This window comes from Schistocerca nitens, chromosome 7, assembly GCF_023898315.1.
Source record: "Schistocerca nitens isolate TAMUIC-IGC-003100 chromosome 7, iqSchNite1.1, whole genome shotgun sequence".
Classification (NCBI taxonomy): Eukaryota; Metazoa; Arthropoda; class Insecta; order Orthoptera; family Acrididae; genus Schistocerca; species Schistocerca nitens.
In genome coordinates, this window is record NC_064620.1 from 631,970,245 (window position 1) to 632,546,960 (window position 576,716).

Consider the following 576,716-nt stretch of genomic DNA (forward strand, 5'->3'; position numbering starts at 1 on the left):
AAATTTCTTGCTCAAATTAAGGCCGGTATTTGATATTAGTAGACTTCTCTTGGTCAGAAATGCCTTTTTTGCCATAGCGAGTCTGCTTTTGATGTCCTCCTTGCTCCGTCAGTCATTGGTTATTTTACTGCTTTCACGTAACTCTCGTGAATTGTATAAATTATTGCTCTTTATTTATTTATCTTGGTTTTGTTTTTGTTATTGCTCGCGTAGTAACGCATGTATGAAAAGAGTTACGTGAAATACTTTTATTAATGCTGTGCTTTGAAATTCTTTATCGTCATTACCTTTAAAAAAAAATAAATTATATATATATTGAGATCTTATTGTTCTGTATCTGGCCTACACTTAAAGGAACGTTTTTTCGTAACTGTAACTCATGCTAAAACTCAATATATTTTCCCTACTTTATAGCTATTGAAAATTGAAATTACTTTGTCATGAACACTGATGTTACAGTTCGTATGATCGTTCAACAACAAAAGTTTGCAGTGGATTTTGTTTCTCGGTAAAACACAAGAACATGAGACTCTTATTAAAATAATACGTTTTCACTATAAAGTTTGCCAGACCAGAACAGAGCACAGCAAGATTCTTATTCAATTTTGGAGGTACATTAACTTATTTGTACTGTGAATTATATACTATCAGCAGCCCGCGTCAACCTGCAACACATCATAAAATCTGCTGATCTTCACTGCAAGTCTGGAAGCTAAAAGAAATAATATTGGAAGTAGTTTGAATACGCCGCGGCAGCGGCTCTTTCGTTCGTCGCGCAGCTCAGCACCACAGATAATATTTATATATAACTGAAAAATGTCTCAACAGGATGGGATAATAGGCAAGCAAGCTTTAACAATTAATAATGCAAGTTTTCATTTAAACAACTCTATTAAAACATTTATATACCTCAATGATTACAGACCTTTGTGAATTCACACGTAATGGCGTACATCTCTTAGCCTCGACAAAAGAAAGCTACATTAGCTTTCGCTACTACAATACAGGAGATCTTACTCGCACGACTCCCAGATTAAGAAGACAAAGAAATTAATGTTTATCACGTATTATATACTAGATACTTTTTTAATCTTTGTTCAACATTTATTGTCTGTGGCGTTTTCATTATTCGCCGACGCAGATATTCTCAAATATAAATAATAAAAAAAATACATAATTTTATACAATGACACAATATGATACATCTAATTTTCTAATTCCTACATAATATGTTGTTTTTCTACTAGACGTTACAATGCCCCCTGGCAGCAATTGACTAACGTTAAAATGTTCGGCAATATGCTGCCACTAACGTCTGTTTGGTTATTGTCTGTTACATTGGTTGGAACATTCACTTTACATTTCTTAGTCCTTTTACACTGTAGGTTTAATTACACTTTTTATACTGTTCTTACACTTTGCGAGGTGACCGTAAACCTAGTCCCAGGATCATTACATTTATCTGGCTCCCCCATTCGGGCTACGTGCGATCAGAAAACCTGGGAAAACTGCGCCGGAGCCATGGTCATCTCGCCTGGTTTGTTTTAATACCCAGTTTGATCACAAAAGGTTCGGACTCCATCCAATGTTCACATATAACAAAGGCTATTTGTGAGAGCATGTTAAACCTTTAGTCTCTTTGTTACCAATATAACTTCTACCCTTTTTCATATTTGTGTTCTGTATTGTAATGAAAGTCACTTATTACACATTCTTACAGTAGTATAATGAATCGTCTCTGCACTTACTCACGACAATTGTTTTAAAATGTTCTAGCATTCGTGCAAGTATACTTCATTAATATGACGGAAACATATTATATCTATACATCACTGAACCAATGAAAGCTTTGAGTCTGCATCGAGTAACTCAAGAAAAAAAAACAAATGTTTGTCACGTCATTTCGTGTCCAATAAACCCTATTCATATTAGCGCATTAAACACATAGTTGATAGTTCATTTGAATGACAACAATGTTGTACGGAACTGGCGGCGCGAAGCAATTGTTGAGTAGCGTCGTCTGGAACGCCGCGTGCCGACGGCCGCTGGGTTCGACGACCGGCTCTCAGTAACAGCGACGTCGTGCTGACGTGGCGCCCAAGCAGTCGCAAACCGCGCCGAACCATTCGCTGGTGTCGGCGAGTGGCAGTGGTTTACCGCGACCGGCTGGCTGGCGGCACGGCACTCGTCTCTGCTTCTCCGCATGGCTCCCCGTCGTAGTGCATGAAACAAACATTCCACACCGGTGTACTGTCTTTAAGGACACAGATTACTCGCTGTGGAAGAAAGTGCAATTTGTTAAAAGTGTTTATTGTTCAGTAAGCCGTCGCTTCACTGGTATGCACAGGATGTTTTGGCGTGATGACAGGTTTCTTGTGGCATTGTGACACTGGTATTCAGGGTTCGTCACACGCACATTGTACTACACACTTTCACTCACTCTCACGGTTGATACACTGCCATAGCGTCTTTCAACCCGCGAAAATGTTTCGGTACACACATACTAAATGTCTCCGTCGAGCGATGTTTATTTGAATCGACTCCGAACGGATCAATAACTACTGTTTTTATACACTGTCTATTGTTCGTTGAGCACTGCACTAGGACAGTCTGTCACTCAACACTTGACTTATCAACGTATATATTGGTGCAGATACAACAGTCATTTTCTGTCCCTACTACACACAATATTCCGTCCTTTCCTCAATTATTTATGCACACAGTTTATTGTTCATACCTTTTAACTGTTCTTCGCATAATCACTCTCATCTCCATTGCGTCTATTTGTTTTTACCTTGTCACAACACACTTTTAATATTGTTACTAGGCGTATATGGCCCTTTTGTAAATTTTTTAAAGGTGTGTGATTTTTTTGTACATAGTTTTCCTTTCCTCCTTTCTGTGTAGCTTGCCTGGTTATCACCCATCTAGCAAACAGATTTTACCATGTGCATGACAGTTTGACTTGGGCATATTGCTCAATAAATACTTTATTTAGCACTAGCAGTATTTTTAATGATTTTTCCTACATGACTACAGTGTAGGTTCCGCATTGGTTGACTTAATTCGCGTATCGCGTAATGAATATTCAAGGGCGTGTACCAAGTACACAGGCTTCAATTGAAGCATTGCTACATACAAAGCGGAGTTTACTCGGAACAGGCTTGTTTTTAATTAGCTTCTGCTCCAGTGTCGTTCTCAAATCACTACTGGCAGCAAACATCACATCACATAATTGTTCCATATTACAAAGTCAATTTTTGGCTAGTAAAGACTCTCTCTCTCAGGGTTCCTTATTCTAATACAATTACAACTGTTACCTTACACTATAAGATTGCATCATTAATTGTACTCACATACTACACATAGAAAATGATTCAAGAAATTAATCCTTTGTAAAATGATTCAAGAAATTAATCCTCACTTTATCAACAAGAAGATTGTCCGTTGCTTGATGAGCATATAATATTTTAATGGCTCTAATTGTGTTTAAACAAAATCTTTCCTGTGTAAGCTATGTTCACTTTCTGATTCCACTTCCTCCAAGTTTAATTACACACAAATTTCTTTCTTAATACTAACATACTTATACTCTAAAACATAATTAACATCTTCTTACAACTATTACTCTTTATATTTGAGATGTCACTGAATAAATAACTTCACATCTTTACGTGGATACAATCCTTTGATCTTCCCCGTATGGGGATGTGCTAACAAATAGCTACATTCGTGTGGCACGCTTATTACTTCAAAGGGCCCTGAATATAACAATTGCCACTTACTATTCTGTTTTAAGGTGGCTGAGGATTTAGGGTGGTTCCGAATAAGTACTAGGTCTCCTACATTATATTTCTGTTCGTTAGTTACACCTCGATCGTACTTCCTTTTCCTCTTTGCCGCACAGCTGGTTAGTCTGTTCCATATCTTTTTCATCTTTTCCTCCCTTGTTTCTGCTCTGGCTGGTAATCTCGGTAAAGGCGTGAGCCATTCATTTGGTGTCTCATTAACTCCATTCAATATCTCTACCATTACTACAATTTGGTGAATGTTCTTGTCGCTTGTTACCACCCCCACCATTTCCATGGTTGTGGTTTTGTGTACTATTGTTTCTGTCATGTTTACACCCTGATCCATTATTCCGCGAGTGATCGCACGCTGATTTTGCGTCTTCCTGGATCAAGTCTATTGAATCTAGCACAGACAGGAAGTTTTCCATGTCGCTTTCTGGTACGTGTATTAATTTTTCTTTGATATGAAGGGGTAAATGTGATTTTAGTAGTCTTATTATGTCTCTTGGTGATATAGGCTCGTCCCAGTAGCGCGTTTTGTTTATATACTTTTCAAAATACCGTCTCAAATTCCCAAGACGGGGTGAGTACGGTTCGGGATTATATACTTCTTTTCTTAGCCGCTCTTGTATACAAGGCGACCAATATTTCGACAGAAATGCCCTTTCAAATTGTTCATATGTCATGCAGCTGTCTGCTACTTCTGTAGCCCACAACGCTGCGTCACCTTGAATGTATGACATGACGTATTGAATTTTCTGTGTTTCATTCCACACACTAGGCAAGATATTTTTAAAGCTCTTTATGAATACTACTGGGTGTACTGACTTCCGTTCAGTAGTAAACGTTTGGAACTGCCTATTTTTGATTAGACTTTCTTCAACTAATATTTTTGAACTACATGGGTTTGCTCCTGGGACATATGCTGTGTGCTCCGAACCGAAGCTACAGCTCTTCGCATTATCGACTACCGATTCCCCATTGTTGTATCGGGTATAAGTTTGTGTGTTGCCAAAACCATGGGCTGTTGGCGACATAGGTTCCTGTTCCACTTGTTTTCTGCCTTGTGCTAAACCTTTCTCCAGGTCGGATATCCGTTTGTTAATATTCACTTGCCACTGCGGAATATCCTCACTGAGTATTTGTTTGATGGTTTGCACGTCGTTCTGTACCTGACTATTTACTGCGGCACTGAACGATTCGGAATCTCTATTTGCTATGGCTGCTTCTACTTTAGAATTAATATTTTTGGCCCGCATCTCGTGGTCGTGCGGTAGCGTTCTCGCTTCCCACGCCCGGGTTCCCGGGTTCGATTCCCGGCGGGGTCAGGGATTTTCTCTGCCTCGTGATGGCTGGGTGTTGTGTGATGTCCTTAGGTTGGTTAGGTTTAAGTAGTTCTAAGTTCTAGGGGACTGATGACCATAGCTGTTAAGTCCCATAGTGCTCAGAGCCATTTGAACCATTTTTTAATATTTTTGTCAATCTCACTCTCCTTCACTTCTAGCCATGAGTTGAATTCGGTTTCGATTTTAGTTGCTTGTTCGTTCCACTTCTGCTCTACACGCTGTGTGGAATCTATTTCTAGCTTTTCTACTCGGTTGGCTAATACACCTATTTCGTCTACCCTGTTAGCGTTTGCTACTTGCAGGTTGTTGACCTGTACCGTCAACTCCTGCACGGCCTTAGGTATCGACTCATAATTCTGTTTCATATCTGCAATCTCTTTTTTCAAATTTTCTAACGATTGCACAAGTTGCTGGTCTCGCTCAGCTTGCTGGCGATCTCGCTCGGCTTGCTGGGCAAGTAAATTTTCCTCTAGCCTGCGATCTCGCTCAGCTTGCTGGGCATGTAAATTTTCCTCTAGCCTGCGATCTCGCTCAGCTTGCTGACGATCTCGCTCAGCTTGCTGTGCGAGAAAAATCTCAATTTTCTCGTCCTTTTCAGCTTGTTGTTGCGCAAATTTTGCCTGGTAATCTAACACACGCTCTAATATAGCCTGAAGTGAATACCCACCAGGCAGATTACCACTCTCTGGTTCCTGCTTTTCTGGTGGTGGTGCAATTTCTTTATCTGCGTCTCCTTGAGCACTAGTGGGCGGTGGCACCACTTCCTGTGCCCCTGCCCCCACATTCTCCCATGTTATATCCTCAAAGAGAGTACTTGTACTGCTTAAGGTACCCGGTTCTACATTTCCTGCACTAACTAATTGTTGTTCCTCAGTATCCATATTGCTCGGACGTTGACTACGCAACTTAACCATATTCCTAAATTGCTTATTTGAACACAAAATCTGACAGTTTTGCCACTTGCACACAAAATACGTTAATTTATCTACACTACACTGCACACTAAAAATTACTATCTACCATTCAACTTTGTCCTGTCACAAACACTTAACATCAAACTACGCACAATATGCACACCACTAGCGATATGAGATCACTTCACTGGAGCTCAGCTTCTACAGACAGGACAACTACACTGTAGTCTTACCTTTATTTTATCTGATCTCGGGGTTCGGCTGCCCCCGGATTACGTAGTCGTTACAGTTTCTCAGTACTATCAGGATCGTCTTCTCTGACTCGCTTGCAGTAGTACGTTTTTCATGAAAGAGTGGTTGCACATTCATTAATACATGACATTAATCATGATATACATACATTCATTTATCATATATATATATATATATATATATATATATATATATATATATATATATATATATATATATATAACAATCAACACTGAAAGAAAAATACATAAAGTTTTATATTTGTGGCCACTGCAAATTCGGGCCCCGCGTTTTTGGGCGACAGTTTCACGTAACTCTCGTGAATTGTATAAATTATTGCTCTTTATTTATTTATCTTGGTTTTGTTTTTGTTATTGCTCGCGTAGTAACGCATGTATGAAAAGAGTTACGTGAAATACTTTTATTAATGCTGTGCTTTGAAATTCTTTATCGTCATTACCTTTAAAAAAAAAATTATATATATATTGAGATCTTATTGTTCTGTATCTGGCCTACACTTAAAGGAACGTTTTTTCGTAACTGTAACTCATGCTAAAACTCAATATATTTTCCCTACTTTATAGCTATTGAAAATTGAAATTACTTTGTCATGAACACTGATGTTACAGTTCGTATGATCGTTCAACAACAAAAGTTTGCAGTGGATTTTGTTTCTCGGTAAAACACAAGAACATGAGACTCTTATTAAAATAATACGTTTTCACTATAAAGTTTGCCAGACCAGAACAGAGCACAGCAAGATTCTTATTCAATTTTGGAGGTACATTAACTTATTTGTACTGTGAATTATATACTATCAGCAGCCCGCGTCAACCTGCAACACATCATAAAATCTGCTGATCTTCACTGCAAGTCTGGAAGCTAAAAGAAATAATATTGGAAGTAGTTTGAATACGCCGCGGCAGCGGCTCTTTCGTTCGTCGCGCAGCTCAGCACCACAGATAATATTTATATATAACTGAAAAATGTCTCAACAGGATGGGATAATAGGCAAGCAAGCTTTAACAATTAATAATGCAAGTTTTCATTTAAACAACTCTATTAAAACATTTATATACCTCAATGATTACAGACCTTTGTGAATTCACACGTAATGGCGTACATCTCTTAGCCTCGACAAAAGAAAGCTACATTAGCGTTCGCTACTACAATACAGGAGATCTTACTCGCACGACTCCCAGATTAAGAAGACAAAGAAATTAATGTTTATCACGTATTATATACTAGATACTTTTTTAATCTTTGTTCAACATTTATTGTCTGTGGCGTTTTCATTATTCGCCGACGCAGATATTCTCAAATATAAATAATAAAAAAAATACATAATTTTATACAATGACACAATATGATACATCTAATTTTCTAATTCCTACATAATATGTTGTTTTTCTACTAGACGTTACACTGACTAGGTAGCAGAATTCCTTAACTTCATTGACTTCGTGACCATCAATCCTGATGTTAAGTTTCTCGCTGTTCTCATTTTTACTACTTCTCATTACCCTCGTCTTTCTCCGATTTACTCTCAAACCATACTGTGTACTCATTAGACTGTTCATTCCGTTCAGCAGATCATTTAATTCTTCTTCACTTACACTCAGGATAGCAATGGCATCAGCGAATCGTATCATTGATATCCTTTCACCTTCTATTTTAATTCCATTCCTGAACCTTTCTTTTATTTCCATCATAGCTTCCTCGATGTACAGATTGAAGAGTAGGGGCGAAAGGCTACAGCCTTGTCTTACACCCTTCTTAATACGGGCACTTCGTTCTTGATCGCCCACTCTCATTATTCCCTCTTGGTTGTTGTACATATTGTATATGACACGTCTCTCCCTATAGCTTACTCCTACTTTTTCAGAATCTCGAACAGCTTGCACCATTTTATATTGTCGAACGCTTTTTCCAGGTCGACAAATCCTATGAAAGTGTCTTGATTTTTCTTTAGCCTTGCTTCCATTATTAGCCGTAACGTCAGAATTGCCTCTCTCGTCCCTTACCTTTCCTAAAGCCAAACTGATCGTCACCTAGCGTATTCTCAATTTTCTTTTCCATTCTTCTGTATATTACTCTTGTAAGCAGCTTCGATGCATGAGCAGTTGAGCTGATTGTGCGATAATTCTCGCACTTGTCAGCGCTTGCCGTCTTCGGAATTGTGTGGATGATGCTTTTCCGAAAGTCAGATGGTATGTCGCCAGACTCATATATTCTACATACCAACGTGAATAGTCGTTTTGTTGCCACTTCCCCCAATGATTTTAGAAATTCCGATGGAATGTTATCCATCCTTTCTGCCTTATTTGACCGTAAGTCCTCCAAAGCTCTTTTAAATTCCGATTCTAATACTGGATCCCCTATCTCCTCTAAATCGACTCCCGTTTCTTCTTCTATCACATCAGACAAATCTTCACTCTCATAGAGGTTTTCAATGTATTCTTTCCACAGTCCCGTTGCACTCTTAATGTTACCACCGTTGCTTTTAATGTCACCAAAGGTTGTTTTGACTTTCCTGTATGCTGAGTCTGTCCTTCCGACAATCATATCTTTTTCGATGTCTTCACATTTTTCCTGCAGCCATTTCGTCTTAACTTCCCTGCACTTCCTATTTATTTCATTTCTCAGTGACTTGTATTTCTGTATTCCTGATTTTCCCGGAACATGTTTGTACTTCCTCAATTATAGAGTTATTCAAAGAAGGCTACGGTCAGTAGTGCATAAATACATGATCCATGCAGTACCAGTTGGAGGAGGCTTTAACCCACCAAGTATAGAATGGGATACCCATGGATTCATTTTGGGGGGTGGGGATATAGACAGACCATTGTGCGAAGTACTTTTGAACTCGTTTACCGAAAACTATTTTGACCAACGAGTCCAGCAACCTACTCGTAACTGAGATATCTTACACCCTGCAGCTACAAACTGACCGGGCCTTATCGACTATGGACGTAAAGGAATTATAGGCGAAGTTTAAGCAGACTAAAAATCGTGGTCTGGAGGGCTATGTACCTATTAAGTGGATTAACGATGGAAAAGACCCACCACGGTTAAATAACTAAATTCGGAAAATACTGAGGATGAAGCGGCTGTTGCACTCTCGATTCAAAAGAAAACGCGCAAATGACGACAAGCAAAGGTTCGTACAGATTCGTGCGTCTGTAAAAAGACCTATGCGCGAAGCATACAACTACCACCGCCATACCTTAGCAAAAGATCTGGCAGAGAACACGAGAAAATTCTGGTCCTGTGTAAAATCGATACGCGTGTCTAAGGCTTCCATCCCGTCCCTTGTTGACCAGTCTGATGTGGCAGTTGAAGATAGCAAAACGAAAGCCGAGGTTTCAAGCTTCGCATTCAAGAAATCGTTCACGCAGGAGAACCGTACAAACATACCGTCGTTTGACCATCGGTCAGACTATCGTATGGACGACATAGTAGTAAGCATGTGTGGCGTAGAGAAACAACTGAAAGACTTGAAAGGAAATAAGTCACCAGGACGGAATCCCAGTTCGGTTTTACAAAGAGTACTCTACGGTATTGGCTCTTTACCTAGCTTGCGTTTATCGCGAACCACTCGCCAAGCGCAAAATCCCAAGCGACTGAAAAAGGCGCAGCTGACTCTTGTATATAAGAAGGATAAAAGACCGGATCCGCAAATTTACAGACCAATATCCTTAACATCGGTTTTCTGCGGAATCCTTGGACATATTCTCAGTTCGAATATAATAAATTTTCTTGAGACCGAGAAGCTAACGTCCAAGAATGAGCACGGTTTTAGAAAGCATCGCTCGTGCGAAACTCAGCTTGCCCTTTTTTCACATGATATGCTGTGAATGATGGATGGAGGACAACAGGCAGATTACATATTTCTAGATTTCCAGAAATAATTTAACACAGTGCCCGTTGCAGGCCGTTAACGAAGGTACGAGCATATGAAATAGTTTCACATATATGTCAGGGGCTCGAAGGCTTTTTAAGTAATAGAACCCAGCACATTGTCCTCGAAGGTGAGTGTTCGTCAGTGACAAAGGCGTCGTCAGGAGTGCCCCAGGACCGCAGTTGTTGTCTATATACAGAAGGGGTGGGCAGCAACCTGTGGTTGTTTTCCTGATGATGCTGTGGTGTGCGGTATGGTATCGGTGTTGGACGGCTGTAGGAGGATACCAGATGGCTCAGAATAAGTTTCTAGTTGGTGTGATGGATGGCAGCTTACTCTAAATGTAGAAAAATGCAACTTAATGCCGATGAGTAGGAAAATCAAACCCATAATGTTCGGATGCAGCATTAATATTGTCCTGCTTGACACAGTCATGTCATTTAAATCCCTGACCGTAACGTCGCAAAGCCATATGAAATGGAACGAGGATGTGAGGACTGTGGCAGGGAAGGGGAATGGCAGACTTCAGCTTATTGGGAGAATTTGAGGAAAGAGTGGTTCATCTGTAAAGAACACTCACACTGGACACTGGTGCGACCTATACTTGAGTACTGCTCGAGTGTTTGGAATCCGTACCAGGTCGGATTGAAGGAAGATATCAAAGCAATTCAGTAGTGGGCTGCAGGTGTTACAGAGATGCTTTGGGAACTCAAATGGGAATCCCTGGGGGAAGGCGACGCTCTTTCCGAGGATCAATGTTGAGGAAATTTAGAGAACCGGAATTTGAAGCCGAATGCCCAACGATTCTGCCACATTGTGCAAAATGACCACGAAGATAAGATACGAGAACTTAGGGATCATATGGAGGCATAAAAGCAGTCGTTCTTCCATAGCTCTATTTGCTAGTGGAAGAGGAAAGGAAATGATTGGTAGTGGTACAGGGTAGCCTGCGCCACAGGCCGTACAGTTGCTTGCAGGGTATCTATGTAGACGTAGATGTAGGTTAAAAATCAGCAGTCACCCATTGAAACCAAAGCAGACATGCTGAAATGAATACAACAATAATAGCGTAGTTTAGAAAATACAAAAGGGTCTACAGGAAAGAATAACAAACAGCATAAAATGATTCAAATATCAACAGGGGAAGCAATAAATTAAAATCGATTTGGAGTGTTATAAACAATAGTAGAGGAAAATGTAAAACTATAACTTCAAAATTAAAAGTGAGGATAAAGTGATAAGAAGATGTTCAACAGATTGTCAATATATTCAGTACAATTTAAAAAAATGTTCAGTTCAAATAATAAAAGTACAAAAGTATCAATTTGTGAAAGGCAATGTTTCTGTGCCCAGTAATATATTCTGAGGTGTGATATGCCATTAATAAATTTAAAAATATAATGAATAGTGGTATTTGTAAAATTCCAGACAACGTAATAACAGAATGAGATTTTCACTCTGCAGCGGAGTGTGCGCTGATATGAAACTTCCTGGCAGATTAAAACTGTGTGCCCGACCGAGACTCGAACTCAGGACCTTTGCCTTACGCGGGCAAGTGCTCTACCATCTGAGCTACCGAAGCACGACTCACGCCCGGTACTCACAGCTTTACTTCTGCCAGTATCTAGTCTCCTACCTTCCATACTTTACAGAAGCTCTCCTGCGAACCTTGCAGAACTAGCACTCCTGAAAGAAAGGATACTGCGGAGACATGGCTTAGCCACAGCCTGGGGGATGTTTCCAGAATGAGATTTTCACTCTGCAGCGGAGTGTGCGCTGATATGACACTTCCTGGCAGATTAAAACTGTGTGCCCGAGCGAGACCTTTGCCCCTAAGACAGTAATTGAAACTGGAAAATAGTTTAGAACTAATGCTTTTGTTAATAACATTAAAAAACATTGTGGATGCACTTCAGCAATATCAGAAGTAAAGTTAGAATCAGCATAAGAGCTGAGTTAGGAAACCACACTATTGCAAAGGCTCCACACACAAACCTTCTAGGTCAATGGATAAATGAGCAGTTGAGAAAGAAAAAATATCTGAGCGCTTTGATTTAAAAAAAGTAAGTAAATGTTCCTATTACACTGTATGAGCAGCTTATTTGGATATGGTGTGATCTTTTGGGGAAATACGTGTATGACGAAACAAACTTTCAAATGTCAATAAAGGACCATCAGAATAATAAAAGTTGTTCCTCCAGGAGAGTTATGCAAGGAAATATTTAAAGAAGTTAAAAAAATGATACTTCCTGGCTTATACATTTATAAATGAGTGCTTTCTGAAAACTCACCACAAATTTTCAATACTGAACAGTCAAATTTATAAATACAGACCAAGAATCAAAGACTATTTTCACATAGACTCCCACTAAAAATACTTTAACAAAAAATGTATATTTTCAATGAAAAATACTTTTTTATACAGTGCCTGCCTCAATAAAGAAAATTAAAGAATTTCAAAAGTTCAAAGTAGAACTAAAATAATTTTAATAACACATAACTTTCACGTCATAGAGGAATATTTGGATATGAAAAAGTTGATCTATTTACATTTGTTGAACTAAGATGACTGTATGCATGTACATCTGTAAAGAACTTAAATATAAGGAGTTCTTTTGTAACTAATCCTCACTGTCAATTGACTATATCCATCCAGTATATGGTACACTGTTAGCAGATGAATAAAAAGAGTGATTAATAAACGTATGTTGCAAATATGTATCATATAAGTAAATGAACATCTGTAGCGACACAAGTGAGGGAAAGTGAATATGCCATTTCATCACAGTGTCCTTTTCTTCACAATCATTACAGCCTTACAGGATAAACTCTGTTATGCTTAATGTATCGAAATTATTAGAGATGTCTTGTTCTGCCAGTTGTTACTTTGACTGTACCGACTATGAGAAGGTGATGAGCATATATATTGTCAGATGTTTTAGGTTTTTTAAGTGCCTTTTTAAAACGTGGCAGCCCATAATTTAACTGCAATGCAATATTTAAAAAAATGTAACATTTGCCCATTTGCTCGTGTTCTAAAAATCTAGCAAACCATAGATTGACAGCTCTACTGTTGTGCCTATCAAAACCGAAAGTAATCATTATGTGTATTTTTGTACCTTGTGTTAATGATTGTAAGCGTTAGAGGTACTTTCGGATTGTTGAGGTACTCGAGTTATATTCGAAATTTTATAATCGACTTATAAGTAGACAGCGGTGATTATTTTCCATTGGTGCACTGTAAATATTCGTTTATGAAATAAATACCTTCTGTGTGCTGCACTGTTGATAAATGATAATCCATTAGAATTTACCTTTCACATAAAAGTCATCTTGGGTGAGTCTTCCAAAATATCATAGAGCTTTGGTTATATATATGTTTTGTACAGATTCAGAACAAGTCATGTCCTCAGTTTATGTAAATGAACTTCCAAAATTTAAGCTTTCCTATTGGTTTTCGTTTCTTGTGTTCATGTGGCCACAGATCGAAAGTAACATTTTTAGTTTGCTTTTTGACACAAAGTATGCTTCAATTACACACACAATTAAGCCAAATGACATCAGGCAAGCAGGTACTTCTCCACTCTAAACCACAAACTTCCTCGCAGAGGACATGTTAGCTGGTGGCCCGTGTTGGTAAGGTCGTCTCTACAAATGTTGTAAAAATTTCAAGACACTGTTACTGTTCTTAATATGAAAAATGTTCTCTTTTCCTAAAGTATACTCCAATAAAATATATTTCTGCTACTCGAATAATATCCACCTGTTCTATGGAAACAGAGTGTATCACATTTTCAATTCATGCAATGAACTGAAACCCACAATCCCCCATGCTATGGAGTGAGTCATAAAATTGGAAAACATATCTTTGATTCGAATTATACCATGCAGAGTCATTTGGGTTTCTGACATAAGCACATTTTAGGTCTCAAGCCATTCGGACACTCTGGTTTTTTCCGAGTAGGTGACTTGATCAAATTTGACGATATACGTAGAGGTATTCTCGAAGGTGGTGACCGGTCTTCCCACGGAGGCTGCTCCTGATCGAGGCTGTGAACACAGGAAACCGGTGATGTTGCAGAGGAAAAGAGGTTTGAAAACTTTCGTAGTCTTTGAAAATAGCATTTAAAACTCAAACTGATATGCAGTTATTGTGCTGACAATATAAACAAAAGAAAACGACAGACTTAGACACATACAGTCACAATATTTTACCAGTATTTTGAGCAGTGTATATTGTTACTGAGGTCTAAGGTGATAATATTTTTTGTAATGCAGCTGAAAATTCAGTGGCCTTTTTTTAAATCTTGTGAGTCTAGTGTTAAAAGTTCTAAACCATTAAATACTCGCATTAGAACTACTCTCTCTTCTTCTTCCTTGATATCAAAGTCACTCTCTCTCCATAAATCGTGAACCACACACACACACACACACACACACACACACACAAACACACACACTGAATAACCTCAGTACTAAAAGTGCATTTAGTCTCATTTATTGCACATTTAATGACTTTTTACCATGTGTTTTAAGGTATGTCGTGTATTTTGCAGTTTTCATCATATTATAAGATTTTCATGGTACAAGCAATTTTTCTTTTAGCAAATAAAAATCAAAGTAATAATAATGAGGTCTCCAGAAAAGTAAACAAAAACGTTTCTGCAAATTATTATTATAACTTTATAGTTATGTAAACTATAAATATTAGTAATTTGAAAAAGAATAAAAGGAAGATAGGAACGGATAGACGTAATGGTGGTCCACCACTGTAATTGATTGGATGGGAAAGCTTTGGAATTGCATCGAGTCTTTTCCTTTCGATTTGACACAACAATTTTTACATATAATTTGATTGCATCCTTAGGATAATTTCTTAAATTGGTTACACTTTCTGTATCACAGTTACATCAGTTTTTACGACTTGTCAAGCAGAATGTGTGCATAAATTTTCTACTTACTTTCTGTTTGTTGCTAGAATCTTACCTCCACTCGTCGCCTAATGCGTGTATTTCATACATGTGAGCCTTCCACTTGTTGTCCTTAAGAGGGTGCGGGTCTGTGCCTGCCAGGAGTTTGTCAACGTCATTTCGGCGGATATGTAGCAGCTGTTCTCGGATACGTTTATGTTGTTCTTCAATGTTGCTCCCGATCATGTATATCTGTTTCGTCACCTATCCAGACAACAGGACCATGTCACAGTTCATATAAGGCTAATTATAAACATTCGCGAGCGCCAGCTGGACAACTTAGCTTGAAACACTTACTCTGCGGAAGAGTATAAGCTACAAATAAACTTCCTGGTTACTTGTACCTGCTTTCTAGTCTGCGACTCGGGCTAATGCCTTTCACAGCCAATGAATTTCTCAGTTTATATAAACCAGCAAGTCTTACTGGCTTCCTCAGAACTTTATTTTCCCAGTATTCAGTTTGTAAAGTCGTTCCGTGGCAGTGAATCTGATTACAGTGCCGGTTGAGAACACTGACTCGACAGAAGTGGAACTCATAACGGAGCAAACGTTTTTGTCCAAGTAACCAGCATAGGATGTGGAGTTACTGAGTATAAAGCAGAAGTATAAGGTGCATTAATGTGAGTGCAAGCATACGTTAACGGTTCATTGCACTTGTAGTGCTGAAGACAAAGAAATGAAGGCCTTAAAAGAGGAGCAAAGTGTTGCAGTGTGTATCGCAGAAGGAGTGCAGGGAACGGATTTTCGCTGAAGAGTGGCACAAGTGTACGGAGAGCAGTGCAGGTCCGTTGCAATTCCAGCGCTCATTCCGATGTCACGGGAAATGTGGCGTTCCAGGTCGTGCCTCCTTCAAATGCTAGTGGCTCGCCTTGAACCCTGCAACGGACGCACAGAGCTCTTTCTACACTTTTGCCATTCGTTGAAGAATTTCTGTTCCATGAACTCGTTCGGCTGTCAAGCGACGCAGTAAACCAGTTCGCTCCTATTCTGAAGCGACGCGAGCGGTTCGAGGCGCTTCAGTGTGGAACCGCGCGACCGCTACGGTCGCTGGTTCGAATCATGCCTCTGGCATGGATGTGTGTGATGTCATTAGGTTAGTTAGGTTTAAGTAGTTCTAACTTCTAGAGGACTGCTGACCTCAGATGTTGAGTCCCACAGTGCTCAGAGCCATTTGAACCATTTTTTCGAAGCGACGGTCTCAGTTTCCAGCACAACTGGGTGCAGCGGACGCTCGCGTGTGTGCCCGTCCGCCTCTGGCGGGCGTTCTGAGTATCTTCCAGGAGAGTGTTATTTTGCCCACATTGAATATGATTACTCTGAAATTTAAACGTCACAGAGCGTCGCTCGCAGAGTATTTCTCGACCGTTCCACTCTACAATAAAATGTGGGGAAAATGAGCACGTACATCTTTGCGTGTGAGTTCTGGCTTCTCATATATTACGATGACGGCCATTTCATCCAATGTAGGAGCGATTCAACAAAATATTTCGGCATTTGTAGGAAGAAACTGATGAGTAACATTTGGTGAAAAGATCTCGCCAACGCCCTTGTTTTTATATTAGCCATCACAAATCGCTTGTCATAACTGTGACATTCTACATCTACGACTTCGTATACACACACATTCCGCAAGCATATACACAGATATTCCGCAAGCCACCGTACGGTACATGGCGGAGGGGATCTTGCACCTCTACTAGGCATTTCCTTTTCTATTCCACTCGCAAATGGAGCGAGGGAAGAACGACCGCCTATGCACAGCTTAGGGGCCCTAATTTCTCTTATCTTCGTGGTCCTTACGCATTGACAGCAGTAGAATGATTCTGCAGTTTGCCTGAAATGACGGTCCTCTAAATTTTCTCAATAGTGCTTCGCAAAGTAGGTGTCTTCCCTCCACTTCCCTTCCTAAAACTCTCCCAAAAGACCAAAGTGGACCATTCGCCTGGCATACTACCGCCTTGGCGCGCTCGCTCCACTTCCTGCAGTACACCACTAATGCTGTGTTCGAGCATTACGGGCTTGTTTTTCCCACTCATCCGCATCAACTTACATCTTACATTTTGTTTTACATCTAGAGCAAGCTGCCACGCATCACACCAGCTAGAAATTTTGTCCAAGTCATTTTGTATCCGCCTACAGTCACTCGACGATGATACCTTCCCGTACTCCACAGCAGCACCAGCAAACAGCCTCTCAGCCTGTCCCATCAGATCACGCATGTACATAGTAAGAGCAGCCTATAAACACCTGCTGGGCCACTGCTGACGATACCCTCGTCTCTGAGGAATAATGGTTGTCAAGGACAACATATTGGTTTTCATTAATTATGAATGTATCACTCATATACCTTGAAACCTATTCCATATGCTTCTACTGTCGTTAGCAGCTTTCTGGACATCTAGGAATAGGGAATCTGCCTGTTGTCCTTCGTCCATAATTTGGAGGATGCTATGCGAGAAATGGCAAGCTGAATTTTGCACGAGCAATACTTTCCAAACCTTTACTGATTTGTGGGCAGAAGCTTTTCTGTCACAAAAAGCTCAAAACACGCTCAAGAATGCTGCAGCAAGTCGGTGTTAAGGATGCCGGTTTGTAATTGTGCAGGTCCGTTCTTTTACCTTTCAGTCACTTGTAAGGGGCCAACCTCCCACTACGTAGTGAGAACAATAAATCTTTCCCTCTCGCAGGTCTCAGGAGGTACTATCGATAGTCGAGCGGCCAGTGCGGCAGAAAGTAGTCAGTGTTGAGACTCCGAGCAAGTTAAGTTGTCGGCTGATAAGAAAGCAGCGCGATTACAATTGTTTAACGGCTGTGTGTGTCACCCAAAGCTGTGGGCCTCACCTCCAGCAAATACATAAATGACACTAACTGCGTGATTTGTTTGATGTGTTTAAGTGTTCATTTGCGCACCGTGATTACGCGATAACCGCGCCGGACACCCACAATTTGGATTGCAGTAAGGATCGTGTATTCATTGCCACATGAAGAATATTGGCGTGGAAATGGATATGAGCGTTTGGCTTCATTGGCCAGGAGGCCCCTTGTGGGGCAGGTCTGGCCGCCTTGGTGCAGGTCTTACTACACTCGTGCTCATAAATTAAGGATAATGCTGATACATGATGAAACAAAGCTCTTGTGGACGGTTTGTGGGTTTAAATCACCTCAGGGTATGACCATGCGGTGCGATTGACCTGCGGTCGTCGCACGGTGGCGCTGGCAGCAGTCCACATATGCAGAGGTGTGTTGGTCTATGTCAGAGTACAGTGCAGCGAGTAAGTGTGCAGACGTTTTCAGACGTGCTAATGGTGACTGTGTGTTGAAAATGGCTCAAAGAATACATATTGATGACGTTATGAGGGGTAGAATACCAGGGCGACTGGAGGCTGGTCAAACACAGCAGGTCGTAGCACGAGCCCTCTGTGTGCCACAAAGTGTGATCTCAAGATTATGGCAACGATTCCAGCAGACAGGAAACGTGTCCAGGCGTTACAGTACGGGACGTTCACAGTGTACAACTCTACAAGAAGACCGATATCTCACCATCAGTGCCCGCAGACCGCCACGGAATACTGCAGGTAGCCTTGCTCTGGACTTTACTGCAGCCACTGGAACAGTTGTCTCCAGACACACAGTCTACAGACGACTGAACAGACACGGTTTATTCGCCCGGAGACCTGCAAGGTGCATTCCACTGACCCCTGGTCACAGGAGAGCCCGTAAATCCTGGTGTCCAGAACACAGTACATGGTCATCGGTACAGTGGTCCCAGGTTATGTTCACAGACGAGTCCAGGTATAGTCTGAACAGTGATTCTCGCCCTGATTTCATCTGGCGCGAACCGGAAACCAGATACCAACCCATTAATGTCCTTGAAAGGGACCTGTATGGAGGTCGGGGATTGATGGTGTGAGGTGGGAATATGATTGGTGTACGTACACCCCTGCATGTCTTTGACAGAGCAACTGTAACAGGTCAGGTGTATCGGGACGTCATTTTGCACCAGTACGTCCGCCCTTTCAGGGGTGCAGTGGGTCCAACCTTCCTCCTGATGAATGATAATGAACGCCCCCACTGAGCGGCCGTCGTGGAGGAGTACCTTGAAACAGAACATATCAGGCGAATGGAGTGGTCTGCCTGTTCTCCAGATCTAAACCCCATCGAGCACTCTGGGATGCTCTTGGTCGACGTATCGGTGCACGTCTTCACACCCCTAGGACACTTCAGGAGTTCCGACAGGCACTGGTGCAAGAATTGGAGGCTATACTCCAGCAGCTGCTCGACCACCTGATCCAGAGTATGCCAACCCGTTGTGCGGCCTGTGTACGTGTGCTGGTGATCATGTCCCATATTGATGTCAGGGTACATGCGCAGGAAACAGTGGCGTTTTGTAGCACATGTGTTTCGGGACGGTTTTTTCAACTTATCACCAATACCGTGGACTTACAGATCTGTGTCATGTGTGTTCCCTATGTGCCTATGCTATTAGCGCCAGCTTTTTCGTGCTATTATCCTTAATTTATGATCATGAGTATACATTCTACGCCACACTGGGTGACCTGCGAGCCGGATGAGGATGAAATGATGATGAAGACAGTACAACACCCAGTCCCTGATCAGAGAAAATCTCCGACCCAGCCGGGAATCGAACCCGGGCCCGTAGGACTGCAATCCGTCACGCTGACCACTCAGCTGTCAGGGCGGACAATATTGGCGTGTGACGACATTAATAGGCGACCTGTGACGAGTTAACCGTTATTACTTTGTCAGACGAAGGGAGTAACTGCCTCATTCGTGCTGTTTAGACAAAAGATATAGAACATTAACAACAAAGTATGTACCGTTTATTGCTACCTGACATCCTAATTAGCTTTGTTGGATTTGATATGAAACAACTCCCATGCAAATATTAACCGATCAGCCTTTATCAGTTGCAGACAGTGAAACTATTTTAAACTGTTAGGCTATAATCCACTAGTCAATAAGGTGGGTTTAATTGTGAGTATTTCAAACTTCTGCTTTTTTCCAGTCCCTTGGAACTTTGCAATGGGCGTGAGATTCGCTATAAATGCAAGCTAAGGAAGGGGCCAATGGCGAAGCGTACTCTCTGTAAAGCCGAACTGGTATTCTATCCGGATCTGGCGACTTACTTGTTCTTAATTCTTTCAGTTGCTTCTGTACACCAGGGATGCCTATTGCTATGTCTTCCAATTGGAGATTGAGCGACGGTCAAACAACGCCATTTTTGCACGATTCTCTTGCACGAATGGTTTCTTAAACAGGAAATTTAAAACATCAGCTTGCCTTTTGCTGTCTTCTGTTGCCATAATGGCAAACGAGTGACTGAATACACGCCTTCGACCTGCTTAGCGATTTTACGTAGAACCAGAAGTTTCTCGGGTTTTCACTAAAGTATGATGGTGGAAGTTGAATGCTTCGCGTGTCGATCCCCTTAAAGATGCAGGAATTTGTTCTTTTTCGAATAGAGAGCGCAAAAACCTCTGTTTCCTCAGCATTTTCCGAGTTTTATTATTGAACCACGGTGGTTCTTCTCCTTCCTTAATCCGTTTACTCAGCACACACTTACCCATGGAGCGATTTAGAATCCGTTTCAACTTTGCCCATAATTCCTCTACGTCCGTACTATTGGAACTAAATGGAGTCCATTCATTCTCTAAGTGAGATGCTAACAGTTGTCTGTCTGCTCGTTCTAACATAAATACTCCCCTAGCCGTCTTGATGGATTTATTAACTTTAGCAAACATCGTGGCTATGATGACATCGTGATCACTAATCTCTATCTCTATACTGACACTGTCAATAAGGTCAGGCCTGTTTGTAGCTACAAGATCTAGAATATTTCCATTGTGGGTAGATCTTCTAACTAGCTGTTCAAGATCGTTTTCCGAAAACGTGCTCAAAAATGCTTCACGAAGTAGTATGTCCACACTACGCGCAATGAATGCATAGACCTACCACTATATGCTGGGCAGGCCCCGTCTCTCCTGTTCCACAATAATGTTGTTGTTGTGGTCTTCACTCCTGAGACTGGTTTGATGCAGCTCTCCATGCTACTCTATCCTGTGCAAGCTTCTTCATCTCCCAGTACCTACTGCAACCTACATCCTTCTGAATCTGTTTAGTGTATTCATCTCTTGGTCTCCCTCTACGATTTTTACTCTCCACGCTGCCCTCCAATACTAAATTGGTGATCCCTCGATGTCTCAGAACATATCCTACCAACCAATCCCTTCTTCTAGTCAAGTTGTGCCACAAGCTCCTCTTCTCCCCAATTCTATTCAATACCTCCTCATTAGTTATGTGATCAACCCATCTAATCTTCAGCATTCTTCTGTAGCACCACATTTCGAAAGCTTCTATTCTCTTCTTGTCCAAGCTATTTATCGTCCACGTTTCACTTCCATACATGGCTACACTCCATACAAATACTTTCAGAAACGACTTCCTGACACACTGACACTGACCACAATAATACAAAACAAATATCCTCTTGGAACGTTTTCGGCGACCTTCGCCAATCCCATCTGGTAAGGATCCCATACCGTGCAGCAGTACTGCAAAAGATGAAGGACAGGCGTCATGTAAGTATTCTAGTTGTCTGCCAATAAAGGACAGTTGTGGTTTTGTGGTTACATACGGGTGTAGTAGGCAAAGCTCCATGTCAGATGTAAGGTTAGTCATTGGTGTAATAGTGCTTTTAAGTGTTATTATACCAGACTGCCACATTTAGTTGTAGGTACCTTGATGTAATTTTGCACGATGATAACATGTAATTTATATGAGGTTATTCTTCTTCTCGTGGTGTTACAAACCTGCTTGGGTCTTATTAGCCTCTTCAAAAAGTTTCATCCATTCTGCCCTCTGCAGTGAAGTTCTCCGTCATCCTCTGACAGATTTTACAACTTCTTCCACATCGTCTGTCCACCAATTTCGTGGCCTTCCTCCCTGTCTTCTTCCAGTTGGCCTCCATTCAAAAACCCTTTTATTTGTTCGTCCAATATTCATTCTAAGGACATGCCCAGGCCAGCCGGTTCTCTTCCTTTTTATTGCTCTTACAATGTCAGCTCCCTGTATGAAGCGATTCAGCTCAGTGTTCGTTCTAGATTTCCAGAAACAATTGTTATCCTCAATTGCACAGAATGCTGCCTTCAAATATCCTGAGCTGCTGCTTATCAGCACTCACTAGTGTCCATCTTTCAAATTCGTACATTACAACTGAGTTGATCATGACCTTTTAAATTTGAAGTTTCAGTCTATTTAATAACATAGAGGCCAATAATTTCTTAAATTTGTGGAACCATCTATTACTACTAAGGATGTACTGTTTTATTGCAGTTCACATGGAATTTGTCCTTTTTATATTAGGCCCCTGATGGTCAAAGTTCTGCAAGGTGCAAAACTGAGCCGGCCGAAGTGGCCGCGCGGTTCTGGCGCTGCAGTCTGGAACCGCGAGACCGCTACGGTCGCAGGTTCGAATCCTGCCTGGGGCATGGATGTGTGTAATGTCCTTAGGTTAGTTAGGTTTAACTAGTTCTAAGTTCTAGGGGACTAATGACCTCAGCAGTTGAGTCCCATAGTGCTCAGAGCCATTTGAACCATTTTTTTGCAAAACTGAAACAGCTGCTAATAGTTTATCCAAGTTATTATTTTCCCTCCTGGTAAATTCATGTACTTACTCTTCATTTCACTAGTACCAAGACCTCTAGGTAATGTGGCTTCTATCTCTCTCGTTTTGTTCTCTCTAGTGAAACTCTTCTTCTTCTAATAACTGCTACATCATCAGCATATGCACATATCTGGATTGAGTTTGTGCCAATGTAACCAGATATTTGAAGCTTTTGAATGGCTGCTTCAAGAGCCAGATTAAAAGCACCGCAGAGAGGGCATCTCGTTGTCTGACTCCTTTACTAATGCTAAAACATTTACTGGTTTCTTCATCCACTCACACTGCAGCCTTGGAACCAGCCAATGTTGCTTGGACATGTGAAACATACATGGTATACCAAGCAGTAGCAAATCATTTATCTTTTCTGCCATATCAAGACTATCGAACACCTGCTTGAGGTCTACATACAGGTTATGAAGCTGAATATTTTACTCATATGCCTTTTCATGTGTTTGTCTCAGCACAAATATCTGATCTGTTGTTGACCTATTCTGGCGGAATCCACACTGATATTCTCCCACAATTTCTTCTGCATATGGAACTAGCCTATTGTAGACAATAATAGAGAGAATCTTATAGGTTATATGCAGCGGGGTAATTCCTCAGTAATTCGAGCAACAAGTGTTATCTGCTTTCTTATGGTTTGGTAAGATTACCCCTTAAGGCCCGCTCTCCTGGAATTCTTTCCTGGTTCCATGTCAGCTTAATAAGTTTGTGGAGTCGCTTATGGAGACGACTTTCCCCAGTTTTCAATACTTCTGCAGTTATATCATCAATTTCTGATGCTTTTAAGATTTTTAGACTGTGCCCTATCTTCTGTAATTTGTCTGATGTGGGTTCTTTTATCTGTGATTCTGCAGTGCAGTAGAGTGGTGCTCATTCCAGGTATGACTGCCCTCCAGAATTTCCTTGACGTATTCTCTCCATTTATCCAAAACATGTTATCTGTCAGCAAATTGACGTATTCGTCCTTACAATCTGTTATTTTCGGTCTATAATCTTGAGTTCCTTCTTCCATTTTCTTGTAAAATGTCCTGCTCTCATTCCTTTGATAGTGTTCTTCTCTTTCCTCTCTCTTTCTCTTAATGGCTTCTCTTGTTTTCCTCCTGCATGTCTTTGCTGCTTCTGTTCTGTTTTGATTATATAATGCCAGATTTGCTCTTGTAGCACTTGGGCCTTACTTCCTTTTTCTGTTCCACCTCTTGTCGGCGTTCCTCATCATACTAGTCTTCATTTCTAAATCTCCTTGTTTCCTCCCCCACCCCCTCTCCCATTGTCAAAATGGCATTTTAATAGAGTTTCATTCTTCGCCTATAGGGTCTTCACCATTTACTGTTGTAACTCCTGTTTTTATCTGCTCTGATGCTATTGAACAGTAGACCTATCTTTCAGTTGTTCTATATTCCATTTTATTTTTACTTTGGTACTATTTCCTGTGGCAGTTACAGGAAGGCACTAATAATGTTGTTGTTGTTGCTGTCTTCAGTCTGAGGACTGGTCTCAGACCTCTCTCCAGGCTAGTCTATCCTATGTAGGCCTCTTTATTTCTGAATAGTTACTGCAAGCTACCACCATCAGACCATTTTTAGTTAATTCATGTCTATGACTCCCTCTATAATTTTTACACCCCACTCTCCCCACCATTGCCAAACTGACTATCCCCTGGGGTCTTACGATGTGTTCAATCAACAGATCCCTTCCTTTAGTCAAGTTGTGACATAAATTTACTTTCTCCCTAATTTGATTCAGTATGCTCTTTAATTGAAGACATTTCCCGCCAAAAATAAAGACAGCCTTCCTCTCCAGCCCTTTTCCTGTCAATTCGCATATGGATGAGGGGAGACAGTCCTAAAACAATCCAATACATCCTTCCTCTCTGGCAACCCAGCACAGACTAAGTCTTTTTTCCCACCAAGTCACAAGTGATTAAATGGAGAATATGCAAACTGAATTTTATAAATAAACAATATATCCTCTGCAATTCAATTGAATTTTGTGTCATGAGATACTTCCACATCAACAATTCAGCACAGACTGTGCATTCCCCACCAATTTACAGATAGGGTGGGGGAAGGGACGAAAGGTGAGGAGGGATGCTGAGTAGAGGATTTCCCAGAGGGGTAGTAGTAGTTCAGAGCCGAAAGGGGGAGGGATGATGAAAAAGTGCCCCAGGGTCGGCATCCCTTTTCCCAGAGGGGTGGGGGAGGGGAGGAGTGGGAAACAGAGGGGTGGGGGGTTTCTAAGAAAGACAGATTATCCCCAGGTGTCATGAATCAATTAGTATAACGATAGGTTGAGGGACTGCATCATCAATGTAATTAATTATCATAGCAATTTGATTTAAAAATGTCCTTGAATGAGCATTGTTCCACTACTCACTGGCACTAATACTGATTTATAAAGGAACATTTGAAAACAGAGTTATGCAGTTAGGGTTTTGCTGCGCTACACTAAATTTCAGTTCCTGTTGCATTTGCTAGGGAATAGATATTAACTTTGGTGTCACTTTTTTACACCTTTTATGTAGTAGTCTGTTTCTTTAGAAGCTAGTTTACAATGATTTTATACCATAGAGGAACCCTCCATTATGAACTGTACCAATGGTTACATATCTTTCCAGTGCATCATCAACTATTCTTTTAAACTTGAGCCGTAGTTCCTCTACATGCTCCTGTCCTGTGCTGGAAGTCTCAAGTCCCTTGTGGAGATATGACACCACTGGTTTTTATCTACCTTACTGAACATGTGTATCATTGTTAGTCGCACTTTCTGCGTCAGCAATCATTGTTGCCACAACCACGTCATAATCACTGATACCAGTTTCGATGTGGACACCCTCAAACAGGTCAGGTCTATTTGTTGTCATTACACCCTCATGGGTGGGGTTCCAAACTATCTGTTCCAGGTAGTTTTCAGAGAAGGCAATTAGTAATGCTTCACAGGATGTCTTATCACGCCCACAACTAACAAAACTGTAATTTTTCCAGTTGATTGTTGGATGACTAAATTCTCCACTGATGACTGCAGTATGATTGGGGAACTGACGTATAAGCGAACTGAGGCTTCCTGTCAAGCTTTCCGTTACATCAGGTTGTGAGTCTGGTGGGCGACAGAAGGACACAATTACCATTTTATGCCAACTCCCAATACTGAGTCTTATCCAAACAATCTCACATGCAGCTTCAATTTCCATCTTGGCGGAATTGAGTTTCTCCTCTACTGTGATAAATACACCACCTCCAAGTCCCTTTAGCCTATCCTTTCGATATACACTTAAATTTCCCCAGAAATCTCGCTGCTATCAACTTCGGGTTCTAGCCAATTTTCTGTACCTAGTATTACGTGAGCTTCACTGCTTTCAGGAACACTTTGCACTCTGGCATTTGTCTCTGCCAATCCAAGTGAAGTATTGCAGTTAAAGATGGAGAACACAGTGTCCACTGCACTTCATGGTAATCGCTTTGCCTATGGGACTTTTATGTTGTTCACGCGACGGTGTCTCGCAAGTAACACAAGAGAATTTTGGGGGAAAATTTAAGTGTATATTAAAAGGATAAGATATTGGGAAACAGAGGTGGTGTATTTGTCGCAGTAGATTAGAATCTCAGATCCATCAGGACAGAAACTGAAGCTGGATGCGAGACTGTTTGTGCAATACTCGGCATCAAGAGGGGGCACAAACTTGCAATCGTATCGTACTATTGACCACTGAACTCACCTCCAGATGTCACCAAAAACTTTTAGAGGACACCTAAGTTCATTTGTACATAAGTTTGTTAATCATACTACCATCACCAGAGGAGGTTTCATTCCTCCAGTAATCAACTGGAAAAATCACAATTCTGTAAGTGGGGGGCGAACATTCTCCTCTAGATCGAAAATCCTATGAATGCACATTGACTTTATTTAAGTCTTACTTTTTGTCATTATTAAAGTGTGACATGAGTCACCTGTGGTTTACTGCCCACGTATAATTTCGGAATCTCTGCCTCTTTATTATGAAATCGCACTGGCATTTTCCTATGTGTCCTGGCATTTTGTAGATTTACCTCCTCCTACTTCAATTTCTGAATGCTGTACTTGACGTTACTGGCTGAAATACACTACAGAGCTCAAGGGTGGGCTTTTCCTTTCTCTTCCGTGTTGTCGAAGCTATTTTCTCACTTAACTCCATCCTCTACTACTTCCCTACAATAACATTCCAAACTCCCCCTGCTTTCCCACCGTGTTTATTAATTTTTATCTCCTTTTGCAATCGTCATGTACGCTTGAACTATAGTTGTTGGCTTTGGTTTGGTTTCGAATCTGATGAGATAAAATTTATTGTTGAACTATTCACGGTACCACAATCTTAGCCCTTCCTTTCCTTTCATAAAAAATCCTAGTCTCATTATACAATTTTGTGATGCTGCTGTTGAGTTCACTGACATCTAGTAAATCTGGATTTGGCCTATGCACATCATTTCTCTGACGTTCTGCATTCCATACTGCCTTCTATGTAGTTTTCAACAGAAAGCATTCCTTGTGTTGAGACCTTAACCGATATATCAGCAGTACAATGCACAAGTTAATCGACTTTTCAGTGGCAAGTATTGCATTATTTGTGCACCTTGGTTTCGTAAAAAAAGATGAGTCCAACCCTTGTCGGCAGACTTTCTTAAGTTATTCTAGCATGTTTGACAGGTACTTTGATGTAACTGAGTCTTGTCTCCAGTGCATCATTATTAATCTGCAGCACTGTCTATTACTAACATAAGTCGTTACAGCATAACTTACAAGTACATTTCTAAGTTACATACTCAGTGTGATCAGCTGATAGGGGAAACAACTACAGTAACATTAATCTTACACGGTTTAAAAAATACATGAAATATTTCGTCAAAAGAAATGAACAAGAGTTGCAGATGAGTCACAAAGAGGCCCTTTATCATATTTTCAATGAAATAAATGCACATATAATCAGGAGACTCATCTTCTAACTTCTGGTGAGAACCAATACTGTAGCTACTATCGAATACAGCTTGGGCCATTTGCCACATTGTACGATTAAAACTGTTGTGGATCACTTGCCTCATGAAACTCCTGGGTCATCTTCTTGAACTCTAGGAAGCCAGCTGAGTGATCCACTGCTGGACCAGTCTCTGGTGTCTCAAGTTTCCTGCCACACAGTGATTGTGATATTAGCCACAGAGAAACAATCTGAAAGAAGCATCTATAAAATGGTAATAGGTAAGATACTGAAGTGAAATTCAAAGTTCTTGATGGGAGGGAAAGTTCCCAAACGAAAAAAATTAAGTCCAAATGAGGTCGACCATTCTACATTGGAAGCTAACTGAGGCACTGGAAATTTGTGGATGTAGTAAATAGCGGTGTCTAGGTAGGATTCATACCCAGATTGGACCGAGCGGAGATTTTAAGCTTTGAGAGCGTCTGTGAGGCCTGTCAGACAGATTGTGTGGTACCGCACTGTCCCCATAGCCACGAATCCAAGTCTGGTCCCGAATGGACTCACAGTTGTAACGGTCTGGAACTGTTCATCACATCATAGTTTCATCTAAAGAGTATTAATGGATGATCCTTAACAAACATTTAGGTTAACAACTTGGAGATGATATTCTTCACATTCTTCTTCTCTTTACCATAGAAAGGCTGCAAAACCTATTGATGTAATCATTAATTAAATCCATGGACCACAAGGATAAGTGATCAACGTTAAAGAGGCAATACTAAAATTAACTTGAGGCTGCAGTGCAGTTAGTAGACACCAGACCTCTGTATTATAAGGACAGATATGTGTGGTGTGGTGCAAAACATGGAGGATCAATACATTAACACAAGTGATGATGTTCATTTATATGCATTAAATATTTTTTATCGATAAAATGTATATTTAGCCAATGAGATTGTAAATGGTGTTTTTCGTGCATAAATAGCATCGAGTGCACCTAAAGCTGCCACAGCTGTACCTCTGAATACAGCCATTGACTTTAGGACTTGACAAGGTCAACTATAGTCGTATTACATTAAATGAAATGACTTTTTCGTCGCATATTTACCATGGCAGCAATGTCCTGAACATAAAATACGCTCACAAACGATAGTCTAACATAAGACGAAACAACTAACTTTTCTTGTGTGAGTGTAGTAGCAAGGCAAATTTTGCTCTAACCGACATTCTGGTTTCATACATTCAGGGGCAAGCACACAGATGTCGTTCCTACACCACATTTCGGGTTGCATACATTCAGGAGAAAGCATATGGATGTTCATTCTACCCCACATTATGGGCTGCATGCATTCAGAGCCAGCATACGAAAGTTTGTTATACCACACACTGCAGATTGCATACATTCAGGGTTAAGCATACATTCAGGGCAAACTTATTGTTATGCTAATTGATTTATGACCTCCTGGTGGTTGATTTATGACCCTCTGGAGATAATCTGTCCTCCTGGATTCGCTGGCAGTACGTTCAGCGTATGATCTGGGAGTCCCTCACATGAAACCGATACAGCAGAATGAAGGGCTATATCTCTAGCGTCGGTCAGTACAGGTTTGGAAAATACGTTATACTCTTTGCAAAACCGAAATATCGAAGTATATTGATTGTGTGGAAATCATCTCGTTCTGTTCCTTCATGAGACATAGAATTCAGTGGCTATAATTCCCTCTTACTTCTGGTAAGTTACAAACTATATCAGAGACAATGTTGCTGGAAGGGTTGGTTAAAGACAGAGGAAGAGTTATGACAATCAAAGAGACAGGTCGTGTAGAGTTTTGCTCAGGGTCCTTAGCCGACAGGTTCATTCAGAAGGAAGAGGAGGAAGGGCTACTGCGTGACAGGATAGAGACAACAACAAATACCACTGCAAGACAGAGTTCACTGCAATGTACTGAGAAGCACTAAATATGACACACATAAACCACAATCCATTGTGTAGTAGTAGTTACCGTGACTAGATGTTGGAGATTGTGGAGACTTCAATAGGCCACCTCAGTGAGTTAGTCATACCTGCAGCTGCATGCTCATCTCTCGGTATTCGCACACCTGCTGTACCAGACCCTCTGTGGCCAGAGAGAGTATGACCATTCTAGCACTCTGCCCTCTATTTCGAAACACTCTACCCCTTCGTTGAAACTAACAGCCATGGTGATACTCTCTCTGGCCCCTGAGGGTCTGGTATAGCAGGTGTGCGAATAACAGGAGATAACTGTGCAGCTGCCAGTGTGACCAATGCACTGTAGTGGCCTATGGAAGTTTCCACGATCTCTGACATTTAGCCATGGCAACTACTACTGTGGTATGGATTGTGATTTAAATGTGTCATATTTAGTGCTTCTCGGTACATCGCAGTGGACTCTGTCTTGCAGCAGTATTTCTTGTTGTCTCTGTCATATCGTGCTGTAGACCCTTCCTCTTCCTTCCAAATGTAGCAGAGAGAACCAACTCAGTAACGCCATAGTGCTTTAAAAAACCGAGTGCAACATCTGATTCCCCACTGATCATTTCTTGTTACTGATAGTGGTATTGCAAGCATACATCTGTCCAACCCCTCTACAAAGTGTTTAAGGACATAGTGCAATTGTGCTGAAATTTAAAAGTCTCAGCTACCTCCAGCGTAATGGACTTCCCACCAAATGACTTAACTGCATCAGTATGCACCAATAAGAGGTAGGAAAAAACATCTGTAAGGGGGAAGAGTAGCGTTTGGAAACCGACGATTGTGGGATGGAATCCCGAAATTTCCCTCCACTTATACCAGTCCTAGTATCAACCAATAGGATGCAAGGGAAAACCGTTTGAACACAAGGGTATTGATTTAATTAATTAGTCATTAAACTGACAAGTGGGGGGAAAATTTCCAAGATATTCACAGCCTTGCATTTTCGGAGGGGCTCGGGATTTACCAGGTATCTGCTGCTTTCTTCCGGCCAAATGAGTGGTTAGTGTGGCACACAACAGCCAGTATCTACTTCTTCCCGATTGTGTGTGAACAAAGGCATACTCCAACTATCAGCACCTGGGCTGCATGAGGGATGGGGGAGGGGGATGGAAGGGGTAGGGAAGATGGTCTGTGTGTGTTTCAATACCTTGGTCCTGATTATTTGTTTATAGAGGATTAGCGCAGTGCAGTAGCTGTGAAGGTCCCTGAACCAGTGACACACAGTGTGGTGCGATTGGCTCAGCGGTCAGTGATGTGAGCGGAAGTTTTTACCGCCAGATCTGTTTAACGCGATCTGTGACAGTGTAATTATGTGTGGTGAGTGTTTCATGATGGTATTCCTTGCACAACCACAATAAAATGCGTCGAAAGTGTTTACATACTCTCACCCACAAATTGTTTAAATCAACGGTATTCCATACAGTGTAGTCAATTTCCCAGCAAATTCCTTAAATAAATAAATAGATTATATTCCACACACCACCATGTATCCAATAAACTGTTTAAATAAACACATTACTTTGTCTACCAGAAATTGTTTAAACAGTATTCCATACACTGCAATTGATTTCCTGGCAAATAGTAAATCAATCAAAATTTCCAGTATCCACCAAGAAAAATGTCCCATACAAAATGTTATAGATTTAATTAATTAGTCAATCAAATTGATAGAGTGGGAGAGAACTACTGGAGCCTACCCAGAGGGATAGGGGAGGGGGAAGGGTGGGGGGTTTTCTCTAAGAGACAGATTATCTCCAGGGGGCATGAGTCAGCCCCCAGGGGGTCATACAACAGTTAGCATAATGATAAGTTTCCCTTGAATGTATGCTTGCCCCTGAATGAATGCAACCTGCAGTGTGGGGTAGAATGAACATCTGCATAATTGCCCCTGAATGTATGCAACCCGCAGTGTGGGGTGGAATGAACATCTCTATGCTTGCCATTGGATGTATGCAATCCGAAATGTGGGATAAAACGAACTTTGCCCTACTACTGATGAGCTTCCTCATGATAAGAGTAGGTTATCATCTTTTGCTCCAAAAACAGCTGAAGAACGTGAAGTCAAGGGACTACACACAGCATTTCAGAGGTTCTGATTAGCACTGACTGATTCAAGAGATTCAATTATGGCTACAGTGGTGAAAGCAAAATGTAAATAGCCTACGTCAGGTATTCTTTCGGATGGCAGACGCTCATAAAGTGTTCTGACTCAGCAAGGAGTGAGTCAGGAGCTACATAAAACCTTAAAGTTTAAACCAACAAGAAAAACACTTCATTTTACTTCCAGTGTATAGGACGCAGAGCATTGGAGTAAAAAGGAGAAAACAAAGGCCTGCAAATTTTCAAAATCTTGAAATTCAACGAGTGATAAATTACGGAGTTGTTAAGAGAAAGCCGGCCGAAGTGGCCGTGCGGTTAAAGGCGCTGCAGTCTGGAACCGCAAGGCCGCTACGGTCGCAGGTTCGAATCCTGCCTCGGGCATGGATGTTTGTGATGTCCTTAGGTTAGTTAGGTTTAACTAGTTCTAAGTTCTAGGGGACTAATGACCTCAGCAGTTGAGTCCCATAGTGCTCAGAGCCATTTGAACCATTTGTTAAGAGAAACAAGGATTAAACAAAAGGAGAAACTAGAAGTGAACAGACGTAACCATATTGTCTAAACTCAGTAACGTTTGTTAAGACGAAAGCTCAAAGAAATATCACCACAGTTCATGAAATCTAAAGACAAACCACGCTTATACAGTTGTGGTACAAGTATTACGGCAACGCCACTTACAGTTACGGGTCGAGTAAACAACGTCGACACATAAATAAAAGCACTGGAGACACGAGGAGAGAGCGCAGTTCATTGGAATGGGTGAGATGTTCCGAAAATACAGAAATCCACTTTGAAAACTTATTTGGCTAGTCAGTGACACTGTGTTTCAGTGTTATTACGTTTAAGAAAACTGTGCAGTAACAGAATGAACATAATACAGAATATTTGTGTTGTATGCCGGTCATTACTAGAAGAATGGCCGCAGAGGCTCCAGAATGGGTTAATGGATTAAAGATTGTTTGCAACAAATGTCTGACAAAATGAATTCTAATTTTGGGAAATTATCAGCCACAGTAGATTCAACAAATAAGATGCTGAGTGACATTAGAAATGAGTTATCTCACACTAGGAAGGAATCATCTGACAAAGTAGATTCTAATGTTAAGGAAATATCTGACAAAATAGATTCTAATATTAAGGAATTATTTGACAACGTAGAGACTAAAAGTAATCATCTGTCTGTCAGCATAGAAAATACAAAAGAAGAATTAAAATTAGACATAACAGAACATTTGAAACAGGAAATAGAAGCTAAATTAACTAACATTCGAAGTACTTTGTCCTAGATGCCTCAGGGCTTGAAGGATGATATTAATAACCAATGCAATTCAGTTCACGGGGAAGTGAAAGAGTGGTTCAAAGAATTAGATGGCAAAATTAACAAAGTACGTCTATTTGCCGTTAGAGAATTCAACCAGATTAAAGAGCAAATCTCAGAGGTGAACGAGTGTGTAACTAATTTAGAATAATGCAAACACTTTAGACAAATGGTTAACACACCTGAAACAACAACTAATTTGAAGAAACGATTAAACGAATTTGTAAATTCTACCATGCAAGAGAAGATAGATTTCCTTGATACTAATACTCTTTCTAAGGGAGGTGCTGAGGAACGATTTTTACCCTCCACGCTGCCCTCCAATGCTAAATTTGTGATCCCTTGATGTCTCAGAACATGTCCTACCAACCGATCCCTTCTTCTAGTTAAGTTGTACCACAAACTTCTCTTCTCCCCAATCCTATTCAATACTTCCTCATTAGTTATGTGGTCTACCCATCTAATCTTCAGCATTCTTCAGTAGCACCACATTTCGAAAGCTTCTATTCTCTTCTTGTCCAAACTATTTATCGTCCATGTTTCACTTCCATACATGGCTACACTCCATACAAATACTTTCAGAAACGCCTTCCTGACACTTAAACCTATACTCGATGTTAACAAATTTCTCTTCTTCAGAAACGCTTTCCTTGCCATTGCCAGTCTACATTTTATATCATCTCTATTTCGACCATCATCATCATTAACCAAATTCAAACAGGCCAAATATTTCACCTGTATGGATCTCACAAGTGGTTATTCGCAGATCAAAGTACATGATGACTCAAAAAAATATACTGCATTTTTATTTGATGGAAAATCTTACCAATTTAGAGTACTGCCATTTAAGTTAAATATTTCAGTGTCTGTTTTGTTATGGGCACTTGATGAAGCATTGGGTAAAGAACTGTTGTGAGAACTAATTAATTATGTAGATGACATTTTGTTAGTATCGAAACCAATGTCATTTACTCACGAGAACTTTGCAAAGGTTGAATGAAAAGGGGATAAAATGTAAAATTGACAAAATCACATTTTGCAAGGGGGCAATTAAATTTTTAGGACATTTAGTTGTGGTTAAGAGCATAAATCCAGACCCACAGAGAATAAGAGCTATATGGGAGTGTCCGGATCCTCAAAATCTAAAACAAGTGCATTCTTTTTAGGATCAGCAGGATTCTACCATCGATATGTTCAGGGAGAAGTATTGAATGATCCATTTGTAAAGCAACAGTCTGTGTGGTCATGGGGTGAGGGTGCAGCAGAAGCATTTAGAAATATTGAACAGGCACTAGTAGGCACCCCTACTCCTATAATGAATGGGCCGCTTAGAATGGCCACAAATGCATTGGAGTGCGGTAATGCGGCGGAATTATTCGAAGGGGAGTGGAATCCCAAAGTGGGAGAACATAGAATGATAGTCTCTGCTAGCAAAAGTTAAACAAAGCATGAAATTAATATACAATCACAGAAAAAGCACTGTTATCACTAGTGTGAAGTATTAAAAAATTGCGGACACTAGCATGGGCATCACAGATTATCTGCATAGGCCATCAAGCATTGTCATTTTTGGTAATGTTTTGGGCTGTGGTTTTACAAGAACATCAGATACCTAACCTTCGATACATAATCACAATTAATATTAGGTATGAGTAATGTTAAACGAATTGAGGGACTGGGAGTGATTTTTGCCATCAATTTTTTTGGGACTGAGCTACACAAACAATTACACAAGGACTCTAGTCTTAAGGTTAAACAAGGCATGAAAGAGGACCTCCACTTTTGTGACTTTTGTGATAATCAAAGATTGTTATTTAGGAAAGCACCATCAGATCAGTCAAGATGGAGACTACATATTCCATGTAGTGCAGAAACTCATCTGATATGGTTCACACGCAAATGATATGGTCATTTTGGAGTAAGGAAGTGTATTAAATACTAAACACATGTGTAAATTTTATTATTTCAAGAATATGAGTGGGAAGATAGTCACTGTGTTGAGATCATGTACAACTTGCCAACTCATCAAAGAGGATAATAGTCATCAGCACCATAAACTATATCCAATAATTACAGAAGTTTTGCATGATTTAAAGGCAGTGGACTTCTTTGAGCAATAACCCACAGGTAGGGGAGGAGTAAATTATCTATTGGTGTTGTTAGAATGTTGGTCAAAGTATATTAAACTTTATCCCATTAAACAAGTATATACCAATATAATAATGCATTGTTTTCAAGAGTATTTTCAAGATGTATGTAAACCACAACATATATTAACTGATAATGGCCCACAATTTATTAGTGATAATTTTAAGAAATTCTTGACTTGGGAAGGGATAAGATACGCAACTACACTCCTGGAAATGGAAAAAAGAACACATTGACACCGGTGTGTCAGACCCACCATACTTGCTCCGGACACTGCGAGAGGGCTGTACAAGCAATGATCACACGCACGGCACAGCGGACACACCAGGAACCGCGGTGTTGGCCGTCGAATGGCGCTAGCTGCGCAGCATTTGTGCACCGCCGCCGTCAGTGTCAGCCAGTTTGCCGTGGCATACGGAGCTCCATCGCAGTCTTTAACACTGGTAGCATGCCGCGACAGCGTGGACGTGAACCGTATGTGCAGTTGACGGACTTTGAGCGAGGGCGTATAGTGGGCATGCGGGAGGCCGGGTGGACGTACCGCCGAATTGCTCAACACGTGGGGCTTGAGGTCTCGACAGTACATCGATGTTGTCGCCAGTGGTCGGCGGAAGGTGCACGTGCCCGTCGACCTGGGACCGGACCGCAGCGACGCACGGATGCACGCCAAGACCGTAGGATCCTACGCAGTGCCGTAGGGGACCGCGCCGCCACTTCCCAGCAAATTAGGGACACTGTTGCTCCTGGGGTATCGGCGAGGACCATTCGCAACCGTCTCCATGAAGCTGGGCTACGGTCCCGCACACCGTTAGGCCGTCTTCCGCTCACGCCCCAACATCGTGCAGCCCGCCTCCAGTGGTGTCGCAACATGCGTGAATGGAGGGACGAATGGAGACGTGTCGTCTTCAGCGATGAGAGTCGCTTCTGCCTTGGTGCCAATGATGGTCGTATGCGTGTTTGGCGCCGTGCAGGTGAGCGCCACAATCAGGACTGCATACGACCGAGGCACACAGGGCCAACACCCGGCATCATGGTGTGGGGAGCGATCTCCTACACTGGCCGTACACCACTGGTGATCGTCGAGGGGACACTGAATAGTGCACGGTACATCCAAACCGTCATCGAACCCATCGTTCTACCATTCCTACACCGGCAAGGGAACTTGCTGTTCCAACAGGACAATGCACGTCCGCATCTATCCCGTGCCACCCAACGTGCTCTAGAAGGTGTAAGTCAACTACCCTGGCCAGCAAGATCTCCGGATCTGTCCCCCATTGAGCATGTTTGGGACTGGATGAAGCGTCGTCTCACGCGGTCTGCACGTCCAGCACGAACGCTGGTCCAACTGAGGCGCCAGGTGGAAATGGCATGGCAAGCCGTTCCACAGGACTACATCCAGCATCTCTACGATCGTCTCCATGGGAGAATAGCAGCCTGCATTGCTGCGAAATGTGGATATACACTGTACTAGTGCCGACATTGTGCATGCTCTGTTGCCTGTGTCTATGTGCCTGTGGTTCTGTCAGTGTGATCATGTGATGTATCTGACCCCAGGAATGTGTCAATAAAGTTTCCCCTTCCTGGGACAATGAATTCACGGTGTTCTTATTTCAATTTCCAGGAGTGTATATAGGAATATCGTCCACACAAAGATCCTTGTGAACCTGTTATGAAGGAATTAGGACGATTGTGTAAAACGTTCTGTTCTACAAGGCATACTATCTGGGCACAACTAGAGCTGCAATTTCAAGTAATCCTTAAAAAACTACCACATATGTCAACAGGATTAGTTCCTGTAGAAATTATGAAAAAAACCTTTAAAATTGTTCACATGGCTGAATTCAGCAGCGATTGACTTGGAAAAGTTGCAAGAGAAGGTACAAGAGAATTTGATTACACGGGCACAAAAAAGAGCCAGAACTTTTAATGATAAGACTATTGTACAAAACTTTCAAATAAATGATTTGATATTAGTACAAAGGTTTCATGATAGCTCGAAATTAAAGAAGGAAACAAGAAAATTTTTTTCATCATTACAGTGGACCTTTTAAAAGTCAGAATATACCACATACAAAAGCAGTATATCTAATAGGAAAATAATACAGGGAAAGATAAAGGATTCTACAATATAGATATGATTAAAAGATTTGACACCCCAAGAGAGTTTGTGTCCTATGCAAATTTGGGAGATTGACGACCATGTTTCCGTATTTCTATCTTAGTTTTCTAAGGGACAATTTCTATCTTTTATTAATGTTATACATTCTACTACCACTTTCTCCAGTCAGTATACTGGGGTCGTCGTGAGCATCGGGTTCTGGGGGCTCACGGACATCATGAGAAGAATCGGAGCTTCTCATACTCCCTCAAGACCAAACGCAAACACTACATCGGCACACTCAACGTGAACACACTGATGAAGACAGGAAAGATGAAACAACTGACAGAAACTGTCGAAAAATTTCAAATCAAAATATGTGCACTGCAAGAAACACGATTCACAGACGAAGACCATTTCAACACGGAGAATTTCAGAATATACAAAGGAAAACCATCGAGACAACTGAAAAACCTAAGGCTTTTTGGCACAGGATTTGCAGTACACGGGTCCACCACGGACAGCATAATCGACTTTTCGTCACCAAACGAAAGAATCACAGTGAAATCAGCCAACAAATCCTATACAATAATCAACGCACATGCACCGACTAATGACTACAACAGGATAAACCCGGACGAAATTGATGATTTCTGGATGGCAATGGAAGAAACTATCAGAAAAATTCCTGCGCATAGAGTGAAAATAATACTGGGAGACTTTAACGCTAAACTCGGAAAAGAAAAGATATACAGACATACCACAGGAAAACATACTCGACACAAGGACACCAACAAAAACGGAAAACACCTGATAGACTTTTGCAAAAGCCACGACCTCGCCATTATGTCAACAAAATTCAAGAAACCAACACGGAAACTTACCACATGGAAATTCCCCAGCGGAAAGCAAGAACTACAAATCGACCACGTAATAGTCCAGAAAGACTCACAAAAAGAAATTTTGAACCTAGACACACGTAAAGGCTACTTCGACTCAGACCACCACCTACTACAGATGAGGATTCGTCTTTTGCCCAAGAAAAAGCTCCAGAAGAACAAAATTGTTAGACCAGATCCAGAATACCTTACTTTAAACCAGACACAGATATTACACAAAATTAAAATGGAGAAAACGACAGACTGGACACAACTTTCACGAAGAATCCGAGAGGCCATTAAACTAGCACAAGCACCACGCACAAGGAAACACCGTTGGTGGTACCACACATGTGACCAAGTTATTAACCAACGAATCAGTGCATGGAAAAAATTTAGTAGCCATAAATCACAAGAGAATTGGATGAACTTCTTGAAAACACAGAAGCAATCAAGCAAAATCATTCGCAGTGAAAAACGACAGTATGATAAACGGCGACTGACGGAGATCGAATCGGACTTCATGAAGAACAATATAAGAAACTTCTACAGAATGTTCAGAGAAAATATGACTGGATATCAACCACCCAACTTGTGCTTCAGAAGACCGGATGGAACCCTAGAAACCAATACCAAAAACAATTGTGACATTCTGGCAAAGTATTTTGAAAAACTGCTCAACAAGGATCCCCCTATGGAAGAAATGATGACAGAAACGAGCACGTACAATCCAGATAGTGAACCTCCAACTCTAGAAGACGTTAAAGAAATAATCAAGCCACTCAAGAATCGTAGAGCACCAGGAGAAGACGGCATCATCGCGGAAATCTGGAAGTTACAAGACCCAGAACTCACCAAAGAAATCCACAGGATCTTGGAAGATATCTGGAAGACCATGAAAATTCCTGACGACTGGAAAACTGCCCTGATACACCCACTACACTAAAAAGGTGACAAGACTGACCCGAACAACTACAGAGGAATATCCCTACTACCGGTCACATACAAGATCCTCTCTATAGCTTTACTGAACAGACTAGAATGCCAGACCGACCACTTGATTGGGGAATACCAAGCAGGCTTCCGTAAAGGGCGGTCTTGTGCGGAACAAATTTGGAACCTGAAAATGATTTTACAACACAAACAGAACCTGCTCATTACCTTTATCGACTTCAAAAAGGCGTACGACTCTATCGACCGGAAAACTCTCTTCAAAATTCAAGCAGAATACAAAGTAGACAACAAAACAAGGGCTATGATAGAGCAAACTTTAACCAACACGACCTCCATAGTAAAGTTCTGTGGGGAACTATCAGAGGCCTTAGAAATTCGCACAAGTGTCCGACAAGGCGATGGCCTCTCACCTCTCCTTTTCAATCTAGTGTTAGATGAGGTAATAAAAGAATGGGAAACATCACTACAGGGGATAACCTTAGGAAACCTACAGATTAAATGCCTGGTTTTTGCAGACGATTTGGCGATTGTCACGAAAGGTATAAATGAAACAAAAGACGCTATTGATAAACTGCACGAAATCGCTTCCAAAACTGGACTTCAGATCTCTTACGAAAAGACACAGTTTATGAGCACAAAGAAGCTCTCATCTCTGAACACAAAGTATGGCACGATTTACAAAACGGCAGATTTCAAATACCTCGGTGAAACACTACAAATGAGCGGACATAACAGAGACTCAAACAAAAAAAGAAAAACTAAACTGGACAAGGCACACAAAGTAGTGTGGAATCATTACAACAAGAAGTCTGTCTCACAAAAAGCCAAATTACGCCACTACGACACGGTGGTGCTCCCCGAGGCACTATATGCAGCAGAGACCACACTAATCCTAGGGCATACACGTATCAGACAACTAGAAAAAGTAGAACGGAAAATACTTAGGAAAATATTTGGCGCAACTAACAACAATGGAATATGGGCCAAGAAACCTACAGAGGAACTATACAAACATACAGAGACAATCACAGAAAAGATTAGAAAACACAGACTACAATTCTATGGACACCTATACAGAATGCCATCACACAGGCTGACCAAACAGATCTTTGACTAGGTAACCACTAAAAACAACAAATGGGTGGCAGAGGTAAAAAACGACCTGAACCAACTCAACATAACAGCAGACACAATAAACGACAGAATAAAATTCAGAAACATCATTAAGAAAAGTAAACTACATGAGATACAATGTGACAAACGAACAGGCGTAAAATGGACCGAAGAGCGCAAGTAAGATCACAGCTGGAAGATGAAAGAAATATGGGCAACCAAAAAGGCAATCAAGATGAAGCCGATGACACAAAGCCGTCAAGAAGCATGGACAGAGAACCGGAAACAGAAACACAGCGAGCGAATGAGGGAAGTTTGGGCAGCAAGGAAGGCGGCAAAAGGAACTGGCCTTGTAATTTAGTCCAAATGCGCTCTTTAAGTGCAAAACACCAATAATATATATATATATATATATATATATATATATATATATATATATAGTAGCTAGTGTTTATTCAATAATAATTGCATTGGTATGTTTACAAAGATAGCCATGAGCTTAGTTAATAGACTTAATTATAAGTTAACATTTCAAAGAAGATTTTGAAGATGTACGATGCACTTGTAGTACATGAACAGCCAAGAATAAGAACGATATTATCTTTATTATAATATGTTAGTAGTAGAAGTGTAGGGGTTTTTAGCACTATGGCACTTGCAGAGAAATACTTTAACTCAAAAGGTCTTTGCATAAACAATGAAAATAGTAAGCAGTAGGCTAAATCTTCTGGAATTTAGAATAAGAAGTTATTGATTTTGCACATTTTTTAAACATAAAGAAAGAAGAACAGAATGGTTGGGTTTGTATTACAATTTTTTAGGGGAGGTTAATCATGGGTGGTGATATCACCACTATTGAGTATTGGCTGACGAGCAGGCTGACCACAGAAATTATTCTGATTGTTGACGACAACTTACCTAAAAATACTTGCCTGTTTCATTGCATTTCATAGGTGTTTCTTAGGGTCAGTTTTCAGGGTGTCTGTGATAGTGAAGCCGTGGCAAGTCCATCCTGTAGGGAATGCCAAACAACTTTTCCCTCCAGCGCCAGAGATGGGGTCCCTGGGGAGGAGGGTGGTAAATGAATCCATCTATGGGGTACTGTCTTCTTTTCTTCTTCGATCCCTACATACCAGTCTCTCAATTTCCTTTTCTCACTTCTTGATTAGAAGTACAAAATCTGCATTCCCTCTGTCCATATGCAAAATTCCTATCATAGGGTCTCTTCTTGTTACAGTGTTTATGGTAGAACCTACAACAGTGGGTTTGCATTGGCGGGTATTTTGCGTATGACTATGACAATAGGTTGCCAATTTTTTGGGTTAATTAAGTGACATATGTTAGTCACACCACACGTTGTAGGGGAGAAGAGTCCAGGTAGGAGATGGAAGGCAAGACAAACTGATGGCGTGATAACATGTCTAGTCGAATAAAAAGCAAGATCTTAAGAGTTAACAAGAAAATGAGAAGATTTCATGGCTAGCAATCTTTTGTATTGTCTAAATCTAGTAATTATAAGAAAGTAAAGGATGAGCTACATGTATCACTAAGAAGAAGCAAGATGCATAAACACGAGAAATGTGTACATAGTGATGTTGTATGTGTTATAAACAATTGAAAAAAGTTAGAAGAGAGGAGTTAAGATATTTAGATGAAGAGCAATCAGGTAATGCCTGCAGAAAGCAATATTCTCGTTTAGAGCGAGAAAAGATAACAAAAGGGGGCTAGTAACGGTGTTTACTGATAACGTTAAGGTGGGACATATTCAAATATTGGATGAGGTGTAGGAGAGAAAATGGGTAGGTGGGTTCATAGGAGGAATGGTCTATACCTTGGTCAGGTGAATCTGTGAAAGGAATGACCTGTACCATTTAATGTAGGTAGGAGAGAAGTAAGGTTAGACAGACCCATAGAAGGGATAAACCGAAATCTGTAAGGTAACAGAGATTTGACAAAGTCAGTGCCCTTAGGAGTGTAAGTGCACCGAATACAGAAGTATGACGCTTTGTAAGGACTGGTGATCACGATACGAAAGTTTTCACCAAACTAGCTCAGTAATCGAATAAAATTACCTGATGTAGAGACGAATATGGTTAAGGCAGGGATGTTCCACGGTTGTTGACTAGAGCCAGTACTGAGATTTGACTCTAGAGACTGAATAGTAGGCATATACCCAACAAGCAGCTATTCAGGTAATAATAATGTGAGAAAGAGTAAAAGATAACTAACTATGTACATACACGAGAAGCAAACACGAAACTCTCGAGTATAATGGCTTGTTAAATAAATAAGAATAAAAACTATAAGTAAGTTGACACAATACACATATGTAATATTAAAGTGATATCTTGCTATATAGAAAGACTGGTCATTGCAAGACAATTTCTTGCATCACTCAGCATGTGGAGTAAAAAAGATGGAGATACACAAAGTAAACTAACGCTGTTTAGCACAATTTACGTGAAATGAAACAACGAAATCGAGAAGAATTTTTATTAAAAATGAACATTTTATTCCTTTCTAAAGAAGGAAATCATATCCATTGTTCTTTAGTTTGTTTATAGTTGTATGTTAATGAGAAATCAATTTTTTTTACAATGTGAGGGGTCCCGACATCTTTCCTTTAATTTGGGGAATATGAAGTGTTATACGCTGTTTCAGCAAAACATTTCACATTTCTTGTGTAGTACAAGTGTGTGCGTGTGTTTGGATTGTATGGGAGCCCAACGGAGAGGTCATGAGTGCCTCTACACGTATTAAAACAACAAACGAATGTGGAAATTAACTAAAACTGTTGTGGTTGCGTGCACTCTAAATGACCACATAGGCCCCCTATCTCTCATGCACTCTCACATGCACTAAAACCAATGTGGGAGGGATTGTGTAGTACAGGGACTGATGATCGTGACAGAATAATATTAAGTAGGGAGTAAATCGCGGAATGTATACTGTGCGCTGGTGTTTGTTTTCGTATGTGCAGAAATTAAATGGGAGGTGTGGAATACGAGAAAACGTCAAGGTGTGACGATAAATAAACGGCTTCGCCTGTTGTGGACGGGGCCAGTCGCACTTTGGCATCGCGGCTTGGCGATGGCTTGACTGTCAAAGAGCAACCACGCTCTGCAAGAAAGAAAAAAATAGACAAGATGGTTTTGTGACAAATGAAATACAGTATATTGTAATCTGGAATGTCCTGCTGAACCTTCGAGGCGCATGTGGTATAAAAAGTTGTGTTCTCCTCTAATTTACGAGCAACGCTAATGATCAGCACACGCATTCAAGCAAATCTATGTTTGTAAAACGCAAGTAATGGACGTGCTTTTTCATGATATAAGTAGAAGTTATCGTCTTTTGCTCCAATAACAGCTACAGAACGTTAAGAATTCAAGCCTTTCCACGGCTATAGATTGGATTTCACAGGCACTGATCAGCAGGAGCTGTACATTGAGAGGATCAATTATGGAAACTGAATTAAAAGAAAAAGGTAAATACTCGTCCATCAGACCTTATGTCAGGTGACAGATCTCATGAAGTGTTCTGACTCAGCTTCAACTACAGGGAGCGAGCCAGCACATGCATAAAAGCTTAAACCAACAAAAAAAAAAAACTCTTCAAGGGAATATGTTTAACAAAAAAATCTCATTGCTCAAGTTACACCAAAAATGCATGTGTGAATATAAAAGCACCAACAAAGTAACCAGGCATTTAAAATGAGAAAGTACAGTGATCTGGATAAAAGAAGAAATCCAAGAATGAATAGACTCAAAAAAATTATTTAATACAAAACTGTACTCAGTACATTTAGAAATATCAAAATCACTACAAATTAGCGTATTTGACATAATTATGAAATCGAGCAATGAATGTGAGAAATGCGAACTCACAAAATTAGACTTTAAATTCTTTGATAGAGTTAAAAATCTTACACAAGTAGAAGTCAGTGACAACATTCAGAAACAGACTTATTAAAGAAAGGTATATCATGTATAAGTAATTTACAAATAACCCAACTTTTACTAGCATGTCAAACATTACTGGACATGTAAAAATAACCATTGATAGACCTATGCTGCCTCTGCAGAACAAAACTATATTACTTTGAAAAAACTCCCAAATGATTACCAAACACTGTTATGGCAGCAAAAATACTAAATTGTACAAGAAAATACAAAAAGTCCGCACTGTTTTGAAAAAACCGGAAAAACACTCAATAGTTCTCAAAGCTGACAAAGGGAATATAGTAGTAATTATGTATAAGTCAGACTATGCTGATAAAACTTTGAAACTTTTCAACAAAAAGTTCATCATTCGCATAGAATAGAAGCAAGCATTTGACTCCAAGCCTTTATTAATAAAGCTCTACATAAAACTTAATTTTTACTTGAAAAAAGAAAAAACATATGTTTTACACCATGATGAACCTGCACCTACATAGCAGTCCGAATATCTCTACACATCAACAAAGCAAAAAATTGATTTATATTCTTAGAGAAAACTTGAGCGTCCTGCTACAACAAATTAAAGATATACACATTGCAGACAACCAAAAATTTAATTCTTTAGATGTAAACAAGATTTATGCTAATTTTCTGGTTAAAGGAACTACTGAAAGCAGTGATCGCAATGTACTGGCATATTGTAAATGAGTGCAGTAGAAATAGAAGAGTTTGCTACTGTGGTAAAATTAGCACTGTGCATGCAATAGAACACAGTTTAGTAACAGGAAATTCCCTCATTGGTTAAATAGCTAATATTTTTGTACACAATACTGAAAACATTTTTAAAACTCAACCTAAAAGCACATTATCAACGCGGGTACAAATAACAAAATAAAGTTTCTAGATCTTGAAATCACGAAAATGGACCAATCCATGCATTCTGGAAAAAGACATTTCAAACTATTTCATTCACCATAGCTCTTCGATGCAAAGGAGCATATTTGCGGTTCTGCAGAGAGTGACCAATGAAATATCCGCAAACTGTACAGAAAAAATAACCTCCGAACTAAGAAACTGAGAAAAACAATAAAAAATGCGGATTACCATCCTCATCTTAGTCAGCAAAACTTGTACTAAAAAGCTACACGTCAACAGTCTACAGCTGTCGTTCTAGAGGTTAGCCTCACTGTCTCTAGATCGTGGTGTACAATGTTCAATTCCCAGCTGAGTATCTGCATTGCACTTGTCATTTCATCTCATCTTCATCAACACGAATGTCGCTTAAGTGATGTCAAATACAAAGATGTCCTCCAGGGTGCCGTATAACCCCACACAGGCTATCCCAGACAATAATGTCATATGGCCATTCTTGTTACACACAAATGAAAAGAAAATATTAGACAGCATTAGTCTAGCAAAGACACACGATAACAATCACGCTCATTTCATTGCCAAGCCACAGTGGCAAAAAATTTCAGTAAGTCACACCTACAGTTCAAGAAACCAGACTGATAGTAAGCTTCTGAACACGCAAATCAATACGATCATAAATTTGTCATTCCCTACAACGCCCAGCAAAGTTAGCCATTCAGGATTTGTAAGTTAAATTCTGATAGCTGTGAGGAAATGTGTCCATGACAGAAATTCCAAAAAGAGATTCAGAGCACACTTGTATGTGACTGGTGCAAACCTTTTTTCTCTTAGTTCACATCTAAAAAACAAAATCACACAGCCAGAGACTTAACACATTACTTAAAAATGGCAGCTTGCTAAAAATTGTACAATAATTGGGAATTTACACGTGTGTATCAAATCGTTCTAAAAAAGAAACAAAAATCATCGAAAATTAATCAATATTTTAGTAAACTTTTAGTCATTAAGCAAATTCTTTATTTTAGATAGTCTGATGATATATAGTATCTTCTTCATAATTCGTAGAGGCAAAGCACATCGTTCCTGTCGACTACCCAACATCAGAATTGATATGCTGGTTCATTCATTTTTACTTACAAATGCTCACATCAAATGTTTAAAGTGTCCCCCCTGTTGTTGAATACACAATTCAATTCCTCTAATCATATTTCCGAACACAAGCTGTAACATTTCTTCTGTAACAGAAGCAGTGAAAGTGGATATTGCAGTTTTCAATTCATCGATGGATTTTGGACGATGCGCGTTACAGAGTGATGTGCAACTACCATCATAGGAAAGCTGGAGCAGAAATGATTAGCGAACAAGTTAACACAACAGACGGAAGTGTACTTGACTTAAATTTCGCCGAGTGTATGAAGACTCGTTATAAATAATGAAGCAAGAAACAGAGACGTAGCAACAAGGATGAGACTCTCTGAACTAAAGCACACACTGTTGTGTTGGAGCCGCAGCTAGGTGAGGCCTGTGAAGAGCCTCCAAGAGAGAGTAGGCTGTGTGGCTGGTGCCGACCATCCTATACTGCAGCAACAGAGGGCGCTCACGGTGTGGGGCCACTGTAGGGGTGGGTACGCCATCTCCCGCACGACTGCTATCGCCATGTGACGAAAACTTGCACTTCCATTGCCAACTCTGACGCCCGTGAAGAGGCATCGATAAGTGACACCACACAGTGGACACTTCTGCGACGATCAGAATATAATTACACGAATAACTGAACAGTACTGCCATGTCACATGTTACAGGATCAGCCTGCAAACCGCAAAACTCTGATGAGTATCTGCGTGAGTAACAGCATCATTCTTTAAGATGCTGCATACCTTGTGAAACTGAAGTGAGCGACCATACACAGTAGAAACCACGAAGTGCAGAGAAAAATACTGTGGCATTCACCACACAGTAGCTCGAAAAAGAGAGAAGAAAGATACAGTCAGTAAGCAGGATCAGCGACTAAACTGGTCTTCAGTATAAAACACTTTCATCTACAACATCGTCTCACTCGATTGGTGGAAACACGGCACTGGATTACCATTAAACAGAGTAAAACAAAATAAAGTAAGAAATAAAATGTGGTTAAAAATATACAAAGAAAGATGATTTAGAATTCCTTTGAGATGTTTATGGTGCTCAGTATAAACCTGCAACAGCTGTAATAAGTACACTGTCACTATGAACGTGAAACAAACATTAAATGCCATTTGTGAAACAAAAATGGTTGATGTTATGTTGAAAGAACGCCGTCTGGAGCTTTATGTATGGGGACTTCGTAAGTCGGTACTCAAGAGTGAAAATAACAATTTGAGCATTAAGAAGAACATGTCGTCGTATTGTGACAGAACATAACATCACACAATGATTCGTTTGATGCAAAACATATTTACAGGAAAGCTGAAGGTCTAATTCATTTCCTCACGACTTTTGTTACATCATATTGGTGTAATGTCTACAGAATCAATATCTGTAAATTGTACATCATGCAGACTTTTATCCAGACCATCAGCAATTCTACAAAAACAGTAAATTATCATATTAACCAAGGAACCATATAACGCTCTTATTATCTTGGGAATGTCGTAACCATATGATAATTTATGCCTATTACATATAGTTGCTTTGGTCATAATAGATATTGTTCCCTGTAGATCGACTGAAAAGAGTTTTGTATGTAGGAGACATCTACATGAATGTCATATACTGTATGGTGGCTTGTAGAGTACGTACAAAAGCCTAGTCCTTTGGAAATCTGTTTCTGTATTTTAGGCCTAATCTAGGTGATGTGTGATAATTCTATGAAACACACTTAAGAGTGGCTTATCTCTGTAGTCTCTGACTTCATGATATGGGAACACATTTGCTGTGAAGGGAGGTCTTTTGGACAATTCTAACACAAACTGTCTATGAGTACATGGGGTATGTATGAGGACATGGGCGGGGGTGGGGGGGGGAGGGGGGCTGAAGTGTGATTGTGTGCTGGCATCAGAGGTCGGGAAGGTGGTGGAGAGGACACCAATGCTGGCTGGGCTGGTGAGGCTGTGTGATTCGTAGAGGGCCAGTGGGGAGCCATGATGGTGAGGAGACCGTTGGTGGAGAAGTGGTAGGTGAGGGCAGCTGCATCGACATCGTGCAGTATCTTAAAGGTTCTCTGAAAGAGACAGGCGATAGATCTGTCTGCGCTCTAGCAGTCTGAATGCTGCCCCTCAACAAGGAGGTTGCTGTTGATAAACTTGATGTGAAGTTGTTCAGAAAGGAAATCGTGAACATCAAGGTGCCACGCGAAACCTGGGTCAAAGGAAACGAATGTGGATAAAATTGCTGACACACTTTCGGGAGCAAACGCATAAAATGACACTCTATCACACCCATCTCACTCACGTTAATCCACACAAACACTCTATCTCACACGCTCCAAGTCGAAGGAGAAAGTGTGAAAGGTGCTGTACCCGGGACTAAACTAGAATTTAAACAACATAGGAACTGAAAGAAAGACAGAAGGAAATATGACTGGCTGACCACTTACAAAAATCGTAGGCAAGCTGGTCACCTTGTTAACACTTTAAGAACATCTCCCTAAAATTCGAAGAAGTAAGTGGGACAAATCACAAGACCATAAAACTCTTCCCACATTCATTTGAACGTTACTTAAAATAGAGGGCAGATCTGTCAGAATATCTGCCATTGTCCTCTGGCTGGAAAATAAATCACAGTGTTATAAAATGTGGCACACAGTGATCTGTACTCCACAAGTGCTACACATTAGAGGGTCCTCTCGCCAGAGCAAGAAGCCTTTGTGGCCTACGTGAAGACGAGTAAGGAGAACCTCATCCCATCCGTGTGGCTGGAAGGAGGTACACCACGGCTGTGTTGTGGGATTTACGAGACAGTGGTTGTTGTCTGTCACTTCCAGCCACTCATCTTCCTATTGATGCATGACTCCGTACATCAACAGCGAGACGACAGCATGCAGGGGAATGGAACACTGCACTAACTGAGGAACATGACGTGCCTCTTTGGCTGCTATGTCCGCCCTTTCGTTCACAGCGATACCCACGTGCCCTGACACCCAGCAGAAGGACATCTCCTTCTCCATCCTTTTCAGCAGCGGGAGAGCATCCTGGATATCCTATTTTATCAGCTGGATACAAGCTTTGCAGAGACTGAAGGGCACTCAGGGAGTCTGAACAGACGAGGAATTTAGCAGGCATGGCACGTATCATCTGCTCCAGTACCCTCAAAATCGCGGATAGTTCGGCATTGAATACAGTGAACTTTGGAGGCAATTGAATCTTCAGGACACAATCCAGGAAAACAACAGAGCAGCCAACTGAGTTCCCCTGTTTCGACCCATCTGTTAAGACAGATACACAGTTGTGCTGTTCATATAAAATGTCAGAATATATCGCATTAAAAACAAAGCAGGAGTGCAACCTCTCCTGTACTGCACTAAATCTAAAATTTCTCTGAGCCTCTGCAATAACCAGCGAGGAAGTTGGTTACAATCCCCTATTTGAGCCTGGATGTGCTCCACACCAATTGACTCCAGTACACACGTTACACTGATTCCAAATGGCCTCATTTCCCATGGAAGATTCGTAAAGGGGAGTTTATAACATGACGAGCAACGGTATGGTATGCTGAGGGAGTGCCAGTAGCAAGGAGCTGACATGCCTGATGCACCACGAGAAGCTGCCGCCAGATGGTACGTGGCAGTTCACCAGCATCAGCACAGGGACTAAGTATGGAGCTCATCTTGTAAGGACCTGAGGCTGGCCTGGTCCCCTCATACTGTACAGCGCCAATGATCTTCAGATTTTGCACATGGATCGAAATCCCCTGAATCCACACTGAGAGTGACTTAGGAGCTGCCTGGTCTCCAGCATGCAGACCAGACGATGGTTAGCCATTAGCTCCAAAGTCTTTCCTACACATGCCAGTCTGCTCCCCAAGATCTGTGGCTACGACACTTCAAAATGTTCAGTGTCTTCTCGGCCCTTGCCTTCAGGTTCCTCAGGTGTGGTAACCATGACAATTAAGAGTCAAAAATGAGACCTGAAAACCGCACAGAATGGAGTTCCACATAAGCAATTCAGGTAAATTAAAAATACAATGTGAACGATTAAAATGAACATACACACACTCGTCTGCTGAAAACGCAAAACCAGTTTTTGCAGCCCACTCCTCCAGCCATTTCACTGTGAGTATCAACTGACAAGTTGCTGTCGCTCTACTGGAGGAGGAACAGAACACGGCAAAATCGTCCACAAATAAGGAGCATTGTATGGGACTCTTTACTGTAGATGTTATACTGTTTGTGGCTATGGCAAAGTGGGTAACGCTTCAAACACCGCCTGAGGAACACCATTCTCCTGCTCGAAACTATTCGACAGCACCTCACGAACTCAGTACGGAAAAAAATTATTTGATATGAAGGATCGAATAAAGATGGGGAGATGGCCAAGGAAACCCCATTGGTCGAGCTGTTATAGAATACTGTGGCGCCAAGTAGTGTCAAACGCCTTGTTGATATAAAAAAATATACCTATGCAATTCTGTTTACGTAGGAGAGCTTACTGAATAGCCACCTCTAGCAATGTCAGGTTTTCCGTAGTGGATCGAAATCTCCTGAATCCACACGAAAGCGACTTACTAGTTGCCTGGTCTCCAATATCCAGACCAGACAATGGTTAACCATTCGCTCCAAGGTCTTTCCTACACAGCTTTCTAAAGCAATGCCCCAGTAACGGCTGGGGCACATTCTGTCCTATCCCAGCTTTAGAAGAGGTAAAAAAATTGCCTCCCTCCACGATTTGGGAAATTTGTCCGTCTTCCATATCTAATTAAAATATTGTAAGAGGACTTCCTTTGACACTGGTTTCAATTTCCATAGAATGCTGTATTGGATTTGGTCGTGATCGGGCGCAGTATCATGAGCCACAGACATGGCCAAATCCAGGTCAAACATGGAGAATTGGCAGTTCTAGGACACTGAATTGATAGACCTAAAGTCCAACTCACACCATGGCGGCATAGTACTGACTGACCCTCAGTGGCGGGAGTACATACAAATTGCTCTGTCACTGTACGTGCAACGTCTTCAGGTGTTGTTTGGAGACACACCTGATGCAATAACACTATCATAGGTAACCGACTGCCTTTACCAGAAATCCTCCTGATGACTTCCCACACAGTAGTAGAATAAGTGGAATGATTAATAGGTCCAGCAACAGTTGTCATGACGTCTTCTTGCTCTCCTTGATCTTGTGTCAAGCCTTTGCCCTCGCTAATCGAAAAGCTGCGAAGTTTTCTGCTGTTGAGCGGCACTTGAACCTTCCCAGAACTTCATGCCTGATGCGGATTACTGAAACGCACTCATCATTCCACCAATGGACATGTGGCCCCCTACGGTGATGAGAGGACTTTAGTATGGAGAAGATAGCAGCATGTGGATTACCCATGTGGTGTGGTCCACCCACTTTGTATGCTGCTGCAGCATTCAGAAACAGCCATCTGGCTGAAAAGCGTCCATTTGGCTCTGCTGAGCACCCATCATGACCACATCCTTTCAGGGAGAGCTCCATCAAGTAGGTGAATGTGGAGTGGGAAGTGGTCACTGGAATGATGGTCATCATTGGCTTCCCACTGAACAGAGTCAGTAAGGGCTGCAGAGCAGAAACAGAGGTCAATGGCTGAGAATAACCCAGTAGCAGCATAGGTATGAGTGGGGTTTCCTGTGTTGAGGATGCACAGATCTTGAAACATCATGAGGTTTTCCAAAACCTGACCCTGACGGCAAGTAGAGGCCGAGCCCCACAATACATGACGGGTATTGAAGTCTCCCAGTAGGATAAATGGTCAGGGCAGTTGCTCTATAAGATCTGTTGGAGCATCGGAGACAAGCACTTCGTGCGGAGGTAGATACAGCAAGCAAACAGTGATCCTCTGACACACATGAACTTCAGCTGCAACCACTTGCAGGTCAGTAGCTAGGGGCAGAGCAGAGAAGTGGTCCAAGTTATTGACAAAGTGATTCCTTCGTTGCCCCTTTCCTCAGTCACGTCATCCTTATGATAGAGCGAGCAGCCCCATAGCACGAGGGCGCAAGATGCTTTAAAATGCGTTTCCTGCAAACACAAGCGCAAGGTACATTCCTGTGCAAGCCATTTCAATTCCTCACATGCATACTGAACCCATTAAGGTTCCTCCATAGGATGGGAGTCATCTATCATGGGCTAGCACTTTCATTCTGACGATGAGGGGAACCTGCAATGGGTAGAGGCTCGGTCTTGGAGCGAGGTGATCGCCCGAGTCTGACATCGAGACCCATCGCCTCTGAAGAAGATATGAGAGAGACCTCAGAGAGGACGATGTCGTCATCGTCTGACTGTGTACTTCCTGTCTCCATCAGTGGGCGATCCTTTGCTTTTGGCTTCAATTTTTTGCCCAGGAGGCTTCAGAACCACAACTGCAGAAAGTGACAGTTGCAGCACTGGGCGGTGGACCACACTGGATATTTGTAGGGACAAGGAATTCCGCAACATCAGCAAACATGGCCTTTTCTGAATTTATGGAGGGAGGGGCAGGCTTCGAAGTAACTGCAGCAGCACAAGTGCATTGACAAACGCACCTACTAGTGCTACCACTAGCAACCTCCGTTTGTGTAGCAGCATCAGTTTCCTGGACTGGCTGTTTGAGAAAGGAAGCAAAGGAGGCAGCGAACATAAGTGAGTGCATGGTCCTGTATACCTTTCTGGCTTCCTGATACAGGATACACTTTGTCGTTTTTATCTTGTGGCTCTTCCGTTCTTCACGGCAGACACTAGATGGGGTGAACCCCAGAGCAGCTGATGCACTTTGGAGGAGATGAACAACCAAGTCTGTTGTGGGCAACTTTACCACATTTATCACAAGTGGCTTCTCTCTTACCACAAAGAGTAGTGTGCCCAAAGTGCTGATATTTAGAATAGTGCATTGGGCTGGGAAAATAAAGCTGCATGCTTAGGCAAAGGAAACCTGCCTCGACATGTGTTGGAAGTTTGGTGCTGTTAAATGTAAGTATAAGAGAGTATGATTTGACAAGATCAGCACCCGCCTTTTTGATGATATGTTGCACGTCAAGAATGCATTCCCGAAATTACTCAGCTTTCAGTTCTTTTTGGGGGACGTCAATAATCAGATTCCTGCGAGTCACAACACCTTTGTCGTAGTTCAAGGTGTTATGCAGTTCAGTTCTCTACTGTGTACTCCTCGAGTCATCAAGCTTTCTGGAGGTTTTTCACTTGTTGGGAACTAGACGTTTCGACTAACAGGCTCCAATTTCCAAAATGATTGTCAGATTTTAAGGTTCCTGCAATGCGCAGCAGATATTTCTCGATATAGAATGGTGAAACTTTATCGAAGCTGCCCTCTTTTCATTTAACTATTATGAACACATTCTGAAAAGCAGCACGCATTCTGTTACTATTTCGTGGGTCTGGAGAACTGGTTACCTGAGCCCTCTTGTTGGTACCTACCAGCGGTCCACTCGTTCCGATGTGAGGAGGACGAGAACAATTCGAGGGTTCCGTCTTGGTCCCACGAGCAAGAAGGGAAATAAAAGTCCACCTCAACAGAGCCCCATGTGCCTAGGTAAGCCTTGTATAACTGAAGTGCGGCACACTCCCGAGAGGTTGCCCACCAATGACTGTTCCACTTCAACAGTCATGCATCTTGTCAGCATGCAGCACACGTTGAGACTGAGAGGTTTCTTATAGAGGTTTTCACCGTCCTCGCGATCCAGGTGGTCAAACCAAGATCCCTGTTCCCGTGATACGCAATGTACCATCGCCGTGCGCCATGCCGTACAGTGGTCACTGAAGCATGACTGTACCTTACAGCAACAGGGGACTGGTGGCACTTACCAGTCCCCAGCTAAGGAACTCCGAGGTCGCCTGGCCTGTACCCAGCAAGTGAGTGCTGACACCCTGAGGGTGGGATGCGTCACGCGTCATTCGGCGGAGTAATGGAGGGCAGTTGGGAGGAGTCATCAGTAAACCTTCTTGCAGAATCCACACTGGCATAAGACGACTGACAGATGCTGTCATAGGTTTTCTTTGTAACAGTATGTCAAAGGGACGGTCATTCCATCGAAGTGCCTTGTGGAGATTCGAGTTATGTGGTTGCAAGGGTTCTCAGATTATGTCATCGCGTAACATCACAGACTCACAATCTTCTACAGCCTTATGGAGGAAACCCTACATGCAGAGTGACGAAGAAAGGGCAGTACATGGAGATCGGCGACATGGCGTTTTACACATGACATGAGATTGGGTTGGTCAGGAGATGGAGTCGACAGTTACTGAAACACAGAGTCACTAGACAAGAAGAGGACTTTGCCATACTAAAGTTCAGTGAGTGAAGCTCGAACATCGCGTTTGTGGGCCATATGCACTCCTAGGCATACCAGCAGAAGTGCCTCTGTCCACAGTGGAACATAAGAGCCACCTTTAATGTGTGATTCCAGCGCTCGACAGGCGCGTCTCTCCGTGGATGATACGCTCTCATTCTAAATCAACAGTTGCTGCCTATGTTGTGCAACTTCAGAAAAAGGACCGATTCTTACTGCTGACATTTGGCAGTCGTTATTGAGATCCACGTATCGATTTTGAAGGTGGATATGACTACAATGTCCTTAAGTGGCACAGCTTCTAACCATCGAGTGACACAGTCGATCACCAACAGGATGTACCAACAGACTTCGGAGATGGTTAGTGGGCCCACGAGGTCGGTGTGCATATGCTGAAAACGTCCTTTTGGGACTTCAAAGCGACCTAGCGGCAGGTTGAGCGTGGCGCGATACCTGGCTTCTTTGGCACAGAATGCACATGCGGGTCCAGACGTTATGATCCTTCACATTAGGCCATACGAATAATATAGTGCTCCACTTTAGATGGGCTGTGGAATTTACAATAACGCAAATCGTATCTGAAAAAACGCACGCTTTATTAAAAGAAAGCCGGTACAACACAGGTACGTCTGCACCGGTTGAAACCATAGGCTGCACTGTCTGTCAGAGAAGCTAGAACGCGGCCTCAGAAGGGGACGCGATGACGTTGGGATCACAGACTTACTGCAGACTGTGCACACCTTTAGTGGGCCGTTAAAACAACGTAATGTGCAAGTAGTGGGGCGCACTACTCCGGCAAGTCCGAGAAAGTCGTAAGAGACGCGTTACACGTCTATTATGTAACTGATGTGTCCGTGACGAGGGGTTAGTCGTGGTGGTCAAACGGCGACAGCTCGGTAGCTCAGTGCAAGGAGCCATAACGAACAATGTGACATAAAAAAAAGCGGTTTGCAAACGGGTTGTGACCGACACGACAGCTCGAATCCCACCTACCATTTACTTTTTAATCTATATTTTTTTCATCACTGCTGACATTATTTAATTTATATGACATTTGAGACGTAATATAGTGAAAAAACCATGAGCAGTTTCATGAACTTGTAGAAAATTTCGTGTTATTTGAGTATTTGCTATTTGTAATTCAATTTCCAAGGACGATGGATGGGCTTGGAAAGCCCAAGTCAAACCTCGATAAATAATGATGCGAATGACATTATTCACAATCAGAAATATAGTAAGTCACAGTGTGCCAGACCAAAAGAGTAATGTAAAATTACTCGTTGGACATGCTCTCGAAATCACACGTTGCAGGATGGTATTTGTCGTCATAAAAAGTAAATAATGTGACCAGTGATGAAAGAAATATACATTTAAAAAATTGAGTGGGAGATGGGATTGGAACCATCGTGTTGGCCCTGACTCATTTGCAGCGTGAACGCTAATCGCTTCATTTTTTTATTTTTTTTATGTTTTAGGGAACCTTCCCGGCGCTCAAGAGAGGTGTGCGGACAAAGTGAGCAGGGGTATCACAACACGGGGCCTGGCCACCATATCCTCTTATTTTTATTTATTTATTTTTGTCATTAATACCACCGAGAATATCGGAAAAGTGGCGTCACGCAAGGAAGAGGGCGCAGCAAGATCTCAGACTAAGAAGAACATTCCAATTATCAGTGAATATATCGGTTCTAAGTGTGGAGGAGTGGCGATCAACTCTTCATGACAGGAACACACCAGCTCTGTGGTGGGTTAGAGAAGACACTGCAGAGGAAACTGGAGAAAAATTGTCTGTATTTTGGATTACGGACAACTGCACAGTGACGTTCATTAAGGAACTGCCAAAAGTCAAGGATACTTTTCTTGCCATTATCAAACAAGCAGTGTGCTGTGTGTCCACAAATCCACCTCATAGAGTTCGTCTTTACTTGAAGGAAGTATCCCGCGTCGGGAAAGACGAGCAGTTGAGAAGGTATCTGATAAAGAGTCGTACGGGTAATTAGGGACAACACCTGTCGCACCAACAGCCAGACACCTCTCGCTGATCAGCACACCAGGCAGTGCTCGTCTGTGTCCATAACGTCACAGTCGACACCAACGAAATGTCTGTGAAGCCGTGACGGCCATACTTGTTTCCCATTGACGGGACGCCAGTGTCAAGATAAGGAGCGCACACCAATCGCCAAGTGGCGCGCCAGTCGATGTGGGGAAGCTTCCCCTCAACCATATTCGGTGACGTGTGCTGCTGAAGGAAACCGTAGACCACCTTCGTGGATGTCAATTGCGCTGGCAGTATCACAGTACGGACGTAGCTCAGTTCGAGGAAAAAGTGGCGGAAATAAAAGAAGGGCGGCGGCGCTTCCGAAAGTTGAGGAGGTGGTGAGAGAGAGTGTGGTGCAAAGGTTTCCAGCAGTAGGCACGTAAGGCACATACGACTATGGCGCCACAATATCACGTGAAGGCCAATGAAAAGGTCTATCGCTCTGTCAGACACGTGACACAAAGTTAAACCACCTATGCACCACAGGTGGGTGAGGGTTTCGTACCTTATCTTGAATAGCAAGCTATGGCGAACAAACGAACCAAATGCTGCTAACATGCGGCGGGCCGTGGATGGCGGAACAGCAAGTGTCTGTGCCTCATGTACGATATGTGACACCAAGTATACATTTATGTATTGTGTGCGTTGTAGAAGATGGAGTGCTCGTAACTGGTGATCCAAGAGCGCGGCTCATAGTTGGGGAAGTAGATGTCGGCAGTGGAGGGCAACTGTCCACCAGAGAACACGACTCCTAAGCATCGGACAGTGTCAAAGTAGGAGCACTGTCCAACGAAAGTCCCGCACCGATAGCTATGGCGCTCGATTTGCGCACATTAAGGCAGCTACCAGAAGCCTCGTCGTAGATGGTAACCCGTGCCAGTGACTCCCTGACCTCAGCAGCGCTACGAAGAATGGTGACGAGATCGTCTGCATATGCAGTGCAGCTGAATACATAGTCACCGAGAGACACCCCAGAGGGGCTTTGATGGAGGTCACACACCAACAGTTCCGTGGCAAATGCATACAACAGTGCAGAGAGTGGACAGTCTTGATGCACTGATCGACGGATCAAGATGGTAGGAGTAAGATGGCCATTGTAGAACACACGAGACCAGCTCCACGAAGGAGACGCATTACGAGGTAGACAATAGTATCAGGGTAGCCCATACTGCGGAGCACCCTTTCCAGGAAGTCATGCTCGACTCGATCGAACGCCTGGCTCAAGTCAAGAGCTGCCAAAAGTCCTGGCATACAACAAGCGTGAGCAAGAGCGATTATGTCCCGATAGCGGCAGAGCCCAGTGTGGATGTTACTGGTATCCCCCAAAGCAGTTTGATTGGCGAAAACCATATACCGAGCTGTCCGTTTAAACCACACAGACAACAGCTGGGTAAAGACCTCTGTATCACTGTTGAGTAGCGTCAACAGGCGGTAATCGCATATCTGTCAGATACACCGAGGCTTGTGGATGGGAATGAGGAAACCATCGAGGTAAATGTTTGGTTGGTTCAAATGGCTCTGGGCACTATGGGACTCAACTGCTGTGGTCATCAGTCCCCTAGAACTTAGAACTACTTACACCTAACTAACCTAAGGACATCACACACATCCATGTCCGAGGCAGGATTCGAACCTGCGACCGTAGCAGTCGCACGGTTCCGGACTGCGCGCCTAGAACCGCGAGACCACCGCGGCCGGCGTAAATGTTTGGAATCAGCACGAAAGGTGACATAAGGTTCTGACAAATTTCCGTCCACACTGGCGCAAGAATGGGACGAAATGTCCAATAAAACTCCAGTAGGAGGCCATCAGGGCCAGGCGACCTGTTTGTGGAACCCATCCGGATAGCGTCATGGACTTTGTCCTTCGTGACGTTAGCAATCAGATCCATCATCGCATCCATGGGAACCGAGCCAAAGGAGAGCCTGGAGACTGCTGTAATGTTGGCAGGGTGGTGACGTTTCCACAGTACAGCGTAACATAATGTTCATAGAGGGTGGACCCAATATCCCGTTGGGTATCAAAACGCTGCCCACGATCAATCGTAAGAACATCAATCAAATTCCTCCGACGGTGGCGTCGTTCCGCTATGACATGATACATAATGGACGCTCTTGCACTAACCCATCGTTTGTGCGCGCCCTAACATAGGTCCTTCAAGGTGGCTGCAAGAAAGTGACGTGAGCTGCGCCTTGGCGCGATGGCGAATACTGCTTCATAGTACATTGTCAGAGAATGGTGACATAGAATTCCTGAGTCCGTCGACGCCACGCTGCAACCTCCCTTCCATCGTCAGAGAAGGCAGCGGGCCAGACTTCAGCAGCCTGTATGCTACTGACAATATCTCGGGAGATGTAAACATGGTCGAGTCTGTTGGAAACTCCCAAGAATCCACTAGGCTGAGGTGCTGGAGAATTGTCGCTAGTGCCGTGTACGGTGAGTGAAGTGGTCTTTGGGTGCCTAGGCGCAGTTGAAATCGCCTCCCACGATCAATGGATCCTGCCATCCCAGGTAGAGAGGCGTGACTGTCTCTGAGAAGGTGGAACGTTCAGTGTGGCAACCCAAACCAGATGGTGCACAGACATTGACGATCCTGACGGCATCAAACGTGAGAGCCATACCTCTCGCGTCAGGGAGATAGGCAGCTGCATCAGCGAGGATACCATCACGTAAGAGGATTCCATCCCACTACCAGTAGGCGAAGCATATGAGACATTTGCTGTAAAACCGTGGGGAGCACAGAAAGAAAATTTGGAAATTTGTGGTAAGGTCTTATGGGACCAAACTGCTGAGGTCATCGGTTCCTAAGCTTACACGCTATTAAATCTAACTTAAACTAACTTACGCTAAGGACAACACACACACACCCGTGCTCGAGGGAGAACCTCCAATGGGGGGAGCTGCTCGGATCGAGACAAGATGCCTCAGATTGCACAGCTACCCCACGCAGCGAACACAGAAAATTGCAACGTGCACCTCCCGGAGGAGAGCTACATCAACGTATATGGCATACAGCATATCGTGGAGTTAAGCCAGTTTGTGGCATACGTGAATAGTGTTGGCACTGACCGTGGCTATGCAATAAGTCTGGAAAGCTGCCATCGCCAGGAGGACAGGCGATTCAAAGAGTGGGGGGAGGGGGGGGGGGAGGAGCACAAGGAACTCCCTGTTAGGCCCCCACTGAAGGACACGTCACTGTGGCGAGGAGGGAAACGACTCCACCGAGGTGAAGCCATCGTTCTGTACACCTTCAGAATATCGATCCTCAGCATCGACATCGATGTCGTCAGCCCCGGACACGGACGTGGCACCGGGCTGGTTCAGTGGATGATTATCAGAGGTGCGCCCACAGGTAGCGTCAGACACAGAAAGGGAGGCAATGGCATCAGACGCAGGCAGGGTAAGGTCGTTGTCCGAAGGTGGACACTGAGTCGATACGGAGGCAGGGAAGGACGCCACATCGTGAGGTGGCAGGGCGTCAGAGGACAGTGCACCATCATTATCCTGTGCACACATCCAGTGGGCGGCTATCGTCCAGCATGTGGCCAGATGGCAGGAAGGCAGAGGTATATACAGCTCCACGAGCAACAACCGTGGGGCCGGGACAGACAGCTTGTGCCTGCTGACGGTCGTCGTTCATTTGTACTGCCTCCGGCAGGGATGTAGGAGAAACAGGAGAAAAGTGCCGACACAGCTACCGACTGATTCTGCACAGCAGGCATCACCGCACAGGGCGCCGCAGGAGGAGCCACGTCTCCGGTCGGCGTCTCAACCGGTCTACGTCGGAGGACTTCAGAACGGACGTGGCCTTCTTGGCCACAACCTGAACAGGTGCGCGGCTGGCCATCGTACAGACGACAGCCCTGCAGCCGGCAATAACCGAGTAGGAAGGCACGTGTTTCCGTAGTTCAATTTTTATGTGACGGACACCACTGAGGACAAAGCCATTCCAAACGTGCTCCACGTTTCAGCCACGTGACTGACGCAGTTGCCGTAAGATTTAGAAGCGGCTACCACGGCGTCCGACGGTACTTCAAACGGCATTTCGAAAACTCGCAACGTTTGGAGGCCAGAAACCGACGTGATCAACTACGACAGTCCCTATATGTCGGTCAGAGTATCGCACGGCGTCGGCTAGGCGCACAGCTCGTCATGCGCCAGGTTTTTATACACAGCAGTACTAAGGATTGAAAAATGTATTCCGAGAACGTGTTGTGGCGGGAGACGCATTTAATCCCATTAAGCGTTCAACTTCATACGCCTTCGGTCGTTCGTGATCTAATGGAAAAGTTAATTTAATTGTGGCGTGGCGGTAAGAAAACGCCATGATGGTCAATGAAGTTGGACTCTGAGACAAGCCACTACGCGGAAGGAAACAAAGCGTACGCACTCGCTCGCGAGCAGCACAATACGCGAGACGCAACAAAGGCGTGCGCGCTACACAGCAGCCACAGGCCGACTGACCGCTTGACCGCCAGCACTTCGAACGACCAGTCCCTTCGCGCCTATACGTCAGTTACATAATAGACGTGTAACACGTCTCTTGCGATTTTCTCGGACTTGCCAGAGTGGCGCACCGTACTACTTCCACACTATGTTGCTTTAATGGCCCACTAGAGGTGTGCACAGTTTGAAGTAAATCTGCGATCCCAACGCCTTGGCCCCCCTCTTGGCGGTCGACTTAAAGAAGTATTGTTTATTGTTCTGGAGTACTCACAACTCCCATTACATACTTCAGTAAACCAAGTTACATAGTTCTATAAAAATTTCGAATACTGGAAAGATCCTTCTGTAGATCCTAACCAGCATGTCTGATGGTTTAATCTCTTCTTTGGCCGAGTGTAGTTTTAACTGGTACGACTTTGCAGCTGACAAGCTTCGGTTTTCACTTTTCATGCTTTTTCGTAGACTCACGCCTCTATCCAGATGAGACGAATGCTGCAAGGGTTAAGGAATCGTTGCAAACTTCTGTTGATATTCCGATTTCAGACGAATGCCAGATACACTTCCAAATTTTAGTCATCGTAGCTTTAGTAAACAATCGATACATCCGGCAAAAGAAACCTTTTAAATTAGTCTATATCAAAAACATCACTGGAAGGTAGCTCTAGTCTACAATACAACATGACGAAGAAGAGACATGAAAATAAACACGAGTATCGTAAATGAACGACAGATACACAGAGAACATTAGCGCAAAGAACTTATAGTCGAGTTTTCTCAACGTTTACCAACCTAAATACCCGCTGTGCATGCGTCAGTCATAGAAATTCAGAGCTGGCAGAGAGATAGGACTCATACTCGGTCGATGCTACAAGCCAGACAAAGATGTATCGTATTCTCTACTTGAGCCGTATAGTTCATTCGTGCAGTTACAAATAGTTCATACATTTTCCTGCACCACTGAGAGAATTGAACACAGTTTAAAAGTTTTTCGTGGCCCGACGTGGAATCACGTGACAGCGGGATGGTGGAGGGTGGTGAGAGTCCCGGGTTCCCGGGTTCGATTCCCGGCGGGGTCAGGGATTTTCTCTGCCTCGTGATGGCTGGGTGTTGTGTGCTGTCCTTAGGTTAGTTAGGTTTAAGTAGTTCTAAGTTCTAGGGGACTTATGACCACAGCAGTTGAGTCCCATAGTGCTCAGAGCCATTTGAACCATTTTGGAGGTGAGAGCAGGACTGGCTACCGCGATGAACCGCTCGCCTGTGCTGCACGCAACCCGCCATGGCTGCGCTTCACACGGCCACAGCCCCTGACCGGTTGCCTCACCCGCACACACCAGACTCCATGTAACTAGCGCGACCCGGCTGCTGACGCGGTGCAAACACAGGGCAAGCAACGTGGTTGCGCGGCTTAACTCGTCACACAGTTTCGATTGCAGCAGCACTCACCTTTTATCGCTATCCATTCTTCTTTTTAATTTGTTGCTACATATATCACGCCAGAACTGTTGCTAGGTTACTGACGAACGACAATAATTCATTGTTAGTTCGCTTGCATCTGGGGAATACTTTCGAACACGACGGTGCCACTGCAGAGTTTATTACAAACAAGTTTCTTTACGCCGAACTAAAAAGGAATACGCCCATCAATAGGGGTTCAAAATCCTAGTTTCAGATGTATCAGGCAGTGAGTTTCTGCTACTATCTATTAAGTCCAGCCTTGTCGTCAAATATGGGTTGTCTAGGAATCCTTCTTACTCGGTTCGCTAGACAAACAATTCAAACAAATCGTATGAGACAGCACTTAACTTTGCAATTACAGAGATGTGTCGCAAGCAAAGGGCGACATACGAAATATGAAATCTTCTTCAGTATAAACAATTCCAAGCCTGAGCTACACAGAGTGTACAAGCGAAGTAACGAGCGTTGACCCTTCTACACAAGTCACTGGTCTTAAAACTACTATTCAAATGTGCCGCGACCAGTCTTCTTCACATAGAGGCCACAGCTGTCGAGTTGTCATGGACAGCGGTCGGTCAGCGTGCGATTGGCTGACGTCTTCTCACAGCCATCTCTCCTCTACCGTTTCCGATTGGCGTTCCGGCACTTGACTTTACGCCGTAACACTATTCTTTCGACTCTGTGTTCCAGTTGTTTCTTAGAGCCTAAGTGTGGAAAGACAGTGCCACATTAGTTGGATGGCTGTATTTAGTGGTCAGTCGAAAGACACCCTCGACACATGGTGGTCGTCCTATCCTCAATCACGTCATAGTAAGTATCCAGAAGTAAGAAAAATAATATGTTCAGAACAAAGAAACACAAGAGAATTCTAGACCCTTTAAATTGTGCCGACACTCCAACGAATGAGTGCATGCACAAGATTTAACAAAGTGCAAGAGTAGCTCTGGCCCCTCGTAATCGAAAGGTTAGTCATGAGCGCTGGTGACACGAACTCTGGAGGCAGCTTCTAAAGGACCTGGGTACAGAGTCTCGTAGGCAGTTCAGAATCTCATAGACAGACGTGAACATTTCAGTGGAGGTGCGCTTGTTTTCAAATCAGCTGTTGGGTCAGCTGTAGTAATATGATCGGCAGTTTTGATTTTCAAATACAGTGATTTTTACCAAGCTCATGTTCTGAACTGGCGAGAGTTTTGTGTCGTATTAGACAGCTAACAGTTACCTGTAAAATGTTCCGATTGAGAAAACGTATTTGGCAACGACTTTGAAAGTGAGTCTGAACAGATCGCATTGAGACTGTCATTTTTCATTCTGATGTGCCTTTTTTTATATACATTTGTCATTACGAGAGTTTCTCCTTTTGTTTAGAAGGTAGATGTGTCCGATGCCAATGCAACAGAAACAAATAAGAACAGCACCAAACTTGACGCACTACTTCCCCTTGTAATCCATGCCATAAAGTAAGATAATATGGGATTTAATGTCTGCCTCAACGATCCAGATATCCCACCGTCCAGAAAAATTCGAAAAAAGGTCATCAATAAACTTGCTCCCACACTGTACTGAATTGTTTCTGCGATGAAGAATCTTGTAAGGGAACTGAAACTACGAACACAGGAAAGTATCTCGTGTCTTCGTCTGCTATGTTTGACGGATTTCATAGATACTGACGCATCTGAAAATGAATTGCAGTTTCAACAGTAAGGACTATTTCAGTGACGTATTTGTCTTTCCTGAAAAGCATTGGGCAAAATGTTTCTATTGGAGCGATTTTGTCGTATAGTGTATCGTGAGATAGCTGTATAAGGTATCGTCTATTCTTTCCTCTCTTATGATGACTTCAGAGGACACAACATGCTACCGGTGGCGGCCCTGCATGCCCTGTGAATCGAGCTCTTGATATCTGCATCAGGCGCAAAATTCCTGCTTCACGATTCTTGTCTGTCAGTGATCTCTTGATATTCTTTCTCACCCTCAGAAACACAACTCAGTGGAATGAGGTCGCTGATTTGCATTCTAGTCACCACATCTCGATTACGATGTGAAACGTAGATAGAACATTGCCCAAAAGAAAGCTAATGAAAAGGATTTTCAGCAAGGCAGACTGAAAGTTTTAACGGGAATAGCCTATACGTGATACACCCACCTCATGATACGTCTATTCTGAATTGAAGAGACTCCCTAAAGAGATTATTCCCTGGTGGCCTGAGGGTTGCATCTCTGCAGCAGGGGCAGTATTCCAGGTTTGAGCACGTCCTAGTGTCGACCGAATGATGAGAACACAGAGGAACCTTTAGGGCGGCAAGTGCCAAATGACACCTAATTATACAGACAGCTACAAGAAATTTTGGCGTGAGCTTCTGAGCACCTTAAACCACACCAAAACGTCAGCAAGAATTCAGTTGAATGTACGTTACTATTAAGATAGCATACCGGGTGATCAAAAAGTCAGTATAAATTTTAAAACTGAATAAATCACGGAATAATGTAGATAGAGATGTACAAATTGACACACATGCTTGGAATGACATGGGGTTTTATTAGAACAAAAAAAAAGTTCACTAAATGTTCGACAGATGGCGCCTCATCTGATCAGAATAGCAATAATTAGCATAACAAAGTAAGACAGAGCAAAGATGATGTTCTTTACAGGAAATGCTCAATATGTCCACCACCATTCCTCAACAATAGCTGTAATCGAAGAATAATGTTGTGAACAGCACTATAAAGCATGTCCGGAGCTACGGTGAGGCATTGGCGTCGGATGTTGTCTTTCAGCATCCCTAGAGATGTCGGTCGATCACGGTACACTTGCGACTTCAGGTAACCCCAAAGCCAATAATCGCACGAACTGAGGTCTGGGGACCTGGGAGGCCAAGCATGACGAAAGTGGAGGCTGAGCACACGATCATCACCAAACGACGCGCATCTGTCGGACATCTTGTGAACTTTGTTCTTTTTTTTTGTTCTAATAAACCCCCATGTCATTCCAGGCATGTGTGTCAATTTTTACCTCTCTATCTACATTATTCCGTGGTTTATTAAGTTTTCCAATTTATACTGACTTTTTGATCACCCGGTATTTTACAAAGCATACTAATGTGGCGTATACCTTAGAATCCTATTGCAGACACCACTATTGACCCCTTCCATACACGAGTGTCCGCCTTCAGTACACGTTAAGTCGTATCCAGGAGAGGGCCAGCCGTGGGTAGACGGGCTTCTGTTCTCCTTTAGCACGTATCAGCCATGTCCGGCCTTCTCCTTGCTCAGGCTCTGTACACGGCACTCGAGGACATCTTCCAGCACCGTAACTAGCGAGCCCACTGGAAATCTCCAAAGCGGCAGCACTGTGACACTCGGTGACAGATCCCCACTGCAGACAATTAGAAGCATCGTGTCTCCATAGCTCCTCACGCAGCTTCCTATTTTTGTCTGTGTTCCTGTATCAATTACGTCACTTCTGTTGCTGCTCAGCTTCCTACGCACTTGATCGTATTTCTTTGACAAACTCCTACGAGGCAGCTGCCTGGATTTCTGCTGTCGCTGCTCCACCTCATGTTTCCTCCTGGTAGATTTCTAACTCCTTTTTTGTTATTTTGTTAAGTTTGTTCCACATCCTTTCTTCTCTCAACATTACAGAGACTGTTTCAAACTAGAAGAAATTCTTATCATCATCTGCCATTGCTGACTGCTCCTGCTAGAAAAAATTCTTATAACATCTGTCACTGCTAACCGGTGACGCAGTCGCAAGCACACTCTCGCAAGCTGCTAGGCTGTTCGTTCATTCTTTTTAGGCAGCTTTGTTTTAGTCCGTGTCCAGTCAAGTTGTGCATCATACTGTTGACGAGAGAGATCCGTATATGTTAAACTAAGCCACTCTCTCACGACTTGGCGGCAACTGTAAACACAGCTTTCTGTTGCTGGTGCATCGCAGCAACACTGTGACTTCTGCAGAAGCTGTGCTGTAGTTTCTTGTTTAGTTCTCACGGGTTGTCCTATGATTTTTTTTCATTGCTTGCGACGCACTCTTCTTCAGCCAAGACTCAGTGCCTTTCTTACGAACTTCCAGGTCTGCTGGCCAGAGAGGCTCACCAGAGCGACCACGTGGTGCCGTCCTATATGCTCCTGTTTAACGAAGAATCAAGTTTAACTGCATAATTGATAGGGCTTCTGCTGGTTTCGCCAGTTGCAACCAATGAACCCGGACGCTAGCTATGGAACTATGCAATAGCTAACAACAAGAATGGCTTTGTGGTACATTCTCATACTTTGGTATGGAAGTCCAAACTTATTCTATCCTATATTCGCTGGTTTGTTTATTATGTAAAGTCCTTTCTTGACGATTTGTTGGATGTGGGCGGAGAAATTTTTGTTTCTCGTCGAACAATAACCCATATATTTGATGGTCTCTTCTCTTTGTGAACGTTCCTCATTTATTTTTGCTGTAGGAGTTTTGCTTCCTAAGAACTTTGCTTTAAGTACTAGAATAACTGTCTTGCGTGGAGACATGCGGATTTTATTTTATGTACGCCATTCTTGCAATGTTGTGGAACTTGTTTAGAGTTGTCTTCTAGTTTGCGACTTGGATCTGTCGTTGTGGAGGTAACTGCAGTCTTGTTGCATTGTCCGTCGATTTTTCTCTTTCTAAACCTCTACTACATATTCTTTCTCTTGTGCCTCTGTTCCACGTCCATACCGGGTCAGCAGAGTTATTTACAAATTTGGAACTGTTAATTTAAAGGGTAGTCCAACTGTATGTGAGCGAAAGTTTTCTAAATTTCTGCAAATTGTGTAACTGAGGCGGAAGTTGGGCACCAGCCCAGTATTCACCTAGTGGGATGTCGGAAACCACCTAAAAACCACATCCAGGCAGGCAGCTAGGCCGGCTGGCACACTGATCGGCAGATTCAGTCCGGGCCCGGAAGCGGCACTTTCACACACTCGGCTAGCCGGAGGACTTCGTAAATCCTTACTGATAGGCATTTACACTTCAAAAAATCGTGCGAGTTTCTAATTGTTTCCACAAAAGCTTTTTGCTGCATTTTCCTCATTGTGTCCAACAGGCATATTGGTTGGTATGACTTCACTTTTGTCGGATTCTTATCCTCTCCCTTTTTCAGTACGGTAAACTTTGCTGCCTTGTAAACATTTGGTGTTTTTCCTCGATGAGGCGCTCGCTATGTAATTGTCAAGGCACGGCACGACACTACTTTCAATGCCTGCAGAACCTCAGCTTTCATTCTGTCAGGTCCCGGTCTCTTATTCTTCTTCATCGTTGGAGTAGTAGGAGTACTTCTTGACCCAAAGGAGAGGCGTTATCGTAGCGCAAATTCGTCTCTTCTCTTAGCTCTGTTTATCGTCCTGTCCAGTTCTCGTAGCTATCATCTGTAGCAACACACCTTTAAAAGTTCTGCTGAATTATCCTCCTGCATCTTGGCTTTTGGTCAGAACTTAAGTGCGGGCATATTACTTTCTGCCTCGGATCACGTCCTGGGGCCTGAATTACTTAGCACAGTAACTGTTTATACTATAGTCCTATGCTATACTACTAATAGCCACCCCCATCGGGGCAGAACATCTAAGACCGTTAGCGCAAGTCCTAGACAGATTTTCAGAATTTGAAGTCACAGCCAATCTAATAAAACCGCATTTTGGTGAAGAAAAGGTTAAATTCCTTGGCCTCATAATATCTCCACAAGGTACACTCCCAGATCCACAGAAACCGGACGCAGTCAAACACTGTCCTGCACCTCGGAATAAGGAGCAGTTTATGGCCTATCTGGGCCTAATATCATTTTTTAGAAAATTTGTACCCAGACAACTTTTGGATACTGATCCCTTGTTAGATCTTCTGGGAAAGAACCACCCACGGATATGGACTGGCCAGCGTCAGGCTGATTTTGACGGTGTGAAGGAAGCGCTATTGAATGCCAATGTTTTCCGCCAGCCTGCTGTGGCTCTAGGTTTCTGTTTGTGTGTCGATGCGTCCTCACAAGACTGGGCGCTTGTTTGTTCCAGATCGAGATCACTGACGAGGCTGGGCAGCTTAGCCGCAAAGCTGATTAGTTTCGTTAGTCGAATATTGTAAGAGACTGAACGGTCACATTCCGTAACAGAACTCAAGGTTCTCGCGGTATTATGGGCATTTAAAAAGTTCGAATGCTGCCTGTGGGGCAGATACACTAAAGCTTATTGCGGCAGACAGTCCTTGTCCTTTCTTTTAACTTGCAAACTGTCGTTGGTGGTGCTCGTATTTGCAAGAGTTCGATTTTCAGATCGTGTCTATTAAGGACAACCAAAATGTAATTGCAGATGCCTTGTCAAGGCTACCTCACGGACGGGACTTGACGAAATCCTAGAATTTATAGAACATAATTCAGACATCAGGGTTTTGTTAATGCAAGATAAGACACAACAGCCATAGTACATTAAGGTGTGTAAGAGTATGGAACAGCTGTGACAAGCAGATCCGACGTGGTGAAGGGTAAGATTAAAACAATTACAAAACGGTGATGATCATTTAAAGAAATTTTCTACAATTTACAAAGGGGTCTTGTTCCAGCGACACCAGCCAGATCAAAGCCAGTGGTGTGTTGGTTTGCCGGAAGACTATGTAGATGATTTTATACTGCATACTCACAGTGGCTGGGGCCATTATAGGATTTCAAAGTGCACTAGCAAAATAAATACCTACTGTTACTATACTAATTTGCGATGGAAGGTCCTTCAGGTGATACAAAAGTTCACTCCTGGAAATTGAAATAAGAACACCGTGAATTCATTGTCCCAGGAAGGGGAAACTTTATTGACACATTCCTGGGGTCAGATACATCACATGATCACACTGACAGAACCACAGGCACATAGACACAGGCAACAGAGCATGCACAATGTCGGCACTAGTACAGTGTATATCCACCTTTCGCAGCAATGCAGGCTGCTATTCTCCCATGGAGACGATCGTAGAGATGCTGGATGTAGTCCTGTGGAACGGCTTGCCATGCCATTTCCACGTGGCGCCTCAGTTGGACCAGCGTTCGTGCTGGACGTGCAGACCACGTGAGACGACGCTTCATCCAGTCCCAAACATGCTCAATGGGGGACAGATCCGGAGATCTTGCTGGCCAGGGTAGTTGACTTACACCTTCTAGAGCACGTTAGGTGGCACGGGATAAATGCGGACGTGCATTGTTCTGTTGGAACAGCAAGTTCCCTTGCCGGTCTAGGAATGGTAGAACGATGGGTTCGATGACGGTTTGGATGTACCGTGCACTATTCAGTGTCCCCTCGACGATCACCAGTGGTGTACGGCCAGTGTAGGAGATCGCTCCCCACACCATGATGCCGGGTGTTGGCCCTGTGTGCCTCGGTCGTATGCAGTCCTGATTGTGGCGCTCACCTGCACGGCGTCAAACACGCATACGACCATCATTGGCACCAAGGCAGAAGCGACTCTCATCGCTGAAGACGACACGTCTCCATTCGTCCCTCCATTCACGCCTGTCGCGACACCACTGGAGGCGGGCTGCACGATGTTGGGGCGTGAGCGGAAGACGGCCTAACGGTGTGCGGGACCGTAGCCCAGCTTCATGGAGACGGTTGCGAATGGTCCTCGCCGATACCCCAGGAGCAACAGTGTCCCTAATTTGCTGGGAAGTGGCGGTGCGGTCCCCTACGGCACTGCGTAGGATCCTACGGTCTTGGCGTGCATCCGTGCGTCGCTGCGGTCCGGTCCCAGGTCGACGGGCACGTGCACCTTCCGCCGACCACTGGCGACAACATCGATGTACTGTGGAGACCTCACGCCCCACGTGTTGAGCAATTCGGCGGTACGTCCACCCGGCCTCCCGCATGCCCACTATACGCCCTCGCTCAAAGTCCGTCAACTGCACATACGGTTCACGTCCACGCTGTCGCGGCATGCTACCAGTGTTAAAGACTGCGATGGAGCTCCGTATGCCACGGCAAACTGGCTGACACTGACGGCGGCGGTGCACAAATGCTGCGCAGCTAGCGCCATTCGACGGCCAACACCGCGGTTCCTGGTGTGTCCGCTGTGCCGTGCGTGTGATCATTGCTTGTACAGCCCTCTCGCAGTGTCCGGAGCAAGTATGGTGGGTCTGACACACCAGTGTCAATGTGTTCTTTTTTCCATTTCCAGTAGTGTATATTAAATGCCAAAAGTCAAGTATTCAAACATGCCCAAATTCATTGTGTTGCGCTCAATATTGCCAAAAAGAGCTTTGGAAATAGTATCTTTGGATATGGCTTGGCCCTATCCACAAGGGAAAGGACGCGTGAAATATATTGTTGCTTTGTACGATTGTAACCTCCCCCTCACTTATCGACCTTAATGACAGTGAAAAATTAAACCGCGTGTACCTAATGGAAATTTGGGAAAAGCATTCGTCACCGAAGTTAATCTGTCGGTAAAGAGGGAGGAAAGGGTTACATCTAAATGAAAAGGAAAATGCAAATGAAACTGGTGGAAATAAATTTTGAAAAGCGGTAAAGTTAATAAAGAAAGTAAATGTGCTGCCATTACGTCAACAATTAACCAGCGGTAATTAGACATTTGAGATTTGGGGGAAATCACGGTCGCCAGTCCTAAGGACAATTACTACAGTTACTGAAAAAGAAAGGTTATTACACATATAATTAGCACTAAAAGCGTGGCAACTGAAGGTTGACACATGTTGTGTGAAAACTGGATGTTTGTCTGAAGTAATAAATTTCGCTACACCCTGACTTAATTTAGCAAAAGAATTAATAAAACTGGAAAATTGAAAGTTAGTTTAGTGACTGAAATTAATAGTGAACTTTGTTTCTGAAGCATATCGACATTCAGTAAAATACAGTTAGTCTTGGGCTACCTCAACAATCATTTCAAAAGCTACTTGAATCTACGCAATTTAGAAATAAGAGATTTAACTTCGAACTTGAATTAAATGATTCTGAACAATTAACAATAGTAAAATTTAGTACGTACCAAGCTGAGCTGCAGTCACAGGTAAGCTAAAATATGCTAACAAAACTCGCACTCTTAATTTGTGCTCATGTAATCTAAATATTGTAGCCAGCTATGAATACTTTAACTGAACTTTGAAATTAAGGCAGTGAAATTGAATTATATTATTTTAATGCTGGCGTTTGAATTTCAACGACACTCGGGTTCATTTCGGAAAAGAAAGGGACCCTGCTTGGCAATGCAATTGGGACAATGAGCAACAAAGGTTCATGCTAAGTTGCTGTAATTTTGTGATGCAACAATTTTAAAAGCTGAGGTCCGCCATACAGTTCTGAAACTTTACGTGCTTTTAGTCTTCCTTGTTGGTTGATTGAAGGTTTGAAGTCGTCGATCGAGGAGGTGGCGACAGTCACTCATTGTCGGCCGTCGCTGTTGCAGAAGCTGGATGTTGGCGCGCCTCCTTCTCGACACGGTCACCAGGCGAAACGGGCTCTTGATGTGCGCCAGCTAATGCTTCCCGTCCGCGACACCGTGTCAGAAACTATCATAGCAAGTCGAGCGCAATTACATGCTGCCAAACCCCGAAAGCGCGGCAACTCGCGGGAGCGACACACAACACACCTCTCCACTGCACCACCCCAGCCAGACTCTCTCTGCTCAGCCCGCGCTCCACGCGGCAGAGTTAACACTACCAAAGATCCTACACACTTTCGTTCTTCACACGACCTATCGATGTATTCGTTCGATAGCATAGTTTTCCCTAGGCAAGACCCAGCGTAAAATACAAAACAAACCAATTATACATCGACATAAATGCATATATATATATATATATATATATATATATATATATATATATATATATATATTAAAACAATTACAATATATAAAGACACAGAAATGTTATATCTTCAGGTAACAAAAGAAGGAAAAAATTATGGTACAATAGATGGAAATAGGAGGATATGCATTTCCGGCGTTACACGATGTTTCTCCAAAAAATATCAAACTGTATGCTGTGCAGTTGCTGACTGCCAATAACATTATTAGGAGAATGACAGAAGACTATTTCTCGAGGGTAGAAAGCCAGAAATATTACTACGCTTGTCCAATGGAGCTATATTTACAAGTCAGCAGCCTTTGCACATGCGCACTGCACAGCTTAGTCCGACATTGCATAGCCGGCAGACTGAAGCAGCTTAGCAAATGAACGTCAACCAAACTGTATTTTAGTAACTTTACAATATAAGTTAACTACTGTACAAAATGAACAGTGTACACTACAAAGCTGAAACTAAAGGGAGAGAAGAATTAATCTAAGGAATAATTACAGTGGAAAAATAAAAAAAACTTTCTACGAAAAAATATCTACACATTATATTACTATCTACAGTATACATACATTTACAAGTGACTATACACAAGCTACACTAAACACTATAGGAGGACCTCTAAGTACAATTAAGCAAGGAACAGATGTAAAGTTTTGAATAAGTTACGAAAGATAATGAGTTTGTACCCTACCTACGACAACACTTTTATTTTCAGGTTCAAATGGTCAGTCAAAATAACAACTGCACTATTAACACTTACGCTCTTGTAACACGAGATGAATACAGCTGCTTACTGGTGGAAAGTAAATAAATGTACATCGAAAAAGTAATGTCTTAGCAGCCATCCAGCGAACGCCGCACGGACACGTCCTGGGATAAATAACGAACACAAGCAAAAGGGCCAAACCATAATATAGATAATTATAGTTATAAAAATATGTGTGATAGTGTGGATGTGTGCGTATGAAAGGGCTACAGTACGTCACACGTTATAAAAGTTAAACTGAGGTCTCGTACTACCAAACCACAAGGGGGCAGACCAGTTACTATAAGTTGCTGTACGAGCGCCAGATATGTATGTGTCTGCGTGGTGCATTTGCACATGATCACAAGCTATCGAAACATTGTCTTACCGCTATTCACTGACACAATCTTGTTAGTGACATATTTAAACACATCATAATACACAAGAGTGATATCCTCTAGTGAGAAATGTATAAGTCACGAACACTGAAGGACAATCATTGCAGGTATTTTCAAACAGTTGACGTTGATGTTTTGTATAACACAGTGGTGTACTGTCAGAATTTACCAGTAGGTAGGAAACACCAAAATAAGTGAGTTACGCAAAAACGAGTAAATAAATGTTCACGAAGGGTGTACTCGATATTTCTCTCATAGGTAAACGAAGGACTGTAGTAACAGAGTAAAATAAATGCGTCTTCCTTTCCATATAACCATTCCTGTAGACTAGTACACGCCTAGTAAATAGTGGGACAAAGTATGTGCGGCCCCACATTCCATTGTTGCCAAATTTGTTCAAGTTGGCAGCGATGACGTCATCCAAGATGGCGGGTTTTGGCGGGAAGTTTTCATTTTGGCGGGAAGGTAGGTCGATTGGGCTACCTCCACCTCCACTAACCTAACCCTCCAGAAAAAAATTGGTGGGAAATTCAAATTCCAGCAGGATAATGCATCACACCACGACCAATTGGGCTACCTCCACTAACCTAACCCCCTCCCCAAGAAGTTCAAATTCCAGCACGATAATGGCGGGAAAACCGGATCTGTCTTTATTATTATTTAAACAGTATCATGCTAGCGTGTTCACCACGAGGTCCGGAGTCCAACTGGCTTAGTACACATAGCCACCAGCAGAGGACATCATTCAAGATGTCGGATTTTGGTGGGAAGTTTGAATTTTGGCGGGAAGGAGGCCAACTGGGCCACGTCCACTCAACTACCGTTATCCAAGATGGCGACTTTTTTTTTCGCTACTCAGATGACCTGAATTGGCGGTGCACATTCAGTCTTTGCTGATCTGTCGTTGTCAAACCATCGTCATGTGTTCGGTCATCAAGATGAATGTGAAGGATAGAGCAGCTTTCAATAGCTGCATTACATGTAGACATTCGAGGGAGGACTGTAGCCACAGTTCACAACATCACGTATGGAAGAGTATGATAATGGAGGAGTGTAGGAGGAATAAGTACAAGAATTCTGTTCAGCAGATTTCGGCAATGCAGAGGGATGGAGCCAGGATGCATATCGTAACCAGCTCATGCTCATGTACATGCGCAAACTTCCGAGATATTCACCATGAAGCATTCACTCTCCCAAAACGGAAGAGATGACCAGTTGATGTCAATTCGCTCCAGTCTAAGCATATTCGTATACTCCATATATACCACTGAATATCAGCTGCTCACCCTGTAAGGGGTCCGTAGGCCCTTACTATAAATTTGCACTCGGCACAGGTCGATAGGGCGAGCAATCGATTGGGTCGTGTTGCGAGAGCGAGTGTGGAGTTGAGCCAGTGCCATGTTGCGGGTAGAGATGTGTGGAGGTCGTTGTTGAAATGCAAGGCTTTAACGGTGAAGGGAGTCGCCATCGCCGTGGTTAGACCCCTTTGTACTAGAATAATATCCGGGAAAGTGAAGAAGTATTATTACGAAAGTGATCAGTGACATTTCTAGGGCCGATATTTGGTTTCGCGTCTACCGCGCCGGCATCTCCTTGGATTGCAGTGTTGGATTGCAGTGTTGGATTAGCGTGTGACGATAATCGAAAATGAAGAAGCCTGTGCTGAGATTAGTCGTAATTAGATATGTATGACGAAGGCCGTGGCTGTCTCCTCCTTTTTTGTGTTTTTGAGACGAATATAGGTTCGTAATTAGTGAAACTGTGTTGGTGTCTTTCTTGTTACCAGACATTTCATTATTACAGTATTGAGAAGGACGAACTGGAAAGTAACAACTTCCGTAGCAGTCAATTCCGATTGCCAGCCCCATTAGGTACACGGTCACATTAATAATAATTATTGGGCTGCTATTCGATCAGATCAGGTCGGAATAAATAAACGAAGGTGTTACAACCCCCCCCCCCCCCCATTGTCATGGCCGTGCCGAATGTTTTCTATCGATGAGTTATTAGTGTTTGAGTGGGAAGAGTTTAACAGCTATGTTGTTTGTAAGCATACAGTCGAGAGCTGCTCCCATAGCCTCCTACATGCGGAATGGAAGCACACATTAATGCTCGAACATATGAAGATGAAGAATACGGTCCTGCAAATAAATACGTTTCAGGGAGATGCTTTATAGATGCATTACCCATCTCATGGAAACATCTGCTATTGTTGGAACAGTCTGCCTTTTCTAAAAGCACATACAAAATTCTATCCAAGATCCTATATGAAATAACTAAGGAGCAATTAGAACAGGAGTTAGGTGAATATCAGGGAGGTTTCAGACCATGGAGAAGCTGTGCAGAGCAGAGAATTAGTTTAAAATTGATTATGGCATACTACAAGAAACAGAGCAAACCTCTGGCAATAAAATTTGTAGATTTTAAGAAGGCATATGGCAGTCTCCACAGACCTTCAGTATTAAAAATTTTAAGAAATCTAGGACTCTATCCAAAACTAATTAAAATAATACAACTCACTCTAACCAACACCAAATCAAAAGTGAAGTTTAGAGGAGAAATTTCGGAACCATTCCTCATAAAAACAGGCTTAAGACAAGGTGATTGCCTATCACCATTACTGTTCAACTGTGCACTGGAATACATAATGAGAGAATGGTACAAGGACAATCCAAAGATGATAAGAATTGGAAGTACAAAAGATGATATTAGTTTAAACTGCTTAGGATTCGCTGATGATCTTGCTCTCCTAGCCAACACCGTTCAAGAAGCCAGGCAACGAGTGAAATCACTACATGAAATAGCAGAGAAAGTAGGCCTTAGAATATCATTTGAAGAAACGGAGATTATGCTAACTGATCCACCACGTGCAAACAAAATAACAATAGGAGAACAGGAAATCAAAATTGTTGATAAATTTAAATATTTAGGCGAAATAATAACATACAATCTAACTGAGAAGCCATCATGTCAGAATAGAATAAAAAAACTGAACTACGCAAATTACATTACTAAAACTGCATACAACAAAAAAGGCCTATCTATAGATGCAAAATTAAAACACTATAAAACAGTTATACAACCATAAATAACGTATGCAGCTGAAACTATCTTCAAAACAACCAATACAGCAGAAATTGACAGAATACTAAAAATAGAAAGAAGAATAATTAGGACATGTATAAATAGACAGTATAAAATAAATGGACACTGGAGAATAGCATCAAATGAAACAGTATATAAGAAAATAGAACCAGTCATGAGCACAATCAGGAAGAAACGCATCTCATTCTTTGGACATCTGATGAGAACTCCAGAATACAGAATTAGTAAAAAAATAATACAAAAATTGTGGAATAGCAAGAGCGACATTAAATAGATCACAGAAATTAAGGAAGATATAAAAGAACTTCAAATTACAGTAGATGACCTAAAAAACAAGATAGAGAAAACCAGAATACTGCAAGACCCAACAAACCAGACTACAAATGAAAATCAATAAAAGGAGTATATATATATATATATATATATATATATATATATATATATATATATATATAATTAAAGGTTGATGGTATTAAGAATAGCATTAGTAAGCGATGAAGAAAATGATTTTTAGAAAGTATTGAGATGAATATTGTAAGCTATTTTTCTTAGTAAAGAGTTTATGGTAGAGAGAGAATTTGTGTATGAATAAAGAGAAGGTCGACTATTTGTGGAACAATATAGAATTTGAGTGAGTTCTTATTTTCTGTAGATACGGATGTGAGTTGTGAGCTTTGCTAGATTCAGTTGGGGGGGGGGGGATCTAGCTAGGAGCACATGATGGCTCACGCATATGCGCGTGTGTTTTTGCGATGATCTTGGATTAGGTAATCGGGCCATGTGGGTTGAATAATGAGACTTGTGTGATCAGTTAACTTAGCGGGAGCGTTCTTTGTCGAGCAAGCCATGTGGTGGACCAGCGGTTGTGTGACGTCAATGCAGATTCCACTGTCGAGCAAACAACTTTGGCACCAACAGACCTAAGGCTCTGATGTGAGCGGTCAGACGGTCGCGGGCCAGTGAGGTGGCGTGAGAGAAAGCAGACGTCATGGTGGCATCCTCTGGTGTAGGCGATATGAAGTAGACTCTGGACCTCGTGGTGGTGGACACAGTGGGTGCAGCCATCTTGAATAACGGTGCATGCGTCATGTTCTGATGTAAGGGTGGCACCCTCTGCTGACAAGAATATGAACTAAGCCAGTTGCAGTCTGGACCTCGTTGCAAACACACCTACATGATATTGTTTAAATAATAATAAAGACAAGTCCGTTTTTCCCGCCATAATCGTAGGTGTGCCGCATTATCATGTTGGAATTTGAACTTCACGTCATTTCCTTGGGGGTGGGGGGTTAGGTTAGTGGAGGTGGCCATGTGTACAATCCTACACCACGTGGTGCATACACTGGGTGCAGCCATCTTGATTGACGTCACGGTCGCCATCTTGGATGACATCAAGGTGGCGTCCTGTAGTGGTGGTGCTGTGTACTAAGTCGGTTGGAGTCCAGTCCTCATGGTGAATACACTGGGTGTCGCCATCTTGGATTACGTCACAGATGAGAGCGCCCTCTGGTGGTGGCACTGTGTGCTAAGTCAGTTGGAATCCTGACCTTGTGGTGAACACACATGCATGGAATTGTTTAAATAAAGTCTTATGTCCAAGTCCTTTTCCCATGAATCCTTAGAAGGTAGCAGTCTGGCGACTGAGGTTAGTAAAGTGTCTTTTATTTCACGCCATTTTGTTAGCTTAGTAGACATATGGAAACTGAATTTTGTTTACCACAAAAAAAAAAATTGGTGGCAATTCGTAGGAAGAGGTGGCGGTAGGGTGACTTAGGTTAGTGGAGGTAGGCCAAGTGAGCTATTTTCCTGCGATTTTCTTTGCTTAGTAGAGATAAGAGCAGTGTGGCGCATTATTCTTATTGAATTATAACTTGCCGCCATTTTCTAAGGGGTTGGGGTTAGGTTAGTGGACGTAGCCCAATTGGTCTATTTTCCCACCATTTTTGTAGTGTGATGCATTATCCTGCTGGAATTTGAATTTCCTGCCAATTTTTTTCTGCAGGTTTAGGTTAGTGGAGGTAGCCCAATTGACCTATCTCCCCGCCAAAATTCAAACTTCCCGCCAAAGTCCGCCATCTTGGATGACATCATGCACTGTTGCCAAGTCTACAGGCCACCATCTTGGATGACGTCATCGCCGCCATCTTGGATACATCTGGCAACAATGGAATGTGGGGCCACACATACTTTGTCTCACTACTCTAGTAGACATGCAAGAGGTGTAGCTTAAGTGAAGCTATGTTGGCTTATAGCTACTTGCATGCCATGAACATTTCTTCTCTTCAGCATCTGGAATGACAGATGCTGCCGTCAGATAGGATTACGGACGGAGGTTTATGCACATCCCGCGAAACTTCTGTACTCATGTTGTCCTTTTAATAATTAAAGATGAAATTTAAATTGGATTGACTAATATCTTATGTAAAGCAAAGTTTGTAAAATATCATAAAATCGTAATGTAATATTGAAAATATCCATGGGACGAAGAGAATATAAAAGATTGTATATAGTAGTAACAGTTTTAAGTGGTGCTCATATGGCAAGAAATGTAACTAATACTTATAAATATGCTTATATACTGAATAAGCAGCGAGTACATCTGGCATGTCAGCGATTCTATAAATTTAAATCCTTAAATGCCTAGAGTAAGAGAGTAATGGCGTATTTTGAAATTCAACTGTATGTATTCGTTTGTATAATCAAGACTATGTTGAAATATCGAATCTCAAAACAGGACTGTGAAGTTATATGAATGCTTAACATATGCAGCAAATTAGTGCACCCGTGTGTCAAAGCGAAAAACAAGTGCAAGCATTTACCAATAGGAAAACATCTTGACCCTCGGTAGAGTCGTAGGACGACAGACATCTTACAAAAGTGACGGTGAAGAATAAACTGGAAAACACTGTAAACATACCTTGATCTCGATCAAGTGTCGAACCGGTGCTGAACGCACGAGTTGGGTTCAATCACTGAAATATACGAATTACGACGGAGAACCACTGCCCCGGGGCCTAAATGATAGCCTACTCGTCGCAGCTTCGATACCCTAAGTATGACACGCCACGGCACACCATTTTGAAGCAACGCGATTAAAACTTTCCCAACAAACTTCGTGATAAAAGGTGAAATGGTATTACAAACTCGGACAGCCTGTCTGTTGCTGCCGTACTAATGAACTTACAAAGTACGCTCTCAGAGTACAGCTTGTGACTTAACCATGCTGGTAGCAGGTAACGATTATACGCCAATAAGGGGAGCAAAATTTTTCACTTTAAAATGTGCTTGTTGTAAATTATTTGTAAACGTAAATGTACGTATTACAACGCTAACACGTCCTGGGCAAACAACAAATTAAAAATTTAGCCACCAATAACGGTCTTTCGAGTCCATATAGGCCAATTACAATAATTTAAAATGTTTAAAAATAGAAAATTGATGACGAAGATGACGTTTGGTTTGTGGGGCACTCAACTGCGAGGTCATCAGTACATATACAAAGTCGCAATTTTTACATGGTCCAATTTCTTCACAGTCCAATCTAGCCAGTGTCACAGATGATGATGACGAAATGATGAGGACAACACAAACAGCCAGAAAACTGAAGATGCTCGATTGCCCTACTGCTGTGTACTGCCGTCCAGTGATAGTAGAGGGGGGGGGGGGGGGGGGGGGGGCAGTTGCGTAGGTACATGTAAGGTTTACTTGTATAGAAAAAAACGAAACGTATTATTAATTCATACACGCGTCATTTGAATGCGCCAAAGATATATTAATCAATATTACGCCACATTGTTGTAATCTGAGAGGACAGCAGAGAAATTAAAACCGCTGTATCTGTACCTTAAAATGTTTTAACGTCGGCTCTTTTATTTTAATGACTGTAATATAGCTCTTCTGATATCGTCAGCCGTAGTGTATGGACATATCTTGTTATACATGTGCCTAGCAAATAAAAATGGATAGCTCGTGGAAGAAAAGTATTTTATTTCTACGAGTACAATCGTTCCCTCCCTACGCGCATTACGAGTTTACCGTACTCCCCTGTTCACCATAATTCCCGGATTTAAGCTCCATTAAAAATCCGTGGGGCCCTCGATCGGGCTGTTCCAGAATATCACACCACACCTTAGAAGAGTACATGTTGTTCTTTGCCTATTAGAGAATCAACGAACTTATACGAAAAACAAACGCAATGATTTTTTTTTGCTGATGGGCTGCGTACCGAGCAGAGCGCACTGCTGCAAGCTATGTCGGTTGATTTCCGTTAAGGCTGCATGATGAAATGACGGTTAGTTCTAGCTGGAGTGGCATCTGGCTCAAAATGACACAGCTGCTGGCAGGAGCTGAAGTGAACCTTGCCAGTGAGCGGCTCTCTTCCCTCCGATTCTCGTTAAATGACGTACAAGATGGTTTCTTTTGGCTGTCTGAAGCAGTATTTGAACGGTGTTGCTCTGCAGAAATTTTGATGTGGTCATAACTTTCAGTCTCTTTAGTGGCGGTTGTGATCCGCATTACTTGTCAGACAGCGCATGCAGAGGAAGGCTGTGTTCTAGAATAGAGCGACACGTTGTTTCTGCCCCCTCTTTTTTAATTGCATTTGTGTTTAGTACAATTTCGTTGATTCTCTAGTTGCCTCAGAATAACAAGCTGTGCCCTGACATCGAGATTTTATTAATTGGTTACTATATATATTTCAGTGCAATATTTAATCTATTACATAGTTCCTGAAAGTGTCAACATTTGACTATAGTGTCAAAGCGCTGTTGGCACTGCATATAGGATGAAGCAAAAAGATGTTAACATTAAATATGTCTTCTCTTTCTTGTTTTTGCCCAGATTAAACCGTGGCATCCCAAATTCCACTGAGGGACGAAGGAAGATAGCTTCCTGGATGGAAGTACACTCCTGGAAATTGAAATAAGAACACCGTGAATTCATTGTCCCAGGAAGGGGAAACTTTATTGACACATTCCTGGGGTCAGATACATCACATGATCACACTGACAGAACCACAGGCACATAGACACAGGCAACAGAGCATGCACAATGTCGGCACTAGTACAGTGTATATCCACCTTTCGCAGCAATGCAGGCTGCTATTCTCCCATGGAGACGATCGTAGAGATGCTGGATGTAGTCCTGTGGAACGGCTTGCCATGCCACTTCCACCTGGCGCCTCAGTTGGACCAGCGTTCGTGCTGGACGTGCAGACCGCGTGAGACGACGCTTCATCCAGTCCCAAACATGCTCAATGGGGGACAGATCCGGAGATCTTGCTGGCCAGGGTAGTTGACTTACACCTTCTAGAGCACGTTGGGTGGCACGGGATACATGCGGACGTGCATTGTCCTGTTGGAACAGCAAGTTCCCTTGCCGGTCTAGGAATGGTAGAACGATGGGTTCGATGACGGTTTGGATGTACCGTGCACTATTCAGTGTCCCCTCGACGATCACCAGTGGTGTACGGCCAGTGTAGGAGATCGCTCCCCACACCATGATGCCGGGTGTTGGCCCTGTGTGCCTCGGTCGTATGCAGTCCTGATTGTGGCGCTCACCTGCACGGCGCCAAACACGCATACGACCATCATTGGCACCAAGGCAGAAGCGACTCTCATCGCTGAAGACGACACGTCTCCATTCGTCCCTCCATTCACGCCTGTCGCGACACCACTGGAGGCGGGCTGCACGATGTTGGGGCGTGAGCGGAAGACGGCCTAACGGTGTGCGGGACCGTAGCCCAGCTTCATGGAGACGGTTGCGAATGGTCCTCGCCGATACCCCAGGAGCAACAGTGTCCCTAATTTGCTGGGAAGTGGCGGTGCGGTCCCCTACGGCACTGCGTAGGATCCTACGGTCTTGGCGTGCATCCGTGCGTCGCTGCGGTCCGGTCCCAGGTCGACGGGCACGTGCACCTTCCGCCGACCACTGGCGACAACATCGATGTACTGTGGAGACCTCACGCCCCACGTGTTGAGCAATTCGGCGGTACGTCCACCCGGCCTCCCGCATGCCCACTATACGCCCTCGCTCAAAGTCCGTCAACTGCACATACGGTTCACGTCCACGCTGTCGCGGCATGCCACCAGTGTTAAAGACTGCGATGGAGCTCCGTATGCCACGGCAAACTGGCTGACACTGACGGCGGCGGTGCACAAATGCTGCGCAGCTAGCGCCATTCGACGGCCAACACCGCGGTTCCTGGTGTGTCCGCTGTGCCGTGCGTGTGATCATTGCTTGTACAGCCCTCTCGCAGTGTCCGGAGCAAGTATGGTGGGTCTGACACACCGGTGTCAATGTGTTCTTTTTTCCATTTCCAGGAGTGTATTTCTAACCCCGAAGCATCATACAAGAAAAATTCAAGATCTGGGCTGGACGAGATGCACCATTGTGCCTGACAGTTGGTAGGATCTACGAGAATTTGTAACGACAGGTTCCGTTTCAAGACTATTGCAAGGGAAACAGAGGTAGAAGGAGAGCTGTCCGAACTGAAGCAGATGTTATCCTCGTACATAGAGTGATGGTAGCCAACTCAACTGAGTCCTCACGTAGACTTTCTCTAGAGACCAACATTTCTCAAAGATCAGGTGTCAGAATTTTGCACTAAGATCTACGAATGAAACCATAACACTTGCAGACTGTGCAGCAGCTCACAAACACAGACAAGCAAGCACGTGTGAGCCGCGCTGCACAAATTATCCTGGAAATAGCGCATACAGAGCCTGACGTTCAGTTCTTGTTTTCTGACGAAGCAACATTCCACATCAGCAGTCGTGTGAACAAGCACAACTGTGTCATCCGGGCAGTTCCTGGAAGTTCAAGACTACTGACGCCATCACTTCTATTGCTGCCTTACAGTCAACAGTGGGCAGACTCTGTAAGCATATTGAGTGGGTTGGGTGCCAAATTGAAGCCCTTTAACCAGATCCTTGCCTTGTATTTTCACCTGATTAAATGCTCATTTAATGTTAACAGCTTTTTGTCTCACCCTGTATTACTTCAATGTAAAAATGCGTATACGATTCTGGAGTGTTTCAGCGCTTGGTAGCAAATGAGGCAGGGGAAGACTCAACATACGCATGGCTGAAAGTAAAAAGTAAGAATCTTATGATCGGTTCATGTTGTGTAAAATAGAAAACTTTTGGTTTATGTTGAAGTAAGCTTCCAGGTGGAATATTTGACGAAGATATGTTCGTTCTTTATGCAGAAGTACATAGTTGTGTATCTGACTAATGAATAATATTTGGTTTTCATCGTTTTTAATGTCATTAAAGTGATTAACCAAAACGTTATGTTTATTTGTAGTCAGTTACATTAAAACATTACTTACAAGTCTGTGTAAGTTACGTAACAATTATTTATGAGTATATTTATGTGGACCTTGCCGTCATTGGGGCGGCTTGTGTGCCTCGGCGATACAGATAGCCGTACTGTAGGTGAAGCCACAATGCAGGGGGCCGAGCGGGGTAGCCGCGCGGTCTAGGGCGCCTTGCCACGGTTCGCGCGGCTCCCCCCGTCAGACGTTCCGAGTCCTCCCTCGGGCATGTGTAAGTGTGTTGTCCTTAGCGTAAGTTAGTTTGAATTAGGTCAAGTAGTGTGCAAGCCTAAGGGACCAATTACCTCACAGTTTGGTTCCATAGGAACTTACCACAAATTTTGCACAATGGAGGGGTATCTGTACAGGGACCAGATAGACGTGTGATTCCTGAAGAGGGGCAGCAGCCTTTTCTGTAGTTGTATGGGCCACAATCCAGATGACTGACTGATCTGGCCTTGTAACGCCAACTAAAACAGCCTTGCTGTGCTGGTACTACAAATGGCTGAAAGCAAGGGCAAATTAGAATCATAATTTTTCCAAAGGGCATGCGGCTCTACTGATTGGTTGAATGATGATGACATTCTCTTGGGCACAATAGTCCCTCAGTTGGATCTCTGGGCGGTAACTAATCGGGAAGATGTCGTCATCAGGAGAAACAAAACTAGTGTTCTACTGATCAGAGCATAAAATGTTAGATCTCTTAATTGGGATGGCAGGTTAGAAAATTTATAAAGGGAAATGGATTGGTTGAAGTCAGATGTAGCAGGAATTAGTGAAGTTTGGTGGCAAGAGGAACATGACTTCTGGTTAGATGACTATAGGGTTATAAATACAAAGTCACATGGAGGCAAAGTCGCGTAGGGGTAATGCAAGACTGCACGTAAGCTGCTGCGAACACCTTAGAGGACACATTATCATAGCCAAGATAGATACGAAGACCACACCTACTACAAAGTACAAGTTTATATACCATCTAGCTCCACGGATGATGAAGAGACTAAAGAAATGTATGATGAGATAAAAGAAATTATTCAGATAGTTAAGGGAGATGACAATTTAATTATGACGGGGGACTGGAATGTGGCAGTAGGAAAAGGAAGCGAAGGAAAAATAGTTGGTGAATACGGACTGGGGGAAAGGAATCAAAGTGGAAGCCATCTGCTAGAAGGTTGCACAGAGCATAATTTAATCATCACTATTGATTATGAACGGGGCAACGGCCTTGCCACAGTGGATACACCGGTTCCCGTGCGATCACCGAAGTTAAGCGCTGTCGGGCGTGGCCGGCGCTTGGATGGGTCACCGTCCCGCCGCCACGTGCTGTTGCCATTTTTCGGGGTGCACTCAGCCTCGTGATGCCAATTGAGGAGCTACTCGACCGAATAGTAGCGGCTCCGGTCAAAGAAAACCGTCTTAACGACCGGGAGAGCGGTGTGCTGACCCCATGCCCCTCCTATCCGCATCCTCACCTGAGGATGATACGGCGGTCGGATGGTCCCGATGGGTCGCTTGCGGCCTGTAGACGGAGTTAGTTATTGATTATGAACTGCAGATTAAAACTGAATACATCTTAAAAAGTTTGGAAATTAAGGAGGTGGGTCCTGAAAAAGTTGAAAAAACCAGATGTTTCAAAAGGAGCATTAAGCAACAGTTGACTAGAACAGGCGAAAGGAATGCGGTAGAAGGTGAATGGGTAGCTTTAATGGATGAAACAGTCAAGGCAGAGGATCAAAGCGATAGAGAAACAAGGACTAGTAGAAATTTTTGGATAAAACAGGAGGTATTGAATTTAACTGATGAAAGGAGGAAATATAAAAATCCAGCAAACGAAGAAGACGAAAGTTAACATAAACGTCTAAAAAATGGGACTGAGAGGAAGAGCGAAAAGGTTAAGCAGGAATGGCTAGAGGACAAATGGAAGGACTTGGAAGCATGTTTCACTAGGGGAAAACTAGATACCGCCTAAAGGAAAATTAAAGAGGCCTTTGGAGAAAAGAGAAGCAGCTGTATGCATATCAAGAGCTCAGATGGAAAACCAGTACCAAGCATATCAGGGAAAGCTGAAAGGTAGAGGGAGTATATAAAGTGTCCAAACAAGGTAGACAAACTGAAAGGGAATTTTGCAGAAATGAAGCAGGAAACAGATGAAGATGAGATGCCAGATATAAGAATGCGAGAAGAATTTGACAGAGCCTCTGGCCTCTGGAGCAGACATTCTGTCAGAACCACTGATAGACTTAGGAGAGGCAACCATGACTTCCACCTGGTCCAAGATGTATGAGACAGGCGAAATTACCAAATTATTACCTTAACCGTATTTACCCGAGTATAAGACGACCTGATTGTAAGGCGAACTTCTTTTTTTCAAGGGAGTTCTTGAGAAAAACATATTCTGACTAATCAAAATTACAATATGTTTTACCAACATAAAATATTCTAGAAAGTTAACATTATACTTACTGTAAATTTATGCCGTTTATTGAGTGTGTACATTCTGGTACTACAATGAGAAATAAAATAAACGAAAAAAATGGTTTACATTAATTTGCGGACCACTTTCTTCTCTACATTTTTCACTTACTAACCCTGTCGCCTGTAGTATCACTAATTTTAATAATAATAATAATAATAATAATAATAATAATCATCATCATCATCATTATCCTAGTTGCATAGTTGTGAAATTTATATCTTCATTGTCACAAATATTTGATAATTTCTTCTGAATATGTTGCAGTTTCTTAGGTTGTGGCTATTGTTCGACCTGAGAGCACGGCTGTTTTTATCCGATTACATTTCGGATTTCACTTCTATACCGATGTGGGAATGTTACAGTACTTCTTGCTTCCACATACATCTTCTACCCGCCGCTCTCTCATTGGCTGCGTAGAACCAGCAGCTGACACACCCCCTTCCGTTCCCGTCATACGTCACGGTGAGCGTCGATGACACTGAAGCCACGTAGCACTTAAGTACGTCCCTGGCCCTTGTCGAGACTATTACCGTCTCCTGCAGAAATGAATAGTGTTGTGGAGTAATTATCAAATTTTAAAGTAAATCCAATTCCGACTGCAGATGGCTCTAGCAAACTGCAGTGAAACGTGGTAGGTGTTCTTAACAGGCCAAAGTACGTGGTATATATTTCCATGGTTGGCAACATGACGTAATATGCTGCCCACGCACTACCATGGACTGGCATCATCGTAAGAATGAACCTCATGTAAAATTACTCTACCTAATCTTTAGCATTAGCTGAAACCTCATTGGAGCCAAGCTGTCTCGAGTACGGATCAACAGCTTTACCGGCGCATGTAACTAGGACAGTATTTTCCAGGAAAGTGGTCCAGCTAACCCGCAGTGACATGAACAGTTGCAGTGAAGACGTAAAAAGAAACGAGCAGAGAACTATATACACTACTGGCCATTAAAATTGCTACACCACCAAGATGACGTGCTACAGACGCGAAATTTAACCGACAGGAAGACGATGCTGTGATATGCAAATGATTAGCTTTTCAGAGCATTCACACAAGGTTGGCGCCGGTGGCGAGCACCTACAACGTGCTGACACGAGGCAAGTTTCCAACCGATTTGTCATACACAAACAGCAGTTGACCGGCGTTGCCTGGTCAAACGTTGTTGTGATGCCTCGTGTAAGGAGGAGAAATGCGTACCATCACGTTTCCGACTTTGATAAAGGTCGGATTGTAGCCTATCGCGATTGCGGTTTATCGCAACGCGACATTGCTGCTCGCGTTGGTCGAGATCGAATGATTGTTAGCAGAATACGGAATCGGCGGGTTCAGGAGGGTAATACGGAACTCCGTGCCGGATCCCAACGGCCTCGTATCACTAGCAGTCGAGATGACAGGCATCTTATCCGCATGGGTGTAACGGATCGTGCAGCCACGTCTCGATCCCTGAGTCAACTGATGGCGACGTTTGCAAAACAACAACCATCTGCACAAACAGTTGGACGACGTTTGCAGCAGCATGGACTATCAGCTCGGAGACCGTGGCTGCGGTTAGCCTTGACGCTGCATCACAGACAGGAGCGCCTGCGATGGTGTACTCGACGACAAACCTGGGAGCACGAATGGCAAAACATCATTTTTTCGGATGAATCCAGGTTCTGTTTACAGCATAATCATGGTCGCATCCGTGTGCCGTCATCGCGGTGTACACACATTGGAAGCGTGTATTCATCATCGCCATACTGGCGTATCACCCGGCGTGATAGTATGGTGTGCCATTGGTTACACGTCTCGGTCACCTCTTGTTCGCATTGACGCCACTTTGAACAGTGGACGTTATATTTCAGATGTGTTACGACCCGTGGCTCTACCCTTCATTCGATCCCTGCGAAACCCTACATTTCAGCAGGATAATGCATGACCGCATGTTGCAGGTCCTGTACAGGCCTTTCTGGATACAGAAAATGTTCGACTGCTGCCGTGGCCAGTACATTCTCCAGATGTCTCACCAATTGAAAACGTCTGGTCAATGTGGTCAATGGTGGCCGAGCAACTGGCTCGTCACAATACGCCAGTCACTACTCTTGATGATCTGTGGTATCGTGTTGAAGCTGCATGGACAACTGTATCTGTACATGCTATCCAAGCTGCCGAGGCGTATGAAGGCCGTTGTTACGGCCAGAGGTGGTTGTTCTGGGTACTGATTTCTCAGGATCTATGCACGCAAATTGCGTGAGAATGTAATTACATGTCAGCTCTAGTATAATATATTCGTCCAATGAATACCCGTTTATCATCTGCATTTCTTCTTGGTGTGGCAATTTTAATGGCCAGTAGTGTAGCTTTGAATGTCATTCAATTTTTAAACAGAAGGAAATATATGGAAAACCTCAAGCGATGCGCTTCTTAGGTGACCGGACGGAAAATATAACATGCTCTCTATATTAGCTAACATATTATGGTAAGAGTGGTGAAAATTCCAGACTTTAAGCATGTAGTTAAATATTGAAGCCACAGAAGGTATTACAGTCAGTCGTCTGGTAATCTCTGAAGTCCTCCCATATCGGACTCCGAGGAAAATATTTCAGTACTGCTAGTTGATAACGTGACGATCAGCAACAGAATCCCAAGCCACCAAAGAATTCTCATTTCCTCCTCCTCTTTTATGAGGTTTTGTTGTGCATTTCGCCATCGTTCGGCAGTGACGTTTCACGAAGCTTCGTGCGTCAGTTCCAGTACGTTTGGCAACATAAATGTCTTGTTATTTCTGTCGACAAATTCCTTAACTTGGCTACAGATCAGTGCCATTGGGTTCAGATAGCAGTGGCACGCTGACAACTGTAAAAATGCAGCATTTGTATAGTGTGTGCTCGACGCCATGAAAATTGTGTTCCATGTTTCTATGACTCTGGCGAGACCACATCTGTCCTACAAAACAATGGGCATATTCAAACAGAGTATTTGATTTTTCATTACTCTCCAAAAATTTAACTGTGTAATGTTTTCTTAACTTCAACAATATTTTATAAAATATCGATAATTAAGAATGTGTAATTGCAATGAAAACCAAAATTTCGCGAGCAATACGTAATTGGAAACTAGAAGACGTGTATTTTTCTTGAAAAATGGTGGTTAAGCATTAGTTAATTACCATATATTCGATGAATTTTATATTTAGACATTCAAACCGAACTATATATAACACAACCAGCTGCGAACCGTCGCCTACAAGCATACCCTATTACCCGCCTACGACGCTACTGTTTTCGTCACGCATATAATACTACTCCCTGTTTTTATGACCTACTGTTTATCGAAATACTGATTTTTCTCTGAGACCTTGTGAAAAACATTAACAACAGCTTGTTTCTCGCCATTACCGGTGCTCCGCGCGTGTTTCACCACGAAGCACGAAGTAGTGTCATCCATATTCGCGGTACATATGAACAACGAGAAAGTCAGAGCACAAGCTAAGCTCTGACAAGGAGTATGGGACCTCACCACCACCACCACCACCATCATCATCATCATCATCATCACCATGATTAAGAAGGACGTTGATGGCTGTTAATACATGAGAATGTCTTAAAGTTTCATTTACATTGACACAGTGATAAGACATGTAATACAGAAGTTGGACCTACTTCCAAGGACGGAACCACACCCGTGTATGAGAGCTACGGCTGCTGGACAGTCGTAGCGTTTGTGTTTGTTTACATCAGGTTTATTCTTATGATGAACGAAATATGCTCTCCTCGAACTCAGCCTAGTTCTCAGCCGAGCTGGTATCACTGTTTCCCCTTCAGCCCTTCCTTAGTTGCTGTGTTTGAGTAACTGTGAAACACGGATTGCAGTATCTTCTAGTGTGCAAGCCACGTGAACAACAGCCGCTAATACGTAAATAAAAGATCGCAATCAACCGGCCCTTTCCGCCATTCGCGCACCAGCTGCCATCCTGCGTTGTGCTCGTGTGCTTCGCTCCATTTTTGTGTGCCATCGGGCGATTCCGTGCTAGCCGGATCATAGGTGTTGGGGAAAATGTGCGCCAGGGCCCCCATATCGTGGGACAAGCCCGCGTACGCGGAGGCAAAGGACATCACTTCCTAAAATTCCGACAAATTCGCGATTCGCTGCGGATTACTTGTGGAGTTACGCAGCCGCTAAGGCTCCCCAACATTCCTCTGTCCATCCCCCCTCCTCCGAGCAAAACAAATAGATACACTACATATCGCCGACACACACCAAAGGATGACGGGAAAATCCAAACCGCAAACGAAATGGAACGCGTCGTTTGCGCTATCGCGAGATGCGGAAAACACCGTCACTACATCCGACTCAACAGCTGCAAAGAAGAAAGTCGCAGATGTTCCGTTGAATACGAACTCCGATACAGAAGCTCCATACCTTCCCCCTTTAGAAACAGACATGGAGACCGAAATCATCGCAAATGTCGCAACGTCGAACAAATTCGATGTCCTTCCCATGGGCGCTACAGGTGACGAAAAAGTGAGACACCCACCCAAACCAGCAAAACCATCAGTACCACCAATCGTGGTCTACAATACTAAAGATTACATAAATATCCCACGTGTCATCAAACCAAACCTGAACGGTAAGATGAAAACCAGATCTGCACAAGACAAGATCACATATAACTATACAGAACCAGAAGTTTTCCAAACACTCTGCAAACTCCTGGACACGGAGAAGATACCATACTACGCTCACGAACTGTATCCGAATGGACCCTTGAAGGTAGGCATTTATGGACTGCTAATTAATATCAGCCACACATTGATCCACGAATGTGATCCTTCCCATCACAGATGTCAGAGCCCATCGAAAATGGTGCAGGCAAGCGATACAAAGACCAGTTCATGGTCCAACTTGTAAACACCAATGAAGGGAAAACAATCTACGAACTAAGATCTCTTGTTCATCTGAAGGTAACAGTCTATTCCTACAGAGCGCCGAGGGCGCCCGCACAGTCACACTTGCAAGGGCTTCTTTCACGGATCACGACGCTGCTGTCTTCCCCCAAGCTCTGTGAAATGCGGCCAAGACCATAAAACAGCAGACTGTACAAAGGAATACAAGATAACTCTGACTTGAGCGAACTGCGGCGGCGGCCACACTACCGATTACAAAAACGACCAGAATTCTGAGCCGAGCCTTCCAAGTTTTCTGTACTTGCTAAGAGTAACAAGAACATCCCAAATTTCATCCCAGCACCACCCCAAAACCACAAACCATCGCAATATGTTCCGCAAAATCCTCCTCAACCTTCAGCACCAAGCTCCGGACTGGGTGATGACATCAAATATCTCCTCGGTATGGTCACCAAACAAAATCTCCGACAAGTAGTCTCCACCGTAAACGAAACAGTCCACGAACTCTGACAAACTCCCGACTTCATCTCAAAATTCCACATCATTTGCAACACCGTAATGAAACTTTTCGATGGATTTTAACAACCTAAGTAGGGCAGTAACACTCATGACATAGAATGCAGATGGCATAATCCAGCAACATCCTAGCCTTAAGGAATATTTAGATCAATATAGATATGGCACTGCTCACACAAACACACTTCCAGCCACGCTGCAGATTTACAGTGAGGAACTGTACAATATACCGAAGCGACCGACTGGATAGAGAAGGGAACGGAATGGGCGTCTTAGTAAAAAGTAAAATTCCTCATCGCCAAGTAGCTATACTAAACCTCCTAAGAGCAGAAGCAACCGACACTGAAATACAAATTAGTAATAAACCTGTAATATTAATAGCGTTCTACAGCCAACAAGGCGTTCCTACAAAACATCAACCTGACATAGATGCCCTGATAGGTCTTGGAAGAAACGTCATTGCAAGAGGTGACATAATTCCAAGCATCACACTTGGCATTGCAGCGCCAGAAGCAGGAACGGAGAGATTCTCTACAACTATCTTCAGGCTAGGAGTCATGTAACTGTTGTTGCCCCTGATACCCAAACTCACATCCCACGAAACTACAACCAACGCCCAGACATTCTACACCTATTCCTCCTCAAAAACATCTCCTGGAACACCATCATATACATCACAAACGAGGTAAACTCGGGTCACAACCCGTTCTCCTTACCTTGGGCGCAGTAAACCATCCTGAACAATTGCACAAAATAAAATCGTCCCACACAAACTGGGACCACTTTAACACCTCCATATCAAATAACATTCCCGATATCCAAGATGTAACTTCCAAACCAATCATAAACCAAGCCATCAAGTTGATATCAGACACCATCATTGAGAGCAGCAAAAAATTCACAATCACGACCACCCACCACACCAAATCCCAACTCCCTCAACAGCCTAGCCGAAAAGAAGCACTATCGGCACAGATATCAGGCCTAAAAGGATCCAGCCTACTGCCGTCGTGCAGAGCAACTGGGGAGGTAAATAAGATCTGACCTCCAAGGCCACAAACAACATTGCTGGGAGAAAACTCTACAGGAGGCTCAACAAAATCCCGGGAAGTTCTTGGATTACTAGGGCCAGGAAAACTCCTTCTACCTCCATTAAACCATTGCACGGCCCAAATAGGGTAGTTTATGATCCAAAGAACAAGGCAGAGGCAATGGTTGATACCTTGGAACGGCAATTCACGACGCCAGAAATTGACGATGAGGACGTTGACGACCACGAATAAACGATCATGAGAAGTGTGGCTCGTAGCCTGCATGCACCCCTGTGACTTCTCACTTTGTTCCTATAACTACCAATACCCTCTCTGGCCACGCAAAAATCCAACACAACAAGATATCTCCTGGTCCTGATTCCATCTCCCCCTCCCCCAAAAACACCTTACTCCCATTGCCATCGATCTCCTAACCGACATCCTCAATGCCTGCCTTTGATTGCTTTAGTTCCCAAAACCCTGGAAAATCGCAAACGTTCTCACACTTCCCAAACCTGGCAAAGACTACCTCTTCCCCAAAACTATCGACTGATTTCTCTCCTAAGCTGCTTAGGCAAAATACTTGAAACAATCATTTTCTCCCACCTCCAAAATTTCCTAACCAACCACATCATCGTTGTTGTTGTGGTCTTCAGTCCTGAGACTGGTTTGATGCAGCTCTCCATGCTAATCTATCCCGTGCAAGCTTCTTCGTCCTACCAACCGATCCCTTCTTCTGGTCAAGTTGTGCCGCAAACTTCTCTTCTCCCCAATCCTATTCAATACTTCATCATTAGTTATGTGATCTACCAATCTAATCTTCAGCATTCTTCTGTAGCACCACATTTCAAAAGCTTATATTCTCTTCTTGTCCAAACTATTTATCGTCCATGTTTCACTTCCATACATGGCTACACTCCATACAAATACTTTCAAAACTGACTTCCTGACACTTAAATCTATACTCGATGTTAACAAATTTCTCTTCTTCAGAAACGCTTTTCTTGCCATTGCCAGTCTACTTTTTATATCCTCTCTGCTTCGACCATCATCAGTTATTTTTCTCCCCAAATAGCAAAACTCCTTTACTACTTTAAGTGTCTCATTTCCTAATTTAATTCCCTCAGCATCACCCGACTTAATTCGACTACATTCCATTATCCTCGTTTTGCTTTTGTTGATGTTCATCTTATATCCTCCTTTCACGATAGTGACCATTCGGTTCAACTGCTCTTCCAAGTGCTTTGCTGTCTCTGACAGAATTACAATGTCATCGGTGAACCTCAAAGATTTTATTTCTTCTCCAACGATTTTAATTCCTACTCCAAATTTTCCTTTTGTTTCCTTTACTCCTTGCTCAATATACAGATATAATAACATCGGGGAGAGGCTACAAGCCTTTCTCACTCCCTTCCCAACCACTGCTTCCCTTTCATGCCCCTAGACGCTTATAACTGCCATCTGGTTTCTGTACAAATTGTAAAAGCATTTCGCTCCCTGTATTTTACCCCTACCACCTTCAGAATTTGAAAGAGAGTATTCCAGTCAACATTGTCAAAAGCTTTCTCTAAGTCCAGAAATGCTAGAAATGTAAGTTTGCCTTTCCTTAATCTTTCTTCTACGATAAGTCGAAGGGTCAGTATTGCCTCACGTGTTCCAACATTTCTATAGAATCCTAACTGATCTTCCCCAAGTTCGGCTTCTACCAGTTTTTCCATTCGTCTGTAAAGAATTCGCGTTAGTATTTTGCAGCTGTGACTTATTAAACTGATAGTTCGGTAATTTTCACATCTGTCAACACTTGCTTTCTTTGGGATAGGAATTATTATTGTATTCCTCTTGAAGTCTGAGGGTATTTCGCCTGTTTCATACATCTTGCTCACCAGATGGTAGAGTTTTGTCAGGACTGGCTCTCCCAAGGCCGTCAGTAGTTCTAACGGAATGTTGTCTACTCCGGAGGCCTTGTTTCGACTCAGGTCTTTCAGTGCTCTGTCAAACTCTTCACGCAGTATAGTATCTCCCATTTCATCTTCATCTACATCCTCTTCCATTTCCATAATATTGTCCTCAAGTACATCACCCTTGTGTAGACCCTCTATATACTCCTTCCACCTTTCTGCTTTCCCTTCTTTGCTTAGAACTGGGTTTCCATCTGAGCTCTTGATGTTCATGCGAGTGGTTCTCTTTTCTCCAAAGGTCTCTTTAATTTTCCTGTAGGCAGTATCTATCTTACCCCTAGTGATACTCGTTTCTACATCCTTACATTTGTCCTCTAGCCATCCCTGCTTAGCAATTTTGTACTTCCTGTCGATCTCATTTTTGAGACGTTTGTATTCCTTTTTGCCTGCTTCATTTACTGCATTTTTATATTTTCTCCTTTCATCAATTAAATTCAATATATCTTCTGTTACCCAAGGATTTCTACTAGCCCTCGTCTTTTTATCTACTTGATCCTCTGCTGCTTTCACTACTTCATCCCTCAGAGCTACCCATTCTTCTTCTACTGTATTTCTTTCCCCCATTCCTGTCAATTGTTCCCTTATGCTCTCCCTGAAACTCTGTACAACCTCTGGTTTAGTCAGTTTATCCAGGTCCCATCTCCTTAAATTCCCACCTTTTTGCAGTTTCTTCAGTTTTAATCTACAGATCATAACCAATAGATTGTGGTCAGAGACCACATCTGCTCCTGGAAATGTCTTACAATTTAAAACCTGGTTACTAAATCTCTGTCTTACCATTATATAATCTATCTGATACCTTTTAGTATCTCCAGGATTCTTCCATGTATACAACCTTCTTTTATGATTCTTGCACCAAGTGTTAGCTATGATTAACTTATGCTCTGTGCAAAATTCTACCAGGCGGCTTCCTCTTTCATTTCTTAGTCCCAATCCATATTCACCTACTACATTTCCTTCTCTCCCTTTTCCTACTACCGAAATCCAGTCACCCATGACTATTAAATTTTCGTCACCCTTCACTATCTGAATCATTTCTTTTATTTCATCATACATTTGTTCAATTTCTTCGTCATCTGCAGAGCTAGTTGGCATATAAACTTGTACTACTGTAGTAGGTGTGGGCTTCGTATCTATCTTTGCCACAATAATGCGTTCACTATGCTGTTTGTAGTAGCTTACCCTCATTCCTATTTTTCTATTCATTATTAAACCTATCCTCCTGCATTACCCCTATTTGATTTTGTGTTTATAACCCTGTAGTCACCTGACCAGAAGTCTTGTTCCTCCTGCCACCGAACTTCACTAATTCCCACTATATCTAACATTAACTTACCCATTTCCCTTTTTAAATTTTCTAACCTACCTGCCCGATTAAGGGATCTGACATTCCACGCTCCGATCCGTAGAACGCCAGTTTTCTTTCTCCTGATAACGACATCCTCTTGAGTAGTCCCCGCCCGGAGATCCGAATGGGGGACTATTTTACCTCCGGAATATTTTACCCAAGAGGACGCCATCATCATTTAACCATACAGTAAAGCTGCATGCCCTCGGGAAAAATTACGGCCGTAGTTTCCCCTTGCTTTCAGCCGTTCGCAGTACCAGCACAGCAAGGTCGTTTTGGTTAGTGTTACAAGGCCAGATCAGTCAATGATCCAGACTGTTGCCCTTGGAACTACTGAAGAGGCTGCTGCCCCTCTTCAGGAACCACAGGTTTGTCTGGCCTCTCAACAGATACCCCTCCGTTGTGGTTGTACCTACGGTATGGCTATCTGTATCGCTGAGGCACGTAAGCCTCCCCACCAATGGCAAGGTCCATGGTTCATGGGGTGGACCACATCATCATTCCTCAACAATTTGGATTCTGTCCTGTCTACCAAACCTTGAGGCTAGTGGAACACGCATGCAGCACCAGACAGATCTGGCACAGCATAGGGGCCGTCTTTCTCGATATTGAAAGGGCCTTTGTTAAAGTCTGGCACACCTGCCTCATCCACAAACTCGTCCTCTACAACTGTCCTCTTCACGTAGTCCACATCCTCAGATCCTTTCTCAACAACCATCAGTTCTTCATAGCCATCAAATGCTGAGAAAGCCATCCCCATCCAATAGCTACAGGGGTGCCTCAAGGTTCCATTGTGGGTCTGTGGGTCCCACTTATATTCAGTATACACAAATGACATCCCCCAGCAGATGGGAGGCCACCTTGTCCTCTTTGCTGACGACATGGCGATATTCAGAAGTAGCAGCAACATTACATACACAGCAATGAAGCTCCAGCAACACCTAGATGATATCATCACTGGTTTCGGCTATTGAAAATAACAGTAAATGCAGAGAAAACCCAGGCTATCATTTTCACTTACTTAAGCATACCCTAAAATGTCATGTTATCACTGGATGGAAACAACATACCCTGGAAGAACTACTTCGACTGCAGACTAACCTTTCAAAGACATGTAGAGCATATCTGGAATAAGGGCCAAGGAGTCGCCTATATCCACTAATCAAAGGAAACGGATTCCCATTGAAGACAAAATTCATGATGCCCAAAACATTGATACTTCCAGTAATAACATATGGCTCCGAAATCTGCTCCACACCCATATGAAGAAATTCCAATGAACCCAAAATGGATTCCTAAGGACAGCTGTGGATCTATCTCATTCCTTCCAAACATTCTGGTACAAAATGCTCGTGACATCCCTAAAATCCCACAAATTCTTCAAGAAAAAGCCAACACCTTCTATCAAAGCACGCAAACCTTCCCATATGACCCCATCCAATCCCTAGGAACAATCGCTCTTGACCCCTGATTCAAATTCCCGCGTATGCTCCAATACCGCAACTTCACGATATAACTCGCCAAACATAACATCTCCTCACCTTCCAGTGAGCTCGTCCCCTCAACCAAAATCCCGACAGGGGCCCAGAGCCCATCCGATTACGCAACGGCCAAAAAGTCCAATACCCAAACTTCGCTCGTCCCGCCCTCTACTGACGTATTTGAGCGCTACCGCCATGACGTGTCCCGCCGCTGTAGTTTATTCTCGCGACAACAATTAGTTAAATATTAATTATTTCGTTTGTTAGCATTTAATTCTGGATTAATATTCATTCTTGTTTCATCTGAGTGTCACCTTCATGTCCTCAAGCTTATTAAAATCTGGAAACGTTTTTTTACCCAGTATTTTAGTACATGAACAACGACCGCATTTTTCATTGCAACCAACTTATTAAATCATTACAATCTTCAGTAATCACAATATTGATCTCGGTTCAAAATCAAGTAATGTTTTTTGAAGTTAACAATTTCGGGTTTGAAAGTCACGTTTATTTAAAAACCAACATTAATATTTGTATAATTATAGTATCCATACATCTATGAGAACTTATATTGCAAACCTGTTCGACCACAACAAGTTTGTAAGATAACAGGATTTAATTAATGCTATTTTCTCCTGTGATTCACTAAATTGTCATATTTTAAGCAGAGCAGTAGACTATTGTATACTCTGTTCATCATATGAATAAACCTGATGCAAACAAATACAAACGTGATGATTGGTCAGCAGCCGCAGCTCTCATACACTGGTATTGTTCCGGTCTTGGAAGTAGGTCCAACTTACTTATTAGATATCTTATTACTATGTCACTGTAAATGAAACTTTGACATTTTGATGTATTAACAGACATCAAAGTTTCTCTTAATCATACTTGAGCAACTTAATTTTTATTTCAAGAATCGTGTACAGTCACAGTTTCTGTAAGCGCTATTTGTGCGCATTCCTAGTTTACCATGTTGTTATATATTGAAACCACTGAAGGACTTACCTCTTAAGTCGTTTCATAATGGACTCCAAAGAAGGCATTTCAGTACTGCTACGCTGATACCAAGGCGATCAACAACAGAATCCCAAGTCACAAAAAGTCCACATTTCCTCCTCCTCTTTTATGACACACTGTTCTGCTTTCGCCATCGTTCGGCAGTGATGTGTTACGAAACTTCGTGCATTAGTTCCAGTACGTTTGGCAGCTTAGCTGTAGTTCCAGTACATTTGGCAGCTTAACTGTCGTGTTATTTCTCGCGACAAATCCCTTGACTTGACTCTAGATCAGTTCTACTGGGCTCAGATAGCAGTGGTACGGTGACAACTGTAAAAATGCAGCATTTGTACAGTGTGCTCGACGCCGTTAAAATTACTGTTTTGCATTTTTCTACGATGCTAATTGCTCTGGCTCGTGAGAGATCACATCTTTCCTACAAAACTATGTGCATATCAAAAAAGGGTATTAGATTTTTCATTTTTCTCCGAAAAAATTTGACTGTGTGATGTTTTCTTAACTTCAGCAATCTCTTATAAAATTTGATACGTACGAATTCATACTTGCAATGAAAATCAGAAGTTTGCGTGCGATATGTAATTAGAAACTAGAGGACGTGCATTTTTCTTGAAAAATGATGGTTAAGTATGTTCCGGCGTAACGAAAAGCGCCGGCACGAAGATGAAGAACGCAAGAGCAAGACTAGGCTGTGAGACGACGTCAGCCAATAGGACGTCACCACGACAAGAGCGGCCTCTACAAGAAGACAACATAACCCCCATTTAGGATCAAAGAAACGTAACTACAAAACAGTGTTTTGAGATGATTCGATTTAAAGGTTTTGTCCAAAAAATCTGAGTACTTTCTAGTAGTTTTTCACAAACCTTTCTATGGCAAATAAAAAGTATACTTCATTGACTATGGTTTTCTACTAGGTGTTACATATTTTAGCCACTCGATGGACACTAATGAAATATTTAATAAAATTATGCACGCAGTTACGTTTGTCCGATCCTAAACTTAATGGCTGCTGCTGTATAACATATGAACGTCAAACAAATACTATGCAGCTTTAAGCGATATTATCATATTAAAGATTACTGCAGTTGTGTTATTAATGTATTCATAAATACAGATTACACTGAACAAGCTATGGGAGTGTGCGTCATTGGGTTCAATGAGTACTAAAAGCAAGAGAACTGTTTTCCAGAACGTTTATTATCAGTCTATGACAGAGAATACATAAAAGCCATTATTATTTTCACTTTGCATTACTTGGCTGCAGTATCACTGAATTACAACGAAAAATTTACAGGTAACAGAAATAATATTCTTGTTAAAAAACATAAGAAAAATCATTTTAACGAAACACAGTGCACCCTCACACCAGTTTTTCTGTTTATGGATTACTGTTTAAATAAATAATAAAAAAATACAACACAGACATTTTAACGAGCCAAAATTAGTTGTTTACATGAAATAGCTAAGGTGATGAACTAGCAACAATAATAAAGGAGATAAAACCAGAAAATAAACATGAAGTCTATTCCTATGATTCTTCCACGTTTTCCTCATTTTCTAAATCGTTAGCAGCATTGAGTCCTTGATATAATGTGTGATACCCAGGAGGTATCATTGCATAAATCTATAAGATCGTTTTTCTTTTATTTACTTATGCTGAGAGGACTCTCATATGCTAAGTCATGAATTCGAAGAATTTTGTAGGCCAGGTCTTTTCTTGGAATGCAAAACGATCATCGTAAGAATACTTGAAAAACATCATGTTAGGCTGATCTTTCCCATATTGCATTCAAACAATCTTAAGCCATTTTACAGTTTCTCCATTCTCAGCATATTTCCTATTCTGAATTACTGTCTTCTGAAGCTGGTTGAAATCTAAAATTTGAGTGTTATCCATTTCCGTCACTCAGTACTTGTTGGATGTCATTCTTGCAATTGTATGGGATTGGGATTGGAAACATCCACATGTTTAGTTTTTCTTTCGATGCTTGCATGCACTTAGTCTACTTCCATTTGTGAATGTTCAGGCTCGCCGGCCGGAGTGTCCGTGCGATTCTAGGCACTACAGTCTGGACCCGAGCGACTGCTCCGGTCGCAGGTTCGAATCCTGCCTCGGGCATGGATGCGTGTGATGTCCTTAGGTTAGTTAGGTTTAATAAGTTCTAAGTTCTAGGCGACTGATGACCTCAGAAGTTAAATCGCATAGTGCTCAGAGCCATTTGAACCATTTGTCCAGACTCAAAAAAGCATTGGTCGATAGTTGGATTGTTCAGTGTATTCACTGCATGGAAACACATAGTGCTCATGTTGGCATTCCTGTTCTGGACCCCGCATGTATCAGAATTCAAGGTTAACGGTTTTCCTTGTGCTTCATTTTTCAAAAAATCCCACAAATATGAAGTTACCTCTATGGACCCCCTTTTTGCCGTTGTCTCGTCCCACATGTAGCAATCGGTTTTGTTGTCTCCTATACTAAGAATTGTAATTGTACACCGAGAGCCTTTGTTTACAGAATACTGCCTTTGCATTCACTTTAGGGCAGTAAAGCACAGCTTGTAAGTCAAATTCAGCTAGCAAAGATTCACCTTTTCTTGCACTTTCTTTCTTAATCTTTGTCTTCCTTTTCCCCAGTCGAAAGGTGTGAAAACTTGAAACATTTATCACACATATCTTTTCGGGCCTGCAGAATTTCAGATTAAATTCCTTTGTGAATATCTCGGTATACAGCCATAATGTCTCGACTATCTTTCCTTTCTCATAGCATTGTTACCGATATCTCATACATTATCTTAATACTCATATCAGCAGATAAATAATCTGCTGTACACTCCTTCCTCTTGTAATGAGAAGGAAGGGTAGGAAACTCTTAATGTGTTTCGTTATAGTCTCTTTACTTTCTTCTGATCTCTATATACCTGGCTCAAGACATCCTCTTCGCTCTTTCTCAATTACATGATGTTCATTTCTTTTTTTAATAGTGTTTCTTACAAAGGTTTCAGAAATGTCAAATGTCTTGAGAAAAAACTGTGTACACACTTGAATCTTATCAGATCTCTTTGTCAGATAGAATTTCTTGGTCCTCTTCCTTCGTGAGTCATCCAATTTTGTCCTCACACTTCGTTTATCTTCTTCTTCCACTAACTTATTTAGGTACTGCCTTTGTAGCTCAACTAACCCAAGATCCCAGTAGGTTATATGGATATTTTGTCTGTCTTGTTCAGTAAACTTACTGGAGCAGTGTCGTGGACATTTAGAGCGATCTTTTGGCTTCACATTTCTTGCAGGAACTTCGGAATTCTTTGTAGAAATATATGCCCTACCATGCTGTCCACTGATTTTTCTTTGACTTCTTTTCCATTCCTCTTTAACCGCTACCATTTTTCATTTCCTTGTTTTGTTACTATTCTCAGTACCAGCATTGTTATCTGCAATTTCCCCTTCCTGACGGTGATGATTTACTTCTGCACTAGTTGCATCCTCAGCAGTTTTTGTCACATTCTTTACAAGGGACATTCCATGTTCAGTACTGTAGCAATAACATGACAGGTTTTCAGAGGACGGGAAAAGAAAATTAACTGGAACTACTATAGCGTATAGTAATTGTTTGGTTACTCACTAGAATCTGTAGAGTTGTCTGGTTCATAGGATCATCATCTGTAATTGAACCAGTGAATGTCCTGACCATCTCCATATCACGTTCTTCCTCAGCAACAGAAGTAAAAGCAATAATAATAATAATAATAATAAGAAGAAGAACAACACGCATCAATTAAACAATCAGAGGAAAATGAAATTTTAAGACAGCCACCAGCACAAGCACAAATAGAACACGAAGTTACACACATGTTAGATATAGAAGAAAAATTTCAGTTGACATATATAGAATACAAAGACACAAATACAGACATTAGACCATTATTGCATAGACCACCAAATAGCCCACAAGTCGAAACAACAATAAAAACTATCAACACAATCATACACAACAAAATAAATGAATACACAACTATGGAAGAGTTACAACTACTGGTTTATGTAGGAGCACTCACTACACTAAATATACACACTAGGCAGATATCAGAACCAACCAACACACAGAAGAAACCCACAAAACCAGCATGGCAACACAGGCTACAAATCAGAATAGAAAAACTGAGAAAAGACATCGGACAGTTAACACAATTTATAAGAAATGAAATATCAGACAAAAAACGAAAAAGGTTAGGTAAAATCTCACAACAAGAAGCAATAGAGCAATTAGATGAAAAGAAGCAAAAATTACAAGCTTTGGCGAAACGACTTAGAAGATACAAAAAAAGTGAAAATAGAAGGAAACAAAACCAAACATTCAACACAAACCAAAAGAAATTTTACCAAACAATAGATAACACACACATAAAAATAGACAATCCACCAAACATAAGAGACATGGAACACTTCTGGAGCAGCATATGGTCTAACCCGGTACAACATAACAGGCATGCACGGTGGATACAAGCAGAAACAGATACATACAAGATGATACCACAAATGCCTGAAGTGATAATTTTGCAACATGAAGTCACCCGATCAATTAATTCTACGCACAATTGGAAAGCCCCTGGAAATGATAAAATAGCAAATTTCTGGCTAAAGAAGTTCACCTCAACACATTCACATCTAACTAAATTATTTAACAGTTACATTGCAGACCCATACATATTCCCTGATACACTTACACATGGAATAACTTATCTGAAACCTAAAGAGCAAGCAGACACAGCAAACCCAGCTAAATATCGCCCCATAACATGCCTACCAACAATCTACAAAATATTAACTTCAGTCATTACACAGAAATTAATGACACATACAACACAGAACAAAATTATAAATGAAGAACAAAAAGGCTGCTGCAAAGGAGCGCGAGGATGTAAAGAGCAACTGATAATAGATGCAGAGGTGACATATCAAGCTAAAACTAAACAAAGGTCTCTACACTACGCATACATTGATTACCAAAAAGCTTTTGATAGTGTACCCCACTCATGGTTACTACAAATATTGGAAATATACAAAGTAGATCCTAAATTGATACAGTTCCTAAACATAGTAATGAAAAACTGGAAAACCACACTTAATATCCAAACAAATTCAGATAATATCACATCACAGCCAATACAGATTAAGCGTGGAATATACCAAGGAGACTCATTAAGTCCTTTCTGGTTCTGCCTTGCTCTGAACCCACTATCCAACATGCTAAATAATACAAATTATGGATACAATATTACTGGAACATACCCACACGAAATCACACATTTGCTATACATGGATGATCTAAAACTACTGGCAGCAACAAATCAACAACTCAACCAATTACTAAAGATAACAGAAGTATTCAGCAATGATATAAGTATGGCGTTTGGAACAGACAAATGTAAGAAAAATAGCATAGTCAAGGGAAAACACACTAAACAAGAAGATTACATATTGGATAACCACAGCGACTGCATAGAAGCGATGGAAAAAACGGATGCCTATAAATATCTAGGATACAGACAAAAAATAGGAACAGATAATACAAATATTAAAGAAGAACTAAAAGAAAAATGTAGACAAAGACTAACAAAAATACTGAAAACAGAATTGACAGCAAGAAACAAGACAAAAGCTATAAATACTTATGCTATACCAATATTGACCTACTCATTTGGAGTAGTGAAATGGAGTAACACAGACCTAGAAGCACTCAATACACTTACACGATCACAATGCCATAAATATAGAATACATCACATACATTCAGCAACAGAAAGATTCACATTAAGCAGAAAGGAAGGAGGAAGGGGATTTATCGATATAAAAAACCTACATTATGGACAGGTAGACAATTTAAGAAAATTCTTTATAGAACGAGCAGAAACTAGCAAAATACACAAAGCAATCACTCATATAAATACATCGGCTACACCACTACAATTTCATAACCACCTCTACAACCCGTTAGACGACGTAACATCAACAGATACGAAGAAAGTAAATTGGAAAAAGAAAACACTTCATGGCAAGCACCCGTATCATCTAACACAGCCACACATCGATCAAGACGCATCCAACACATGGCTAAGAAAAGGCAATATATACAGTGAGAAAGAAGGATTCATGATTGCAATACAGGATCAAACAATAAACACCAGGTATTACAGCAAGCATATTATTAAAGATCCCAATACCACAACAGATAAATGCAGACTTTGTAAACAACAAATAGAAACAGTAGATCACATCACAAGCGGATGTACAATACTAGCAAATACAGAATACCCCAGAAGACATGACAATGTAGCAAAAATAATACATCAACAGCTTGCCTTACAACATAAACTTTTAAAACAACAAGTTCCTACATACAAGTATGCTCCACAAAATGTACTGGAGAATGATGAATACAAATTATACTGGAACAGAACCATTATAACAGATAAAACAACGCCACATAACAAACCTGACATCATACTCACCAATAAAAAGAAGAAATTAACACAACTAATCGAAATATCCATACCCAATACAACAAATATACAAAAGAAAACAGGAGAAAAAATTGAAAAATACATCCAACTGGCTGAGGAAGTCAAAGACATGTGGCATCAGGATAAAGTTGACATCATACCAATTATACTATCAACTACAGGAGTCATACCACACAATATCCACCAGTACATCAATGCAATAGAGCTACATCCAAACGTATATATACAACTACAGAAATCAGTAATTATTGATACATGTTCAATTACCCGAAAGTTCCTAAATGCAATATAACACATACCATACAGTTAAAAGGAAGTGACGCCTGATCAAGGTCCGCGTCACTTTTCATTTTTAACCAGACTTAACGTCTGAGAAAGTAAAGAATAATAATAATAATAATAATACCCGTGGAGGCCCGGGAAAAGAATAGGCCTCCGGTATGTTCTGCCAGTCGTAAAAGGCGACGAAAAGAACAAACCACTAATAGGGCTAACCCCCCTTTAGTGTGACTAGTTGGTTCAGGACAGAACTAAGGGAGCCTCGGACAAGCGCCGTCATGGTCGGGGACGACGCTTGAACCCTATGCCCGCCCACAATGGTAACGACACTGCTAGCCAACTGGAAAATGATTTAAATCCAAATAGAGGTGTTTTGCAGGATATGCTTCCTGCAACCACCCTAGAAGGAAAACAAAGACAGAGGATGAGATGGTCAGATGAAGTTAATCGACACCTCATGTTCTGTTATTACCAAGCAACAAACCTAGGAACCAACACAACTGGATACAGATCACAAGTATACACAACATTTATTACCAGATACCCAGAATTAAAATTTTTAACAGAACAAAGACTAGCTGATCAGATCCGTGTAATAATCAAAAATAACAGGATACCCCAGTCAGAATTAGAAAACATCAAACAACAAGTACAACAAATACTGGAACAAAATAATGTGCAATCAGAAGAAGAAGAAAATACAGTAATGGACTCAAACATCCCAGAGCAAACAAACAAAGAACAACACGCACCAATTAAACAATCAGAGGAAAACGAAATCTTAAGACAGCCACCAGAACAAGCACAAATAGAACACGAAGTGACACACATGTTAGATATAGAAGAAAAATTTCAGCTGACATATATAGAATACAAAGACACAAATACAGACATAAGACCATTCTTGCATAGACCACCAAATAACCCACAAGTCGAAACAACAATAAAAACTATCAACACAATCATACACAACAAAATAAGTGAAAACACAACTATGGAAGAGTTACAACTACTGGTTTATATAGGAGCACTCACTACACTAAATATACACACTAGACAGAGATCAGAACCAACCAACACACAGAAGAAACCCACAAAACCAGCATGGCAACACAGGCTACAGATCAGAATAGAAAAACTGAGAAAAGACATCGGACAGCTAACACAATTTATAAGAAATGAAATCTCGGAAAAAAAACGAAAAAGGTTAGGTAAAATCTCACAACAAGAAGCGACAGAGCAATTAGACGAAAAGAAGCAGAAATTACAAGCATTAGCCAAACGACTCAGAAGATACAAAAAAAGTGAAAATAGAAGGAAACAAAACCAAACATTCAACACAAACCAAAAGAAATTTTACCAGACAATAGATAACACACACATTAAAATAAACAATCCACCAAACATAACAGACATGGAACACTTCTGGAGCATCATATGGTCTAACCCGGTACAACATAACAGGCATGCACGGTGGATACAAGCAGAAACAGACATATACAAGATGATACCACAAATGCCTGAAGTGATAATTTTGCAACATGAAGTCACCCAAGCAATTAATTCTACTCACAATTGGAAAGCCGCTGGAAATGATAAAATAGCAAATTTCTGGCTAAAGAAGTTCACCTCAACACATTCACATCTAACTAAATTATTTAACAGTTACATTGAAGACCCATACACATTCCCTGATACACTTACACATGGAATAACTTATCTGAAACCTAAAGATCAAGCAGACACAGCGAACCCAGCTAAATATCGCCCCATAACATGCCTACCAACAATATACAAAATATTAACTTCAATCATTAAACAGAAATTAATGACACATACAACACAGAACAAAATTATAAATGAAGAACAAAAAGGCTGTTGCAAAGGAGCACGAGGATGTAAAGAGCAACTGATAATAGATGCAGAGGTGACATATCAAGCTAAAACTAAACAAAGGTCGCTACACTACGCATATATTGATTACCAAAAAGCTTTTGATAATGTACCCCACTCATGGTTACTACAAATATTGGAAATATACAAAGTAGATCCTAAATTGATACAGTTCCTAAACATAGTAATGAAAAATTGGAAAACCACACTTAATATCCAAACAAATTCAAATAATATCACATCACAGCCAATACAGATTAAGCGTGGAATATACCAAGGAGACTCATTAAGTCCTTTCTGGTTCTGCCTTGCTCTGAACCCACTATCCAACATGCTAAATAATACAAATTATGGATACAATATTACTGGAACATACCCACACGAAATCACACATTTGCTATACATGGATGATCTAAAACTACTGGCAGCAACAAATCAACAACTCAACCAATTACTAAAGATAACAGAAGTATTCAGCAATGATATAAGTATGGCGTTTGGAACAGACAAATGTAAGAAAAATAGCATAGTCAAGGGAAAACACACTAAACAAGAAGATTACATATTGGATAACCACAGCGACTGCATAGAAGCGATGGAAAAAACGGATGCCTATAAATATCTAGGATACAGACAAAAAATAGGAATAGATAATACAAATATTAAAGAAGAACTAAAAGAAAAATGTAGACAAAGACTAACAAAAATACTGAAAACAGAATTGACAGCAAGAAACAAGACAAAAGCTATAAATACTTATGCTATACCAATATTGACCTACTCATTTGGAGTAGTGAAATGGAGTAACACAGACCTAGAAGCACTCAATACACTTACACGATCACAATGCCATAAATATAGAATACATCACATACATTCAGCAACAGAAAGATTCACATTAAGCAGAAAGGAAGGAGGAAGGGGATTTATCGATATAAAAAACCTACATTATGGACAGGTAGACAATTTAAGAAAATTCTTTGTAGAATGAGCAGAAACTAGCAAAATACACAAAGCAATCACTCATATAAATACATCGGCTACACCACTACAATTTCATAACCACCTCTACAACCCTTTAGACCACATAACATCAACAGATACGAAGAAAGTAAATTGGAAAAAGAAAACACTTCATGGCAAGCACCCGTATCATCTAACACAGCCACACATCGATCAAGACGCATCCAACACATGGCTAAGAAAAGGCAATATATACAGTGAGACAGAAGGATTCATGATTGCAATACAGGATCAAACAATAAACACCAGGTATTACAGCAAGCATATTATTAAAGATCCCAATACCACAACAGATAAATGCAGACTTTGTAAACAACAAATAGAAACAGTAGATCACATCACAAGCGGATGTACAATACTAGCAAATACAGAATACCCCAGAAGACATGACAATGTCGCAAAAATAATACATCAACAGCTTGCCTTACAACATAAACTTTTAAAACAACAAGTTCCTACATACAAGTATGCACCACAAAATGTACTGGAGAATGATGAATACAAATTATACTGGAACAGAACCATTATAACAGATAAAACAACGCCACATAACAAACCTGACATCATACTCACCAATAAAAAGAAGAAATTAACACAACTAATCGAAATATCCATACCCAATACAACAAATATACAAAAGAAAACAGGAGAAAAAATTGAAAAATACATCCAGCTGGCTGAGGAAGTCAAAGACATGTGGCATCAGGATAAAGTTGACATCATACCAATTATACTATCAACTACAGGAGTCATACCACACAATATCCACCAGTACATCAATGCAATACAGCTACATCCAAACACATATATACAACTACAGAAATCCGTAATTATTGATACATGTTCAATTACCCGAAAGTTCCTAAATGCAATATAACACATACCGTACAGTTAATAGGAAGTGACGCTTGATCAAGGTCCGCGTCACTTTCCATTCTCAACCAGACTTAACGTCTGAGAAAGTAAAGAAATAATAATAATAATAATAATAATACATATATACAACTACAGAAATCCGTAATTATTGATACATGTTCAATTACCCGAAAGTTCCTAAATGCATTATAACACATACCGTACAGTTAATAGGAAGTGACGCTTGATCAAGGTCCGCGTCACTTTCCATTCTCAACCAGACTTAACGTCTGAGAAAGTAAAGAAATAATAGTGATAATGACAACAGCTGTAATAACAGACGTGCTGCAAAAATTTCAGATCAAAATCCTTGCAATCCAGGAAACACGATTTACGGACGAAAATCATTTTGATACAGATAACTACAGGATCTACAAAGGAAAACCAGCAGTTAAAATTAATGAGAAAGGACTCAAACAGTTTGGCACAGCATTTGCAGTCCACAAATCTATCAGTGACTCTGTCATTGACTTCCAGTCTGCCTCAGAAGGTATATCAACGCTCTCCGTCAAATCGGCCAACAAAGCATATACCTTGATCAATGCACACGCACTCACAAATAACTATAACAAGAAGAACCGCCAGAAAGTGGATGACTTCTGGAATGACATTGAACAGACGACAAACAAAATTGCCAAACACCATGTAATAATCTTGTTAGGCGACTTTAACACACAATTAGGTAAAGAGAAAAAATACAGGAAAATCACCGGAATCCATACAGCTCACAAGAGAACTAACAAGAATGGGGAAAGTTGATAAGCTTTTGCGAAAATTTCGGCCTCTTAATTATGTCAACACAATTCAAAAAACCCAACAAGAAATCGTATACTTGGAAGTCGCCCAACACAATGTTGGGTGAATTCCAGAAAGACCATGTGGCCATCTCCAAGAGTAACACAGCAGAAATTCTGAATGTGAAAACGAGAAGAGGATTTTTTGACTCAGACCACCATCTTCTACAGATAAAGACCAGATTACAACCCAATAGAAGAAAGCCAAAACTAAACAAAGTGCTGAGACCAGACCCCGAATACATAAAACTCAACAAGGAAAACATCTTACAGGAAATTAGTCAGACAAACACCACAAACTGGACAGAACTTGTGGATTGAGGACATCCACAATGAAATTGGGTCAACCCCCGAGAAGGAGAAAACACAGGTGGTGGAGTATAATATGTGACCAAGCAATAGAAGAAAGGACCTGATGTGTCGGCAGCTGAGCCAACACCTTGTAGATCGAAGTGGCTGAAAGTGCACGCTAAACCAACGCAGACGGGCGTGAAGTACTGGAACACGAGACCCATCAATGAATAAGAAGAACAGTACGTAGCTGGAATAATATACTTAACTTTATTCTCCTGCTGGAATACATCTCTTGAATAGTAGCAAGCCACAAGCACTGATACAAATGGCGCCCCGCCAGGCAGCAGCCATGGAATAAGCCGAAGGCTATTCTATCAGTCTCTCGGCAAATGAGAGGAAGACTTGGTAGGTCCGGCCGCAAGCCACGTCGTCCGTACAACTGGGGCGAGGTCTAGTCCGTGTATTGTGACCTGCCATGTGGTGGCGCTAGGATTGCGATTACACAGTGGCGACACGCGGGTCCGACATGTACTACAGGACCGCGGCCGATTTAAGTTACCACCTAGCAAGTGTGGTGTCTAGCGGTGACACCACAGGACCAATGCCTGGAAAAACTTCAATAGTCACAAAACATCAGAAAAATGGCAACAATTTCTAGTAATCCGAAAACAAACATCGAAAACTATTCGGAGGGAAAAAATAAATTATGACAAACGGCGACTAGACGAAATAGAACAAGACTTTAAGAAGAACAACAGCAGGCATTTTTATAAGACGTTTAAAGAACATATTGCAGGATACCAGCCACCCAATCTTTGCTTCAAGAAACCGGATGGTTCACTAGAAACTAACACGAAGAATAACTGCCAAATCCTCGCAGACTATTTCAACAAACTTCTCAACTGCGAAAGACCTACAGAGGACATTCACTACGAGACGTCTACACCAAATCCTGACGCTAAACCGCCAACCATCAACGAAATACACTCCTGGAAATGGAAAAAAGAACACATTGACACCGGTGTGTCAGACCCACCATACTTGCTCCGGACACTGCGAGAGGGCTGTACAAGCAATGATCACACGCACGGCACAGCGGACACACCAGGAACCGCGGTGTTGGCCGTCGAATGGCGCTAGCTGTGCAGCATTTGTGCACCGCCGCCGTCAGTGTCAGCCAGTTTGCCGTGGCATACGGAGCTCCATCGCAGTCTTTAACACTGGTAGCATGCCGCGACAGCGTGGACGTGAACCGTATGTGCAGTTGACGGACTTTGAGCGAGGGCGTATAGTGGGCATGCGGGAGGCCGGGTGGACGTACCGCCGAATTGCTCAACACGTGGGGCGTGAGGTCTCCACAGTACATCGATGTTGTCGCCAGTGGTCGGCGGAAGGTGCACGTGCCCGTCGACCTGGGACCGGACCGCAGCGACGCACGGATGCACGCCAAGACCGTAGGATCCTACGCAGTGCCGTAGGGGACCGCACCGCCACTTCCCAGCAAATTAGGGACACTGTTGCTCCTGGGGTATCGGCGAGGACCATTCGCAACCGTCTCCATGAAGCTGGGCTACGGTCCCGCACACCGTTAGGCCGTCTTCCGCTCACGCCCCAACATCGTGCAGCCCGCCTCCAGTGGTGTCGCGACAGGCGTGAATGGAGGGACGAATGGAGACGTGTCGTCTTCAGCGATGAGAGTCGCTTCTGCCTTGGTGCCAATGATGGTCGTATGCGTGTTTGACGCCGTGCAGGTGAGCGCCACAATCAGGACTGCATACGACCGAGGCACACAGGGCCAACACCCGGCATCATGGTGTGGGGAGCGATCTCCTACACTGGCCGTACACCACTGGTGATCGTCGAGGGGACACTGAATAGTGCACGGTACATCCAAACCGTCATCGAACCCATCGTTCTACCATTCCTAGACCGGCAAGGGAACTTGCTGTTCCAACAGGACAATGCACGTCCGCATGTATCCCGTGCCACCCAACGTGCTCTAGAAGGTGTAAGTCAACTACCCTGGCCAGCAAGATCTCCGGATCTGTCCCCCATTGAGCATGTTTGGGACTGGATGAAGCGTCGTCTCACGCGGTCTGCACGTCCAGCACGAACGCTGGTCCAACTGAGGCGCCAGGTGGAAGTGGCATGGCAAGCCGTTCCACAGGACTACATTCAGCATCTCTACGATCGTCTCCATGGGAGAATAGCAGCCTGCATTGCTGCGAAAGGTGGATATACACTGTACTAGTGCCGACATTGTGCATGCTCTGTTGCCTGTGTCTATGTGCCTGTGGTTCTGTCAGTGTGATCATCTGATGTATCTGACCCCAGGAATGTGTCAATAAAGTTTCCCCTTCCTGGGACAATGAATTCACGGTGTTCTTATTTCAATTTCCAGGAGTGTAGTAGAAATTATCAAGACACTGAAAAACAATAGAGCCCCAGGAGAAGATGGAATTATTGCAGAACTATGGAAACTAAATGATGAAAGATTAACAGGAAAAATTCACAAAATCATATTAAACATTTGGGAAACAGACCAGATCCCATCTGAATGGAAATGCGCACTCATCCATCCACTCCACAAAAAAGGGGACAAAACTGAACCAAATAATTTCAGGGGTATCTCACTCGTACCGGTCACATATAAAATCCTATCAAAAGTTCTCATGAATAGATTAGAAGAACAAGCTGACCCACAAATAGGAGAATACCAGGCTGGTTTTCGCAAGGGACGGTCATGCATAGAGCAGATCTGGAATCTGAAAATGATTCTCCAGATGAGAAACACCCGAAACACAGTGGTTACTTTTGTAGATTTTAAAAAGGCCTACGACTCAATAGACAGAGTAGTGCTCTGCAAGACGCTGGAAGAATTCAGCATTGACAGAAAGACAAAAGCAATCATTCGGGAAACACTAACTGACACAGTCTCCAAGGTTAAATTTATGGGGGATATCTCGGAACCATTTGTAATCCAAACTGGAGTGCGACAGGGTGACGGACTTTCACCATTACCCTTTAATATCATTCTTGAAAAAATCCTCAGGACATGGGAAAAAGAAGTCAAAGGAATCCAAATTGGCATTAGAAAAGATAATAGATTCAATGTGAAGTGTTTAGCTTTCGCAGATGACCTTGCAATCCTCACAAATAGTAGAAAAGAAGCCACTAACGCCATAGAGAAGTTACACGAAATTGCACAAAGAACTGGCCTGCAAATCTCATATGAGAAAACCCAGTACATAGAAAGAGTGCCACAAGACAAATTGCCTATTGTGACAACCCATGGGAAAATCGTACAAGTACCACATTTTAAGTACCTGGGAGAAATCATCCAGCCATCAGGGATCAACTTAAAGGCCAATGAGGAAAGAATAAAAAAACTACAGAAAGCATATAAACTCACGTGGAACTATTATAACAAAACGTCCATATTCATTAACGCAAAATTGAGGCACTACGACACTGTCGTACTTCCGGAGGCACTGTATGCATCTGAAACAACACAAATAGGTGGGCAAACTAAAATCAAAGAAATAGAGAAACAAGAAAAGAAAATTCTCAGGAAAATTTTTGGCCCGATACAAGAGCAAGGAATGTGGAAGAAGAGACCAACATCAGAATTATATAAATACACAGACAAGATTAAGGATACAATAAGGAAAAGAAGAATCCAGGTCTACGGACATATCCACAGGATGAATGATAAACAGAATTTCAAAGCGAATTCTTAAAGTCATCAACTCAGGCAGGGGAAAAACAAAATGGATAAAAGAAGTTGAAGAGGACCTCAGACAAGCACACATAATAGTAAACGATGCACAAAATAGAACTGAATTCAGGAACATCATCAAAAAACATAAATTTGACACCACAGCACAGAAGAGACCAGGATGCAAATGGACAGCGGAGCGAAAGAAAGAACACAGTGAACACATGAAGAAAATTTGGGTTCAGAAAAAACATAAACAATCATCATAAAGGAATTCAAGTTCAAACGCTCTCTTGAATGGGAATAATCGAAAATAATAATAATAATTATTATTATTATTATTGGTATAGTACTTACTACCGACATATATACACAAAGAACCAGTTTCTAATACTTACAAGATTCTATTAAATTCTGTTCCTTCTCGAGGCACATTTGAACCATCCTTCTTCATCTGGATTCCACAGCACTCCTACTTGCTTGTAAACCCATCCACAACTGAAAACAATATTTTAGGATCAGAGAAACGTAAGAGCTGTTCCGTTTCACAAATTAACACTGTGTCCAGTGGTCTAAAGATGGATCAGCTCTCCCGTCCGTCTGATTCTTACTACTTTTCGTAAAATGTAGATACGTTGACAGTTAAAACGGAAACCACATAAGATAGAGTTGCGCTTGTTTGATGGTAACTTACGGCATGATTTCGTGTACCTTGTGGTACTAACAACTCAAAAGTGGCAAAAATGAAATTACGACTGTCTGATCCTAAATGGCAGATAAGGGGCGCTCCTGCCAGCCTAGGCCGCACAGTGCTACACCGGCACTATCAGACCACGACAGAAGGCGAGACACTAGGAGAGCACTACCACAGCAGTTATTAGTGATCCATATCCATTGCTTGTATGGACATAGTATATACAGAAGGACACTGACTATTTGCATGTGGCCAACAGCTTGTGACATGATCTTGTAAATCCAGAGTTAAGGGGCTCCGGAAAGGCTCAAAATCATGAAAAGTTCAATTTTTACTTTTTTGCGTTTTCTGAATCTGCAGACTATTACCTTTTAATAGATATATAATTTATTCAATTCCGAAGACTACAACTATTTTTAAATTTTTTTTGAAATGTGTTCTACATGGGCGTGACCCACTGTGGCGCTGTTGAACTGCTGTCAAATGGTGTTATTATTAACGTCCGTGTTCATCAGGTACATTTTAGTGATGTGAGATAAAGTATAAAACCTATTTTCAGAGACTTAGCAACACCTGAACTGTTGAAAAAGTGTATTCACGGAAAAACTCAAAACCCCAACGAAAGTGTAAATAGTGTTATACGGTCGAGAATCCCCAAGACTGTATTTGTTGGAATAGAAACACTTCACTTTGGTGTGTATGATGCTGTTGCGACTTTCAATGATGGCAACATTGTAAGGTGCAAGGTATTTAGAAATATGGGAATGAAGATAGGTTCTAACATGGTACGAGCGATGCTTGCTTTAGACAAGGAACGCCTTCGGGCTGCAGACAGGGCTGTAAAGAGTCTAGAAATACAAGCAAGAGTAAACAGGAGGAGGAACAAGAGGAAGCTGGAGGAGGAGTTTGCAGAGGATGAAGATAATCCATCCTATGGACCTGGAATGCACTAAAAAGTTAATCCAATCTTTGTCGCTCGATTCCCAAAACTTTTATTTTCTCATACTAATTACATGTTTTCTAAGGATCTTCCAAACATATTTGTTTCAAACTTTCAGTAAATGTTACACAGTACCTTCTGCATAATTTAACACAGCCTTTTTCCAAAAAACTGTATATTTTTGAATATATAAATAAAAAATTGCAAAAAAATGTTGTGAATTTTCATTACAATTGAAAAAAATCATCTTTAATAACTGAACTAAAATTTTGTAAAATCCCTGTGTTAAGTTGTAGCCCATATTCCAATAAATAATCTGTAAAAAGTTCAACTTCCTACCTCAAATACTTTGTGCGGAAAGATGTAATTTATATGCGTTATTTTAACATTGCAAGTATAGGGCGTTCCGGAGCCCCTTAAGGGGAGTTGGGACGCCCTATCCCAACAATGTTAAATTTAATGACTTGACTTCCCTGTATTTCAGGCACCACTGTAGCCACTGACATGGAACTTTTACAGGACATTAAAACTTGTGTTCTGAGTCTACTGAACTACAATGATTGCATTTCAGCCACTGCTTTCAGAAATACAACTTTTTAACTACACAGTTACGATTTTGTGTACTTTTTTTGTACAGTATCGTAAATAATTTTAATTATACATAACATTATGTTGTTCTTTTAGTTCTGTAGACTCAGGATATGTATGTTAGTACTCCCTGAAAATTTAAATACTCTACTTGAAGTAGTTTCTGAGATATAGGGAAAAATGCAACAGAAAATGTAAATTTTCAGGAATGGCTTCTAAAGTTTTAGAAGACTGTAACTCAATATATGCTTAATTTATTATTTTTAGTCACTCGGAAGCACCCTTCACCATACTGTATATCATCCTTTTGATCTTTTTCGAGCTTTTTCTTCTTTCAGGACTCCTTAGTGGCCAACTGTGCTGCATACTTTGCCTTATCTATGCGAACCTTGTTCATCCGTTCAAGTTATCTGATGTTTTGCTCCAGGATTAATTCCTATACGCTGTAGCACTTTCACTCTACCAATGTTGCCATCAATAAAAGCATCACTGACCCCCACTTTAGTGTCTTCATTCCAACAAAACAGTTTTTTGGTAAGCAACTCCATATAAGATTATTGGGATTTTGAGTCTGACCACGCAGACACTTCTTCAGTAATTCAGGATTTGCCAGGTCTCTGTAAATATGTTTTATGATATTCATAACTGCTGCTGGGATGGAATGTTTATGGCTGTATGAACTGTTTGAGTACTGGGCATTGCAGTAACTGCACCATGAATCAGGTACACGAGGGCAAAAGTGGTGTACTGGATTTTCATCAGTTGACAGTCTGTGGAAGAAGGTAGCCCATAATGCCTGCTTCATTTTCAACAAATCCTCAGTATTATTTCTAATGGTCATCCCATAATACTGCTGTAGTCCATCAATCATTTTGTCTGTCAGCCTGCTTCTTATGGTTTTACCATCAAACTTTGTTTCAACTTCCTCACCCTGGTGCCTATCCTCTTCTGGACATGACCAACACATTTCAGTTTTGTGATAATCTTGTCGTCATAAGGCTGAACAGCTACTACACTGTTATATCCTTTTGAGTCTCCAGCACCTAAGAGCTTAGTGTAACACACTCTCCTTTCGTTCACCGAGTGACTAAAAATTTTAATAGCTGCAGAGGCTTCCATACCACTTGTTCCTTCATAATTTCTGTCACAGATATGCCCTTCTTCATTCCATGATTTAAACTTATAACATTGTTTCGTTAAAATCTGGAAATCTATTACCTTTCCGGTATCCACCCTGGTTACTGTAGCAACAGAATTCTTAGAACTGTAGCCGCACTTCTGCCAAGTGCCATCAAAAGCTACTGGTATTTCAGTCATACCATCATTTATTTCAACAGCTTCATTTGCAGCACCCTTCATTGACTCAAATACAGCAGATTCCACAGCAGCTCCAATAAATCCTTCATACTTGTTGATTTTACAAGGTGGGCATGTCATATTCATCACGGTACACATTGTTTCTGCTGCAGTGTGTCCTTTGCCAATAGCTCTCAATCTACACAACCACCTCACATTTACTTCACAATAATTACCTTTACACTTATCAGAATTCCAAAATAAATAAGTATATTTACAGAATGACAATTTTGGAAAAAAAACCTCGTCTTATCATCACGTAAATACAATAAGTTACGGCTGTGCAATATTAACACAAATTATTTACAGAATGTGAAAACTGGTAAAAGCCAATCTCAGGGAATACCAGTTTGGATTCCGGAGAAATGTAGGAACACGTGAGGCAATACTGACCCTACAACTTATCTTAGAAGAAAGCCAAACTTACAATTGTAGCATTTGTAGAGTTAGAGAAAGCTTTTGACAATTTTGACTGGAGTATTCTCCTTGAAATTTTGAAGATAGTGGGGGTAAACTACATGGAGCGAAAGGCTGTTTACAAATTGTATAGAAACCAGATGGCCGTTACAAGAGTCGGGGGCATGAACGGGAAGTAGTTATTGAGAAGGGAGTGAGGTAGGGTTGTAAGCCTATCCCCAATGTTCTTCAGTCTCTTTATTGCACAAGCAGTAAAGGAAACCAAAGAAAAATTTCAAGTATGAGTTAATGCTCAGGGAGAAGAAATAAAAACTTTGAGGTTTGCCAATGACATAGTAATTCTGTCAGAGACAGCAGAAGACTTGGACGAGCAGTTGAACAGTGTCTTGAAGGTAGAATGTAAGATGAATATCATTTCTTCTTTTAGTCAAGTTGTGCCACAAGTTTCTTGTCTTCCCAATTCTGTTCAGTACCGCCTCATTAGTTAAGTGATCCACCCATCTAATCTTAAGCTTCTATGGTCTTCTTGTTTGAACTATTTATCATCCATGTTTCACTTCCATATATGGCCACATTCCAAACAAGTAACTTCAGAAAAGGTGTGAGATCACAGAGAATACAATGGGTAGGATACATGGAGACAAGGGGAGAGTGTAGAATTCGAAATAAAATGATGAAGGGTGTGATCCATTCAGCTATGCAAAAAGGGAGACCTAGAAGAAGATGGATTGACGTAGTAGTGGATCTCACCAGTATGGCAGTATGGGCGTGGAAAAGAGCAGCAAAAAACTGAGAAATGTGAAGGAAAAGTGTTGAAGTAGTCATGGTTCACCAAGGGCTGTAGTGCTACTGAAGAAGAATGGCAACAACAACAACAAGAGCAAGGCAAGGATAATGGGAAGTCATTGCATTAAATCGGTGACGCTGAGGAATTGGATTAGGAAGATAAACTGATGGTATCCAAAGTAAAGACGATATAAAATGTAGACTAGCAATGGCAAGAAAAATGTTTCCGAAGAAGAGAAATTTGTTAACACCAAATATGGATTTAAATGTTAAGAAGCCTTTTCTGGATGTAAGATAAATGGTTTAAACAGAGCATAGAAGCTTTTGAAAGTGGTACTGAACAGAACTGGGGAGACAAGAAATTTGTGGCACAACTTGACTAAAAGAAGCAATCAGTCGATAGGACATTCTGAGACATCAGCGGATGATGAATTTAGTATTGGAGGGAGGCATGGGGGTGAGTAAAAATTGTACAGGGAGACCAGGAGATGAATACAGAAAACAGATTCAGAGGGATAAAGGTTGGAGTAGTCATTCAGAGACGAATAGGCTTGCACAGGATACAGTAGCACGGAGAGCTGCATCAAACCTGTCTTTGGACTGAAGATCGCCACCGCTGCTACCACCACCACAACCACCAACATATATCCTGACAAACATTGAGTATGTAACTGAAAAGTATGTGATCAGAATTATTTACTGAATCAATTTGGTGTGGGTGCACATGCCTTGAGGTTTGACTACAATTAGCTGCGTTGTCATTTTTCGATCTTCATTTCTGTAGTTGTTAACATTATCATAAGGGGCTTATTTTGTCAGGTGTAAAATTTTGAATTAGTTTTATTTTAATGAACTGTTAAAAGTGTAACTCATCCAGAATTATTCTAGCACATTCAATATCCCCTGCCACACTCACTAACACATCACTGACACTTACTCAGTCTAGCTGACGAGTTGTTCAGCAGCCACAGTTCATAGTTTTCTGTGCAGCTGGTGCGGTCTTCCTTTTAAGAAATACAGTTGTGGCATCTGACAGCAAAATGGTTCGGTGAGCATCTACATTCAAGCTCACGTCACTGATGTGCAGGAGGAATAGCAGAGATCCAAGTACTGACCCTTTGCTGGACTTCTTTACTTACAGATTGAATTTTAGTTGCTGAATTGAACAGCTTGTTTGTGAATGTCATACACATGTTCTGTAACCTATTGCTTAGGAATGATGCAATCCATATATTTGCATTCTCTGAATCAGTTACTGTCTATAGCTCCAATTATTCTGGTTCCAAATATGTGTAGTTTTTCTTGAACAACATATTAGTTTATGAAATATTTCAAATACAAAATTTAAGTTTCTAAAAATGTTGGCAGGCTTTGAAAATACCAGCACACAGTAAAACATCTGCCCCACAAAACAGAACCATCATTTATGCCCATTTCAGGCCACTGTGCTGTCAATCAGGCTAACTTCTCTGTCTGATTTTTATAAATACACTATATATTTCCCACCTTTTACGTTAATATCTAAATCTCAATAACTTCATATTTTAACGTTTGATAATATTTGACCTGAGTGAGTCATTAATTAGGAGTCTTGCACAAACCCACATTCAGTTAGTGGCGAGTCATTCAAACAATACACATACTACGTCAGTTCATGTTTAGCATTCAGTACATAAAGTTCTATGTCAGTCAGCTGATAGAGTGTAATCAGTATTATTAATTGTATAAAACTTAGTGAATTCCCTGTATTTACATAAAGTAAAGTTCATTGTCAGTGATTATTGTACATAATCCATTATCTAAACCGAATAAATCGTTAAGCATCTTATGTAACGTTGTTAGTGAAACATATTTTCACGAATAAAACGTTCTTGGTTTTCCAGCCGCGTCAATTCGAATAAAGTGCTCGAGCTTTTGATGGACATCTTCGCCATCGTCGTCAGTTCACTGACTGCCGGGGCTGTTACGGTCTCCCGCTTATATAGGCATGATGACATCAGCAGCAGCCAATCAGATCGATCCAATGAGGCGCGCGCACGTAGGTTGACCCGGGCAGCTAGCGGAGCTATTGCCCGTGGCAGCACCGGTGATGTCACGTGGCGCCAGGGGCAGGCGCCACGTTTGAAACTGCCGCACCCGCGTCGCGCATCTCTCTCTGCTTTCTTTCGATGCCCAACGCCTGTCCTCATGCCCTGCTGAGTGTGTATCCCTGAAATTGTTGTTGTTGAAGCAAATATTGGCCGCTTCCTTTATAACGGAGTCCCAATATGTAGTCGCATGAGCCAACAGTTTTGTATTTTCGAACTGTATTTTATATCCGTTTTCTAGGCAATGCTCCGCTATGGCCGACTTGTCAAGCTCCCTTTGTTTTATATGGCGCTTGTGCTCGGTACAACGCTCCGCAACCGTGCGAATTGTCTGTCCAATGTACATGCTGCCACATTCACAGGGTACACCATACACACCGGACACTCGAAGAGCAATGTCGTCCTTAACAGGGCGCAACATTCTCGTATCTTAGGGGCGGGCCGGAACACTGGTCTTAGCCCATGTTTCTGCAGCAGACGTCCTTAACTTACTGCTAGTTGCTCCACAGTATGGCAGGAACACAGTCCGTTTGGCCTCCTCTTCTGATTCATCAGGTGTCTTTCGTCGGCGGCCCTTGAAAGCGTTTGCGATGTCTCGAATTGACGTGGCGGGAAAACCGAGAACGTTTTATTCATGTATGCCGTCGCGAAAGACTCCGAGGACATCGTATTTCCAAGTAATCTAGTGCTACAAATCATGTATTATTGGCACTTGTAAGTACATTTGTTGATGTGTTAGATCAGGGCTTCCCAACGTGTGGTCCGCGGACCCCTCAGGGGTCCGCCGACTCTTTCTAGGGGGTCCGCGGCCGCCTTTCACCAGATCGTGTAAAATAATGAGTAAAACTATTGAATAAAAATGTAAAAATCAAATTGATCACTATTTTTTTTTCGTGTGAAAAACATGTGTACTTTTACTTCAGGTCGTATTCCCAAGGAGTCTTTGCGGATTCTAAGTGAGAACGCATACACAGTTTAGTGCCGGAGAATGCGCCTTCTCTGAATCGACTGTTTCGCAACAATACGGGGGTCGTTTGTGCGCCGGCTCACGGCGCTAGATGCGCGGAAACCTTTTACGCATGCGCGGAGCGAGCTTTGTTGACCAATCACAGCGCTCGCTGGCACGTATGCGGCCCCAGGCATCATTAAATGTTAAACCTGCTTTGTCAGTGCACTACTTTCATTAGTAGATTTTTGATCAGTTTATTACTTCTAACATGGATCGGTGGCTGAAGTCAGGATCATTGAAGAAGGCTGCAGTGTCTCCATCGCCTTCACAACAAGGAAAGTTTCCTGTTGAAATGAATGAGGGAGAAAGGACGACCAAAGGAAGAACAATCACAAGAAGCTCCACAGCCGGATTTATTATGTGAAAATGCTGCAAGTACTCTATTGGTTGCAATATCCTGTAGAAGTGGAATAACCAAGAACCGTAAGTACAACGAAAGCTATTTAGAAATGGGCTTTATGGAAACAAAGGAGGGTAAAGCTCAGTGCGTAATTTGTGCGCGAATCCTTCCGAACAGTTCAATGGTTCCAGTTAAGTTGCGCCTTCATTTTGAAGGCACTCACCCGGATTTCCAGGCTAAAGAGATCGATTTTTTCAAAAGGAAGAGTGCTGAACTAGCTGCTTCTCAGCATTGCATGAAAACTCATGCAAAAACAATTAATGAAAATTCATTAAAAGCTTCTTTCTTGGTTAGTTATCGAGTGGTAAAAACAGGCAAAGCTCATACCATTGCAGAAAATCTCATAAAGCCGTGTGTTAATGATACTGTTTCTTGCGTGCTAGACGAAAAGGCAGTAAAGCTTGTATCTTCGGTGCCATTATCAAGCAATACTGTCAAGAGACGCATTGTTGACATATCAAATGATGTGAAAGGCATTCTTGTTTCTCGCATCCAACACAATTCATTTTCTCTGCAGATATATGAATCCACTGATGTTGCAGGATTAGCGATTTTATTGGCTTTTGTCCGTTATGAATATTGTGGATGTTTTGAGGAGCACCTCTTATTATGCAGACCACTACCTGCCAACACAACAGGTGTTGAAATATTCCATTTATTGGATAATTTTTTAAGGACTAACAAAGTTTCATGGTCCGATTGCATAGATATGTGCACAGATGGTGCAAAAGCTATGACGGGACCTACAGTCGGAGCAATAACGAAAATAAAAGAAAACGCCAAGAATTGCAGCAGTAGTCATTGTGCTCACCACAGATACGCTTTAGCTATGAAACAAATGCCTGTTTCGTTCAAGAAAGTTTTAGACGAATCCATTCAAATCATTAACTACATAAAATCGAGACAGTTAAAGTCAAGACTTTTCACAATACTGTGTGAAGATATGGGAAGCCTTCATCGTTCCCTGCTTCTCCACACAGAAGTGAGGTGGCTCTCATGTGGGAATGCACGCCCTCGGTTGTACGAAATAAGGTTGGAGGTCTTAGCTTTCCTTTTGGAGCATAACACCAAATTAGCAGACCTTATTAATGACAAAAATTGGCAGTGTATACTTGTGTATGTCAGATATTTTCTCCAAAATGAATATTTCACTCCAAGGGCAAAGTGAAACAAAGGTCACTGATATCGACAAGTTGGAGCATTCAAGAGGAAATTCAATTTTTGGGCAGAGTGTGTCGAGGAGGGGGAGGTCGAGCGTTTTCCTCTTCTCAAGGAGTTTTTGAAAAACTAAACATTGGCGCTTGGGAAGAATTCGTTTCATCAAATCCTGGAACATCTCCGAAGCTTGATGTCATTCTTGGAGCATTATTTCCCAACAGCTGAAGATGAGAAGCTGCAGAAATACGAATGGGTGGTCAACCCATTCACTGTATCCAAAAAAATCGAACATTCTATCATCAAATGAATACGAGTTGTTGATAGAAATTGCCACAGACCCTACCTTGAAATCAAGTTTTGACATTGACAGTTACTCACACTTTTGGATCCGTTTGGATAACAAGAAATGCTACCCCCTTGTTGAAAAGGCAAAACATGTACTTCTTCAGTTTGCCACAACATACATGTGTGGATCTGGATTCTCGATCTTTGCTGCCCACAAAACTAAGTACCGAAGTAGTCTAGATGCGGAACCAGACATCAGTCTCCAGTTTTCAAGAACTGAACCCAACTTTTCAAAATTGTGTCAGCAGAAGCACCCTCAACCATCACATTGGGATTCCATTGTTATTCCTAGAGACTCATCTACAGTAAAGAAGAAAGCATTTTTCTTCGTAGATGCTCAGTGAACGTTCCTGAACTATAACTCTGTAGGAATTTTGTTTCTGTCTTCTATCATTTACAAAATAATTATTAATTGAATTCTGTTGGCATTGATATTGTTGTTACGAAAATTAAAGTGATATCTAAAGCTAATTTATTTTCTTTATAATATATTCCGTCCTCTCAGTTAAAAGTACGGCCTGCCTATAGTTCAATTACAATTACTCGCTATTACTCTGTTTGTTTGTTTTCCAAATTTGTTTACAGTCGAGGCTGACTGCCACGATATAGTGTCCAAGTAGTAGTTGAAGTTATCAGCTGTGGCTAAACTGTTGCCACGCCACATACCAACTGACAGTACACTGTTGCAACGCCACCTGCTAGCTGCCAGCTATGGGCTAACAGCTGCTGTTCAGTAGATACGCAAAGACGTAAAAATAAGTAGACTTTCCGAGCTGTTTACATGGGCATGAAAATCGATTGTGTAACTGGAAAACTGCTTTATAAAAGCAATTTCCAGAATCGATTTTGTTTATCTGACCAACCAAAAGTGGAACTGGGACATCGGCTTACGAAATCCAGTTTTGGAAACGCATGTAAACTGGGTGAATGTATTCCCACACATTGCACAACAGAAGTCACAATAGCCCTTTAAAGGCAATTACTTGGCCTCTTCTTTTGTGACGTGTTTGTATCCCGAATCATGGGTGTGCCTCTTTTCTTCACAGCTGCGAGGAATGGCCGCGCAGTCTAAGATGCCATGTCGTCGTGGATTGCGCGGCCGCTCCCGCCGGAGGTTCGAGTCCTCCCTTGGGCGCGCGCACGTGTGTGTTGCCTTAGCGGAAGTTAAATTTACGTTAATAGTGTGTAAGACTAGGGACCAATGACCTCAGCAGTTAAGTCCCATAGACTTTACATACATTTCAACATTTTTCTTCGGATTTCACTAAAAACCACACACACACACACACACACACGACTGCTGCGAAATATGCATGCTTCTTACTCAACAGTAGCCAAACAGGAGAAGTGAACAGACCACAAGCAGCAGCTAGTTAACAGCGAACAGTTTGGATGTGACGTTGATTGCTCTTGGAGGAAGGCAGCTCCAACGTGTGAGATGTCAATTACCAATTAATTTTAATCAGGCTATAGTGTGTTGAACAAAGGGAGTAAATCCACTAGTAAGTGCCTGGATACAGTGGGAATCGAAATTGGATCGTTAGTTTCAAGTTATTTTCATTCATCTCTAAAGCAAAGACTAATGATACTTCGGGGGGCGGGGGGTCATTGGGAACATGGCACTTGCGATTAAGAAGCTTTCAGTTCCCATGGGTTTCGCTCTGAAAATTAAAGTTACTGTGCTCTTGACTGACTAGGGGCCCGCCATGGATTTTCGACTGAAGAAGGGGTCCGCTAGCTGAAAAAGGTTGGGAAGCCCTGTGTTAGATGACACATGATTACTATTTTCGAGCTGGTCGACACTGCAGTGAATTATGGTTCTCACGGGTCCTTGACTGTGCACCCCATATTTTGATTCTGCAGGCAGCAACAGTGCGAGTTTACAGGTGAACAGTGTTTGCAACATTCATTCTAACGTAAAACAGTGTCCTACTCACAAGTATGTACTAACATCGAGCAACTTCAGCTATTTAAAATAAGTCGCACTGCTGCACACTACATATTGGTGGTGTGTCATTGCTTTGAACAGTCAGTCATCTGTGGAACATTCCCACACCTGTTGACCAGAAGCTGGAGGTCCATGAAATACAGATGCACGTCGAGATCGATACATTGTGTGAGCAATGGTGGCTGACTGAGTGTTATCTAGGGATGAGATCTGGGCATATGTTAGACTTGCTATGTCATCAGGTACCCTTGGGAACTGTCTGCTTGTGTCAGGATTAACATCACATGTGGCTCCTGCCATGTTACTGCTGACACTGTGACACAGCCGAAAGTGGCTACCCTGTCGAGTTAAAAGTGACTGGGGAGTGTAATCGTGCTGTTCTGTCTTGTGATGAGAGTAGGTTCCGTCTGTACTCGAGTGCTGGAAATACACAAGTTTGGCACAGATCTGTTGAGCTGCTTGTGCCATAGTGCATTCACCCGTAACACACAGCCCCACCCCAGGTTTCTGCATGGTAAAATAACCAGTGCTCGACATATTGCACAGACCGTCATTTCTGGGCTATCACCATTTGTTCTACGGGTAGGTGATGCATTTTTTCAGCAGGACAGTGAAACCCACATATGGCTGCTTCAATGCAATATGCTCTTCACGACGAACAACACCTGCCCTGGCCAGCAAGATCACCCGATCTTTCACCAGTCGAACTCGTGTGAGACACGATGAAGGAACTTACTCATTCTTACAATACTTGCAAGAACAGTTGCCGAATTGCACCAAAAGTCACAAGATGCTCGGGACAATCTATCGCAGGATGCCATTTGACTCTTTTATAATCCTTTTCAGGCAAGAAAACGTGCCTTCGTTGCTGCTTGAGAGGGGTACACTGTGTACTGATGCAACTGTCTTGACACCGGTAAAATACTTATGTAGGTAATCAATTTCAGTCAGCTGACCATCATCATCAATTTCATCACAGCGTCACGTTATGTGAAAAATAAAATTGTTATTGCAAGGTGATAAAACCACAAATAATACATTGTTATTATATTGTAATGTAAATTACGTTGTCAATCTATGAAACTGTGCAAGGGGATGTACTCGCTCATGTTAAAACCGTCAAACAGATGACTGAAATTGATTGCATACCTAAGCAAAGTATTTTACCAGCAACTCAAGGCAGTAATGTGACATTTTTCAAATATATAAGAGCTGAGGGGGCACCAGCCCCTGGACACGGTGTGTTGTGTCATGTGCATTTTATTTGGTCTGAGTTTGTTATAATGTGCTCTTACCTTACTTATCCATAAAATAACCTTGTCCTTGAGAGAGTCCTCTACTCAAGATACCACAAAATTCATTCATCACTCTTCTTGGTCATTGTGTGAATATATCTAAATTATTTTCAACTATTCAAGGAGAACTTACCTGTCATTCATGTAAATAAAACTAGCAGAGACACATAATGATTTTATTTTTAACATACAAAAGAAACTGAAATAAAACAGAGAAAACTTACAAAACTAGCTTCTCAATGCTACAATGTTCTAACAGAAATGAATATGCAAAAGCAAAAGAAACATTTTTGTAACAACATTTAGGAATCACATTTCATTTGTACTTGATTTTTAAATATTATGAAAAATGAAAATAAACTAAATTACTTTCTTGTGATGATACAAAAGTCAGTACATTAACACGACATAAAACTAAGGGTAATTTACATAAGAGTAAACAACAGTTTAATTAATGAAATTCTCATACTTAACTGGCTGTAAAGGGCACTTTTATCTAATAGGAACTATTGAGTATTCACTAAAAATATTTTGAGTAAGAAAAATTTGCTGGTTGTAATAAATAAGGAAAATGGCACTATCATAATTAAAAAAAAGTTACCGAAATTATGCGCAGGCAACTTTACAAACAAAACACAAATCTTCAAAATTTCAGAATAAGCAACAGAATCATTTTTCTGAGGCTGCACAGACCCATTTTTCATTTCTGCAGGCCTCTCGTACTTCTACAAAATGGGACTTTCTGCATGTATGTATAATGTCTTTATATTTGGCTTTCCTCACTGTCTGTGATATATAGTGCTTTATCAGTCTCAGTTGTATTGGTAGTGAGGATGAAATCAAATTGATCTACGAGTCATAAAAAAATGATAGAATATTATGGAACCCAAACATCCTATTGTAGCAAAGCAAAATAAACAAACATGACTTCGTATTATAACAGCATCTATGAGGATAAACATTTAACAAAGTGGAATTCATTAATTGGTTGTTATTTACTTTGAAACAACGTGACAGTTTGTCGAACATGGGTTCCAATACCATCTTCCAAGCTGTTCCCGAACACCAAATAACTTTGCCAGTATATATTTTGAGGAGTCTTATAAAACAGAACCTGGAAAATAATGTCTGTTGTTAAATCTATCAATTTCCAAGTTTTAGAGTGTTTCATTTCTTTTTGTGGAATGTTGATAGATAACAAATTTCCAATCTTTGGAAAGAGTATTACCAGTGGCAGCTCAGTTTGTACTCTACACAGTAACACCAGTTCACAAAGAAAGAAATGAGAAAGGCAGTCCAGGAGCTTACACCTCTCACAGCAATATTTTAGTGACCTTATACTCCAAACTGCAAATGAAAGCAGCAGTGTGGGACACACTGACATTAACATTAAACTCTCCAGTTACCTTGTCAACAATCAGAAAACAAAGAGAGGAAATAAACTCAAATACAAGATGCTCATTACACATTACATCATCTGTCTTTAATGAGCAAGAGTCTGCAGGAGGCTGATACAATTTTTCACATCTAGTGTACTTGAAAATACCTTCTTACATAATTTTCTCTTCTCAGCCCTGCATCCTAATTCCTCTGCCTTTTTGAATGCAACTCTAATGATGTCAGTAGAAATTCCTCCCAATTTTGCTGCATTAAAACCGTATGACTTTGGACACACACCTTTCACAAACTTGTACAAGAAGGTCACCATCTCCTCTGTAGGATCATCTGCACCTTCATTTTCAACAGCACAAGCCTCGGAAAAAGAAAAGAAAGCAACAAATTATAATGGTGAACATACAATAAAGACACAAGGAGTATTACATCAACATAACAAAACAGAAAGCAAATACAGTAACATTTGTGAGTATTGCAACACTTTATAATTTATGCCAAAAATAGATACTACATTTTTAGGTTTTAAGGGGCTCCGGAAAGGCTCAAAATCATGAAAAGTTCAATTTTTACTGTTTTGCGTTTTCTGAATCTGCAGACTATTACCTTTTAATAGATATATAATTTATTCAATTCCGAAGACTACAACTATTTTTAAATTTTTTTTGAAATGTGTTCTACATGGGCGTGACCCACTGTGGCGCTGTTAAACTGCTGTCAAATGGTGTTATTATTAACGTCCGTGTTCATCAGGTACATTTTAGTGATGTGAGATAAAGTATGTGTTGTGGCTAACCTGTGATGGTTCAATATATATCGCTGGTTTGATTGTCGATTGTTTCATGTTTATTTACTCTGTCGTTATCTCGAAAATATTCGTAATTAATTCTGTTTCTTGAGTCTCTGTTTTGTTGAAGTATAATAATGAGTAAAAGTAAAGTTATTAGAAATCCTCTGAAGGCTTTTAAGACAAGGAGAAATGTTGGAAAGCCAAAGGTATGTGTTATTACTGTAAACAATAAAGACGATGAAAATCCCCAACATAGCTTGTGTCCCAAAGAAGAAGACAGTTGGTGTAAATATAACAAAGGATTGCTAACTGGTGAAGTGTACACTCATAAGCATAGTCTGCCTCATGCAATAATGGAGGTGATAAAACCTATTTTCAGAGACTTAGCAGCACCTGAACTGTTGAAAAAGTGTATTCACGGAAAAACTCAAAACCCCAATGAAAGTGTAAATAGTGTTATATGTTCAAGAATCCCCAAGACTGTATTTGTTGGAATAGAAACACTTCACTTTGGTGTGTATGATGCTGTTGCGACTTTAAATGATGGCAACATTGTAAGGTGCAAGGTATTTAGAAATATGGGAATGAAGATAGGTTCTAACATGGTACGAGCGATGCTTGCTTTAGACAAGGAACGCCTTTGGGCTGCAGACAGGGCTGTAAAGAGTCTAGAAATACAAGCAAGAGTAAACAGGAGGAGGAACAAGAGGAAGCTGGAGGAGGAGTTTGCAGAGGATGAAGATAATCCATCCTATGGACCTGGAATGCACTAAAAAGTTAATCCAATCTTTGTCGCTCGATTCCCAAAACTTTTATTTTCTCATACTAATTACATGTTTTCTAAGGATCTTCCAAACATATTTGTTTCAAACTTTCAGTAAATGTTACACAGTACCTTCTGCATAATTTAACACAGCCTTTTTTCCAAAAAACTGTATATTTTTGAATATATAAATAAAAAATTGCAAAAAAATGTTGTGAATTTTCATTACAATTGAAAAAAATCATCTTTAATAATTGAACTAAAATTTTGTAAAATCCCTGTGTTAAGTTGTAGCCCATATTCCAATAAATAATCTGTAAAAAGTTCAACTTCCTACCTCAAATACTTTGTGAGGAAAGATGTAATTTATATGCGTTATTTTAACATTGCAAGTATAGGGCGTTCCGGAGCCCCTTAAGTAATATAATTTCTGAGAAGTTATGTGCCCAAGATCTGAAGGGTACACCCATGTCCACATTTTTTTGGTAGCTACACAAATTTGTCATTTTTAGCATCAACAGACAAAGAGCATTACACAAACAGGGTACACACTAGCCTACTTTATGCACCATAAGCCAAAGAGAGGCAAAAAACTAGCTTTAAGGTGTACCATTCACATACACTGTGGCATAACAATGTTCTTGTCCACAACTTGCACACCATAAAAAGCTTCTCAATTCTGTGGTTAAAAACTTTTAGGCCAACCAGTGTCTTGTGTGATTTGCTTCTTGAGTTATTCTCTTTTTCTAGAGTCGAAACTATGTTTTTCAATGGCAAGTAATACTTATGACAAAATTCAGACTCAAAGGAGCAGCACTAACACATAAGCACTTGCACAAGCAGTATAATTTCTACTTTGGTAGTTTTGTATTTTAAAATCTTACTAACGTTCTCGTATTTCAAAGAACACTCACACTTGCTTTTGCACTGGGGTACAAGCTAAAGAAAGTATTTTTCAACAGCTGGCCAGAGTTCCAAAAAGCCTCTCTAGAGCTGGTTCTACTGTCAGTTGTCTATAGATAAGGCGTTTCATAAATCAATAACTCACTAGTTTTATATGTAATTGTATTTTTTCAAAATTTTCCCAACAAGATGTTTGGCCACCAAAAAAATTATAGAGAAATGAGATAATGTCCAAAGCATTTTCACCAGTCTTGTAATCATTTATGGAATGCATTATGGGTTATGTTTATGTTACATGTGCCACCATCAGCCAACTGTTTTCTTCCTAACAGGAGCAAAGAATCATTCATAAGACGATTCACAGTTTTGTTACTATTGGTTGATAACAATTATCATCAATAACTTGGAACGAAAACGCTGGGCGTTATTGAAGTCTTAATTTAACTAACAGTAAATATCACTAGTGGTGCCTTTAGCAATAAAGAAAGTCTGCAGTTATCGTGTCATAGTAATTTGTTTGGAATCAGGTCAGTATTTAATTACAGTATGAAACTCTTTCTTCGAGGCTGCATTCACAGTTTCATAAAAACAAAGAGAGAAATGTGCTCATCCAATATCATCCACTTTTAAAATATGGAGCTAAAGCATCAAATATTAAATATCCTGCCTTTCTTCTACTGAACACTGCACAGTACGTTTCACATCTTCACAAGCTGGCTGAACAGCGAGGTTCCCTCCAGTCATCCTCAAACGCCAGGTCGACTCTGGCCTAAAAGCAGCTTTAACAGGATAAAGCTGAATCTATGGCGTAGGTCTGTGGGGTGTAATTGCACCAACACTCCTACATTCAGGATGGACAGAAGACAAATATAGCTGTGAAGAACTCACTTTCACTTTACATTGTTCTCTGAGCTTCCGAGTATAGGCATGTTCCTCTATAGCACTACAGTCCCAAGAAACTGAAAATTTCTGGCTTAAACTGAGATTTGTTTAAGATCTTCATGATCACTTGAATAATATTTCCAATATAGAGCTCAAGAAACATTCTTTGGTGCACATGATTGTTAATCAAGTTATAACTCAGAGCTTTCTCAATGGTACTTTTTAATCCATCTGCCACATAAAATGTTACTTTACTGCCTACAAACCCTTTTCCATATGATGTAAATCTTTTTCAAAAAAGGCCATGGTATAAAACTGACTTTATAGACCAAAATTGAAAAATACAGACTGAAACTGACCAATCAGTAAAATGTTATATTTCATAATATTGTTAATATTCTAACCTGGCCTTTTAATTAATTCAATCTGAAAAATATTCACTTTTACTTATTTTACTGAGCATCTTCCATCCCTGTATACTGCTTATGAGCAAACACTATGTAGTAATCTAAATACACAACTGAAAGGCAAGTAGTAATTCCAGTAAAACTACAGGGAAAGAAACATGACTACAGCACAACACACTAAGCAGAACTACAGTAAAACTTCATTTATACGTTTTTCACTTATACGTTATTCTCACTTACACTTTTTTCTCCCATATCCCGGCAAAAATCCACAGTGTGCACAAGTTATGATGCAGTATTTCAGAGCGGGTTGCCGGGAAGTGGATTGGTAAGGTCAATATTAGACTATAATAAAACTTTCATAGTATAACAAGGAACTTTGTCAAAGTTAGGCATTGGTCAAATTTTCTTTGATCAAATCTATCGCCTCGCCTTAGATTTGATGAAAGGAAGTGTTCATCTTATGTTTACTGCATGGAGAAATCAACTGCTTGGAGTGCTAGCATCGCTGCAGGTGCCTGACACACGATGTTTATCAGTATGACTCCCAAATTTACATGGTGCTTAGCATATATAATGAAATTGATAGAAATATTCGAGGCAGATGAAGCACTGTGTACCTTACAACATCCCAAATACAAAAATATGATAGGGGGGGAAAAAAAATTGTAGATGCTATTAGCCATGACGTACGGCCAGGATATACCCCCGACAATATAAAGGAAAAATTCTACAACTTCTGTGCAAATAAAAATTTTTCATGACTGCTGTAAGTATTAAATTTATTTGCCTTCACATATTCCTCCTTCAGTGGGTTATAAATAGCGCCAAACATTTCTGGTATTATTTTCGTCAATCTGCACTACAGCATTAGAGTGGTACTGTAAACCAGAGTAGCTAGAAATCACAGTATTATGGTAAATCTGTCTTTTGTGTATGTAGCATTTCCGAGGAGTGTGTTCAGCTTCATAATATGAGAAGCCACTTTCTTGAGCACATGCCGAAATGTACTCTCGACCATTTTCAAAGGGATTTTCATGCGACTTTACGTCCTCAACTTGTAGCTCCCATAGCCAATTTTGTTGTATATCTTTTGCATTTTGCCGTGAAGTCCATGGCTTCACCCAAGTAAGTTTCCTTTCCTTCTGCTTCTCTTGCAAATGCAATGACAATGCAATTGCAGAGCATGCCATTGTGGACCCAGCATAATTGTACTTATGGCATCGGTGGCCTAGTGTGTTGATGTTGGCAACGACCATTCATTTCTGGAAATTCATATCACCACAAAGTAAATAATTAAATTTGCTCTTGCTCTGTGGTTGACAGATTCTTGCATGTACCTTCGTCCACTCAGTAAATTAGTTATACTCGCAAAATGAACATTTCATAAAAAAACATCTGCATTATACGAAGATGGTGTTGCCAACTTCACCACACTACACCACCAATGCCAGAAGTAAAATTGAACTGTAGAGAATAGTATTAAGTTGTCGTCGGCCATTATGAAGGAACTTTGACGAAATATTTGATGACAGTGTAATACCCGCTTTTGCACCCGTCGAAGATCATTGTCAAAGAAAATTTGATAGTATAATATCGGCCTAAGCTTCATTTATTAACACGGAAGCAAGCTGCCAACTAGAAAATCACTTTGTCGCGATCATCTGAATCCAACTAACATTTAATTTTTAATGTGACAGACTTGCGACTGGTTTTATAGATTGACAGATACGCAACAACAGTATAAACTGGAATAATAGGGTCGTCACAAAAACCAGATGTTATACAGAGACTGTACAGTACTGGAAAGTACAGTATAATGCGATGGGAATGGAAAGTTTCCCTCACGATCAGGAAATTTGCGAAGCCCCATTGTTTTAAGAATATTGTTACACTTCCCACAAAATACACTAGTAACAATAAATTGTGGATTATGACAAAAGTTTTCAAAAGCTGGCTTCGAAGTGTCAATGGGAAAATGGGTGCTGCAGGCTGGAAGATTTTATTGTTTGTAGACAGGTGTGGAGCACATCTTCCCCTTACTTCCTATATAAGAAATTTGACCGTGGAATTGTTTCCAGCGAATTGCACGATTGAGCTCCAGCCACTTGACGTTGGAGTAACACACATTTTCAAGTTGCATTACCGCAAAATGCTGTGCAGCATGCCATCAGGTGTGTAAACATAAAAAAAAGGAAGAAATGAAAATAAACACCTGACAGGTACGATTTTTACTTGGCATTTATTTCATGTTGTGCTACCGGAGCCAAAGAACACTTTGTTGTGCTACCAGAGCCAAAGAACACTTCGAGAAATTATTAATGAATTTGTTTCTACCGATAGGCAATGCACTACACTGCAGCTTCATAGCACATAGTTTCAGACGATACCATGCGGAACTGTTTACGAAAAGCCGTATTTGGAAATGTAGTCCATGATCAGGGTGGAAATAATAATACTGACGATATTTCACATAATGAAGAAGAATGGAATCGACTTGAAGAGCAGGCATCACTTGAGGATTACGTGAACGTTGATGAAAACCTCGTCATTACAGAACCCATGACTATCACTGAGATAGTTCAATGTGCATTGCGTGACATGGATGAGGAAGAAACTCACAATGAGGGTGATACAGAAGAGCCTGAGCCGTGATATTTAACAATGCAGTACACACGTTAGAATTACTTAAACAATTTGTGATGCGCCAGAATGTTTCTGACGAAATAATGACAGAGTTATCCCGTTCTGAGGGTACAGTGTATGCTATTGCTGCGTCAAAGAAAAAACAAGCAAAAATTATGGACTTCTTTTTACGAAATGACATTTTCTTCTGTGTAGAGGTTTACATTTTTCTTTATATCTCTGTTAAGTATGGTACCTAGTAAGCCTATGTAACTTTTGTAGAATGTTTTTCTTTTTAATTTACTGGATTTTTCATTTTTGTTTACCGATTAATCTGCATGACTGCAAAAAGGTAGTGCTCACTTACCATGTGTGCGAAATATATATCAGACATATCCTTGAAACTATCAACCAAAAGATGATAATGTGTTGAGAAAATTGTTCGGCATTTCATTTTCCTTAGTCTATTTATGACAGCACATGCCACTGCACACCCATCATAAGTAGATGTACCTCGACCTGGAAAATAAAATGTTCAAATATAAATGCAGGAAGAAAGAAACAGTTTTTATTTATATTGGACCTCTGGGTCAATGACATTGGGTCACAGAATATATTACAACATATCCCCTATTATGAAAAGGCTAGTTGCTAGTCAGCGTATTGTGGAGATGCTGAGTCACAGATAGGCACAATAAAAAGACGGTCAAGCAAAGCTTTGGCCAAACAGGCCTTCAACACACACACACACACACGTACACCCATGTGCGCGCGCGCGCGTGTGTGTGTGTGTGTGTGTGTGTGTATAAAAGAATGAAAACCACAATGACAAGACAAGAATTTACTTCATTTTACCATTCTAAACAATGCTTACAGAAGAAAAGATGTATCAGCCACTTTAAAGTAGCACTCTCTTTGAATGATTCAGAACACCAAATATCACCCAAATTAGAACAGATGGATAAGATGAATTAACACTACGTGTAACTTCACAAGACCAATGTATGCTTAACCTTAGAACACACTTTAGTGACTTACAATTACAACAACAAAATCAAGTGAATCTGAGCAACATTGTCTGCATTCCATTCATTTAAATGATGTATAATCCCGCAAGAAAACTATATATAGGTACTTATGTGTGGACAAGAAGTTTACCAGAAGAAAAGTCTTCAAACTGTGTTTTAAAGCTGAAGCTTACTGAACATATACGTTCAAAATGCTTACCGTTATTGACCACAAATCTCATAGGTGAGCTGATTTACTGTGCTGCTGGTGCAAAAACGTGGAAGTCATTAAACAGCACTAATAAGCTAAAATTGTATTCTTGACATGCCCTCATTGCTTGAAGTCATATGGGATAACATTTTGTGGCAATCAAGTTCAGACAGAAAGAAATATTTCAGCTTAAGAGTCATTCATTCACCTCATACATGCTATTAATTCTCGAAGCTCATTTGAAGCTCTGTTCCACTAGCTGCCAACCCCTGCCGGTAAACAATATAGAGTGTGGCAGCCATGGTCGGATGCTGTGTGTCCTCCATTGTACTGAGCTGTGTTGTATTTCTTTTCAACTGAGTGGTGACATCATTCCAGATCCAACACAGATGTTGCCAATGACTACTATACGAACATGACGGCCTGTTAACTGTAATAATGTGCAGTAACAGATGTTAAATGTGGCAAAAATGGAGTGCTGCGACTAGGAAAAGCAGCTCAATAAACTCTTCAACCTGATTAGACAACTAGATAGATTTGCTGTGCACACTGGCAAAGGCAACAAGCAGTGCTGTCTGATGATGATTAGGTAATTTTCCACATCTCATCCTACTGAACTGCCCAGACCTTCTGTTAAGGCAAGGTCAAGTGTTAACAGAATCCTTATAGGTTCACTTTGCTGTCCATCCGTCTGTGTCTGTCTGTCCGTCCATTAAATGTCCTTTTCTTCAACAAATGATATATGTATCAAGTTGAAATTTGTGTCACACACTAAGGTCTAGGGCCCCTGGCTGTGGTGGAAAAAAAAAACTGAAGCTTCTAAGTCAATGCAATCAAAAGATATGGCCATTTATGTGACATATTTTGATACGAACTCATCAAAATCTACAGAATGCCTTCACGTTGACCTAGAATCATGAATTTTGGCTAGAGCAAGATTTCATGGAAGAATGAAATTTTAAAAATCCAAAAATTGGTAATTATACCACACAAAAAAATAAAAAATTGTCCTTTGTTAGCAACTTCAAACTTGAAATTAAAACATTCTCGAAAGTCTTGTAATTTCTGGTACCAATATCTTGCCAGTATCAAATGTCAGTACCAGTGAAAAATTGTCGAGATTTTTGAGACCCGGGATGGATGATCATGTTTGGTTTGTGGGGCGTTCAACTGTGCAGTTATCAGTGCCCGTACAAATTCCCAACATTTGCTCAGTCCAATCTTGCCACTTTCATGAATGATGATGAAATTACGAGGACAACACAAACACCCAGTCCTTGGATGGATGAACTGTTTAATACATAATTAAATTTGAATGTAACCCTCAGAGAATGAGTCCTAGTTGCACTTAGCCAATTGTTATTATTATTATTATTATTAAGTTTTGCAAGCCATGAAGTCTCTCTGGTGCAGAAAATACAATTTGGAGCTAATTTGCACTGTCCTTGCGAGTAATTTTCTGGTCTCAATATTGTGTTATTGACTTTGTCTGACGGTGCTCTAATGATGTGTCCAGTATCTTGTTCACTGTAAATTGTAAATTTCATCATCAAGTAGTATTTTCCAGTCATTAGTACTGCTGTCCCTAATAGGTTCAAGTGTTTTACAGTAAAATATACTCAATTCCCCCACCCCCCTCCCCTGCTGCTGCCATCCCTCCCTTTTCTGGCTGGGGGTGAGATGTGAAAGTCTACTTAAATCTTTAAATTAAGACTGGTACAATTAATGATTTACGTATGTACAATTTAAATTTCATAGAAACTAACTTCCTTTTGATGACTCTGGTAAGACAATGACCACATCTGTTAGCCTTCCGAATGCATGGTTTCTGTTAGGCTTAAATGGAATTGTACATCACATGTGAAGTTCAGACGTAGTCCTCGAAAAACATTTCGACCTCTAATAAGTTGTTGTTTATTAAACTGTCCAGCCAAGTCAATATCAATAGCCTTCAAGGCACGATACACAGGAACGCTGCGCCGCCAGCGACGACGGTAACCACGTCGCAGAGGCATTGCTGCGGCACGTTAACAAATATGAACATAGCAAGCCAACGCCCAGCGAAACCCAGAGCTATGCGTCCGCACTCCTCGACGTTCGCAGAGCGAATGACGCTCCGTGCTGCAGCGCAGCTGGAGCTGTCGGCACTTATCGTGACGTCAACGTCCGGCCAGAGCGAGCGCGCGCGCCTTATCAGCGTCTTGCGCAACCTGCCGGAAGCGAATTATTCTGCAACATGCTCCTAGTAAAACTAGGGACAAGGCTGACAAGATAAAAAAATTCATTGGTCTTTGTGAAAGGTGTGTTATTAGTTTGTAGTACATTTCTGTGTTCTTTGAGAGCTTTAAATTAATTTTCATTGTTAGCTAATAGAACAATGTTTTCAAAATATGCTCTTCAGTTGTGTTCCATTTTGTAATAATTTTATTTTTCAATTACTTGGCTAATTATGATATTAAATAAAATTGGAGGCAGTGAAATCCTAGGTTTGACCTCAAAATCTTCACAAGAGTTTGTTTGCAACTTTAATTGTATATTTTGAGCTAGAAGTGCAAGATTTTATTAAATTCATCAGTTTGTTACAGGAACCACACTGTCTCATCAACTTCTATAAATATTGCCTATTAATAATAGCAGAGGTTTTCTTTTATTCTTAAATCCATTAAAGTATACGGTAATCTTGACTGAATTCATACTTCTTTTTATCAACATCCTTAACATATGTAAAGTGTGTCCCTCCTAAGAGGCATAAGGCTTCTCCATTGCTTCAGAAGAATCTGCAATTTCATTTTAGCAATGTGTAGCTGGAGTCAGCTCAAACAAACATTGCCCATCACATCTTTTACGTGATGCTCTGTGTCAACGGAAAGCACCAAATTGTTTCCGGTTAGAAACAAAATGATTTATAAGTGGGATTTTATATGCCCATTCAATAGAGCAGTCTAGTGAGATACTCGTTTTATTGCGAAGTATTAACAGGAACAGTAAAATAACAAGAATAACCAGTACTCTAGCACGGATGGGACCACCCCAGCCTGCGTCAACTGCTACCGCCACAAAGCAGTGTTGCTTAGTTACTGCTGGAGTACTTGTCACTCTTTACTTTTTACTATCCCTGTTAATACACACAGAGAAAAATAATACCGCAGAAGACTAATCCGAGACTGCTCAATCAAACGAGCATGAAAAATTCCACTTTGAACATTTTGTTCATAACAAGAAACCAAATGGTGCTTTCCATCAACAATGGGCATTGCGTGAAAGGCATGGTGAGCAGTATCTGTTTGGGCTGATTGCAGCTACACATTGCAAAAAATAAAATTCAAATATCTGCTGAAACAAGAGAGCAAATACACCCGATTACTTGTAGACTTGAAGGACAGACAACTCAAATATTAGCCACTGTGGGCCTGCTTCTTCTGTACCCACAACGGACATTGTCCACGGAATCTCAGACACATTAATGAGCCAAAACATTACGACTGCCTGCTCAACAACACGGTGGCCCGCCTGTACGATGCAGTACAGCAGCTTTACGATTCCCGCAAATTACAGGCAGGTGGGTCGTGTGCAGTGCTGGCATCCGATAATGTACCGTGTGGGTCCAATCGGGTCCAAATCAGGCGAGTTTGGTGCCCCAGGCGTCAATGTGAATTCACTATTGTGCCCCTCAAACCACTGTTGCACCTCAGCCTCATAACTCCGACAGGTATCCAGCTGAAAGATGCCTTTGCTGTCAGGTAACATGTCGAGCACGAAGGGTGCACATGGTCCACAATACTGTACACTTACCCCACAGCTGTAGTGATGCCTTTGATTACTACTACAAGTCCTACAGAAGACCACACAAATGTTCGTTATAGCTTAATTCTGCACTCAATAGCCTGCATACGGTGCTCGTTTTGAGCAGCCATTCACATGAATGAATGGTTATCTGCGCATCATCCTGGTCTAAGAAGAAATGTGAATCATCTAATCAGATTGGCTCTTAGTCTAATCTCGACGATCCTTTGCCCGCTGAAAATCTAATCCGCGATATCATTCGATTGGCACAAAAACACGCACAGGTCGTCAGCAGTAGAGACCGATGTTCGACAAAGTGTGTGTACAGTGCGGTTTGAAACACTTGTGCCTAGACCGGCACTGTAATCTGTTGTCATATGTACCACAGATCACTGCCTATCCTGCTTTACAGAGCAGGTAAGTGTCAGGCTCTATGTTCTGTGAGGAGGTTCTGACATCCAAAATCCTGTCGTCTACTCATAGTGTCACCATCTTTTAACCATTTTCCAGCTGTGCTCACAGCAGTGTCACACGGGACTGTGGAAAAGCTTCACTGTTTCCAAGACGCTTGTTCTCAGACATGGGCCTGATGATTCTGCCCCTCGATCAGTCGCTTTTGTAGGTCTATCATTATATTTAAAACAGGAAGCAGAATAAATCTTGTTTGATGACAACACAAGCATTTTTATAAAGCTGAACACAGAATCATCAAATAGTAAATGCTGTTTTTCTGAAAGTTACTGAATGGTTTTGCACAAATTGGCTATATTTCAACTTTGAAAAAACACAGCTTACCCAGTTTTGTGCTGTCAAAAGTATTTCACCTCCTTTTAACCTACTATACCAACAAGACAGAAGAAACAGGGTAGAAAATTCTAAGTTCTTCGGCATCCATATTGTTGAAAACAAACTGGAAAAACCATCTACTAGACCTCCTAAAATGCTTATAGGTTTGACTACTTTTGCCATAAGAATAACTGCCAACTTTGGGGATATAGAAGTCAGTAAGTTGAGATATTCTGCATATTTTTATTCACTAACAGGATAATATTCTGAGTAACTCCTCACTTGAGCAAAAAGTAATTAGAATTGTGAGTCGTCCACACATGTACATCTTGCAGGTATCCCTTTAAGCAGCTTGGAATATTAACCACAGTGTCACAGTATCTTTATTCACTTATAAAATTTATTACCAACTATCGATCTAATTTTGAAAGTAACAGATATTCATAAGTACAACACTAAAAGCAAAATTAATCTGCTGTATCCTTTAACGAACCTAATCTTGGCACAAAAAGGGGTGAAATACACAGCTATAAAACTGTTTCAAATTCTACCCACGGAAATAGAATGGCTGACAAACAGCCGAAGTGTTTTCTAATCCAAATTAAAGAGCTTTCTTCTCAACGATTCCTTCTACACCATAGAGAACTTTAAATATTTTTTATTTAGTTGTATACAACTTTCTGTGTCTCTTCTGTTGACATGTTCAACAACATAACATTTTTTATGAATCTGATCTCTGCAACAAGTAAATAACTAAAAATTGGGGAATGCTTCCCAAAAAAGGGTGGCAGGAGGGAAATTAAATATCTCCTGCGGACTAATAGGCAATGCAGCATCTGGTCCAGAGCAGGTGCAAAAGGCGCCTGTATCCCATGTTTGGAGTGACTTTCAGAATTGCCGAAAGTAAAGGACTAGCACTGCAGAATATTTTCCCTGCATAATGCAGTCTTCATTTTAGATGCAAAATACGGCTTCCTCTCAAGTTAATCAATAACCAGATGCAAACAAGTCCCATGTTTGGCTCTATGGGGAGATGGGTATGGGATGTGGTGTGGAGCAACTTTAAAAGGAGACACTATATGTTAAGAAGAAGGATGATATAGAGTTTATAACATCCCATTGATGGTGAGAACATTAGAGATGGAAATCAAAACAAGGATTAGTACTTGGAATGTCAAACACCGCTAATGGAGAAAAACTAGAAATTCTTAAAAACAAGATTGAAAAGAATAATATGGCCCTGTTAGGGGCTGCTGAGGTAAGATGGAATGGAGGCACAGAATTGCAGTAAGATGAATACATAATGTACTACTCCCCAGGACAAATAAAAGGATAGAATAGAGCAGAGGTGATTATGACAAAGGAAATGGCTAAATGTGTGGAAAATGTAGACTATGCAAATAATGGGGTTATCAGTGTAAGACTGAAAGGAATACAGAACATTCTGATTATCCAGGTGTATGCCAACTTCAGGACTTTGACGACCAGTTCACAGGAGAAACATGTAACATAACAGAGGAAATCATGGAGAAAAATCAAGGGTGCTACAAAATAGCAATGGAGAACTAGAATGCCATTGTGAGACAAGGGAAGAACATAAGCATAATAGGTTGTCATATTCTTAGGGGGAGGAATGATAGAGGTGACTGGTTTACTGACTTCTGCGTGGTAAGGCAGCTAGTAGTGACAAATATATGGTTCAAAAATCACAGGAGAAAGATCTACACCTGGAAATCACCAGACGATAAATACCGAATCCAAACTGATTTTACACTGATGGAAATCCAGAGATGGTATAAAGAAGGTGCACACATTATCAGATACAAACATTACTAATGACACTTTACTTTTGAAAATAGGGGGGCTGGAGAATGTCACTCTGATGAAGAAGTGGGACATAGAGAAGATAAGATCAGAGAGAGAGAGAGAGAGAGAGAGAGAGAGAGAGAGAATTACAGAAATGACACCACATTTCAGGTCAAAGAACCAAACGATAATGTCAAGGAGTACTGGTATAATCTGAAAGATGTAATCAAAAAAGTAAGTAAATGGGAAAATAGCAAAAAAACAGGGGTTACACAGAAAATGATTTCCAAGATGGAGGAAGAAGAAAATTAAAAAAACCAAGAACAATGAAGATACAAGAAACAAATACCATAGGCGGTATTAGAGAAACAGCATGACAGGAAGAAATGGCTAAAAGAAGAGTGTGACAGAACTGAAGAACTGGAGAGGAAGGAAATATATGATTTACAATACACAATTTGCAGAAAGGATAAGAAGGAGAAGAAGAAAAAGAGAAAACAAAATGGAATCAAAACAGATGAGATGTGGCACTAGTACGGAAATTCTCAGTAAAGTAAAAAATATAGCATACAAAGACCATGACGGCGTCCTCCAGGGATGGAAAGACTATTTAAAAGAGCTACATGACACACATCACAAACCAACAACTCTGGAACTTGAATTCTAGAACAGTGTGTATGATGAGAAAGGACCACCAATCATAATATAAGTAGTAAAAGTGCAATTGCAATAAAAAATCGTAATGCAGTAGGTACAGATACTAAACTGGGAGAAATAGTAAAATGTCAAGTAAGAAGGAATAAGAGAAATATTGATGTTATTCAACAAAATATATGACAGCGGTGAATGGCCAGAGAACTTTTTGACAACAGTAATGATTTCAACAACAAAGAAACCGTGAACCAAGAAGTGCAGTTGGCACAGGACAATTAGCTATCATTGCACGTGCAGCCAAAGTTATATTATAAATCATTTATGAAAGATTGGACAAGGTAATGGGGGAGAATTTGGATGTGGACCAATTTGGTTGCATATGGAATACAGGTACAAGACAGGAACATGACTGTTGCCAGTTTTGGGGGAGAGATTTATTGAAAAAGGGAGATGTATATCTTTTATAGATCTGGAACCTATGTGATCATCCGAATTTAAGTTATTCATAATTGTAATCATTAAGTATTTAGTAGAGTTTATAGCGTTTAATTTTGTGGTGATTGTGTAAGAGAAATTTAGCAGATTCTTTTTAGTGTTCATGTGATTGACTTCAAACTTTTCATAATTTACAGTCAGTTACCATTTTTGATCATCTGATGACATTACAAGATCATAAATGGCTGCATCACTGCAAACAATCTAAGACGGCTGCTCAGTTTATCTCTTAAATCAGTTCTGTATATCAGGAGCAACAGAGGGCCTGTAACACTTCCAGATATTGCTTCTGTTACCTTTCTGATAGAAAATCACGAATCCAGTCATGTGACTGAGACAACACCCACCCAGCATGCAATTGATTAGAAGCTGCTTGCGAGGAATGGTGTCAAAACCCTTTTATAAATCTAAAAATATGAAATCAATTTGATGTCCCCGGTCAATTGCAGTACATTACTTAGTGAGAATGAAGAGCTAGTTGTGTTTTACAACAACAATATTTCCTGAATCCGTGTTGGCTATCTGTCAATAAATTGTTTTCTTTGAGGTAATTCATAATGTTCGAACACAATATATGTTCCAAAATCCTGCAGCATATCGACATTAATGATATGAACCTGTAATTTAATGGATCATTGCTACTACCTTTCTTGAATATTTGTGTGTCTTGTGTAACTTTCCAGTCTCTGGGTAAGGATCTTTCTACAAGTGAGCAGTGACTTAAGAAGTGACTTAAGAATGGAGCTACTGTATCAGTATACTCTGAGATCTTAAGTGTTTTAAGCTGCTACATTACACCGGCGTTGTCTACTTCTAAGTTACTCAAGTCAGCAGTTGTTCATGATTCGAATTCTGGAACATTTACTACTTGAATTATAGAATAATCACTTTTGTCTTCTTTCGTGGAGGAATTTCAGAAAACTGTGTACAGTAACTCTGTTTTAGTGGCGCTGCCATCGATAACATCACTATGGTTATTGCACAGCAAATGTATTAATTGCGTCTTGCTGCTGGTGTACTTTACGTACGACCAGAATCTCTCAGTGTGTTCTGCCATATTTCGAGAGTGTTTCGTTGTGGGAACTACAAAAATTAACAGCAGGACAGCAATAGTGAAAGTGGCATTTATTAAGAAAAGGCGAATTTTTTTTGCAGAAATATGGGTAAAGATTTGAAGAAAAGACAAATGAACTGTTTAGTATGGAGTGCCCCTCTGTATGGTGCAGAAACGTGAACAATGAGGAAGAAACATTGAGCGCAGCTGGAGGCTTCGAGGTGTAAAAAATGAAGAGGTACTGAGAAGAGTGGGAAAGCAAAGGCAGTAGTGAATATAATAAAAAGAAGGTACTGAAACTTTGTTGGACATTCACTAGGAAAGAAGGAGAGGCTTAGAAAAACAGTCTTAGAAGGGTACGGGGAAGGGAAGAGCTTTCAGACCCTGGATGATGTGATGGACAATGCTCACACACATAGAAAATGGGGATGCAATGGATCTGCTAACATGGCAAAAAATGTATGACAATGACGATCATGAATAGTCTTCTGTAGATAAAACAAATTCTTTGTTTCAATAGCTTTCTTATAAACTTTCAGGGACAGTAAAAAAATTACTTGATGATTTGGTTATACAGAATTGTGAAGAATGACATAAAATCCTTCTGAAAACATCAATAGTGATTTTGTGATGAATTCAGATATAAAATTATGAATTTAAAATACAATGCTTTAATACATCAACTAATATGTATTTCATTAGTGACATTCAGAAATTTTTAAATACTTATAGTTTCAAACATCAGGATTAATATTTAAGCATGCAAAACTACCATTGAAAGTTGATAACTCTTCATAAATTAACAGCTTTAATTGTAATTCTCTGGGACACATAGAAGACCCACCACAGTGCACCATTATGGTTCATGTTTAGTGCTGATACTAGGCCTGATAAGAGTATACAGACGTTTGAAAAGATGCTGCATACTCTTGTGAGACAGTGTTAACAGCATCAGATAAAGTTTGAAAGGGGCATCACAATGAAGCCCCATTTCGCCAGTACTTCAAATTGTGTACTAACCGGATTTATGGTTACAGGTATGAGATCAGGTAATAGCTGGTAGTGATGATAGTACAATACTATGTCATGGACAACCCGAGTTCTCACGTGTTACCTCTTGTGCGACACTATCGTGATGCTATTTTTCGACAGGACAATAATCGACGACATGTGGCACGTGTCTCTACGACCTATCTGTGTGATGCAGAGATATTCCCATGACCGGCAAGGTCCTCGGATCGATCCCCGGTGGAATACATGTGGGAAATTTCACGTGTCAACTCCGTCCCAGTGCCAGTCCCAAATACCAAGGACAAATTACAATAGTTGTGGGCCAGCTTTCTCAGGAGCCAATATGACGACAGTCTTATAACGCTCTTTCCAATTCAATCAGTGCTTGCACCTGTGCCAGGGGAGCGCAATGTCGGAGGGATAGGTGTGCTCATACTGCTGAGTTCTTTGTAAATTTGACCCGATTCTGTAATCACTAACCCCCCCCCCCCCTACTCGACGTGAGAAGTTTATTTTGTTTCCTCTTCTGGGCGCTTCATTTTCTTTGTCAAGCAGTGCATATTATTATTGTTCTAACAACATCCATGTTCTGTGGTGTTATGTTGACAATAAAAATAATCTGGAAATCAAATTTTATGTAAAAATGGAAATGTGTTATGTTAGACTACAAAAAGGAAATGTTGAAAAACCTGAATTGGCAAACCCTTGGTGATAAGACGCCAGTTATCCTACAAAAGTTTCCTTACAAAGTTCCGAGAATGGCTATCGAGTGAACAATCTAGAGATCTTCTTCGTCTCCCTACGTATTGGCCCATATAGGGACCATGGAGACAAGATTAAACTAATTATGGCATGCACGGAGGCAACTGAGCGATGTGTTCTTCCTGTGTTCCTTATGAAATTGGAACAAGAAGAAACCCTAATATGTGGAAAATGCTACGAAGCCTATGCCATGCATTTCACAGTGGTTTGCAGAGAATGTATGTAGGAATGCAAAGGAATTGGGTATTCTGGAAAAGCTTACTATTGAAATTTGGAGGGTACATGTTCCAAGAAGAGTTAAACTTACTTCATCCCAGTACATATACTCCCAAATAACCACACTACTAAAAACAGAGAAAAATCAAGTGCGAAGGGAGGGGAGAATAGTAGTAGTATTAGTACTCTGTGTGTGTGTGTGTGTAACAGTACATGATGATGCGTCCTCTACCACAAGCAGATGGTATGGAACAAATGCATATGTAAATAAGACATTCTTTGGGCAGACTCATGTTTAAAATTTTATCTAATACATTTATTGCAAGTCATACAAACCCAGTTCGTCGACGAGTACCAATGAGTGCTCTGTAGCATGTGCACAGATAGTCGCAGTTTCGCTCAGCTCAATGTAAAATGTGCTCTCTCCGGCCATTGCATCATCTCTCGCACCTATCCTTGTGAAAATTCTGTCAACCAATGTAAGCTCAAATGAGGCAGCTGGAACGTGGCAGCCCTGGAAAAGCAAAACACAAAAAAACTGGTAATAATTCTTAATTGGAATGAAGTCAGCTTTGTAATGTTTCTCCTTATATCTCAAACACTACTAGAAGTTCAACTTTTGCAGATAAAAAAGGAAGAAGAAGAAGAAGAAGAAGAAGAAGAAGAAGAAGAAGAAGAAGAGGGAAAAAGGGGGGGGGGGCAGGGCAAGGCAAGAACAATTTCCTCCTCTTTTCACACCATGACACACAACTTTTTGTTATTTTGTAACTCAATCCAAATGAGAAAGCACTATATAAAAATTAAATACACTCAAATTTGTGAAGATTGCACAACCCAGGAAAAATGGGCCAAATGAATATGTACAACAGAAATGAGCATGCGAGCAAAGAGGTGGCATAACCCAGCAGTCTGTTAAAGCCATCCGTATCACAGTGGAGCACTACAATGTGTGATAGTGCATACTGTAATGTAACAGACTGAGGCTAGCATATTGCTATACAAGATATGTTGGACTGCTAAGCAACACAATACACTTTAGTTCCATAGCATATATTTTGTGTATCATCAAATTTTTGTTTTCGACTTACGTTAATTACTATTAATAATATTTAACATAATACATGGAAATTACTTTAGTAGAATCTTTGTTCAGTCTATGTAAAACAATATCTATAATTGTTTGTGATGTAAACAAAGGCCATATTTATAATAATCGGTAGGACTGAAAAAGGAATTCGTATAAAGTGATATGAAATGTCTAAGGAAACTGTCACAATCGAAAACAAGTGAAAGCCCAAATTAACTGTGTCTAACATTAAATGTAATAGTAATTGTTAAGTATAGTTATGAAGTCATTTTTGGAGCAGAACACACGTGAATTTGTTAAAACTAACAATTAAGAACTGTGTGTAATTGTAAGTCACTTAAGACATAAACTGCCCCTGACAGAGAGAGTTATGCATCCAGAAGGAGAAAAGGAAATGAAATTTCACAGATTGAGGGAATATGTGATATTATTTGAGTGATTATAACATTGAGTTAAATTTACTAAGGACTTGGCAGTACAAGCCCACTTATCAGTAGGATGCTGCACCCCTTCTGGTATGGATAGGTGCACTTATAAAGTTGGTAAGGGTGTCATAAAACTGCTGCATCCTCACCACAGGCCAGCTGGCTCCCATCGGATGCTTTAAACGGTGCTTGACATGGCAGATACTGGTCCCGGGACAGAGCTGACATCCGATGTCGTCCCACAAGTGTACTATCAGGGACAGATCTGGTGATTACGAGAGTCCCTCAACGTCAGAGAGACACACAGCCCGAAAGGCAGGCACTGTCCTGTCGAAAAATGGCAGCACAATACTGTCACACAAGAGGTAACGTAAGAGGACACAAAATGCCAGTGATGTACCGTTGTGCCATTAAGAATTCCCGCAATCACTACCAACTGTGATCTGAAGCCATACCTGACGGCTCCCCACGCCGTGACACCAGGAGTAACGTAGCTGTGCCTCTCCAGCACAATGACAGAATGGAACTTCTCCCTGTCATCGCACACTCGCTGACAGTCGTCATCTGGGGTACACAGAACCAGACTCTGAACAAAATTTGTTGCCATCCACTGACAATCCATTCTTCCCTGTTACAGCACCACTCTGTGTTGTGCTGTTAATAACAGCCTAAGCATGGAACAATAATTCTCTATCCCACTTGTTTCTAGTCTGATCAACACGGTAATCTTCCCTACTGGCGGTCAGCAATGAATTACCGGAATCTTTACAAGTACGGCTGCTCTCTCGTCCCCATGTGGTCTGACATCAGATCACTGTCACATCTAAAAATGTGGGTGTTGCACAGTTGGAACTGCTGGCCAAATAGAAACCAACAATGCAGCCAATTTCCTGGCTGTTGTTGATAATGTGTCATACAAGTATCTGGTATCAACATTCTCTTCACAGGAATCACTTGAAGTCTGATGCTGTTCTCTACCAGGTCTGATAACAATAACACAAATGAAGAAAGCTAATGCATTCTGGTGTACATTCTTTCTGTCTCAGAGAATTGCAGCTCTAATCATTTACATACCCACCAATGATGTGCACATGTATAAAGTGACAATGCCAGCTGTCCACACATTTTGAATGCTTCCCTTTTTCTCATCAGGCAGTGTAAGTTCAGGTAGCTGTGTCCAAACAGTAATATATGTAGCAATATGGTAGCAGTTGGAGTGAGCGATATTTTGGAGTGGCTGTACTGTCTGGAAGTTGTAGTTTTGAAAGCAATATCTTGCCAAAATGCAGTTCAGAAGTTGTTTTATGAATCAACTGCACAAATTAGCTATCAATGAAATCTGACTACTTATTGTGTGAAATATTCTCAAAAGGCAAATCTAGATGCCAGAATAATTCCTACATCATGAACTCGGGCAAATGCAATGACTGGATTTGGAGAATTAGCGACCAATAATAACACCCACTGGATTTGGAGAATAATTAGCCACAAATAATGACACCCACTAAGTATTAACTGTTGATGTAGAATTACCTGTTCTAAAAGATTTGTAATCTGCACTGCAAATAAGCTTCATTAAAAACCAGAAGTACAGGCGATCAATAACCTAGAAATTTGGATTTTTATTAATTTGTTCTCACATCATTATTAACATGAAGAATTAATATAAAAGTTTTCTGGGTATGGTACCATGCCATATTGTATAAAACTACAGCTGGAGAAAACTATAATGTTTCGGCCATGGTTGCAGCGACCTTTTTATGGGTCTACTGGTATGCCACTGCAACCGTGGCTGAAACGCTTGTTTTCTCCAACAGTAGTTTTATACAAAACGATACGGTACCGTACTCAGAAAACTTTTATGTTGACTGACTCAGGCCACAGAAGCCTACACAATCATATTAATGACCTTGTACAAAAACAAATTTTCCCTGTCTTATCTTTCCAGTCTCCCACCACCTCCCAAAGTCCCACAGTCCAGCCACAAAGGAGAATTCCCCTCATAACCCGGTACCATCCAGGACTGGAACAACTGAATTACATTCTCCGCAAGGGTTTCGATTACCTCTCGTCGTGCCCTGAAATGAGGAATGTCCTGCCCACTATCCTTCCCACCCCTCCTACTGTGGTATTCCACCGTCCACCGAACCTACAAAATATACTCATCCAGCCTTACACAACCCCTGCTCCCAATCCCTTACCTCATGGCTCATACCCCTGTAATAGACCTAGATGCAAGACCTGTCCCAAACTTCCTCCTAGCACCACCTACTCCAGTTCGGTCACCAACATCACCTATCCCATCAAAGGCAGGGCTACATGTGAAGCCAGTCATGTGATTTACAAGCTAAGCTGCAACCACTGTGCTGCATTCTATGTAGGCAACAAGCTGCCTGTCAGCATGAATAGCCACCGACAAACTGTGGCCAAGAAACAAGTGGACCACCCTGTTGCTGAACACGCTGCCAAACATGATATCCCTCATTGCAATGACTGCTTCACAGCCTGTGCCATATGGATCATTACCACCAATACCAGCTTTTATGAATTGCGGACGTGGGAACTTCCTTGCAATACAGCCTAGGTTCCCATAACCCTCCTGGCCAAAACCTTTGTTAATCTCTGTCCTCATCCATCCAGCCCTCTCCCTGTTCCCATTTCAGCACCACACAGCCATCATTTCACTGCTACACCCAGTCTTTTTATTTCTCTCCTTCCTACTACTTCTCTCCCCCCCCCCTCCCCACCTGTCTCCTGACCTCTATCTAAACTGCTGTTCGCAGTGTGGTTTCAGTTGCCTGAGACTGCAGCCGTTTGTGCGAGTTGCATTTGCGTGAGTGTGTGCGTGCATGTGTGTGTGTGTCTATTGCTGACAAAGGCCTTAACAGCTGAAAGCTTTAATTGCGTGAATCTTTTTGTTGTGCGTATCAGTGACTCAGCATCTCCGCTATATGGTGAATAGCAACTCTCCTTCTCTAATATTGTTAATTCCATCCTGGAGTTTCCATTGTTTGATTATACTAACATGAAGAATGTTACAGTACACTATGTTCAGACAGTTTGACTTAAGTCTTCTGAGGGCTGCAACAGTGGTGCACACCACACCACCCATTAAACACATCATCCCATTGAGTCGGGTGGCACAATCTACTGCTTTTGTACTAACCTGGTTCAGCCTACACCACAGGTGTTATCACATATCAGATGCCAAATCTGTGGACACACGCTGGTGGTCTGACTCTGTGATCAGAATATAAAGTAAGCTATATATGGTAACAACATTTCACTTTTGCTTCTGTAAAGTCTACTTATTCTGAAAACAGATATTGCATCCTCCACAATCTCAATCCTAGTGGGACTAAACAACAAATGATACTGTAATGGTACTTTCTGTTTTCTTGCTGTGATATCATGTATCGATACCATCCCTACTGGCATATCACATTTGGCAAAGCAATTTTAAGATTCCGACCAACGCTGATAGCTGTCGTGGAAGATTCGGCAGTCCCAATGGAGCTAATCGATTGAGCCACATCTCCAGCAACTCTGGACTACAAGTGTACTCTGCTGCTGCAATATAGGATTGTCGGTCGCATCGACTCGGCCCACTCACACTTGGAGCCAGTTTGCTGCGCAGATGCCACCTAGTTGTGTCTGTCTCCAACTCCACAGTTTGTGCCTTTCTACAAGAGCCTCATACTGGTCCAGACTGAGATAGCTGGACTCTTGAGTCCCACTGCATTACTTGTGTCGAGTCTTCGTAAGTTTGGAGAAATACAAATTTTTGTTTGTTGTGTTAACTTGCTCGATAATCATTTCTGCTCCTGTCCAGCTTTCCTACGACGACAGTTGCCGCACCACTCTGTAGCCTACATCTCTGTATTGCTGTGTATCAAGTAGTACACAACATTTCTCAAGGCCTCTGACAGTATAGATAATAAAATTCTGCTACGAAAGCTAAAATGGCACAGCATTAAAGGTCTTCCTCTCGCACAGAAGGTGTCATATCTTAACAATATATAGGGACATAAAAAAATTATGTATTTGCAATAAATGCAAATTCCACCTCAAAATGCAAAATTATATAATAAATGTTACTTTAATGTAAGCTGTATCCAGATGAACTCTATCCCTGTCCCCCAACCACCACCACCACCACCACCACCACCGACGTCGCTGCCGTCAAAACCACCACTGCCACCGCCAGCAGTGATTCTTTTAAATAGCTTTACAAAGTAATCAGTTTTCAGTTACTGATGTCGTACATAATTACAAGATCTAGCAAAGCATAATTTGTAAAGAATATATACACTTAAATGCCACATAAACTGGTATAGGCATGCATATTCAAATACAGAGATGTAAACAGACTGAATATGGCATTGTGGCTGGCAACGCCTAATAAGACAACAAGTGTCTGGAGCAGTTGTTAGATCGACTACTGCTGCTACAACGGTGTTACAGTGGGCGCGCACGAGTACACCGTGAATGCCAGGAATCTGGTAAGACGTCAAACCTCTGACATCGCAGCGGCCGGAATGGGACCGATGACCACTGAAGAGAATTGTTCAAAGTGACAGTGCAACCCTTCTGCAAATTGCTGCAGATTTCAATGCTGGGCCACCTACATATGTCAGTGTGTGAACCATTCAACGAAACATCATCGATATGAGCTTTCAGAGCCAAAGCCACTAGTGTCCCCTTGATGACTACACGACACAAAGATTTACACACCACCTGGGCCCATCAACACACACATTGGACTGTTGACCACTGGAAACATGTTGTACGGTCGGATGAGCCTCTTTTAAAATTGTATCTAACAGATGGACATGTATGGGTATGGAGACAACTCACGAATCCGTGGACCCTGCATGTGATCAGGGAACTGTTCAAGCTGGTGGGGGCTCTGTGATGGCACAGGTTGTGTGCAGTCGGAGTAGTACGAGACCCCCGATATGTCTAGATACGACTCTGACAGGCGACATGTACGTAAGCATCCTGTCCGGTCACCTGCATCCATTCGTGTCGATTGTGCAGTCCAATGGACTTGGGCAATTCCACCAGGACAGTGCGAGACCCCACACATCCAGAATTGCTACAGACTGATTCCGAGAACATTCTCCTGATTTTAAACACTCCCACTGGCTACCAAACAGCCCAGACACAAACATTATTGAGCATATCTAGGATGCCTTGCAACATGCTGTTCAGAAGAGATCTCCACTCCCTTGTACTGTTGCGGATTTATGGACAGCCCTGGAGGATTCGTGGTGTCAATTTACTCCAGAACTACTTAAGACATTAGTAGAGTCCACACCACTTGCAGGGCCCTACACATTGTTAGGCAGGTAAAGCAGTTACCTTGGTTCTTCAGTGTATATGGTGAACTTTAATAAAACAAACTGCAGGGACAGATTCTCAAATGGAAATTGAGGAAAAAACTCCTATCAACATGTGTACAGAGATGATCTCTGCCACACTAGAATGACAGCTCCTCTGACCATACGCTGTTTGTTCCTTGTGTGTTACAGGCTGTGTGATAAACAAATAACACTGTTCAACATGGGTTCTATTTCTGATATTAAAGTATGTGCTTCTAGACCATTTTACCGTGGGAAATTCAAATATGTAAACAAAAAATCGTTGTCAGGGATACTTATATATATATATATATATATATATATATATATATATATATATATATATATATATAACAGAGGGAAACATTCCACGTGGAAAAAATATATCTAAAAAGAAAGATGATGAGACTTACCAAACAAAAGCGCTGGCAGGTCGATAGACACACAAACAAACACAAATATACACACAAAATTCAAGCTTTCGCAACAAACTGTTGCCTCATCAGGAAAGAGGGAAGGAGAGGGAAAGACGAAAGGATGTGGGTTTTAAGGGAGAGGGTAAGGAGTCATTCCAATCCCGGAAGCGGAAAGACTTACCTTAGGGGGAAAAAAGGACAGGTATACACTCGCACACACACGCATATCCATCCACACATACAGACACAAGCAGACATATATTTCAATATATGTCTGCTTGTGTCTGTATGTGTGGATGGATATGCGTGTGTGTGCGAGTGTATACCTGTCCTTTTTTCCCCCTAAGGTAAGTCTTTCCGCTCCCGGGATTGGAATGACTCCTTACCCTCTCCCTTAAAACCCACATCCTTTTGTCTTTCCCTCTCCTTCCCTCTTTCCTGATGAGGCAACAGTTTGTTGCGAAAGCTTGAATTTTGTGTGTATATTTGTGTTTGTTTGTGTGTCTATCGACCTGCCAGCGCTTTTGTTTGGTAAGTCTCATCATCTTTCTTTTTTTTATATATATATATATATATATATATATATATATATATTCACAATTCATGGCAAACACAGAGATGTTCTGAAGAAATACGGGTATGTTGCCGCATCCAGTAGTGATAGAACATGATAATTACTTGTGCAACAGCAGGTGGGAAGAATCGGACATCATTAGGTTACCCCCGCCACACCTATGTCATTAAGACCACCTGAAACATCTCATTAACTCGAACGGCGACAGCCGGTCGCTGCCTCGGCAGTAAAGCTTTACGCCTCCTAGGGGCAGTTGCATCCAGTTTACAACAGTGGTGTTAGCCGCAGTTTGTGTCAGTCTTAACGAGTGGGTGTTTTGGCTGACAAGTAACTGTCTGTCGTATTTCCGAGCACGGATGAATTTTTTAATTCCTGTGTGTAAACTGACTGAGCCTGGTGCTGAAGGTAAAACGACTGCTTGTTTTTACACATCAGCGTTCCTCTAGTTACCTACTATTAAGTTAATACAGGTGTATTACCAAAGCGGTATTTTTAAATTTGCAGAAATGCCACGTCGTCGTGGATGTCGATATAAGCTGGACAACTTCTGCTACATCTGTGGGAAGTTCACTTTTGCCAGAAATAGGAAGAAAATTTCTTCAGTCATAAAGAAAGCATACAAACATTACTTTGGAGTAGAGGTGGAGACCAAGATAAAGAATGGGCACCACATTTCTGTTGTGCTACATGTTACTGCAAACTAATTCAGTGGTGGAAAGGTAAAGAGAATGTGGCGATGTTTGCTGTTCCCATGGTGTGGAGGGAGCCTAAGGATCATGTTACTGACTGTTATTTCTGTCTAACAAAAATTCAGGGTTTTACAAACAAAATGTCGAAGAGGCACGTTGTTTACCCAGATCTGCCTTCAGCGAGAATGCCAGTGCGGCATTCGGACAACCTTCCAGTACCTTCAAGAGCTCGAGATCAAATTCCGAGTGACAGTGAAATAAGTAGTACTGAAGAAATCACAGATGATGATTCTTTATATCACTGCACAAGTGAGTCATCGCCACGTTTGTTAACACAGGCAGATTTAAATGATTTTGTACGTGATCTAGGGCTAAGTAAACAAAAGGCACAGCTGCTTGGTTCAAGATTACAAGAGTATAAGCTACTGCACCAAAGTACTAAAATCAGTGTGTTCAGGCACAGAGAACATGCCTTTATTTCTTATTTTTCAACTGACGAAGCACTGACATTTTGCAATGATGTTGCTGGCCTGATGAAAGTGCTGAACTTCACTTATATTTCACAGGAGTGAAGACTTTTCATAGATGCATCGAAAACAAGTCTGAAGGGTGTTTTGCTCCATAACGGAAATAAAATACCCTCTGTTCCAGTAGCTTACGCTAGTTTGACAAAAGAGAATTATGAATTCGTACAAAGGATGCTAAATTCATTAAAATACAATGAACACAAATGGAAAATATGTGCAGATTTCAAGGTAATTGCTATGGTACTGGAAATGCAACAAGGCTACACAAAGTATGCCTGTTTTCTTTGCGAGTGGGATAGTCGAGACCGAAATTCTCACTTCGTGAAAAAGAAATGGCCTAGGCAGAGATGGAAAGTTGGCGAAAGTCTGGTAGCTCCTGAATATATACTACTTCCACCGCTTCACATCAAACTTGACCTGATGAAACAATTCGTGAAGGCCATGGATCCAACAGGCTGTGGGTCTGCATATCTAGCTACCAAATTCTCCCGTCTTTCAGCTGCAAAAAAAAAAAAGGAAGGTGTATTTGTGGGCTCACAAATCAGGGAGCTGCAGAAAGATGCAAATTTTGAAGCACGTTTAACTGATAAAGAAAAAACCGCACGGGACTGTTTCAAGATGGTGTCGGAAAACTTCCTCGGAAGAAAAAGAGCTACTAACTACAAAGCAATTGTGAAGGATATGATCAAAGCATATCAGGATTTGGGGTGCAATATGTCTTTGAAGGTACATATGATGGACTCTCATCTGGACTACTTCACAGAGAGTTGTAGTGACGTATCGGATGAACATGGGGAAAGATTCCATAAAGACATTTGTACCGTAGAAAGGCGCTATGAAGGGAAGTGGGTACCTTCTATGTTAGCAGATTATTGCTGGAATATCATTCGAGAGAAGAAAGATTCACAATACAAGAGAAAAAAGTGATGTGCATTACAAGGCAGTTGTTTGTCAATTTTCTGCAATTTCTCATGTCAAATAAATGGTTCAAAGTGTATACACATAGGTTACTGTGTTATATGTTAGATCCCACCCTCCATTAATGTGATGAACTTATAACATCATAAAGATGTGCATTTGTTTGTCGAATTTCACCTCACGTTTGCTGCACTATATCAGAAACTGAAAAGAGAAATAAAATTGCGATTACTCATAAACTATCCCTGACAGAATAAAACCAAAAACAGTTTTCAATTCAGCACTCAAAATACAACTAGGATCACAATATTTTTTATCAGAAATAGAAAAAAAGTTTTTTTTTGTAGAACAGTGTAATACTATAAACAGCAGAATGGTCTGGTATTTGTGTTGGCAACAAGCCAAGATGATATTTGTGTCCGGTCAAGCAGACGGAAATGATCGAGAGGTGGCACGGCTATACAAAAACAAGTGCCCTCTCAGGCATGAACCACTTCACACAACATTTTAAGCCCTTTCTCTAGGCATTTGTGTGACAGACGAACCTGCAGGGAGCCGGTGGAGTGTGCGTGTACACTAGATATGGAAGACCAGGTTCTGCAGGATATTAAGACAAACACAGGTAGAAGCTCCACATAAGTGGCGAAAGGGTGCGGCAATCCGTGAAGCAGTGTGTGAGAGCATGCACTGCAACCCGTGGAGATCACTATGAACATCTGTTGTGATACGGATGTGATACAGTTCTGTAATGTGTTCCAGGAAGACCTGCTGTTGCATGCACACTGCCCAGTTCAGGACAGATGTTCGTAGGACCTTTCTTCCTCCATTTACAGTCAAGAATCTGTCCCTGCAGTTCATGAGTTTTATTAACATTCAACATGTGTGTGTTTATTTCAACTGAATATATTGAAAGTTATCTAAAACTATACATCAGACCAAAAAAAGGTTGTAATCCCAATTTGTTTATTTTACTGGGAGACATTCAAAGATACCACACTCAACTACCCATCCCACCCCATGTGTGGGTGGGTTGTGGGCAACTTTGAAATCTTCAATAGTATCTCCCATTTTTTATTGCAAATTACGATTTTACAGCAAAATCTACATATGTTTTGTCTGTAGCATTTTCTTTGTTTCTCCACAGATGCAGCTGTAATCGTAGGAATATAAAGGGGTACACAATCTTAACATACGACATGCTACTCGATGGCTCTTAAATTTCCAGTAGCACAGGGGACCCCACCTCCGTGCTGCGAGGGTAGGACAGGCCACTATTTCACAACTTCTAATTGGAAACCCCATTCGCAATGTTGTATTTCTCCGGCATATTGAACACGGGACTACCTGATGCGTCACCGTGGCCGTGTAACGAACTACAACGTAGAATAGATAGCAACCCTAAACGTTACAATATATCCGCAGTGTTTAATGCCTGCACACCTACCTATCATTTGGAGAACATACATGCAATTGGACAATGAATGTTGCAACCACAGAAGAAAAACCTGAAATGATCCCGATTTTGGAGAATGTAGGAGAAATGTTAGAGGACGCTGTTGCCTTGTATACCGAGCATTTTCCAGTGAAAGCTCGCTCACATTCATTCTTTTAAAAGGTTGTGAACACCTTTATGTCTGATGGCAGCATACAGACAGCAGAAGGAAATGAAGCAAATGTGTTACAGGAGAGGCTAATGAAATAGTCATACTAGCAGCAGTGCACCACAACCATCAATAAGCAGCTGGAAATTACACCATGATTGCGATAGGTAGGTGTGGAATTATAACCTGAAAAAATAATTTGTTCAAGTGACAAAGTTGGCTTATCTTTTGCTTAAAAGTTACTATTGTGGATCTTTATGGGTTGTGGTAGGTGGACATCAGCTGTCTACAAATTATTATTACTGCTTACTGACATTTTTATGGTAGTAGGTGAATGGGTATGTGTTTCCACATTTCAGTGCTTTGGGTGTTCACAGTATCTTACACTAAACTTTATGGTTGTCTTTCATGCATATACTGAATGACAATCATTGAAGGTTACTTGACGTATGCCTGCACAATGTTAAATATAGACCCCTACTTCTAGAGTGTGATTCGAGTTCTGTTAAAAAATCCAATTCACATTAAAGATGCAGTTCAGGTTCAAGTAAAACCAGAAGTGACTCTGACATATGTCGATTACATTTTCCTAATAATTAAGTCTATACCACATTCTGAAAATCACAGTTTCAAAGTTTGTGCGCAATATGTTAAATATCATTTAAAATGCTCTCAGTACTAATTTAAAATCTAATATTTTCATCCTTGCATCTCAAATACCTGTCCCACAAAATTTTAACTTTTCCTAAACTGAATTTTGAAGCTGTGCAAATGCACTAAAAGACACTGTAATATTTTTTTTATTAAACGCAAAATTCAATCTGAAATAATACTGTCATCAGGAATATTGTTACTTCCTTTCTCAAATCCACTGGTAAGTGTTTAGAGAGCAGTGAAGTGTACTAGAATCTGATTATCTGAATTCCCAGCCAGTACTGCATTTATTTTCAGCATTTTTAGAATAAAGTGATCTGCTGTGAAGCCACAAATCTGTCTGTCATTAATTAGGTGATATTTGCTTCCTTAAATACAAATTTTATCCCTGGATCATATAATAGAAAAACATACTTTCACCACATGAATTAATCATTGTGCTCATAACCTCACTGGCAAAAACTTAACAGACCAAAATTGCACATCCTGCTACCGGTAGCATAATAAACCACACTCTGAACAACGTGTTTTGGAGCAATCATTAGTGCAGTGTATCACTGAAACTACATATTTTCGTAATACTCGCATATAAGTATGAAAAACATCAGTTATGGCCTGTTAGTTTCTAAGGTGGTGGTCCCTTCTGACACTAATTGCTGGTTAGAGAAGGAAAGTGGCATCACCAGTGGCGTGGCGTGAGTGGAGACTTTGAGACTTCGTCTCTCCTGTATTCGTGCTTAAAAAAAATGCAATAGTAATTCATAACAAAAATATATACAAATTCCTAATAAGAGCTCTAAATGTGCGAGGACATCAGTTTTGTAGCCCACGCCACACCCTGAGTATTTGGTGCATCTGCCTGCTTGAGACTCTACTGCTCCCAGTCTCTGCCTCCCTCGCCTTACCTGGCTGTGTGCGCCTGCGCGTTAGTGGCATTATCGGCCCCCCTCCACTTCCCCTCGTCCATGAAGGCCGGTGCGCTGCGCTGCACTTGCTAGCAGGTATCGAGACTATGCTGGCTTTTAACAAGTGAACAGTCGCGCGGTTTGTGTTCATAGTCATTTTTGTGTGATTTTAGTGCATATTTTCGTTGTCACCAGCAACTGAACACCTTATAGAATTTTTATTAAAAACGCCTTTTTCTACATTAATGTACGAAAAAAGTGTGAATTGAAGGAAAAACGACCTACTCCTATATTCAGTGTAGTTTTAAGTGAAGCCAAACAAAAACGCACGTTTCAGACAACCTGGTACAAAAAGTATACTTGGCTGACTGCGAATGCAGTTAATAACAGATTATATTGTTATGTATGTCTTCTGTTTGGTGGTGGAAAGGAATGGTGCAATGAGGGCATTTGTACAATAAAGAACTTTGACAGGAAAGCACAAAAGCACCAGATATCAAAACGTCACCTGCAGAACAAAGATTCATTTCAGTTATTGGGCAAAAGTGGAATTGAGCATGCCCTTTCTGAAGCTGCTTGTCTGACAGCAATAAAGTACAATGAACAAGTCGCATCCAACAGGAGAGTATTGGCTTGTCTTATTCAGGCAATTATATTTCTTTGTAAACAAGATCTAGCATTTCGCGGCCATCGCGACGATGAATTCTACAGCAACAAAGGTAACTATCTGGAATTGTTGGATTTACTAGCTCAAGGACTCTCCGAGACCATCTGTCATCATCTTCAACTTTTAAAGAAACTTCTCCAGATATACAGAATGATGTAACAGAAATGATAACTCTGGCAGTTAATGAGAAAACAAAATCTGAAATTCAGAACTGCAATTTCATTTCGATTCAGGCTGATGAAACATTAGATGTGTCATGCACGAGTCAAATGAGTAAAATATTCAGGTACAGTATTGCAGACAAAATTGAGGAAAGATTCGTTGGATTTTACGATGTTTCTGGAGGTAAAACTGCTGAAGGTTTGTCAAACATTATTCATGCAGTATTGAAAGAATGGAATGTGGAAGGAAAAGTGGTTAGTCAAACATATGATGGCGGGCAGAGAAAGAGGACTACAACAAATGGTGTAGTAGTTCTTCACTGTTTATTTATTCATTGTTACGCACACCAACTGAATTTGGTACTGTTTCATGCCTCCAAAATCATACGACAAGCACGCATGTTTGATCTTACTGCATTCCATTCGTTTTTCAGCAAATCATCAAAACGAACTGTACTGCTAACTGAGACAGGATATAAACCGCCACATGGAAGCAACACTTGCTGGAACTTTTGTTCCAGAGCAGTTTCAACAATACCTACTCATTTCTCAGAGCTATATTGTGTTTTTAATTATATAACTGTTGATACAGACACTCAGTGGGACCCAGAATATTTGAACTGTACTGTGGAAATGAAACGACGGATGGATGATCCTATGTTTGTCTACTTGTTTTGCTTCTACCGATGGTGCTTTTTTTTATGTTGATCACCTCTTTAATGTTCTTCAGCCAAAATCTGTCAGTATAACTGCTTGCCATGACGAAATAAGAACTGTTTTGAGAAACTTATGACAATTAAGAACGGAAACATTTGTTGATGAATGCATTAAATGCAGCTTGTGTTTGAATGGCAACTTATCGTTCTGTGACAGTCAAAAGACATCTCTCAGGGCACTAACTTACGAGATACTGGATTTGCAAATTGTTCAGATGGAAAGAAGATTTCAAGACTTTCCCCAAATTCAGTTTGTTGAACTTTTGAACGAAAAATGTTTCCTGAACTATCAAAAAGAATTCCCAATGTTGAAACTGCTTCAGTTATTAGAACAGTACCCTTTTTTCAAACAAGAACAACTTGAAAATGAACTGTGTAACATATACGCTGATGAGAAAAAACACTTATCTACAAGAATCCTCTTAAAGTAAATTGTCGACAATGATTTAGACTCTGTTTATGAAGAAACAATGAAGTTCCTGCATTTGGTTTTCACCCTGCCCACAACTACAGCAAGCAGTGAACAAAGCATGAGTACTCTTAAATGAGTGAAGAATTATTTAAGGAATTCAATGTCCAACACCCGGCTGTCGTGTTTGAGCACGTTAGCAATAGAAAAGACACTGCTTGGAGAGCTATCCAGTGATCAGATCTTTGTAGACAAGAGTTATAGACTTATTTATGGAAAGAAAATATAACTGCTTCTTCTCTTGCTGCTGGAGTTCTACAAATTTGTCATTGTTTCTTGAACAAGTTAGTTGTTAGTTATTATTATTGGCGGTGGTAGTGGTGGTGGTAGTAGTAGTAGCAGTGGTTGTTGTTTTATTTGATGCATTTTCTTTCATTTGTTTAAATTATTGTTTATTGTACTATTTTGTCTCCCTATAATAACTGTAGTCTCCCCAACCTTTACAACCATGTTACGCCACTGGGCATCACAAAGTTCAAGTGTTTTTAACTTTAGTGACATGGTGATTTCCCTACATCTTGTATATTCGTGAAACTTGTCTGGTAATTCTGGTAACCAAGGACAGTGTGTACAGCACTCACTATGTTCATTTCGAAACAGATACAATCGTGTGACCTCTGGCGATGGCCTCTGACGACAGTTGTCGGAGCTAATCTGTCCGCAGCCTAGCAACCGTCTGGGTGATCTACATGTATCGTTTCTTTTCAGCACATAGCTGAATAAATCTTGTTTCAGAAAATATATTATGGTCTGTCATATATTAAAAACAATTAATTTTTAAAAAAGCAATGTTTTCTGTTCCTAGATACCTCATTTATATCAAATAATTTAGAATTGTAACTGATATTGTTTCTATTATACACAGTTATTATCAAACATACATAAAACAAGTTTCCACTTTCTGGTTGTTGGAAGTAATCTCGAGGAAAGCGTGACCAGGTTTCGAAAATCTTTCCAATAGAAATTTCCGAAGAAGGTATTAGAATATTTAATCACTGGCATAACTGACATATCATGTGGAATGAACGACTAACTACTGTTTTAAACGTGAAGACAGCAGTCTGACTAACATAAACACATTTTTATGGCCAGGAGTTGAACTTTAGAGCTCACAATAAAACTGGCGAGTTGTTGAAGACAAAGAAAAGCTTTAAGCAAGGTCCACACCAAAACTGCATAAGGAATAAAAATATTTTTTTCAGTCCGTTACCAGCCAAGCAAAGCAGTACTGCCACGGTTAGCCCAAAACATCATCTTCACTTTTACTCTCTGATTCAGCCAAATCAGAATCACGAAGATTAATTATGAAAGGCGCCATCGCTGAGTCTGTTTGTTTCCTTTTTAAAATCTTCTTTCTGGAGTGTTTCTGAATGTCTGGTGCAGTTTACCCACCCAGAGAGAGTTTTGTTGTTCACTGCTTCACGTGTGAGTTTCTCGACATCAGCAATCCGGAAGGTGCTATTTCTTTCTATGATATGGGCTTTAACTTGAGCAACCGTACCAGCTCAATAATATTGTAGTGGCAATGATACGGTGATGACGTGGTTACTCCGTGACCAGACTGTTTTGCAAGTTCATCTATCTCGTAAGTGCGATAAGTAACTGTGTCCCGGTCTGTGACATAGTGTGAGGAATAGGTGACAACCGTGAAATAATTTCATCCTTTCTGGTATTCGAAGCAGGAGTCTTATTCACTGCACAGAATGCACACTTGCATTGTGAATGACAACAACAGAATTCCCTGCCATGTACTGAAGTAGCTAGCTGTTTTACAACCACCGCTTGAAGACAATAGGGTATCCCCCTTTGCCTACAGGAACCTTCAAGCCTCCAAAGTCCTCACTTGTCTTCCATTACATTGGTCTTCAATGGCCATGATGCATGTACATTTAATCAAGATAATAAATATGTGACTTTCCAGCTTGTTTTATTTCATGCATTGATCTCAAGAACACTGTTCTCGCTGCTACAATGCCACTTCTCTCAAAGAGTATCTTTCCTTCTTCATTGGTTCTCCTGTATTTAAATCCCATTTTCCTTAATATTCTGAGCACGGTAGATTTGCTGTCGTTGAAACTGTCAGTTCCTTTCACGCATGAACATAGGCATAGGATATTCAACTGTCAAATTTCCCACCGTAACACATTCTCGCTGAAATCATTGAACTCACTTTCTTCTGATTTCGGCGCTTACTGGGCGATATAAAATAGGTGATCCATTCTCTTCGGCTCTGCTGGCTTCATTGGCGATCCATTAACAGTTCTCAACCTGATACAGCACACCACCACTGTTCATTCTTGGTAACTGGCAACACCAGGAGATGCTTTCTGATAAGACACGGATGCCACTTCAGACTCCCATCTAAGGAAATGATACATGCGAAACACTATCTCTCTTGTCTACCTGTGTAATACTGGGTGTGATTTGCTTTTGCCACCCATATTGATCATACTGCCTCGAAATAACTTTTGAAAGAACGCCACGCCAAACACTAAAACAAGTTGTAAACTCACTCCACACAGTACGAAATTAACTCGAGGGCATGCTACGGCTAACGCAATGATATTGGTTAGCACGTCAAGTGATGTATCCGTGCTTCTTAAAGCACTGGACTATACAGTGCTATAGTGTTTCTGGGCTAGAGGTGAGCCAAATGGTTTTTTGGAATAATATTCCAGATGGGATTACAGTTAAATAACAAAGTAGGTGGAATCCATCAGTTTAGTTTTGAGTATAATTATAACTGTGAGTAGTGCAAAGTGGCAGGCTCATCGTATGGATCGTGCCATAACTTTAGCTAATTAACTGTCCGGTACATTTCAGTTGATGTCTGGACAGTTACTGGCGTTCCATATTACATGTACATACATTATTGGTCACTATTAGAAATATTATCCTCGTAGCTGCAACAGAAAGTACGCAGAACTTCGCCACAGCACTGCTTAAGTGGAATGTTAAAAAATGTGCAGTTTTAAGTATGAACTAATATGTAAGCTGAATATTGTAGGTAAAATTCGAAGCTTAATTTCTTGTGCTGTTCACTTCATAGAATAAGTTTACGGCCTTGTAATACAACACAAAAATATACTTAACGTGACAGATTCATTTACTATTGTACGAGATAGTCCATTTGAGGGAAGTGTGAGTATGCTAATCCAAATTTTATCTGAGATTTGGAAAACTGCTCAATTTCTAAAGCTATTGTGAGAGTTTTAATTTTTTGGTGGGAGAATGACTAATTTACATTCCTCCGAGCATTCAGTTTGTCATGTATCTCTTACATTTGGCATTATTGTACACAGAATTCCAGTGGATGATTGGTTGTGTTGATCTCTTAAGGGTAACAGATTTAAACACCTCAGGCATCATTATGACACCTTTTTTACGTGGTTGATCTAATTCTTCTTTGGTTATCAAGATTGTGAGAGTGAATAGAGGGAATACAAATTTGCATCATATTTTCAGAAATTTCACAACAACATAATTTCCTGTCCTGAGGAATACCTGTCGATGCATGTTTCGATTTCTTTCCCCCCCTTCTATCAGACATATGAGGCAATACCACCTGCCTACTTTTACTTTTTTTTCTTTTTATAATTGAATATCATGACATTTAAATGTCTGAATATGTAACAGACTAATCCATGGAGGAGACAGGTGAGCACTCAAAATGAAGGGCTATGTTTTGCATGTAGCAGAACCTCAATATAGCAGAGTGCACCTAACAAAGGTTCTTAGTGTTGCTTAACATAACAGAAAATGAACTGACTTGAGCTCTTTGAAAAGAAAAGGCATATATTATTCAAAAACGTTCATGTAGTATGCACAAGTACTAGTACGCCCTAATATAAGTAGATCCATACTTTTATTAAATATCACTGACAAAGTATCCGACCTGATTAGCATTGTAAGCATACCTGTATTCAATCCAAATATTCCTCCATCAAATGGTTGATTTGCCATACATGTGTCAGACGAAATATAAATATACCATTGTACAATTTCCCATACAAACTGACATGCTCAATACTATGCAGAAAATGTTTCAAAGTCAATGGCTACAAACTAATTAAATAAAAAAAAGCCCATATGCAATGGATATGTACAAATTGAGAAGACTCATTTTTCTCTCAGTAAAGCCATCAAGTAATGTTTCACCAAATTGCACAGGTTTTTTTGTACACAAGTTGATAAGATACAATTTAATGAGATTGATCTGATAGAGAACCGGTACTTTTACCATAATGATGCCACTAAGCATTAGGGATACGGTATACTTTGAGAAGATACTCAACTATCCATTTTTAGATCATCTGCAAGACTCAAATATTTCAGTAAGTGTAAAACACTTAGAAAATATTAACATGTCGCATACTCTTAACAATATTTAATAAATTTTCATGTATAAGACTATCGCTAGTACTACTAGCCTAGTGGCAACAACATAGAGAAAACCAAGAACACGAAACGAAAGCCAGTACCCTCTAACGCAACCAAAGGCCGAAAGAGAGTGACACCTGTTTCGGAACTACAAGAAATGGCACCCTGATGGCCAGTGGTTATTTCCATAGCAGTACGCAAATATTTTGTTCACTCCAATAACTATCCTCTCCGGAAATATCATCAGGTTCTACGACCATTAACTGGAGTCAGGAACACAGTTACCAACTTCCACGTTATCTGTAGTGGTAGCCTGTTAACTGCCAGAGAACAAGAACTGTGAGTGAATACAATAAATGCCAGAAAAAAATACTGACCTCTGATAGTTATATCCACAGTCTCTCGAATTCCTAATGGTAATTATTTGTACTGCCCACCCAAACTAAACTGACACACAGAGTGATGACTTAAGGAAATGACCTTAAATGTGCAATGCCTTTACAGCTGCTCCTATCAGCCACTGTTCCGACATATCTTTATTTAATCGTTAGTACTGAGAGCACACGAAATAGTATACATTACTATCAACAGATGGCATGCAGTCTCACAGTTATTTCCTTGGTGTATAGAACACTTACCACATGGTCTAACCTTCTCCATCATAGCCAGATCTCAGTTGATGCGAAAGCATAGTACACTCTTCGGTAAACAGATGACGTGTGGCACTGTTGGCTGTTATTGAAATAACTGGTAGTAGCAGATGAGCGGTTATCACAGTAACTGCTACTATTTAATAACAGGTTGTTTCTATCAGTTATGTTATTTTTCGCCACCTCTATTCTGGGCATTGAGACCCGCTAAGTTACGTGCCATGTGCTGTGCACTCTGCTGCCCTGAACATTAGACAATGTATGTGGTTTCAGCATGATGGTTGCCCAGCACATTATGCAATTGACGCACAGCTGGTATTAGGCTGCATTCGCAGTGGCACCGATGACGGATGCCAGACACCGTTGCCAAAGTCGCCCGATAACCCCGTCCGATAGCTTCGTCACTGTGCATCTGATATCATTTGTCAGTTTTCGATGGGATTGAGGTACGAAGTAGGTTAGATTTCAACCTTCGAGGACGGGATGGATACCACGATGGCTCTGTGCTTGAACACGAGTACTGCAATGCGGCGTTTGCTATTACAAAGATGCCGAAAGCAAATACGTAAGCTATATCTGTGTCGAAAAGAATGTGGTGAGTCTACCCTCTGACTCAATCACTGGTTTTACCAGACAAGTTTTGTGAACAGAATAAAAAATATTTTGACTTTGTGACACCGTTTTCCTTCTCTCACTAGCAATTAGCATCGGAAGGGACCACCACCACCTTACAAACTAATAGACCATAATTGATGTTTTTGCTATTTATATGCGTGCATTACGAATATATGTAGTTTGTGATACATTGCACTAATGATTTCTCCAAAACATGTTGTTCAGTGTGTGGTTTATTATACTACAGTGGCAGGATGTGCAACTTCCCTGTATAAAGTTTTTACCAATGAGGTTATGAGCACATAATGGGTAATTCATATGGTAAAAGTATGTGTTACTATTATATGATGCATGGATAAAATGTGTGTGTAAGCAAGCAAACATTATCTAATTAATGAAAGGTAGATTTGTGGTTTCACAGCAGCTCACTTTATCCTAAAAATGGTGAAAATTAATGTAGCACTGGCAAGATATTCATATAATCAGATTCTAGTACACTTCACTGTCCTCTAAGCTCTTACCGAGAGGCTATGAGAAAGGAAGTAACAGTATTCCAGGGGCGACTATTATTTCACATTGAGCATTCATTGTATTTAATAAATAAAACCAAACTTTTAGTGCTTTTTAGTAGACCTGCACAGCTTCAAATTTCAGTACAGAATAAATTAAAAATTTAATAGTATAGGTAATTGAGATGCAAGAGTGAGAACATTAGATTTTAATTTATTATCTGGAGCATCTTAAATAACATCCCACATATCGTACAAAAACTTTGAAGCTGTACTTTTCAGAACATGTATACACCTTATTATTAGAAAGATGCGACCCACTGATGTCAAATATCACAGTGTTACTTCTAGTTTTACTTGAACCAGAACTGCATATATAATGTGAGAGTCATTTAACAAATTTAATTTCACTATCACATTACAGATTTTACAGTATTGCACTGAGGTCATAATAGCAAATAAAAACTAATGTAGTTGAATGAGAAGTACATGTTTATTTATGTTTTAAACTGCTCATCATGTCACAACACTACTTACCCAGCTTCTGCAAAGAGGCAGTTCTAAAATAAACTATCCCTGTTGAGTAAATGATGTTTCAAAATACAGCAATGAACAAATAAGAGATGTCTGTATAGCATTTATTGAAATAATGTTGCAGCTAATGAAATTTTTTTAATTACATAAAAAGCATTATCTTGACCAGAGGCTAAAATTAAAACAAACTTCACAGAAATACTTACCATCTGGGCCATTATGACAAGGAGGGCCAATTGCCTCATTAATGTCGACTTTCCACCCATGTTTGGTCCTGTCAAAACAATTAGACTGGCCACATCGCCGCAGCCTATCGTCACATCATTTGGCACAAATTTCTCTACCCATGAGATACATGGATGTCTGCCCTCCAGAAGTCGCACATAGGGCTGTGGAAAACATGTATACTGATGAACAAACAAAGGTCAAATTTTTTTTTGAGCACTGAATAGTACAAGCATACATCAGAATAAAATATGTTACTATGTGTGTATTTTTTAAAGATGTATTATTTCTTTTTTAAATTAGAGGTATCTTCAGGAAGTAAGTGAACTGTGACCATGAGTGGTAGATGGGAATCCCCTGACAAGTGTGAACATCACGGGAACATGGTAGTACAAAATCTCAAGTTTTAGTGTCCAGTTGCGTGAAAGAAGTTGGTAAGAAAACCCGCCATGTGCGAGCCACATGCTGTGATCCCTGTTCTTACTCATGAAACGAATAACACCTACCAAAATTTTTTTGCGAATCAGGACGGTTTCCAACAAAGGTGTTATGAACATAATGAGTGTTTTTAGTGATGTAGAGATTTCAGTGGAGGCAGAACAAATGTTCATGACAAACAGATTAGTGAGAAGACTTTCCAACTTGATTGATGAGATGGTGCAAAAAATTTAGGAAACTGTTCATGAAGACAGCCGGTTGACAGTGGATAATACTTCTGTGAGGTTTCCACAATTCTCCGGAACACTCTTGTATGAGACACTCAAAGAAATGGAGGGATACTGGGAACTGTGCGCGAGATGGGTCCCATAACAGCTGACAGAGCAGTATGAGAAAAACTGGGTCAATAGCACCCACAAATTTCTTGACTGACTTGAATTGGAAGGTGAGGACTTTCTGAGCACTATTCTGACTGGAGATGAAACGTGGCTGGCTCATTACATGCTTGAGACAGAAAAACAGTCATCATAGTGCTGTCACACCAATTCCCCATCTGCCAAAGAATTAAAAACAACAATTTTGGGCAAAAAAATCTTGGCCCCAGATTTTGGGACCAGAAAGGCACAATTTTCATCGAATTTCTGCTTCAGGTGGAGACCACCAATGCACAATGATATTTAAAGACCCTAAAAAAACTCTAAGGGAACACTGCGCTTGTTTGGTGGCAATGCCCATCCTCATACAGTTTTAGCCCGTCACCCCCGTATTCCCCCGGCTTGGTGCCTTCAAATAATCTTTTCACCTCCCTGAAAGTACGCAATAGTGGAATTAAAATTTAATCTTATGAACAGGTGCAAAAATATGTTCTGACATGGGGGAATGAGCTGGCGATAGAGTTCTTTGAGGAAGGCATAAGGAAGTTTGTGCCACAGTTCACCAAGCACTCAATGGGATGGAGATTACATGGGAAAATAATCAACAAATGTATCAACAATATCCCGTAATTTTTATTTTAAAATACAATTTTCCAAAAAATATGAATGTCTAGTACACTTAATTTCTGAACATGCTTCGTAAATTTATTTTGAGTATTTGAATTTACTTTTGAAATCATAATATGCGCTACACAATAGAAAATATAGATATTAACACTATCTGTGACAGAAGATTAGTTCCAACTTTCCAGTTGTTAAAAGAGGAAGAAATGGGGCAGTTGGTGACACTTAGATGGTAGTTTCTGATAATATTATTCCCACACTATAACTTCAACAGCATTATTCACAAATAGACCACTGACCATATAAATATCGATATTTTCTAAGCTTGTACTGCAATATGCCCTTTGACAACAATGTTCCTCCTCTTGCCAACATTGTCACCTCAGAGCAGCGATTGCAACCTATGCCATCAATTATTTGCTGGATGTATTCCAATTCCTGTCTTCATTTACGGTTTTTATCCTCTACAGCTTACTCTAGTACCATGAAAATTATTCCCTGACATGTCAACAGATTTCCTGTCATCATGTCCCTTCTTCTTGTCAGTGTTTTCCCATATGTTCCTTTATTCACTGACTCTGCGGAGAACCACCTCATTCCTTACCTTATAATTATAAGTCCACTCAATTTTCAACATTATTCTTTAGCACCACATCTCTTCTGTCCTGGTTTTCCCACAATCTGTGTCTCATTACTATACAACTCCGTGCTCCAAACGTACGTTCTCAGAAATTTCTTCCTCAAATTAAAATCTATGTTTGATACTAGCCCTTTTTTGCCAGAGCTACTCTGCTTTTTACGACCTCCTTGCTCCATCCAGCAGGGACGATTCTGCTGCCCAGGTAGCAGAATTCCTTAAATTCATCTATTTCACGATCCCTAATTCTGATAAGTATCTCGCTGTTCTTGTTTCTGCTACTTCTCATTACTTACAATATCTCTTCGATCTCTCTCAATCCACATTCTGCACTCAGACCGTCCATTCCATTGAACACATCATTACCCTTTCACCCTGCATTTTCATCTCAATCTCGGACCATTCTTTTATTTATGTCGTTCCCTTTCCGGTGCACAAACTGAACAGTAGGGGCAAAATACTGCATCCTTGTCTTATACCCTTCCTAACTCAAGCATTTAATTCTTTGTCTTCCACTCTTACTGTTCCCTCGGGGTTCTTGTACATATTGTCTTTCCCCATAGCTTACCCCTATTTTTCTCAGAACTTTGAATGTCTTGCATCATTTTACATTGTCAAGAGCTTCTTCCAAGTTTATAAATCCAATGAATGTGTGTCAATATTTCTTCAGTCTTCCTTCCATTATCCACCGCAATGTCAGAACTACCTCTCTGGAGCCTTTACCTTTCCTAAAGCCAGACTGATCTTCATCTAACAGATCCTCAATTTTCTTTTCCATTCTTCTGTATATTATTCTTATCAGTAAGTTGGATGTATGAGCCATTAAGCTGATTGTGCAATAATTCTTTCATTTGTCAGCTCTTACTGTCTTCAGAATTGTGTGGACAATATTTTTCCGAAAGTATGACAGTACATCGCCAGTCTCAAAAATTTTCTATACAGCAACATGAATATTCATTTGGTCGCCACCATCCCCAATGATTTTAGAAATTCCAATGTTATCTATCCCGTCTGCCTTATTTGACTTCAAGTCTTCCAAAGCTCTTAAGTTCTGATTCTAATACTGGATCCCCTATCTTTTCCTTGTCAACTCTTGTTTCTTCTTCTATCACATCATCAGACAAGTGTTTCTCCTCATAGAAGACTTACATATAATCTTTCCACCTATCCACTCTCTCCTCTGCATTCAACAGTGGAATTCCAATTGTTCTTGATGTGACCACCCTTGCCTTTAATTCCACTTAAGGTTGTTTTGGCTTTTTTATATGCTGAGCCTATCTTTCCGACAATCATATCTTTATTCAATTTCTTTACATTTTTCATGCAGCCATTTTGCCTTAGCTACCCTGCACTTCTTATTAATTTCATTTCTAAGTGACTTATTTCTGTAGTCCTGAATTTCCCTGAACATTTTTGTACTTCCTTCTTTTGTGGATCAGCTAGGTATTTTATCTGTTATCCCGGATTTCTTCGTAGCTGCCTTTTTTCTACCTGCAATTTCGTTTCCAACTTCTATGAGAGCCCTTTTTGGAGATGTCCATTCCTCTTCAATGCAATGCATTAAGACTGAGATTTAGGAACCAGGTTTTAAATTGTAAGACATTTCCAGGGGCAGACGTGGACTCTGACCACAATCTATTGGTTATGAACTGTAGATTAAAAATTGAAGAAACTGTAAAAAGGTGGGAATTTACGGAGATGGGACCTAATTAACTTGAAGAATCAGAGGTTACAGAGAGTTTCAGAGCGAGCATTAGGGAACGACTGACAAGAACTGGGGAAAGAAATACATTAGAAGAAGAATGGGTAGCTTTGAGAGATGAAACAGGGAAGGCAGCATAGGATCAAGTAGGTTAAAAGACGAGGGCAAGTAGAAATCCTTGTGTAACAGAAGGATATTGAATTTGATTGATGAAAGGAGAAAATATAAAAATGCAGTAAATTAAGCGGGCAAAAAGAATACAAACGTCTCAAAAATGAGATTGACAGAAAGTGCAAAATGGCCAAGCACGGATGGCTAGAGCACAAATGTAAGGATGTAGAGGCAAATACCACTAAGGGTAAGATAGATACTGTCTACAGGAAAATTTAAGAGACCTTTGGAGAAAAGAGAACCACTTGTATGAATATCAAGAGCTCAAAAGGAAAACCAGGTGTAAGCAAAGAAGGGAAAGCACAAAGGTGGAAGGAGTAATAGAGGGTCTATACAAGGGTGATGTACTTGAGGGCAATATTAAGAAAATGGAAGAGGATGTAGAAGAACATGAAATGGGAGATATAATACTGCATGAAGAATTTGACAGAGCACTGAAAGATCTAAACTGAGACAAGGCCCCGGGAGTAGACAACATTCCATTAAAACTACTGATAGCCTTGGGAGACCCAGCCCTGACAAAACTCTACCATCTGTTGAGCAAGATGAATGACACAGGAAAAATACCTGCAGACTTCAAGATGAACAGGGTGTATACATGGACAAGGAAAACAAATTCCCGGATTTTCCGGTTGAAAATACACTTTCTCCCGGGTGAAAATGCACTTTCTCTGTGTTAAGTGACATTATACTTTTCCTCGGCACTGTAAAACTGATCAATACTTTGAATGTTTATGGTTTTATACACCGACGTGGAATTTTCCGGCACTTTAGAAAGCTTAACTTAGGGGGAAAACACGTTTTGGAAAGATCTTTGATGTGGAGCAACATGTACGCTGCATATAAATTCGAATTCCACCAAACACCGCATGTTACTTTCCAAAGCACAGAAATCGAGATTGTGACGTGCTTTTGTAAGCCAGTCATAGCTCATGTCACGTGATCTCTCCAGCTGATGACAGTATAGGACACGTGCTGTAGTCAGCGAATAGTAAGATCACTCGATCACTCTTAAGTAGTGCGAAAACACACAAATAAAAGTTAATGGTTTAAATTAATATGCATAGTAATGCTACAAATAATAATAATAATAATAATAATAATAATAATAATATAAAAATAAAAAAATTAGCTTTCACATATACAGGGTTATTACAAATGATTGAAGCGATTTCACAGCTCTACAATAACTTTATTATTTGAGATATTTTCACAATGCTTTGCACACACATACAAAAACTCAAAAAGTTTTTTTAGGCATTCACAAATGTTCGATATGTGCCCCTTTAGTGATTCGGCAAAGGCAGACATCAAGCCGATAATCAAGTTCCTCCCACACTCGGCGCAGCATGTCCCCATCACTGAGTTCGAAAGCATCGTTGATGCGAGCTCGCAGTTCTGGCACATTTCTTGGTAGAGGAGGTTTAAACACTGAATCTTTCACATAACACCACAGAAAGAAATCGCATGGGGTTAAGTCGGGAGAGCGTGGAGGCCATGACATGAATTGCTGATCTTGATCTCCACCACGACCGATCCATCGGTTTTCCAATCTCCTGTTTAAGAAATGCCGAACATCATGATGGAAGTGCGGTGGAGCACCATCCTGTTGAAAGACGAAGTCGGCGCTGTCGGTCTCCAGTTGTGGCATGAGCCAATTTTCCAGCACGTCCAGATACACGTGTCCTGTAATGTTTTCTTTGCAGAAGAAAAAGGGGCCATAAACTTTAAACCATGAGATTGCACAAAACACGTTAACTTTTGGTGAATTGCGAATTTGCTGCACGAATGCGTGAGGATTCTCTACCGCCCAGATTCGCACATTGTGTCTGTTCACTTCACCATTAAGAAAAAATGTTGCTTCATCACTGAAAACAAGTTTCGCACTGAACGCATCCTCTTCCGTGAGCTGTTGCAACCGCGCCGAAAATTCAATGCGTTTGACTTTGTCATCAGGTGTCAGGGCTTGTAGCAGTTGTAAACGGTAAGGCTTCTGCTTTAGCCTTTTCCGTAAGATTTTCCAAACGGTTGGCTGTGGTACGTTTAGCTCCCTGCTTGCTTTATTCGTCGACTTCCGCAGGCTACGCGTGAAACTTGCCCGCACGCGTTCAACCGTTTCTTCGCTCACTGCAGGCCGACCCGTTGATTTCCCCTTACAGAGGCATCCAGAAGCTTTAAACTGCGCATACCATCGCCGAATGGAGTTAGCAGTTGGTGGATCTTTGCTGAACTTCATCCTGAAGTGTCGTTGCACTGTTATGACTGACTGATGTGAGTGCATTTCAAGCACGACATACGCTTTCTCGGCTCCTGTCGCCGTTTTGTCTCACTGCGCTCTCGAGCGCTCTGGCGGCAGAAACCTGAAGTGCGGCTTCAGCCGAACAAAACTTTATGAGTTTTTCTACGTATCTGTAGTGTATCGAGACCATATGTCAATGAATGGAGCTACAGTGAATGTATGAAATCGCTTCAATCATTTGTAATAACCCTGTAATATTGGTCTCTAATGTTAATAAGCTGCAAGAGAAGCTAAACTTCCACATATAATGTTGATCTTTTTTGCACATATTACACTTTAAGATACATCACACAAATGTGCCAGTGAAGTTTTTAATAATGACGTAAATGTCTGGTCCTCTGGGCTCAAAATTCTTCTAGATGGTCGTACTCAAAGAGTTGATTTTTAAATGAGAGTCAAACGCTCTGTGATTTAAGAAATTCATCGTACATTCTCACACATAGCTCATCTTGCGTAAAAGGAAATTTGCTTTGAATGTAACACTTTTCAAACCACCATTCGCAATATTTTCCCGCAACCTGTTAGAAATAGGTTCGTTTTAGCAGTTGCCAGAGAGTGCGAGCTAGCAGGCGTCACAGAGCTTGCGCAGCCACAATGATGCAGGAAGCCGCATGTTCGTATGTGTAAAACATTAAAAGATCTTGCATTATGTCATAAAAGAAACAAGACATCAGTGGATACTTCAAGAGCATCAGAATTTCGTGAACCATGCTACAATGCACAATTCAGCTTAAAGTGCACATTCTTATATCTAGAATCGGATGTACATTTTCTTGAGTACCAGTACTGTATTATCTCATGTTTGGTTCTTTATTAAGGCATAATGCCATACGAGCTAGAAGATGGAAAACGTGCACTTGAAATGCAGCGAACAGTTGAAACTAGCCAGCAGTGTGAAATTAAACACTTTGTTTCAAGTAAATTGACTGCCTCAGCGCAAAAGATTAATAAAAGCAAAATCTCTTTAGCAAACCGACAAAAATAATGTCATTGTTCTGCAAGGCGATTAATGCTTGACTGTCAGATGGAAACAAAACCTGAAACTAATAACCTATTTTAGCCTTCCGTAATTATGTGAACGTATATTAATTCACTTGATAACTGCCGGCCACATAAATCCGTTTTGTTTTCATTTGACGTGAGAGCAGTAAACGAAGAGGAAACAGTAAAATCACTAAACGTAAACACAGGTCACGTGAAGACTCCTCAGCTCCTCACTACAACGTAGACTGCTCTGTGGATCATCCCCAGATCTCCGATATTTCCAAACCAGGGCAATATTAGATAGTGGCGCCTAGCCACACATCTGTAACCAGAAGCGGTAGAAGGTACTACTCATAGTCGACTCAACTGCACATGCACAAGAGCCCGCCGCAATTGCTCAAACGAATCTAATGTAAACAGCTGTCACGTCACACTCATTGGAGGCAATTTGTTGTTAGGAAGCATTGCATAGTCTTCCTAAAGCCTTTGGCACACTTTGCTGTTGGCAGACGCTTATATGATCACTGTGTTTTATTGTTGTCTATGGCGTATTTACATTGCGACTGAAGTTTTTAATTCACCCCTCCCCCTTTCGTTTATGCTTCGTTGCGGCAGTATTATTCTGCAGAAGCGGGATACAGTAATAGCCTTTGTTAGAGTATTGGTTCTTACCAGTCAAAAATCACAAAAATTTAACTGAAAAGTAAACCAATGAAAAATTCTTGGAATTCTAAAAAATTCCCGGGTTTCTCCAGGATGAAAAAATTCCCGGGTTTTTCCCGGATCTCCCGGGTTGTATACACCCTGAAGAATATAATAATTCCAATCCCAAAGAAAGCAGGTATTGACAGATGTGAAAATTACTGAACTATCAGTTTAATAAGACACGGCTGCAAAATACTAACACAAATTCTTTACAAAAGAATGGCCCTGGTAGAAGCCGACCTCAGGAAAGATCAGTTTGGATTCCTTAGAAATGTTGGAACACGTGAGGCAATACTGACCCTACAAATTATTTTAGAAGAGAGATTAAGAAAAGGCAAACCTACAATTCTAAGAGAAAGCTTTTTCCAATGTTGAGTGGAATACTATATTTCAAATTCTGAAGGTGGCAGGGGTAAAATACAGGGAGCGAAAGGCTGTGTACAATTTGTACAGAAACCAGATGGCAATTATAAGAGTGGTGGGGCATGAAAGACTGGGTTGTAGCCTATCCCCAGTGTTGTTCAATCTGTATATGGAGCAAGCAGTAAAGGAAACAAAAGAAGAATTTGGAGTAGGAATTAATATCTGTGGAGAAGAAATAAAAACTCTGAGGTTTGCCAATGATATTGTAATTCTGTCAGAGACAACAAAGGACTTGGAAGAGCAGTTGAACGGAATGGACAGTGTCTCGAAAGGAGGATATAAGATGAATGTTGACAAAAACAAAACTAGGATAATGGAATGTAGTTCAAAAATGGTTCAAATGGCTCTGAGCACTATGGGACTTAACATCTGTGGTCATCAGTCCCCTAGAACTTAGAACTACTTAAACCTAACTAACCTAAGGACATCACACACACATCCATGCCCGAGGCAGGATTCGAACCTGCGACCGTAGCAGTCGCATGGAATGTAGTTAAATTTAATCAGGTGATGCTGAGGGAATTCGATTAGGAAATGAGACATTTAAAGTATACGTGAGTCTTGCTGTTTGGGAAGCACAATAACTGATGATGGCCGAAGTAGAGAGGATATAAAATGTAGACTGGCAATGGCAAGGAGGGTGTTTCTGAACAAGAGAAATTTGTTAACATCAAGTATAGATTTAAGTGCCAGGAAATCATTTCTGAAAGTATTTGTATGGGTACAGAAGTGAAACATGGATGATAAATAGTTTAAACAAGAAGAGAATAGAAGCTTTTGAAATGTGGTGCTACAGAAGAATGCTGGAGATCAGATGGGTAGATCATGTAACTGATGAGGTGGTGTTGAATAGAATTGGGGAGAAGAGAAGTTTGTGGCACAACTTGACTCGAAGAAGGGATCAGTTGATAGGACATGTTCCGAGGCATCAAGGGATCACAAATTTAGTACTGGAGGGCAGTGTGGAGGGTAAAAATCGTAGGGGGAGACAAAGAGATGAATACACTAAGCAGATTCAGAAGGATGTAGGTTGCAGTAAGTACTGGGAGATGTTGCAGTAAGTACTGGGAGATGAAGAGTCTTGCACAGGAAAAAGTCTTGGAAAGACCTTTGACGTGCAGCAACATGTATGCTGCATATTATACAATTGTATAAATTCTAATTCCACCAAACACAGCATGTTCATTTCCAAAGCATTGAAATTGAGATAGCCTTCTGAAAGCCAATCATGGTTCATGTCACGTGGTCTCGCCAGCTGATGACAGCAGATATTCAAAGCATAGGACATGTGACGTAGTCAGCAATAGCAAAATCACTGTTAAGTAGTGCAAATACACATGTGGGAAAAGTTAATAGTTTAAATTAATATACATAGTGTAGCTACAAGAAAAGCTAAGCTTTCTCGTGTAACATTTATATCAAAGACTAATAAGCTACTAGAGAAGCTAAGCTTTTACATGTAATATTGATATTTTTCTGCACGTGTTACACTGTAAGATACATCACACAAATGTGCCTGTAAAATTTAAAATAATGACAGAAATGTTAGGTCTTCTGGAAAGTGGCCGGTCCTCAAAGCGTCAAGTTTTAAATGAGAGTCAAAAGCTGTGCGATTTAAGAAATTCGTTGTTCATAACAGAATTCATCTTGCGTAAAAGGAAATTTACTTTGAAAGTAACGATTTTTGAACCACCATTCACAATATTTTCCTGAGACATGTTAGAAATAGGTTCATTTCAGCAGTTGACAGAGAGTGACAGAAGAATGGCATTACAGTTCTTGTGCAGTTACGATGGCGTAGGAAGCCCGTTTGTTCATATGTATAAAGCGTTAAGATATCTTACATTAAGTCATAAAAGAAACAGGACATTAGAGGATACTCCAAAAGCATGAGAATTGTGTAAACCATATAAATTTTCTTGGTTTACTGGTAATGTTCTATTACATCTGTTTCTTTATTATGGTAAAATACCATATGTGTCAGAAGATGGAAATGTGCACTTGAAATTCAGTGAACAGTTGGAACTGGCCTGTACTGCGGAATGAATCATATTAATTGACTATGTCAGCAAAAAAGATTAATAAAAGCCAAATTTCTTTAGCAAATCTACAAAAATAACTTCACTGTTCAGCAAGGCAATTATTGCCCAACTGCCAAAAATGCGGAAATAAAATAAAAATCAGCAAACTGAAACTAATAATATATTTCAGCCTTTCATAATTATATGGAAGTATTTTAATTCACTTGATATTTCCCGGCCACATACATACATTTTGTTTTCCATTGTACACAAGAGGAAACAGCAAAATCACTAAACATAAATGCAGATCACGTGGAGACTAGCTCCCTCTGTGCTACAACTCAGACTGTTCTGTACATGCGCGAATCTGTCAGCTTGGGTGCGCCAGAAAAATTTTTCTGGGTAGGCCGGTATTACACTATCACATTTCTTTGACAAAGAAATAAGACCAAATATTTATCAAACTTCTTTGACAAAGATCTTTGACGTTGAGCTAAAATGGGGTATTGCACTGTAATCATATTTCAAGATAAGTTCGTATTATGCGCTGCAGTTGCTACTGCCACAATTACATCGTGTGTGCATTTGGGAGAAAAGTGGCAGAAAAAAAGGAAACATACTTGCATGCTTGCATGAAGCCATAGGTATAATGTTGAGATAATAAGAGCATTCAGCAAAATCTTTTACAAGAGCTGCAAGTGGAGGATGTCAAGTCTTATATACAAATTATTTACGAATGGATGAGAGTGTATTCCAGTATTCGCTCCATAAAGTGACTTTTCATACTACAAAACAGAGAAATGACAGCAGAGAGCTACTACAGTTTACAACAGAGCACTCTAATATCACATTGCACATTAAGCAATATAATTCCAGAAATGCGTGAAGGAGAATATGTAAAGGTAAATAAATGTTTAACAAATACTAACAAAGAGATAGAGGGGCTGGCCAGTACTTACCTCAGCTCAGTACAGCCGATAGATACACAAAAAACAGAACCGAAAATTTATGTTCCTAGCTTTTGGAACAAATGTTCCTTCATCAGGGAGGAGAGAGGGGAAAGAAAGGGAAGAAGGGAAAGTGGAATCAGTTACTCACAACCCAGGTTATGAAGCAACAGGGAAAGGAAAACAGGGAGGGTAGCAAGGATGGAGGCTAAATGTTTAGATCACTATATCGGCAAGAAGAACTATTTTTATTTTTTAATAATTTACTTAATGGAATTAGTGATCCAACAACTATGAAATTAATAAAAAGTACGAAAGAGATGAAGCGCTTTTTAATTTGTAGCATTCAGAGTTCAAAAATTGACAAAGTAGAATGGAATGCTAAAAAATTATTTTTTATTTCTGAGTGTGACCACATCCTTTATTCTGGCTTGCTGAAACGCTGCCTGGATGTTTTCAGATGTAGAGGTGGACAGCTGCAGCTATAATTATGGACATATGTCACCTGCAGCATATTCCATCTGCCCATCAACAAACAATTAATAGCAAGCACTATGCTGTACAAACATGGCAGCGATGTCTGGACAGCATTCTCAAGGGCACAGCAGGTTGTTTCACCTACCTAAACGATATACTCATCTATTTCAGGAACCCTACTGAACACCACCAACACCTACATGAAATTTTTTTTTGGCCAACAGAAAGCTGGAGTGATCCTCAACATTGCAAAATGGTTTCGCGGTAAGGGAATACGAATTCCTCAGACACTTACTTTCTGCTGCTGGCTCCCACCTCCTCACCGAGACAGTACAGGCACTAGTGGACTTTCCACATAGTAGAACCTTCAAAGGCCTATGATGTTTCATCAACATGGTCAACTTTCTCACCACTGTCTTAATGACACTGCCACCACACAAATGCCCCTTAATTCAGCACTCCTTGGCGATAAAAACAAAAGCAACGAACTTGTCCCTTGTGCTCATTCCATGATTGAGAGCTTTTCTTTAAAAATAAAATAAAATAAATAAAAATAAAAACATCGGGGCCTCGCCAATGTGGCCCTTTTTGCCCACCCCCACGCTAGTACACCATCACAATAGTGGCAGACACGACCCAGGCAGCTATCGGGGATGTCCTATGACAATATGTGGACTATGTCTGGCAACCACTTGCTTTCTTCTCATTTAACCTCTCTGATGCACAACACAACTGGCCACCACATGATCATGAGCTGCTCACAGTCCATGAGCCGTCCGGTATTTCCAATCTTCAGTCAGGGACGAGTCTTTACAACCTTCGCAAACAACTGCCCCCTTGCCTCTGGTTTTTGCAGGAAAGATGCACACCAGATCTCACCTCGACAGGTTAGCCGGCTTCGATAAAATTGTGGCAGATTGCCTTGGCTGTCTGCGCCTTCACTCAACCCATAGACTACAATACACTGGCCGCTGCTGAAGAGGCGCACCCATACCTAGCCCACGCCATTCAGAATGCTGACAGTGGCCTCAGTCTACATATAAGAGCCTTATCCAGCTCTGATTGTTAAGATCTTGTGTGACGTCCTCCTGGATCCTTCAAAACTTGATGGTTCCTGACCATGTCCATGGCCTTGCACATGCTGCGCCTCCATGCTTCTGCAACCATCCAACGTGACTGCAGAAACTGTGTCTGGTTGTGTGTTCCACATCAGCACGTCAAGATTGGATAGCACATTCATTCCCTTGCAGCCAACTACCCCCACACAACACCCATTCGTGCACATTCACCTTGACATTGTTGGCCCACTACCCTCGTACAATGAATATCAATACCTGCTGATACTTACTGACAGATTCACTTGTTGGCCAGAGGCTGCTGCCATCCCTGACGTTTCAGCCAATACTGTGGCTGCGGCCTTTGTTCGACCTGGGTGTCCCACTTCAGATGCCCACACAACATCGCCGTTGGTGGAGGGGGAAGGCCATAGGCATAAATACTGGACCAGGTCCACTCGAGGAGCAGTCTCAGGTCGCACCTGATGAAGGTTATGAGCTACGTGACCGAAATATCGTGCAAGTACGACGCTGATATCCGGCAGAACACCCGGCAACCCAAGATGTCAACATCGCTACAGATCGTGGGCACCAGTTCACGTCAGCGCTCTTCCGAACCCTGACGGCCACCTGTGGCTCCTGTTTCTGCCAAACCACCAACTAAAACCCTGCAGCTTACGGTGTGGCGGAGTACTTCCACTGCACACTTAAAGCCCCCCACTCAGTTTTGTTTCCAAATGGTTCGCTGCCTTACTTTTGGTACTTCTAGACCTGTGGCTCACATAAAAAACTGACTTGGGAACTTTGCTGCTGAGCTGGTATATCGACAACCACTCACTATTCCTGGTGATATTTTGGAAGCGACCCTGCTCCCTCCTGGCAGTAACATCTCAGGTTTCGTACAGCAGCTCCAGTGCATAAGTGTCCAGCTGCAACCAACACCTTCGCAATGTCATAGTGAGTACCATGCCTTTATCCACCGTGACCTCAGAACCTGCACACATCATGCTCCAGGTGGATGCATACCAGCCACTGCTCCGTCCAGTATTCGAGTCCGCACTCGGTTTTGCGATGTGAGGAAAAGACATTCTCCGTTCGTCCATACAGGGTCACAACAACTGTCTCCATACACAGGCTTAAGCTGGCCAACGTCCTAGAAGCCCCTCCAGCCTACGAGCACAGCACCACTGAGGTGGAGTTGCTCCTACCTACCAATGACCCCAGCCACAGCATCACGAATACTGCCCCTGATACAAAGCTGGTCAATACCTTCCCCTATGCTGTTCCCGACATGTCACTCCCGACGCCGTGTCTGACACAATGCCAGTCGATGTCGCCTCAGGCCAACTGCCAACAATCTACATGACACATCCCCTACTGCCTGGGACCCTGATGTCGCTTCCTCACTATCCTTTTCGCAGCCTCCAGCTCACACAGACAGTGCTCCGCGCCGCCTCCACATGCACCTGCCCCTGCCAACAGAGTGTAGTCGCCACCATTGCAGGCACTTCCTTTTTCATTTTTTTAGGATGCAAAAAGCTACCATCATAAGTGCCCATTCTGTGGCTTAGTGAAGGATAAAAACGACTTTAAATCAGCAGCAATGGGAGCGAAACTCAAGAAGGTAGGAAACTAAAAACAGAAGGAAATCTTAGAAAAGTGCTATAGAACAGGGGTTGTTTTCTCTGAGAAAAGATTCAAATGAACGATGTCATCTCACTAACACTTATAAACTCAAGGACGTCTTTGGCTGAGCGCACGTCACCTGCTGAAAGGGAAGATATATCAGGCGACAGCCGTAAACGGATGCGTAGTGGATTAAAATAGGGGCACTGAAGTAAAAGGTGTCTCACCGTCCATGATTGAGAGCAGTGGGGATAAAGCGGGTGAGGACTGCCACTTAAAAGATGTGGTTGCTGCCTTGTTTCTGCATATACCAAATATGCCCAGGGGTCCAGAGGAATGCCACAGATATGCCCCCCAGGTGGGGCACTCCTGAATCCAGTGGACCAGAGGCTGCATGGGATAAAGAGCTTGGAGGCTGAGAAGAGAGCTGAGCGAATCCTAGCATATAATGTACTGTATCCACTGAAGGTGACGGATGTATTTGACAGCCTGGAGAACAGTACAGAGCTCCGCAGTAAAAACCGAACACTGGTTGGGGGAGCAGAATTCTAGTAGGGGTGTCATCAATAATATAGGCACTCCTCATACCAAAGGTGGTCTTGCAGCCGTCAGTGTAAATAAATGTGGCATCCTCCACTTGTGCACACAGAGCAGCAAATGACCGATGATAAACTATGGAAAAGGGGGGGGGGGAGGGGGGTTAATATCCTTGGGAATCTGACAAAGATCATGGAGAAGGCATTACAATGAAAGAAACATATTCTGACAGACCAATCCCAGGCACTAAAATGCAGGTGTACTACCAGAAGCACTGTACAAGTCGGTAACGACCATAAATGGAGCTTCAGGAACCACAGAAACAGACAAAATAGAATGAAAAATTCTCAGAAAAATTTATGGAGCAATATGAAGAGAAGACGTGAGGATGAAGAGACCAACCAAAGGATTACACAAACACACAGACAACACCAGAAAACATCGACTAACATTATGAACACACAAATATAACTAACAACCACAGATTTAAAAAAAAAAAAAAAAAAAAAAAAAAAAAAAAAAAAAAAAAAAAGAAAAAAAAAACACCAACTGGATCCAAGAAATAGAAGACCTAAAACAAGCAGGAATCAACAAGGAAATTAAAAAAGATAAGAGGCAAATTAATAAACAAAATTATGAACACAAAATTTAAAGTAAAAGAAATGAAAAAAATAGGGAAATATGGACAGAACAAAGGAAACAGGAACACAGTCAAATAATTAAGAGATTTTGGAATGAGAAATAGAAGTAAACAAGAAAAAAAAATTGAATAATCATGTAACACTGCTGTGAACACTGTCTAATAATAATAATAATAATAATAATAATCAGTACCTTTGTCTCAACAGTTACATTCATAATTCTTGGAATACACGTTTCCTCTTCAATATTTCGAGTATATTCAGCTAATGATAGAAGAACATCTAGCTCAGCAAGACATTTCACAGCAGTCATCCACATGTTGGTCCTTCAAAAAAACAAAAAAACCATGTAAGTCCAGATTAGAATAAAAAATCAATATCTGACATAAAAAACTTACAACAATTAACCACATTTAAATAAACTGTTTAACTAGGCTGATTGATTTCTTATTATGTGGCAAATGTGATTGCTTTGTTGTCATTTGGAGTTTTCAAACAGCTTCATTCACAAACTCTGCAACGCTAGTTTCCCCTACGGACTTGTACTCCTCGTATACTCATACCTCCCAATTGATGCTTCAACAATGACATTCAACGACACTGTATACAAGCTGGAGTACTCCAAGCAACATCCTGGGGCCCCTCTTGGTTAATCTACACATGAAAGATATTCCAGGTACACAAAACACAACGGTGGCTGAACGGATGGCACCACCATCCTAGTACAAGACTGGAAACCATCAAACATCTAATTACAATTAGACACAACACTCAGAACAGCTGAGCTTTGGCTGGAATGATGGCGTGTTACGGTAAATGTCGACAAGACTGAATCAACAACATAAATACCAAAACTGCAGACCAATAACCCTACACGTATGCCCAATACATTTCTCTGAGAGAGTCAGGTACCTCGGTGTCCAGCTGGACTGGAAACTAATCTGGAGGGACCATATACTATATATTTCCAACCTAACACACTTGAGGCTCAAACAACTTTACCCAATGCTTAACAGGCAAAGTGCACTGAATAGGAGGGCACTGACATCCATATATGTGACACAGATTGACCTCTGATGACATATGCAGCTCCAACATGCCTGTGCCACAGTGTTCACTTTACTCCCCCTTCTGCCCTTACACCGATTACTCTTCAATCGCTTTTCATCCACCCTCCAGTAGCTTGATGGGCCGTGTTAGTGGGTAATTCTACCCAGACACACAGACTTCACAAACCTACATCCTGTGAAAAAAAGTCAATCACAGTAAAAATTCATTCACACTTATGAATCATTGTAGTTATACAACACCTTTACTTACAAATGCAGAGATGGGATTTACTGTGCAATTGCACAGTGTAAGGAGGGGGTGAGAGAGAGAGAGAGAGAGAGAGAGAGAGAGAGAGGGTGAGGGAGGGAGGGGGGGGGGGGAGAGAGAGAGAGAGAGAGAGAGAGAGAGAGAGAGAGAGAGAGTGCAGCTAACAGATGATGATGTCTATGTCTTCATTCACAAATGTTCCATTCACGATTTTTTTAAGTTCCTTTTGGGTAGTTTTTCCCTAGCTCATATCATTTTTACTGAACCACCTCACTGGAATCTCAATGACATTATCATCAATAATATGGAAAGGATAAGATTCCTACTCTCCACATAGAGGTGGTGCCGAGTCACAAACAGGCACAATTTAAAAAGAGAGAGAGAGAGAGAGAGAGAGAGAGAGAAGAAAAAGAAGAAGAAGAAGAAGAGAGAGAGAGAGAGAGAGAGAAGAAAAAGAAGAAGAAGAAGAAGAAGAAGAAGAGAGAGAGAGAGAAGAAGAAGAAGACAGAGTACTAAGCATACTTAAGCTTTTCAACAAAATCTTCCTGCAGAAGTAGAACTAGTACTCACAACGACAAGCACCTCACCGCCGCCACTGGCGCACAAGCACCCATAGACATTATAAGGGTAAACCCCCCCCCACACACACACTTTAAATTGTTTAAAAAACTAATTTATACCTGTCAAAATACTCTCCATTAAAACTCAAACATTTGTACCACCAGGGCTTCCACTGTTTGAAACATTTTTTGTAGCCATCTTTAGAAATAGCTGCCAGCTCCTCCCTTGTTTTTTTTTTTTTTCCTCTCAACTTCTTCAATGTTGTCAAATCGGTGCCCTTTTGTGCCCCTTTTCATACATGGAAATAAAAAAAAAGTTGCACAGAGGAAGGTCATGCAAGTAAGGTGCGTGGAGCACTGGAACCATGCCATTTTTAGTTAAAAATTGTCTAACAGAGATGGCTATGTGTGCAGGTGCGTTGTCGTGGAAGAACCCGTCTCCTGTCTGCCAAAAATAGAGTCTTTATTGACGAACACTGTTGTGGAATCTTCTTAAAACTTTCAAATGGAAGGTTTGATTGATGGTCTGACCTGGGGGAACAAAGCTCTGGAGTTTTTTCAATATTTTCGTCGGTTCAGGCAGTTGATGGACGTCCAGAACGAGGTTTGTCATCAATCGAAAGGTCGCCATTTTTAAATCCAGCAAACACTTGAGTTTTTCCCATATCGTCATCTTGTTGAGCTGTTTTCAGCATTAAAAGAGTTTCAGTAGCATTTTTACTGAGCAGAAAACAAAATTTCACAGCTGCACATTGTTCATTTAAACTCGCCTTCTTAAAAAACAACACAAGAACGAAACAGCACTAGCAAAAACAATCAGTTCAGATGAATGCAAAAGAGTTGTGCTACACACATCTAGTGGCAGAAATGCGTACTACACAAGCTCTTTCCACAGCAATGTTATTCCGGTGTTTTTGGGTACTCCTTCGTAGCTACATGTTTCGGAGTAGTAGTTGTGTGAATGTTTCAATTCTGAGGAAGAACCTTGTTTGAAAGCTTAACACACAAGCAGGCACACCAGTTTTTACAAGAGTGAGTCCGCTTAGTTTAATTATAAACTATACAATAAACTCAATTATATGAGCTAAATCCTATTTAACTAAACAATAATAAAATAAAATTTCATTATATCACTATGTTATCACCTATAAGTGTTACCCACAGTAACGACCCACTGTAAACATTAAACAGTGCAGTTGCATCATATCCCAGCCAACCGTTTATTCTACTGCTAATTATCTCAAGACAATTTCTTCATTGTGGGATTGTAACTCAAGAGTCTGTGTAATTTTCTTGCAAGGATCATAAATTCTCTCTCACCTGGCTAAATGTTTATTATTGCATATTACTGCTACTCACTTGGAAGTATTCAGCACTGTGCTAGCTGAACCAATAATTAAGGAAAAGGTGCAGGCTCAGAACTGTAAAACAACAGAAGAATGGTGCAAGGCAATGTTATTTGTGGATGACGCACATTATACATAGGCATGCCTGTTTGAGGATTAAATATTTCCACTGTTCTTTTATGTTGTGCCTGTCTGCACCTCCAAGCCTCCTCTAATATGGTTAGTAGCAATCTATCCTTCCCGTATTATTGTTACACCATACTGAACTTTTCACTGATTAATGTCACTAGCAACTATCTGTATTCCCAATTCGCCTCTCAAATTACAAACATTTGAGTGTTTAACCTACAAACAACTCGTGGGGATCACTACGAGAAACAGGTTGACCTCATTCTACGCCAATCTCTTCATGGGCCGCACTGAAGACGCATTCCTAAGACGCCCTGACTCAATTCACATTTATTGATGGTATCACTGTGGTCTGGATTCATAGTCAAGATGAACAGCATTTTCTTCAACAGCTTGAAACCTTTTCTCTACTCCAATTTTATCTTGACTTTTTCCTATCACACAATCACCTTTCTTGACATTGACCTCCATCTCACTAATGCTCAGAAGCAACCTCAGTCCATATAAAAGCAACCTAAAAATGACAATACCTTCACTTTGACAGCTACCACATCACACAATCCATTCCCTATAGCCCAGGCATCCTTGGAAATCTTACCTGCTTCATCACTTGAATCTTTCACCACCTGCACTGAGACCCTGTTCCGTACTATCCTCTCCCACAAGTACCGCACAGATTTTGTCCGCAAACAAATCTCCCGAGCAATCTCCTGTCACCCTCCAAGAAATACAACTTCCGTTTGGAAAAACACTCAGAAACAAGCACTTTTTACCCAAACATATCCTGGCCTATAATCCCTCCATGCATTATGTCATTGCGAAACTACGAATTTTGTTAAATTGAGGATTGAAATGAGGTTTTCTCTCTAAAATCCTTTTCACACCATTTATAGTTGCTTCTGTCACCTTTCCTCCATGATATTCTTGTCGAACCATTCAACATTATCCAACCATAATCACCATCACAATGTTCCTCACTGCAATTGTTCCTGCTATGAAATCTGCCACACACACCCATTTTCAAACACTTGTTCTAGTCCCACTACTGATCAATTCCACATCATGATAGACACAGCATCATGTGAAACCATGTAACGTGTGTTTATTGCACCACTTTCTAGCAGTATGATACATTTCCTTAAATTCAGGGTTACAGAGTTCTTGTAATTATCTACATTCTGTCGTATGTTTACTTTTTGGACTGCAGTTTTCATTTCTCTAAGCCTCTTTAATCCAATTCATCTGTGATGTATCTTAAAAGTGGGAAGAACAAATTATTTGCTAACAACTTACTTCGAACTGAATTTCTGGAATATTTTCTTGTTTATTCCATTAATTGTTTCCTTTCTCAGATCCTCTAAGTTTGATGCCTTTGCAAGGAAGCTCTGAAATCATATGAGAGAGGTATCAGCAATGATTATTTTAAGTAATTTATTGAATTCTAAATTATGTTTGCTTATCATTAAAAATAAAATTAATTTACATGCAAGGAAACAGACAAGACACACTGATTTAAACTACTTTGTGATGGACACATGGCAGTGATGGCAAGTCTTATGTCTGCGGCCATAATAGTTTGCACCCAACTGACTCTTAAACAATGTGCTTCTTCTCTTCCTTTTCCAGAATTACCGTAGTCTACCAGCATATTTGCTCTTAGAGTTTCAACTTTTATGCAGTTCGTGTAATTTAGCACCAAAAATATGTATATTAAATTCCTGTTAATAACACTTATCTGCTTCCTGCCAATTTTGTGCCTAGCGAACCTTCAAAACTGTTGATGTTACTCTGAAATTAGATGTATTTTCTCTTGATATTAACAGCAGCTGCAGAATGATTCAGAGATTCCAATTCTGTATTCTTTTAGTGGAGACAAATGTCCACTCCAATTTATATTAAACTGATTAACTACTAAAACCAAGTAATAATGATTTATATAAATTTTCAATTATTTACATTCATGCACGTAGACACAAGGATTAATATTAACCACAAGAGCCATTAATTTTATGGCCACATTATAATAAGAAAATAGTTTTCTTGGAGAAGAATAACTAAATAGTTTTTAGAGAAAGTTTGGATGTGTATTTGAACTCACAACCTTTCTATAACTGATCCAGTGCTTTTCACTGTCATTAATGCACAGACAGATACATTAATTTTAATTTTGTTTATGTACGGTATACTGCAAACGGAATGCCAACTTAAATTCCTGTGTGTCTGATCTGACGAATTGCAGAAGAAACTTGAAAGATATAAATGAATTCAACATAGTGCGTGGACAACTTCAACTGTGGTGTTCGTGTACAGTGATTTACCATGTGATTTACCATGATAATATAAATTACATTTACTCAACATTACGGTGAGACACGGCTTCCCTTCTGCCCCTAAAATCAATTACGGTATGAGAGCTGCACTTCATGTGCAGTTAACAAATGATTTAAATTAAGTCTGCCGAATATAAAGTGCTGAGCAACCACATTTTTCAATGCATGCTCTCTGAATTAACTGCTGTACATGTCTTAATTTAAAATCACTATACTAACTATGAGCACTAAGGGCCAGCTACGATATGAAGCTATAAGATGTGAATGAATCAAATGTTTTCAACCAAACTGTTTATTTATGATTGCATGATAAGATTGTGAATCTGACATTGTCATTTTCAGTATTTTTGTGCACTTAACCGAAGTTCTATCTTGAACAGTAGATCTAGTTCTGCCTGGTTTGTAAAAAAATATTTTAACAGTGGCACACGAAAAGTCATGGCGTGTCTAGTAATTCTCCTCTCCCTTTCCCTCCCTAGGCAGCCTGCCTCTTGCCGACCTCTGCATCCCGTGCCACTTGGCAAGGCTCTGCTGCTCGTACCCCCTCAACACGCAATACAGAGAGCACACGGAGCCCGAGATTGGCCGACATCAGGCCTCTACCACTCGACCCACTGAAACGTCAATCACAAAGTAATTTTAATGAGAGTATAATCAAATTACTATATATTTCACAGTCTTATATGTGTTATGCAGCCTTAGAATGAGTGCATACATACTGAACATTCAACTTCAAAAATACTTTGTACAGCACAGAAATACAATATTCCACTTGAGCTTTGAATTAAAATATTAAAAAGCAATATGAGTGATTCTAAACTTTTGGAAGTTATATCATGCATACAGGGACTATGGAGCACCTTTTTGTAAGCAAACCTCACTTCCACCACCACACTCCATCAACTCCTGATATTGCCAGTAAAATGCCTGATGTACATACTTAAAAAGATAAAGCAACACCTCTTTTAGCAAGAGATCAACAGGGATTCATTAGGATTGATGTGAATAAACAAGCAAAGTTTTTGTGAATTGTACCAGTGCACTGTTAACCCAGTATGTGATAATACTGCATCGTAAGTTTTGCTTAGTGTCAAATCATTTAATCTTAGTTTTTTTTCTGTAATAATATTTTCTTCAGTAATGTCTTCTGGATTTCCTCCTCTCCTACTGCTTCAGCCACCGCCACCGCCATTTGATAGTAATTTCGCAAATGGTCATAGTATATGTGACCATGTTACATTACTTCCCCTCTGGCACATATTCCTTGTTTCATACTGCAAATCATGTTCACACTCATTGCACCTGCTCTCTCTATAATCACTAACCCTTATTGATTTATAAAAATGTGGTTAAAAAAAGTGAGAAATGTTTGTAATTGGAACTACAGCATAACCCCACTTTTACACTCCCGGAATTAAAGTTTTCCCAACGTTTACAACATTTTTTATCTCTCACGTCAAATTTCCTATGTCCACAATGTTAATTCACACCCGATTTTGCGACAACATAATTATAATTTTCCTGTGATTTACCATTATGAAGAAATGTCCGTGGAGAAAAACTGACGTAAAATGATGCTGGCACGATGTTGGCCGTCATGTAGTATTTACAAACATTATGTGGGTTAAGTTCCTTGACACCAAAGTGCTCTACTTAGCGGATTTAAACCGGTAAATGTGTAAAAGTTGGAACAATTCATGCTGTATCTCCTGCCGCTGCCAAACTCTACTCTGCATGGTGGCTGATAGGAGTAACTAAGTTCATACGAATAAGGGTATCGTGACTAATCACAACCATTTGCAAGGTGTCTCTACAGTGCATGTGCAGTTTTATGATTGCTGTAATCATCGACACGCCTCTGTTGAACTGTGTTTAGTGTGTTTCGTCTTTTAGCCGCTTATAGTGCTAGTTGACACCTTCATTCAGTTTGCGTTGCTCAAATGTTTTTGGTTTAAATACAGTGCAAATTACGTATATTCTCATGCTGAACAAAACATCGAGAAAAGATTCTCGAAATTCACTGTGCTAAGCAGAAAAAAAGTATGTAACTGACGCAGTGATTCATTATTTAAATAATGAACGGCAGCTGCAGGCGTTCCAAAAACATCGATAATTGCGTATGAAATTGAGTGCAATGTTTCTGCTTCCCAATCATCAGTTCCCACTATATCAGTGGTATTTAGTAGATAATAAACCATTATTAGATAATAAACAAGTCCCTGAAATGAGTATTTTGATGCCTATTACTTGCACACTGTACTGTATACATGAAGTGCAAAATTGCAAGGGGGTATCCTGTACATAACTTTTACAGCTTCAAACGTTATTTCCCGCATTTTACACAATTATTTTTGAAGTCCCTTGAAAAGTGCAAAAGTGGGGTTTCACTGTATTTTGATTAAGGAACAATGAGACAAAATGTCAGGAAACACAAGACTATTATTTGACAAATCCAGCTGGAGCCATGGCAACATTGGGAACAGTCTCAGTGAACTGGCTTGGTGCAGTTTTGTCCCAGTTCAACATACAGGGTACTGTACCACAGGGTAATTACCACATAATTCAAGCATGGCAAGTGGCTGTGGATAGTATTTTTGTCGATAAATACAACAACTTGTTATTAATGTCACTCGCTATGCCATTCAGGTTACTAACAGTAGGTACATGAAAAACACTTAGCATGCCAGAAAAATATAGGTCTAATTTGATGACGTTTAAATTTGGAGAGGAAGGATCAATGTTGAGGGGAGAGGGATCTGAGCATGTGCCACAAAGATAATCATTCCCAGTTCTCTCTCTCTACACACACACACACACACACACACACACACACACTGTCGATATGCATAAATGCACTAACAGGCAGCAATTTCTACCAACATTACAAACGACATAAGAATATTCTAATTCTGTAAAAACTTCATAGTTTTGTCATCCAAGAGCACAGCTTCAGGAGCAGCAAACAAATTATTCGCAATGTAATTATACCTAGGGTATTTGGTTTGGAAAGATGTCAGATAGTATAAATCACAGATAATAGTTGTGAAGAGGAATTCAAATGGGTGGCAGTTTATTTAGATTCTCACACACGCAATATGAATAACTGCTAACAAACTGAGAGCAATCAAGTATTATTGTTGAATAAAAGTGTTGGTTAATATTTAATTGTTGCTACACACTTTAGAGGTGATACTGTTGCACTGTGAGAAGACAACCAGCTGCCGCTGCAGCCATATATTCTCTTTCACTCTGAAGCCCCCCCCCCCCCCCCCCCCCCAAGCCTAAACATAAGGAGACTAACTGGTTTGATCATGACCACCTGAAGTGTGATTCAGATAACTTCTGACTCTCGACAGTTTCGTACAGAGCAAGTTGAGGGGAACGGTCCTACCAGCATGAACCTCAGGCTGCACGCTGACTTTCACTGCCCAGCCACTAACGAGCTGTCAGTAAAGCAATGTTAAGTAAATAACAAACAACAATATTGAGCAGGAATCAATCTCCACTTTCTTCCACTGGTTTGGTGGAGTTTCTCTAACACAACACAGCGGTATGGCACACTGTCCATTACTACTGTTAAATTTGGGAGAATATTTTTGTTGCAGCAAATTGAAAACCAATGCCATGAAAACTACAGCACTTCTTTTCTCACCACAATCGCCTCACTTTCTGGGAAAAGACAACAATAGACAGTACGGAATGAGGCCTCGAGCTGAGCCAGTCCAAAGGACGATTACCCTGTCACCCTTTCCTCTCCTATCGGTGCCTTGTTTCTCCTTAGCTATCTTGGTTATTCTCCGGTACTACTACTTTTATTGTCCAATATTTCGAGGAGAAAATGACCTGCTGATGCATCATCACTCTTGTCTTCTTTATCTCCTTTCTCCTTCTGATACACAGCACCGCACAACTGTGAATATTAAGTGCAGTGAAAGTTCAGACTCACCTCACACAAAACATCTAAAATTGGTTTCCTGCTTTTGCACTCCAGTTGTCTGAATTCCCTTCCTGATTCAGTGGCTTAGAAGCTGGCTAATGTGTTCTCAGAGGACCTCTACCCCAGCAAACATCATCTTGAGATGTAGCATACTGCTACTAGAATGACACTAATACGACAACACTAGTTCCCAGGAACATCCTACAAAGAACGAAACTCGTCTAGCTTCAAGGGGGAAACCACATGACGCTATGGTTGGCCCGCTAGATGGTGCTGCCATAGGTCAAACGGATATCAACTGCATTTTTTAAAAGAGAAACAACCATTTTTTATTACACATTCGTGTACTACTTACAGAAATATGAATATTTTAGTTGGACCACTTTTTTCGCTTTGTGATAGATGGCGGTATAATAGTCACAAACATATAAGTACGTGGTATCATGTAACATTCCGCCAGTGCGGATGGTATTTGCTTCGTGATACCTTACTCGTGTTAAAATGGAACGTTTACCAATTGCAGAAAAGATCGATATTGTGTTGATGTATGGCTGTTGTTGTAGTCTTCAGTCCTGAGCCTGGTTGATCCAGCTCTCCATGCTAGTCTATCCTGTGCAAGCTTCTTCATCTCCCAGTACTTACTGTAACCTACATCCTTCTGTATCTGCTTAGTGTATTCATCTCTTGGTCTCCCTCTACGATTTTTACCCTCCACGCTGCCCTCCAATACTAAATTGGTGATCACTTGATGCCCCAGAACATGACCTACCAACCGATCCCTTCTTCTAGTCAAGTTGTGCCACAAACACCTCTTCTCCCAAATTCTCCTCATTTGTTATGTGATCTACTCATCTAATCTTCAGTATTCTTATGTAGCACCACATTTTGAAAGCTTCTATTCTCTTCTTGTCCAAACTATTTATCGTCCATGTTTCACTTCCATACATGGCTACACTCCACACAAATACTTTCAGAAACGACTTCCTGATGCTTAAATCTATACTCGAAGTTAACAAATTTCTCTTCTTCAGAAAGGCTTTCCTTGCCATTGCCAGTCTACATTTTATATCCTCTCTACTTCAACCATCATCTATTTTCCTCCCCAAATAGCAAAACTCCTTTACTACTTTAAGTGTCTCATTTCCTAATCTAATTCCCTCAGCCTCACCCAACTTAATTCGACTACATTCCTTTATCCTCGTTTAGCTTTTGTTGATGTTCATCTTATATCCTCCTTTCAAGATAGTGACCATTCGGTTCAACTGCTCTTCCAAGTTCTTTGCTGTCTCTGACAGAATTACAATGTCATCGGTGAACCTCAAAGTTTTTATTTCTTCTCCAACGATTTTAATTCCTACTCCAAATTTTCCTTTTGTTTCCTTTACTGCTTGCTCAATATACAGATATAACAACATCGGGGAGAGGCTACAAGCCTGTCTCACTCCTTTCCCAACCACTGCTTCCCTTTCATATCCCTCGACTCTTATAACTGCCATCTGGTTTCTGTACAAATTGTAAATAGCCTTTCGCTCCCTGTATTTTACACCTGCCACCTTCAGAATTTGAAAGAGAGTATTCCAGTCAACAATGTCAAAAGCTTTCTTCTTCTAAGATAAGTCGTAGGGTCAGTATTGCCTCACTTGTTCCAACATTTCTACAGAATCCTAACTGATCTTCCCCAAGGTCGGCTTCTACCAGTTTTTCCATTCGTCTGTAAAGAATTCGCGTTAGTATTTTGCAGCTGTGACTTATTAAACTGATAGTTCGGTGATTTTCACATCTGTCAACACCTGATTTCTTTGGGATTGGAATTATTATATTCTCCTTGAAGTCTGAGGGCATCTTGCATGTCTCATACATCTTGCTCACCAGATGGTAGATTTTTGCCAGGACTGGCTCTCCCAAGGCTGTCAGTAGTTCTATTGGAATGTTGTCTCCTCCTGGCACCTTGTTTCGATTAAGGTCTTTCAGTGCCCTGTCAAACTCTTCACACAGTATCATATCTCCCATTTCATCTTCATCTACACCCTCTTCCATTTCCATAATATTGTCTCAAGTACATCGGTCTCTTATAGACTCTCTATTTACTCCTTCCACCTTTCTGCTTTCCCTTCTTTGCTTAGAACTGGGTTTCCATATGAGCTCTTGATATTCGTACAAGTGGTTCTCTTTTCTCAAAAGGTCTCTTTAATTTTCCTGTAGACAGTATCTATCTTACCCCTAGTGAGATAAGCCTCTACATCCTTACATTTGTCCTCTAGCCATCCCTGCTTAGCCATTTTGCACTTCCTGTCAATCTCATTTTTGAGACGTTTGTATTCCTTTTTGCCCACTTCATTTACTGCATTTTTATATTTTCTCCTTTCATCAATTAAATTCAATATTTCTTCTGTTACCCAAGGGTTTCTACTAGCCCTCGTCTTTTTACCTACTAGATCCTCTGCTGCCTTCACTATTTCATCCCTCAAGGCTACCCATTCTTCTTCTACTGTATTTCTTTCCACCATTCTTGTCAATTGTTCCCTTATGCTCTCCCTGAAACTCTGTCCAACCTTTGGTTTAGTCAGTTTATCCAGGTCCCATCTCCTTAAATTCCCACTTTTTCGAGTTTCTTCAGTTTTAATCTACAGTTCATAACCAATAGATTGTGGTCAGAGTCCACATCTGCCCCTGGAAATGTCTTGCAATTTAAAATCTGGTTCTTAAATCTCTGTCTTACCATTATATAATCTATCTGAAACCTTTTAGTATCTCCAGGGTTCTTCCATGTATACAACCTTCTTTCATGATTCTTGAACCAAGTGTTAGCTATGATTAAGTTATGCTCTGTGCAAAATTCTACCAGGCGGCTTCCTCTTTCGTTTCTTACCCTCATTCCATATTCACCTACTATGTTTCCTTTTCTTCCTTTTCCTACTACCGAATTCCAGTTACCGTATTTACTCGAATCTAAGCCGCACTCGAATCTAAGCCACACCTGAAAAATGAGACTCGAAATCAAGGAAAAAAATTTTTCCCGAATCTAAGCCGCACCTGAAATTTGAGACTCGAAATTCAAGGGGAGAGAAATGTTTTAGGTCGCACCTTCAAACCGAAACAAAGTTCGTCTAGTTGTAATATGAGACACAATTTAGGTCGAATGAATCACGATACAGCTGTAGTAGTTTGGTTCGAGTCGTAAGCTTAGCAGTTACGGTTTACCAGGTAGCCATTGCTACGCGTCACGCGCTCCGTCCGTATTTATACGGATAGCCTTCCTTTTTCACGTGCTTCGTCTGGTTTGAATTGATTGCTTATTTTTCTTTGATCTGATAAGTGCCGTTCTCTTTGTTATAGGTGTTTACGTCACTCCAAGCTGAAAATGCATTACTGCACTGTGTCATGCATTGTTTGTCTCATTCTGATAGTGCGTGTTTACGACCTGGCTTGCTTTTGTGCGCGCTACCGCCGCTTACAAATAAAAAATAGAGAGGAGTCGTCTCATTAGCGAAACATTTGTTGTTACTTACACTACTGCTTTCTTTGATAATGATCAACAAGAACCAAATAACAGACTGCGTATGATAGATGATGTTCTGAACGAAATTTTAGCGAAAATTTTTCTCCGTTCCAAAATCTTTGCAGGCGCCTCTTTAGTTCATTACATTCTGCACAGAAATTAGAGTCATCTTAGATTTAAAAATCTAGTCAGTTGCCGTGCTTCATTTCTGACTGTATCACTATCAGGCATAAGAATAATACGAATATAAACATGACATGATATGTATATTCTTCCGCGTTTGCTGTTGTCTCACTCTAGTTTCGTAGTTTATTAGGCAGACAGGATTTAAATGAGATGGTAGCAAACACGAAACAATACATGGCAAAATGTTTATATTCGTATTAATCTTATGGCGAAGAGAATACTACATGTGATTCACAATTCATAAAAGCTCCTATTAGCAACCATCTCTTCTCACAGGTAGGAAAAAATTCAGAACGTAGAGTTGGCCATATTGACAAACATCCCAAACCGTCTTGCCAGTCGGATTTTCGTAGTACATTGAAATGCTGCTACATTCGAAGATCAACAATACAGAATTTGTATTTACTTCGTTGGATAATGTACCAAAATGCAATGGTCGAAACTCTGGGCTGAGGAAAAAGGCTAGTCTTCCACTTTTTTTAAAATTTATTTACTGACGCAGAGATTTTGGTGCCAGTATTTAACTTTGTGCCTACAAAGCATGCCTGTGTGGTGCTACATATATTCGACGGCAGAAGTTAGTTGTGGCGGCACCTACCAACATTTTTCAGAACTCCTGCTTGCTTTGCACTCGATTCTAAGCCGCAGGCGGTTTTTTGGATTACAAAAACCGGAAAAAAAGTGCGGCTTAGATTCGAGTGAATACGGTACCCATGACTATTAAATTTTTGTCTCCCTTCACTAGCTTTACTTCTGCCAGTACCTCGTCTCCTACCTTCCAAACTTTACAGAAGCTCTCCTGCGAACCTTGCAGAACTAGGCCATGTTTCCGCAGTATCCTTTCTTTCAGGAGTCCTAGTTCTGCAAGGTTCGCAGGAGAGCTTCTGTAAAGTTTAGAAGGTAGGAGATGAGATACTGGCAGAAGTAAAGCTGTGAGTACCGGGCGTGAGTCGTGCTTTGGTAGCTCAAATGGTAGAGCACTTGCCCGCGAAAGGCAAAGGTCCCGAGTTCGAGTCTCGGTCAGGCACACAGTTTTAATCTGCCAAGAAGTTTCATATCAGCGCACACTCCGCTGCAGAGTGAAAATCTCATTCTGTAGAACACCAGTTGTCTTTCTCCTGTCCTACTGAGTTGTCCCCACCCGGAGATCCGAATGGGGGACTATTTCACGTCCGGAATATTTTACCCAAGAGGACGCCAGTATGTATGTATGGCTATTGTGATCAAGATGCCCAACGGGCGTGTGCTACGTATGCTCCTCGGTATCCTGGATGACATTATCCATGTGTCCGGACCGTTCGCCGGATAGTTACATTATTTAAGAAAACAGGAAGTGTTCAGCCACATGTGAAACGTCAACCATGACCTGCAACAAATAATGATACCCAAGCAGGTGTTTTAGCTGCTGTCGCGGCTAATCTGCACATCAGAAGCATACAAACTGCGTGAGAATCGGGAATCTCAAAAACGTCGGTATTGAGAATGCTACATCAACTTCGATTGCACCCGCACCATATTTCTATGCACCAGGAATTGCATGGCGACGACTTTGAACGTCGTGTAGAGTTTTGCCACTGGGCACAAGAGAAATTAAAGGACGATGACAGATTTTTTGCACATGTTCTATTTAGTGATGAAGCGTCATTCACCAACAGTGGTGACGTAAAACGGCATAATATGCACTATTGGGCAATGGAAAATCCATGATGGCTGCGACAAGTGGAACATCAGCGACCATGGCGGGTTAATGTATGGTGCGGCATTATGGGAGGGAGGATAATTGGCCCCAATTTTATTGATGGCAGTGTAAATGGTGCAATGTATGCTGATTACCTATGTAATGTTGTACCGATGTTACTACAAGATGTTTCACTGCATCACAGAATGGTGATGTAGTTCCAACATGATGGATGTATGGTTGAAGCGGTATTGAATAGCATATTTCATGACGGGTGGATTGGTCGTCGAAGCCTGCACATTCACCGGATCTGACGTCCCCAGATTTCTTTCTGTGAGGAAAGTTGAAGGATATTTGCTATCGTGATCCACCGACAACGCCTGACAACGTGCTTTTGCGCACTGTCAATGCATGTGCGAACATTACGGAAGGCGAACTACTAGCTGTTGAGAGGAATGTCATTACACGTACTGCCAAATGCATTGAGGTTGATGGATGTCATTTTGAGCCTTTATTGTATTAATGTGGTATTTACAGGTAATCATGGTGTAACAGTATTCTTTCTCAGAAATGATAAGTTCACAAAGGTACATTTATCACATTGGAAGAAACGAAATAAAATGTTCAAACCTACTTGGTTCCAACTGTTCATCTAAAATTGTGAGCCATATGTTTGTGACTATATGTCACAAAGCAAAGAAAGTGGTCCAACTAAAACATTGACATTTCTTTACGTACTACACAAATATGTAATAGAAAATGGGGGTTCCTATTTAAAAAATGCAGTTGATATCCGTTTGACCTATGGCAGTGTCATCTAGCGGGCCAACCATAGTGCCATCTGGTTTCCCCCTTCAAGCCAGACAAATTTCATTCTTTGTAGTTTCTTCGTTGATGCTTATTTCGTGAGATATTTAGCTCGGTCATGATCAATGGACCACCCTGTATATATCAACACTTTACGACGAGAATGAAGGAACAAAGAAGCGACAGATGCTCACCAGCATATGCTCCTGTTACTGACAGTGTGTACACCACCTGACAACCGGTCAGTGCCATGGGAGGGTAAACAGGCCAGTCACCGGTGTTACCTGGGCAATGGTATTGTGTCCAAGCTACTAGGCCAAACTGTCACATGTTGCAAGTTATTTCAATTGCACAATAGTCAGGTAAAAGAAAAAAATTCTTTTAATATAGCAACTGTAGATTTGCATAGCATATGTGGTGACACATACCACTCCACAGAAGTGAGGTGTGTCCCTAGGTCTTCATATCGATGAATGATACAACAAAAAGTTACAGGGATACAGATACTGTGCGGGCATATTTTCATTTCGCACAGGGTGAGCCATATTGAGGGACAACACAAGACAGTGATCACAGAAACTTCACTCGAGGCAGTACTGTATCAGAACCGTAAATAAATACAGATTGCACAGATATATGAATAATGGAAGTTAGTTAAATAAAAATGTAAAACTATCTTCATTGTTCATTATGATTCGGTATATGTATCAAGACAGTTGTAGGTAATTACTGTATGTATTTGTGAAGAGAATACATACACTGTTAACTCAAATGGAATTTTGCAAATCATTTCATAGAAATGTGGTACAGAAATTCTGAAGTTTAAGGCAATTACAACCAGAAAGGAAATTTGAGAGAAGTCCAAACACACAGCAATCACATGTTAAGGTAACAATGTAGGAAAAGACAGATTGTTACTTACTGTAAAGAAGATATGTCAGGTTGCAGATGGGCACAATTAAAGACACTTACATATAGCTTTCAGCTGTGGCCTTCATCAGTAAAAGAGACAACAGTATTATGAAAAGGATAATTGCTACTCAACATATAGCAGAGATGCTGAGTTGCAGATAGGCACAACAAAAAGATAGTAACACAACAAGCTTTTGGTCAACAAGGCCTTTGTCAAAAATAGACAAAGTGTACACATGCACACACGCGCATACACACACGCACACACACACACACACACACACAAACACACACACACACACACACACACACACACACACGAGACTGCCAACTCAACGTCCTTCAGGCATGAGATGCTGGAGTTGGCGGTCATGCGTGCGTGAGGTGTGCTTGCTTTTGTGTGTGTGTGTGTGTCTTTTATTGATGAAGGCTGTGGCCAAAAGCTTTATGCAAGGGTATTTTAACTGTCCTGTCTGCAACTTTATGTGTCTCCTTTTCATAAGCAGCAAACTGTCTTTTGCTACATTGTTGATTTTTCTACCTGGAGCTTCCACTGTCCAAGAAATTATGGTAAAGAATATCAAATTTACATCGAACATCACACTTCACACACTCATTTAAGGGATTACTATTCATCATTTTAATACATTAATGATGCCATTATCCCATTCACTTGTCACTCACCACCATCACAACACTTGATTTCCTCAACAATGACTTTGCAACACTTATGAAACAACTACAATACCTGTGTGTCTTCAGTAACATATCTTTTATAGCCTTTCCTTTGGGATACTAGCTGATATTCATCAGTTGCTCTCTTACAGGCAAGCTCTGGAACCTCCAACTGGTAAGCCTTTTTGCCGCTTCCAACATAAGTCACCTGCAGGGGAAAAATGAACAAGTGTTCAAACAGTACACAGAGTAATGTTCCATATTCCCATACAATACATAATGTGCAGTGTATAATTGAGGAATAATTGATAAATGTCTGTACAAGCTAGACCACCAACAGCAGAATTATGTACCCTACAAAATGGCTTAAATTAGAAAAAGACAGGGAAAAAACTTTTTCATACCATACTCCAATTCAGATTCTTTTAAATTAAGAGAGAGAAATGCTGCGTTTAACACTTTCACTATGCTCTATCACACGACATATGAGAAATGGTGTCCCATCTGCATTCGTGGCATTCTTCTTCTTCTTTTTTTCATTTTGGTATTCTGAGCACCATGTTAATTCTCATCAGCTTCGTTTCTTCTGATCTTGTTCTTTGTTCAATATTCTTTCATTCTCATCATACTTTGCAACATTCTTTACTCTTCTGTTCATGATGATTTTCCTGATAATGTTTGATATTCTCTCTCTATCTTGGTATACAGTTCTTGATTTGCTCATCTCCTAAATTGACAGTCTTCTATTCTTCAAGATCTCAATGCCTCCTGATAATCTTTTATTTCACCACTTCTAATCTCTGAAGTATTCCTTTTCTTACTCGGTAATGAGCTTCAGCTGTGCATAATGCTCCAGTGTGTATCATACTCTGAAATGTCTCAATTCTACATCAATCAAAGTATTATCCTTATTGTTGATGTTCATGGATTGTATGCTAGATTCATTTTGTTTTACTTGTGCTCCCAGAGCTTCCCTTTTCTGTAAGCCCAATTTGATCTCCCCAACTTCTGAATTTTCCCTCTTATTGTCTTCCATCTAGAAGCTACCTTAATATTTGTCAAACTGTGTCTTCTCGATAGTAAACTGTAGATCTGCTTTAGCCGCCATCTCTGAAGCTGTGTGGTTTGGTTAACCACCTCTTTTATTAATTCCGACAATATTGTCTGTGAATGTTAGATAATCTACCTGTATTTCTTTGCCTGTGCACCCTAGTTGCATTCTACCCACTCCTTTCATTTCTCATCAACATTTCCTGATCGCCTCACAAAGAATACAATTAAAGAGCAAAGCAGAGAATCTGACTCTGAGTTTAATCTTTATGGCCCCTGAAAGCTTTCCTCTGAACTTTACCTTGGATGTTGTATTGCTTAAGGTCTGTTTAATCAGTCCACTGGATTTTCTATCCAAACTCAACTCCTCTAAAATTTGAAACAGTGTTTGATTATCTATTGAATAACAAGCTTCCTTTAAGTCTACGTTGTTGTCTATGTCTAATACTTCAAACAAATCATTTATGCAATAAATTGTAGCACGGGTGGCTAGTGAGCTATTCTTTTATATTGTTTCTGAACAACTGGAGATTTCCAGTTTACTCCCTGATGCCTGTTAGTGACATGTTGTGGACTTCTGAATCCTAGATAGAAATGTATAGCCTATACATAACTCACCTTTGTTTCTAATACTGTGGTTGTGAATTCCACAGTTCATCCATAATTCATCTTTGTTATTAACCACAAATAACTTTAGAAAGTTTATACATTTGTAATTAAGTGAACCAATTCCTAGGTCCCTGAAGTGTCTTCTAGAAGATGACCAGTTATCAACATTATGTAATAAAAACTATCCTAGTTTGTAAGTATCGGTGATAAATTATGAATCTTCATTTTAAAATATCGTCACTCTAAAGCAAATGCACATTTTGAAAGCCCCCATTTCCCACCAGTTCATTCTCACCCATTAAAATACAATAACGGTATGAAGATAAACAGTTGATACATTGTTCTTTAAAAATACATCCCATTCGCTTCATTATATTAAAAAACTTCCAATATGTTTCATAATGCAGAAAAATCAAATAGTTCTAGTTTGTCACAAACAAATTTTGTCAGTCCAGTTCTAATACAAAGCAACAACTTACTTTATTACAAAACAAAGTTAATCATAATTTCTTTTCCATCCTTCTTAGCCTCCGTTGCATCAGCATAAGTTTTCCAGGTACTCAGACTCCTGGGATGTCATGATGTCCTTTGCTAGCCAATAATATCATACTTTTTAACGCACAAATTAACAAAAGGAATTTCATTGCTTGTTCCCTTTATCAGTGACACACACACACACACACACACACACACACACACCATGGTGTGTGTGTGTGTGTGTGTGTGTGTGTGTGTGTGTGTGTGTGTGTGTAGGCCTTGTTGGTCAAAAGCTCACTTTATGACAGTCTTTTTGTTGTGCCTATCGCGTCTCAGCATCTTCGCTATATCGTGAGTAACAAATATTGTTTTCATAATATTGTTACATTCCATCCTGGATTTTCCATTGCAAAATTGTGTAGTTAGTTCTGGAAAAGATGTGAGGGGTTTCTATTTTTTCCCACACTTCAGTCCTTCATAAAACAAAGAACACAAGGTGGTATGAACTACATCAAATAATGAAAATACAGGGAAAAACTTGCCTCATTGCAGGATAGAAGCATAAGCTGTTCATAACTGTTGTTTCCACTAATTCAGTCATTGCCATATTTTTTTCAGAATTTTACTGTCTTAACACTGAGAACAGTCTTCATTTCTCACAAAGGGATGATTTTAGCCATTAAGGCGTTAAGAGTTGCAGAGTGATATATGCCTTATCACTAATGTTAATCTTGATAGTCCACACTTCTTGACTGGTGCCGACGTCTGGTTGCCTCCTAACTTCTCAACGTGAAGTACTGTATAGTTGTTCTTTACAAATCTTACTTTGCTCACAAGATGGATAGTCTCTAACATGGCACATAACATGAATCTTATTTAGTTTACTACTGTGCACAATAGAAGTTTGTTTCTAAGGTCAGTAGCCTGTGATGTTCCTCTACACTTTCATCAAGCCTTGATGATGTTTAAATTCTGATGACTTATGTGACTGATCATATATTTGATATCAATATAATAGAGGGAAACATTCCACGTGGGAAAAATATATCTAAAAACAAAGATGATGTGACTTACCGAACGAAAGTGCTGGCAGGTCGATACACACACAAACAAACACAAACACACACACAAAATTCAAGCTTTCGCAACAAACTGTTGCCTCATCAGGAAAGAGGGAAGGAGAGGGAAAGACGAAAGGATGTGGGTTTTAAGGGAGAGTCATTCCAATCCCGGGAGCGGAAAGACTTACCTTAGGGGGAAAAAAGGACGGGTATACACTCGCACACTCACACATATCCATCCACACATATACAGACACAAGCAGACATCTCACAAGCAGACATATTTAAAGACCTCCTCTTCTATACTGACAGGAACACCGTATATATTACTTAGTTTCTCCATGCAATATTCACCCTTATTTCAAAGCCAAAATATCTTTACATTATTAGAAGACACTCACATATAGCTTTCTGCGACAGCCTCTGTTAGCACACACGTGCACACACACGCCCCCCCCCCCCCCCACACACACACGCGCGCGCGTGCGAGAGAGAGAGAGAGAGAGAGAGAGAGAGAGAGAGAGAGAGAGAGAGAGAGAGAGAGACCGCCAACTCCAACATACCGGGCCGAGACGCTGGAGTTGGCAGTTGAGTGTGTATGAGGGGTGGGTGGGTATGAGTCTCTCTTTATTGATGAAGGCTGTGGCCGAAAGCTACATGCGAGTGTCTTTTAATAGTGCCTGCCTGCAACCTGATGTTTCTTCTTTACAGTAAGTAGCAATCTATCTTCTCTTACATTGTTGATATTTCTACCTGGAGTTTCCATTGTTTGATATCATTAACAATGAAATACGAAGAAAAGTCAAAGTTGCTCGTAGTATGAAGTAACACTATACAGTGGGCATTTTATATACTGATTGCACCTGTCCTCTGATGAATGAATGTTTCTTTAGCAAAATATTACATTAAAACTCTTGTTAAAATGTTTGCCACAAACTACACGAATGTGTGCCCCCTTAATTGTGGAGCGATGCCATTTATTTCATTGGATGAGGTTTTCTCTTGCTTTTATAATTTTTTTCACACTCTGGATGTGTATAACTTCTTTTTATCTTCACTTACAATGTCTGTAACAATACAGACTTAATTCAAGTTCAGGAAGTGTACTATAATTCATGAAATTTTTGCAGAAACAGCATATGTGGAGGAAAAGTTACACACTTTCTCAAGTCAACCCCTGAAATGAGATCATCCCTTGACAAAATTCTCCCCACACCACCCAGAGTTTCCTTTCGTCGCCCCCCTAACCTCCGTAACATCCTTGTTAAACCCTACAATATTCCCAGACTACCTTCTCTACCCAGCGGTTCCTACCCCTGTAACCGACCCCGCTGCAAAACCTGCCCCATGCATCCCCCCACAACCACCTACTTCAGCCCCGCTACTGGTAAAACATACACAATTCAAGGCAGGGCCACGTGTGAAACTACACGTCATTTATCAGCTGACATGCCTGCACTGCACAGCCTTTTACATCGGTATGACAACAACTAAACTGGCTGAGCGCATGAACGGACACAGACGAACTGTCCGCCTAGGAGATGTCCAATACCCAGTAGCGGAGCATGCCCTCCAGCATAATTCTAGGGACCTAGGAACCTGCTACACCGTATGTGCCATTTGGCTTCTCCCACCCGACACCAGTCCCTCTGAACTGCGGAGATGGGAACTTGCACTCCAACACATCCTTTCATCCCGCCATCCCCCTGGACTGAACCTACGTTAAACAACCTCACTCCCATTTATTCTTCAGTCTTCTCCTCTTTCCCTTTCCTCTTTAGCCATTCACGCATCTTTTCATCCTACATAGTTGTGTTTATCTTTATACTGTATACCTCTTTACTTCTGTATGCATCCTCTTTGGTTTGAAGCTGGCACAGTACTTACAGTAGAATATCTTTGGCTTCCCTGTGACAACCATGCCTCCATCCTTGCTACCCTCCCTGTTTTCCTTTCCCTGTTGCTTCATGACCTGGGTTATGAGTAACTGAATCCACTTTCCCTTTTTCCCTTTCTTTCCCCTCTCTCCTCCCTGATGAAGGAACATTTGTTCCGAAAACTAGGAACGTAAATTTTCGGTTCTGTTTTTTGTGTATCTATCGGCTGTACTGAGCTGAGGTAAGTACTGGCCAGCCCCTCTATCTCTTTGTTAGTATTTGTTTCACATCTTTATATGAGATTTTCCATTAATCATTTAAAAGTTACACACTGTGTGATCAAAAATAGCAGGTATAATAACTAGCCTGCAATGATGACACTGCAGCAAATACAAGAAAAAGCAGCAACTGTGCAAACTAAACAAACATAAGAGAAACTGGAGTTTCAGTTTACTGGACACACCTTCTCTCTGAAGAATCTCTTCTGTTCCTCCAGGTAGCTCTTTGTTTCCCTTTCCAGCTCAAGCTTGGCTGAAATGTACTTGTCATACTGTTCATCGACCCCTCGTTCTGGTATTATTACACCTTCAGTCCTTGCTTTCTCATGATCAAATGCTCCCTACAACAGTACATCATTACTGCTAAACACTACAATACCAACTACATAAAACATAACAATCATTATAATAACAAATCCATCTTCTCCAAGAATTACACCATTTTTTTTAAAAAAAGGCAACACAGAATTTTAGAAGACAATCTGGATTAAATAAAAGCTACACTGAGATGGTTACAAGTATTTTATAAATGGTAAATGCCGTTTATTGCCACAAGTAATGCATAACACAATAAGCCGTATTAAATGTCTAGTGATTTGAAAACTGTTTAACTGTAACAGTTGGAATTTGGCAGTTCCTCTTTCTTAAATGAAAAATTAGTGAATGCGACGGCACCACTATATCTGTATTGTGCAATATTGCAGTCCCTGCATTCTGAAGTATGATGCAATGTTGACAACATAGGGAAGTTTGGGTCTAGCAGTGAGTCTTACTCGGATAGCCAAATGGTAAGCCGACTGCTCGCAATAAGCAGGAAATCTGGGTTTGAAGCCCAGCCTGGCACAAATTTTCACTATCAAAATTCCATTATACAGCTGACAGTTGTCCATATTCGGAACTGTAAATCTGTAATGGGTTTATGCTTTGTATTATGTGCAAATAATTGCTGCTACTGATTAGTTGAAAATGTGTTCATTTTACAGGGTTTGCTGTCAGGGAGGGCAACAAAGTTGGTTCTTTGGTGACATTAAACCTCACCACAACATGTGTAGAACATGGACATTAACACTGACAACAGGATTTCGACATCAAGCACACAAAACGTTCTTGGCAGTAATTGTTTTTGACACTGACATTGGGAGCCACCTACCCCGTCTTATGTAGTTTACGTAATCAGCTACTCATATAACTATCTCTGTCAACACAAGGTAACAAAAATAAATTTAGAAATTTACTCTGAAATTAAATGCTGCAGTAAATCTGCAAAAATTATACACAGATAACAATCGGTGAAGTACTTGCTTCAACAGCCTAGATGACAAAATCCAGAGGCAGTCAGAGTACAAGACATAAGGCATAAGCTGAGGTGAGAATGGAGAGTTTCAGTAAGACAGAGAAGGACTTCCTGCAGGTTGGTAGACATGGGAGGGGAATGTCGTAACTATTTGGGAAGTGGTTCCCAGATATTGTTTCTGTGATCTTTGGTCAGTGCACCAGCTCACTCCATATACTTTGTTGACAGAAAGTGTTACAGGTCAATATTTTAAATATTTTGTACATTGATTCTGATGTGCATCTAGTTATCACCTTCAACTATCAATACACATAAACTGTTAACAGACTGAATGACTAAACTGTTAATTTCTCTTTATTCTCAGCCTACTGACTGTCGTCTTATTACTAGGGACCAGAAAACTACATGCATGTAAACGATGCTTTAGTGCTTTGGAACTGCTGCTTTTGAAAAAACTTCAACTGTCAGCAACCCAAGACGAATATGGAGAAGAGTACTTTCTCTTCTCAATTGCATGCTACATGCTACCTCTGTCTTCATAAATGTATAAGTTAAAATTGTGTGTTATTGTACTTCTTGTTACTTACTCTCTTTTCTTTAAGGTGGTTGTTGTGCCTAATCATTTAACTCTAAACAACTAAAATTTTAATAATTAGGGGATAACTCTTTGTATTGCTGTTTGATAAACTTGCATACACACACAGGGTCACCATAAAAGTAGGCGATGGTGGTGGTGGTTGTGCAATACGTCATGGTAATTCATAGAATGAAGGCTTTCATGGCAAGTGTTGTCATCACTTAACACTTCCGGGCTGAGATGCTGTGGTCCATACATAAGACTCTCCCCTGACGTTTTGCCTTCGACTGCGGTAGGCATCCTCCGAGGACAAACAGCGAGCTGCAACGAGAGCATGAGTGAGCGCCGTATACATAAGTCATCCAGAGGGCGCCGCTGTCAATCACGTGACGTTGGCTGTGCTATGACCTCTGATATTGCCAACTTTCTCAATTGAATTTAATCGACTGTCACGCCGTTGTTGCAACCATATCTTATCCAGCTGAATGCCTTTATCTTTTCTATTAAAATTATTGCAGTGTTTGGCAATCTCAATGGCCTCTCTGTACATTCGCTCATAATAATGTGACGTCTTAGCTATGACAGTCGTCTCACTAAACTTTGTTTCATGATCACCTTCCTGAAACTTGTTCCGCTACAGCCGATTTATCAAGACGTCCGAGGCGGCAGTTCCTTTTATGTTCACACAGACGGGTGTTGACGCTTCTTTTTGTTGTACCTATATAGACCTTTCCACAACTGCATGGAATTTTATAAGACACCTGGTGTAGGTAGAGGATGTCGTTTATCTTTTGCGGATCTTAAATATTCTTTTATTTTCGTGGTGGGTCTGAAAACAGTTTCCACATCGTACTTGCTTAAAATTTTTCCATTGTGATCAGTGATCTTGCTGATGAATGGTAAGAACACTTTCCCCTTGCGTTGGCGTCGATCCTTGTCCGTCCTGGTTGTCAGTCTAGGGCGTAATGCACGATCTATCTCTCTGTTGGAATACCCATTCTTCTTGAAGGTTGCTCTAAGGTGTTTAATCTCATCATCTAAGGGAGCTGGTTCACGTATTTTGTGCGCCCTGTCTATTCATGTTTTAATCACCCCTCTTTAATGTCTTGGGTGGTGGTTAGAATCTTTCTGCAGATAACGACCAGTGTGTGTGTCTTTTCTGAAAACCTTATGACCCAATGATCCGTCCTCTCGCTTAATTACAGTCACATCTAAGGAGCTCAGGTGACCATCGATTTCCTTTTCCATAGTGAATTGAATTCTTGGAGTAATACTATTCAGATGTTACAGGAAGGCATCCAGTTCCTCTTCCCCCATGGGTCCGTATAACAAATGTATCGTCTACATAACAATACCATCTGGCTGGTCTTTTTCTAGCTGTTTGTAGCACCCATTGCTCAAAGTTCTCCATGAACAAGTTAGCCACAGCTGGACTAAGAGGTCTTCCCATAGCCACCCTGTCAATCTGTTCATAAAAAAACATTATTATATTGAAAATAAGTGTTTGTAAGGCAATGTCTGAATAATGCCAAAATATCACTAGGAACAATGTCCGCTATACATGTGACCGCTTCATTCACCGGAATCATGGTAAACGACGACACCACATCAAAACTGACCAGGATATTATTAGGGCCCCACACTAATTTCCTTAATAATATCGATGAAGTGATATGAATTTTTAACATTACTGTCATTTCCACCAACATGAGGTTTCAGCAGCGAGGCAAGGTGTCCAGCTAATTCACGGGTGGGAGACCCTATTGCGCTGACTATAGGTCTCAAAGGTACCAGTGGTTTATGTACCTTCCCTCAGTGCCTTCCTTTGTGCCTGTGATAGATTACTATTAGGTGACTGCCCCCTCGACATCTTGATAAATCGGCTGTAGCGGAATATGTGTTTCAGGAAGGTGATCATGAAACAAAGTTTAGTGAGACGACTGTCATAGCTAAGATGTCGCATTATTATGAGCGAATGTACAGAGAGGCAATTGAGATTGCCAAACACTGCAATAATTTTAATAGAAAAGATAAAGGCATTAAGCTGGATAAGATATGGATGTCAACATTGCAGCAACAGCGTGACAGTCGATTAATTTCAATTGAGAAAGTTGGCAATATCAGAGATCATAGCACAACCAATGTCACGTGATTGACAGCGGTGCTCTCTGGATGACTTATGTATACGGCGCTCACTCGTGCTCTCGTTGCAGCTCGCCGATTATCCTCTGAGGATGCCTTCCGCAGTCAAAGGCGATATGTTGGGGAGAGTCTTATGTATGGACCACGGCATCTCAGCCCTGAAGTGTTAAGTGATGATTACCGTAACTATCTTGGGCTAGAAACTTTATGAGCGCCCGTCGTATTGCCCATAAATGTAGGAAAAGCCACATCTATTAAGATTCATGTGGAGGACGTCAATGGATTAGTTCTCATGACACAAAGTTTTGCAGCAAGTCAACGAACTTTCCTCAGTGAACATCAAGGACAGAATAAGAGTTTGCAGGTAGGTCATCTCGCAAATGGAGAATGATTGAAAAGTTCAGCCTCCTACCTCCTTTGGTCATGGTTGTAATCATGTGTATGGCCATTGTTTTAGTTGTAAACTAATGCCTACAACCTTCAAAGTCTGAACTGATGTTATGAGTTGGACAAGAGACAAGATTACTACCATGGACTACGTGAAAGCAACAAAGCAATGGTTCACGGTGAAAAAAGTTATGGAATTGGTATACCGTCTGAAGTACATTATCTTCAAAGACACAAATGTGTAAGATACATTTGTGCGGCACTAACTGAAGGCATAACAGTACAGCTGTTTTCATATTACCATTTAAATCTTTAAATACACTTTCCTTGGAAGGCAGAAACTCTTACATGATTTTCTCTCCTATTTAGAAGACAGCCTTGGAACTAAATAATCAACAGTACTGTCAAATTCTTCGGTACTGTACAAAAAAAAATTACAGCATGTGGCCTAGGTATAAAACATGAAACACTCCAACATACAGAAATAGTATCAAGAACATTATCAAAAGTGTGTACAAATAGGTGAAGTGGATAAAGTGACCACTTGTGATAAGCAGGAAGTCCGGGGTCGAGCCTTGGTCAGGTAAAAATTTTTGTATATAACAATAGGTATAACATGTATACTCAACACAGCTGACGTCAAAGAATTCAGAGTTAGCAAATAAATTTCGAATTATTATCAATTTGAGAAAGGAAGATAAACAATGACAACAATGGCTAACATGTAAGTTATCTGTCATCAAATCCAATGTTATTTTCTTAAATCTGAAATTTTAACAATAAATACAGAAATATTACATGTACTCTGTCTTGCACTATGAAAAGACGTTTGGTGTAAAATACAACAATAAGATATAGAACTATTGGCTCCTGCAACAGCTGTGATTTTCCTAGCTATGGAGATGAACATGGTCAGAACAAATAAAAATCCAATTATGAGATGAAAACTTGGATGCACTTCTAATCACACCCCTCCACTCACCTGCAAAATAAAGCTGGTTTTTGAGACAAGATTGTAACAACAAATAAAACTGTTTTCCTGTTGATTATATTCAGTCAATGAATAACATTAAATCATGCTCAGTTTTTCATTAATAATGGCATATTAAAACAGCTGAGCTTTATGTCTGCTGCAAATAATAACGTGAATCAACCAGATGTCAATCATAAAGTCATATTTCAGTATACATCCAGTTTAAAGCACACAATCCCCCCCTCTTCCAAAAGAACATGTATATTTTAGAGGACAGTGTGTTTTTGTTATTTCCAGTGAGACGACACAGGAAGAAACTCGTGTATAGTCCATCACCTATTTACAATGCAGTAACAGCTGAAAACACATCGAGAGATGCAGGCTTTTGAAACTGAGGGCTCTTACTTTTAGCATAGGAGAGGAATGTGATGGAGTCATTCAACACCACACATGTCATTTGGGAAAAAAGCTGAAAACCAAAAATGGAGTGCCAGTATCTGATGAGGTACAAAAATTTGAAAAGTTTTAAGAGGCAGAGGAGAAAGTGAGCATGCAATCTGCTAAAATATGGGCAATTAAGTGCATTAATGGCAGATAGGAAACAATGAAATTGAAAGTATATACACAGAGATGAAACAACAGAAGATAAAGGAAAGAAGAAAATGAGAAAACTGCCACAGACTGAGGCTAGGAGAGTGATAAGGACCAGGCACACACGTATCTTCAGACGGAAGATCATGGTCTTGTGGTCAGCACTGTTGACTCTTGACCATGGGGACCCGGGTTCAATTCCTGGGCAATTCGGGTCGCACAGGCAGCATAAAATAAACAGACTTGCACTAGACCGCCCAGCTCTCCAGAAAGGAACCCCAACCCAGATATGGACATTCCATCCCCCGGCCCCATTTGCAAACTTCTGAGGAGCTTTTACTGGATGGAGAAACCATGTGGCATGGGTCGAAAATCAGACAATGGAGTCTCACGTGTTCTGGAACAGAAACACTGTGTTGCCAGTATATACACTCTGTTTATACCAGTTTTACCTAATTGACAACAAGATAGTCTTCGTATCAATTTAAAAGACTGCATCATGGTTGCACTAAGTTATTTCATAGGTGGTGTTCCTTCTATTGGAGTAGCCTTTACCAAAAACAAAGCTGGTGTAAGCAAGGTGCATATGACAAACCAAACTGTACTTAAAGTTGAAAGCTTCCACATAGTTCAGGTCCTTGAGGATTACTAGACACCATCCACTACTTAAAGGAATGCAAGTTTTTCCCAAATCAAGAACAATTGTGATGATAGATTACAAACAGCCACAAGAAGCATACCCCATAATTCTCCCATGCACCCTGATTGTGAATCTGTACAGCAGTCTTCCTGTCATTCATGAACAGCATTCCAGGGGGTGTTTTCCAACAGGATAACCCTTGCCCACCTACAGCTGCTGTGACTCAACATGTTCTACAGTGTTGACATGTTGCCTTGGCCTGCTCTATCTCCAGATCTGTACCCAATCAAGCACATAAGGGATATCATCAGAAAACAACTCCAGTGTCATCCACAAACACCATTAACCCTCCCTGTATTGATCGACTAAGTGCATCAAGCATGGAACTCCACCCCACAAACTGACATTTGGCACCTGTATAACACAATGTATGCTTGCATTCAATAATATGGCAGTTATAATGGCTATTATTGTACCACACATTTGCAATGGCTTATCTTGCTCTTACATTAACCTGTGATTTTGCAATATTAACCTCTTGAATATGTTACTTAGACAAATGTATTCTCGAAAATTTATTAATCGATATTAATAATTTTTTGGTGCTGTAGTTTTTTTTCTGTCAGTGTATATGCCAACAGGGGATGTGGGGGTGTGAGTATGCAGTTTACAGCCTTTAATAATATTTTTGTTTCAGCTACAATCACATTTTAAATATGTTATTCTAATGTAGCAATCTTTTTTTTAGTGTGTTTTAAAATAGCACTGTAGAAGTCAGTAATAGTATACTGGCTACCCAAAAACAATGACTTGATCGCAACACACCTCAAAAAATTTAAGATCTTCACTCATGTCAGGAAAGACTCCTCCACTGTACTTGGACGCTGTAAATGTGTACCTCTTCAGCAGCAGTGACTCCTCGCAGGCCTTACAATCTAGAAAAAAAGAAATTCATAATCGAGCAGAAATTCAGGGTTGAAAGATTATGAAGGTAACAGGTAATACTTTGGATGCTGTTGTAAAACAAATGTCACAAATATCAATTTTTTTCGGTTAATCAGTTATATGTGTAGTCCTCTGTACACAACCACATACGTGAGTGGTTTGTATTTACATTAAACTTAATCTGTGTTTACATTTCATAATTTTCATTAACTTTAGACTTACCAGCATCTGTAACACGCAGGGAGAAGATGTCTATTAGTGACAGATACAGAAATAGCCTCTTACTGATACGGTACACAGTCTTGAATAAAACTACTATGGACTAAAGCACAATGAAATTAATACTATGAGCCTATGTAAGAGACTGTATTGTTTGGAGGTTAGAGACTGTATTGTTTGGAGGTTATACAAAAACAAAGAGACAAGTAAAGGTGTAACATTTTTATACACACTATGTGGTCACGTCATTATGGCCTTCATTCAGATGTGACAACACTGTCATGTCGCACAAAAAGTGGGTACATAAAGTAACGGATATTAAATACATATGAACATAACTCAGTGCCGTTTGAGGTAATCAAAGTTATTTATCATAATTGCAAAAACAGTCTGTTACCAATTTTTAGGCCAGAAAGACTTTCATCCACCACAACAGCTCATTGTATTCGGCTGTCTGTAGGGGTGAATGGCAGCTAGGTCTGTGCTAATGGAGGCAGACAATCTTGAATTTACTCAACAGCATAGCAACAGAATTGTTGCTGACAGGATGGATGAATCGAAGGATGCAGATATGCCTGGCTAGAAATGCTGGAGCTTAAAAAGCATCATCATTGCTACCAGAATGACACTACAGTGAGCAGTTGTATGGTCTGGGCAATATTTAGTGGCTTCTCCTAAGCCTAAGAATTCTTGTAGAAATTGTTCTTGATCCACTTTGATTACAAATCCATTTTCCAAAACTGGAGTAATTCACAGTCCGATCTGTTTTCCTTGGGGAGGATGGATTCCTTCACCACCCTAGAATTGTCTGACAATGATGTCAAGAACAAGGTCATGAGTACCGCCACAGCCCCCAAATTTGCTGAACAAAACAAAGAACCAGTCATTATTTGTTTTCTGTCTTGAGCTTACTGCAGTTTAACTAAAGACAAATTTACAACAGATGCATTTCACTTTTATTTATAAAGTGTCTTCTGTGATTATTCTGCAAACTGGAGACTTAAGTTTGTACATTTTTGGTTGTTTTAGATTAAAACAGCATTTTGTTTATAAAGTTTGAGCGCAAGTTACTTATGGTATTTCTTTACATATTCTCCAAACCACTGCTTCTCCCCTCTTTGCTAGCAGCGGTTGACATCGAAAAGACCTCTTTTCACATATACACTTGGTAGTTTTTGCCATTCAGCAATATTTCTTGTGTTGCCTTTGTGTTATTTACAGTTCACCTTTCAAGTTAGGTGTGTTTTTTCACTCTGCACAGTATTACAGTGTTTATGTCTACACTTTGTTTTTGTGCAGGTTGTGAGCATTGCCAATATGTGAAACTATTTTTTTTGAAAATTTCGTGTGTGTGTGTGTCTCATATGTTTGGCAGAAATGAACCACGTAGAACAGGTTATGTTTAATAAATTAGTGCCAAATAGGTACATCATCTTACACTGGATTATAGATACATGGATGAGATCTAGGGCCTGGTAAGATAAAACAAGCGATAAAACTGACCACATACACACAGACATAAATTCTGTTCATGAAGAGACACAATTTACAACAGACAAAGAGCAAAATAGGCAGTTAAATTTCTTGGACATCACTGTACAGATTCAAAACAACCAACATACATTTGACGTACACTGAAACTGACAACAATAGGCACAATTATGCATGAGACATCACAACACCCCAGTTCTCAGAAGCAGGCAGCACTTAGATACATGCTCCACAGACTAAACACAGTACCATTACAGGGTGTATACGCGGACAAGAAAAAAAAAAATCCCGGATTTCTCTCGGATTTCCCGGTTCAAAATACACTTTCTCCCGGGTGAAAATATACTTTTTCCCTGTTAACTGGCAGTACATTGTATCTCGGAACTGTATAAGCCCTTTGAATGATTATGGTTTTATACACGGGAGTAGAATTTCCCTGCACTTTAGAAAACTAAACACAGGGAAGAAAACGCGTTTTGGAAAGATCTTTGATGTGCAGCAACATGTATGCTGCATAGTTTCGTATAACAGAAAGTATAAATTCGAATTCCATCAAGCTCATGTCACGTGATCTTGTCAACCGATGACAGTGGGTATTCACAGCGTGATGTAGTCAGCCAATAGCAACATCACTGTTAAGTAGCGCGAACACACAAACAGAAAAAGTTAATGGATTAAATCAATATACATAGTGTTGATACACGAAGCGCAAAGCTTTCACATATAATATTGGTCTGTAAGGTTAATACGCTGCAAGAGAAGCTAAGATTTCACATATGATGTTGGTCTTTTATGCGCGTATTACAATTTAAGTCATATCACACAAATGTGGCAGTGAAATTTTTAATAACGACAGAAATGTCTGATCTTCTGGGCTCGAAATTCATCTAAATGGCTTGTCATCAAAGAGTTGATTTTTAAATGAGAGTCAAACGCTCTGTGATTTAAGAAATTCATTGCACATTATCGCACATAGCTCCGTTGTAACTGCCAGAATGGTACTTTGATAGTAACGCTTTTCAAACCACCATTCGGAATATTTTCCCGTGACCTGTTACAAATTGGTTCGTTTCTGCAGTTGCCAGAGAGCGCCATATGACAGGCATCACCGCAATTGCGCAGCTACGATGTCGTAGGGAGCCCGTATGTGCTAGAAGTTGAAAATGTGCGCTTGAAATGCAGCGAACAGTGTGTGGAATTAAACACTTCGTTTCAAATATATTATCTGCCTCAGCGGAAAAGATTAATAAAAGAAAATTTCTTTAGCAAACCAACAAAAATAACTTCATTGTTCTGCAAGGCAATTAATGCTTGACAGTCAGAAAGGTGGAAATGAAATAAAATCTGCAACTAATAACACATCTTAAGCCTTCCGTAATTATGTGAATGTATTTTAATTCCCTTGATAGCTCCCGGCCACAGAAATCTGTTTTGTTTTCATTTGACATGAGAACGAAGAGGAAACAGCAAAATCACTAAATGTAAACACGGGGCACATGGAGACTACCCACTTCCCCACTATAACTCAAGACTGTTGTGCGCATCAGCCCTGGATCTACGATATTTGTGAACCTGGACAATACCCTGCCACTTCCTCAAGCTTTTGAGATAGGACATAAAAAATAAATAAATAAATAAATAAAAATCGAGTTTTCAAAAATATGTTCATTTTGTAGCGCACATCTTTCTGAAGAGTCTGATGCATAAAACATATGTGTTCGAGGAAATGTAAGACATGTTATTTGGTCGTAAGTGTGCCAAAGGGCAGTGCCTCGCCTCCTCACAAGGCATTCTTCTATCGCACGTCATCGTACTTCGCTCTGTGGAAACGAAACGTGTATATTTTGCAATGGATGCCATCAAACCATATTAAGGACAGTGGAAATTAAAATGTCCTGTGGTGCCTCTCCTGCTAACAAGCGGCTGGTTTGACATCACTCTTTATTCCCTATCAGCTAACAACTTGCTGCTCTGTGTGACATAAAATTAAATATAGAATACATAAACCCAATAAAGACATGAGACAAGCAAGACAATACACATTTCTTCAATCCTTAGCTCCTAGAATTTTTTTCTCTCTAATCTTGCTACGGCTTTACATGGCGTGCTTTCCTTTCTGCAAAAGAATCTATTACCTCATCAAAGTTCGTCAAACGTTTTGCTACATGAAAAGTCGAAATGTCATCGTCCAATAGTGAAAAAGCTGTTAATGCAAATAGGACCCAAGACTGGTGTGGTTTCCCGATCTGATTACGTCTATTTTGTGTCTGCTAGATAAAACAAAATAGGCCTTTCTAATACTGCAACAATTTTATTACACACCAAATAAATGAGACTGTTTTGGCACAAATGGTCTTTTTTGCAACGACTGAGTATAATTCACAAAGTACCAATATCAAATGTCTATTAGGCCTACTACAAGCAAAAAGCTTTACGTTAGGAATAGTTTCACACTTCATTCATACGCTCCAGTTTCTCAATTATGAGATCGAAAAATGCTAGTAAGAAATTTTTATACAAACTTGGAATCTGCCACAATCACCGGTTTAGTTATCCCGCGATTATTCTCCGGTTAGGCGTTGCTATACGTTCGTACAACGCATTTTCCGCGCTTCTTCCAGAAGCGAACTTAAAGCGGCTGCTAGCCAGGGACTGTAGAACTGGCCCTTACTAGTATAGCGATCTGGCCAAAAATTTTCTGTCTAAATTTCATGTTCTTGGATACACCGAGAAGGTAATACGTAATCTTTCTTACCTGTTATTCATTTATTTCTACTTCTGTAGTCTGAATCTATGGATTTAGCTAGTAATTATAACAACGCTCATCATTTGCAAACCTAATCAACCACACAATCAGACAGCGGTTGGCATTCACCCGTTCGGCCTTACTCCACTCAGCTCATGTAGCCTCTTTTGTCTATAGGAAAGTTTGTTTCTACATGCGATGAGGATTTCCCTGACAGAGACATCATGTACGCTACGCACGCATTCACAAATCAACTTACGATTCATTCAGAAATAAACTTAGAATGTGTTCAAAAATGTTCAAAAACCGACAGGGATGCATTTCAAAGTCATATGAATAACTGATAGACTAATGTGTGCTGGATGCTAGTCGCTTCGTGAAACAAGGTTTTTTCCCTCAAGAGTGTGAATTTGCCCCCATCCCCCTCCTAGATCTGGGCCTGCTGCGACTGCTTGCACACCAACAGCATCATTTCTGTAGCCAGAAGCGGGAGAAGGTACTACTCGACTGCGCATGCACATGATCCCGCTCATAACTGCTAAAGCGAATCTAATGTAAACAATTGTGACGTCACGCTCATTGGAGGCAATTTGTTGTTACAGAACATTGCATAGTCTTCATAAGGCGTTGACACATTTTGCTGTTGACAGACGCTTGTATGAGGACTGTGTTTTGTTGCTGTATATGGTGCATTTCCTTTGCAATTTAAGTTTTCTTTTCGTTTTTTCCTCTCGTTCATGTTTTATTGCTGCAGTATTATTCTGCAGTAGCGGGATACAGTAATATCCTTTCTTAGAGTATCGGTTTTTACCAGTCAAAATTACAAAAATTTAACTGAAAACAAAAACAATGAAAAATTCCCGGAATTCTAAAAAATTCCCGGGTTTTTTCCCGGATGAAAAAATTCCCGGGTGTTTCCCGGGTCGTATACACTCTGCATTAGATACAGACACTTATCAAAAAGTCATGAATATCAAAATACAAATAGCCAGGAAAACTTAACAACAAACTCAAGAAACAGAAAAGAACAAATATCCACAAACACAAAGACAGACTCCCACACAGTCATACACACAAAATACAAAATCAGGAACACCACACAGAATATCCAATATTTTCAAAAAAACAAGGCATAAAAATAGCCCACCAAATCAACAATTCTGTTTAAAAATACTTCCCAAAAACAACAGGAAAAACTGAGCTACACTATAAATGAGAAATGCAATAAATGTGATGGAAGATACATAGGTCAAACCAGGAGGAGGTTGGACACCAGATACAAAGAACATTTAAGAACATGGAAGAATTGGACAAATCATTTACCTTTTGCATTACACTTACACCAGCCAGCAACAAAACATTATAATCAGTGACACAGACATCATAAGGCTAAACAACAACTAAAAACACCACTTCATCTTACAAAAAGCTACCACATTCAAAAAACCATAACAGCAAATAAACAACTCATATATGACCAACCTGGCAAACCACACATTCTTTAAACTAACCAACCACTTAATATAGCATTAAATATATGCATATATCCACTAGCATCTCCTCCCAGGTTCTGTCCTATAATCACTCCAGCCCACCCCACAAAAAAGATTTCTCTCTCTCTCTCTCTCTCTCTCTCTCTCTCACACACACACACACACACACACACACGCACACACACACACTGCAAGAAATACAGCATACTGACAAACATTGCCAAGTGTATAGATGAAATGAAGTCTTTTGACATCAACTGCTGCTAACAAGGATGGAAGAGGCTGTGGTTTGAAGAATATGTAAAGAAACACTGTATGTAGCATACACTCCAACTTTATAAACAAAACACTGTTTGTAATCTAAACTAATCAAAAATGGACAAACATATGTATACAATTTGCAGAATAACCACAAACGATGCTTTACAATAAAAGAGAAATGCATCTGGGGTAAAATTCTCTTTAATTAAATTGCAGTAACCTCAAGACAGGAAAACCATAACTGGTTTTCACAGCTGTTGCGGAAGATGGGCATGCAAACAAATAATATTTGCTCTGGAAGAGCATAAACTGAAGTTTTCTGAACAATAACCGATCAACAGCAGCTAAGCAACAATTGATTTGCCCTAATTGTCTACAGGAGGCCTCTGGATGAAAAAGAAGAGGCAGGCAAAAACCTGAATAACTGCAATAAAGAAACTAGAACAGCAATTAAGAAAGAAGAAGAAATAATAGTAGCAGTAGTAGTAGTAGTAGTAGTAGTAGTAATAATAACAAAAATCAAAAATATTGTTATTTACGAAAGCCCATAAATAACAGTACAGTGGTCACAGAGTACGAAAAAGGTAATGAAGCAATTGGGAAAAATATTGGGGTGAAGGTCAGCTAGATGGTGTACATGACACTGTCTGGAATACGAAAGATCAGAGTATGATGTAGTACTGGCGACAATAAAACAAAATATGTGGAAAGGCAACAAGCTCCTTATACACTCCTGGAAATTGAAATAAGAACACCGTGAATTCATTGTCCCAGGAAGGGGAAACTTTATTGACACATTCCTGGGGTCAGATACATCACATGATCACACTGACAGAACCACAGGCACATAGACACAGGCAACAGAGCATGCACAATGTCGGCACTAGTACAGTGTATATCCACCTTTCGCAGCAATGCAGGCTGCTATTCTCCCATGGAGACGATCGTAGAGATGCTGGATGTAGTCCTGTGGAACGGCTTGCCATGCCATTTCCACCTGGCGCCTCAGTTGGACCAGCGTTCGTGCTGGACGTGCAGACCGCGTGAGACGACGCTTCATCCAGTCCCAAACATGCTCAATGGGGGACAGATCCGGAGATCTTGCTGGCCAGGGTAGTTGACTTACACCTTCTAGAGCACGTTGGGTGGCACGGGATACATGCGGACGTGCATTGTCCTGTTGGAACAGCAAGTTCCCTTGCCGGTCTAGGAATGGTAGAACGATGACGGTTTGGATGTACCGTGCACTATTCAGTGTCCCCTCGACGATCACCAGTGGTGTACGGACAGTGTAGGAGATCGCTCCCCACACCATGATGCCGGGTGTTGGCCCTGTGTGCCTTGGTCGTATGCAGTCCTGATTGTGGCGCTCACCTGCACGGCGCCAAACACGCATACGACCATCATTGGCACCAAGGCAGAAGCGACTCTCATCACTGAAGACGACACGTCTCCATTCGTCCCTCCATTCACGCCTGTCACGACACCATTGGAGGCGGGCTGCACGATGTTGGGGCGTGAGCGGAAGGCGGCCTAACGGTGTGCGGGACCGTAGCCCAGCTTCGTGGAGACGGTTGCGAATGGTCCTCGCCGATACCCCAGGAGCAACAGTGTCCCTAATTTGCTGGGAAATGGCGGTGCGGTCCCCTACGGCACTGCGTAGGATCCTACGGTCTTGGCGTGCATCCGTGCGTCGCTGCGGTCCGGTCCCAGGTCGACGGGCACGTGCACCTTCCGCCGACCACTGGCGACAACATCGATGTACTGTGGAGACCTCATGCCCCACATGTTGAGCAATTCGGCGGTACATCCACCCGGCCTCCCATATGCCCACTATACGCCCTCGCTCAAAGTCCGTCAACTGCACATACGGTTCACGTCCACGCTGTCGCGGCATGCTACCAGTGTTAAAGACTGCGATGGAGCTCCGTATGCCACGGCAAACTGGCTGACACTGACGGCGGCGGTGCACAAATGCTGCGCAGCTAGCGCCATTCGACGGCCAACACCGCGGTTCCTGGTGTGTCCGCTGTGCCGTGCGTGTGATCATTGCTTGTACAGCCCTCTCGCAGTGTCCGGAGCAAGTATGGTGGGTCTGACACACCGGTGTCAAGGTGTTCTTTTTTCCATTTCCAGGAGTGTAGATTAGACCCTGCCTTAAGGTAACTAGTGGGAAACATGTCGAAATGTTGGTTTACGATATCGCTGCTACTAAGCCAATAGTTTAACAATTTCATTGGAACAACTGAAGGAGAAATACTGCACTCTGTTTAATTGAAGGATAATCATGGGTAAACATGTTGTTGTTGTGGTCTTCAGTCCTGAGACTGGTAAACATAAAGTGACTTTAAATCCTCAGAAGGCTTTTACGAAAAGGACAAATGTTAGAACACCACAGGTAGATGTTGTTATTGTAAACAATAAGGATAATAACCAAGTTTGTGAACCTAATCTTGCTGGTACACTTGCCCATTGCAATGTAAGTGAGAAAGAAAGAACTTCAGAGATGAAGTTTGTTTCTGTTAGTGAAAAGTATGAATATTTCATGGGCGAATCGGTTGTGAATGAAATATTTGATATGTCAGTTCTCAATGGAATTTTTTTCAAACTGTGTAAGATGTGTTCAACGTAGAGAAGTCAGTCTGGAACACACTATAAAACATCATGTAGGACTTGCCAGTGGAATGAAACTGAAGTGTGGAAGTGTTCATACATGACCACCTTTTGGAAGAATGTTGCAGTATCTCCAAATGAAGAAAATAGTAGCAAAATCTATGAACACAACATTAGATTTGTTTATGCCTTGCATACAATTGGTAAGAGTGCTACTGCTGGTGCAGTTTTCTATGGCATGATGAATCTTCCAAATCCCCCAACCAAGTTTATGCGTCTGAAGTAGTGGATGTCTGTATAGAATCTATGAAGAAAGCTGTGGAAGAGGCAGTAATAGAAAACAGTGGTAATAGAAACTTGACTGCAGCATTCGATGGTATGTGACATAAACAGGGACACACCTCTTCATGGTATAGTATCTGCAACCAGTATGTATACAGGGAGTGTTTAAGATGTAGCATTGACATCTAAATACTGTAGGTGTCCACAAAAAAAAAGGTACACAAGAAAATAATTGCACAGCTAACTATAGCGGCAGTAGTGGAGGAACGGAAGTGGCTGGTGTTGCTAGTATATTCCCACATTCTGTTGCGTGTGATGAAGTGCAATATGTGAATTACCTTGGTGACAGTAATTCTAAAAGGTTCAAACATATTCAAGACCTGAAGACCACTTATGATGAGGGCTCAAAAGTCACAGACCCAAAATCTGTCACGACAAAATTCAATGACTATTTCACTGCACTAGCTGAAGACCTCATTCCACAAAACTGTAAAGGACCAGTGACAAGTTTCTAAAGCAAATCGGTGACTGCCGATACCTCTATGTAAGTTTATCAAACAAATCCCAATGAAATAATAAGTAAAATTAAATCATTAAGCAATAAAATGTCAAGTGGTCTTGATGAAGTATCCGATTTCATATCAAACATGTGTGCTCACCATGTAGCAAAACTGGCAAAAATTTTCAACCTCTCTAGAAACTGATGTCTTTCCAGAAAAATCAAAAGTTTCACCGCTTCAAAAAAAAGGTTTTTGCGATCAAATATTGAACCAGCAACCTGTATCACAGGTAAGTTCCTTCTCACAAATTCTAGAAAAACTCTTCTGACAGGATTTTTTTTTTAAGTTTCATAAATAAATATTTACCCTTACTGTACTACAACATGGTTTTAGAAAGTCTAAATCCATACAGACAAGAATTTTTGAATTCTTTGACTGCGCTTTAAAATCCCATTATCAACTGTTGTACTGGGTGTATATCTATCCAATACATGGTCAACTATTCTTTTAAACCTGAGCCAGAGTTCCTCTACTTGCTCCTGAACTGTGCTGAAAGTTTCAAATTCACATTGAGATATGACACTACTGATTTTTTATCTAGTTTACTGAACATATGTATCTTTCTGCTTGTTTTAGTTGTCCTTTGTACTTTGGTAATCATTGTTGCCACAATTGCGTCATGGTCTCTGATACCAGTTTCAATGTTGACATCCTCAAAGACATCAGGTCTATTCGTTGTCATTAGATCCAATATCTTTCCATCAGATGTGGGGTTCCCAAGTATCTGTTTTAGGTAGTTTTCAGAGAAGGCATGTTGTAAAGATTCACCGGATGTCTTATCAGGCTCAGTTACGTCTCCTACGATGATAAAAGTATGAGTGGGGAACTGATGTGAACATGAAATGAGATTTCTGTAAAGTTTTCAATTACATCAGCAGATGGGTGATAGAATGATCCAGTTACCATTTTATGCCCACCCCTGATACTGAGTCTTGCCGATATAGTCTCACATACAGCTTCTGTTTCCATCTTGGTGAATTCGAGTTTCTTGTCTACTGCGATAAATACACCACTTCCATTTCCCAACTGCCTATTCTTTCGAAATACAGTTAAATTTTCCCCAAAAATCTCACTGATATAAATTTCAGGTCTAACCAGCTTTCTGTACCTATTATTATGTGAACTTCACTGTTTGTCATGAGCACCTCAAACTCTGGCACTTGGTGGCAAATCCTTCATCAGTTTATCATTAGGATTTTAATACTCTCACCTATGGTAGGCACTTCTTTCAATCTTACACTGATACTTCTGGGTTTCCTACAGCTATCATTCTGTGGATTGGATGGAGAGTTGCCTAATCTAAAAAAACCTCTATGGGCACTCCACAGACAGACAGGTACCCGAGTAGCAGCCTTTGATGTGTACTGCTCACCTGACCTATTTAGAGGAACCCTACAGTTCTCAACCCTACGGCGCAAGTCCAGGAAGTCACAGCTTCCCTTGTCACTGAAACTTCAAAGCTGCTGGTTCAGTCCTTCCACTTGGCTCAGAACCAAAGGGCCACGATCAATTCTGGGGACAATGCTGCAAATAGTGAGCTTCGTTGAAACTTCATGCGCAAGGCTGGCCTTCTCAACCTTCTCTGCCAGTAGCTGGCAGCTGACCCAAGAATGACCTTGTAGCCCAGACAATAAGCATCATTTATTCCAATGTGCGCCTCAATCTGCAGCTGATTGCTCCTTGTTCTGTCAATGGCTGCTGGAATAGCCTCTTAAACATGTTAAATGAGGCCACAAGGCAAACACTATGAGTTCACCTTGTGTCCCTCCCTGTCCCTTGCTGCCATTTCCCTAATGGGTACCATCATTTGCCGTATGTTTGAACTGCTGACAATTAGCAGATCCCTACCCTTTTGTGTTTGCCACCTCCTGATACTGGACAAAACATATTTCCCCAAAACAGGTGAAGTGAATGACAGTTTCAATGGAAGACAGAATCTCAGATTTGTCGATTAGGGGGATCGGTCCAACACACTGAGTATCCCTGGTCCCCTTCAACCCTGTACAGGATGTCTACATCTACCACTGACAAGCCACTCAGTCAACTGGATGGGTAATGGCAGATCACATACTTGCTGCAGAGGAGACAGGATCCCCAGGAAAGGATAGTACTTGAAGTACCTCTGCTACAGGTATCACAGGTACACGACTCTCAGGAGCTCTTCCACCACACTGATTTGCAGCAATAACCATACGTTTAACAGTAGTCAGGGCGCACGTCAACCAACTCATCCCTTGTTTGAGAACAGCATTCACAGTGGGGTTGCATTTTGGCTGGTGCAATGTGTTATGAGTTAATGAATAAATAATTTTAAATTAAACCTGCTGATTATCTTTTAATCTGTTGAGCTAAAAAGTTGCTATTTTCCTGTAGGAATTGGAGCAGAGACACAAAACAAGATTTATATAAAGGCAACACAAAACTCTGTGGTAAAAATCACTAGTTTTTTAAAAGGTTCTTATGTTAATTACAGTTGTTAGCAAACTTAAAAACAAAGTTAATTTACGATAAATGCAGATAGGGGCACTCCTCTTTAAGGGAAAACTAGATGTAACACAATATTTTAGTTAGAAAATCTGTAACAGTAACTAAATCACAAATGTTGATTTGTTACAAATTGCTTGTAGATTATGCAAAGGACTATGGTAGCTTCCAATTTTTTTTTTTATTGATGTACAATGAAATTCAGGGGTGACATATACTTGGGCTGAACTGTGAACCACAAACACTGATTGGCTACGAATTAAATTACATACACAAAGCACTCTTACTACTAACTTATGAAAATATAGTTTTGTAAGTATTTGAAAATTCTCAAAACTAACCTATTTCCCATTTAATTACACAATCAAATTAAAGAAAGATTGTTTTGTGGGAGGATAGGTCTACTGTCCTCAAAAATACGTATTGCACGGTTTTTCACTTAACTGATTCTCGCACTATTCTCCACTGGCATGCCAAAGAATAATAATGCAGCCTAAGTTTATCTGGATGAAAATCACTAAAATCTGCAGCATCAAGAAGGCATGTCTTCTGCCTGTTGCAGCTACAGTCTGGAGACATTGCATGCTAAAGTAATAGTACCAGAAATATTTGAAAAAACTAAAAGTATGCCTACAAAACTTTTGGTGTATATTACAGTGAAGTCATCAATGTGTGTACTGATGGAGAGCTGTCAATGATAGGTAGACTCAACGACACTGCAACTTTGCTCAAAATTTTTTTAAAATTATCCTGTACTAAAATATTACTGCATTATACACCAAAAGTCACTGTGAGGAAAAACCTTAAATATGCAGCAGGTTATGCCACCAATTCTGAAATGTGTGAATAAAGCTAGAGTTACGGCACTCAATACAAGAGAATTCTGAAGGTACTGTGAATTGTTGGATCTGGAGTATGGTGAACTTGTCTTACATTGTGAGATGCAGTATTTCTAAAGGAAAGCTTTTGAATACATTCTGGAAATTGAAAAATGTTCTTACTGATTTTTCAGGACAGGAAAATACACTACCTGAGGAATGAACTATTACATGACAACAAGCAATTGGATGTGATATTTTTAGTTGAAGTTAGTTGACATCTCAAAACCTAAATTTCAAACTAGAAGGCAAAAGTATCAGTCCATTTCACATTATATTAAAACCAGTTCTAAAATGAGGATCTGTGTCAATTTCCATCTTGAAAGAACAGAGTGAAGGTGCTGTGGATAACAGCAATTTGACCAAACATACCGAAAACTGTGAAAATCGCAAAAGTAATCTGAAAGTAGTTTTCAAAAGTTTTAAACCTATTGCAGTTCCTAATGAAACAGAAATAGAGCTGATTAGTTTAAAAACAATTTCATGGTTAAAAATGAAATACAGGGCTATTACAAATGATTGAAGCGATTTCATAAATTCACTGTAGTTCCATTCATTGACATATGGTCTCGATACACTACAGATACATAGAAAAACTCAAAGTTTTGTTCGGCTGAAGCCGCACTTCAGGTTTCTGCCGCCAGAGCACTCGAGAGCGCAGTGAGACAAAATGGCGACAGGAGCCGAGAAAGCGTATGTCGTGCTTGAAATGCACTCACATCAGTCAGTCATAACAGTGCAACGACACTTCAGGACGAAGTTCAGCAAAGATCCACCAACTGCTAACTCCATTCGGCGATGGTATGCGCAGTTTAAAGCTTCTGGATGCCTCTGTAAGGGGAAATCAACGGGTCGGCCTGCAGTGAGCGAAGAAACGGTTGAACGCGTGCGGGCAAGTTTCACGCGTAGCCTGCGGAAGTCGACGAATAAAGCAAGCAGGGAGCTAAACGTACCACAGCCAACCGTTTGGAAAATCTTACGGAAAAGGCTAAAGCAGAAGCCTTACCGTTTACAACTGCTACAAGCCCTGACACCTGATGACAAAGTCAAACGCATTGAATTTTCGGCGCGGTTGCAACAGCTCACGGAAGAGGATGCGTTCAGTGCGAAACTTGTTTTCAGTGATGAAGCAACATTTTTTCTTACTGGTGAAGTGAACAGACACAATGTGCGAATCTGGGCGGTAGAGAATCCTCACGCATTCCTGCAGCAAATTCGCAATTCACCAAAAGTTAACGTGTTTTGTGCAATCTCATGGTTTAAAGTTTACGGCCCCTTTTTCTTCTGCAAAGAAAACATTACAGGACACGTGTATCTGGACATGCTGGAAAATTGGCTCATGCCACAACTGGAGACCGACAGCGCCGACTTCATCTTTCAACAGGATGGTGCTCCACCACACTTCCATCATGATGTTCGGCATTTCTTAAACAGGAGATTGGAAAACCGATGGATGGGTCATGGTGGAGATCATGATCAGCGATTCATGTCACGGCCTCCACGCTCTCCCGACTTAACGCCATGCGATTTCTTTCTGTGGGGTTATGTGAAAGATGCAGTGTTTAAACCTCCTCTACCAAACGTGCCAGAACTGCGAGCTCGCATCAACGATGCTTTCGAACTCAGTGATGGGGACATGCTGCGCCGAGTGTGGGAGGAACTTGATTGTCGGCTTGATGTCTGCCTTTGCCGAATCACTAAAGGGGCACATATCGAACATTTGTGAATGCCTAAAAAACTTTTTGAGTTTTTGTATGTGTGTGCAAAGCATTGTGAAAATATCTCAAGTAATAAACTTATTGTAGAGCTGTGAAATCGCTTCAATCATTTGTAATAACCCTGTATAACAACCATTTTTTGTATCGAAATAATTGTCATGATTAATTTCTGGCATTCATTATGCACTGAACATTTTCTAGAGCTAACAACATTTGAACATAATAACAAAGGTCTGTGTCTCTCTGAGACAACATACAGATGAATAGAAGGCTTTTCATCTATGACATTTATTGAAGGCAAAACCACATATAGGTAAAAGCTCAGCCGCTGTCACACACACCACACCACCAGAAAATCTTCAACCACAACAAAACTTTTTTTCATCATAGAATGCTAAATACAGAGTTCTAAATATCAGGCTCACAAGACTAGAAACACAAGAACAGATCAGTTGCTCTTACTGAGCTCATTGTTTGCTTTCGTTGCAAGGTACATTCTACACAGGAACCCACACGAGACTCATTCGGGTTGACTCTTGCGCATTAACAAAACACACACCAGATGATGGCTGCAGATGTTACAACAGTCCCTCGGTAGGAGCAGAGTGCCATCTAGAAATGCACCGAGAAGTACATACGATGGTCAGATCTCGTGGTGCAGTGTGGTACAGGAGCTGTTGGCGAAGGCAGTACAGTTGTCTAGGTCACTTCTGGGACACAGGTAGGCGCTAGACTGGGCTGTGGTGGTGGTGGTGGTTGTCGGCCCACACGTGGTGGCTGGTCATCTGATGATGGCTTGTGCCATAAAGTGCTACCAGTTTTGGGAACAGCTCTGACTCCAATTTTTTCTTCTATCGATTGCGACACAGAGAGGGCAACTGCAGTATCCGGTGTTACAAAGGCCTGCACCATGGTTTTGATCAAGATATTGTCTATCAGGATTGCTTCATACCAACAAGTGAATTTCACAACAATGGTGAGCAGGTAATGCTTGTCATTTGAGGGTAGTAGTGGTCCGTGGATGTGGATGCGGATGTGGATATGTGTAAAGCACACTGTGGCACCTACTGGCACGTGAATGTACTTCTAACTTAGCTGCACTGGCACTTTGTCCACTCTCTGCAACTCTTCGTGTCCTCTGGCCGCAAGAAATGAGCTAGAACTAGATGGAGCATAGACCTCGTACCTAGGAGGTTCAGGTCGTGCAGGGATTTGAACGCTTGTCGACAGAAGTTCAGAGGCAGATGCAGATGTGACTAACTCGGCAGTGGACACATCGCAATACAGTTGTTTGCCGGTGTCGGGAACGTCTACAAGTTGTAGCTGTAATGATGACCCCACGTCTTTTAACAGGTCTTCGTGTTCTCGATCTGGCCTCTGCGACGGACTGTACGGCACTCGCAGAGGCACAGAGACGCTTCCAATGTGAGAGAGGCAGTCTGCCACAATGTTGCCCACACCTGAAATGTGCTGGACATCCACGGTGAACTGGGCTACGTACAGCAGCTGACTGTGTTGTCCTGGCGAGCAGTTGAGGTCATTTTGCCAGAAGGCAAATGTGGGCAGCTTGTGGTTGTAAGGGCGTGAACTTCGATACGAGGGTGGAAGTACCTGATAGCTTCATACATTGCCAGTAATTCCCTGTCACATGCACTCCATTACTTCGGTGAGGCAGTCTGCTTTTTAGAAAAGACAGGTAGCGGCTGGCAGGTCGTGTCAGCATGTTGTCGAAGTATGCCCCTACTGCCGTCTGACTCTGCATCTACTACTCCAGCCAACAGAGCATTCGGCTCTGGATGTACCGACAATGCCGCATCGGCTATCCCTCGTTTAGACTTCCCAAATGCTTCAATCGTATCACCTGTCCACGTAATTTCTAAGTTGCCTTTAGCCTTCGAGCCCACCGATGCAGCTGTCAGTGGCTCTTAAGCTGGCAGACAGCCTCAACATTGTCCAGCAATGGTAGCGAGCCTGAGAGCATAATGTGGTGGGGCCTGGAAAGTCAGTCTGTGGCTGTCTGAAGACACACTTCGCCACATTCAGCACAATTCTGTGTTCACTCAGTCATTAGGAAACCTGGGCAAGATGCAGTCAGCGTTGTTTTGGTGACGCAGAGAACACCGAGATGTTGTCCAGACATGTGAAGCAAAATGACAGACCACGCAGTACTGAATCTACGGCCTCCTGTCACATCTGCGCTGCTTACCAGAGGCCGAAACTCGTGAACTCTTTCTCAAATAAGCCAAATAATGTAATAATGGCTGACTTCAGGATGTCCTCATCTGCCACCACAATCTGTGTGTAGGCCTTGGCACGATCTGGTAAGCTATATACACATGTGCCGCTCAATGGACAATTCTACTCACGGAGCAGAGGTTTGGATATCTGTCGGGAATCTTGCAGGTGTTCAAAGCTCTGTAGTGCTAACAAGGCCACCACACAGTAAACTCCTTAGGAGCGAGGTGCAGGGAAGGTTGCTATTTGCTGATGTTGAATTCAACCAAGCACAGGCAATTTGCCATTTTAAGGGGCTCCGGAACGCCCTATACTTGCAATGTTAAAATAACGCTTATAAATTACATCTTTCCTCACAAAGTATTTGAGGTAGGAAGTTGAACTTTTTACAGATTATTTATTGGAATATGGGCTACAACTTAACACAGGGATTTTACAAAATTTAATTCAGTTATTAAAGATGATTTTTTTTTCAATTGTAATGAAAATTCACAACATTTTTTTGCAATTTTTTATTTATATATTCAAAAATATACAGTTTTTTTTTTGGAAAAAGGCTGTGTTAAATTATGCAGAAGGTACTGTGTAACATTTACTGAAAGTTTGAAACAAATATGTTTGGAAGATCCTTAGAAAACATGTAATTAGTATGAGAAAATAAAAGTTTTGGGAATCGAGCGACAAAGATTGGATTAACTTTTTAGTGCATTCCAGGTCCATAGGATGGATTATCTTCATCCTCTGCAAACTCCCCCTACAGCTTCCTCTTGTTCCTCCTCCTATTTACTCTTGTTTGTATTTCTAGACTCTTTACAGCCCTGTCTGCAGCCCAAAGACGTTCCTTGTCTAAAGCAAGCATCGCTCGTACCATGTTAGAACCTATCTTCATTCCCATATTTCTAAATACCATTTACAATGTTGCCATCATTGAAAGTCGCAACAGCATCATACACACCAAAGTGAAGTGTTTCTATTCCAACAAATACAATCTTGGGGATTCTCGACCATATAACACTATTTACACTTTCATTGGGGTTTTGAGTTTTTCCGTGAATACACTTTTTCAACAGTTCAGGTGCTGCTAAGTCTCTGAAAATAGGTTTTATCACCTCCATTATTGCATGAGGCAGACTATGCTTATGAGTGTACACTTCACCAGTTAGCAATCCTTTGTTATATTTACACCAACTGTCATCTTCTTTGGGACACAAGCTATTTTGGGGATTTTCATCGTCTTTATTGTTTACAGTAATAACACATACCTTTGGCTTTCCAACATTTCTCCTTTTCTTAAAAGCCTTCAGAGGATTTCTAATAACTGTACTTTTACTCATTATTATACTTCAACAAAACAGAGACTCAAGAAACAGAATTAATTACGAATATTTTCGAGATAACGACAGAGTAAATAAACATGAAACAATCGACAATCACACCAACGATATATATTGAACCATCACAGGTTAGCCACAACACATACTTTATCTCACATCACTAAAATGTACCTGATGAACACGGACGTTAATAATAACACCATTTGACAGCAGTTTAACAGCGCCACAGTGGGTCACGCCCATGTAGAACACATTTCAAAAAAAATTTAAAAATAGTTGTAGTCTTCGGAATTGAATAAATTATATATCTATTAAAAGGTAATAGTCTGCAGATTCAGAAAACGCAAAAAAAGTGAAAATTGAACTTTTCATGATTCTGAGCCTTTCCGGAGCCCCTTAATGCAGTGCAAGTTGCAAGAGCACACTATTTGATCCAAAAAGGATAGACTTTTCAACTATGGCATACTTACGAAGAACTCTGAAAATAATGCAAAGTTCTTGAAAGATTCAGTACAACTGATATCTGAGGACGTCAGAGAATTGCCACATAGACCAGAAGGGGGCTAGCCTTGAACACTGTTTGTGCAAGTGTAGTGTCTAATAATCCACACCGGTAGGTTTGCCAGCAATCTGACTTTAGCCATACAAGTCCTGCTTTTTATGGTTGTGTGTCTAAACATACACAGCTTTTGCTACGCTTTTCAGCGATGATTCAGAGAACACACAACTAATATCCATTCCAAGGGAATGACATGAGCAATAAGTATGAAGAGGAATTGGGAGATGTACCATAAGGACAAGCAGATATATCAACCAAGGCTATTCTTGCCAGTGTCCTAGGTTTTCTTCATGGGCCAGAAAAGCCTAATACGCAATGTCACAACCACGTCACTGCAGAGCAAGGGAGGCAAAGCAGTCTGTGCCAATCTGTCGATGCCCACTTGCCTTGTCATGCTCATATGTTGCCCCTACCCATGTTGAGACAAGCAAGAGCAAAATGAAGACTTTTTTTGGAATAACTGAAACTGGTGGACTATTACTTTGCAATTCCAGGCTATAATGACAATGTCGAATAGGTGTTCTGTTCCATAACACCCAATGAACAAAGGAACACAATAAACTGCAAATCGGCACAATCTCAAAGTCATAGTTCTCGTATAATTTAAAATTATCTTGTCGAGTCCCATGAAACGATTTCCAAGAAAAATAATGTTTGTGATAAAGTGGGTTCTAATGATGAATACACTGCTCAAAAAAAAATTGGAGGAACATGTTTATCAACATCCATTACGTTACATCTATTTTGATATGGGTGGTGCCTGTTATCTTACTGCATAGCTCGAGATCTTCACTTTTGATGTATGCAACAACTTCGACTTGTGTTGCATTAAAGTATCAGGTGATACCCTCAGAAAGAAGCGAGTACCAGGCACCCTGTTTGGGTACTGTTACGTCTGCCACAGACGGCCCCTGCCAGGCAGACGACACTCAAGACACCCATGTGTACCATATAACATACGCAAGCACTTGCAGGCATAACCAAGAGGGAAACAATCCTTCAAAACAAACAGAACTTGCTAGAGACTAATGCGAACCTTTTTCTGGAGAGATTGCCTCACAGATACAGGGAAAGTTGGAGTACTCCGCCGGCTTTATAAGGCCAGCGCAGCAGCAATACAGCCAGTTTCTCGCCGAGCTAGGACCAGCTCCGACAGACCTCACCGACGCTCTTGATGAATGGTCGTCTTCAAGTTATTTATTTTTGTGTGTATATAGTTACTGTTCGAGAAGTGTAGTTCAGTTTCAATAAACGACATTATACTGAGTGTTCTACAATACTGAGTATTCTGCAGTGGCAACAAGTATAGTGGAACGAACCAACGAACATCATGGTTACGACAGCAGCACCGACGGATGGCAACAATTCTTTCAAGGACTTCTGCACCAGTTTTTGGAAACTCAGACACAACTGATTGCCGAAATCCGAAGCCTCCACAACCCCGCGACGCCACCGCCGTTCCCAGCATTCAACGATGAAGTGGAAGAATGGGAAACACATGAACAACGTATCTGGCAACACTTCACGATTCATCAAGTCACCCAAGAAGACAGGCAGCGCGCTTTTTTCTTGTCATGGAACCAATCGAAGATGTACGTCCTGCTCAGGAAACTTCAGCCGCTGGACCCCGACTCCCTCACCTTCACCGCCATCTGTGCAACGTTAAATGCGTACTACAAATGCCGATATCATGTACTTCGAGTTCTACCAATGCCGGAAGAAAACCGAGCAGACCTATCGCCAGTGGGCTGCCGAACTACAAGGTCTCAGCAGGAAATGTAAGTTTCACACACATCTTTCCAAGGAATCATACGCTGATGACTTGGTGCATGACCACTTGATACAGGCAGCGCCACACGCCGCCTTCTGCCAAGTTAGAAGACCCATCCCTCGAGCAGGTCATAGAACTAGCCTATAAGTTCGAAATTTCTACAGCCGCTGATCGACGCCTGGAATCCTGGGCAGATGTAGCAGCAATCCTTGACGATGCCATGACAGACACCGAAGACGTCGCAGCAATCCAGGGCTCAATGCCGCGCTCCTACCGCCGCCGCGGTCGGAGACCGCCTCCACAACAAGACGCCAAGTCGCACCACCCCGGCCGGAGCCAGAAGCCTCTGCAGCAACGATACAACCGGCAATGTCGTCGTGGGGATCGTTTCCGCCTGCCCTCCTGCCCCACCTGCCATTCAACACATGATAGAGAAGACTGCACAGACCACTGGGCGCAATGCACACACCGCGACAGGGAAGGCCATTTAGCGTCCATTTGTTGCGCAAAAATCGCCACCTCCAGCAACCGCCAGCCAAGGCCATACCCAGACTGCTTGAATAACACCCCAATGGACATCAACCAGGTAGACCACTCCTCGACATCAAAACTTTTTATAGGCATCACTATCAATGACAATCCTCTGCGTCTGCAAGTGGACACAGGTGCAGCAGTATCCTTGATTAATTACACTTCATATGCCAACACTGGTTCACCACCCCTCTCTCCAGCCCCTAAGTGCCTACTGGCGTACAATAAGCAAGAGATAGCTCTCCTAGGACAATTCAGGCTCAAGTCAAGTACAAATCAGTTCACCGTCCAGTCACATTTCTGGTTGTCAACAATTCCTCCACAGCAGCCTTATTTGGACTGGACGCCTTCGGATTTTCCATTGTGGACGATGTTCACCTAGTGTCTCAGCTCGTTCCTTTCGCTGAAGTTGATGCACTCTGTAATGAATTCCAGGACCTGTTTCCACTGGGCATAGGCTGCACCAAGGACTCTGAGGCCTCGCTCCGACTCCGTCCCACCGCCCGGCCCCGCTACTTCCGGGAATGCCAGGTACCAGTGGCACTACAACAGCCGCTCAAAGAACAACCCCAGCGTCTTCAACATGAAGGGGTTCTCCAGCCCGTGCGGTTCAGCTTGTGGTCCACACCTTTAAGACATCATGCAGAAACCAGGCCGCCACCTTCGCCTCTGCGGTGACTTTAAGCCTACAGTCAACCCTCAGCTTCTCATTGATGACTATCCCCTTCCACGACCGGAAGATCTTTTTCGCAAATTGGCAGGGGGCTCCTACTTTACCAAAATCGACCTACCAGAAGCATATCTCCAAATTCCTCTTGATCTTTCCTCCCGACAATACACGGTTATAAATACTCCTTTCGGCCTCTTCCAACTAAACTGACTCATGTTCGGTTTAGCCAGTGCTCCTGCAATCTTTCAAAGATACCTTGAACAACTTCTCACTGATATCCCGGGCTGTATAAATTACTTAGACGACATAGTCATCTCCGAAGAGCACATAGCCAACCTCCGCCTCCACCTCCTCCGCCTTTGAACTGCAGTTCTGAAATGTAATATTTCTAAATGTTCATTTTTCCAACAATCTATTTCCTATATGGGTCACATCATTTCCCAGAATGGCATTTCTCCATCTTTCTCTTATATCGACGCTATTAACAACCTGCCCTGTCCCTGGGACCTTCATCAGTTGAAATCCTTCTTGGGCAAAATTTTGTATTACAGGAAATTTGTTCCTTCTGCAGCTCAAGTGGCAGCACCCCTGTACCGCCTCTGCCGCAAAAATGTCCCATTCTGTTGGACCCCAGTCTGTGAGACCGCCTTCCATACCCTCAAACAGCAGCTCCAATCCGCTGCATGTCTCATGCCTTATGATCCAAATCTTCCTTTGATACTTGCTACGGACACCTCTGAGTATGGTGTGGGAGCCATTGAGTATAGTGTGGGAGCCATCCTGTCTCACAAATTGACGAATGGCACAGAGTGCCCCCTAGCATACATATCAAAAGCTCTCTCCACAGCACAAATCAAATATTCCCAAACTGAGAAAGAAGCACTTGCCATAGAGAAAGGGATAGAACTTGGAACAGTCAAAAACCATGGCAAGTCCTTTCACATTATTACTGACCACAAACCGCTCCTCTCTTTATTTATTTGTGCCTTCCACGCGATTACCGACTAAAACATCCCAATGTCTCCAACGTTGGGTGTTGTTCCTATCCCAACTTCGCTAGACCATGCATTTCCATACCACCTCCCAGCACGCCAACGCGGACGCCTTTTCACGTCTACCACCAGGTACGGACCCTGCTTTTGACCAGTTGGACCTCCTCGTTTTTCAGATTGATGATGACGTCCAAGAGGCCCAGAAGGCATTTCCCGTTACAGCTGTGAAAGTAGCTGCAGCCACCGCATAAGATTCCCTCCTCCGAGTTGTCTGACACCGCATTCTCCATGGTAGGCCATCCCTGCCGCCTCCTCAGGATCAACGCCACCTCCGGTTGTACTATTCCATCCGACGCCAGCTTTTGGTGGTGGATGGAGTCCTCCTTCGTTTAGATTCAGCAGCACCGAGGGTCATCGTTTCGAGATCCCTCCAGCCGACGATCCTCCATATTCTTCACCAAGGGCACTGGGGGATCGTTCGCACCAAATCCCTGGCAAGAAGGCATGTTTTTTTGGATCAGCCTCACGTCTGACATCACAGAGATGGTGCAGCACTGTCCCGTCTGTGCCAAACAATTGCCCCCCCCCCCTCCCAAAATTCCTTCCCTGGCCTATGCCAAATGGTCCCTGGGAATGCATCCACCCTAACTTTGCAGGACCATTTCTGGGCCACCAATGGCTCCTAGTCACGAATACATTTTCACATTTCCTGTATGTCATTCGGTGTTGAGCAATCACCATGCACATTACCTTATCAGCCCTTGCAAAAATAGTTTGCTCGGGAGGATTACCGAAAGCCACAGTCACGGACAATGGACCACAATCTCGCAGCCAGGAATTCCTCTCCTTTTGCACCGACAACGGCATCCAGGATCTTCATACCCCGCCCTTCCATCCCCAATCCAATGGGGAAGTGGGATACCTCGTCAGAACTTTCAAGACACAAATGCTCAAATATACCAAAGACCACTCCCTTGAAGATGCTCTGACGCTATTGCTCAGTTCCTATCGAACCACTCCGATAGGGCACAAAAGCCCAGTGGAAGCACTCCATGGCCGCCAACCCAGGACCCTCCTACATCTTCTCTTCCACTCTCCAAGACTTCAGATTCCTCCTGGACAGTCCCGGTTCTTCCCTGGCTCCTTAGTCTGGACCCGAGGTTTTGGCACTAAATCAGGTTGGCTGTCCGCCGTCATCGAGCGTTCCCAGGGTGGCAAACTTTATGATGTCATCTTGGATGGCCACATAGTCCGTTCCCATCGAAATCAATTGCGTGCTCGCTACCCTGCAACACCTGCACCACACCCTACAACACGGACCACCGCCACCTCTACACCCCATTCCGGGACCACTGACACAGACCCCTTCACTAATGCCATCTATGCGTTGCATGGGTGCCGTTTCAGGACATCAGTCGCCGCCACCAGCACCACCAACACAGCAGCCGGACCAGCTGCCTGGCCCCTCTTCGGCGCCTCTCCAACAGCCGATGGCATCCGATGAAGACAAACTGATGCCACTGGTCCCACCCATGCCGCCATCACAACCAGTAAGCCGGTCAGCCTGCATCGCAGGACGTACAGCACCATATTCTCGAAGGGGCAGCCTCCACAGCCTCCTCCAGGGAGCTGCAGCCCTAGATCTCCACGACGTAGCAGCTATCGATCTTTCGCGTAGCTGCCCCCAGAAGGGAGGTATGTTACGTCTGCCACTGATGGCCCCTGCCAGGCAGACTACACTCAATACACCCCTGTGTACCATATAACATACACAAGCACTTGCAGGCGTAACCAAGAGGGAAACAATCCTTCAAAACAAACAGAACTTGCTAGAGACTAGTGCGAACCTTTTTCTGCAGAGGTCGCCTCACAGATACAGGGAAAGTTGGAGTACTCTGCCGGCTTTATAAGGCCAGCCCAGCAGCAGTACAGCCAGTTCCTCACCGAGCTAGGACCAGCTCCGACGGACCTCACCGACGCTCTTGATGAACGGTCGTCTACAAGTTGTTTGTTTTTGTGTGTATATAGTGATTGTTCGAGAAGTGTAGTTCAGTTTCAATAAATGAAATTATACTGGAGTGTTCTACAATACTGAGTATTCTTCAGGTAGCCCGCCTGACACGACGTTGTCCTGCAGCTCACCTTCCATTCTGCAATTCCGATGTCAACTGGCACCTTTGTCACAGGCGAAACATGTTACTTACAGGCGAGTCAAGATTCCATCTGAGGCAAGGTGATGCTTGTGTTGCGTGTGGGGCTGCTGTGGTGAGTGGTACCTGTTCTTTGGCCAAGTTTCTGTGATGGTGAGGGAAAGCATCAGTGGTGACAGCTGTACAGATCTTGTAAATTTCCATGGTCCTCTTACCGACAGGCAGTACATCGAACAGCCACACGGTATATGTCGGTGGCCCTGAATTCCTTCTCATGCACGATAATTTCAAGGTCTATTTGGCAGGTGACATCACGATGTCTTGAGAAAAGTGGGTACTTAAATAACGGAATGGCCAGCGATCATTCCTTACTGAAACCCCTTCGAACATGTGTCGTGCTTGTCCTGTTCCACCACAGACTCTCTAAATATCAATGGCTCTCATTGAAGAATGTGAATGGATATCGCAGGATGACCTCCAAAGACTTACGCGGGTATTACATGACAATCCACCGTGAATGGTACTGGTCTAGCATGACAGCCATCTAGTGGTACAACGGGTGAAACTATGAAAATTAGCAGGTGCATTGTCCACGCACCAGAATAGAGACCAGTTCCAAACTGCCGTCAATCTGCGCACGCGCAATAGGCAGAGATAACCTGCGCATGCGCAGAAGGGGGTATCACAGTGCCTTCTGCTTGTTATTTGCTTGTTTTTAGGTAAGTTCCTATTTTAAAAAATGCAGTTGATATCTGTTTGACCTATGGCATTGCCATCTAGCGGGCCAACCATAGCGCCATCTGGTTTCTCCCTTCAAGCTAGACAAGTTTCGTTCTTTGTAGTTTTTTCATTTGACGATTGGCTAAATTCTATGCTAAATAACTCGGAAACGGAACAACGTATCAAATTTCTTTCTCAACATTTATGTCTCAGTACAACCTGCCCTGTAACATCCCTACAAGCATTTCACACATTTTCTGACCACCCTGTATAAATATTTCCAAAATTGAAAAGATAACACAAGTGCACCTGTAAGTATTGGTCCTTTAAAGTGTTGCAAACTGCAGTGCATATATCCATAACAACTTTTTAAATGGTGGGCTGTGTTATTCTGTGGCTAAATGTAAGACTCTTAACAGATTCCCCAGTCGTCAAGAAACAATGGTAAAACCAGCCTGCAACATAACAGGGCATTTACCAGTATTTTATTCATTATCTAGGCTGGTATGATCACAAAATGTGTAAACATACAGCTTAATTCTTACTTTCGAGAATGTGAGACCGACTGTGTCACACTTGCTAATTCCATCTTCTATCACACACAGCAGCTTATCGAAAAAGGCCATGTCCATCTTCACTCAGTTCTGAAATTCTTGCGGATCTTTCAGCCTCAGTTTTTTTGTAAGCAGTGATTATAATCCTCTGCCTTCATCCCTTCTTTTCAGCCAGGGTTGAACTCAGCAACGCCTGGTTTTGTGTTTTCGGTGTTGTTCTGCCCTAATCCGAAGATTTACTGTCACTGCCAGGGTAACATCTCCAAAAACAAGGTCCTGCATGTGCAAAATGCTGTATACACATATACCTGTGTAACCAAGTACTGTAATATAAAACTAACTGTTGAGTCTATAATTCAGAACAGTGGTAATCTACATAATAGAATAAAAATTACTTGACAAATAATGATAAAAAACTATTTCTTTTGGAATAGGAACCGCAAGATCACATAAATAATTCAAACGAATGATGTTCTGATGTGTCACATAGTCCTCCTTGTGTTTCACACGGTAGAACAAATGACTTTACAAGAGATCTGATAGTTCTACTTGCGTTTAACACATAATCACCATCTACCAAGCTTGCACGCCAGGTATATCCCATGTGGAAGGTGTAATAGGTCTACGTGAACCAGCCTGTAGTTACAGATCGACATGCTCAGGGTGCTGGTGCATAGGTGTACAGTTTACGTGCATCGTGTAATAGGGACTTTATATAGAGAACGTGCCACCTATGTGCCAGGCGGGGATAAATGCTCCTGGAGAGCATAAATCTTCTTGAAGCTCTCGAAGTCCAATGAAAAGCACCGAGAATGATGGGATGAATGCTTGTTTCCACTCTACCCTTGACAACTGTTGGACATTTCAGTTCTTATTAGGCAAATAAATGAGAATGTAATGATGATTTGCTTTATACTTAATTTGTGAAAGATAAAGGTATGATTTGTTAGCATACCCAGGCTTCAATTATCGTTCAATGGAGTATGGCAGATGGCCGAAGTCATGTACCCCTAATTCTTCTGAGCAGTGTATTAATATTTAACTGTATATTATAGCTATTTGTTTCCATATCTACATGAAACGAAAGATATTGATTTTATTTTCACTTTCAAAGTCCAGAAGAACATACAACTGTTCATTTTGCTTACTGTAGAACTTTTAGTTTTTCTGACATAAGATTATCTTAGGAAAAGACAGCACTAAGAAGACTGAGCACTTAATTGCTATCATAATGGCCAAATTATAAAGATGTTTACAGATTGTTTTTTAGTTTAAGCAAATTTAAGGTTGGTCTCTCAAAAATCTGACTGCAACTGATTATTAATAAAAGACTGAAAATATCCAGCTGACTATTTCTTTTTAAAAACATAACCCAACTGTTAGGGCAAAGTCTCCGATTACACACAACACAGAGTCCGGCATTTCTCTGTTTTTTGACCCGGCAATCCTACACATCACACGGCAAGTGGTACATTATTGTCTCAATCTGAAATGCTGAACCAATTCTTAGGTCATGTGTTTGTTGCTAGTTCCTTACTGTAGGCATTATTATTAAAATAGTGCTGGCCTGTTTTCTCAATTTCTATAATAATCCAATATTTCAAAGCAATGGGAATTTTATAACCGAACTTTATTCTTTCTAAAAGATGCTTTAATTAAAAACAAAAAGATTTATCACTGCTGCTGTGGTAAACATATATGCCAGTTTTTTTTTTTATTTGCTGGTCAAAATAAAAAAATAAATACCGAAAAATATGGTTATTCAGAACCAAAATACTGGTCTGGCTTTTAATCACATAGCTTTTCCCATCCCTATATTGTATTCCATAAAGTCCCCAACAGAGCTGTCCTTGGTCTGCTGCTGTTTCTCATACATAAATAACCTACTTTTGTCATAGGAAACATGCAAGTTCACTATGTTCGCTGACAGTGATAGAATTGTGATAGATGACAAACAGTCCACCAATATACAGGTTCAAGCTTACAAATTACTTTCAGAGCTCCTAGCCCGGTTCAAAGTAAACTCTAAAGCCACATCACATATTCCCAAAGCAGATACCTACTGTACATGACGAAGGGTACACACCACCAAGTTCTTTGTGCTTCACACAGACCGGAACATTATGTTCCAGACCTTAAAATGTTTGTTCTCAGCTACTTTTGCCATAAGACGATCTCACAATTTGGAGACATCAGCATCACAAAGAGCACTTTCTTAGGGTACTTCTATTCTGTTATGCGCTAAGGAATTATCTTCTGGAACAATTCAGCAATATCAAAGAAAGATTTTGCTTCTGCAAGACGAAATTGTCTGAATTATGTGCAGAGTACCCCTATGAACCTCCTGCCATAATATCTTTAAGAAACTGCTTACAACAACTTCCCAATATATTCATTCAGTTACGAGGTTCAAGGCTGACAATCCCATTCACTAAGAAACCAATGAAGTGTACCATGATCACAATACAAGAAAGAAGCCTGACCTCCATAAAATCTAACTCGAGTGCAGGAAGGTGTACGGCACTGCAGTGTTGTTGTTGTTGTTTTTGGGGGAGGAGACCAGACAGCGAGGTCATCGGTCGCATCGGATTAGGGAAGGACGGGAAGGGAAGTCGGCCGTGCCCTTTCAAAGGAACCATCCCGGCATTTTCCTGGAGCGATTTAGGGAAATCACGGAAAACCTAAATCAGGATGGCCAGACACGGGATTGAACTGTCGTCCCACTGCAGTGTTAAACTGATTGCCAAGCTACTCAAACAATTACACCGTAACAGGGCATTATTTGAAAATAATTAAAGAAGTATTTACTTGAAGAAATGAGAGAGAGAGAGAGAGAGAGAGAGAGAGAGAGAGAGAGAGAGAGAGAGAGAGATATATCTACTAATCTTTACATAATGTCTTATCACTTCGCTTCTGTTTTATTGAGCAGAATGTTTTTGAGTGTTGGATGCGGACGCTTTGCATGGACACGACAAAATTGTTGTGTGAAGACGTAGGCGTAGTCTGTGGTGTAGCTGCTGCCAGTATACTGACAGCACGCTAGCCATGGAATTCAGGCTGATTTCATTGTCAATCCTCTGCACTGCTACCAAAGTGCTCCAATCGAAGTTGCCACAGTGCATCCTCCCTGATCCTCCAAGAGTGGGGAAATTCCTACACCAAGGCCCGTGGTATTACTCAGATACCTGCGTGTAGTCTATGGTCGGGCTACTAACAAATTAACAACCAGTGCCCCTCGGCAGTGATGATCTGACGTAAGAGAGCGCTTCTGCAGACACTATGGGTAAACCCAAAGCCCCAGTTTGTTGCACTGCTCAGCCTCTGGGTTCCTGCAGCCATCCTACCACAAACACTACAAAGGCAAAACCAGAGAACCAATAGGACCCAGATGTGATGATAGCTACCAAGCGACTGGCTCTTAGCTGGCTCGCTTCAGAATCTTCCATCAGCAGAGATGACTTGGAGATGGGTGAGGAGACTGCAGTCGCCAACATCCCCACCTCCAATCGCTTTGCCCCGATCTCAACACCAGAGGTGGATAAAATCATGGTGAAGGGACCCCAGCAGATCCCTCCCCCATCGTCGCCACTATCCAAAACGGCACAATGTAAATTATCAGAGAGATTGTTCCCAAGATCAAAGATGGCCTCAACACCACCTGCAGGGGCGCATCACCTAAATTTCAGGCTCCTACACCAGCCGACTATTAGGGCAATAAAAGAATATTTCCAACGGAACAACATCCCCCACCACACCAATCCCACAATAGAGCGTGATTCCTTCAACGTGTTATCAAAGGGTTCCCTTGTGCCGCAAACTGAATGTGCCAGGGCTTGATCTATACCCTGCACTTCCCCCACGTATGTGCCCCGACAGCCACTGCCGCCTGGCCACTGCATGTCCCAACTTCTCAGCCCTCCCCTCCCAGGGTGTGGTGCTTGCTAACAAACAACTGCAGTCTTCTCCCAGCATTCAACCGGCAACATTCCTCAATGAGCAGAGAGCTGAGGCAGCTGTTTGCTGGAATAAGCTTTTCTGTGATCTCCTCCACATTTAGGGGCATGTTGGCAAAGTTTCATGCTGCACCTGTTGCCCAAACAAAAATATCATGATTATTGCGGAAGGAGCAATTTCATTAATGTCATGCTTTGATGAGTCTGTCGGTCCAACAGAATCAAAATTGCAGCCTGTAACACCAACAGCATTAAAACAAGAAAATCTTGTTTTGGAAGACATTCTCGACTGGCATGCTATTAATATTATATGTTTGACAGAAACACCACTGAAGAACTATTCGCTGTTAGAAACTATGCCATCACCCAGTTCAACTGCATGGACCACCCAGGCTGCGAAACAATGATATTGGTTAGGGGCAAAACGTATTTCCATACCTTGGATCTTCCACAGACTCAGAATATTGAGGCTGCCGGTATAGAAATAAAAATTGGCTAAAACCTTTGGCAAATTATCACAGCCTACCCACACCCCCTTCCGATTCACGTATCTCTGTTCTGGTCCACCCTAAGTGTCATCGTCCCTGACGAGCCCAAGCACATTCCTGGAGATAAGAACAAGAATTCTGATATACTTGACATTTTTGTCACAAAATCTTAGACCTCGATGCATCGTCCACAGTGCACTATGAGCTGAAATCCAACCAAAGTCCTGTTGTGCTGGATCTTGCCAGTGTTGTAGATGATGTCGGGAGCATGGCAAGCACACAAGTGATAAACTGGGACAGGGAGAGAACATGCAGGAAATTATGCCGCTATAAATGGAAGGGCGTGTGGACGAATCCATTGAACAATGCACTGGCATCCTCAGTGACTGTGCTCATGCAAATGGCATTATGCCAGGAACCTGCCCCCCTGACATCTGGAACCTCACGGTCACCAACCCAGGAGGTGTAGGCTGTGGCAACACCACCACGACCCAGCCGACCACCGCCTGTTGCGGAGTCTAGAGGACCAGGTGAAACAATGATTACAGGAGCACATTAGGCACTGCTGGGAGGAGAAACTAAGATCTGCCGAACAGGATTATTCAGACGCAAAATCTGGAAAGTAACCTGGCAATGAAAAGCTCCACCAGAGATAACAAGTCACTCTATGGTGAGAATGGTCTTGCATATGACGAATAAGGAAAGGCAGACGTAATAGCAAAATCATTCGAGTCACAATTGTGAACTCATGTCATCCATGACGACAAGAACGGTAGGCAGGAGAGAACAGATATTGGATGAGTGACTCGGATAAGAAATACATGCCCTATGATAGAATTTGTGCCTGTTAATGACCCGACAATATGTGCACTCATCAAGCATGAGGATAAACACAAGGCTCCTGGTTCTTATCGAATCTGTACCCTACACCTAAACTAGCTTCCCCCTCCCACTATAACATACCTAGCAAGCATTTTTAATGCCTGCCTGAAGCTAACGTACTTCCCCTCAGTGTGGAAAACTGCAAAGACCACCACCCTACCCAAAACTAACAAAAACCTACTCCTTCCCATAAGCTACAGGCCCATTTTTCTCCTATCTGGCTTCAGTAAAATCCCAGAGTTAATAGTCCTTTCACCCCTCCATCAGTTCCTGACTGAAAACAATATCCTTATGCCTGAACAGTTTGGATTCCCTGCTGAGCGTTTCACTATTGACTAATCCCTTAAGTTTATTGAACAGATTTGTCTGCCCAGAGTAATGAGAGGAACAACAGGAGCAGTGTTCCTGGGCATAGACAAGGCATTGGACCACATCTGGCATGACTGCCTAATTTATAAGCAGATCAAATAGGGTGCACAGGACATTTAACCTGAATATTTGATGTCTTCCTTACAGAACAGTTCTTCGTAAGGAACAGAGAGAAGTCCAGCCAGGCACAGCAGATTGCGGCAAGAGTCCCCCAAGGCTCGGTTTCAGTTTCCGTCGTTTATACCAATACACGCATGACATTCCTAAGCAAATTTCTAAAGAGATTGTTCTCTACACTGATGACACTGCTATTCACAAAAATAGTTGCAGTGTCCTCCAAATTAATTACAACCTTCAGCAACACCTGGATAAGATTATGCAGTGGTGTAATTGGTGGAAGATCGAGATCAAGAACACGATGAGTCACATGATCTATTTTACCTAAAAAATCAAGCTCTCTGACCATCAACTCGCGACTGACAGTAGGAAACTGATTTGGAGAAATTCTATAACACACCTGGGCTTTTAAATAGATCGAAGTCTAACATGAAACAAGCACCACACCACTGCAGCAGACAAAGGCTGTGCAGTTGTCTGCAAGTTGTATCCCCTCCTGAAAGATGAAGAACTAACCATTCAGTGCAAACTTCTCCTCTGGAGTCAGCTCGTACTTCCAGTCATCTTTTATGTCTCGAAGTGCGTCTATTGCATCAGACACAGTATTAACACAACTGCAACGTCTCCAACACAAAGTTTTCAGTGTCATCCAGGTGCTGGCCACTGCCTGCAAAGACAAATCTTGACGTGTTGCCAAGACTGTACAATTACCAATTGGTAACATGCAAAGCTACAGCACACGTAGCGACTATTCAGGCAGCAGGTCAGGGCCAACTAAAGCATGTAGTTCTGCGGGAAGGTATGGGTGTTTGTCATGGGATCTGTTGCACCAGGTACTTTGGCAAAATATACAACAGAAGTAAGTCACAGCTACAGGCTGTGTGCTCATTTTGGAGCAAATCGTGCAGCGCTGCGTGCTCGTGTTGCTCAGACACTCTCTCTGCCCATGGCCCGCCTGTAGTCTGGCATCTGGAATGTGATGCCCTTCATTTGTAAGTTGGACTATATATTCTGCTTGTCTACACTGCCGCAGTGAGCCACGACCCTTTGCATGTTGGAACAAAGAAATCAGTAGTTTGCGGTAAGTAAAATGTAAGATGTCTTGCTTCCACAGACAACTGACAACTGACAATGTTTAATGGTCATGTTGACCACCACCGACTTGCCACTGACAGTATTCCACTTCTTCCGCTGTGGCGTAAGGTTCTGGGAGTAAAAGGCGAGATGTTGCCATCGACTATCCACACACTGTTGCAGTGCTGCACCAATTGCATTTTGGGTTGCATCCACATTTAGAGCCAATGGGGTACTAACGCACGGCTGAGCCGGCCACGTGATTGTACCAATGCTGCTTCATCTACCGAAGTCCAAGGTATCTTCCTATTACCTATATGCTTGTCTCAGAGCAGTGCAGTCAGATGTTCCTGCTCACTTGCCAGCCCTGGAACGCGTCGCCAGTAATGCTTTAACATTCCTAAAAATCTGCGGAATCCTCATCAGGAAGAGGTGACAAATCATTTGATGAGAATACATATCCTGGAAATTGCATCTCTTGTTTGTCGAAAACAATCTTTGTGGACAGGAGAGATGCAATTTCTGGGATATGTTGTCTCATCAGATGATCTGTCACCACTTCCTGACAGAAGAATGTGCAGATTTTTAGGAATGTTTAAGCACTGCCGGCGACACCTACGGCAGGCAAGGGCTAGACAGTAGGAATAACTATATGTTTATGAGGGGGAGGAGAGAGAGGGAGGGAGGGAGGGAGGGAGGGGGGGGGAGAGGGAGAGAGAGAGAGAGAGAGAGAGAGAGGTATATGCACCATAGTCCTGTACACTCAAAAAACGCTGTCCCAGGTGAGTCACACGCCCCTCAACTGTAGCTGAAAATATGAGATCATCCATTTAAAAGAATAGGAATGGAAATCCATACAACAATTCATGCTTAAAATTCTGTTGGATCTGCATGGTCTGTCTCACTCCAAAAGGCTTAAATTTATGCTGGAAAAGCATAGAAGGCCCTATTACAGCAAGTTTTTTTAAATGCCCTCTGGCATTACCAGAATTAGCAAAAATGTTTCTGTACAATCGAACCTACTTAACACCCGAGCATGAATGGTGACCAGGTCAGGTGTAGATACTGTGTACTGTCCGGTGACAACACTTCCCACCACTGGTGGCCAGAAGAGAATGATAAGTGATACTAGTTCGTTATTTATCTAGATATCTCCCCCAATGAACCATGCTAATTAAAAGAACGTAACCATGAAATTATTGAGGGTTACTAAATTCATCATAACCTGAACCACTGGTGCGCTGCCACTAAATCTCACAACCATTGGGAGCATGAACATGACGGCTGGAGGAGGTGGTGATGGACCACTGTGTACTGCTGCTGCTGCTGCTGCTTCATCGTTGACAAGTCTGGCCAAAATCTCTGTCCGGAGCGTCCTGACCTAGCTGCATGCAGAACCCAAAGTGTCTCTGCAGAGTGTAAAACGCTGCAAACAGAGCACAAGTGTCCTCTCTGCTAGCAGCACCTGAAGTCACTTTATTCAGAGCAGAATATGAAGCGAAGAGAAAGTATAGAGCTCATCAGTTCTGTGGAGAATTCCCTCGTCTCAAACAGTAACTGCCAATCAGTTACATTTTTTTTTGGTTCCGCCAATGAAAAAAATTAACTAGACTCCGCTGTACTACCATCACCTTAGGAAAAATGAGGCACACCCATTCAAGTGTACTGAAATGCCTCTTCCAGAAATTTGCATCTAAACATTTTACGTCACAATACTCCAGTCAATCCAGATGTCTTTTATTTAGTGCCATTTGCTCACTGTTCTCTAGTGTGGGAACATAAAGAGAGAAAAATAACAAAGGGAAAAATGTTGGGCTATATGCTGAACAGGTGGTCGAAATGTGTGACTGTCATTTCCAGGGACTGCCCGAATCTTTTAGAAAACTTTCAAGAACGATATTTTCCCCCAGAAAGTTTTCTCTCAGAAATGGCTTAAGGCACTGGCCATATCATTTCCGAAATCCTCTCTTCACCAGTGAAATGTTTCACAGATGTCAATAGCAAAGTTACGGTTTGTGCTCGGCTGGTAATGTCCCTCCAAAAAGCAAGAGGAATGAAACAAACGATGCTTACTGGTTCGACACTTTTCGAAGTATGTGGCTGAAAAGATTGCCGTCATTTACTATAGTAACGGTTTCCACTGGCCAAAAACCTTTTGGATGCATCAGTCAGCATCATGTGACACGTCTGAGTGGTTTCCACACTGTTGTATGGGCACAGTCAACTCCTCATTTGCCAGCACAAATGACACAGTTGACAAACTTGCTGGAAGTAAACAACGGTTGAGGAAATCTGACAACAGATGAGGAGACAAAAAATCCACACCGAGTATATGCCTGGCAGGAATGGCGAAAATAAATGTCCAAGTAGGATCATACTGAAGACCCAGACTCAATTTTATTCGCTGTTCACTACAAGTTTGACTACACCAATTGTTCACTGTGGTTAGTACTGGTATATGTTGTGTTCGTGTGGAAAGTACAGCAATCAGCTATTTGGAGTAAACTCTCACTTGGAACACTAAATCTACAGGGCAACTCTCACTGGAAATGTCATTGTTCGTAAACGGCTTCTGTGACCGGTGCAATGTCAACAGTGCTGCATTACATGCTGCCATTCATGCTTCAGTTGTGGATGGCCACATTGTTGATGACGAATGTCGGTTTCTCCTAATCTCCATCTATGGCATTTGGCTAACGGCAGGGTCTACACCTCCAAAATGCCTGTGGCCAGTAGTCGTATCAAATCTACGCCAATCATCTTTCTGGCTCTGTGTCTGCTGCTGAGAAGTATGCTCACAGCAGTGTTGTTGGAATTTGCACCACTGCGCTGATACTTTCAAGTCCAGGTTTGCGATTTGATCTTCAAACTGTTCACTCTTTCGTCCCACTTTGGCGCATCACTCACGTCATCCATGACGAGAGTGATAGGCAGGACAGAATCGTTATTGGACGATGAGTGACTCCAGTAATCAATCCGTGCCCAGTGATAGAATTTGTGCCCGTTAACGAGCTGACAATGTGCACACTCATCAAGCATCAGGGTAACCGCAAGGCTCCTGATCCCAACTGAATCTGTACCCTACTCCTAAAGTACCTTTCCTCTGCCGCCACATCCTACCCAGCAAGCATTTATAACATCTACCTGAAGCTCACATACTTCCCTTCAGCATGGATAACTAAAGGACATTACACTACCCAAAACTAACAAAAACCTGCTCCTTCCCAAAACCTACAGGCCCACTTCCCTCCTACCTGGCCTCAGTAAAATTCTAGAATTAATAATCCTGTCATCCCTCCTCACTTCCTGGCTGAAAACAACATCCTTATATCTGAACAGTTTGGATTCCGTGATGAACATTCCACCATTGAACAATCCCTCCGCTTGGTAGAGCACATTTGTCTGGCCAGGACATGGAGAAAAGCAACAGCAGCAGTGTTCCTGGACACAGAGAAAGCATTTGACCACGTCTGGCATGATGGCTTAATTTACAAGCTAGATCAGATATGGTGCCCAGTATACACAATCTGGTTCACTGACTCCTTCCTTACAGGATGACAGTTCTTCATAAGCATTGGAGCCAGGCACGGAAGACTGCCGTAGGAGTCACGCAAGGCCTACGTTTAGGTCCCGTCCTTTATATCATATACATGAATGACATTCCTACGCAGATTGACCAAGAGATTCCTCTATATGCCAATGATACCACCTTATACAAATGCAGTCACAGCCTCCTCCACCTACAACTCCTCGATAAGATTGTGCAGTTGTATGATTACCAGGTGATCTCTCTCATCCCCAAGATCCAGCTCTCTTATCGTCATTTACCACTGGAGACATCTGACCTGGAAAAACCTATAATGTACCTATGCCTTGAAATAAGTTGACACCTAATGTGGAACCAGCATCTCACTACTGCAGCAAACAATGACTGCGCACTTTTCTGTAGGTTGTACCCCCTCCTGAAAGGAGACAGATTAACTGTTCAGTGCAAACTCGTCCTCTGATGCCAGCTAATATTTTCGTTCATCTTGTATGGCTCTGAAGTGTGGTCTATGGCATCAGACACAGCACTAACAAGATTGCAGCGTCTCCAAAACCGAGCCTTCTGTGTCATCTCAAGGGCTGAAAGATATGTCCCAAACACACACACACACACACACACACACACACACACATTAGAGACCTTTTATGCCAACCCACCATTTACTCACTTATCCAGGAAAACCCCACAAAATTTTACAAAACAACACAAAATTCACCCCATTCAAAGTTTAGGACAAGAACCATCAGAAGCTTCTCACAAACGCCCAAAATTAACCCTTTTGCACCACTTTATGGACCAAATAACACACACACACACACACACACACACACACACACACACACACACACACACACCAAGCACAAGCTTACACACCGAAAATGCACACACACCCTGAACCCCTCATCTTCCCAAAATCCCCTACCCCATTCTGAAGTCAGGCAGGCACAGACCAGTGGTACTTCATATACAACATTGTACAATCATAGCCTTCGTCGTTCTCTGCAACTGTTTTCGTGAAACAAAAAGGATCTACAGAATATGTACATCAATAAAAATGAATTGTGCTTGTTGTCAGACCCTTTCACTTGCCACAAAGAACCTGTTTCTCGTCTGTTACTTTGTATTCAAAGATGTTTACATTTGATCTCTTCATTATTTTAAACAATGCAGTACTATGCCACCTGTCAAAAGTCATCACAATTATCAAAATATAAGTGATGGTAGTTTACCATTCTGCTGATTATTGCAGAATTTATTCTAGAGGAGTACATGCCAATTTCTCTAGTGCCCATGCTGCTTATAGTAAAAGATTATACATCAATTATCTTCAGGTTTACTACACTACTTGAGTTTGTATCTATGTTAAAAGTCACCAAATATAGTACGGTCATTAGGACCAGTCAGGACATATACAGTATTAAGTCACAGCACCTTTCTTCTTTGGGGTGGTGTTCCAGAAAAGCATTTTTTTTAATTTTTAAATTGTTGTATGTTTATATTGAAACACCCCTATGTTTATGGCATTGCTTGCAATAACTATTTGTTAGTAAGTAACCTTCTAACCTGTAATATATTTTTTGATGGGGTTTTAGCCGATGTTCAGGTACTGCTAACATATGAGTTTTGTCAATGAATATTTGCAGTAAGTCTCAATTGTTTCTGAGATAATGAATACTAAGATGCACTATCTGCAAAGATATTATCCATCCTTGTTGATTTAGCACTTTGCATGAATCACATTGTTTATGTTACAATTTTTACAGTACCCAATTGCATTGACTGTGCCTTTAGCACTCTGTTGCAGTGACGTTTTACTTATTTCAAAGTCTGGTTCTTCCTGAAGTGAGCAGTAGTCTCGCAAATCTGAACTACATCCTCCGCTCCTGTATTTCTCTTTCTTTCTTTTTGTGGTTTTGGTGTAGGGCAATTTGAACCCCCCCCCCCTTCCCCCCCAACCCCAATAAATAGCTTTGTCACAAACTTTACATGTCTGGCAAAAACTAGCTTGGCCTTTCTCTTATTGTTTATGTGCACTCTCTGGCTTGTGTGTTTACCACAGCTCATATTACTTGTGCCTAGCAAATGTAAATAGTAAAACTTAACACACCATTTTTAGTTCATAATCGTAGAACTGTAGTTCTTTATTTACACATCACTACTCTGGCAAATCATGTGGGAGAGGCACAATTGTGACGATGTTGTTTGGTTTGACAGTTTCGACAATAAATTTATAAAACAGTGCAAGGCTGTCTTGTTCTCACTTTCATATACAAGCAGCCACCTACAATCGCAACACAATTGCCTTTATTTTAGTTTACTTTCCTCTGTTATGGCACACAGTAAGAGTCCTTTGAGCAACTTTGCGTCGGAAAGTCCTTTTTCAAATCTTTATCGGAATTTTTGTCAATACTTTTTGGTTTGCCTATGTTGGTTGTATTACCACAAGCAGGGTGTAATGCAGAAAATTTATTTGATAGTGATATCAGTGAAGCTGTACTTAGAAGTTGCACTTGTTTGCACATTTTATTCGGAACATACCACATTTTCTGCATGGAATGCCCATTAACAACAACATTGTATTGTACCTTTTCATGGAGGGCAGTACAGCTAAATATTTATTGAATGAATATGGCATTGTTTCTACATATTAAGTACAAAAAATTCCACATTCATTCAACACTAACTAAGGTGACGTTTCCAATTAAGTGCTTCATATTTTTTTCTAGCCCTTGTTATTTTCTCACAAACTCTTGATATCTTTGAGTTGATTGTCACTCATCATCTGTTAAAACCATATATTTTCTTTTGATGTTACATGTTCATTATATAATTTTTTGTGGCACTTCCTAACAATTAGTAATGTTGGGCACTTCCACTCATGTTCACCTTGTATATGTTTCAGGTTTACTTTTACACATGTGTCACAGTATCATCATCTGTCATCGATCTACAGGATACCTCACTATTTTTTGATGCTGATTTTGCAAACATCACTATGACTTTTTAAAGAAGCCGAGACATCATTGCACAAATGTCTTTCACTTGGTGCCCTCTTGACCTACACTGTTTGATATATATTCAATGAATGAAATAGTACAGAAAGATCTAGGAGACTGTAAATATTTTAAGCGAAAAGGAGGCCACTCACAGAATAGCAGAAGTGTTGAGTCATTGACAGGTGCACACAGAAGAGCATGAAAACTTTGCCATATTTACACACACACACACACACACACACACACACACACACAAAAGAATGCGTGCGAGAGCATGTGCACATTCTGTCATTAAAGATATGGCACCACTTTATCATTGTTCTTGCATGAATTGCAGTATTCGCATTAGTATCCGTTACTACACCACTCTCAAATTCTCCTTTGCTTGGGACACGAGTCCCCCCCCCCCCCCCCCAATTATGCTGCACTTCACAAACAGGCAACTGTAACAATGCACACCACTGCTGCACAGTTGCTCACACTTGTGTCACAAGAGCTACACCTGATCAAATATATCATGAGTAATCAGAAATTTGAACTATAACACTGAACTATCCCAGCTATAACACTATCATGTGATATAACTGTATGCCACTTAATGATCCATCCTCTTATTTTTGGTCTTGAAGGCAGTAATTCGTTCATCAGCATGAACACAACAAATATTTAGAGGCACCTCTGGTTCCATAGTAGTAAATACAGGTATTATCAGTGGACAGAATTTTATAATCCTCACCTTTAAACATTTCCAGTGGCATCTCTTGTTCCATAGTAGTAAATACATGTATTATCAATGGACAGAATTTTGTGATTCTCACCTCTAAACATTTCCCCAACACAAACTGCAGTCTTAAATGCGTTCAGGGTTGAAATGAAATCTATGATTTTTCTCTTAGAGTAGATCTTGTCCTCATAAAAAATAGCTCTTTCATCAGGATGTGCATTATGAAGATCTGAATTTCCAAAAGTATGTATCCTGTGCAGAATGAAAAACAAAATATGAATTTAGTAAAACCTGGAAAAAAAAGGTTTAAATATGTAGGTAAGTTTAGGTACAATGTGAACAGTTTAGGAGTAAAGAGGAACATTCACCAAGAACCTCCCACACAAGAACCCCGAAAGTGCCCCACTTGTGACAGGATACTTTCCGGGACTGGATCAGACTCTGAATGTGACTCTCCAGTAAATTTACTCTTCCTCAAATCCTGCCCTGAAATGAGATCCATCCTCCCCACTCCACCAAGAGTGTCTTTCCGCCGTCCACCTAACCTTCGTAACCTCTTAGTTCATCCCTATGAAATCCCCAAACCACCTTCCCTACCCTCTGGCTCCTACCCTTGTAACCGCCCCCGGTGTAAAACCTGTCCCATGAACCCCACCACCACCACCTACTCCAGTCCTGTAACCCGGAGGGTGTACACGATCAAAGGCAAAGCCACGTGTGAAAGCACTCACGTGATTTACCAACTGACCTGCCTACACTGTGAAGCCTTCTATGTGGGAATGACCAGCAACAAACTGTCCATTCGCAAGAACGGACACAGGCAGACAGTGATGGTTGGTAATGAGGATTACCCTGTGGCTAAACATGCCTTGGTGCACGGCCAGCACATCTTGGCACAGTGTTACACCGTCCGGGTTATCTGGATACTTCCCACTGACACCAACCTATCAGAAATCCGGAGATGGGAACTTGCTTTTCAATATATTCTCTCTTCCCATTACCCACCAGGCCTGAACCTCCACTAATTTCAAGTTGCCGCCCTTCGTACCTCACCTGTCATTCAACAACATCTTTGCCTCTGTACTTCCGCCTCGACTGACATATCTGCCCAACCTCTTTGCATTTACACATGTCTGCCTGTGTTCCTGTATGTGCGGAACACAGGCAGACATATGTCTGATATGTCTGCCTGTGCCTGTGCGGATGGATGTGTGTGTGTGTGTGTGTGTGTGTGTGTGTGTGTGTGCGCGCGCGAGTGTATACCTGTCCTTTTTCCCTCCTAAGGTAAGTCTTTCCGCTCCCAGGATTGGAATGACTCCTTACCCTCTCTCTTAAAACCCACATCCTTTCATCTTTCCCTCTTTCCTGATGAAGCAACCTTGGGTTGAGAAAGTTTGAAATTTGTGTGTGTGCGCTTTTTAGTGTCTCTATCAACATACCATTGCTTTCATTTGGTAAGTTACAGCATCTATGTTTATATATATATATTTCCCTCGTGGAATGTTTCCCTCACACACATACTTCAAATTACCCCACTACCATCTAAAGTGGACTTATAACTTTGTCGACAGCATGATCATGGGTGTGAGATATTGATGTATGGTTTTAAGTAAGGAGTATCGTCTGTTAATTATCAACAATTCCTCCAACTGAACATTATATATACAAACTTAAATTATGTAGCAAAAAACTGTAAATGTGCATCAAACACGAAATCGAACCCAGGCCCTTGCCTTTTGTGGGCAACAGCTTTAATCTACCAGGAAGTTTCGTATCTACACACACACACACACACACACACACACACACACACACACTGGTGCAGAGTGAAAAATTTATTCTGGAAAGAAATGATTTGATGAATTTCAAAGTGGTCACACATCGACTAAACATAAGGAGCATCCAGAATGTCTAAAACCCTGTACAACCAATGTCACCCGGCCATAAAGTCACAATGTCACTCCGAATCATTGCTGATCAAATTGGTGCGCTTTCCCCGGTACTGAAAATATCACACTTTGCAATTACCTTTGATGAATAATGTTAAGATCTGTGTAAATGTTATACCTGTATCTTTCACAAATGTTTCATAACAGTAAACAAAACATGGTTCATCATTAAACATCAGAGATACAGGAGTAGTCAGAACAGTTGGCGACAAAAGGTGAAAATGCACCAAAGAAAGTAAATAATGGCTCCATTTGTATGAAAAGTCACAGCTACTGTTTTCTGCAAACCTCACAGTGTGGCACTCCTGGATTACATCCACAAGCACAGAATTGTCACCACTTAATGTTAAACTTCACTTCTCAACAAACAGTAGGATATTATTCACAATACGCATTCTGATCTTACAATGATGAAAGTCCACTTAACAATTAAAGTCCACTTCCATCATGATAAATGGCAATCACATCTTTAACTGATTCTGGACAGCTGCACAACATTGTATTTCAAGTGATACACAATTGCTATATTTGCCAGACTTTATTTCCAGCAATTATGTTTCATTCCCAGACCCAAGAAAAAGACTGGCTGAATGACAATTCACATAGTGGACAAACTATTTTTTGTGAAAGGCATTAAAAAGTTATTGTCCTCAAATTATATACTATACATTACTTTGCAAGATGACTAAATTAAAAAAAAAAAATTCTCTTATGCCTGATGTTTTCTCTGCCAGGCTGAGACTGTTTTGAACCTGCCTCATATCTGAGCTTTGTAACATCCATTCATGCACTGGTTCTCCCCTCTATGGTAGCCAGCTCAAATCAAGTCCTGTTGGTGTATAGGTCCTGGATGTCAGATTGTGAAAGCACTCAGCATCACCACATACGAGTAGGAAGCTGCCTGGTGTATAGGTCCTGGATGTCAGATTGTGAAAGCACTCAGCATCACCACATATGAGTAGGAAGCTGCCTATCTTTCAAGGGGTATACACTATTTGAAAACATAAAATTTCAGCCAGTGACACAAACACAACATCCTGCAGACCCAAGTCGCTCAACTACGCTATTAGCAGACCTTTACTTAAGACACAATGAAAGTAAATGCATCCACGAAATTTGAAAGTGGAAAACTTTCACAGTTTATGTGGCTGAAACACTAGGCTACTTTCCAACCAACAAAGTTCACATTGAACATACATGAACATTCTCATTTCTGATATATACTTATAATGATGTGCACAAATGAAGTTGCAATGTTGGCTGAAACAGTAGAACTATTCATATCTAACAACTTACTTTGTGAGGCGCCTTTCCAGATCTGGCAACGGGCGCATAATCGCTCTAACTTCCTTTGCTAATTCTCCATTTCTCACTAAAATACCAACTGCCTTCTGTTTTGCAATAATCTTTGCGCGATTACATAGTGGATTACACACTTGGAGACGCAATAACCTAAAATAAAGCAGCAGGGTAAAGACAATTAAATCATAAACAGAAGTACATCACTAACACATCAATTTTAACGTGGACCTACCTTTTCCCAAAAGGTGTAACACAATAATCAAGCTTCTTATATAGTGACTCATTATCACCAAGTATGTTTAAGTTTTTTAAGGCAGCTCCATCCAAAATCTAAGAAGAAATAAAAACCCAAAAATCATTTCTCCAACAATATTTTTAAACAAATATTTCAAATTTAGCCAATTCTATGTTACTTTCAATGGATAATGTTACGCGTATGCAATACGGCGGTGCTCTCTCAAATATGTGGGACATTTGGGACACAATAAAATTATCTGTAGCTGTGGCAAATGAAACTGCTTATGCACCACGGACCTCAGTTTTTGTTGGGATTATACTCTTGTATCAGATGAGGATACACACATACAAATGACAAAACAGTAAAACTACAATAATTTCACAAATTAAAATGTTCAATGAGATCTGTAACTCAAGTTTTACGGAATTCCTATGTCAGGAGAATAATGTTTAAAATAATTATGCCTTCTAGATATTTCTCTTCACCTTGTTACTGCTTAATGTAAGAAAGGATTCACACGAACTGCACCTCCTTATCACAATGTTCCTGAAACTGGGCACGTGCAGCAGGCAAAGACAAGAAAACTTTTCTCTAAACAACACAAGAGTATATTAATAATATTTTCAGCTAATGTTTATAATATTTAAAACAGATAATTATAAGCTCTTATACAGCCTTTGGAACAGTGTGTACTTGAACAAATGGTAAAAATTAAACAATGAAAAATCCAAGATGGAATGTAACAATATTATGAACTAATTGTGAACAAATGGTAAGATTTTTAACATCAATAGGTGACACAGTTTAATCACTTGAAATCAAAAAGCCCTTTGTCAATAACTGAAATAATAATAGGAGGAAAAAAGTGAACAGGGAGGTCAATTGGTTACCAAATACAGTGTCACATAAAGCTTACAGCAAACTTCAGCAAACTTACTGCATCTGTATTGTCCCTATATTTTATTTCTTTGAGCCAGTCTCATGCTCTGTTGATTTTCAATGTCATTTAAGTCTTTTGTTCAATGTACTATGTAATCACACCTGTTTTGTCAGCTATTACCTTGCACAATACAACAGCGCAAAGCACCGTCTGTGAATTTTCTTTCATCCCATCTATCGCTGCAAATCCTTTCAACAGGGTTGTCAACTTTGGAAAGAGAGAGAGAGAGAGAGAGAGAGAGAGAGAGAGAGAGAGAGAGTCTGCAGGGGCCAGGTGTGGAGAGGGAGAATGAATTGTTTCACCCCATTTCAGGCCATTTCCTTCTCGCAGGCTTTGCAACACATCACGATAGTACCATCAATTAATAGTTTGTCTCTGTGAAACGAATTCATGATGAACTAATCCTTCAATGTACAAGAAAACTATCAGCACTGACATGACCTGACGAGTTTTTTTTGGTTTCAGAGATCCTTTCCCAATCCAGTGTGAAGATTTAATCTTGTCTCAACATCATAACCGTAGACCCACATCTCATCACCAGATTCTCTTAAGCAACATCTTGTTCTCATTTGTGAGTTCCAAAAGCTCTTCGCAGATCGCGATGCGAAGGTCTTTCTGGTCTTGACTCGTGAGCCGTGGGATGAACTTGGCAGCAACACAGTGCTGTGTCACAATTTCATAACATGATCCAACTGAAATGTTACATTCTCCTGCAATCTCTCGGACAGTCAGTCTTCGATTGGCACGCACAATGTCACTGACGTTCCTGACATAGTCATCATTCGTTGGCATTGAAGGGCGCCCTGAACGAGAGTCATCTTTAATTTCCATATGGCCGTTTTTAAACCATGTTAAGCCAGATTTGTAACACCAAATATGGCTTAAGCACTCATCACCATAGGCATCCTGCATCATTTGGTGTGTCTCTGTAAAGGTTTTCTCGAGTTTCACGCAAAATTTAATGCAGACGTATTACTCCTCTAACTTTTGCCATCTCAAAATTTGCAAACTCTGCGACAGCATTCTACTCAATACAGCGCTGAACAATAACTAACAGACATATAACAATGAAACTTCCGGTAGTTACACATTAAACACAGGTGTGTGCAGGGATGCCAGCAGCATTTCGGGTTCAACACACGACTGCCGCGAAATTACGTATGTTCTGGAATTTTTTGAACAGACCTCATCTACGACCGGACTATTCCCCCCCTTACATACAGAAATACTTTCATCACCACGAATGAAGAAGCAAGGTAGATGTGTGGAGTGATGGTATCAGTACTGCATTAGGATGTGGCAATACAGGAACTGTGTCTGCTCCACAGGTTGTCAAGCAGCACTGAATGGATGTGTGATTTTTTTCCCTATGTAACCTACCTACCTGCTCTTACAATCCACAACAGTCAATTCCAGTTCCTGACATCGACACGTTACGGTTGCATGCATAAGTCCAATATGTGAATGACCTCTAAGAGAGTGTTTCCCATATGTTGGGCAGGCACAACTGTAGTGCAGTGACATAAATCATCCCGTCCATCCTGCACCCGCCTGACACACCCTGCACTCGCCTGACACGCCAGTGGCCAAGAGCCAGTTGTGACGACATTTCTGTCACGTGACACTTTTGCCATAGCGACAGCAGCTCCCTGCCCCAATTCTACTACTCAGAAGTGTATAACAATTGTAACTTATGTCAAATTATGCATCATTCACTCATGAAAAACAATCTCACTGTTTTATCAACAAAAACAATCAATTTTTGAAAATATAATGTTAACTGGATAAGTAAAAAAATGTACTCACCAAGCAGCGGCAGGAAACGCAGGTACTCCAATTTGAAAGCTTTCAGAGCCAGTGGCTCCTCCTCCTGGCAGAAAGGTTGAAAGGGAAGGAAGAGAAATGAACGAACAAGAGTGGTGAGGTTTAGGAAATGGGGAGAGTACAGGAGAGTTGCTCAGAACCCCAAATCAGGAGAGACTTACCAGACAGCATGAGAAGGAAAGACTGTTTGTTAGGGGCTGTATCTGGTGACACTCGAAAACCTGAGAGCTAAAGATGGAGATAGGGTAATACCCAAGACAGAGATTACTGAGAAAACATTGTGTGCAAGTTAATAAGAGTGGAAAGCTATGTGCATTGTATGTGGCACAGGTGAGAGGGCAGGGAAAAATATAATGATCAGAAAATGAAAGATGTAGAAAACTAAAAGGAGTGAAGGCAGGAATAGTAACTGAGAACAAATGCTGAGAGCGAAGAAATTAACATAAAGTGAGGCCACATAGGTGGCGAGAACTGAGGACATGTTAGCCCAAGTTAACATATGTGCAGTTCTGAGAGGCTAGTGCCTGGGGGAAGAATCCAGATGGCACATGTGATGAATCAGGCATCGAAGCCACGACTCGTGTTGTAAAGTATTTTCTGCAACAGGATACTGTTTGTTGCCATAGACACCCTCCTAACTGCTTACTTGGTAGTCGCCGTCACAAATGTAAAAGGCACAACAGTGTTTACATAACAGCTAGTACAATACATGTCATTTCACAGGTGGGTCTGCCTTTGTCAGTATATTTTTTGCCAGTTGCAAGGCTGATATAGGTGGTAGTAGGAGGGTACAAAGGGAAAATCTTACACCAGGGACAGTCACAGGGGTAGGATTTGTGATTAATACATTCAAGGTCTTGATAATACTGAGTGACAGGCCATGTAACTGGAAGCTGGTTTTTGGAGGGATCAGCAGTACCATAATTGGATGTGAAGGACCAGGAAATTTGCTGTTGAAATAGGCTGGTGTAATCATGTCAAGGAAAGGCCAAGGTGAGAATGATGGTGTATTGCTGGAAAAAGTCCACATATGAACAAATACATTTGCTTCGAATGCCAAGGCTGTATGGGAGAGAATGTTTGACATGGAAAGGATGATAACTGTAAAAATTTAACTACAGCTGTTTGTTAGTAGATTTAATGTGAACAGCTGACTCTCTGTGAAGACGAGGTTGACATCAAGCAAAATGGCATGGGATCCAGAATAGGGCCATGCAAAATTCAATTGGGAGAATGTGTCTACAGATCCAAGAATTTTAGCAGGTCAGCCTCACTACGAGTCCATATGCCAAAAATGTCATCAACGTATCTAAAACCGAACCAGCGGCTGAAGGCTTATGGATCCTAGGAAACCCTCCTCCGAGCGACCCATGAAAAGATTGGCATAGGAAGGAGCCATCCTGGTTCCCATGACATTCTGCTGATCTGTGACTGTTTGTATGTCTGCCCCTCAAAGGTGAGGTATTTACTGGTAAGCATAAAGTTTATTAATGTGAGCAGGAAGGATGTCATAGGTTCAGAATTAGGTGGATGCTGGTTGAGGAACTGTTCAGTAGCAGACAGACAATATAAATGAGGGATGTTTGTATAGAGGGAAGTGGCATTGATGGTGACAAGCAAGGTGTGTGGTTGGAGTGTGAGAGGCACAGATTTCAAGCAATTTAGTAAATGGTTGGCGCCTTTAATATAAGAGGAAAGTCTTACTATTCTGATATCATAATTGAAGGGTTTCCTCAACAGATGTTCTGCAAAATGTTTGCAAATAACTATGTGAGAGCATCACATAAAACATGAGGCCACAAACTTTCTATTCTTGATCAAACATGAATTCACTCCATTCCCCCCTTTCATCTGTTCAGTTCCTTTCTTATTATAAACTACCTTAAATAATCCTAGCCCTCCAGTTTCCACTTCAAGTGAACATATTTAACATGTTTCTGCAATGGTCAGCCCTTGTCAACCTGATGATACCAAGCACATTTCACTGTATTCACTAAACCGTCCGGCTGGGGTGGCCGAGCGGTTCTAGGCGCTACAGTCTGGAACCGCGCGACCACTACGGTCGCAGGTTCGAATCCTGCCTCGGGCATGGGTGTGTGTCATGTCCTTAGGTTAGTTAGGTTTAAGTAGTTCTAAAGTTCTAGGGCACTGATGACCTTAGAAGTTAAGGTCCATAGTGCTCAGAGCCATTTGAACCACTAAAACCCCATCAACTGTCCCCACATCATTACTGATACCTTCTGATAACAAGAATGCTCAAAAGGTTCAAGAACACAGTAGCCTTTCCTCAATGTAGGTGACCTTTGACGATTCCTTTACCTTAGTATCTCACAGCTAAACTTTTCAGTAGATGAATTCTGTGCCCAAAAGAGAAGGAAAGAAGACCCAAAAAGGTCTGCAATGTGTGTGCATGACGACGCAAAAAAGAAGGTGGCATTACAGTGGTTCACAAGAAATGTTACGCAGGATTTTATATCAAAAACTGATTCTATATATAGACAGGGTGATTATAAATAAAGTTAAACTTTCAAATCACTGTAGAAGTTACACCATTGGTCAGAATGACTTCAAATTGCAAAGGAATATTATCAGAGAAGGGGGAAAACGTATGGCAGAAGAGCAACAAATAGTTACAAAATGTAGCAATAGATGGCACTGTAAGCATCATAATTTAATATTAGTTGACTGTGAATAACAAATGAATCTCACAACAATGCCCAAGTTGTACATCTGACATTAAACAAACTATATTACTCAGTGTGCGTGGGTGTACAGGGGTGATACTGTTAGTTACAGAAGCCCGTCCACTATGGAAAGGTCATATCACATGGGAAAAATCAGTTTTTAAATGTCCTGAGGCCTAAAACTGCATGAAAAGCATCACTCACATCGGTTTGTAATTGCCCTGAGACCAAAAACTACATAAAAAGCATCACTCACATCGGTGTTTAACTGCCGTGAAGCCAAAAATAGCATAAAAAGCATAAATCACATCATTTTTAATTATCTTGAGGCCAAAAACTGCATAAAAAGCATCACAGAAAATCAAACTGGATTATTAATTCCCGTGTGACTGGTGCAAAATATGTTCAATATGCTGTCCACTATTTTGTGCAACAAGTTGAAGTCAAGAAACAGCATGTCCGACAACTGATAGAAGTGTTTCCGGGGTCATGTTCAAAATGTGTTGCACAATGCACGCCTTCAATGCAGCTAAGTTTACAATCGGAACACTGAGCTCAACATCTTTCAGATAGTCCCACAGCCAGAAGTCACACGGATTAAGATCAGGTGCTCGACACGGCCAGGCTGTAGGGAAATGGCGGCTGATAAGTCTAGCATTCCCGAAATGGCGCTTCAGCAGTTGCTTAACTGGATTTGCAATGTTGCATAAAAATGATCCCATCCACACATCCATGCTGTTGGAGAGCTGGAATGACATGATTGCACACTAGACACTTCTAAAGCTTACCAGTTACAGGACAGTGCAGGTAACAGGACCAGAAGCACCTGCTTCTTCAAAAAAATTTGGCCCTATGATAAATGATGCCGTAAACCTGCACCACACAGACCTTTTCAGTATGTAGTGGTACTGGTCGATTGTGTGTGGATTTTCTGTTGCCCATATTCAACAATTCTGTGTATGGACATATCCTGTCAGATGGAAGAGTGCTTCATCTGTCCACAAAATCTTCCACGGCCAATCATTGTCCACTTCCATGCAAGCAAGAAATTCTAAAGCAAAGGTCTCTCTTTCTAGCAGGTCAACAGGAAGCAACTTGTGCACATGGGTAATTTTGAATGGATGGCAAAGAAGGATGTTTCATACGATTTTATGCATGGTGTTCACGGGTAAGTCCAATGTTCGGACAATTCTCCGTGCACCACACATTTGCACACCACCACTCGTCTCCTCCTGCACTGCTGCGGCCACAACTTCCACTGATATCGAATCAATTTTTTGCCTCCCTCTGCCAGGTTGCACAACAAAAAACCCGTCTTTTCAGATTTCCAAATCATTTTCTCCAGTCATCAAACCAACACCTTTTTTCAAACCCTGAAGTGTGTGGAACTTCTGCAGAGCAACATGTGCAGTCATCATTCCTGTAATACAGCTTTATAAGCAGAGCACGATCCTGCATTGAGACAGCCATGGCAAACATTGCAGATGCGAAAGGAGGTAAAATCGCGTACCTAGTGTGTGGGTCGTGCCATGACAGGTGCTTTCATTTACGTATTCTGACACATACAGCAACATCTATTGGTCAATTTTCACACTTTTGTTTCCTTTTGATGTACCTTTTCCCCCTTCTCCAACAATATTCTGTTGCAATTTGACATCATTCTGACCAGTGGTGTTATTTCTAGTGTTTTGAAGGTTTAACTTTAATTATAATCACTCTGTACATCACAATATATGTTTCTTATTAATGACTGCATACACACACTAAATTAATAAAATCTTATTTGCAGTAACTGCTAACACTTATGTTAAATTTGGATGCTACAAGAACAACATTCCCTGCTGATCACGTTTGTAAGCCTCTTAGGCCACAAATGATGATATTGTTTGAGTGATGTACTCCAATGACGCCAAATACTCAGTATTTACATAAAAGAATCAAATTCATCTCTGAATTTCAAACAAAAATGTGCACACTCTGAAGAAACTGCTGGACATACCATATTTTCTGGTAACTTTACAGTTCCTTCTTCATCAGAAACCTGTGCCACAGGAAGAACTGCATCCACAGGTAGGTATGAAGAGAACTGCTTCAGTGATAATATTCTGTCCAGCACCACACATTCTTTCAGGTACCAAATGCACGCGCCCAAGGCCTTTATCGCAAGTTCGCCTTCCGAGTTTGCTGACAGACCCATGGGATCAGCTAAATGAGGAAGAAAAACAGTAAAATTTCTATTCACTGTAACAATTAAAAGTTAGAGCTGAGAATAATGAGACCTGTAGATATTAACACATCCAACCTCTGTGAGACATTATACATAATAAAACGAAATAGCTTTTCAGTGTGAAGAAAAGTCCTAGATGAAATTAGGATAATGCCAGAGCTAATATCGTCTACCCTTGCCCCCACTACAGATGAGACTCTGTCATGCTATGCTCTGAGTGATCTGCCCTCCCTTTATACCTTTCCCCATGGGGGTTCAAATATTCACACGTAATTTACATTGCCACCACATACATCAGAATAACATATAACCGAGAGCGTCTTGAAACAATTATTCTCAGGTTAATCTTGAGTAATTAACTGTAAGATGATTTAATGTTAGAACAACTACTGCTGGAGGTTTGTTTTGACTATGTTTCACAGGTACCCGGGTCTCGGAGAAGTGACGGCATGCGGCCCAGTTAGCAGTGACAGTAAAGGCATTTTGCAGCTCCCTGGTTTTGGGCCACTGTGGGAACACAACCGGAAGGTCAAACTATGGACGACATATCCAGAAATATAATTTAATGGGGTAAATAATCCACATACTAACTTCATACAGAAGAATAACTGAAGGTAAGTTATAGACAAGGCACATTCAAAAAGAAATGAGCCAGATGCTGTAAAATGAAAACCACTGAAGGGATCGAAATATCATTGCCTTTAGAAGGTGAAGACTGTATAATGGCATTGAGCCACCAAACTCTCTACTTGAGGAACGTGCGCGCAAAACCATGTGACGACAGAGTGAGCTCATCCGTGCACCACCTGCACTCAGGTGTGCTATAAACACAGAAATGGAGCGAAGGGGTGAACTGTTTTTCCTGACAGTGTAAGGAATGCAACGAATGAGGGTTCATTAGAGAACGGCACAAGAGTACGATGAGCACTACACGTTCATTGTGCAGGTCAAGGTAGGGCCCAAGTGATTTAAGGAAGGATGGATGGATGGATGGATGGATGGATGGATGGATGGATGGATGGATGTCACTGGGCAATAAATCACTATCTGGACTGTCCCATCACATTACCGGAATCTCTTCACCCTCAACGGGTGACAGTGTGGTGTGCAGTGTCCAGTCGGGGAATAATCGATGTGATATTCCTTGATGACATGACTACTGAATGGTACATAATGGTTTTGGAAGGCGATTTCATTCCCATTATCCAAAGTGACTCCGATTTCGACAAGATGTGGTTCATGCAAGATGGAGTTTGACCACACTGAAGCAGGAGAGTGTTTGATGTCCTGGAGGAGCACTTTGAAGAAGGGGATTAGTGTTTAACGTCCCATCCACTACGAGATAATCAGAGATTGAGCACAAGCTCAGATTAGAGAAGGAAATCGGTCGTGCTCCTTCAAAGGAACCATTCCAGCAGAGCACTTTGGGGACCACATTCTGGCTCTGGGGGTACCCAGAGGCCATTGGCATGGCCCTCGATTGGCCGGCATGTATTAAAGCAAGGTGTACAACAATAACCCCAAAACCATTGCTGAGCTCAAAACAGCCATTCGGGAGGTCACTGACACCATCAATGTACCGACACTTCAGTGGGTCATGCAGAATTTCACTATTCATCTACGCCACGTCATCGCCAATGACGGTAGACATACTGAAAATGTCGTAACCGAAATCCAAATATCTGTTGTGACATTTACAAGTTGAATTAAGTGTGTGCACACCGTAGTTTGTAACTAATTCACATTTCTTTTTTTTCATGTAGTTCAATAATTGTCACCCTGTAACAAACTTCAGTTATAAGACGACTGGGGCCTCTTACTACTGTTGGGAGTAACGAGTACACCTAAGGACTCTAACCAATCTTATTTGCTTAGAAGTAAAATTTGTGACAACAGTTATGTCTAACACAGATTTAGTGGAAGAAGTCTGCTGGCCATAACCAGGCAAACAGGTCAGAGTTATGGAAATTTTTCGTCTAAATATTATCCTATCCGTTTAAGTACCTACCCCAACAAACCACACGCTCCCTTGTCTGCAACCTACCCATCTCCCCTCTAGTTCTGAAAGCTAGATGGTGCCTCTCTCTTGGTTGGTTGGTTGGTTTGGGGGATTAAAGGGACCAGACTACGACGGTCAACGGTCCCTTTTTCCAAAAAAAACTAAAATCACCCGAAGAGGTGAAAAAACAGACAACAGGAAAGACTGCAGACGACACAGGACGAGAAATACTCCGACAAAGAACAGACAAACCAAATTAAAATCAAACCGAGTGTGACGGTGGTTGGCCGACCATAGAGAAAAAAGGGAAAAGCCAACCACCAAGAAACGCATTAAAAAAGCAGACTAAAATCGTAGGCCATAGGCCAGAATCAACACAAAAAACACACACATTTACATTAAGCGATAAAATCCCCCTGCCCGAATAAAACGCAAAACTAAGTCCGCTATGGCAGTGTCGTCAGTTAAAAGCGCAGTGAGCGTATCAGGCAGCGCAAAAGCCAACAGAATATGGACCACTGTCAAGGACACCCCACAACGACAAAGAGGTGGATCCTCACGACACAGTAAATAACTGTGCGTCAGTCGGGTGTGGCCAATGCGGAGCCGACAAAGGACGACTGAGTCCCTGCGGGTGGCTCGCATGGATGACTGCCAAACAGTCGTCGTCTCCTTGATACGACGGAGTTTGTTTGGCACGGGTAGGTTGCGCCATTCAGTGTCCCAGAAATCGAAAACTTTGCGGCGTAATAGTGCCCGCAAATCAGTCGCCAGGAGGCCAATCTCCAGAGGTGGTTTACTGGTGGCCTCTTTCGCCAGGCGGTCAACATCCTCATTGCCGGGTATCCCAACATGGCCTGGGGTCCACACAAAGACCACAGAGTGGCTGCTACGTGCAAGAGTATGCAGGGACTCATGGATAGCCATCACCAGACGAGAATGAGGGAAACACTGGTCGAGAGCTCGTAAACTGCTCAGGGAATCGCTACAGATAACGAAGGACTCACCTGAGCAGGAGTGGATATACTCTAGGGCACGAAAGATGGCGACCAGCTCAGCAGTGTAAACGCTGCAGCCATCCAGCAAGGAAAGTTGTTCGAAATGGTCCCCTAGAGTTAGCACATAACCGACACGACCAGCAACCATCGAACCGTCAGTGTATACAACGCCAGAGCCCTGATACGTGGCCAGGATGGAATAAAAATGGCGGCGGAAGGCCTCTGGAGGGACCGAGTCCTTCGGGCCTTGTGCCAAGTCGAGCCGAAGGCAAGGGCGAGGAACACACCATGGGGGTGTCCGCAAAGTGGCCCGGAATAGAGGTGGAACAGTGAAAACCCTAAGCCCGGAGAGAAGCTCTTTGACACGGACCACGATCGTACAACCTGACCGGGCTCGGCGTTCTGGCAGATGGACGACCGATTGCGGGAACAGGATACGATAGTTTGGGTGCCCGGGCAAGCTAAAAACATGGGCAGCATAAGCCGCCAGTAAATGTTGGCGCCTCAATCACAGTGGAGGGACACCTGCCTCCACAAGTATGCTGTCCACAGGGCTGGTGCAGAAGGCACCAGTGGCAAGTCGGATCCCGCTGTGTAGTATTGGGTCCAGCACCCGCAACGCAGATGGGGATGCTGAGCCATAAGCCAGGCTCCCATAATCCAGACGAGACTGGATTAACGCCTGGTAGAGCCGTATCAGGGTAGATCGGTCGGTGCCGCAGCGGGTGTGGCTCAAGCATCTCAGAGCATTTAGATGCCACCAACACGCCTGTTTAAGCTGCTGAATATGAGGCAGCCAAGTCAACCGGGCATCGAAAACTACACCCAAAAACCTATGCGTCTCAACCACAGCAAGAAGTTCGCCATCAAGATAAAGCCGCGGCTCCGGGTGGACAGTGCGTCGCCGGCAGAAATGCATAACGCGGGTCTTGGCAGCCGAAAACTGAAACCCATTCGCTACAGCCCAAGACTGCGCCTTACGGATAGCACCCTGTAGCTGACGTTCAGCAGCTGCAATGTCAATAGAGCTGTAGTAAAGGCAGAAGTCGTCAGCATACAGGGACACTGAGACAGACGTCCCCACCGCCGCAGCGAGCCCGTTAATGGCTATTAAAAACAGGCAGACACTTAAAACAGATCCCTGGGGCACACCGTTCTCCTGAACTGGGGAGGAACTATGGGAGGCTGCGACTTGCACACGGAAGGTACGATAGGACAGAAAATTGCGGATAAAAATCGGCAGAGGGCCCCGAAGACCCCATCCATGAAGCGTAGAAAGGATGTGATGACGCCATGTCGTATCGTACGCCTTCCGCATGTCGAAAAAGACAGCGACCAGGTGCTGACGGCGGGCAAAGGCAGTACGGATGGCCGACTTCAGGCTCACCAGATTGTCGGCGGCGGAGCGGCCTTTACGGAACCCACCCTGAGATGGAGCCAGAAGGCCCCGAGACTTCAGTACCCAATTTAAGCGCCGGCTCACCATCCGTTCAAGCAACTTGCAAAGAACGTTGGTGAGGCTAATGGGACGGTAGCTGTCCACCTCCAAAGGGTTCTTCCCAGGTTTCAGAATGGGGATAACAATAATTTCTCGCCATTGCGACGGAAACTCACCCTCGACCCAAATGCGGTTGTAAAGGTCGAGGAGGCGTCGCTGGCAGTCCACTGAAAGGTGTTTCCGCATCTGACAGTGGATGCGATCTGGCCCAGGAGCGGTATCAGGGCAAGCGGCAAGGGCGCTGTGAAATTCCCACTCACTGAATGGAGCGTTGCAGGATTGAGAATGGTGGGTGCGAAAAGAAAGGCTCCGACGTTCCATCCGCTCTTTAATGGAGCGGAAGGCCTGAGGGTTATTCGCAGAAGCGGAACTCATAGCAAAATGCTCTGCTAAGTGGTTTGCAACGACGTCGGAGTCAGTACAAACTGCTCCATTCAGTGAGAGCGCAGGGACGCTGACAGGTGGCCGATAGCCGTAGACGCGTCGAATCTTGGCCCAGACCTGTGATGGAGTGACATGGAGGCCAATGGTGGATACGTACCGCTCCCAGCACTCCTGCTTGCTTTGGCGGATAAGGCGGCGGGCCCGCGCACACAGCCGTTTGAAGGTGATCAGGTGTTCAATGCAGGGATGTCGCTTGTGACGCTGTAGCGCCCGCCGGCGATCTGTAATCGCTGCAGCGATCTCAGGCGACCACCAAGGCACAGTCCGCCGCCGAGGGGACCCAGAGGAACGCGGAATGGCAGATTCGGCGGCAGTAACGATGCCGGTGGTGACCGATTGAACCACCGCATCAATGTCGTCATTAGAGAGAGGCTCAAGAGCGGCAGTGGAGGAGAACAAGGCCCAGTCAGCATTATTCATAGCCCATCTGCTAGGGCGCCCAGAAGAGTGACGCTGTGGTAGTGACAGAAAGATCGGAAAGTGGTCACTACCACACAGGCCGTCATGCACACTCCATTGGACAGACGGTAAGAGGCTAGGGCTACAGATTGAAAGGTCAATGGCGGAGTATGTGCCATGCGCCACACTGAAGTGTGTGGAAGGCACCATCATTTAAAATCGAGAGATCGAGCTGCGCCAAGAAATGCTCAACGGTGGCGCCTCGACCTGTTGCCACTGACCCACCCCACAGAGGGTTATGGGCGTTAAAGTTGCCCAGTAACAAGAAAGGTGGCGGCAATTGGGCTATCAGCGCAGCCAGGACATGCTGCGCGACATCACCATCCGGTGGAAGGTAAAGACTGCAGACGGTAACAGCCTGTGGCGTCCACACCCGAACAGCAACAGCCTCTAAATGCGTTTGTAGAGGGACAGACTCGCTGTGAAGAGACTTAAGGACATATATGCAGACGCCAACAGACACCCTTTCATAAGCAGCCTGGTTCTTATAATAACCCCGATAGCCACAGAGGGCGGGGGTTCGCATTGCATGACACCAAGTTTCCTGAAGAGCAATGCAGAAGAAAGGGTGAAGGCTGATGAGTTGTCTGAGCTCAGCTAGATAGTGGAAGAAACCGCTGCAGTTCCACTGGAGGATGATATTGTCCATGGATGGGAAAGGCGTGAAGGGACTGGGGAGGCAGATTACACCTCCTGGGCCCCTGCTGCTACTGAGTCACCACCTGTACAACAGCCATCCATTGCGTCCAAGGGACTGGCGAGATCCAGGTCCTCAGCGGCCGCCAGAATCTCCATCTCATCTTCGGACGCAGAGTTAGAAGGTTGCGGTGGGACAGGTGCCACCGCAATGTCAGGATGCTTGGGAGCCTTTTTCTTGGACTGCTTTGCACGCTGTGCCTTCGGTGGTTCTGGCTGGGAGGGCCTCACTGAGTCAGTCTCAGGGACTGAAGACGACCGTGACGCCCTACGACCAGCGACCGGTGGTTGTTTGAGATACTTGCGGGTGTCCGCTTTGGCACTGGGCAAAGCCTGGGATGGGAGGGCCCCAAGGGCGAGAGGAGCCAAAGAAGGCTCACGCTTCTCCGGCTGGGAAGGGGGAACAGATGTCCCCGATGGTTGGGGTGGTGTTGCTCCTGAAGTAGATGGAGCAGGAGCAACAGGAAGTGAAGTGCCCCCCCACAACCAAGGGGGCCGGTGAGTTCTAACAGAGCTGAGATCGAACTGTAGGTGACGACACGGTAGAGGTTCGAACCGGTGTTGCAGCAGCGACATAGGTGGATGCCATGGGCACAGGATGTAGCCGCTCGTATTTCCGCCTTGCCTCGGTGTAGGTCTGGTGGTCCAGGGTCTTATATTCCATTATCTTCCTTTCCTTCTGGAAGATCCGACAGTCCGGTGAGCAGGGGCAATGGTGTTCTCCGCAGTTAACACAGATGGGAGGCGGAGCACATGGAGTATTGGGATGCGAAGGACGTCCACAATCTTGACATGTGATGCCGGATGTACAGCGAGATGACATGTGCCCGAACTTCCAGCATTTAAAACACTGCATCGGAGGAGGGATATATGGCTTCACATCACAACGGTAAACCATCACCTTGACCTTTTCGGGTAAAACATCACCTTCGAAGGCCAACATGAAGGCACCGGTGGCTACCTGATTATCCCTCGGACCCCTATGGACGCGCTGGACGAAGTGAACACCTCGTCGTTCTAAGTTGGCACGTAGTTCATCGTCAGACTGCAGAAGAAGATCCCTGTGGAATATAATACCCTGGACCATGTTTAAACTCTTGGGGGGAGTGATGGTGACAGAAACATCCCCCAACCTGTCGCAAGTGAGCAACCTCCGTGACTGGGCAGAGGATGCTGTTTTGATGAGAACTGACCCAGAGCGCATTTTGGACAAGCCCTCCACCTCCCCGAACTTGTCCTCTAAATGCTCCACAAAAAACTGGGGCTTGGTCGACATAAATGATTCCCCATCTACTCGCGTACACACGAGGTACCGGGGTGAATAATCTCCACTGCCTTCTTTGGACAAACGTTCCTCCCATGGAGTGGCCAGGGAGGGAAATGATCTCTGATCAAATTTCTTTGCATTGAAGTTAGACCTCGATCGCTTAGAGACTGCTGGTGGAGGCCCACCAGCGAGAGATGATGTACCACGCTTCATTGCGGGTCATCCGCCCTGATGCCACCCACTCCGACCAGGGGCTCTCCCCACGTGCGCCACCCAGCCGCAGCAAAGACCACCTGGCAGGATGGTCTTTGCCGGGAGTCCTGATGCCCCAGAGGGATAGGCATCTACTCCTCGGCATACGTGGGGAGGTAGCAGCTCAAGCATCAGCAGTGCGATCCCTGTGTTGTCAGGGGGGCTACCACCAAGAGGGTACATGACGACCCCACCACAACGGACTGGCTACCGTGCTGGATGTCGGGTGTCGAAATATCCATGTACATCACGAGGGCAAAGATGGAAGTGCACAATGGAGGGAAGGGATGCTATCCGGAACACACTGCAGCAGATGTGGCCGGAAGCTTGATGTAAGTCCAACTCCATGAAAATTTCAGGTGTGCCAGATCTTAGGGCAAGATTGATTTAAGATGCGCCACGTAAGGTGTCCTTCCCCAAATGGTACGCACTAACGGAAAAATTTGGAAATATAGTGGTCAAACCCCTCACGGGACCATCACATTAAAGGCCGAAACAGTTGAGACACCTTTTAGTCGCCTCTTACGACAGGCAGGAATACCGCGGGCCTATTCTTACCTCCGAACCCGCAGGGGGGGGGGGGGGGGCCCTCTCTCTTATATTTGTGTGTGTGTATTGGCAGTATTACACAATTCACCTCATGAAGGCAAGTATGATCAGCAATTCTCGCTCATAGTTTTTTTAATTGAGTTCTCTTTGATTAAATTAAAAGACCAGTAAGATGATCCATGTGATGTTATCTGTCTTCCAGAGGGTTTACCAAGTTCTACTTTGAACAACCTGTCATCGGTTTCTATTACGTTGAAATGTTGTGTGCTATCAGTCCCAGTCTTAAGTATTTAACAGATACAGGAGTGCAACCTCACTTTCAAGCCAATAAAAGAAAATTTCTCAATCACACATTCCCTACGACATAGATAAAACGGGGGGGGGGGTTGTTCTACACAGTTGCAAGTGGAGCACTGTCCATCAGTTTAAAGATCTGTGGCCTTAAATTACAGTACACCATGAACATTGTGTAGCTAGGTATTTTCGTTGAAGACATATTCTGTTACAAAGAGTATATGCATTATTTCTGGACACCCCATAATACAAAATCTGCATTACAGAACTAGCAGTATGATCGATATTGATTATTTCTAATCTGTATCTCCACCTTAAATTTGTGGCAATAGTTTTTATTTTCCCCTTTCATCACTTTCTTCCATCCATGTAATGCTACTTACCTCCAGCTCTTCTGCCTGCTTCAGCTCTGTAATGACCTAAGCTTTCCACTCTTACCATTCCCACTGTCCTGAAGTTATTTCTTCCAACTTCCATCAATATTTATCAACTTCCTAGGGCATCAGTTGTACTCCCCTCTCCCTCTACCGGTGTGTTCAGACAACTTCTCATGTCAATCCTCCTCTTTCTGTTTCTTCCACAACTCACTGCAGTTTTTCTCCTTCTAAAGTCTACATTACCATGTCACACAAAAAATTATGCGAGTACTGCATAATCATTGGAAATCCAACATGGGAAAGTCCAACTCTCGCCTGTCCATCCCAACTTCTGAGAAGGCAACATTATGTTAAAAGCTAGAATATCTTTTACTACCGTTCAGTTTGTGTTTATGACTTTAATGTCAGAGGCTTAGTATTTTGTGTTTATGGTTTTACTGCTGCTAATATTCTTTTGTTTAGTATTTTCAATAATTTTTTTTTTATTTTATCTTCCAATTTTACTTCTAATCATAATAAGTAAAGAAGATCATAAACTATATTGATGCAAAGAAACACTTGAGGAAAAAAGAGAAATTCTATGCGAAAAAAATTAAATAATTTTACAATAATGCAACAGTAAACAAACAGAAAAAGAGAAGCTCTTAGAGAAATGTGATAGCTAAACAGTGTAAGTAATACATGCTTACAAATTCATATTAAAGTAATTACCACTGTTCAGATACTGCCAGAACGCCTTTGGGAAATACTTATTTTGATTATCATCACTTTCTACATCATCAGCTGTAAAGTACTGCCCCTCTCTCAAAAACACGAGTGTCTCTTCAGCTGTCCAAAATTCTGTCCTTGGTAACAATACATCTTTCCTCACTACAGACTTTATAGAACCTATAATTTTTTGAGCCTCTTGTGAAACACTATCCTTCTCCAGAAGGACCTGAAACAGTGCATTAACGTGAAGAAAGAAAAACACAGGTTTATATATGTGTAACTCAGACTACTGATTATACAAAACATAAAATACTTTAGGATTTTGCAGAATTGTTATTCATTACCAGATACGTATTAAATATGGTACTCTGATGGGAAAATAGCTGATGGGATCTTATTCTCTTAAAGTAAAGTGATATGTTCTCCTGTTTTTCTTACTTCAACTACAAGTTTAAATCCTAACACTATGCTGTCCGGCTGCACCACAGTGGTGGTGTGCGTGAAACAGCAGGCAACAGCCAGCGACACCACAGTGGTGTCGTGTGCATGGTATCGCTCAGTGGCTGGCGGCACCACAGTGGTGTCGTGAGCATAATATTGTGCAGTGGCTGGTGACAGCACTGTAGTATCTTTTGCATTCTGCTGGTGTTTTGTTTAGGTAACAATAAGTTGCACACGTCATCCAGCTTTTTTGTTTTTATAAGTACTTGTGCCCTTTCATTATGGCAGACGAAAGAGATGATACAATTATTTACGATGAATGCATGGACGTCTTGTCTGACATTCCGGACGACTTGGCCAATTGAGAAGAAGATATTGGATATCACGAAAATGAAAGTGAAGCAGAATCATTGGAAGATAGTGAAATATGTCCAAGCAGCATTCGCTGAATGCTACAGTTGCCAACTGATTTGGATGAATCAGACGAAGAAGACAATGCACAGTGGTCAGACTGATTTACCAAGGACCAATAAAAAATTTGAAGGATCTCCGGGTCCAAACACATTTCCCTAAGATACACAGAGCATCGAGGATATCGTAGAATTATATATTGGGAATGATCTATTTTTTCACACACACACACACACACACACACACACACACACACACACACACACAATAACACAAATTTGTCGATGTTAGGGGGCCCGAACTTAGAAAATGCTTTGGGCTAGCTATCCTTATGGGAATTGTAAAAAAAGCAAGGATCGATGATTCTTGGTCAACGAATCCATTGGTAGACACACCAATATTTCGCAAAACGATATCCCACAACCGATTCAGACAAATATTATCATTTTTAAGTCAAAACATCTCAACTGATGAAGGAATGACACCGTCACATTGGTGGTTGAATTTTAAAGTTTACAATGCATTGAAAATTACGAAATATGGCATACTAATTTGGATGCTGTGCAATTCGAGTACAGGATACATTTCCTCATTCAAGATATATTCTGGCACTGGACAGCCTTTAGCAAAAACAGTGACGGAACTACTGACACCTTCTTATGGAAAGTGGCATCACCTTGACATAGGTAATTGTTGTAACAGTGTAGAGCTTTCAGAGAAGTTACCTGAAAGGAAACTTCGAGTTTGTGGAATGACATGGCAAAATAGAGGATTTCTGGAAAAATTAAAAGAGCACAAAAGTCTATGTGTTTGAAGCTTGTCATCGACAGAAAGGTGAAGTAATCACACATGTATGGAGAGCTTCAAAAACTAAAACAATACGAATTATCTCTACAATACATAATGCCACTTTCACTGACACTCAAAGAAAATGTAGAAAAACCAATTACACAATAAAAAAACCTGAAAGTGTAATAGACTACAACAAATACATGAAAGAGAGGATCGGGCAGACCAATATTTGAGTTATTACTCTATATGTAGAAAAAATATAAAATGGTCAAAAACGGTTTGCATGTACCTCTTTAATTGGGCATTATTTAATGCATTCCGTACATGTCAATATTTCAATACAGAAAACAAGAGTCTCCGATTTCACGATTTTTTTTTAATTGAAAGTGTCCGAGTTGTGGATAAAATACCACGCACTCGCTTCTGAGCAAAACTTGGAGGTTGCCACTACATCACGTATGTGTCATCATGGTCTGGCTGACAGGCTTCCTGATCACATAAAGCGACACCAACTAATACTTATTTCTGAAATGAATAAACGTAAACAAAGAAACTGCCCTGCATGTTCCAAAAACAAAAAAAGAACAACAAACTTAATGTAAAAGTCTTGTGGAGTTGTGTTACATCTTTGAGACGTTTTTGCTGCATATCATATGAAAGAGAAATACTAAATACCAAAGACAACGAAAATAAACAAATATGTGAAAGAAACAAATTTTGTATTTATTTACATATGTGTATCTTCGAAATTTCATGAAAGTAGGGGGAATAGGGTTGAGAACTTATGAAGACTAGCCATGAGGTTAGTAAAACTTAACAATTTATAATCTCCCGATAATGTCAAGAACAGCCAGCGACAAGCCAAGTAATACAAATTAGCGCTGCTGGCACCAAGTGAATGAATTTGTACGAGATGTGGGGACAGCGAAGTGTTAATTATCCTCAGACAACTTATCGCTAATCACTTATAGTGTGAGGGGGAAAATATGATAACACAGTACCCAGTTCTTGCATGGTAATTGTTTAGTGTTCAGCTGACAGGGGATATTTAGTTCCACGTGCCTAGCTTGCCAGACGAGTTCTCATTTGGTTTAATGAGATACACAGTGAAACTCATTTACGTGCTTGGCGTCTAGTGAATATTACCATTTTTTGACAATAGTTCAAAAGTTTCTTCTTCACGTATGTTGAGGGCAAATCTCTTTCGATTTCTGCCTGCGCTCCAACCATGAGCATGGCTGACCAACATATCACAAACTCTAAAATCATCTTGATACTAACGCTGTGCAGGATCTCAGTCTTCTTCTGTTGTCTACTTAGCGCATTTGAAAATGGATAGTGATGAGTTTGATGTTGAATGTAACAGCTATCAAATTGATGCATACTGTAATACTAGCAGTACTTTTCCGGAAATGTCAGTTCCGCAGCTACACTTTATTGTATTTACCTTATTTTCCTGAGCACAAGACGACCCTGTATTTTTAAGAGGGTCCTAGAGAAAAATTTATTTTTAACATATCCTGACTAATCAAAATTTTACTGACAAAATGTATGTCTACAGTCAGGCCATTTATTGACTGCCTACATTTTGATTCTTGAAGTTTTCCTGGCATACTGAATATTCTATGAAGTTTCGGGATTGATCTGTATCTTGTTGACTTCTTGCCATGATGTATCAGCTGGCAACCATCCAGCCATCTGCAGGTGAGTGTCTAATTCATAGCACAGATTGGCGTGGAAACTTGTGTGCATTGGTGGCTGTCACAGGAGCTTCCTCTTGAAATCTGCTACCTTTGGAAAAACTGTTCCATCTGTGGCACGCAGGTGCATGTATGTATGTGAAGTTACATGTCTGCCCTCTGTCGGAAAGCGTGCCCGCATTGCTAAAAACAAACACCAGATGTTGCCAGACGTGTCATTATGACTAAAATGTTTTCTCTCAGAAGAAATTAAAGGGATCACCGGGTCCCAGCCTTGTCCTGTTTAAAACCGCCATCACGATTTATAAGATTTTCTGCTGGATGTATTTCCAAAGATTCTTTAATTACTGAATTAAATCCCAAATGCATCTCACTGGGGTCAAGATTTTTGTGGCAGAGTGATCTATATCTCACTGGGGTCAAGATTTTTGTGGCAGAATGATCTATAGAATGTCCCGTGGTAATAAAATGATTAGCTACAGCCGACTTACTGAGCTGCGAAAGGCGAGTGTGGCGCCCCCGTTCAATGCACCTTTCATGTACTGTGCGTATTGTCTGACCTATGTAAGGTTTGCTGCGTTAGCAAGGAATTTTGTAAATCCTGGCCTTCCGCACCAGAAAATTACTAACTTTATGTTTCCTTAGGATTCTGCCTACTTTGGACGGAAGGCTGCCGACGTATGGAAGGAATGCCCTGGACTTGAACAGCAGCTTATCTTCTTGATGTTGTGGGTGATCAGGCTTCTTTCTCCATTGCACTGCACTAATCTGATGTACACAGTAACCACAATCTTCGAACACTGACTATAGGTGTTCTAGCTCCTTTGTAAGGCCGTCTCCATTAGAAACATCAGCCTGGTGTACCAACATTCTAAAGACACCAGTAGTTTGTGAAGGTTGATGGCAGTTCAAACACTTGCAGATAAAGGTCCGTATGTGTAGGCTTATGGCAGACACAATGCCCTAATGCCCCCACCATGGTAAACTGTATGTTCTTGTAGATTGAATTCAGATGTTGCAAGAAATGTGACAGTTCTTCATCATCATGGGGCCACAGCCACACTACAGAAGTGTCATCCACACGTCACTGACAATCCTTCCTCTATCCTTGTAGTAAAGTCTTCCCAGTAATATGGATCATTCTTCTTCTACTCCCCCTTTCTCAGTGTTGGGTGATTTGGATGTTATTCATGCTTTGTGCTTTCTTTTCACTTCCATGTCCGTCCTTCAACAACTAAGTCTTAATCTTTGGCACTCTCTTTTGTTTAAATTTTGGCACTTTTAGGTCAGCAACTAATAGCTGGTGGTTGCTATCTAGGCACTCACTGGGTATGACTAACATCTGTAACATACTGACCAACTTTTCTATCAAGACTACGACTTCACTCAACTCAAGTCTTAATTATAACAGACACTGCTGTATCTGACATTTGGTTAAGATCAAAATCATGATAGTATTATAAAATAAAGAAGTTTGTATAGTCAAATGGCGGAAATACCATTCAAAGATTATTACACGATTATGGCCCAAAAGTATGAAGAGATTATCCAAGAATTTATTGCTGTGTTGTTAAAATTTGACATGGTGAGACCACGGGTGTGTAAAAATACATATTGCTTCGTACAAAAAAGGTATCAGCCAGTATTAATAATGATAATAATGCTATTTACTTAGAACAATGGACATGTTTCTGATTTCAATCACAGTTTCTTTGTTAATTAAATTTAAAATTTTCCCGGCCTATAGATCATTCCATGAAATTCCGTGTGAAGATAATCGAACTGATATTGACAATGCAAGCTTTCACTATGGAAGGTGCTCACAGGAGGGCACAGACTTGCAGCAGATGGGCATGCACTATAGCACCGCATGTACAGTGATAACTAGGTAAACGATGAACGCACCAGTGGTTTTAACCTGGGCAGCTCAGTTTACTTTCACTTGTATATGACTGAAAGTGGTCAGAGGACTCTGTGCCTAAACATTGTGGCAGTAAGTTACTGACATACAACCGTTTACATGAAATTTCATGGAACAGACGGTTTCATATTCAGATGACTGTTTACATTTACGATTGTTGTTTCAGTTTGTTGTTACGTCTACTGCCAAGTTCCAAAGTTCCAGCCTGAGTTGTTCTTAGATCTCTCTTTTTTTATGTAGGGCACCACTACATCATCAAGAAATTTTCATCACACTGAAAAGCTGCTAATACTGTGTGTGTAGCACAATATAAATTCAAATATAAATGTGAAGAGCCATCTCATAATGAACCAGTTTTCTTCTAAACCTGTTCTTTATGAGTATTATTAAGTGTCCAGCTGCCATCTTGACTTCTTTGTAAGAAGGAACCTGTATGAAAATTCATTACCGTTAGCTTTGTGTTTCTCTATCATTTCTTTATCAAGACCTCCATGGCTATATATCTTACCCTCCAGTGAGGATTTTAAACAATTCATAACTGTGTATGGCATGTAATGAATTGACATGGAAACTAATGCAGAGGGTGGACAAAAATATGGAAATGCCAAAAACAACATGCATTACCATGACTAATACAGAGTAGGAAACCTGTTGACATTCATAACAGCTTCCATTCATCTCAGAATGGATAACAACTGGTCCTATATGGTTTTTAAGGGTATCCTATACCATTCATCCCGCAGAATTGAGGTAAGTTCAGATAACAATGATGGAAGTGGATAGTGATAATGTACCCTTCTCTGCAAGTAGACCACAAAAGCTAATTAATATTGAGTTCTCGTAATTGTGGTGACCAGACAATTTATATTAGGGCTCACAAAACCATTGCTGGATGATGCAAGCTGTGTGAACAGGAGCCCCATCTTCTGTTAACACAGCACCACCACTGAACAGCAAATATTATACCAGCCAAAATTGTTACATAATACTTGGCAGTAATGTTATCATTCAGAGGAACCATGGGACCCTTGGAATACCACAATATCACTGCCCAAATCACTGCCAAAGCCCTGCCACGTTTCGCTCCTGGGACGTAAACTTGGCCAGAAACTGGAAACTGTATGAAAACAAGTTTGATCCATTCAAACGACTTTCTTCCACTGTTTCACAATCCAGGTTTTATGGCTTCAGTGCCACATTTTGCTGCTAACAGGCAGTTGCATCACTGATGAGTGGTTTTGGAATTCCTACTCATCCTGCAATTTCCTGCTTATGGAGCCAACAGGGTTTGCGTGTGTGAAATTCAGCTCTGCAGTGACTTTTGCAGGTGTCATTCTCTTATTTTTCATCACAATCCTCTTCAATGAGAGTCCACCACGGTCACTCAGCACAGACTATCGCCCACATTGTGACTTAACAGATGATGTTTTACTGCTTTACCTGTACGCAATACAAATCTTTGTTACGGTACTTCTTGAAACACGTGCGCGACTGCAACCTCTGGCAGTTGAAGCCACAGTCGTCGAAAGCTTATACTGTGACAGTCTTTTTGTTGTGCACATCTACAACTCAGAATACCCGCTATATGGTGAGTGGCAACTTTCCTTTCCATAATATTATAACTGTCATTAACTGTGTTGATAAATATTGATGTTCATTTTGTTTATGTAAAAATTTGTTTTTATAGAGTTTTAATGCAACTCATGTTACAGATGTATTTCCAAGCATGGGGATTTGGGGAGGAGGGGGTCATAAATTATGAGTTTTGAGCATATTGTTCTATTATCATGCTTTTTCTACAATTACTGTATTTGCATTCTTGTATTTGATGAGAATGTTGTGGAGATACATCCATTTAAGGGCATGGTCTTAAATAGTGATATCATTGTGACTGAAAAAGAGTTTCTGTGTATGAATATTGTTGCATTTGTTCATGGACACCTTTGGTGTAATAAAACTAAAATACAATTTGAAAGATATGCTAGTTTCAACTTTGGCCACCAGGTACAAATCTGGCACTGTGAATGCACGAAAGATGTACAGAAATGTTTCACTACATAATGAATCAGGAACACGACGTTGGCAAAAAGAAGTCAAACACGTGAGAAAGGCATAATTGATTTTATTATTAACCGCCGCTTACACAGTTTGTTCTATATAAGCACCAGAGAAGTTGATGGGATGCTTATCCTTGAAACGACATGATCAACAGTTGATTGTAGTAGGTCCGACAGAATCCGAGCAAAATGTGCCTGTATACTGGGCTTCAAATCAGGTAGTGACTGAACATGTCCCTGGTGAATTTTAAGATATCCCCAGAGACCAAAAGTCACATGGATTCAACTTGAGTGACCTTGCGAGGAATGCATTTGCAAAACCTGTTGAGGTAATACATTTGTGGAAGGTCGCATTATGCAAACATTTCACTGTGTAAGCAACATAAGGTGCTGCCACATCTTGCATGAAAACAGCAGTTTCCACACAACAGCAAACTTCCAAAGCAGTAATCCCATGCTGTATAAGATGGTATAGATAACATGGAGATTGGTTGGTTGATTTGGGAGAGGGGATCAAACAGCAAGGTCATTGGTTCTATGGTCTAGGATGGCAGAAATCAAGGGAGGAACAACACAGAGAGCACAGTCAATCAAGAGGAAGGGAAAATGGGCAAACAAAGAGATAAAAGGAACATCAGGGCAACTGAAAGAAGAAATAAAAGGAGGGGGTGGGGGAAACAGGGAGAGCAGGGGTGCCCCAGAAATGCTGAGAGGGGTCAGGCACCAGCACCGCCACCTATCCGTCCTAATTCCCACACCCGACCACAACCACAACACAAAGGGGACAACATCAGGAGAAAGAGACGCAAGAGAAGAGGAAACAAAACCGCACTAAAGACCACACAAAACCTAGGGAAAGGCATCGAGAGTGTGGCTGGTGTAGAGGGAAGACCAAGGATTCCATAACCAATGCTAACACTAAATGAGGGACTCCAATTCCAGAGGAAAATTCAAGGACTTAAACCTTAGAAGCCAAACCACTTTGGTGAAGGAAACTGAGGACAGACATAACCAAGAACAGGTCATCCGCTAACCCAAGAGACAGAGAAGGTAGGAGGACACATTTAGTGCAGTGAGCCAAAATGGGAGGTTGTCCAGCAAAATATAGACCACCATGAGGGCAGCCCCACAGCCACAAAGTTGGGTGGGGAGGAGGGGGCCGCTCACTGCAGAGTAAAAAACCACGTGTCAACGTAGTATGGCCAATACGAAGATGACAAGAGGATGGCAGATTTCCACTGGGAGCGGCAGAGGGTAGAATGCCACAAGGTGGGAGTCTCCTCGATAGAGTGATGTTTATTACACAGTGGGATAGCCAGTCAAGAGTCAGTCCAAGATTGAGCAAAAAGAGATTTGATGTAAAGCAAATCCGCCCCTGGAGGAGTCAAGAACGCCCCACCGGGCAGCCAGACGATCAGCAAGTTCATTTCCCAGTATACCGAAGTGGCCAGGAATCCGAAGGAAACCAACCAAATAAGCAGAATCCCCAAGAACAGCGAGAAGGTTGTGGATGGCAGAGACCAATGGGTGGTGGGAAAGCTCTGAGTGATAGCCTGAAGACCACTCATTGAGTCCATATATAACAAAACTAGGGTAAGTGAGAACTATTTAATGAAGCAGAGAGCCCTATAAATAGCATAATTTTCACAGTGAACACCCCACACGTAACAGGCAAGAGATGGCACTCCATGCCAACAGAAGATGTGAAGGCATATCCCATTTAATAGGCAGATTTAGAGCCATTGGTGTAAAACACAATGGCATCCTGAAACCCCCGTAAGGACAAGGAGGGGAGATGGACAACACTGTGAAGAGATGCGAGGCGGAGCAAAATCGGTAACCCACATGAGGGTGGGCAACTGCTGCGAAAAGAATACAATAGGAGGGGTGAGCAGGGGAAGAGCAGATAGTGTTGGCATAGGAAACCAGGAGATGAGATTGGCATTGGTGCCTAAACGGATACCACAACGGTGAACTGGACCCAAGAGGAGCAGTGTGGAAGGTACAGCTGATCCATAAACCTCACAACCACAATCCATACAAGACACAAGTACTGCCCGGTAAAGGCGGAGAAGGATTGAACAATTCACACCGTAAGAGGTGTGGGCAAGGAAGCGAAAAACATCAAGTTTACAAAAAACATCCAAACTTCAGACAATGGATATGCGGCAACCAAGTGAGCTTGTTGCAAAAAGAAGAGCCAAGAAATGGATCTCAAGGGCCGTGGGTAGGTTTTGGGTGTTGAGATATGGCTCTAGATCAGGATGGGCCATAGTACGGCAACAGAAACACACCATCCTCGACTTACGGGGAGAGAATTGAAAACGGTGCGAGACTGTCCATGTGGAAGTGTGCCAGATGGCACTCTGGAGCTGTCGTTCTGCAGAATCTCTGAGTGGGAGCTAGCCCAAATACAGAAATCATCTACATACAATGCAGGGGTGGCCAATGGGCCAGCAGAGGCCACAAGTTCATTAATGGACATTTAATACGGAGCCCTCTCGGAACACCATTCTCCTGGGACCACAGAGAACTTAAAACAGTGCCAACCTGAACTCTGAATGACCAGTGGGACAGGAACTGGCAAATAAAAATCGGGAAGGTCCTCCAAAGTCATCACTCATGGAGCATAAGGAGACTGCAATGATGCCAAGCTGTGTCGTAGGCCTTAAGAAGATCGAAGAAAAATGCAACAAGATGGCAGTGTTGAGAAAAGGCCTGCCAAAGTGTGGTTTCCAATCAAAGGAGATGATCAATTGGAGACTACCCCCTCCTGAAAGCTACACTGTAAGGAGATAAAAGGTCCCTGGATTCAAGGATAACACTGAGCTAACAAACCACCATCCAGTATAGTAAACTCACAGGGACATTGGTCAGGCTGACTAGCTGGTAACTATCAAGGGACGATTGATTCTTGCCAGGCTTAAGGACAGCAACCACTGTCTCCCCATTGAGAGGGGAAAATACCATGGAGCCAAATATGGTTAAACAACCGAAGGAGATACTGTCGTCGTAGAGGACTGAGGTGTTGAACAATTGGTTATGGATGGAATCGGGGCCAGGAGCTGAATTGTGAGAAGAAAAGAGGGCCAGAAGACGCTCCCATTCAGTAAAATGTACATTGTAGAATTCTGCCTGACAAGGAGTAAAATATAAGCGGGAAGCTCAGCCCGCTGTTTACAGAGGAGGAAGGTAACTGTATAGGAGGTTGATGATGATGCCGCCAAAAAATGTGTTGCAAGGTGTTTCAAGAGCACTGATAGATATGTACAGAGGCCACCTGGAAGGGCAAGGTCCAGAATGGAAGACTGCCACTGACAACCGTGGAGGGTGTGGAGTTTAGTCCACACCTGTGATGAAGGGCTAAAGAACGCAGATGAAACAAAGCATTCCAACACACCTGTTTGCTCTGATTAAGTACCAGGATTTGACATGAAGACGTTTAAATTTAATATGACCGGCAGAGGACGGGTGCCACGGAGATGTTGCAAGAGCAATGGATAGCGGTGGTAATATCCGTGATCCACCAAGGAACTGGTTGATACCGAATGGGGCCTGTCAAGCAGGGAATGGGAATGTCAGCAGCATGGATTATCTTATCAGACAGATCACAGACGACTTCATCAACACAACCTGGCAAAGGTGGAAACACAACCAGGGAGAGGTATTAGAGGCCAATCAACACGATGGAAAGCCTAGCAGATAACCTGGTCATCAGGAAGTGGGAAGGGAAGAAGCGAATCAATATGAAAAGGTCACTATCAGAGATCACTGTGTGATGACCAGAGTAACAAAGGAAGAAGGGGGGGAATAGAGGAAAAGATTAATGGAACTCAATAGAATAATAATAATAATAATAATAATAATAATAATAAGTTTTGGAAAGATCTGTGATGTGCAGCAACATTTACGCTGCAGAGTTTCATATTACAATATGCTGCATACTTTTGTATTCATATTACGAAAGTATAGATTCAATACACGATACAGCACGTTAGTTTCCGAAGCACTGAAATTGACATTGAATGCGCTTTTGTAAGCCAATCATAGCTCATGTCACATGATCTCGCCAGCCAATGACAGCAGATAAATAGGAAATGTTAATGGTTTAAATTAATGTACATAATGTAATTACAAGAAAAGTTAAACTTTCACATACAATATTGGTCTTTAAGAGATTAATAAGCTAAGCGAAAAGCTAAGCTATCATGTATAATATTGGTCTTTTTTGCATGTGTTACACTTTAAGATACATCACACAAATGTGCCACTAAACTTTTAAATAACGATGATAATGTCTGGTCTTCTGGCCTCAAAATTCTTCTAAGTAACTAGTCCTCAATGTGTTAAGTTTTAAGTGAGAGTAAAACACTCTGTGATTTAAGAAATCCACTGCACATTCGCACACTTAACATAATTCATCTTGTGTAAAAGGAAATTTACTTTGAAACTAATGCTTTTGAAAGCATTATTCATAATATTTTCCCATGGCCTATTAGAAATAGCTTCATTTCAGCAGTTGCCAGAAAGTGCCAGAAAACAGACAGTACTGTGCGTGGACAGCTACGATGACTTAGGAAGCCCACATGTTCATGCATATATCGTATTAAGAGATCTTACATGATATCATAAAAGGAAGAGGACACTCCCAAGAGCATCGGAATTTCATAAACCATACTAAAAGGCATATTTTGGCTTAAAGTGCACACTCATATGTCCAGATTCACAATGAAGTAGGCCCCAACATGGTATTAAGCTTTTAAGTGCAGTTTTCGGGATGCAAATTTTCTTGGAGTACCCAATCCATATTGTCTTGTGTTTGGTTCTTTATTATGGCATAATGCCATACATGCCAGAAGATGAAATTCAGTGATCAGTTGAAACTAGCCAATAGTGCGGAATGAAACACTTCACATTTCTAATAAATTGACTGCCTCTGGGGAAAAGATTAATAAATGCCACATGAAAACAAAATAAAATCAGAAAACTGAAACTGATAACATATGTTAGCCTTCTGTAGTTACGTGAATGTATTTTAATTCACTTGACAGCTCCCAACCACAGAAATCTGTTTTGTTTTCATTTGATGTGTGAACAAAGAGGAAACAACAAAGTCACTAAATGTAAATACAGCTTACATAGAGACTAACCCCCTCCCCACTACAACCCAGACTGCTGTGCAGATGCGCGAATCTGGCAGCTTGGGTGCTGCCAGAAAAATTCTTCCAGGTAGCATCTGGCTGCGTGTTGCTACAGCTAACAGCCACACTTCAAGAAGCTGGAAGCAGGAGAATGTACTGTCCACACGCAACTCAACTGCACATGTACATGAGCCTGCAGGCAACTGCTCAAATGAACTTAATGTCAACAGTTGTGACATCAGGCTCATCGGCAGCAGTTTATTGTTATGAAGTATTCCATAGTCTTAGTCCTAAAGCCTTTGACACATTTTGATGTTTATCAGTTCTTACTGGTCAAAATTACAAAAAATTAACCAAAGACTAAAACAATGAAACATTTCCAGAATTCTAAAAAATTCCTGGGTTTTTCCTGTTTCTCTCCCAGATGAAAAAATTCCCGAGTTTTTACCAGATTTCCTGCAGTGTATACACACTGTTAGCGTATCTACCAAGTTTTGCTGCCACACATTGGATCTCCAAGAGTAGGTGCGCTTCAATTATAAACACCCAGTAATTGAAGAGGCTATTCCTTGACCATTGCTTGAACTTTTCCATTTTCCCCCATGGTCTTACTTTCGGCCCTGATGAAGGAACTTTATATAATTCAAGAAGCTAGAACATGCCATATTGTGTGTGTATCAGCAGCATTAAAAGTTCCATCTCTTGAAACTAATTACTGGCTAGTTATTCTGTCTTATAATTTTAAGTATACTCTAAGTAATATAATTGAAGAAGTTAAGCTTTCCAGACAACAGTCAACTGAAGTTCACTTGATCAGAATAATTTTATGGCACAGACTGCAAACAATGTTACTGCAGGTATGTTGAAATTTCAACAAGAACAGATATTCAGATAAAAATATCACAAACAAATATGACTTTTACTGAAGACTTTTTAAACTCTTTCTACATTGTTATTTGGAGGCATTATAAGAAAAGAAGTATTAATTTTAATGAACAATGATCAAGAGGCAATATTTATGAACAAAAGGTTGACTTTGAAGAAGTGCAGGAGGAGGTGGGAAACGTCCCCACCTCCCTTTCCTTAAAGATTACCAGCTTAGTTCATTACCACTCATGTGAAGATCATTTTGTCATGTTTTGCTGTGAGTCACAACAGGCGATGGTAGCAAATGGAAAATATAATGGATAAGGATCAAGCCCTTTATACTGCAAAATAGAGGTCCCATGCAACACTTTAAAAGCAGTGTAACTACTACTTTACATCAAACTGAAGCCACAATTATGTTGCTTAATAAAATGTGCCAATGTAACAAAAAAGTCCTTAAAAGATATGTACAAATGTCTAACTGAAGCAGTAAACAATACTTACCTGAACAGGCGGATGATGTGCTAGCAGAGTCCGTAGTCTAGACCTATGCCGATCATCAGAAAACTGCCCAAAATTAAATGTACCTATAGATGTGTCAATGAAACACACCCCAAATACTGGAACACAGGAACCCACCTGGAATAAAATGCTTCAGATTAATTCAACCTCTTACACTGTGTACATGTATGACTCATACAGAAAACAGCAATGGAGGATAAGACAGATTGCTCCTCACCATACAAAAATGACTCGTTAAGTTGCAGACAGGCACAATTAAAAGGCACATCCCTCATGCCCATGGTCTTACCGCTTCTGAACATTACCTTTCCCAATGTCCTTCAGATTCAAAACCTAATACTTCATTCCTTATACACCTTACTAACTTTATCCTAACCCACACCTACTTCTCCTTTGAAAGGAATGTATACAAACAAATCTGCAGCACAGCCATGGGGCTATGCATGGCAATCTCCTATGCTAACCTGTTCATGGGGCACCTAGAGGAGATCTTCCCATCTACAGGAGATCTTCCTACCATCTCGAAACACCAAACCCTTTACCCTGATACAGTTTCATTGTCGATACCTTCATGATCTGAACTCACTGCCAAGACACCTTACCCCCATTCCTTAACAAACTCAAAATCTTCCCACGTATCTGCTTCACATTGTCCTCCTCAACAGTGTGTGCCATCTTCTTGGACACAGAGTTTCTCCTCTATGTTTACTTCCACACCAAAAAATCCCTCTCATACAGCCTGGCCACCTGGGGACAGCGTACCTGCAGTGACAAGTACTCCCTTACCCAGTATACCGAGGGTCTCAACTAGGTCTTCACAGACTGGCACTATCCCCAAACCTAGTCCACAAACAGATCTCCCGTGTCATTTCCCCTCATAACCCCAATCCTCCCACCGCTACCAAGAGCCACCCATGAAAGTGTGTCCCCTTCATCACCCAATACCACCCTGGACTGGAACAACTGCGTCACATCCGTTGTCAGGATTTTGATTATCTATCACTATGCACTGAAATCAGGAACATCTTACTCAAGAGCCTTTCTACCCATCATCATAGAGTGATGTTCCACTGCCCTTCCAATCTCCGCAACATCTTTCACCATTTCTATGCCACTCCCAGTCACACCTCTGGCCACAATGATCATATCCCCGTGGAAGACCCAGGTCCAAGTCCTGCCCAATCTACCCACACAGCACTTCTTATCCAATCCTGTCACTGGCTTAGCCTGCCCTATCGGTGGCTTGGCCACCTGTGAAGACAGCCATGTCATATACCAGCTCTGCTGCAGTCACTGCACAGCTTTTTATACTGTTATGACTCTAGCTGTCCACCAGGATGAACGGCCACCACCAAACTGTGGCCTAGAGCAAAGTACACCACCCTGTGGCACAACATGCAGCTGAACATAACATGCTTGATTTCAACTGCAACTTCACTTCGTGAGTCATCTCGATCCTTCTCTCTACCACCAGCTTTCCTGAACTGCACTGTGCGAGTTATCCTTATAACGCATTCTCTGCTCCTGTAATTATCCTGGTCACGACCAAAGGTAACATATCATCCCCATACCCTTCAACCATCAGTTTCTGCATCATCTGACCTATCACCACCACCTCATTCTCATCTCCCACTTTCTTTGTTTGCTGCCCCCTGCCAATGAACCTACCCACCTTTCCTCACTCCTCTCGTTTTTTCGCTGTTTTACCCATCTCCCTGCCCCACAACCGCAAGATGCGAGCCTGCACACACTTCAGACATGCTCCCCCCCCCCCCCCCCCTCCCCTACTGTTCCCCTTACAAGTATCATCCCAGACTGCAACTTCCATCCTACATGATAGTTAATCTGGTCCCAGCTGCTAGAGTGCCGAATTGGTGGTCATGTGTAGGTCAGCTGTGCCTGCTTGTGTGAACGAATGGTGAGTGTTTCTCTTTTGCTCACGAAGGCTGTGGCCAAAAGCTTTGAGTAAGTGTCTTAATTGTGCCTGCCTGAAACTTAATGTGTCATCTTTATAACAAGATGGCAGTGTTGAGAAAAGGCCTGCCAAAGTGTGGTTTCCACATAGTTGGTATTCCTACCTGGAGTTTCCAATGTTTGATTTTGCAGAGGAAACGAGCGTGTATTATTGAATAATTATCTTTATTTAGTTATTTTCATAATGCTCAAATAAGGGAAAGTTTTACCCATCTCCCTGCCCCACAACCGCAAGATGCGAGCCTGTTGGTATTCTAGTCCCTGCACACACTTCAGACATGCTCCCCCCCCCCCCCCCCCCGCTCCCCTACTGTTCCCCTTACAAGTATCATCCCAGACTGCAACTTCCATCCTACATGATAGTTAATCTGGTCCCAGCTGTTGTCATTAATAGGTCATAAAGAAGCAGATAGTAACAAATTTACAGAAATAAAGTTAGTTAACTACGCAATCATCTTGCTGCCACACTATTCACTATAATGCACCTTACAACTTCTTGCATAAATGCTATGTGCCAAATTCCTTTTTGTTCTTGATTAGAGACCAGTCAATCAGAAACTTTCCCTTTACTGTCTTGGTTCGATTTCTTACCACACCTCATAATATTCACCATGCCTTATACAGGCATTTGGTAATTTCCATCACTTGAAATTCAGATTTTAATGAGAAAATTTACTATCTAGATATGCAACAATGATGAAGCAAGTTCCCCAATATTCTGAATTTCTAGATACGTGATGTCTTGTGGCAATGGTTGCTGAAGATTAAGAAATATGTCTGAAACTTAAATCATACTTAATATGCTAATCACAAGGTAGTGATAAAGGAGAGGAATGGGGAGGGGAAAGACAAGCAGGTGCACAGGCAGAGGATGGCACACAAATAAAGTGACAGGACAAGAATCAGAAGGAGGTAATAGGACAAAGAGGGTGGAAGCTATTGGGTAGAGGGTGTGAGGACAGTAGGTTACCATAGGTTGAGGCTGAGATAATTTGAGAAGCAGAGCATGTACTGCATTTTAAGGACAATTCCCAACTACAGAGTTCAGGAAAGCTGGTGGTGGAGGGAAGGATCTAGATGGCTAGGGTAGTGAAGCAGCCACTGAAATCAAGCATGTTTTGCTCAGCTACGATGTTGTGCCACAGGATGGTCTACTTTGCTCTTGGTCACAGTTTGGTGGTGGCTGTTCATCCTGGTGGATAGTAAGAGTGGAGAGCAGCTATGAGGTGGGTGAGGGTCGTGTTCTGCGCGCGCGCATGGCAAAAATCTGTGAAAAAATGTGAACATTACTGCCATCACTATACAGTCTGAAGGCAACAAATAATACAGTGAAACTTCTGTTTCATGTTGTCCAGACTTAAAAAGTGCAGAATCGAGGAAATCATTAAAACTCCCGAAAAACGAGCAAAATCATATGTAATTGGCATAAAAGTGCAATCCTCTCCAATGCTTTGTGGTAATGAATTACATCAGTTCTTAAAAAGTTACAGATGTGTAACACCAAATAAAAATTCATCAAAAAACTGAAATTGTTATCTGGGCACAAGGTAATCGAGTTATTTTCCGACATGCTGCGACCACAAATTATACATCAAAACACACATTTTTGAGAGATCTTTCCTTTGTGCTCACCCAGAAAAAGAGCAAACATTGATGAACATGGTGAATTGAATGGAAAACTGATGTACGGTGGAAAATGTTGAAATCTAACCTGTGTGTGTGTTTTTCTTCTATAGCCAATGGCAGTGCAGCAAGCTCTGGTGATGCGAGGGCAGAGACTTCTAGTGTATTGATTGTAAAATTTTCCTTGTTCTTTTGCTGAATAGTCAAAGCGGAGATTTTTGTGGTGTTGCCAACATGCGCTGTTTGCACTTCGAACTCGTTGCTTGCTGTAGTGTAAACACAGGCTGTTTCATGAAAGCAAATATGTACGCACAAGTTTTCCTTCACATGTGGTACTTATTTACACCAATTAATATGAAACAAGTTAAGCCTGCTTGAGATTTCAGCGTTTCTCTGCCCCAACAATCTGTTACATTTACAACAATTGTCTGCTATCACAACATTTTAAACACCATTGATGACTATAACAAAGACGATCAACTGTTCACCAAAATGTGGTGCCGCACGTAGCAAAGAGAGTAGACTACACTGGCTGCAGTCCGTAGAGGCATGATATGTTCCCAATTCTGTTGACAGGCACTGAACAGAACTACCGTAAATAAAATTATTGCATGGTAGTGAAGGGCATACGAGATTGAACTACATAAATTAAACCTAAGTGGAAGCTGTGGCCCCTCTATTTGCGATTTACCAATGACATCAGTCATACTTTAGAGCAACCCACCAAGAAAGCTTGCTGTTCACCATTCTATATTCCTGCAGCCAACAGATTAGTGTGACGAAGTCATGCTAGACGCCTATCAGCTGCAGGTCAAAAACAGACATTCAAGCTGTTGTAATCTAACAGTTTTCGCTGTATTCCACAGTTCTCAGTTTATTTCACGATGTAGGCTATAAATGTTTGCTATTTTCGAGAAGAACATAAAATGAAAGAACCTTCAAAACTGCAGTTTTAAGGTATAATTTGTGATAGTAGTGTGTTGGAAAATGGTTCAATTACCTCGTATATCATTAGCAAAAGTGATAGTCTTTTCAATTACTTTCCGTATAGTATTACTAGTGCCAAAACTCACCTTTTTTCCTAACAACTATCAAATGACGTCAAATTTTGAAATTTATTTCTTGTTTGTTTACGGTTTTGCAATTTACTTATGTGAGTTGACATTATGACTGTTGGTAAAATTGCTAACTAGGAGGAGAAGAATGAAATTCTTGCACAGACCGATTTACAGCTTCCGTGTCTGTTTATACTTTATAATCCAGTATTTTAGTTTCATAGGCTAAGATGTTGTTGTTGTTGTTGTTGTAGTCTTCAGTCCTGAGACTGGTTTGATGCAGCTCTCCATGCTACTCTATCCTGTGCAAGCTTCTTTATCTCCCAGTACCTACTGCAACCTACATCCTTCTTAATCTGCTTAGTGTATTCATCTCTTGGTCTCCCTCTCCGATTTTTACCCTCCACGCTGCCCTCCAGTGCTAAATTTGTGATCCCTTGATGCCTCAGAACATGTCCTACCAACCGATCCCTTCTTCTAGTCAAGTTGTGCCACAAGCTCCTCTTCTCCCGAATTCTGTTCAATACCTCTTCATTAGTTATGTGATCTATCCATCTAATCTTCAGCATTCTTCTGTAGCACCACATTTCGAAAGCTTCTATTCTCTTCTTGTCCAAACTATTTATCGTCCATGTTTCACTTCCATACATGGCTACACTCCATACAAATACCTTCAGAAACGACTTCCTTACACTTAAATCTATACTCAATATTAACAAATTTCTCTTCTTTAGAAACGCTTCCCTTGCCATTGCCAGTCTACATTTTATATCCTCTCTACTTCGACCATCATCAGTTATTTTGCTCTCCAAATAGCATAACTCCTTTACTACTTTAAGTGTATCATTTCCTAATCTAATTCCCTCAGCATCACCCGATTTAATTCAACTACATTCCATTATCCTCGTTTTGCTTTTGTTGATGTTCATCTTATGTCCTCCTTTCAAGACACTGTCCATTCCATTCAACTGCTCTTCCAAGTCCTTTGCAGTCTCTGACAGAATTACAATGTCATCGGCGATCCTCAAAGTTTTTATTTCTTCTCCATGGATTTTAATACTTACTCCGAATTTTTCTTTTGTTTCCTTTACTGCTTGCTCAATGTACAGATTGAATAACATCGGGGAGAGGCTACAACCCTGTCTCAATCCCTTCCCTACCACTGCTTCCCTTTCATGCCCCTCCACTTTTATAACTGCCATCTGGTTTCGTACAAATTGTAAATAGCCTTTCGCTCCCTGTATTTTACCCCTGCCACCTTCAGAATTTGAAAGAGAGTATTCCAGTCAACATTGTCAAAAACTTTCTCTAAGTCTACAAATGCTAGAAACGTAGGTTTGCCTTTCCTTAATCTTTCTTCCAAGATAAGTCATAGGGTCAGTATTGCCTCACGTGTTCCAACATTTCTACGGAATCCAAACTGATCTTCCCCGAGGTCGGCTTCTACCAGTTTTTCCATTCGTCTGTAAAGAATTCGCGTTAGTATTTTGCAGCTGTGACTTATTTTCACATCTGTCAACACCTGCTTTCTCTGGGATTGGAATTATTATATTCTTCTTGAAGTCTGAGGGTATTTTGCCTGTCTCATACATCTTGCTCACCAGATGGTAGAGTTTTGTCAGGACTGGCTCTCCCAAGGCTGTCAGTAGTTCTAACGGAATGTTGTCTACTCCCGGGGCCTTGTTTCGACTTAGGTCTTTCAGTGCTCTGTCAAACTATTCACGCAGTATCATATCTCCCATTTCATCTTCATCTTAATCCTCTTCCATTTCCATAATATTGACCTCAAGAACATTGCCCCTGAATAGGCCCTCCATATACTCCTTCCATCTTTCTGCTTTCCCTTCTTTGCTTGGAACTGGCTTTCCATCTGAGCTCTTGATATTCATACAAGTGGTTCTCTTTTCTCCAAAGGTCTCTTTAATTTTCCTGTAGGCAGTATCTACCTTACCCTTAGTGAAATGCGCCTCTACATCCTTACATCTGTCCTCTAGCCATGCCTGCTTAGCCATTTTTGCTTCCTGTCGATCTCATTTTTGAGACGTTTGTATTCCTTTTTGCCCGCTTTATTTACTGATTTTTATATTTTCTCCTTTCATCAATTAAATTCAGTATTTCTTCTGTCACCCAAGGATTTCTACTAGCTCTCGTCTTTTTACCTATTTGATCCTCTGCTGCCTTCACTACTTCATCCCTCAAAGCTACCCATTCTTCTTCTACTGTATTCCTTTCCACCATTCTTGTCAATTGTTCCCTTATGCTCTCCCTGAAACTCTGTACAACCTCTGGTTTAGTCAGTTTATCCAGGTGCCATCTCCTTAAATTCCCACCTTTTTGCAGTTTCTTCAATTTTAATCTACAGTTCACAACCAATAGATTGTGGTCAGAGTCCACATCTGCCCATGGAAATGTCCTACAATTTAAAATCTGGTTCCTAAATCTCTGTCTTATCATTATATAATCTATCTGAAACCTGTCAGTATCTCCAGGCTTCTTCCACGTATACAACCTTCTTTTAAGATTCTTGAACCAAGTGTTAGCTATGATTAAGATATGCTCTGTGCAAAATTCTACCAGGCAGCTTCCTCTTTCATTTCTTCCCCCCAATCCATATTCACCTACTATGTTTCCTTCTCTCCCTTTTCCCACTATCGAATTCCAGTCACCCACGAGTGCAAACATTAATACGGCATTTTAAGAAAAGGTAACGTTCAAAAGCGGAAGTGTTATCCTTCAAAAAACATTGCTCAGTTCTCAACCCAGATCAATATTTAATTTGATTATGAGAGACTGTAATGATAGTGAGTGGTCAGCAAATTACATCCTGTAGCCAATCATGGAAATCTATACCAAGTTCTTAGGCTTTTTAGGAAAGTTTACCAACTTTAACCTGCAGTTTGCCTGCAGCCGTTTCTAGTCAGAATTGAATTGACTTTAAAATACGATAAGCACTCGAGAATAGTTTTCATTTTCACAAGAGACTGTGAGTGTATTTCATGCTGCAATATTGTCAGTGCTCACTGTCCTGTATAATAAGAATGGAAAGGGTGTATCAGCTGCTGGTTCTGCGCAGCCTATGAGAAAGCAAAATGCAGACAATTCGCCTGGAAGCAACAGACACTGCAACATTCTCATGTTAATACAGAAGCGAAATCAGATATCTATTCGGATGAATACAGCTGGGTTCTAAAATCCTGTGGTAGCCACAACCTCAGGAACCGTAACATTTGGAAGAAACAGCCATACATTTGTGACAATGAATATATAATTTTCACAGTTGTGCTATAGGATTATGATGATTAACAATAGTGATAACACAGACACAGTGTTAGTAAGCAAAAATGTTGTAATAAAAAATAAAAAAACTTTATATTGATTAAACAGTTTGTAATATTGATTAGTGAGACTATATTAAAAATTAATTTTTCTCAAGAAGCCTCTTCACAAAAAGGTGGTCCTCTTATAACAGAGTCATCTTACACTTGATTAAATATGGTAAATTGTTTATTATTTCAAAAGTAATCACAGTAACTGTTAATATATTTATCCCATTGTGAGATAAGATGGCGCATGGCTTCATGGAAACATTTTTGCAATTGTCTACAGAACCACAATTCCATCTACATGTGCACCTCTTTGTCCAAAGAAAATCTATGGCCACGAATGTCTTTCTTCAGAGCTCCAAAAATATGAAAATCATAACGGGAGAGATCGGGGACTATATGGAGGATGTGTAAGAGATTCCCAGACAGCTTCTGGAGCATAGTCAAAACGCCAGCCTACACGTTGCAAAGGTTGTTTTGACTATGGTGCAGAAGTTTCACTGGGAAGCACTCACACATCCTCCACGCAGTCCTGATCTCTCCCCATCGGATTTCCATATTTCTAAAGACCTGAAGAAAGACATTTGTGGTTGTTGATGTGCTTTGTATGAAAAGGTGCATACCTTGGTACAATCATGGTCCATAGGCAACCGCAAACATTTTTCCACATAGGCATTAGCTGTCGAGTCTCACTGTAGGATAAAAGTATTTAGTTGTTGTTGTTTTCTTCAGCCCAGAGACTAGTTTGATGCAGCTCTCCATGCTACTCTACCCTGCGCAAGCTTCTTCATCTCCAAGCCTATATCCTTCTGGATCTGCTTAGTGTATTCATCTCTTGGTCTCCCTCTACAATTTTTACCCTCCACGCTGCCCTCCAATACTACATTGGTGATCCCCTGATGCCTTAGAACATGTTCTACCAACTGTTCCCTCCTTCTAGTCAAGTTGTGCCACAAACTCCTCTTCTCCCCAATCCTATTCAATACCTCCTCATTAGTTACGTGATCTAACCATATAATCTTCAGCATTCTTCTATAGCAACAGCTTTCGAAAGCTTCTATTCTCTTCTTGTCTAAACTATTTATTGTCCATGTTTCACTTCCATACATGGTTACACTCCGTACAAATACTTAAATCTATACTCGATGTTAACAAATTCCTTTTCTTCAGAAACGCTTTCCTTGCCATAGCCAATCTACATTTTATATCCTCTCTACATCAACCATCATCAGTTATTTTGCTTCCCAAATAGCAAAACTCATTTACTACTTTAAGTGTCTCATTTCCTAATCTAATTGTCAGCATCACCTGATTTAATTTGACTACATTCCATTATCCTCATTTTGCTTTTGTTGATGTTCATCTTATATTCTTATGAACAGTTATGGGGATTATTTTTGAAATAACAAAAAGTTTACGTACTTTGTTTCCATCTGCCTTGTTTTCATTTGAGCGTCCCTCATGCAGAACATGTGCATTCAAATGAGATCATTTGTCTTTAGGGAAATAAAGATACCGATCTGCTCACCTTTATATATGGTACTGACTGCACAAGCTATACGGATGAAATCTTGAAGGGTTACGTATTAGGTCTACAACATTGCTTCCACCATTTTGCAGTAGACGGCATTAGTGGAAAGTAGTGGTGCAAGTCGTAGGTTGTAAGTGCCATACAGTAAGCTTAGGCATTTGAGAACATAACACAATCAAAATATCAGACGATTTCTGATTGCATCTTAAAGTTATTCTCAGCTGAATAGGTCAATTTACGAGCCCGATTCTCGTCATCTGCAGGAGGTTTTAATTTTTGGCTTTGATATGAAGAAATCTGCGGCTGAGGCTCATAAAAACCTCGGCAAGACCTATGATGAGACGCCTGTTAGTAACAGAACTTTGCAGCAAATGGTTTCCATGCTTCAAGAACAGTGATTTTGATGTTGAAGACCGGCATGGTTGTGAAAGAGAGAAAGCTTTTGATGCTACTGCAACAGACAGGAACAATCACAGGAGGTCGTTATCGGAAGCAATTTATGTGTTTGAGCTGAGCACTGAAAGACAAACGGCCACAATACAGTGATAGAGATGAAAATATGATTTTGCGGCATAACAATGCACGACCCCAAGTTGAAAATCCCATCAAAACATACTTGGAAACGTTGAAATGGGAAGTTCTAACCCGCCTGCTGTATTCTCCAGATACTCCTCCCTCTGACTGCCACCTTCCTCAATCTATGGCTCATGACCTAGCTGACTAGCACTTGCGGTCATATGAACAAGTGCAAAATTGGATCGCTTCATGGCTCCCCTCAAAAGATGCCCAGTTTATACACTATGAGATTCATATGCAGCCCTAAAGCTAGGAGAAAGCAGTGGTCAGTGACTGCCAATACATTGAATTGTAAATGTTTTGTAAGTTTTTTTACAATGAAGTCTCAAACTTCGAGAAAAAATGGCAGAAGCAAAGTTGTAGACCTGGTACATTGTTTTCCAGGCACTAGTGATACTGTAACTCTAAAAAATGAAAATGACTGACCACAAAGGGCCTTTCTCTCATATGACTCTTTTCGAGAGCACCAGCATTGTTGTTGCTGTTGCTGTTGTTGCCATTTCTTTGATCTGAAGACTGGTTTGATGCATTTCTCCATGCTACTCTATACTGTTGAAGCCTCTTCATTTCTGAATAACTAGTACAACCTACTTTGATCTGTAACTACTTGCTGTTTTTGCCCCTTAGCCTCTCTCCACCCTTTTTAACCCCCACACTTCCCTCAATTAGTAAAGTCATCATTCTTTCATGCTTCTGGAAACATCTTGTCAACCAATTTTTTTTTTTTTTTTTTTTTTTTTTTAAAAAAGCTAAAGGCCATACTCCCGACCTAACTCAAATGGAGTATTTTTGTAAAAATGTGGTACATCACATAATGTGCACACCTCCTCTATTTTATCAATGGCTCAAGGTACTGAAATACTATTTTTGATTAGTAACAGCAGACAAAAATGCTATGCAGTTAATACTTCACACTTTTTCACATCAAAAAATGAACTAGTTACTTTTTTCCTCGCAAGAGATTGTGTGCTTTCCTTAAAGTCTTACAAGAGACTTTGAGCAGATGTGTACAATAAGTGGGAAATACTAGAGTAAACAAAACAAAGACCCCTTTCTTTTTAAATAGGGGACAGATAAACACTTCAAGGAATCGAAGCGTAGGTGAGACAGTAACAGAAGAAATACTTCACAAGTTTTTGCTGAAAACAACAAAACTAAAGACAAAGCAACACAAATTCCAAAATGGATAACTGAGTAAATTTGCAAATACATAATGAACAAGGAAAAGAAATACAACGTTAAAAACAATGCTAAAGTATAGACAACTATAGCATAGATAGGTATTTATTACCATTTCTGTCAGTGAGAGTAAATAGTGGTTTTCATTGTCTCCTATGTCCACATCTATAGGCCCAAATGTTATTGTTCCTTTGGTGATTAACTGGCAGACTTCTCTCCTTACTACTTTGTCATACTTTGTTGTCTTTTTTGCTGTAAGAGAAATTACTGGCATATATTCATTAAATTCCAACAATTACAATAAATGGGAGCAGACATAACAATACCCAACATTTAACATTTCTGATAATAATACAAATTACTACAAAATAGGTAATAAATTGGACCAACTGAAGCAATTTGTACTCTTTTTCTCGACTAATATTCATCAGCACAGTCTAAAACACAGTTACATTTCAAGACATCTATAAAGTCTACAATAGCAACAATGCAAGAGTTTTATTGCATTATCAAGCTTTACAACCTGTTGAATATAACAGCAACAGAAACTTATTTCCACAGAGCATACAGTTAGTGTCCCATGTCTCATAGTAAATTTTTCACTTGATCTAAGCCTTTTAAACATAAACGTCAGAGTCGTGGGTTGTATGGAGGGATGAGAGCGGCCAACACGGCAGCCATGCTTGAGGACATGCCCATGACTGTTACGAGACCTCACAAAAATGTTGGCCTTGTCGATTGGAAGTGTTTACAGAACCATTTGAGCACTTTCTACATGGACTGCTAGATTGGTTACTCCAGTTCAAAAACATGGACAGCTAGGGACATATCATTATGTTGCCAAGTAGTGAGTTTACTGGCTGTAAGCCAAATGAAAAATGAATAAGACATGCAGAAAGTGAGTGTATGTGGGGTGGGGGGGGGGGAGTTGATGGAGTTAGAGGGACCAAATTATGAGGTCATCAGTCCATCCGTACATCATATATGTGTCAAGCCAGGAAAAGTCCTCAGAGACGAAGAACACGGAAGACTAATCCTGATGAACACGACTGGAACAGAGACTCAATAAAACCAAGAGACAGAAGCATGAGGAGTAAGAGGGTGAAGTTGGGTGAGCGGCTCTGTCCAGAAAGCAGCTGGAGGCCCCTAGGACACATTATGTGAGGGTAGATGAACTCTCTACAAGCAACAGCTGTTTCCTCACCCTCCATTAACCCAATTATACTACCAGCGTGGACAAGTTGATAAAACTCAGGAAAGAGAATCATGACACCAAGACAGGAACTCAACAACAGACGTAAAAGGATGAGAATAATTAAACAGGTGGGAAGGGTGATACCAAGACTAGACCACCAAGCAAGGACAGCCGTGGGCCCCATGGGTCAGAGCAAGTGACGGGGCACCACTCCAATCCCTCAGCTGACTTATGAGGCCAATGTGCCCCACCTCACACAGAGGAGTAGAAACCACCTTCATGAGTAAAATGTAAAATCAAGTCAGTCACTTTGGCATCATCTGCCAGCACGAGAGGCAGCATTTCAGCAAGTTTTAGGTTTCACAATAAAGTGACCACATCAGGGCAGTCCAGTATGTTGGCCTCTGTTAGACGGACACCAGACTAATAATGGGGTGGCTTCCCATGTTGTAGGATGTGGCGATGGATCAGCCAAGTGTAGCCAATGTGAACTCGACAGAACCATAGAATCCTTGTGAGAAGCACAAAGCGAAGACTGCAACATGATCCCCTTTCTTATTTGTAGTTTGTCTGGAGACAACAGAACACGCCAGTCACAGTTCCAAGCCTCCTCCAATTGACAGCAGAGAATCAACTGAAGATCCAGTTACGGTATCCCCATCTCCAAAGTTGACATCCTCGCAGCCAGAAAGCTATGCGCAGAAAGCAACGGGTTTTCTCAGTTGTGCGCATGACGTCACGGTGGAAGCAAATCCGATCAGCACCTTCATTCCCTGGGATCCAAACAAAGATGAGCAACAAAGAAAGTAGATCCTGGGTAGACACAACCAATGGGTGTCAAAGTAGCACTGGTCAAGAGCCTAAAGACTACTCAGGGAGACACTGCTGATTATAGAAGTCTCACTGGTGCACGAATGAAGGTGGCTGAGGGCTCAAACGATGGCCACCAATTCTGTGGGACCGATGACCATCGCAGTCTGGTCCCTTTCATCCCACAAACCAACCAACCACCAATTCTGCAGTGAATACACTGCATGGTTTGGCAGGAAGTGTAGTTCACTGCACATTGCATGTCTGTAGGCAAAACCGGTTCATCTGTCAAACATAGAGCAGTGAATGTATACCACTTATAATGAAGGCCAGGAAAAGGTGACAAAAACTCATGGAGGTCAGAAGTTTTTGGTCCAAAGGATAAGTAGAGACAGATCCAAGGATGGGGTACACACCATAAGAGCATACACAACTGCTCTCTGACAAGAGGTGAAAGTAGGGGAAGTTGGAGTTCAGAGCAGAAATCCTGTATGCGAACTGTGATCATGGCTCCAGTCCTTGGCCTCTGTTGTGGGAGTTGAATCTCTTTAACAGGAAAAAGGAACAGTAGTTCAAATGCTCAGGGGAGCAGGAAATGTGTATCTATGTTTAGCAGCAGTAGAGAGACCCGGCCCCTGCAGTTAAGACTGTTCATAGGGCTGGTCTAAAAGGCATATTTCACAAGTAGGGCCCCACAATGGTGAGTAAGGACCAGCAACCGCAATCCACAGCAACTGGGCATCAAAGACAAGTCCCAAAAAGTGATAAGACTTCACCACATTGACCAGTCGGTTGTCGAGCTAAAGGTCTGATAGTGGAAGGAAAGTAAAATGGCAACAGAAGTGCAAGACACATATCTTGGTGGCTGAAAACTGGAAGCCATGGGTAAGAGACCAGGATATGCCTTTTTGGCGCATCCTGCAGTCAGTGTTCAGCAAACCCACAGAGCAATTGCAAATGCAAAAGACTTAAGTATATGGGGAGATTGAAACTACAGACCCCAAAGCTGCACTAGACCATGGCTAGCCACTATAAAAAGGCCCACATTCAATACAGAGCATTGCAGGACCCAAAAAGGGAATCCCGGTCAGACCTAGAGCAAATTAAATATTGTAGGAGGCATTTCTCATCTGGTCTCTCTACCCTGTGTTCCTCCCGCAGCATAGCCAGGCAGGAACCACTGTGGAGTCATCTCTCCACATTGTAGTAATCCCTTCCTTCAGAAGAGACTGCGGGGTCTGAAAGTCATCCACCTTGGTGGCACACACTCCAAATAGTGGCTCTCCCATGGGTACCAGCCTGCCACAGCAATGACTACCTATGTAGGTGACCATGCCCCAGAGTCCTCATGCCCCAGCCATGACAGGTACATACTCATAAGCATACACTTGGACACTTGGGTTTGCAGTGCAGGCACGAATAGTCAGAGAAAGAGAGAGAGAGAGAGAGAGAGAGAGAGAGAGAGAATAAGAATAACCAGCAGCAGTTTTCCTGATCACAATTTCTTTATTATTGAAATATGGCATCTACACCTTCAGACATTATGTCCAAAGCGCTCCAAAACATAGTGATGTTCATTGTCTCCTATATCCACATCCTTAGGTCCCAATGATGTTGTCAATTTCGTGATTAAATGGCTAACTTCTCTTCTTAGCACTGTGATATTTTTGTTCTCTTCCTTGTTGTAAAAAAAAATACTGTTCATATGTACCAACATTCTTTGGGCAGAAGGGTGTATGTCCAATCTGCACAATTTAACAGCAGACACATGCTCCTGCCTGAGAGTTATTTATATTATTGCACGTTAATGACGAATAAAAAAGTGTTATTGTTTTCAAAACAGGCTTACACCACTCTGCTCAAATAAAGTTGTTACTATTGCCAGTAAGAGAATTATATTCTCTCATTTCTTCCTACTTCTAGACGTCTATATTTTTGCCCAAAAAAGGGCAATATTTTAATTAAAATCTGAACTTTACAATAAATGAGAAAATACATGTCCTTTCCAAAGGAACCATCCCCTCATTCATTTAAAGCATTTCAGGGAAACCGTGAAAAGGAAACTAGGTGGCTGGACAGACATATTGTCTCCGGTCTTCGCACATGGGAGTAAAGTTGACAAATGTGCAGCTCACTATCTGAAACATGAAGCAGCAGCTGTTAAAAAAACAGCACAGAAGTACCAGTAACAGAAGAAGAAGAAGACGAATCAGAGACTATCATGTAATCAACCAACTCGGAACATGTTTATAGTACACCAAAATTCACAGTAACATATAAAAGCAATAAACCTGTACTAGTGCTAACATTTATATGTATTATTTTTATTTTTTATACACATACCACTACTGCTACATCTCTGCTCCATCATTTCAGGTGTTTCTGTCTGTTCTACACGAGCAACTTTATATCCTTTGTGAATCAGATCAGCAGAAAATTTTCCAAATGCCATTTCTGGAAATCCAGAATGAGCATGATCTCCCTGTAGAAGCAAATTCCTAATATATTTTTCATTGTTTAAAAAAAACTTAACTTACGATCAATATCTATGTGTAGACTCACCTTCATATATGCCAACCCGAGTTCCTGAAATCCTATTACTGCATCCATGTGGTATAGTTCATAAAATTTGCCAACTTTGAAAAATATGACACTGTCAAAATTATTCGATTTTATTTCCCACCATTGACGCATTGCCTGTATGATATGAAGAAGGATTACACCAAATTAACAGAGGTGAAATTTTTTATGACCTAAATATAAAGGGAAGTTAAATAAGAAATGGTGCAGACTACATTTACACAGACTTACCTTCATTAGTTGATAGCTCATTTACTGTTACCCATTTTCTCACGCAACTTGGCGGTCTCAATTCATCGACCCAGAAGTTCATAAAATTTCCAAGTGAAGTACTAATAATAAGATATAAAACTTAGGCAAAGGAGGTATAGTGAGCAACCACATTTATTACAGTGTTTTCCTATTTCCCTATTAAATTTATCAGTTGTGTGAATTTTCTAAATCACACCAGCACTCGTTTAATGCTCAATCCATCGTGCAGTGCAAAGCTGATAGTACCTCTTGACAACACTCCCTTTTGGTTCCACCCACAAGTGGAGTGAAAGGAAATACAGCTATCTGTATTGTTACACATGAGCCCTGATCTCTCTGACCCTTTTCTCTCGTTACTTATATGAGATTGTAATAAGTGCAAGGCAATTGTTGCACAGTATGCCAAACACCAGCGAACTCCAAGCTCCACAATGTGTTTCACAGGGTAACACACCCTTCTTCCACAGTTTCCACTGTCCGTACATCTCCACTAGTTTTGTTTGGGCTATACTGACCTACAGTGACTTTAGCAGTGTGCCTTTGGATTCCTTTGATGCTTCCCATCATCCCAATGTAGCAAGACCCTGCATTATATTGCACTAGACCTTTCTTACGACAATGTACAGCTCTTCCATAAAATTCTCACAACAAATCCACAACTTAACTGAATGGATAATTCCATCATTACAAATCTGGTGGTTCAGCAATCGATCACTGGACAATTCTCCGATTTTTTTTCTGTTGTTATACTAAAGCATAAACATATCTCCTTCAGGAAACTTTAACCTCTTCATAAAAAGTCTGGAAGCTATGTTGTCCCATCTCACAGCGAAAGATATGGAAATAGTGTATAAAATGCATATTTGAACCATCAGCTGTTTTTATTTTAAACCCAAATTCTACTGTTTTTGGCCCTTTCACAGATGCTATCCACATATACAAATAATAATATGTGGTATGCAGGAAATGTTAACAGTTTTTTTTCAAAGAGTGCAAAATAATTTGAATACTTAAAAGGGTTACCATGGTTTAAGCTACCATATCACATTAGTCATTACTTAAAATGTGTAGTGTGTTTCATGAAAATAAATATATGACACAGGACTTTAAAAGCAAACATCCAAAAACAAATTGTATACAGAGCAGTACTGAATATAAGATCAAGTCGTCAAGTATTACTTATACAAAATAATGAGAAGTTGGTCAAAGATGTTTAAAAGAATGTTTTGGTCATATGGTATAATAATATCTTAATAACAAGTTACTTGGCAATGTAGGGGACCAGACTATCTTTGATGAATATCTTTGGTACAATATCACGTGTAAACGGAAAACAAAGTTGCTATCTCCAAACTGTAAGACAACATAGATGTTACAATATAAGGCAGAAAAGTTATAAAATCCTAATGTTACATGGAATCATATTCAATACATATACCTGATAAACTGTATACAAATGTCAATTATATCATAACTGCAATGGAAATCACACTGTAACATTAAAATAAGCTAAAATACATTGCTCAGAATCGGGTTTAGAGTCACGGAGGGTTGATATGCATCTAAGTTATAGTAGCGAAACAATTACTGTCACGTATCAATTATATTTAAAGAAACCCTTCATATGTAAATAAAGTTTCATTACAGTGCTTAATTGGAAGCTTAGTATGTCAGTGATGCCAGTATCATAACAAAGTGGAGGGGAATAAATAACAGCAGCATAACACAAAATGAGATTGATGACAACACACTTCAGGGCCAAACCGTGTAAGAAAAAGACATGGGCAAACCCATGCACCCACCTTGGGGAATTTCAAATTGACCACATGGCAATCAGCTGGACAAATGCTAAAGAGATCATGAACACAAAGTTCAGGAAGAACACAAGAATAGAATCGGATCACTATCTCACAGAAGTTAAGTGCCTTTGGATTCCAAATAGGGATAGACTGCCACATATGAATAGAAGAACAGAAAACATAATGGTAGACAGAGACAAATTAAGACACAATCAATCCAGATATGAGGAAGGAATTGAACCATTCAATGAATGGGACGACAAGAAGCGAAATATGGCGAAACAGGCTGAACTATGGGGAAAGGAAGAAAAAAAATGGAAGCACTGGCGATGGAACAAGGAATGTGAGGAAGCAGTAGAGACTCGCAGGAAAGCCTGGAGAGACTGGAGCAGCAAGAAGGACCCGGAAAAATGGGAAGTTTTCTTAGGAGAAAGAAAGGAAGTGGCCCGAACAATAAGATGGACCAGAAGACAGAAGATGAAGCAGGAACTGGACGAGATTGAGACCAACTTCAGGAAAATCAACAGCAGACACTTTTTTGGGAAATTCAAAAAGAGTCTGATAAGAAAGGAGAGCTGGCTGTCAGTGCGAAGGAGAACAATCGGATTTTTGCAGAGCACTTTCACGACCTGCTGAACTCTGAACCACCTGAAGAAGAGCTGGAACTGAGGACTGACACAGAAGAGAAAGAGCCACGCCCTCCAACCAGGGATGAAGTCACACATGCCATAAGCGATCTAAAGAATAATAAGGCAACTGGAGAAGATGGTATAGCAGCCGAGATGATAAAGTGGGGAGGCAACAAAGCAACAGACAACATGATCAATATAATCACCACATCTGGAGAACAAAGAAGTTGCCAGAAGGATGGAAGAATGCAATTGTAGTACCAACACATAAGAAGGGAGACAAGAGAGACACTAAAAACTACAGAGGAATATCGCTACTAGAGGTCGGGTACAAGGTGCTGTCAAAACTATTGCTCAAGAGAATAGAAGAACAGGTAGAAAGTACAGTTGGTGACTACCAAGCGGGATTCAGGAAGGGAAGAGGTTGCATAGAACAGATATTTATCCTGAAGCAACTCGTAGAACATAGGGCCTTAAAAAATAAAAATACAGTAATAACCTTTGTGAACTTAACAAAGGCATATGACCCCATCGACAGATAGACCTGTCAGGATCCTGAAGAACAGAGGACTTGATGGAACTACAAAAGAAATTCTGACAGACACAAAAGCAAGGGTGAGATTCAGAGGAGCACTGTCAGAAGAATTTGAGATCAAGACTGGTGTTAAACAGGGAGATGGATTGTCAGCATTGTTGTTCAATATAGCAATGGACAAAGTGACCAGGCAGTGGAGAGCAACAAACGAGGAAATGGGAATACCAAAGACCCGTGTGGGGCACAAAAAGGAAAACAGGGCTCAAGTGGACTGCCTACCCTTTGCAGATGACATAGCAATAGTAAGTGAGACAGAAGAAGACACAGAGACACAACTGGACAACTGAAGTAAGGTAGCCAGAAAGGTGGGACTGAGCATTGCCTATAACAAGACAAAGACATTAAATACCACTGCAGACTGGGAAACACCAGAAGGCACTGTGCAAATGGTGGACAAATTTAAATACCTGGGAGAATTTATAACAGGAAGGAACAGGAGCAACGAGGGAATAACAGAGAGGATAAAGAAGATGAGGTCAGCCTCTGCATGGCGAGAGAGATATACAATAAAAAGAATATATCCACAGAGGCAAAGATAAGCCACTACAAGGCAACGGTGAGGAATGCAGTATTACGTGCTGCCGAGACGACGACACTAGGAAGAAATGGGGCAGAACAACTAGAGAAAGAAGAGAGAAAAATACGGAGAAAAATTCTAGGTCCCAAAAGGGGTGGAGAGAGGTGGATGCGAAGACCTAGGGAAGAATCGTACTGGAACACGAGAACAATATCCGGGGAAATCGGACTCAAAAGGGCAAAGTTTGCCGGACACGTAGTTACGATGAGTACAGACAGAATGACAAAGAGAATGTGGGAAATGACAGGAAGGACAAGGGGAAAGACAGGAACCGAGTGGGCTGTTGAACTTCGGAAGGACTGGCTGGAATTGGGGATCGAGATCAAAGGAAAGGAAAATTGGAGGAACAAATATACACCGACAAATATGCCAGAGATCAATGACAGAGAAGAATACGGGAAAAGATTAGGGTGTCAGTGGAGCCAACAGGAGAAACGGAAACTGAAGATCTCGGAAGAAGAGCGGGAGAGAAGAAGAGAAAGAATGAAGAGGTTCTGGGAGAAGAAGAGGAAAATGCAGTCCACGAAGGGGCTACCCGTGGTCCTACAGAGGCCATAACGGAAGAAGAAGAAGAAGAAGAAGAAGAAGAAGAAGAGCCTTGGAGTGCACACTTTGAGAAGCATATAGAAAAAAATTCTTTACATCCAAATACGAACTTGCTTAAGTAAAGACTTAAACGTATTAGACAGAATGTAGACATCAAGCTACAGATGACATATCTAATATATCAATACATGGTGGTTATTTACATAACCTCATTTAACAATCACACAGTTTTAAGTAAAAAATGAGTATATGACCTGTTATTCATTAAAATAAAAACTACAACTTGAGAGTAGGAACATATTTCAAGTGAAGACAACTTGTTGACCAGAAGTGGACAGAAGTTACAAACATTTAGAAATGCTTACAATAAATCACAGTGGATAACAAACCATAATATAACGTACCTGTACCACATTTGCATAATGAAGAAAGCTAGTAGGTGTAGACATTGAAATGCTAAATGAAACTTTTCACACGTATGTCGGGCAATCTCTTCGTATTACAAAACTAAACAAAACTAAACTGTAATGTTTATCATGACGACAAGCCTAGCGGGCCCTAGGATTCCATCTTCAAGATTGTAACCACACAACAGGTACCATTGATGAGAATATGAAAACACTACACCAAGCACAAAAGCGATTAAGTATGAACCTCCTGGAGAAAATTGAAATCTTTTGTAACTTCATTAAAAAAACAAATGATATTCTCAATGAACAAAAAGATTTGAAAAAAATAAGGCTTTCTTTGAGAATTTCTCTGCGGTCTTTCACATACCTGATTCCAATCCTTAGCATGTCTTTTTGAATTACACTTCAAGATAGAGGTTTTTTTTTCACAGTTGCCATTGTGGTTAAAACCTTGAAGATGGAAGCCTAGAGCACTATATTCTTGTCTTTATGATAAACTTCATAGTTTCTCCCAAAAGTAGGAAAGGTTTAGGGACTTGATCAATCAGTGCAGCTAATAATTTCAGGGGTAGTGCACCATCTGGAGGAAGATAAACATTGCAGACAGTTATTTCCTGTGTCAACCTTATCCTGACAGCCACAGCTTCAAGAGGGGTTTGAAGGGGCACAGTGTCACTACAGACTGAGTTTAGGACATAAATGCAAACTCCATCTGACACTCGATTACAGTCGCTACGGTTCCTGTAATATCCCTTATAGCTGCAGTCAGTCTTCTGCCACCGAGCAGCGTGTCAGCAATGCGCAAGTAGAAGTAAGTGACTTATTTAGCGTTTATATAAGTGTTCTAGTCAGGTTGAAAATTTGTTTGAGTGTTCTTAGCACACTTGTTTAGTTAAATCCTTCAAATCACTGTGTAGTTTCGTATTTAGCAGGGGCAGATTTGCATTTTAATATCTGTGATGTGTAAAGTCATGTAGTCGTCTGTCATTTGTTTATTTATTTCAAAAAGTCTTTGTACATTACTGACAGTACAGTTAGCCTTAGCCGCCGAGCAGTGTGTCAGCAGTGCGCAAGTAGCAGCATTACTGCATTTACTAGGCAGTCTTGTATTTTAATAACCATTTAAATTTTGTGTCGAACTGTTGGGCTCTCTGTAGATTACTTCAGACATTCTTTGCACAACAGTATTTAGCACGGATAGGGACTGCGACTGCCGTGTTTGGATGCGGGCTGCGTTGGCATCCCTTCACTCCCAGCTTCAGGCAGTGTTGGCTTCGGTCACACAGTTTGAGGCTGCTGCCAATGGGCATCACTGTGGGGGCCTGGACAGAGGTTTGTCGGGGATGGCCAGCTCGTCCCACACATCCCACAATCGGGCTACGGCTGTAGCTGCACGGGATACTGCCCACATTGAGGCTGACACCTCACCCGTGGCAGAGTGGGAGGTCGTCTCAAGGTGTGGCAGGGGGCGAAAGACATTCCGGAGGGCTGAACCGAAGGCCTCTCCAGTTTGTCCGACGAACCGGTTTCACGCTCTGTCTCCAGCTGATACTGATCTTCGGCCGGATATGGCTGCTTGTCCTGTTCCAGAGGTTGCCCCTCAGTCTGCAAGATCCGGGCGGTCACACCCGATCCGGGCGGTCGCAGAGGGTGGGCACACCTGATCCGGACGGGGACGGTCGCAGAGGGTGGGCACACACCTGATCCGGACGGTCGCAGAGGGTGGGCATACCTGATCCGGGCGGTCGCAGAGGGTGGGTTTACTGGTTGTTGGGAGCTCCAACGTCAGGCGCATAATGGGGCCCCTTAGGGACATGGCTGCAAGGGAAGGGAAGAAAACCAATGTACACTCCTTGTGCATACCGGGGGGAGTCATTCCAGATGTGGAAAGGGTCCTTCCGGATGCCATGAAGGGTACAGGGTGCACCCATCTGCAGGTGGTCGCTCATGTCGGCACCAATGATGTGTGTCACTATGGATCGAAGGAAATCCTCTCTGGCTTCCGGGGGCTATCTGATTTGGTGAAGACTGCCAGTCTCGCTAGCGGGATGAAAGCAGAGCTCACCATCTGCAACATCGTCAACAGGACTGACCGTGGATCTTTAGTCCAGAGCAGAGTGGAGGGTCTTAATCAGAGGCTGAGACGGTTCTGCGACTGTGTGGGCTGCATATTCTTCGATTTGCGCCATAGGGTGGTGAGGTTTCGGGTTCCGCTGGATAGGTCAGGAGTCCACTACACACAGCAGGCGGCTACACGGGTAGCAGGGGTTGTGTGGCGTGGACTGGGCTGTTTTTTAGGTTAGATGGCCTCAAGCAAGTACAGAAAGGGCAACAGCCTCAAAGGGTGTGGGCCAAAGTCAAGACATGCAGGGACCTGGCAGCAATCGGTATTGTAATTGTAAACTGTTGAAGCTGCGTTGGTAAAGTACCGGAACTTCAAGCGCTGATAGAAAGCACCAAAGCTGAAATCGTTATAGGTATGGAAAGCTGGTTGAAGCCAGAGATAAATTCTGCCGAAATTTTTACAAAGGCACAGACGGTGTTTAGAAAGGATAGATTGCATGCAATTTGTCGCTGTTAGTAGTAGTTTATCCTGTAGTGAAATAGAAGTGTTCCTGTGAATTATTGTGGGTGGAGGTTATACTCAACAACCGAGCTAGGTTAATAATTGGCTCTTTTTACTGATGTCCTGACTTAGCAGCATTAGTGGCAGAACAACTGAGAGAAAATCTGGAATACATTTCACGTAAATTTCTTCAGCATGTTATAGTCTTAGGTGGAGATTTCAATTAACCAGATATAGACTGGGACACTCAGATGTTTGGGACGGACGGTAGGGACAGTGCATTGAGAGTGCATTGAGTGACATTATACTGAGTGCACTATCCAAAAATTACCTTGAGCAATTAAACAGAGAACCGACTCATGGAGATAACATCTTGGACCAACTGATAACAAGCAGACCCGAACTTTTTGACTCTGTAAGTGCAGAACAGGGAATCAGTGATCATAAGGTCGTTGCAGCATCCCTGAACACACAAGTAAATAGGAATATAAAAAAAGGGATGAAGGTTTATCTGTTTAGCAAGAGTAATAGGAAGCAGATTTCAGACTACCTAACAGATCAAAACGAAAATTTCTGTTCCCACACTGACAATGTTGTGTGTTTATGGACAAAGTTCAAGGCAATCGTAAAATAGTTTTAGACAGGTACGTGCCGAGGAAAACTGTGAGGGATGGGAAAAACCCACCATGGTTCAACAACAAAGATAGGAAACTACTGCGTAAGCAAAGAGAGCTTCACTGCAAATTTAAACGCAGCCAAAACCTCTCAGACAAACAGAAGCTGAACGATGTCAAAGTTAGCGTAAGGAGGGCTATGCATGAAGCATTCAGTGAATTCGAAAGTAAAATGCTATGTACCGACTTGACAGAAAATCCTAGGAAGTTCTGGTCTTACGTAAAATCAGTATGTGGATCGAAACAGCATATCCAGACACTCTGGGATGATAATGGTATTGAAACAGAGGATGACACACGTAAAGCTGAAATACTAAACACCTTTTTCCAAAGCTGTTTCACAGAGGAAGACCACACTGCAGTTCCTTCTCTAAATCCTCGCACAAACGAAAAAATGGCTGACATTGAAATAAGTGTCCAAGGAATAGAAAAGCAACTGAAATCACTCAACAGAAGAAAGTCCAATGGACCTGTCGGGATACCAATTCGATTCTATACAGAGTACGTGAAAGAACTTGCCCCCCTTCTAACAGCCGTGTACCGCAAGTCTTTAGAGGAACGGAAGGTTCCAAATGATTAGAAAGGAGCACAGGTAGTTCCAGTTTTCAAGAAGGGTCGTCGAGCAGATGCACAAAACTATAGGCCTATTTCTCTGACATGATCTGTTGTAGAATTTTAGAACATGTTCTTTGCTCGCGTATCATGTCATTTCCGGAAACCCAGGATCTACTCTGTAGGAATCAACATGGATTCTGGAAACAGCGATCATGTGAGATCCAACTCGCTTTACTTGTTCATGAGACACAGAAAATATTAGATACAGGCTCCCACGTAGATGCCATTATCCTTGCCTTCCGGAAGGCGTTCGATACAGTTCCGCATTGTCGCCTGATAAAGTAAGAGCCTATGGAATATCAGGCCAGCTGTGTGGCTGGATTGAAGAGTTCTTAGGAAACAGAACACAGAATGTTGGGGTTGTTTTGGGGAAGGAGACCAGACAGCGTGATCATCAGTCTCATCGGATTAGGGAAGGATGGGGAAGGAAGTCGGCCATGCCCTTTCAAAGGAACCATCCCGGCATTTGCCTGGAGCGATTTAGGGAAATCACGGAAAACCCAAATCAGGATGGCTGGACGCGGGATTGAACCGTCGTCCTCCCGAATGCGAGTCCAGTGTCTAACCACTGCGCCACCTCGCTCGGTCACAGCATGTTGTTCTCAATGGAGAGACGTCTACAGACGTTAAAAGTAACCTCTGGCGTGCCACAAGGGAGTGTTATGGGACCACTGCTTTTCACAAAATTATATATATATATATATACTGTGTGTATGTTTGTGTGTGTGTCTGTCGACCTGCCAGCACTTTCATTTGGTAAGTCACGTCATCTTTGTTTTTATTATATATATATATATATATATATATATATATATATATATATATATATAGAGAGAGAGAGAGAGAGAGAGAGAGAGAGAGAGAGAGAGAGAGAGAAGGAAACATTCCACGTGGGAAAAAATATATCTAAAAACAAAGATGATGTGACTTACCAAACGAAAGCGCTGGCACGTCGATAGACACACAAACAAACACAAACATACACACAAAATTCAAGCTTTCGCAACAAACTGTTGCCTCATCAGGAAAGAGGGAAGGAGAGGGAAAGACGAAAGGCGAAAGGATGTGGGTTTTAGGGAGAGGGTAAGGAGTCATTCCAATCCCGGGAGCAGAAAGACTTACCTTAGGGGGAAAAAAGGACGGGTATACACTCGCACACACACCAGGCCTCAACCTCCGCTAATTTCAAGTTGCCGCCACTCATACCTTTCATTCAACAACATCTTTGCCTCTGAACTTCCGCCTCGTCTGACATCTCTGCCCAAACTCTTTATCTTTAAATATGTCTGCTTGTGTCTGTATATGTGTGGATGGATATGTGGTGTGTGCGAGTGTATACCCGTCCTTTTTTCCCCCTAAGGTAAGTCTTTCCGCTCCCGTGATTGGAATGACTCCTTACCCTCTCCCTTAAAACCCACATCCTTTCGTCTTTCCCTCTCCTTCCCTCTTTCCTATTGAGGCAACAGTTTGTTGCGAAAGCTTGAATTTTGTATGTAGGAAGATCTGCAGCAGATAGGCACTTGGTGCAGGGAGTGGCAACTGACCCTTAACATAGACAAATGTAATGTATTGCGAATACATAGAAAGAAGGATCCTTTATTGTATGATTATATGATAGCGGAACAAACACTGGTAGCAGTTACTTCTGTAAAATATCCGGGAGCATGCGTGCGGAAAGATTTGAAATGGAATGATCATATAAAATTAATTGTTGGTAAGGCGGGTGCCAAGTTGAGATTCATTGGGAGAGTCCTTAGAAAATGTAGTCCATCAACAAAGGTGGCTTACAAAATACTCGTTCGACCTGTACTTGAGTATTACTCATCAGTGTGGGATCCGTACCAGGTCGGGTTGATAGAGAAGATCCAAAGAAGAGTGGCGCGTTTCATCACAGGGTTATTTGGTAAGCGTGATAGTGTTACGGAGATGTTTAGCAAACTTAAGTGGCAGACTCTGCAAGAGAGGCGCTCTGCATCGCGGTGTAGCTTGCTGTCCAGGTTTCGAGAGGGTGCGTTTCTGGATGAGGTATCAAATATATTGCTTCCCCCTACTTATATCTCCCGAGGATATCACAAATGTAAAATTATAGAGATTCGAGTGCGCACGGAGGCTTTCCGGCAGTCGTCCTTCCTGCGAACCGTACACGACTGGAACAAGAAAGGGAGGTAGTGACAGTGGCACATAAAGTGCCCTCCGCCACACACCGTTGGGTGGCTTACGGAGTATAAATGTAGATGTAGATGTATATGTAGAACCATGTTTCCTGGAGGGGAATGCAGAAAGCAGGTGTAAAGCTTAACAGTTGCCATAGCTCAGCCAGGCAGTGGAAAAAGCTGCCACAATTCCACTGGAGGATGACGTCATTGTGAGAATGGGAAGGCATAGGACATTCAATGAGGCAGTTTAGGCCTCAGGGTCACCTGCTGCCACTTACTTATTGCCTGAGCAGTCAGTATCTATTGTGTCTGAGGGACCGGCGAGATATAGGTACTCAGTGGATGTCAGTATCTCCACCTTATTCCCAGAAGCAGAGCTTGTAGGTAGCGGTGGTGTGGGTGCCACTGCAATTTCCTTGGTCTTAGGTGTCTTCTATTTGGACTTTTTTCGCTGCTCCTTGGGTTTCTCTGGCTTGGAGGGCTTCACTGATTCAGTCTTCAGGACTGAGAATGATCGTGAAAGCTCTACGACCAGCTACTTTTGGGCACTTCAGCCATTGGCGGCCACAATCTTTTCCATTAACAGAAACCTGGGAAGGGAGTGACCCAAGGGGCCCCTTCCTGGCGAGAGGTTCTGAACAAAACTTATGCTTCTCTGGCTGAGAGAAGTGGGGACTTGTGTCCCCCGATGGTTGGGGGGTCAGTGCTCCCAAAGTAGGTAGTATGGGAGCAACGGGGGTGGGGGGGTGGGGGGGGATGTGCCCCCCACCATCAAGGGGACAGGTATAGCCTTCTGGCTCTGAGAGCCAACTGGAATCCGTGGAACTGATGGGGCAACAACTGTTCTTGTAGTGGTGGCGTATGAGTTGGTCGTAGCCACAGGATGTAGGTGCGCGTATTTTCTCCTAGCGTCAGTGTACGTCAGTCGGTCCCGGGTCGTGTATTCCACGATTTTCCTCTCTTTCTGTAAAATCCTGCAGTCTGGCAAGCAAGGTGAATGATGCTCTCTGCAGTTGACACAGATGGGAGGCAGGTAACATTGATTACTGGGATGTGATGGACGTCCACGATGTCGACATGTGACGCTGGAAGTACAGCGGGAAGACATATGGCCGAACTTCCAGCACTTAAAGCACCACATTGGGGGAGGGATATATGGCTTGACATCACAGCGGTAGACCATCACCTTTACATTCTAGGGTAAGGTGTCACTCTCTAAGGTCAAGATGAAGGCACCGGTGGCAACCTTATTATCCCTCAGACCCTGATGGACACGCTGGACGAAGTGAACACCTCGCCGCTCTAAACTGGTGCACAGCTCATCGTCAGACTGCAAAAAATGGTCCCTGTGGAACATAATACCATGGACCATGTTTAAACTCTTATGTGGCACGATGGTAACAGAAACATCCCCCAACTTGTTACAAGCGAGTGAAATCCGTGACTGGGCAGAGGATGCTGTTTTTATCAAGACTGACCCAGGCCGCATTTTGAACAAGCCCTCCACCTCCCCAAACTTATCCTCTAAATTCTATACAAAAAACTGACTTCATCAAAACAAAGGCAGGGTGTATACGTGGACAAGGAAAAAAAAAATTCCGGGATTTTTCCTGGATTTCCCGATTAAAAATACACATTCTCCTGGGTGAAACGAAACTCAAGGAAAAAGACAGGTTTTGGAAATATCTTTATGTGCAGCAACATGTACGCTGCGTACCCGTATTACGAAAGTATACATTGGAATTCCACCAAACACCACATGTTACTTTCTAAATCATTGAAACTGAGATTGCGATGCGCTTCTGTAAGCCAGTCATAGCTCATGTCACGTGATCTTGCCAGCCGGTGACAGCGGATATTCAGAGCATAGGACATGTGATGTAGTCAGCCAACAGCAACATCACTGTTAAGTAGCACGAACACACAAACAGGGAAAGTTAACAGTTTAAATTAGTATACATAGTGTTGCTACATGAAAAGAAAAGTGTTCACATATAATATTGGTCTCTAAGGTTGACCTTTTATGCGCGTGTTGCACTTTAAGCTGTATCACACAAATGTGCCAGTAAAATTTTTAATAATGACATAAATGTCTAATCTTCAGGGTTCGAAATTCTTATAAAAGGCTCGTCATCAAAGAGTTGATTTTTAAATGAGAGTCAAACGCTCTGTGATTTAAGAAATTCATGGTACATTCTCGCACATAGTTCAACTTACATAAAAGGATATTTACTTTGAAAGTAACACTTTTGAAACTACCATTCACAATATTTTCCCGCGACCTGTTAGAAATAGGTTTGTTTCAGCAGTTGCCAGAGAGTGCAGATAACAGGTGACACCGCGCTTGCGCAGCTACCATGATGAAGGAAGCCCATATGTACATACTTGTAAAACATTGAAAGATCATAAAATTATGTCATAAAAAGAAACAAGACATCAGAGGATACTCCAAGACCATCGGAATTTTGTGAACCATACTAAAATGTGCACATTTAAAATGCATACTTAAAGTGCACATTGGTATCTCCAGATTCCCAAACAAGTAGATCTTGACATGATATTAAGCTTTTCAGTGTGGTTTTCGGGATGTATATTTTCTTGGAGCACCAGTACTGTATTATATCACGTTTGGTTCTTTCTTATGGCATAATGTCATACGTGCTAGAAGATGAAAACGTGCACTTGCAATGCAGCGAACAGTTGAAACTAACCAGTACTGTGGAATTAAACATTTTGTTTCAAATTGATTGACTGCCTCTGCGGAAAAGGGTAATAAAAGTCAAATTTATTTAGCAAACAGACAAAAATAACTTCATTGTTCTGCAAGGAGGTTGATGCTTGACTGTCAGAAAGGTGGAAATAAAATAAAATCTGAAACTAATAACAAATTTTAGCCTTTCGTAATTACGTGAATGTATTTTAATTCACTTGATAGCTCCCAGCCACAGATATCCATTTTGTTTTCATTTGACATGAGAGTAAACGAAGGAAAACAGAAAAATTACTAAATGTAAACACGGGTCATGTGGAGACTACCCACTATAACTCAGACTGCTCTGCGCATCAGCCCCGGATCTACGATATTTCCTAACCGGGTTGATACTAAAAACAAATCGTATAGCCCCGTCCCCTTTTGTCTGTGGAAAGTTTATTTCTAGATGTGACGAGGATTCTCATGACAGAGACATCACGTACACTATACACGCATTCAAAAATCAACTTATGATTCATTCAGAAATCAACTTAAAATGTGTTCAAAAATGTTCAAAACCCAACAGGGATGTGTTTCAAAATAATATGAATAATCGATAGACCAACGTGCGCTGGATGCTAAGCGCTTTGTGAAACAAGTTTTTTTTCCTCAAGAATATACATTTGGTGCCCCCTTTTCCCGGTAGCATCTAGCTGCGACTGCTTGCACAGCCAACAGCCACTTTCCTGTAGACAGGAGCGGGAGAATCTACACTGAAAAGCAACTCAACTGCGCATGTGCATGAGCCCGCTTGTAACTGCTAAAACAAATCTAATGTAAACAGTTGTGACTTCATGCTCATGGAAGGCAATTTGTTGTTATGAAGCATTGCATAGTATTCCTAAAGCATTTGACATATTTTGTTGTTGGCAGACACTTGCATGAGCACTGTGTGTCGTCGTCGTATATAGCGCATTTCCTTTGCAATTTAAGTTATTTAGATTTTTTTCTCTCGTTTATGTTTTATTGTTGAAGTGTTATTCTGCACTAGCGGGGCACACTAGTATCCTTTGTTAGAGTATCGGTTCTTACCAGTCAAAATTACAAAAATTTAACAGAAAACTGAAACAATGAAAAATTCCCGAAATTCTAAAAAATTCCCGGGTTGAATACACCCTGAAAGGAGTCCCAATCAGTTCTCATACATACGAGGTACCGGGATGAATAAGGTTCGCTGCCATCCCTAGCCTGGCGCTCCTTCCATGGTGTCGCCAGTGATGGGAATGATGTAGTGTCATACTTTCTTGCATTGTACTGAGACTTTGAACGCTTAGAGACTGCTGGTGTTTGATCACCAGAACGTGATGACGTAGTACGCTTCGTCGCTAATCATCCGCACTGATGCCACCCTCTCCGACCAGTGGCCCTTCCCCACGGGCACCACCCAACCGCATCAAAGGCCACCTGGCAGGATAGCCATCGCCGGGAGTCTCGATGCCCCCCAGGATGACGGGCATCTGCTCCTTGGCATACGTGGGGAGTTAATGGCACAGACATCAGCAGAGCGATCCCTGTGTTGTCAGGGGGGCTACAACTAACAGGGTACATGGCGGCCCCACCACAATGGACTGGCTACTGTGCTGGATATGAGGTGCAAAGAATTCCACGGTCCTCGTCGGCGCAGAAAACGACACTGCATAGTGGGTGGAGGAAAACACACCCAGAAAGGCATCCTCGCCCAAGTGATGGAGAATGAGCTGTACTGCATGCGACAACGAGAAAGTGGGATAAAGATCTTACAGCATGATGGACATGATGGACCACATAAGGCGTCAATCCCCAATTGGCTCGCTCTTTGGGAAAACGGAGGTCAGACCCTACAGGGGACCATCACATAAAGGCCGAAACGTGAGAGACTCCTTTTAGTCGCCTCTTACGACAGGCAGGAATACCTCAGGACTATTCTAATCTCTGGACCCGCAGGGGCAACATACCCTCTATGTCCATCTGGCATGTGCTGTGTTGACATTTACACATGAAACCATACAAAATTCAGCTACTACAAGCTCTCTGTGAAGGTGACAAACAACAACATGTGGAGCTGTGTAATTTTGTTCTTGGCAAGATGGAGGTTGACAGTTTTCTTCCATGCTTAGTGTTTAGTGATGAGGCAACATTTCATTTAAATGGAAAGGTGAACTGCCATAATGTGAGAATATGGGGTATGGAACAAGCACATGAAGCTGTACGAGATGAGAGCAACTCTCCAAAATGTAATATGTTTCATGCAGTTTCGCAGGAAATGATGTATGGTCCATTTTTCTTTGCCGAGAACACTGTTACAGGAAGCAAATATCTCAATATGCTTGAAAACTTTCTTTTCCCACAGTTGGATTGGAGACTGATTCAGACGACTTCATTTACCAACAGGATGGGGCACCACACTGGTATCTGGAAGTGCGGGAATTTTTAAATCTAAGGATTTACTGAACGATGGATCAGTTGCACTGGTTAAAATGATTTGGCCTTACATTACTAACCTCCAAGGTCACCAGATCCGACTGTATGTGATTATTTCTCATGGGGGTTTATAAAGGACTCTGTTTATGTGCCTCTGTTACCAACAACAATGAATGAACTGAAACATCACATAACAGCAGCTGTGGAAGCTGTAACTCAAGAAATGCTCACTATAGTGTGAGAACAATTTGAACACTGCACTGACATATCCCGTGCATCTCAAGGGGGGGGGGGGGGGGGGGCATATTGGGGATCCATGAAATCATGGGGGAGGGGGGGGGGATTTGAGTTTCCCTTTCATCAAAAAGCTAAGATTCATTGTATATGTTTATTAATTTCAGAAATCAAACAACGGAAAACCCAGGATGGAATGTAATAATATTATGAAAAGGAAAGTTGCTACTCACCGTACAGGGTGTATATCAAGTCCGGGAACACTTTCAATTATTTATTTCACAAGAACCAAACGTTGTACAGATATCATACGTACGCCATTTTGAAGAAAAAACCTGAAAGTTTTTTTTTCCTCTCTTGTATACCACCACAGCGTACTTTGGTAATTTTCCGATAGTCAGCGCTAGTCACAAACGTGGTGATTTCAGGTGCAGAGCGAGGGTTCTGTGTGTTGGAGTTCTCGACAAAAGTACTAGATCTCACTCCGTGTGACTTTTTTCTGTGGGAACACATTAAACAACTGGTGTATGTACCACCTCTACCAGGTGATGTAGCAGAGTTCCGGGAGAGAATACAGGAAGCGACTGACACAGTCGACTATGCCATGCTGGGACGAATATGGCAAGAATTCGATTACCATATTGACTTCAGCCGGGTCACTCATGGTTTGCATATCCAACGTTTTTTTTTTTTTTTATTATACAAACATTCAGAGTCTCTCTTCAAAATGCAATATGTATGACATCTGTACAATGTTTAGTTCTTGTGCAATAAATAATTGAAAGTGTTCCCGGACTTTATGTATGCCCTGTATAGCGGAGATGCTGAGTCGCAGATACACGCAACAAAAAGAATGTCGCGAATAAAGCTTTCAGCTAATAAGGCTGTAAAATAAACAACACACACACACACAAATCTCAACTCACACACACGACCGCAGGTTAGATGTGTAACCTGCAATACTTCACTGTCCGCCATTGGGAAGGGTAGTGCTCAATTGTGGCAAGAGCATGGGCATGTTGCTGTATCGGGAAGTGGTGTCAACAGCGACCAGTAGGGAACTTGAAATTACAGGGGTGGGGATGGTGGAGAGTTGGTGATGGAATTGGTTGGTATGTTTGATGTGGTACGCTAGGTTACGAGCAATTGGTTGGACGTGTTTGTCAATGAGGACTGAAATCCTTTCAGTGGGGGACAATAACCACCTACAGTACGGCATCAAGGATTGTTGGGGTTTGTGAATTTTGGGGAACATTTGGAAGGTCGGTGTATGGAGTGTCATAGGGATTAGGAGGGAAATAGATTCAGGGGAGCGATTCTGGAAAGGGCGTAAGTCTTTAATCAGTCACTGGAGTTAATGTTGGATTCCTGGTATGAGATGACTCTGGCAGAGTTTATATGTGGACGAGTCAGAAAACTGACAAATCTTCCACCAGTACTCACAGTAACTGTCACCACAATGATGGAGCCTTTGTCTGCAGGGAGGATCAAGATCTGTTTTGCAACTGTGTATGGCTGTTCTCTCTGATGCTGAAAGTTGGAGGAGAGGTATTCCTGGGAGGTGATTGGGATGGTTAGGTGGGAGAAGGGAGGATAACAGTTATGTATGGTGGTACGAACTGCGTGAGGCAGATTCAATGCTGGGATTAAGTTGGCTTTGGTTGGTGAGATTGGTGGCAAAGGAGTGTTTCCATTGCAGGAATTGGAAAAGGAGAGTAGGTCTTTCACAAGTTAAATCTGGGTGTAGGGCTAAAAGCAAGCCCTTTTGATAGGGCTGTAACTTTTTGTGAGATTGAGGATTTTGTGGAAAGGTTAACAACAGTGTTCCAGGACTGCTTAGGCTCTAAAACTTGGAGTGCTGGGGGATGTGGTAAACTGAAATGTCTGCTAAGCAGGGACTGAATGCTTGGAGGGGTTGACAAGGAGGAACACAGTGTGCAGGGTAGTGGTTGATATTGATGCCCAGAGGCAGCAACAGCCCATCAGCAGGTTAGCTAACTTACAGTGGTGGTGTTTGGAATGTTTTTCCAGATGCTGGAGAGCCAGGGATTCAGTTTCAGAGACGTGACTTATACATAGTTATCTTATGGAGCAATATCTGTCCCATGGAAACGTGTTTTTGCAGTACCAGTGATGTGAGGCAGAGTTACTGGCAGAATCTGAAAAAATTAAGGTCAATGTGGAAGGAAGGAAGGATGGGATCCAGAGAAAGGAATTTTTATGGTTACACCGTTGGGGAGGGGGATCTCATGGCTTACGCAGCATTTAAGGAACAACATGTGGACTCGGTTTTGGCCAGGGAAAGGGATGCTTTTCTGAACTGGTGCAGAAAGATGGAGCATTGTGGCAGGGAAGTTCCAGTCCTATTTAAAGGCTTCACTTTTGAATTTTACACCCAAATTTATCAATGTTGGACTCGTGAGAGACCTACTCTTCTTCTCCTGAACCCTGCTATGGAAACAGTTCTTTGCCACAAATACATCCAATAAAAGCCAAACTAATTACAGCTTTGAACCCTGTCTCTCCCATTTCATACCACCATCCAACCATTTTGAATAATCATTTTTTAACTATTGTAGAGAAAATAGGATCTAAATGTTCATTAGAAGAAGCAAGGCAGTTAATGGCAGAGGCCTTACCCACACCATTTGATACAATTGAAATTCCACCCACCTCTCCTGAAATTAGGAAGGTAATAAACTCTCTCAAGAATAAAAGCTCACATGGAATTAATGGCATTTCCAGCAGCAGGATAATAAAAGCCTGTTCCCAAGAAATAAGTGGGATTCTTAGCCACATATGTAATATCTCTCTGAAGCAGGTTATTTTCCCAGATAGACTGAAGTATGCCATTGTTAAACCACTGCTTAAAAAAGGGGATATGTCAGATGTCAACAACTACTGCCAAATCTCTCTTCTGACTGCCTTATCCAAAATTCTTGAAAAAGTAATGTATTGTAGAGTAGCTTCATACCTTCGTAAAAATAAAGTTTTAACAAAATGTCAGTTGGGTTTCCAGAAGGGTTTTTCAACGGAAAATGTTATATATACTTTCACTAATGAAATATTAAATGCTCTGAGTAACCAGAAGTCACCCGTTGGGATTTTTTTGTGATCTATCTAAGGCTTTTGATTGTGTAAATCATGGAATACTTCTAGATAAGCTCAAGTACTGTGGTATGAATGGGACAGTGCTCAAATGGTTTAAATTATACCTAACTGGAAGACTGCAGTAAGTTGAAATAAGCAGTTCACATAATATTTAAGAAACTGTTGATTTCTCAAACTGGGGAACAATCAAGAATGGGGTGCCGCAAGGTTCGGTCTTGTGTCCTCTGCTGTTCTTAATATATATTAATGACTTGCCATTCTATATTCACGAAGATGCAAAGCTGGTACTTTCTGCCGATGATACAAGTATAGCTATCACACCCAACAGACAAGAATTAACTGGTGAAGTTGTAAACAATGTTTTTCAGAAAATCATTAAGTGGTTCTCTGCAAATGGGCTCTCATTCAACTTTGACAAAACGCAGTATATACAGTTCCACACAGTAAATGGAATGGCACCATTAATAAATATAGACTTCGATCAGAAATCAGTAGCTAAGGTAGAATATTCAAAATTTCTAGGTGTATGCATTGATGAGGGGTTGAAATGCAAAAAAAAAAAAAAAAAAAAAAAAAAAACGATCTGCTGAAACGTTTGAGTTCAGCTACTTATACTACTAGCGACATTGCAAATTTTGGCGATATACATCACAGTCACAGTTCTAAAATATCCGTAATGGATAAGCATAATCTCAGTAAATTAGCTTACCACGCCTATTTTCATTCTCTGCTTTCATATGGCATCATATTCTGGGGTAACTCATCATTGAGTACAAGAGTGTTCATTCTACAAAAGCGTGTAATCATAATAATTGCTGGAGCTCATCCAAGATCATCCTACAGATACTTATTTAAAGAGCTAGCGATCTTCACTGTAGCCTCACAATATATATATATATATATATATATATATATATATATATATAACAGAGGGAAATATGTCTGCTTGTGTCTGTATGTGTGGATGGATATGTGTGTGTGTGCGAGTGTATACCTGTCCTTTTTTCCCCCTAAGGTAAGTCTTTCCGCTCCCGGGATTGGAATGACTCCTTACCCTCTCCCTTAAAACCCACATCCTTTCGTCTTTCCCTCTCCTTCCCTCTTTCCTGATGAGGCAACAGTTTGTTGCGAAAGCTTGAATTTTGTGTGTATATTTGTATTTGTTTGTGTGTCTATCGACCTGCCAGCGCTTTTGTTTGGTAAGTCTCATCATCTTTCTTTATATATATATATATATATATATATATATATATATATATATATATATATATATATATATATATATATATATTCACTTATGAAATTTGTTATTAACAATCCAAATGAATTCAAAAGTAATAGCAGTGTACATGGCTACAACACTAGGAGAAAGGATGATCCTCACTACTCAAGGTTAAATCTAACTTTGGCTCAGAAGGGGGTAAATTATGCTGCCACAAAAGTCATTGGTCACTTACCTAATAGCATCAAAAGTCTGACAGATAGCCATATAGCATTTAAAAGGAAATTAAAACAATTTCTTAATGGCAACTCCTTCTACTCATTAGATGAATTTTTGGATATAGTAAGTGGGTAATTCCCCCCCCCCCCCAAAAAAAAAAAAATAAGAAAAAAAATAAAAAAATTAAAATATAAAGTGTCATGCAATATTTTGTGTAATGTAATATCTTGTATAGACACCTTTTATTAACCTGACACGTTACACATCATTACGAAGTGTCGTATTCATGATCTATGGAACAAGTACTAATCTAATCTAATCTAATCTCTAATCTTAGATCCCCCCCTCCTCCTCCCACCTAACCATCCCGATCACCTTCCAGTAATTTCTTATCTCTAACTTGACCTCACCATCCTTCCCAAGGTCCCTTTCTAAGAACAGCAACCTTTCAGCAGAGGAAAGGACAGCCATAAACAGTCTGAAAATAAATCCTGACCGTCTCGTCCACATATACACACTGCCAGAGTAATCCTAACCCAGAAATCCAACATAGTCTCCAATGCCTACTTAAAGGATTACGCACTTCCCAGAATCTTTGCCCCGAAGCCATTTCCCTCCTCATCCCTATGACACCCCACACACCCATCTTCCAAATGCTCCCCAAAATTCATAAACCCAATAATCCTGAATACCCCATTGCAGGTGGTTATTGTCCCCCACTGAAAGGATTTCACGAGCCTCCCTCATCAAAGACATCAAACACTCAACTCTCCATCATCCCAACCACTGTAGCTCCAGGTTCCATACTGGTCACTGTTGGTGCTACTTCCTTATACACCAACATCCCTATGCCTATGGCCATGCTGTTTGGACTTCAGATGCACTACCTCATTCCTGGTTCACCTAACTAACTTTAGTGTACCACATACCTAGTTCTCCTTTGAAGGGAAGGTGTACAAATAAATCTATGGCATAGCTACGGGCACTCACATGGCACATTTCGACGCCAACCTGTTTACTCACCATCTACAGGAAGTCTTCCTAACCTCCCAAATCCCAAAACAAATGGTCTGTTTCAGGTTCATTGATGATTTCTTCATGATCTGGACTCATAATCAAGACACCTTATCCTCAATCCTTTGCAACCACAGCACGTTCTGTCTCAATCGTTCCACCTAGTCCTCCTCAACCCAGAGTGCCACCTTCCTCTTGATGCTTCCATCCACACCTCTGTCAATCAACAGTACCTGCATTTTGACAGCTGACATCCCTCTCATGCAGCCTTACCACCTATGGATGACATATCTGCGCCGACAAGAACTCTACCTTTCCCCGTATGCTGAAGGTCTCACCAAGGCCTCCACAGACAGGCACTATCCCCTGGGCCGAGTCAGCGAACTGGTTTTCTGTGTCCATTTCTCATCACTTTGTCAATCCTCCTGTCACACCCAAGAGGCAGCTACAAAAGATTGCCCCCTTCATCACCCAATACCACACCAAACTAGAACAACTGAACCACATCCTTCATCAGGATTTTGATTGGCCATCATTGTGCCATTAAATAAGGGATATCCTACCCAAGATCCTTCCCACCTCTCCTAAAGAGGAGTTCCGTCACTCAACTAGCCTCCACAACATCCTAGTCCACCCTTATGCCACTCCCAATCCCAAACCCTTGCCAAAGGGATCCTACGCCCGTAGAAGACCCAGGTGCAAGACTTGCCCAATCCACCCAACTAGCACTTTCTATTTCAGTCCTGTCACAGGTTTATATTACCCCATCAAAGGCTGGGCAACCTGTGAAAGCAGCCATGTTTTATAACAGTTCAGATGCAACCATTGTGCAGCTTATTATATTGGTATAAATGTCCATCAGGATGAACAACCAATGCTAAACTGTCACCAAGAGCATAGCACAGACCACACTGTGGCACAATGTACAGCTGAACATAACATGCTCGATTTTAGCAGCTGCTTCACAACCCGAGCCATCTAGATCCTCCCTTCCGCCACCAGCTTTTCTGAGCTGCACAGTTGGAGTTATCCTTAAAACACATTCTCTTCTCCTGACATGATCCTAGTCTCAACCTATGGTAACCTACTGTCGCAACATCCTCCACCCAACAGCCTCATCTGTCACCTCCTCCCCTTCCACATTCCCATTCCCTCACAATCCCTGTGTACTGCCCTCTGCCAAAGTACCCACCTGGCTGTTCCCCTTCCATGCTCCTCTCTATTTCTGCTACCGGTTTTCCCCCACACACCTCAAGTCCTGACACTGTGCTTGGCAGTCTTGTCCCTGCACCCCCGCCCCCCTCCCCTCAAGACAGCCCTCTTCTCTACCCCCTCTGCTGCATTCTGGTCAGAACTGTCAGTGGTAATGGTCATGCACATGTGAGAAGTGCTTCCTGAGTGAATGTGTGTGTGTGTGTGTGTGTGTGTGTGTGTGTGTGTGTGTGTGTGTTCTTTGCTGAAGAAGGCTTTGGCCGAAGCTGTAATGGGTAACAGTATTTTTGTTGTGTCTGTCTGCAAAAGAACAGGTCTTCTTTACAGTGAGTAGCAATCTAACTTTTCCTAATGTTGTTGATATTCAAACCTGGAGTTTCCATTGTTCTGGACATTTTCAGGTGTATTCACAACCTGCTACATCCCTCCCTAACTTCAGCTAGCCACTGCAACTGCCTCTTGACAATTACTATAACTTCACTAGCGAAGATGAACCAAGTACGTAACTAAGGAGCACGTGGCCCCAAGATGCTGTAGTAATGATAGAGAATATGTGGCTCTGAGAATTTACAGGCATGTGCAAATAATTGTCATGTATCAAGCGCTCTTTATTCCACTTTCTTCATGCTTAAATGTTGTGAACTATTGTTGTTTAATGCTGTTAAACCTGTTTATCACATTATAAATATACATGTATCTGGACACAGAACAAACTCAGAATAAATGAGCCGACTCACTGGAAGCAGAAGCATGTGAGTGAGTGAGTGAGTGAGTGAGTGAGTGTCATCGCATTTACATAGGGCTCCCATAACTAGATTTTGTAAATCAATTTCTCAAGTCCGCATCTGAGTGGTCATGTAAACACTTCAAAATCGATTCTGGAAATCTACTTCTGGTTGCCGGTTTCCCAATTCTGTAATCGATTTTCACTTTCATGTGAACGCAACAGGTTTTGAAACGCTCTTGGGTTGTCAGGTTTCGTCTTGTTTGCAAAAATTTTTGGCCAATACGGATTGAGTGGTTTTTCGATACAGTGAAGGATAAGTAGAAATATTAAACTGAAGCTCTTTACAACTCGTCTAATTGAAGAGAAATAGTGATCGTGCTGACTAAATCATAAACTGTATTGGCTCTTTTCCAGGCGCCATATTTAACCGTGCGAGCAAATCCGCTTCAGACCTTAACATGCAAACACAACAGCAAAAAATGGAATTTTAAAACCCACTTTTCATCTTCCAGGTGAGGTGTAAAATGTAAATGTGGGTCTCCCTCCCTCCCTCCCTCTCTCTCTCTCTCTCTCTCTCTCTCTCTCTCTCTCTCTCTCTGTGTGTGTGTGTGTGTGTGTGTGTGTGTGTGTGTGTGTGTACACGTGCATACATAATTGTTCCTAGACAAGCTCTGCACCTGCTGTTTGTGTATCTGTCGATGGCACAGGATATATAAAACAGATTTTTCATACATGTGGCCGCTCCCATTGTGTATACTTGGTGCATCTTACCCTTTGTATATATTTAATTGCTGTTGCTACACAGAAGTGAACATTTTATTCACATAAGTTCCTTTTAAAATAACCTCAGAGCACCATAAAAACAACATACAATAACACTCCACATTCCTGGAATTAACGTTCACCAGCCATTTAGATTTTTTATCACCTCGTCAAATTTGCTATGTTGACAATGTTAATTTGCTCCCGATTTCCCATTAACATATTTATAATTTTCCCACGATTTACGCTTTATGAAAAAATGACCGTGGAGAAAAAACTGAAACAACTGGTGTGTAACATGACGCTGGCAAGGCGTTAGCTGTCAAGCAATGTTCACAAACTTTACATCATTAAGTTTCTTGACACCAGGGCACTCTACACAGCACAACTGAACCGATAAATGGGTTACAATTCATATCGTATCTCCTGTCACTGCCAAGCTCTAGAATTGGCATGGTCACTGATGGGAGTAACAAGGTTCATTCAAATAAGGGTATCATGAACAATCGCAATCATTTCCAAAGTGACTACTGTGCATGAGTAGTTTCATGATTATTGTGATCATTGTGACATCTTTGTCGAATCATATTCATGATTTTACCACTTGTAACACTGACACTTTTGCTCAGTTTGCTTTGCTCAAAACCTCAAATGTTTTTGGTTTAAACACAGCACTAGTGTCGTATGTTCTCATGCTTAGCAAGATGTTTTTCAAGAATTTATTCATGTTATCAAGTGCAGGTGGTTTCCTGCACATTCGACACTCACACTACCTGATAACCTCATAAAGCCAACTACAGTGCAAGAGACGCAGAACAATGCATACGCTAACACCACATAGAATACTTACGTAAATGTTTGCACTGGACAACAAGAATAAATTCTCCAAATGCATCACACTAAGCATGAAAAATAATTAACTGGCATAGTGTTTCACTATTTAAATAATGAAAGAGAGCTGTAGGATTTCCAAAAACATTGATTATGACGTATGAAATTAAGTTAAACATTTCTACTTCCCAGACAGTTCATCATAAGAATAAACCTGATGTAAACATTGCACTATGTATTCTTCTGGGTTTGCTTTAACCTCATTGGATTTCCGTTTCACGTGGGACTTTAGCCGAGCTGTCTCGAGTACTGTTAAGTACGATAATAAGGGCGCGTTTTGTGCTAAGCGTAACGCACACATCACCTTAGCGATAATACGGGACACAGCTTTACTGGCGCATTTACCTTGGACAGCACTGGCCGGGCGGCTGGCACAGCTAGCCTGCTGTGATGTGGCCAGCTGCAGTTCACACGTAAAAAGAGAACGAGCAGAGTAATGTCATTTAATTTTTAAGTAGAATGAAACAATACACTGCAAATAATCCACAATACGCTCCTCAGACGACCGGATGAAAACCGCAACACGTTATCGTTTTTAGCTAATGTACTGCTGTAATTAAAAACAAAAATTCCTTACTTAACCACAGGGTAATTTTTCTGCGTAAGCTGTGTGTCACATAAGAGAGTATTGAAGGATTTCACCGTACAGTTAAATATTGAAGCCACTGAAGGTATTACTTACAGTCAGTCGTTTGGTAATCTCTTAGCTCCTTCCTTATCCGAGAAACACATTTCAATTCTGGAAGTGTCACCTGCTACATTGATAACGAGTCGATCAACAACAGATACCACGAAGCCAACCAGGCGTCGCATTTTCTCCTCCTCTTTTATGACATGCAGTTCTATACCCTTCCAGCGTTCAGCAGTGTCATGTGAAAAAGCTGCATGTGTTAGTTCCAGTATGTCTGGCAGCTTAACAGTCTTGCTACTTCTCGGGCCAAATCCCGCACCTTGGCTCCAGATCAGTTCTGTTGGGTTCATATTGTAGTGGTACAGTAGCAAATGTAAAAATGCAGCATTTGTATGATGTGCTCGATGCTGTGAAAACGATTGTTTTTCATGTTTCTACGATACTCTGTGGTATAAAATAATTGACATAGTCCAAATAAAGATGATTTGGTTTTTCATTTTTGCCTTAAAAATTAAATTGTTACATTTTCTTAATTTGAACAACTTTTGTGAACAATCTTTCATAAAACATCAATAATTAAGAATTTGTATTTGAAATGGAAACAGAAATTTCATGTCCAATATGCAATTAGAAACAAGAAGACATGCATTATTCATAAAAAAATGACGACTTTTATAATTACGAGATGCAGGTACTTCAAACAGAACAAGGAAAAAAAAAAAAATTACATGGGGGAGATTTGACTGTACACGATTTTTGAAATAAAAACTATGTAGCTAAAACACGATTAAGAAAAACGTTGATGGCTGTCAATACATTTGAATATCTGAAAGTTTCATTTAATGTAACTTATTAATAAGATATCTAGCACATAAGTAGGAGTGTAACAACACCAGTATAAATGTGCTACGGCTTCTGACCAATCATCAGGTTTGTGTTCGTTTACATCAGGATTATTCTTATGATGAACGGATTATAGTTACAGTTACATCAACAGTTTTTATTAAATAATAAACATGTATTAGATGATAAACAAGTCCCTGGCATATTGTGATGCCTATTACATAAATATATCGTACATATAGTGTGAAAATGCGAGGAGGATCCTAAACTAACTTTTACCACTTAAAACATCATTTCCAAGATTTTACATTTTTTTTTAAAGACCCTTGAAAAGTGTAAAACCGGGGTTTCGCTGTGTTTTAGATTCCTCAAAATGGAAAAGTAGCATTTACCTAGCGGGGGCTACAAATCTCTTACATCAAATAGTACAGCCTCACATCATGTTTGATTAGTAACAACAGGGCTCTTAACCATTCAGATTATAAGGCATTGCAGTTATTACAAATCTGGCAATAATGTGAAAATACTGTCAGAAATATCAGTGCTCACTGTAAATTATTTGATAATGTAAATATGAGGAGCAGAAATTCAATTTCATAGCACAAACAATTTTCAATGAAAATGGGCCTTGATTCTTGGAACATGCTAATAACTGTTATCCTTTACAGCTATCGGGGTATTCTCGAAACCACAGAGCAAGCAGTAGTAAATAAAAGGCAGCTAACTGATATCACCGGGGAAGCACCTACAGGGCAGTCTTCAGCCATCCTTCCAATAATGGTGCTTCCGTAACTTTAGCCATTCTATGTACATAAAGCTTACAGGAGACTAATCTTATTTAGGGGGAAAAAATGTATTTCTGCAAAAACAAATTATATGAAAAAACTGTTTTCACTACATAACGTAAAAATGTGTCGATTTTCAACACAATAATGCAAAAATCTGACTTTTTCAGTGTCCTTGCGTAATACACTGCAAGTCTGAGAGTTGCAGCTGACTGATGTCGACTTCGTACTGTTCTCTATGTAACACTCACTTCTTCTCTGAACCCCGTCCCCAATGTGTTCAATTTAGCTGGTGAATGATGTTGCTCGAGAAGTACTATTAAACTTAACATTATGTGGGCAGCCAAATTGTTAATGCTGAAATGTAAATTCCATGCCAGTAGTTCTGGATAAAAAAATATTTAATTTAGAAAACAAAATGTCCAACCAATATAGGATTAAGTTTGTAATGTAAGTAATTGTTAACTGCAGCTAATAATGAGGTGTTAAACAGTTAGTTTCAGTGGATGGCATGTCATGAGGACTGTAAGTCAATGTCCAATATTCTGCCAGTAGTCTTGAAAGTCCATGGGATGGTCTGTTAGAACCATCAGTACCTAATACTGTGTAGTTTGCTCAGGCACAGTAAGTTCAGAGTTCATTTGTTTACATCTGCTCTGCCACAATTCACTGTGCATTTAAGCTCACTGCAATTACCAGGCAGTCCTAATTAAAGTGAAGCTTTCCACAGAGGCCCAGTGTGGGCTCTAATTATTGTATGACAGCGAAGTTTGGTAGATACGTTAATGGGTTAATGCAGAACCAATTTACACTGGAAAAACATCGGTTCCAGTTTCGGCCACTATACAACATCTCGTCAAAGTCTCCAATGCTCATGCTGACCAAACTGTGTCAGCGACAGTTAATAATACAATCAACATAATGCCTTTCTTACTTGTTTGAACTTTTCTGCTCACATCCTGTTCCTAGTCCACAACATTTGGAAACACTTCTACAGGTCTTTATCGCATTCAGTGAGCACCCGGTGACATTTTCTCCGGAGTAAATAGGTTCCGCATTAATGCTTTAGCGTATCTACTATGTCTCTCTGTCGTGCAATAATTACAGCCCACACTGTACCTCTGTAAGTAACTGCACTTTAATTATAGTCACCCAGTACTTTGGCTCTCAGATTTTGTTATATATAATTTCATTTTTCTTTTTACAAGTGTTGCCCAGAAAGCAACGCAAAGCACTTTTTTCCCCCTCACCCGAAAACAATGCTAAGAATGCGAAATATTACGTATGTATTATTTGAAGTCTCCTGAGTGAGTGCGGCAAGTTTCCGTTACTTCCAATAGATAATGTAGCTGCATGACAGTTTCAAAATGGCGTCTGCAGAGAAAGGAGCTGTGGGGGATATTCACAATCGCTTGTGCAAAGTCTATGAAGCGTCTGCTGTTGACAGATATAGACACACACACACACACACACACACACACACACACACACACACACACATTTGCATCCACATATGTATATATAAATGTATGTATAAACGAAACAACATTCACTGTTAACTGATCAGTCATTATATTGGGCATGGAGGGTGAGGCCATCAGAAGGCAGTTCGGTGGAGCCCCACGATTTGCAGCAGTCGGGGAGACCGTCCACGGCTGTCACACCTGACAGCACTGACGTAGCCCCCTCAGACTTCCACTTGTTTGGGCCATTAAAGGATGCCATTCACGGAAGACAGTACATGGATGATGAGACGATACACACAGTAAAGCACTGGCTCCGTCACCAGTAAAAGGATCGGTACCGACAGGGCATCCACGCCCTCGTTTCGTGCCGGAGGAAGGCCGTAGAACGGGATGGAGATTACGTGGACAAATCGGATGTGCAGGTAAGACACCATTCCTTCGTGGGTGTAATTCTCATATCCTCATTATGTTCAATACAAAGAATTGTTGAAGGAAAAAAATGCAGTGCATTACTTTCTGGGCAGCCCTTGTAGTACCTTTTTATGTTTTGTAGATTTCTAGTATATATCTCTCGGATGCATCATCTTGAATAATTATATTGTAAGGAAACTGTATGTTTTGCCTTTCAACATAATAAACAAAACATTAAATAAGTCACAAATAAAAAGCAAACATCTCAATCTGCAACAAAAAATAGGACAGAAACACAATTTTGCTGTTCCTAAACACAGTTAATTGTTAATAAATATCATACAAATAGTTTCTAACAGCTAATTGTTGTTCAAACAGGTAATTTTTTCCTTTTTTTAAACTGATCATTACTTACAGGTGTCAATGTTTTCTTGAAAGATTCTGGAATAAACAGTGTTTTAGCATTATAGTTTGGGTCAGTGGGCTTTCTTTTGTCTGCATCACGGATGTTCTCTGGCTTCAAAAACTCTAGTTTCAAATGTGTCCATTCATCAGCAGTTTCTGTTTCACCCTGTTAAAATAAAAACAAGATAAAAACGTAACAACTGCTGTTATTTTATCTTAAGCATCATGATGAAGCAAATTTTACCCTTGTTAACAGTAAAGATTCTACATCAAGCACTGGAAAAAGTTAATTACCATGAATATATGATTTATTTAGGGTATTAATATAATAGAGAGATTAGAGGAAAAGTGGCAAACACATACCACATGCAAATCTGTTAGCACACTTTACATATAAACCAAACACAAATTTTTCAGCAGCATATTACATAAAGCTCATTATTCCTATATGATTCGTGTCATCATCTGAGAGTGATATATGGACATTTCTGTTACTTGTGTGCAAGCACATCACATTCTGCTTCAATTCCTATCATCCCCCACAGGTGAAATTGCTGCAGTCTGCTCTGCAGAATATTCTGGCCTGAGCTGCCGGAACTGATGGTCATGTGTGCGTGAGGTGTGCTTGGTTCTTCTTCCAACAAAGGCTGGGGCCAAAAGCTTATATGTAAGTGTCTTAATTGTACATGTCTGCAACTTAGCATGTTACCTTTACAGTAAGTGACAATCTATCTTTTCCTACATTGTTTATATTCCTACTGGGAAGTTCCACTGTATAATAAATCCAATCTACTTAATTTTCTGGGACAATTCAATTGCTTGTTTGTCATTATTGTTACAGACTAGAGGAGAATAAAAGTTTGACACAACGAACAATTGCAAGTCACTGACTTAATATACAGGAGACTTGCCAAAACACAAAAACTTGTTTACAGTTTTTCTTAAAAATACAATTAATATAATATACTATAGAGGATATACAACTAACACACAATTGACAATCTGAAGTACGCGTCCTCCCCTGCTCAAATTTTCAGATCATCCTTCATGACATAAAATTTCTCCACCAGGTTGTCATGTAAGGGTTTTTCTTTCTTTTCCCCCAGTGATTTTAAATTAGTATTAAGCAATTCTTTTATTATAACTTTGTTACAAATTTTCATACCCATGTATTGTGACATTTGAGCATTAAGTTTTAAACAATGGGTGGGCAACGTACAATTATTCTCATTCCTGATGTTTTAAATGTATCAGAACAGATTTGCAACAAATAAACTAGGGTTACTATGTACAAAGCTAATCAGTTCATACACATGCAGTGAAGGAATGCTTACAATACATAGATTTGTATAGAAGTGTGCAACATGATTTTCTTCACTTTACACTGCGCGAATTTCTAATGACAGTTTTTGAAGTTTTAATATTTGAGACAGACCGTTTGAACTACCTCAAAATATAATTCCATATATTATTACCGATCTGAAGTCACTCTGATATACTATTTTCCTTATGTTCACACTCGTAGCATTGCATATCATCACTGCAAATGCTACACCATTTAATTTATTTGTGAGGTACTGTATACGCAAGACCCTTGATAAATTTTTATCCAATTGGATTCCTAGGAATTTCACACAGCAGGCATTCCATTCTAATGAGCAGCTTAGTGCCTCAGACCACTAACACAAAGTTTCAATGTTCAATTTCTAGTCAGTCCTACATATTTACAGCAATTTATTACTTTTTTCAACTCTGGCACTCATTTGCTATAGTGGCACTGTTGTTCAAGTAGGGAAAGTCAGGAAGGCAAGGGCATAACATGTGTGCCTCATGAGGAACTGTGGTGTTCACACCAACCTTATGTTTGAAGTCAGTGTTACACTGTGTGCCATTATACATTTCTTGCTTTTGCTTGCCTATGTGCTTCAACAATACACCTGTAATATTTACAAATACAGAGTGTAATAAAACTATGTACACACAATTTAAGAGTGTTTAGAGCAGATAAATTAACAGACTGTTCCGGTGACAGCGTTCTACCGCAATAATTACTCTCTTCTTTATGTGACCAAAATTTCATACGTGCACCATTTCTCCACTATGGGTCCATGAAGGTTTTGATGCCAGCAATTTTCAGAGACTGTGTTCAAACTGCTGTGCACTGAATATTGTTTTAGGGATGTTCCTGACCTATTATAGACTTTTTTTTTTTTTGAGAGGGATGGGGATAAATGTTTGATGTACAAGATACCGATAGACCCTTCAGATGAGTCAGCTGTCAACTTGCCTGATGGTGCAGCCATTGTTTGCGAGACACTTAGTCATTTCGAGTGCATTAGGAAATTGTTAGTATGCAGATGCCACTTGTTCATTAATATGAACTGACGACATTTCCAGTAACCTCTCTACAACGATACACAGCGCAGAGCAGTCTGAACACCATCTGTGAATATCGATGGCATCAAAACTTTTGTGGAAACCTAGTGGGGAATTAGTACCTATGTGATATTTTGTCACATAAAAAAATGTTTTTCCTGCTAAATACTCTAAAATTTTGTTTACATAGTTTTCTGCAGCCTGTATACTCTCCCAAAATATGTGCACTGCATAACAAAAGGTACTTAGTAAAGTATTGTAATGGACACACACTCCAATTGAACTGCACTCCACAGTCTATTCCTAAACGTAACGAAACACAATAATTTTGTTGTGTGTAGGGTCATGTCTTAATTTTCAACATAAACTAATCATTGCATAATGGCACATGAGAAAGTAACTTTCACGAGACATAAACTAACATGAAAATTAACATTAAATGTTCTACTTTTACCCAAGAACAGAAACTACAAAAAGACAAGGGGGAACGGCTTAAGCGTCACGCAGTACATTGTTCCCTCCCACTGCACATTGCGCCAACGCCCGCCTTTTTATGTGAACACAACTCTCCAGTCCAAGGGGCTGCTGGGATGTGTTTTAGATCAAGTTCCCACTTCCAGAAACTAGTATCGAGTGCTCTATCCTTGATATTGTAGGCTTTACCAGTGGTAGGGCTGAGTAGATGGTAGCGGGTGGGTCCAAGGGGCAGGTTTTTCTGCGGGTTAGACACTAGGTTATGGATACCAGTTCGTCACTGGGTAGCATATTTAACAATTTTTAAAAATGGATTGTCTTTGACAGAATTAAGCGCCTTTCTGGTGTCTTTTCTGTTCCTTCTGTGTGTTATCTGCATCTTTTGCCTGTCATCTTTCTTGTCCAGAATGAGATTTTCACTCTGCAGCGGAGTGTGCGCCGATATGAAACTTCCTGGCAGATTAAAACTGTGTGCCCAACCGAGCTACCGAAGCACGACTCACGCCCGGTACTCACAGCTTTACTTCTGCCAGTACCTCGTCTCCTACCTTCCAAACTTTACAGAAGCTCTCCTGCGAAGGTACAGGCAGAAGTAAAGCTGTGAGTACCGGGCGTGAGTCGTGCTTCGGTAGCTCAGTTGGTAGAGCACAGGCCCGCGAAAGGCAAGGGTCCCGAGTTCGAGTCTCGGTCGGGCACACAGTTTTAATCTGCCAGGAAGTTTCATATCAGCGCACACACTGCTGCAGAGTGAAAATCTCATTCTGGAAACATCCCCCAGGCTGTGGCTAAGCCATGTCTCCGCAATATCCTTTCTTTCAGGAGTGCTAGTTCTGCAAGGTTCGCAGGAGAGCTTCTGTAAAGTTTGGAAGGTAGGAGACGAGGTACTGGCAGAAGTAAAGCTGTGAGTACCGGGCGTGAGTCGTGCTTCGGTAGCTCAGTTGGTAGAGCACTTGCCCGCGAAAGACAAGGGTCCCGAGTTCGAGTCTCGGTCGGGCACACAGTTTTAATCTGCCAGGAAGTTTCATATCAGCGCACACTCCGCTGCAGAGTGAAAATCTCATTCTGGAAACATCCTCCAGGCTGTGGCTAAGCCATGTCTCCGCAATATCCTTTCTTTCAGGAGTGCTAGTTCTGCAAGGTTCGGAGGAGAGCTTCTGTAAAGTCTGGAAGGTAGGAGACGAGGTACTGGCAGAAGTAAAGCTGTGAGTACCGGGCGTGAGTCGTGCTTCGGTAGCTCAGTTGGTAGAGCACTTGCCCGCGAAAAGCAAGGTTCCCGAGTTCGAGTCTCGGTCGGGCACACAGTTTTAATCTGCCAGGAAGTTTCATATCAGCGCACACACTGCTGCAGAGTGAAAATCTCATTCTGGAAACATCCCCCAGGCTGTGGCTAAGCCATGTCTCCGCAATATCCTTTCTTTCAGGAGTGCTAGTTCTGCAAGGTTCGCAGGAGAGCTTCTGTAAAGTTTGGAAGGTAGGAGACGAGGTACTGGCAGAAGTAAAGCTGTGAGTACCGGGCGTGAGTCGTGCTTCGGTAGCTCAGTTGGTAGAGCACTTGCCCGCGAAAGACAAGGGTCCCGAGTTCGAGTCTCGGTCGGGCACACAGTTTTAATCTGCCAGGAAGTTTCATATCAGCGCACACTCCGCTGCAGAGTGAAAATCTCATTCTGGAAACATCCTCCAGGCTGTGGCTAAGCCATGTCTCCGCAATATCCTTTCTTTCAGGAGTGCTAGTTCTGCAAGGTTCGGAGGAGAGCTTCTGTAAAGTCTGGAAGGTAGGAGACGAGGTACTGGCAGAAGTAAAGCTGTGAGTACCGGGCGTGAGTCGTGCTTCGGTAGCTCAGTTGGTAGAGCACTTGCCCGCGAAAAGCAAGGTTCCCGAGTTCGAGTCTCGGTCGGGCACACAGTTTTAATCTGCCAGGAAGTTTCATATCAGCGCACACACTGCTGCAGAGTGAAAATCTCATTCTGGAAACATCCCCCAGGCTGTGGCTAAGCCATGTCTCCGCAATATCCTTTCTTTCAGGAGTGCTAGTTCTGCAAGGTTCGCAGGAGAGCTTCTGTAAAGTGTGGAAGGTAGGAGACGAGGTACTGGCAGAAGTAAAGCTGTGTGTACCGGACGTGAGTCGTGCTTCAGTAGCTCAGTTGGTAGAGCACTTGCCCGCGAAAGGCAAGGGTCCCAAGTTCGAGTCTTGGTCGGGCACACAGTTTTAATCTGCCAGGAAGTTTCATATCAGCGCACACTCCGCTGCAGAGTGAAAATCTCATTCTGGAAACATCCCCCAGGCTGTGGCTAAGCCATGTCCCCGCAATATCCTTTGTTTCAGGAGTGCTAGTTCTGCAAGGTTCGCAGGAGAGCTTCTGTAAAGTTTGGAAGGTAGGAGACGAGGTACTGGCAGAAGTAAAGCTGTGAGTACTGGGCATGAGTCGTGCTTCGGTAGCTCAGTTGGTAGAGCACTTGCCCGCGAATGGCAAGGGTCCCGAGTTCGAGACTCGGTCGGGCACACAGTTTTAATCTGCCAGGAAGTTTCATATCAGCGCACACTCCGCTGCAGAGTGAAAATCTCATTCTGGAAACATCCCCCAGGCTGCGGCTAAGCCATGTCTCCGCAATATCCTTTCTTTCAGGAGTGCTAGTTCTGCAAGGTTCGCAGGAGAGCTTCTGTAAAGTTTGGAAGGTAGGAGACGAGGTACTGGCAGAAGTAAAGCTGTGAGTACCGGGCGTGAGTCGTGCTTCGGTAGCTCAGTTGGTAGAGCACTTGCCCGCGAAAGGCAAGGGTCCCGAGTTCGAGTCTCGGTCGGGCACACAGTTTTAATCTGCCAGGAAGTTTCATCTTTCTTGTCATTCGGCAATCTTTTTATTTCTTCAGTGATCTTCCTTTCACTTTAAGTGACCATTTTCTCATATACAGCAACTTCTTTCCATGTTTAGTTATATTTACCTGGCTACCAGTTGCTCCGAGTGACTGGTTTTCTTTATTTGGCAATGCTTTTTCTTCATTGTTCATGTTTCTTCAGTGCAGTCCACTTTCATTATTTGGTTATTTGTTTCCATCGTTGGATGGGATCTCCCCCTACCCCTCTTTCTCTCTGTTTGTGTATGCTGCAATAGTTTTTCCTTTGTTACACATCACGATAGTATCCCTGGTGGACACTACAAATTCGTCAAAGATCACCTCAGCAGCTCCCAGAAGCCAAACCACTGTGTTAATGACCAGTAGACTGCCAGCTAGTGGGAAACGCTGACTGAGTTGCAGCAGAAAAGAAACGGGGGCTATTTCAGAACAGGGGGATGATTGAGCATCCCAAGTCTGCGAGCACAGCAAGACGACATCATGAAAGCTGAGAAGCACCATCATAATACTGAGAAGGCAAAATGTCTTAAGGAGGCCAAGGTACAATGTAACAACGAGTATTCAGGTGCCGATCCAATAGGAAAGAGTCTCTGAAAGGAGAAGTTGAAAATCTGAAGTCACTACGAGAGCTGGCAGTGAGGGAAAACCAGGTCACACGATATCATTGCCATCCCCACCGCAACAGAGTGCACAGGAAGTGCCAACATAAATACCCACCCTTCTTACTAATTTTTTAAGGATGCAAAAACAGCCGATGTCACAAGCACCCAAGTCATAACCTTAGAATATAAAGAAGTAAAAGAAAATAAAAGCAATTACATGTTAAGCCCAATTGACCAAAGGGAAGAGTGCTATGAACAGGGGTTCCCCTTGGCGAAAGGTCCAAAAAATATGCCACATAAACAGAGTTGCCAAACCAAAGATTAAACATCCTTCGCCATATGGCTATGATGGATAAAAGAAAAAACGTGGTTGACAGCTTGTTTATCTTTGCTAAGATGGTTGATAACTCCAATGGCAAACATACACCGGACTGCTGACAGTGAGCACAAAGTGGTGGTGGATTACCACTTAACAAATGGTGATAGTTAAATAGACAGTGCCCAATAAGCAACCTAGCTAAAATGATTGTGTGGCAAGTGGGCCGACAGGTCGGCCAAGCTGTTGGGAAGGTTTTAAATCCCCAAAGCTTGTTCCTGTAAACACAACACAAGTGGTGATGCCAAAGTGACACCACCACAATCACGACCACAGGTGGAAGCATAAGTGGCCAAAGACTCTGCGAGTTAGGGCATAGCCACCTGTGGCAAGCTAACATACGTCCACAAGCGACAACATCAGCAAGCCCCTGCATACCAGCAACATTGACTGGATATGCCAGCTGCTATTAAAGCCGACCAACAGGCTACAGCAGGGAAACCGACAAGCTCACACACTGACGCACAAACAAACCGTCAACACTACCCTACACTGTGAATCTGATATATGTCCTCGGACACAAAACAATGATGAACGTAACTGTTACAGGTATTTTGACACTGACCGAGAAATCAACACCGGCACCCCACGGCAGCTGCCGAGTACCACCACCGCACAATGACAAAGCCATTGACTTGCATGATACGCACTAGTAACAAAGCCTACCCTTGCACAACCTGTCACAGGCAGCAAGAAAACCGCTACTGCTTTTACAGCCCGACCCAACTATCACAGTGGTTTTTCTCCCTTGACTCTCGCCTTGGCACTTTTTTCCTCTGCCCTTCAAACCGCTACCCTCTGTCAAAGTTTAAACCAAACCAAATCCAGACGAGCACGTATTAATGGTTAACCTTAACCAGACGTAAGCAAACATTGCAGTACCTACATCCTGCGAGACCTCACTTTAGTGAAAACTAACCCTTATGCAGAGATAGCAGTAGACCTTTTGTGCTGGCCATCATGCCAGTGTGGGTGTGGAGGGGCTCCACCTCTATTGGAAAAAACAACCTGCTGACAGACAGCAACATGGAATTCACCCGAAGGAATGGAATAGCAAGCAGGGGAAGGTATGAGAACTGCAGCATTGGCACCAGCGTCAGCAGCCACATTTCCTGTCAGATCGATGTAACCAGGAACTAACATAAATATCAGAATGGCTCCCTCAGGAGTGAGCAAGTGGAAGCTTTCATCAACTCGTTGAACTAAGGGATGGACAGTATACAGCACACAAGGGATCTGAAGGGCACTGAGGGAGCTGGATCATATGACAGAACTAAAAAGCCTGTGTTGCCGGATGTACTGTGTGGCCAGATACAGGGCGAAGAGCTCTGCTGTAAATATTGAGCAGTGTTCCAGAGGCTGATACCGAAAATTGCCAGTGCCAATGAAAAAGGCACACCCCACACCACGACAGTCTGAGAGCCATCAGTGTAAACAATGGTACATCATCACTAAGTTCCTTGCAAAAGTCAAAAAAACTTTCAACAATAGATCAAATTCAGAGAAGTTTCCTTAGGAATGGGAAAGTAGCAGGTAGTGTGAAGTTAAGCTACCAGAGCAATAGCCGAAAGTGAACTCCAGGAGGCAGCAGAGAAGAGGAAGGGGCCCGTACTGGTGGTCAAATGAGTCACTCAAAGAGGCGGCATAGGATAGGTGGCCAACAAACAGCATGCATATCCTCTGAGGGGAACATCACGCCGGTATGACAGTGGTAGTTTGGCAGCTTCTGCATACAGAATCTCAATCGGGCTAGCATAACAGGCCCCAGCGGCCAAACAGATTTCACAATGCTGGAGTATATTAAGATAGCTTAAAATGGATGGATGTCCAAATGCATAAATGAAACACACTTGTAGTTTAGTTTCAAACGAACAAGGAATAGGCACAAGTGGAGGAGGATGTACCGCTTAGGACACATAGGATACTGAAGGACCGGGTGCAGCGGACGACCAGGTTAAGACATGTGAGAGGAACAAGAAAAGTTTTCTACCAAGCACGAGCACCAGGAATTTCATAGCTTCAGTGAATGGAAGACTGACAAGTTCAAGATGTAAAGACGGCGGAAGAAAGCCAGTGCACTGCCAGAAATTCATACAAACAGTTTTGTCAGTGGAAAAGCGAAAGCCATTGTCAATGTTCCAAGAGTAAAAAGGATCGAGACCTCACTGAAGACGCCACTCGAGGAGACAAGTCTATGGAGAACTGCAACAGATCGCAAAATCGTCGACAAAAAGGGAACCGGAGATGCCCAGCCGGAGACGGGCCATAATAGAGTTAATAGCTATAGCCAAGAGGATGACACTCAGGACGGAGCCCTGAGGCACCCCATTTTCCTGGATAAAGGTGTCCGAGAAAGCAGAACCCACACGTACCTTGAACATCCTTTTAAAAATTCCTAAAAGAAATGGGCCAGGCTTCATCGGAAGCCCCGCATGGAGAGAGAACGGAGGATACCAGTCCTACAGCAAGTCGTGTCCTTCGTCATATTGCTACGACGGATAAAAAGTAAAATATGATCGACAGACCAGATGTCATTCGCTAAAAAGGCCGGTACCTAAGATGACAAACACAAATGAGAATGCGAGTGGTTAAAAAAGGCATTCTGTCGGAAAAAGGTGGACTGTCAAAGGTTGAGCGCAGTGAGTATAAAGCGGTGTGGGAGCACCATTTAACAAATAGCGATCGGTAGAGACAGAGCCCGATACGCAATCTAGCTAATAAACAGATTAACCACAGAATAGGACTGAGCTCCTTCAGTATGTGATACCATGAGGAATCGAGGTGCAGCTGGGAGATTCTTGAAATCTTTAGTCTCATTTGGTTTACTTTTAGTAGATGTAGTCTGCGTTGGAGATTGGCTCCTTCCAACTGACCCCCTCTCCCCTCTGAGGGGGAGCTCACCCACCTTGGTTGAGTGTTCAAACCTCAGGTCACATCTCTTTAACTCCTGACAGAGGGACCAACTGGCAATTTGGGAAGGTAACAGCTCACACAATCACCCCTCCCTTGGCCTGACATGTACCAGGGGTACCAGGGAGTATGTGTGAATCCTACTTGTCAACCCCCGACTGAGAATTACACATTATACAGTCACTTGTTATGCATCAAACATGTGGGACGGCCTTCAAGAGCACAAAAGGAGGAAGAAAAAACATAGAGGAACCTCAAATGCTGAAATGGAGGAAGGTAGGAGATGCATAATAAAGAAATAAATAAAAAAAGCAGATGAGGGGCTGTACTGATGTCAGGCTATTAAAATATCAAAACCTCTGAACACATTCCCAAAAATATCCCAGACGTGTTCCCCAAGGAAAGGGAGAAAGAATAGCAGAAGGACAGACATGCAGCATGGAAAGGGCAGAGGTGCTGTAAAGGCTGGTGCCCAGTGGCAGCCAAGCACAAACTCACCACAAAAAGGTGGGACCCATGAGGTAGTGTGTTAAAGTGTGTTTCCACATCTGACGGAAGACTCTGTCCAATGACTTAATAATATCCAATAGCTTACTTTTAAATATGCCTATCTGCTGCTCAGTCCCTTCTCCTTTTGGTGAGTAGCAATCTATCCTAATTCATATTGTTGGCTTTTCATTTAAAATTATAAAATACTTTTAAAAGTCAGAACAATTTAAAAAGAACACCGCATGTTGAAAATGGTCACTCAGCATCTCCAAACATTTTGAGCTCTTGGAAAACTCACTTTATCAAATCAATTGTTATACTTTTAGCTGCCACCAATGTTTAGTCCACATTTGTCGTATTAAAAGGGGGAGGCTACAATACTCCACCCAATAGTGAAAGTAGAGAGATATACATCTAAAACTGCCACAGTATTGCCTGTGGAAGTGTCTTCCACTCAGCTTCCACAATCGGTTCCCAGCAAGATGCTGCAAAATGATAGCTCGGCTTTCACCCTGCGAGCAAAGCCAGCCGGTTTCACCAAAGCAGCCAGCCACTTGTAGGAACTGAGGATAGCCTCTGAATCCAGGCAGCAGGCATGCCAATACAAACAATGATTTGCAACCGGTTGCACCTTGTGTGCTCAATAGCCACCTACAGGGCTTCCTTCACATCTCAGATGAGACTCACCATTCCATGGAGCGTAGAGAATGTTTACTGGCCTTCCTTCCCACCTTCCTGTTATTTCCCTAACATTAGAGCTGCCAGAGATCACCAAACCCACACTCTACACTAGGACAGTCCTTCCAAGAGGACTGTCCTCACTCCCAACAGACAGTTTACGACAGTTGTCACAGTTCAACATATGTACTCAGAATGTGGACCAATGAAGTCAAGCCTTCCTGAAGGCGATGCTACATCAAGGATCACAGTTGATGCTGGAGGTAGCCCATGGCAGCAACACAAAGTCTGTTGACCGTAGTCAACAAAGTAAGTGGCCAGTTTCCTCCAGCATCTATAAACAACAGGCACAGACCCTATCCATCTTTCAATTGCATTCAAATCTACCACTTAAGCAAGTAGTCACTGGATGCAATCCAAGTACTTCTGATATGCTGTCACTGCCTTTCTCTCTCTAACAGTCAACCCACCCAATATAAATGCTCTAAAAATACAAAAACACTTGGAAAAAAGTTAATGGTTACTAGTCGACACATCAATACAGAAGTACTACTCGTTTCTTCACAGAAACACATGAATAAAAGTTAAACACTATGTAGAAACAGGTGCTGCTGCTGCTGGAGAACACAAATTACTAACATGACTGGAGCTCTACTTTGACAAAAATACAGATGTACTTCAATAACTATAAGAATGACAAAAAGACATTCACAGCACTCCCAGTAACAACTGACAATCAAATGCGTCACAAGAAGTGAAGGTTGGGCGAGCAGAATACAGTAAGATCACAAAGTGTTGCTTACAGAGTGGGGCTGCTTTTACGTTTGACATACTGTGTAATTAGATCAAATGATGCAATACGATTTTTAAAAAATTGTTGCTAAAAATAACGTGAATAATGAACTGGCCCCTCTTCTCATTTCCACAGATTGGAAGGAGGTGCACAACAATTGGGAGGTTGTATTTATCAATCCACCTTATTGTGAGTCACTTCCAGCCACTGCATTTCCCACCCATTCACATGCACCGTTCTCCACAACAACACTGCTGAATATGAGAGGGTGGTACATTCGATCACGGCAAATTCCCTGCAGACCCGCTTGCCGCAGCATCTGCCATTGTATTACAATGATTTCGATATGTCTTGTCGCTGTGCAGAATAATACATCCTCAATCAACTTTTGGAGGTAGAAGAGCGTGTACTTGATATGCTACTCATGCTAGTCTGGTGTGTACTTTCATTGGAAAGCCTGTAGATGATTAAGCACTTAGGCAGATGGAAAACTATACAAGAAACTGAGTAACCACACAGCCCATATGTAACTGCTAGATGAATTCTAAAGGACACAAGTGTGCCAGGGTACATAGTTGGAATTTTGACATCCTAAAGAACTTTCTGCAGCTCAGTAAAGATACTGGGATAATTCTATAGTTTGGGACATAGCTCAGGCATTCTATACTCACTGCTGACAGAGGGCAACATCCCACACCAGTGTGGTATCAGCATAATAACATGAAAAATAACTCAACATGATACTGATATATTCCTCAAGCAACTACCTCAAATGTTAACTTCATAAACGGTAAACATAATTTCATACCCTTCCTTTAAACCAAATGGAGGCAATGGTTCAAGAATTTGTCTGTTGTACACCTTATGTTCAAAGATCAGTGTCACTCTCTCTTTATCAGTTGTCAACAGTTAAGTATTGATTGTTTAGCTTCCAAACATCTCCATTATTGTGGTTATATTTGGTGATAACATGGTGTCAACCAATGTGATGCTACATCTGAATACAAGCGAATTTGGAGATAATATGAAAATTACTTCAGGTAAGAATGAATCTGCCAGTTTTGCTGAGCAGATTTGTTTTTGATATGTCTAGTATTGATTAGAACCAGTTGTTCTATTCTACAAGCGGAATATGCATCAATTAGAGCAATATAAAATAACACATCAGCTATCAAAACTCCAAAAATTTGGTCTTGCAATGGATACAATGGTAAATGTGGGGGTACAGATGCAAAATATAAGAATTTTTGTACCCTACTGCCCTTGGAAAAGGGATTATTTCCTCTGCACAGAATTACTTCCTCTGAACATTGCATGCATTCATTGCTGGACAGACAAATGATGAAATCAATATCTCTCAGTGTGCAACATGAATCCAATCGTTAACTCCTACACAATCTTACTTGGTCCTATAATCTATAATAATCTAAAATAAAAATATATTATCATAAATACCTCAGTAAGCACTCTTACCTTGTCTTCTCCAACTGCTGACTGCTTGCTTGCTTGTCCAAGTGGAATATTTTCCTCTTTCGCTTCTTTCCCACTATCAGACGTAGCTTCTCTTAGATTGCTGTTACCATTCCTCTACAATCAGAACATAAATAGTACAATAATTGTGAACAATCTGAGATACTTTTGAAAAGGCAAATTTTTGGAATGCATACCTTATATCCATCGAGGGCTGAGTCCACTGCCAGCTGAAACCAAAAGCATAAAGTAACCATGTATTCCCGAATGCCCTAAGAGAAGTTAAAAATTTTATTGAATTGTGTACTGTGCAGAATAAATGTTTCTAAAGAAAAATGAAATACCTTTATTTCACTAGCACTGTCCTTTTTGTAAGAATTTTCTGAAGAGTTTACACTGTCCTGCTCCACATCCGAGTCATCAGAACTGTCACCACCATTCATGATTCTCTTGAACTTCTGTAACAAATAGTTGACATCAATATCTGGAATTCCTTCAGGTATTGTTGATAGTGGAATGTGTTACAATACCTTTTTCGACCCCGAAGAACCGGGTGGGCTTTCCTGTAATTTAATTTTTTTTAACGGATTAGATACAATGCTATTAGTGAACAAAACCATAGCTTACACACATCAACCAACCCACCTTCGCAGAACGCACTCTGCCAGCAGGTGTTTTTGGAGAACTGAAATTCCGAACGCCTGAAATAAAAAAATAATAGCAGAGAAAATTATTAATTGAAATGATTTATTGTACTGGATTCATTACTCATTCTAACACTAATAATACCAACATTTCACAGGCAAACTGACAAGTATCAGAATAAATTTACTGAACCAAGAATGAAATAAGCCAACAATTTATTCTGGGACACTGATGAATCCCACCATGACACTTTGGTTTCTACGGTGCATGCTGCTGTGACAGAAGCGCATGTGTGGAGTCCAGAGTTAGAGAATCATACGCAAAAATGGTGGTGGTGGTGATGATGATGGTAGAGGTTAGGGTGTTTGAGATCACAATTTCTTCTGCCTTTATTAAAATACAGAGATAAATGTAGTTGAAAAAATAAAAAAGGTTAAAACTTTCCATTAGTAGAAAAACACACACACACACACACACACACACACACACACACACACACACACACACACACACGATAGCCTTCCATCCATTTTCGTCTTGGCTAACACAGCCATATCAATCACAGTTTCCTGCAGAACTTAGTTTGTGTCTGAGTATCTATATCTCCAAAATACAGGCACGGTAGTTCTTTGCATTGTTTCACCATATTATTTGCAAATCCTCTTCACCAATTTATTTGGCAGGGGCAACTGGTCGTGGGCCTATGTCACACTTTTCAATCTCCTCGTGCTGGTCCCCAAGGCATTCATCCTGATCAGCAAGGACTACCAAATCAGTGAAGGCAGCACCATATCGCTCATCTGTATCATCGAGAAAGTGAGTTCACTAGACTCATTCTACAGAGTTACTTTATTTATTGCGTGATACAATTATAATGAATGATCCTCTCCAGCACATGTGCATCATCGTAAAGTCTTCTGTACTGCTTAATTAAAACTGTCTCAGGCTCCAATTTGCAACTCCAGTATGTAGCAGTTCTGAGCTACTGCAACAGAAATGCCTTTTTGTGTGATCTGGAATACAGGTGACTATTTGCATACGATATGATGCCACGTAATTCTGCTGGCATTTTGTTGATTCAATTAACGGAAGCAGTGTGGGACAGGAAAGCGTACCCCTACAAGCAGAGGAATCTCCCCATTAGCTGTCAGTCGGAATAAAGCCAGGTGGATCTCTACATTCGAGGACTAAGCTGTTCATTCTCCTATGAGAGTGACAGCACTATTACATAACGGATAAAACTAGAGACGCGAGTCAGTGGGGACCTGGCTGTCGTAGCAAGAACTTCCACGTGGACAGAGGCATGTCGCAACTGAACACAAATACTGATCGGCGTGTTTCTGTAGGAATTTGTTTAAGGGATGCTGAAAGTGGCAATAAGGAGACTTACTGCAGGCAGGCTACTGGTTTGTAATGACACATTTCATTGGCAGGATAGTGCACAACAGAAAAATCAATGAGTGTGCCATGGGAAAAAGCACAAGTGCCTGAAGAGCACTTTGCAAGCGTTTGATTGGAATCTTGGGAGAACATCACTTTGTGAAACATGACTTATATTGGCAGGAGAAAAGATCAAGATGCTTCACTAGCCGCCGCTATTTTGATATGGTAGCCCTGCACCACACTGCCTTTTCCAGTTTCTAATACGTCAATCGGTCATCCTGATGGTCTGAGATGCACCGCACCTAGTTATGGAACTCAGGTCACCTCACATTTAGTTAATACCTGCTTCTGTCAGCTCGTCGATGACGTGATCCCTGCAGCACTACCTTGCACCATCCCGCACTAGGCCGGAACTTGTAATCCAATATACCATGTGTTTGTTAAGATTATCCACTAAAGAAATGTAAAACATATTCATAAAATACAAACACACACACACACACACACACACACACACACACACACACACACAAAATGGAGTTATCCTCACGTACGTACTCACACAAGTCGTTTTTACTTTATTTGCATTGTCGGACAGCTCCAGCTTCGTTCTGCAGCCAGCAGAGAGCACCTCAATGCTGTACATTAGAGAAAGCAAGCAGGAATTTAATACAGTAGTGGTACAAGTCCGTGTGCTTTTCTGCATTGCAGCATGTTGCTATTTCTTGTGAAGATGATGGATTCAGGAGCATTATCAAGTGACTGTGATACAATTGATGATCCAGATTTTCAAACGATTGCAGGTAAAAGGAATTTACTCACTTTTCTCTCAGCATTATACACATTTTGTTCCAAAAAAGGAATATGCAAGAATGAAGATCATGTTGATAATAACAATGGAAAATGAGGGTGTCCACCTTAATGTATTTCACATATACACGTATTTTCAATCATCTGGTGCTGTATAAATCAAGACTTGTGTTACTTTCTATCTAGATACCAGTACCGACGACGATGAAACATCCAATGGAAGTGAAAATGACAAAACAGGGGACAATGTTACTGATGCCTGTGCGAACGGTGCAGCCACAAATATGCAGACAAAAAGGAAGCATACTCAAAGCAAGAAGGGTGCAAGGAAAATGGACACACATCAAAAGCATATTCGGAGAAAAAAAGAACACTGAGGAATTATATGTCACAGCAAATGGGAAAATAATTCCTCCAAAAACATTTTGCAACGTGGACTGCAGGTGTGCACGTAAATGTTTCAATAAAATTTAAGATTATTAGGAAGACGTTATTGACAATTTCTGGACTATGGGTGATATTAATCGCCAAAATAGTTATCTGAACAGATTATGCACGTATCATTCAGTTAACCGCTGACAACCGAGAGATGGCTCTGGTTCTCGGAAAAGCTGTATTTATGAATATCGATTACATGTGAACGAAAACTGTGCAATAGTATGCAAGAAGTTTTTCTTGAATACTTTTGAAATTTCTAATGGACGAATCTCTACGCTTTTAACAAAAAGCAAGGAAGAAGGTACACCTCACCTTGATGGAAGGGGCAAACATCAGAACAAATTCTCTGTATCGGAAGGTCTGATCAATGATGAAAGGGAACACATCAAAAGCTTTCCAGTTTCCGAGAGCCATTGTGCAAGGAAGGATAATCCACACAAAAAATTTTTAAATTCTGAGCTGTGTGTGGCGAAAATGTACGATTTGTACAAATATAAATGCATATCTCAGAATAAAGAAATCATGGTGGATCACATATATTGAAAAATCTTTAACAATGACTTCAACCTGTCATTTTGACCACCAAGTAAAGACACTTGCTCTTTTTGTGACAAACTGAGCTTTGAAATGGACGCTCCTACCAATGCAGAAGAAAAAAGAAAGCTTCATACTGAAAAGGAGCTTCACCTTAGGAGGGATGAAGCTGTAAGAACAGCAATCGCTACTGACAGCATGTAGTGAAGAGGCAGATTTCCAGGTGTTCGTGTTTACCTTTGACCTGCAAAAAGCACTTGCATTTCGTAAACTGACAACATCGATATCGTACTACGAAAGAAACATGTACGTGTATAATTTTGGTCGCCACAATTTAACTGACCGCAAAATCAATATGTATTTTTGGGATAAAACATCTGGATCAAGGGTATCACAGGAAATTGGTACCCGTGTAAGGAAACGTATTGAAAAGTGTGTCATTTCTCAAAAACAGGTAGTTGCATACAGTGACACGTGTGGTGGACAAAACAGGAACAAACATTGCCCTAATACTAATGAAAGTGACACATTAACAGGTTTATATACAATGTTCCATTTATTTCATGTCAATAGCGGTACAGCTCTATTACCTCCACTTTTCTGCCTATAATGCTGCTGAAATTACTGATCAAAACAAAAAGAAAGAAAGGTTCATATCTAGCAACAAGCCATATACTTGAATATTTCTGGTATCTCAACTGCAGATTTTTCAGCACTCATTTAACTTTAAGACTCTGTATCTCAGAATGAACAAAAATGGACTTGTAACACTATTGAAATAAGCCCTTCATGTAACAGGCAGGTCACACATCAAGAAATGAATGATCAAGCCATCTTTTCAAAACACTACAATTCCCATTCCAGACATCTGAGCTTCACACAAGATGGAACACAAAATTGTAAAAGACGTATCACTTTTTCTTCACCATCAGCTAAGAAAGGGCAGATCCCTACTATCCTCTTGTCAGAATACAACAACATACCCTGTCACATACGTCATACCGATATATTGTACATACAAAAGAAACAAGTGGACATTCACTCTGTATCAGAAAAATATGATGAGCGAACTACACACAGTACCAAGGTGGGTGACTGTGGTTTCAGTTTTTCTAGCCTCAATGAGGAAAACCATAGCAGAACTGTTTTCTCCGTTCACAGCTTCTTGCCCCATACCTCCAGTCACACTTTGTGAGTTAACAAGCATTTCACTCTCATTTAAATATATAGCCGAGAGAGTTAGCCTACAGGAATTGCGAAATGAACCCTGTCGTCCAAGACCGAGTGCCACAAAGGGTGCAGATTCACCACGAGATGGGGAAACTCACAGGCATCTATTGTCTATTGAGGTCCAAGCGCTGTAGTGTGCGAGTGAGACAGTCGAGAACCTACATCATAGGGAAACCCAGTAGAAGCCTTTTGTGGCCAAGGAAACATAGTAGTGTTAAATATGGCGGAACTAAGATTGACCATAATTCTGTAGTAATTTCGGGAATTAAGCCACAGTTATTTTAATCTACCATCCTTCATAAATTTTCATGGTGATCCCAATAAAACTTGAATATTGATCATATCTATAATAGTTTAGGATTTACTGTTAAAGTGAAGTACAAAAGTTTCGTAACAAAGACATGAATGCTAAAATTTGAACACTTTAGTTGATCTTAATGACCAACATTAAATACAGAAGAGCATCATTAAAATGACAAATGTTGTAAGTATCAACTCTGTAACTTTATTTGTTTAAAAGATATAGTAAATTTAAATTATCAGTATTTTTCAGTTCAGCATCAGATCATCATTTCCTCCACACAAAACGCATTGAACGAAGACAGCATGACACCTTATTGAATCATTAGGTAATAGAATATTCGTCGTAAAGTTTAGTACACAATAGTTACTTTTGTTCTTTATTTATTTATCAGAAAGCACATTGGTGCAAGGCTACTGGCCGTGACATTCAAAGTCAAGGAGGAAATTATATTGGTTTTATGTAAAAGATTTTAATGTTTATTATGTAATGGATATTATTGTTACTTTATTTACAATGTGAAAGTGGTCAAACTTTGATTATTTAAATATGTTAAAATGTAAAGTAATGTACAATTAGCTGTAGACAATCAGATGGATGGTTTCAGGAAAGGGAACTGCGCTAGTCAGTTGAGCGAAGATGTTCGGCGTGCAGGAAACGCAATCGGAGACAGAGGGCAGTTCTGGTCGAGACACCGAAGGGCACAGTTCGGACTGAGACGCGAATGCGGACAGTCGGTCTTTAGGCAGCTAGGAAGTGAAACGACTTACAAAATTTCGCTTTGTGTGGTATCGTGGGACTTAGTCTCTGAGTGGTGAGCAGCCGCGCACCTAGTGTGAACTCCAACTTTTTGCGTAGTTAATGAGGTGGGATGTTCGACTTTTAAATCAGGATGAGATTGTGAATGATCGAACTGTGTCAAATGGATATGTGCTCGAGTGTAACAGTAACTCTAAATATGGACACTTTTGCTATTAGTTTGCTTTCTGAATTAACATTAGTCTTACCAAATCACAACTGTGTGGCCTACATCATTTATGGGTTGTTAATTTACTTCCTAATGTTCCCTGTTGCTGATCTGACAGCATTCCTCAGTGCCCCAGTTTTAGAAGCACTACAAAATGTGAGAACCGAGATGATGATCACACGAAAACTAAATAGAACCTGAAAATGTGCACAACACTACATCATCTCCGCCTCCTTCAGAGTACTCCATTTAACAGCTGCCAAATATACAGTATCTGTCCATAAGAAATTCTACCCTTGTCAAATAAGTATATTTTACTGTTAATGCCATTGGTTGTATTGTGCAAGGGTGTTTGTGGCCAATTCCAACTGCATAAAATTTACCTCACTTTATCAATTACTCTACCATATGTAAAGAGGGCCATCACAATACATGTCAAATGAAGAAAGCAAACTACTGATCTAAATCATACGCTGTGCAGTTGTCAAGGACTACTGTCCAGACTTACACCGAGGAAGGAATCTTCTAGAAATCTGGTGAGAACCAACAAGAGATCCATTACTGGAGCTTAGGTAGGTCCTATTGCTGGCTTTTCCATTTCGAACCTCACTTTGAAGACCCTTAAATGACTAAGGTCAGTCACATAAAGGTGATAAACAAATCTTGTTAAATGGGGACACCTTAGTGAGGTTGAATTATGTGACTGAAGACTGCCACAAACTTGTCGGCTAGAACTTTAATAAACCTGTTCCAAAACAATCTTCTATATAGTGAACACTATCCTTGTATCTACATACTGACAAAATCAGGTTTCTGGTTTGGTTGTATTATTTCATATGTGTTTATTTCTATTACTTGTATGTGAAAGTGTATTCAGGCTTGGAAAATAATGAATACATACCAGTCAGCACATAAAATAACGAAATTGTGATGCTCATCTCAAAGCTTTAAACTCGTATTTGCTGTGCTAATTCTTCGAAGTGAAACAATTTGAGCTTACTAAACGACCAAGATTTTGAGTTACTTGCGTCTTCTTGTAAAACTGTAATACTCACTGCGCCCATTTCTGAAAGATAGATCTGTGCATTACCCCTAAAGAGCCAGAATGCACACATATAGAGTACAGAGCATATTTTGCATGCTTGTTTCACTATGAGGACTTGCTACCTGATGTGAAGTGGCAGCTCTCCAGCCTGAGCAAGGAGTGGTAACAAGAGTGGAAATACTACTTTAAACAAAATTGGCCAGCCTAATTTCCTAATGGTACATTGCATTCAGTACTTCAACAAATGATAGTCTTTTGGCTTCATAGAATATTCATCCAACATGCACGCAGAACGACAGAAAGACTCTACAAAAGTAGAGCAGACATCTTGGTTTGCTCCTTGGTCCTATGAGTAATGCACTTGAAAGTAGTAAGGACTTGGTTGATCCCTCACGTATGATAAGTTGTTCTGTTTCTAATAAAAAATGAATCTGGTAATCTGAAATTGTGGGCTTCACTCTAAATTCTGGAAGATTAAAAACACTAGCACAGTTAAAATAAATAAAACCAAATTATTCCGTCAGAAACTTAAATCTAGTTTCCAACAACCACTCCTTCAGCCTCCTTATTGTCACACACAACTGGAAGAATAACTACAAACTGAAGAGTCATTCACAAGAAACAAGCACTGAATGGGGCTCTTTACTTTACAAAACTGTCTACAAGCTATTACAAATTGTTACATTTTGAAGACTAACTTTAAGGACACCATCATTTCATGTGTAACAACACGATTTTAGTCACCAATTCAATACCTATTAAGAACATGGGGAGAGGAGGGATTTCAGAAAACCAGGAAGACAACTTGCAACTAATACTGCAGGCTACCTCCAGAACGTAGGTCATCTACTAGGTGACAGGTCTACATGCCCATTGAGCACCTCCACCAGAGTTAGATTGTCAATGGTGGAGTCATCTCCTGAAAAGAATAAGGAGCTGTTCAGATTAAAGGATCCTGACAAGGCTATAGTTGACCATGCACTTAAAATCTTTTTCCAAGCAGCTGGTGAGGACCGATCACAAACTAATAAATTTTTTTTTGGTGAAACCGGAGTAGGTACGGTAAATTGGATAGTCTGGCATTAGGCAGACTGTTGTTGCATAACTTACTACGTGTTCTGGCAAATGACAAGCAAGGGACTTTTTTTTAATTATGGTTTTAAGGCACAAAATTGCTACGGTCGTAAGCACCCATTCTGCGGCTTCTGAAGGGTAAAAACAGAAATTTATATCAGCAATAATGGGAGTGAACTCAAGGAGGAGAGAAACTAAAAACGGAAGGAAATCTTAGAGAAGTGCTATGAAGGGGGTTTGTTTTCCCCAAAAAGAGCTTTAAATGACCGATGTCATCTCACTAACACTTACAAGCACGACACGATCGGCTGAGCACGTCATCTGCTTAAAGGGAAGATTACCAGGTGACAGCTGTAAACAGGCGCATAGTGGATTAAAATAGGGGCACTGAAGTAAAAGGCGTCTCACTGAGCACGATTGAGAGCAATGAGTACAAAGCGGGGGAGGATTGCCACGTAAAAGATGTTAATGGCTAATAAGACAGTGCCCAATCTGGGGTTTAGTTAAAATTTACCTCCAACCGACGATGAGGCCAGGAAGAACAGGTACAAGCACAGGGAAGAGATTTTATGTCCCATAATTTATTATCCTGAAGCGCAGACTACCGTGTATGCCACAAAAGAGCAACACGACGACACAAAAAGCTCCACAGATCAGCAAAGGGAACCATGTGAACAGGAAACCGAGGAAAAGAGATAGCAGCCTTTGTCGCTATATCAGCTGCCTCGTTTCTGTGTATACCAACATGCCCTGGGATCCAGAGGAATGCCACAGAGATGCCCGCAAGTGGAGCATGTGGAGGCAGTCCTAAATCCAGTGGACTAGAGGGTGGACAGGATAAAGAGCTTGGAGGTTAAGTAGAGAGCGGAGCAAATCCTAGCATATAATATACTGTATCCACTGATGACAATGGATGTATTGGACAGCCTGGAGAACAGTGTCAAGCTCCGCAGTAAAAACCGAACACTAATCGGGAAGTCGAAATCTAATAGGGGTGTCGCCAATAATAGGCACTCACGACAGCAAAGATGGCCTAGGAGCCAGCAGTGTAAATAAATATGGCATCCTCCATTCGTGCACATAGAGCAGCAAATGTCTGACGATAAATTATTTTTTTTTGGGGGGGGGGGGGGGGGGGGACTGACTGACTGACTATCCTTGGGGAGCTGACGAAGGTCACGGAGAAGGCAGGTCCAGCGGCGAAGCCAAGAAGGCATCATACCCCCATTTGCCAAAAAAGTTTTACAAAATTGGAAGGAAAGTGAATGTAGCAGTTGATGGAAACGGACTGCCGTTGGTAGTAGAGACGAAGGGCGGCCTGCATATCCTAAATCCAAGGAGGTGTTGAAAAAAAGGGCATGGATCAGATGAGCAGGCATGAAAGACTGACGACTAGTGTAATGACTCAGGAGGACAGTTCACCGATTGGACAGCGGAGGTTCATCAGTCTCAGCGTAAAGGCTCTCCATGGGGCTCGTGTAAAAAGCTCCAGACGCTAAATGCAATGCATAGTGGTGGCCAGAGTCTACACACTGAAGCATAGACAGAGGAGTAAACTATGCTTCCATAGTCCAATTTTGAGTGCACTAAGGCACGATATAGGCAGAGGAGGACCACTCAGTCTGCTGCCAAGGAGGTACACTCAGAAATACGGAGGGTGTTGATGGATCGCATACAGCGAGCCAAAAGATATGAAATGTGTGAAGACCAGAACAATTTTCTGCCAAACGTAAGTCCCAAGAATTTGACGAAAGAGCAACAGGGCCCAGATGTAGGGAAGGCGGATAAGACTCCATATGACGCCAAAAATTTACACAAACAGTCTCACTGGGAGAAAATCGAAAGCCGGTTTCAATGCTCCACGAGTGGAGGCGACCAAGACTTCCTCAATGACATTCAAGAAGGCTGATCTGTTGACAGCTGTAGTAGATTGCAAAATTGTTAACAAAGAGGGAGCCCGAAACATCGAGAAGGAAATCCATAATTGGTGTACTGTTATGCCATTCCGTCTCCCAAAGCCGGAAAACAATACGACGTAAGACAGAATGCAGGTCAGTTTCAGAGATGGCCATCTCCACAAACAGTTTCCACACAGCCTGTCGGCAAGTTCTTAGCCTGGGATTATGTGTCCCGGAGTCCACACAAACACCACTGAACAATGGGACTGTTCCAGCGCATAGATGGAATCCTGAGTGGATGCTACCAAAGGATGGCGACGGTAGCACTGGTCAATAGCTTGTAGGCTGCTCAAGGAGTCAGTATACAGGAGAAATGACTCGCCAGGGCATGAGCGGATGTACTGAAGAGCATGAGATATGGCCGCCAGCTCTGCAATGAAAACACAGCAGCCATCTGGCAAGGAATGCTGTTCAGTGTGTCCTCCATGAACATACACAAAGCCTACGTGACCATCAGCCATCGAGCTGTCGGTGTAAACCACTTCATGGCCCCGGTACATGTCGAGAATTGGGAGGAAGTGATAGCGGAGAGCCGCAGGGTTAACTGAGTCCTTAGGGGCATGAGAAAGGTCCAGAAGAATCCGTGGCATAGGTGAACGCCATGGAGGTGTACGTGAATGGACCTCGAGGAGAGGAGGTAACGGGAAGGACTCCAGTTCAGACAGAAGGGACCGGACGTGAACCGCAATTGTAAGCCCTGACATGGGCTACCAACATGTGAGATGAATCGCTAGTGTAGTGAAAAGGAGACGGTAATTTCGATGTACACGAGAACTACAAACGTGTGCAATGTAACTGGAAAGCAGTTGTGCACACCTAACCTGCAATGGCGGGACTCCGGCTTCCACCAGGACACTGGTCACCGGACTCGTTCTAAAAGCTCCCGCCGCTAGGCAAACACCACAGTGGGGCACTGGGTAGAGTAGACGCAACGGTGAGGGCACCGCCAAACCCTACAGCAGACTCCCATAGTCAACGCAGGATTGAACAAGGGCTCTGTAGAGCTGCAGCAGCATAGAGCGATCAGCACCCCAGTTGGTGTTGCTCAGGCAGCAGAGGGCACTGACATGCTGCCAGAATTCCGCTTAAGCTGACAAAGGTGAGGTAGCCAAGTCAGCTGGGTGTCGAAAACAGGTCCTAAGAATCGATATGTATCCACTACAGTGAGTGGATCACCATTAAGGTAAAGTTCTGGTTCTGGATGAACGGTGCAACGCCTCCAAAAATGCACGACACACGACTTTGGGGCTGAAAACTGGAAGCCGTGAGCTAGAGTCTATGACTGCGCCTTGTGAATGGTTCCCCGTAAGCACAGCTCAGCAACACCAGTACTGGAGGAGCAATATGAAATGCAGAAGTCATCTGCATACACAGAAGGTGAGACCGACGGTCCTACAGCTGCTGCTAGACCGTTAATAGCCACTAAAAATAGAGAGACACTCAATACAGAGTGCTGTGGAACGCCATTCTCCTGAATAGAGGGGGAACTACTGGAGGCACCGACTTGGACACGGAAAGTAGGGAGCGACAGGAAGTTTTGGATAAAAATTGGTAGCAGGGCCTGGAGACCCCACTCATACAATGTGGCAAGGACATGATGTTGCCAGGTCCTGTCATGTGATTTACATAAGTCAAAAAAAGATGACAACCAGATGTTGGCATCTGGAAAAAGCTGTTCGGATGGCAGACTCTAAGGACACAAGATTATCAGTGGTAAAGGGACCCTGAGAAGAAGCCAGTAGGCCACTCGATTCCAGGGCCCAACGTAACTGCCGAAACATCATATGTTCCAGCTTCTTACAAAGAAAGTTGGTGAGCTGATGGGCCTGTAGCTACCCGCATCAAGTGGGTTTTGACCGTGTTTGAGCACTGGAATGATGGTGCTCTCCTGCCATTGTGACGGAAAGACGCCATCGCACCAGATCCAGTTGAAGATGACAATGAGATGTCGCTTGTAGTCAGACGAGAGATGTTTAATCATCTGACTGTGGATCCGATCCAGCCCAGGAGCTGCTTCGGGGCAATGGGCAAAGGTGCCGAGTAGCTCCCGCTCTGTAAATGGGGCGTTACAGGGTTCACTGTGGCGTGTAGTCAACGAGAGTACTTCCCTTTCCATCCGCTGTTTGAGAGTGCAAAGGCTGGGGGCTAGTTCTCTGAAAGAGGGGCTAGAGCACAGTGCTCAGCAAAGTGCTCGGTAACAGCGTTTGCATCGGTAGATAACACGCCGTCGATGTTAATGCCAGGGACACTCGTTGGGGTCTGGTACCCTCAGAGACATCTGATCTTTGTTCAGACTTGGAAAGGTGATGTATGGCACTCAATGGTGACACATACCTCTCCCAACACTCCTGTTTCCGTCATTTTATAAGCTAGTGAATGCGGGCAAGGAGCTGCTTAAAGGCCATTAGGTGCTCTAGGGAAGGGTGCCATTTATGCCGCTGTAGAGCTCACTGACGCTCTTTAATTGGCTCAGCGACTTCCGGTGACCACCAAGGGAATGTCATTCGCCAGGGGCACCCTAAAGATCGAGGGATCGTGTTTTCCACTGCAAAAACGATTGTTGTAGTGACCTGCTCAACAACAACATCAATAGCACCATGTGGGGAAGCTTCAGCGTTGACAGCAGAGGTGAAGGCTTCCCAGTCCGTCTTGTTTAAAGCCCATCTGGGTAGGTGTCAGTGGGCACGACGCTGGGGGGAGTGACAGGAAAATGGGGAAGTGGTCACTACCACACAGGTCGTCATGTGCTCTCCAATGGATAGATGGGAGAAAGCCAGAACTGCAAACTGAGAGATCAATGGCCACATATGTGCCATTTGCCACACTGAAATGTGTGGGAGCACCTGTATCTAAGAGGCAGAGGGCAGGTTATGACAGTAAATTTTCGACCTCCCTGCCTCGGCCAGTAAGCATGGTGCCACCCCACAAGGGGTTATGCGCGTTAAAACCTCCCAAAAGTAGGAAAGGTTTAGGGAGTTGATCAATCAGTGCAGCCAATATGTTCAAGGGTAATGCACCAAACTGTAGGAAGATATACATTGCAGACAATTACTTCCTGCATTGTCCTTATCCTGACAGCCACAGCTTCAAGAGGGGTTTGAACAGGCACAGGTACACTATATACTGAGTTCAGGACATAGACACAAACTCCACCTGACACACTATTATAGTCGCTACGGTTCCTGTAATATCCCTTATAGCCACAAAGGGCAGGGGTCCGCATTACCGGGAACCAGGTTTCCTGGAAGACAATGCAGAAATCAGCTGTAAAGCTTAACAGTTGCTGTAGCTCAGCCAGGTGGTGGAAAAAAACTGCCGCAATTCCACTGGAGGATTACGTGATTGTGAGACTAGGAAGGCATGAAACACTCAATGAGGCAGTCTATGCCTCAGGGTCACCTGCTGCCACAGGTTGAGTACCTGTGCGATCGACATCCATTGTGTCTGAGGGCCCAGCGAGACCTAGGCCACCAGTGGACACCAGAATCTCCACCTCATCCTCAGACACAGAGCTTGTAGGTAGTGGTGGGTGCCACCGCAGTGGCTTGGTTCTTGGGGGTCTCTCGCTGCTCCTTCGGTTTGTCCAGCTGGGAGGGCTTCACTGACAGTCTCAGGAACTGAGGAGGACCATGAAGCCCTACGACCAGCTACCTGTGGTTGCTTCAGCCACTGGCTCATGTCAATTTTACCACTGGTAGGAACATGGGAAGGTAGTGACCCAACGGATCCCTTCCTGGTGAGAGGAGCCGAAGAAGACTTATGCTTCTCCAGCTGAGAAGTGGTGTGTGTGTGTGTGTGTGTGTGTGTGTGTGTGACGGGGGTTGCTACTGAAGTAGGTTGTGCGGTAACAACAGGGAGGGAAGTTCCCCCCAGCATCAAGGGGGCAGGTGAAGTCTGACAGCTCAGAGCTAACTGTACCCGGCAAAATGGAAGATGGTAGAACCACTGTTGTAGCACCAGCGTAGGTTGACATCATATGCACAGGATGTAGCCTCTCATATTTTCTCAGTGTAGGTCAGTTGGTCCAGGGTCTTGTATTCCAGGATTTTGCGTTCCTTCTGGAAAAACCTGCAGTTTGGCGAGCCAGGCGAATGGTGCTCTCTGCAGTAGACACAGATGGGAGGTGGGGCACAGGGAGTATTGGAATGTGTCGGACGTCCACAATCCCGGCAGGTGACGCTGGAAGTACAGCGGGAAGACATATGACCAAACTTAAACACTTAAAGCACCGCATCGAGGTAGGGATATTTGGCTTTATGTCACAGCGGTAGACCTTCAGGTAATGTGTCACCCTTTAAGGCCACGATAAAGGCACTGGTGCAAACCTGATTATCCCTCGGACCTCAGTGGACATGCCGGACATAATGGACACCTCACCGCCCTACATTAACGCACAGCTCATCTTCAGACCGCATATCTGAGGTCTTATGGGGTGTGATACGGAAACACAGACATCCCCCAGCTTGTCACAAGCGAGTAGTGCCCATGACTAGGCAGAGAATGCTGTTTTGATCAAGACCGACCCTGACCGCCTTTTGGACGAGCCCTCCACCTCCCCAAACTTGTCCTCTAAATACTCTACAAAAAACTGAGGTTTCACTGACAAGAAAGATTCCCCATCAACTCTCGTACATACGAGGTACTTAGCTTCACTGCCATCCTTAGCCTGGCATTTCTCACATGGTGTGGCCAGGGGGGCGGGGGGGAGGGGGGAGGAACAATTTGAGGTCATATTTCTTAGCATTGAAGTTAGACCTTGATCGCTTAGAGACTGCTGGAGTTTGACCACCAGCAAGAGATGACGTACTACACTTCATGGCGTGTCATCTGCCCTGATACTACCCCTTCCAACTGAGGACCCTCTCCACGGGCGCCACCCAGCCACAGCAAAGACCACCTGGCAGACTGGTCATTGCCGCTAGTCCTGATGCCCTCCCAGGGTGACGGGCATCTACTCCTTGGCATACGTAGGACATCAGCAGAGCGATCCCTGTGTGGTCAGGGGGCTACAACCAACAGGGTACATGGCGGCCCCACCACAACGGACTGGCTACCGTCCTGGATATCACGCGCAAACAAACTAAGAAGTCCATTATCGTCGACAACGCAGAAAGCGATACTGCACAGAGGATGGAGGAAAAGGCACCTAGGAAGTTGACCTCGCCCAACAGCTGGAGAATGAGTGGAAGTACAGATCCACGTCGATGAAGGATATGAGAGGTCTCAGCGCATGATAGACACTATGCACCATCTAAGAAGTCCATTATCGTCGACAGCGCAGAAAGCGATACTGCACAGAGGATGGAGGAAAAGGCACCTAGGAAGTTGACCTCGCCCAACAGCTGGAGAATGAGTGGAAGTACAGATCCACGTCGATGAAGGATGTGAGAGGTCTCAGCGCATGATGGACACTATGCACCATGTAAAGCGCCCTTCCCCAATTGGCTCACTCTTTGGGAAAATTTTGAAAAATGGAGGTCAAACCCTACAGGGGACCATCACATAAAGGCCGAAATGTGAGAGACTCCTTTTAGTCACCTCGTACGACAGACAGGAATACCTCGAGCCTATTCTAACCCCTGAACCCGCAGGGGGAGACTGAAGGAAACCCAAAAGTATCAGTTCAAGATCGAAAGAAATGCCTCCCACAGGTGAGAGTATTAAAATCCTAATGGTAAACTGCTGAAGCATTTGCAACAAAGTGCCAAAGACTGAAACATTCATAAAAAGCAGCTAAGCTCACATAATACTAGGTACAGAAAGATGGTTCAAACCTGAAATTGATAGCAGTGAGATTTTTGGGGAAAATTTAAGTGTATATTGAAAGGAAAGGCAAATGTATTTGTCACAGCAGACAAAAAACTCCAATCCATGGACATAGAAACTGAAGCTGCATGTGAGATTGTTTGGGCAAGATTTAGTATCAGGAGTGGGCATAAGATGATAATTGGATCCTTCTATTGCCCACCATATTCATCTCCTGATGTAACCAAAAACTTCAGAGAAAACCTCAGTTCACTTGTACTTAAGTTACCCACTCATACAGTAATAACTGGTGGAGACTTTAATCACCCAACAATTAATTGGGAAAACTACAGTTTTGTTAGTGGTGGGTGTGATAAGACATCCAGTGAAACTTTACTAAATGCCTTCTCTGAAAACTACCTGTGACAGATACTTAGGAACCCCACTCATGATTGAAAGATATTGGATCTAACGGCAATAAATAGACTTGATGTCTTTGAGAATGTCCACATCAAAACTGTTGTCAGTGTCCATGATGTAGTTTGGCAACAATGATTAACAAAGTAAAAAGGACAACTAAAACAAGCAGAAAGTAAACTACATAAAAAATCAATAATGTCATATCGCAATAAGGAATTTGAAACTTGCAGCACAGTTCAGGAGCAAGTAGAGGAACTCTGGCTCAAGTTTAAAAGAACAGTTGACCATGCACTGGATAGATATACACCCAGTACAACGGTTGATAATGGGAGGGAACCCATACAGTATACAGTCACTGTAAAGATTACTGTGTAATAGGAGTAAAACAAAGTATAGGGATACAGATAGAGAGATGCTGAATGAAACATATTTGGCTGTCAAGAGAGCATTGTATAATGTCTTCAATGACTACCGTAGCAGAATATTATCAAGCCACCTTTCACAAGACACACAGAAATTTTTGTAGAATGGAACTGAAACTGAGAGTAACAAAGAAAGAACTGAAATGCTTAACTCTGTTTTCAAATGTTCCTTTACAAAGGAGAACCCAGGAGAATTGCCCCAGTTTAATCCTTGTACCACTGAAAAGTTGAATGAAATAAGTATTACTATCAGTGGTGTCTAGAAACAACTGAAGTCATTAAAACTGAACAAAGCTCCAGGGCCCAATCGAATCCCTGTTAGATTCTATACTGAATTTGTGGCTGAGTCAGCCCCTCTTCTAACTATAATCTATAGTAGATCCCTTGAACAAAAACCCATGCAGAGTTCTTGGAAAAAGGCGCTTGTCACACCCCTCTACATGAAGGGTAGTAGAAGAGATCCACAAAACTACCTGTCAACATATTTGACACTGATTTGTAGTAGAATCTTAGAAGATATTCTGAGCTCAAACATAATGAGATATATTTAACAGAATGACCTCTTCAATGCCAACCAGAATGGATTTTGAAAACATCAATCATCTGAAACCCAACTTGCACTTTTTTCACGACATACTGAAAGCTTTGAATCAACGCAACCCGATAGATACAGTGTTTCTTTATTTCTGAAAAGTACTTGACTCAGTACCACAACTATGCTTACTGTCAAAAATACAGTCATATGGGCTATCAAGTGAAATTTGGTAGGGAGGACACAATATGTTATTTTGGATGGAGAGTCATCACCATATGTGCCCCAGGGAAGTGTGTTGGGACTCCTGCCGTTAATACTTTATATTAATGATATTGCAGACAGTAATAGTAAAATCGGGCTATTTGCAGATGATGCTGTTATCTATAATGAAGTTTATCTGAGAGAAGCTGCAAGAATATTCAGTCAGATCTTGATAAGATTTCAATGTGGTGCAGAGACTGGTAACTTGCTCTAAATTTTCTGAAATATAAAATACTGCTTTTCACAAAATGAAAAAAAAGCTTAGTATTCTATGACTATAATATCAATGAGTCACTGTTGGCATCGGCCAACTTATACAAAACCTGGGTGTAACACTTTGTAGGTATACGTAATGGAATGATCATATAGGTTCAGTAATGGGTAAAGCTGTTGGTAGCTTCGATTTATTGGCAGAGAAGTGGGGAAATGCAATCAGTTCACATGACGGACTGCTTACAAATCACTAGTGTGATCTATCCTAGATTACTGCTCACATGAGGGGAACCCTTACCAGATAGGACTAGCAGGGGATGTGAACATATACAGAGAAGGGGAGCATGAATTGTCACAGGTCTGTTTAATCCCTGGGACAGCCATAGAGATATTGAAGGAACTGAACTGGCAGACTCTTGAAGACAGACAAACAATTCTGAGAAAATGTGTTAACAAAGTTTCAAGAACTGGCTTTAAATGATTACTTTAGGGATATACTACAACCCCCTATGTATTGCTCACACACGGGTTGTGAGGATAAGATTAGAATAATTATTGTATGCACAGAGGCATCAAACAATCATTCTTCCCACACTCCACACATGAATGGAACAGGATGAAACACTAATAACTGGTGCAATAGGATGTACCCTTTGCCTTGCACCTCATGGTGGTTTGCAGAGTTTAGGTGGAGATGTAGAAATAAACATTAGATTCAGAGTCTTTATTTGCCGTTGAACACATGTAGTGAAATAGGCTTTATAATGATGTCAAGATACATAAGAAGTTATTATATTAATTAGTGTTTACATTACAAGTACAAATTATTTATGCTACATTAATCAATTGTACAGTTCTGCAATCATAGGCTTAAAACTCAATTTCTATGTTACAAGTATCCACGTCAGCATATGTCCAGGAATGTCAATATTCCCTTGGTTTCTGATGTGATGAAAGTGTATGTTCTCTCAAGTATTAAATTTTGTTCGTTCTTTTTAGCATATATCAGTGATGCATAAATATGAAGATTTACCACTGTCATTACTTTCTTTTTGATTAAAAAGGGACAGCAGTGTTCCTTTGGACCAACCTCGCACATTATTCATAGCACTTTTTTCTGCATCAGTAGTACATCACTGACATGACATGAGTGGCCCCATAGTAACAGCCCATAAGATCAGACAGTTTCCAGATGAGGTAGGACACCCTTGATAACTTTTTGCAGGCCTGTTTGATATGGGGTTGCCAGTTAAGTTTGGAATCAATGTGTATTCCAAGCCAGTCCCAACAGCAGATGCGGAGTTTTCTCTGGATTACATTGAAGTTTGTTAGCCAAGAACCAGTTTAGTGTTAAGGTGAGAGTGTCCTCTGATTTCTGGTGTCGCTTCGATAAATCTCAATCTGTGACGATTAAGGTTGTATCATCCACATAGCAGATAACCAACTCAGGTCCAACATAAGATGGCAAATCATTAATTGCAACAATGAGGAGGAAAGGATCAACGACAGTGCCCTGAGGTACACCAGATGTGACACTATTCATAGAAGAGTGTCTCCTGTTATTTAGATAAGAACTGATTATTTCTAATTCTGTATTATTTATACCATAATACTTCAGTTTGGCTGGAAGGATGTCAAAGGGGATACAATCAAATGCCTTACTCAGATCACAAAGTTCAAGTGAGACTGTTTGTTTATTTTTAAATGCAGTTAATGTCTCATTAACTATTTCAAGCATTGCAGATGTGGTATTTTTCCCTTGTCAAAAACCGTGCTGTCTATTACAGAGATGGTCATACTTTTAAAAATAATTGTTTAGCTGTTTGTGGAAAATTGCTTCACATATTTTGGAAAAAGTTGGTACAATAGACACTGGTCTATAGTTTTCAGGTAGGTGTTTTTCCCCTTTTTTGTATATAGGTATATCTTTGGAAATTTTGAGCTGACAGGGAAAACTCCAACTTCTAGGCATTTATTCATAATAAAAGCAAGTGGATTGCAAATGAGGTGTATTGTCCTTTTTATTGTGTAGTTAGATAATCAGCAGTAGTCCACGCTTTTCGAGTTTCAAAATTTTCTAACAATATTTATTATATCTGTGGGTGTGACAGGGTCCCAGTGAAATTCATGTCCTATAGGTATCTAATCAGCAAGTATATCAATTGCTAGTATGCCTGACTGTTTAATTTTTGATTTTAATTGATTTACTGTAGCTGTTGGTTGGTTTGTGGGATTAAAGGGACCAGACTACAATGGTCATCGGTCCCTTTTTCCAAAAAAGTAAAACCGCCCAAGGAGCACAAAAAAAAAAAAAAAAAAAAAAAAAAAAAAAAACGAACAGCAGGAAAGACGTCAGACGACACAGGACGAGAAAGACTCCGACAGAGAGCAGACAAAACAAAGTAAAACACACGAAGTGTGACGGTGGTTGGCCGACCATAGAGAAAAAAAGAGGAAAAGCCAACCACCAAGAACACATTAAAAAACTCAGTATGAAATCAGAGGCTAAAAGCCAGAATCAACACTAAAAAACAAACACTCAGATTAAACTGTAAAAACCCCCTGCCTGAATAAAACGCAAAACTAAGTCCACCATGGCGGAGTCATCTAGTAAAAGGGCAGGGAGCGTATCAGGCAGCGCAAATGTCTGCCTGAGCACAGTTAAAAGCGGACAAGTTAATAAAAAGTGCACCACCGTCAAAACCGCCCCACAGCGACAGAGAGGCGGGTCCTCACGACGCAATAAATAACTGTGAGACAGTCGGGTGTGGCCAATGCGGAGCCGACAAAGAACAACTGAATCTCTGCGAGTGGCTCGCATGGATGACTGCCACACACGCGTCGTCGCCTTGAGAGAACGGAGTTTGTTTGGCGTGGGCAGATTGCGCCATTCAGTGTCCCAAAGCGAGAGAACTTCGCGGCGGAAGACTGCCTGCAAATCAGTCTCCGGGAGGCCAATGTCCAGGGTGGGTTCACTGGTGGCCTGTTTGGCCAGGCGGTCAACATTCTCATTGCCCGGGATACCGACGTGACCGGGGGTCCACACGAAGACCACAGAGCGGCCGCAACGCGCAAGAGTATGCAGGGACTCATGGATAGCCAGCACCAGACGAGAACGAGGAAAACACTGGTCGAGAGCTCGTAAACCGCTCAGGGAATCGCTACAGATAACGAAGGACTCACCTGAGCAGGAGCGGATATACTCTAGGGCACGAAAGATGGCGACCAGCTCAGCAGTGTAAACGCTGCAGCCATCCGGCAAGGAACGTTGTTCGGAATGGTCCCCTAGAGTTAGCGCATACCCGACATGACCAGCAATCATCGAACCGTCGGTGTAAACAATGCCAGAGCCCTGATACGTGGCCAGGATGGAATAAAAGTGGCGGCGGAAGGCCTCTGGAGGGACCGAGTCCTTCGAGCCCTGTGCCAAGTCGAGCCGAAGGCAAGGGCGAGGAACACACCACGGGGGTGTACGCAGAGGCGCCCGGAAAGGAGGTGGAACAGGGAAAAACCCAAGCCCGCAGAGAAGCTCTTTGACACGGACCGCTATTGTACAACCAGAGCGGGGCCGACGTTCAGGCAGACGGACGACCGATCGCGGGAACAGGAGACGATAGTTAGGATGCCCGGGCGAGCTTAGAACATGGGCAGTATAAGCGGCCAGCAAACGTTGGCATCGGAACCGCAGTGGAGGTACACCTGCCTCCACTAGTACGCTGTCCACAGGGCTGGTGCGGAAAGCACCAGTGGCAAGGCGTATCCCGCTGTGGAGAATTGGGTCCAGCACCCGTAACGCAGATGGGGATGCTGAGCCATAAGCCAGGCTCCCATAATCCAGGCGGGACTGGATTAACGCCTGGTAGAGCCGTAACAGGGTAGAGAGGTCGGCGCCCCAGTGGGTGTGGCTCAAACATCGCAGAGCATTGAGATGCCGCCAACACGCCTGTTTGAGCTGCCGGATATGAGGCAGCCAAGTCAACCGGGCATCGAAAACCACCCCCAAAAACCTGTGGGTCTCCACCACAGCAAGCAGTTCGTCGGCAAGATAAAGCCGCGGCTCAGGATGGACTGTTCGGCGCCGGCAGAAATGCATAACGCGGGTCTTGGCTGCCGAAAACTGAAACCCATGCGCTACAGCCCACGACTGCGCCTTGCGGATAGCGCCCTGTAGCTGACGTTCAACAGCTGCAATGCCAGTAGAGCTGTAGTAAAGGCAAAAGTCATCAGCATACAGGGAAGCGGAGACAGAAGTTCCCACGGCCACAGCAAGCCCGTTAATGGCTATTAAAAACAGACAGACGCTTAAAACAGAACCCTGTGGCACACCGTTCTCCTGGACGTGGGAGGAACTATACGAGGCCGCGACTTGCACGCGGAAGGTACGACACGACAGAAAATTGCGGATAAAAATCGGCAGAGGACCACGAAGACCCCATCCATGAAGCGTAGAAAGGATGTGATGACGCCATGTCGTATCGTACGCCTTCCGCATGTCGAAAAAGACAGCGACCAGGTGCTGACGGCGGGCAAAGGCAGTACGGATGGCCGACTCCAGGCTCACCAGATTGTCGGTGGCGGAGCGGCCTTTACGGAACCCACCCTGAGACGGAGCCAGAAGGCCCCGAGACTCCAGTACCCAATTCAAGCGCCGGCTCACCATCCGTTCAAGCAACTTGCAAAGAACGTTGGTGAGGCTAATGGGACGGTAGCTGTCCACCTCCAGAGGGTTCGTTCCAGGTTTCAAAACGGGGATGACAATGCCTTCCCGTCATTGCGACGGAAACTCCCCCTCGACCCAAAGACGGTTGTAAAGATCGAGAAGGCGCCGCTGGCAGTCCACTGAAAGGTGTTTCAGCATCTGACAGTGGATGCCATCTGGCCCAGGAGCGGTATCAGGGCAAGCAGCTAGGGCACTGCGAAATTCCCACTCACTGAATGGAGCATTGTAAGATTCTGGGTGGTTGGTGCGAAACGAAAGGCTCCGACGTTCCATCCGCTCTTTAATGGAGCCGAAGGCCTGGGGGTAATTCGCAGAAGCGGAACTCATAGCAAAATGCTCTGCTAAGCGATTTGCAATGACGTCGGAGTCAGGACAAACTGCTCCATTCAGTGAGAGCGCAGGGACGCTGACAGGTGGCCGATAGCCGTAGACGCGTCGAATCTTGGCCCAGACCTGCGATGGAGTGACATGGAGGCCAATGGTGGACACATACCGCTCCCAGCACTCCTTCTTGCCTTGGCGGATAATGAGGCGGGCCCGCGCACGCAGCCGTTTGAAGGCGATAAGGTGGTCTATGGAGGGATGTCGCTTGTGACGCTGGAGCACCCGCCGGCGATCTTTAATCGCTTCAGCGATCTCAGGCGACCACCAAGGCACAACCTTCCGCCGAGGGGACCCAAAAGAACGGGGAATGGCAGATTCGGCGGCAGTAACGATGCCGGTGGTGACCGATTGAACCACCGCATCAATGTCATCAGTAGAGAGAGGCTCAAAAGCGGCAGTGGAGGAGAACAAGTCCCAGTCAGCATTATTCATAGCCAATCTGCTAGGGCGCCCAGAAGAGTGACGCTGTGGTAGTGACAAAAGGAGCGGAAAGTGGTCACTACCACACACGTCGTCATGCACACTCCATTGGACAGACGGTAAGAGGCTATGGCTACAGATTGAAAGGTCAATGGCGGAGTAGGTGCCATGCGCCACACTGAAGTGTGTGAAGGCACCATCATTTAACAGCGAGAGATCGAGCTGCGACAATAAATTCTCAACGATGGTGCCTCGACCTGTTGCCACCGACCCACCCCACAGAGGGTAATGGGCGTTGAAGTCGCCCAATAGCAAGAAAGGTGGCGGCAATTGGGCGACCAGTGCAGCCAGGACATGCTGCGAGACATCACCATCCGGTGGAAGGTAAAGACTGCAGACGGTAACAGCCTGTGGCGTCCACACCCCTACAGCGACAGCCTCTAAAGGCGTCTGGAGAGGGACAGACTCGCTGTGCAGAGTGTGAAGGACATATATGCAGACGCCACCAGACACCCTTTCATAAGCTGCTCGGTTCTTATAATAACCCCGATAGCCACGGAGGGCGGGGGTTCGCATTGCTGGAAACCAAGTTTCCTGGTGAGCAATGCAGAAGAAAGGGTGAAGGCTGATAAGTTGGCGGAGCTCAGCTAGATGGTGGAAGAAACCGCTGCAGTTCCACTGGAGGATGGTATTGGCCATGGATGGGAAAGGCGTGAAGGGACTGGGGAGGCAGATTACGCCTCCGGGGCCCCTGCTGCTACTGAATCACCACCTGCACTACGGCCATCCATTGCGTCCGAGGGACTGGCGAGATCCAGGTCCTCAGCGGATGCCAGAATCTCCACCTCATCTTCGGACGCAGAGGGAGAAGGTTGCGGTGGGACAGGTGCCACCGCAATTTCAGGATTCTTGGGAGCCTTTTTCTTTGACTGCTTTGCTCGCTGTGCCTTTGGTGGTTCTGGCTGGGAGGGCGCCACTGGGTCAGTCTCAGGGACTGAAGACGACCGCGACGCCCTACGACCAGCGACCGGTGGTTGTTTGGCAAACTTGCGGGTGTCCGCTTTGGCACTGGGCAAAGCCTGGGATGGGAGGGCCCCAAGGGACACCTTCCGGGCGAGAGGAGCCGAAGAAGGCCCACGCTTCTCCGGCTGTGAAAGGGGAACAGATGTCCCCGGTGGTTGGGGTGGTGTTGCTCCTGAAGTAGATGGAGCAGGAGCAACAGGGAGTGAAGTGCCCCCCACAACCAAAGGGGGCAGGTGAAGTCTGACAGAGCTGAGTCCGAACTGTTGGGGGCGACACTGAAGAGGTTCGAACAGGTGTTGCAGCAGCAGCATAGGTGGACGGCATGGGCACAGGATGTAGCCGCTCAAACTTCCGCCTTGCCTCGGTGTAGGTCAGGCGGTCCAGGGTCTTATATTCCATTATCTTCCTTTCCTTCTGGAAGATCCGACAGTCCGGCGAGCAGGGGAAATGGTGTTCTCCACAGTTAACACAGATAGGAGGCGGGGCACATGGAGTATCGGGATGAGATGGGCGTCCGCAATCTCGACATGTGAGGCCGGAAGTGCAGCGGGAAGACATATGGCCGAACTTCCAGCACTTGAAGCACCGCATCGGGGGAGGGATATAGGGCTTGACGTCACATCGGTAGACCATCACCTTGACCTTTTCCGGTAACGTATCACCCTCGAAGGCCAAGATGAAGGCACCGGTAGCAACCTGATTGTCCCTCGGACCCCGATGAACGCGCCGGACGAAATGTACACCTCTACGTTCTAAGTTGGCGCGCAGCTCGTCATCAGACTGCAAAAGGAGGTCCCTATGGAAAATAACACCCTGGACCATATTTAAACTCTTATGCGGTGTGATCGTAACAGCAACATCCCCCAACTTGTCACAAGCAAGTAACCTGCGTGACTGGGCGGAGGATGCCGTTTGTATCAGTACTGACCCAGAGCGCATTTTAGACAAGCCCTCCACCTCCCCAAACTTGTCCTCTAAATGCTCGACGAAGAACTGAGGCTTTGTGGAGAGAAAAGACTCCCCATCAGCTCTCGTGCAAACTAAGAATCGGGGCGAATAACTGTTACCTCCAGCCTGAGACTTACGCTCTTCCCACGGCGTGGCCAGGGAGGGGAACGTTTTTGGGTCGTACTTCCGAGCATTAAATTGAGCCCGAGAACGCTTAGAGACTGCTGGCGGCTGGCCGCCAGCGAGAGATGATGTACCACGCTTCATTGCGGGTCATCCGCCCTGATGCCACCTACTCCGACCAAGGGCCCTCCCCACGGGCGCCACCCAGCCGCAGCAATAGCCACCTAGCAGGACGGCCATTGCCGGGAGTCCTGATGCCCCAAGGAGATGGGCATCTACTCCTTGGCATACGTGGGGAGTTAACGGCGCAGGCATCAGTAGAGCGATCCCTGTGTTGTCAGGGGGCTACAACCAAGAGGGTACATGGCGGCCCCACCACAACGGGCTGGCTACCGTGCTGGATCTTAGGTGCAAAACTGTCCAAGGTCGTTGTCGCAGTTAAAAACAACACCACAGAGTGCAGGGTGGTAATCGCCCAAGAGATGGAAAACGAGCGGGACACCATTGCAACAACGAAAAAGCCGGCTAAAGGTCTCAATGCACGACGGATACAGTGCACCATGTAAGGCGCCCTTCCCCAATTGGCTCGCTCTTCGGAAGAATTTAGAAAGATGGAGGTCAAACCCGAGAGGGGACCATCACATAAGGCCGAAACATTTGAGACTCCTTTTAGTCGCCTCTTACGACAGGCAGGAATACCGCGGGCCTATTCTAACCCCCGAACCCGCAGGGGGCTACTGTAGCTGTAAAATATTTACTGAACTCTTCTGGCTCAAGTAGAACATCTTGTGTTTGGGAAGAGGTATGCTCTTGTTTTATAATATCCCAAGCACCCTTGCATATTTTTTTTTTTTTTTTTTTTTTGGGTCTCCTAAGTAATTTTCACAGGCAGCTTGTTTGGCAAGTTTAAGGTTGGCTTTGTAATGTTTTTTGTTTTTACATTTCAGGTAGTCTTTATAATCAGTATAATTTTGTTCTGCCCCACATTTGCCATTGTTTTTATATGTTTTGTACAGTGAAAGCATATTTTCCTCTTTTCCCAGATACTAGTAAGGTCATCAGTGTACCAACAAGCTTTTTTACCTTTTCTATTTGGTTCAGTACTGTTTCTTTTCATCGGTGAGCAAGAGTACCGTAAGTCAGTATATGTCTTAAGGAAATTATTAAATGGAGTTTCAACAGCTGATTGATCTGTGTCATATTCATCAGTTTACCTTTCTAAGGAAGTCTGTGAATAACTTAACATATTCCTCTGACCTCTAACCAACGTTATGCTTGGCTTCTTATTTGGAACCTTATAATTCTTATCTGACTGTGTATACTGATATGTTCGGAGTAGAGGATCACGATCTGTAAAACATTCATCTACAACACTTACACTATATAGGTCTATTGAAAAATGAACTATAATATTGTCCAAACAGGCATTTCCACGTGTCGGGCTATTGTTAGTATGATGTATATTTAGTGATCTGAGTAGGTTTAAGAATGTTTTTGTGTTGAGTTCCTCTGTGTCTAGCAAGTCAATGTTGAAATCACAACACACTGCTACATTTGTTTTGAGTTTTTAAGATTTTTCTCATCAAGATAGTTACCTACAAAAAGGTACCATATGTATAAAAATTGGCCAGGTGCATGTAGGACTCGTGCACGGAGGGTTCCATACAAACTACTGACAGGTCATCCATTCTGGGAATCGAGAATTCTACCATTTCTGCCTGTTTATCGACACTGATACTGGCAAGATATCGGTTCCAGGGATTCCAAGATCTTTGTATATGTTTTAATCTCAGTAATATAAATGTGACAAAGTGATACAGGATGCAGGTGGGCATTATTACTATAATCAATTTTTTTCATTTAGGCCAACTGGGTCAGAATGGTAGAAGTCGAACATCAGGCAAGGAATGACTTTATTGCTCAAAGAATGCATTTCCAAATTTATCCATCATCAGATATCCAGGAGCGATTACTGCACTTAACTACATACATTAACCATACCTGTGTATCTGATGATGGATAAATTCTGGAATGCATCATATAAGCAATAAAATCATTCCTTGACTGATGTTTTCACTTTTACCATTGTGACCCAGTCAGCCTGAATACAGAACTACTGATTGTTTTAATTTCAAGTTTGATGTCGGATATCAAATACCAAAAGAAATAATTTTTTCTTACGATACAAATACAAATTAACAGTTTGCAGATTTTTTCCTTTATTTGTACTATCACGCCTTACTTCTTGTCGAATTTCATTACTGTATATCAACAGGAAGAACCCTATAAGGTGTGATGAGTTAGTTGGTGAGTATTAAAATATGTGACATAAGAGTGAAGTGCAGAATGATCCAAATTTTGTTGGAAGAATTGTGACTAGGGATGAGAGTCGGTGCTACGGATACGATCCAGAGTCAAAGCAAGCGTCCAGCCAGTGGAAAACTCAAAACGTCACCACGACCCAAGAACGCACAAGTACAAACCGAAGTGAAAATATGTTGATTTGTTTTATGTCAGTGGTATTGTCTACAGGCAGTTCACTCTCCAGCACAATCAGTGAACCAACATTTTTATTTGGATGTGTTACGAAATTACGAGTGTGTGCAACGAAAACAGCCATAATAGTGGAGAAATGAGAACTGGTTGCTCCACCACGAGAATGCTCCAACCCAGACAGCTCTGGTTGTTTACCAGGTCATGGCAAAAAACAGCGTGGTATTTGTGTCTCATCCACCCAAATGACCTGATCTGGCTCCGTCTGTCTTTTTGTGACAACAACAACAACAACTGGCTAATGGGAGTAACTAGTCTGTTCGAATAAAGATATCATGACCAATCACAATCATTTCCAAACTGTCTCTACTGCACATGCACAGTTTCGTGATTGTTGTGATCGTCTTGACACCTTTGTCGAACCATATTCAGCATGTTTCATCGGTTCATCACTTGGAGCACTGGCTGACGCCTTCACTCACTTTGTATTGTTCAAATGTTTTTGGTTTAAATGGTGTCAATAACTTATTTTTTCATGCTGAACAAAACTTGTTTGAGAATTTATTCTCATTGTCAAGTGCTGTATTTGCGTATGTATTTTTTGTGATGTTGCAGAAATAAACAATGTGAGTGATACTTTGCGTGAAAGTGGTTTTCTACATAACTGAGGAGGCACAGTACCTGATAACCTCAAAAAGACAACTACAGTGCAAGACACATAGAACACCACATATGCAAACAATGCACAAAATACTTATGCAAATAATTTCACTTGACAAAGAGAAAAAATTCTCAAAATGGGTCATGCTAAGCATGAAAAAATACGTAACTAGTGCAGTGTTACATTATTTAAATAACAAATGACAGCTGCAGGCTTTCCAAAAAACTTCGATTATGACGTATGAAACTGAGCCAAAGGTATATACTTACCAGTTATCAGTTCTGGTTACATCAGCGGTTTTTATTAGATAATAAACAAGTCTCTGACAAGTATTTTGATACATATTATGTACATATACATAATGAGTGAAATTGCAGTGTCCTATAGGTAACTTTTACAGCTTAAAACCCTGTAAAGATGCACAATACAAGAGAAGGAGGTAGTTGAACAGTGTACTACCTTGATGAAACACAGGTGAATCAGAATCATTCCAGGAATATCTACTGGAAAATGAGCAATGATGCTGGCAGTTTGAAAGTTCCCGTAGCAAAAGATTCTCAGATAATTATTCTTCTAGTTTTATTTCTGAGAGTAAACTCATATTTAGGTGTATGAAAAACAGCAATGACTATCATTTGGAAATGAGTGCTGTCAGTTTCAAGGAGTGGCTCACAATTTTTGTGACTGTTATGGGCATGATGAGTTCTGTGTGTGTTTAGGCCACATTAAGCTTACCCCAAAAAGTTTTATACCCTTCTGAGTGAATTATATTTGGCATAGAGGGCACCTACAATATGTACCTTTTAACGTATTACATTTGTTTTAATCACATTCTGGAATTTTTTATTTTCCCTCAGAAATATGTTGTTGGTGTTTTGATTCATAGAATGTGTTCTCTAAGTGGATGTTACTGGGCTGTAAAAATTTCACTGGACTGTGCGGAATAGTTCCAAAGTTATTAAGACCTGAAGTTGGGTCTGAAGATAGATTGCCAGATGCGGGTTGCAATTTCCAGGTCACGCCACCTTCTTTCACAAGTCATAATTCTGGAACTAATTGGCAGGGGAAACTAATACTTTGTACACGAGTGTCCCACACATGGCAGAATTAGTGTACTGAATTTCAGTCAAATCTGAGACTATAAGCTGGAGCCCCTGGTTGAACTGACATGGAATGACCCTATAGGACAGACGTAATAAGAACTGGCCATCAGAAATAATGTAGCTGCCACATTACAGATCAATAACAATATTGACATTACCATCAACACAGCAAACACAACTACGAGCTCTTACAAAATACCCCCATGAGATCTTTACCTGCTGGAGATCCATTGTCCAGACACAATTTCTTCTCTGGTGGAGGGTCTGACGTACCTACAAAAGAGAAATGGTACAATGGAAAAAATTGTTACATTACAGCAATCCAGTTACTGTACTAACACATTTATATGTTACCTGCAGGCTTAAGGTTTCATTCTAGCACCTCAGTATGCCAACCTCAATATCCTTTAGCACTCTTAACAAGCAACAACACAAAACAACTATATACTGCAGATCAAGTGGATTTCATATAGTGAGACCCTCTACGGAAAAATATTCCAGGTACCAAATCATAAAAAAATGTAGAAAACTTTTTACAGTTACTACACTAATATTGGCAAAAATTGCAACACGAAATAGCATAGGGTAATTGAAATGAACTTCATACAATAGATTAGGATCAAAACAATATACAAATTATTAAGGTTTCCAGAATTGCTCATGCTCTCTGAACAAAAGTCCAATAAAACTTCGTATGTTGCAATGGGAGCCTCTAATTGTTCTAACATGGAACTGGAGGGGTAAACTACATTTATGGAGACTCACTCTCTGTGCAGATTATTTCCAAATCCCCAAAGCACTTACAAAAATTACTGGAGAATTGTGGCAAACAAGCTGCCAGTGAATGAGATGTTAGGACTAGTGGGACAGAAAGCAGAGCTAAACCTCATTCTTCCAACAAGGCTCACAACTTCCTCGCCATATGCAATAAGGCATTGTCGTGCTGAAATACAGTGTATGGAGTAAGCTGATCATGGAGTTACCAATCTATATTTTGTATAGATTGGCACCCAAAACCACCTAAAATGTCACTTGTCCTCCAGGATTCTCCAGAATGCGGGCTGCCACAGTGGGGTGACTGGCACGGAATAAAAGGGTTAAAATGGTATTAGTCCAAAAAGTAAACATTTTGCAACTCAAAAAAACTGGCGATGGGATTCAAAGGCCCACTGATGTCCGAAGCACGTGCAGTGTCTTGTTAGTTTTGCAGCATAGGACATTTAATCTCATCACTATTTATAAATTGCAATTTCTAAACTGTATTTGTATATATTTATGATGATTAGATAATGTTTTTAAAAATTGATGTTTATCTTGGCACCCAAAATGCACAGGCTTGTGGAACAGATAAAATACGTACAAAGGTGTGTGTGTCTGTGTGTGTGTGTGGGGGGGGGGGGGAGGAGGGGGGGTTTATTATCAATTCCATTTTGCCCAAGTTCATGGAATTTTTATTAAGGAATGATTTTTTTTTATTAACAAATTTTTATATTTCTGTGTACAATTCCTAGTCATGTTCACCAAAGATGTGTCACTGGTGTGAGTCCATGTTCTAGGGCTTCTTTTACAGTTATTTTGCCATTTCTCCTCCTCTTTGAGATGAGCAAGAGTGCATTACAAATTCTGGTTGATACTGTGATTGCTCTTATTGTAAGAAGAAACAATTGGGACGGTCAAGTTTAGACTTGAGCTCTGAATATATTTAAATGCATGGAAAACATAATGCTTAGTTATTACAAATAGAACAGGAAAAAAGGAATTTGTTGTTATTTCTAATTCATTATCATGACCCACTGGGAATCTAATCCACATTTAGTAATGTTTGTTTTGGTAATGTTGAGACGATAATCTACATAAAACCACTGCTGATACGGCAGAGGTGTTGTCTAGTTGTCCTTGAATGCCTGCAGAATGAAACCAAAAGGAACTGCTGAATTCTACTTGGAAATTAAATTATGACAATACTGCTGACTGACCCAATTACGTTAAAACAATGTAGGCAGGAGTTGCTCATGCAGTGTATTACACTCTTCTGGAACACTTCAATAGAGCCAAAAAAATGCAGAAGTTTTGATGTCAGTGAATTTGCACCATCACCCACACAACCAACCCAAAAAACTTTAGCCGCAACCAGAAACAACTGAGCTGGCATCTTGTGCACAGCATTATTTGCATGCAAGGAAAAACCATGCACAGCTTGTGATGAAACTGTCAGTTCAAAACCAGTAGGGGCACTACTTGTTTTCAATAAATAGCACAGTTAATAATAAACAGCTGGGTTTTTAACTTTTTGTAGGAATTAATGTGTAATATAAAACTTGATATGATTAGATTAAAAAATGGATGAGGCAACTGCTTTATAACACATTACAATACCTCCAACTGCATCCTGATCTCCCCCGCCACCCACTTGTAGTAGGGATGAGGTGCAATGCAAAACAAACACTCACAAAATTTGTGTTGCCATCATGTAAAATATACTGCAAGTCCCCAGAAAAGTGAGTCACTCTCAACCAGCAAACAAAACACATGGGATTAAAGTGTGGTGAACAGATAGGATTACACCCGAAGCATCACACTCTGGAGATTATTCTGTAAAGCGAACCACTTTGACACTGAACTTTAAAATAATTACGGTGCCCTATCACACGAAGTCACTGACTGATACTTTTCCTTTGTCGAACTGGCAAGGAATAAGAAATTTCCTGTAAAACAAACATAGGTAATTAAATTGCTTATTGCAAAAAAGCACTGATAACAAACTCTGATAGTACTCATAATGTGCACTCAGTGTGTGTGCATACTGTGTGATTAATTCATATTCATTATAAATGAATGGTTTTAACTTTCCAAGTATATTTTAAATTGAATACTTTAGTAACTGGTTTCAATTTCTCTTTGTAATGGCAGTGAATCTGCAGCAAAATAAGAGATAGAGAGGAAGGAAATGGTTCTACCAGCAACACCTGAACGCCCATACCCTTGTTATCTTTACTGGTGTCTGCAGGTCTGATGGCTTTAGCCATACTTTCTTTGTCTTTCATTTACTTTGGCTGTAGCTCTCTGTTCCTGTGGCAATGAGAATAAAGATGGTAGTTGGAGCTACACTTATGTTCTTTTCTTTTTCCAGCTATCAGTTCTCAATGGACCTCAATTATGTTCAGTACACACCATAAATTTTCTTATATTTGTACTGTTCTCAGTTTTTCATTGGTATTTACACATGCAGCTGTTGTTTCCAGTACAGAGTTTTTCCGTTTTGTGTTGAAGCACTTTTCTTCCCAAACACTTTCACTGAACTGTATGCAAAACATGCAGTAAAGTCAGGTTATCATGCTGCCTTGAAAACCTTCCTGGTTTCAGCATACAATGTGTGTTCTTTTAGCACAATTTATTGTGTTTTTCCTACCTCTTCAATGAAATGAGTGAATTTTCAACTCCAAACTTTATGCATACCTTTGCAGTCTAGAAATAACAGCGCGAAGAATAATACTGTCCCTGGTTTAAGGCCTGCCTTATGTCTTTCTGATGTTGCGAAGCTTAAATTTACAGGCCAATTTTGTATAGTGAAAGTCTGCCATTTTAAACATCGTAGGAGGATACACGATGCACAGCCTTAATTTTGCTTGGATGAAGCCTCGATAGAGGTATACAGATTACACTGTAAAGCCAAATACCAACAAACATTTGTTATCCTGGTCAAGTTATTAAAGTTTTTCATTATGGCTTTCTTTGACACCTCTTACAAGGGAACATTCCTAAGTGTATACAAATAATCTTGATGAAACTTGCTGGGTGTGTAGACAGGGAAAAATAATGCATGCACCCAATTTCACTTTTAAGGGATAAAACACATCTCGAACGGTAATTTGGCATATCAGGTTTAGAGGGAATAGCTACTAAACCATGAAATATAAAAAATATGTTTCATATAACAGCTAAAATGTAACTGATGTTCTTGAAAACTCTATAATCAACTTCCGAAAAAAATTAAAAAATTGCAATTTTTTTGATTCATAACTTAACAAATTTTGCAAAATGGAAACTATTGTTACATCATAAATTAAAAAGTTTTCAAGCCACATACATCCATATGTAATAAAGCTGATTTCTGTAATACAATTTTTGGAAAATAATTTGTACAAAATATGCTCTCAGAGTAGAAGCAATGTAATTAATTAAAATATCTGAACATTCATTATTATTCTAATTATTTGTTTTACATATTTTTGCTGTGTCATGTAAACTGTTTTCAGTTTTTTTTTTGTTTTGTTTTGTTTTTAGTTTACTGTTTCACATGTGTTTATTCTGTTAGTTGAAAATAACAAGTAACTCATCATTATGATATAAAATTGTTTGAATAATGATAATCTGTAAGGAAATCCTTAAAACATAACATTCTTTTACATCATGCACACGAAACTAACATTTTTCATATAATACACACAATGTACAACACAATAAAATACAAAATTCAGATCTTTCCTTTGCAGAGGACCGCAGCCATACAAATTCTTTTTAATGACATTTCCAACATTTTACTTAATTGTTTATTTATTTCGCTCAATCATATTTCGGCTTTGTAGCCATTCTCAAGTGCATGTTAAAATATTAAAACAACTCTACCCTGTCTATTGATATGTCTTTGTTGGAGAAACGTATTGCTTGTCTCAGAGATCAGGTTCATATTTCAGGAGATGTACTCGTATCCCATAATACAACAACTGATCTTTAAGATCAGAAATTTGTTTCTCCGATGATGACATATCACAGACAGGTCGGAGATATTTTAATTCTTTAACATGCACTTGAGAATGGCTACAAAGCCGAAATATGAGTGTGCTAAATAAACAATTAAGTCAAATTGTGGCAATGTCATAAAAAAAGTTCAAAAGTTGCCGCAAACTGTGGCAGGTGATCCCTTAAATTGATCTGCACCTGCCATACTCATACACTGGAAAACCTCGGCTAAGAGAACTGTCTATGTACTAGTGATTGCAGCTGATTATATTGTTTCTCAAGTGGTGAATGACATCATAACCATGCAGCAAAACTAGATATGAAAGTACTTTACACTGTTCTTCCAACATCGAAAGCCGTATACGTTCAATGACTGTACCTGCCTCATTGAGGCCTTTGGGGTCACCAGATGAAGTTCCTTGACTTAATGTACAATACTCTAAACAGTTCTTTCACACGACCACCCCATGCATCTAACAATAACACACATTTTTCTCCCACACTGGGAAAGAAAATTTTTATCAAATATCTTTTGACATAGACAAACATTAGCTTACCAGATTTCAATACCACTGCAAGAACATTTGGGGCTTCAACAAGAGATTATCTAATTCTTTGTCCAAACTTTCCATTCATTTCTTTTAAAAAGAATGAAAAGGGGGTAACAAATCTGCCAGCTGCAAAGACTGTAGGTTGAATCGTGTAACAGTGAGCAACTGATGACAATGACTGCAGCACGGATTCAACTTTCTTTGCGTTCTTTTGGAACACATTACGTAAATAGTGCTACTCCAGGTCAAATCCGCTCTAATCAGAGTACTACAAATCTTAAAATGACCTCATAGAGATCATTTTTATCATTTATGTAGTGTCTAGTTATAAACCACATTGTTTTCTGAGATGCAATCCCATGCACCTTTTTAAAATTCAGTAGCCATTTGGGGCTTGTCTTGAAATTACCCTTATGTAACTTTATTTCCCCACTCATTTGCAGGGCCCACTTACGTAGGTCAGTATCACGGATAACAAGTCTATGATCCATAGCTTCTAGTATTTTTTGTGAAGCCCAGCAATGTATTTCACATCCTGTGAATGTGTACAAAATGCCTTCTCTGAAAACTACCAAGAACAGATAGATAGAAACGCCACTCACGATGGAAATACATTGGATCTAATGGCAACAAATACATGTGATGTCTTTGAAGATTTCCACATCGAAACTGGTATCAGTGACCATGATATGGTTGCAGCAACATCGATTAACAAAGCACAAAGGACAACTAAAAAAAACAGAAAGATATATATGTTCAGTATACTACATAAAATACCAGTAGTTTCATATCTCAATGAGGAACCTGAAACTTCCAGCACAGCACATGAGCATGTACAGAAACTAGGGATCAAATTTAAATGAAAAGTTGACCATGCACTGGACAGATATGTACCCATCACAACAGTTCATAATGGGAGGGAACCTCCATGGTGTACGGTCACTATAAGGATACTTCTAAAGAAACAGAGATTACTGCATAATAGGTGTACAAAAAGGTTCGGGATATAGATAGAGAGATGCTGAATGAAACACATTTGGCTGTCAAGAGAGCTATTTATGATGCCATCAATGACTACCATAGCAGAATATTATCGAGTCACCTTCACAGAACCCAAAGACATTCTGGTTGTATGTAAAGGCTGTTAGTGCCACCAAAGTTAGTATCTATCTTGGGCAAGTGTTGTGAAAGGTGCCAGTAAGCGAAATACTAGGCTTAAAGTAGCAGTGGGAGACGTAACAGCGGAAATTCCGCTCTCAAATTCCCTCAAATTTCTCGAGGAAAATGTAGAAACTACAGACGACTACACACCCATGCAACAGAAGGCAGTTAGTGAAAAAAGGAGAAAGAAGATCAAGCTAGGGAAGGCACTTATTTATGCGGACAGTCATGGACGAGGGGTAGCGGCGGAGATTCACAGCAGGAACTCAGAAATAGAAGTTTAATCGATGGTCAAGCCAGGTGCCCATATAGCTGAAGTTACAAAGGACTTGAAACGTGAGTGTGCACAACTATCATCAAACGATTTTGTGATTATATTATTATCGGTGGTGCAAATGACGTTTATAGAAACAAAGGGGAAAAAGTGAATAACTCATTGAAAGATTCATTGACATCACTCACTCACTAAAGTAATTGTCATAAATATACCACATCGCCACGACTTGATGGAAAATTCTTGCGTAAATTCAGCAGTGAAAACAACAAACTCTAATATATTAAAGGTCAGTAAGCACTTCAAAATTGTTCAAGTTGTAGATATTTCTAATCTTGAAAGGGGAATGCACACCAGACATGGACTTCACTTAAATCTGCCAGGAGAAAGATTATTGAGTGATGATATTTGTAAAATTGTACTATCTAAGCATAAGGATATTAGTAATATGTTGCCATTAGAATATTATTCAAGCTCAGTCAGTCAGGAAAGTAATACTTTTTTAGATTAGAAATATGTAACTGCACTGAGAATGCCTTACAGAGTAATTATAAAAAAAGGCCCCTAGCACATAATACTCAGGAATACAAGCAGAAATTAGGGAACTTTTCAATTGAGAAGGATATTTTAAGTGTTTTTCATATCAATGTACAGTGTCCGAGAAACAAAATACATGAGCTAGAGAATTTTCTCGAAGATTTTCCATGTGATATTCTATGTGTTAATGAGCACTGGCTCTCAGAGGTTGAAGGAACTCTCTGTGTTCCATCTGGGTTTGAATTAAAAACAAGTTTTTACAGACAGAGACTTGGTCATGGAGGTGTCTCAATTTTTCTAAGAAGTAATAATCATCTAGACCATCAGTTATTGAATCTATGAACTTTCTGCTTAGAACAGTCATTTGAAGTAGCAGGTGTCCTTTTCTCAGGAATTAAGCTGATTCTGATGTCACTCTACCGAACCCCAGACGCAGACATAAATATATTTATAACCCACTGGGAACAACTGACACAGCATCTACAGAAATACAAGAATTTCAATATAATTTATCTAGGGGACATTAATATTGATGTCTTAACCAAGTCAAATGCTAAGACCCAATTATGTAATATTCTAAGATTGTACAACTTCTATCTGATTAATGACCAACCAATAAGAAAGAAGTCTTGCCTAGACAATATTCTCACCAACATGGATTGAAATTCATTTTCATACGGAGTTGAAGATCCACTCATCTCTGACCACAGTGGGATCTGGATTAAATTTCCAGTGACAAGAACCGAGCATTATAAAAGGGAACAGAAAATGTTCAGAATGTTAGGGGAAAGGAACATAGAAAAACTGAGATTCATTTTAAGGGAGATGGACTAGGAGAATAAAGTTTTAAACTGTAAGAATGTAAATGAGGCCTTTACAAACTTTTTGTGAACGGTTAGCTTTAATATTAATAAATACTGTCCAAAGATAACAAAGGTACTAAATAACCAAAATAACTTGAAAAGGAAACAGCTGCAAATGGTTCACTCCAGAACTTGCAGCCCTTAGGAAGGTTACAATCATCCTTCATAAAAAAGCCAAACAGGGAAACCAGGCAGATAAAGATAGGTATATCAGGGCAAAAGAAGTCTATAGATGGGAAATAAAAGCACCCACGAAAAGAGCCAATGAAAATTTTATCAATAATTCTAAAAATAAGTGTAAAGCTGCCTGGGCAGTTATGAATAAAGAATTAGGAAGAAAAGTAAGAAAGGAATCAGTGCCTATTGCATCCAACATACTTAATGAGTTCTTTGTAAATAGTGTTACAAATATTACTCCCACTGACAATCTCGAGTTAACATATAAACATAGAGTGAGCAACTATACCGCAGATAGAACCATGGGATTAAATTTTAGTTGGAAGCAAGTCACCCCTTGGGAAGTGTCTAAAATACCGTATTTACTCGAATCTAAGCCGCACTTTTTTTCCGGTTTTTGTAATCCAAAAAACCGCCTGCGGCTTAGAATCGAGTGCAAAGCAAGCGGAAGTTCTGAAAAATGCTGATAGGTGCCGCCACAACTAACTTCTGCCGTCGAATATATGTAGCGCTACACAAGCATGCTTTGTGGGCACAAAGATAAATACTGGCGCCAAAACCTCTGCATCGGTAAATAAATTAAAAAAAAAGGTAGAAGACGAGCTTTTTTTTTCTCCGCCCCGAGTTTCGACCACTGCATTTTCATACATTATCCAACGAAGTAAATACAAATTCCGTATTGTTCATCTTCGAATGTAGCAGAATTTCAATGTACTACGAAAATCCGACTGGCAAGACTGTTACGGATGTTTGTCAATATGGCCAACTCTACGTTCCGAGTTGCTAATAGGAACCTGATGAAATGTGAATCACATGCAGTATTCTCTTCACCATAAGAATAATACGAATATAAACATTTTGCCATGTATTCTTTCGTGTTTGTTGCTATCTCATTTAAATCCTGTCTGCGTAATAAACTACGAAACTAGAGTGAGACAACAGCAAACGCGGAAGAATATACGTATCGTGTCATGTTTATATTCGTATTATTCTTATGCCTAATAGTGATAGAAATGAAGCAAGGCAACTGACTAGATTTTAAATGTAAGATGACTAATTTCTGTGCAGAATTTGATGTACTAAAGAAGCGGCCGCAAAGATTTTCAAACGGAGGAAAATTTTCGCAAAACTATCGTTCAGAACATGTTCTATCATACGCATATTCTATCATACGCATTTGGTTCTTGTTGATCATTATCAAAGAAAGCAGCAGTGTAAGTAACAACAAATAGCAGTCTCTTGCCATTGTTTCACTAATGAGACGATTCCTCTTTTTTTTTTTTTTTTTTAAGCGGCGGTAGCGCGCACAAAAGCAAGTCATGCCGCGAGCGGCGACATGCCGTAAACACGCACTATCAAAATGCGACAAACAATGCATTACACAGTACAGTAATGCATTTTCAGCTTAGAGTGACGTAAACACCTATAACAAAGAAAACGGCACTTATCAGATCAAAGCAAAATAAGCAATCGATTCAAACCAGACGAAGCACGTGAAAAAGGAAGGGTACCCGTATAAATACGGACGGAGCGCCTGACGCATAGCAATGGCTACCTGGTAAAGCTTAACTGCTAAGCTTACGACTAGAACCAAACTACTGTAGCTGTATCGTCTTTCATTCGACCTAAATTGTGTCTCATATTACAATGGACCAACTTTGTTTCGATTTGGAGGTGCGGCCTAAAACTTTTCTCTCCCCTTGAATTTCGAGTCTCAAATTTCAGGTGCGGCTTAGATTCGGGAAATTTTTTTTTTCCTTTATTTCGAGTCTCATTTTTCAGGTGCGGCTTAGATTCGAGTAAATACGGTAATTGCAAAATTGAATAACTCCAAAACCGAGGATTATTACGGTTTCTCTAATGCGATATTGAAACAAATTTCAGACACAAAATTGTTAACGTTAACTTATTTCATAAATTGCATCCTTGAGGAGGGAATCTTTCCAGATTGTTCAAAAATGTCTATCACGGTTCCAATCCTCAAGAAAGGGGACAGAGACTGTCCAAATAGCTACAGACCAGTTTCGATTGTCCCTATTTTATCAAAAGTCATTGAATATTGCACGAAAACACAACTATTGAAGTACTTTGAAACGAACAATTTATTTAACAATGCTCAGGTTTGATTTAGGACACGTAAATCAACCATTAAAGCTGTAGACAATATCATCAACGAGATTATTACCAATTTCGAGCTACATTTAATTACTTGTATTACACTCTTAGACCTCAGTAAGGCTTTCGATACTATTTCCCATAAGATCTTATTTTCTAAGTTAAAACTATACGGAATAAAGGGCTCACAGTTATCGCTGATAGAATCGTACCTTGATAACAGACAACAAATGGTCATAATTGAGAACCAACTATCAGACATACTCAAAATTGAAACCGGAGTTATTCAATGATCAGTAATTGGTCCATTTCTCTTTCTAGTGTATATCAATGACCTCCCTCATAACTTGCCAGACAAATCAATTCTATATGCTGACGACATCACCATAATAACATCAGATGGAAATCTTGGAACTTTACAGGACAAAAATACAGACATTGTAGAAAACACCACATGGCTGCAAAGCAATAAATTGGTCTTAAATGGCAATAAAACAGAGACAATATATTTTTATTTGAGTAAGTTGAAACCATATGGGACGGTAAACACATCTGTCAAACTGCTAGGAATTTATTTAGACCTGAATTTGAACTGGGGCGAACATATGCAACAACTATGCAAGAAACTGTCCAGAGTAATTTTTTTATTGTGCAAACTTAGCACTTGTGTCAGTAAGAGCCAAATGTTAGAGGCATACTATGCCTTTTTCCACTCGTGTCTGGTCTGTGGCATAATACTTTGGGAGAACTCTTCAGGGGCTCAGGAAGTTTTTAAGAGGCAGAAGAGGGCAGTCAGGGGTATAAAGGGCTTACCCGACAATGACTCATGCGGACCAGTATTCAGGGAGCTGAAAATAATGACTCTGCAATATTCATATACCACTGTCTGATAGACATCAAAGAAAACCAGAGTAACTTCACAGTAAGGAGGGAGGTACATTCACATAACACAAGAAATAAACATTACATTGACACACCCCAGGTAAGGCTAAAACAAAACCAAAACTGCCACAACTACATAGGGATTAAGCTATTCAACAAACTGCCTATAACACTGAGGGAAATGCCAGTACAGCAACCAGGGAAGAAACTAAAGAATTGGCTGATTCTGAATACAACCTACAACATCCTGGAATTCGAAGGAAACTTGAGACGCCTCCAGAATGAGTGATGATAATAGCGTGTAGTGAAAATGCGAGGTGCATTCAAGTTCTAAGGCCTCCGATTTTTTTTTTCCGGACTGGAAAGAGATAGAAACATGCGCATTGTTTTAAAATGAGGCCGCGTTCATTGTCAATACGTCCCAGAGATGGCAACACCGTACGGCAGATGGAATTTTACCGCCAGCAGCGAGAATGAGAACTGTTTTAAATACTTAAAATGGCGACTTTTCCTTACTTGAACAGCGTACAATCATTCGTTTTCTGAATTTGCGTGGTGTGAAACCAATTGAAATTCATCAACAGTTGAAGGAGACATGTGGTGATGGAGTTATGGATGTGTCGAAAGTGCGTTCATGGGTGCGACAGTTTAATGAAGGCAGAACATCGTGTGACAACAAACCGAAACAACCTCGGGCTCGCACAAGCTGGTCTGACGACATGATCGAGAAAGTGGAGATAATTGTTTTGGGGGGTCGCCGAATGACTGTTGAACAGATCGCCTCCAGGGTTGGCATTTCTGTGGGTTCTGTGCACACAATCCTGCATGACAACCTGAAAATGCGGAAAGTGTCATCCAGGTGGGTGGCACGAATGCTGACTGACGACCACACGGCTGCCCGTGTGGCATGTTGCCAAGCAATGTTGACGTGCAACGACAGCATGAATGGGACTTTCTTTTCGTCGGTTGTGACAATGGATGAGACGTGGATGCCATTTTTCAATCCAGAAACAAAGCACCAGTCAGCTCAATGTAGGCACACAGATTCACCGCCACCAAAAAAATTTCGGGTAACCGCCAGTGCTGAAAAAATGATGGTGTCCGTGTTCTGGGACAGCGAGGGCGTAATCCTTACCCATCGCGTTCCCAAGGGCACTACGGTAACAGGTGCATCCTACGAAAATGTTTTGAAGAACAAATTCCTTCCTGCACTGCTACAAAAACGTCCGGGAGGGCTGCGCGTGTGCTGTTTCACCAAGACAACGCACCCGCACATCGAGCTAACGTTACGCAACAGTTTCTTCGTGATAACAACTTTGAAGTGATTCCTCATGCTCCCTACTCACTTGACCTGGCTCCTAGTGACTTTTTCCAACAATGAAAGACACTCTCCGTGGCCGCACATTCACCAGCCGTGCTGCTATTGCCTCAGCGATTTTCCAGTGGTCAAAACAGACTCCTGAAGAAGCGTCAGCGTCATGAAAAATGTGTACGTCTGCAGGGCGATTACGTCGAGAAGTAATACCAGTTTCATCGATTTCGGGTGAGTAGTTCATTAGAAAAAAAAATCGGAGGCCTTAGAACTTGAATGCACCTCATATAGGCGGTATCATATTCTGTGACAAATTTGATACAAGGAGATGTATAACTGTAAATACTTTTCTGTATATTTTTTAAAAACTAATTGGTAGCTTTTTTTAAAAAAAAAATAAAAAAACCTGTATGTATGTATTGTATTGTATTGTATTGTGTTTTGGTACCTTTTCTTGCATTTTTTGATGCTGTCTATTACAACACTAAGTTGTTTAACGACAATAAAATTTGATTTGATTTGATATTCAGTCCCTAGCGAATGAGGCAGGAACTGAAATTGAGGGTAGCATAGCAGTAACTGAAAGGCTTAACAGAGCGAAATAAGTATTAGTATCAGTGGTATCTAGATACGGCTGAAATCGTTAAAACTGAACAAAGCTCCAGGGCCCAAGTGAATCACTGTCAGCTGCAATACTGAATTAGCAGCTGAGCAAGACCCTCTTCTATACACTGTTCTTCTTAAAAATAGCCTTATGTAAACAAACACAAACACGATGATTGGTCAGAAGCCTTAGCAAACTTACACTGGAGTTGTTACGCTCTTGGAAATAGATCCTACGTATGTATTAGATACATTATTACTAAGTTATGTTAACCCCCCCGCGTGCCTCAGCGATACAGATGGCCGTACCGTAGGTGCAACCACAACGGAGGAGTATCTGTTGAGAGGCCAGACAAAAGTGTGGTTCCTGAAGAGGGGCAGCAGCCATATCAGTAGTTGCAGGGGCAACAGTCTGGCCTTGTAACACTAACCAAAACGGCCTTCCTGTGCTGGTACTGCGAACGGCTGAAAGCAAGGGGAAACTACAGCTGTAATTATTCCCGAGGACATGCAGCTTTACTGTATGATTAAATGATGATGGCGTCCTCTTGGGTAAAATATTCTGGAGGTATGATACTGCGTGAAGAGGTTGACAGAGCACTGAAAGACCCGAGTCGAAACAAGGCCCCAGGAGTAGACAACATTCCATTAGAACTACTGACAGACTTGGGAAAGCCAGTCATGACAAAACTCTACCATCTGGTGAGCAAAATGTATGAGACAGGCGAAATACCCTCAGACTTCAAGAAGAATATAATAATTCCAATCCCAAAGAAAGCAACTGTTGAAAGATGTGAAAATTACTGAACTATCAGTTTAATAAGTCACAGCTGCAAAATACTAACGCGAATTCTTTACAGACGAATGGAAAAACAGGTAGAAGCCGACCTTGGGGAAGATCAGTTTGGATTCCGTAGAAATGTTGGAACACGTGAGGCAATACTGACCTTACGACTTATCTTAGAAGAAAGATTAAGGAAAGGCAAACCAACGTTTCTAGCATTTGTAGACTTAGAGAAAGCTTTTGACAATGTTGGCTGGAATACTCTCTTTCAAATTCTAAACATGGGAGGGGTAAAATACAGGAAGCGGAAGGCTATTTACAATTGGTACAGAAACCAGATGGCAGTTATAAGAGTCGAGGGGCATGAAAGGGAAGCAGTGGTTGGGAAGGGAGTAAGACAGGGTTGTAGCCTCTCCCCGATGTTATTCAATCTGTATATTGAGCAAGCAGTAAAGGAAACAAAAGAAAAATTCGGAGTAGGTATTAAAAGCCATGGAGAAGAAATAAAAACTTTGAGGTTGCCGATGACATTGTAATTCTGTCAGAGACAGCAAAGGACTTGGAAGAGCAGTTGAACGGAATGGACAGTGTCTTGACAGGAGGATATAAGATGAACATCAACAAAAGCAAAACGAGGATAATGGAATGTAGTCAAATTAAATTGGGTGATGCTGAGGGAATTAGATTAGGAAATGAGACACTTAAAGTAGTAAAGTAGTTTTGCTATTTGGAGAGCAAAATAACTGATGATGGTCGAAGTAGAGGGGACATAAAATGTAGACTGGCAATGGCAAGGAAAGCGTATCTGAAGAAGAGAAATTTGTTAACATCAAGTATAGATTCAAGTGTCAGGAAGTCGTTTCCCGAAAGTATTTGTATAGAAGTGAAACATGGACAATAAATAGTTTAGACAAGAAGAGAATAGAAGCTTTCGAAATGTGGTGCTACAGAAGAATGCTGAAGATTAGATGGGTAGATCACATAACTAATGAGGAGGTATTGAATAGAATTGGGGAGAAGAGGACTTTGTGGCACAACTTGACTAGAAGAAGGGATCGGTTGGTAGGACATATTCTGAGGCATCAAGGGATCACAAATTTAGCAATGGAGGGCAGCGTGGAGGGTAAAAATCGGAGAGAGAGAGAGAGACCAAGAGATGAATACACTAAGCAGATTAAGAAGGATGTAGGTTGTAGTAGGTACTGGAAGATGAAGAAGCTTGCACAGGATAGAGTAGCATGGAGGGCTGCTTCAAACCAGTCTCAGGACTGAAGACTATAACAACAACAACAAGTTACATTAAATGAAACTTTAAGACACTCAAATCCGTTAACAGCCATCAGTTTGTCTTAATCATGCTTTAGGTAAAAAAGTAGTTTTCATTTCAAAAATTGTGTAGTCTCAGTCGCTGTACTGTTGTATTCTGATTGTCGCGCTGTTAATACGCAGCATGAAAATGGCCGAGACTGCTTCTTGTTCCGTAATAAAACACCCGAGTGGAGCACTGTTACAAAGTGCCGAGGAATGGGTAGTTCCCAATGATTTTCACAAATTTTACAGAAGTAATCGGCTTTGACGTTTTCCAGCAGAGTGTGTCATACACAGTTTAGATACGAGCACCGAATAAATACATAGCGTAACCGGCAGCGTAAACGATTGTTAATTTACTGCAATCCATGGTCTGTTCGTTCATATCTCACCTAAGTCACTTTTTCCTCGTTCAATTTGAAATACCTAAAGCTCATAATGGTGAAATTCATCATCATTTTTATGAATAATGCACGTCTTCTTGTTTCTAATTACTTACTGCACGCGAAATTCCCGTTTTCATATCAAATATAAATTCTTAATTGTTTTACACCACAGATGTATACAAGTGCATAAATATGAAAAACAATCATTTTCACAGCATCGAGCACACCATACATATGCTTCATTTTTATGTTTTCCACGGTATCATTACAATATGAACCCAACAGAACTGATATGGAGACAATTTATGTGATTTGGCCCGAGAAATACCGAGACTGTTAAGCTGCCAGATGTACTGGAACTAACGCAAGCTGTTTTTTCACACGTCACTGCCGAACACTCACTGGATACAGAATGGCACATCATAAAAGGACAGGAGAAAATAAGGCGACTGTTTGGTTTTGTGGATTTTGTTGTTGATCGACTCGTTATCAACGTAGCAGAAAAAAGTTCCAGAACTGAAATGTATTTCTCGGATTCGGATACGGAAGGAGCTAAGAGATTTACCAATGGCTTCAGTATTCAACAGTACGGCGAAACTCTTGCAGTATGCTTTTGGATTACACATAGCTCGCTCAGAAAAATTATCCTGTGCTTAAGTTAGGGATTTTCATCACTCTTGTTTGTAATCAGAATATTTTGTCAGGAGGCAATGAGAGCATTTTATGGACTGCTCACCGAAGAAGCGCGTGTAGTTTTGCCGAATATTATTTAATTCTCTTTAAATATTAAATGACATTCGAAGTTATGTTTCTTTGCTAGTCTTTTTACGTCTGAACTGCAACTGCTCTCATCATTGCAGGTTTGCTGGGCCGCTGGCTCCAGTGCTGTCCAAGTTTAGTGCGCCGCTCGAGCTGTCCGTTCAACACAGCATACACCGTATCCTTATGATTGTACTTGACAGTACTGGTCGCAGCTTGGCTTCCGCTCCACGTGAAACGAAATCCATTGAAATTCAAGCATACGCGTAATGTTTTCATCGGATTTATTCTTATGATGAACAGAGTATAGCTATAATCTATCATAGATATCTCTAACAAAACACCGTATCCAATTCTTGGAAAAAAGCATAGGTCACACCCATCTACGAGGGAAGTACAAGTAATCCAAACAACTACCGTCCAATATCATTGTTATCGATTTGTTGTAGAATCTTAGAACATAATCTGAGCTCAAACATAATGACCTATCTTGGGCAGAATTATCTCCTCAATGGCAACCGGCATGGATTTTGAAAACACTGAACATGTGAAACCCAACTCGCACTTCTCTCACATGACATACTGCAAGTTTTGGATCAAGGCAACCAGGTAGACACAGTGTTTCTTGATTTCTGAAAAGCACTCGACTCAGTACCACAAATAAGCTTACTGTCAAAAATACAATCATATGGACTATCAAGTGAAATTTGTGACTGGACTGAGGACTTTTTAGTAGGACGGACAGAACATGTTACCTTGGATGGAGAGTCGTCAGATGTAGACGTAATTTCGTATGTGCCCCAGGAAAGTGTGTTGGGTCCTTGCAATTCATGTTTTACATTCATGATCTTGCAGACAACATTAACAGTAAAATCAGACTTTTTCCAGATGAAGCCGTTACCTACAATGAAGTGCTATCTGAGAGAAGCTCCTTGAATATTCAGTCAGATCTCGATAAGATTTCAACGCGGTGCAGAGATTGGCAATTTGCTCTAAATTGTTCAGAAAAGTAAAATTTTGCACTTTACAAAACGAAAAAAATGACGCATCCTATGATTGTAACGTCAATGAGCCACTGTTGAAAATGGCCAGCTCATACAAATACCTTTGTAGGGATACGAAATGAAATGATCACATACGTTCTGCCATGGGTAAAGCAGGTGGTAGACTTCGGTTTACTGGTACAATACTGGGGAAGTGCAATCAGTCCACAAGAGACTGATTACAAATCACTCGCGTGACGCAGTCTAGATTATTGCTCAAGTGTTTGGGACCCGTATCGGACAGGACTAACAGGGGATATGATGATGATGTTTGGTTTGTGGGGCACTCAACTGCACGGTCATGCTGATGATGAAATGAACACAAACACCCGGGACCCCATGATCCAGAGGCAGCAACGCTAACCACTAGGCCATGAGCTGCGGACAACGGGGGATACTGAATGTATACAGAGAAGGGCAGGATGGATGGTCACAGGTTTGTTAAATCCCTGGGAGTGTGTTACAGAGACAGGGATACTGAAGGATGAACTAGCAGACTCCTCAAGACACACATAAAAATCGTGAGAAAGTCTGTTAACAAAGTTTCAAGAACCAGTTTTAAATGATTACTCTAGGGATATACTAAAACCCCCAACGTATCACTCACACGGGGATTGTGAGGATAAGATTGGAATAATTACTGCACACACAGAGCCATTCAAACAATTATTCTTCCCGTTCTCTATATGTGAATGGTATAGGGCGAAACCCTAGTAACTGGTACAATGGGACGTACCCTCTGCCATGCACCTCAAGGCGATTTGCTGGGTATACATGTAAATGTAGAGCTTATATTAAACAACACACTGTCATGGTGAGAAGTCTCATTCAGTTTGAGGCTTTCTGGTAAGTTTTTGGCACTTTCAACAAAATGGCATCTCATGCCTGCACACACAGAGGTGACATCTTTCGCTTGTATTATTAGGAAAGTTTTCTTCCACAACTGAGAAATTACATTCAATGTCGGACTTGTAAACCCTACTCCTCAACTTCATTGGTAGTTCACTTGCACGTTTATACAAAAATGGATTAAAGGTCTTTTTTTAAAGTACTGCAAGTAGGATGAAATGACATTGGCACTGTTAGTAACAAAAATAAGTTGCACTTTTAAGTCAGGTTGCTTTATAAGCTCGACTATTTCCTTCGACTTGTAGATTTCGCAAGTAAAACTGTGAGGATTTATCTACTGATAGCACGCCACTGGTCCAAAATCCTTTGAGCTGCTGGGCTTAAAGTTAAGCGACGTGATGGCAAATATTTTAAGAAACGAAGCTTAGGCAATTCAACTTTCTCCCGGCACAGTTGAAAATCCTCCCATCTGGCACGCGAGTCATGAAAATAGTGAAATATTGCAATAATAAGATTTACAAACTCAGATGCAAAATTTTCAAGGCCACACAAGAATAAATTATGAATTTTACGCAAACTGCACATTCCAATATCAATCGAAGATCTGCTGCGTACAACTAGAACACTTTTGTTTATTAAGTATAATACTCTCTTATTCACATTTGAGCTGACACAACTGATCACCAGCAAATTCCTTAAGGGAAGACTTGCTTTCTTTCTTGCACAAATGAGGTTTTGACAAAGTCTGAGGACTAATTTCAACAACTTCTTTAGCTGCTGACCAGTAATGTGTTGCATTTTGCATTTCCTTCGTGCTGGGTTCATTTGTGTTGTCATAGTAGAGTACATATGTTGAACCTCTTGCAACATCTGCAGATTGCTCTCAGAAATAGGGCCCTAGAGCAATTACATAAATCATCTTCGATAGAGACAAAGTAAAATCATCGGGCACAAAATTTCCAATTATCTCTCTGGAAACGTCTACAATATCATTGCAGCTGCTCAGTGAATAATTACACAATACTGACTTTATTACAGTCCATGTCAATTCCATTTTCGATCCGTTTTCTTTGTTACGTTAAAATTCAAGTTTCACCTGACCGTGTCGTACTGTTTTTGATCGTTGCCCACAAGATACCTCTGTTGAGGAAGCTGTTCCAGTCTCACTGCTTGAACAGACGTCATTTGTTTGACGTGTAGAATCCACTTTTTCCAACCTCAATCGAAAAGCATATAGTTTTCTTACAATTCGTTCTTATTAGTTTTCATTCCAACATATTGGTCTTCAGAAACCATGATCAACACTACTATTGCTTTTACAGATTATGCAGAACAGCGATGTTTCTGAACTTTTCTTGTCTGTGATCCAATTAAATATCTATTTTTACCACAGCATTTGAACCAAGTTTGCTTATCTTGCACTTCCACATGTCTTGTGTCCTCTGAGCTTCAACACAAACACAAAGGTTTATTGCACAATTACCTGTGGAACAAATTTTCGTTAAATACGCAATATGTTATTAATCAATAATAAGAATATAAAGTAAAATCTCACTTTTACAATTTTCAGGAGGCAGTAGAAAAAAGTGTAAAATAGGTGTAATATCTAGACGACTGAGTGTCTTTCTCTATGACGTGTGTCTGTGAGCTAAGTAATCGCCCGTACCTCCTGAAGTAAATAAGTGCGGAAATTGTAAACAAACAAAAAGGAGCGTCCATGTGATGCAGTTTGTATGTTCAACTTTGCGCACGCGCGTAAACTTCCAATGACGCAACACGCATGCGCATATATGCATGCGTAGTTTCCTGGAAATAAAGGAACGAATCTATGTTCTTTTTAGGAGACGACAGTTTGATGGGGTCCATATGTCTGTGATTATGTTGTGTCGAGGTTATGCCGTAAATTTACGTGCAGTAATGACTGTTGAGTCCAAAAGAAACACGCTTGAGTTTATGGATAACAGACAATAATAATTCGAGATGTGCTGCCCTGACTGACACGTATTATATAAAAGTCTCCGAAAAATATTTCTATAAAAAATAAGATATCTTGAAGATTCGAAGACTGAAAACTGAGAAGAATAAGCCACAGATTCATGAAAAGTTAACATGAAACTGTGGGCGAATATTCGTGCTATGATGACTTAAAAGAACAACTGAGGAGCTTGACATCTGAAGAAAAGAAGCTATGGGGTATGTGTAATAGCTCCTCAACAAAGTGCTAAAAATAGGGATGAAGCACACTGATGCAAAAAATACTAAACTGAAAACTAAAATCATCGTTCAAGTGGCTTCTGGAGCCTATGAAATACCCAAATTTGTCGAGTCCAAGGACGTTGATCTCCATATATTTCATGATTAAATACATATGACGCGTTGAAAGGCAATTAACCTTAACAAAGCGATTGCGATCCTCCCTTAATTATTTCTCAGTTTCAGGAATAATCACTTTTATTTTTATTTATTTATTTATTCATGCTCTGTTGATACTTTATGCAAGAAAATTACATGGATATGGAACGATTCATAATTAAACACGAGAACAGTACTTATAGATGCTAATAGATAAAAATTGTAATACTGTATAGGAACACATTAAGTTAAGCTTAGGCATTTCCTACAGTTATAAGAGATTTAAAGAAATCAAATAATTAAAATTCTTTACCTACAGTCGCTTTTGCGTTCTCTTTCTCTGTTGCCATTTCATCACAATGCAACGTTAATATGCTATAGTAGAAATACATCGGAAGATGCAGACTTCGTGAATGGGCATTATAACAACACTCACGTTCTATGAACGGTGATCTCCATGTGGTTCCCAAGTTGTGCAGCGACCGTAAACCATAAAATTACGAAATAAGCAGCAACCAGTCGCAAAATCATGTTTTATTTAACTTGACAACTGCGATTTGCCGTTACAACACTACCGTACTCAACTGTACCATTGTTGAGTGCAAGTGTTCCCATTTTGGTCCAAGTCTTGCGATATATCGTGTCGTATCTTATCGATTCCATTTTCGATTGGTTACGGGCTGACGAAAAGAACAGTTCATAAACCGTTGAAAAATCCTGCTCTTAAGGGTTTGTATACGGAGTAAGAACTCTTGAAATTTGCAGTACCATACATTGTCTGTGAGCTACAAATTAAAATTGTTTATCAGTTTTATTTTCAATTATTTTTCTGGCATTACACCACGCAACACATCGTATGCAAATCTCATCTTTACACCTAATCATTAATAAAATATCGTAAGAGTATGATGTAGATGAAGACAATGCTGTTCTATCTAACCCAATCCCCCCCGCCGGTCAAATTTCTCAGTGGCCCTGCCCCGGATCGGTACTGCCGGTAGAAGTAGCTAGTCGTCCTCGGAGCTACAGCCAACATATGCGAACTACTTCAGTGCGTCATTTCTACCACAGAAAATGAAGAATAAGTCGCGCAGAAGTTGCTGGCATAGCAGCACTGTCTTCCATACGTTTCTTCGTCCCGCGCCCGTGCACTCCTCAAACCATCCATCACTCCCTCGACCGGGGGACTTACTGTACGCGCAGCAGTTGAAAAGAAATCAAAACACTGAGCCACCGGTTACACCCAGTCTTAATATGAAAGTATTGAAGCTTCACTGAGGTTTCCAGAATGAAGTTTTCACTATGCAGCGGAGTGTGCGCTGATATGAAACTTCCTGGCAGATTAAAATTGTGTGCCGGACCGAGACTCGAACTCGGGACCTTTGCCTTTCGCAGGCAAGTTTCAGTGAAGTTTGGAAGGTAGGAAAGAGGTACCGGCGGAAGTACAGCTGTGAGGTCGGATCGTGAGTCGTGCTTGGGTAGCTCAGATGGTAGAGCACTTGCCCGCGGAAGGCAAGGTCCCGCCGAGTTCGAGTCTCGGTCCGGCACATAGTTCACTGAGGTTATTAAAATTTTCAGAAAGTACTTTAGAGATCAAATTGATCATAATCATCCGTGTTCTGCCTAAAGGCAGGTTTTCACATGGTAGTTCTCCAGGCTGTCCGGTCTTCTGCCATCCTCTTCAGGTCTGCATTGTTTCCTCTTCCCTTTATGTCGTCAATCACCTTGTATCTCCTTCTTCCTCTCAGTCTTCTCCCACAAACCAATCCTTCTAAAGCATCTACTAGCAAGCACTCCCTTCTCAATGAATGTCCCAACCAGTTCCTTTTCCTTTCTCTTACAACCTTCAGGAGACATCTTCTCTCATAAACCCTTTCCAATACTCTTTCATTACTCACTCTTTCCATCCAGCTTATTCTCTCCATTCTCCTCCACATCCACATCTCAAATGCTTCTAACCTTTTTTCATCCTCTCGTCTCAGTGTCCATGTTTCTGCCCCATATAGTGCCACACTCCAGACAAAACATTTGCCAAGCCTTTTCCTTGGTCCTTTATCTAATTTGCCACATAAGAGTCTCCTCTTTTTGTTGAATGCCTCCTTCGCTATGGCAATTCGAGTTTTCACCTCCTGGTGACATCTCAAGTCTTCAGTTATTGTGCTTCCGAGATATTTAAATTGCCTTACTTGGCTAATGGTAGATTGTCCTATTCTAATATTGGCCAGTCTGCGTCTTGTACTGATGACCATACTCTTTGTTTTTGCTGTGTTTATTTGCATCCCATATTCCACACAAGCTTCATTCAGATCTTTGAGCATGTTATTCACTGTCCGTTCACTTTCTGCCACTAATACCATGTCATCAGCAAATCTTATACATTCTATTCTCTTTCCACCAATACATATTCCTCTTTTCCCATCTAAACTTTTCGCAATAATCTCTTCAAGGTATACGTTACACAACAGTGGGGAAAGGCAACAACCTCGTCCAATGCTGCTTCCTTCTGACATTTCATTTCCAATCCTTATCCTTACTTTCTGGTGTAAATATAGATTCTGTACCAGTCGTCTCTCTTTCCAATCTTCTACTTTTCTCTTCAAGATATCCATCAGCTTGTTCCACTGAACTCTGTCAAAAGCCTTTTCTAAATCTATAAAAACAGCAAAGATTTCTCTATCCTTTTCCACATATCTTTCCCCCTATAGTTCTTAGCAGGCAAATAGCATCTCTTGTTCCTTTTCCTCTTCTAAATCCGAACTGCTCCTCTGCAATCCCTCTATCTAGCTTGCCATATAGCCTTCTGTTCAAAACTCTCAGCAAGACTTTTTGCTGCATGAGAAATTAAGACTGATGGTCCGGTGCTCTTCACATTTTTTAGTATTTCTCTTTTTCTCTATAGGTATCATAACTGTTGCAGCGAAGTCCTCAGGCCATTCCCCTTTCTCATATATCTCGTTACAGAGGTAGACTATTTCTTTTCTTGCCTTGTTTCCCAGACTCTTCAACAGTTCTGCTGGCAAATCATGTATTCCACATGCCTTCCTATTCTTCATCTCCTTCAGCGTCTTTTCTACTTCTGCTTCCAAGATGGTAAATCCCTTTCCATCTTCCGGCACATATTGCTCCTCTTCAAAACCTTAATTTCACTTTGCATGTCATCCCCCTTATACAGACATTCAATATATTCTTGCCATCTGTTCAAAACCTCCTGTGGTTCTTCTGCTAGAGTACCATCTGCTCTTTCTATTTCCATGTTATTCCTCTTTCTTTTACGTTCAAAAACTATCTCACTAGCCAGTCTATACATCATTTCATACTTATCCTCTCTCTCCATTTTCTCTATTTCGTCGCATTTCTGTTTCATCCATTTTTCTCTTGAATGAGATTTTCACTCTGCAGCGGAGTGTGTGCTGATATGAAATTTCCTGGCAGATTAAAACTGTGTGCCCGACAGACTCGAACTCGGGACCTTTGCCTTTCACGGGCAAGTGCTCTACCAACTGAGCTACCGAAGCACGACTCACGCCCGGTCCTCACAGCTTTACTTCTGCAAATATCTCGTCTCCTACCTTCCAAACTTTACAGAAGCTCTCCTGCGAACCTTGCAGAACTAGCACTCCTGAAAGAAAGGATGCCTTTCCTACCTCTTTGAGTCTTTCTATGTTTATTCTTTCCTTTGCTTTACCTCTCCAGACTTTTGTCAACTTCATTTGTATTTCTCCCATCACTAGGTTGTGGTCTGAATTTATATCCACTCCTGGATAAGCTTTAGCATTCTTCAAAAAGTTCCTAAACCTTTTTTGTATCAGGATGTAGTCCAGCTGATATCTTTCCCTATTCAAATTTGATATCCATGTGTAACGTCTCCTTTTGTGTTGTTCAAATAATGTGTTACCCACTGCTAATGAATTTTCTTTACAGAAACTAATTAGTCTTTCACATCTCTCATTTCTTATTCCTAATCCAAATTTTCCTACTGTATCTTCATCTCTTCCTTCACCCACCACTGCATTCCAGTCCCCCATGATGATAATGCAGGCATTTCTATTTTCTTTCTCGATGAGTTCTTGTATTTTCTTATAATATTCTTCCACTTCCTCATCTCTGTGCTGGCTGGTTGGCATGTATGCCTGTATTAATACCAAATCTTTTGAACTACCCTTCAGTTGTATCATCATCAGTCTTCCATCAATATATTGTACCTTCATTACCTTATTTTTCAACTTTTGCCCTATCAATATTCTTACTCCATTTTCACCACTCTTGATTTCCCCTGAGTAAAAGAGTTTATAATCTCCACTTTCTATCTCCCCATTCTCTCCCCATCTCGTTTCACACAAACCGAGGGCATCTAATCTGCCATAGCCGGTCCCAAGCACGGTTGAAAAAGGAGGAGCGGGAGGAGTAACACCTCATTAAAAAAAACCTTGGTTCACCTGGCCCGGGTGATAGTATCTCTAGTATCTCCTGAGGGCCCCTTGCCAGGGATACGGTGAAGACCTCAACGGCAGCGAAGGCGGAGAAGATGGGCTTCGGTACGGCGGAGCTGGCGGAAGAGGCAGCTTTTCTCTTTGGGTAAAAAAAAAAAAAAAAAAAAAAAAAAAAAAAAAAAAAAAAAAAAAAAAAAAAAGAGTACAAGTAGCGACTGAACCCCAGAGGGGCGGCTACAGACAGCGTCTGAGTCGTGGTGAGCGGCTGACTAGGCTGGGCATCCTACTGCCAATGTGGAAAGTAACGGGAAACTACCACATTACATTCCCAAGCAGTACATGGTGTGTCTCTCCATGTGAAAGATTCCGGAGTTAAAACTTCCCCTCATTCGGATCTCCGGGAGGGGAACACATTGAGAGTAGACATATTTGAAAGGAAGAAAGGGACAGTGAAGGGAGGAATGATACGGATTGGAACATGGAATGTGAGGACACTTCTGCAAGCAGGAAAGCTAGAGAATGCAAAACAGGAGATAGAAAAGGAACAGATTAGATCAAATTGATAAAGGTACTTAAAAAAGAGGGACCAATGGGACATCCACTAAACACCCTGTGATTGTGACTAATAGCAATCTTCCTTCTGCTCAATGTGTTGTGTTACTGCAGCTATAATTCACAGTCATTTACACACAGAAACCTCGTTTTTGAAGACGGATTTGTGTATAAAGGACTTTAACGCATCGCCATTAATCCCGCATGAAATAACGCTAATCAACATTAGGCGCACAGTCTTAGGTTGGTACGACCTGATGTCAGACGTAAACATTCCTACTCAAGATGCTCCATAACATGACGATAATTTCCATCCTCTTTACCACACAGGACTTCCCTGCGCCAAGTGAACTCTTCGTCAAGTTTTATTTGCCGTAATTTTGTAATTATTATCAATAAGACACTAGTGTCGCAACAAACTTCTATTTCCCCGTCCGTGTCTAAGTATCAATATAAATCATACAAACCGTCAACAGATGTCCGTACAATCGCGTTCCGAACGGACGATGGCATTCCGGTCAACGGAAAATCATGCCAGCGATAACGTCAGGGCACCCATCAAACAGGGTAATATTTGTCCGGTAGTTTCACATGCACAATCGCTATGTTCACAGTCGCAGATGATGCAGTATGGCACAGAGAAGACGCCTGCCAGACATTCTGCAGTGGAGAGCCATAGGGAGAACGGAAGCAGGGCAATCGCACACTGATGTAGCCCAATGGATTAAAGTCAATCGTTCTGTTGTTTTTCGGATGTGGGGACAGTTGACAAAGACCGAAACTGTAAGAGCACAACGGAAGAGCCTTAGTACAAACAGCACGGCAACTGGCATCTGACGTCGCAGCATCCGCTGGGCGTGTTGTATCGAGGCACAGTGGCCTTCATTGTCGGTGACTTCTTGTATGTGTACCTCTGACCCCTCTTCACAGAAGGGAACGTCTAGATTGGAGTCGTCAACATGTCACCTGGACGCTCGAACAGTGGGCCAATACTATCACAGATGAGTCTCAAAGTGGTCTGGAGGTGGGGGGGTCTCGACGGATATGCGTCTGAAGGGACGTGAATCACGATTTCGAGACACAAACATTGTGGAAAGAGACCGATATCGTGGAGGACCCCTAATGTTGTGAGCAGGAATTATGTTGATCATTCGAACAGCTGTTCATGAAATTGTATGAGTGAATCGGTAAGGTTTAACTGCTGTCAGGTATCGTGAAGATATCTTGAGACATCATGTGTGGTTGTTGCGAGGTGCTGTGGGCCCAGACTTCGTACTGAAGGACAATAATGGTCGATCTCATAGAGCACGGGTGGTTAATGTTTTCTTGGAAAGAGAAAAAATTGCACGCATGACATGGCCTGCTCGCTTTCCCGATTTGAATCCCATACAGCATGTCTGGGATCATTATGGAGATGTGTTGCATCAACCACTCCTCATGACCGCGAGCAGCTCTGCATGAAGAAAGGGCGTTATTGCCTCAACATGAGATTGACGATATCATTCGCAGCAAGCCCCGTCGCTGTCGGGCCTGCATTCTTTACAGTGTTTCTACTTTACTATAACCTGTTTATACTGTTTTCAGGCAAAATGAATGCAACCTCAAAAATTTTCCATTAGTTACTTTAATTTTGGACACCAGTGTATTTCTGACATTAGAACAGGAATATCTTTTTATGTGGTTTCATGAAAGACTTTTGCTTCCGTGTTTCATTTACATCATCAGACAGGATCGGAAGGAATAGGGAAACCTGCGCGTGAGTTTGTGTCAGCTCTCAACCACTGCCTCTGTGACTGATGCTTTTTACACTGTGACGAGACATGTAGAGCTAACTCTTAGAAAAAACAAAAACAAGTATTTCAGAGTTTTTAAAGTGGCAAATTTTAAACTGTTTCAATTTCATTTTTGAACAATATAAACAGGCTGATAGTAATTTATTTTCGTTTGCTGTGTTTCCCACACTTTCCAGTATTTTACGTTTTCTTGCATTTTACACTTCTTTGGGTCAGTCCGCATGCAGCTGTTGTAACTTTGCGATGAAAGTGACATTTTCCCATTTTTTCTGTTTTCTAAAAATTCAACGGCAGCTTTTTTGTATTCGATATTTAATTTGCTTTCTGAAGAACGGGCACTTCCTGGGATTAAAGACTCCGCCTCACATGTTTTATTATCAGACACACAATCACCACCAATCACTGCTGTATCACGGTGTTCCGATCCATGAAATCACAGACCATTATCTGGTTCCGTAATGGTCAAAGGTCAAATGCCCATCCATGCCATCACAAATCAATGCTAAAATGGTGTCTTTCAATTACACTTCCTGTGAACTGACAGAAATCTCAAGGAATTCCACACTACTGAAATGATCATTCAGTATTCGGCAAATATTAACTGGGTTAGTGTTCACGTCTTCCCTATTTTTAAACAGATGTACTTTTACACACAATAAAAAGTCTCACGTCAATTCGGTAACAAGTTTGTTCGACACCACAGGTTCAATGACTATTGACAAGTACAGGCAGTCCGAAACAGAATCCGAAGAAAGTCCGTGTTGACGGCCACATACAGAAATCCGTGCGATACCTAGTAATCCAAAGAGTGTTCTGTAAGATAGAGGGCCTGAAGCGTGTAGAGGCGCCCACAAATTGTGCGGCGAATTACAGTTCCATAGTAGCACCCAGTGGCAGACGAGTATGCTGCAGAGCTGTTGGCGCCAGCTTATATAACAGAAGGCAGCACCAGCAGCACACGCCACCACCAGCAGACTCAGAACACGGTCTGCGGTGTCGCCAACTAACTGTACGGCCTTGTACTCCGTGAGCTACTAGTTGACGAACCGTAGTAGATTACAGGCCGCAAACTGCAGCATCTTTGGGTTGCGGCTAGCAATAAGTAGTGCCAGACAGGGCCACCCTTGGGGGTGGTAACTGGGTATGTTACAACGTGTTACAATCCTTTACACTCTTCAAATAATAGTCTTGAGAAACAGCTATCAATATACAAAAAACTCCTGAAATCATCGTCATCGTGTCATGAAAAACTTGTCGGAATAACTGTTTTTGGAGGATGGAGTGGCGAGCAGTACTTATTCTAACGCATAGTCCTAACAGACCGGCGTTCGCTGATGGTAGGTATACACTGTTTTACTATTTGTGAGATCTTACCTTCAAAAGCCTACGGAGATGCACCACAAAGAAACCTTTACTTGAACAATTCAGCCATCAGTATTTGCAGCTGGCACATTGCTTACCTCCCTTTACACAGTTTTAAAAGAAACTAATGGAGAGAATGTACTGAGAATTCGAGAATCTCTCTACAAAGCTCCAAATGTCCCTGTGATGGCATAAGCTAATGTCTGAACAAGTCAAATTATATTTAACAGATGTTGTCTTTCCCAGTGCAGGAGAAAATTCGTTCATTTTGTGTTGATTGCTGCAAAAAATTGTTATATTGCAAGCATTTCTTTACTGATTATTATTGTAACGACTTTGCATCATAATAATGGGTTACTTATTATTTTCAATTAAGAAAGTACACATACATGAAATGGCGAACTGAAAAGGTAAAACAATAATAATAAATTTACAGTTTAGTATAACAGTTTAAAACAAACCAAAAGAAGCTAAAGAATTAATTAGAATAATAATGAACATTTAGATGTTTTAATTAGGTACCTACTTCAACAGTACATTTTGTACAACATATTTTCTAACAATGGTATTACAGAAACCAGCTTTATTACACATGGATGTCTGTGGCGTTAAAGACGTCTTAATTTATGTTGTAGCAAAACTTTCCATTTTGATGAAACAAATTTTATCCATGAAACATGTTTTTCTATATTTATTGGTCTAGAGTCTATTCCTTCTAAACCCAATATGTTAAATTACCTTTCTGGGTGTGTTTTAGCCATTAAAAATAAAATTGGGCACAAAAAAATAAAAAAAAAATTCTTACACACATCATCTGCACCAGCATTTGTTGTGTCATTTGATAGCAACTTGACTGAAATTAAGTGTCGAGTGCAGCCAAATTTTCATTGTGCACTATCCAAGCTACTTACTCCTCCTCAAATACATTAAAAGGAGAAGGAAGGAAGATTAGAAATTTATGTCCCATCGACAGTGATGTCACTAGAGATGAATCATAAGCTCGGTTTATGAAAAAATGGGGAAGGAAATTGGCTGTGCCCTTTCAAAGGGACCAACCCGGTATTTGCCTGGGCAATCCAGGAAAATCATGGAACACCTAAATCTGGATGGCAGGACGGGCCTTTCAACCATATTCCTCCTGAATGTGAATCAGGTGTGGTAACCAATGGACCACTTTTATTACTATAAGAGCCAGTGTAGTACTGATGAGGGAGTCATTTCTTGGATGATTAATGACTTTCAGTATACCAATCAAAGCCTTTAAATGTGTCTTCAACAGATGTTTAAAAGTATGAACACATTCTGTATTACAAGAGACGCTCTGTTGCAAGTTATGAGAACAACTCGTTGCTAGAACCAGCTGTCATCACTGTTTTTATTTCTTATGTTTGTTTTAATGAAACACTAGGGGTCTATGCAATCAACACCTGCTTCCCTCTGTAGCCCTGCTGAAACTGAGGTGCAACATGTGCCCATTACTGGCTCTTTTGCATCAGCATCAGTCCATCCCAGCAGCACATAGCACTCCTTTGCAGTTTTTTAATTGCCATCTGTACATACTCTCCGTCTGGGCTGTAAAAAAGCAGATTTGCATTCCCGTATTACACTATCACACACGCAAGAGTTTGTTTCAAGAGTACTGGCGATGGTGACTGGCATCAATATCTCTACAATTTAGCAACTGCTACAGACGTAGTGCACTTTCTCAGAGACAGAATTCATTCTTGTCATTTCGCAGGGCTGCAATTTTCACAAACTTTAATTTTATAATTATACTAGAGGACCTGGTAGGAAGACATTATCCTGCCACAGACATCGCAAGCAAAATATATGTCTTCAACTAAAATCTTTTATTCAATATAATCGAAATGCTTCAAATACATTAATGTAGTTAGATACTGAACAACAAAATTAAGAAAGGTTGATCTCTTAAATCTAACTAGTGAATGTTTTAGATCTATGAAATCTAACCTAAGTAATAATAAATGTTGGAAATTAATTTATCTCCTCGGATATGCCAGATTCAATCCACATACGGCCAACATTTGGTCTTGCGCCTTATTTATGGTCAGTGCAAAGGTCAAACGAATAGTAAATTTTATGTCCTTGAACTAAACGGCTGCATTTGAATGCTGATTCAAAATTTTGACTGTCGTTGCTCTGAACAATGTCGGCTCTGCAAAAAGATGTCATTCGGAAGCACGAATTGAATTTGCGAATTTTGCACAAAAACAATTTTGAAGCCGGGGTAACACCATCCATAAGCTCTCTACGGTTTCAGTGGTGAATTCAGCGCTGGTAGTTCGACTTTGCCTGACACACAACAGACAGCGGGTGCCTCTGATTTTAATCTTAAGGCATGACAATATGGGAATTCTTTGTCCATTTCAAATTGTCTCAAGTGTCTGCTTTGTGTGCTGCATGTTGGTCTGTGTTCCTTGCAGCCTGACTACTCTGCGTATTTCAACCAAGATCTGTTCATGCTCATCATAGATTATTCCTGTACATAAACAAAAGCTTCATAAACATAAGCTTTCGAAATGTGGTGCTACAGAAGAATGTTGAAGATTAGGTGGGTAGATCACATAACTAATGAGGAGGTATTGAATAGGATTGGGGAGAAGAGAAGTTTGTGGCACAACTTGACTAGAAGAAGGGATCGGTTGGTAGGACATGTCCTGAGGCATCAAGGGATCACAAATTTAGCATTGGATGGCAGCGTGGAGGGTAAAAATCATAGAGGGAGACCACAAGAGATGAATACACTAGGCAGATTCAGAAGGATGTAGGTTGCAGTAGGTACTGGGAGATGAAGGAGCTTGCGCAGGATAGATTAGCATGGAGAGCTGCATCAAACCAGTCTCAGGACTGAAGACCACAACAACAACAACAACAACAAACAAACAAAATATGAATGAGAAATGCATAAAACATAAATATTAAGAATGAATATTTATTTTATTTTAATTTATAGAATATACCTCCACATTGTGCTCAATCCACAAACTGTTTAACTCTTCACAAACATTGCACCATCAACAACATCGCACAAATGAACACTCAATAAAATAAAATTACAATGAAATCCAGACCATTAGCTGCTTACAGGCACTGATAAATATCAATGGGGACAGATACCGTCTTCATATAAATAAAGCTTACCAGACAATGATCTTCTTCAGTGCAGATGCACTCTCATTGCTCAAACTCTTACAGGACTCGGTAGATTGACTGCTGTGAGTAATGAGTATAGTGGGCAGGCGCACTACAAATGTAGTGTGTTAACAGGAAGTTGGAAGTGTGCATACCCCAGTGGGGAGTGTGTCAGAGATAAGTCCCTGCAGTCGCGCTATCCTCTGTGTCCTCGATGGCTCAGTCGGATGGAGTGCCTGCCATGTAAGCAGAAAATCCCAGGTTCGAGTCCCGGTTGGGGCACACATTTTCAGCTGCCCCCGTTGATATTTATCAATGCCTGTAAGCAACTAATGGTCTGGATTTCATTCTTAGAGAGCTGCAAGATCACCAATGGTCTCTGTTCTTTCAAACATGACTGAAAGAACAGATATCATCTTCATATCATACTCAATATAATATTTTATTCAGGGGGTTACATGGAATGCTGCCAAATGAATGTGTGTATAAATCACAATTCGAACAAAGCACCTTTCACATTTTCGTAAAATATTTCAGTCACGCTTTCTTTGTTATATCATTGTCAAATTAATCAGTAAATAATTCACTTAGTGTGCACACAATTACAATACACACATTACAACAGAATCCGAAAATCCAAAATCAAAATGTCAAAGCAATGCCTAGTTACAACCCATGTACTGATGCGTAAGTCTATAGGAAGCTAAAATGTTCAGATTATATGGTTTTTAAAGTGCAAACTCCACAATACATATACCAAAAAAAAAATTGTTGGAAAATTTACGAAAATTCTGGACCTACCAGGTTCAACTGCAGCCAAGAATCATCAACATGACCCCAGCAATCCTTTTAGGAAAAGAAAAATCACCACCAATCACTTTAGGAGAAGAAAAATGATGAACACACACACACACACACACACACACACACACACACACACACAGAGAGAGAGAGAGAGAGAGAGAGAGAGAGAGAGAGAGAAATTTTATATATAAATATTTCCTCATTACCTGTTTAAAATGTTACAAACAAGAACCAGAGATACAGTGAAAACTGAAGCATTCCATCCAAATTTTCAGAAATCTGTGATACTGCTGCCTGAGAACTCATGAGCACTTTATGGACCAAGTTTATCAGTCCACTGCAGCGTGTACTGTTACGAAACTTCCAGACTAGAGTACGATTGTGTACCAATATCTGGGTCCCTCTCACATCTTCAGTGTGCCAGTACCCACCTCCTACTTACAACACTCTTCAGGAACTCTCCCGTATACACTTGGGTCGTGTGTGTGTGTGTGTGTGTGTGTGTGTGTGTACACTCTATCTCAGACACCTTAAGACAACAGAGAAAGTGTGAAAGGTATTATACCTGAGATTAAAACATAAGTAAAATGACAGAGGAGCTAAAATAACGGCACAAGGATATGTGATGGGCTGACCACTTACAAGAAACTTGGGCGAGCCTGTCACTCTGTTAACATGTTAAAAACGTCTCCCTAAAATTGTAGGAAAAAGGTTGGATATACCACAAAACCTGAAATCTTACTACATTCGTTCAAACGTCACTTAAAACACAGGGCAAATCTGCCGCTGACCCCCTGGTCTGAAAATACAATGCAGTCCAATAACATGTGACGCACAGTGATCGATAGACCACAAGCACCACATACTGGAGGGTCTTCTCACCAGAGCAAGAAGCCCCGAGTCATAGGGCTGTGGCCTATACAGAGACGAGGAGAGCCTCATCCCACCTGTGCGGCTGAAAAGAGGAACACCACGGTTGCATTGTGGACTTTATTAGGCTCAGCTTACAATAGGTCACTTCGAGCCACTCTTCTTCCAATTGACACACGGCTCTGTGCCTCAACAGTGAGGCAATAGCACGGAGAGGGTCACGAACTCCTTAGCTGCTACACCCGCCCTTTTATTCCGTGCAATTCCCGTATGCCCCGGGACTCAGCAGAAACAGTCCTCCTTCACCAGCCTCTGTAATCGAAGATGGGAGTCACGAATATTCTGGACTACTTTAGCTGCTAGTACAAGCTTTGTAGAGAATGAAGGGCACTCAGGGAATCAGAATAGACTAAGAATTCAGCATTTATAACTCATTTCATCTGCTACAGTACCCACAAGATTGCACACAATTCCGCATCTAATACAGTAAACTCTTAAAGCAGATGGATCTTGACACGATTAGGGAAAACAACAGAGTAACCAGTGGAATCCCCCTGTTTAGAGAAATCTGTAAACACAGTTATGTACCTGTGGTGCTCACTTAAAATCTCAGGAAAAAAATGCGTTAAAAGTATAAGCAGGGGTGCAATCTCTTGTGCACTGCACTAAAACTAAAATCACGCTGATCCTCTGCAGTAACCAGGCTGGCAGACAGTTGAAGCCTGCACATGTCCCACACTGAGCCTCCAGCACACACTTCGCACAGCTCCTGAATGGCCCCCGTTGCCCATCGACGAGTGATGGAGAGGTGTTCCGTAGCTAGATAAGCAACAATATGGTATCCTGGCAAACTGGATGTAGCGAGGAACTTACAAACCTCACACACTACGAGAAGGTGCTGCTAAACGGTAAGTGACAGCTCACCGGCCTCGGCACAAACACTGGGTATGTGGCTGATCTTTTAAGTGCTCGTGACCAGCCCGATTTCTTCGTGGTGTAGTGTCACTTGTCTTCACTTAAGAAGCCCTTACTGACCCATACATTGTGCACCCACAGTCCAGAAGTTATCGTACGATGACCCTATAAAACTGGAGCAGACGTGACCTGTTCGCACACCGGGACCTGTGACTGGGCCTTGGCTTCAGGACATTGAGATGGGGTAACCACAACAGTTTGGGAGTAAAATAATGAGGCCCAGAAACCTCATAGTCTAAAACGGAGAATGGTATCCCAGATACACAATACGGATGAATTAAAAATATGATGAGGACAATTTCAATGAAAACACACACACACACACACACACACACACACACACACATATTCTCTGCAGAAAATGTAAAACAAGTCTTTGCAGGTTACTCCTCCAACCTTTTCACTGTAATTGCAAATGATGAGTCATTGTTGTAACACTAGAGGAGGAACAGAAAACTGCAAAATCATCCACAAATGAGGAGCCTTTTACAGGACTCCTTAGCTTAGACGTGATACTGTTTATGGCTATGGCAATAAAGGGAACACTTAAAGAACTGCCCAGAGGAACCCCTTTCTCCTGCTCAAAACAATCTGACAGTATGTTATCAAATAAAAAAGTGCTGAGATAGGAAAGACTGGATGAAGAAGGGGAAGTGACCACAAAAGCCCCACTGCTGTAGCTGCCTATGAATACTGTTTCTCCAGGGAGTGTCATATTCTTACTGATGTCAAAGAACGTACCGAAGCACTGAAATGTCGTGTGGACAGGGCCTCCTGTCAGGTAGACCGTTCGCCTGATGGAAGTCTATTGAGTTGACGCCACTTCAGCTACTTGCATGTCAATGAGAATGACATGATGATGATGATGATGATGATGATGATTAGGATAACACAACACCCAGTCCCTGAGAGGTGAAAATCTCCAACCCAGCTGGGAATCTATGTTTATGTGGGAAAGCCTGCTGGATAGCTGCATCTAGCAGGATCAGGTTGTTGATATGGATCAAAATCTTCTGAATCTACACTAAGAGCAGCTAAGGAGTTGTCTGGTCTCTAAAATCCAGACTATATGACCCACCACTTGTTCCAGGGTAACTACTAGATAGAGCATGTCTGGTCCTTACCTGTTTTGAGGAGAGGTATCAAAATTGCCTCTCTCCCAATTTGGGAAAATGGCCCTCTCTGCCACATCAAAACATTCAAGGATGATTTCCTCTGACACTGCTAGCAAACACTGGTGCATTCCTTACCAGATTTGATCATAACTAGGTACAGTATCATGAGCCTCAGACAGTGCATAATCCAGCTCCCAAATTGCGAAAGGGCAGCTGTAAGACTCAGACTTTGATCTGAAATCCAACTTGTCCCTCTCTATGGTCTCGCAGCAGGGGCAGAATACCAGATCCTGGCTGACATTGGCAGTAGTCTTTGCAAAATGCTCTGCCATCATGTGGGCAATGTCTCAGGTTGTTTTTTTTTTTTTTTTTTTTTTTTGGGAGACACCATTGTTTCAGCACAGCTGCCAATAGTAAATAACTGTGTTTACCAGAAGTCCTCATGAAGGCTTCCCACACTTTTGTGGAACAAGTGGAACAGTTGATATAATCCAGGAACAGTTTCCACGACCTGTTGTTGCTCTCCTTGATGACGAGTCGAGCCTGGCCCTTGCCAGTCGGGGTGGATCACTCGTGTGACGTAGTCCACCCACTTCAGGACACTGCAGTGGCATTCAAACACAGCCAGTTGGCTGAACAGTGTCCAGCTAGCTCTGCTAATCATCCAACGTGGCTGTGGTCTTTCGGGGAGAGCTCCATCCAGTAGGTGAATGAGGAGTGAAAAGTGGTCACTGGAATAAAGGTCATCAATGACTTCCTGCTGAAGGAAGTCGCTCAAGGTCTGGAGAGCAGAAAGAGAGGTTGATGATTGAAAACGACCCTGTAGCAGCACAGAAGTGAGTGATGCACAGCTTGTGAGACATCATGAGGCTTTCCAAAGCTGACCCCGAGGGCAAGGAGATATGGAGCTCCACAATACATAATGGGCATTGGAAGTCTCCAAGTTGGGGAAATGGTCAGGAGAGTTGTTCTATAAGATCTGTTAGAGCCTCAGAGTCTATCACATTTTGTGGAGGTAAATACAGTGAACAGTGATCCTCTAACACACATGAACTTCAACTGCAACTGTTTGCAGCTCAGTAGCCACGGGGACATCAGAGGGATAATGTGCGTTATCAACAACCAGCGACCCCTCCCTTGGCCCTTTCGCCAGTCAGGTCATCCTTGCGATGGAGGGCACAGCCCCACAATACAGGAGCATCAGGTGCTTTAAAATGCATTTCCTGCAAACTACGAAGGTGGGGGCATTCCTGTGCTAGGGGTATCAGTTGCTTCACACGTGTTCTGAACACATCAATGTTCCACTGTAGTATGGGAACCATTTATCACAATGATTGGACTTTCACCCTATCTTTCCACCACAGAGGAGAGCCTGCATTTGGAGGAGGTTCAGTCTTGGGGCGAGATGGTTGCCCCAGGTTGACATCAAGGCCCATCGGCTCTACAGAAGAATCATAAGAGACACCAGATACGATGGTGTTGACATCGTCTGACTCTTTACCGCCCATCTCAGTCACCGGCTGATGCTTTGCTTTTAATTTTTTGGCCTGGGGAGGGTTCAAAGCCACAACTTTAGCAATGGTAGCAGCAGTGTTGGATGGTGGACCAGACAGCCTTTGGAGGGACAGGGAGCTCCACAATGTTGGCAATGATAGCCATCTCTCTTTTAGCAGGATTTATGGTCTTTGAGATAACTGCAGCAGAAAAAATGTATTGACAAATGCAGGTAATATGGCTGATACTGGCAACCTCCATTTGTTTAGCAGCCCCGATTTTCTGAACTGGCTCTCCCAGAGCTGAAGCAAATGAGGAAGCAAGCACGGGGGCAGCATGGCTTTATACACCTTTTTGTTCTTGCCAAACGGATGTGCTTAATAGTTTTAATCTCTTGTATCTTCTGTCCCTCAAGATATACAATGCAGTCCCTACTTCAAATAGGGTGAACCCCAGAGCAATCTACACACTTTGAGGGAGATTATCAGCCAATTCCTTTGTGGGTGGCCTTACTACATATGACATAGATAGCTTCTCCTTCACATCCTTCAGTGGTGTACCCAAAGCACTGGCATTTAAAACAGCACACTGGGTTGGGGAGATAGCATCACAATCTTAAGCAAAAAGAAACCTGCCTTGACATACTTTGGAAGTTTTGTGCTATTAAACGTGAGGATAAAGGAGTCTGAATTTATCAGATCCCCATCCACCCTCTGTAGGTATTTTACACGTTGACAATCCCTTCTTGAGCCCACTAATCTTTCACTTCTTTTGTAATGCCCATCAGATCCCTGAACATCAAAACACATTTGATGTAGTTGATGCAGCTCTCCATGCTACTCTATCCTGTGCAAGCTTTTTCATCTCCCAGTACTTACTGCAACCTACATCCTTCTGAATCTGCTTAATGTATTCATCTCTTGGTCTCCCTATACGATTTTTACCCTCCACACTGTCCTCCAATGCTAAATTTGTGATCTCATACATCTTGCTCACCAGATGGTAGAGTTTTGTCAGGACTGGCTCTCCCAAGGCCGTCAGTAGTTCTAATGGAATGTTGTCTACTCCCGGCGCCTTGTTTCGACTTAGGTCTTTCAGTGCTCTGTCAAACTCTTCACACAGTATCTTATCTCCCATTTCATCTTGATCTACATCCTCTTCCATTTCCATTATATTGTCGTCAAGTACATCACCCTTGTATAGACCCTCTATATACTCCTTCCACCTTTCTGCTTTCCCTTCTTTGCTTAGAACTGGGTTTCCATCTGAGCTCTTGATACTCATACAAGTGGTTCTCTTTTCTCCAAAGGTCTCTTTAATTTTCCTGTAGGCAGTATCTATCTTACCCCTAGTGAGATAAGCCTCTACATCCTTACATTTGTCCTCTAGCCATTCCTGCTTAGCAGTTTTGCATTTCCTGTCAATCTCATTTTTGAGACGTTTGTATTCCTTTTTGCCTGCTTCATTTACTGCATTTTTATATTTTCTCCTTTCATTAATTAAATTAAATATTTCTTCTGTTACCCAAGGATTTCTACCAGCCCTTGTCTTTTTACCTACTTGATCGTCTGCTGCCTTCACTACTTCATCCCTCAGAGCTACCCATTCTTCTTCTACTGTATTACCTTTCTGCAGTTTCTTCAGTTTTAATCTACCCCATATGCCATATGCATAGGGATGCCTTATACAACTGAGGTTGCGGTGTTTATCATGCTCCCTGGTGCTGGTGCTTCACACTACTTGACACCAGGTGTAACGCTGCCTTCTGTTTAGCTCGCTGAATACACAATATGTTAACACTGGTTCTATGGTCGCCTATAATATAATTGTGAGCTGGACCTGCTACTCAGTTCCAACTTGACTTCTTGCTGTGCTCGGTAACTTCTTTTGTGGCCCCTGCTCCAGGAATAAAGCAAAGCCTTATAACTGAAAATAAAAACCACTTTCACGTGTGAATCTGAGGACTGCTTCAACGACCCCTGAACTGTCTGCTAATATTAAAGACAAGGAATTTGGAAGGCTGCACTTGGTAAGAAGTGCCAAAAGAAGGGGACATTCCAGCAATATATGGGATACTGTCAGTTTGGCTCCACAGCCACACTGTCGGGGTGGCTCTTTATGCAAGAGAAAACAATGGGTGACCTTGTATGACCGATGCATTAATGGCATAAGACTGTGGACTCCTTCCAAGATGAGTGGAAGGAAGAATGCCAGACTGCAGTAGTCTCCTTGACAGTGTAGGGTATATTACTGAGAGCAGTAGCACACCAGATGTCATTCCACTTCTGGGCAGAGAGAGAGAGAGATTTGATGTGCATTCACGTATCTGCACCTGGAATAATGACAGGGGATGGGGGGTTAGTATCTGCCTCTCTAGCCAAACAGTCAGCCAGTTCATTCCCTGGGATGCCCACAAGACTTGGGACCCAAAGGAATACAACGAAGCAAGTGGCACACCCAAGGGCAGAGAGCAGGTCATCAGTATCAGAGATCAAAGGGTGACTAGAGTAGCATCGATCCATAGCAGCTCTGCTGTGAACACACTACATGATCCAGTCAGTAAATGACGTTTCACAGCAATAGGAGATTTAAAAGTGTATCCCCCATATCTATCATATCCCACTTGACATTTTAGAACCATCAGTGTAGAAGATGGACCCTGCACCTCTTCATGGACGGATCACATAAGATGCCGGAATATCAAAGGGGCAACAGAGACCTTAGGACCCTGGAATAGATCAATTCTAATTTGTGGTCGAGGCACCATCCAAGGGGGAGGGGCGGAGGAAATACACAGGCCACTTTCAAGTGAGTGGAGTTGGAGATTCCAACACAGGGAAGTGAGACACATTTCAACCAGAAATCCCGTCCAAGGGCAGGTATCAGGAGGGTATGCAGGATGGTCACAGAACTGTCAAATGGTGACTGTGTAAGAAACTAGAAGATGGCTTCGTCGTATTTGTAGGGGGGAATCCCTGTTCTGCGAGTAGTCTGTTGACGGGACTAGTGCAAAAGGCACTGCTAGCCAGACGCACCCCATAATGATGAACAGGATTGAGTAGTTTCCGAGTGGAAGGAGCCACCAAGCCATAAACATCACAACCATAGTGTAGTCTGGACAAACCAGAACACGGTACAGATAGAGAAGAGTAGCATGGTCTGCACCCCAAGATGTGTGGGCCATGAGGTGGAGAGCATTAACATTCCGCATGCAGGTAAAGGCCCAAGAAACGGGACTGTGCTACAACATCTAGGTGCTGGTCACCTAAAAAAGTTCTGGATGAGGGTGTACTATGGATCAACGGCAAAGATGCATAACAAACGTTTTGGAGGGAGGTAGCTGGAAACAATGGGAGAGGGCCCATACAGAGCATAGGATGGTGCCTTAGAGCTGGCATTCGGCAGATGCTACTGAGTGGGAGCTGCACCAAATGCAAAAATCACTGACATATAATCCCGGGTAACCAGAGTCCCACAGAGGTTTATTGATGGTGATGAGGAACCCTGTGGGATACTGTTCTCCTGGATCACAGGGGAGCTGAGTGAAGTGCCAACTCTAACCTGGAAGAGTTGGTGGGATAAAAAATCACAGATAAAGGAGCTGTGAAAGCCCCAATCGTGGAGGGTTAAAATGTGACAGCGTCAAGCCATGTTGTATGCATTATGTAGGTCAAGGAAAACTGCAATGAGGTGCCAGAGCTTAGTACAGGCCGCTCTGAGTGCTGTTTCCAACCTGAGTAAATGGTCAGATGGAGATCATTCTTCCCAGAAGCCACACTGATACGGAGAAAAAGACCCCAAGATTTGAGTTCCCAATATAAACTGATGCTAACCATTCTATCGAGCAGTTTACAGAGTTCATCGGTCATGTTAATCGGGCTGTACCTGCCGAGAGACGTTGGGTTCTTCCCAGGCTGTCTCGCCATTGCGAGGGAAAGTCACCCGTGAGCCAAATGTGGTTGAAGACCCTGGGTAGACATTTGCCCCTGGGTGACACCCAAGTGTTGGATCATCTAGTTGTGGACGGCATTAGAGCCTGGGGCTGTGTCATGTGAAGAGTTAAAAGTCTGCAAGAATTCCCATTCATTGGAGGGTTCATTATAGGATTCAGTTTGGTGGAAGTTGAAACTGTCGGGGGGTTTCTTGAACTCATCTTTTCTGCGAGAGAAAGGTAGCAGGATAGGAAGAGAATGCCGATACTGTCGAAAAGTGTGTCGCAAGGTGTTCTGCGAGGACCTGTGGATCAGTACACAAGGTATCCTGTACAATAAGATTCTGGACAGTTTATTGTCACTGGTGGCCAAGAAAGCTATGGAGCTCGGTCAAGCCTGTGATGATGAGGCACACATTCCCAGGGAAGAAACATAGTGCTCCCACCTTTCCTTTTTATTCTGCTTAATAAGGTAGCGTGCTTTGGCACGGAGACACTTAAAAGCGATTAGTCTGTGAAGGGTGTCGTCTAAATCATTGCAGAGCCTGTCGGCGGTCCAGGACAGCAACTGCTACATCCGTGGTCCACCTTACTGGCCGATGAGGAGGACCTGTGGATAGTGTGATAGCAGTGCCAGCAGCATGAAGAATAGTGGTAGAGACGTCTTGCACGATCACATCAATGCAACTTGAAAGGTGTCAAAGTGCACAGCAGACATATATAAAGGCCAACTGGCTCTGTGGAAAGCCTAATGTGGGGGACTGTCTGCCTGGTGGTGGCAGGTGAACGATAGCATCATCAGGAAATGGTCACTGTCACAAAGATCATCATGGGTAACCAGGGAAGACACAAAAGCAGGGGAGGAGATCATGAGATTGATAGCAGAAAAGGTGGCACTGAGTGGGTAGGGGAATCATCACTGAGCAGACACAAATCGAAGTCTGTCATAAGTTGGTCAGTTAGAACACCCCCACCTGTGGAAGTGGTACTCCCCCACAGATGGGTGGTGTGCACTGAAGTTCCCCAGCAAGTGGTACAGGGATGAGAGTTGCTGTATTAAGGTAGGCAGGTCAACATAAAGAACTGACCTACCTGGAGGGAGGTAGATATTGCAATGGGTGATTGCTGGAACCTTTCACACTTGTACCGCTATTGAATACACAGTGGTATGAATGGAGGTTCAGTCAATAATGACATCGGTGCAAACCAAAGTGTGGACCACTCCATATGATATCCCGGGATGTCACAGTTCCGACAGAATGCCCGACAACTACGAAACATTTGGGAATGGTCACCACGAAAGTGCGATTCTTGAAGAGGAAGACAGAATGCAGAATATGAGGAAACAAGTTGTATTTCTGGTAGATGACAGTAATATCTGTTTCAATTCCACAGGGTTATCGTGTAGTGAGAGTCCAGGTTAGACATAAAGAAGCCGAGGGGAGGCCATGTCACCAGGTCAGTCATCACCAATGAGGATTGGGTGACATCCATAAATATCAGACTCGGATGGCGAAGGGGGAGATGACACCTCCAGGGGGTCAAGGTAGGGAGGCATCGAAGAAGGGGGCATTTCTTTGGCTGGGGAGGGTGAGCGACAGCACCTAGAGGGGAGGGGGAGGAGGGTGGGGTAAGGAAGAGGTATAAGAGGGAAAGGATGCAACAGAGGCAAAAGTAGAAGAAATCGACACTGGGTGGTAATATTTCTGGCAAGCCTCAGCATAAAACAGACAATCCAGGGACTTGTGCTGTTTGATCTTTTTTTTCCTTGTAAACTGGGCAATCTGGCAAGAGCGGAGAGTGGCGATCGTGACAGTTGATGCACACAGGTCGCAGAACACAGGGTTTTCCCTCAGAGAGTGTGTGGCTACAGTCACCACACAGAGGGTCTGCCATACAAAGGGAAGACATATGCCTGAAACACAAGCACTGAAAGCATCTCAGGGGTGGCAGGACGTACGAGTTCACATCACATCAGTAACACACAATGTTGACTTCCCCTGGGATGGTATTCCCCTCGAAAGCCAGAATAAAGGTGTCACTCTACAATTATTACATAAAACACCAAAAGGATCAGAAATGAATATTTTGGAAGATCACAAAAAAATATCAGAAGGAAATTCTCAATGAACACACCAATTTCAAACACAAAAATTATTTAGACAATTTCACTGACTTAATCGACAAAAGTCGACAGCGAAAGAGTGGATACACATGCCAGAGATGCCTAAAGACATATTTACCTCTGACAAATGTCTGTTCTTATGTAAATATAAAGCACCGTGGTGTCAGTTGTCCTAAAGTACACTAAATATTTCACGATTTTACACTAAAATATCACACTCTGCTGTATGAAACCTAACAGCATAAAATCAACATGACACTGCAATTTCTTGAATTTCACATGAAATGTAACGAGAACAGCCACACCAGACATTATTTAAATGTCAGAACAACACTGATATAAATTGAGAACCAAAGATAGGACACACATACTTGAGATACCTAAAGATATAATCACCTCGGACCATAGTTGCTTACGATGTAAATATAAAACATCTATGGTGTTGACTGTTAAAAACATTTCAGGGAATATCTACAATGCCATATCAAAATATGTCACACAGTTTAAAACAGCACCAAGTCTTCACTTATAAAAAGTTAAGTCTAATATTCATATGGAACTATAGCACATTGTAATTCTCAAACTCTGTATATGCAGGTAATTGAAAATGGAAATCTTCCGAAACAACTGTCTTAATTATCGATAAATGTTTTAAGCAGTGACACTGGAACATTACTGACAATATAACAATAACTTTTAATCAACCAGTCTCTTTTTGTGTCTTCACTAGTATTGTCATTCTTAGAGAAGTCTGCTTGCTTATTCTATGGCAGCCCCTCCAAAGCATCTGCAACTGGTGGCACCATAAAATAGTGCACTCTACCACTGCTCAGGCTCCACACCTACACGCCGCATTCACTTCACACTGTACAAAGAGAGACCTCTCATCGGCGTAATATTTTTACATCTATCTAAGCTACATATAGTCTTTTGTATTTCATTCACATGGCTATCCACCATACTTTGAAAAGCTTAACAATGTGCCATGGCCTTTCCCACAGAAATGTTATGACACACCACAAGTTGCAACAGGTCCCCCTACCAACGACTGTCCCACCTCAACACCCAAACATTTCATTGGCGTTACTGCAGCACACCTTGAGACTGACAGGTTTTTATACAGATTTTTTACCATCCTCACGATCCTGGCAATCAATCGAAGCTCCCTCCCCCAATTCGCTGTAGCACACAAAGTTCCATCACTGCACCATACAGTGGTCATTTAAGCATGCTTACAGCTAAGGTGACAGAGGACTGGTGGCACTTACCAGTCCCCAGCTCAGGTACCCCAGGGTCGTCTAACAAGTACCGAGAAAACAAATGCTGAGACCTCGGGACTACTTTTTTTTTTGTGTCAAAACTGACTACCCTTGTCGCATGGGTATGTGTGCACTAAAATGGCATTAACACAAAGAAAAAAGATAACTTTCTTAACTACTTGAGACTCCAACATCAAGACATCACGTGCTAGCTTAAATCTAATACAGACACCTATCACTAATACTACTATTATTCTCCACATAGCTGGTGACATAATTAATGGTTGACTTTTTCAAGATTAAACAATAGAATGGATCTCAATTTAATGTCCTCCTATTATCTGACAAAACACGATACTAATATCAAAAGCATTTTAAACAATTTTCGCTTGGCATGTTGCCATCAGACATACCATTCTTCAGACATTCTTTCTTCTCAGATGGTGAGCACGCAGAGTCTGGAAAAGTAATAAAGAATTTTCTATAGACATCAATAATCATAAATGGGACAGGAAGATCTTATAACTCAACTGGATTTTTTTCTCTAATTATTTTAGATCACAAACCACACACATCAACACTCAGTAATGCATCATACCTCCAACAAAAGCTATTAGCAAGTTCACCAATATTTAAGAGTAAATTATGATAATTTCAGTCTTTCAAATTCTGTAAATTCAAATCTGATGTAGCTCTTCTTCAGTCATTTTCCTTTCCTAGCTTATTAACTATAGATATTTAAACATATATATTTTAAAAGCAAGGGCCTCATTTAGAAAAATCAGTTTTCAGGTGCCGCAGAAATCTGGGAAACACGTTGACACACATAGAGGTTGCTCAATCAGTATATTTGCCAAAGTCCTTTCAAAAAATAAGCTGCAATAACATAATTGATTCTTTTTTTTATGTGCATATTACAAATCGAAAGTACTGATCCCTTTCGAATACAATACTACTTGACAAATTTATTGTGACAGTTACGGCTCCTAATTCTTCTGAACTGAGCAGTATTGTTTGGCCTAAAGTGACCGTATAAAAATTTTGGAATTTTTGAATTTTAATATATTGAGGATTGGAGGAGCTACTGGCAATGGCCTAGAGAAAATTCTATTCAAGAAACTAATCACTTAGCTTCCACAGCAGCAAACAATTCATATTACGTAGAGAAATATTGTTAAATATTTTACACAGGACACTAATTGGCCCCCTCATAGTTTATAGTTTTGCACCACATGTAAATAACTTCAAAATTAGGACTTATCACTAGACATGGCACCTGTTTAGTACACTGCTTTCCCAGCAGGGTCACGGTAATCTGGATCTCACAGGGTCAGGTATTTTATTATTCTTTGTTTACTGCTTCTACATTTACAATATACAAAGCGTACAAGAAATGAAAGTTGCTCACTGCTCCCAAATGGCCACGAAACAAACTTAAAAAATATTCATCTAGGAAGCTGAAGCTTGTGTAAATGCAACACAATGATTCTTGACTTTACTACACTATGAAAAAATATACTGTGGAAAATCTCAAAAACATCCTCTTTGTTTGTGCTAAATAAATGTTTCCATTAGTGTGTTTACAGCATAATTTACATTTCAAGATGAGTTCTCATGAACCAAAATGAAGAAAGCTATATTAAGGGGAGTTTGAACGCCATGTCCAGACAATGTTAAAATTAGTGACTTTAATTCCCTGTATTCCAGGAACCACTGTAGCCATTGACATGAAACTTTTACAGGACATTAAACTGTATGTTCTGAGTCTAATGAACTTAAATAATTTCATTTCAGCCACTTTCGGAAATACAATTTCTTAATTACACAGTTAAAATTTTGTGTACTTTTTTTAGACGTTATCCTAAATAATTTTAATTATACGTAAAATTATGTTCTTTTTTTAGTTCTGTAGACTAAGGATATGTATTTTATTACTCCCTGAAAATGTGAATACTCTACTCAAAGCGGTTTCTGGGATTTAGGGAAACATGCAATAGAAAATGCAAATTTTCAGGACTGGCTTCTAAAGTTTAAAAGACTGTAACTCACTTAATATATGTTTAATTTTTTAATTTTAGTCACTCAGAAGCACCCTGCACCATACTGTATATCATCCTCTTTATCTTTTTCCAAGTTTCTTCTTCTTCCTTTCTGGACTCCTTAGTGGCCAACTGTGCTGCATACACTGCTTTATCACCGCAACCCTTGTCCAGCCAATCAAGTTCTCTAATGTGGTTTGCTCCAGGATTAATTCCCATATGCTGTACCACTTTCACTCCACCAATGTTGCCATTATTAAAAGCAACAACAACAGCACTGACACCCTCCCCCCCCCCCCCCATGACGACCACTTTAATGTCTTCATTCCAACAAAAACATCTTTTGGTTCGCGAGTACAAATAAGATTATTGAACAACTCATTGGGATTTTGAGTCTGACCATGCACACAGTTCTTCGGTAACTCAGGATTTGCCAGGTCTCTGTAAATAGGTTTTATGATATCCATGACTGCTGCTGGAGTTCGATGTTTATGGCTGTATGAACTGCCACACTGCCTGCTTCATTTCCAACAAATCCTCAGTATTATTTCTAATGGCCATCCCATAATACTGCTGTGGTTCATCAACCACTTTGTCTGTCAGCCAGCCTCTTATGGTTTCACCATCAGAAAGTTTCTTGTCTCTCAAACTTTATTTCAACTTCCTCAACTTGGTGCCCATCTTCTTCTGGACATGATCAATTTCATTAGATCCTGAAGTAATGCACGTAAAACTTTTAACATTTTCAACTGGTTTAGTTATATATAAAAAATAAAATACTTCCCATGTAAGTAATATATATATTTTCAGAAAATTGCAAATTTTATAATGAGATAAAAATCCAAAAAAGTAATAAAATATTTTTTACGTTCTAACTCCCCTTAAATAAAATAACTTAGAGATTTTAAAAACAAACTGTGTAATCAATGCTTTCCTTTGAAAATGAAGCAGAGCTATTAAGTTAATTAGTAAGAATCATATTACATATTTTAATCTTTAGCATACACCTGATGAGATAACTATGTAATAAAAGTTACTTCAAATAGAAACAACTGCATAAGAGTGAATTTAATGAGCATAATCTGCATTTTTTAGAAAGATTTTAAACAGCATTTTACTGAAAACAGAATGATTCTAACTGAATTAAAAACCTATACAAATCAATCACTTTAACTATTTTACTTGAAGTAATTTTTATAATACCTTTCATAGATTTCTTTTTAAATGCGGTGACAGTGGTGATGGTACCTAACGCAAGGTCAATGTACACTGTTCCAGTACACATTGTAGCATCAGTCTTCCATAGAATACAATCAGTTAGCACATCCAAGATTTCTACGTTTGGATCAGGATGGAAAAAAAAAAAAGACAGCACGTCCCTTTGAGTGAAGAATGCCTTTGAATTAAGTAGATAGATGTCTTTTCAAGAACATAAGCAAACAGCAAGAAACTTCTAAAATTGGCCCTACTAGTTGAAGCAACTGTACCAAGTCCATCTTCAGTGACACACAGATCTTCTGAGCAAGTATGCTGTTTAGAACTTGCTTGCATACTTAGTTTACCACTCAGAATATACCTTCACTGCAGCCTGAAATTCACGTGGTTTTTGAATTACTGTGTTGAGCCAATGACCTTACTTTGCCAGTATACCTAAGTTGTATAATTCTAAATGAATACCAGAAATGGTTTCTTGAGCCAAATTCTACAGCTGCTTAGCTACTACGATTTGATTTTCAAATGTCCATTGGGAACTTGCTTTATCAAGTAAGTTTTTAAGCAGTGCCTCAAGTCCACTGCAAACACTTTTACCAAGTGCAGTAGCAAAGCAGTGCAATTCTCCATGAATAATCTAATTAGTCTTTTGGATGCATGTGCTGAGGGCAGAAAAACAGCTTTTACATTACATAGCAATGCCGTTATAAAAGCAGAATATCTTTATGCTACACAGTTTTTCCAGTTGATATTTATATCAGTTTTTGCTGGAAAACATTAAATATCACTATATCACGTTATAAGCAATGAGAAATTAAGACATTATTTAGATGTTCGAGTTCAGTGTTATGCTAGTAATAGATGACACGCACTTTAAATTACATCACTTTCGCTTTTGGCTTTTCACAGCCAAAAGTGGTAAACTACTTCATTTAAAAAAAAATTATTGGGGCTGTAGACCTGGATTACAAGAAGCCAATGGACAGAACAGAAGGAAATAGTGTGGTTCAACTGGTAGCACTGAACATCTTCAGGCACTAATTAGTAATACGAAAATTAGTATGATGATGAAGTACATTGATAAATGGTCCAAACACATCCATACCTTACACAACCAGGAGAATAATGGAAAAAAGCTTACAATGGGTTCGCAACAAACAGCTTAATCCTTAATGTTAAAAAGACTAATGTTATGCAATTATCAGGCATAAAAAATATTCCTGACTACATGAAATGAAATAAGATGATTGAAATTAAAAACTGAAGATGAATTGTAATGAGGCGAGACTAATTAAGCAGTTGCACACAAGACAGAAGACAACCATGAAGGTAAGAAATAGTATGATAGATTGACCTCCAGAGGATGTAGAGGCGATTTAGTGGATAAAATTTTGATAAGGAAACCATGGCTGGAAATGTACCAAGTTAGAAGATCACATCACTCTCAAATCTACCACTTCATGGTACGCACGCAGTGGAGACAACTGAGCTCTGATGCCATAAATGGCACATGACAGGCTGAGATGATTAAAAAAGGTCTAGGTACATGTGTTGAACAGCTCTACCATTACAGACTGTACCATTAAGTGAAAGATTTCAAAGTGGTTCCATCCTGTAACTTCTTTTATATTCAAACAGTTCATTTCTGGACATGAGTCCCTTCAAGACTACGAATTAAACCCCCTCTTCAACTCTAGAAACCTGCAATATGAATTGTGAAACAACCTGTTTGATAATGAATGCAGTACAACTAGAGAAGAATGCAGGAAGATCAGCAACATCTGTTTAGCTGATGAAATGCTATTGCTTTGAAACATAGCACTCTCCCTGCACTGGGTTATTCCATGTCAGTTCAACCAGGGGCTCCAGCTCATAGTCTCAGATTTAACTGAAATTCAGTACACTAATTCTACCATGTGTGGAACACTCGTGTACAAAGTATTAGTTCCCCCTGCCAATTAGTTCCAGAATTATCACTTGTGAAAGAAGGTGGCGCATCTGGCAATCTATCTTCAGACGCAACTTCAGGTCTTAATAACTTTGGAACTATTCCACACAGTCCAGTGAAATTTTTACAACCGAGAAACATCCACTTAGAGAACACACACTATGAATCAAAACACCAACATATTTCTGAGGTGAAATAAAAAAATTCCAAAATGTGATTACATTTTTTAATACGTTAAAAGGTACATATTGTAGGTGCCCTCTATGCCAAATATAATTCACTCAAAAAGGGTATAAATTTTTTTGTGGTAAGCTTCATGTGGCCTAAACACACACAGAACTCATCATGCCCATATCAGTCACAAAAATTGAGTTACATGCACACGAAAATACAAAAATTGGAAAAATTACCGGAAAAACATGGATTTTCGAAGTGTGGTAGCACAAAAGGGACAAGTGGTATTCAAGCCAAATTTCACACACTGCATAAGTAGACCATAATGATATATATCTCAAAATTTCAGCATGTTATTGCACGACATTTGTGTACAATGGAAGTTGACAGATGTATTTGGTGATGTGGCCATTGTTCCACAACACAATTTTGTAAAAACATATCGTAAACTCTTTAGCCTCTTCTTATCCTCTACCACAACTGTTTAATCACTAAGCAACAACATATAGACAGATTAACACAACTACCATTAATGTTTACTGTACTTTAACTGCTAAAAACTAGTCGATTGTGCTTTGAACAGAAGTTCTCCCACACTTTAGCTACTGTACTCTGTACACTGAGTGGCAAATTGTACCGTCTTCCTGACACTGTGGTAGGAACTGGAACCGTCATAAGAATATGTTCAAAAGGAATCCAACACCTGTCTGCCAAATGTGGCCAATGAAATGATCTTGCTGGTGCCATGAAGTTCACAAATACACCACCTTCTGCTTCACAGCACTCTGCAACACATCCTAAGCACCATTTGTCATCATAAACAGCAATAACACAGCAACCTGGTTGTATGTTGCTGCTTTTGCTTCTCAATCCTGAGTCACACACACTGTGAAGACACATGTTGTGCATGAACCTATAGTTATGACCGGACAGTCTGCTCATCTGCACATTGTCAGAGTCCGCTGGAGAGAAGTTATGATGGCTCCTTGTGCCTGCAACAGTTTTAACGTGTTCTACCCTGCTTTTTAGCAACTCTTCAACTGATTTCACCTCGAAACATAGAATGATTGTATGCCAGAGATATTTTTCTGTGCCCAGGTAAATAATTGAAGAGGTGTTAGAATATGACCTTCTGTAGGGTGCTGCAGACTAGCTCGTGATGCCATGCGCTTAATGGTAGCACCAATACCATCACATACATTTTTACCACGACTCATTGCGAAAAAATTCCATTCTGCATGAATCTGAAAATCACAGTAATGCATGCATAAATTTTTGAGATTTTTACAGTTTTTGTACTGACTAGCAGTCCCATCACTGAAGTATTTAGCAAAATGTATGTGAGGCAGCTGGTTTTTCACATATGCCATGACAGTGCGAATGTGGGCATAAACTGCAATGGCACCATGAATTAAACAGTCACTAAAAACGCACAGGTTCATGGCAAACACATCACCTGATTCACCTCTATAGTAAGTCGCAAATGGCTGGAGAGTTGCTTGACCGCTGTCCTAATGATATCCTTGGATGGCATCTTGAACTATAAATGCATAATTTTCAGAAAAGTCTGGTATTACTATAATTTCATCTTGTTTCAAATTGTCCTTACAAAACTGGAGATAAGCCGATTGTGCTGTTGCTGTGTGTGGTCAGTTTGTCCATTTTTTGACAACACATTTCAACAAAATCTTCCACTGTACTTTGCTTTGTTTCAAGACTTGTGCGATCCATATGTGTCCATTGTTTATAAGAAACAAGTTCATCATCATCCATAAGGAGTTCACCATACAGTTTATTATTCATGTGTTCTGCAAGATTTGCCTTACCAGGACACTTTTCACACCTGGTAGGAACTGATGTCACACACTAGCAGCTTCATTGCACCTTTTAATCCAGACCAGAATCATTTATAGCAGCAAACATCAGCTTAGCATTTTGATGGGTCTCACATACACAAACATTGTGTGTGCCCCTTGCACTTACAGGCACAACCCATTTTGGCCGAAGATTGAAAAAAGATGATAAACCTACTTTGGTATTGGGATACTTTTTCTTGAATTCTACATATAGTTCTGATATGTTGCATAGCAACAGTCTTTTTTGCATCTGTATACGTACATGTCCCATTTTCACCGTTACATAGTATTTTTTTCCAGGCATTATTCGGCTGTAGTCATTTTCATAAAACTCCGACACTAGCAACTTTATTTCTGAACTCAATTGCTTACCCTGAGCCTGCTGAAGTTGTGGAAGCACTCCTTGAGTTTCTTTTATTTTTCTAGCTTGCTTTACCATATCTGTAGAAACATTGAATTCCTTTGCAGTGTAGTCAATAGACCAGCTGGAAGATGCAAGGATAAGAATAGCTACTTTTTTCTGGCGTGTGGATATGGCACATTTTTCTTTCAAATCATGCACAATTTTGTCCAAATCAGAGCATTCCTGGCATGATTTCTGTTCCTTTGAAGCAGATAGTCCTTCCTCTTCCACCATTAGTGTGTCAGCTATTTTGTGTTTTACTTCCATTTGAGCTTCTTGTAGTTTTCTTCTACCATAGCTGGACCTGTCCCTTTTCCCAACTTTGTGTGTCTTCATGGGAGACAAACCAAGAGCAGTCACTGAAGTATTTAACTGCTCATCTGCCGTGGTTATAGGTGGCTGATGCTCTTCGTCCCTGTCATGTAAATTGTCAGAATATTCTTCATTTTTTAGCAGTGTAACACACCCGGAACATAACTTTTGTCCTGGTTTCATGTTAAGTCCCATGCACTGATTCACTTTCAATACTGATTTTGTATCTATTTCTCTGAGGCTACACTTCACTGTCTTCTTATGAATCCGAAATGGATCAAAACAACTATTTTGTAGGAAAGAATACTTATCCAGAAACACTTTCATATGATGATAACAAACACTAAAGTTTTCTGGAACTGTACTTCGTGTGCCCACAGGGTGTATCCGGAATCTTCATAGCAACAAATCTTGGTCCGATTCATCCAGATCATGCAGAACAAAGCGAATGCAACATTTTGTTCCATATGTTGTTTTATGACATTCAGATGCTTGTGCTCTACCAATACTGCAACTTGTTTGAACAAAAGCACCACTAGTACACTCTTCTGCCTCCATACTGACTTTCCACAACAGTAGTTACCAGTCTAAACTAAAATCTTAAAAACATGTGTAACCTGTATTTGTTGCTTGTTTCCTTTGTTGTTCCTGCCTAACAATGACTCATTCTCTCCCTGAAAACTACCATTGTTTAACTTTCTGTTGTCTAATGGTTCCCACTAATTGCTACAGCTTTATCTGAAACAAGCTGTTTGCATCATCACTATTACTTGCTAAATCGTGTTAAAAGAAACGTAACCAAATACATCTATGTCAACTTCCATTGTACACAAATGCCTTGCAATAACAAGTTGAAATTTTGCGACATATTATATTATGGTCTACTTACGCAGTGTTTGAAATTTGGCTGGGATATCACTTGTCCCTTTTGTGCTACCACACTTCGAAAATCCATGTTTTGCAATTAATTTTTCATATTTTTGTGTGTATGTAACTCTGTTTGTGTGACAGATATGGGCAAGGAGAGTTCTGTGTGTATTTAGGCCACATTAAGCTTACCACAAAAAAATTTATACCCTTTTTGAGTGAATTATATTTGGCATAGAGGGCACCTACAATATGTACCTTTTAACGTATTACTTTTTTTAATCACATTTTGGAATTTTTTATTTCCCCTCAGAAATATGTTGTTGGTGTTTTGATTCATAGTGTGTGTTCTCTAAGTGGATGTTACTGGGTTGTAAAAATTTCACTGGACTGTGCGGAATAGTTCCAAAGTTATTAAGACCTGAAGTTGCGTCTGAAGATAGATTGCCAGATGCGGGTTGCAATTTCCGGGTCACACCACCTTCAATCACAAGTCATAATTCTGGAACTAATTGGCAGGGGAACTTAAAATTTTGTACATGAGTGTTCCACATTTGGTAGCATTGGTGTGCTAAATTTCAGCCAAATCTGAGACTATCAGCTGGAACATTTTCTCAAATTGGTTGAATTGACATGGAATGACCCTATTCAGACTTGAATGATTGCAAGAGTGCAGAATGAAATTATCACAAAGAAAACTATAGCATAAGGAGACACGAGTACATGACACAGAAGTTACGAAGCGAAAACAATGGATGATCAAACTGAACAGGTTGCTCAGCATGTGTATTTGGGGAGCAAGTTAACTGATGACTGGATGCGTGAAAAAGAAATAAAATCAGGAACTGCAATGAAAAATCAAGCCTCCCAGAAACAGAAACACTTACTATGCGGCAAATTGGAGTTAGAGTAAAGAAAAAGGTACAATAAATACCTCATGTGGTGTGTGTCTCTATAGGACTTTGGACATTGGACAGTGAAGAAGTGAGAAAGAGGCAAACTTAAAGTACCGAGATGGATAGAGAATAATGGAGAAAATAAAATTGTCAGCAAAGCCACAATTTTCAAGGACAGGAGAGCACACCTTTTCTTGATTTCATGCACTGTGGATCAACAAATACAGTAGACATGTCTTGTGAAACATACACAAAACTGAAGTGTCATCCGAAACCGCTGGCATGAGGAACTGTTGTCTGGAACAGTCCCCTTCAAGACAACACATATCCACACACCACTGCCCTCACGAAGGACATGATTCAGTATTTCTGTTGGCAACTTTTCAATCCTACAGTCCTAACCATACATAGCCAGTGATTACAGCCTGAAGATGACAAACTCGAAACTGCCATTGTCAACTAGTTCAATTCCCAGGTGGAAAACTTCTATGCGGAGAGGTTGAAGCAGCTGGCACATTATGAAGCGTGCTTAGGGAAGAACTGTGACTGCATGGATAACTAGCATAGATTTGTAAGAAATTAAAATTGCAAGTAATAGCTTTTTCTAACAAACATAGTTTTTTTAATGAGCGGTTTGGCTCCCCCCCCCCCCCCCCAAACACATTCCCCACCCTTAAAAATTAAATATATTGGCCTACAAATGTTCCTGTAACATTTTCCGTTATCAATTTTACATAATATGCTTCATGCATAGCCTGTTAAAAACTCTTTTTTTAACCACTGCTGCACTGCTCCAGAAGATTGATTCAAGATATTATTGCAAGAAAGTATGAGAAGTACACTAGCTATCTTGTCTGCAAGTCAACCCAATGAGAAAGATTTCTAAATACATAGCAGGCATAACTGAGTGCTTCTCGATAGTCTTACGTGCAAGCTGGAACCACCTCAATTCATTATCCATCTGGATGCCTAAGAACTTTACACATGGAGCCTTATCGAATATCTGCCCGTTTCTCACTTCTTCTGGCACATGCAAATTATTTTTATTTGTTTGGAATAGCTTCCTGTAAGTGAAACTTCCTGGAAGATTAAAACTGTGTGCTGGACCGAGACTCGAACTCGGGATCTTTGCCTTTTGCGGGCAAGTGCTCTACCAACTGAGCTACCCAAGCACAACTCAAGCCCCGTCTCCACAGCTTTACTTCTGCCAGTACCTCGTCTCCTACCTTCCAAACTTTACAGAAGCTCTCCTGCGAACCTTGCAGAACTAGCACTCCTGAAAGAAAGGATATTGTGGAGACATGGCTTAGCCAGAGCCTGGGGTTGTTTCCAGAATGAGATTTTCACCCTGCAGCGGATTGTGCGCTGATATGAAAATTCCTGGCAGATTAAAACTGTGAGGACAGCTTCTGTAAAGTTTGGAAGGTAGGAGACGAGGTACTGGCGGAAGTAAAGCTGTGAGGACGGGGCATGAGTCGTGCTTGGGTAGCTCTGTTGGTAGAGCACTTGCCCGCGAAAGGCAAAGGTCCCGAGTTCGAGTCTCGGTCCAGCACACAGTTTTAGTCTGCCAGGAAGTTTCATATCAGCGCACACTCTGCTGCAGAGTGAAAATCTCATTCTGGAAGCTTCCTGTAAGGCAACAGAGCTGTCTGCTGTCACCCAGTTTTAAACCTGTTCCTCTGCTCTTCAGCCTGTGTCCAGATACTTCCTTCAAGAGTCCTCCAATGTAAATGATTAACAATTTATGCCGGTCACGAGCAGGTGTGAGCAACATACTAAACCTTGTGAGAAACCTTATCAAATGTTTCCCAACTCTCAATTTAGTATTATTTCTGTGGAATCATTTGTTAACACAATCCATTTTTGTCATTAACACCATATCATTAGTTTCTCCAAGCAGAATCTTCTGATCTACATAATTAAAGCTGCTGACATGATCACAAAAAGTGCAAGAAGGTAATTCTCATTTAGTTCTACCAGGACTGGGTTTGTAAGATCATATGATCCTTTCTATGAAGAGAAGCCTTTACAGAAACCAATATGAGCTATAGTAAAAGATTACTGTCGGAAACATTCAATATTCTGTTGCACATAAGCTTCCCTTAAAAAGCTGGAGAAAACGAGATGGAGAGAGATGGATCTTTAATTAGAAATCAGTTTCTTAACTCCCCTAAAGTTTATAAATGGGTGTTACTATTGCATACTTCAGTCTTTAAGGAAATGCTCTTAAGCTCACTTCACACAAATAAGTGATGTGACAGTGGCATGACTGGCCCGGCGCGTGATTGCACCAGTTGTAATGCCGTGACAACACACATTCAAAGTGGCCGTGCTGTTTCTTCCAGTGTGTGCAGTACACTTGAGCAGCTGGGATGGCAAAGTTCTCAGGCGACAATCTTATGCTGATTGCTGCGATTTTGGATGAATGGACAATGGAGCAAAGTTTTATGAATAGTTCAGAATGTCAGAAAATTCACTCTACTTCCTCCTGAACTACTTACAAGTTCATATTGAAAAACGCACCGCATACTGGAGAAAATGTATCACACCAAGATAATGGATCGCCTTTTGCTTAAGGTTGGTCAGTACATAATGTAAATAACACACTCTAGACAGTTTATTGATAATTAAATATATGAAATCAACATTCATAATTATTGTCTTGTGTTGCAGTCTTTAGTGTTTTCTTCTGTTCTGTTTGATACTGATTCGCTACTGCTAATACCCTCCGTGAAATCTTTGTCTACCTTTTTTCTGAGATATGGCTACTGGAGATACACTAAACATGATTTCATTGAATTACCCCAGGGGATATAGTACAGTTTACAAAATCGTATGAGAAATCTACATCACGATTACAGGCAATATAATGGACAAATTTATGACTGCTCCGACAGAAGAAATGTTGAAGAACATCACTACGGATTTTTATTAAATGTGGAATTTTCCCACCTGTATAGAAGCTTCGGATGTGAAACACATTACTATTCAGGCTCCTTCAAACGCTACATCAGTATTCTTTAATTACAAAAATATATTTTTGATGATTTTGTTGGCTCTTGTAGACAATCGATGTACATTTGTTACTACTGATTTTGAGGAATATGGAAAGAACTGTGATGGGTATTTTCTTCCAATTAAAATTTAGGTAAAGCACTTCAACCAGGCTCCTTGTGAATGCAAGAGCAAATTCTACCATACCAAACACTGATAGTCAAGTTCGTATGTTCTAATGACATACTTTATGCAACCACATCCAAGGGATAATTTGAACAAGTGTAAGCACAACTTCAGCTCTTGTCTGAGTCATGCCAAGAGGACAACTGAAAACGATTTTGGTATATTGCCTGAAAAATTTAGACTTTACAACAGGTGGATTAAAGCCACTCTAAAGTTTGTAGTTACATAATTACAGCCACTTGCTTACTGTATAATTCCTTTAAAAAGTAAAATAACTACATACAATTATGTCACTCAGCAACTGGATACGAGTGGTCAGGGTCACATAATACGAAGGTCACATTTGCAAGGAATGAATGCAAACGACAGATGCATTTCATGTAAAAGAAATTCACTGAATATTTTTGTTCTGAGACTGGATCTCTCCCTTGGTTATCAAGAACCTACATATAAGAAAATGTTACACCTATATTGTTAAAACAATGCTCTTTTGCTTACATTGCCACTATTTAATGATTTAAATTAAAGATATATACAAGTATTTCATTGCCAGTTGCTTTTATTTTTGCTTCTATTTTAGTCCAAAGTGTATTCTTCAGCTCTGTGTCCATGTACTTGGGATTGGAGAGATCGTTCAACAAAGGGAGGTTTCGTATTAATTCAATATGTTTTTCTTTATTCGTGTTTATGATGATAAACTACTGCACAACACAACAATATCACCATGCCAGATGTGAAGTGAGAAAACAGAAAGTGTGAACATCGCTCTTTAAATTTCTAGAGCAATACCTTCTAACACATTGGCAGTACAATGGGCTGGTCATGGCACTGTTACATTACTAATGTGTGTGAAGCAGACTTTACTCATAAACTAGTTACAGAGGCAACACAATGTAGCATGTACTCGACTAATGACTGAAGAAGTGCTTGAGGCATTTGACATCATGAATCCTGCAGGGTTGTCCACCAATCCATAAGAGTACGAGGGGGTGGAGATCTCTTCTGAACAGCACATTGCAACGCTCAATAATCTTCACGTCTGGGGAGTTTGATGGCCAGTGAAAGTGTTTAAACTCAGAAGAGTGTTCCTGCAGCCACTCTAGCAATTCTTGACGTGTGGGGTGTCGCATTGTCCAGTCCCATATTACTCCAACTGCACATGTCCCACACCATTACAGAGTGTCCACCAGCTTGAATAGTCCCCTGCTGACATGCGGGGTAAATGGATTCATGAGGTTGGCTCCATACTCTTACACGTCCATGAGCTGGATACTATTTGAAATGAGACTCGTCTGACCAGGCAGCATGTTTCCAGTCATCAACAGTCCAATATTGGTGTTGATGGGCCCAGGCAAGGCGTAAATCTCTGTGTCGTGCCATATTGATGATGTTTCGTTAATGGCCCTGCACTGAAATCTGCAGCAATTTGCGGCAGGGTTGCACTTTTGTCACGTGTAACGATTCTCTTCAGTCGTCGTCCATCCCATTCTGGCAGGATCTTTCTCCAACTGCAGCAATGTCAGATATTTGATGTTTTACCAGATTCCTTATATTCACGGTATACCCACGAAATGGTCATATGGGAAAATCCCCACTTTATCGCTACCTCTGAGATGCTGTGTCCCATCGCTCATGCGCCGATTGTAACACCCAGTTCAAACTCATTTAAATCTTCATAACCTACCATTGTAGCAGCTGTAACCAATCTAACAACTGCACCAGATACTTGATGCTTATATAGGCGTTGCCGACCGCAGCGCCGTATTCTGTGTGTTTACACATCTCTGTATTTGAATACGCCCTTTCTGTACCAGTTTCTTTTGTACCTCAGTGTACATTCCCATTAGAATAATAAAACAATTAAGCTGGTTGTATACATGCTTACTGCACCCCCCCCCCCCCCCCAACCACAAAAAAAAAAAAGAAATATTAATTTTCTATTATGTATACTTTCCATATCTCATGGAAAAATTACTTTGTTGTGAGCATGCTTCTCATTGACCTTTAAAACAATGTTATCTGGTGGTACATATACTTCCCTAGGCACATAAAAGACGCAAGAGATATTTCATTACAATAATTAAAAGCTATACCATATTTCATGACAAACAAACTATAGCTGGTGCAGCAAACTACCACTACATTCCAGGAGTAGCCCCTCTTCTAACTATAACCTACTGTACATCCCTCAAACAAAAAGCCATGTCCACTTCTTGGAAAAAGGCACAGGTCGTAGTGGAAGTGATCCACAAAACTACTGTCCAATATCCTTGACAATATCCTTGTAAAATCTTAGGACATGTTCTGAGCTCAAACATAACAATTTATCTTAACAGAATGACCTTGTTAATCCCAAACAGCATGGATTTCGAAAACACGGATCATGTGAAACCCAACTTACACTTTTCTCACATGACATACTGAAAGCTTTGGATCAAGGCAATCAGGGAGATGCAGAGTTTCTTGTACCTACGCTTTGAGCCGTGGTGGCATTTCCTTTCGAATTCCTGGCACCACTAGCTCGATATGGTTTGAGGCCTTAAGAACTTTGCTTGAGGTCGTTGATGGGGGATGGGGCGTGTTGTGGCGTGGAGAGTGGTAATGATCAAGGACAACGGTATGAGAGGTCCGACCGGCGAGTAAGGCAAGCACTTGCACAAGCATCTTGGGCACGAAGTCTGGTGATTGGTGAGTGGTTGCTGGGCATATTTGTGGACCCCACAGTGTTGCACAGGGTCGAGTAAATGCAATGCTGAGGGCGCTGCCAAACCATAAACCATACTTCCATAGTCAATTCGGGATTGGACAAGGGCTCTGTAGGGCTGCAGCAGCTTACACCCCAATTGGTGTTGCTCAGGCAATGGAGTGAACTGAGATGCTGCCAGCACTTCTGCTTAAGCTGACAAATATTAGGGAGCCAAGTCAATCGAGTGTCGAAAACCAGTCCTAGGAATTGATGTGTCTCCACTACAGTGAGTGGATCGTCATTAAGGTAAAGTGCGCGTTCCGGTTGAACGGTATGATGCCGACAGAAGTACATGACACACGACTTTGCGACTGAAAACTGGAAGCCATGAGCTACAGCCCATGACTGCGCCTTGTGGATGGCTCCCTGGAGGTGCTGCTCAGCAACAACAGTACTGGAGCAGCAATACGAAATGCAGAAGTCGTCTGCACACAGAGAAGGTGAAACAGAGGGCCCGACAGCTGCTGCTAGACCGTTAATGGCCACTAAAAATAGAGACGCTCAATACAGAGCCCTGTAGGACTCCATTCTCCTGGATATGGATGGAACTATGGGAGTCACCAACTTGGACAGGGAACGTAAGGAGCGACAGGAAGTTTCGGATAAAAATTGCGAGTTGTCCCGGAGACCCCACTAATACAATGTGGCAAGGATATGATGTCACCAAGTCATGTCGTATGCTTTATGCAAGTCAAAAAAGACGGCAATCTGGTGTTGCCGTCTGGAAAAGGCTGCTCGGATGGCAGACTCATTGGACACAAGATTATCAGTGGTACAGCGACCCTGGCGGAAGCTGCCCTGACATGGAGCCAGCAAGCCACGTGACTCCAGGACCCAACCCAACCGCTGACGTACCATACGTTCCAGCAGCATACAAAGAACGTTGGTGAGGCTGATGGGCCAATAGCTCTCCACATCAAGCGGGTTTTTACCGGGTTTGAGCACCGGAATGATGGTGCTCTCAGGTTAGTTGGTTAGTGTTGTTTAACGTCCCGTCGACAACGAGGTCATTAGAGACGGAGCGCAAGCTCGGGTTAGGGAAGGATGGGGAAGGAAATCGGCCGTGCCCTTTCAAAGGAACCATCCCGGCATTTGCCTGAAACGATTTAGGGAAATCACGGAAAACCTAAATCAGGATGGCTGGAGACGGGATTGAACCGTCGTCCTCCCGAATGCGAGTCCAGTGTGCTAACCACTGCGCCACCTCGCTCGGTGATGGCGCTCTCAAGCCATTGCGATGGAAAGATGCCATCGCACCAGATCTGGTTGAAGATGATGAAGAGATGTCATTTGTAGTCAAATGAGAGATGTTTAATCATCTGGCTGTGGATGCGATCAGGCCCAGGAGCTGTGTCGGGGCAATGTGCAAGGGCACTGAGGAGCTCCCACGCTGTAAATGGGGCGTTATAGGATTCACTGCAGCATGTAGTGAATGAGAGGATGATCCCTTCCAGTTGCCATCTGAGTGTGCGAAAGGCTGGGGGGTAATTCTCCGATGCTCAGTAAAGTGCTCGGCAATCGCGTTTGCGTCTGTACATAACTCGCCATTTATGACAACACTGGGGACAGCTGTTGGGGCTTGACACCTGAAAAGACGTTTGATCTTTGCCCAGACTTGGGAAGGTGACATGTGGCACCCAATGCTGGAGACGTATCTCTCCCAACACTCCTCCTTCCGTTGTTTGATAAGGTAACGAACATGGGCACGGAGCAGTTTCAAGGCTTTGAGGTGCTCCAGGGAAGGGTGCCGCTTATGCTGCTGTAGAGCTCGCCAACACTCCTTAATTGCTTTAGTGAGTTCAACTGACCACCAATGGACTGCCTCACGCCTCGGGCATCCTGAAGGGCGAGGGATTGCGTTTTCTACCGCAGAAACAATTGTGCTAGTCACCTGCTCAACCATCACATGGATACATGGATGTTACTGTGTGGGGAAGATTCAGCGATGACAGCAGAGGTGAAACTTCCCCTTTCCACCTTGTTCAAAGCCCATCTGGGCAGGTGTTCGCATGCCTGATGCTGGGGCAGTGACAGGAAGATGGGGAAGTGGTCACAACCACACAGGTTGTCATGTGCTCTCCAGTGGATAGATGGGACAAGTCCCGGGTTGCAAATTGATAAATCAATGGCCGAGTAACTACCATGAGCCACACTGAAATGTGTGGCGGCCCCAGTATTTAAGACGCAGAGGTCGAATTGCAACAGTAAAGTTTCGACATCTCTGCCTCGGCCAGTAAGCATGGTACCACCCCACAAGGGGTTATGGGCATTAAAATCTCCCATAAGTAGGAAAGGTTTACGGAGTTGATCAATCAGTGCAGCTAATACATTCAGGGGTACTGCACCATCTGGAGGAAGATACACATTGCAGACAGTTATTTCCTGCGTTGTCCTTATTCTGACAGCTACAGCTTCAAGAGGGGTTTGAAGGGGCACATGTTCACTACAGAGTGAGTTTAGGACATAAACGGAGACTCCCCCTGACACTCGATTATAGTCGCTAAAGTTCCTGTAATATCCCTTACAGCCGCGGAGGGCGGCAGCCTGCATTGCTGGGAACCAAGCTTCCTGGATGCAGGTAGCAGATGTAAAGCTTAACAGTTGCCATAGCTCAGCCAAGCAGTGGAAAAAACCACCGCAATTCCACTGGAGGATGACATCGTGAGACTGGGAAGGCATGGAACATTCAATGCGGCAGTTTACGCCTCAGAGTCACCTGCTGCCAAAGATTTATTGCCTGAGCAGTCTATATTCATTGTGTCTGAGGGTCTGTCGAGATCTAGGTCCTCAGCAGATGCCAAAATCACCCCATCCTCAGCCGCAGAGCTAGTAGGTAGCAGTGGTGTGGGTGCCACTGCAATTTCCTTGATTGTAGGGGTTTTCTTTTTGGATTTCTCTCATTGCTCCTTGAGTTTCCCTGGCTGGGAGGACTTCACTGGCTCAGTCTCTGAGACTGAGGATGAGCGTGAAGCCCTACGACCAGCTGCTTTTGGGCTCTTCAGCCATTGGCAGGTGTTGTCTTTCCCACTAGAAAAAACCTGGAAAGGGAGTGACCCAAGTGGCCCCTTCCTAACGAGAGAAGCCGAAGAGGACTTACACTCCTCCAGCTTAGAAATGGGGGCGGATGTCCCTGATGGTTGGGGGGGGGGGGGGGGGGTTTGCTACCGAAGTAGGTGGTGCAGGAGCAACAGGGAGGGAAATGACTCCCACCATCAAGGGGGCAGGTGTAGTCTTACAGCTCTGAGAGGCAACCTGGTTGGTGTAGCTGATGGTGCCATAACTGTTGTAGCGGTGGCATAGACGATGTCATACCCACAGGATGCAGGCGCTCAAATTTTCTCTTAGCCTCAGTGTAGGTCAGTCTATCCAGGATCTTGTACTCCATGGTTTTCCTTTCTTTCTGGAGAATCCTGCAGTCAGGTGAGCAAGGCGAATGGTGCTTTCTGCAGTTGACACAGATGGGAGGCAGGGCACATGGAGTAATAGGATGTGATGAGCATCCGCAATCTCAGCATGTGACGCTGGAAGCACAGTGGGAAGACGTATGGCCGAACTTCCAGCACGTAAAAGCACCGCATCGAGGGAGGGATATAGGGCTTTACATCACACCGGTAGACCATCACCTTGACCTTCTCGGGCAATGTATCACCCTCAAAGGCCAAGATGAAGGCACCGGTGGCAACCTGATTATCCTCTGGAGCCCGGTGGACATGCCGGACAAAATGTACATCTCACCACTCTAAATTGGCGTGCAGCTTACTGTCAGACTGCAAAAGAAGGTCTCTGAAGTATGATACCCTGGACCATATTTAAGCTCTTATGGGGCATGATGGTTACAGAAACATCCACCAGCTTGTCACAAGCGAGTAACTCCTGTGACTGGGCAGAGGATGCCGTTTTGATCAAGACTGACCCAGATTTCATTTTGGACAAGCCCTCCACCTCCCCAAACTTGTCCTCTAAATGCTCAACAAAAAACTGAGGCTTTATCGTCATGAAAGATTCCCCATCAGCTCTCAAACATACAAGGTACCGGGGCTAATAAGATCTGCTGCCATCCTTAGCCTGATGTTCCTCCCACGGTGTGGCAAGGGAGGGAAACGATTTGGGGTCGTTCTTCTGTGCATTGAATTGAGCTCGTGATCGCTTAGAGAAGGCTGATGTTTCATGACCAGCAAGAGATGATGGACTACGCTTCATCGCATGTCATCCGCCCTGATGCCTCCCACTCCGACCAGGGACCCTCCCCATAGGCACCACCCAGCCACAGCAAAGGCCACCTGGCAGGATGCCACTGCCGGTAGTCCCGATGCCCCAGGGGGATGTGCATCTCCCCCTTGGCATACGTGAGGAGTTAACAGCGCAGGCATCAGCACAGCGACCCCTGTGTGGTCAGGGGGCTACAAGAAACAGGGTACATGGCGGCCCCACCACAACGGACTGGCTACTGTGCTGAATATCAGGTGCAAAGAAGTCCATGGTCATCGTCGATGCAGAAATCAACAATGCATAGTGCATGGTGGAAAACACACCCAGGAAGGTGTCCTCGCCCAAGAGATGGAGAATGGGTGGGACTGGAATGCGACGATGAGAAAGTGGGCTAAAGCTCTCAATGCACGATGGACACGATGCACCTTTTAAGGTGGGTGCCCTTCCCCAATTGGCTCGCTCTTCAGGAAAATTTTGAAGAATGGAGGTCAAACCCTACAGGCAACCATCACATAAAGGCCGAAACATGTGAAACTCCTTTTAGTTGCCTTGTACGACAGGCAGGAATACCTCGGGCCTATTCTAACCCCCAGACCTGCAGGGGGGGGGGGGGGGGGTGACTTCTTGTCTAGAAGGTTGTAGATACGAAACTCATGAAAAATAGTAACTGTTTTTATTTCTAAATCCAATCAAAAACCTACATTTTTATTCAGTTACCTGATACAAATGTATTTTTTAAATTTCTGGTACTTTACTGTATCGTTTTCATTATTGTACTGACTTTTTTATTTGCCCTTATTTTTCTCCCTATCATTCATTTTTTCATTTTAAATGTGCCAGTATTGTCTATAATCTATAACAAGTGCCAACCAGGACTGCACTTCGGTTGGTAAAATGGCAGTTCATGTAGCCAAGTGTGAGGACAGTTTCAGGTTACCAACAAATGACAGCAAGAAATTGCAATTTGTTTTCCAGTGCTGAAACTGACATTTTTCTGTCTTGAGTTTGCTCACAGAGATTAGCTGTGACTGGCACGAACAAAGCTGTCATGATTTTAGTTCGCCACAGACTGTTGACTGCTGTTTTCTCCAATACACTGCACATCATGAGGTTGTGGGTTGGCTTCGGTCATGGGTTTAAATTCAGGGCTACAAAACGCATCATGTGCCGCAGTTTAGTCATTGGTCACTTAAAATCTGTTGTTGACAGAGCATCTCTTCTCTCTGTTATACCTCATGGTAGCCGCTTCCAACATTGCTCCGCATTGCACATTAACAGAATTTGTGTAGTGACACAGTGTGTGTGTGTGTGTGTGTGTGTGTGTGTGTGTGTGTGTGTGTGTGTGTCACTTATAACGAAGTGATAGTCAGCAGCCAATGTGACAACACTGTAGTCGCAAGTGATGGACATCAACTATCAAGTAATTTTAATCAGACTATAGTAAGTACTTCATATTAAACCACCAGATAAAAGCAACAAAAGTAAGACTGAGCACGTTTGTAGCAGAATACAATTGTTCTTTCAACATAATGGAACGTTTACAGCAATTTGTTAACTCAGTTCATCCAGATAAAGAGATTTCAAAAAAAGTTACTTGGAGGTGGACAAAAGTGACATCCATCATGAAGAGTGTGACTGGCATTAACAGCTAACATAGGGTGTGACTAGGGACTAGAGAAAATACATTTCCTGTAACTGTGGATGAATCCACAGATATAAGCATTACAAAACACTTGTGTCTAGTCACACGTGTTAATGCAGGGGATATTATTGATACTTTTTATGAGCTTCTGCCTGTACGTGATGGAACAGTATAACTCCACTAGAAAATTGTTAGTTCATTGGCAGCAAACTGACATGTTGCAGCATTCGCCTGTACGGCCATCAACCCACATGGCACAATAACAACAGAAAACAGTTTTGCAGCAGTTCCACTAGGTGGCCCTAGCAGCGCCACCAGGGGAGACATTTGTATCAGCGACCCATGTGAACTAAAATAGTTCCTGCAACATCCTGCCATGTGACAAAATTTAGGCCCGCGCACCGCTGTCCAGAGAGAGTTCGTGTCAAGCCAGAGCAACTGATGGACATCTACTCCACTATGACGCCGCCACCTGCTGTCGACTGGCTGTCTTTTCGATGGACACCGCCTGGCCTCTGCAACTCCACCAACTGTCCAGTCGCCATGGTTGAATGGTTCACAAACTTTGGCAGCACATTGACTAATGTCACTGTGCACACACTAAAAGTTAACTTTTGTGGAACGTGGTTTCCCTGTCTAGTAGCAGAACATTGTAAAACATTAGTTTGTGGAAAACTCTACCAAGTATGGCACTGAGTTGTTGAACTCAGCTCGTCACTCATTTTAGAGTGTTAATTGTGTTTGGTTCATCAGATTAGACGAACATACTATCTTTTTCAAAAAAACTAATATCCCCTACAAAGAAAATTTAACGGGGTTTGCAGCAGACAAGGCTTCTACTACAATGGAAAAGAGACAACCTCTTTTTACACTCCTCCAAGCCGATGTTCCAAACTCACGAGGTGCGACAATAAAGGAATGAGTGATTTTCTTTGCAAGAAGTAGCAACTCTGCAGGCTTCCGTAGGCACAATTTCTTTGACCTTGGTCTATAAGCTGCTTCTAGTCCAAGCGGCACATCAATGCAGCTTCTCAGTCGTGAGTTGTGCTGTAACAAGTTAACACGTGTTTGTGTCTCTCGTCACTGAAATGGAACCGCATAATATTGCGCAACGGCATGCCATTTATTTTTGCACTAAATTGGGTGAAAACGCGACGAAAACTTACGGTAAGCTTCAGAAAGCTTTTGGAGATGAGGTTATGTCAAGAGCTCAAGTTTTTCACTTGCATAAAATGTTTAGTAAAGGCTGAACTAATGTTGAAGATACAGACTACAATGGACAATCATCAACCTCACAGATGGATGTCAACTTGGCCAGGGTGCATGAACTCGTACGATCTGATCGAAGATTATCCCTGAAAATGATTGCAGAAGAACTGAACATCAATTGAGAAACAGTTCGTCTAATAATAACTGAAGGTCTTGGTATGAGAAAGATTTGTGCAAGAATCACGATACCATGCCATCCCATTTTTAACCTCAAAACAAATTTCAGTACTACCAAAATGGTGGTCAAGGGGCATAATTTTCAAACAACACAAGATGTCCAAAAAGCTGTGACGAGGGTCTTGGAGGATATTACAGAAGGTAAGTTCCAGAAATATTACCATCAATGGCAAAAGTGTTGGAAAAAGTGTGTGTAATCAGAAGGGAACTACTCTGATGGTGACAACACTAAACTAGAGTAAAACGGTAAGCAACATTTTTTTTTTTTCACATCCGTCTCATTACTTATTGTCGCACCTCGTATATGTCATGAGGTGCATTTACCATTCATTTAACCTCTGTGCCTCTTATGCAATCTGCACCGGGTAGTGGAGGCATCAATATTTAAAAAATAAAAAAAAAAATTTAAAAAATGAACTAAAATTTTTAAAAAAATGAATAAAAAATTTGAAAAATAAATTTTTCAATGCTTGAACTGTAATAAATAATATGTAAATAAATAATATTAGTTACTAATTTTGCATTCTTGTCATGACTAAATAAGGACAAATGACAGCTACGGTTCGTCTCCATTGCAATTCCTTACAGAAGTCTATTTTTTTCTTTTTTTGGGGTTTTTGTCCATTTCTTTCACTCCAACATTGTTGGCAACACTGGCTCACCCCCATTACTATAATAGTTTATGTATATAGAGATGAAGAGTGGTCTTATTACACTTCCCTGGGGTATTCCTAGGACTACCCGCCATCTAAGACAATAAGTCCACTACTGGGTTTCTCAACTTAAAAAAGTCTTTAAACCTCACACACATCTGAGAACCTAATCCATTTGCTCTGACTTTTGTTAACGGACTGCAATGTGACACTGTGCCAAATGCTTTCAGCAAATTTAGGAATATGGAATCTACAAGCTCTCCTTCATTACTTGTTTGCAGGATACTGTGCAAGAAAAAGGCAGCATAGTATGTAGAGACACATAAAATTTATTCACAGTTGTGGATACGGACAACTATCAGCTGTATAATGGAATGATAACAATGACCGGGATTTAAACCCGGATTTTCCGTTTATCGCGAGTGGTCGCCTTGCCATTTGGCTATCTGAGCATGACTCACAGCCAGAACCAAGTTTCCATATGTTGTCAACTGTTCTGCTGGACACCTTACAGTGGTTTGCAGAATGTAGAATGGCCAGCGACGAAAAATTTCCTGCCTTAGTCTTGTCATTGGAAATTTGTTTCAAAAATGGTTCAAATGGCTCTGAGCACTATGTGACTTAACATCTGAGGTCATCAGTCCCCTAGAACTAACCTAAGGACATCACACACATCCATGCCCGAGGAAGGATTCGAACCTGTGACCGTAGCAGTCGCGCGGTTCCGGACTGAAGCGCCTAGAACCACTCGGCCACCACGGCCGGCTGGAAATTTGTTCTAAGTAACAGTGACATTAGTTTTGGAGAGCAAGGATTCACTGCTATTACAATAACCCACAAGAAAAACTTGGGAAATGCCTCCACATGCAGTAACGAGGATGTTATTCCCCAGTCATCATTAATCTATTTATTAAATCTTCAATCATCCCTCTTCCTCCGAAGACTCTGCACTATGTTCTCATTAAATGATGGATGATCCTTTAACAGTTTCAAGTTAACAAGGGGTGAAACCTGCTGAACAGTTCCATTACCAAGTTCCTAAAATTATTGCCACAGTCTTGAAAAATTAAAACAGAAGGACAATTTCTCAAGTGTGCCTTCTCTCAATGAAAATACAGTCTGCCGGGAAAGCTTTAAACATCACATCAAAATACAGTCTGTTTCATACACTTGTGCCTTATCTTGTCAGCTTGGAATTATGTTTTTTGAGTGTGGCCAACATCCATTTTGCTACAAGGGTATTGTACAGAATGTCTCCTACAGAGCATGCTACAACTAAGTACCAGTAAGCATAAAACGAGGGCATACACTGAAGTGTGTTCCACCTGAATATCCATTTAACTACACACAGCAACATTTAATTGAATGAACACCACAGCTCTTTAACTCTTCTCTCCCTCTTCCAGTAACCCAACTCCAAAAGACTGTGAATGTTAATATGGACTATAAACAATAGAGCAAATGAATGCCACAGCTAAATGACATGGCTAAAATCTTACCTTTTTGTTTTTGTCGCTAGCTTGTAACATATATCCCTCAATAAGGAAAAACACAACTTCCTTCTTGCATATACATATGTCAATAAAGCCTCCCCTCTTCGTCACTCCCATCCTTGTCCTCATCCACCATGTCACACATCCTATTCTACACTCTCTGTAATCAGGACCCAGTGCCCGTGTGTGTGTGTGTGTGTGTGTGTGTGTGTGTGTGTGTGTGTGTGTGTGTGTAATATCCAACAGTCCACCTGTAAATGTTCCTGTATGCAGCCCAATGTCTCATACTTGTGGAGAGTAGTAATCTATCCCAATTAAAATGGTTGTCAATTTATTTAAAATTACAAATTCAATTTAAAAATTACAAAAATTTAAAACAGCATGGCAACAAACATTGAAAATAGTCACCTATTATATATACACGAGCATGTGCTTTGGTTATGGGTAACAATAAGAAATTGTTTTGAAGGATTTCCTGGTGTCTAGAAACATAACACCACCCTGTGCTCCACTATCTACAGCCCTCTGGACCTCATGAATGAATTGCCTATCCAGTAAACAAATGTCACGTGCGTTAGTGAACATTCTATATAGAACCAAAATTCCTGCATTAAAACACTATCATTACACTGAAACTAATAAACAGTAGAAATTAACATAAGTAATGTAACTTATGTTATTTTTTCCGGTACCACTTCACTAACAAAACAGCATCGATAACACTGTCAACTAAGATTCCAATTAGGGCTAGGCCTACTTTGAGAGTAAAACAAATCCTATTTTCTAACAAAAACCAAAAATAAATTTGCCTGTTACGTTCAATTGTAAAAATTATGAAGACGCATTACGCGATTTAACAACTTCCCTAAACCTAAAGTAACATAGGATCCCATGTTATGCAAAGCAGAGAACCTAGAGGCAATGCTCTTACGACGTACAGGATGGACTGTTAATACTCAATAACAATGGGATAAATTACACATGCTGCATGCTCCCGAGATCTTATGGTTCGTCAATATATTTCACTCTATTAGTATACACACAGTAAGCAACAGCTGAGCGCATTGACAATGTTCGAATACGTTCAACTGAACGATTCACGTGCAAACCCCCCCACAACACCAACACTCATTCGCTCACTCTTTCATTAGAGTATCAGCAGTACTATAACTCAATTATTTACCTCTACTCCGCTTCCCATCTGCTCCATTTACTTTCTGTTCGGCACTACACGGGTTTTGCCCTGTAGATTTCCGTTTACTTGGCTGCCCGAAGTAAGAAAACAGCGTATTCTTCTGTGACATATCTCACCCTGTTGTTTTCACACTTTGTCACCGCATAAACAATATTGCCGCCAAAATTCGCCCACACGCGCTCAAAGCAGTATTTTGTTCTCTTTGGCATCATGTGAACACAGACAATCCGTATGAAAACAAAGCGCATTGAAAACAAGTTCTGCCATCTAGCGTCAAGGCGGGTAAGCCCATGCAATTAAATTGACGCCACTAACAGTGGCATAGTTTGTCTTAGACGGACCCTGAATCAAAATTTATCACCGGGCTCTTTTACACGACTGTGACGAAGTTCAAATGGAGGGTAAAGATTTTTCACAAAAGAAACAAACACTCTCATTTTGAATAAAATAAATATTTATTGATTAAGTGCAGGTTACATAGGTTGTTGTTGTTGTGGTGGTGGTCTTCAGTCCTGAGACTGGTTTGATGCAGCTCTCCATGCCACTCTATCCTGTGCAAGCTTCTTCATCTCGCAGTACCTACTGCAACTTACATCCTCCTGAATCTGCTTAGTATATTCATCTCTTGGCCTACCTCTATGAGTTTTACCCTCCACGCTGCCCTCCAGTACTAAATTGGTGATCACTTGATGCCTCAGAACATGTCCTACCAACCGATCCCTTCTTCTAGTCCAGTTGTGCTACAAATTTCTCTTCTCCCCAATTCTATTCACTACCTCCTCATTAGTGAAGTATATAAAGGGTGTAAACGCTTATTGTTTACAACGTAGCATAGCTGTGTAGAGGAAGTCGAGATGAAAAATTTTATACAAGACACTTGTAGCCTGTTAAGTTGGGAAACTGCCACCAGCAAATTTACAAGACTACATGAGCTATAGCCCATACGCGTCGCGTGAGATTTTCATGTTCACTTCTCCAGCTCTCTACACGCAAACTATTAATGCTAGAAAAAATGAATACGATCTTTTTTGTAGGAAATTTAATGTAGTTAAATATTACATCGGGATACGTTTTCGCTAGAGGCTATGGTTTTCCACTTATTAAAGAAAAACGTAGAGAACTGACTTTGAAACCTTTTCCATATTACGTTATACACAATTATCGGCATTGAACTAGTAATAGATGTCGCTTGTCATACACATTTGTGTAATGTTTATATCAAGTACAGTAAAACGTAATTGTAAAATTTCATATTCGTTTCACTCTCGTCTGTTAATAGCTGCCTGACAGCCATTGCTCGCTCAGAAGTTCTCTTTCTCAAATAACTGATGACTGATTCCATTCACGAACCCCTCCCCCCATCTTTCTTTTCACTTATAAACTTAAGACGATATTCCAGCATCCTTATGTAGGTGCTGCTGTTGCTGATACAAAGCTTCTGATTTTAGTATGCCGTTTCTCAGCTCCTGTGTCGGAAGTTATGATTTATATCGATAAGTCTTGTTCCCGCACAGTTAGTATGGCAGTTTGATGGGCAGACAATGTGATGTAGACACCAGCAAGCTGCAAAAGGAAACTTAATGTTGGTTTGATAGACGACTCATTACTGGCCAGTTATTTAATTCGAGTAATTCCCTTGCAAATGTGAATTATTTTAAGTAAACCAACAGAAAACAAAGACGTTGCATTTGCTACGATCTTCCCTCGAAAAGGAAAGGCGACTGTGTTCTGAGGTGGCCGTGCTGGGTCGTAAACAGGTTTTAGTTCCGTAAACCCGTACTTCCGTTTGTGCTGAGCCTGCTGGCCTATCCGTAAGTCTTCACCTGACCATGTGGCCACCGAGTAACATCTTTGTCTGCTTGTAGTCACTGGCCCGTCACACCAATATTGCGATGCGAAAAACGCATTCAGCTAAGAAAGTCTAAGTAAACAATCTGTCAACATTAGACAATTAATGAATTTATCATGCAGTCGTGCAGAAGTAATATTTGGGCGGACATAATATTTTTTCAAGGTTTTCAAATTTTATGGTCAAGGGGCCTTATCTCATTGAGCTCAAATTTCACAGCTCGTTTCTACATGGAATGTAGCCCAGTCCGGGAAAGGAGAGGGAGGGGTGTTAGCCCAAGAAAAGAAGACATAACTTTTGAAATTGTCATAAGAGCAACCATAATTATACTTCGAATCTTTTATCATTTGCTTTATCAACACCATTCCCTGCTACTCAATTTCCAACTATTTTAATCATGTGTAATTTTGCGTATCAATATTTATTTGTAATGGTTTGTACAATGCATACAGAGACTCTCTTTAAAAGTTTTTAAGGTAACATTTTAAGGCGAATTAGTAATGAAATTATAATAATATTACAGATGCCAAGATTTTCAACGTCTTTATTGTGGTATCACTACAAGAAAATAGAGGTGGGTGGAGGAGAAATCAAATATTGCAAAGCCATCATCAGTATTGCTGGAGGCTCCATGGTTAATTTAAAAAGGAATCTTACATAGAAACACCCCACAGTGCCACTGGAGAGGACGGATTTTCGATTTGGGTCTCCATCGTCAAAACCTGCAGAAACAAGTGCCATAACGTCAACTGCATCATGCCAGCGATTCACCCCAGCCTCTACCTCCACAGCCTCTGTAAGCGAATCTGTCAGCGATGTTGATTCGCTATCGTCGAACAATCTGGTCAGCAGTCCGCCCAATTTATAGAAGCAAAGAAATCGATTTACAGTTGTTTAAAATGATTTGTAAGGAATACCATCCCATCAGCATTGTGGAAGACAAAGAATTTAGGAAGTTTGTTTCCCTGCTCTGCCCCAATTACCAGCTTCCAAGTAGAAAAACCCTTTCGACCAGCTTGCTGCCACAACTATTCAGTCAACTGCAGGATAATTTACGAGGAATACTGAATTCGATGACAGCAGTCGCTCTAACGACTGACAGGTGGACTTTCTCGAACAATCAAAGTTTTATTGTGGTTACTGCACACTACATGGATGATAACACGAGACTTCATTCGAATGTATTGGGTTGCCTGGAATTTGCGTCTCGACACACTGCTGAAAACATAGGTAATTTTCTAAAAAGAGAAGCGACCAACTGGGGAATAAGCAACAAAATAGTGGCAGTTGTGACCGACAATGCACCTAACATGGTTGCTGCGGTCAAAATTGGTAAATGGGCTCACATCCCCTGTTACGCCCACACTATAAATTTAATTGTCAAATCGGGTATAAACCAAAAACTGGAAAAAATTAAATGTCTCGTTCAATTTTTCAAAAAAAGTTCAATTTCAATGAATAAACTAAAGGAAACACCAGGGCAAAAGAATCTGCCGATACTAAAACTAAAAAAAAGAAGTTACAACGCGATGGAACTAGCTTTCAACAAAAAAAAATGGTTCAAATGGCTCTGAGCACTATGGGACTTAACATCTGTGGTCATTAGTCCCCTAGAACTTAGAACTACTTAAACCTAACTAACCTAAGGACATCACAAACATCCATGCCCGAGGCAGGATTCGAACCTGCGACCGTAGCAGTCGCGCGGTTCCGGACTGAGCGCCTAGAACCGCTAGACCACCGCGGCCGGCGATTTCAACTTGCTAGTATGTGTTTTTGGAAACAAATTGCTCATAATTTTCACTTTAGCTGTTCTCGGAAACGATTAGCATAAAGTGACGCCAGAGGAGTTGGTATCATAGAACATTCAATTACATTACTTCAAATCTTTTATGAAGCAGCTAAAGAGGTGAGCATTGAACAAACTGTGTTGTTGCCCAGAACGGGGGTTTTAATTTGGACGCTTTTAAACTTCATATCTACGTTTAAAAACCAGGCAGGGTTGCCCCCTGTAATAGTTTCAATGTCTGAGTGGATGGTAAAGGCTGCCGAAAAGCGGCTTGTTAGTACGTCGTATGCTGTTGGCCAAGCGACGTTAGTTGATCCACGATTAAAAAAGAAAAAAAAATGGGTTCATAGCAGGAAGCACGAAGTATATGCGGGCATACTTTAGAATCGTGAGTGAACTTCATCAACTAATCAACTATGAGCACAAGAAAAAGCTGATGAACCCACTTCAGTAGCTTCCTCTTCAAGGGACTTCCATCATCATTATCTTTTCTAACATTAACAAATTATAGTTTGTGGAAAGCCTATGACAATGAATGGCTGTACCTGAAATGGACAAATACATTACTGAGATGTTGCTCCCGAGGGATGGCGATCCTCTGTTGTGGTGTGGTGGTAACAGAGGAAACTTCTTTATCCACATTTATATTCATTGGCCCTAAATAGGCTGTGCGTACCAGCGACCTCTGTACCTTCAGAGAGGATATTTTCGAAAACAGGAGAAACACTGACTGAAAAAAGAAGTCGATCGGGGCCATCAAAAATTTCAGAAATTATATTTATCAACAGCAATGTTTAAATTTGTACATATGTGTTCTAGAAGCTGTTAAATAAAGTTTTACAATGAAGTGAAATGAGTTTATCTAAATGGTCCCTGTACCATTTTCATATTTCAAATTCGGTTGGTAATCCTTTGGAGGAATTACAGGGCAGTCTGACTGATTTAAGTTCATTCTAATCTCCTTTACATTCGCTCAAGACACCAATTTTTTTAATAGCACATGTTTCGAAAATGTCTGGTCCCACTAGAGTTTATAAAATGTATATTATTATTAAAATACTACAATTTTTGTATTTCCTGTAATACTTTTTTGTTGGATATGAGTCTGTGTTATGAAAGAAAATTTAAGAATTGTAATTTCAGAAAACTGTTCCTACAATTTTTATCCAACACTGTAAAACGTAGTGTTTGTAGGGTACAGTGCTACCAGTCGTGAGTGCCTGCAGGAATTTTTCCAAGGAGGGGGGGCAAGGCTCTAAAATAGCCATTTTTTATATAAATTAATTGATCACTTTTGAGATGTGTCATGCCACCAGAACTCTCCGCAAAATGATGGATGTCGACTCAATATTCGTATTTATTATCGGTAGACTACTTTGATATTTATAAGACAGGCATGATTCACGATTATCTCCATTGAAGTAAACCATTCTGTGTTATTAATATAATTCTGGGAATGACACATTTCTAAAGGTGACGAACTAACATTATATCATTTTACAATATCATTTAACATGTATTCAAGAAAATGACCAGTAAGTTAGGAAATAAAACACCAAAATATTTGGAAAACATATTTTTATCAAGTAGTAGTAATGTCAAACTGATACTGAAAGCGAAACATCTGAAGTATGAAACGATCAAAAATGAGAATACTATTGGTTATAAACAAAAATGAACCGGTCATAAAGAACCTTTGACTAAATATTTCTTGAAAGTAATAAAGCAAAAAAAAATTTTTAAGGCATAGCGGAATGCACATGGCATTCCGTTAAACAAAACATTGCTCAGTGCTACCTTTAGCTATTGCTGATTACGTTAAGAAAACTGTGACGGGGAATTCGGTTCCACGACAGCGGTGAAACGCCTCATACGCAACTCCACAACAACATTTCGAAGAAGGCAGTCGGTATGGCACAGATGAGTGGCTATTTTCCGTCTCTCTTTGATCCAAAGTAAAATAGCATTTTCATTGCTATGGAAGGCAGGCCGACTTAAAACCGAATGAAGCCTGCACTCCATAATTGAGTATCTGCTGTCATATTTTGTAAAGAGAATATGATAACTTCTACAATATTATTTCAGTGGTACAGGCTGGCACACGAAAAATCAGCCCCGAGTACTAGAATGCCTGTTGTCCCCCAACAATCGTCATCTATTGTTTCACAGTTGTTGCTTGCATTAGTTTATTTGTTATTTCTTCACTGCCTAATTATTACATGTTTATCCATTTGTTGTATTTGCTCGTAACGGGCAATAAATCATGAGTAATTGTACTCGGGGCCGGTTTTCCGTGCGCCACCCTATATTATTTACCGCTACATTTGACTAAACGAGAGGTTCTGCAGAATCACGGAAATTACTTCTACAAGTGTGTGAGAATTCTGTAATGAAAAAAAAAAACTCTGTACTCCAGGGGGGAGGCAAGTGCCCCCTCTTGGTGCCCTCCACCCTTCAGTCACCTACACTACTAGTTTTCAGTTTTTCATAAGAACCATATACCATGCACAAATGAACAGTGAATGAGCAAAAAAGAACGATCATCATTGAACTACTTCCCAAGGATGAACGCGTTTGCCCATCTCTAAGTTGCTACTGGGTATTATAGCTACCAGTGCGTACAGCAATGTGGACCACCACATCTGAAGGTCTCACTGTATGGTGGTACAACATGCAATGTGTGGTTTTCATGAGCAATAAAAAGGACACAATAATGTTTATGTTGATCCTAAATCCGATTTCCTGTACAGCTTCCAGAACTACTAGAATCAAGGTGATATAAAACTTATTTTGATGTGTGTATATTGACTGGTTTTATTTTTCATCGCCTTTTGCTTATCAGACGTGTTGGTTGGAAGAGATTTCTTCCTAATATAAGCACACTGTTGCAAAGAAATTTAATGCTTCACCAGGTTGTTAATTGTGTATGATGAAAAATTTATGTAATTAATACACCCTGTATGAAGCACATAAAATTAAACATCCATGTACATACAACTAATGTGGGAAAACTTGGCTATATAAAACTATGGAATGTGTTGTCTTAGAAGGGTGTGTACTGCATGTGTAAAAATCTAGGAATGTGTTGCTCACATGTATTTACCTAGCGCATTTTGTACAACTAGATGATAGACCTAGATGTAACTTTTCTCATGCCGCTGCCCTCGAGCGACATGCATTGCATGTAAATCCTTAAAGTAATCCTATGGTTTCTTACCATAATTCAAATAAAATTATGTTTACTCTACATTATGATGTGAAATGATACTTACGAGTCCTGCATTACTCAACATAGAATGCTACATAATGTGACCTACATTATGATCAAGATGTATATTTTCCATGGAGATAGATAAGATTTTTGAACTTGCCATTGCAAAGTAAATCACTCACAGATTCTGATCGCTGAAAAACTGAATGAAGTTTGGGCAGTTTCTTTATAACTTCCTTCTTCTGTTTATTTCTTTTTTCCAAAACTCCACTGGGGTAACCTCTCTTTCTTTCACTCATTTCTTTCACAATTAAACTTATTAACAAACAAATACAACGTTTGAACGTCATGAATCGCCTATACAGATTAAAATAAACGGTTATAGATTGTTCTCATTCAACTTCAAATGAGAAAGAGCGTATACATTGTTGTCTGCCGACATGTGCGAGGCCGGCCGGTATGGCCGAGCGGTTCTAGGCGCTGCAGTCTGGAACCGCATGGCCGTGACGGTCGCAGGTTCGAATCCAGCCTTGTGCATGGATGTGTGATGTCCTTAGGTTAATTAGGTTAAAGTAGTTCTAAGTTCTAGGGGACTGATGACCTCATATGTTAAGTCCCATAGTGCTCAGAGCCATTTGAACCATTTTTTTGACATGTGCGACGGGAAATCTAGGACATTCATTGTTGCCAACATTAGGACGACTGATTAATTAAGCGTTTACGGTGCAATCAAAAATTTAAGTGTTCACCTCGAGTGAGATTACGGGAAACATTCTTGCTAACACGACGTTGGTGCACCTGTACCCCGGGAGTAACGTATCACTGATACGGCGCTAGCTACACCACCTGCCACTTAGCCATCTAAAATAGTGTGACTGATGAGGCATGCTGAAACACCCAGATAAGTGTGGTGTCATTTGAATGACACCACTTTTAGATACACCACTTGCTTTGTGATCCCTCTGTGCAGGGAGGAGACCCCCCAAGAGGGATCCGTAAACCTTTCCTACTTATGGGAGATTTTAATGCCCATAACCCCTTGTGGGGTGGTACCATGCTTACTGGCCGAGGCAGAGATGTCGAAACTTTACTGTTGCAATTCGACCTCTGCGTCTTAAATACTGGGGCCGCCACACATTTCAGTGTGGCTCATGGTAGTTACTCGGCCATTGATTTATCAATTTGCAACCCGGGACTTGTCCCATCTATCCACTGGAGAGCACATGACAACCTGTGTGGTTGTGACCACTTCCCCATCTTCCTGTCACTGCCCCAGCATCAGGCATGCGAACACCTGCCCAGATGGGCTTTGAACAAGGTGTTTAAATGAAATAATCAATTAGAATCAGCTCATTCATTTTCATCCAGATAGCCTTCTTCGGCAAGGGAAAGGATGTGCAGGGAGGAGACCCCCCAAGAGGGATCATTGCCGATAAAATTTTATTAAATAATTTTTCCATTCATACTGTACGGCCGTAGCGGGCTCGGGCATACTGTGGTGGAAGGTGCCGGCCGGAAGACCGTGGTCGTCACATTCCTGCCACGTGCTCCTCGGTCGGGCTCTAGTCCCACGGGTCGGTTGCCCTGACGACGGTACGCTGCTAGCAAGGCGCGTTGGCAGAATCGACTCTCCAATCAGAGACTAGTCGTGTGATCACGTGGGGACGTGGCCGGGAGCGGCGAGGGCCGCTCGGAAACAGCTCCGCGCCCTCTTAGCTCGAGACCTCGGCCTCGGGTAGTCGCTCGTCTAGCCTCTGCCTCTCTCCTCAAACCTCCTGACGAACAGACGGCAACACCTCTCGGGGCTGCTCAGCCCTACGTAGGCACCCGTGTACCATCTTTTCACGAATAATAGGGTCCATACAAGCTCAATTACTTTTAATTATAATTTTTAATTATAATTTTCCGATCCTGCAAGCTATCCTGACGAACAAGTGGTGTCAGAAGTGGGATGTGACCCACCTTACGGCTGTAAAATAAACTCATCAGTTGAGTATGAGTACGATAAAGGGGCCGAGCCTGAGCAAGTAAAGGAAACTATACCGAACGTGGCGAGGCTGCAGCGCGCCATGTGCTTGCCAGCCGGTCGCTTGCGTTGCTGAATGTGCGTGGCAGCGCACTGGCGCGCCGCAAGCGCGACGGAGTTCGCCGCCGGACACGAGCCGAGGAGGGTCCGCGGCGCAGTCACGCTCGCCGACACCGCCGCCGCCGCCGCCGCCGTCCGTAGCCGCCTCGGGTCACCGCCTGCGCCTGCGCCAGGGTCCGGGGTGCGGCCCTCACGCTGCCCTGCCGTCGCCCGCTGCCTGCTGCCCCCACGCGTGATCGACGCGCCTGCCGCCGCTCGTCGACACCGCCGCCGTCCGTCGTCTGCACGCCACCAAATAATGTAAGTCGCTAGCGACGCTACGGTGGTGTAGATGCCCACACTATTGTAACATGCCGACCACCAGGCAGCAATTGGAGACAGGAGAAGCCGTGCGATTAGCACTGTTGAGGGAGGAGGCGAGCCGATTTGTGGCCGTCTCCGCGCGGCAAAGCGAGCCCCGTCGTGTCTTTTCGAACGACACTAAGTGTGGGTGGTGTAATAGACAAAGACATGTGGCAGAGCAATGTGCATGCCATATTGTCATTGGTGTAGGAAGATGGGTCACCAAAGCGTGCATTGTCCAAATAGTAGGCCACAAACGCCAGCAAATTCCAGGCGAAATGCAAACCAACCACAGAATTCCGGAAGTGCCACCCCTCCCGGCCCCTGTTAAAAATAGTGACGCCACTAGCTTATAAGGTGATCACGCGGGCGGCAAGCGTGCTTGTCGATGGTGTGAGGGGCTGCAAACCAATACGCGTGCTAATTGACACAGGCGCACAGATCAGCTTGGTATTTTTATCGAAGAGAGATAAAAGAACATTGCAACCGCCACGGTACCATATCAGTGGTATCGGACCCGGCATAGTGAAACCTGATGGTAGCTGTTGCGTTGAGTTCATGTTGGACTCCACAGAATATGCTTTTACGATGGAAGTTGTATGGAACAGGCACACGGATTACTACATCATCCTGGGAAGTGACTTTCCGTGTCATTTCCAGGGGGTTATTGACCGTCCAATTCGGCGACAAAGTGCTCCGTTTTGGACGTGACTGCACATTGCGGGCGAGCGAAACTGGGAAAAAAGGATCCTTTTCCCAAGTTTCGGAGTCTCCTGTAACGATGCTAAAAGCTGATAATCCCGTGGAGATACCAGAAGGCACAGGAAAGATCCTTTGGGTGCCTGTCGGGATACGTGAATCTGATGAGGTTCATTTCTTGGTAGATCCATTCTCTGCCAGAATGAAACTCTTGACCATATGCAGGTCTAAGTAAAACGTAGCCTGTGCAAAGCGCAGCAAGTACAGAAAGAAAACTGCGTACCCGTGTGTTTAGACAATTTTACTCACAAGCAAGCTTTAATACCGCGTGGTACAGTATTAGCCAGCTTACAGGTTATCACAGAAGATGAGATGCCAATGAAAACCCCTTGTCTGAAAAAGAAAAATACTGCTGCCGCCTCTCAACACCTTTTGACAATCACGTCACATCTGACAGATAAGTTTAAAGCTAAGCTTAGTCACCTACCATTGCATGAAAAAAAGCTAATACAAGAAGTATTGAATGAGTATTCATGGTTGTTTTAAGACAGGAAATATTTACCAGCAACAAATATAATCCAACATGAGATTCCAACCGGAAATGCTAGGCCAATAGCTCAAAAAGGGTACCGAATTCCCTACCATCTTCAGTCAGTGGTAGAGGAAACTATACAACAGCAACTAGAAGCAGGAATAATACAACCCTCTTCTAGTGTGTGGTCTAGCTCAATCGTTGTCATTCCAAAGAAATCTATAGACGGAGAAGAATCCTATCGCCTCTGTGTAGGCATGCGAGCAGTAAACAATGTTTCTACTCCAGATCATTATCCATTACCCTGGATCAATGAAACACTCAATCATCTGGGCAATTGCCGGTACTTTACAACATTAGACATGCACAGTGGGTATCATCAAATTCCAATTTCTCCTCAAGATCGAGCTAAGACAGCTTTTGTAGTTCCTGGTGGCTTATATGAATTCTTAAGGATGCCTTTCGGGCTTCGCAATGCGGCAGCAACCTTTCACCGATTTGCAGATCTGCTATTACGTGGGTTGAAACCTACTATGTGCCTTGTGTATCTAGATGATATAATTATATTTTTAAAATCCATTACTGAACATGCTGAACATATATGCAGTGTACTGTTGCGATTGCAAAATGCTAATTTAAGCTTAAAATTAGAAAAATGTTCTTTTGCTCAATCACAAGTGCAGTATTTAGGTCATGTCATCAGTTCCAGCGGAGTCAAGCCAGATCCACGATTAACTGAAGCAGTAGACACTTTCCCTATTCCAACAAATTTAAAGGAATTAGAATCCTTCCTTGGTCTTGCAAATTATTACCGCCGTTTTGTTAAAAGATTACGCTACTATTGCCAAGCCTCTTACTAAATAGTTGAAAAAGGATACTCCTTTTGTGTGGACGGATGAATGTTCGATCGCCTTTCAAACAGTGAAAACTATTTTAACTACTTGTTTACCCAGACTTCGCTGAACCTTTTATTTTATCTTGTGACGCATATGATTTTGCTGTAGGATGTGTCCTAAGCCAAGGGCAAGATTGTGAGGAAAAACCCATTGGGTATGCCTCTCGTCAACTGAATAAAGCATAAACTAATTACAGTACTGCAGAAAAGGAATTGCTTGCCCTTCTTTTTGGAATTAATTATTTTAGATGTTACCTTTATGCTCGCAAATTTACAGTTATTACCGATCACTCTGCTCTGCAGTGGTTATTGAATCTCAAGAATCCTAGGAGCAAACATATGCGCTGGGCCATGAAATTGTCAGAATATGATTTTGAAGTTCAGCACAAGCCTGGTCGGTTGCATCAAAATGCTGATGCGTTAAGTAGAAAAGTGCGTGTCATTCAATCAGATGAGGTATCAATTGAAGAGTTAAAAGAAGCACAGCAGGTGGACGTTCAATGTCAAAGATACGCCACCTTGCCAGAATTTGAAGTAATAGACGACCTTTTGTATCGAAAAACTCCCCATGGAAATCGTTTGGTAATACCGGAAAGCTTGCAGCAGCATATAATACGGCAATTCCATGATACAATCCAAGTATGTCACAAGGGAAAACGCACTACGAACGCTCGATTTACGACACGTTTTTGGTGGCAATACCGACAACGGGACATGGACAGGTATATAAGATATTGCGTGCCATGTGCACAATGAGCACAAAATGTGCATCCGCGAGTGCCAATGCAAACATTTCCTCAGGCATCTTCACCCTTCTAAATTCTTGCTTTAGATATTCTAGGTCCTTTTCCACAGTCGCAACAAGGTAACAAATACATTTTGTCTGTTTTTGGTCACTTTTCACGTTATCTAATTTTGGTTCCCCTCGCCAAGATGACAGCTGAAACTGTGGCGAGAGAGTTTGTAAATCATGTCATACTACCTTTCGGAATTCCTGATGCCATTTTAACAGGTCAAGGAACCAATTTCATGTTTGTTCTATTTGTACAAGTTTGTAAATTGCTAAGAATCAGAAAATGGCGTACAACTCCCTTCCATCCTAAAGCCAACAGTCGCGTTGAACGCGTACACCGTACAATTTGTAAAATGTTATCCTATTACATTGCAAAAACGAACGCTGATTGGGAAAGATATGCACCGTACATATCTTCTGCATACAACACCCGAATACGTGAATCCACAGGGTATACCCCTTACGAAGCTGTGTTTGGACGGCCGATGAATTCGCCGTTCGAAATAGACAAACTACCTCAGGGTGTAGAAATAAAGGAAGTAAAAGGTTTAGCCCGCCGGCTAAAAGCGATCTGGTATAAGGTAAAGAGGAATAATATCAAAGCTACTAATAAACAGTTGCACAGGCAGAACAAAAATGGTGTTATACCGACTTATCAAACAGGTGATTTAGTGTTACTACAAAACCCGGCAATCAAAAAGGGATGCACTAAAAAGTTCTCTCCCCACTTTGAAGGCCCGTATCGGATTGTACAGTTGACCTCACCAGTCAATGCAGAACTGCAATTAACCGATCGTACGGTGATAGTGCACTTTGACCACCTGCAACCATACCACGGCAGGGCTGTGTCATCACAACAAGTCGCAGCCCCAGATCCGCCTGTCACCTCCACCTCAAGTGGATCAAAGACGAAAGAAAAAACTAGGAGATTACCTCCACAGGGTTGTCCTAGGTACGCTTTGCGGAATCGACACCCTTGTGCTTTCAGATCGCGTCATTAATCACGCCTAATTAGTGTTTTATGTTATGTTTTATTGCAGCTCAGTTTAAGTCATTTTCTCCAGGGACTCGGAAGCAAGATGTGCCTGGCCACCACGGAGTTCCCAGCCATTCTCAGTTGTCAATTTCCAGTCTTGTCATGTATTTTTGCTAATTTTTATATGTATGATTATGTTTTATGTTTTGCAAGCAATGCCACACATTAGACGTCACGCAACTGACTTGCTTCAGATGCAACCATTACCCTTGGTGTTGGCAGAACCGCGGCTGCTAACTCCGAATAATGTTCTTCGATGTCATCTATTGCCATCTATTTGGCAAACCAGTACATGTGGAGTGTTTTTACTCCGAGTTTTTCTTAATACTTCTTACGTTGATGTCTAGTGTATTGTACTATATGCCGTAGTTATGTATCTGCTGCAGCTAACCGTAAGTAATCAGTACAGAAAAAGCCAGGACTTGAAATGCATACGCCTCATACGCTTTGTTTACTGGACCAGCTATTGGCGGGGCAACACATCAGCTGTCGCCTCCCCTCCTTCTCTTGAGCGCTGTCTCCTCCTTGCGCCTCATTTCCCCTCTCCTCGCCAAGAACTGACCAATGGCCATCATTGTTTCTCAGCCAGTAACAGCGCTCCGTGTGATGACGTATCTTATCACCACGTGCGCTGCCGCCTCCAGCGTCTTGAAACGCGGCGCGTCCGAGTAGTTACAAAACCAAACCGCAAATTACTGCCCTATCCTCCGCGTTTAACAGACTACAATGCACTTAACATCATTTTATATAACTAACAGCTTTTTAAAACTCTTATTCTAGATGATTAGCAATTTCTAATTCATCGTTGTTTCTTGTACACGCTAAACGTGTGATACTTGTCGCTACAGTAGCGGCCAGTCTCGCGCGGCTACACGCCGTCTCACATAACCGCTGACGTGCTTACTTCGCACCTATGCGTGCGGTGCACGCTCGCTAACAGCTCCAAGCTGGTTTCTTTCATGCAGCCGGAAGACACGGCAAACAAAATTCATTCAAACATCCCAATAAATCTTAACATAAATATTAAGTAGATGTGATTCATTGTTTAATTTCTTTTCCTTGTTTTGTTTCACATTAGCTGGATAAATTACACGAAGTTCTTAACGTTTTACATTATTCTGCATAACTTAGTCTGCAAATCTTATAAGTGAAGTTTCATTATTGCTTTGATTCATTGCATAAGCTACAACCTACAGCCCTAACCCTCTTACACATCGAACTATGATGACATTTAACGTTATCTTCCTTGGACAAGGCCAGATATGGGCAAACCAATGCAATGCCACGGGTTTTTCACGCTACTGACGAGGCACAAACGACCAATCGTCCGGGCTGCCGTATATCGGTGGGCGGTTGTTCCTCGGTAGCTACGCAGGTATTTTTTGCCCTCCCCTCTTATTTTACTCTACCGCCGTGGACATTGTTCTATCCTGTTTTCCATCTTCTGTCAATGAGGAGGCCCCTACAACACGGTATGTACCCTCTTCCGACAGTACCGGTCTTTTAATCTTACTACCCATTTACACCGAGATATCGCTTCTCCCTTGTTGCAGTCTTGCCCCCAAAATATCGGCCGATGATCCATTGTGAGATACGTACTTTTCCTCTAACTAGCCAGTGATGTAAGTGCTGCGGGAACTGTGCCTAATTGTCCTTTCAGTTCAATTTGTCATCGTCAGTTTTAAAACAAACACATACGCAGCCTAGTAGCCAGCCCCAGATGGCCAGTGTTACATGTTAACGTTGAGCAGTCTCAGGCCGAGGCAGACGCCTCGTATCCTAAGACAACACGTGTGCGCATCTGCTGGCGTCAAGGTCGCTGTAGTGTTGCGACACTTCTTTCTACCGCATACCAGATGATGCGCACTGCGCTCTGTCGCCCCGACACCCTACATCATGCGTTAACTTCGACGCGAAACTCTTGTGCTTCCATTCATATCTTTTCTGACTACTTACAGCGCTATTAATATACATCATTGTGTTCTTATTTTCCTGTCAGTATAAGTCATTGTGTTTAAACATGTCATTTTGCTAGCGCTAGTGATTTATAGTTCATGATTTTCATTTTAGGTATTGTTATGTACTGCGTGCACAAAAATGACGCTATTCATGCATGCATGCTATTCTAGCTTCAGAGCTATTTTTATTGCTTGAACAGTCGACATTTTCCTAGTACAGCAGGTCGTAGTAACGCTGCTGATACTTTTATTCCATGTATTGCAGGAGACCCATGTGCCTGCACTAATTCTTTATTAAGTCAGACGGACGCTGAACCACGGTATCGCAGATAGCTCCAATGCACTGCCTTCCCCTCAATTATTAGGCAGGTTGCCTTAGCACTGTCCGCAGGTTGCTCCATTGTCCTGCAAATTATGTAATCATCAATTCAAGTCTGCAGATTATTAGTCGAGTCACTCGCAGGTAACTCATGCACACCACGAACCTGTACTTACACGTCACCGAATCCTAGGCTCCTCGGTTGACCACAAAACAATTCATACATCAATTACCGTAAGACAATTTTCGCTCACACTACGCCTTTGGCACTCAACCACAAATGAACTGAGCCCCAGACGCTCTTTTATTACATTTTATACAACGCCACTGTTGTTATATGCACACAATCTGTCGGATTCTACTGACGTAGTCCCTTATGCACTTCGTCAACCGACTGAAAAACAACATCCCCTGACGGATTTCGTATCCGATTCGGAAGTTTATGTTCGGGAAATATTCCCTTGATTTTATTTCTTGTCAATTATTATTACTTCAATGTCATGTTTTGTTATTATCAATTTATAGTTATGATTCATGTTTAGTACATTTTATGATTATGGGTTATTTTTGTGTCATATTCGGTATTCCCTTTTAATTTTCATTGTTTTCTCGACTGGAAGTATCTCTGATAGCACCTATTGGCCTTCAGTTCGTATCCGCCATCAGCTACCATTAGTCACACATTTACACAACACTTCATACGCACAATAACACACTTACAACACACTCACACTGTTCATATTCACACTCCCTTGGTGTAACTTGTTGATGTTACCAGACCTCTATTGTCATATACTAAGTATATGAACAAGGCTTTTGTCGTTTATGCCCTCTGCTCTTCGGAATGGGAAAGGGAAGTACGTATGTATGCACATTATGTTCAGTAGCAGTTTCTTTTAATCAAGAACGTTGAATATTCAATATCACTTTACCTGTTAAACACTTAAGTTGTTTTGTTAACATGGAATCAAACATCTTTGTGACATCAGCTATTCGTTTATTATTGCTTTGCAATAAACTTGCTTTTAAGTTGCACTTACAGTGTCTTAGCCTCAGACCCAGAGCCTCTAGCACTCTCCGACGCTGTTATCTGAGCTCAGCACTCTGCCGGCTCAGCGCTGATAGAGCTGCGCTGCGCCGCCTCCACGGCTTCACGCCCAGCCTCTGTGTTCACGAGCAACAGACTCGCTCTCGCTAACATTCATTTCCGATTTCAGTACAGTTAATCTCTCTATTGACCACTTCTGTAAGTAAAGATCCTATGATTATTGAGTTAACTTGAGGTGTCCTACCCTCATTCGGGTTTTCTACAGCTGAAAAACCACTCAATAGTATTTCTGAAATTTATGAATTACTTCACCTGTCTCGCCTTGTCGAACCTTAGTGGGGTGGGTGCCCCCGGGTAGTGGCCAATGCGTGGGACGTGACTAGGCCGGGCAGGTTTACACCGTGATCACAGGATTCCTTCTCATTTTTATTCATTTAAAAAAACAAAAAACTTTCTTCGTACAAAATCTCAAATTAATTAACGACACTTGGTTCAAAAAATGGCTCTGAGCACTACGGGACTTAACATCTGTGGTCATCAGTCCCCTAGAACTTAGAACTACTTAAACCTAACTAACCTAAGGACATCACAAACATCCATGCCTGAGGCAGGATTCGAACCTGCGACCGTAGCAGTCGCGCGGTTCCGGACTGCGCGCCTAGAACCGCTAGACCACCGCGGCCGGCTAACGACACTTGGCCTTCATGCCATAGCAGGTTGAAAAATTTTTCCAGCGAGTTACGCTTTGTCTGCGCTGCGTAGTACTGCCTCCGCACCCAGCGTCTTTTTTGCTGACGCGTGATTGATCAGTGGATACTCAGTGTTGAATTACACCATTGTGTTGCCGCCTTGCTACTCCACGGTGCCAAACTGTTGGTTGCCTGCCGTGATTCTACTTCGCGGCCTTCTTCATCAGTAAGCGTGACTGAACTGGTCCATCGTCGCTGCTTGCCAGGTAATTATTGTAACTAATGCTACAACGTTGTACCCCCTCTGTCATCTCTGAATTACGCATCAAGTAAGCCAAGAAATTTTTACTTGTAGGGTCACTACTACTTTATCTCGCAGTCGACCGTTATCAACATTGGAAGCTGAAAGCAACCTCCCTTCAAATGGCTGTCAATTTATCATCAGCAATGGGAAGCATGTTAATCTCAATGGTTTTCGTCGTCGTCTTTAAGGCGCCTCCATTTCACGTCTACCCTTCCACATATGGCGTGCTTTCTGGACGTCATCATAATCTGGTGCATTCTCCACATTATGCTATTGTGTTCGCTGATGTTAACATTATTAGTGCTGTGCTTTATATGATACAGCTCAGCAATTGTCAAAATATGAAACCTTTTTGACGCAGACGAGGGAACATGAGTTTCTCCGATCTTTGTGGGAAGTGACTAGAATTATTTCAACCCTTCCAAGTCAATTGAACAGTATTAGGGATGCAGTACCACGGCCTCGTTTGAAACGAGCCTGGTTGCCCGTTGGAGCTACATTATTAAAAACTGTCTTTGTGACTCCTGACGAAGCCGACGCAAAACGCTGGGATTTGGACCCACAGCAAGCGCTTTCGGAAACACAAGTTAATCACGAAGTGTTGGTACATCAACAGGTGCGCCTGACACATCTTGAGAATAACCTGTTAGCCACAACTAGACAAATACAAGTTGTAGCCGACAAATTAACACGACACTATGGTACACATGAACAATCAAATGGTTCAAATGGCTCTGAGCACTATGGGACACAACTGCTGTGGTCATAAGTCCCCTAGAACTTAGAACTACTTAAACCTAACTAACCTAAGGACAGCACACAACACCCAGCCATCACGAGGCAGAGAAAATCCCTGACCCCGCCGGGAATCGAACCCGGGAACCCGGGCGTGGGAAGCGAGAACGCTACCGCACGACCACGAGATGCGGGCCATGAACAATCCTTTAACCAAGAGTGAACTCATCTTCGCTCAGGATTACGTAATCTGACTATCATATTGGACATTGTGAAGACCACGCAGATTCTTTTATTTAATATACACACGGCACAGTTACACGTACACATGTTACACTCGGCCATTCAACTCGGACTGCAAGGAAAACTCAGTCCACACCTGTTACCCTCAGAGCCCTTCTTGCACATCCCATACAATGTGTCGTCGCAAATTTTGACCCCTAAACAAATGCTTTATTCTGTGTGGGAAAGCAACCTCCCCTTTTACTATGCTGCGTTGAAGGTCCGACGTACCCATAATTCGGACGGTATTCGGATGCGAATGAGGTTGCCAATCACGTGCGCAAATTGCGAATACGAGTGCTATCAAACATACACTTTTCCAGTCTCTTGGGCCACCCTTCACCACCATGTTGTTTGGCAGACTCAAGAATTTTTAATAGTTAGTCGGGAACGACAAACCCACGCCACTCTCTCTCGCGCTGAACTATCCAGTTGCACCCATACAACACATTACTTATGCTCCACGCTAATTTTACATTGCTATTCAAGAGCCTTCCTTCGGGCCCTTCAGGCCAATTTGTAACTTTTCCACATATTGATATCACTATGTTATGGATGTTAATTTCTGTGACCCTTCATAATGATCATATAGTTGTTTAAATGAAATAATCAATTAGAATCAGCTCATTCATTTTCATCCAGATAGCCTTCTTCGGCAAGGGAAAGGATGTGCAGGGAGGAGACCCCCCAAGAGGGATCATTGCCGATAAAATTTTATTAAATAATTTTTCCATTCATAATGTACGGCCGTAGCCGGCTTGGGCATACTGTGGTGGAATGTGCCGGCCGGAAGACCGTGGTCGTCACATTCCTGCCACGTGCTCCTCGGTCGGGCTCTAGTCCCACGGGTCGGTTGCCCTGACGACGGTACGCTGCTAGCAAGGCGCGTTGGCAGAATCGACTCTCCAATCAGAGACTAGTAGTGTGATCACGTGGGGACGTGGCCGGGAGCGGCGAGGGCCGCTCGGAAACAGCTCCGCGCCCTCTTAGCTTGAGACCTCGGCCTCGAGTAGTCGCTCGTCTAGCCTCTGCCTCTCTCCTCAAACCTCCTGATGAACAGACGGCAACACCTCTTGGGGCTGCTCAGCCCTACGTAGGCACCCGTGAATAAATAGGGTCCATTGAAGCTTTATTACTTTTAATTATTGCAATGCCCACAATTTCCCGCTCCTGACAGCTATACTGAAGAACACCTCTTTTCATTCCACAACCACCGATTAGCGTGCATCGACTACCATCCCACGACTGAATTTCGAAGTATCGTACAAGATACCACAGCCGTATACTGGGTTTCGAGGCGAATTACGCTTCAAACGGTCTGTGCTTGGAACCTTTCCTGGGTGTGCTGTAGTAGCTACCGATGCACCACTTCAGATTTACTGTAACCCTTGGACCTTCACATTGACAACCGAACACAAAAATTGCATTGGGATTGAATACAGTAGGCACCATGTCAACTTCTGTTCAGGTGAGTAACGCTTCAAACGGACTGTGCTTGGAACCATTCCTGGGAGTCCAGTAGTAGTTTCCGCTGCACCAGTGCAGGTTTACTGTAACCCTTGGACCATCACATTGACGATGAAACACAGAAATTGCGTCAGGTAAGAATTCAACAGGCACCACACTATCGAATGTCCAGGCTAGTAACGCTTCAGACGGTCAGTGCATGGAACCTTTCCTGGGAGTCCAGTAGTAGTTTCCGATGTACCACTGCACGTTTTCTGTAACCCTTGGACCTTCACATTGACGACGAAACACAGAAATTGCATCGGGATTGAATACAACAGGTACTGTGGCGACTTCCGTCCAGGAGAGTAACGCTTCAAACGGTCTGTGCTTGGAACCTTTCCTGGGTGTCCTGTAGTAGCTACCGATGTACCACTTCAGATTTACTGTAACCCTTGGACCATCACATTCACGACCAAACACAAGAATTGCATCGGGACTGAATACAACAGGCACCATGCCGACTTCTGTCCAGCCGAGTAACGCTTCAAACGGTTTGTGCTTGGAATCGTTACAAGGAGTCAAGTGGTAGTTTCCGATGCACCACCACAGGTTTAATGTAAACCTTGCACCTTCCCATTGACTATGAAACACAGAAATTGCATAGGGAGTGAATACAACAGGCAACATGCCAACTTCTGTCCAGGCCTGTAACGCTTCAAACGGTCTGTCCATGGAACTTTCCCTGTGAGTCCAGTATTAGTTTCCGATGCACCACTGGAGGTTTACTGTAACAATTGGACCTTCACATTGACGATGAAACACAGAAATTACATCGGGATTCAATGTAACAGGCACCATGCCGCTTCCTGTTTAGGGGAGAAATGCTTCACACGGTCTGTGCTTTGGACCTTTCCTGGGAGTCCAGTAGAAGTATACGATGCATCACTGCAAGTTTACTGTAAACCTTGGACCTTCACATTAACGATGAAACACCGAAAGTGCATCGTGACTGAATACATCAGGCACCATGCCGTTATCTGGCGGGGGCATAACGCCTCGAACTTTCTGTGCTTCGAACGTTTCCTGGAATCCGGTAGTAGTGTTAGATGCACTACTGCAGGTTTACTGTAAGTCTTGGACCTTCATATTGACGATGAAACACAGAAATTGCATCGGGATTGAATACAACAGGCACCATCCGTCTTCTGTATAGGGGAGTAACGTTGCAAAAAATCTGCGCTTGAAACCTTTTCTAGGAGTCCAGTAGTAGTTTCCGTTGAACCACTGCAGGTTTACGGTACCCCTTGGACCTTTACATTGACGCTGAAACACAGAAACTGCATTGGTTGAAGTGGCTCTGAGCACTATGGGACTTAACATCTGAGGTCATCAGTCCCCTAGAACTAAGAACTACTTGAACCTAACTAACCTGCAACCATAGCAGTCCCGCGTTTACAGACTGAAGCGCCTAGAACCGCAAGGGCGCCGCGGCCGGACCAAACTGCATTGGGATTGAATACAAAAGGCAGTATGACGACCTCCGTCCAGGCGAGTAACGCTTCAAACGGTCTATGTTTGGAACCGTTCCTTGGAGTCCAGTAGTAGTTTTGGATGCACCACTGCAGGTTAAATGTAACCCCTGGAACTTCACATTGACGATGAAACACAGAAATTGCATCGGGATTGAATACAGCAGGTCTTCAATAAGCTCCCCATCAATATAAAAAAGGAAATAAATAATGTACAGGTTTTCAAAAGGAAACTAAAATTATTTCTCATCGAACAAACATTCTATAAATTTGAATGAATACTTAAGAGTTATGACGTACAAGTGTGGGGGAAACTGCCTAAGAAAAGCACTCCCTTAAAGATAAAACGTGATGCTGTTACTTGTTAACTGAAATTGTGGTGATAAAATGTAAATTTATCTGTTTCATTATGAGAAAATGTGAACTCCCATGTATCCCACTCTCTTGAGCATTCACTGAAACCTCTTCTTAAGGAATGCAGTTAAAAGTTGTATTCATTCAAACCATGACCATGAAGAAAATTTACTTCCTTATATATGTCAGTTGCATAAAAATATGCACTGTCACTTTTTCTACTGTTTTAAACAATCACTTAAACTGTTTTTGGCATAATGCCGGCTTTAATACTGCATGCAAGTAATTATTCTTGTAAAATAAACCAATGTCTGTGCAATGTGATGTATAAATGTTAATGTACTACTGTAATTTCATCAATTGACTTGTCCTATATTAATTGCACACTGGCTGTATTATATGTAATCAACAGGACCAAATAAATAAATAAATAAAAATAAAATAAATAAAAACCTTGCCGACTTCCGTCCAGGGGAGTAACGCTTCAGAAGGTCTGTGTTTGGAACCTTTCCTGGCGTACAGTAGATGTTTCCGATGCACCACTGTAGGTTCAAATGGCTCTGAGCACTATGGGACTCAACTGCTGAGGTCATTAGTCCCCTAGAACTTAGAACTAGTTAAACCTAACTAACCTAAGGACATCACAAACATCCATGCCCGAGGCAGGATTCGAACCTGCGACCGTAGCGGTCTTGCGGTTCCAGACTGCAGCGCCTTTAACCGCACGGCCACTTCGGCCGGCTCACCACTGTAGGTTTACTGTATTCTTTCGATCTTCACATTGACGATGAAACACAGAAATTGCACCGGGGTAGAATACACCAGGAGAAATGACGTCACTGTTCACAGGAGTAACGCTACAAAGGTTCTGTGCTTAGTATCTATCCTGGGAATCCAGTAATAGTTGCGATTAACCACTGCATTTTCACTGGAGCCCTTGGACCTTCACTTTTCCGACGAAACACAGAAATTTCATTGCGATTACATATAACATTCACCATGCCGTGTTTTGTCGTGTGGAGTATCGCTGCAAGCGGTCTGTGCTTGGAAGCTGTCCTGGGTGTTCAGTTATAGCTTCCGATGCACCACTGTAGGTTTACTGTAACCCTTGGACCTTCACATTGACGATGAACCACAGAAATTACATTGGGATTGTATTCAACAGGAACCATGAGGACTTGTGTAAACAGGAGTAACACTTCAAAGGATCTGTGCTAAGAAACCTGTCCTGGAAATCCAGTAATAGTTTCCGATGAACCACTGCAGCTTTACTGTAACTCTTGGACCATCCCATTAATGATGAAATACAGAAATAGCATAGGGATTGAATACAACAGGCTACATGTCGTGTTCTGTCCAGGGGGGTAACGTTGCATGCTGTTTGTTAAAATGGATCAAATGGCTCTGAGCACTATGGGACTTAACTTCTGAGGACATCAGTCCCCTAGAACTTAGTACTACGTAAACCTAACTAACCTAAGGACACCACACACACCCATGCCCGAGGCAGGATTCGAACCTGCGACCGCAGCGATCGCGCGATTCCTGACTATAGCGCCTAGAATCGCACGGCCACACCGGCCGGCCATGTTGTCTGTGCTTGGAACCTTTCAAGGGAGTCCACTAGTAGTTTCTGATGCACTACTGCAGGTTTACTATAACCCTCGGAACTTCACGTTGACGATGAGACACAGAAAATTGCACCGATATTTTTAACACCAGGCGAGTAACACTGGTAACGGTGTGTGATTAGATCCTATGCTTTTTGTGCAGTAGCAGTTTCCGATGCACCACTGAAGCTTTACTGTAACCTTTTGATCTTCACATTGACAATGAAACATAGAAATTGCATCGGAATTGAATATAACAGTCACCATGCCATCTTCTGTCCAGTGGAGTAACGCTGCATGCGATCTGTGTTTGAACCTTTCAAAGATGTCCAGTAGTAGTTTCCAATGCATCACTGCAGGTTTATTGTAACCCTTGGCCTTCACATTGACGATGAAACAAAGAAATTGCATTGGGATTGTATTCAACAGGAACCATGAGCACTTGTGTCCAGAGGAGTAACGCTTCAAACGGTATGTGCCTTCAACCTATCCTGGGAATGCAGTAATAGTTTCCGCTGAACCACTGCAGGTTTACTGTAACGCTTGGAACTTCACATTCATGATGAAACACAGAAATTGCACTGGGATTGAATACACTAGGCGACATTCCTTCGTCTCTCCTGGGGAGTAACACTGCAAACGGTCTGTACTTCGAACCTTTGCTTGGAGTGCACTACTAGTTTCCGATGCACCACAACAGGATTGATGTACCCCTGGGAACTTCACATTGACGATGAAACAAAGAAATTGCATTGGGATTGTATTCAACAGGAACCATGAGCACTTGTGTCCAGAGGAGTAACGCTTCAAACGGTATGTGCCTTCAACCTATCCTGGGAATGCAGTAATAGTTTCCGCTGAACCACTGCAGGTTTACTGTAACGCTTGGAACTTCACATTCATGATGAAACACAGAAATTGCACTGGGATTGAATACACTAGGCGACATTCCTTCGTCTCTCCTGGGGAGTAACACTGCAAACGGTCTGTACTTCGAACCTTTGCTTGAAGCGCACTACTAGTTTCCGATGCACCGCAACAGGTTTGATGTACCCCTGGGAACTTCACATTGACGATGAAACAATGAAATTGCATTGGGATTGTATTCAACAGGAACCATGAGCACTTGTGTCCACAGCAGTAACGCTTCAAACGGTATGTGCCTTCAACCTATCCTGGGAATGCAGTAACAGTTTCCGCTGAACCACTGCAGGTTTACTGTAACGCTTGGAACTTCACATTCATGATGAAACACAGAAATTGCACTGGGATTGAATACACTAGGCGACCTTTCTTCGTCTCTCCTGGGGAGTAACACTGCAAACGGTCTGTACTTCGAACCTTTGCTTGGAGTGCACTACTAGTTTCCGATGCAGCACAACAGGATTGATGTACCCCTGGGAACTTCACATTGACGATGAAACAAAGAAATTGCATTGGGATTGTATTCAACAGGAACCATGAGCACTTGTGTCCAGAGGAGTAACGCTTCAAACGGTATGTGCCTTCAACCTATCCTGGGAATGCAGTAATAGTTTCCGCTGAACCACTGCAGGTTTACTGTAACGCTTGGAACTTCACATTCATGATGAGACACAGAAATTGCACTGGGATTGATTACACTAGGCGACCTTTCTTCGTCTCTCCTGGGGAGTAACACTGCAAACGGTCTGTACTTCGAACCTTTGCTTGGAGTGCACTACTAGTTTCCGATGCACCACAACAGGATTGATGTACCCCTGGGAACTTCACATTGACGATGAAACAAAGAAATTGCATTGGGATTGTATTCAACAGGAACCATGAGCACTTGTGTCCAGAGGAGTAACACTTCAAACGGTATGTGCCTTAAACCTATCCTGGGAATGCAGTAATAGTTTCCGCTGAACCACTGCAGGTTTACTGTAACGCTTGGAACTTCACATTCATGATGAAACACAGAAATTGCACTGGGATTGAATACACTAGGCGACATTCCTTCGTCTCTCCTGGGGAGTAACACTGCAAACGGTCTGTACTTCGAACCTTTGCTTGGAGTGCACTACTAGTTTCCGATGCACCACAACAGGATTGATGTACCCCTGGGAACTTCACATTGACGATGAAACAAAGAAATTGGATTGGGATTGTATTCAACAGGAACCATGAGCACTTGTGTCCAGAGGAGTAACGCTTCAAACGGTATGTGCCTTCAACCTATCCTGGGAATGCAGTAATAGTTTCCGCTGAACCACTGCAGGTTTACTGTAACGCTTGGAACTTCACATTCATGATGAAACACAGAAATTGCACTGGGATTGAATACACTAGGCGACCTTTCTTCGTCTCTCCTGGGGAGTAACACTGCAAACGGTCTGTACTTCGAACCATTGCCTGGAGTGCACTACTAGTTTCCGATGCACCACAACAGGATTGATGTACCCCTGGGAACTTCACATTGACGATGAAACAAAGAAATTGCATTGGGATTGTATTCAACAGGAACCATGAGCACTTGTGTCCAGAGGAGTAACGCTTCAAACGGTATGTGCCTTCAACATATCCTGGGAATGCAGTAATAGTTTCCGCTGAACCACTGCAGGTTTACTGTAACGCTTGGAACTTCACATTCATGATGAAACACAGAAATTGCACTGGGATTGAATACACTAGGCGACCTTTCTTCGTCTCTCCTGGGGAGTAACACTGCAAACGGTCTGTACTTCGAACCTTTGCTTGGAGTGCACTACTAGTTTCCGATGCACCACAACAGGATTGATGTACCCCTGGGAACTTCACATTGACGATGAAACAAAGAAATTGCATTGGGATTGTATTCAACAGGAACCATGAGCACTTGTGTCCAGAGGAGTAACGCTTCAAACGGTATGTGCCTTCAACCTATCCTGGGAATGCAGTAATAGTTTCCGCTGAACCACTGCAGGTTTACTGTAACGCTTGGAACTTCACATTCATGATGAAACACAGAAATTGCACTGGGATTGAATACACTAGGCGACAATCCTTCGTCTCTCCTGGGGAGTAACACTGCAAACGGTCTGTACTTCGAACCATTGCCTGGAGTGCACTACTAGTTTCCGATGCACCACAACAGGATTGATGTACCCCTGGGAACTTCACATTGACGATGAAACAAAGAAATTGCATTGGGATTGTATTCAACAGGAACCATGAGCACTTGTGTCCAGAGCAGTAACGCTTCAAACGGTAAGTGCCTTCAACCTATCCTGGGAATGCAGTAATAGTTTCCGCTGAACCACTGCAGGTTTACTGTAACGCTTGGAACTTCACATTCATGATGAAACACAGAAATTGCACTGGGATTGAATACACTAGGCGACCTTTCTTCGTCTCTCCTGGGGAGTAACACTGCAAACGATCTGTACTTCGAACCTTTGCTTGGAGTGCACTAGTAGTTTCCGATGCACCACAACAGGATTGATGTACCCCTGGGAACTTCACATTGACGATGAAACAAAGAAATTGCATTGGGATTGTATTCAACAGGAACCATGAGCACTTGTGTCCAGAGGAGTAACGCTTCAAACGGTATGTGCCTTCAACCTATCCTGGTAATGCAGTAATAGTTTCCACTGAACCACTGCAGGTTTACTGTAACGCTTGGAACTTCACATTCATGATGAAACACAGAAATTGCACTGGGATTGAATACACTAGGCGACATTCCTTCGTCTCTCCTGGGGAGTAACACTGCAAACGGTCTGTACTTCGAACCTTTGCTTGGAGTGCACTACTAGTTTCCGATGCACCACAACAGGATTGATGTACCCCTGGGAACTTCACATTGACGATGAAACAAAGAAATTGCATTGGGATTGTATTCAACAGGAACCATGAGCACTTGTGTCCAGAGGAGTAACGCTTCAAACGGTATGTGCCTTCAACCTATCCTGGGAATGCAGTAATAGTTGCCGCTGAACCACTGCAGGTTTACTGTAACGCTTGGAACTTCACATTCATGATGAAACACAGAAATTGCACTGGGATTGAATACACTAGGCGACATTCCTTCGTCTCTCCTGGGGAGTAACACTGCAAACGGTCTGTACTTCGAACCTTTGCTTGGAGTGCAGTACTAGTTTCCGATGCACCACAACAGGATTGATGTACCCCTGGGAACTTCACATTGACGATGAAGCAAAGAAATTGCATTGGGATTGTATTCAACAGGAACCATGAGCACTTGTGTCCAGAGGAGTAACGCTTCAAACGGTATGTGCCTTCAACCTATCCTGGGAATGCAGTAATAGTTTCCGCTGAACCACTGCAGGTTTACTGTAACGCTTGGAACTTCACATTCATGATGAAACACAGAAATTGCACTGGGATTGAATACACTAGGCGACATTCCTTCGTCTCTCCTGGGGAGTAACACTGCAAACGGTCTGTACTTCGAACCTTTGCTTGGAGTGCACTACTAGTTTCCGATGCACCACAACAGGATTGATGTACCCCTGGGAACTTCATATTGACGATGAAACAAAGAAATTGCATTGGGATTGTATTCAACAGGAACCATGAGCACTTGTGTCCAGAGCAGTAACGCTTCAAACGGTATGTGCCTTCAACCTATCCTGGGAATGCAGTAATAGTTTCCGCTGAACCACTGCAGGTTTACTGTAACGCTTGGAACTTCACATTCATGATGAAACACAGAAATTGCACTGGGATTGAATACACTAGGCGACATTCCTTCGTCTCTCCTGGGGAGTAACACTGCAAACGGTCTGTACTTCGAACCTTTGCTTGGAGTGCAGTACTAGTTTCCGATGCACCACAACAGGATTGATGTACCCCTGGGAACTTCACATTAACGATGAAACAAAGAAATTGCATTGGGATTGTATTCAACAGGAACCATGAGCACTTGTGTCCAGAGCAGTAACGCTTCAAACGGTATGTGCCTTCAACCTATCCTGGGAATGCAGTAATAGTTTCCGCTGAACCACTGCAGGTTTACTGTAACGCTTGGAACTTCACATTCATGATGAAACACAGAAATTGCACTGGGATTGAATACACTAGGCGACATTCCTTCGTCTCTCCTGGGGAGTAACACTGCAAACGGTCTGTACTTCGAACCTTTGCTTGGAGTGCACTACTAGTTTCCGATGCACCACAACAGGATTGATGTACCCCTGGGAACTTCACATTGACGATGAAACAAAGAAATTGCATTGGGATTGTATTCAACAGGAACCATGAGCACTTGTGTCCAGAGCAGTAACGCTTCAAACGGTAAGTGCCTTCAACCTATCCTGGGAATGCAGTAATAGTTTCCGCTGAACCACTGCAGGTTTACTGTAACGCTTGGAACTTCACATTCATGATGAAACACAGAAATTGCACTGGGATTGAATACACTAGGCGACCTTTCTTCGTCTCTCCTGGGGAGTAACACTGCAAACGGTCTGTACTTCGAACCTTTGCTTGGAGTGCACTAGTAGTTTCCGATGCACCACAACAGGATTGATGTACCCCTGGGAACTTCACATTGACGATGAAACAAAGAAATTGCATTGGGATTGTATTCAACAGGAACCATGAGCACTTGTGTCCAGAGGAGTAACGCTTCAAACGGTATGTGCCTTCAACCTATCCTGGTAATGCAGTAATAGTTTCCACTGAACCACTGCAGGTTTACTGTAACGCTTGGAACTTCACATTCATGATGAAACACAGAAATTGCACTGGGATTGAATACACTAGGCGACATTCCTTCGTCTCTCCTGGGGAGTAACACTGCAAACGGTCTGTACTTCGAACCTTTGCTTGGAGTGCACTACTAGTTTCCGATGCACCACAACAGGATTGATGTACCCCTGGGAACTTCACATTGACGATGAAACAAAGAAATTGCATTGGGATTGTATTCAACAGGAACCATGAGCACTTGTGTCCAGAGGAGTAACGCTTCAAACGGTATGTGCCTTCAACCTATCCTGGGAATGCAGTAATAGTTGCCGCTGAACCACTGCAGGTTTACTGTAACGCTTGGAACTTCACATTCATGATGAAACACAGAAATTGCACTGGGATTGAATACACTAGGCGACATTCCTTCGTCTCTCCTGGGGAGTAACACTGCAAACGGTCTGTACTTCGAACCTTTGCTTGGAGTGCACTACTAGTTTCCGATGCACCACAACAGGATTGATGTACCCCTGGGAACTTCACATTGACGATGAAGCAAAGAAATTGCATTGGGATTGTATTCAACAGGAACCATGAGCACTTGTGTCCAGAGGAGTAACGCTTCAAACGGTATGTGCCTTCAACCTATCCTGGGAATGCAGTAATAGTTTCCGCTGAACCACTGCAGGTTTACTGTAACGCTTGGAACTTCACATTCATGATGAAACACAGAAATTGCACTGGGATTGAATACACTAGGCGACATTCCTTCGTCTCTCCTGGGGAGTAACACTGCAAACGGTCTGTACTTCGAACCTTTGCTTGGAGTGCACTACTAGTTTCCGATGCACCACAACAGGATTGATGTACCCCTGGGAACTTCACATTGACGATGAAGCAAAGAAATTGCATTGGGATTGTATTCAACAGGAACCATGAGCACTTGTGTCCAGAGCAGTAACGCTTCAAACGGTATGTGCCTTCAACCTATCCTGGGAATGCAGTAATAGTTTCCGCTGAACCACTGCAGGTTTACTGTAACGCTTGGAACTTCACATTCATGATGAAACACAGAAATTGCACTGGGATTGAATACACTAGGCGACATTCCTTCGTCTCTCCTGGGGAGTAACACTGCAAACGGTCTGTACTTCGAACCTTTGCTTGGAGTGCAGTACTAGTTTCCGATGCACCACAACAGGATTGATGTACCCCTGGGAACTTCACATTAACGATGAAACAAAGAAATTGCATTGGGATTGTATTCAACAGGAACCATGAGCACTTGTGTCCAGAGCAGTAACGCTTCAAACGGTATGTGCCTTCAACCTATCCTGGGAATGCAGTAATAGTTTCCGCTGAACCACTGCAGGTTTACTGTAACGCTTGGAACTTCACATTCATGATGAAACACAGAAATTGCACTGGGATTGAATACACTAGGCGACATTCCTTCGTCTCTCCTGGGGAGTAACACTGCAAACGGTCTGTACTTCGAACCTTTGCTTGGAGTGCACTACTAGTTTCCGATGCACCACAACAGGATTGATGTACCCCTGGGAACTTCACATTGACGATGAAACAAAGAAATTGCATTGGGATTGTATTCAACAGGAACCATGAGCACTTGTGTCCAGAGGAGTAACGCTTCAAACGGTATGTGCCTTCAACCTATCCTGGGAATGCAGTAATAGTTTCCGCTGAACCACTGCAGGTTTACTGTAACGCTTGGAACTTCACATTCATGATGAAACACAGAAATTGCACTGGGATTGAATACACTAGGCGACATTCCTTCGTCTCTCCTGGGGAGTAACACTGCAAACGGTCTGTACTTCGAACCTTTGCTTGGAGTGCACTACTAGTTTCCGATGCACCACAACAGGATTGATGTACCCCTGGGAACTTCACATTGACGATGAAACAAAGAAATTGCATTGGGATTGTATTCAACAGGAACCATGAGCACTTGTGTCCAGAGGAGTAACGCTTCAAACGGTATGTGCCTTCAACCTATCCTGGGAATGCAGTAATAGTTTCCGCTGAACCACTGCAGGTTTACTGTAACGCTTGGAACTTCACATTCATGATGAAACACAGAAATTGCACTGGGATTGAATACACTAGGCGACATTCCTTCGTCTCTCCTGGGGAGTAACACTGCAAACGGTCTGTACTTCGAACCTTTGCTTGGAGTGCACTACTAGTTTCCGATGCACCACAACAGGATTGATGTACCCCTGGGAACTTCACATTGACGATGAAACAAAGAAATTGCATTGGGATTGTATTCAACAGGAACCATGAGCACTTGTGTCCAGAGGAGTAACGCTTCAAACGGTATGTGCCTTCAACCTATCCTGGGAATGCAGTAATAGTTTCCGCTGAACCACTGCAGGTTTACTGTAACGCTTGGAACTTCACATTCATGATGAAACACAGAAATTGCACTGGGATTGAATACACTAGGCGACATTCCTTCGTCTCTCCTGGGGAGTAACACTGCAAACGGTCTGTACTTCGAACCTTTGCTTGGAGTGCACTACTAGTTTCCGATGCACCACAACAGGATTGATGTACCCCTGGGAACTTCACATTGACGATGAAACAAAGAAATTGCATTGGGATTGTATTCAACAGGAACCATGAGCACTTGTGTCCAGAGGAGTAACGCTTCAAACGGTATGTGCCTTCAACCTATCCTGGGAATGCAGTAATAGTTTCCGCTGAACCACTGCAGGTTTACTGTAACGCTTGGAACTTCACATTCATGATGAAACACAGAAATTGCACTGGGATTGAATACACTAGGCGACATTCCTTCGTCTCTCCTGGGGAGTAACACTGCAAACGGTCTGTACTTCGAACCTTTGCTTGGAGTGCACTACTAGTTTCCGATGCACCACAACAGGATTGATGTACCCCTGGGAACTTCATATTGACGATGAAACAAAGAAATTGCATTGGGATTGTATTCAACAGGAACCATGAGCACTTGTGTCCAGAGCAGTAACGCTTCAAACGGTATGTGCCTTCAACCTATCCTGGGAATGCAGTAATAGTTTCCGCTGAACCACTGCAGGTTTACTGTAACGCTTGGAACTTCACATTCATGATGAAACACAGAAATTGCACTGGGATTGAATACACTAGGCGACATTCCTTCCTCTCTCCTGGGGAGTAACACTGCAAACGGTCTGTACTTCGAACCTTTGCTTGGAGTGCAGTACTAGTTTCCGATGCACCACAACAGGATTGATGTACCCCTGGGAACTTCACATTGACGATGAAGCAAAGAAATTGCATTGGGATTGTATTCAACAGGAACCATGAGCACTTGTGTCCAGAGCAGTAACGCTTCAAACGGTATGTGCCTTCAACCTATCCTGGGAATGCAGTAATAGTTTCCGCTGAACCACTGCAGGTTTACTGTAACGCTTGGAACTTCACATTCATGATGAAACACAGAAATTGCACTGGGATTGAATACACTAGGCGACATTCCTTCGTCTCTCCTGGGGAGTAACACTGCAAACGGTCTGTACTTCGAACCTTTGCTTGGAGTGCACTACTAGTTTCCGATGCACCACAACAGGATTGATGTACCCCTGGGAACTTCACATTGACGATGAAACAAAGAAATTGCATTGGGATTGTATTCAACAGGAACCATGAGCACTTGTGTCCAGAGGAGTAACGCTTCAAACGGTATGTGCCTTCAACCTATCCTGGGAATGCAGTAATAGTTTCCGCTGAACCACTGCAGGTTTACTGTAACGCTTGGAACTTCACATTCATGATGAAACACAGAAATTGCACTGGGATTGAATACACTAGGCGACATTCCTTCGTCTCTCCTGGGGAGTAACACTGCAAACGGTCTGTACTTCGAACCTTTGCTTGGAGTGCACTACTAGTTTCCGATGCACCACAACAGGATTGATGTACCCCTGGGAACTTCACATTGACGATGAAACAAAGAAATTGCATTGGGATTGTATTCAACAGGAACCATGAGCACTTGTGTCCAGAGCAGTAACGCTTCAAACGGTATGTGCCTTCAACCTATCCTGGGAATGCAGTAATAGTTTCCGCTGAACCACTGCAGGTTTACTGTAACGCTTGGAACTTCACATTCATGATGAAACACAGAAATTGCACTGGGATTGAATACACTAGGCGACATTCCTTCGTCTCTCCTGGGGAGTAACACTGCAAACGGTCTGTACTTCGAACCTTTGCTTGGAGTGCACTACTAGTTTCCGATGCACCACAACAGGATTGATGTACCCCTGGGAACTTCACATTGACGATGAAGCAAAGAAATTGCATTGGGATTGTATTCAACAGGAACCATGAGCACTTGTGTCCAGAGCAGTAACGCTTCAAACGGTATGTGCCTTCAACCTATCCTGGGAATGCAGTAATAGTTTCCGCTGAACCACTGCAGGTTTACTGTAACGCTTGGAACTTCACATTCATGATGAAACACAGAAATTGCACTGGGATTGAATACACTAGGCGACATTCCTTCGTCTCTCCTGGGGAGTAACACTGCAAACGGTCTGTACTTCGAACCTTTGCTTGGAGTGCACTACTAGTTTCCGATGCACCACAACAGGATTGATGTACCCCTGGGAACTTCACATTGACGATGAAACAAAGAAATTGCATTGGGATTGTATTCAACAGGAACCATGAGCACTTGTGTCCAGAGGAGTAACGCTTCAAACGGTATGTGCCTTCAACCTATCCTGGGAATGCAGTAATAGTTTCCGCTGAACCACTGCAGGTTTACTGTAACGCTTGGAACTTCACATTCATGATGAAACACAGAAATTGCACTGGGATTGAATACACTAGGCGACATTCCTTCGTCTCTCCTGGGGAGTAACACTGCAAACGGTCTGTACTTCGAACCTTTGCTTGGAGTGCACTACTAGTTTCCGATGCACCACAACAGGATTGATGTACCCCTGGGAACTTCACATTGACGATGAAACAAAGAAATTGCATTGGGATTGTATTCAACAGGAACCATGAGCACTTGTGTCCAGAGGAGTAACGCTTCAAACGGTATGTGCCTTCAACCTATCCTGGGAATGCAGTAATAGTTGCCGCTGAACCACTGCAGGTTTACTGTAACGCTTGGAACTTCACATTCATGATGAAACACAGAAATTGCACTGGGATTGAATACACTAGGCGACATTCCTTCGTCTCTCCTGGGGAGTAACACTGCAAACGGTCTGTACTTCGAACCTTTGCTTGGAGTGCAGTACTAGTTTCCGATGCACCACAACAGGATTGATGTACCCCTGGGAACTTCACATTGACGATGAAGCAAAGAAATTGCATTGGGATTGTATTCAACAGGAACCATGAGCACTTGTGTCCAGAGCAGTAACGCTTCAAACGGTATGTGCCTTCAACCTATCCTGGGAATGCAGTAATAGTTTCCGCTGAACCACTGCAGGTTTACTGTAACGCTTGGAACTTCACATTCATGATGAAACACAGAAATTGCACTGGGATTGAATACACTAGGCGACATTCCTTCGTCTCTCCTGGGGAGTAACACTGCAAACGGTCTGTACTTCGAACCTTTGCTTGGAGTGCACTACTAGTTTCCGATGCACCACAACAGGATTGATGTACCCCTGGGAACTTCACATTGACGATGAAACAAAGAAATTGCATTGGGATTGTATTCAACAGGAACCATGAGCACTTGTGTCCAGAGGAGTAACGCTTCAAACGGTATGTGCCTTCAACCTATCCTGGGAATGCAGTAATAGTTTCCGCTGAACCACTGCAGGTTTACTGTAACGCTTGGAACTTCACATTCATGATGAAACACAGAAATTGCACTGGGATTGAATACACTAGGCGACATTCCTTCGTCTCTCCTGGGGAGTAACACTGCAAACGGTCTGTACTTCGAACCTTTGCTTGGAGTGCACTACTAGTTTCCGATGCACCACAACAGGATTGATGTACCCCTGGGAACTTCACATTGACGATGAAACAAAGAAATTGCATTGGGATTGTATTCAACAGGAACCATGAGCACTTGTGTCCAGAGGAGTAACGCTTCAAACGGTATGTGCCTTCAACCTATCCTGGGAATGCAGTAATAGTTTCCGCTGAACCACTGCAGGTTTACTGTAACGCTTGGAACTTCACATTCATGATGAAACACAGAAATTGCACTGGGATTGAATACACTAGGCGACATTCCTTCGTCTCTCCTGGGGAGTAACACTGCAAACGTTCTGTACTTCGAACCTTTGCTTGGAGTGCAGTACTAGTTTCCGATGCACCACAACAGGATTGATGTACCCCTGGGAACTTCACATTGACGATGAAACAAAGAAATTGCATTGGGATTGTATTCAACAGGAACCATGAGCACTTGTGTCCAGAGCAGTAACGCTTCAAACGGTATGTGCCTTCAACCTATCCTGGGAATGCAGTAATAGTTTCCGCTGAACCACTGCAGGTTTACTGTAACGCTTGGAACTTCACATTCATGATGAAACACAGAAATTGCACTGGGACTGAATACACTAGGCGACATTCCTTCGTCTCTCCTGGGGAGTAACACTGCAAAAGGTCTGTACTTCGAACCTTTGCTTGGAGTGCACTACTATTTTCCGATGCACCACAACAGGATTGATGTACCCCTGGGAACTTCACATTGACGATGAAACAAAGAAATTGCATTGGGATTGTATTCAACAGGAAACATGAGCACTTGTGTCCAGAGCAGTAACGCTTCAAACGGTATGTGCCTTCAACCTATCCTGGGAATGCAGTAATAGTTTCCGCTGAACCACTGCAGGTTTACTGTAACGCTTGGAACTTCACATTCATGATGAAACACAGAAATTGCACTGGGATTGAATACACTAGGCGACATTCCTTCGTCTCTCCTGGGGAGTAACACTGCAAACGGTCTGTACTTCGAACCTTTGCTTGGAGTGCACTACTAGATTCCGATGCACCACAACAGGATTGATGTATCCCTGGGAACTTCACATTGACGATGAAACAAAGAAATTGCATTGGGATTGTATTCAACAGGAACCATGAGCACTTGTGTCCAGAGCAGTAACGCTTCAAACGGTATGTGCCTTCAACCTATCCTGGGAATGCAGTAATAGTTTCCACTGAACCACTGCAGGTTTACTGTAACGCTTGGAACTTCACATTCATGATGAAACACAGAAATTGCACTGGGATTGAATACACTAGGCGACATTTCTTCGTCTCTCCTGGGGAGTAACACTGCAAACGGTCTGTACTTCGAACCTTTGCTTGGAGTGCACTACTAGTTTCCGATGCACCACACAGGATTGATGTACCCCTGGGAACTTCACATTGACGATGAAACAAAGAAATTACATTGGGATTGTATTCAACAGGAACCATGAGCACTTGTGACCAGAGGAGTAACGCTTCAAACGGTTATTGCCTTCAACCTATCCTGGGAATGCAGTAATAGTTTCCGCTGAACCACTGCAGGTTTACTGTAACGCTTGGAACTTCACATTCATGATGAAACACAGAAATCGCACTGGGATTGAATACACTAGGCGACCTTTCTTCGTCTCTCCTGGGGAGTAACACTGCAAACGGTCTGTACTTCGAACCTTTGCTTGGAGTGCACTACTAGTTTCCGATGCACCACAACAGGATTGATGTACCCCTGGGAACTTCACATTGACGATGAAACAAAGAAATTGCATTGGGATTGTATTCAACAGGAACCATGAGCACTTGTGTCCAGAGGAGTAACGCTTCAAACGGTATGTGCCTTCAACCTATCCTGGGAATGCAGTAATAGTTTCCGCTGAACCACTGCAGGTTTACTGTAACGCTTGGAACTTCACATTCATGATGAAACACAGAAATTGCACTGGGATTGAATACACTAGGCGACATTCCTTCGTCTCTCCTGGGGAGTAACACTGCAAACGGTCTGTACTTCGAACCTTTGCTTGGAGTGCACTACTAGTTTCCGATGCACCACAACAGGATTGATGTACCCCTGGGAACTTCACATTGACGATGAAACAAAGAAATTGCATTGGGATTGTATTCAACAGGAACCATGAGCACTTGTGTCCAGAGCAGTAACGCTTCAAACGGTATGTGCCTTCAACCTATCCTGGGAATGCAGTAATAGTTTCCACTGAACCACTGCAGGTTTACTGTAACGCTTGGAACTTCACATTCATGATGAAACACAGAAATTGCACTGGGATTGAATACACTAGGCGACATTCCTTCGTCTCTCCTGGGGAGTAACACTGCAAACGGTCTGTACTTCGAACCTTTGCTTGGAGTGCACTACTAGTTTCCGATGCACCACAACAGGATTGATGTACCCCTGGGAACTTCACATTGACGATGAAACAAAGAAATTGCGTTGGGATTGTATTCAACAGGAACCATGAGCACTTGTGTCCAGAGCAGTAACGCTTCAAACGGTATGTGCCTACAACCTATCCTGGGAATGCAGTAATAGTTTCCGCTGAACCACTGCAGGTTTACTGTAACGCTTGGAACTTCACATTCATGATGAAACACAGAAATCGCACTGGGATTGAATACACTAGGCGACCTTTCTTCGTCTCTCCTGGGGAGTAACACTGCAAACGGTCTGTACTTCGAACCTTTGCTTGGAGTGCACTACTAGTTTCCGATGCAGCACAACAGGATTGATGTACCCCTGGGAACTTCACATTGACGATGAAACAAAGAAATTGCATTGGGATTGTATTCAACAGGAACCATGAGCACTTGTGTCCAGAGGAGTAACGCTTCAAACGGTATGTGCCTTCAACCTATCCTGGGAATGCAGTAATAGTTTCCGCTGAACCACTGCAGGTTTACTGTAACGCTTGGAACTTCACATTCATGATGAAACACAGAAATTGCACTGGGATTGAATACACTAGGCGACATTCCTTCGTCTCTCCTGGGGAGTAACACTGCAAACGGTCTGTACTTTGAACCTTTGCTTGGAGTGCACTACTAAATTTCCGATGCACCACAACAGGATTGATGTACCCCTGGGAACTTCACATTGACGATGAAACAAAGAAATTGCATTGGGATTGTATTCAACAGGAACCATGAGCACTTGTGTCCAGAGGAGTAACGCTTCAAACGGTATGTGCCTTCAACCTATCCTGGGAATGCAGTAATAGTTTCCGCTGAACCACTGCAGGTTTACTGTAACGCTTGGAACTTCACATTCATGATGAAACACAGAAATTGCACTGGGATTGAATACACTAGGCGACATTCCTTCGTCTCTCCTGGGGAGTAACACTGCAAACGGTCTGTACTTCGAACCTTTGCTTGGAGTGCACTACTAGTTTCCGATGCACCACACAGGATTGATGTACCCCTGGGAACTTCACATTGACGATGAAACAAAGAAATTGCATTGGGATTGTATTCAACAGGAACCATGAGCACTTGTGTCCAGAGCAGTAACGCTTCAAACGGTATGTGCCTTAAACCTATCCTGGGAATGCAGTAATAGTTTCCGCTGAACCACTGCAGGTTTACTGTAACGCTTGGAACTTCACATTCATGATGAAACACAGAAATTGCACTGGGACTGAATACACTAGGCGACATTCCTTCGTCTCTCCTGGGGAGTAATACTGCAAAAGGTCTGTACTTCGAACCTGTGCTTGGAGTGCACTACTAGTTTCCGATGCACCACAACAGGATTGATGTACCCCTGGGAACTTCACATTGACGATGAAACAAAGAAATTGCATTGGGATTGTATTCAACAGGAACCATGAGCACTTGTGTCCAGAGCAGTAACGCTTCAAACGGTATGTGCCTTCAACCTATACTGGGAATGCAGTAATAGTTTCCGCTGAACCACTGCAATTTTACTGTAACGCTTGGAACTTCACATTCATGATGAAACATAGAAATTGCACTGGGATTGAATACACTAGGCGACATTCCTTCGTCTCTCCTGGGGAGTAACACTGCAAACGGTCTGTACTTCGAACCTTTGCTTGGAGTGCACTACTAGTTTCCGATGCACCACAACAGGATTGATGTACCCCTGGGAACTTCACATTGACGATGAAACAAAGAAATTGCATTGGGATTGTATTCAACAGGAACCATGAGCACTTGTGTCCAGAGCAGTAACACTTCAAACGGTATGTGCCTTCAACCTATCCTGGGAATGCAGTAATAGTTTCCGCTGAACCACTGCAGGTTTACTGTAACGCTTGGAACTTCACATTCATGATGAAACATAGAAATTGCACTGGGATTGAATACACTGGGCGACATTCCTTCGTCTCTCCTGGGGAGTAACACTGCAAACGGTCTGTACTTCGAACCTTTGCTTGGAGTGCAGTACTAGTTTCCGATGCACCACAACAGGATTGATGTACCCCTGGGAACTTCACATTGACGATGAAACAAAGAAATTGCATTGGGATTGTATTCAACAGGAACCATGAGCACTTGTGTCCAGAGGAGTAACGCTTCAAACGGTATGTGCCTTCAACCTATCCTGGGAATGCAGTAATAGTTTCCGCTGAACCACTGCAGGTTTACTGTAACGCTTGGAACTTCACATTCATGATGAAACACAGAAATTGCACTGGGATTGAATACACTAGGCGACATTCCTTCGTCTCTCCTGGGGAGTAACACTGCAAACGGTCTGTACTTCGAACCTTTGCTTGGAGTGCACTACTAGTTTCCGATGCACCACAACAGGATTGATGTACCCCTGGGAACTTCACATTGACGATGAAACAAAGAAATTGCATTGGGATTGTATTCAACAGGAACCATGAGCACTTGTGTCCAGAGGAGTAACGCTTCAAACGGTATGTGCCTTCAACCTATCCTGGGAATGCAGTAATAGTTTCCGCTGAACCACTGCAGGTTTACTGTAACGCTTGGAACATCACATTCATGATGAAACACAGAAATTGCACTGGGATTGAATACACTAGGCGACATTCCTTCGTCTCTCCTGGGGAGTAACACTGCAAACGGTCTGTACTTCGAACCTTTGCTTGGAGTGCACTACTAGTTTCCGATGCACCACACAGGATTGATGTACCCCTGGGAACTTCACATTGACGATGAAACAAAGAATTTGCATTGGGATTGTATTGAACAGGAACCATGAGCACTTGTGTCCAGAGCAGTAACGCTTCAAACGGTATGTGCCTTCAACCTATCCTGGGAATGCAGTAATAGTTTCCGCTGAACCACTGCAGGTTTACTGTAACGCTTGGAACTTCACATTCATGATGAAACACAGAAATTGCACTGGGATTGAATACACTAGGCGACATTCCTTCGTCTCTCCTGGGGAGTAACACTGCAAACGGTCTGTACTTCATACCTTTGTTTGGAGTGCACTACTAGATTCCGATGCACCACAAGAGGATTGATGTACCCCTGGGAACTTCACATTGACGATGAAACAAAGAAATTACATTGGGATTGTATTCAACAGGAACCATGAGCACTTGTGTCCAGAGCAGTAACGCTTCAAACGGTATGTGCCTTCAACCTATCCTGGGAATGCAGTAATAGTTTCCGCTGAACCACTGCAGGTTTACTGTAACGCTTGGAACTTCACATTCATGATGAAACACAGAAATTGCACTGGGATTGAATACACTAGGCGACATTCCTTCGTCTCTCCTGGGGAGTAACACTGCAAACGGTCTGTACTTCGAACCTTTGCTTGGAGTGCACTACTAGTTTCCGATGCACCACAACAGGATTGATGTACCCCTGGGAACTTCACATTGACGATGAAACAAAGAAATTGCATTGGGATTGTATTCAACAGGAACCATGAGCACTTGTGTCCAGAGGAGTAACGCTTCAAACGGTATGTGCCTTCAACCTATCCTGGGAATGCAGTAATAGTTTCCGCTGAACCACTGCAGGTTTACTGTAACGCTTGGAACTTCACATTCATGATGAAACACAGAAATTGCACTGGGATTGAATACACTAGGCGACATTCCTTCGTCTCTCCTGGGGAGTAACACTGCAAACGGTCTGTACTTCGAACCTTTGCTTGGAGTGCACTACTAGTTTCCGATGCACCACACAGGATTGATGTACCCCTGGGAACTTCACATTGACGATGAAACAAAGAATTTGCATTGGGATTGTATTCAACAGGAACCATGAGCACTTGTGTCCAGAGCAGTAACGCTTCAAACGGTATGTGCCTTCAACCTATCCTGGGAATGCAGTAATAGTTTCCGCTGAACCACTGCAGGTTTACTGTAACGCTTGGAACTTCACATTCATGATGAAACACAGAAATTGCACTGGGATTGAATACACTAGGCGACATTCCTTCGTCTCTCCTGGGGAGTAACACTGCAAACGGTCTGTACTTCGAACCTTTGCTTGGAGTGCAGTACTAGTTTCCGATGCACCACAACAGGATTGATGTACCCCTGGGAACTTCACATTGACGATGAAGCAAAGAAATTGCATTGGGATTGTATTCAACAGGAACCATCAGCACTTGTGTCCAGAGCAGTAACGCTTCAAACGGTATGTGCCTTCAACCTATCCTGGGAATGCAGTAATAGTTTCCGCTGAACCACTGCAGGTTTACTGTAACGCTTGGAACTTCACATTCATGATGAAACACAGAAATTGCACTGGGATTGAATACACTAGGCGATATTCCTTCGTCTCTCCTGGGGAGTAACACTGCAAACGGTCTGTACTTCGAACCTTTGCTTGGAGTGCACTACTAGTTTCCGATGCACCACAACAGGATTGATGTACCCCTGGGAACTTCACATTGACGATGAAACAAAGAAATTGCATTGGGATTGTATTCAACAGGAACCATGAGCACTTGTGTCCAGAGGAGTAACGCTTCAAACGGTATGTGCCTTCAACCTATCCTGGGAATGCAGTAATAGTTTCCGCTGAACCACTGCAGGTTTACTGTAACGCTTGGAACTTCACATTCATGATGAAACACAGAAATTGCACTGGGATTGAATACACTAGGCGACATTCCTTCGTCTCTCCTGGGGAGTAACACTGCAAACGGTCTGTACTTCGAACCTTTGCTTGGAGTGCACTACTAGTTTCCGATGCACCACAACAGGATTGATGTACCCCTGGGAACTTCACATTGACGATGAAACAAAGAAATTGCATTGGGATTGTATTCAACAGGAACCATGAGCACTTGTGTCCAGAGCAGTAAAGCTTCAAACGGTATGTGCCTTCAACCTATCCTGGGAATGCAGTAATAGTTTCCGCTGAACCACTGCAGGTTTACTGTAACGCTTGGAACTTCACATTCATGATGAAACACAGAAATTGCACTGGGATTGAATACACTAGGCGACATTCCTTCGTCTCTCCTGGGGAGTAACACTGCAAACGGTCTGTACTTCGAACCTTTGCTTGGAGTGCAGTACTAGTTTCCGATGCACCACAACAGGATTGATGTACCCCTGGGAACTTCACATTGACGATGAAGCAAAGAAATTGCATTGGGATTGTATTCAACAGGAACCATGAGCACTTGTGTCCAGAGCAGTAACGCTTCAAACGGTATGTGCCTTCAACCTATCCTGGGAATGCAGTAATAGTTTCCGCTGAACCACTGCAGGTTTACTGTAACGCTTGGAACTTCACATTCATGATGAAACACAGAAATTGCACTGGGATTGAATACACTAGGCGACATTCCTTCGTCTCTCCTGGGGAGTAACACTGCAAACGGTCTGTACTTCGAACCTTTGCTTGGAGTGCACTACTAGTTTCCGATGCACCACAACAGGATTGATGTACCCCTGGGAACTTCACATTGACGATGAAACAAAGAAATTGCATTGGGATTGTATTCAACAGGAACCATGAGCACTTGTGTCCAGAGGAGTAACGCTTCAAACGGTATGTGCCTTCAACCTATCCTGGGAATGCAGTAATAGTTTCCGCTGAACCACTGCAGGTTTACTGTAACGCTTGGAACTTCACATTCATGATGAAACACAGAAATTGCACTGGGATTGAATACACTAGGCGACATTCCTTCGTCTCTCCTGGGGAGTAACACTGCAAACGGTCTGTACTTCGAACCTTTGCTTGGAGTGCACTACTAGTTTCCGATGCACCACAACAGGATTGATGTACCCCTGGGAACTTCACATTGACGATGAAACAAAGAAATTGCATTGGGATTGTATTCAACAGGAACCATGAGCACTTGTGTCCAGAGGAGTAACGCTTCAAACGGTATGTGCCTTCAACCTATCCCGGGAATGCAGTAATAGTTTCCGCTGAACCACTGCAGGTTTACTGTAACGCTTGGAACTTCACATTCATGATGAAACACAGAAATTGCACTGGGATTGAATACACTAGGCGACATTCCTTCGTCTCTCCTGGGGAGTAACACTGCAAACGGTCTGTACTTCGAACCTTTGCTTGGAGTGCACTACTAGTTTCCGATGCACCACACAGGATTGATGTACCCCTGGGAACTTCACATTGACGATGAAACAAAGAAATTGCATTGGGATTGTATTCAACAGGAACCATGAGCACTTGTGTCCAGAGGAGTAACGCTTCAAACGGTATGTGCCTTCAACCTATCCTGGGAATGCAGTAATAGTTTCCGCTGAACCACTGCAGGTTTACTGTAACGCTTGGAACTTCACATTCATGATGAAACACAGAAATTGCACTGGGATTGAATACACTAGGCGACATTCCTTCGTCTCTCCTGGGGAGTAACACTGCAAACGGTCTGTACTTCGAACCTTTGCTTGGAGTGCACTACTAGTTTCCGATGCACCACAACAGGATTGATGTACCCCTGGGAACTTCACATTGACGATGAAACAAAGAAATTGCATTGGGATTGTATTCAACAGGAACCATGAGCACTTGTGTCCAGAGCAGTAAAGCTTCAAACGGTATGTGCCTTCAACCTATCCTGGGAATGCAGTAATAGTTTCCGCTGAACCACTGCAGGTTTACTGTAACGCTTGGAACTTCACATTCATGATGAAACACAGAAATTGCACTGGGATTGAATACACTAGGCGACATTCCTTCGTCTCTCCTGGGGAGTAACACTGCAAACGGTCTGTACTTCGAACCTTTGCTTGGAGTGCAGTACTAGTTTCCGATGCACCACAACAGGATTGATGTACCCCTGGGAACTTCACATTGACGATGAAGCAAAGAAATTGCATTGGGATTGTATTCAACAGGAACCATGAGCACTTGTGTCCAGAGCAGTAACGCTTCAAACGGTATGTGCCTTCAACCTATCCTGGGAATGCAGTAATAGTTTCCGCTGAACCACTGCAGGTTTACTGTAACGCTTGGAACTTCACATTCATGATGAAACACAGAAATTGCACTGGGATTGAATACACTAGGCGACATTCCTTCGTCTCTCCTGGGGAGTAACACTGCAAACGGTCTGTACTTCGAACCTTTGCTTGGAGTGCACTACTAGTTTCCGATGCACCACAACAGGATTGATGTACCCCTGGGAACTTCACATTGACGATGAAACAAAGAAATTGCATTGGGATTGTATTCAACAGGAACCATGAGCACTTGTGTCCAGAGGAGTAACGCTTCAAACGGTATGTGCCTTCAACCTATCCTGGGAATGCAGTAATAGTTTCCGCTGAACCACTGCAGGTTTACTGTAACGCTTGGAACTTCACATTCATGATGAAACACAGAAATTGCACTGGGATTGAATACACTAGGCGACATTCCTTCGTCTCTCCTGGGGAGTAACACTGCAAACGGTCTGTACTTCGAACCTTTGCTTGGAGTGCACTACTAGTTTCCGATGCACCACAACAGGATTGATGTACCCCTGGGAACTTCACATTGACGATGAAACAAAGAAATTGCATTGGGATTGTATTCAACAGGAACCATGAGCACTTGTGTCCAGAGCAGTAACGCTTCAAACGGTATGTGCCTTCAACCTATCCTGGGAATGCAGTAATAGTTTCCGCTGAACCACTGCAGGTTTACTGTAACGCTTGGAACTTCACATTCATGATGAAACACAGAAATTGCACTGGGATTGAATACACTAGGCGACATTCCTTCGTCTCTCCTGGGGAGTAACACTGCAAACGGTCTGTACTTCGAACCTTTGCTTGGAGTGCACTACTAGTTTCCGATGCACCACACAGGATTGATGTACCCCTGGGAACTTCACATTGACGATGAAACAAAGAAATTGCATTGGGATTGTATTCAACAGGAACCATGAGCACTTGTGTCCAGAGCAGTAACGCTTCAAACGGTATGTGCCTTCAACCTATCCTGGGAATGCAGTAATAGTTTCCGCTGAACCACTGCAGGTTTACTGTAACGCTTGGAACTTCACATTCATGATGAAACACAGAAATTGCACTGGGACTGAATACACTAGGCGACATTCCTTCGTCTCTCCTGGGGAGTAACACTGCAAAAGGTCTGTACTTCGAACCTTTGCTTGGAGTGCACTACTATTTTCCGATGCACCACAACAGGATTGATGTACCCCTGGGAACTTCACATTGACGATGAAACAAAGAAATTGCATTGGGATTGTATTCAACAGGAAACATGAGCACTTGTGTCCAGAGCAGTAACGCTTCAAACGGTATGTGCCTTCAACCTATCCTGGGAATGCAGTAATAGTTTCCGCTGAACCACTGCAGGTTTACTGTAACGCTTGGAACTTCACATTCATGATGAAACACAGAAATTGCACTGGGATTGAATACACTAGGCGACATTCCTTCGTCTCTCCTGGGGAGTAACACTGCAAACGGTCTGTACTTCGAACCTTTGCTTGGAGTGCACTACTAGATTCCGATGCACCACAACAGGATTGATGTATCCCTGGGAACTTCACATTGACGATGAAACAAAGAAATTGCATTGGGATTGTATTCAACAGGAACCATGAGCACTTGTGTCCAGAGCAGTAACGCTTCAAACGGTATGTGCCTTCAACCTATCCTGGGAATGCAGTAATAGTTTCCACTGAACCACTGCAGGTTTACTGTAACGCTTGGAACTTCACATTCATGATGAAACACAGAAATTGCACTGGGATTGAATACACTAGGCGACATTTCTTCGTCTCTCCTGGGGAGTAACACTGCAAACGGTCTGTACTTCGAACCTTTGCTTGGAGTGCACTACTAGTTTCCAATGCACCACAACAGGATTGATGTACCCCTGGGAACTTCACATTGACGATGAAACAAAGAAATTACATTGGGATTGTATTCAACAGGAACCATGAGCACTTGTGACCAGAGCAGTAACGCTTCAAACGGTTATTGCCTTCAACCTATCCTGGGAATGCAGTAATAGTTTCCGCTGAACCACTGCAGGTTTACTGTAACGCTTGGAACTTCACATTCATGATGAAACACAGAAATCGCACTGGGATTGAATACACTAGGCGACCTTTCTTCGTCTCTCCTGGGGAGTAACACTGCAAACGGTCTGTACTTCGAACCTTTGCTTGGAGTGCACTACTAGTTTCCGATGCAGCACAACAGGATTGATGTACCCCTGGGAACTTCACATTGACGATGAAACAAAGAAATTGCATTGGGATTGTATTCAACAGGAACCATGAGCACTTGTGTCCAGAGGAGTAACGCTTCAAACGGTATGTGCCTTCAACCTATCCTGGGAATGCAGTAATAGTTTCCGCTGAACCACTGCAGGTTTACTGTAACGCTTGGAACTTCACATTCATGATGAAACACAGAAATTGCACTGGGATTGAATACACTAGGCGACATTCCTTCGTCTCTCCTGGGGAGTAACACTGCAAACGGTCTGTACTTCGAACCTTTGCTTGGAGTGCACTACTAGTTTCCGATGCACCACAACAGGATTGATGTACCCCTGGGAACTTCACATTGACGATGAAACAAAGAAATTGCATTGGGATTGTATTCAACAGGAACCATGAGCACTTGTGTCCAGAGCAGTAACGCTTCAAACGGTATGTGCCTTCAACCTATCCTGGGAATGCAGTAATAGTTTCCGCTGAACCACTGCAGGTTTACTGTAACGCTTGGAACTTCACATTCATGATGAAACACAGAAATTGCACTGGGATTGAATACACTAGGCGACATTCCTTCGTCTCTCCTGGGGAGTAACACTGCAAACGGTCTGTACTTCGAACCTTTGCTTGGAGTGCACTACTAGTTTCCGATGCACCACAACAGGATTGATGTACCCCTGGGAACTTCACATTGACGATGAAACAAAGAAATTGCGTTGGGATTGTATTCAACAGGAACCATGAGCACTTGTGTCCAGAGCAGTAACGCTTCAAACGGTATGTGCCTACAACCTATCCTGGGAATGCAGTAATAGTTTCCGCTGAACCACTGCAGGTTTACTGTAACGCTTGGAACTTCACATTCATGATGAAACACAGAAATTGCACTGGGATTGAATACACTAGGCGACATTCCTTCGTCTCTCCTGGGGAGTAACACTGCAAACGGTCTGTACTTCGAACCTTTGCTTGGAGTGCACTACTAGTTTCCGATGCAGCACAACAGGATTGATGTACCCCTGGGAACTTCACATTGACGATGAAACAAAGAAATTGCATTGGGATTGTATTCAACAGGAACCATGAGCACTTGTGTCCAGAGGAGTAACGCTTCAAACGGTATGTGCCTTCAACCTATCCTGGGAATGCAGTAATAGTTTCCGCTGAACCACTGCAGGTTTACTGTAACGCTTGGAACTTCACATTCATGATGAAACACAGAAATTGCACTGGGATTGAATACACTAGGCGACATTCCTTCGTCTCTCCTGGGGAGTAACACTGCAAACGGTCTGTACTTCGAACCTTTGCTTGGAGTGCACTACTAGTTTCCGATGCACCACAACAGGATTGATGTACCCCTGGGAACTTCACATTGACGATGAAACAAAGAAATTGCATTGGGATTGTATTCAACAGGAACCATGAGCACTTGTGTCCAGAGCAGTAACGCTTCAAACGGTATGTGCCTTCAACCTATCCTGGGAATGCAGTAATAGTTTCCGCTGAACCACTGCAGGTTTACTGTAACGCTTGGAACTTCACATTCATGATGAAACACAGAAATTGCACTGGGATTGAATACACTAGGCGACATTCCTTCGTCTCTCCTGGGGAGTAACACTGCAAACGGTCTGTACTTCGAACCTTTGCTTGGAGTGCACTACTAGTTTCCGATGCACCACAACAGGATTGATGTACCCCTGGGAACTTCACATTGACGATGAAACAAAGAAATTGCGTTGGGATTGTATTCAACAGGAACCATGAGCACTTGTGTCCAGAGCAGTAACGCTTCAAACGGTATGTGCCTACAACCTATCCTGGGAATGCAGTAATAGTTTCCGCTGAACCACTGCAGGTTTACTGTAACGCTTGGAACTTCACATTCATGATGAAACACAGAAATTGCACTGGGATTGAATACACTAGGCGACATTCCTTCGTCTCTCCTGGGGAGTAACACTGCAAACGGTCTGTACTTCGAACCTTTGCTTGGAGTGCACTACTAGTTTCCGATGCACCACAACAGGATTGATGTACCCCTGGGAACTTCACATTGACGATGAAACAAAGAAATTGCATTGGGATTGTATTCAACAGGAACCATGAGCACTTGTGTCCAGAGCAGTAACGCTTCAAACGGTATGTGCCTTCAACCTATCCTGGGAATGCAGTAATAGTTTCCGCTGAACCACTGCAGGTTTACTGTAACGCTTGGAACTTCACATTCATGATGAAACACAGAAATTGCACTGGGATTGAATACACTAGGCGACATTCCTTCGTCTCTCCTGGGGAGTAACACTGCAAACGGTCTGTACTTTGAACCTTTGCTTGGAGTGCACTACTAGTTTCCGATGCACCACAACAGGATTGATGTACCCCTGGGAACTTCACATTGACGATGAAACAAAGAAATTGCATTGGGATTGTATTCAACAGGAACCATGAGCACTTGTGTCCAGAGCAGTAACGCTTCAAACGGTATGTGCCTTCAACCTATCCTGGGAATGCAGTAATAGTTTCCGCTGAACCACTGCAGGTTTACTGTAACGCTTGGAACTTCACATTCATGATGAAACACAGAAATTGCACTGGGATTGAATACACTAGGCGACATTCCTTCGTCTCTCCTGGGGAGTAACACTGCAAACGGTCTGTACTTCGAACCTTTGCTTGGAGTGCACTACTAGTTTCCGATGCACCACACAGGATTGATGTACCCCTGGGAACTTCACATTGACGATGAAACAAAGAAATTGCATTGGGATTGTATTCAACAGGAACCATGAGCACTTGTGTCCAGAGCAGTAACGCTTCAAACGGTATGTGCCTTAAACCTATCCTGGGAATGCAGTAATAGTTTCCGCTGAACCACTGCAGGTTTACTGTAACGCTTGGAACTTCACATTCATGATGAAACACAGAAATTGCACTGGGACTGAATACACTAGGCGACATTCCTTCGTCTCTCCTGGGGAGTAATACTGCAAAAGGTCTGTACTTCGAACCTGTGCTTGGAGTGCACTACTAGTTTGCGATGCACCACAACAGGATTGATGTACCCCTGGGAACTTCACATTGACGATGAAACAAAGAAATTGCATTGGGATTGTATTCAACAGGAACCATGAGCACTTGTGTCCAGAGCAGTAACGCTTCAAACGGTATGTGCCTTCAACCTATCCTGGGAATGCAGTAATAGTTTCCGCTGAACCACTGCAGGTTTACTGTAACGCTTGGAACTTCACATTCATGATGAAACATAGAAATTGCACTGGGATTGAATACACTAGGCGACATTCCTTCGTCTCTCCTGGGGAGTAACACTGCAAACGGTCTGTACTTCGAACCTTTGCTTGGAGTGCACTACTAGTTTCCGATGCAGCACAACAGGATTGATGTACCCCTGGGAACTTCACATTGACGATGAAACAAAGAAATTGCATTGGGATTGTATTCAACAGGAACCATGAGCACTTGTGTCCAGAGCAGTAACACTTCAAACGGTATGTGCCTTCAACCTATCCTGGGAATGCAGTAATAGTTTCCGCTGAACCACTGCAGGTTTACTGTAACGCTTGGAACTTCACATTCATGATGAAACATAGAAATTGCACTGGGATTGAATACACTGGGCGACATTCCTTCGCCTCTCCTGGGGAGTAACACTGCAAACGGTCTGTACTTCGAACCTTTGCTTGGAGTGCACTACTAGTTTCCGATGCACCACAACAGGATTGATGTACCCCTGGGAACTTCACATTGACGATGAAACAAAGAAATTGCATTGGGATTGTATTCAACAGGAACCATGAGCACTTGTGTCCAGAGCAGTAACGCTTCAAACGGTATGTGCCTTCAACCTATCCTGGGAATGCAGTAATAGTTTCCGCTGAACCACTGCAGGTTTACTGTAACGCTTGGAACTTCACATTCATGATGAAACACAGAAATTGCACTGGGATTGAATACACTAGGCGACATTCCTTCGTCTCTCCTGGGGAGTAACACTGCAAACGGTCTGTACTTCGAACCTTTGCTTGGAGTGCACTACTAGTTTCCGATGCACCACAACAGGATTGATGTACCCCTGGGAACTTCACATTGACGATGAAACAAAGAAATTGCATTGGGATTGTATTCAACAGGAACCATGAGCACTTGTGTCCAGAGGAGTAACGCTTCAAACGGTATGTGCCTTCAACCTATCCTGGGAATGCAGTAATAGTTTCCGCTGAACCACTGCAGGTTTACTGTAACGCTTGGAACTTCACATTCATGATGAAACACAGAAATTGCACTGGGATTGAATACACTAGGCGACATTCCTTCGTCTCTCCTGGGGAGTAACACTGCAAACGGTCTGTACTTCATACCTTTGTTTGGAGTGCACTACTAGATTCCGATGCACCACAACAGGATTGATGTACCCCTGGGAACTTCACATTGACGATGAAACAAAGAAATTACATTGGGATTGTATTCAACAGGAACCATGAGCACTTGTGTCCAGAGCAGTAACGCTTCAAACGGTTATTGCCTTCAACCTATCCTGGGAATGCAGTAATAGTTTCCGCTGAACCACTGCAGGTTTACTGTAACGCTTGGAACTTCACATTCATGATGAAACACAGAAATTGCACTGGGATTGAATACACTAGGCGACCTTTCTTCGTCTCTCCTGGGGAGTAACACTGCAAACGGTCTGTACTTCGAACCTTTGCTTGGAGTGCACTACTAGTTTCCGATGCACCACAACAGGATTGATGTACCCCTGGGAACTTCACATTGACGATGAAACAAAGAAATTGCATTGGGATTGTATTCAACAGGAACCATGAGCACTTGTGTCCAGAGCAGTAACGCTTCAAACGGTATGTGCCATCAACCTATCCTGGGATGCAGTAATAGTTTCCGCTGAACCACTGCAGGTTTACTGTAACGCTTGGAACTTCACATTCATGATGAAACACAGAAATTGCACTGGGATTGAATACACTAGGCGACCTTTCTTCGTCTCTCCTGGGGAGTAACACTGCAAACGGTCTGTACTTCGAACCTTTGCTTGGAGTGCACTACTAGTTTCCGATGCACCACAACAGGATTGATGTACCCCTGGGAACTTCACATTGACGATGAAGCAAAGAAATTGCATTGGGATTGTATTCAACAGGAACCATGAGCACTTGTGTCCAGAGGAGTAACGCTTCAAACGGTATGTGCCTTCAACCTATCCTGGGAATGCAGTAATAGTTTCCGCTGAACCACTGCAGGTTTACTGTAACGCTTGGAACTTCACATTCATGATGAAACACAGAAATTGCACTGGGATTGAATACACTAGGCGACATTCCTTCGTCTCTCCTGGGGAGTAACACTGCAAACGGTCTGTACTTCGAACCTTTGCTTGGAGTGCACTACTAGTTTCCGATGCACCACAACAGGATTGATGTACCCCTGGGAACTTCACATTGACGATGAAACAAAGAAATTACATTGCGATTGTATTCAACAGGAACCATGAGCACTTGTGTCCAGAGCAGTAACGCTTCAAACGGTATGTGCCTTCAACCTATCCTGGGAATGCAGTAATAGTTTCCGCTGAACCACTGCAGGTTTACTGTAACGCTTGGAACTTCACATTCATGATGAAACATAGAAATTGCACTGGGATTGAATACACTAGGCGACCTTTCTTCGTCTCTCCTGGGGAGTAACACTGCAAACGGTCTGTACTTCGAACCTTTGCTTGGAGTGCACTACTAGTTTCCGATGCAGCACAACAGGATTGATGTACCCCTGGGAACTTCACATTGACGATGAAACAAAGAAATTGCATTGGGATTGTATTCAACAGGAACCATGAGCACTTGTGTCCAGAGCAGTAACGCTTCAAACGGTATGTGCCTTCAACCTATCCTGGGATGCAGTAATAGTTTCCGCTGAACCACTGCAGGTTTACTGTAACGCTTGGAACTTCACATTCATGATGAAACACAGAAATTGCACTGGGATTGAATACACTAGGCGACCTTTCTTCGTCTCTCCTGGGGAGTAACACTGCAAACGGTCTGTACTTCGAACCTTTGCTTGGAGTGCACTACTAGTTTCCGATGCACCACAACAGGATTGATGTACCCCTGGGAACTTCACATTGACGATGAAACAAAGAAATTGCATTGGGATTGTATTCAACAGGAACCATGAGCACTTGTGTCCAGAGGAGTAACGCTTCAAACGGTATGTGCCTTCAACCTATCCTGGGAATGCAGTAATAGTTTCCGCTGAACCACTGCAGGTTTACCGTAACGCTTGGAACTTCACATTCATGATGAAACACAGAAATTGCACTGGGATTGAATACACTAGGCGACATTCCTTCGTCTCTCCTGGGGAGTAACACTGCAAACGGTCTGTACTTCGAACCTTTGCTTGGAGTGCACTACTAGTTTCCGATGCAGCACAACAGGATTGATGTACCCCTGGGAACTTCACATTGACGATGAAGCAAAGAAATTGCATTGGGATTGTATTCAACAGGAACCATGAGCACTTGTGTCCAGAGGAGTAACGCTTCAAACGGTATGTGCCTTCAACCTATCCTGGGAATGCAGTAATAGTTTCCGCTGAACCACTGCAGGTTTACTGTAACGCTTGGAACTTCACATTCATGATGAAACACTGAAATTGCACTGGGATTGAATACACTAGGCGACATTCCTTCGTCTCTCCTGGGGAGTAACACTGCAAACGGGCTGTACTTCGAACCTTTGCTTGGAGTGCACTACTAGTTTCCGATGCAGCACAACAGGATTGATGTACCCCTGGGAACTTCACATTGACGATGAAACAAAGAAATTGCATTGGGATTGTATTCAACAGGAACCATGAGCACTTGTGTCCAGAGGAGTAACGCTTCAAACGGTATGTGCCTTCAACCTATCCTGGGAATGCAGTAATAGTTTCCGCTGAACCACTGCAGGTTTACTGTAACGCTTGGAACTTCACATTCATGATGAAACACAGAAATTGCACTGGGATTGAATACACTAGGCGACATTCCTTCGTCTCTCCTGGGGAGTAACACTGCAAACGGTCTGTACTTCGAACCTTTGCTTGGAGTGCACTACTAGTTTCCGATGCACCACAACAGGATTGATGTACCCCTGGGAACTTCACATTGACGATGAAACAAAGAAATTGCATTGGGATTGTATTCAACAGGAACCATGAGCACTTGTGTCCAGAGCAGTAACACTTCAAACGGTATGTGCCTTCAACCTATCCTGGGAATGCAGTAATAGTTTCCGCTGAACCACTGCAGGTTTACTGTAACGCTTGGATCTTCACATTCATGATGAAACACAGAAATTGCACTGGGATTGAATACACTAGGCGACATTCCTTCGTCTCTCCTGGGGAGTAACACTGCAAACGGTCTGTACTTCGAACCTTTGCTTGGAGTGCACTACTAGTTTCCGATGCACCACAACAGGATTGATGTACCCCTGGGAACTTCACATTGACGATGAAACAAAGAAATTGCATTGGGATTGTATTCAACAGGAACCATGAGCACTTGTGTCCAGAGCAGTAACGCTTCAAACGGTATGTGCCTTCAACCTATCCTGGGAATGCAGTAATAGTTTCCGCTGAACCACTGCAGGTTTACTGTAACGCTTGGAACTTCACATTCATGATGAAACACAGAAATTGCACTGGGATTGAATACACTAGGCGACCTTTCTTCGTCTCTCCTGGGGAGTAACACTGCAAACGGTCTGTACCTCGAACCTTTGCTTGGAGTGCACTACTAGTTTCCGATGCACCACAACAGGATTGATGTACCCCTGGGAACTTCACATTGACGATGAAACAAAGAAATTGCATTGGGATTGTATTCAACAGGAACCATGAGCACTTGTGTCCAGAGGAGTAACGCTTCAAACGGTATGTGCCTTCAACCTATCCTGGGAATGCAGTAATAGTTTCCGCTGAACCACTGCAGGTTTACTGTAACGCTTGGAACTTCACATTCATGATGAAACACAGAAATTGCACTGGGATTGAATACACTAGGCGACCTTTCTTCGTCTCTCCTGGGGAGTAACACTGCAAACGGTCTGTACTTCGAACCTTTGCTTGGAGTGCACTACTAGTTTCCGATGCACCACAACAGGATTGATGTACCCCTGGGAACTTCACATTGACAATGAAACAAAGAAATTGCATTGGGATTGTATTCAACAGGAACCATGAGCACTTGTGTCCAGAGGAGTAACGCTTCAAACGGTATGTGCCTTCAACCTATCCTGGGAATGCAGTAATAGTTTCCGCTGAACCACTGCAGGTTTACTGTAACGCTTGGAACTTCACATTCATGATGAAACACAGAAATTGCACTGGGATTGAATACACTAGGCGACATTCCTTCGTCTCTCCTGGGGAGTAACACTGCAAACGGTCTGTACTTCGAACCTTTGCTTGGAGTGCACTACTAGTTTCCGATGCAGCACAACAGGATTGATGTACCCCTGGGAACTTCACATTGACGATGAAGGAAAGAAATTGCATTGGGATTGTATTCAACAGGAACCATGAGCACTTGTGTCCAGAGGAGTAACGCTTCAAACGGTATGTGCCTTCAACCTATCCTGGGAATGCAGTAATAGTTTCCGCTGAACCACTGCAGGTTTACTGTAACGCTTGGAACTTCACATTCATGATGAAACACAGAAATTGCACTGGGATTGAATACACTAGGCGACATTCCTTCGTCTCTCCTGGGGAGTAACACTGCAAACGGTCTGTACTTCGAACCTTTGCTTGGAGTGCACTACTAGTTTCCGATGCACCACAACAGGATTGATGTACCCCTGGGAACTTCACATTGACGATGAAGCAAAGAAATTGCATTGGGATTGTATTCAACAGGAACCATGAGCACTTGCGTCCAGAGGAGTAACGCTTCAAACGGTATGTGCCTTCAACCTATCCTGGGAATGCAGTAATAGTTTCCGCTGAACCACTGCAGGTTTACTGTAACGCTTGGAACTTCACATTCATGATGAAACACAGAAATTGCACTGGGATTGAATACACTAGGCGACATTCCTTCGTCTCTCCTGGGGAGTAACACTGCAAACGGTCTGTACTTCGAACCTTTGCTTGGAGTGCACTACTAGTTTCCGATGCACCAACACAGGATTGATGTACCCCTGGGAACTTCACATTGACGATGAAGCAAAGAAATTGCATTGGGATTGTATTCAACAGGAACCATGAGCACTTGTGTCCAGAGCAGTAACGCTTCAAACGGTATGTGCCTTCAACCTATCCTGGGAATGCAGTAATAGTTTCCGCTGAACCACTGCAGGTTTACTGTAACGCTTGGAACTTCACATTCATGATGAAACACAGAAATTGCACTGGGATTGAATACACTAGGCGACATTCCTTCGTCTCTCCTGGGGAGTAACACTGCAAACGGTCTGTACTTCGAACCTTTGCTTGGAGTGCACTACTAGATTCCGATGCACCACAACAGGATTGATGTATCCCTGGGAACTTCACATTGACGATGAAACAAAGAAATTGCATTGGGATTGTATTCAACAGGAACCATGAGCACTTGTGTCCAGAGCAGTAACGCTTCAAACGGTATGTGCCTTCAACCTATCCTGGGAATGCAGTAATAGTTTCCGCTGAACCACTGCAGGTTTACTGTAACGCTTGGAACTTCACATTCATGATGAAACACAGAAATTGCACTGGGATTGAATACACTAGGCGACATTCCTTCGTCTCTCCTGGGGAGTAACACTGCAAACGGTCTGTACTTCGAACCTTTGCTTGGAGTGCACTACTAGTTTCCGATGCACCACAACAGGATTGATGTACCCCTGGGAACTTCACATTGACGATGAAACAAAGAAATTACATTGGGATTGTATTCAACAGGAACCATGAGCACTTGTGTCCAGAGGAGTAACGCTTCAAACGGTATGTGCCTTCAACCTATCCTGGGAATGCAGTAATAGTTTCCGCTGAACCACTGCAGGTTTACTGTAACGCTTGGAACTTCACATTCATGATGAAACACAGAAATTGCACTGGGATTGAATACACTAGGCGACCTTTCTTCGTCTCTCCTGGGGAGTAACACTGCAAACGGTCTGTACCTCGAACCTTTGCTTGGAGTGCACTACTAGTTTCCGATGCACCACAACAGGATTGATGTACCCCTGGGAACTTCACATTGACGATGAAACAAAGAAATTGCATTGGGATTGTATTCAACAGGAACCATGAGCACTTGTGTCCAGAGGAGTAACGCTTCAAACGGTATGTGCCTTCAACCTATCCTGGGAATGCAGTAATAGTTTCCGCTGAACCACTGCAGGTTTACTGTAACGCTTGGAACTTCACATTCATGATGAAACACAGAAATTGCACTGGGATTGAATACACTAGGCGACCTTTCTTCGTCTCTCCTGGGGAGTAACACTGCAAACGGTCTGTACTTCGAACCTTTGCTTGGAGTGCACTACTAGTTTCCGATGCACCACAACAGGATTGATGTACCCCTGGGAACTTCACATTGACAATGAAACAAAGAAATTGCATTGGGATTGTATTCAACAGGAACCATGAGCACTTGTGTCCAGAGGAGTAACGCTTCAAACGGTATGTGCCTTCAACCTATCCTGGGAATGCAGTAATAGTTTCCGCTGAACCACTGCAGGTTTACTGTAACGCTTGGAACTTCACATTCATGATGAAACACAGAAATTGCACTGGGATTGAATACACTAGGCGACATTCCTTCGTCTCTCCTGGGGAGTAACACTGCAAACGGTCTGTACTTCGAACCTTTGCTTGGAGTGCACTACTAGTTTCCGATGCAGCACAACAGGATTGATGTACCCCTGGGAACTTCACATTGACGATGAAGGAAAGAAATTGCATTGGGATTGTATTCAACAGGAACCATGAGCACTTGTGTCCAGAGGAGTAACGCTTCAAACGGTATGTGCCTTCAACCTATCCTGGGAATGCAGTAATAGTTTCCGCTGAACCACTGCAGGTTTACTGTAACGCTTGGAACTTCACATTCATGATGAAACACAGAAATTGCACTGGGATTGAATACACTAGGCGACATTCCTTCGTCTCTCCTGGGGAGTAACACTGCAAACGGTCTGTACTTCGAACCTTTGCTTGGAGTGCACTACTAGTTTCCGATGCACCACAACAGGATTGATGTACCCCTGGGAACTTCACATTGACGATGAAGCAAAGAAATTGCATTGGGATTGTATTCAACAGGAACCATGAGCACTTGCGTCCAGAGGAGTAACGCTTCAAACGGTATGTGCCTTCAACCTATCCTGGGAATGCAGTAATAGTTTCCGCTGAACCACTGCAGGTTTACTGTAACGCTTGGAACTTCACATTCATGATGAAACACAGAAATTGCACTGGGATTGAATACACTAGGCGACATTCCTTCGTCTCTCCTGGGGAGTAACACTGCAAACGGTCTGTACTTCGAACCTTTGCTTGGAGTGCACTACTAGTTTCCGATGCACCAACACAGGATTGATGTACCCCTGGGAACTTCACATTGACGATGAAGCAAAGAAATTGCATTGGGATTGTATTCAACAGGAACCATGAGCACTTGTGTCCAGAGCAGTAACGCTTCAAACGGTATGTGCCTTCAACCTATCCTGGGAATGCAGTAATAGTTTCCGCTGAACCACTGCAGGTTTACTGTAACGCTTGGAACTTCACATTCATGATGAAACACAGAAATTGCACTGGGATTGAATACACTAGGCGACATTCCTTCGTCTCTCCTGGGGAGTAACACTGCAAACGGTCTGTACTTCGAACCTTTGCTTGGAGTGCACTACTAGATTCCGATGCACCACAACAGGATTGATGTATCCCTGGGAACTTCACATTGACGATGAAACAAAGAAATTGCATTGGGATTGTATTCAACAGGAACCATGAGCACTTGTGTCAAGAGGAGTAACGCTTCAAACGGTATGTGCCTTCAACCTATCCTGGGAATGCAGTAATAGTTTCCGCTGAACCACTGCAGGTTTACTGTAACGCTTGGAACTTCACATTCATGATGAAACACAGAAATTGCACTGGGATTGAATACACTAGGCGACATTCCTTCGTCTCTCCTGGGGAGTAACACTGCAAACGGTCTGTACTTCGAACCTTTGCTTGGAGTGCACTACTAGTTTCCGATGAACCACAACAGGATTGATGTACCCCTGGGAACTTCACATTGACGATGAAACAAAGAAATTACATTGGGATTGTATTCAACAGGAACCATGAGCACTTGTGTCCAGAGCAGTAACGCTTCAAACGGTATGTGCCTTCAACCTATCCTGGGAATGCAGTAATAGTTTCCGCTGAACCACTGCAGGTTTACTGTAACGCTTGGAACTTCACATTCATGATGAAACACAGAAATTGCACTGGGATTGAATACACTAGGCGACCTTTCTTCGTCTCTCCTGGGGAGTAACACTGCAAACGGTCTGTACTTCGAACCTTTGCTTGGAGTGCACTACTAGTTTCCGATGCACCACAACAGGATTGATGTACCCCTGGGAACTTCACATTGACGATGAAACAAAGAAATTGCATTGGGATTGTATTCAACAGGAACCATGAGCACTTGTGTCCAGAGCAGTAACGCTTCAAACGGTATGTGCCTTCAACCTATCCTGGGAATGCAGTAATAGTTTCCGCTGAACCACTGCAGGTTTACTGTAACGCTTGGAACTTCACATTCATGATGAAACACAGAAATTGCACTGGGATTGAATACACTAGGCGACCTTTCTTCGTCTCTCCTGGGGAGTAACACTGCAAACGGTCTGTACTTCGAACCTTTGCTTGGAGTGCACTACTAGTTTCCGATGCACCACAACAGGATTGATGTACCCCTGGGAACTTCACATTGACGATGAAGCAAAGAAATTGCATTGGGATTGTATTCAACAGGAACCATGAGCACTTGTGTCCAGAGGAGTAACGCTTCAAACGGTATGTGCCTTCAACCTATCCTGGGAATGCAGTAATAGTTTCCGCTGAACCACTGCAGGTTTACTGTAACGCTTGGAACTTCACATTCATGATGAAACACAGAAATTGCACTGGGATTGAATACACTAGGCGACATTCCTTCGTCTCTCCTGGGGAGTAACACTGCAAACGGTCTGTACTTCGAACCTTTGCTTGGAGTGCACTACTAGTTTCCGATGCACCACAACAGGATTGATGTACCCCTGGGAACTTCACATTGACGATGAAACAAAGAAATTGCATTGGGATTGTATTCAACAGGAACCATGAGCACTTGTGTCCAGAGCAGTAACGCTTCAAACGGTATGTGCCTTCAACCTATCCTGGGAATGCAGTAATAGTTTCCGCTGAACCACTGCAGGTTTACTGTAACGCTTGGAACTTCACATTCATGATGAAACACAGAAATTGCACTGGGATTGAATACACTAGGCGACCTTTCTTCGTCTCTCCTGGGGAGTAACACTGCAAACGGTCTGTACTTCGAACCTTTGCTTGGAGTGCACTACTAGTTTCCGATGCACCACAACAGGATTGATGTACCCCTGGGAACTTCACATTGACGATGAAACAAAGAAATTGCATTGGGATTGTATTCAACAGGAACCATGAGCACTTGTGTCCAGAGCAGTAACGCTTCAAACGGTATGTGCCTTCAACCTATCCTGGGAATGCAGTAATAGTTTCCGCTGAACCACTGCAGGTTTACTGTAACGCTTGGAACTTCACATTCATGATGAAACACAGAAATTGCACTGGCATTGAATACAATAGGCGACATTCCTTCGTCTCTCCTGGGGAGTAACACTGCAAACGGTCTGTACCTCGAACCTTTGCTTGGAGTGCACTACTAGTTTCCGATGCAGCACAACAGGATTGATGTACCCCTGGGAACTTCACATTGACGATGAAACAAAGAAATTGCATTGGGATTGTATTCAACAGGAACCATGAGCACTTGTGTCCAGAGCAGTAACGCTTCAAACGGTATGTGCCTTCAACCTATCCTGGGAATGCAGTAATAGTTTCCGCTGAACCACTGCAGGTTTACTGTAACGCTTGGAACTTCACATTCATGATGAAACACAGAAATTGCACTGGGATTGAATACACTAGGCGACATTCCTTCGTCTCTCCTGGGGAGTAACACTGCAAACGGTCTGTACTTCGAACCTTTGCTTGGAGTGCACTACTAGTTTCCGATGCACCACAACAGAATTTATGTACCCCTGGGAACTTCACATTGACGATGAAACAAAGAAATTGCATTGGGATTGTATTCAACAGGAACCATGAGCACTTGTGTCCAGAGCAGTAACGCTTCAAACGGTATGTGCCTTCAACCTATCCTGGGAATGCAGTAATAGTTTCCGCTGAACCACTGCAGGTTTACTGTAACGCTTGGAACTTCACATTCATGATGAAACACAGAAATTGCACTGGGATTGAATACACTAGGCGACATTCCTTCGTCTCTCCTGGGGAGTAACACTGCAAACGGTCTGTACTTCGAACCTTTGCTTGGAGTGCACTACTAGATTCCGATGCACCACAACAGGATTGATGTACCCCTGGGAACTTCACATTGACGATGAAACAAAGAAATTGCATTGGGATTGTATTCAACAGGAACCATGAGCACTTGTGTCCAGAGCAGTAACGCTTCAAACGGTATGTGCCTTCAACCTATCCTGGGAATGCAGTAATAGTTTCCGCTGAACCACTGCAGGTTTACTGTAACGCTTGGAACTTCACATTCATGATGAAACACAGAAATTGCACTGGGATTGAATACACTAGGCGACTTTCCTTCGTCTCTCCTGGGGAGTAACACTGCAAACGGTCTGTACTTCGAACCTTTGCTTGGAGTGCACTACTAGTTTCCGATGCAGCACAACAGGATTGATGTACCCCAGGGAACTTCACATTGACGATGAAACAAAGAAATTGCATTGGGATTGTATTCAACAGGAACCATGAGCACTTGTGTCCAGAGCAGTAACGCTTCAAACGGTATGTGCCTTCAACCTATCCTGGGAATGCAGTAATAGTTTCCACTGAACCACTGCAGGTTTACTGTAACGCTTGGAACTTCACATTCATGATGAAACACAGAAATTGCACTGGGATTGAATACACTAGGCGACATTTCTTCGTCTCTCCTGGGGAGTAACACTGCAAACGGTCTGTACTTCGAACCTTTGCTTGGAGTGCACTACTAGTTTCCAATGCACCACAACAGGATTGATGTACCCCTGGGAACTTCACATTGACGATGAAACAAAGAAATTACATTGGGATTGTATTCAACAGGAACCATGAGCACTTGTGACCAGAGCAGTAACGCTTCAAACGGTTATTGCCTTCAACCTATCCTGGGAATGCAGTAATAGTTTCCGCTGAACCACTGCAGGTTTACTGTAACGCTTGGAACTTCACATTCATGATGAAACACAGAAATCGCACTGGGATTGAATACACTAGGCGACCTTTCTTCGTCTCTCCTGGGGAGTAACACTGCAAACGGTCTGTACTTCGAACCTTTGCTTGGAGTGCACTACTAGTTTCCGATGCACCACAACAGGATTGATGTACCCCTGGGAACTTCACATTGACGATGAAACAAAGAAATTGCATTGGGATTGTATTCAACAGGAACCATGAGCACTTGTGTCCAGAGCAGTAACGCTTCAAACGGTTATTGCCTTCAACCTATCCTGGGAATGCAGTAATAGTTTCCGCTGAACCACTGCAGGTTTACTGTAACGCTTGGAACTTCACATTCATGATGAAACACAGAAATTGCACTGGGATTGAATACACTAGGCGACATTCCTTCGTCTCTCCTGGGGAGTAACACTGCAAACGGTCTGTACTTCGAACCTTTGCTTGGAGTGCACTACTAGTTTCCGATGCACCACAACAGAATTTATGTACCCCTGGGAACTTCACATTGACGATGAAACAAAGAAATTGCATTGGGATTGTATTCAACAGGAACCATGAGCACTTGTGTCCAGAGCAGTAACGCTTCAAACGGTATGTGCCTTCAACCTATCCTGGGAATGCAGTAATAGTTTCCGCTGAACCACTGCAGGTTTACTGTAACGCTTGGAACTTCACATTCATGATGAAACACAGAAATTGCACTGGGATTGAATACACTAGGCGACATTCCTTCGTCTCTCCTGGGGAGTAACACTGCAAACGGTCTGTACTTCGAACCTTTGCTTGGAGTGCACTACTAGTTTCCGATGCACCACAACAGGATTGATGTACCCCTGGGAACTTCACATTGACGATGAAGCAAAGAAATTGCATTGGGATTGTATTCAACAGGAACCATGAGCACTTGTGTCCAGAGCAGTAACGCTTCAAACGGTATGTGCCTTCAACCTATCCTGGGAATGCAGTAATAGTTTCCGCTGAACCACTGCAGGTTTACTGTAACGCTTGGAACTTCACATTCATGATGAAACACAGAAATTGCACTGGGATTGAATACACTAGGCGACTTTCCTTCGTCTCTCCTGGGGAGTAACACTGCAAACGGTCTGTACTTCGAACCTTTGCTTGGAGTGCACTACTAGTTTCCGATGCAGCACAACAGGATTGATGTACCCCAGGGAACTTCACATTGACGATGAAACAAAGAAATTGCATTGGGATTGTATTCAACAGGAACCATGAGCACTTGTGTCCAGAGCAGTAACGCTTCAAACGGTATGTGCCTTCAACCTATCCTGGGAATGCAGTAATAGTTTCCGCTGAACCACTGCAGGTTTGTTGTAACGCTTGGAACTTCACATTCATGATGAAACACAGAAATTGCACTGGGACTGAATACACTAGGCGACATTCCTTCGTCTCTCCTGGGGAGTAACACTGCAAAAGGTCTGTACTTCGAACCTTTGCTTGGAGTGCACTACTATTTTCCGATGCAGCACAACAGGATTGATGTACCCCTGGGAACTTCACATTGACGATGAAACAAAGAAATTGCATTGGGATTGTATTCAACAGGAACCATGAGCACTTGTGTCCAGAGCAGTAACGCTTCAAACGGTATGTGCCTTCAACCTATCCTGGGAATGCAGTAATAGTTTCCGCTGAACCACTGCAGGTTTACTGTAACGCTTGGAACTTCACATTCATGATGAAACACAGAAATTGCACTGGGATTGAATACACTAGGCGACATTCCTTCGTCTCTCCTGGGGAGTAACACTGCAAACGGTCTGTACTTCGAACCTTTGCTTGGAGTGCACTACTAGATTCCGATGCACCACAACAGGATTGATGTATCCCTGGGAACTTCACATTGACGATGAAACAAAGAAATTGCATTGGGATTGTATTCAACAGGAACCATGAGCACTTGTGTCCAGAGCAGTAACGCTTCAAACGGTATGTGCCTTCAACCTATCCTGGGAATGCAGTAATAGTTTCCACTGAACCACTGCAGGTTTACTGTAACGCTTGGAACTTCACATTCATGATGAAACACAGAAATTGCACTGGGATTGAATACACTAGGCGACATTTCTTCGTCTCTCCTGGGGAGTAACACTGCAAACGGTCTGTACTTCGAACCTTTGCTTGGAGTGCACTACTAGTTTCCAATGCACCACAACAGGATTGATGTACCCCTGGGAACTTCACATTGACGATGAAACAAAGAAATTACATTGGGATTGTATTCAACAGGAACCATGAGCACTTGTGACCAGAGCAGTAACGCTTCAAACGGTTATTGCCTTCAACCTATCCTGGGAATGCAGTAATAGTTTCCGCTGAACCACTGCAGGTTTACTGTAACGCTTGGAACTTCACATTCATGATGAAACACAGAAATCGCACTGGGATTGAATACACTAGGCGACCTTTCTTCGTCTCTCCTGGGGAGTAACACTGCAAACGGTCTGTACTTCGAACCTTTGCTTGGAGTGCACTACTAGTTTCCGATGCACCACAACAGGATTGATGTACCCCTGGGAACTTCACATTGACGATGAAACAAAGAAATTGCATTGGGATTGTATTCAACAGGAACCATGAGCACTTGTGTCCAGAGGAGTAACGCTTCAAACGATATGTGCCTTCAACCTATCCTGGGAATGCAGTAATAGTTTCCGCTGAACCACTGCAGGTTTACTGTAACGCTTGGAACTTCACATTCATGATGAAACACAGAAATTGCACTGGGATTGAATACACTAGGCGACATTCCTTCGTCTCTCCTGGGGAGTAACACTGCAAACGGTCTGTACTTCGAACCTTTGCTTGGAGTGCACTACTAGTTTCCGATGCACCACAACAGGATTGATGTACCCCTGGGAACTTCACATTGACGATGAAACAAAGAAATTGCATTGGGATTGTATTCAACAGGAACCATGAGCACTTGTGTCCAGAGCAGTAACGCTTCAAACGGTATGTGCCTTCAACCTATCCTGGGAATGCAGTAATAGTTTCCGCTGAACCACTGCAGGTTTACTGTAACGCTTGGAACTTCACATTCATGATGAAACACAGAAATTGCACTGGGATTGAATACACTAGGCGACATTCCTTTGTCTCTCCTGGGGAGTAACACTGCAAACGGTCTGTACTTCGAACCTTTGCTTGGAGTGCACTACTAGTTTCCGATGCACCACAACAGGATTGATGTACCCCTGGGAACTTCACATTGACGATGAAGCAAAGAAATTGCATTGGGATTGTATTCAACAGGAACCATGAGCACTTGTGTCCAGAGGAGTAACGCTTCAAACGGTATGTGCCTTCAACCTATCCTGGGAATGCAGTAATAGTTTCCGCTGAACCACTGCAGGTTTACTGTAACGCTTGGAACTTCACATTCATGATGAAACACAGAAATTGCACTGGGATTGAATACACTAGGCGACATTCCTTCGTCTCTCCTGGGGAGTAACACTGCAAACGGTCTGTACTTCGAACCTTTGCTTGGAGTGCACTACTAGTTTCCGATGCACCACAACAGAATTTATGTACCCCTGGGAACTTCACATTGACGATGAAACAAAGAAATTGCATTGGGATTGTATTCAACAGGAACCATGAGCACTTGTGTCCAGAGGAGTAACGCTTCAAACGGTATGTGCCTTCAACCTATCCTGGGAATGCAGTAATAGTTTCCGCTGAACCACGGCAGGTTTACTGTAACGCTTGGAACTTCACATTCATGATGAAACACAGAAATTGCACTGGGATTGAATACACTAGGCGACATTCCTTCGTCTCTCCTGGGGAGTAACACTGCAAACGGTCTATACTTCGAACCTTTGCTTGGAGTGCACTACTAGTTTCCGATGCACCACAACAGGATTGATGTACCCCTGGGAACTTCACATTGACGATGAAGCAAAGAAATTGCATTGGGATTGTATTCAACAGGAACCATGAGCACTTGTGTCCAGAGCAGTAACGCTTCAAACGGTATGTGACTTCAACCTATCCTGGGAATGCAGTAATAGTTTCCGCTGAACCACTGCAGGTTTACTGTAACGCTTGGAACTTCACATTCATGATGAAACACAGAAATTGCACTGGGACTGAATACACTAGGCGACATTCCTTCGTCTCTCCTGGGGAGTAACACTGCAAAAGGTCTGTACTTCGAACCTTTGCTTGGAGTGCACTACTATTTTCCGATGCACCACAACAGGATTGATGTACCCCTGGGAACTTCACATTGACGATGAAACAAAGAAATTGCATTGGGATTGTATTCAACAGGAACCATGAGCACTTGTGTCCAGAGCAGTAACGCTTCAAACGGTATGTGCCTTCAACCTATCCTGGGAATGCAGTAATAGTTTCCGCTGAACCACTGCAGGTTTACTGTAACGCTTGGAACTTCACATTCATGATGAAACACAGAAATTGCACTGGGATTGAATACACTAGGCGACATTCCTTCGTCTCTCCTGGGGAGTAACACTGCAAACGGTCTGTACTTCGAACCTTTGCTTGGAGTGCACTACTAGATTCCGATGCACCACAACAGGATTGATGTATCCCTGGGAACTTCACATTGACGATGAAACAAAGAAATTGCATTGGGATTGTATTCAACAGGAACCATGAGCACTTGTGTCCAGAGCAGTAACGCTTGAAATGGTATGTGCCTTCAACCTATCCTGGGAATGCAGTAATAGTTTCCACTGAACCACTGCAGGTTTACTGTAACGCTTGGAACTTCACATTCATGATGAAACACAGAAATTGCACTGGGATTGAATACACTAGGCGACATTTCTTCGTCTCTCCTGGGGAGTAACACTGCAAACGGTCTGTACTTCGAACCTTTGCTTGGAGTGCACTACTAGTTTCCAATGCACCACAACAGGATTGATGTACCCCTGGGAACTTCACATTGACGATGAAACAAAGAAATTACATTGGGATTGTATTCAACAGGAACCATGAGCACTTGTGACCAGAGCAGTAACGCTTCAAACGGTTATTGCCTTCAACCTATCCTGGGAATGCAGTAATAGTTTCCGCTGAACCACTGCAGGTTTACTGTAACGCTTGGAACTTCACATTCATGATGAAACACAGAAATCGCACTGGGATCGAATACACTAGGCGACCTTTCTTCGTCTCTCCTGGGGAGTAACACTGCAAACGGTCTGTACTTCGAACCTTTGCTTGGAGTGCACTACTAGTTTCCGATGCAGCACAACAGGATTGATGTACCCCTGGGAACTTCACATTGACGATGAAACAAAGAAATTGCATTGGGATTGTATTCAACAGGAACCATGAGCACTTGTGTCCAGAGGAGTAACGCTTCAAACGGTATGTGCCTTCAACCTATCCTGGGAATGCAGTAATAGTTTCCGCTGAACCACTGCAGGTTTACTGTAACGCTTGGAACTTCACATTCATGATGAAACACAGAAATTGCACTGGGATTGAATACACTAGGCGACATTCCTTCGTCTCTCCTGGGGAGTAACACTGCAAACGGTCTGTACTTCGAACCTTTGCTTGGAGTGCACTACTAGTTTCCGATGCACCACAACAGGATTGATGTACCCCTGGGAACTTCACATTGACGATGAAACAAAGAAATTGCATTGGGATTGTATTCAACAGGAACCATGAGCACTTGTGTCCAGAGCAGTAACGCTTCAAACGGTATGTGCCTTCAACCTATCCTGGGAATGCAGTAATAGTTTCCGCTGAACCACTGCAGGTTTACTGTAACGCTTGGAACTTCACATTCATGATGAAACACAGAAATTGCACTGGGATTGAATACACTAGGCGACATTCCTTCGTCTCTCCTGGGGAGTAACACTGCAAACGGTCTGTACTTCGAACCTTTGCTTGGAGTGCACTACTAGTTTCCGATGCACCACAACAGGATTGATGTACCCCTGGGAACTTCACATTGACGATGAAACAAAGAAATTGCGTTGGGATTGTATTCAACAGGAACCATGAGCACTTGTGTCCAGAGCAGTAACGCTTCAAACGGTATGTGCCTACAACCTATCCTGGGAATGCAGTAATAGTTTCCGCTGAACCACTGCAGGTTTACTGTAACGCTTGGAACTTCACATTCATGATGAAACACAGAAATTGCACTGGGATTGAATACACTAGGCGACATTCCTTCGTCTCTCCTGGGGAGTAACACTGCAAACGGTCTGTACTTCGAACCTTTGCTTGGAGTGCACTACTAGTTTCCGATGCAGCACAACAGGATTGATGTACCCCTGGGAACTTCACATTGACGATGAAACAAAGAAATTGCATTGGGATTGTATTCAACAGGAACCATGAGCACTTGTGTCCAGAGGAGTAACGCTTCAAACGGTATGTGCCTTCAACCTATCCTGGGAATGCAGTAATAGTTTCCGCTGAACCACTGCAGGTTTACTGTAACGCTTGGAACTTCACATTCATGATGAAACACAGAAATTGCACTGGGACTGAATACACTAGGCGACATTCCCTCGTCTCTCCTGGGGAGTAATACTGCAAAAGGTCTGTACTTCGAACCTGTGCTTGGAGTGCACTACTAGTTTCCGATGCACCACAACAGGATTGATGTACCCCTGGGAACTTCACATTGACGACGAAACAAAGAAATTGCATTGGGATTGTATTCAACAGGAACCATGAGCACTTGTGTCCAGAGCAGTAACGCTTCAAACGGTATGTGCCTTCAACCTATCCTGGGAATGCAGTAATAGTTTCCGCTGAACCACTGCAGGTTTACTGTAACGCTTGGAACTTCACATTCACGATGAAACATAGAAATTGCACTGGGATTGAATACACTAGGCGACATTCCTTCGTCTCTTCTGGGGAGTAACACTGCAAACGGTCTGTACTTCGAACCTTTGCTTGGAGTGCACTACTAGTTTCCGATGCACCACAACAGGATTGATGTACCCCTGGGAACTTCACATTGACGATGAAACAAAGAAATTGCATTGGGATTGTATTCAACAGGAACCATGAGCACTTGTGTCCAGAGCAGTAACACTTCAAACGGTATGTGCCTTCAACCTATCCTGGGAATGCAGTAATGGTTTCCGCTGAACCACTGCAGGTTTACTGTAACGCTTGGAACTTCACATTCATGATGAAACACAGAAATTGCACTGGGATTGAATACACTGGGCGACATTCCTTCGTCTCTCCTGGGGAGTAACACTGCAAACGGTCTGTACTTCGAACCTTTGCTTGGAGTGCACTACTAGTTTCCGATGCACCACAACAGGATTGATGTACCCCTGGGAACTTCACATTGACGATGAAACAAAGAAATTGCATTGGGATTGTATTCAACAGGAAGCATGAGCACTTGTGTCCAGAGGAGTAACGCTTCAAACGGTATGTGCCTTCAACCTATCCTGGGAATGCAGTAATAGTTTCCGCTGAACCACTGCAGGTTTACTGTAACGCTTGGAACTTCACATTCATGATGAAACACAGAAATTGGACTGGGATTGAATACACTAGGCGACATTCCTTCGTCTCTCCTGGGGAGTAACACTGCAAACGGTCTGTACTTCGAACCTTTGCTTGGAGTGCACTACTAGTTTCCGATGCACCACAACAGGATTGATGTACCCCTGGGAACTTCACATTGACGATGAAACAAAGAAATTGCATTGGGATTGTATTCAACAGGAACCATGAGCACTTGTGTCCAGAGCAGTAACGCTTCAAACGGTATGTGCCTTCAACCTATCCTGGGAATGCAGTAATAGTTTCCGCTGAACCACTGCAGGTTTACTGTAACGCTTGGAACTTCACATTCATGATGAAACACAGAAATTGCACTGGGATTGAATACACTAGGCGACATTCCTTCGTCTCTCCTGGGGAGTAACACTGCAAACGGTCTGTACTTCGAACCTTTGCTTGGAGTGCACTACTAGTTTCCGATGCAGCACAACAGGATTGATGTACCCCTGGGAACTTCACATTGACGATGAAACAAAGAATTTGCATTGGGATTGTATTCAACAGGAACCATGAGCACTTGTGTCCAGAGCAGTAACGCTTCAAACGGTATGTGTCTTCAACCTATCCTGGGAATGCAGTAATAGTTTCCGCTGAACCACTGCAGGTTTACTGTAACGCTTGGAACTTCACATTCATGATGAAACACAGAAATTGCACTGGGATTGAATACACTAGGCGACATTCCTTCGTCTCTCCTGGGGAGTAACACTGCAAACGGTCTGTACTTCATACCTTTGTTTGGAGTGCACTACTAGATTCCGATGCACCACAACAGGATTGATGTATCCCTGGGAACTTCACATTGACGATGAAACAAAGAAATTGCATTGGGATTGTATTCAACAGGAACCATGAGCACTTGTGTCCAGAGCAGTAACGCTTCAAACGGTATGTGCCTTCAACCTATCCTGGGAATGCAGTAATAGTTTCCGCTGAACCACTGCAGGTTTACTGTAACGCTTGGAACTTCACATTCATGATGAAACACAGAAATTGCACTGGGATTGAATACACTAGGCGACATTTCTTCGTCTCTCCTGGGGAGTAACACTGCAAACGGTCTGTACTTCGAACCTTTGCTTGGAGTGCACTACTAGTTTCCGATGCACCACAACAGGATTGATGTACCCCTGGGAACTTCACATTGACGATGAAACAAAGAAATTGCATTGGGATTGTATTCAACAGGAACCATGAGCACTTGTGTCCAGAGGAGTAACGCTTCAAACGGTATGTGCCTTCAACCTATCCTGGGAATGCAGTAATAGTTTCCGCTGAACCACTGCAGGTTTACTGTAACGCTTGGAACTTCACATTCATGAAGAAACACAGAAATTACACTGGGATTGAATACACTAGGCGACATTCCTTCGTCTCTCCTGGGGAGAAACACTGCAAACGGTCTGTACTTCGAACCTTTGCTTGGAGTGCACTACTAGTTTCCGATGCACCACAATAGGATTGATGTACCCCTGGGAACTTCACATTGACGATGAAACAAAGAAATTGCATTGGGATTGTATTCAACAGGAACCATGAGCACTTGTGTCCAGAGGAGTAACGCTTCAAACGGTATGTGCCTTCAACCTATCCTGGGAATGCAGTAATAGTATCCGCTGAACCACTGCAGGTTTACTGTAACGCTTGGAACTTCACATTCATGACGAAACACAGAAATTGCACTGGGATTGAATATACTAGGCGACATTCCTTCGTCTCTCCTGGGGAGTAACACTGCAAACGGTCTGTACTTCGAACGTTTGCTTGGATTGCACTACTAGTTTCCGATGCAGCACAACAGGATTGATGTACCCCAGGGAACTTCACATTGACGATGAAACAAAGAAATTGCATTGGGATTGTATTCAACAGGAACCATGAGCACTTGTGTCCAGAGCAGTAACGCTTCAAACGGTATGTGCCTTCTACCTATCCTGGGAATGCAGTAATAGTTTCCGCTGAACCACTGCAGGTTTACTGTAACGCTTGGAACTTCACATTCATGATGAAACACAGAAATTGCACTGGGATTGAATACACTAGGCGACATTCCTTCGTCTCTCCTGGGGAGTAACACTGCAAACGGTCTGTACCTCGAACCTTTGCTTGGAGTGCACTACTAGTTTCCGATGCACCACAACAGGATTGATGTACCCCTGGGAACTTCACATTGACGATGAAACAAAGAAATTAGATTGCGATTGTATTCAACAGGAACCATGAGCACTTGTGTCCAGAGGAGTAACGCTTCAAACGGTATGTGCCTTCAACCTATCCTGGGATGCAGTAATAGTTTCCGCTGAACCACTGCAGGTTTACTGTAACGCTTGGAACTTCACATTCATGATGAAACACAGAAATTGCACTGGGATTGAATACACTAGGCGACCTTTCTTCGTCTCTCCTGGGGAGTAACACTGCAAACGGTCTGTACTTCGAACCTTTGCTTGGAGTGCACTACTAGTTTCCGATGCACCACAACAGGATTGATGTACCCCTGGGAACTTCACATTGACGATGAAACAAAGAAATTGCATTGGGATTGTATTCAACAGGAACCATGAGCACTTGTGTCCAGAGCAGTAACGCTTCAAACAGTATGTGCCTTCAACCTATCCTGGGAATGCAGTAATAGTTTCCGCCGAACCACTGCAGTTTTACTGTAACGCTTGGAACTTCACATTCATGACGAAACACAGAAATTGCACTGGGATTGAATATACTAGGCGACATTCCTTCGTCTCTCCTGGGGAGTAACACTGCAAACGGTCTGTACTTCGAACGTTTGCTTGGATTGCACTACTAGTTTCCGATGCAGCACAACAGGATTGATGTACCCCAGGGAACTTCACATTGACGATGAAACAAAGAAATTGCATTGGGATTGTATTCAACAGGAACCATGAGCACTTGTGTCCAGAGCAGTAACGCTTCAAACGGTATGTGCCTTCTACCTATCCTGGGAATGCAGTAATAGTTTCCGCTGAACCACTGCAGGTTTACTGTAACGCTTGGAACTTCACATTCATGATGAAACACAGAAATTGCACTGGGATTGAATACACTAGGCGACCTTTCTTCGTCTCTCCTGGGGAGTAACACTGCAAACGGTCTGTACTTCGAACCTTTGCTTGGAGTGCACTACTAGTTTCCGATGCACCACAACAGGATTGATGTACCCCTGGGAACTTCACATTGACGATGAAACAAAGAAATTGCATTGGGATTGTATTCAACAGGAACCATGAGCACTTGTGTCCAGAGGAGTAACGCTTCAAACGGTATGTGCCTTCAACCTATCCTGGGATGCAGTAATAGTTTCCGCTGAACCACTGCAGGTTTACTGTAACGCTTGGAACTTCACATTCATGATGAAACACAGAAATTGCACTGGGATTGAATACACTAGGCGACCTTTCTTCGTCTCTCCTGGGGAGTAACACTGCAAACGGTCTGTACTTCGAACCTTTGCTTGGAGTGCACTACTAGTTTCCGATGCACCACAACAGGATTGATGTACCCCTGGGAACTTCACATTGACGATGAAACAAAGAAATTGCATTGGGATTGTATTCAACAGGAACCATGAGCACTTGTGTCCAGAGCAGTAACGCTTCAAACAGTATGTGCCTTCAACCTATCCTGGGAATGCAGTAATAGTTTCCGCCGAACCACTGCAGGTTTACTGTAACGCTTGGAACTTCACATTCATGATGAAACACAGAGATTGCACTGGGATTGAATACACTAGGCGACATTCCTTCGTCTCTCCTGGGGAGTAACACTGCAAACGGTCTGTACTTCGAACCTTTGCTTGGAGTGCACTACTAGTTTCCGATGCACCACAACAGGATTGATGTACCCCTGGGAACTTCACATTGACGATGAAACAAAGAAATTGCATTGGGATTGTATTCAACAGGAACCATGAGCACTTGTGTCCAGAGCAGTAACGCTTCAAACGGTATGTGCCTTCAACCTATCCTGGGAATGCAGTAATAGTTTCCGCTGAACCACTGCAGGTTTACTGTAACGCTTGGAACTTCACATTCATGATGAAACACAGAAATTGCACTGGGATTGAATACACTAGGCGACATTCCTTCGTCTCTCCTGGGGAGTAACACTGCAAACGGTCTGTACTTCGAACCTTTGCTTGGAGTGCACTACTAGTTTCCGATGCACCACAACAGGATTGATGTACCCCTGGGAACTTCACATTGACGATGAAACAAAGAAATTGCATTGGGATTGTATTCAGCAGGAACCATGAGCACTTGTGTCCAGAGGAGTAACGCTTCAAACGGTATGTGCCTTCAACCTATCCTGGGAATGCAGTAATAGTTTCCGCTGAACCACTGCAGGTTTACTGTAACGCTTGGAACTTCACATTCATGATGAAACACAGAAATTACACTGGGATTGAATACACTAGGCGACATTCCTTCGTCTCTCCTGGGGAGAAACACTGCAAACGGTCTGTACTTCGAACCTTTGCTTGGAGTGCACTACTAGTTTCCGATGCACCACAATAGGATTGATGTACCCCTGGGAACTTCACATTGACGATGAAACAAAGAAATTGCATTGGGATTGTATTCAACAGGAACCATGAGCACTTGTGTCCAGAGGAGTAACGCTTCAAACGGTATGTGCCTTCAACCTATCCTGGGAATGCAGTAATAGTATCCGCTGAACCACTGCAGGTTTACTGTAACGCTTGGAACTTCACATTCATGACGAAACACAGAAATTGCACTGGGATTGAATATACTAGGCGACATTCCTTCGTCTCTCCTGGGGAGTAACACTGCAAACGGTCTGTACTTCGAACGTTTGCTTGGATTGCACTACTAGTTTCCGATGCAGCACAACAGGATTGATGTACCCCAGGGAACTTCACATTGACGATGAAACAAAGAAATTGCATTGGGATTGTATTCAACAGGAACCATGAGCACTTGTGTCCAGAGCAGTAACGCTTCAAACGGTATGTGCCTTCTACCTATCCTGGGAATGCAGTAATAGTTTCCGCTGAACCACTGCAGGTTTACTGTAACGCTTGGAACTTCACATTCATGATGAAACACAGAAATTGCACTGGGATTGAATACACTAGGCGACATTCCTTCGTCTCTCCTGGGGAGTAACACTGCAAACGGTCTGTACCTCGAACCTTTGCTTGGAGTGCACTACTAGTTTCCGATGCACCACAACAGGATTGATGTACCCCTGGGAACTTCACATTGACGATGAAACAAAGAAATTACATTGCGATTGTATTCAACAGGAACCATGAGCACTTGTGTCCAGAGCAGTAACGCTTCAAACGGTATGTGCCTTCAACCTATCCTGGGAATGCAGTAATAGTTTCCGCTGAACCACTGCAGGTTTACTGTAACGCTTGGAACTTCACATTCATGATGAAACACAGAAATTGCACTGGGATTGAATACACTAGGCGACCTTTCTTCGTCTCTCCTGGGGAGTAACACTGCAAACGGTCTGTACTTCGAACCTTTGCTTGGAGTGCACTACTAGTTTCCGATGCACCACAACAGGATTGATGTACCCCTGGGAACTTCACATTGACGATGAAACAAAGAAATTGCATTGGGATTGTATTCAACAGGAACCATGAGCACTTGTGTCCAGAGGAGTAACGCTTCAAACGGTATGTGCCTTCAACCTATCCTGGGATGCAGTAATAGTTTCCGCTGAACCACTGCAGGTTTACTGTAACGCTTGGAACTTCACATTCATGATGAAACACAGAAATTGCACTGGGATTGAATACACTAGGCGACCTTTCTTCGTCTCTCCTGGGGAGTAACACTGCAAACGGTCTGTACTTCGAACCTTTGCTTGGAGTGCACTACTAGTTTCCGATGCACCACAACAGGATTGATGTACCCCTGGGAACTTCACATTGACGATGAAACAAAGAAATTGCATTGGGATTGTATTCAACAGGAACCATGAGCACTTGTGTCCAGAGCAGTAACGCTTCAAACAGTATGTGCCTTCAACCTATCCTGGGAATGCAGTAATAGTTTCCGCCGAACCACTGCAGGTTTACTGTAACGCTTGGAACTTCACATTCATGATGAAACACAGAGATTGCACTGGGATTGAATACACTAGGCGACATTCCTTCGTCTCTCCTGGGGAGTAACACTGCAAACGGTCTGTACTTCGAACCTTTGCTTGGAGTGCACTACTAGTTTCCGATGCACCACAACAGGATTGATGTACCCCTGGGAACTTCACATTGACGATGAAACAAAGAAATTGCATTGGGATTGTATTCAACAGGAACCATGAGCACTTGTGTCCAGAGCAGTAACGCTTCAAACGGTATGTGCCTTCAACCTATCCTGGGAATGCAGTAATAGTTTCCGCTGAACCACTGCAGGTTTACTGTAACGCTTGGAACTTCACATTCATGATGAAACACAGAAATTGCACTGGGATTGAATACACTAGGCGACATTCCTTCGTCTCTCCTGGGGAGTAACACTGCAAACGGTCTGTACTTCGAACCTTTGCTTGGAGTGCACTACTAGTTTCCGATGCACCACAACAGGATTGATGTACCCCTGGGAACTTCACATTGACGATGAAACAAAGAAATTGCATTGGGATTGTATTCAACAGGAACCATGAGCACTTGTGTCCAGAGGAGTAACGCTTCAAACGGTATGTGCCTTCAACCTATCCTGGGAAAGCAGTAATAGTTTCCGCTGAACCACTGCAGGTTTACTGTAACGCTTGGAACTTCACATTCATGACGAAACACAGAAATTGCATTGGGATTGAATATACTAGGCGACATTCCTTCGTCTCTCCTGGGGAGTAACACTGCAAACGGTCTGTACTTCGAACGTTTGCTTGGATTGCACTACTAGTTTCCGATGCACCACAACAGGATTGATGTACCCCAGGGAACTTCACATTGACGATGAAACAAAGAAATTGCATTGGGATTGTATTCAACAGGAACCATGAGCACTTGTGTCCAGAGCAGTAACGCTTCAAACGGTATGTGCCTTCTACCTATCCTGGGAATGCAGTAATAGTTTCCGCTGAACCACTGCAGGTTTACTGTAACGCTTGGAAATTCACATTCATGATGAAACTCAGAAATTGCACTGGGATTGAATACACTAGGCGACATTCCTTCGTCTCTCCTGGGGAGTAACACTGCAAACGGTCTGTACTTCGAACCTTTGCTTGGAGTGCACTACTAGTTTCCGATGCACCACAACAGGATTGATGTACCCCTGGGAACTTCACATTGACGATGAAACAAAGAAATTGCATTGGGATTGTATTCAACAGGAACCATGAGCACTTGTGTCCAGAGCAGTAACGCTTCAAACGGTATGTGCCTTCAACCTATCCTGGGAATGCAGTAATAGTTTCCGCTGAACCACTGCAGGTTTACTGTAACGCTTGGAACTTCACATTCATGATGAAACACAGAAATTGCACTGGGATTGAATACACTAGGCGACATTCCTTCGTCTCTCCTGGGGAGTAACACTGCAAACGGTCTGTACTTCGAACCTTTGCTTGGAGTGCACTACTAGTTTCCGATGCACCACAACAGGATTGATGTACCCCTAGGAACTTCACATTGACGATGAAACAAAGAAATTGCATTGGGATTGTATTCAACAGGAACCATGTGCACTTGTGTCCAGAGCAGTAACGCTTCAAACGGTATGTGCCTTCAACCTGTCCTGGGAATGCAGTAATAGTTTCCGCTGAACCACTGCAGGTTTACTGTAACGCTTGGAACTTCACATTCATGATGAAACACAGAAATTGCACTGGGATTGAATACACTAGGCGACATTCCTTCGTCTCTCCTGGGGAGTAACACTGCAAACGGTCTGTACTTCGAACCTTTGCTTGGAGTGCACTACTAGTTTCCGATGCACCACAACAGGATTGATGTACCCCAGGGAACTTCACATTGACGATGAAACAAAGAAATTGCATTGGGATTGTATTCAACAGGAACCATGAGCACTTGTGTCCAGAGGAGTAACGCTTCAAACGGTATGTGCCTTCAACCTATCCTGGGAATGCAGTAACAGTTTCCGCTGAACCACTGCAGGTTTACTGTAACGCTTGGAACTTCACATTCATGATGAAACACAGAAATTGCACTGGGATTGAATACACTAGGCGACATTCCTTCGTCTCTCCTGGGGAGTAACACTGCAAACGGTCTGTACTTCGAACGTTTGCTTGGATTGCACTACTAGTTTCCGATGCAGCACAACAGGATTGAAGTACCCCAGGGAACTTCACATTGACAATGAAACAAAGAAATTGCATTGGGATTGTATTCAACAGGAACCATGAGCACTTGTGTCCAGAGCAGTAACGCTTCAAACGGTATGTGCCTTCTACCTATCCTGGGAATGCAGTAATAGTTTCCGCTGAACCACTGCAGGTTTACTGTAACGCTTGGAACTTCACATTCATGATGAAACACAGAAATTGCACTGGGATTGAATACACTAGGCGACATTCCTTCGTCTCTCCTGGGGAGTAACGCTGCAAACGGTCTGTACTTCGAACCTTTGCTTGGAGTGCACTACTAGTTTCCGATGCACCACAACAGGATTGATGTACCCCTGGGAACTTCACATTGACGATGAAACAAAGAAATTACATTGCGATTGTATTCAACAGGAACCATGAGCACTTGTGTCCAGAGCAGTAACGCTTCAAACGGTATGTGCCTTCAACCTATCCTGGGAATGCAGTAATAGTTTCCGCTGAACCACTGCAGGTTTACTGTAACGCTTGGAACTTCACATTCATGATGAAACACAGAAATTGCACTGGGATTGAATACACTAGGCGACCTTTCTTCGTCTCTCCTGGGGAGTAACACTGCAAACGGTCTGTACTTCGAACCTTTGCTTGGAGTGCACTACTAGTTTCCGATGCACCACAACAGGATTGATGTACCCCTGGGAACTTCACATTGACGATGAAACAAAGAAATTGCATTGGGATTGTATTCAACAGGAACCATGAGCACTTGTGTCCAGAGGAGTAACGCTTCAAACGGTATGTGCCTTCAACCTATCCTGGGATGCAGTAATAGTTTCCGCTGAACCACTGCAGGTTTACTGTAACGCTTGGAACTTCACATTCATGATGAAACACTGAAATTGCACTGGGATTGAATACACTAGGCGACATTCCTTCGTCTCTCCTGGGGAGTAACACTGCAAACGGTCTGTACTTCGAACCTTTGCTTGGAGTGCACTACTAGTTTCCGATGCACCACAACAGGATTGATGTACCCCTGGGAACTTCACATTCACGATGAAACAAAGAAATTGCATTGGGATTGTATTCAACAGGAACCATGAGCACTAGTGTCCAGAGCAGTAACGCTTCAAACAGTATGTGCCTTCAACCTATCCTGGGAATGCAGTAATAGTTTCCGCCGAACCACTGCAGGTTTACTGTAACGCTTGGAACTTCACATTCATGATGAAACACAGAGATTGCACTGGGATTGAATACACTAGGCGACATTCCTTCGTCTCTCCTGGGGAGTAACACTGCAAACAGTCTGTACTTCGAACCTTTGCTTGGAGTGCACTACTAGTTTCCGATGCACCACAACAGGATTGATGTACCCCTGGGAACTTCACATTGACGATGAAACAAAGAAATTGCATTGGGATTGTATTCAACAGGAACCATGAGCACTTGTGTCCAGAGCAGTAACGCTTCAAACGGTATGTGCCTTCAACCTATCCTGGGAATGCAGTAATAGTTTCCGCTGAACCACTGCAGGTTTACTGTAACGCTTGGAACTTCACATTCATGATGAAACACAGAAATTGCACTGGGATTGAATACACTAGGCGACATTCCTTCGTCTCTCCTGGGGAGTAACACTGCAAACGGTCTGTACTTCGAACCTTTGCTTGGAGTGCACTACTAGTTTCCGATGCACCACAACAGGATTGATGTACCCCTGGGAACTTCACATTGACGATGAAACAAAGAAATTGCATTGGGATTGTATTCAACAGGAACCATGAGCACTTGTGTCCAGAGGAGTAACGCTTCAAACGGTATGTGCCTTCAACCTATCCTGGGAATGCAGTAATAGTTTCCGCTGAACCACTGCAGGTTTACTGTAACGCTTGGAACTTCACATTCATGATGAAACACAGAAATTACACTGGGATTGAATACACTAGGCGACATTCCTTCGTCTCTCCTGGGGAGAAACACTGCAAACGGTCTGTACTTCGAACCTTTGCTTGGAGTGCACTACTAGTTTCCGATGCAGCACAACAGGATTGATGTACCCCTGGGAACTTCACATTGACGATGAAACAAAGAAATTGCATTGGGATTGTATTCAACAGGAACCATGAGCACTTGTGTCCAGAGGAGTAACGCTTCAAACGGTATGTGCCTTCAACCTATCCTGGGAATGCAGTAATAGTATCCGCTGAACCACTGCAGGTTTACTGTAACGCTTGGAACTTCACATTCATGACGAAACACAGAAATTGCACTGGGATTGAATATACTAGGCGACATTCCTTCGTCTCTCCTGGGGAGTAACACTGCAAACGGTCTGTACTTCGAACGTTTGCTTGGATTGCACTACTAGTTTCCGATGCACCACAACAGGATTGATGTACCCCAGGGAACTTCACATTGACGATGAAACAAAGAAATTGCATTGGGATTGTATTCAACAGGAACCATGAGCACTTGTGTCCAGAGCAGTAACGCTTCAAACGGTATGTGCCTTCTACCTATCCTGGGAATGCAGTAATAGTTTCCGCTGAACCACTGCAGGTTTACTGTAACGCTTGGAAATTCACATTCATGATGAAACTCAGAAATTGCACTGGGATTGAATACACTAGGCGACATTCCTTCGTCTCTCCTGGGGAGTAACACTGCAAACGGTCTGTACTTCGAACCTTTGCTTGGAGTGCACTACTAGTTTCCGATGCACCACAACAGGATTGATGTACCCCTGGGAACTTCACATTGACGATGAAACAAAGAAATTGCATTGGGATTGTATTCAACAGGAACCATGAGCACTTGTGTCCAGAGCAGTAACGCTTCAAACGGTATGTGCCTTCAACCTATCCTGGGAATGCAGTAATAGTTTCCGCTGAACCACTGCAGGTTTACTGTAACGCTTGGAACTTCACATTCATGATGAAACACAGAAATTGCACTGGGATTGAATACACTAGGCGACATTCCTTCGTCTCTCCTGGGGAGTAACACTGCAAACAGTCTGTACTTCGAACCTTTGCTTGGAGTGCACTACTAGTTTCCGATGCACCACAACAGGATTGATGTACCCCTAGGAACTTCACATTGACGATGAAACAAAGAAATTGCATTGGGATTGTATTCAACAGGAACCATGTGCACTTGTGTCCAGAGCAGTAACGCTTCAAACGGTATGTGCCTTCAACCTGTCCTGGGAATGCAGTAATAGTTTCCGCTGAACCACTGCAGGTTTACTGTAACGCTTGGAACTTCACATTCATGATGAAACACAGAAATTGCACTGGGATTGAATACACTAGGCGACATTCCTTCGTCTCTCCTGGGGAGTAACACTGCAAACGGTCTGTACTTCGAACCTTTGCTTGGAGTGCACTACTAGTTTCCGATGCACCACAACAGGATTGATGTACCCCTGGGAACTTCACATTGACGATGAAACAAAGAAATTGCATTGGGATTGTATTCAACAGGAACCATGAGCACTTGTGTCCAGAGGAGTAACGCTTCAAACGGTATGTGCCTTCAACCTATCCTGGGAATGCAGTAACAGTTTCCGCTGAACCACTGCAGGTTTACTGTAACGCTTGGAACTTCACATTCATGATGAAACACAGAAATTGCACTGGGATTGAATACACTAGGCGACATTCCTTCGTCTCTCCTGGGGAGTAACACTGCAAACGGTCTGTACTTCGAACCTTTGCTTGGAGTGCACTACTAGTTTCCGATGCAGCACAACAGGATTGATGTACCCCTGGGAACTTCACATTGACGATGAAACAAAGAAATTGCATTGGGATTGTATTCAACAGGAACCATGAGCACTTGTGTCCAGAGGAGTAACGCTTCAAACGGTATGTGCCTTCAACCTATCCTGGGAATGCAGTAATAGTTTCCGCTGAACCACTGCAGGTTTACTGTAACGCTTGGAACTTCACATTCATGATGAAACACAGAAATTGCACTGGGATTGAATACACTAGGCGACATTCCTTCGTCTCTCCTGGGGAGTAACACTGCAAACGGTCTGTACTTCGAACGTTTGCTTGGATTGCACTACTAGTTTCCGATGCAGCACAACAGGATTGAAGTACCCCAGGGAACTTCACATTGACAATGAAACAAAGAAATTGCATTGGGATTGTATTCAACAGGAACCATGAGCACTTGTGTCCAGAGCAGTAACGCTTCAAACGGTATGTGCCTTCTACCTATCCTGGGAATGCAGTAATAGTTTCCGCTGAACCACTGCAGGTTTACTGTAACGCTTGGAACTTCACATTCATGATGAAACACAGAAATTGCACTGGGATTGAATACACTAGGCGACATTCCTTCGTCTCTCCTGGGGAGTAACGCTGCAAACGGTCTGTACTTCGAACCTTTGCTTGGAGTGCACTACTAGTTTCCGATGCACCACAACAGGATTGATGTACCCCTGGGAACTTCACATTGACGATGAAACAAAGAAATTGCATTGGGATTGTATTCAACAGGAACCATGAGCAGTTGTGTCCAGAGCAGTAACGCTTCAAACGGTATGTGCCTTCAACCTATCCTGGGAATGCAGTAAAAGTTTCCGCCGTACTATTGCAGATTTACTGTAACGCTTGGAACTTCACATTCATGATGAAACACAGAAATTGCACTGGGATTGAATACACTAGGCGACATTCCTTCGTCTCTCCTGGGGAGTAACACTGCAAACGGTCTGTACTTCGAACCTTTGCTTGGAGTGCACTACTAGTTTCCGATGCACCACAACAGGATTGATGTACCCCTGGGAACTTCACATTCACGATGAAACAAAGAAATTGCATTGGGATTGTATTCAACAGGAACCATGTGCACTTGTGTCCAGAGCAGTAACGCTTCAAACGGTATGTGCCTTCAACCTGTCCTGGGAATGCAGTAATAGTTTCCGCTGAACCACTGCAGGTTTACTGTAACGCTTGGAACTTCACATTCATGATGAAACACAGAAATTGCACTGGGATTGAATACACTAGGCGACATTTCTTCGTCTCTCCTGGGGAGTAACACTGCAAACGGTCTGTACTTCGAACCTTTGCTTGGAGTGCACTACTAGTTTCCGATGCACCACAACAGGATTGATGTACCCCTGGGAAGTTCACATTGACGATGAAACAAAGAAATTGCATTGGGATTGTATTCAACAGGAACCATGAGCACTTGTGTCCAGAGGAGTAACGCTTCAAACGGTATGTGCCTTCAACCTATCCTGGGAATGCAGTAACAGTTTCCGCTGAACCACTGCAGGTTTACTGTAACGCTTGGAACTTCACATTCATGATGAAACACAGAAATTGCACTGGGATTGAATACACTAGGCGACATTCCTTCGTCTCTCCTGGGGAGTAACACTGCAAACGGTCTGTACTTCGAACCTTTGCTTGGAGTGCACTACTAGTTTCCGATGCAGCACAACAGGATTGATGTACCCCTGGGAACTTCACATTGACGATGAAACAAAGAAATTGCATTGGGATTGTATTCAACAGGAACCATGAGCACTTGTGTCCAGAGGAGTAACGCTTCAAACGGTATGTGCCTTCAACCTATCCTGGGAATGCAGTAATAGTTTCCGCTGAACCACTGCAGGTTTACTGTAACGCTTGGAACTTCACATTCATGATGAAACACAGAAATTGCACTGGGATTGAATACACTAGGCGACATTCCTTCGTCTCTCCTGGGGAGTAACACTGCAAACGGTCTGTACTTCGAACGTTTGCTTGGAGTGCACTACTAGTTTCCGATGCACCACAACAGGATTGATGTACCCCTGGGAACTTCACATTGACAATGAAACAAAGAAATTGCATTGGGATTGTATTCAACAGGAACCATGAGCACTTGTGTCCAGAGCAGTAACGCTTCAAACGGTATGTGCCTTCAACCTATCCTGGGAATGCAGTAAAAGTTTCCGCCGTACCATTGCAGATTTACTGTAACGCTTGGAACTTCACATTCATGATGAAACACAGAAATTGCACTGGGATTGAATACACTAGGCGACATTCCTTCGTCTCTCCTGGGGAGTAACACTGCAAACGGTCTGTACTTCGAACCTTTGCTTGGAGTGCACTACTAGTTTCCGATGCACCACAACAGGATTGATGTACCCCTGGGAACTTCACATTCACGATGAAACAAAGAAATTGCATTGGGATTGTATTCAACAGGAACCATGAGCACTTGTGTCCAGAGGAGTAACGCTTCAAACGGTATGTGCCTTCAACCTATCCTGGGAATGCAGTAATAGTTTCCGCTGAACCACTGCAGGTTTACTGTAACGCTTGGAACTTCACATTCATGATGAAACACAGAAATTGCACTGGGATTGAATACACTAGGCGACATTCCTTCGTCTCTCCTGGGGAGTAACACTGCAAACGGTCTGTACTTCGAACCTTTGCTTGGAGTGCACTACTAGTTGCCGATGCACCACAACAGGATTAATGTACCCCTGGGAACTTCACATTGACGATGAAACGAAGAAATTGCATTGGGATTGTATTCAACAGGAACCATGAGCACTTGTGTCCAGAGGAGTAACGCTTCAAACGGTATGTGCCTTCAACCTATCCTGGGAATGCAGTAATAGTTTCCGCTGAACCACTGCAGGTTTACTGTAACGCTTGGAACTTCACATCCATGATGAAACACAGATGTTACACTGGGATTGAATACACTAGGCGACATTCCTTCGTCTCTCCTGGGGAGTAACACTGCAAACGGTCTGTACTTCGAACCTTTGCTTGGAGTGCACTACTAGTTTCCGATGCACCACAACAGGATTGATGTACCCCTGGGAACTTCACATTGACGATGAAACAAAGAAATTGCATTGAGATTGTATTCAACAGGAACCATGAGCACTTGTGTCCAGAGGAGTAACGCTTCAAACGGTATGTGCCTTCAACCTATCCTGGGAATGCAGTAATAGTTTCCGCTGAACCACTGCAGGTTTACTGTAACGCTTGGAACTTCACATTCATGACGAAACACAGAAATTGCACTGGGATTGAATACACTAGGCGACATTCCTTCGTCTCTCCTGGGGAGTAACACTGCAAACGGTCTGTACTTCGAACGTTTGCTTGGAGTGCACTACTAGTTTCCGATGCAGCACAACAGGATTGATGTACCCCTGGGAACTTCACATTGACGATGAAACAAAGAAATTGCATTGGGATTGTATTCAACAGGAACCATGAGCACTTGTGTCCAGAGCAGTAACGCTTCAAACGGTATGTGCCTTCTACCTATCCTGGGAATGCAGTAATAGTTTCCGCTGAACCACTGCAGGTTTACTGTAACGCTTGGAACTTCACATTCATGATGAAACACAGAAATTGCACTGGGATTGAATACACTAGGCGACATTCCTTCGTCTCTCCTGGGGAGTAACACTGCAAACGGTCTGTACTTCGAACCTTTGCTTGGAGTGCACTACTAGTTTCCGATGCACGACAACAGGATTGATGTACCCCTGGGAACTTCACATTGACGATGAAACAAAGAAATTGAATTGGGATTGTATTCAATAGGAACCATGAGCACTTGTGTCCAGAGCAGTAACGCTTCAAACGGTATGTGCCTTCAACCTATCCTGGGAATGCAGTAATAGTTTCCGCTGAACCACTGCAGGTTTACTGTAACGCTTGGAACTTCACATTCATGATGAAACACAGAAATTGCACTGGGATTGAATACACTAGGCGACATTCCTTCGTCTCTCCTGGGGAGTAACACTGCAAACGGTCTGTATTTCGAACCTTTGCTTGGAGTGCACTACTAGTTTCCGATGCACCACAACAGGATTGATGTACCCCTGGGAACTTCACATTGACGATGAAACAAAGAAATTGCATTGGGATTGTATTCAACAGGAACCATGAGCACTTGTGTCCAGAGCAGTAACGCTTCAAACGGTATGTGCCTTCAACCTATCCTGGGAATGCAGTAATAGTTTCCGCTGAACCACTGCAGGTTTACTGTAACGCTTGGAACTTCACATTCATGATGAAACACAAAAATTGCACTGGGATTGAATACACTAGGCGACATTCCTTCGTCTCTCCTGGGGAGTAACACTGCAAACGGTCTGTACTTCGAACCTTTGCTTGGAGTGCACTACTAGTTTCCGATGCACCACAACAGGATTGATGTACCCCTGGGAACTTCACATTGACGATGAAACAAAGAAATTGCATTGGGATTGTATTCAACAGGAACCATGAGCACTTGTGTCCAGAGCAGTAACGCTTCAAACGGTATGTGCCTTCAACCTATCCTGTGAATGCAGTAATAGTTTCCGCTGAACCACTGCAGGTTTACTGTAACGCTTGGAACTTCACATTCATGATGAAACACAGAAATTGCACTGGGATTGAATACACTAGGCGACATTCCTTCGTCTCTTCTGGGGAGTAACACTGCAAACGGTCTGTACTTCGAACCTTTGCTTGGAGTACACTACTAGTTTCCGATGCACCACAACAGGATTGATGTACCCCTGGGAACTTCACATTGACGATGAAACAAAGAAATTACATTGGGATTGTATTCAACAGGAACCATGAGCACTTGTGTCCAGAGCAGTAACGCTTCAAACGGTATGTGCCTTCAACCTATCCTGGGAATGCAGTAATAGTTTCCGCTGAACCACTGCAGGTTTACTGTAACGCTTGGAACTTCACATTCATGATGAAACACAGAAATTGCACTGAGATTGAATACACTAGGCGACATTCCTTCGTCTCTCCTGGGGAGTAACACTGCAAACGGTCTGTACTTCGAACCTTTGCTTGGAGTGCACTACTAGTTTCCGATGCACCACAACAGGATTGATGTACCCCTGGGAACTTCACATTGACGATGAAACAAAGAAATTGCATTGGGATTGTATTCAACAGGAACCATGAGCACTTGTGTCCAGAGCAGTAACGCTTCAAACGGTATGTGCCTTCAACCTATCCTGGGAATGCAGTAATAGTTTCCGCTGAACCACTGCAGGTTTACTGTAACGCTTGGAACTTCACATTCATGATGAAACACAGAAATTGCACTGGGATTGAATACACTAGGCGACATTCCTTCGTCTCTCCTGGGGAGTAACACTGCAAACGGTCTGTACTTCGAACCTTTGCTTGGAGTGCACTACTAGTTTCCGATGCACCACAACTGGATTGATGTACTCCTGGGAACTTCACATTGACGATGAAACAAAGAAATTGCATTGGGATTGTATTCAACAGGAACCATGAGCACTTGTGTCCAGAGCAGTAACGCTTCAAACGGTATGTGCCTTCAACCTATCCTGGGAATGCAGTAATAGTTTCCGCTGAACCACTGCAGGTTTACTGTAACGCTTGGAACTTCACATTCATGATGAAACACAGAAATTGCACTGGGATTGAATACACTAGGCGACATTCCTTCGTCTCTCCTGGGGAGTAACACTGCAAACGGTCTGTACTTCGAACCTTTGCTGGGAGTGCACTACTAGTTTCCGATGCACCACAACAGGATTGATGTACCCCTGGGAACTTCACATTGACGATGAAACAAAGAAATTGCATTGGGATTGTATTCAACAGGAACCATGAGCACTTGTGTCCAGAGCAGTAACGCTTCAAACGGTATGTGCCTTCAACCTATCCTGGGAATGCAGTAATAGTTTCCGCTGAACCACTGCAGGTTTACTGTAACGCTTGGAACTTCACATTCATGACGAAACACAAAAATTGCACTGGGATTGAATACACTAGGCGACATTCCTTCGTCTCTCCTGGGGAGTAACACTGCAAACGGTCTGTACTTCGAACCTTTGCTTGGAGTGCACTACTAGTTTCCGATGCACCACAACAGGATTGATGTACCCCTGGGAACTTCACATTGACGATGAAACAAAGAAATTGCATTGGGATTGTATTCAACAGGAACCATGAGCACTTGTGTCCAGAGGAGTAACGCTTCAAACCGTATGTGCCTTCAACCTATCCTGGGAATGCAGTAATAGTTTCCGCTGAACCACTGCAGGTTTACTGTAACGCTTGGAACTTCACATTCATGATGAAACACAGAAATTGCACTGGGATTGAATACACTAGGCGACATTCCTTCGTCTCTTCTGGGGAGTAACACTGCAAACGGTCTGTACTTCGAACCTTTGCTTGGGGTGCACTACTAGTTTCCGATGCACGACAACAGGATTGATGTACCCCTGGGAACTTCACATTGACGATGAAACAAAGAAATTGAATTGGGATTGTATTCAACAGGAACCATGAGCACTTGTGTCCAGAGGAGTAACGCTTCAAACGGTATGTGCCTTCAACCTATCCTGGGAATGCAGTAATAGTTTCCGCTGAACCACTGCAGGTTTACTGTAACGCTTGGAACTTCACATTCATGATGAAACACAGAAATTGCACTGAGATTGAATACACTAGGCGACATTCCTTCGTCTCTCCTGGGGAGTAACACTGCAAACGGTCTGTACTTCGAACCTTTGCTTGGAGTGCACTACTAGTTTCCGATGCACCACAACAGGATTGATGTACCCCTGGGAACTTCACATTGACGATGAAACAAAGAAATTGCATTGGGATTGTATTCAACAGGAACCATGAGCACTTGTGTCCAGAGCAGTAACGCTTCAAACGGTATGTGCCTTCAACCTATCCTGGGAATGCAGTAATAGTTTCCGCTGAACCACTGCAGGTTTACTGTAACGCTTGGAACTTCACATTCATGATGAAACACAGAAATTGCACTGGGATTGAATACACTAGGCGACATTCCTTCGTCTCTCCTGGGGAGTAACACTGCAAACGGTCTGTATTTCGAACCTTTGCTTGGAGTGCACTACTAGTTTCCGATGCACCACAACAGGATTGATGTACCCCTGGGAACTTCACATTGACGATGAAACAAAGAAATTGCATTGGGATTGTATTCAACAGGAACCATGAGCACTTGTGTCCAGAGCAATAACGCTTCAAACGGTATGTGCCTTCAACCTATCCTGGGAATGCAGTAATAGTTTCCGCTGAACCACTGCAGGTTTACTGTAACGCTTGGAACTTCACATTCATGATGAAACACAGAAATTGCACTGGGATTGAATACACTAGGCGACATTCCTTCGTCTCTCCTGGGGAGTAACACTGCAAACGGTCTGTACTTCGAACCTTTGCTTGGAGTGCACTACTAGTTTCCGATGCACCACAACAGGATTGATGTACCCCTGGGAACTTCACATTGACGATGAAACAAAGAAATTGCATTGGGATTGTATTCAACAGGAACCATGAGCACTTGTGTCCAGAGCAGTAACGCTTCAAACGGTATGTGCCTTCAACCTATCCTGGGAATGCAGTAATAGTTTCCGCTGAACCACTGCAGGTTTACTGTAACGCTTGGAACTTCACATTCATGATGAAACACAGAAATTGCACTGGGATTGAATACACTAGGCGACATTCCTTCGTCTCTCCTGGGGAGTAACACTGCAAACGGTCTGTACTTCGAACCTTTGCTTGGAGTGCACTACTAGTTTCCGATGCAGCACAACAGGATTGATGTACCCCTGGGAACTTCACATTGACGATGAAACAAAGAAATTGCATTGGGATTGTATTCAACAGGAACCATGAGCACTTGTGTCCAGAGGAGTAACGCTTCAAACGGTATGTGCCTTCAACCTATCCTGGGAATGCAGTAATAGTTTCCGCTGAACCACTGCAGGTTTACTGTAACGCTTGGAACTTCACATTCATGATGAAACACAGAAATTGCACTGGGATTGAATACACTAGGCGACATTCCTTCGTCTCTCCTGGGGAGTAACACTGCAAACGGTCTGTACTTCGAACCTTTGCTTGGAGTGCACTACTAGTTTCCGATGCACCACAACAGGATTGATGTACCCCTGGGAACTTCACATTGACGATGAAACAAAGAAATTGCATTGGGATTGTATTCAACAGGAACCATGAGCACTTGTGTCCAGAGGAGTAACGCTTCAAACGGTATGTGCCTTCAACCTATCCTGGGAATGCAGTAATAGTTTCCGCTGAACCACTGCAGGTTTACTGTAACGCTTGGAACTTCACATTCATGATGAAACACAGAAATTGCATTGGGATTGAATACACTAGGCGACATTCCTTCGTCTCTCCTGGGGAGTAACACTGCAAACGGTCTGTACTTCGAACCTTTGCTTGGAGTGCACTACTAGTTTCCGATGCACCACAACAGGATTGATGTACCCCTGGGAACTTCACATTGACGATGACACAAAGAAGTTGCATTGGGATTGTATTCAACAGGAACCATGAGCACTTGTGTCCAGAGGAGTAACGCTTCAAACGGTATGTGCCTTCAACCTATCCTGGGAATGCAGTAATAGTTTCCGCTGAACCACTGCAGGTTTACTGTAACGCTTGGAACTTCACATTCATGATGAAACACAGAAATTGCACTGGGATTGAATACACTAGGCGACATTCCGTCGTCTCTCCTGGGGAGTAACACTGCAAACGGTCTGTACTTCGAACCTTTGCTTGGAGTGCACTACTAGTTTCCGATGCACCACAACAGGATTGATGTACCCCTGGGAACTTCACATTGACGATGAAACAAAGAAATTGCATTGGGATTGTATTCAACAGGAACCATGAGCACTTGTGTCCAGAGCAGTAACGCTTCAAACGGTATGTGCCTTCAACCTATCCTGGGAATGCAGTAATAGTTTCCGCTGAACCACTGCAGGTTTACTGTAACGCTTGGAACTTCACATTCATGATGAAACACAGAAATTGCACTGGGATTGAATACACTAGGCGACATTCCTTCGTCTCTCCTGGGGAGTAACACTGCAAACGGTCTGTACTTCGAACCTTTGCTTGGAGTGCACTACTAGTTTCCGATGCACCACAACAGGATTGATGTACCCCTGGGAACTTCACATTGACGATGAAACAAAGAAATTGCATTGGGATTGTATTCAACAGGAACCATGAGCACTTGTGTCCAGAGGAGTAACGCTTCAAACGGTATGTGCCTTCAACCTATCCTGGGAATGCAGTAATAGTTTCCGCTGAACCACTGCAGGTTTACTGTAACGCTTGGAACTTCACATTCATGATGAAACACAGAAATTGCATTGGGATTGAATACACTAGGCGACATTTCTTCGTCTCTCCTGGGGAGTAACACTGCAAACGGTCTGTACTTCGAACCTTTGCTTGGAGTGCACTACTAGTTTCCGATGCACCACAACAGGATTGATGTACCCCTGGGAACTTCACATTGACGATGACACAAAGAAGTTGCATTGGGATTGTATTCAACAGGAAACATGAGCACTTGTGTCCAGAGGAGTAACGCTTCAAACGGTATGTGCCTTCAACCTATCCTGGGAATGCAGTAATAGTTTCCGCTGAACCACTGCAGGTTTACTGTAACGCTTGGAACTTCACATTCATGATGAAACACAGAAATTGCACTGGGATTGAATACACTAGGCGACATTCCGTCGTCTCTCCTGGGGAGTAACACTGCAAACGGTCTGTACTTCGAACCTTTGCTTGGAGTGCACTACTAGTTTCCGATGCACCACAACAGGATTGATGTACCCCTGGGAACTTCACATTGACGATGAAACAAAGAAATTGCATTGGGATTGTATTCAACAGGAACCATGAGCACTTGTGTCCAGAGCAGTAACGCTTCAAACGGTATGTGCCTTCAACCTATCCTGGGAATGCAGTAATAGTTTCCGCTGAACCACTGCAGGTTTACTGTAACGCTTGGAACTTCACATTCATGATGAAACACAGAAATTGCACTGGGATTGAATACACTAGGCGACATTCCTTCGTCTCTCCTGGGGAGTAACACTGCAAACGGTCTGTACTTCGAACCTTTGCTTGGAGTGCACTACTAGTTTCCGATGCACCACAACAGGATTGATGTACCCCTGGGAACTTCACATTGACGATGACACAAAGAAATTGCATTGGGATTGTATTCAACAGGAACCATGAGCACTTGTGTCCAGAGCAGTAACGCTTCAAACGGTATGTGCCTTCAACCTATCCTGGGAATGCAGTAATAGTTTCCGCTGAACCACTGCAGGTTTCCTGTAACGCTTGGAACTTCACATTCATGATGAAACACAGAAATTGCACTGGGATTGAATACACTAGGCGACATTCCGTCGTCTCTCCTGGGGAGTAACACTGCAAACGGTCTGTACTTCGAACCTTTGCTTGAAGTGCACTACTAGTTTCCGATGCACCACAACAGGATTGATGTACCCCTGGGAACTTCACATTGACGATGAAACAAAGAAATTGCATTGTGATTGTATTCAACAGGAACCATGAGCACTTGTGTCCAGAGCAGTAACGCTTCAAACGGTATGTGCCTTCAACCTATCCTGGGAATGCAGTAATAGTTTCCGCTGAACCACTGCAGGTTTACTGTAACGCTTGGAACTTCACATTCATGATGAAACACAGAAATTGCATTGGGATTGAATACACTAGGCGACATTCCTTCGTCTCTCCTGGGGAGTAACACTGCAAACGGTCTGTACTTCGAACCTTTGCTTGGAGTGCACTACTAGTTTCCGATGCAGCACAACAGGATTGATGTACCCCTGGGAACTTCACATTGACGATGACACAAAGAAATTGCATTGGGATTGTATTCAACAGGAACCATGAGCACTTGTGTCCAGAGCAGTAACGCTTCAAACGGTATGTGCCTTCAACCTATCCTGGGAATGCAGTAATAGTTTCCGCTGAACCACTGCAGGTTTACTGTAACGCTTGGAACTTCACATTCATGATGAAACACAGAAATTGCACTGGGATTGAATACACTAGGCGACATTCCGTCGTCTCTCCTGGGGAGTAACACTGCAAACGGTCTGTACTTCGAACCTTTGCTTGGAGTGCACTACTAGTTTCCAATGCACCACAACAGGATTGATGTACCCCTGGGAACTTCACATTGACGATGAAACAAAGAAATTGCATTGGGATTGTATTCAACAGGAACCATGAGCACTTGTGTCCAGAGCAGTAACGCTTCAAACGGTATGTGCCTTCAACCTATCCTGGGAATGCAGTAATAGTTTCCGCTGAACCACTGCAGGTTTACTGTAACGCTTGGAACTTCACATTCATGATGAAACACAGAAATTGCACTGGGATTGAATACACTAGGCGACATTCCTTCGTCTCTCCTGGGGAGTAACACTGCAAACGGTCTGTACTTCGAACCTTTGCTTGGAGTGCACTACTAGTTTCCGATGCACCACAACAGGATTGATGTACCCCTGGGAACTTCACATTGACGATGAAACAAAGAAATTGCATTGGGATTGTATTCAACAGGAACCATGAGCACTTGTGTCCAGAGCAGTAACGCTTCAAACGGTATGTGCCTTCAACCTATCCTGGGAATGCAGTAATAGTTTCCGCTGAACCACTGCAGGTTTCCTGTAACGCTTGGAACTTCACATTCATGATGAAACACAGAAATTGCACTGGGATTGAATACACTAGGCGACATTCCGTCGTCTCTCCTGGGGAGTAACACTGCAAACGGTCTGTACTTCGAACCTTTGCTTGAAGTGCACTACTAGTTTCCGATGCACCACAACAGGATTGATGTACCCCTGGGAACTTCACATTGACGATGAAACAAAGAAATTGCATTGTGATTGTATTCAACAGGAACCATGAGCACTTGTGTCCAGAGCAGTAACGCTTCAAACGGTATGTGCCTTCAACCTATCCTGGGAATGCAGTAATAGTTTCCGCTGAACCACTGCAGGTTTACTGTAACGCTTGGAACTTCACATTCATGATGAAACACAGAAATTGCATTGGGATTGAATACACTAGGCGACATTCCTTCGTCTCTCCTGGGGAGTAACACTGCAAACGGTCTGTACTTCGAACCTTTGCTTGGAGTGCACTACTAGTTTCCGAAGCAGCACAACAGGATTGATGTACCCCTGGGAACTTCACATTGACGATGACACAAAGAAATTGCATTGGGATTGTATTCAACAGGAACCATGAGCACTTGTGTCCAGAGCAGTAACGCTTCAAACGGTATGTGCCTTCAACCTATCCTGGGAATGCAGTAATAGTTTCCGCTGAACCACTGCAGGTTTACTGTAACGCTTGGAACTTCACATTCATGATGAAACACAGAAATTGCACTGGGATTGAATACACTAGGCGACATTCCGTCGTCTCTCCTGGGGAGTAACACTGCAAACGGTCTGTACTTCGAACCTTTGCTTGGAGTGCACTACTAGTTTCCGATGCACCACAACAGGATTGATGTACCCCTGGGAACTTCACATTGACGATGAAACAAAGAAATTGCATTGGGATTGTATTCAACAGGAACCATGAGCACTTGTGTCCAGAGCAGTAACGCTTCAAACGGTATGTGCCTTCAACCTATCCTGGGAATGCAGTAATAGTTTCCGCTGAACCACTGCAGGTTTACTGTAACGCTTGGAACTTCACATTCATGATGAAACACAGAAATTGCACTGGGATTGAATACACTAGGCGACATTCCTTCGTCTCTCCTGGGGAGTAACACTGCAAACGGTCTGTACTTCGAACCTTTGCTTGGAGTGCACTACTAGTTTCCGATGCACCACAACAGGATTGATGTACCCCTGGGAACTTCACATTGACGATGAAACAAAGAAATTGCATTGGGATTGTATTCAACAGGAACCATGAGCACTTGTGTCCAGAGGAGTAACGCTTCAAACGGTATGTGCCTTCAACCTATCCTGGGAATGCAGTAATAGTTTCCGCTGAACCACTGCAGATTTACTGTAACGCTTGGAACTTCACATTCATGATGAAACACAGAAATTGCACTGGGATTGAATACACTAGGCGACATTCCTTCGTCTATCCTGGGGAGTAACACTACAAACGGTCTGTACTTCGAACCTTTGCTTGGAGTGCACTACTAGTTTCCGATGCAGCACAACAGGATTGATGTACCCCTGGGAACTTCACATTGACGATGAAACAAAGAAATTGCATTGGGATTGTATTCAACAGGAACCATGAGCACTTGTGTCCAGAGCAGTAACGCTTCAAACGGTATGTGCCTTCAACCTATCCTGGGAATGCAGTAATAGTTTCCGCTGAACCACTGCAGGTTTACTGTAACGCTTGGAACTTCACATTCATGATGAAACACAGAAATTGCACTGGGATTGAATACACTAGGCGACATTCCTTCGTCTCTCCTGGGGAGTAACACTGCAAACGGTCTGTACTTCGAACCTTTGCTTGGAGTGCACTCCTAGTTTCCGATGCACCACAACAGGAATGATGTACCCCTGGGAACTTCACATTGAGGATGAAACAAAGAAATTGCATTGGGATTGTATTCAACAGGAACCATGAGCACTTGTGTCCAGAGCAGTAACGCTTCAAACGGTATGTGCCTTCAACCTATCCTGGGAATGCAGTAATAGTTTCCGCTGAACCACTGCAGATTTACTGTAACGCTTGGAACTTCACATTCATGATGAAACACAGAAATTGCACTGGGATTGAATACACTAGGCGACATTCCTTCGTCTATCCTGGGGAGTAACACTACAAACGGTCTGTACTTCGAACCTTTGCTTGGAGTGCACTACTAGTTTCCGATGCAGCACAACAGGATTGATGTACCCCTGGGAACTTCACATTGACGATGAAACAAAGAAATTGCATTGGGATTGTATTCAACAGGAACCATGAGCACTTGTGTCCAGAGCAGTAACGCTTCAAACGGTATGTGCCTTCAACCTATCCTGGGAATGCAGTAATAGTTTCCGCTGAACCACTGCAGGTTTACTGTAACGCTTGGAACTTCACATTCATGATGAAACACAGAAATTGCACTGGGATTGAATACACTAGGCGACATTCCTTCGTCTCTCCTGGGGAGTAACACTGCAAACGGTCTGTACTTCGAACCTTTGCTTGGAGTGCACTACTAGTTTCCGATGCACCACAACAGGATTGATGTACCCCTGGGAACTTCACATTGACGATGAAACAAAGAAATTGCATTTTGATTCTATTCAACAGGAACTATGAGCACTTGTGTCCAGAGCAGTAACGCTTCAAACGGTATGTGCCTTCAACCTATCCTGGGAATGCAGTAATAGTTTCCGCTGAACCACTGCAGGTTTACTGTAACGCTTGGAACTTCACATTCATGATGAAACACAGAAATTGCACTGGGATTGAATACACTAGGCGACATTCCTTCGTCTCTCCTGGGGAGTAACACTGCAAACGGTCTGTACTTCGAACCTTTGCTTGGAGTGCACTACTAGTTTCCGATGCACCACAACAGGATTGATGTACCCCTGGGAACTTCACATTGACGATGAAACAAAGAAATTGCATTGGGATTGTATTCAACAGGAACCATGAGCACTTGTGTCCAGAGGAGTAACGCTTCAAACGGTATGTGCCTTCAACCTATCCTGGGAATGCAGTAATAGTTTCCGCTGAACCACTACATGTTTACTGTAACGCTTGGAACTTCACATTCATGATGAAACACAGAAATTGCACTGGGATTGAATACACTAGGCGACATTCCTTCGTCTCTCCTGGGGAGTAACACTGCAAACGGTCTGTACTTCGAACCTTTGCTTGGACTGCACTACTAGTTTCCGATGCAGCACAACAGGATTGATGTACCCCTGGGAACTTCACATTGACGATGACACAAAGAAATTGCATTGGGATTGTATTCAACAGGAACCATGAGCACTTGTGTCCAGAGGAGTAACGCTTCAAACGGTATGTGCCTTCAACCTATCCTGGGAATGCAGTAATAGTTTCCGCTGAACCACTGCAGGTTTACTGTAACGCTTGGAACTTCACATTCATGATGAAACACAGAAATTGCACTGGGATTGAATACACTAGGCGACATTCCTTCGTCTCTCCTGGGGAGTAACACTGCAAACGGTCTGTACTTCGAACCTTTGCTTGGAGTGCACTACTAGTTTCCGATGCACCACAACAGGATTGATGTACCCCTGGGAACTTCACATTGACGATGAAACAAAGAAATTGCATTGGGATTGTATTCAACAGGAACCATGAGCACTTGTGTCCAGAGGAGTAACGCTTCAAACGGTATGTGCCTTCAACCTATCCTGGGAATGCAGTAATAGTTTCCGCTGAACCACTGCAGGTTTACTGTAACGCTTGGAACTTCACATTCATGATGAAACACAGAAATTGCACTGGGATTGAATACACTAGGCGACATTCCTTCGTCTCTCCTGGGGAGTAACACTGCAAACGGTCTGTACTTCGAACCTTTGCTTGGAGTGCACTACTAGTTTCCGATGCACCACAACAGGATTGATGTACCCCTGGGAACTTCACATTGACGATGAAACAAAGAAATTGCATTGGGATTGTATTCAACAGGAACCATGAGCACTTGTGTCCAGAGGAGTAACGCTTCAAACGGTATGTGCCTTCAACCTATCCTGGGAATGCAGTAATAGTTTCCGCTGAACCACTGCAGATTTACTGTAACGCTTGGAACTTCACATTCATGATGAAACACAGAAATTGCACTGGGATTGAATACAATAGGCGACATTCCTTCGTCTCTCCTGGGGAGTAACACTACAAACGGTCTGTACTTCGAACCTTTGCTTGGAGTGCACTACTAGTTTCCGATGCACCACAACAGGATTGATGTACCCCTGGGAACTTCACATTGACGATGAAACGAAGAAATTGCATTGGGATTGTATTCAACAGGAACCATGAGCACTTGTGTCCAGAGCAGTAACGCTTCAAACGGTATGTGCCTTCAACCTATCCTGGGAATGCAGTAATAGTTTCCGCTGAACCACTGCAGGTTTACTGTAACGCTTGGAACTTCACATTCATGATGAAACACAGAAATTGCACTGGGATTGAATACACTAGGCGACATTCCTTCGTCTCTCCTGGGGAGTAACACTGCAAACGGTCTGTACTTCGAACCTTTGCTTGGAGTGCACTACTAGTTTCCGATGCACCACAACAGGATTGATGTACCTCTGGGAACTTCACATTGACGATGAAACAAAGAAATTGCATTGGGATTGTATTCAACAGGAACCATGAGCACTTGTGTCCAGAGCAGTAACGCTTCAAACGGTATGTGCCTTCAACCTATCCTGGGAATGCAGTAATAGTTTCCGCTGAACCACTGCAGGTTTACTGTAACGCTTGGAACTTCACATTCATGATGAAACACAGAAATTGCACTGGGATTGAATACACTAGGCGACATTCCTTCGTCTCTCCTGGGGAGTAACACTGCAAACGGTCTGTACTTCGAACCTTTGCTTGGAGTGCACTACTAGTTTCCGATGCACCACAACAGGATTGATGTACCCCTGGTAACTTCACATTGACGATGAAACAAAGAAATTGCATTGGGATTGTATTCAACAGGAACCATGAGCACTTGTGTCCAGAGCAGTAACGCTTCAAACGGTATGTGCCTTCAACCTATCCTGGGAATGCAGTAATAGTTTCCGCTGAACCACTGCAGGTTTACTGTAACGCTTGGAACTTCACATTCATGATGAAACACAGAAATTGCACTGGGATTGAATACACTAGGCGACATTCCTTCGTCTCTCCTGGGGAGTAACACTGCAAACGGTCTGTACTTCGAACCTTTGCTTGGAGTGCACTACTAGTTTCCGATGCACCACAACAGGATTGATGTACCCCTGGGAACTTCACATTGACGATGAAACAAAGAAATTCCATTGGGATTGTATTCAACGGGAACCATGAGCACTTGTGTCCAGAGGAGTAACGCTTCAAACGGTATGTGCCTTCAACCTATCCTGGGAATGCAGTAATAGTTTCCGCTGAACCACTGCAGGTTTACTGTAACGCTTGGAACTTCACATTCATGATGAAACACAGAAATTGCACTGGGATTGAATACACTAGGCGACATTCCTTCGTCTCTCCTGGGGAGTAACACTGCAAACGGTCTGTACTTCGAACCTTTGCTTGGAGTGCACTACTAGTTTCCGATGCACCACAACAGGATTGATGTACCCCTGGGAACTTCACATTGACGATGAAACAAAGAAATTGCATTGGGATTGTATTCAACCGGAACCATGAGCACTTGTGTCCAGAGGAGTAACGCTTCAAACGGTATGTGCCTTCAACCTATCCTGGGAATGCAGTAATAGTTTCCGCTGAACCACTGCAGGTTTACTGTAACGCTTGGAACTTCACATTCATGATGAAACACAGAAATTGCACTGGGATTGAATACACTAGGCGACATTCCTTCGTCTCTCCTGGGGAGTAACACTGCAAACGGTCTGTACTTCGAACCTTTGCTTGGAGTGCACTACTAGTTTCCGATGCACCACAACAGGATTGATGTACCCCTGGGAACTTCACATTGACGATGAAACAAAGACATTGCATTGGGATTGTATTCGACAGAAACCATGAGCACTTGTGTCCAGAGCAGTAACGCTTCAAACGGTATGTGCCTTCAACCTATCCTGGGAATGCAGTAATAGTTTCCGCTGAACCACTGCAGGTTTACTGTAACGCTTGGAACTTCACATTCATGATGAAACACAGAAATTGCACTGGGATTGAATACACTAGGCGACATTCCTTCGTCTCTCCTGGGGAGTAACACTGCAAACGGTCTGTACTTCGAACCTTTGCTTGGAGTGCACTACTAGTTTCCGATGCACCACAACAGGATTGATGTACCCCTGGGAACTTCACATTGACGATGAAACAAAGAAATTGCATTGGGATTGTATTCAACAGGAACCATGAGCACTTGTGTCTAGAGGAGTAACGCTTCAAACGGTATGTGCCTTCAACCTATCCTGGGAATGCAGTAATAGTTTCCGCTGAACCACTGCAGGTTTACTGTAACGCTTGGAACTTCACATTCATGATGAAACACAGAAATTGCACTGGGATTGAATACACTAGGCGACATTCCTTCGTCACTCCTGGGGAGTAACACTGCAAACGGTCTGTACTTCGAACCTTTGCTTGGAGTGCACTACTAGTTTCCGATGCACCACAACAGGATTGATGTACCCCTGGGAACTTCACATTGACGATGAAACAAAGAAATTGCATTGGGATTGTATTCAACAGGAACTATGAGCACTTGTGTCCAGAGCAGTAACGCTTCAAACGGTATGTGCCTTCAACCTATCCTGGGAATGCAGTAATAGTTTCCGCTGAACCACTGCAGGTTTACTGTAACGCTTGGAACTTCACATTCATGATGAAACACAGAAATTGCACTGGGATTGAATACACTAGGCGACATTCCTTCGTCACTCCTGGGGAGTAACACTGCAAACGGTCTGTACTTCGAACCTTTGCTTGGAGTGCACTACTAGTTTCCGATGCACCACAACAGGATTGATGTACCCCTGGGAACTTCACATTGACGATGAAACAAAGAAATTGCATTGGGATTGTATTCAACAGGAACTATGAGCACTTGTGTCCAGAGCAGTAACGCTTCAAACGGTATGTGCCTTCAACCTATCCTGGGAATGCAGTAATAGCTTCCGCTGAACCACTGCAGGTTTACTGTAACGCTTGGAACTTCACATTCATGATAAAACACAGAAATTGCACTGGGATTGAATACACTAGGCGACATTCCTTCGTCTCTCCTGGGGAGTAACACTGCAAGCGGTCTGTACTTCGAACCTTTGCTTGGAGTGCACTACTAGTTTCCGATGCACCACAACAGGATTGATGTACCCCTGGGAACTTCACATTGACGATGAAACAAAGAAATTGCATTGGGATTGTATTCAACAGGAACCATGAGCACTTGTGTCCAGAGCAGTAACGCTTCAAACGGTATGTGCCTTCAACCTATCCTGGGAATGCAGTAATAGTTTCCGCTGAACCACTGCAGGTTTACTGTAACGCTTGGAACTTCACATTCATGATGAAACACAGAAATTGCACTGGGATTGAATACACTAGGCGACATTCCTTCGTCTCTCCTGGGGAGTAACACTGCAAACGGTCTGTACTTCGAACCTTTGCTTGGAGTGCACTACTAGTTTCCGATGCACCACAACAGGATTGATGTACCCCTGGGAACTTCACATTGACGATGAAACAAAGAAGTTGCATTGGGATTGTATTCAACAGGAACCATGAGCACTTGTGTCCAGAGCAGTAACGCTTCAAACGGTATGTGCCTTCAACCTATCCTGGGAATGCAGTAATAGTTTCCGCTGAACCACTGCAGGTTTACTGTAACGCTTGGAACTTCACATTCATGATGAAACACAGAAATTGCACTGGGATTGAATACACTAGGCGACATTCCTTCGTCTCTCCTGGGGAGTAACACTGCAAACGTTCTGTACTTCGAACCTTTGCTTGGAGTGCACTACTAGTTTCCGATGCACCACAACAGGATTGATGTACCCCTGGGAACTTCACATTGACGATGAAACAAAGAAATTGCATTGGGATTGTATTCAACAGGAACCATGAGCACTTGTGTCCAGAGCAGTAACGCTTCAAACGGTATGTGCCTTCAACCTATCCTGGGAATGCAGTAATAGTTTCCGCTGAACCACTGCAGGTTTACTGTAACGCTTGGAACTTCACATTCATGATGAAACACAGAAATTGCACTGGGATTGAATACACTAGGCGACATTCCTTCGTCTCTCCTGGGGAGTAACACTGCAAACGGTCTGTACTTCGAACCTTTGCTTGGAGTGCACTACTAGTTTCCGATGCACCACAACATGATTGATGTACCCCCTGGGAACTTCACATTGACGATGAAACAAAGAAATTGCATTGGGATTGTATTCAACAGGAACCATGAGCACTTGTGTCCAGAGGAGTAACGCTTCAAACGGTATGTGCCTTCAACCTATCCTGGGAATGCAGTAATAGTTTCCGCTGAACCACTGCAGGTTTACTGTAACGCTTGGAACTTCACATTCATGATGAAACACAGAAATTGCACTGGGATTGAATACACTAGGCGACATTCCTTCGTCTCTCCTGGGGAGTAACACTGCAAACGGTCTGTACTTCGAACCTTTGCTTGGAGTGCACTACTAGTTTCCGATGCACCACAACAGGATTGATGTACCTCTGGGAACTTCACATTGACGATGAAACAAAGAAATTGCATTGGGATTGTATTCAACAGGAACCATGAGCACTTGTGTCCAGAGCAGTAACGCTTCAAACGGTATGTGCCTTCAACCTATCCTGGGAATGCAGTAATAGTTTCCGCTGAACCACTGCAGGTTTACTGTAACGCTTGGAACTTCACATTCATGATGAAACACAGAAATTGCACTGGGATTGAATACACTAGGCGACATTCCTTCGTCTCTCCTGGGGAGTAACACTGCAAACGGTCTGTACTTCGAACCTTTGCTTGGAGTGCACTACTAGTTTCCGATGCACCACAACAGGATTGATGTACCCCTGGGAACTTCACATTGACGATGAAACAAAGAAATTGCATTGGGATTGTATTCAACAGGAACCATGAGCACTTGTGTCCAGAGCAGTAACGCTTCAAACGGTATGTGCCTTCAACCTATCCTGGGAATGCAGTAATAGTTTCCGCTGAACCACTGCAGGTTTACTGTAACGCTTGGAACTTCACATTCATGATGAAACACAGAAATTGCACTGGAATTGAATACACTAGGCGACATTCCTTCGTCTCTCCTGGGGAGTAACACTGCAAACGGTCTGTACTTCGAACCTTTGCTTGGAGTGCACTACTAGTTTCCGATGCAGCACAACAGGATTGATGTACCCCTGGGAACTTCACATTGACGATGAAACAAAGAAATTGCATTGGGATTGTATTCAACAGGAACCATGAGCACTTGTGTCCAGAGCAGTAACGCTTCAAACGGTATGTGCCTTCAACCTATCCTGGGAATGCAGTAATAGTTTCCGCTGAACAACTGCAGGTTTACTGTAACGCTTGGAACTTCACATTCATGATGAAACACAGAAATTGCACTGGGATTGAATACACTAGGCGACATTCCTTCGTCTCTCCTGGGGAGTAACACTGCAAACGGTCTGTACTTCGAACCTTTGCTTGGAGTGCACTACTAGTTTCCGATGCACCACAACAGGATTGATGTACCCCTGGGAACTTCACATTGACGATGAAACAAAGAAATTGCATTGGGATTGTATTCAACAGGAACCATGAGCACTTGTGTCCAGAGCAGTAACGCTTCAAACGGTATGTGCCTTCAACCTATCCTGGGAATGCAGTAATAGTTTCCGCTGAACCACTGCAGGTTTACTGTAACGCTTGGAACTTCACATTCATGATGAAACACAGAAATTGCACTGGGATTGAATACACTAGGCGACATTCCTTCGTCTCTCCTGGGGAGTAACACTGCAAACGGTCTGTACTTCGTACCTTTGCTTGGAGTGCACTACTAGTTTCCGATGCACCACAACAGGATTGATGTACCCCTGGGAACTTCACATTGACGATGAAACAAAGAAATTGCATTGGGATTGTATTCAACAGGAACCATGAGCACTTGTGTCCAGAGGAGTAACGCTTCAAACGGTATGTGCCTTCAACCTATCCTGGGAATGCAGTAATAGTTTCCGCTGAACCACTGCAGGTTTACTGTAACGCTTGGAACTTCACATTCATGATGAAACACAGAAATTGCACTGGGATTGAATACACTAGGCGACATTCCTTCGTCTCTCCTGGGGAGTAACACTGCAAACGGTCTGTACTTCGAACCTTTGCTTGGAGTGCACTACTAGTTTCCGATGCACCACAACAGGATTGATGAACCCCTGGGAACTTCACATTGACGATGAAACAAAGAAATTGCATTGGGATTGTATTCAACAGGAACCATGAGCACTTGTGTCCAGAGCAGTAACGCTTCAAACGGTATGTGCCTTCAACCTATCCTGGGAATGCAGTAATAGTTTCCGCTGAACCACTGCAGGTTTACTGTAACGCTTGGAACTTCACATTCATGATGAAACACAGAAATTGCACTGGGATTGAATACACTAGGCGACATTCCTTCGTCTCTCCTGGGGAGTAACACTGCAAACGGTCTGTACTTCGAACCTTTGCTTGGAGTGCACTACTAGTTTCCGATGCACCACAACAGGATTGATGTACCCCTGGGAACTTCACATTGACGATGAAACAAAGAAATTGCATTGGGATTGTATTCAACAGGAACCATGAGCACTTGTGTCCAGAGCAGTAACGCTTCAAACGGTATGTGCCTTCAACCTATCCTGGGAATGCAGTAATAGTTTCCGCTGAACCACTGCAGGTTTACTGTAACGCTTGGAACTTCACATTCATGATGAAACACAGAAATTGCACTGGGATTGAATACACTAGGCGACATTCCTTCGTCTCTCCTGGGGAGTAACACTGCAAACGGTCTGTACTTCGAACCTTTGCTTGGAGTGCACTACTAGTTTCCGATGCACCATAACAGGATTGATGTACCCCTGGGAACTTCACATTGACGATGAAACAAAGAAATTGCATTGGGATTGTATTCAACAGGAACCATGAGCACTTGTGTCCAGAGCAGTAACGCTTCAAACGGTTAGTGCCTTCAACCTATCCTGGGAATGCAGTAATAGTTTCCGCTGAACCACTGCAGGTTTACTGTAACGCTTGGAACTTCACATTCATGATGAAACACAGAAATTGCACTGGGATTGAATACACTAGGCGACATTCCTTCGTCTCTCCTGGGGAGTAACACTGCAAACGGTCTGTACTTCGAACCTTTGCTTGGAGTGCACTACTAGTTTCCGATGCACCACAACAGGATTGATGTACCCCTGGGAACTTCACATTGACGATGAAACAAAGAAATTGCATTGGGATTGTATTCAACAGGAACCATGAGCACTTGTGTCCAGAGCAGTAACGCTTCAAACGGTATGTGCCTTCAACCTATCCTGGGAATGCAGTAATAGTTTCCGCTGAACCACTGCAGGTTTACTGTAACGCTTGGAACTTCACATTCATGATGAAACACAGAAATTGCACTGGGATTGAATACACTAGGCGACATTCCTTCGTCTCTCCTGGGGAGTAACACTGCAAACGGTCTGTACTTCGAACCTTTGCTTGGAGTGCACTACTAGTTTCCGATGCACCACAACAGGATTGATGTACCCCTGGGAACTTCACATTGACGATGAAACAAAGAAATTGCATTGGGATTGTATTCAACAGGAACCATGAGCACTTGTGTCCAGAGGAGTAATGCTTCAAACGGTATGTGCCTTCAACCTATCCTGGGAATGCAGTAATAGTTTCCGCTGAACCACTGCAGGTTAACTGTAACGCTTGGAACTTCACATTCATGATGAAACACAGAAATTGCACTGGGATTGAATACACTAGGCGACATTCCTTCGTCTCTCCTGGGGAGTAACACTACAAACGGTCTGTACTTCGAACCTTTGCTTGGAGTGCACTACTAGTTTCCGATGCACCACAACAGGATTGATGTACCCCTGGGAACTTCACATTGACGATGAAACAAAGAAATTGCATTGGGATTGTATTCAACAGGAACCATGAGCACTTGTGTCCAGAGGAGTAACGTTTCAAACGGTATGTGCCTTCAACCTATCCTGGGAATGCAGTAATAGTTTCCGCTGAACCACTGCAGGTTTACTGTAACGCTTGGAACTTCACATTCATGATGAAACACAGAAATTGCACTGGAATTGAATACACTAGGCGACATTCCTTCGTCTCTCCTGGGGAGTAACACTGCAAACGGTCTGTACTTCGAACCTTTGCTTGGAGTGCACTACTAGTTTCCGATGCAGCACAACAGGATTGATGTACCCCTGGGAACTTCACATTGACGATGAAACAAAGAAATTGCATTGGGATTGTATTCAACAGGAACCATGAGCACTTGTGTCCAGAGCAGTAACGCTTCAAACGGTATGTGCCTTCAACCTATCCTGGGAATGCAGTAATAGTTTCCGCTGAACAACTGCAGGTTTACTGTAACGCTTGGAACTTCACATTCATGATGAAACACAGAAATTGCACTGGGATTGAATACACTAGGCGACATTCCTTCGTCTCTCCTGGGGAGTAACACTGCAAACGGTCTGTACTTCGAACCTTTGCTTGGAGTGCACTACTAGTTTCCGATGCACCACAACAGGATTGATGTACCCCTGGGAACTTCACATTGACGATGAAACAAAGAAATTGCATTGGGATTGTATTCAACAGGAACCATGAGCACTTGTGTCCAGAGCAGTAACGCTTCAAACGGTATGTGCCTTCAACCTATCCTGGGAATGCAGTAATAGTTTCCGCTGAACCACTGCAGGTTTACTGTAACGCTTGGAACTTCACATTCATGATGAAACACAGAAATTGCACTGGGATTGAATACACTAGGCGACATTCCTTCGTCTCTCCTGGGGAGTAACACTGCAAACGGTCTGTACTTCGTACCTTTGCTTGGAGTGCACTACTAGTTTCCGATGCACCACAACAGGATTGATGTACCCCTGGGAACTTCACATTGACGATGAAACAAAGAAATTGCATTGGGATTGTATTCAACAGGAACCATGAGCACTTGTGTCCAGAGCAGTAACGCTTCAAACGGTATGTGCCTTCAACCTATCCTGGGAATGCAGTAATAGTTTCCGCTGAACCACTGCAGGTTTACTGTAACGCTTGGAACTTCACATTCATGATGAAACACAGAAATTGCACTGGGATTGAATACACTAGGCGACATTCCTTCGTCTCTCCTGGGGAGTAACACTGCAAACGGTCTGTACTTCGAACCTTTGCTTGGAGTGCACTACTAGTTTCCGATGCAGCACAACAGGATTGATGTACCCCTGGGAACTTCACATTGACGATGAAACAAAGAAATTGCATTGGGATTGTATTCAACAGGAACCATGAGCACTTGTGTCCAGAGCAGTAACGCTTCAAACGGTATGTGCCTTCAACCTATCCTGGGAATGCAGTAATAGTTTCCGCTGAACAACTGCAGGTTTACTGTAACGCTTGGAACTTCACATTCATGATGAAACACAGAAATTGCACTGGGATTGAATACACTAGGCGACATTCCTTCGTCTCTCCTGGGGAGTAACACTGCAAACGGTCTGTACTTCGAACCTTTGCTTGGAGTGCACTACTAGTTTCCGATGCACCACAACAGGATTGATGTACCCCTGGGAACTTCACATTGACGATGAAACAAAGAAATTGCATTGGGATTGTATTCAACAGGAACCATGAGCACTTGTGTCCAGAGCAGTAACGCTTCAAACGGTATGTGCCTTCAACCTATCCTGGGAATGCAGTAATAGTTTCCGCTGAACCACTGCAGGTTTACTGTAACGCTTGGAACTTCACATTCATGATGAAACACAGAAATTGCACTGGGATTGAATACACTAGGCGACATTCCTTCGTCTCTCCTGGGGAGTAACACTGCAAACGGTCTGTACTTCGTACCTTTGCTTGGAGTGCACTACTAGTTTCCGATGCACCACAACAGGATTGATGTACCCCTGGGAACTTCACATTGACGATGAAACAAAGAAATTGCATTGGGATTGTATTCAACAGGAACCATGAGCACTTGTGTCCAGAGCAGTAACGCTTCAAACGGTATGTGCCTTCAACCTATCCTGGGAATGCAGTAATAGTTTCCGCTGAACCACTGCAGGTTTACTGTAACGCTTGGAACTTCACATTCATGATGAAACACAGAAATTGCACTGGGATTGAATACACTAGGCGACATTCCTTCGTCTCTCCTTGGGAGTAACACTGCAAACGGTCTGTACTTCGAACCTTTGCTTGGAGTGCACTACTAGTTTCCGATGCACCACAACAGGATTGATGAACCCCTGGGAACTTCACATTGACGATGAAACAAAGAAATTGCATTGGGATTGTATTCAACAGGAACCATGAGCACTTGTGTCCAGAGCAGTAACGCTTCAAACGGTATGTGCCTTCAACCTATCCTGGGAATGCAGTAATAGTTTCCGCTGAACCACTGCAGGTTTACTGTAACGCTTGGAACTTCACATTCATGATGAAACACAGAAATTGCACTGGGATTGAATACACTAGGCGACATTCCTTCGTCTCTCCTGGGGAGTAACACTGCAAACGGTCTGTACTTCGAACCTTTGCTTGGAGTGCACTACTAGTTTCCGATGCACCACAACAGGATTGATGTACCCCTGGGAACTTCACATTGACGATGAAACAAAGAAATTGCATTGGGATTGTATTCAACAGGAACCATGAGCACTTGTGTCCAGAGCAGTAACGCTTCAAACGGTATGTGCCTTCAACCTATCCTGGGAATGCAGTAATAGTTTCCGCTGAACCACTGCAGGTTTACTGTAACGCTTGGAACTTCACATTCATGATGAAACACAGAAATTGCACTGGGATTGAATACACTAGGCGACATTCCTTCGTCTCTCCTGGGGAGTAACACTGCAAACGGTCTGTACTTCGAACCTTTGCTTGGAGTGCACTACTAGTTTCCGATGCACCATAACAGGATTGATGTACCCCTGGGAACTTCACATTGACGATGAAACAAAGAAATTGCATTGGGATTGTATTCAACAGGAACCATGAGCACTTGTGTCCAGAGGAGTAACGCTTCAAACGGTATGTGCCTTCAACCTATCCTGGGAATGCAGTAATAGTTTCCGCTGAACCACTGCAGGTTTACTGTAACGCTTGGAACTTCACATTCATGATGAAACACAGAAATTGCACTGGGATTGAATACACTAGGCGACATTCCTTCGTCTCTCCTGGGGAGTAACACTGCAAACGGTCTGTACTTCGAACCTTTGCTTGGAGTGCACTACTAGTTTCCGATGCACCACAACAGGATTGATGTACCCCTGGGAACTTCACATTGACGATGAAACAAAGAAATTGCATTGGGATTGTATTCAACAGGAACCATGAGCACTTGTGTCCAGAGCAGTAACGCTTCAAACGGTATGTGCCTTCAACCTATCCTGGGAATGCAGTAATAGTTTCCGCTGAACCACTGCAGGTTTACTGTAACGCTTGGAACTTCACATTCATGATGAAACACAGAAATTGCACTGGGATTGAATACACTAGGCGACATTCCTTCGTCTCTCCTGGGGAGTAACACTGCAAACGGTCTGTACTTCGAACCTTTGCTTGGAGTGCACTACTAGTTTCCGATGCACCACAACAGGATTGATGTACCCCTGGGAACTTCACATTGACGATGAAACAAAGAAATTGCATTGGGATTGTATTCAACAGGAACCATGAGCACTTGTGTCCAGAGCAGTAACGCTTCAAACGGTATGTTCCTTCAACCTATCCTGGGAATGCAGTAATAGTTTCCGCTGAACCACTGCAGGTTTACTGTAACGCTTGGAACTTCACATTCATGATGAAACACAGAAATTGCACTGGGATTGAATACACTAGGCGACATTCCTTCGTCTCTCCTGGGGAGTAACACTGCAAACGGTCTGTACTTCGAACCTTTGCTTGGAGTGCACTACTAGTTTCCGATGCACCACAACAGGATTGATGTACCCCTGGGAACTTCACATTGACGATGAAACAAAGAAATTGCATTGGGATTGTATTCAACAGGAACCATGAGCACTTGTGTCCAGAGGAGTAACGCTTCAAACGGTATGTGCCTTCAACCTATCCTGGGAATGCAGTAATAGTTTCCGCTGAACCACTGCAGGTTTACTGTAACGCCTGGAACTTCACATTCATGATGAAACACAGAAATTGCGCTGGGATTGAATACACTAGGCGACATTCCTTCGTCTCTCCTGGGGAGTAACACTGCAAACGGTCTGTACTTCGAACCTTTGCTTGGAGTGCACTACTAGTTTCCGATGCACCACAACAGGATTGATGTACCCCTGGGAACTTCACATTGACGATGAAACAAAGAAATTGCATTGGGATTGTATTCAACAGGAACCATGAGCACTTGTGTCCAGAGGAGTAATGCTTCAAACGGTATGTGCCTTCAACCTATCCTGGGAATGCAGTAATAGTTTCCGCTGAACCACTGCAGGTTTACTGTAACGCTTGGAACTTCACATTCATGATGAAACACAGAAATTGCACTGGGATTGAATACACTAGGCGACATTCCTTCGTCTCTCCTGGGGAGTAACACTGCAAACGGTCTGTACTTCGAACCTTTGCTTGGAGTGCACTACTAGTTTCCGATGCACCACAACAGGATTGATGTACCCCTGGGAACTTCACATTGACGATGAAACAAAGAAATTGCATTGGGATTGTATTCAACAGGAACCATGAGCACTTGTGTCCAGAGCAGTAACGCTTCAAACGGTATGTGCCTTCAACCTATCCTGGGAATGCAGTAATAGTTTCCGCTGAACCACTGCAGGTTTACTGTAACGCTTGGAACTTCACATTCATGATGAAACACAGAAATTGCACTGGGATTGAATACACTAGGCGACATTCCTTCGTCTCTCCTGGGGAGTAACACTGCAAACGGTCTGTACTTCGAACCTTTGCTTGGAGTGCACTACTAGTTTCCGATGCACCATAACAGGATTGATGTACCCCTGGGAACTTCACATTGACGATGAAACAAAGAAATTGCATTGGGATTGTATTCAACAGGAACCATGAGCACTTGTGTCCAGAGCAGTAACGCTTCAAACGGTTAGTGCCTTCAGCCTATCCTGGGAATGCAGTAATAGTTTCCGCTGAACCACTGCAGGTTTACTGTAACGCTTGGAACTTCACATTCATGATGAAACACAGAAATTGCACTGGGATTGAATACACTAGGCGACATTCCTTCGTCTCTCCTGGGGAGTAACACTGCAAACGGTCTGTACTTCGAACCTTTGCTTGGAGTGCACTACTAGTTTCTGATGCACCACAACAGGATTGATGTACCCCTGGGAACTTCACATTGACGATGAAACAAAGAAATTGCATTGGGATTGTATTCAACAGGAACCATGAGCACTTGTGTCCAGAGCAGTAACGCTTCAAACGGTATGTGCCTTCAACCTATCCTGGGAATGCAGTAATAGTTTCCGCTGAACCACTGCAGGTTTACTGTAACGCTTGGAAATTCACATTCATGATGAAACACAGAAATTGCACTGGGATTGAATACACTAGGCGACATTCCTTCGTCTCTCCTGGGGAGTAACACTGCAAACGGTCTGTACTTCGAACCTTTGCTTGGAGTGCACTACTAGTTTCCGATGCACCACAACAGGATTGATGTACCCCTGGGAACTTCACATTGACGATGAAACAAAGAAATTGCATTGGGATTGTATTCAACAGGAACCATGAGCACTTGTGTCCAGAGGAGTAACGCTTCAAACGGTATGTGCCTTCAACCTATCCTGGGAATGCAGTAATAGTTTCCGCTGAACCACTGCAGGTTTACTGTAACGCTTGGAACTTCACATTCATGATGAAACACAGAAATTGCACTGGGATTGAATACACTAGGCGACATTCCTTCGTCTCTCCTGGGGAGTAACACTGCAAACGGTCTGTACTTCGAACCTTTGCTTGGAGTGCACTACTAGTTTCCGATGCACCACAACAGGATTGATGTACCCCTGGGAACTTCACATTGACGATGAAACAAAGAAATTGCATTGGGATTGTATTCAACAGGAACCATGAGCACTTGTGTCCAGAGGAGTAACGCTTCAAACGGTATGTGCCTTCAACCTATCCTGGGAATGCAGTAATAGTTTCCGCTGAACCACTGCAGGTTTACTGTAACGCTTGGAACTTCACATTCATGATGAAACACAGAAATTGCGCTGGGATTGAATACACTAGGCGACATTCCTTCGTCTCTCCTGGGGAGTAACACTGCAAACGGTCTGTACTTCGAACCTTTGCTTGGAGTGCACTACTAGTTTCCGATGCACCACAACAGGATTGATGTACCCCTGGGAACTTCACATTGACGATGAAACAAAGAAATTGCATTGGGATTGTATTCAACAGGAACCATGAGCACTTGTGTCCAGAGGAGTAACGCTTCAAACGGTATGTGCCTTCAACCTATCCTGGGAATGCAGTAATAGTTTCCGCTGAACCACTGCAGGTTTACTGTAACGCTTGGAACTTCACATTCATGATGAAACACAGAAATTGCACTGGGATTGAATACACTAGGCGACATTCCTTCGTCTCTCCTGGGGAGTAACACTGCAAACGGTCTGTACTTCGAACCTTTGCTTGGAGTGCACTACTAGTTTCCGATGCACCACAACAGGATTGATGTACCCCTGGGAACTTCACATTGACGATGAAACAAAGAAATTGCATTGGGATTGTATTCAACAGGAACCATGAGCAATTGTGTCCAGAGCAGTAACGCTTCAAACGGTATGTGCCTTCAACCTATCCTGGGAATGCAGTAATAGTTTCTGCTGAACCACTGCAGGTTTACTGTAACGCTTGGAACTTCACATTCATGATGAAACACAGAAATTGCACTGGGATTGAATACACTAGGCGACATTCCTTCGTCTCTCCTGGGGAGTAACACTGCAAACGGTCTGTACTTCGAACCTTTGCTTGGAGTGCACTACTAGTTTCCGATGCACCATAACAGGATTGATGTACCCCTGGGAACTTCACATTGACGATGAAACAAAGAAATTGCATTGGGATTGTATTCAACAGGAACCATGAGCACTTGTGTCCAGAGCAGTAACGCTTCAAACGGTTAGTGCCTTCAGCCTATCCTGGGAATGCAGTAATAGTTTCCGCTGAACCACTGCAGGTTTACTGTAACGCTTGGAACTTCACATTCATGATGAAACACAGAAATTGCACTGGGATTGAATACACTAGGCGACATTCCTTCGTCTCTCCTGGGGAGTAACACTGCAAACGGTCTGTACTTCGAACCTTTGCTTGGAGTGCACTACTAGTTTCTGATGCACCACAACAGGATTGATGTACCCCTGGGAACTTCACATTGACGATGAAACAAAGAAATTGCATTGGGATTGTATTCAACAGGAACCATGAGCACTTGTGTCCAGAGGAGTAACGCTTCAAACGGTATGTGCCTTCAACCTATCCTGGGAATGCAGTAATAGTTTCCGCTGAACCACTGCAGGTTTACTGTAACGCTTGGAACTTCACATTCATGATGAAACACAGAAATTGCACTGGGATTGAATACACTAGGCGACATTCCTTCGTCTCTCCTGGGGAGTAACACTGCAAACGGTCTGTACTTCGAACCTTTGCTTGGAGTGCACTACTAGTTTCCGATGCAGCACAACAGGATTGATGTACCCCTGGGAACTTCACATTGACGATGAAACAAAGAAATTGCATTGGGATTGTATTCAACAGGAACCATGAGCACTTGTGTCCAGAGCAGTAACGCTTCAAACGGTATGTGCCTTCAACCTATCCTGGGAATGCAGTAATAGTTTCCGCTGAACAACTGCAGGTTTACTGTAACGCTTGGAACTTCACATTCATGATGAAACACAGAAATTGCACTGGGATTGAATACACTAGGCGACATTCCTTCGTCTCTCCTGGGGAGTAACACTGCAAACGGTCTGTACTTCGAACCTTTGCTTGGAGTGCACTACTAGTTTCCGATGCACCATAACAGGATTGATGTACCCCTGGGAACTTCACATTGACGATGAAACAAAGAAATTGCATTGGGATTGTATTCAACAGGAACCATGAGCACTTGTGTCCAGAGCAGTAACGCTTCAAACGGTTAGTGCCTTCAGCCTATCCTGGGAATGCAGTAATAGTTTCCGCTGAACCACTGCAGGTTTACTGTAACGCTTGGAACTTCACATTCATGATGAAACACAGAAATTGCACTGGGATTGAATACACTAGGCGACATTCCTTCGTCTCTCCTGGGGAGTAACACTGCAAACGGTCTGTACTTCGAACCTTTGCTTGGAGTGCACTACTAGTTTCTGATGCACCACAACAGGATTGATGTACCCCTGGGAACTTCACATTGACGATGAAACAAAGAAATTGCATTGGGATTGTATTCAACAGGAACCATGAGCACTTGTGTCCAGAGCAGTAACGCTTCAAACGGTATGTGCCTTCAACCTATCCTGGGAATGCAGTAATAGTTTCCGCTGAACCACTGCAGGTTTACTGTAACGCTTGGAACTTCACATTCATGATGAAACACAGAAATTGCACTGGGATTGAATACACTAGGCGACATTCCTTCGTCTCTCCTGGGGAGTAACACTGCAAACGGTCTGTACTTCGAACCTTTGCTTGGAGTGCACTACTAGTTTCCGATGCACCACAACAGGATTGATGTACCCCTGGGAACTTCACATTGACGATGAAACAAAGAAATTGCATTGGGATTGTATTCAACAGGAACCATGAGCACTTGTGTCCAGAGGAGTAACGCTTCAAACGGTATGTGCCTTCAACCTATCCTGGGAATGCAGTAATAGTTTCCGCTGAACCACTGCAGGTTTACTGTAACGCTTGGAACTTCACATTCATGATGAAACACAGAAATTGCACTGGGATTGAATACACTAGGCGACATTCCTTCGTCTCTCCTGGGGAGTAACACTGCAAACGGTCTGTACTTCGAACCTTTGCTTGGAGTGCACTACTAGTTTCCGATGCACCACAACAGGATTGATGTACCCCTGGGAACTTCACATTGACGATGAAACAAAGAAATTGCATTGGGATTGTATTCAACAGGAACCATGAGCACTTGTGTCCAGAGGAGTAACGCTTCAAACGGTATGTGCCTTCAACCTATCCTGGGAATGCAGTAATAGTTTCCGCTGAACCACTGCAGGTTTACTGTAACGCTTGGAACTTCACATTCATGATGAAACACAGAAATTGCGCTGGGATTGAATACACTAGGCGACATTCCTTCGTCTCTCCTGGGGAGTAACACTGCAAACGGTCTGTACTTCGAACCTTTGCTTGGAGTGCACTACTAGTTTCCGATGCACCACAACAGGATTGATGTACCCCTGGGAACTTCACATTGACGATGAAACAAAGAAATTGCATTGGGATTGTATTCAACAGGAACCATGAGCACTTGTGTCCAGAGGAGTAACGCTTCAAACGGTATGTGCCTTCAACCTATCCTGGGAATGCAGTAATAGTTTCCGCTGAACCACTGCAGGTTTACTGTAACGCTTGGAACTTCACATTCATGATGAAACACAGAAATTGCACTGGGATTGAATACACTAGGCGACATTCCTTCGTCTCTCCTGGGGAGTAACACTGCAAACGGTCTGTACTTCGAACCTTTGCTTGGAGTGCACTACTAGTTTCCGATGCACCACAACAGGATTGATGTACCCCTGGGAACTTCACATTGACGATGAAACAAAGAAATTGCATTGGGATTGTATTCAACAGGAACCATGAGCAATTGTGTCCAGAGCAGTAACGCTTCAAACGGTATGTGCCTTCAACCTATCCTGGGAATGCAGTAATAGTTTCCGCTGAACCACTGCAGGTTTACTGTAACGCTTGGAACTTCACATTCATGATGAAACACAGAAATTGCACTGGGATTGAATACACTAGGCGACATTCCTTCGTCTCTCCTGGGGAGTAACACTGCAAACGGTCTGTACTTCGAACCTTTGCTTGGAGTGCACTACTAGTTTCCGATGCACCATAACAGGATTGATGTACCCCTGGGAACTTCACATTGACGATGAAACAAAGAAATTGCATTGGGATTGTATTCAACAGGAACCATGAGCACTTGTGTCCAGAGCAGTAACGCTTCAAACGGTTAGTGCCTTCAGCCTATCCTGGGAATGCAGTAATAGTTTCCGCTGAACCACTGCAGGTTTACTGTAACGCTTGGAACTTCACATTCATGATGAAACACAGAAATTGCACTGGGATTGAATACACTAGGCGACATTCCTTCGTCTCTCCTGGGGAGTAACACTGCAAACGGTCTGTACTTCGAACCTTTGCTTGGAGTGCACTACTAGTTTCTGATGCACCACAACAGGATTGATGTACCCCTGGGAACTTCACATTGACGATGAAACAAAGAAATTGCATTGGGATTGTATTCAACAGGAACCATGAGCACTTGTGTCCAGAGGAGTAACGCTTCAAACGGTATGTGCCTTCAACCTATCCTGGGAATGCAGTAATAGTTTCCGCTGAACCACTGCAGGTTTACTGTAACGCTTGGAACTTCACATTCATGATGAAACACAGAAATTGCACTGGGATTGAATACACTAGGCGACATTCCTTCGTCTCTCCTGGGGAGTAACACTGCAAACGGTCTGTACTTCGAACCTTTGCTTGGAGTGCACTACTAGTTTCCGATGCAGCACAACAGGATTGATGTACCCCTGGGAACTTCACATTGACGATGAAACAAAGAAATTGCATTGGGATTGTATTCAACAGGAACCATGAGCACTTGTGTCCAGAGCAGTAACGCTTCAAACGGTATGTGCCTTCAACCTATCCTGGGAATGCAGTAATAGTTTCCGCTGAACAACTGCAGGTTTACTGTAACGCTTGGAACTTCACATTCATGATGAAACACAGAAATTGCACTGGGATTGAATACACTAGGCGACATTCCTTCGTCTCTCCTGGGGAGTAACACTGCAAACGGTCTGTACTTCGAACCTTTGCTTGGAGTGCACTACTAGTTTCCGATGCACCACAACAGGATTGATGTACCCCTGGGAACTTCACATTGACGATGAAACAAAGAAATTGCATTGGGATTGTATTCAACAGGAACCATGAGCACTTGTGTCCAGAGCAGTAACGCTTCAAACGGTATGTGCCTTCAACCTATCCTGGGAATGCAGTAATAGTTTCCGCTGAACCACTGCAGGTTTACTGTAACGCTTGGAACTTCACATTCATGATGAAACACAGAAATTGCACTGGGATTGAATACACTAGGCGACATTCCTTCGTCTCTCCTGGGGAGTAACACTGCAAACGGTCTGTACTTCGTACCTTTGCTTGGAGTGCACTACTAGTTTCCGATGCACCACAACAGGATTGATGTACCCCTGGGAACTTCACATTGACGATGAAACAAAGAAATTGCATTGGGATTGTATTCAACAGGAACCATGAGCACTTGTGTCCAGAGCAGTAACGCTTCAAACGGTATGTGCCTTCAACCTATCCTGGGAATGCAGTAATAGTTTCCGCTGAACCACTGCAGGTTTACTGTAACGCTTGGAACTTCACATTCATGATGAAACACAGAAATTGCACTGGGATTGAATACACTAGGCGACATTCCTTCGTCTCTCCTGGGGAGTAACACTGCAAACGGTCTGTACTTCGAACCTTTGCTTGGAGTGCACTACTAGTTTCCGATGCACCACAACAGGATTGATGAACCCCTGGGAACTTCACATTGACGATGAAACAAAGAAATTGCATTGGGATTGTATTCAACAGGAACCATGAGCACTTGTGTCCAGAGCAGTAACGCTTCAAACGGTATGTGCCTTCAACCTATCCTGGGAATGCAGTAATAGTTTCCGCTGAACCACTGCAGGTTTACTGTAACGCTTGGAACTTCACATTCATGATGAAACACAGAAATTGCACTGGGATTGAATACACTAGGCGACATTCCTTCGTCTCTCCTGGGGAGTAACACTGCAAACGGTCTGTACTTCGAACCTTTGCTTGGAGTGCACTACTAGTTTCCGATGCACCACAACAGGATTGATGTACCCCTGGGAACTTCACATTGACGATGAAACAAAGAAATTGCATTGGGATTGTATTCAACAGGAACCATGAGCACTTGTGTCCAGAGCAGTAACGCTTCAAACGGTATGTGCCTTCAACCTATCCTGGGAATGCAGTAATAGTTTCCGCTGAACCACTGCAGGTTTACTGTAACGCTTGGAACTTCACATTCATGATGAAACACAGAAATTGCACTGGGATTGAATACACTAGGCGACATTCCTTCGTCTCTCCTGGGGAGTAACACTGCAAACGGTCTGTACTTCGAACCTTTGCTTGGAGTGCACTACTAGTTTCCGATGCACCATAACAGGATTGATGTACCCCTGGGAACTTCACATTGACGATGAAACAAAGAAATTGCATTGGGATTGTATTCAACAGGAACCATGAGCACTTGTGTCCAGAGGAGTAACGCTTCAAACGGTATGTGCCTTCAACCTATCCTGGGAATGCAGTAATAGTTTCCGCTGAACAACTGCAGGTTTACTGTAACGCTTGGAACTTCACATTCATGATGAAACACAGAAATTGCACTGGGATTGAATACACTAGGCGACATTCCTTCGTCTCTCCTGGGGAGTAACACTGCAAACGGTCTGTACTTCGAACCTTTGCTTGGAGTGCACTACTAGTTTCCGATGCACCACAACAGGATTGATGAACCCCTGGGAACTTCACATTGACGATGAAACAAAGAAATTGCATTGGGATTGTATTCAACAGGAACCATGAGCACTTGTGTCCAGAGCAGTAACGCTTCAAACGGTATGTGCCTTCAACCTATCCTGGGAATGCAGTAATAGTTTCCGCTGAACCACTGCAGGTTTACTGTAACGCTTGGAACTTCACATTCATGATGAAACACAGAAATTGCACTGGGATTGAATACACTAGGCGACATTCCTTCGTCTCTCCTGGGGAGTAACACTGCAAACGGTCTGTACTTCGAACCTTTGCTTGGAGTGCACTACTAGTTTCCGATGCACCACAACAGGATTGATGTACCCCTGGGAACTTCACATTGACGATGAAACAAAGAAATTGCATTGGGATTGTATTCAACAGGAACCATGAGCACTTGTGTCCAGAGCAGTAACGCTTCAAACGGTATGTGCCTTCAACCTATCCTGGGAATGCAGTAATAGTTTCCGCTGAACCACTGCAGGTTTACTGTAACGCTTGGAACTTCACATTCATGATGAAACACAGAAATTGCACTGGGATTGAATACACTAGGCGACATTCCTTCGTCTCTCCTGGGGAGTAACACTGCAAACGGTCTGTACTTCGAACCTTTGCTTGGAGTGCACTACTAGTTTCCGATGCACCATAACAGGATTGATGTACCCCTGGGAACTTCACATTGACGATGAAACAAAGAAATTGCATTGGGATTGTATTCAACAGGAACCATGAGCACTTGTGTCCAGAGGAGTAACGCTTCAAACGGTATGTGCCTTCAACCTATCCTGGGAATGCAGTAATAGTTTCCGCTGAACCACTGCAGGTTTACTGTAACGCTTGGAACTTCACATTCATGATGAAACACAGAAATTGCACTGGGATTGAATACACTAGGCGACATTCCTTCGTCTCTCCTGGGGAGTAACACTGCAAACGGTCTGTACTTCGAACCTTTGCTTGGAGTGCACTACTAGTTTCCGATGCACCACAACAGGATTGATGTACCCCTGGGAACTTCACATTGACGATGAAACAAAGAAATTGCATTGGGATTGTATTCAACAGGAACCATGAGCACTTGTGTCCAGAGCAGTAACGCTTCAAACGGTATGTGCCTTCAACCTATCCTGGGAATGCAGTAATAGTTTCCGCTGAACCACTGCAGGTTTACTGTAACGCTTGGAACTTCACATTCATGATGAAACACAGAAATTGCACTGGGATTGAATACACTAGGCGACATTCCTTCGTCTCTCCTGGGGAGTAACACTGCAAACGGTCTGTACTTCGAACCTTTGCTTGGAGTGCACTACTAGTTTCCGATGCACCACAACAGGATTGATGTACCCCTGGGAACTTCACATTGACGATGAAACAAAGAAATTGCATTGGGATTGTATTCAACAGGAACCATGAGCACTTGTGTCCAGAGCAGTAACGCTTCAAACGGTATGTTCCTTCAACCTATCCTGGGAATGCAGTAATAGTTTCCGCTGAACCACTGCAGGTTTACTGTAACGCTTGGAACTTCACATTCATGATGAAACACAGAAATTGCACTGGGATTGAATACACTAGGCGACATTCCTTCGTCTCTCCTGGGGAGTAACACTGCAAACGGTCTGTACTTCGAACCTTTGCTTGGAGTGCACTACTAGTTTCCGATGCACCACAACAGGATTGATGTACCCCTGGGAACTTCACATTGACGATGAAACAAAGAAATTGCATTGGGATTGTATTCAACAGGAACCATGAGCACTTGTGTCCAGAGGAGTAACGCTTCAAACGGTATGTGCCTTCAACCTATCCTGGGAATGCAGTAATAGTTTCCGCTGAACCACTGCAGGTTTACTGTAACGCCTGGAACTTCACATTCATGATGAAACACAGAAATTGCGCTGGGATTGAATACACTAGGCGACATTCCTTCGTCTCTCCTGGGGAGTAACACTGCAAACGGTCTGTACTTCGAACCTTTGCTTGGAGTGCACTACTAGTTTCCGATGCACCACAACAGGATTGATGTACCCCTGGGAACTTCACATTGACGATGAAACAAAGAAATTGCATTGGGATTGTATTCAACAGGAACCATGAGCACTTGTGTCCAGAGGAGTAATGCTTCAAACGGTATGTGCCTTCAACCTATCCTGGGAATGCAGTAATAGTTTCCGCTGAACCACTGCAGGTTTACTGTAACGCTTGGAACTTCACATTCATGATGAAACACAGAAATTGCACTGGGATTGAATACACTAGGCGACATTCCTTCGTCTCTCCTGGGGAGTAACACTGCAAACGGTCTGTACTTCGAACCTTTGCTTGGAGTGCACTACTAGTTTCCGATGCACCACAACAGGATTGATGTACCCCTGGGAACTTCACATTGACGATGAAACAAAGAAATTGAATTGGGATTGTATTCAACAGGAACCATGAGCACTTGTGTCCAGAGCAGTAACGCTTCAAACGGTATGTGCCTTCAACCTATCCTGGGAATGCAGTAATAGTTTCCGCTGAACCACTGCAGGTTTACTGTAACGCTTGGAACTTCACATTCATGATGAAACACAGAAATTGCACTGGGATTGAATACACTAGGCGACATTCCTTCGTCTCTCCTGGGGAGTAACACTGCAAACGGTCTGTACTTCGAACCTTTGCTTGGAGTGCACTACTAGTTTCCGATGCACCATAACAGGATTGATGTACCCCTGGGAACTTCACATTGACGATGAAACAAAGAAATTGCATTGGGATTGTATTCAACAGGAACCATGAGCACTTGTGTCCAGAGCAGTAACGCTTCAAACGGTTAGTGCCTTCAGCCTATCCTGGGAATGCAGTAATAGTTTCCGCTGAACCACTGCAGGTTTACTGTAACGCTTGGAACTTCACATTCATGATGAAACACAGAAATTGCACTGGGATTGAATACACTAGGCGACATTCCTTCGTCTCTCCTGGGGAGTAACACTGCAAACGGTCTGTACTTCGAACCTTTGCTTGGAGTGCACTACTAGTTTCCGATGCACCACAACAGGATTGATGTACCCCTGGGAACTTCACATTGACGATGAAACAAAGAAATTGCATTGGGATTGTATTCAACAGGAACCATGAGCACTTGTGTCCAGAGGAGTAACGCTTCAAACGGTATGTGCCTTCAACCTATCCTGGGAATGCAGTAATAGTTTCCGCTGAACCACTGCAGGTTTACTGTAACGCTTGGAACTTCACATTCATGATGAAACACAGAAATTGCACTGGGATTGAATACACTAGGCGACATTCCTTCGTCTCTCCTGGGGAGTAACACTGCAAACGGTCTGTACTTCGAACCTTTGCTTGGAGTGCACTACTAGTTTCCGATGCACCACAACAGGATTGATGTACCCCTGGGAACTTCACATTGACGATGAAACAAAGAAATTGCATTGGGATTGTATTCAACAGGAACCATGAGCACTTGTGTCCAGAGGAGTAACGCTTCAAACGGTATGTGCCTTCAACCTATCCTGGGAATGCAGTAATAGTTTCCGCTGAACCACTGCAGGTTTACTGTAACGCTTGGAACTTCACATTCATGATGAAACACAGAAATTGCACTGGGATTGAATACACTAGGCGACATTCCTTCGTCTCTCCTGGGGAGTAACACTGCAAACGGTCTGTACTTCGAACCTTTGCTTGGAGTGCACTACTAGTTTCCGATGCACCACAACAGGATTGATGTACCCCTGGGAACTTCACATTGACGATGAAACAAAGAAATTGCATTGGGATTGTATTCAACAGGAACCATGAGCACTTGTGTCCAGAGGAGTAACGCTTCAAACGGTATGTGCCTTCAACCTATCCTGGGAATGCAGTAATAGTTTCCGCTGAACCACTGCAGGTTTACTGTAACGCTTGGAACTTCACATTCATGATGAAACACAGAAATTGCACTGGGATTGAATACACTAGGCGACATTCCTTCGTCTCTCCTGGGGAGTAACACTGCAAACGGTCTGTACTTCGAACCTTTGCTTGGAGTGCACTACTAGTTTCCGATGCACCACAACAGGATTGATGTACCCCTGGGAACTTCACATTGACGATGAAACAAAGAAATTGCATTGGGATTGTATTCAACAGGAACCATGAGCAATTGTGTCCAGAGCAGTAACGCTTCAAACGGTATGTGCCTTCAACCTATCCTGGGAATGCAGTAATAGTTTCCGCTGAACCACTGCAGGTTTACTGTAACGCTTGGAACTTCACATTCATGATGAAACACAGAAATTGCACTGGGATTGAATACACTAGGCGACATTCCTTCGTCTCTCCTGGGGAGTAACACTGCAAACGGTCTGTACTTCGAACCTTTGCTTGGAGTGCACTACTAGTTTCCGATGCACCACAACAGGATTGATGTACCCCTGGGTACTTCACATTGACGATGAAACAAAGAAATTGCATTGGGATTGTATTCAACAGGAACCATGAGCAATTGTGTCCAGAGCAGTAACGCTTCAAACGGTATGTGCCTTCAACCTATCCTGGGAATGCAGTAATAGTTTCCGCTGAACCACTGCAGGTTTACTGTAACGCTTGGAACTTCACATTCATGATGAAACACAGAAATTGCACTGGGATTGAATACACTAGGCGACATTCCTTCGTCTCTCCTGGGGAGTAACACTGCAAACGGTCTGTACTTCGAACCTTTGCTTGGAGTGCACTACTAGTTTCTGATGCACCACAACAGGATTGATGTACCCCTGGGAACTTCACATTGACGATGAAACAAAGAAATTGCATTGGGATTGTATTCAACAGGAACCATGAGCACTTGTGTCCAGAGGAGTAACGCTTCAAACGGTATGTGCCTTCAACCTATCCTGGGAATGCAGTAATAGTTTCCGCTGAACCACTGCAGGTTTACTGTAACGCTTGGAACTTCACATTCATGATGAAACACAGAAATTGCACTGGGATTGAATACACTAGGCGACATTCCTTCGTCTCTCCTGGGGAGTAACACTACAAACGATCTGTACTTCGAACCTTTGCTTGGAGTGCACTACTAGTTTCCGATGCACCACAACAGGATTGATGTACCCCTGGGAACTTCACATTGACGATGAAACAAAGAAATTGCATTGGGATTGTATTCAACAGGAACCATGAGCACTTGTGTCCAGAGGAGTAACGCTTCAAACGGTATGTGCCTTCAACCTATCCTGGGAATGCAGTAATAGTTTCCGCTGAACCACTGCAGGTTTACTGTAACGCTTGGAACTTCACATTCATGATGAAACACAGAAATTGCACTGGGATTGAATACACTAGGCGACATTCCTTCGTCTCTCCTGGGGAGTAACACTGCAAACGGTCTGTACTTCGAACCTTTGCTTGGAGTGCACTACTAGTTTCCGATGCACCACAACAGGATTGATGTACCCCTGGGAACTTCACATTGACGATGAAACAAAGAAATTGCATTGGGATTGTATTCAACAGGAACCATGAGCACTTGTGTCCAGAGCAGTAACGCTTCAAACGGTATGTGCCTTCAACCTATCCTGGGAATGCAGTAATAGTTTCCGCTGAACCACTGCAGGTTTACTGTAACGCTTGGAACTTCACATTCATGATGAAACACAGAAATTGCACTGGGATTGAATACACTAGGCGACATTCCTTCGTCTCTCCTGGGGAGTAACACTGCAAACGGTCTGTACTTCGAACCTTTGCTTGGAGTGCACTACTAGTTTCCGATGCACCATAACAGGATTGATGTACCCCTGGGAACTTCACATTGACGATGAAACAAAGAAATTGCATTGGGATTGTATTCAACAGGAACCATGAGCACTTGTGTCCAGAGCAGTAACGCTTCAAACGGTTAGTGCCTTCAACCTATCCTGGGAATGCAGTAATAGTTTCCGCTGAACCACTGCAGGTTTACTGTAACGCTTGGAACTTCACATTCATGATGAAACACAGAAATTGCACTGGGATTGAATACACTAGGCGACATTCCTTCGTCTCTCCTGGGGAGTAATACTGCAAACGGTCTGTACTTCGAACCTTTGCTTGGAGTGCACTACTAGTTTCCGATGCACCACAACAGGATTGATGTACCCCTGGGAACTTCACATTGACGATGAAACAAAGAAATTGCATTGGGATTGTATTCAACAGGAACCATGAGCACTTGTGTCCAGAGCAGTAACGCTTCAAACGGTATGTGCCTTCAACCTATCCTGGGAATGCAGTAATAGTTTCCGCTGAACCACTGCAGGTTTACTGTAACGCTTGGAACTTCACATTCATGATGAAACACAGAAATTGCACTGGGATTGAATACACTAGGCGACATTCCTTCGTCTCTCCTGGGGAGTAACACTGCAAACGGTCTGTACTTCGAACCTTTGCTTGGAGTGCACTACTAGTTTCCGATGCACCACAACAGGATTGATGTACCCCTGGGAACTTCACATTGACGATGAAACAAAGAAATTGCATTGGGATTGTATTCAACAGGAACCATGAGCACTTGTGTCCAGAGCAGTAACGCTTCAAACGGTATGTTCCTTCAACCTATCCTGGGAATGCAGTAATAGTTTCCGCTGAACCACTGCAGGTTTACTGTAACGCTTGGAACTTCACATTCATGATGAAACACAGAAATTGCACTGGGATTGAATACACTAGGCGACATTCCTTCGTCTCTCCTGGGGAGTAACACTGCAAACGGTCTGTACTTCGAACCTTTGCTTGGAGTGCACTACTAGTTTCCGATGCACCACAACAGGATTGATGTACCCCTGGGAACTTCACATTGACGATGAAACAAAGAAATTGCATTGGGATTGTATTCAACAGGAACCATGAGCACTTGTGTCCAGAGGAGTAACGCTTCAAACGGTATGTGCCTTCAACCTATCCTGGGAATGCAGTAATAGTTTCCGCTGAACCACTGCAGGTTTACTGTAACGCCTGGAACTTCACATTCATGATGAAACACAGAAATTGCGCTGGGATTGAATACACTAGGCGACATTCCTTCGTCTCTCCTGGGGAGTAACACTGCAAACGGTCTGTACTTCGAACCTTTGCTTGGAGTGCACTACTAGTTTCCGATGCACCACAACAGGATTGATGTACCCCTGGGAACTTCACATTGACGATGAAACAAAGAAATTGCATTGGGATTGTATTCAACAGGAACCATGAGCACTTGTGTCCAGAGGAGTAATGCTTCAAACGGTATGTGCCTTCAACCTATCCTGGGAATGCAGTAATAGTTTCCGCTGAACCACTGCAGGTTTACTGTAACGCTTGGAACTTCACATTCATGATGAAACACAGAAATTGCACTGGGATTGAATACACTAGGCGACATTCCTTCGTCTCTCCTGGGGAGTAACACTGCAAACGGTCTGTACTTCGAACCTTTGCTTGGAGTGCACTACTAGTTTCCGATGCACCACAACAGGATTGATGTACCCCTGGGAACTTCACATTGACGATGAAACAAAGAAATTGCATTGGGATTGTATTCAACAGGAACCATGAGCACTTGTGTCCAGAGCAGTAACGCTTCAAACGGTATGTGCCTTCAACCTATCCTGGGAATGCAGTAATAGTTTCCGCTGAACCACTGCAGGTTTACTGTAACGCTTGGAACTTCACATTCATGATGAAACACAGAAATTGCACTGGGATTGAATACACTAGGCGACATTCCTTCGTCTCTCCTGGGGAGTAACACTGCAAACGGTCTGTACTTCGAACCTTTGCTTGGAGTGCACTACTAGTTTCCGATGCACCATAACAGGATTGATGTACCCCTGGGAACTTCACATTGACGATGAAACAAAGAAATTGCATTGGGATTGTATTCAACAGGAACCATGAGCACTTGTGTCCAGAGCAGTAACGCTTCAAACGGTTAGTGCCTTCAGCCTATCCTGGGAATGCAGTAATAGTTTCCGTGAACCACTGCAGGTTTACTGTAACGCTTGGAACTTCACATTCATGATGAAACACAGAAATTGCACTGGGATTGAATACACTAGGCGACATTCCTTCGTCTGTCCTGGGGAGTAACACTGCAAACGGTCTGTACTTCGAACCTTTGCTTGGAGTGCACTACTAGTTTCCGATGCACCACAACAGGATTGATGTACCCCTGGGAACTTCACATTGACGATGAAACAAAGAAATTGCATTGGGATTGTATTCAACAGGAACCATGAGCACTTGTGTCCAGAGGAGTAACGCTTCAAACGGTATGTGCCTTCAACCTATCCTGGGAATGCAGTAATAGTTTCCGCTGAACCACTGCAGGTTTACTGTAACGCTTGGAACTTCACATTCATGATGAAACACAGAAATTGCACTGGGATTGAATACACTAGGCGACATTCCTTCGTCTCTCCTGGGGAGTAACACTGCAAACGGTCTGTACTTCGAACCTTTGCTTGGAGTGCACTACTAGTTTCCGATGCACCACAACAGGATTGATGTACCCCTGGGAACTTCACATTGACGATGAAACAAAGAAATTGCATTGGGATTGTATTCAACAGGAACCATGAGCACTTGTGTCCAGAGGAGTAACGCT

At 42.3% G+C, this 576,716-nt stretch overlaps 2 protein-coding genes across 2 annotated transcripts; both read right to left on the reverse strand.

Annotated features, from left to right (window-relative positions):
• Positions 1-12,749: 12,749 nt before the first annotated feature.
• Positions 12,750-28,122, reverse strand: LOC126195076 (uncharacterized). The gene is made up of 3 exons (XM_049933534.1): positions 27,929-28,122; positions 15,191-15,378; positions 12,750-14,254 (listed from the first exon to the last, which is right to left on the reverse strand). Exons 1-3 carry the CDS (start codon positions 27,947-27,949, stop codon positions 14,098-14,100), a joined length of 366 nt encoding a protein of 121 aa, XP_049789491.1. The 5' UTR covers positions 27,950-28,122; the 3' UTR covers positions 12,750-14,097.
• Positions 28,123-127,514: 99,392 nt separating this feature from the next.
• On the reverse strand, positions 127,515-449,344 carry LOC126195031 (DNA mismatch repair protein Msh6). The gene is made up of 27 exons (XM_049933475.1): positions 449,118-449,344; positions 423,272-423,316; positions 378,516-378,572; positions 349,089-349,144; positions 348,974-349,006; positions 348,788-348,901; positions 348,641-348,673; positions 348,447-348,560; positions 335,434-335,589; positions 305,502-305,636; positions 305,283-305,421; positions 301,047-301,186; positions 289,656-289,790; positions 275,822-276,047; positions 266,050-266,255; positions 258,597-258,694; positions 258,359-258,514; positions 255,208-255,365; positions 214,583-214,692; positions 207,339-207,494; positions 201,875-202,009; positions 189,071-189,162; positions 184,619-184,751; positions 168,746-168,928; positions 147,016-147,193; positions 135,262-135,413; positions 127,515-128,885 (listed from the first exon to the last, which is right to left on the reverse strand). Exons 1-27 carry the CDS (start codon positions 449,236-449,238, stop codon positions 128,616-128,618), a joined length of 3,531 nt encoding a protein of 1,176 aa, XP_049789432.1. The 5' UTR covers positions 449,239-449,344; the 3' UTR covers positions 127,515-128,615.
• Positions 449,345-576,716: the final 127,372 nt, after the last annotated feature.

Excerpts from the sequence above, each read along its gene's own strand:
- LOC126195076 (XM_049933534.1), bottom strand. The coding sequence starts at position 27,949 with ATGACCCAGGAGTTTCATGAG. Across the intron at positions 15,379-27,928 it reads TGACCCAGGAGTTTCATGAG|GTGACGAAACAGATATACAT; the intron begins GCAAGTGATCCA and ends TTGTCTGGATAG. Across the intron at positions 14,255-15,190 it reads GCATTAGGCGACGAGTGGAG|CCTCGATCAGGAGCAGCCTC; the intron begins GTAAGATTCTAG and ends CTGTGTTCACAG.
- LOC126195031 (XM_049933475.1), bottom strand. The coding sequence starts at position 449,238 with ATGTCACAGAAGAATACGCTGTTTTCTTACTTCGGGCAGCCAAGTAAA. Across the intron at positions 423,317-449,117 it reads AGATGGGAAGCGGAGTAGAG|ACTCTGCGTGCTCACCATCT; the intron begins GTAAATAATTGA and ends TTACTTTTCCAG. Across the intron at positions 289,791-301,046 it reads TACTCTCACTGACAGAAATG|GTGGGTTCCTGTGTTCCAGT; the intron begins GTAATAAATACC and ends ATTTTATTCCAG.